Source organism: Phodopus roborovskii, unplaced genomic scaffold (assembly GCF_943737965.1).
Source record: "Phodopus roborovskii unplaced genomic scaffold, PHOROB, whole genome shotgun sequence".
Lineage (NCBI taxonomy): Eukaryota > Metazoa > Chordata > Mammalia > Rodentia > Cricetidae > Phodopus > Phodopus roborovskii.
This window is the reverse complement of record NW_026126622.1, coordinates 2,007,643-2,517,964: the sequence shown is the minus strand read 5'-3', so window position 1 is coordinate 2,517,964 and position 510,322 is coordinate 2,007,643. Positions and strand designations below refer to the sequence as shown.

Here is a 510,322-nt window from a genome sequence, read left to right as displayed (position 1 = left end):
CGTCAGGGTGTACTGAGACCTGCAATTAGCAGAAGATAGGAGAGCCTTTGCTAAGAAGTACCCTCTGCCCTGATGCACAGAGAATTACAGACATGGGTGCAGACATTACAGTTGCTGTGTTTTAGGCTAGGCTTAGTTGTCAGATTGGCAGTTGGTAGAAGTTGCAAGAAGCTAAGGGCCTAATTCCCAGTATCACATAAACCTGGGTGTGGTCTTCCATACTTGTAATCCCAGCACTCAGGAAGTAGAGGCAAGAGGATCCAAAGTTCAAGGTTAATCTTTGCTACCTTGTGAGTTTCAAGCCAGCCTAGAATACTTGAAGATTAAAAAACAAGGATAGGTATAACTCTTTACTGCTTAAAAACAGAAAGAAAAATGTCTTGTGACCAATACACTTACAAGTACTCCATGGTTGGGAGCCTTGTAGTCATTTGTCAGATAGAATGTGACAGAGCCCAGTTTGAATGGAACCCTGGTGTTGGGTGTAATAGTTACTTTTCCTTTGCCATGCTAATACACCACAACAAGCAGTTTAAGGGAGGGAGGATGTGTTGAGTGAATAGTTTGCAGGTACAATCCTTTGTGTCAGGGGAGTCATGGGGACTGGAACTTGAGGCAACTGTTCACATTTATAGGAAGCCAAGGGAGATGAATGCTGCTACTCTTCATTTTCATTCTATTTGTCCTGGATTGCTGCTGCCCATATTCAAGAGTGGGTCTTCCCACTTCAGTTAACATCATCCTTCATAGATATGCCTAGAGGTGATCAAGACAGCCCCAAAGGTATGCCTGGAGACTTGTCTCCTAGGCCACTCTGGGTCTTGTCAAGTTGCCAGTGAAATACTAACCAGCAAATTGGGGCTCCCATGGGCAAGTTTTAAGATCATGAGGTTTCCCCAGAACATCTCTTAAGAATTGAGTGTCCAGGGAAGGATAACTAATAATACTAAGAGTATTTGTAAGAGACTTAGAAATCTGTTTTCTAAGCTTCATATAAAAGAGTTGGAGTTACTTGTCTTACTTATTTTTCTGTTGCTGTGATGATATGATACCATGACCAAGGAAACTTCTAGAAGCAAGGGTTTATTGGGGCATACATTTTCATGGCAGCAAGCAGGTACACATAGTGCTGGAGCAGTAGCTGAGAGGTCACATCTTGAGACACAGCAAGGCAAGAGAATGACAAAGACTGGCTGGCTCAGAATGGAATGACACGAGTCTTTTGAAGCCTCGAAGTCCACCCCCAGTGACACAACTCTCACAATAAAGTCACACCTCCTAATTTTTAAACTCAAGACCAAACATTCCAATATATGAGCCTATGGCAGCCATTCCCATTCAAACCAGCATATTGTGCTATACAGGAATTAATGGTCTTTCCAGAAGCCTTGGTTTTCCAATAAAAAGCATAGTGCTAGGTGTGGTATACCTCTCCCCTGTTGTTGATCAAGGGAAAATAATTCCAGACTATTGCCGTTGCTCTTACCTGCTAGAATTTGATGGTAAGACCCCATTACTGAAGATACCATACTTGGATCATGGGATGTAGTAAAATTAAGTAGGTACCTGCCAGAAAGCTTCCTCCCTCATGGCTAGTTTTCATGGTATTAGACAGTTGTCATGTAGGCTGCTGGGGTTGGAGGTTCATCAACAATGTAACAGCTGTGAATCCTGTGAGCTATAACAACAACCAGAGTGGCAAGATATGCCCATCAGTGCAATGGCAACCAGATACAAGGGGCTGACCAAATGTTTTCTGTTTTGATTTAAGGCCCACTCCACAGGAGGAATCATACCTAGTACTGTAAATTTGATTAAGGGAGCTCTGGGGATCTCAAAGGCTGCAGGGGTGAACCTACTACGAAGAAGGTTAAGTAGCTAAGTGATTAATAGAAACATCTGGATAACTTTAGAAGAGTAAGTGCCTGCAGAATGCTCAGATACAACTGGAACATCTCTTAAACTCCCACCATCCAAGCTCGGAGACCATTGAAGAAGAAGTGGTGGAAGAGAGCCAGCAGTCGTGGAGGAATGAAACATGACACTGTCTTCTGGATATGATAGGATCTCTGCAGTCATGAATTCCAACAGCTGCCATGGTTTACACAGTAATTGTGGAAGAGCAGGAGTTACAAGACACACACACATACTCTCTCTCTATTGACCCTTGATGGCTTCTGAGGGAGGGAATGTCAGCTTTTTAAGCATGTGGCCACTGGAATACCCACACCCCCAGTGGATGGCCCCACATTGAAGAGTATATGGGCAATACAAGTTAGACTCAATGGTTTGTTTAGAAAATGAAAAGGTTGGGGGAGGGCAGAGGGCAGGGAGGTGGGAGTGCATCCTGGAGTAGTTAGGGGAGGCTGGGGGTATAGTATGATCAAAGCACATTGAATGCATATATGAAGTTTAAAAAAATTAATGAAAATAATATGTAATAGCTATTCCTGGTTGTCAATTTGACTATCTGGAATGAACTGTAATTCAGAAATGGGGGGCACACTTGTGATCCAGCTGAGACACTGCCTCGTGGGATTGAACAATTACTAGCTTCTTGGACTTTCCATTCATAACTAGCCATTGTTGGACGGCAGCCTGTAAGTCATTCCAATAAATGTATACATACATACACAAATATGTACATGAAAGAGAGATTCATTCTGTTAAGTTCTGTCACTCTAGAGAACCCTAACTAATACAGCACTTGGTACCAGAGTGGTTTTAGAGCCACAGAAGTATGAATTTTTAAGTATCTAGAATAGGCTTCTTAATGGTGTAAACTATATTTTAGACTTAAACAGTCTAAAGGCTTCAGTGTGCCCTGGAAGGAAATCTCTCCAGTAGCCACAAATGGAGAGTTTCAGAAAATCAAACTACCGCCCTCATTTCATTATAAGGTTGCCTGAGTTGAAGCAACAATTCTAGCCTCAGCCTCTGAGACCTACAGGCAGACTCAAGACTAAGCAGGCTTCTAGAGGGAGAGACCGAAAGTGTAGTCCATGAGGTGTTACATTACTAAAGAGCTTAATGAGTTTGCTAATTCATTCAAGCAGAAGTCTGGGGAATATGTGTGGAGTGGAATTTAAGAATGTGGGATAATAGTGGAAGGAACATAAAACTGGATCGAGATGAGTTTATTAATATGGACCCCCTGAGTGGAGATTATAGGTTTAATATGGAAGCTCACACAGTTTAAGAATAAAAAGGTGTGAAAAGCTTGTTTGACTGGTTGGCTGAAGTTTTTATCAAAAGATGGCCTGCTGAAAAGGAGTTGGAGGTGCCCAATATCCCTTGGCTTGGTGTTGATTTTAAGACTCAGGGAAATTGCATTGCAAGAGTAGATATACTGTGTACAAACTAATCCTCCATAATGGCAATGTGTGGTGATATTTTGTTTATGATCCAGCAAATAAAGCTTGCCTGAAGATCAGAGTGCAAAGCTAGCCACATTAGTTAGCCATAGAGGGCAGGCAGTGGTAATACACACCTTTAATCCCAGCACTCAGGAGACAGGCAGATGGATCTCTTGAGTTCAAGGCCACTCTGCGCTATACCAGATTGAATCTGTCTAAAAGAGAAACAGTGTTCACACAAAGGTGATCCCAGCACTTGGAATCACATGCCTTTAATCCCAGTACTAGGGAGATAGAGACAGGGTAATATGGCTGGGCACAGAGAGAAATATAAGGTGGGAGGTGAAGGGGTTCATAGCAGTCGGAGGCAGCAGTCTTTGGTGTGAGTATTGGTAAAGGTAAGAACTCTTCTAGTGGCTGGCTGCTCTGCTCTGATCCTTCAGCTTTCATCCCCTAATATCTGTCTGTGGGTTTTTATCATTAAGACCAATTAGAATTTGCTACAGGAATGCCCAGAAGACATGCCCTTCACAAATCCTATAAGATGCAAAATGGTGAGGGGGTACCATACATTTGAAAAATTTTGCTGCTACCCTTTTCTTTGTAACAGACCTTAGGGTTGGAGACGCTGCTGCTCAATTGGATGAATTAAATACAGTGGGTTTAATTGGATCCTAAGGTACCAGGAGCCAGGTGCATCATTGAATCACCAGAAGCAAGGTGATCATAGTTATAACAGGCAATGTAGACAAAAGAATGTCCATAATGGCCTAACCTGTAATGGCCAGCACAGGCTAGGTGAATTTTATAGTGGCATGACTCGTGTGGTACTGGCTGATCAATCTTGGTGTTTTCAGGCACAAAATAGATAAGAAGCCTACTGTATTTCTTTTTGATCTGCATAAGCAGAACAATCCTCAAACAAATGAAAAAAAGGGCTGCATTGGATCATAGCAAAGGGCAGTCTTGGCCAGTGAATCAGTTTCCAGACTTGAGCTAGTTTTCTGACTAGCTCAAGTGAAGGAGTGGCTAGGTTGGGGAGGGTTGACGATTATTCTAGAAGACCCCAAGAACCATGCCCCTCCAGTTAAATTAGAGGCTTATGGAGGCCAGGTGATTAGGGAGTTGTGACTCCCTAATAAGTGGGTCCCTGAACTTATTCTGTGGTTATTTCCCCACTCCCAGAATGTATAATTGGGGTAGATAACACTTAAAAGTTGGCAGAATTCTCACCTATAGAGTGAGGGCTATTGGAAACCTTTAGAGTTGCCTCTGCCAAAGAAAATAGTGAATCAAAAACAGTATTGCATCCCTGGAGGAATTGCAGAAATTAGTGGCATCATCAAGGACTTGAAAGGTGCAGGGGTGGTGGTTTCCACATCTCCCTTTAACTCTCCTATCTGGCCAGTGCAGAAGATGGAAGGATTATGGAGAATGACAGTTGACTCAAAAACTCAATCAAGTAGTGACTCCAATAGCAGCTGCTGTACCAGATGTGGTGTCCTTACATGAGTACATTAACAGATCTCCTGGTACATGGTATGCAGCTATTGATCTAGCAAATGTATTTTTCTCAGTATTTGTCCATAAGGATAACAAGAAGCAATTTGCTTTCAGTTAGCAAGGCCAGCAGTTTTACCTCAATGATCTATTAACCCTGTGAGCCCTGTGTCATAACTTAGTTAGAAGGAATCTTGATCGTCTGTCTCTTCCACAAAATATTACACTGATACACTACATTGATGATACTGTGTTGATTGGACCAAGTGAGCAGGAGGACTCATTGGTAACACACATGCATGTCAGAGGATGGGAAATAAATCCAACCAAAATTCAAGGACTTCCTACCTCAGTGAAATTCTTAGGAGTCCAGTGATGTGGGGCACGCAGAGATATTCCTTCTAAGCTAAAGGATAAGTTATTTCACCTATCCCCACCCTGCCCACCACATTGCAATGGTTCTGGGACAACCCTGAAAGACAACTATAAGGGAAATATTCACAATGGGCTGAACTTCAGGCAGTGCACATGCTATTACAGTTTGTTTGGAAGGAGACCAGATGTATGATTGTTCACTGATCTGTAGGCTGTAGCCAGTAATTGGCAAATTGGTGAGAAAGACATCTTGGGAAGACAGAAGTATATAGATAGAGCTCTCCAAATGGGTAAAGGATGTGAAGGCCATTGTGTCCTGTGCAAATGCTCATCAAAAGGTGACTTCAGCTGAAGAGTTCAGTAATCAGGTAAATAGAATGACTTGTTCTGTGAAATCAGCCTCTTTCCCCAGCCATCCCCAATATTACCCAATGGGCACATGAACAGTGTGGCCATGGTGGCCAAAATGGGGCTTATGCATGGGCTCAACAACATGGACTTCCACTCACCAAGGCTGACCTTGCTACAGCTGCTGCTGAGTGTCAGAGCTGCCAACAGCAGAAACCAACACTGGACTCCAGATATGGCACCATTCCCCAGGGTGACCAGCCAGCAACCTGGTGGTAGGTTGACTACATTGGATGACGTCCTCCATGAAAAGGACAAAGCTTTGCCTTACTGTAGTAGATACATGTTCTGGCTATAAATTTGCCTTTCCTGCACATTATGCTTCTGCCAAAACTACCATCTGTGGACTTACAGAATGCTTAGTCCACCAGCATGATAATTCACAGTATTGCTTCTGACCAGGGACTTCATTTCACAGCCAGAGAAGTATGACAGTGAGCCTATAATCATGAAATTCACTGCTCTTACCATGTTCCCCACCATCCTGAAGCAGCTGGCCTCATAGAAAGATGGAATGGCCTTTTGAAGACACAGTTACTGCTCCAATTAGGTGGCAACAGCCTGGAGTCAAGAGGTGTAAAGGGAAATAGTTCCACTTGCCATCACCCTAGTAACCCACTAGGAAAGCTTTTGCTTCCTATTCCTGCAACAGAAAGTTCTGCTGACCTAGAAGTTTTTGTTTCAGAGTGGGGAGTGGTCCTGCCAGGTTCCACAATAAACTGGAAGCTCAGATATCCTCCTGGTGGTTTTGGACTCTAATGCCCTTAAATCAACAGGCTGAGAAAGGAATAACAGTGTTAGGAAAGGTGATAGATCCAGATTACTATGGAGGTAAGAATTATTATGTCTGGAGTGCAGGAGAACCTTTAGGGTGTCTCTTGTTACTACTGTGCCCTGTGATTAAAGTCAGTGGGAAGCTACAACAGCCCAATCCAGGCAGGATGACAAAGAGTACAGAACCTTCAGGAATGAAGGTATGGGTCACTCCTCCAGGGAAAGAGCCAAGGCCTGCCAAAGTGCTTGTGGAGGGAGGAGGAAATACAGAATGGATAGTAGAGGAAGGTAGTCATAAATACCATCTTAAGGCCATGTGACCAGTTGTAGAAACAAGGATTATAACTGACACGAGTGCTTCTGTTGTATTTGTTAATGTTATTTGTCCAGATACTTGTGTTTTCTATTTCCTTATCATAGGTTGTAACATCAATTAAGAGAATGTCAATGGTTACCATACATAAATTTGAAAGACTAGAAGAATGTTTCCCAAGAATACTGCAACTATTCTAAATTTATAATGCATTTGCAATTATATATGGGATAGTTATATTTAGGCATTATTATGACCTGGTATTGTTTTTCATTTGGAAATTAATCATGACATAATATGATTGTGTGTCAAGTTAAGAAGGGGTGGATTGTGATGGCTGTTCCTGATTGTCAGCTTGACTATATCTGGAATGAACTATAGTCCAGAAATGGGGGGCACACTTGTGATCCGGATCTTGAGGGAGGAAGACAACATGACTTTGATCCAGATCTTGAGACTAGATAACACATACCTTTAACCTGGGCCACACCTTCTGTTGGAAGCCTATGTGTCCTCACATAGGAATAAGGAAGGGTGTTCTTCGCCTGCTTGTCCTCATCTCTGTCAGCCCATCCCTTCCTTCGAGACCCCAGCAGACCAGCTGAGACACTCTGCCTCGTGGGACTGAACAGCTACTAGATTCTTGGACTTTCCATTCATAATTTGCCATTGTTGGACGGCAGCATGTAAGTCATTCCAATAAATTAATACACATATACACAAATACAAACATGAGAGAGAGATTCATTCTAGAGAACTGTGACTAATACAATATATTAACAAATGACTGAAGACAATTTAAGGATGAGTGTCAGAAAGCAAAGCTTGAGGCTTGTGGAGGCCTGGGCTGGTGCCCACAAGAATGGAACAACTCTGAATGAAAAACAGCAAAGGACTAAGAATGTGTTTGAAGCTGAGAAAATTTAAAGCAGAATTGAATTTCTTTGCAGTTACTTTTAAAAGCAGGTATATGTAACAGCACCATGAAGGTTCATTGGTTTTGATAAGTCCAGGGAAGAGGGTGGAATAGAGTCCAGGGCTCCTGCTGTCCCTGGGTGGTGGGGGGACAGCCTTTATTTGATTGTTTTAGAACACTTGAGTAAACATAATTGAGTGTTTTTACTAAGGCTTCATCATATGCCTCCCAATTCCCACAATTACAACAGCATACAGTACATAAACTACAGATTTCCACAGATGGGTGCCCTGGACATACCTTTTTGTACTCCCAGAGCATGGAGCATGCCACAGGAGAGTAGAGGGAAGGTCTGTGTCCACTGGCTTGGCTTTCTAGGGATGTGGGGAGGAGCCATGACAGAGTCGTGCCATGGGGCTGTCACTAGCTCAGGAGACACAAGCCTACATGCCTTTGTGTGCACTATCTGATCAGGGTGATGGTAAGATACCTGTGTTGTGTAGCATTTCTAAATGTGTTGTGAGAGCAGCACAGAGCATTTTGTGAGAGTAGATGATTCCCTCATCTCTTTGCTCAGACTTCCCAAGTGTTACACTTTTCCTGTATATGTGTGCACTCTAGGGAGGTTTATGGACTGAAAGTACCCCATAGCATCTCACATAGTGGGTGACTTCAACAGCAAGCCATTCTGACAGTTTGAGAAGCTTGCAGTCAACTGGTGTGGCCCAGGTCTGCAGTCCTAGCACCCAGGCTGGAACAGGATGGAGTCTGAAGTCAGGCTGAGCTTTTATAATTAATGTGGCTCTGTGTCAGTTTTGTAAGATGGCAGCCTAAAGGAAAATCCATCTACAACTACCTTCATGTGTCCTTAAGTGATCTTTCCTTGGTATATGCAAATAGAGCAAGCAAGGTCACTCACACCGATCAATCATGACCTCAGGTTTATGACTTCATTTAACCTTACTTAGAAGCCCAATATATAAATACAGTTGTATTAGTTACTTTCTCCTTGGCTGTGGCCAAATGTGGGCAACAAGAAAGGAGGGCTTAATATGGCTTACAGTTTCAGGGAATACAGTCCATTGTGGAGGGGATGTCATGGTGGCAGAGCCATGCACCTGGTCATATGTTTTGCAGCCAGGAGGCAGAGAAGGATGAATACTGTTCCCTTATATTTGTTTCTGTTGTTGTGATAGTAACTATAGACTATAGTTAATATTCTGTTATTGCTGTACAGACATCAATACCAAGGCAAACTACAAAAGGAAGCATGTAATTGGAGGCTTGCTTACAGTCTCAGGGTGAGTCCATTCATCATGGCGGGAAGTGTGACAGCAGGCACAGGCCAGGCATTGGAGACTTAGTAGCTAAGAGTTTACATCTGATTCAAAAGTTGGAAGCAGACAGAGCTCCAATTACAATGGTTGGGCTTCTGAAACCTCAATTCCCACCACAGTGACACACTTCATCCAACAAGGTTGCACCTCCTGAACCTCTCAAACAGTGCCTCTGTCCGGTCAAGCATACAGATTTACAAACCAGTGGGCGTCATTCTCAATCAAACCACAACATCATTCCCTTGACAGTCACATCACAACAGCCACAATGGTTAGGGCTTCAACACGATTCCTGAGGGACTGACATTCAGTTATAATGCAATTTCTTTTTCTGAAGCATTTGAATATAAGCAGCAGATAACCACAGGGTTTTCTAATAACACAGTGATCTTTAACAATAGTACACCTAGGCTCAGAAATCCTAAAGAAAATTGACTTTATTTTCTTTATTTTATTTGGCCTTTTATTTTGATTCCATTCTGGTCTTTATTAGTTTCCTTTGTTTACACTGGGCTCAGCTTGCTCGTTTTTATGTTTTTGGAAGTAGACCATTCCATTGACCCTACATCTTCTACTCTTGAATAGACATTTGAAAACTGTAATATCTTTCAAAAGAACGCTTTGGCTTCAGTTGTTCATAGGTTGTTATTTGTTTTTCCTTCAAAATGTATTTTCCAGTTTTTCTTGTGATTTAAGCCGGGACTGATGTACCAAATATTTTGGGGCTTCCCAAAATCTCTTCCTGTTGATTTTAGTTCCTTTATGACAAGAAAACATACTTCTTTGTGTTATTTAGATTCTCTTAATTTTTTTTTCATTCATTCATTCTTTTTTTTTTCCCCCCTTGTAATAAGGTTTCACTTTGTAGCCCAAGTTGACTCCAGAATCACTGTGTAGCCTATGCTGATTTCAAACTCTTGGTCCTACTGCCTCAGATAGAGTTACAGTTTTTATACCACCACACCGTACTTCTATTATCCTAATGGTTTTTGTTTTTATGAGATCGTCTCAAATTTCCTATGTAGCTGAGGGTGGCCTTGAACTTCTGATTTTCCTACTTCCACATTCCAAGTGCTGGGATTACAGTTGTGTAGCACCACTCCCAGTATTTATGCTCTACTCACTAAAGACTTTCACAGGTTCTAACACTGGGACTAGCTGGAAGAAGGGGCTGGGTGGGGTGGGGTGGAGTTTGGTGGGGTGGGGTGGAGGAATCTGTGTGGGGCAAGGTGCATGGATGTGGAAGTCAGGTTGTGCTCTTTTTTATGTTTGTCTAGTGTTTCTCAGCAGGAAGCAGAACACTACAGATTCCAACCATGGATGTCCTCATGCCTGCTTTGCCTCCCTTGGTCAGTATTTGCCTTATATATTTGTGGCTCTATTGTTGAAAATGCATATACTGCTGCATTTCCCCTATAGCCATTGTGAATTTAATATGTTCTCTTCACAGAGTTTTCTGTTTGTTTGTTTTTGTTTTAGTCTGTTTTCACTATGCCTAGTCTAGCTCTTCCATCTTTGCTAAGATCACTGTTTATGTAGTACATCTTTTCCTGATGCGTTGCCTTCAATCTGCCTTTGACTTTAAACTGTGTCTGTCTACAAAGTACATAGTTTACTCTTATTTTATGAGGTAGTCTATTTGAGTGGAATTATTGTAGCTATTCTAGCTTTCTTGTGGCTCTTGTTTGCTCTGTGGACCCTTTACATTCTTGGTTGTCAGTGTGTTTGAATCTAAAGTGCATCAAGTCCCATAGAAAGCATTTAGCTTGATCTTTTATGACTTAGTCTGTGTGACAGTCAATCTCTGTCACACGATAAAATTCAGAATGACTGTGGGAGCACATTGGACATGCCGTGAAGAATTTTGTGGATAAGGTTAATGGAGATGGAAACACTACTGTGAGTGTGGGTGGCACATTGCATGGGCTGGGAGCCTGGAGTGAGTAGGCAGAGAAGGAGAGAAGGAAGGGACTGCACAGGTCTGCTGTCTGACAGAGACTTAATCCAGTCTAGCCAGTGATAAGGATTGATTTCTGACAGCTATTTCTTTATGATATTTCAGGCTTTTTGTTAATGTTTCTTGTCATTTCTCCTCTCATGTAAAATAACCCTAGTATAAGTATTTTAATTCCATCATTGTGCCAGGCATAATAGTTTATGGATGTAATCCCAGCATTCAGGAGGCTGAGGCAAGCGTTTGTCAGGGCCGAAGAGTAAAACCCTACCACATATATGCAAGTACATTCATTTGCTTTTCATACTGTTTCACTTTTTATGTATTGTATATATTGCAATATAAATTTTCACTTATTCCAGTCTACTGTGAATTTTTACTAATCTGTGAACTATGGATCATACTCCAAGGCTGTCCCAGTGCTGTTGCTGTAACATCACATCACGTTTATTGTTTCAAGCCAAGCGAGCTTTACCAGCACTGTAGACAGCTGCCTTTTAAGTCCATTAAAGAAAAAGACAGCCATGCAGTGTTTACTTGCGTGAGTATGGTTCAGATACTTTTCACTGGATTCTGTGTGTGTGTGTGTGTGTGTGTGTGTGCACATGCACACACGTGTGTACCTATGTGTAGTGTTCCTGTGTGTGAGTTCAGGTGCCACAGAGCATTCGAAGAGGTCAGAGGTCAGCTGTCTGGTCTCAGTCCTCAGAGCCTAGCTGGCCTTTGAGTTTCTGGAGATTTTCTTGTCTCTGCCTTCCATTGCCCATTGGCTTGCTGGGTTTACAAACACTGCCACACTGTCCAGTTGTTCTCAGGATTCAAACTCTAGCTGTCCCAGTGTGCCAACAAGAATTTGGCCCATGGAGCTGCCTCCGGACCCCTTCATGTGGATTTCAGTTACCTGTTGGTGTCATTAGTTTTCCACCAAAGGACTCCTTTTAGGGTAGTTTGGGAGGATTTGCTTGAGGTGAACCTTCTCAAACTTTGCTTCCGCTGGAAGGCTAGGTTTGCTAGGTGTGGTTGTTTGTTTGTTTGTGTTTTTTTTTTTTTTTTCACTTAGTGCCTCTCCTTTTCACCTCACTGATCCTCCTCCAATGCTGCCTCTGCAAACTCAGCAGTGACTGCTCTTTCCCTCTGCATTCTGTGCATTGTTGCAGTGCTGAGAGTTCTTCTTTGTCTTGCAAATGTTTGACTTGGTGCCTCTAGCTGTGCATCTCGTGTATCGTATGGAGGGTGTGTTGTACTTGGTTGATGGATATATTAGTACCTTTCCTCAAACTGAGAGATTTCCTTTTTCTTGCTTCTATTTTTACTCAGTTACCTTTCCTCCCTCTCCTCTTCTTTCACCCGAATCTCTCATAATGCAATCTTCCTTCCTTTCCTTTTCTTTTTTTAGACAGACATCCTACTGTGTGGACTAGGCTAGAGTTAAACCATGATCCTCCTGCCTTAACTTCCTGAGTGCTGGGAGTGCACATGGCCCCCGGGCGGATGGCTTTTATTCATCTATTTCCAATTTTTTATGCCAAGGCAGATGTGCTGCTGAGCCCTTCTAGTACAGTCTTCCTTTCGGTTAGATATATATATAAACACACCGTTTCCATCTGGGTTTTGTGCCATTGTTGTCGTAACTTCTTTAATTTCTTAGTCATGATTTCCCTTAGGTCTTTGAACATATTTACAAAGGCTATTTTGAAGTCTTTGTCTAACACCAACCTCAGACCTCAGAACCCACATCTCTCTGTGTCTGCTGGCTGCTTCCCCAGCCCACAAAGAGGGGGCTCACATTTTACTTGTAGATATCTAATTTTTTTGAAAACTGAACACTTTAGATATAATATTGTAGCAACTCTAAATTGTTTCTGTGTCTGCCAGTCTGTCTGCCCCCCCCACACACACACAGAGAAAGAGAGAGAGAGAGAGAGAGAGAGAGAGAGAGAGAGAGAGATTGTTGCTATATTCACTGAGCCCACTAAATAAATCCTACCATCTCAGAGCCTCAGTGCCATCGCTGGGGTCTGGCCTGCTCTGTTTTGTCTATTATTCTTGGTTTGGTTTCTGTGTCCACCTGCCTCAGTGGTTGCCTCGGGACCAGCTTCTCCACTTGGCCAGCAATGGAACCAGTACACTAAAAACACCTCAAAGCCGGTCAGACTCCCACTCTTGGGGTGGACTTGCCTAAAGGCGTGTGGCCTAAAGGATGCAGTCCCATTCAGGCAGTGGAGGGCACTCAGCTCCTCTCTCCTCCTGTGTCTTGCCAGGGCAGGCAGGGACCCTCACAGTGAACCAGAGACACTGCTGCCTCACTCTTACTGCCCTCCTGAGTCTGTGCTTCCAGACATGGGGGGGCAGAGAGGAATGCATCAAGGCCCAGGGCTCCCATCTCCATTCTCCTGGTTAGGTTTCTGCATTGTCTGTAGCTCTGACATTTGCACAGCTAAAAATCATAATGTTGGCCTTGTTATGGCATTACTCTAAATGTGTGCCCTTAGCTTGTTTATGGCATTCTGTCCATTACTCAGCAGCCCATGGTATATTGCAGAGTATGCCTCTCTGACAGGACCCAGGCCAGCACCTGACCCTTCCCCTCCCTGTCCCTTGGCTTTATAGTTCTTAGTTGGATTGGGTGACCCCCACTGACTCTGTCACAGTTCCAGAAAGGCCTCTCACCAGTCCCTGTAACTCCCTCCCTCCCAGGCACCACCCAACCCCATCTGGGAGCAAGATGGGAATAAGCAAGAAGCACATTAGTCTTAATCCATACAAACCACCAAGTCATCCTATCCAAGAGCAACTAGGACAGAGATTTCCAGAAGATGCAGTCACCTGTGAGAAAAATCCCCTCCCAGCAAACACCGTTGTGCTGCTCAGCAACAACCCAGAGCCCTGGCATTCAAGGACAGGCTGAAGGGGCCAACTCACCATTGGCCAAATGAAATCTCCCCTGAGGAAACTGGCAAGGATGTGCCAACGGTTCGGCCTACTGTGAGCCACACCTATCAGCCTGCTTGGACAGATCGCCAGCTAGTATAGGATGGTTTCCATCCTACAGCTGCCACTCCACAAGGAAGCTTGAAGCCCTGAATTTCCGGTGCCAAAGAGCTTGAGTGGCCAAGAGTGCAATCAGTGAATTATGTTGCAAGTTTGTCACAGTCACCACGAAGGGGACTAACAACCCCAGGGGAAGTCAGTTTCTGTGTCCATGGGCACAGAGGTTCCAAGACACCATCATATAAACACATGACACCCTAATTTACTACACTTGAGTGTAGCCCCCACATAGGCATTCCACTGTTCTCCAGCCTCTTAATGAAAGCATTTGGTATCTGTTTTAGGTTTTGTGTGCAAAGGATGGCATACAGGTTCTTAAAGCCGAAACTATGAATTTAGGGCCATTGTCCCATGGTCACTGGGGGGAGTGGTATTTCTTGTTAGCCTTTGTTCGATAAGCTGCAGGGTTCGTTTCCTCCAGGCACCGGGACATTCCTCACTATGAACCTGAGATGAAATGCCAGGCTTCAGGCCCAGATGGACCACTTTTGGAATGACCCAGGGTATGTTTAGCAGCTCTTTTAAGACAAGCTGTTTTGAGGCGGTATGAGGAGTGTCCCCTCCCTGCACAGTCAGCTGGACCGTCAAGGTGAGAATTCTGTCTGCTTGGCTTACTCTCCAAGCATGACTTACTTACAAGGAGAGTCTTTGTTCATATCCCTGCACTCTTAGTCTTATTTTTATGAGGCAGCCCCTAAGCTGGCCACCCCAGTCACAGTCACATGTTCAGAGAGGGAACCCTGCCACTGTAAAACTGCAGCAGCACCTCACGGGGCCAGGCTGCAGCAACGCGCCATCCCATCAGCCTCCTAGATGAGCCTCTCAAAGACATCGCAATTCTTGTCATCTTCCTGCAGTTTGAGTCACTCCATCCTACGCTAAAGTCTTCCATCTTCCCCATGCTGGCAGGATGATGGATTCTGTGTGTGCAGGCGGCAGCTGCACTCCATCTGTAAGCGGCCACTAGCAGGGAGAGGAGGAAAAAAAAAAGTCAAACCCTGTTTCTTGCTCAACAGTTCTGGGACTTTCCAGAAGCCTAATACTTTTGGGGCTCAGAAAATGATGCTCCGGAATGAAGGGTTCTAAGGCAAGGCTTACTTCCTGCCTCTCACCTGGCTTTGTCTCTTGAGCAAGCTAGACACAAGAATGTCTCTTTCCTGAGGCAGGTCCTAGATACAGCCCTTTTCCACAGAGCCAACCATAAAGCCTGAATGTAGGTCCCTGGGTTGGGAGGCTTGCCAAAGCCTTCGCCAAGCACACACCAGTCCCTGGGTTCAATCCCCACCTGCGTTCCCACACCTTTCTGTGTGGGAATTGTCATAAAGCAATTCCCCTGGCCTATGCTGTTGGATTGTTGGCCAGAAGACCACCATTCCAGGGGGACCCTGCTGACTCCTAGGAGGGAGGAAGGCTGCACAGAGAGGCCACAGTTGCAGTCTGTGTGAAACGAGCCCCCGCTGGCAGCTCGATTTTAAGAGGGACTGGGAACTTTAGGGATTTGAGGTAGTTGGTTACTGGGTCGCCCTGCCTGTCCCGTCCCCTCTGTGCCTTTGCTTCCCATGAGGTGAAAGGTCTTCCTCACATATTCCTGCTACCATGATGCTCTGCCCAGGCATATGGGGTTCAGTAGCCATGGGCTGAACTCTCTTAACACGGGACAGAATGTATCACTTCTCCTTCAAGTTGTTTCTGTCAAGTAACATGGTCACAGTGACTTTTAAACATGTAACAAGGAAGTATCTGGACAGAAGGCTATGGTGGTTTGGATGATGTCTCCTATAGTCTTGGGCTTTTGAACAGTTGCTTTCCAGGTTTAGGAGGCACTGTCTTGCTGGAGGAAGCATGCCACTGGGGCCAGCTTTGAGAGCTTAAGGCCTCTCCCTGTTTCCAGTTTGCTCTCCCCATGCTGTGCTTTTGGTTTAAGATGTGAGCCTCAGCTCCTGTTCCGGCCACTGTCTGCTGCTGTGCCTCCCAGCCATGAAGGTGATAGACTCTTAGTTCTCTGGAACCATAAGCCTGAATAAACTGTTTCCTCTGAACTGCCTTGACCATGGTATTTTATCACAGCAGCAGTAAAGTAACTGTCACAGATGTCTTTCTGGGTCCCCTCTGTCTATTCTATCACATCAAAACTTGCATGTGGTCTGTGTCTAACCTTGTGTCTCCATGGCCCTCCATGCTGCATCTCACTTTGCCTAACAGTGAGTAGTTCATCCTCACTTTTAACTCTGACCACGTTAACTGTTTTCCTTTGGGCCTGTTGTTTATGAAGGACATCTCTTTCCTCACTCCTACTAAATGTACCATGAAGGCTGTCACCCAGTTTTTCGGGGCAGAGGACCATGGTGCTGTGGGGGCAGAGGCACCCTGACCCTGCCAGGGTCTCAGTGTCAGGGGTGGTCCCCGGTCATCCTCCTGCTCTGTTCCATGGCAGCTGCCTCCTCCTTGCTCTTCCTCCTCCTTCCATCTTCTCCTTGCCTCCTGTTTTGCCTCCTGTGACTCCAAATTGGACTTCCTGAGGAGAGAAGCGAGTGCCTGTGGGGACTCAGGCAAATGAACTACCTTCAGCCATCACTGTTACCTGTATTTGGAGGCCTTTGCTGGCCTGACTGGAAGGCCAAGGCATGTGAGTAACAGTGCCTGGCTTTGCAGAGCTGGGTGGGCCCACATACAGCTGTAGCCTGCCCAGGCCCTTCTGCCACACAAGTGAATCTAATATACAAAGGCCACAGGGACTGTGGGGTCAACTCTGCTCCTCCCCCTTGGGAAGGCCCTGACTGGAGACATTCACACTTAAGGCTGGATTGTTTGTCTGCAAACTTTTGTTTATTCTGCTCCCTGGGCATTCTCTATCCAGGGGGCCACTGGCTTGCTCCAAACCACAATGGAACCTCAACTTTAATCTTGGAGTGTATCTCTAACCACCACCGCCAACTACCACCTCCCCCACCACACACACACACATGCTGGCTTGGGAGGGTGTCACAGCCCTACTCAGGCCTTGTCATCTGTCACAGTCGTTGGTGCCCAGTGGACCCTCACTCACTATGGTCTTCCTCCCACAGTGGTTTCCATCACCGGGCCTTGGCGGCTTCAGGCACAGGCAGCTCATCTGTGGATACCTTCTGTCCCCACTGCTGTGCTAAGACTCTCACTAGTGACAGGGCTACCACCACAGTGCGGTGCTTACCAGCAGGCTCCTGTGCGTGGGAGAATGCTGCCCATCCCTCCAATCCCTCTTTTCCTCCCAGCCACGCCCATCCCAACAGTCTCTGCCAGACCATGCCTCTTTTGCCCAGAAGCAGGCTCCTCTCCTGGGTACCCTTCTTCTCCAGCTGGGGACCAATTTCAGGACTCAAGCCTCACTTCCTCCAGGAAGCCTTCCCTGACTGCTGTCTACAGCTGCTCTGTGATGATGGCCCTAGCCTTCCTTGTGACTGTGTCCACTATGTGTTCCAGCTATCTGCACTCCCCACCCACCCTCCACACAGAGGCTGTGCAACAATGATCAAGAGGGCCGCTCATTCCTCTGCCTTCAAAGACTGAAACCACAGCCAAGGGCAGTTGCATTGCATTTTAGAAACAAATATCCTGAGTTGTCACCTTAATTGGGGGTGGGAGTTGGGAGAGAGACAAGTAACCCAAATATTAAAGATCCAAGGGGATGGGGCTCAGTGGTTCAGTACTTGCCTAGTGTGCAGAAGAAACCTGGGCTGCACCCTGGGCACCACAGAAGATCCAGACAAGTTGTCATTAGCTAGAAGCAAAGACGTCCTGGCCACCTGCAGTATTTAAAGATGTGCCTCAAACCGAGCAGTGGTGACACACGCATTCGGGAAGCAGAGGAAGACGGATCTCTGTGAGTTTAAGGCCAGCCTGGTCTACAAAGCAACACAGGGAAACCCTGTCTCAAAAAACTAAAAGAAAAAAAAGTGTCTCTGTAATGACTTAGTAGCCTGCCCCCTCAGGGTCACAGTGCCACGCTAGCTGCCCCCCCTCAGGGTCATTTTGCGTGTAGTCTTTCTTCTGTCCCTGAGCTGAGAGCTGAAGTGGCTTTGATGGCTTCACAACAGGCATTCAGGGAAATTTTGGGGTGCTCTCCTGATATCCTGTGGGGGGGACTGCAATGAGATGAAGCTTCCAGGTATGCCCTTAAGTCTCTGAGCATTTTGTTTGATGACCCTTAGTCTCCTGTTTGTCCTGAGCAAACAACAGCTGGGACACATGCTGCTGATTAGGGGGACACTAGAGTCCTGGCCCAAGCCCTAAAATGCCCTGGATCCTAGTGAGAGGCTGGAAGTAATTGCCAGGTATTGATATCAAGGTTGCCCCTCCGCTGCCTCTACAGCGGTAGTCATCACACTCATGTTCCAGCAACCAAAGCTGCTTGGATGCCAGAGGTACACCCCTGCCACTGACCCCGTGCCACTGTTCCTCACCCTCTGTACCACTGTCCTTGAGTCCCTCTACCTGTGTCACTATACTTGAGTCGATATGCCTGTATCATTGTGACTACCTGCGGCCCTGGAAGGGACTGATGGAAACAACCTTCTTATCAATGGTGAACAGACATTGGCATTTATGGGTAGTTACGGGGGCAGGGGGCTTCTGAGTGAGGCCGCTGCGTGGACTGTGAAATCTGGCTACATTTGCAGGAGCATGGTCTATAGTGGCAGAAGCCATTACAGTGGTGAGAAAGGATTACACCATCATCTTTCTGGCTGCTGCGGCTGAACCCAGGGCTGGGATCATGTTGGACACTGAAAGGATGGAAAAATACAGCCTAACTCTCCAATGACCACAGGAAGCTAGAAGTTTAGAAAAGCCTTAAATACCTTAAATTCCAGACCCTGCCCTCTGCCAGTAAATTGGCAAAAGGTCACACTCCTTGCTTTATGACAAGACCTTGAGTATGTGATCCTGGCCTCATAAGATAACAGGAAATGAGCTTTGTCACCCCACCTAGGAGCCCGCGCAAATGCAGACCTCCGGGGCTATAGCAAACTGATTGATCTATAAAGTGTGAGCTTGGATAACTTAAAATGATAGGTCTAAAAACTATAAAATGGTTTAAAATGATTGGCCTGCACCGCGTGGGCTCTGGATGCTATGAGATGATTGGTTTATGATGCGCGGGCTTTGTTGTAACCCTATAAAAGCTGTCTGGATTCTGCACTCGGGGTCCTCAGTCCTCTACCCCTACGTGGCATATGACTGTGGACCCCAGTGCACTTGGAATAAACAAGTCCTCTTGCATTTTGCATCAAGACCGCTTCTCATGAGTGATTTGGGGTGTTGCCTTTCCTAAGTTGGAGCGTGAAGATCCACCCTCTTCGGGTCTTTCAACACCTTCTGAGATGAGGGCTCAACTCTCATCAAGACCTTCAAACACAGGTGACTCTGACCCTTTGCAGCTGCCTTAGGCATCCCCGACAAAAAGCCCATTAGTTACTCAAACAACTAGCCCTGAAGGACCTCCTTCCCCTGCAGACAGCTAGAGCTGTGTTGAAAGTCTGAAGTTAGTCAGTGGACACTGGGTGTACGTACGCAGGAGCCCACTGCTGCTGGAAGTAGCCCCACTCTACCACATTGGGTCAACTGGTGCCCTCTCTCATACTCTCATTTTGCTTGTTTCGCACAGCTTTTATTTTTGCCCACATGAGGATTGCTCACCCTTGAGCCAATGCTGAACATTGTCCTTGGAACCACCCAGCACTGGCAGGCCACACATTTTGAGAAGGGAACATGGAAAAGTCATCTGGGGCAGACAAAAAAGAGGACAGCAGAGGGTAGGGGAGGGCCCACCTTTGGGAGAACTGGGTCCCAGGTGAGTGGAGGCAGCACTCCAGGCTAGACCCCTCCTCACCATGAAGAGCAGAAGTGGGGGGGGCATGGGAGTGATGGGCAGTGTGTTCAAAACAGGAAAGAAGCCACTGGGCAGGGTTACTAAGAGACCCAGGGCCTCAAGAAACCCACACTTGAATCCTCTGAGGACATTGGGGTGATTGGGGGGAGAAAGAGCAAGCTAGTGTGCAGGTGCTGTGGTGGGCACAGTGCGGGGGGGGGGGGAGGGGGATGGGCACAGAACTACAGGGTAAGCTAAGCAGAGAGCAGTGTCCTGGTAGGGGCCAGGAAGGCCAGGACTGGAGAGGGGATGTGGACATGGTCCCTGGCCAGCCGGTACTGGGGATGCTGGTCTGCAAAGGCAGGGGGTGACAGGAACAGAGGGGCCAGGAAGGAAGGAAAGAGGGCCTTTGGAGAGAAGTAGGGGGTGGGAGGAGTAGCTGGTGACGATCTGGGCCACAGATGTGGGGGAGGAGAGACAGGCGTGGGGGAGGGGTGGGAAACCGGGAAGCAGGAAGGGAGGGGCTTCCTCCATCTGGGCTCCACTCCTCCCCTTACACTCAGTGCCTCTGCTTCCCTCTTCTGTTTTGTTTAAAAGGCGACATGTAGTCACAAGCTGGGAGGCAGGACCTTTAGTCTCCCTGTCATGCCTAGAAAATTTTAAGCCCACAAGGCATTTGGGCTCACAGGGATTTAAAAGAAAGAAAACTCCAACCCCCTCCACCAGGCCCCACCCCCACCCCGCCCCTTGCCGGGCCTGGCAGGGCTGCCTAGCTCCTTGGAACATACCTGGCCCCTGGCACAGGTCTCAGGGCTGACTTCTTCTGCCCCTAGCTTCTCCAGAGTTGATGTTCAGTTTCCAGGAAGCCCTGAGATATGTTCTCTATGGGATGGGGAGGGGTGAGTCCCCAATGCCATTTCCTACCTGTCAAATCCAGCAGAGATATGACATGTGGCAGGGACAGCTGCTCTCTGACTTCTAGCTGCTGCATAGTGGCGGGACACTCCAACCCAAATTGTCAAAGAAAGGCTGTGATCAGGTGTGTCTAACAAGCCCAGTGTCAGCGCCAGTGTGGCACCGTCGTGTTCAAGCAGTCAGAAAACTGGACCCCCCCCCCCCAATTTGACTCCATGGGTAAAAACAGGGCACAGTAGTCTTATATTTTTTGGTTTTTGCTTCAAAGACTTTTAACCCTTGGGGTGAATGAGCGCCTTCTGAAAAATAAGAACAAAACCAACCAACCAAACAAACAAACCAAAAAAGCGGTAACCAGTTTACTTGATAAAGCTAAACCTTAACTAATAAACCAACGAAAACTGTTGGGACCAGAGAGTTGGCTCGGCAGTTAAGAGTATGCACCGTTCTTCCAGAGGATGTGAGGTTGAATCTCAGCATCCAAGTTGGGTGGCTCAATGATCCGTACCTTCAGCTCCAGGGGACCTAATGCCTCTAGCCTCTGTGGGCATCCATACTCATGCAGGGTCACAATTAAAAATAAATCTTAAAAAAGGAATTGTGTATGCAGGTTCAGACCCATAGGCCCTCAGAGGAGAAGTCAGCTGTGCCTGTATCTGAGGGTAGGACCTGAGGAAATCAAGGGAGTCATTAGGGAACTACAGCATATGGTCCCAACCTCACAGTCCCTCAAGTGGGTAGCCTGACTAGGCTCCAGTCCAAACAGGGTCCACACCAGAGAGCAACCCAGTCAGATCAGCATCCAGGAAGCACACTAGAGCCCAGAGGGAATGCTGGAACAGCAAAGAAAATGAAAGGCTCTGCTGGCCAAGGAAAAGTGGTCAGGGCCTGCTTGGGGACAGTTATTCTCCCTGATTGACATCTGCAACGCAGTTCCACAGCTGGACTGAGTTCTGGTGCTTTATGGCCCAGCAGGATGAATATGGAAAGTGCATTGTCTGTCTGCCTCAAGCAGTGGGGGGGGGGGGGGAGGGAGGGAGGGAAAAGAGAGAGAGAGAGAGGAGAGAGGGAGAGAGTCCATGTAGATGCAGGAGGACCTGTGTGCACATGTGTAGAGGTCAGAGGCTGACATCCGGGTACCCTTTTTAATCACTGTCCACCTCATATTTTGAGACCTGAAGCCCACATTTTGGCTAGACTGGCTGGCCACCCAAGCCCTGCTATAATCTATCTAGTCTTCTGTAACCTCACTGGGGTCACAGAGGTGTGTCAAGACCCTTGGCTTTCATGTGGGTAGGGGGTATCTCATCTCAAATTCTCACACATGTGAAGCTAGCCCTTCACTCACTGAGCCATTCTCTCTAGAGGGAAGATTTTGAATGTTCACCATTAAGAGGTGACAGAGGGGAGTTGCTCCTGGAGAACTTTATACCACAGTGTGTTCCTTCTTCCTCCTCCCACCATTGGTTCTTTATCACAAGCAAGGTGATTTAGGATTAGGCCAATCCAGGCTGGTCCAGAGACTGGTCCCTCAGGGCGTCCCCACTTCAGATGCAACCACAAGTCACAGGTCTTCAGGGTGCCCACACTCCTGCCTGATTTGGCCACAGACTAAAAGAGATGGGAACACTGCTGCCAGCTTCTTACAGAGGACACAGACAGACAGACAGATGAAGAGGCACACACACTGACGTCTGGGGCTGGACCCCTGTCCTGGAGCGGCTGTGGAGTGAGCCCTGTCCTTGCTTAGGGATGTTTATGGGGGCTTCACTGTATAGGGATGGTTCATGAAATCATCTGTTGCTGCAATAAAATCCCCGGACAAACTGACTTTTGGAAGAATATTTCTTTTAACTCACAGTCCAAGGTCTAGTCCATCATGCCACAGATGTCAACGGTAGCTTGGGGAGTCACCTTGACAGTCAGGGAAAGAGCACGATGAACGCATGTGCTGTAGCACTCAGCTCTTTCCATTTTACACAGTTCACAGTCCCCACCCAGGGGACGGTCCCCTCCCTCAAAATGGGTGGGTCCACAAATCTTAATAAGCACAATCGAAATCACCCCCCACATATGTCGAGCCGGTCATCTTCCCAGTGATTCTATGATTCTGGAGTTTGTCAAACTGAAAGCTAACATTGGCCAATCTCTGGCCCTTGCCTCTTCCTCAGTTTAGGGGTAGGGCTGAAAACCATTGTCTTTCAGCCCATTGTCTGTGGGATTGATCCCAGCTGCTATCAGGAAGACACATTCCAGATGTCTCTCTGCCAAGCATCTCATTGGTGCATGGAAGATGCCTTTAGGACCACAAAATCCTGTGCTGCTCCAGCTGACATGAAACTAAATTTACAAACTGGGCACTGACCATGACTAATAGCAAAACAGTCATTAGCAGCCTGACACAGCAGCTCCCACAAGTGCCACCTCCATCTACAGAATACCCTGTTGTCTATGTCCCCTTCCTATCCAAGCATGGCTGGGGGTGGGGGTTCACGGATGAACGAGAACCACTATAGGTCAGGTTTCACATCTCAATTTTCCTGAGCATGCGATCCCATGTGGGGATATGTGACCTTCATCCCGTGGTACCTCAGGAGGGACACTCAGAATAATATCCTACAGCTCTCTTTCTTCAGGAGAGCTCCCTCTGTTGCATAAACTTCAGTCTCCTCGAGTGAGCTCCAGGGTTAAACCCTACAGCTGGGCTTTTCTCATTACAGAAACCCAACAGAGCCTTCAAAGAAGAAATCCCAGGCCAGGAACATCGCACCTGATGCCATGGCCTGTTAGCAAGAGCACACTCAATTTCCAAGGCTGTCCTCTGTGTAATTGTACTGAGTTCCGTGAAGATCTCAGGGAGGCTACAGCTTTTCTCCACACACCTGTCCCTGGGAATCAAAGCCTTCCTGAGCTTGCCAAGGCTAGACCCTCCATGTGCTACTCAGCTTCTTAGCTCTGGAGACTTAGGCATTTTTCTCTGTCATTTTTGTTCTCTCTCTATTGCCTGCTGTTGGAGCTACCTTCCTTTCCCATTCCTGCTGTGGCTCTCGCCTGGAAGGAGTAGGAATTTGACAGGCTACATTTAACCTAGATTAAAATTGCTTCAAAATAAGACATTTGAAATTTGCATGCCAATCGAGTTGATCACCAATCTGAGGTGCAATCAGCAGCTTTGTGTTGACAGCAGTGCTGATAAGCTGATGGCTGTGAGCTTGGTTGGTATCTTAGAGCTCTGACTCAATGTGCTGAAGGCTTGTGGTGATCACAGTACAGGCTTGGAGGGTCGTCTGTGAGTGCAGACATGATTCCTGGCTGCGGACAGAGCACTCCCAGCAGCCCCTTCCAGGTTTAGCCTCCCCTCACCCCTGCCCACATCTCCTGTGGATCCCACAGACCTAACTCCCTCCTAACCCTCCCACTACTTGTTGCTTTGTCTTAAACCCCACCTCCACCAAGCACCCCTTGCTAACCCAAGGGCAGCTCCTCCCAGGGCAACAAGTAGGCTGAAGGCAGATTCACACCTTTCCTATTGCTCCTAAGATTCACCCCCCACTCCCCAGTCTCATCCCCAGCTCTGTAGCTGAAAACCTGCTATGGTCCCCCTTTTCTCTCTGAGCTCATCTCCAATGGGTCACAAAGACCTTTTCCTCCAACCTTCCTCCTTCCAACTCGTCCCAGTATCCCAGCCTCCAACAGAAGCAGGCATCCCTGTGAACACACCAGCTGAACTGAACAGGAAACACTGGCAACACACAGCTGTCACAGCCTCAGAAAGTCCAGAGAGGAAACAGAAACCAAGGAACAAAACATCCAATCAAACAAAGAAACTCAGAAATAGGCCTAAGAACACAACAGCCAGAGCAATATGTCTCCACCATAGTCCAACCATCCTACTACAGAAAGCCCTGAATATACCAACATAGCTGAAGCACAAGAAAAAGACCTTAAAACCAACTACATGAAGATGATAGAGGTCCTTAAAGAGGAAATGAATAAATCCCTTAAAGAAATTCAAGAAGCCAGGCAGCAGAGGTGTACACTTTTAATGCCAGCACTTGGGAGGCAGAAATGGGTGAATCGTTGAGTTCAAGGCCAGCCAGATTTACAAATCCAGTTCCAGGACAGCCAAGGCTGTTACACAGAGAAACCCTGTCTTGAAATCCTCTCCCCCACCGCCAAAAAAAAAAAAAAAATTAAAAAAAAATGAGTAAATCCCTCAAAGAAAGCCAAGAAAGAAAACACAGTTGAAGGAAACAAATAACATAACACTGACCCGAAGATGAAAATAGAAGCAATAAAGAAAACACAGATCGAGGGAATTCTGGAAATTGAGAGATGGAATGATGGGATCTGAGGAGTTAAAGATATGATAGAAGAAATGGATACATTGGTCAAAGAAAATGTTAATTCTAAAAAAACTCCTGAAACAAAACTTCCAGGAAATCTGGGACACTAAGAAAAGACCAAACTTAAGAATAATAGGTATAGAGGAATGAGAAAAAAACCCAGTTCAGAGGCCCAGAAAATGTTTTCTGCAAAATCATAGAAGAAAATTCTTCTAACATAAAGAAGGACATGCCTATAAAGATACAAGAAGCAAACAGAACACCAAGTAGACCAGAAAAGAAAGTCCCTTTGCCGCATAATAATCAAAACACTAGACATACAGAACAAAGAAAGAATATTAAAAGCTGCAAGGTAAAAGTACCACATAACTTTTAAAGGCAGACCTATTATAGAATCACACCCTAAAATCTAGAAGGGCCTGGACAGATGTCTTGCAGACTTTAAATGACCACAGATGCCTGCCCAGACTACTACATCCAGCAAAACTTTCAATAACTGTATATGGAGAAGATAAGACATTCCATGTTAAAGTAAAATTTAAACATCTGTCTATAAATCCAGCCCTACAGAAGGTGCTAGAAGAAAAACCTCTAATCTAAGGAGATGAACTACAAACAAGAAAACACAGGAGATAAATAATCCCACACCAGCAAAATCAAAAGAAGGGAAGCACAAGTGCACACACACACACACACACACACACACACACACACACACACACACCATCACCACCACCACCAGCAGCAACAACAGCAAAATAACAGGAATCAACAACCATTGTTCATAGTAGTGGGATATTCACTTTGTCTCCTTCTGTGGCACTGACCACACCCATTGTGGGGTGGAGTCAGGGGTGGAAATGATCTGGGGAACTAAGTCGGAGAATGCTCTCTTGCAAGACAGGAAGACTTCCGGAGGAATTCTTGGAATCAGGAACCTGTTGGTGTCCACCTGTCTGTGTTGTGAGTTATTTCTCTCTGAATAAACATCTGTTCGGCATAATTGTTTATCCTGACCCTTATTAAACCACGATAGTTCATTGATATCTCTCAATACCAATGGCCTCAATTCTCTAATAAGAACACAGGTTAACAGAATGAATGTGAAAGCAGGAATCATCCTTCTGCTGCATGCATGAAACACATCTCAACACCAAGAGAAGACATTATCTCTGGGTAAAGGTTGGAAAAAGATATTCCAAGCAAATGGACATAAGGAAGCTGGTATAGTCATTTTAATACCTAACAAAACAGACTTTGAACCAAAACTGATCAAGGGCACTACGTAGGAATTAATGGAAAAATCCACCAAGATGACATTTTAATTTTTAACATCTATTCCCCAAGCACAAGGATACACAAGTTTGTAAAGGAGACACTACTGAAGCTTAAATCACATATTGACCCTCACATGCTCACAGTGGGAGACTTCAATACAGCACTCTCACCAATGGACAGGTCGTCCAGACAAAACTAAACAGAGAAATACTGGAACCAACAGACAATATAAACTATATTGCCTTAACAGATGTTTACAGAACCTTTCACCCAAACACAAAAGACTATACCTTCTACTCTGAACTTCATGGAACTTTCTCCAAAATTGACCACATACTCAGACACAAAACAAGTCTCAACAAATGCAAGAAAATTGAAATAACTCTGTGCATCCTATCAGACCACCACAGAATAAAGCTGGATGTCAACAGCAACAGAAAGCTTATGAACTCATGGAAACTGAACAACCCCCTTCTGAATGAATTAATGGGTCAAGACGGAAATAAAGAAAGAAATTAAAGGCTTTCTAGAATCCAATGAAAATTAATGGACTGTATACCCAAACTTATGGGACACAATGGAAGTGGTGCTAAGAGCAAAGTTAGCACTAAGTGCCTACATTAAAAAAATTTGTTTGCAGAGATCTCATACTAGCAACTTAATAGCGCTAGAACAAAAAGAAGTAAGCTTACCCAAAAGGAATAGATGACAAGAAATAATCAAACTGAGGACTGAAATAAATAAGATAAAAACAAATAGAACAATACAAATAACTAACGAAACAGTTGGTTCTTGAGGAAATCAACAAAATAGACAAACCCTTATCAAAATTAACAAAATCAGATGCAAAAGGGGGACATAACAATAGACACTAAGAAAATCCAGAGAATCATAATATACTTCAAACATACTTCAAAAACCTATATTCCAACAAATTGGAAAATCTAAAATAAATGGATAGTTTTCTCAATAAGTGTCACTTAGCAAAGTTAAATCAAAATCAGATAAATAACTTAAACAGACCTATAATCCACAGTGAAATAGAAGCAGTCATTAAAAGTCTCCCATCTAGGAAAAACAAAGAAGGAAAGTCCAGGGCCAGGTGGTTTTAGTGCAGAATTCTACCAGTTAATATCAATACTCCTCAAATTATTTTACAAAATAGAAACAGAAGGAACATTGTCAAACTCATTTTATGAGGCCACAATCGCCCTGATACACAAACCACACAAAGATTCAACAAAGAGAATTACAGATCAGTTTCACTTACGAACATAGAAGAAAAAATACACAATAAAATGATTGCAAACAGAATCAAGAACACATCAAAAAGATCACCCACCATGATCAAGTAGACTTTATCCCAGAGATGCAGGGATGGTTCAATATATGAAAATCAGTAAATATAACCCACCATATAAACAAACTGAAAAAAAAATAAAAACCCCACATGATCATCATATCAGATGTTGAAAAGACTTTTGACAAAAATCCAACACCACTTTATGTGAAAGTCCTGGAGAAAGGATATAGCTCAGTATAATAAAGGTAATTTACTACATGGGGGAGCACCTAGACCCTGCCCCAAATGATGTGACAGACCTTGATGACCACCCCATAGGATGCCTCACCCTCCCTGGGGAGGGGCTGGGGGTGGGGTATGAGGTTAGTAGGAGGGCATGGGAGGACTAGGGAGAGGGAACTGGGATTAGTGTGCAAAACAAGATTGTTTTGAATTTAAATTAAAAGAGAGAGAGAGAAGACAATCAATTTACAGCACTCACTACTAAAATCAGGAACAAGATAAGGCTGTCCACTCTCTCCATATCAATTCAATACAGTACTTGAAGTTTTAACTACAGCAATAAGACAACTAAAGAAGATCGAGGGGATACAAATTGGAAAGGAGGAAGTCAATATCATTATTTGCAGATCAAATGATAATATATGTAGGCAACCCTAAAAAATTCTATTAGGAAGCTCTCACAGTTGATAAACACTTTCAGTGAAGTGGCTGGATACCAGATTAACTTTAAAAAATCAGTAGCCCTCATGGGGTGAGAAAGAAACAGGGAAACAATACCCTTCACAAAAGCCTCAAATAATAAAAAAGTATCATGGGGGTAACTCTAACCAAGCAAGTGAGAGACTTGTATGAAAAAATCTTCTGTAACTGAAGAAAATATCAGAAAATGGAAAGATCTCCCATGTTCATGGATTGGTAGAATTAACATAGCAAAGAATGGTAATCTTAACAAAAGCAATCAACAGATTCAGTGAAATCCCATCAAAATTCCAGCACAATTCTTCACGGACCTTAAAAGGACAATTCTCAATTTCATATGGAAAAACAAAAAACCCAAGATAGCCAAAACAACCCTGTACAATAAAGGAACCTCTGGAGGCATCACCATCCCTGATTTTAAGCTCTATTACAGAGCTATAGTAACAAAAACTTTACGGTATTGGCATAAAAATAGACACACTGGTCAAAAGAATTGAATTGAAAACCCAGACATATAAATACATACACTTATAGGCACCTGAGTTTTGACAAAGAAGCCAGAAATACACACTGGGGGAAAAATACAGCATCTTCAACAAAGGTGGCTGGTCTGCATCTAGAAGAATGCAAATCAATCTACATTTATCATCCTACACAAAACTCAAGCCCAAGTGGATCAAAGACCTAATCATAAAACCAGATACAATGAAACTGATACAAGATAAAGTGGGAAATATCCTTGAACTCATTGGTATAGAAGACTTCCCAAACAGAATACCAACCAGGCAGGCTCTAAGACCAACAATTAATACACAGGAGCTCATGATACTGAAAAGCTTCTGTAAGGCAAAGGACACCATCAATCAGACAGGCAGCCTAAAGAATAAGAAAAGATTTTTACCAACTCCACATCCCATAGAGAACTCCAAAAATACATAAAGAACTCAAGAAACTAAATGTTATCAAACCAGATAATCCAATCTAAACAGCGAATTCTCAATAAAGGAATCTCAAATGGCTGAGAAATACTTAAGAAATATTTAACATCCTTAGCCATCAGGGAAATGCAAATCAAAACTACTTTGAGAATCCATCTTACACCTGTCAGAATGTGTAAGAAAACTAACAATAGTGACAGCTCATGCTGGAGAGAATGTGGAGCAAATGGAACATTTCTCCATTGCTGGTGGGAGTGCAAACTCATACAACCACTATGGAAATCAATATGGCAGTTCCTCAGAAAGATGGGAATCAGTCTACCCTAAGACCCAGCTATGCCATTTTGGGCATATACCCAAAGGATGCTCAATCATACCATAAGGATGCTTGCTCAGCTATGTTCATAGCAGCTTTATTTGTAATACCCAGAACCTGGAAATAACCTAGATGTCCCTCAACACCAGAGTGGATAAAGAAAATGTGGTGCACATGGAATATCACTCAGCTGTTAAGAAAATGACATTATGAAATTTGCAGGTAAATGGATGGAACTAGAGAGAGAGAGAGAGAGAGAGAGAGAGAGAATCATCCAGAGTGAAGTAACGCAGAAAGTTTATTAAGTATTCATTTATAAGGGGATATTAGCCATTATCCACAGTACAATCCATCAACTCAAAGAGGTTAGGTAAAGAAAGGGGATCTGGGGAGTGGGAGTGCAGGGATCTCCCTGGGAAGGATAAATAGAATAAATTTTATGGACTGACTGCGAGTGTGTGAGGACAGGAGTGGGGAATGGGATCAGGTATTCAGGGAGATGGGATGGAGGGAGAGAATGTAGGGAAAGATGGCTAGAATTCTGGGGCATTTGGATCGTGGGTGTGGAAAACTAGTGCAGTGGAAACTTCCTGCAGTTTATGAAGGTGAGTCTAATGAGGACTGCTAATAATAGGGGATTTGGAGTCTCCGCTGTATCTCTTGTAGCCAGTCAAGACTTCCATTGTTGGGACTAGTGTTCATTCAGTTGAGTTGTTGGCCAAGGTGTGTGTCCTACATATCTTCAGACAACTCAGTCTGCTGCTCAAACAAAAGGTTGCTGTCTGCAAACTAACAGTAGGGCCCTGTTGCTGAGGACAACACCCACACAACTCATTGAGAATAGGGAAGTCAAGCTGATGCCTACATGGAGCCCACGTCCCTACATTCTAGTACATGAATGTACTCTGTAGGCTACTGAAAAATAATGTGGATACAAAGCCAGACACAAAACTGTGATTCACAATCTGACCTTCTTGCAAAATATGCTAGGGGAATGGTGACACAGAATGTGTGGGAGGAGCCAGCCAATGTCTGATTTGATCAAAGGTCCCCTCCACAGGAAGGAGCCCACATCTGACCTTGCTTGGATAACCAAGAACCAGAGACCAGATAGCTCAGAGATCTAGTGTAAAACCAAACATCCCTGGTATAAAAAAAGAAAAACTCAATAAAATGATTTCTAATGATAATCTGCTATACTCATAGATCAGTGCCTTATCCAGTCATCATCAGAGCAGCTTCCTCCAGCAGCAGATGGGAACACAGGCCGAGACCCACAGCTAGACATGCAGAGAGAGAGTCTACAATGGAGATCTCTATCAAGTCTCTTCCTTTGAAGCTCAAGGAATCCCGAGAAAGAGGTGTTGTAAAGAATGTAAGAGCCAAAGGGGATGGAGGGCGCCAGAAGAACAAGGCCCTCTGAATCAACCAAGACACATATGAGCTCACAGAAGCTGAAACAGAAAACATGGGGTCGACACGGGTCCACACCGGGTCTTCTGCATGTCTATTATAGGCTTTAGCTCAGTATTTGTATTATGAGAGTCCTGACTCTGAGAAGAACTGTGTCTCTGACTCTGGTGCTTGCTCTTGGGACTCTTTTCCTCCTATTGGGTTGCCATCCACAACTTTAATATTACAGTTTTTGCTTCATCTTGTATTTTATTTAGTCACGTTTAGTTATTATCTCTCAGAAGCTTGTTCTTTACCAGTGAGTGTGGATCTGGAGGGGAGGTGGAGAAAAACAGATGAGTAGGGGGAGGGGAAACCATAATCAGGATATACGTATGGGAAGAGACTCCGTTTTTGGTAAAAGAAAAAAAGAAAAAAGAAAACCCAGCACAAACAAGGAACATTATTATGCACAATTCCATTTCTCGCCCGAGGTAACAGTTAGTATTTTAGAATTCTCTCTTAGAGTCTTTTTGTGGCATGGGACATGTTGACATTGTTGCACACTTGGTGTCCCTGCCACCTCCTTAACTCCACTTCCACACCAGCACTCCACGTGGATTCCAGGCAGACCCTGATTCATCTAACATCAGGCATCGAGCAGTTGCACGTGCTACATGTATATACATGTGTGCTTGTGGGGAGCCCAAGGGTCAATGTGTTTAGCTTAATTGTACTCCACTTGACTTTTTTTTTTTTTGTTTTTTTTTTTCTGAGACAGGGTTTCTCTATGGAACAGCCCTGACTGTCCTGGATCTCACTCTGCAGACCACAATGGCCTTGAATTCACAAAGATTCTCCGGTCTCTGCCTCCCAAGTGCAGGCATTAAAGGGGTGTGCTACCACTGCCTGGCCTCCATTAGATTTTTTTAAAAACATTTACGATTTATTTTTCTGTGCATGTGAGTGCGGCTGTGTGAACATGTGTGCCTCACATACATGCAGGGTCCATGGTGCAGAAGAGGGCATCAGATCCCCTAGAACTAGAGTTATAGACTGTTGCGAGATGCCCTGTGGGGGCTGGGAACTGAACCTGGGTACCCTGGACAGCAGGGTCCCCTTGAACTATCGCTCCAGCCCTGACTCTTGAGTTTTGAGACAGGGTTTCTGACCAATGTGGCTGGTCTGTCAGGCCAGCCAGCCCCAGGGATGTCCTGCCTCTGCCTCAAAATGCTAAAAACAGACTCAACTATTCCAGTCCTGGGCATGCACTCAAAGGACTCCATACCCCACTATGGAGATACTTGTACATCCATTTTTATCGCTGCTCTGTTCGCAATAGCGAAGAAATGGACCCAGCCTCGACATCTGTCAACAGACAGGTAATGAAAATGAGGTGCACAATGCACAATGGAATTTTATACATCCATAAATCAAAATAAGTTATAGAATGTCAGGAAAATGGACGGAACTAGACTAGCAAATTAACTGACATAACCCAGGCTCAGGAAGACAAATGCTGCATGTTTTCTCTCATATCTAGGTTCTAGCATCTCTATTTTTTACACTTGTGTTTAGGTCAGAGAGAGCATATAGAAACTAGGAAACTGGAATGGAGCCTTTGAGAGGAGAAAAAAAGGCTTTTGAGGACAGGAGTGTGGAGGGATCACGTGAAAATAGAAGGAGGCAGTGGGGATGGAAAAGGCTAAGTGGCGACAGGAACAGGACGGTGCGGGAAGGAGGGGCTGGGAGGGATGTGTCAACCAGAAACAGGCATGTATAGAAATGCTAGAAGGAGCTGGGAGGTGGTGGTGTACACCATTATCCCAGCACTCGAGAGGCAGAGGCAGGAGGATCTCTGTGAGTTCGAGGCCAGCCTGGTCTACAGAGTAAGGTCCAGGACAGTCAGGGCTACACAGAGAAACCCTGTCTCAAAGGCCAAAACCAATAAACAAACAAAACAAGAAGAAAATAAATACCAGAAGGAAACCTTCTTTAGCTGAGACCTTCTGTAGGCCACTGCTGCAGCACTTAGCCCAAGGCTGAGAGGAGAACATCAAGGAGCGTGCAAGTGTGGTTTTAAAGGCCACAGCCCTGTGCCTCCTCTAGCTGCCAGAGCTGCTGGGGGATGCTATGTAGCAGGGTATGGGGAGAAAGGATGGAGCCAGGGTTAATCAGCAGCACTCTCTGACCCAAGGAAACAAGAGGTGTGCCAGGGAGACGAGAGACTCCTCTTAAGAAGAACTAGGGTTAGAAAAAGAATTTGTTCTGACTACTGAGAGCTTGAAAACTAATCTTGAGCTTTTTTGCCAGATCCACCGGGAGACCACATCTGTGTTGGTGCAGTTGAAAGAGACTGAGAAGCTTTGGCAGATGAAAAAAGTAAATTCCTGGGACCACAGCTCTTGGAAGCTGGCCATTGCCCTTTCCACATCTAAGACCTGGAACAGGCAAGTGGGCACCGGTGCGGCTGTGCATACCGATGGCCACGTTCGGAAAGCAAGAGCACACAATTGTGAGAAAGTGCAGCAATTACTTTTTACAATACGGGGGAAATAATATTTAAGAATTCTTCAGCTTTTAATATAACTTAACTGTTAAGAGGAATTTGTTGGCAAAATGAGCCTACCTTTTTCTGATACTCTTACTAAGAGTGACTGAGAAATCAGCCTTTCTTTTTTTATCTTGATGGGGGTTAAACCCAGGGCCATGTGTATGCCAGGCAAGTGCTCTATCACTGGGTCACACCTCCAGCCATACATGTGTTTCTCTCTTAGGACTCTCCCTGGTCCTGTGAGGGTCCCTGGCATGAGGCCTGAGCAGTCACTACACAGATCAAGTACCCAGTTAGGGTGAGAGTGTCTGCTGGGCTGGACACTAGGGGAGGAATTACTAGTGAAGAGTCAGAAATATGTCCTAGGCATAGGATGGAATGGGTGAGGGCAAGCAGGGAGTAGCCAGGTGAGGGGCACTCTCACACACCCTCACATCAGAGAGGCAGCCACCTCTTCCAGGACTAGGAGGAACCAGTCGTTAAAACAACAGAGTTGTGAAGGAGACCACACAAACAAGTAGATAGTTAGGGCATTTTGTGAACATCCCCATGTGGGGGCATATATTGGTTATAAAAATTATTCCCATGGTGGAAAAATCCTCACAAGCATGATTTTTGACAAATAAGTGCAAAGAGATGGCACCAAAACCCAGACTGTATCACTTGCTTTTTGGGCTGCTCTACTCCCCCATGAGATGCTCCTCTTGCCCAAAACAGCCTCAACAGAGCAGCTTTTCCCCAGCAGAGTACCTCTGCAAGCACTCCATCGAATCACTGCATATTAAGGGAAGAGTGCTCTTAGGCACATGTGGATATGGAAACGTGGATATGGAAAGCAACAGTATCTCAAGGGTTAATATTTGTACACCAATGGATGAGAGCTTATTCCACTGTTGGGATGATTAATATTGATTACAGGCTCTGGAATCCCTGGAGAGAAAGTGTCCAGGGTTGTCTGTGAGGAAGTGTTTAAACGAGGTTCACTGAGCTGGGTGGACCCACCCTGAGTGTGGGCAGAACCACTCCACCTGCTATGGTCCTGGATAAACAGGAAAAGCTGGTCATCATGATACCTTATCTTTAGTCCTAGTTTTGGGAGACTGCAGGTGGATCAATGTGAGTTCAAGGCCAGCGTGTTCTACATAAAAAGTTCCAGGACCACCTGCCCAGGGGTGGCATTGCCCACAAAGGGCTGGGCCCTCTCAAGTCTGGGTTTGTGTCAAGTTGACAAAATCCAAGCAGGACAGCAAGCCTCTGCAACCTTCCAAGGCATCGTGGGTTCCCTTCCACCACAGAAACACCACATAAACACTTCTTGACAGATCAGCAAAAATGCTGTAAGTGGAACCACCCTCTTAATCTATGTAAATATCAATGCTTTAGGATAATTATAGTTATTCAATTCTAATTGGAAAAGATGAAAATAAAATGCTCCATAAAGACTATTTTACACATGAGGGCATTTTGCTATCATTTGTCAACAAGAACACCAAGCTTGCTGAGTTTTCCTAGTACTTACAACTTTTAGTTTAATTGGTTTCAAAGAAGGAATGTGTTGGTATGGGTCAAACCTGAGAGATACATATCTGAAAGGCATATGATGGGATGTTATATATGGCTTTCTTTGTAATAAATAGCTCAAAACAGAAGCTCTCCAAATTGCTGTGGTAACAGGTGGATGAATGGCGTGGAATAGTCATGCTGTTGAATATCATAAAACATTAAAAACTGAACAGTGCCATGAGGAGTCTAGAGGTTGATGCTAGGTGTCCTCCTCAATGACTCTCCACCTGCCTTTAGAGACAGGGTCTCTCACTGAACTTGGCTGTCCTGGCTGTCATCTGAGCTCACCTGTCTCTGCAACCCTTGTTCCAGGGTTGCATATGTGTGCCCCTCAGCCTGGCTTTTCATGTGGGCATCAGGGGCATAACTCAGACCCTCACACTGTGTGGCAGGTTCTGTAGTGATTAAGCTATCTCTCCAGTCCCCATGCCAGTGATTTTGAGGCATAAAGTTAGACTATGTGATTAGGTTTTTAATAAAGGTCTAAATAAGAAAAGGAGTTAGATGTCTAGCTGGTTTCCTTTTCAGAGGGACAGAAATTCGTTTTGGAAGGGTACTGCAAGATGAGGATCCTTAGCCAGCAACATGGACACTGCATTTACTTGTTTCAGAGTGAGTTGCAGAAGGACAACTGAGATTTAAAGAGCCCTAGGAAGGAAAGGGCCTTTGTCATTTTGTCTGTTGAGAATTGCACCTTGTCCCTGGGCAGGGCAGGATGGTCAGTGTACGTGGATCTGTGCCATGAGTCTCCTATTGCAGTTGGGAAAGAATTTTCCTGAGGCCTTCGATGACCTGGCAAGCTGGTGCTGCATAAACTCCTGGTTGCCCATCAATCATCTTTGCTCTCATTGTTCAAAGTTACTTTTACTTATCAGTTTTGGCTGCTTAGATCAGTGTTCAGGTTTGATAGGCACAGCCAGGTATCAGTGTAATTAATTTTACAGACCTTCCTCACAGTCCTAACTTATCTAAGACATAAGGTGACCTGAGAGGCCACCATGGATTGGTGTTGGGTGCTGCAGCAAGGGGTCTTCTTAGTTTAGTTGATTTTCTTTCAATTTGACAGGGTATGGTCACGTTACAATTCCCCCACATAATATTTTTATTAATTATTTGGGAGTTTCATACAGTGTACCCATATCACACTCATTTCCCATTCTACCTAGGTCCATCCTCCCACTCTTGTACCCTCCCCCACAAAAGAAAAAAATGTACAGATGGACTTTGGGAGCCCATTCCACACAGAGGGATGCTCCCTCAGCCTAGACACATGGGGAGGGCCTGGGCCCTGCTCCAAATGATGTGACAGACTTTGAAGATTCCCATGGAAGGCCTCACCCTCCCTGGGGAGCAGGAAGGGGATGAGATAGGGGGTGAGTAGGGGGCAGGGGAGGAGGGGAGGGAGAGGGAACTGGGATTGACATGAAAAACAAGGCTGTTTGTAATATAAATTTTTAAAAAATGTAAAGAAAAAAAAGAAAACCTAAAACCCCAAAATAAAAAGAAAGAAAGAAGGGAAGGAAGGGAGGGAGGGAGGGAGGGAGGGAGGAAGGAAAGAAGGAAGGAAGGAAGGAAGGAAGGAAGGAAGGAAGGAAGGAAGGAAGACACCAATTCCAATGTGTGCTGCCCATACACTCATTGGAGCATGATCAAATTCCCAGTGGCCAGCCCCTTAGAGAATTCTGAATCCTTGTTCCCCCACCCCTCTCCCATCAACTGAGAAGACTTAACTTAAGCATCTTTATCATGACTTTTTTTGTTTGTTTGGTTAGTTGGTTTTGGTTTGGTTTTTTGGTATTTTGAGACAATATTTCTCTGTGTACCTCTGGCTGCCCTGCAACTCACTCTGTAGACCAGGCTGGCCTCAAACTCACAGAGATCCGCCTGCCTCTGCCTCCCAAGTGCTGGGATTAGAGGTGTGCACCTTCATTGCCGGCTTTATCACAGTTTTTTGAGGACTTTTTTCTATAGCTCCCTTTGGACTGCTTCGCGTGCGTGCGTGTGTGTGTTGGCGGCTTATCACAGAAGCCTTCAATGTCTCTCATTCTCAGATATGAGTCTGCCGTAATCTATGCCACTGCCCATAACAGCTGTTGGCATCATGGGCCATAAACCTTCACAAGGCCTCCAGCAGAGCACAGAACACAGACCTCAGTTAACATGGTCCGGCACCACGGACCTCACTGTGGCTTCCTTCCAGATGCAGCTCAGATCATGGACACCAACATGGCCTTTGGCTACCGCACAGACCAAGGTTACCAGCATGGCTTCTGGCAGCAGCATGAATCATGGAGGTCTTTCAAGGAGGCTTAATCCAGAGAATGAACCGCTCTTCATCTTGGATGTCCTGTTGCTGAGAGCCACGATGATTGCTCAGCTGGGCAATGTGTTCCAGGACAGAGCCTGCGCATGCTCCAGGCTGATGCACACCATGCTGCAAGCCCTGCTCGGCAACGACATGCTCTTTTGTTCAGCGTGGATCTCTAACGCTGCCTCTCTGCCTAGCACACTGCTCCGATCTGCAGTCCTTCCCATCTCTCTATCGCACATTCATTAATTAAAATCACACTACAAACTGTAATGTGTCCCAACACACACACACACACACACACACACACACACACACACACACACACGCTCCCAAAGCTTTACACGCAATTTTGAGGCACCATGAATACTATGGACTGTCACCGAGTCTCACCTCCAGTGTCCTGTTGTTGTCCAGAGTTGGGGTGGTCTTACAGCTGAGCAGTGCGTCTGGGGCATGATCTGTGGGAGCTCCAGGCTGCTGCACCCTTCCCCGCCCTCGCTCTGTCCTCGCAGCCTGCTAACCCGGCACAGCCTTGGCAACAGCAGCTTCTGTGTGTTCTTTGGTGCCACCGACCCAATTGGTGGTTATGAGGCAAGGAGGGCCTGGAGGTGGCCTGAGCCCCCCTGGCAGGTCCAGGACCAGCCCTGCTCGGCAATGGCACCGACATGCGCCTTTGTCCAGGCCTGTATTCCCATACCTCTTTACTATGTCGTCTTTCCTTCCAGTTTTGTGAGTAAGCTTCTAAAAATATCTTCCCACAGCACCGGCCTCTTTTCAACTGTTCTAGAGTGCTCAGCAGCCTCATTCTCTGCCACCGTGTCTTCCTTTGAAGCCTCCGTGGGTCCAAGCAAGCCTCTGTGGGGCTCTCAGGCTCCTTGGAGCAGTTCTGTCCACCCAAGGGTGCCAGTGGCCACTATCATCTTGTCTTTCTCTCACTAATATACACATTACAACTTTGTTTCTAGTTTTTGTTTAATTTTTTTTTTTTTTTTTTTTTTTGAGGCTAGTTTTGGACTCCTTACCTAGCTGAGGCCGACCCTAAACTCCTGATCCTTAAGGCATAAGGAGTCCTGGGATTACAGGCATGCATCATGATGGAAGAAGAAAGAAGTTTCTACCAACTGAGCTACATCCCAGCCTCACAAAGTAATTTCTGTATGAGTGTAAACTTCCATGAGATTTGAGCATTGTATCCAATTGTATGAACTCTCCTATCGCCACTGGTGCTTACACATCACAACACACAGTTGTCCCTCATGCTTCTTCTTAGACCACAGCACCTCTGATTCAGATCATCTATTCCAGTATGCCAAATGCCTTTGAAGTCCTGGATCAGTTACACACACCATCTCATTGCTGAGCGGCACTCCAACACGGTGCAAAAGCACCACAGTTTAGCTATTAAATCACCAGCTAGGGACGTTTGGACTATTTTCAGGATTGGGTGATCATGAATACCTACATACAGATTTGTGCGTGTTCTTGTGTGTACATGTGTGTACATGCAAACGTATGTATATATGCATATAGAAGCCTGAACTCAAGCTCGGGGTCTTCCTCGATTGTTCCCCATCCTGGTTTTTGAGACAGGGTCCATCACCAAACCTCCCAGAGCTCATTGATAAGGCAAGAGCAGCTGGCCAGCAAGTCATAGGATTCTACTGATTCTACTTCCTCAGCACTGGAATTACAGGTGCATGCCCCCATGCCTGGCTTTTCAATGTAGGTGCTGAGGGTCTAGAATCAACTAAAGCCCAAGTTGTTGGGCATGGCTGTGAGGGATGATTCAGGTGACCTATAGATATAAAAATGTTACTGTATTTACATACAATAGAACAAGCTATTTTCTTTTTTTAACTGTTATTTATGTCCTTCCTTCCCTCCCTTCCTCTCCTCCTCTCTTCCTCTTTCCCTCCCTCTCTCTCTGTGTTTTGCCTGCCTGCATGCCTGTGTACCTCTTGTGCCAGGGATCCACAGAGGCCTGAAGAGGGCTTCAGATCCCCTGAAAGTGGAGTTACAGACAACCATGAGCCACAAGTGGGTGCTTGGAAACTAAACTCAAGTCCTTTGGGAGAGCAGCTAGTTCACTTAACCACTGGGCTATCTCTTTAGCCCTAACGAATTATTCTCTAAGGTTTCTATATACATTCATTTTATCACTAGCAAGATATCTTTTAAGGCTTAGTTTTTAAAGTGCTCAGTGGTTTGGACCCCTGGTCATCTCTTGGTAGCAAATCCATGTTTTTTTTTTGTTTGTTTGTTTGTTTTTTGTTTGTTTGTTCGTTTGTTTATCTTTTTTGCACAGGAGATCCACAGATCCAAACATCCACTCCCAGTGGCTTTGCAATGTTATCATTTGTTAACTCTCTCTGAAAAACACACCTCCAGCATGCCTCAAGAGAATGTTTCCAATTGGTGTCTTTTCCAGGTTTGAAGAGGTTCCAAAGGTCACGTTTTTTACAACCAAGTCTCTCCCTTGGAAGATAAGTATGATGTGCTCAATCCTTCTTGATATGATAGTATTGAGTTTGGTCTGCCCAAATAAGGGCAGCAAGTAGCAGGCCTGTCTTACTTTTGTGGGTTTTCTAGTTACTAATTCATGAGGTTAGAGTCTATGAATTCTAGAATAGGCTACCCAAATGGCTCCGGGGTTCAGACTCTCAGCCAGGGCCATCCAAGGGTCCCAGAGAATGTACCCAATTTGAGTTTTACAGTTACATCTACTTTTCTTGGAAGTTTTGATTAAATGATATCACTGTGCCAAGTTTCTGTATAATTTGCAAGTAAATGTGCACCTTCCACACAGGGACCACTGACTGTTTGCCCTAGTGGAAGAAGCATTGTCCAAGTTTTTGTTTTTTTTAAACCTGGCTATTGCAGTGGCTTTTCTGCCTAAGATGGCTTCGCCATTCTGAAAATTTACAAGCAATCCCTAGCATTTGTTTGTAGCCTTGTAACTTGGCTAAGTGGATAAACCCCATGTTTAAGTGTTAAGAGTCTTAGGGGATATGTCTTGCCTTCACAGTTTTACTGTCTGGGTCATGACATAAGAGATGAAATATAAACCTTCCCCATCTCCAGATTCCAGGAAGACATTTCCACACAAGCTTATTCATTATGGAAGCAGCACTGTACATTCCAGTCAGCGTTTGTACCCATTTGAGATGCGACAGTAGCAGTCTCAGCTGCATTAAGGAGCATGGTGGTAACTGTTCTTCAGAGGAGAAAAGTCTGAGTTTAGCTACTGCTGCTATTTTCTGCACTGTGACTAAACGCTCAGAAACAGATTGCGTGGGAAAGCCATTTCACTTTTTCTCATTTCTCCCATCATGAGTAACAGAATAAGTCAACTGCTGCTTCTGTTTAATGATCTGTCAATACCTTCTGCATCATTGCCCCTACTCTGCTTAACATTTAATGCAGACGCATCTTCTGAAAGCATAGACTCCTCTTCTCCACTTTTAAAATTTTAGGGTAACTTTTGGTAATAATTAGGAATCTAATTATTACTCTGCAACACAGTAAACATCAACAAGAGCGCTGTGTCAGGCCCTCATCTTCTACTCTCTCGTTGTCTTTCCCAGGCTGACACTGACACCCTTGGCTAATGTGATCCTCCTGCCTCAGCCTCCCAAGGATAGGAGATTATAGTCATGTCTGCTTCACCCAGCTCCACTAGATCAGCAGATGCCCTTGAACAGAGTGGTCATTCCTTAAGCAATGCACTACCATCTTCATTAAATGGTGATTTCCCTCTGAGACTTTTTTTTTCATATTCTGTCATTTGCACTTTAAGAACAGGCTGGGTCTTCTCAAGGGTTTAGCCAGGGGAAGTGACCTCAGGGGTTAGAGCTTTATATTGAATAGCATTATATCTTCTTGGGAACATGATCTTTGTTTGGTTGTTTATAATAAGTCATCTTTATTTGGTCTGAATCAAAATTACTCAACCAACCTCAATATTGAGATGATTACAAACAGTCATTAACCAATGGAAACTTCTGCAGAGTTTGGAAGTTTAGCCATGTGGTTAAATATATTAGGCACATGTGGCTGCAGAAATCTTTCCATCTTCTTAAACATTGCAAAGTGTTTCAGTAATTGTGCTTAATTATGAGGTGTGTGGGAGCTCCATGCAACTATACAGCATATCCTGAGCAAGCCAGGGTGCATGGCTGCCTCTGAGAGAAATCTAGTTGTTTCAAACAAAGGGAAACAATGAACAATCTATTTGAGGAGATGTAGCATGGGCCAAGATGGTCCAGCTGTTTACTGCAAAGTAGAATTGGAGATTGAGTGTTATTAGAAAGGGTTGCTGCTGGAAACCTAGGAAACTGCTTTATGAATGGTTATTAAGTCTTACCCATGCCAATATTTTCTGTATATGTGATATAATAGGGAATTCATTAGGGGAGTTGGCTCATGCAGTTACAGAGGCTTAGAATCCATGACAGGCCCATGAGTAGGAGATGCTATAATATGTCATTGGCTTAATCCATATTTGAAAGTCCAAGGACCTGGCCTGATCAGTGGTGTGAGTCCTGGAGGTCAATGGCCAGTGAGTGACTCTGGGTTTGGATAAGTGTCTTTTACACAGCTGGAGCTGGTTCAAAATAGAACATTGATGTTAGATGCCAAATAGATTTACATTACGGAAGCATTTTCCTTCCAGAAGACTAGTTACCTGGCCCAAAGGACACAGAATGAACACCAGGAACTGATGCTTTAAGTCAACCTTCCTGCTCCAGGAGATGCAGTGTCCTCCTGATTTCACAGGGAAAGAGTACATCTGTGGGGCTGGAGAGATGGCTCAGAGGTTAAGAGCACTAGCTGCTTTTCCGGAGGATCTGGGTTCAATTCCTAGCAACCATATTGTGACTCACAACCATCTATAGTGGAATTGATGCTCTCTTCTGACATAAAGGTGTACATGCAGATATAACACTCATGTAAACAAACAAATAATTCTAAAAAAAAAAAAAAGGCGAATCTGTACTCAAGGCCCACAGCTGCACTGGTGAGGCAGGTGCTCCTTTTCTCTTAAATAGTATTTATTTGTTTGTTTATTTGCATATCTTAGGGCTTGTGTGTGTTAGTGTGAGAGTACCTACACAAGTACTTGCACAGTGTGTGCCAACGTGCATGTGTGGAGAACAGAGGAAAACTTTTGGGAGTCAGCTCTCTCTTTCTACCACGTGGGTCCCAGGAATACAACTCAAGTTGTCAGGCTTGTTGGCAGCCATTTTGCTGGCCTAAGCTCTTCTTGACTGATTCCTTCCTATGTTGTGGGCTCACCCTCTCAAAAGGAGCTGGTCATTGTCAAAGGATCAGGGAGATTCCAAAGGGGGCTGTGCTATGTGTGGGAAGCCTGCCTCCCCCTCCCCCCGCGCTTTCCATGTGGTGTGCTTGACTTCATAGCCTCTTCCTCGTTGTTGCTTGGCTTGAAAATGGGTAAATATGGCAGAGCCCTGCAGCACTTTGGTCCCATGCAGGGGACACATACCCTCCTCTATGGCACAAAACTCCTGGGCATGCTGTAAACGAGGTAGTGCCTAGGCTCACAGACCCTGTGTTAGTCAGTTCTCTGACACTGTGGCAGACTCTCTGAGGTAGACAACTTATGAGGAGGAGAGGTCTCCTTGGCTCACAGCTGTGGTGGCTCCAGTCGGTGGGCAGTTGAACTGAACTCATGCTAAGGGGTGTGTCATGGCAGGATGCAAGCCAATAGGGAGACAGAAAGGGGTCTTGGTGTTTTGTTTAAGTGCACACCCCCAGTAGCCTAATGTCTTTCCATTGGGACTCACCTATCAGGAGTTCTATCATGTCCTAGTAGTGTCATGGGCCCACAACTGAGCATTTCACACATAGGCTTTCTTGAGCAACATTCAAGATTCAAAGTGTATAAGAACTGTAGGTGGCCTAAATAGGGAAGAAGTCAGCTACAAATTCCAGGTGGCACCTGCAGTTCTGAGAGAGCCCCGTCTGGGGAGGGTCCTTGTGTGAGAGAAAGGAGAGAGCAGAGGTCTGCCCTACTAGTAGGTCTAAAGCCTACACAAGATCTGGACAGCTGGTTCTTTGTAACACGCTGGGCAAGGATGGAATGGCACCTTGCCTTGTAAACCCACCGATCTTCTGTGATGACCCTCAGGGCTTCCCTCTTTCACTTGAACATTTTGCACTTGGTGCATTTGAAGGGCCATCTAAAGACCTCATCCTCCGGGCCTCCTCACCCTCAGCACCCTCAGAAAAAAGTCAGGAGTGGGAAGTACCAACCCTGCAACTAGCAGAGCCCAGTAGGATGAGGCACTGAGCCCATCATAAAACGTTCACCCATTTGCCAACACTTCCATGCATATGGATATTTAAATTGTTACTTTCTGCAATGCCTGATTGCAAAACCATGCACAAACTTACTGAGGCTAAGCTTTTCCCTCCCTACTCGTCTATTTTTGTTCTTTGCTAACCTGCTTTGATTGTTTTATAAAACGACACTTAATCCCATCCCAATTTTATAATAAATATATTTAAGTGTCCCCATTTTTTTTTTTTTAAATTACTACATACAAGTTGGCTTGCTGATTTGGCATAAAAATATATCTTCTGAAGGCAGAGTATATAACTCAATGGTGAAGCATGGGCTTCACCAAAAAATATTTTCAAATCTTATGGATTCCTAATGAGACACAACTGATGATAGCTCAAGCATCTAGGCCATTAGAAAACTGGGATACATATATGTCCTTTTGCCCCAGAGAGAGTTGATAGTTGGGGGTTCCTCACCTCTTCACAGAGTCCTGGGGGTCCCAGCAGGTAGTCTCCTAGTGAACTTACTTTAGGGGGCTTTGGAGCTGAAATATCTAACAAAAAGTTCAGCAACCAGATTTCATTCCAGCATCAGGCAGGACTAATGACAATGTCTGCGCCATTCCCAGCATTTACAAACCCAGCCATACGTAGGCAGTCTCATGCTCTTGCAGCTTGCCTCAGGATGGCCAGGTGGTTGGATGAAGAATGGCTAGTTCATGTCACCATTCCCGTCACTGGTGCCTCTTCAAGACTAGACTTCTAGACAGACAGCAAAGAAGAAACCTGAAGTAGGAGCAGCAGGTGGAGGAGGCCCAGGAAGGATCCAGGCCAAGTGGCAAGAATTGCCAATGGCCTTCTCAGCCCGTTGTTGGAGTCTGTCACCAAGGCCGTTTCTACAGGAAGCTGAAGACAGAGACTGACGTACAATGTGTCAGGCCTGTGCTATCTCTGTTTCTCTGCCACTGAATGGGCAGGGCCAGAGAGCTCCAAGCCCTCTAAAGACAAGGGCAGGCACAGCACAGCTGTGGTAGCATTAACCTACACACAGGGTGACCAAAAAAGCAGTAAGTTAAACTCTAAGCATAGCTATTGACGACTGGGAAACACCCGATATAATATTTAGGGGATTCTGGGAAAGGTGCATGGATTTAAAGGAAGCACTGCTTGGCTCGTCTGTGCTTCCTTCCCACCCCTCTCTCTCTCTCTCTGTGGGAAGACTTGACTCTTGGGTCTGTTCCTCTGTGAAGGTGGGGCTTTGAGAGGCGGATTTGTGACAGGATGTCTGGCTAACAGCAAGCACTCAAGGGTTTAGGTGTTAATGCCATTTGTCATACTTAAGTGTGGGTGAAGCTGACTTCCATTTGAGGTGATGGTGCCTGCAGAGGGGCTTGTGTCAGGGACAACCCACACTGTTCATTTCGATATCAGAGCAGTTAGGAACAAAGCAGCCTTCCAAAGGTTGTGATAGATGCACAGGCTTTCTTCTGCTGCAAGGTGCAATACGCTTTCAGCTAAGGTAAAAATAAATAAATAAATAATTTAAGCTGGATTCTTCACCACATCTTACTATGAAACATTTACATTTGGGAAAATTAAACAAAAAGCTGAGGAATTTTCTAGTCCCAAAGCAACAGTAGATGAACATCTATCCAGCTTGAAAAAGCAACCAGGCTCAGTCCAAACAAGCATGTCTAAACACATGCCTCCTAGCTCCACTTTGCTTCTACAACTAAAATCCATAGAAAGAATTCAGTAGGTGTGTAAATGGGAACTCAACATCGGGGTTGGGGGGGGGGGTAAAGAGGAAGTCTGGCTGGAGAGCTCAGGGTGGCGGCTGATGTTGGAGTTCCTTGAGGGTGTTCTAGCTTCCATGATTTCTTGTCTGCAATCCAGACACAAGCATCACAAGTAAGGTTGGGACCTGAAGGACTCTGCTGGAGAGGCCTCCAGAAGCCCAGAAACTCAGTTCCTTTATAATATCTGCTGCTGGAATGGGAAAGGGTATTTTCTCATCTCAGCAGGAGGTCTCTGTAGGGGGCAGTCTCAGGAAGCAGTTATCCTGGCCAAGAGAGCTGTGGCTGATACTGTCTGTACACACTGTCAACGTCTTTGTTCTGGCTAAGGGAAGGCTTTGCCACTCTCATGGGCCTAAAGCAGTGGTCCTCAGCCTTCCTAATGCTGCAACCCTTTAGTACAATTCTTCATGTTGTGGTGACCCCAACCATAACATTATTTTCATTGCTACTTTATAACTGTAATTTTGCTACTGTCATGAATCATAATATAAAGATCAATCTGATATGCAACCCCGTGAAAGGGTCTGTCAACCTCCAAAGGGTCTGGAGCTGCAGGTTGAGAACTTCTGCTCTAAGGTGTTGGTGTCTGGGACAAGACTAAGATACACACTCAGTTAGGACTCATCCACTCTCCACACATGCCTACCCGAAGGCTCAGCTAAACAGGGCTGTAAGAAAGCTTCCATCTTCTAACAGGACAGTAAAATGGGCAGCTCACAGGACAGAATGCTTTTTACTCAGACCTCCTTAACTCCCAGCTGAAGGCACTAAACTATCCAGTCACCACAGCTTCAGGGAAACCTGTATAGAAAGTCTTAACTCCCTGCCCTGCCCAGCAGGAGTCAGCAGCCCAGAGGTACATTTTTCCTTTTGTTAGAGGACTAAGTGAAGGCCAGGAAGGCAGTGTACTCCAACTGTTAGCACTTTGTGACCGATGGCTGTACTCATTTTGTCCTCTGGTAGAGGATGGCTAGGGTGTGGGGCATCTCCCCAATTCTCAGTCATGAAGCAGGAAGAGGATCTTAAAAAGGTAGGACTTGGAGGAAGTCAGCCTTCAGACCTAGACAGAGAGTGGGGAGCAGACAACTAGCTAGACTCAAAAAAGCCAGAAGGCTTTGAAGGGCTCTAACAGGCCCAAACATGGCACTGTCAGGCACCCTTCTGCTCTTCTTTCTTGTGCTAAGCCCCCAAGCTCCTTATTTGGCCACTTCCTCATGCCCGACTCATTCCTGGGGCTAACTACCAAGGTCCAGCTATCAAAATTCATTGTTTGGCTACACTAACTAACATGTCCAATTAGGACTTACCAATTCATCCTAGCATGGACTTCCCGGCTTTTTCCTTAAAAAGCACTCCCGCTTTATCCCTCCTGGGAAATAAAATCTCCTTTGTCTTTGTGCTGAGAATTCAGGGTCTGGGTGTTTGTTTTCTGTGCCGACTTCGAGGACCCTTCATGTTTTAATTAAAGCGCTGCAAGGTATTCACGCGCGCGCGCGCGCGCACACACACACACACACACACACTCCACCGTCAGAGTTAGAGGAGCCTGTGGGGACCACACACACAAGCCAGATCCTAGCATCACTTCCAGAGATCTGAACAAAAGTGTGCCTATACCTGCCTCCTCACCAAACAAGGAGCCAGGGCCCCAAGGTCACCATACCCAGAGATAGATGCAAGACACCGACAAAGGCCACTCATGTAGTCTTCCAGTGTTTTCAAATCTCCGGTATGTTGTTCTTCAATAGTCAGGGCCAATAAGCCAGTGTTACCAGGCATTTTCAGAGTTTTCAAAATGACGATGTTTAACACGAACTTCTAGCAATCTTCACTCTGTAACTTTCATAGTTAAATTATTTTTAAAGAATAAAAGACATTGTGCTTAGCAGTACTCACAAAGAGCAACATCCTGCAGGAATAATAATGAAAATATGGTGTAAAACCCAGGTTTTTCAGTCAGGTCACAAACTCTTGGACTCACTTGTGGGCTCTGTCCCTTTAAGGACTCATTTGCATATGTAAACTTGTTTGTTGTCCCCAAAAAGCAAGTAGCAAGGGTTCCGCTGGGCATGCTCAGAAAGCTGTCTTGAGGTAAGCCTGTTAGGGTCCCTTTAGCTTTCCATTGCCTTGACAAACTAGTGAAGGCTAAGAATTTACAAGGCCAAATGATTCCTCTTCGTTCACAATTCTGGAAATTTCTGTCCTTCTTGGTTGTTTGGCCTCATCACTTTGGGTTGTGGCAAAGCAGAAGATGACAGGGAGCTGCACACCACACAGTGACCAAAAAGTAGAGAGAAACAGGAAGGGTCAGTTCCAACATCCTCTTCAGTGGTATGTTCCCATTGACTTAATTAGATCACATCTCCTAAGGTCCCTACCACCTACCAGTAGCCCTGTCAGCCGGGAACCAGGTCTTCCACACAGGTGTGTGTGTCTGTGTGTGTGTGTGTGTGTGTGTGTGTGTGTGTGTGTGTGGTGGGCATTTAAGATGCAAACCATAAACTGGGCAGAACTCCATGAGTTCGAGTTAAAAAAAAAAAAAAAAAAAAAAAAAAAAAAAAAAGCAAACCATAGAAGCTATAACCTTGGTCCACCTTGGTCCATCTTAATTTGAGTTTTCATGAAGAGCTAATGGAAATGTAAAAACGATACACTCACTATGGAAATTGGTTTGACAGCTGTTTTTAAAAACTAAGCATCCTCTAAGCATACAACCCAATATATAGAACCTTGTATATGCAGTCTCATAGCAGTTTTTTATTTGTCATACTCAAAAAGTACAATCAACCTAAATGTTCTTCAAAGAGCAAGAGGTTGAATAAACTCTGGAATATTCACAAAGGAAATTTCACTGAACAATAATGAAAGGAATGCAACAGCTGGAATCGATCTCAGGGACACTGGGCTTGAGGAGAACAGCCTGTGTGAGTTCACAGGGTCCAGGAGATGGAGAACAGGCTAGGCACTCCAGAGGCCAGGACAGGGTAGGGGTGCAGGGACAGGTGAGAATGCAGGGTGAGGCGACCAAGTTCTTCAGGGATGATGGAAGGTGGTAGTCAGCATCCTGTCACACGCCCAAGAAATCTGCTTAGAAAGAAGTTTGTGTTAGGTCACAGCTTTGAGTGTTCCAGCTCACAAGTGAGCCACTTGTTTGGGGACCTGTCATCAAGGAGGGGGCATGCAATGAAGCAAAGGTGTTCCCTCATGGCTGGGAAGCATGAGGGCGAATGTCACTGGGACACATCCAAGCCTTGACCACACCGGCCTTGGGAGGACACTTTTCCACCCTCCGAATTCAGCAGTATTTTGACTTTAACTTACTAGAGTTTAAAAATATGCTCAGGCTCCCCACCCCCTTCATATTTCCAGTCCTATGGTGGCTGGTGATGGATTAGTAGGCTGCTATATCTTGGATAGTATGATGTCATTCTGCCACAGTGGGTTGTTTGATCCTTGCTGAGTGGTACTAGGGACTGTGCCTCCAAGGCTAAGCTTCTCAATAGGAAGATCCTTGCCCAAGAGATGTCCTGACAGATACAACCCAGAAAGGCAAGGAACATGGAAAAACAGGGCCACATGACTCCAGAAGACCACTATGGCTTCTCAACAACTGAACTCAAAGACACTGAAATGAGCAATATGACTGATGAAGACTTTGAAGTTTTGTGGCAAAAATGATGGATGACCTAAAAGAAGTTACAAATAAACATATCGATTTAATTCAGGCCCTAGAGACAAAGGTCAGCAACACAGAGGGAGAAGTCAGCAGGGTGAATAAGTAAACCGGTGATAATATGGACAAAATTGTGAACAATGTGGAAAAAAACATTGGCTAGGAAATTCAGAGTTGAAAAAGAGACAGGAATGTTGGAAATGACAAACTCACTGAATCACAGAAAAACATGGACTTGACAAAGATTCATGAAGATGGAGAAGGCTGAAGGGATGCTGTGTCCAGACTTCAATAAGGAGAAAAGGGGAACTGAGCATGACCATGGCATCTATGAACCCCTGGACATGGTCAAGAGACCCCAAAAGAGAAGGGACTGAGACAGACAGTAAAGACACAGAGAATACTCATCGCAGAAACATCCTCAAATTGAGAGAAATAGGCGTTTAGACACTAAGAGGCATCTGGTGCCTCAAGTAGATGTGACCAGGGGAGAATACCCCATGATATACTATAATGAAGATGCCGAAAATGCAAAGCAAAAAAACAACATCAAAAGCTGCAAGAATGTCAGCTCAACTACAAAGGCATAAATATCAGCATAGCACCAGCACCCTTAAGATCAGGAAACCATGGAAACTAGAGGAACACTATCCATCCCTCCCTTTTCAATCAGGCTTTCTTGTTGGCCTAGAGATCACCATATATGCTAGGCTGGCTGGTCAGAGGTCCAGGGATCTGCCTGACTCTGTCTCCCCAGCACTGGGACTGTAAGTGTGCACCACCACGCCCAACATTTTTATGTGGGCCCTGCAGATAGAGCTCAGATCCTTCTGCTGGCAAGGCAAACACTTTACTGACTGAGGCCCCTCTCCCCACCAGCCTGGAAAGGAAGAGGTCTTAAGGGAGGTGGGAATAGGAAGGTTGCTTGTAATAGGAAAGCAGAGAGGAGACTAACAGGGAGGGATCCAGCTGTGGGGAGGAGGCACAGCAGAGGATTGGGGGAGGGAGAAAATGAGAACAAAGCATAGTAACACATACATATTAAGAGGATGAAACTTTGTGTGTGAAAACATAAAAGAGATTTAGAAAACAAAGAAAAAAATATCCGTGGATATTTTCAGGTACCTTCCAGGAGCTGGCATTTCCATGAGTTCTGTATTTGTAGTTAACAGTGTTCTCAGCCAGGGGAACCTTGTTGCCTTAGTGGTTGGGTCTTTAGCTTGTATGGCTAGACAAGCTGCATCCTGTCTTTTCTCCTTTATTCAGTACCTATGGAATTTTTACAAAACCTCCCTTTTGTATCGCTCAGCCTCAACTCTCCATCTGGAGCCCAGAGGGAATCACAGTCTAACCTCCCTAACTTTGTCAGTGCTAATTTCAGCTGCCTAGAGCATAGGCCCCAACACCTTGGAATCTCACACGGGAATCCATACTCAAAACCCCTCAGGACATGGCTGCCAGGACATCCTTGCTGAGTCGTTAGGTGTACAGACTTCTCAGGGGAGACACCACTGTGCTTCTCATGAATGTTGATTTGTTTACAATGCTTCAGAAATGGATCCTTGTCCAACTCACTTAGAAGCAAAGTGAAAACCAGCAACAACGATAAAATTCAGAGCCTGGCTGTGGTGGCTCATGCCTTTAATCCCGGCAATTGGGAGACAGAGGCAGGTGGATCTCTGCGAGTACGAGGCCAGCCTGATCTACAAAGCTACATGGAGAAACTCTGTCTTGACAAACGATAAAAAAATTAAAAAGAAATAAAATCCAGCAGTCAGGTGTGGTGGCACAATCCTAGCAATTTTGGAGACAGAGACTGGTGGATCTCTGTGAGTTTGAGGCCAGTCTGGTCTGTAAGGAGAATTCCAGGACAGCCAGGGCAGTTACACAGAGAAACTCTGTCTTGGGAGAAAACAAAATAAAATTCAGTTGTTTCAAGAGAATCTCCAAGATTGTCAAGAAGCCATGGAAGACAGTGTTTAGGATGGGAAGGCTCACAGGCTGCCACCCAGCTGTTCAATGGAAGCTCCTAGATTCCAGTTCAGTGACGTTTCCTCTAGAATGTGATAAGTCCCAGCCTCACACTTTTTCCCCTGTTGGGAAGGACAAGCTCATCTCCATGGACCCTCATCAGCCTCTGGTGATCACTTGGCAGAGCAAACTTGGTCAGGGAATATATTTGTCCGTCTGTCTGTCTGTCTGTCTGTCTGTCTATCTCTGTCTCTCTCTGTCTCTCTGTCTCTCTCTGTCTCTCTCTGTCTCTCTCTCTCTCACACACACACAATAAGCCACTAGGTTAATATTTTGCAAAGCAAATAAAACAGCTTTTGTAAAGCCTTTCAAAGAAACATTGCGTGAACATGTGTGTCTCTTAGAGTAGGGGTACTGAGAGAAGAATGTGGAAGCCAGGTATAGAGATGGGTCTCCCAACACCCACCAGTTCCGTTAGGTTCATCATGGCCTTTTATATGGTATTAAAAGCCTCGTCTTTACACACTACAAGCTGCTTTCTGCTACATCTTAGCATCAGGGTTAGGTGCTGCTAGTCTGTCAAAGGCATGCCATAGTAAAGAGCTTTTGTGATGGACAAGGGGCTGCTAGGTTTGAAAGGCTTTGTTCCAGAATGAGGGTTATACATCAAAAGTGACTTGTCTGTTCTGAATGTGCAAGGCTGCTGGGCATTTCTATTGTTGGAGGTACTTTGTCCAGCACCGGTGCTCATGTAATCCTGCTGCAGAGGGACCTCTGGGGTCCCGGTCACCCCCCACTGATATGGGAACCATAGTGAGAGTCAACTCTCAGAGCACCCATTTTTCAAGTATCTAGGCCATCAGCAATTGTGCTATTGAGCAGGGTTTGTACCTCTTAGAAAAAATAGTTTCACACTCAACTCTGAGGCAAGAAAACATGAGCTCAGAACCAGACATGCATTCTTCTTCTGAGTCCCATACTCCAGTATGAGACATCCTCCTGTCAATCATCTTTAAAGAGACGACTGCATGGGATTCCAGAACAGTTGGAAAACCTACAACACATTCTTGCATCGGAGTTTCACAAATGTAATTAAACATGAGAAGATTTTTACTTTGTGACCATTAAGTACTTGCAGAATAAATAGCACAAATATTGGAAGTCAAAGGTACTTTCAAAAAACAAAGGGGAAGCCATGGCACCCATCTCTCAAGGAGAAGTGATGGGAGATGTCATTTTGTATATGTTTCTCATACTGGGTAAAAATAAAGCACTGTTGGCCAATAGGAAAGGAAGATAGGAGGGACTAGGAGACAAGGAGGAAATAGGAAGGATTTGCTACGCCGGTAGGATTTGCTAAAGGAGACAGAGGCAAATGTCCCAAAGCTGTGGTGAGTCCACCTGGTTAAACCCTGCCCGTTGGGGAAGGTGGGGGAGAGGGGGCGGCTTCTGCTGCCTGGGTGAAACCCGGGAAAATCCCAGATATCGTGGTAAATAAGGATCAGGATAAACAAATAGGCCAAATAGATGTTTATTCAGGGAGAAATAACTTACAACCTAGACAGATGAACACCAGGAACTTCAACCCGATCCTCTCCTGTCCGAGTCACGCCAGAAAGAGCGCCTTTCCTGGCCCCCTCAGACCTCCTTCCACAGGTTACTCCGCCCATGGCTCCACCCCCCAATGGGCGTGGTCAGTGCCACAGAACTATCTCACTACAGAGAAGGAAGACCATGGATATGCAGAAGATCCAGCACCTGATCAAGAATTGCACAGCTTAGCAAAATAGGGGCAGACCATTTTATACATATATTAGAAATTTTCCTAGATAAAATCAGAGAATGAAAGGATAGGGGGATAGGTGTAGCCATGGGGGATAAGCCAGTTGGCTTAAAGGAAAAGGATAAGCCCTCCTTTTCCTTTCTAACCTCATCAGTGGAGTCTCCAATCATGGGTTCATAGCTTTTAGGAGGTGGACGTAACTTTACCAGAGGAGACTTAGTAGAAAGGCTAGGTCACTGGAGGATAAGCTTGAAGGAGCTATTTTGCTCCATCTGACACTGTCATGCCCCCATTTCTGTTCCATAGTCACCAGGAGATGAGTAATTGTGCTCCAAGCTAGCTCCTGCTATGGTGCCATGCCTCTCCATAGACTCCAAGACCATAGTGACAAGAGACCTTGGACTGGAACCATAAAACAAACAAACCATCGTTCTTTCTTTTCAGTCGATTTCTCTCAAGTATTTTATCACAATGACACAAAACTGACTGACACACCATGTTATGAACATGAGAAAATAACCAGGATGTGGAGAGAGACTCAAATACCTAGCATACTGGGATGCTGGCAGTGTATTCAGAAACCGCAGAGCCTGGAAAGGCAGAGGGTTAAGAATGGGTATGGTGGTTTAAGTGAGAAATGATACCCATAGACTCAGGCATTTGAATGCTTAGTTCCAGGTTGGTGGTACTGGTTGGGAGGTGCAGCTTTTCTGGGGGTGGGCTTTGAGGATATATAGCCTTACCCTACTTTAATTTCCCTTTCTTTGCTTCATGCTTGTGGTGATCCATCAGTTTCCTACTCCTGTTGACGTGCCTCCCTACCATGACAGCCCCTTACCCCACTGAAATCATAAACCAAAGCAAACCCTCTCTTTTTTAAGTTCATGGGCCACAATATTTTACCACAGCAATGGAAAAGTAATGAACACAGAAGAGAGAACCTTTGCTGTGAAGCACCCAATTACATTGTTTTTTTGGGGGACTATATGGAAAACTTTAGAATGTTAGGACAGAAAAGTAGTTATACGCTGTAAGCAGAGCTTAGTGGACCATTCTAGAAGAAGCCTGGAAGATAGTAATGTTGAGAGCAACAAGGACCGTGGAAGCCCAGCTCAAGAGATTTTAGACAATATTAACAACTAGGCTATACAGGCTATTTGGATAATTTTGGCAAAGAACCAGCTACTTTCTGTCTATGTCCTGAGAATTTGTCTAAGACTAAATTTGAAAGCAATGGGCTCATTTGTTTGATGAAGGAAATTTCAAGACTGCATGATGTGTGTCTGTGACATGGTACTTATTAATAAATAACATTTATGCAGATCTACAATGAAGAAGAACAAGTGGGAAGAAAGGAATAAGAGAGTTTGTAGAGAAAAAAGCTACAAGATGCTTAATATTATAGGCAAACCACGTGCTGATAGAGAGGCTGCAATTTTTAATGAGATTAGCACGATTAAGGAGGGGCATGCTCAACACTGGACAAAGGGAAGGGCCCCCTCAGGGCAAGACCTGACCCAGCTAAGCTTCCAGTCTGTGAAAGAGACAACTAAAGTGCTCTCTGCTCCCAGAGAGTAATTGAACAAAAGTGTTTCAATTCATGCAATTCAAGGGGTTTCATCCTAAGCTGGCATTCGATCTTGGCAGTGCCGTGTGTGTGGTGTGAGCTTCCGAGGCATGGAGCATGAAGGAGGGCAGAGGTCATGAATGATTCTTCTGTGGTTTCAGAGAGCCACTGAGTCCAGGCAGCGAGGGGCAGAGGAGTTCCTGTGTGCAGGCCAGAGAGCTAGAGGCTATGAGAGGCCATTACATGAAGTGGAAAGCGAAGCATATATTGCAGTGGAGTCCCCAAGATGTTGGAGATGCTTGAGATGTTGGGTATCTGCCAAGGAGAGTTGCACGTGGAGAATGAAATGAACCCAAGAGAGAGATGGCTACAGTGGGCAGCAAAGCTAGAAGGGTAAAGTCGTGCCAATCCTTTAGCACTGGGTATGAAGCTGTAGGATTTGGGGTTTGCTCGGCTGCACTCTTTTTGTCGTTTCTGCTGTGTTTGTTTTGTTTTTTTGTTTGTTTTTGAGTGAAGATTTCTCTCTAGCCCTGACTGCCCTGGAACTCATGCTGTAGACTAGGCTGGGCTTGAACTGCCTGCTTCTGCCTTCTGAGTACACGGATTATGAGTATTTTCTCATTATGCTCCCCTTCCTCAATTTGGGAATGGTGATATATACTCTGAGCCATTGTGTGTTGGAAGTATATAATTTATTCCTGATTTCACAGGGAGTGACAAGTAGAGATTGCCTTGCATCTCTGGAGAGACTTCAAGCTTTGAACTTTTAAACAGTATTGAGAGCAGGAAAGACTATAGGTGTAAGACCCTCAGAATGAGGAGTCTTCCAGGTTCGGTCGATACCCCAAGAACTCAATGTCCAGTCCAGTTGCTGCAAAACGCAAGAGGCTTTAATGAACAGGAAACGTTTGTGCACACGGGCTCCTCCAGCACACAGGCTAGGGAGAAGCCCCCTCCCCCAGGCACAGGTGTTTGTAAAGGCAAACCCACAAGCTTAGGGAGGGGGTGGGACCCTCTGTCCGTCCATTGAGTACATGACCCTTGGAGGTCAGATGGTCTGCTATTAGGATCAGCAGACCTTAGAGCCTCAGGGTGTGCTAATTAATTTTGTCTGGGCAAACCAGAGTTGCAGCTATCTCTTTGTTTCCTAAGGACCCTATTTACCACCTGTTGACTCACAGGAAAGGAGGGGCAGAAAGGAGGGACAGTGTGAATTCTTGTCATCTCAGGGCCTAGTGAGAGGAAGCTAGCAAATTCCAAGGAACAGATATTGGTTAGCTTTCCAGGTCAGACCGTCCTTCATTTAACTTCACTTTTTGGCCTTTCATAGGGACTTTTGAAGCTAGACTAAACGGATTTTGTATTATGACATGGATGTGAGCCGATGGTGGCCAGGGAGTGAAGTGTGGTAGTTTGGGTGAGAAATGTCCCTCATAGGCTCAGGCATTTGAAAGTTTCATCTCTAGTTAGTGCTATTTGGGTCTGTTTAGGAAGTGTAGCCTTGAGGAGGAAGTATGTCCCTGGGGGAGGGCTTTAAGAGTATTTAGTCTTGCCTAATTTACAGTTCTCTCTTTGGTTTGTGCTATGGTTGACATATATGCTATCAGCTTCCTGTTTCTGTTCCCATACCTGCTGCTTGTTGTGATGTCTTCCCTTCAGGATAGATGCTTGCTTATGCCAGGTATCTATAAGCCAGAAGAAACTCTTCCTTAAATTGCCTTTGGTCATTGTGTTTACCACAGCTTATGACACAGTTTACACAGAATGGTAAGTAGTACTCTAGGAGGGAGAAGAGAAGATTAAGGGTTAGGGCACAGTTGGTGGAGAGTCTTGACTTCTACCACAGGAGTAAAAACTAGACAGTAGGGGATTATGCATAGGGGCATCTATATCAAGGGAAAGAGAATTTATATGGCAGGATTATCTTAATTGAAAACACAGTGAGTGCTGTGACTTTATGACTTGGAAGCAGGTTTTTTTTTTTTTTTGTTTTGTTTTGTGTGTGTGTGTGTGTGTTCTCCAAGGATTCACACATTGAAGGCTCCATCCTCAATGATGGAATGTGGTAAATCCTTTAAAATAAGGAGTCTACTAGAAGGCAATTCGGTCATTGGGATTATGCTCTTAGAAGAAGGCTGGTCTTCCTATAGCTTTAAAATGATCAAGAGTGGTCTCACCCCATCCCCGGGCTCTGTGTCACCCTGTTTGCTCTTTCTGCCTCTCCTACTATGACACCATGTGACATGGGATTTTTTTTTCAATTATTTGTCCGTTATTTATTGTTATTATGTTTATTTCCTGGCCTTAAAAGTATTTTTAATTTTTTGAGATTATCATATAGTAACATCATTTCCCCTCCTACTTGTTCCTTCCTTCAAATATACTGCTACTTGCTCTTTTCCTAACTGGACTCTTTTTTTCCCTAAAAGGGGGAAGACTACTTCTCCTTCTCTTAGCATCCTTCAGTTGCTTGTAGTTTTTGTGTGGGGATGAAGCCTCGGGGTCTTTTCCCATCCACTTTAGCTTGTCTTCTCGTTGTCCTTGTTCGATTCATGTTTAGGCAGTCATATCAGCGAGACTTTATGGATATAGCTTCCGACATTCCTAGGAGACACAATCTCACAGCAAACTTCCTGTTCCTCTGGCTGTTAGACGTTTTCTGTCCTCCCTTCCTCGATGGTCTCTGAGTTGCATTGTATGTGACTGTATACATCCATTGGAACTGAACTCTGCATTTTGATTGGCAATGGTCTCCATCTGTTGCAAAGAGAAGTTTCCTTGATGTGGAATGAGGACTACATTTACCTGTGGCTATAAGGACAAGCGTTTAGAGTGTAGTTAGTGAAGTAGTGGTTGTAGGTTCTCCTCTGATATGCATGACTTCACTTGCTAAGGGCATTTGGCTAGGTTTACAGTACCAGACATGATTCCCACCCCCCTTTTTTTGAGCAGATCTTAAGCCAATTAGGAAGGTATTGGTTACTGCCAAGGTATGCATAGCACTACTGCATCCTTAGATTATTGTGGAATATCAGACATTGTTATGATTCATAGGCATCATAGCTGGGAAGAACTGTTGGTTGCCTCCCTCCCTTGGATACTTGCACGGTGCCTTCTGCTTCCATAAAAGCTAGTCCTCAGGGAAGAGGCTTTCAAATAAGTTCCAACTTGGTAGTCTCTGGGCCCTGTGCCTGACATGCACGGTGTCTTCAGCAATTGGGACTTGTGGGATCAAGCAAGTGCAATGACAATAGCAATAGCCTGTAATATTTTAGGAGTCTCTTGAAGAACCCTGATGAATAACTCAAAAGAGGACTTCTTATGCTTGTGCCCCGACCAGCGGGGCCTAGTTATTCGTGGGTCGAGGTGGGCTAGAACCTGAAAATAATGGGAGAGAAAGAAGGAACGAGACCAAGCAATCTTTGTCAAGGTCTAACTTTATTAGGCACAAAGAGGGGTTTTTAAAGCAAAGCAGGGAGGAAATGGGGAGGGGTAGCTGTGCTGACTCTGGGGCTCTGGTATTTTCCCAGGCCAAAAATATCAGACCTTAGATGTCTGCCTATCTCAGTTCCTGGCATCTTAGTTCATCTCAGTTCCTGGGTTAAATGGAACATAAATATCAGACCATAAGTGTCTGTTTATCTCAGTTCCTGGGTTGAATGGAACAGACTGCTTTTTCAGCAGTTTTCTGCTTTACCAAGATAAGGCTCAATTAGAGTTTTAAGGTATATGTTATTTTGCTAGAGGATGTGACTCAAGGCTGGTTGAGTCTGGCTCCCAACATGCTTGGCCTTAGGGTTTTTGTAAGGTGGTCTTTAGCTTTTAGAGGGACCATTGTCATTGCAGATGATAAAATTTCATTTAAACTATATATGTATGCTTATACACAATCTTACATGCATTGTAGGTATTTTAGATAGTTAACATTACGATCCCTTGTGATATTAAAACATCTTTACTGTTAATTTACCCTCCTTCTTTTGTATTTATCTTCCCAATTTGAGCCACCTCCTGTTTTTCCCACTGCAGATCACTTGTACTCTGCTACTTACTTCTCTAGTGCTCCCTAACCCCAGAAATGATGTTTTTCACTTTCATTTTCTTCAGTTATTCTAGGATATATACTACATCTGAAGATGTGAAGCTAGGAGCCTGAGATGAGAGAGAACATGCAATATTTTTATGGGTCTGGGTTATCCCAGGCAATATGATCTTTTCTAGTTAAACCCATTTACCTGCAAACTTCATGACTTCATTTTTCTTTACATAGTGTTTATATGCTACATTTTCATTGTACACTCATCAATTGTAGGACATTTGGTTGTTTCCATTTCCTAGCTGTTGTAAAAGAGCAGCAATGAACATGGCTGAGCAAGTGTCTGTGGAGAAGGACACTGAGTCCTTTGGAACATATGCCAAGAACGAATAGAGCTGAATCATATTGTAGATTTACTTTTAGCTTTTTGAAAATTCTCCAGATTGATTTCCAGAGTGGTTGCACATGTTTGCAATACCACCAAAATGAATGAGTTAGAGTTAGGGTTACAGTTAGGAGTAGACTATGTTTTTTGAGTTCCTCGTATATTGTTGATCTCAATCATCTCTCAGATGTACAATATGTATATATACATACATATCTGTGGACTTTCTATTCACACAGTTGATTATTTCTTTAGCTGTGCAGAATCTTTTGGTTTTATGACATTCCATTTGTTACTTGCTGGTTCCCTAAATTCTCTCTAGTGTTTGGTGTCAGTTCCTTTGTTGACCTTAGCTATTCTAACTGGAGTAAGATGAAATCTCAAAGTTGTTTTGATTTGCTTTTCCCTAATTGCTGGGGAGAATGGATATTTTTGGAGATATTTCTTATCCAATTTTTTCTGTTTTTGAGAATTCTCTGTTCAGCTCCAAGGCCATTTTTTTGAATGGGACATTTGCTTTTTTGTTGTTGTTTTGTTTTTGACTCTCTGTTTTGTTTTTTGAGTTCCTAATATATTCTGGATATTAATCCTCTGTCAGATATATACTTGGGACACACACACACACTCACACAACAAGGATTCTTTCCTTGTTGATTGTTACTTTAGCTGTGCAGAGTCTTTTAATTTTATGAAGTATACTTGTTGCTCATTGGCCTTAATTCTTGGACAAATGATGTCCTATTCAAGAAGTCCTTCCATATACTTATGTTATATAGGGTAGCACCTATCTTGTCTTCTAGTAGTTTCAGGTCTTTGAACTATTTGGAACTAGTTTTTGTGCAAGGTAATAGATATGGATCTCCACAGATGCATGTGGGAGGCCTGGTTTCCCAGCACCGTTTGTTTTTAAGATGCTTCTTTTTCTCCAGTGTATATTGTTTTGCCATTTTTGTTGAGTATTAAATGTCTGCAATCACATGTACTCAATTTTGTTTCTTTGATTTTGTTCCATTGGTCTTCATGTCTGTTTTGTGTTCTTATTAGTATGATTCTATAATAAATCTTAAGATCTGGAATTGTATTTCCTCCAGAGTTGTTCAGGATTGTTTTATCTATCAGGGAACTTTAGTGGTTTCATATGAATTTTAGGAGTTTTTATCTTTTTACTTTTTAATGTTTTGTTTCTATGAAGAATAAGATGAGGATTTTGATTGGTATTACATTGGGTCTGTATGCAACTTTTGGTAAAATGGTCATTTTAACTATTAATTCTACCAACTCATGAGCATGGGATTTCTTTCCATTTTCTAGGATCTTTCATTATCTTTTACCCAGAGGTTCAAAGTTTTCATTGCAGTGGCCCTTCACTTCCTTGGTTATGTTTATTACCAGATATTTTCTTTTCTTTGAGTCTGTTGTGAATGGGAGTGTGCCTGTGATCTCCTTGTATGTTTGCTGTTGGTAAACAGAAAAGCTATTGATTTGTGTAGATTGATTCTATATCTTACCACACTGCTGAGATTCTCCCACCCCATCATTTCTACACATTTTCAGGTAGATTTTTTGGGACCTTTAATATATAATATTATGTCATTGGCAAACAGGGCTATTTTGATTTTCTTTTCTTATTTGGATCCCTTTAATTTCCTCCTCTTATTGTATGTTCCAGCCAGTGTTTTGAACACAACGTTGAAAAAGAGTGGGGATAATGAATGCCATATAGCATTCCTGATTTCAGTGGGATTGTTTTGAATTTTCCCCATTTTGGATGATGCTGGCTGCTTTTCTTGTATATAGGTTGTTATATATTTAGGTGTGTTCCATCTAGTCTTAAACTCTCTAAGACTTTTTATAATGAGAACACATTGGATTTTGTCAAAGGCTTTTTCTGCACTTGTTGAGATGAATATGTGATTTTTATCTTTGATTCCATTTTTGGGGTTCATTATATTTATTGACTTTATAAGTTGAATTATCCCCAAAGTTCAAGGACAAGTCCAGCATGGCCACAGCAGATTTTCTTTTTGATATCTGTATTCTGTTTTCAAGTATTTTATTGTGCATCTTTGAGTCTATGTTTATCGGGGATATTGGCCTGCAGATTTCTTCTTTTGTTGTTTCTTCACCTGGTTTTATCATTATTAGAGTGATACTGACTTCCTATTATGTTTTGTCTGTATTCTTTTTCTTAATACCTTGTTGAATGTGTTTTGAATCCATGTCGTGTATTTGCCTGGTTTTGATAGTAGAGTATGCATTAACTACTTTTCTACTGCTGTGAAGAGACACTATCCAAGGCAACTTGTGAAGAAGGCATTTAATTGGAAGCTTGCCTCCAGTTTCAGATGGTGAGGCCATGGCCATCATGGTGGGGAGAAAGGCAGCAAACAGACTGGCATAGCACTCGGGCACTAGCTGAGAACTTACATCTGATTCACAAACACATGGCAGTCAGATAGAATGGGCTGCCTGGCAAGGGCTTCTGAAGCTTCAGAGCTTACTACTCAGTAACACACCTTCTCCAATGAGGTCACACATCCTAAACCTTCCCCAAACAGTTTACCAACTGAGGATTGAGCATTCACATATATGAACCTGTGGGGGGGGGTAGCTTAAAGCTACCACAGAGTGATATTGGCCTTATAGAAGGAGTTTGGGAATATTCCTGTTTTGTTCTTTTGAATAGTTTAGGAAGAATTGGTTGTAGACTTCTTTGAATGTCTGTTAGAACTACGCTTTGGATTCATCTGGCCCTGTACTTTTTTTTTAAGTGGGAGGATTTTTATTACTATTTTAATCTCATTCATTATGGGTCTGTTTAGGTTGTTGATTTCTTTGTTTAATTTTGGTGATTTGTCTAAATCTAGAAATCCATTAATTTCTTTTAGGTTTCCAAACTTAATGAGTTACAAGTTTTTAAAGTATTTCTACATAATATTCTGGATTTCTTTGGTGTCTGTTGTAATGTTTCCCTTTTCATTTCTGATTCACTAATTTAGGTTGTACTTTCCTTTCTTTTGGTTTATTGAGCCAAGGGTGTCTCTATCCAAGGGGTTCTCTCAAAGAACCAACATTTAGATTCATTGATTCTTTGCATTATTTTTGTTTCTGTTTCATTAATTTCTGCTCTGAGTTTTTTTGTTTCTTGTTCTCGAGTGGATTTGGATTTGGTTTCTTCTTTGCCACAAAGTTTTGAGTTGCATCTTTGATCTGTTTACTTGTAGTCTTTCTGAATTTTTAATGTAGGCAATTAGAGCTTCAGCTTTCTCCTATAGCACTGTTTTCAAAGTGTTCCAGAGGTTGTGCTGTGTTATGTTTTCATTTTCATTTAGTTCAAGGAAATTTTAATTATTTTATTTCTTCTTTGACTCATTTAGTAATGAGTTGTTTAATAGTTTGTGTATTTACTAAAGAATTGTTTGCCGTCAATTTGTTTTATTGTGCTGTGATCAGATAGGATAAATCAACTTTCTTCAATTTTTTTGAATTTGTAAAGCTTTACTTAATGTTGCAGAAGTAGTCTATTTTTAGGAAAACATCCACCTGCTGCTGAGTAGAATGTATATTCACTATTGTTTGGGTAGAATAGTCTATAGAAATCTGTTAAGTTCATTTGATGTATGATGTTCATTCATTTAGTTTTTCTCCAAGTGATCTGTTTATTGAAGAAAGGTGTTGAAATCACCTGTTAATGGCTTGATATTAATCCATGTCTATTTCACACCTTCTCTTCTATCAGGTTCAGTGTAACTGGATTTATGTTGCAGTCTTTTATCCACTTGGACTTGAGTTTTGTGCAGGATGATAGGTATGGATCTATTTGCATTCCTCTATATGCCAAAATCCAGTTATGCCAGCACTATTTGTTGAAGATATTTTCTTTATTACATACTATAATTTTGGCTTTTTTTTTGGTAAAAAAATAAGATGTCTACAGGTATGTGGATTTAAGTCTGGGTCTTTGATTCAATTCCAGTAATCAATATATCTGTTTTTATGCCAATACTATGAGATTTTTATTACTATACCTCTGTAGCAAAGTTTGAAATTAGAGTTGTACCATCTTTTATTGTATAGGATTGTTTTAACTGTCCTGGGTTTTTTGTTTTCCCATATGAAGTTGAGAATTGTACTTTCAAGATCTGTAAAAAATTGTGTTGGAATTTTAATGAGGATTGCATTAAATCTGTAGATTGATTTTGGTAAGATGGCCATTTTTACTATGTTAATCCTACTGATCCAATAGCACAGGAAATCTTTCTGTCTTCTGATATATTCTTCAATTTTGTTCTTCAAAGGTTTAAAGTTCTTGTCATACAGATCTTTCACTTGCTTGGTTAGAATAACTACAAGATATTTTATATTATTTGTGACTGTTGTGAAGGGTGTTTCCCCGATTTCTTTCTCAGCCCATTTATCATTTGTATATAGGAGGGCAACTGATTTATCATGATTTAATCTTGTATTCAGCTACTTCACTAAAGGTGTTTACCAGCTGTAGGAGTTATTTAGTAGAATTTTGGGGGTCACTTATGTATACTATCATATCATCTGCAAATAGAGACAGTTTGACTTCTTTCCTTCCAATTTGTATCCCCTTGATCTCCTTCATTGTCTTATTGGTCTAGCTAGAACTTCAAGTACTATATTGGATAGATATGGAGAGAGTGTTCAGCCTTGTCTTGTTCCTGATTTTAACGGAATTGCTTTGAGTTTCTCTCCATTTAATTTGATGTTGGTTATAGGCTTGCTGTAAATAGCTTTTTATTATGTTGAGGTAGGTTCTTTGCATCCCTAATTTCTTCAGGACTTTTTTTTTTTTTTAATCATAAAGTAGTGTTGAATTTTGTCAAAAGCCTTTTTTTTTTTTTTTTTTTTTTTTTTGCATCTAATGAGATGGTCATGTGTTTTTATTCTTCTTCTTCAATTTGTTTATGTGGTGGATTTTCATATGTTGAACAATCCCTGAATCTCTGGGATGAAGCTTACCTGGTCATGATGGATGGTGCGTGCGTGCGTGCGTGCGTGCGTGCGTGCGTGCGTGTGTGTGTGTGTGTGTGTATGTTCTTGAATATATCTTTCAAGTGTTTTATTGAGTATTTTTGCATCAATATTCATGAAGGAAATTGGTCTATAATTTTCTGTCTCTGTTTCTGTTGAGTGTGTGATTTGGGTATCAGAGTAACTGTGGCCTCATAAAATGAATTTGGCAATGTTCTTTACATTTCTATTTTATAGAACAATTTGAGAAGTATTGGTTTTAGCCTTTCTTTGAAAGTTTGATAGAATTCTGTGCCATGGCATTTGGCCCTGGCATTTTTGGTTGGGAGACTATTAATGACTTATTTTTTTTTCCTTAGGGATTATAGGTCTATTTATGTTTATCTGATCTTGATTTAATTTTGGCATGTGGTATTTATCGAGAAATCTTCCCTTTTCTTTTAGATTTTCAAATTGTGTGGAGTACAGTTTCAACGACCTGATAATTCTCTGGATTTCCTCAATGTCTGTTGTTATGTCCCCCTTTTGGTGTATTATTTTGTTAATTTGGTTGTTACCTCTCTGCCCTTTAGTTAGTTTGTCTATCTTGTTAATTTTCTCAAAGAACCAACTCTTTGTTCTATTGATTCTTTGTATTGTTCTCTTTGTTTTTATTTTCTTTCAGCCCTGAGTTTGATATTTCCTACTGTCTGCTTCTTTTGGGTGTCTTTGCTTCTTTTTGTTCTAGATTTTATGTGTGCTATTAAGTTTCTAGTGTGAGATTTCTTTTACTTCTTTATGTAGGTACTTAGAGCTATAAGCTTTCCTCTTAGCACTGCTTTCATTGTGTCCCATAGGTTTGGATATGTTGTGCATTCATTTTCATTGAATTCTAGGACTTATTTAATTTCTTTCTTTATTTCTTCTTTGACCCCATTACTTATTCAGTTGATAGTTGCTCAGTTTCCATGAGTTTATAGGCTTTCTGTAGTTTCTGATGTTGTTGAACTCCAGCTTTATACCATGGTAGTCTGATAAGATACAGGGGTTTATTTAAACTTTTTTGTATCTGTTGAGACTTGCTTTGTGATGTAGTATGTGATCAGTTTTGAAGAAGATTCCATGAGGTGCTGAGAAAAAGGTCTGTCCTTTTGTGTTTGTGCGAAATGATTGTGGATATCTGTTAGGTCCATTTGAGTCACAACATCTGTTTGTTATGTTATTTCTCTGTTTAGTTTCTGTCTGGATGACCTGTCCATTGGTTAAGAGTTCATTGAAGTCTTCCACTGTTAATGTGTGGGATTTGTTGTGAGTTAAGCTTTAATAATGTTTCTTTTACAAATGTGGGTACCCTTTTACTTAGGCATAAATGTTCAGAATTGAGACATCATTTTGGTGGATTTTTTTTCCTTTGATGAGTAGAAAATATCCTTTTCCATCTTTCTAGATTAATTTTGGTTTGAAGTCTATTTTGTTAGATTTTAGGAAGGCTATACAAGCTTGCTTCTTAGGTCCCTTTGATTGGAAAGTATTTTTCAATCCTTTCTTAAGAGGTAATGTCTATCTTTGATATTGAGGCGTGTTTCTTATAAACAGCAGAATCCTGTTTTTTGGTTTGTTTGTTTGTTTGTTTGTTTTGTTTAACCCATTATTGTAGCCTCTGTCTTTTTATTGTCAAACTAAGTCCATTGTTATTGAGAAATATTAATGATCAGTGTTTAATTCCTGTTATTTTGTTGTTGGTGATGGTGGTGTGCGTGTGTGTGTGCATGTGTGTGTGTGTGTGTGTGTGTTTTGGGTTTTGCTAGTGTGACATTATTGCCTGTGTTTTTGTGGATGTAGTTAATTTCCTTGGATTGGAGTTTTCTTTCTAGTACCTTCTATAGGGCTGGATTTGTGGTTAGATATTGTTTAAATTTGGCTTTTTCAGGAAATATCTTTTTCCCTCCATGGTGATTGAAAATTTTGCAGGGTATAATAGTCTAGGTTGGCATCTGTGGTCCCTTAGAGTCCACAAGACATCTGTCCAAGCCCTTCTGGAGTTAGAGTCTCCATTAATAAGTCAGGTGTAATTCTGATACATCTGCCTTTATATGCTACTTAGCCTTTTTCCCTTTCAGCTTTTAGTATTCTTTTTTTGTGTTCTGTATGTCTAGTGTTTTGATTATTATGTTGTGAAGGGACTTTTCTTCTGGTCCTGTCTATTTTGTGTTCTGTCAGCTTCTTGTACCATTATAGACATGTCCTTCTTTAGGTTGAGAAAATTTTCTTCTATGATTTTTTAAAAATATATTTCCTGGGCTTTTGATCTGGGATTTTTCTTCTGTTCCTATTATTCTTAGGTTTGGTCTTTTCATGGTGTCACAGATTTCCTGGATGTTTTGTGTGTTAGGAATTTTTTTAAATTTAACATTTTCTTTGACAGGTTTATCTATTTCTTCTACCCAGTCTTCAATGCCTGACATTCTCTTTCCATTTCTTATGTTCTGTTGGTGATGCTTGCATCTGTAGTTCCTGTTTCTTACCCAGATTTTTCATTTCCAGAATTCTCTCAGAGTATTTTTTTTTTTTTTTTTTGGCTTCTATGACCATTTTTAGATCTTGAGCCATTTCCTTCACCCATTTTTTTTCTTGGCTTTCTTTGTATTTTTAAAGGATTTCTTTTAATTTTTTTGTTTGTTTGTCTTTTCCTCTATTTCTTTAAGGGATTTTCTCCCCATATTTTCTCCTTAAGGACCTCCATCATCTTCATAAAGTCATTTTAAGATCATTTTCTTGTGCTTCAGCTGTGTTGGAATGTCCAGGTCTTTCTGCCATATGATCACTGGGCTCTGGTGGTGACACATTGTCCTTTCTGTTATTGATGTGTCCTTACATTGGCATTTAGGCATCTGGATTTGGCCTAGCTATTGATTCTTGCATTTTCTGTGTTGGATGAGTGTTGTGTTCTTTGGTTTTCATTTTCATTCTGGTCTTCTGGCCTAAGTGGCCCAGGATTCTGGTGACTGGTGAGTCTTCAGCTCCAGTGAATGTCTCCACTGAGGTATTTGGGGGGCCTTGGGTTCTTAGATCTTGCCTGGCTTCCAATAAAGCCAAGACTTCATCCAAAGCTTTAGGCTAGAATATGAAGCCTCGGTGGTGAAGGTAGTATGCATTCTAGGGTTGTTGGGTGGGCTTTAAGGAGAGTTAGCAGAGAGTGTCCCTAGGTTCAGCCTGGCCTCTGATAAAGCTGCAAGGTGTTGGGGGCTAGGGTATGGAGCCCAGGAGAAAGGTGCCATCTGGGGTTGTTGGGTGGTCTTTAAGGAAGTAGGTGGTGTTTTACCTGGTGTCCCTAGGTTCAGCCTGGCCTCTGGTAAAGCTGCAGGCTGGGGTTGGATATACATTTTAAGAATCTGTTTATATCATGGAAACTTTTTCTGTCTTTTCCAACTATAGTAAATAGTTTTGCTGGGTATGTTAGTCTGGGTTGGCCTTCATAGTCTTCTACGACTTGGAGTGTATTGCTGAGAGAAAAGAGGGAGGAAAGAGAGTATATGTGCATGTGCACATGTATGTGTGTATATATGTGTATGTGCATGGGAGTGTTTGTACATATGTGTATGTGCAGCTCTGTATATGTATGTGCTTGTGCATGCCTGTGTGTGTGGGCACATGTGTGAGAGGCATATATGTGTATATGTGTGTGCTTGTGTGTGTGTGTGTGTGTGTGTGTGTGTGTGTGTGTATGTGTGTATGTGGTCAGTTCTCTCTCCAGGACACATGGATGTTGGGAAAGAAGGACAAGAGGCAAAAAGCCAACTACTTTCACTATGTACCTCTTGAACTTTCACTGCCCCTGGTTATTCCTCCAAAAATTAATTAATTTATTGTTTTCTTTCTTTTTTAAAAAAGAATAATATTCTCAAAGAGCCTGAGCCTCTCTTTCCTCTAATTTTCTGGCCATGGCCACAGGGGCTGGCAGGTGGGTGCAGGCCAAGCCACACAGGGACTGGGAGATGGATGATGGGCTAGGGCCAAACAGGGACTGGCAAGTGAGTGCTAGGCCAAGGCCACAGCCACACAGGGTCTTGCAGATGGGCAGCGGGCCAAGGCCACACAGGGGCTGGCAGGCGAGGGCCGCTGCTGCTTCAATGTTTTTTGAGGGTACACACACTGTAAGGATTTTTCTCATTTCAGCATCATCTGTCCACCTTGGCTGGGTATGGTTGAAGTTGGCCTGCATTTGGATGTCCCCATGAACACCACTGTATGTATATGTTTGTTAGCTTTCTTCCTTGGGGGCAGATTCCTGAGATAATCCACATTGAAAGGACTGTTTTGCTTAGTTTTCAAGATCTCAGTCCCATGATCAGTGAGCCATAGTTTAGAGCAAGTAACTGAACAGTGAACGGAATTCCTTACTTCGTGACTAGTAAAGGAGAAGCAGAGAAAGGGAGTGGGCTCCACTATCCCAGCCAAGGACATGCTTGAAAAAATCCAAAGATTGCTCACTGGGCCCCACTCCTTAAAGGCCCCCCCAACCTGCTAAAGGCACCATGCTGAGAACCAAAAGGCTTCAACACTGGACCTTTGGGGATAGTGGTGGTAACCATAGCAATGTGTCCTAGACACTGTGGCATGAATAATAAAAACTCAGAGACAGATATTGGGGTTGAAGCTGGAGATTAGAGAAGCAAAGCTGCCAGCCACTAAAGAGTTCTTACCTCTACCAATGCTCAGAGGGGCGATCCATCGAACCTCAGACTGCTCCCAACTTCACTGCTCTTCAGACTGCACTGAGCTCCTGTCTCATCCCCCTTAGATTCCTCTCTTTGCCCAGCAACATCACTCCTGTCTCCACCTCCCCAGTGCTGGGATTAAAGGTGTGAGCTGTTTCTCTTTTAGACTGATTCATCTTAAGGCTGGCCTTGAACTCACAGAGATCCATCTGCCTCTGTCTCCTGAGTGCTGGAATTAAAGGTGTGTGCCACCACTGCCTGGCCTTTGTGGCTGTGGCTAGCTTTACACTCTGATCTTCAGGCAAGCTTTATTTGTTATATCACTGAGGGGCGACTGAGGCACTGGTTTTCCCATAGGCCCTTCTTTCTGTGGCTGGTAAAGGCTGCTCTATTGAATGCTAAGCCAGGCATGCTCTTTTCTCTACCCACCTGCTTTAGAATGTGTGTGATTTAACACAGACTAAACCCCACCCTCCTTTCTCCCTAGAAAAAAGCTTGACACTGAGGTACTTAGGTTGAATTTCACATAGAACTTCAATATTCAAAACTGCTTTGGTAGATTGCTTCCTTAATATGCTCTATTATTCCCCAACATTATAAGTCCTTGGGTGACATGCATAATGACTTCAGAGGTTTATAATATTTGAAAAGAAGAGAAAATTGAGAATTACTTGGTACAGTATGTTCTGAATAAGATGGGGTCTACAGAGAAGTTAAAATGTCTTCAAGTTTATTTTGCTGTTTTCAAAAATTATTGTGGCCTATGTTTCATAGAAATTCTTTTCTTCCCCGGGCCACATAAATGAACATCTCCTCTCTCTCTCTGTCTCTCTCCCAGGTTGGCCTCAAACTTTCAGTCCCATTCCCATCCTACAGATGCTGAAATTACGGGCTGCATGCCACCACTCCAAGTCTGGCCTCTTTTAAAGACATAATACATTGTATCTAATGTTTTATTATTATGTACATGTATGTATGTATATGGCAGTTCATATGGTTGTGGGCAGGTGAGTGTAAGAGGTCAGAGGACAACTTTCCAGAGTTGGTTCTCTGTCCACCATGGGATGTGAGACTGAACTCGGATGCTCAGGCTGCACTGAATTTCTCCCTTCTGACCATGTCACTGGCCCATGTTTCACCGTTTTTACACTGTAAGCAACACAGCCAGGGCTGCAGAAGGAGCTCAGTACTATAGCCATTCCCTTAGAATTTGTCAGACTTTCGATTTGATTCTCAGCACCACACAGTCAACAAATAAAAGACAGCCAACTGCTATTATCAAAGATTGTACCAATGTGTAATCTCAACCACAGCACAAAACATGAGCCTTGTGCCACTCTCTGAGACTGTTCCTCACTATCGTGCACAGTGCTGCAGGTTCTCGTGGAGTGTTGACTTAAATTCCTTCCCCTATCAAGGGTTGGGATAGCTGGTCATTGGTAAGTTGATGGTTAGTTTTTGAAGAAGCTCCATATGGATTTTTATTGTGTCTGTAAGAGCTTACATTCTCATCAGCAGTGTATGAGGGTTCCTTGTTAACAGTAGGTTTTTTCCCCCTGCCTGGACCTACAGCTGCACCAGCCCCAAATAACACACAGAGACACTGTATTAGATATAGAGCTGTTGGCCAGTTACTATCTTATCAGCTAGCTCTGTCTTAAATATTAACTCATTTCTTTTTTTTAAATAATTCCAAATCATGACTTTTAATTGTGGCATCTCAGGGCACTGGTACATAGTCTAGAATTATATAAACCAATTTTTAACATCATGGTAGCAATGTGAATGCACTACCCTATTTTTAGAATATATAAAATGGTAGAAGTACACTTGAATTCACTGCAGTACTATATAAAGTATTAATTACAAATGTAAAAACTACAAGTTGTGAATTTTCAGTATAATTCTTTTAGTGTAATATTTTATAAATTTAAACCTGTGCTTAAAATGCTCCATTGTTTAGGATTAATGGCAATGAGATGGAAAAGTATTTGAACAGATCTAAATTTCCTAGCCCACCCAATAAATAAGTGGTCAGTAACCTTACAGGTACTTAAAACTATACTGGTGGCTTTTCCATTGCTTCATACACTTCCTAGTTCACAGACATCTATTTGTATGCTTGCTACTCAGTCACATCAATACATAAGTCCTTAGGCCCCAAACTAAAGACTAACTGTAAAACTGAGCAGTTTTTACTTTTCTTTTTCTTTACAATTTAATAATCCTTGATGATTGCATATGGGAAAGGCAGTTTGGTAGTATTCAGAAAGATCACAGTGATGATGTTTTCCGAAGGATGTGTGTAGTCTTCAGTGGAAGTCACTATCAAACCAGCAAGACAGCATTTATGCACCCATCATTTTCAGGATTGTTAGTAACGTGGGCATACTTTCCCTAGATAACCTTGCCTCCTTGTGTCACCAGGCCCAATTCACTCACATTCCCTTCAATAACTGTGCCTTTGGTGATTACACCCAGAGTTGTATGTAATGGGGATGATGGGTTCTTTTTCACACCAAGTATTGGCAGGCAAAAAGTAGCTTTCAGCTCAGGATGTGTGACATGGGCTTTTTTGAAGCGCAGGCCCATTGGCCTAATGAACCTTTCATATTTAGGTGGTTTTCTTGTAAAGCCATCACCAACAAAGCAGACTTTAGTAACCATCCTCTTCCATGCCTTCTTTTTTTCTTTTTCCCATTCGAATAACTTTCAATACTTCTGTTTCTCCTTGGGCACGGACTTTGGGTAGAGGGACTTCCCATTTTCCGCCTTCTCTTTTTGTTTCTGCTTAATCATGTTGGAAAGTCCTTTTGCTCTAGACTGTCCCTCTGTCCAGCAGATAGGTGGGTACTGCTCCTTGTGGGGTCTTCTCATCATCCTTTTGTTTGGTGTTTCTCTTTTCATGCATCTTAATAGTCTTTTTCATTTGTATTTTCTCAGCATGGCGCTGTTTATGGTAGAGCTTAGTCTTCAGGCCAATCGTTTTTTTTTTTTTTGGCCTTCTTTGAACGTTCATGGGCCTCCCAACTTTCTTTCTTTCTCTTTTTCTCATGGTAATCCAAACGATACCCATAGCTTTTACAGTGTAATTCAATATATTCATTTTGTGGCATGATGACAGCCGCGGAACAGTGGTCCACGACCTCCAGGGTACGAAAAGCCTCTTCTGGGTCTCCATATTAACTCATTTCTATTAATCTAAGTATTTCCATGCGGTCTCATTTTACCGGAGAGAGGACCCAGACCTCTTTTTTCTCGACTCTACATGCTGACTCCTCCTTACTCCTTCTGGAATCATCCTTGTTTCCTAGTCGTATATTCTGGTTTTCTATTGGCCAACAGTGCTTTATTCGTTAACCAATAAGAGAAACATATTTACAGAATGACATCTCCCATCATCTCCTCTTTTTCCACATCCCTGCCAGCATTTCTAGTCATTTGTTTCCTTGATGATGGCTACTTTGATGGGGTGGGATGGTATATTAATGTGATTCAATTTGCATTTCCCTCATGTCTCAGGATATCGAACATCTTTCAAATGTTTATTGGCCATTTGTATTTCTCCTTTTGAGAATGTCCCGTTCATTTGTCCATTTATTGATTGGATGATTTGTTTGGTAATTTTTGTGATGATGGTGCTTAATTCTAAGGGTTCGTCATAGATTCTAGGTGTCAGTCCCTCTGGTGTTTAGCTACAGATCTCCCATTTTATAGGCTCCTGCTTCACCTGGCAACTTTTTTTTAATTTAAATATATTTTAATATTCTTACATATCGATTCCTGTCCCCTCTCCCTCACTCCCATTCCATCCCCCCCCACTCTACAGGGAGGATGATGCCTTCCAGGAAGGATCATCAAAATCTGTCAAGTCATTTGGAGTGGGGTCTAGGCCCTCCCTCCTGCCTCTAGGTTAGGGGAGTGTCCCTCCATGGGGAATGTGCTCCCAAAGTCCTTTTCTGCAACAGGGATACATCCTGGTTCCACTGTTCAAGGTCCCTTAGACTGCCCAGGCCTTCTAACTAAGACCCACATTCAGGGGTTCTGAGTCAGTCCAATGCTGGATTCCCAGCTATCAGTCTGGGAGTCCATGAGCTCCTCCTTGTTCAGGTCAGCTATCTCTGTGGGTTTCTATAGCCTGCTCTTGACCCCTTTGCTCATCATTCCTCCCTCTCTGCAACTGGATTCCAGTTTGGCTCTGTGTTTAGCTGTGGGTATCTGCTTCTGTTTCCATCAGCTATTACATGAAGGTTCTAGGATGGCATATAAGTTAGTTATCAATCTCATTATCAGGGCATTTAAGGTAGCCTTTTCACTGTTGCTTAGATTGTTAGTTGGGGTCATCCTTGTAGGTCTCTGGACATTTCTCGAGTCAGTTTTCTGTTCAAACCTATAATGACTCTCTCTATTATGGTATCTCTCTCTCTTTTTCTCTCTCTCCTCTATTTATCCCTTGACTCAATCTTCCTCTTCTCCCTTTCTCTTTCTCCTAACTCCCTCTTCACTCATGCCCCCCCCCCCACCTGCACCCAATATGCTCAGGCGATCTTGTTCCTTTCCCCTTCTGTGAGGGACCTTGTATACATATCTTAGGTTCCTCCTTGTATTCAAGTTTCTCCAGTGGTGTGAATTATAGGCTGATGATCCTTTGCTCTATGTCTAAAATCCATATATAAGCGAGTACATACCATGTTCCTCTTTTTGTGACTGGGTTACCTCACTCAGAATGGTTTCTTCAAGTTCCATCCATTTGCCTGCGAATTTCAAGATTTCATTTTTTTCCCTGCTGAGTAGTATTCCATTGTGTAGATGTGCTACATCTTCTTTGTCCATTCTTTAGTTGAGGGACATCTAGGTTGTTTCCAGGTTCTTGCTATTACAAATAATGCTGCTATGAACATAGTTGAACAGATGTCTTTGTTGCGTGGATGTGGATCATTTGGGCATATACCTAAGAGTGGAATTCCTGGGTCTTGTGGTAGACGGATTCCACCTTGGAAACTCTTGGCCCTGCAGTGCAGAAGCTTTTAAATTTCACACAGTCTCATTTGTCAGTTGTTTCTGAGCTTCTCTTCAGAAACTCCTTGACTATCCCAAGTCGAACCTCAAGTTACCTCTGGCTGCTTCCGAGTTTCGGGTCATCCCTGAAGGTCTTTATATGTGTACAGGTGAAGATGCAGGGGTCTAGTTCTACATGTGGACATCTAGGATGAATGAAAGAGGAGGTAGGGCTTGTGGAGAGAGAGAGTGTGTGAGAGAGACAGAGAGACAGAGACAGAGCCGTAGACAGAGACAGAGAAACATGAATCTGATTGGTTAACAAAATTACATAAACGTAAGATGACAAAATAAAAACACAGAAGCTTTCCCCCATTTCTGAAAGAGTCAAAGTACTTGTAAAAGTGTAGTGATAAGAAAAGAGGGGAAACAAGAGGCAAAGAAATATGTGTTTTGGAGCCGTTTGTTTCTGGGTCTTCTAAAATTGACGTCCTCCAGGTTGATGGACAAAGTTGGGGTCAATCCACTTGCAGACCTATCTTTCTGATAGGGTTTCTGAACTTGTACTGGACATATCCACCAGCAGCACTGTCTTCACTTTGGGAGATTCCCTTTTTTTTGCACGCCAGAGGCCTCTGCTGGCCACACTTGGCTTTTCAGTCTGTTGTTAGCCCCTGGACTGGACTGGCTAGCATTCTAGCACTTTGGGAGGGTGGAGGAAAAGACAGTCCTTGGTAGGCATACTTCTAAACCCATGAAGCATGCAAACAGCCTGCTGGAGAGATGGATGGTGACTCTTATGTCACCAGACAGCGCCTGAGTTCTCAGAGTCCATTTAGGAAATTATGGCTGCAGGCGTTGATCCATCCACTGATCTCAAGTTCAGAGCTTTCTGAAGAGATGAGGCCAGCTATTAGGGCTGAGCTTGACTTGTTAGCATCTGGCCCATGCCATTCAAGTGAGTGCTTGAGATGGCCATGTCTCACCCCGGGGCTGTCGAAGGTTAGATTGCAGACCATTTTAAGATCTTTAAGATGGGTCACTTAGTCACAGGCTGTGCCCCCACTGCAGTCCTTTCCATGTGACAGAGCATATAGGAAAAATCAGTCCAGCCACTCCCAAGTGTGACTGCAAGGAAGGTTTAAAGTCCTACCTAGTGACTGCCTCTCCCCCTTGACTTGTAGGCTAGGCCAAGCTAAGTGACATGGTATGGAATGCCCTGCGACCCCTCTGCAAATCTGTGTAGAAAACCTCCCTGTTTATGGGATTTGAAGGCCCTTACCCTCTAGCTCCCTGACATGTTATAGATGGTAGCTGTTTTGTAAATCTTCTGGGCTTTGAGGAGAAGGCCGTCTCCTTTGAAGGAACCATCACTCCGTATGTGGTATGATGCACTCCTTCTAGCTCTCTCCTCAAGTCTCAAGCTCTTCCTGTCCCTATTTCCAAGATCCCTCTCCCAATAAAGCTTAATCTGAAAGGTAATCCAGGGCCAGTTCCTTTCCTAAACCTTATAATGGATTTCTCCTTTTTCCTAGGCCTTTCCCACCCACACCTCTTCCTAGGTAGCTCAGTTTTAAACAGTATTATGTACCCAGATAATTCCTAGCCCTCTGAGGTATGGAGGGTGGCAAACTCCTGCTGGTCTGTCCCACTGAAGGAGTCTGTCTCAGTGAGCTCTCCACCTGGATTTGAGGCTCCTGGGATCTGTGGGCTCCCTTTCTGGTCTCTCTTCTCTGCTGTCACCTGCTCTAGAGCATCTCATGTTTTTTATACTGAGAACAGAATTCATGTTTGTGAAGGTGCCAGTTGAGTGCTCTAGCACAGATCTATAAGCCCAGTCCTGGTGCATGTCCCTTTGAGCATGTGTCAGAATGCCCCAGAGAGCTGTGAAAACCCAAGCCTATGAGTCAGCAGATCTGTGTGGATCACAGACTGATTCTTACAAGTTCCCCACTGACAATGGCACCACTGTTCAGAGGCCACACTTGGAGAACTACTTCTCAGAATGTGGGTTTGTCATTTGAAGTTCCTGGAATCTATTTATTTGTCCTTGTCCTTGACATTTCATCTAGGAGCAACTTCTATTACCTCCTGTCTAGGTACCTTCTCTCACCTTTTTGCCAAGACAACAAAACTGGATTTCTCTCTCTTGTGGCCTTGTGACCATTTTGTGCATTGTTGAGCATCTCATGATTTTCTGTACATTGTTCAGGGGCCATCATCTTGGGATGTTCTACACACTGTTCAGCACGCATAATCTGTCTTTGATCACTAGGAAATGCCAAATCTTCTCTTACCTCTGGTATTTTGCATATGCTGTTTGCTACCTTGAGTTCTCTGCTCCTGATGGTGATATTTGGTCAGTTTGATGAGCTGTGAAGTTGGATATCATTTACTAGGAGGTTTGCATATGAATAAGATAACTTGGCTCTGACTAAATCTACCAGTTGCTGGCACTACACAACCAAGCAGCTTTATATTTGGGATTCATCAAATAGCCCCCAGGTACACTGTAAGAAGCAGCACATACTTTCCTTTGAGAAAAAATGGTCTTAGGAGACCCACAAGACTGACTCCAACTAACAATTTGAGCAACAGTGGAAAGGCTACCTTAAATGCCCTTCCCTGATAATGAGATTGATGACTAATTTATCCACCATCATAGAGCCCTCATCTAGTAGCTGATGGAAACAGAAACAGACACCCACAGCTAAACACTGAGCTGAACTGGAATCCAGATGCAGAGAGGGAGGACAAGACCAGGCTACAAAACCCCACAGAGACAGCGGACCTGAACAAGGAGGATCTAATTGGCTCCCAGACGGATAGCTGGGAATCCAGCATTGGACTGACTCAGACCCCTGAACATGGGTCTCAGTTAGAAGGCCTGGGCAGTCTAAGGGACCTCTGACAGTGGAATCAGGATGTATCCCTGGTGTACAAAAGGACTTTGGGAGCACATTCCCCATGGAGGGATACTCCTTTAACCTAGAGGCAGGAGGGAGGGCCTAGTCCCTACTCCAAATGACTTGACAGATTTTGTTGATCCTACCTGGAAGGCACCACCCTCCCTGTGGAGTGGGGGTGGGTGGGATGGGACAGTGGGGGGAATAGGAGGAAGGGAGGGAGAGGAAACTGGGAGCAATATGTAAAATAAGAAAAATGAATAAATAAATAAATAAAGGCCTTTTTTGGATATTGACATTGAAAATGAAGAAAACTAAGTGTCTAACTTAGTTTTTAAAAATATATTATTCGAGGATTCCATACTTTTTTATCATGAAATATGATCATGTCTATTCCTTTCCTCACTCCAGCTCTCCTCATGTCCATCCTAACTGCCCCTTCCAACTTCATATGTGTTTGATAACCCACTAAATCCAGTTAGTGCTGGATGAGGGGTTGTCCTTTGGAGCATGGGGAACCTACAAGTAACTATACTCTCAAAAAGACTCCCCCTTTCTCCAGCAACTATTAACTACCAGCAACTCCGGAATATGCCCGTAGCCTAGGATTTTAGCTGGCTGACGTTGGTCAGGCCTTGAGCAGGAACCAGTGCTATAGAGTTCATGAGTGCAGTGTCTGTGGGATGTACAGGTTAGCATTCCTTAGCACTCCTTCCCTTCCTCTAGCTTTTAGATTCGTTCTACCACTTTTTTTGAGATGTCCCCCAAGCCATGATTGTGGAAACATTAATATAGATGACCAGTTTAAAGACAGGCACATGGCATCTTATTCTTAACACTTTCACTTATTATGGATCCCTTCAATGACTGATGCTCACTACAAAATGAAGACTTTCTGAGCAAGGACAAGGGCTGCCTAGGGTTATGGGTACAGAACTCTTGATTCTTTTCCTTTAGCCTCATGAATTCTGGGATTATAAATCTGTGGCACCTCAAATGAATATTTTTTTTCAGGACAGGGTTTCTCTGTGTAGCTTTGTAGACCAGGCTGGCCTTGAACTCACAGAGATCCACCTGCCTCTGCCTCCTGAGTGCTGGGATTAAAGGTATGCACCACCACAGCCTGGCGTCAAATGACATTTTAAAAATCATTCGTTTTATTTATTGAGATTATGATATTAAAAATGATATTAGCTCATTGAATGTTTCCTACAATGTGTTTTGATCATATTCCCTCCCAGCTCTTCTCAGATCCACCCATGTTTATCCACCCAACTTTGCATTCTTTTATTTAAACTCTTCAAGATAAATTTGTTGATTCCCTGAATATACTTGGATGTGTGGCCTGAAATATTTTTAGCATTTCTTATATTTTAAATAATCATATTATTATTATTTCACTTCCTTCTTCCCTCCAAGCCCTCCCTTAAGCCTCTCCTTTCTTCTTTTATCATTTTATATATATATATACACACACACATATATATACACATATATATGTATATGTATGTAGTATATATATTTGTGTAGACACATACATATATACTTACAGACATGAATACAATCTGCTCAGTCTGTATCATGTTACTTGTATGTAAATGTTTTCAGGGCTGACCATTTGGTATTGGATAGCTAATGGTGTGCTCTTTGCTGAGGAAGATTTTTCTTCCCTTCTCAGTATTCCTTCCGTGAATTTAGTCTTTGTGTAAAGTTGAAGACTCATGATCTTTCCACTCCTCATGTCAGCATGTCTGTTGGTGTCATAGTCATGTTAGGCAGTCATGTTGGTGAAATTTTGCAGGCATACTTTCTGACATTTTTAAACAAAAAAAATTACCTTAAAACAGAAATTATTAAATTAATACGTTAAATGGAAAATCTGTATCAGTAGCCATATGTAGAAATTAAATAGGTAAAGAAGATGAAATAAAGTAATATGAACTTCTCCACTCTGTTTACTTATGTCAAAGATCACTCCTACTGCCATTTTGTGATGGATCTCAGAATATGACGAGTGATTTTATTGGTCCAATTTCTGCATTATAACCTAAGTGGTTTTGTTTAAGTTTCCCAATACCCTGATCTTCTAAAGCTTAATTTGCTGCACCTGATGTCTTGGCTTTTCTCCTTCAGTAAGAAGACAGCATAGATTACATATGACATTAGAGAGATCTTGGAGAGTAAGTCTAGTACACCTCCTCCAAATTGCAGCAAGCTAATGAACTGTTTCCCAAAATCTTGTAAAAGAACCAGCTTCTGAGTCTAATGTATGGAATAAGAACAATATATTTCTATTTTTTCAATGAATGTTCATTGTTTTAATGATTAATGTTTTGGACAAGTATAGATTACTACAAATAAGGCAGATTAAGTTTTAACTAATTAATGGAGCTGCATATCAATCATAGGTGTATTAAGGCTATTATATGAAAAGCAACAGAGTGGTCATCTCTTTCAAAGAAGATCTCTTTTTAAAGTATACTGACATTTTCTTTTCTTTCTCTTCTGTTCAAGCTTTTCTTTTTTTATTGAAGATAGATTCTTCTCTCATACAATGTATTCTGAGTATAATTTCCTCTCTCTAGTCATCCCAGTTTCTCCCCGTTTCTTCTCCCCTCCAGATCCATTCCCTTTCTGTCTCTTATTAGAAACGAACAGGCTTCTAAGAGATAACAACCATACATGAAAAATAAAATATAATAAGATGGATGAAAACAATCATATCTTAGTTGGGCATGACAACCCAACAGGGGGAAAAGAGACCCAAGAGGAGGCACAAGAGTCAGAGACCCACTCATTCTCATGGTCAGGACTCCCATAAAAACACAAGCTACCAGATGCAATATATACACAGAGGACCTGGTATAGACCACGTAGGACCTGTGTTTGCTGCTTCAGTCTCTGTGAACCCATATGCACCTTGCTTAGTTGCTTCAGAAGGTCTTATTCTTCTGGTATCTTCTACCTCCTCTGGCTCTTACAATCTTTCCACCTTCTCTTCTTCAGGGTTCCATGAATTCAAAGGTTAGGAACCCAGTGGAGACCTCCAGTTTAGACTCTCCACATAATGTCTGGCTGTGGGTCTCTGTATCTGTTCCTGTCTGCTTCTGGAAGAAATTTCTGTGATTACGACTGGATAAGGCACAGATCATATAATATCTTTCTGGGTCTGAGTTCCTTCATTCAGGATGATTTTTTTCTAGTTCTATCCATCTGGCTGCAAATGTAATGATGTCATTAAAAAACACCTAAGTAATACTACTACATTGTATCAATGTACTCCATTTTTTTAAAATCCATTCTTCTGTTGAGGGACATTTAGGTTGTTTGCAGTTTCTGGCTATAATGAAATAAAGCTGAAATGAACATGGTAGGATGGAGTGTCCTTTGGGTATATGCCTAGCAGTGCTATATCTGGGTCTTGAGGTAGACAGATTCCCAACTTTCTGAGGAACCACCATATTGATTTCCATAGTTTGCACTCCCACCAGCAATGGAGGAGTGCTCCCCTTGTTCTACATCCTTGTCAGCATGAGCTGTCACTTGCATCTAACTTAGTTCTTACACCGCTTAGCCTTTCATCGAATGACTAAACCTACCACATCCACATGCTTTGTGTGGAAACGAGAAAGCAGCATCATTTCAATAGCTTCATTTTGGCAGTTGGAAGAATTCATAATTAATATCACTCAGGGGTGGTGCAGTTGGGCTTTAATTAGCTTCATAAATCATAAAATACTTTATTCCAACATTTATGGACTAGTTTCAGATCTAAAAGTCATCAGAAAGTTCTCAGTGTCATTTTAGCCTTTGGGGAAATGTAAGTGGTTCAGTGCCATTCGGGGGCACTGCTTCCGAGGTCTGCACTATCTCCAGCTCTGGGCTTCACAAATGTCAAGACTCTAAACTGTATTGTGCAGATCTCTTTTCTTTCTGTATGGGGGTGGGGAGTGTGATTTACTGTGGGCATTAAGTACAGGAGACTTATGCAAGTGGACCAGCCTCTGTGGAGACTGGAAAGCAGTCAGATGGTGTCTGTTTTTGTAGTGCAGGTTTACTGAGTGTATGCAGCAGGGTTCTACTGAGCAGGCAGGGATAACCTGGGCTGCATTGCTTACACTGCTAATGGGAGAAGAAGCTAGGAGGTGGGGCTTTACTTCTCCACATTGAAGTGACTAAGACATTTTAATTGCTAGGGTTCTTACATATTCATAGGCAATATGGGAAGAATTAGGTGCATAGTCCATTATTTTTAAGATGGGGAACATTAAAATGACACACAATCCATATCAGATCTTGTCCAAGAACTGAGGTCTCCTGGCTTCTAATACTATGTTACATCTGCATAGATCGTTCTCCAAGGAAGGAAGTAGGGAGTGTTTTTCTTAGATATAAAGTACTTAGTAGGTGTTTGGAGGGCAGGGTGGGAGGTGTGTGCAGTTTACATCTCAGGTCAAGGGTCTGGCTAACCTTAGGCTCATTCTGGATCTGTGAAGGCAAAATACAAACACTAGCAGTCTTCACTTTTCATAGTTCTAATAGGCATGAGATTCTGTTATTACGGTTTAGCTAAGTAACTCCAGTTTCTTCAAAAACTTGGCTCAGGTTTCAGTTGCCATGGCATATTAGCTGAGAATACAAACCGCAGAGAACAAACCCTGGGAGTGCTGGGTCCACGAATCTACATGTAAATAACCAACTGAGCCCACGGGCAGTGGCCAACCAGGCATGTCTTTCACTGGCTGCACAGTGGTCTCCACGCACCAGAGCTCCGCTCATTCTCTGCTGGCAGTCATCAGTTCTGCTACCTTGTCATTCTCAGGGATGAGTCCGGGTGACATTTTAGAAGAATGGGTAACTGAAAGGAAGAGTTACCCAATAAGAATCAAAGTGTATATGTTAAAAAGTGAAGAAGACACAGGTGAAATTTGAATTGCATGTAAATGGAGTCACAGACGAAATAGTTGATGAGCACTGAGTTAGGCATGTAGGTATCTGTTTTCAGAGCATGCCAGTAGATAATGCCACCAAACACACAGTAGTTGTACTCAGTCACACAAATCAGGCACAGAGGCCATTTCCTCAAAAATGTTTTGGTTCATTGAGAAGAAATTCAGCTGGCTTCTCTGGTGTCTTTGGTTACTGTGTTAGTTGCTTTTCAGTTGTGACAAAACATCATGGGCAAAGGCAATTTAAGGAAGAGAGAGTTTATTTTGGTCTTGGTTCTGGAGGATTTTATCCATCACAGTGGGGGAGACATGGCAGCGAGGGGCAAACATGGTGGCAGGAGCAGGAAGCAGAAAGATCATGCCTTCACCTACAGCCTTCATGAAGTGGAGCAAGCAAACTTGAAGTAGGGCAAGGCTCTATGTTCTCAAAGCCTACCCCGGGGACATGCTTCCTTCACCAAGGTCACACCTCTTAAGCAGCTCTGCCAACTGGGAACCAAATGTTCACATACCCAAGCCAGTTGAGGAGCATTTCTCATCCAAACCCCCTCAGCCACCCAGGGCAGGGAGACTCCAGGACCCTTGGGGAGACAGATCCAGGTCAGGCCACAGGGAGGGTTTTTCATGTGTCCATTGGTTTTAGGAACAGGCCTCTTACATTGGGTGCTGGGAGATTTGAACTGTATAATGAGGGTGGGCTGAACACCTGAAGTCATCGCCTGGGAGGCTACTTCTTACCTGTGCTGACCTTCAGCATTTTTACTGTCCCATGGAACCCATGCTCGGCAGGTGACAAGTCTGCTGTAAAAGGTCAATGCAGCAGAAAGGAGAAGCTTACGAGAAGTAGCCGTTTGTCCTGGGATTCCTCTGTCACTTCAATAACCCTGTCACCTCTGGAGAGCCCTAGACATGAGTACAGAAGGGGCTTTCTGACACCCAGCTGACAGACATAAAAGCAAAGGGAGGATGTGACAAGTGTAGCGCTGTCCCAGGGAGAGTAATGTCAGCAAAATGCAAACCCCCCAAAAAAGATGCTTCACGAGAAAGGAGCCCTCAGGTACAAGTCATGACACTCAAAGCCAGAAGGAAGCAGGAAGCAGAAGGGACCCTAACTTAAGTGAGTGTGAAGACTCACTGAGGCCCTGAGACATAGCGAGGTCACTTGCCTTGTGTTGTCGCCTCTACCAATGAGTAGGCAGGCTGTGTCTTCCAGTCTTTCTTGTCAAGTTTCTCACAAAGAAATGAACAACTTCAGTTCTATTGCTTAAACTTATAATGTGTGAAACAAATATCATATTCTAGTTGTTCATTTTTGAGGTGCTGGGATCCAACCCAGAGCCTCAGGAACACTTGACAAACACTCTGCCATTGGGCCACACGCCTAACCCAATTTCTGGAAAGACGATCTTTAAAGGTCTGACAAGCATTTTTTGGTGTCACTGAAAAATCTTGCTTTTCCTATTGGTTATTAATATTTCTTTGTGTGCTTTCAGATTTCATGGCCATTATTATAGTTCTATGCTACCATTATAACCTATAACTTTTCATCTACATGTGCACTGTTTCTTAACTTCTCCTTCTAGCTGAATCAGGGCTTGCCTATATTTGAAGAGTTAAACTATAGACTATACAATAAGACATTATACAGTAGGCATTGAAGAAACATGGGATCAATGGATAATTAATTAATTAGATTTTCAAAATGGAGCCTTGCAACGGGGCCCAGGTTTGCCTTGAATTCTTGCCTCAGCCTCCCAAGTATTGTCATTGTGGGCTTGTGCCATTGTTCCTGACACAAAATCATTGCTATAAATACTAATTTTCTTGTGAGATCACAGGAGCGAAAGACCAGAAAGCTAGATGGAAAGATGAAGATGGCGATGGTGGTGATGATGACCAAGATTCAGGATTCCCAATTTGAACAGAACAGTGAGGAGAGCAGGAAAGTGTGACCAATTCACAGTAGTTGATGTGACACTTGCCATGCTCTGTGTCAGAAGAGAGACTCTTTGGCATTCTTCACCTTTAAGAAACTTTCTAGAGAAATTATTTGATGTCAGGGTGCAGGTCTAAAAAGCAGTTTCCTACCTGAGCATGTTTGAATCACAAAGACCATGGAACAACCTAGGACAAATCGGGTGCTTGGCCAACAGCTGTGCAATTCTCTCACACTGGAGCAGTGATTGTCAACCTTCCCAGTGCTGCAGCCTGTTAACACAGTCCCTCATGTCACAGTGATCACCAAACAGAATTATTTGCTTTGCTACTTCACAGCTGTAATTTTGCTCCTGTTATGAATCGTAATGTAAATATCTGATATGCAAGATATCTGATATGGACCACTCATTCCACAGCCCTCAATAGCAAATTGTTGATACATATAGTTTAATAGTTATGACTACAGTATAAAGCAGAGACAACTGGGAAGGTTCAGGTTCATGAGCTGGACTACTACTCCTTGGCTCTTAGACATGTAGACCCAGGAGTAAAAGAGTCAACAACTCTTTCATTTTTAAAGCTAGAAGCCTAGGTTTTACATGCAATTTCCTAACTAGAAACGCTTGACTGAAACATTTTTTAAAAATGTATCACTCAAACATGGAAAATTGCAGTCCTATGCCGGTTCAGGCTGCCTGTGGTGACTGCTCTGCCGGATGGTGGCGCTATTTTATACACAGTATCTATCTAGTTTTGATTAGGTAGGGATTGCAACAGGTATGAAGAAAGAGCAAGCTGACAGCTTAATCAAGGACTGAGGTTAGGATCCAGTCATCTAATGCCTCACATGATGCTTTGTTCTCTCTTCCATGAGATCGGTTGGCTCATCAACTGCAAGAACAAAACAACCCCCCAGCTATTGCCCTGCAAAGGAAGTAGACCAGTGTGGGAACCAAGAGGCCTGTCTTAGGGAAAAATTGAGTGAGATCTCTCCCGTACCCCCACCATATTTAGACAGGGATAAGGAACTAACAATTACTCCACAACATAATATTGTCCCACAAAATCGCAATGTCACACCTGCTGGGGGAATTCAGTTTTGCCCTGTGGTGGCTCCTGTGTTTGAGATCCCTGACCCCAATAACCCGGGACAGGTAATTCGACGGCATGGTCCCTGAACTCTAAAGATATTAAACAATTGAAGAAAGATGCTATGAATTATGGGACTCGGGCCCCTTTTACCTCCCTTGTTGAGCCCTTTACGGCTTTGAATCTTATACCTAGTGATTGGCAGCAGCTCTGCCGAGCTACCCTGTCTGGGGGAGTTTACTTGCTCTAAAGGGGAAAATTTCAGGAGAGATGTTCACAAACGGCCCAAATGAACGCTCAGGCCGGGCAGCCTCTGAGAAATCTTGACATGTTAATCGGAACAGGGCAACATGCTACCCTCCAACAGCAAATGCAATATGGCATTGCCATTTATGCTCAAATAGCAAGGCGGGAGGGGACCGATTGTCTGAGATCCTTCAAGGACCTTCTGAACCCTTCCATGAGCTAGCCGAACAGCTATTTGGAGGAATGGGACAAGCAATGCCTATAGTTAAGCAGATGACCTTCAAGAATGTGAATAAGCACTGCAAGGAGAATCTTTGATCCCACAGAAATAAAAGTCTCAATGATTACATTAGGATCTGCAGGGATATAGATGGTAATTTCATATAGGGACAGTACTTGCTGCCGCCATTAAACCGCCCGGGCCCTTCAAGGGACTCAACCTAAACAGGGAGAATAGACATTGTTTTGGATGTGGAAAGATGGGTCACTTCCACAAGGAATGTCCAATGAATAGTCAGGGTGCCACTAGGAGACCAGGCTTATGCCCTCGCTGTCACTGCAGGCATCATTGGGCAAATGATTGCAGATCTAAGACTGATGTTGAGGGCAAACCCCTCCCTCCCAATTCTAATTTGGGAAACTGGACTGGGCCCCGCCCCAGGACCCCAGAACCAATGTGTATGGGGCAATGACTCCCTCCGAGGGCAGCAGACAAATTAGCTTTCTCCCTCAAAGCAACCCCTTTGCCTCACCGACTTCTTCAGAGGCACCCCAGGGAGCAGAGGACTGGACCTCAGTCCCACCACCAGGGCAATTTTAACACCTGAAATGGGTATTCAGGTACTTCCTTCTGGATTACATGGACCCCTGCCCTCTGATTCCATAGGGCTAATCTTAGGACACTGTAATACACTCCTGCAAGGAATATAAATTCACCCAGGGATTGTTGACCAGGATAGTGAGGAAGAGATTAAAATTATGGCCTCTGTGATGCACGGAGTGGTTGCCATCCCCGAGGGGGAATGTATTGCACAACTGGTTTTGGTTCCTGAGTTCCCACTGACTTGTAGATCTCTCCAGGGCAAATGTAGGGACCAAGACTTTGGTTCTTCGGGACCTGCTGCCTTCTGGGTAGCCGCTATGACAGACTGTCCCCAGTACCCAGTCCCCAACTCACCCTACACATAGAGGGAAGGCCCTTCAGAGGAATATTGGATACTGGAGTTGATGTTTCAGTTCTGTCTGATGCTTCATGGCCTGTTACCTGGCATACATAGGGCAGGCCATACCACAAAAGAGACTTAGGATTCTCAAATGGCAGGATGAGGAAGGGCATTCCGGCTACTTTCAACCATATGTGCTAAAAGGCTTACCAACAAATTCATGGGGACGTGATTTATTACTAGAGATAGGAGTGATCCTCACAACTCAGCCTACCGCCAAACCTAGTAAGGTACTTGCCATGATGCATAAGATGGGGTGGCGGCAAGGCCTAGGACTAGGTAAGTAGGCACACGGAGAGACTCGGCTAGTCGCTGCCCTTCCACAAGATACCAGATCCCCTGGGGATAGAAAAGGGCTGGGACATTTTTGATGAGGGTCACTGTTAGGCCGCCTGAACCCATACCTATAACTTGGCTCTCTGATGAAATTATAGGCAGCTCACAGACTTGTTCAGGAACAGCTAACAGTAGGGCGTATTGTGCCCTTGACACTGCCTTGGAATACTCCCATATTTGTAATTAAAAAGAAATCTGGAAAATGGAGACTTCTACAAATGTAAGGATTTACAGGTGGCAAATGCCACTATGCAACCCATGGGTGCCCTGCAACCAGGACTACCGTCTCCAGTGGCCATACCAAAACATTGGCATCTTATTGTTATTGGTCTTAAAGATTGTTTCTTTATTATTCCCTTGCATCAGAAGGATTGCCAAAGATTTGCATTTACTGTGTCATCTATTCATTTTTGGGAGCCTGCACTTTGCTCCCGCAGGGTATGGCCAACAATCCCACCATTTACCAGGCCTGTGTTGCTGCTGTCCTAGATCCCATTAAACGGAGGTTTCCCACACTCTACATTATCCATTACATGGATGATATCCTGCTGGCTGCCCCCACAAAGGAGGTTTGCCTTGAAGCCTTTGTTGAATTACAGCTGCAATTAGAATCATATGGGTTGGTTATTGCCCCTAAAAAGGTACAAAAACAGCATCCTTACACTTATTTGGGGCATACAATACAGCAAGCTAGCTTAAGGACCCAAGAGTTACAAATTGATTGTTCTTACCTTCTTACATTACATGATTGGCAAAGATTCTTGGGGGGATGTACAATGGATTTGGCCATCTCTCTCCATTAAAACTGGTAATCTACAACCATTATATGATCTTCTCCCTGGGGACTCAGATCCTGATTCTTCTAGGAAGCTTACGGAGTCAGCCAAGGTGGCCCTACTCCTACAGAGTATTGATGAAGCTCATCTTCAACGATAGATTATGGTCAGCCTCTGCTATTGAATGTGTTTTCCTCCCATTTTGCACCCACAGCAGTGTTTTGTCAGCCTCTCCTAAAAGGGTGGTTTCCCCTTACTATGAGCTTGTATTATAGTTATTATGGAAGGTTCATAAACTAAGTCTTCAAATATTTGGCAAATCACCTGATAAAAATCATTGTGCCTTATGATAAAGAAGAGTCATCACAATTACAGACTAGCTATGACAGCTGGACATTATTTATGTCCTCTGTAAATGCTTCCTTTGATTGTCATTATCCTCTTAGCCCTTTGCTCACCTTTTTTAAGAGACATCCAGTGATATTCCCAAAATAGTAAAAGAAATGTCGCTGTCTGGGACATGAATAGTGTTTGCTGATGGGTCGTCCAAAGGCTATGCTGTGGTGATCTCCAATGGAGAATGAAGATGAAGATCTACTGGCAAGGTGTCTGCACAGGCAGCTGGGCTTTTAGCCTGCTTGATGGCATTTCAGCTATACCCCCAAAAAATCCTTTAATTTGTACACTGACAACATTTATGTGGTTAACATCATTAAACCTTTGGAGATAGCCCCATACATAGCACCCACCTCCCAGGTTCAACATTTGCTAACAAAATTGCAAAATTTACTCTGGAGATGTAAATGCCCAATTTTTGTTGGGTATATCTGTGCTCATACCAGCCCACTGGCAAAAGGCAACCAAGTTGCTGATTCAATGACTAGGGACTTTATTGGCTCCGTGGAGGAAATGGCTTCTAAACTTCATACTAAATATCATCTAAATGCACATTCTTTAAAATTCCACACAGGCTGCTCCAGAGATGTTTCCACCCGTATTGTAGCCCAAAGCCCTGCTTGCGCGCCATTCCACACTGTTCACAATGATGGGGTAAATCCTCGAGGACTAAAAGCTAATGACATTTGGCAGATGGATGTCACCCATTTGGGGTGTGGATACCTATTGTAAAGTAATCTTTGCCTCCCTTCATTCTGGAAAAGGAACCAAGGATGTTACTTCACATTGCTTGCAAGCCTTTGCTTACATGGGCATTCCCAATATTCTAAAAACTGATAATGGGCCTGCCTATACAAGTTATAGATTTGCTGCCTTTTGCAAAGGTTATGATATTCAACATTGTTTTGGTATTCCCCACAACTCCACAGGCCAAGCCATTGTGGAACACTCACATGCAACATTGAAACAATATTTTGAAAAAATAAAAAGGGGGAGGAATAGATCTCCTCCCCCAACACTCAGCTTTCTACAATTCTTTTTATTTTAATTTTTTTTTTTGACTGTTAATAATGAGAACCGTTCTGCCATGGAAAGACATTGGAACAAACCCTCCCAGTCTTTAGGCTGGGTCAGATGGAAAGAAGGTCAATGGCATGGACCAACCCCCTTGCCATGTTCGCCCTGTGGACCCTGCTCTTGGGAGTGACCATGATAAGCCAGATACAATCAGGTCACACCAACAGGGAAGTATGGGCTCTTGTACGCAATCCCCCGATACTGATGTCTGTCAATCAGGATAGTTCCTTGTTTCCTGCCTTTCATACCACCAATTACACATTGGGAATGGCAGCGGCCAATACTAAGTTGGAAAGCTCCCCACTTCAAAATCTTACCTTTTCTTTGAAGAAAGCTCTCTGTTTTATTAAAGTAATGAATATAAACCAGTTAACAAATACATCCCTTTTGGGCTCCTGCCTTATATTGAGTAATGCCTCTATTGCAGATTTTTCGAGTTACTCATCTAACAGCCAGGTTCTTGGTTTGAAGAATATTTGGTACCCTGTTAACCAAAAGAGAGGAAATGGTACCAGGGTGCCCCCTCGACCAGTGCCGTCCTGCTGGCCAAATGATAAAAGATATTCATTACCTTCCAATTTTATTTTGGGGAGATTGTGTTACTCAAGACCCTTGGCTCCTCAAAGGAACTTATTCGTTGTGGTGGTATGGGCACCGTCCACCTTTTAAGAATGCTACAGATCTGGGGAAGAATATCACTTTAGGAACCCTAACCAGGCCGGAGTCATTCCTATATTTTCCAGTATTTTTTTTTTTTTCTGCGGGCCTGGTCTTTCTCTTCCTAGACTAAGTAAACTGGATGTTCTCTCCAATAGGAATGCCTCCTCTTTTGTGTGGACCACTTAGACAGAGCATTAAGGATCACAGTTCACTAGGATGCCACTCAGTTGCATGCATTAAATGATTCCACTGCCTTGAAGCACTAATTTACCCAGAGTAGACTACTCTCACTAAATTACAATGCTAATTTACACCATTTTACTGAGGAAGCCATTTTTCTAAATGGCACCCTAGTGGCCTGAACCAGCTATTACAGCTTCCAGTCCTACTTAACTTGGAAGACATAGCCTATTTAAAAATAAAACAAAGCAGAAGAGATGGTTTCATCTCAAACTCACCAGTCTGTGTTCTACTCCCAGGAGGTTGAATTGGGAACTCTCTGAGAAGGGTCAGAAGCAAGAAGCAGAACGTTAGCACTCTGTTGGTCATGCTAGTGACCATGGCTAGCCAGGCTGTAGCTAATCAGCAGAGACTTCTTGTGCCAATTATAAAACACAAGGGACCAGCCCTAGGCAGGGTGCTTGGCTTGGAGAGTGAAGGCAAGTTAAATCTTACTTCATTCATTGCTTCTCTGACTTAGAGACTTTTTTATGTGGCTTCCCATTCCTGTTGCCTAGTGACTGATTCCAGGTCTAGTCATAAGGTAGAGACAAAGCCTTGAGGCACCATGGACAGGGAGTTGGTGGAGAAAATACTGGCATGGAAATACATTCTGGCTGCAAGCCTAAATGGCACTAATGGATTCATTGTTTCTTTTCTGACTCTGTGCTAGGTATAAAACAGGAACTAGAACACCTCTTTTGCTGTTGTTTGCCCCTTCAATCTAGAAAATGGACTCAGAGGTTTGTCATGCATGCAGTGCATATAGGCAGTTCCATCACAGGGAGGCCAAGGCAGGTGGAATGTGAGCTTGCAGCCAGCCTGCAAAACAAACAAAAACCCCAAACCACAACAGCACTCCCCCCAGACCACATAAAGAAACCAATTAAACGGCACATTGCTTGTCTAGGATACTGTCTGTCTTTCTTCCTTGATTCCCTCAGTGGTCCCTGGTGTTGGCCATAAAATGCCAGGTCCTTCAGAAAGGACATGATGTGACACCCAGGAACCAGAATGGTTCTGAGATATTCCAAAGAAGATTCCTATCCTCAGCTTCCAAATGTGACACATCCATGGGACACTAAGCTATTTAATTTATTTTGTGTGGTGTCTGGTGGGGAGGTGTTAAAATACACACGGCTGTAGGAAACAACACCAAGAGAGAAATTCATGGAGAGCCAGGGCTTCACAAATTCTGCTTGCTGTCACAGCATAGTGGCAGCATGTGTCAAGTCTCTTTACTGTCTGTCCTTTCCTTTAAGCCTCTCAGCAATCATAGGCATCACCACCACATTCACACAAGGAAAGGGATACAAGAATATGCAGTAGTTTGCCCCCGGTTCCACAGCTGGAAGGAGTTGCCAGTGCATCCAGGTGTCTTGATTCTGAGCTGACTATTTCTGCCTGGTCTATATGGCTGTGGCTGGGTTGATCAATCTGTAGATTAAAGCTGGGAGAACTAGAGAGGTGGCATTAAAATGGCTATAAATCAGCAGTGGGAAGGCAGTGTGTTAGCATCTCAAAGGCGGCAGAGGAGAGTGGAATGAGGTGTGCACAGCCCCTGGTTTCCTCTCATTACATAAAGGGTTCACTTGTCAAGCACCATCTGCAGGATGATTTGCAGCTGCCTTTTCATGAAGAATGAAGACACACCAAGGCAGATTCCAGGAGAGCAGCACATAGATCTTTGTTCAGTAATGTCAGACACAAAATTGAGTTGTTTAAAAACATGTTTTCAAACACCAGCACAAAAGTCACACTATAGGAAGGTCGTGTTAAACAAGCCAAGAATATAAATGCTAAGCAAATATGTTTGAAGAGGAGATTGAACAAACCTTTAATCATATGATTCCTGTCCTTAAGTTTACTTATGTGTGTTATATGTTGAAATCAACTTTGAAGTCTTCAAATAAAATCAAGGTGGCTATGGAGTATAATCTTTGTGCCCTCGTGAATTCAAGTTGTAAATATTGTATTGAGAATTTCTGTGCCTATGCTTATCAGGGGAACTGGTCTATTTTTTGTTTTGATTGTATTGTTATCTGGTCTTAGTTCTAGGGTAATACTGGGTTTGTAGAATTAATCTGGTAGTGTTTTTTTTTTTTTTTTCTTACCCTTTTGTTCAAGGAGTACTGATATGCATTCTCCTTTAAATGTGGGAGAGATAAATATGTCTGCTTCTGGATTTCCATTTCTATATTTATTTATTTTTATTGGGATGTGGTTTATTTGCCTGTGGAGGCCAAAGATGAGTGTCAAGTACCTTTCCTCAGTCACTCACTCTCCACCTTATTTATCTGTTTACTTGTTGTTTATTTTGGAGACAATAGCCTCACTCCTACCCCATACCCTAAACTGGAATTAAAGAGGCACAAAACTATGCTTGACTTTTTATGTGGGTGTCGGGGATCTGAAGTCTTTCTAGCACTTTACCAACTGATCCATCTCCCCAGTGGGCTGTCTTAGTGTGAAGACTTTACTGTTGCCTCAACCACATTGCTTCTGTGGCTCTGTTTAAAAGTTTTCCTTTTCTTTTCTTCCTTCCTTCCTTCTTTTCTTCCTTTTCTTTTCTTTTCTTTTTTGCTTTCTTAACAGGGTTTCTCTGTATAGCTTGGGAGCCTATCCTGGAACTCACTCTGTAGATCAGGCTGGCCTCAAACTCACAGAGATCTGTCTCTGCCTCCAGAGTGCTGGAATTAAAGGTGTGGGCCACCAATGCCCAGCCTTTTCTATTTCTTGATAAGACTTCAGATTTGTATAGGAATTTATCAATTACTTCTACATTTTCCAGACTTAAAACATATAAGCTTTGAAAGTATTTGCTAATTGACTTTTGGTTTTCACCGGGGTCTGTTATGACAGACTTATTTATTTCTGACCGTATTAATTTGGGTCTTTGTTTTGAATAGTATGGCTAAGTGTTTGTCAATCTTGTTTATTTTTTCAAAGAACCACCTTGCCATTTGATTGATTCTATATGTCATTGTTTTGGTTTCCATTTTATTAATATCTGCCATAATTATTGTTTCTTTCTAATTAGAAATGTTCTTATTTTTCCAAGACTTTAGAGTGCATCATCAGATTTTGTAAGATGCCTCTGCCCTTTAATGCAAGCACTCACAACTGTCAACTTTCTTCTCAGAACTTTCTTAGCTAGATCTGACAGGTTGTGCTCTCGTTTACATTTAATCCAATGAATTTTTAAATTTCTTCCCCATTGTCTTAACTAACTTACTGGTCATTCAAGTATGTATTGCTCAGACTCCAATATTTGTTTCTCTGGTTGCTGTTAATTTCTAGTCTTATTCCACTGTAATGCTATCAGGTAAAAAAGTTATTTTGACTCTTTTACAGTTGTTTAGACTTTCTTAGTAGCCTAGAACAATGATTCTCAACCTCCCTAAAGCTGACAACTTTTAATGCAGTTCCTTATGCTGTGGTGATCCCCAACCATAAAATTAATTTTTGTTGCTACTTCATAACTGTAATTTTGCTACTGTTATGAATGACAATGTAAATATCTGATATATTGCAGGATATATGATATGCAACCCCCATGAAAATGTCGTTTGACCCCCATGTGGGTTGTGACCCACTGGTTGAGAATACTGGCCTGGAATGTGGTCAGTTTTAGAGAAGGCGCCATGGCTGCAAAGAAGAAAATGTATTTTGTTTCAGTTGGGTAGAATAGTCAATGCACATCTCTTGAATCCATTTGACTTATGGTATAGTTTAACTGAGGTTTCTTTGTTGATTTTTAGTTTAGATAACCATCTAGAGGTGAGAGTTAGGCACTGAAATAACCCATCTGATGGGAGATGTCATTCTGTAAATGTTTCTCATGCTGGTTAATGAATAAAGCACTGTTGGCCAATAGGAAAGGAAGATACGGAGGGGCTAGGAGATAAGGAGGAAATAGGAAGTAGGAAGGAGGGGTCAGCATGGAGAGACCAGACGCCTGCCCCACTCCCCGGTAGGTGAAACCACGTGGAAATACATAGAAATGGGTTAATACTTAAGACAGAGCTAGCCGATAAGAAAGTAGTAACTGGCCAACAGTATAATATCAAATACTGAGTCTCGGTGTGCGTTATTTGGGGCTGGTGCGGCGGCGGGACCAGACCAGCGGCAGAGAAAACCCGTACTCCTTACACCCATCCTTACTGTATCAGGATCTATCTGACCTTTTATGTTCACTAGCCTTGCTTTATAAATTGGAAGCCCCAATGCCCTAGTCACAATTGTGTGACTTTTTAAAAAAATTATATACTACACACACACACACACACACACACACACACACACACTCACAATAAACCACAGTATGCTGTACTATGTTCTACAGGAGCTACCAGGCATTTTTCCTGTTTCTACCTCCCATCATGTTGCAGAACATCTGTAATCCCAGCATTCTTATGGTGAGATAGGAGGAGGGGGGTCATGGTAATTGAAGTTCATAGACCTTAAAGGTAGAAGGAAAGAAATGACTCCTAAAAGTCATCCTCTGATTCCACACTCATGACATACCCCCATCTGCACACACACCATGGGAATGCTGGGATTACAGATGTTCACCATTGATTCCAGCTTTATGTGGATTCTGAGATTGGACTCAGGTCATTTGGGTGAATAGAAAACACCTTTATCTGGTGAGCCATCTCCCTGGCCCTTTTATGTCGTGCACACGTGTACATGTGCCTTTGTGCACATGCATGTGCATGTATACGCAGGTGCAGTTGCATGAAGCTGTGATAGCCTAGGTCAGAAATTGATGTGTCCTCTATTCTTCAACCCCTCTGTGCTTTGATTTTTGAGTCAGGGTCTTTCATTGAATCTGTAGCACATCGATTTGGCTAGGCTGGCTGGACAGTGAGTTGCAGGGATCTGTCGTCTTGTCCTTCCCCACTTCCCTGTGCTTGGGTTACAGGTATGCATGGCTGTGCCCAGCTTTTCCTATGAGTCCTAGGGTTCTGATTTCAGGGCATCATGCATGGCAGCCACTTCTCTTCCCTAACACTTTTTATATCTTTCTCACCCTCTATCCCATCCAACTTTATGTTCTTTCTCTATTTCTAAGAAACAAAACAAAACAACCCCCCAAAAAAACAACAACAAAAAGAAAACCTAGAAATACACCAAAATAAACAAATTAAAAACCAGGAAAAGTAGCACCCCTCCCCCAAACCCAAATCAAAACAAAATAAAAAAGAAAAGGTAACCAATAAGAAAACAATACTACAACAAAACAAAAACAAACAAAAACCACAGAATCCTGTTTGTGTTGACTAACTACTCCCAGATGCAGAGCCTTTTCTAAGGTGTGGTTGATATACCCAGTGACACTCCATTAGAGAAAACTGATTTTCCCTTCCCAGCAGATATCAGTTGCAGATAGTTTCTTGGTTTGGGATGGGACTGTGTCTGCTTCCCCTTCTTGTTGCTAGAAATTTTTGTGGTTTGAACCTGTGCAGGTTGTGTATGTGCTGACACAATCTCTGTGAGTTCACACATTTATCCGTTTTGTGATGTCTGGAAGACATAGTTTCCTTGAAGTCATCCACAACTGCTGGATCTTACAATCTCTTTCCTCCCTCTTCCACAGAGGTCTCAGAACCTCGAGAAAAGGGGCTTGACAAAAGCAACCCAATTAGGGCTGGGTGCTTCAAAGTCCCTGCCCATCATCTAGTTGTCAATCTCCGAAGTGAGCTGAGCAAGGCTCTGATCTATGGGTGTAGGAAAATGTCACTGAGGTCATTTTGCTGCTTTGCTCCTTTAGCAGAATAATAGTACTAAGTTTTCTCCTGGACACATGGCTTATCTCATCTCTGGTTCTTGGCCACTTTAGCAGTGTCAAGTATGGGTTCAACCTCATTGAGTAAGCCTGAAATCCAACCGAAAAGTGGTCATTTATTCCCATTTGTGCTGTATTGCACCAGTATATCTTGCAGGCAGGTCGCTGTAGGTTACAGGGTTTGTAACCAGGTATTATTGATGGTCATTATTCTCCTCTGGTGGTGTGTAGAGTAACTTTCAGAACCATGATTCCTAGTCAGTAGGAGTAAAGCTCCCCGCTGGGCACCAGCTTGACTTCTTTGTGTTTCATAACATAAGTAAATGGTGCCTTAAGCAATAGGGCATTACCATCAGGTTATGGAGAGCAACCAATAAATAGGCTTGGTAATAAATAGCCTGTGATGTTTGGGGTGGGCTCTATGAGATCCCTTTGGCCAACCACTTAGCAAGAAATGATCCATTCCTGTTATCGGAGGTTTTACTTAGTGACATAAGTAGGGCATTATGTCATTCATTATATGACAACTCCATTTCAATTCCTTTCATATATGTACATGTTTTTAGGAAATTTCTACAAATAGCTTTTCAAAAATGCCTTTAGTATTAGTCGTCCCTCATATTCCCTCCTTCACTCTGCCCTCCCGTCTTCCTGCCATTTAACCATCCTATTCTAGTTTCCCATTTATCTCTTTATAATTCTATATTACCCCTTTCTTGAGAATCCCTCCCCCTTATTATCTACCTAATCTATATGATTATTTGGATTGAAACACACACATTTAAATCTTAGAAGCTAACATTCACACATAAGAGAAAACACATAATATTGGTTTTGTTTAATCTGCATTACCTCAATCAGGATGACATTTTCTGGCTCTATCCATTTACCTGTGAATTTCATTTTTCTTAATGGATGAGGCAATCAAGAAGGAAAAGGGACATACGTTTAACAATTGGGTTATTTGTTTTCAGGTTTAGGTTTCTATTTAAAATTAATTAAGTGGGGCTTTTTGTTATTTATTTATTTATTTATTTATTTATTTATTTATTTATTTATTTATTTATTTTCTCTGTATAGCAGCCCTGGCTGTCCTGGAACTCACTCTGTAGACCAGGCTGGTCTTGAACTCACAGAGATCCTCTGCCTCCCAAGTGCTGCTTCTAAAGGTGTGACACCATTTCCCAGCCCAATTTCTTTCTACAGTGTCTTAGAAGATTTTGTTATACAAGTCTTCACTTGTATGATTAGAGAGTTTTTGTTCGTTTGTTTGTTTTAGGCTATTGTGAAAGGTATTGTTTTCCTGATTCCCCTCCCCCCCCAGTCCTTTTGTCTTGCGTATATAGGAGGGCTACTGATTAGTGAGTTCATTTTGTATGATGTTACTTTGTTGATGGTGTTTATCAGCTATAGTAGTTTCCTGGTGGAGTTTTTAGGGTCTTTTTTTTGTATACATATCATCTACAATTAAGGATACATTGGCTCCTTCCTTCTCTATTTGTATCCCCATGATCTCCTTCAGCTATCTTATTGCTCTAAGATTTCAATTACTGTATTGAATAGATATGAAGATTTCTGTCTAGGATGTTGTTAGGTGTGGGCTTACTGTAAACCGCCTTTATCATGTTGAGATGTGCCTCTGCATGCCCAGTCTCTCCAGAAACTTTGTCATGGATGGATGTTGGAGTTTTGTTCAATGCCTTTTCTGCATCTAGTGAGATAATCATGTGATTTTTGTCTTCCATTCTGTTTAATATGGTAGATTACATTTATCAGTTTATGTATGTTGAATCATTCCTATATCTCTGGTATGAAGTCAACTTGTTCATGATGGTCAGTTTTTTTTTTTTTTTTTTTTTTAATGTTCTTAAATTTGGTTGGCAAGTATTTTAATGAGAATTAAAAAAAAATCTGTGTTCATAAGGGATATTATATTAGTCTGTAATTTTCTTTTATTGTTTACTCATTTTGTTGATTTGGTATTGGGGTAATAGTGGCTTTGTAAAATGAAGTAGAAAATGTTCTTTTAGTTTCTATTTTGCCGAGTAATTTGAGGAGTAAGTATTGGCACTAGCTCTTCTTTGAAGAATTGGTATAATTTCTGATCTGAATCCATTTGGCCCTGAGCTTTTATTGATTGGGATATTTTTAATTACTATTCTATTCCACTGGGGCTTGTGGGCCTGTTTAAATGTGCATTTCATCTTGATTTAACTCTGGTGGGTTGTATATATCAAGACTTTTTTTTTTTTTTTTAGGCTTTCCATTTTGGGGATACAGATTTTTAAAGTCCCCGTATCCATTGTGATTTCCTCCTTTCCATCCTTAGTTTTACTAATTTGGATTCTCTCTTTCTCTGTCTTTTGCCTAAATTGACTAAAGGTTCTCAATTTTGTTGATTTTTCTCAAAGAAACAACTTTTCATTTTATTGATTCTTTATGTTGTTTGTTTGTTTGCATTTCATTGATTTCAGCCCTGAGTTGATTATTTTTTTCTCCTCTACTCTTTTGGGATATTATTTCTTATTGACTTATTGATTTTTCACAGCTTTCAATTGTGTCACTAAGTTATTAGTGTGAGATTTCTCCAGGTTTTATCTTTTTTTTCCAGTTTGCCAAGCTGTGACTGATTATTAACTGACCAGATTACAAAAATACCACAGGCAGCACCTTAGTTCATCCGTCTAATAAGCCTGTTTATCTGGTCTTCACTGTTGCCAGCATCGCCACCTTCCACAAAGTGAGTTGTCTTTTTCTTTATCCCTCCCCATGGAGAAGACAGTTTGAAAGGCCACAGGAAGTTGTTGGCTTCCTTGAAGAGTTTTCCCACTATGTAGATCTCATGGATCAAATCCTCCATGCAGATAATGCCATATTTACCAAGAGATCGCGCAATCAAGGAATTGTCCGTCAAGCAATTCTCTTCTTATTGATTTTGCCATAGCCACGCTTGTGGATGAGCTCATTTACAGACATCAGGTTGGGGTACCCCCATGCTATGTATGGTTCCACGGTCCTCAGCATGTTAATCAAAGCCTTGTTGAGCCTAACAAAGGTGACATTGAAGATCTCTCGAAGACGGAGAAGCTGCAACACCTTGCGGACCTTTGGGCTCACACCACTGAAACCTCAGATTCAGATGATGAATGCCAGCTTGGGTTCTGCAGGCACATAGAAGTTTCCGGCTTTCCTTGCCATCCTAGCCATGTGAATCTCCATCCAGTACATCTGCCTGTATTCCTTGTGATAATGCTTTGCCTTTTCATAGATGAGCTTCCTCTGTGCCTTCCGGAGTGTCTCCAGTGCAAACTTTTTCCGAAAGCGCTTCACCTTCAGCTCTGTGAAATTCATTCTCTTTTTCTTAAGGGTTTGTGGCACAGCAGTAACCTTCTTTTTCTTCCAGTCTGGGGTGGGGAGAGAGAGGGAGGGAGGGAGAGAGAGAGAGAGAGAGGGGGGGGGGCAGAGAGAGAGACTTTCCTCTTGGGGCTGACTTCATTGTGTTCCAAAGGTTTGTGCTATGCTTGCTATGCTGTATTTTTTTTTTTTTTCATTCATTCTAAAAAGCTTTTAATTTACTTCTTGATTTCTGTCTTAACCCAATTTCCATTGAGCTTCCATGGGTTTGTGGGTTTTCTGCAATTTCTGTTTTTAATATCTAGCTTTAATTTATGGTGGTCAGATAGGCTTCCGGACTTTGCTTTAACTTTCAGAAATATTTGCCGACTCTTGCTTTGTGTACTAATATAGTCAGTTTTGGAGAAACTTCCATGGGCTGCTGAGATAAAAGTATATTCTTTAGAGTTTGGGTAGAATGTTCTGTAGGTGTCTATTAGGTCCATTTTATTTATGATCTTTAACTCCAGAATTTCTCTGTTTTGATTTTTCTGGATGTCTTAGTCATTGTTCTATTGCTATGGAGAGACACCATGACCAAGGCAACTATTACAAGAAAAAGCATTCCATTGAGGACTTGCTATGGTTTGGGACATTTAGTGCATTGTCAACATGGTGGGGAGCATGGCAGTACACAGGCAGGCTGATAGCCACATCCTCCATGGGTTTTTGAAACATCAAAACCCACCCAAAGTGATCCACTTCCTCCAGCAAAGCCATGTCTCTGTATCCTCCCATTCCTTTCAAATAGTCCAACTCCCTGGTAACTAGATTTCAAATATTTGAGCCTAAAGGGGGGGCTATTATTAAATCAACACACTAGATAACCTTTCTTTTGGTGAAGAGTGGGGTATTGAAGACACTGTCACTGTGAGGGATAATATGTGATTTTAACTGTAGTGTTTCTTTTATGAATGTGGGTGCTCTTGTGATTGGTGAATAAATGTCTAGAATTGAACTATCCTCTTGAAGTTTTCCTTTAGTAAGTATGTAGTGCCGTTTCCTATCTCTTCTGATTAATTTGGTTTTAAATCCTTTGCATATATGAAGATAGCTACGTGTGCTTGCTTCTTGGATCGATTTGCCTGGATTATCTTTTTCAGTCTTTCTGTTATAAGATACAGCAGAAAAATGGGTCATGTTTTCTAATATAATCTGTGATCTATGTATTTTTACTAGGGAATTGAGAATATTGAGAGTTGTTAATGATCAATGTTCATTAATTCCTATTATTTTGTTGTTGTGATTTGCCCCTTCCCCCTTTTTGACTTAAGTGTTCTGAGATTATTTACTATTTTTGTCATCTTTGGTGCAATAAAATTTCTTTTCAAACTGAAGTTTTCCTTCTAGTGCCTTCTGTAGAGCTGGGTTGATGGACATAAATTGCTTACACTTATTTTTACCCTGAATTTCTTTCTTTTTCCGTTGATTGTGATTGATAGCTTTGCTGGGTGTAGTAGTCTGGGCTGGCACCTCTTGTCTCTCAGAGGTTGAGGTACAAATGTGCAGGCCCTTGTGGCTTTCAGAGTCTCCACTAAAACCCCATGTTTATTAGACTTACATGTGTATTATAACAACATGTGACTTGGTTCTTTGCTCTTGCTGCTTTGTTTGCTTGTTCAAGATAGGGTTTCTCTGTATAGTACTGTTTATCGGCCCTAGCTTCCCTGGAAGTTCCTTTGAAGAGTAGGTTGGCCTTGAACTCATAGAGATCAGCGTGCCTCTATTGTAGGGAGTTTTCTTTCTGGTCCTGTCATGTCTTGAATGCCTCCTGTGCCTTGATAAGCACCTTTTACTTTAGATTGAGCACATTTGCTTCTATGATTTTGTTAAAGAATACTTTCTATGCCTTTGGCCTGTGTTTCTCTTCCCCCTTCTCTATCCTTGTTATTCACAGGTTGGTCTTTTCATGTTGTCCCTCATATCCTGGGTGTTTTGTGCCTGGAATTTTTTTAGATTTAACATTTTCTTTGACTGAATTATCTGTTTATTCTAATTTGTCTTCAGTACCTGAACTTCTCTCTTTCATGTCTTTTTAATCTATTAATGCGGCTTACTTCTGAGGTTTTAGTTTAATATCCTGGGGGTTGTTTTTTTTTTTTTTTTTTTTTTTTTTTCTAGTTTTATTTCAGTTTGGGTTTTCTTTAGTGATTCTGTTTCTTTGTTAAATTATCTTTTCATGTCTTGAATTGTTTTCATTGTTTCACTCAACTTTTTTGTGTTCTCATTAAAGCATTTATTCACATCTCTTTAAATATTTGAACATATTTAAAATTGCTATTTTCAAGTCATTGTCTTATACTTTATTCTCTGTGCCTAATATAGTGCTCTGCTTCTGCTTTGGTTGTTCACTTTTGTGTTTTTTGTCCTGGGATCCAAGCACCCAGAGTGATGATGTTGAGTTGTTTCTTCATGTAGCTGTCTGGTTGTATCTTTGTTGTGTGAGATGCCCCCCCCCCCCATTTTGGTTTCTAGTGATCAATTTGAAAACTAGCTGTGGCATTTCCAAGTCCCAGCCAAGTGTGGTGGCTGTAGAGTCATAGGTAGAGAGCGTTCTGAGGGTAGGCAGAGAGAAAAATGGAAAGGAGATGGGGAAGAAGGAAAGGAAAGTGGGCAAGAACTAGAACGACCATGTGTTTGCACAAAGGCAGAGTCCTAAGGTGATGGAGATGGGCTGGTATGAGGGGTCCAATCATGCATGACCAGGGTAAATCTGGAGAACTGGTTGGTGGAATTATTGCTTGTTTTTATCTTTCTTCCCCCCTTTAATATCAGGGTTTTGCTAGTTTTCTGTGTTGTGCATGATAGATTCCTTCTCATTTGTTCTGTGTTCAGCTATTCTTTTCATGAGTTTTATACTTCCCTAGTCTCTCTTGATTGTCTTTCATATCTGTGTATAACATTCTATCTTAGTTTGTGCTTGTCTTGAAAAAAGTACTTTTTTTTTTTAAACATTAATTTAAAAAGATAGTCTTTCTGGGCTTTTCTGGATATAAAAATCTTTGTTAGCAGTTTTTCACTTTTAGGGCTTGAAAATCTATCATTCTGTCCCTCCTGGATTTGGGGTTCTCTGGTGATATTCGGATGTGTTTGTGGGTGAGTTGGCCTCTTCACCTTATACATGTTAATACTTTTTAACCTGCATTTTTGATATGCAACTATGACATGCCATCTGGAGAGTCACCTGGTGTTAAGCCGCTTTGCAATTCTACATGCCTTACATTAAAAACAAAACAAAACATTTCCTTTATATTTATTTTATGTTTGGCATAAAAATCCAGCAACATTTTGAACACGTTAAAAAAAGTTAAATGTTAAACAGTACTGAGGATACTGTTTTTAAACAATAGAAATAGTGTGTGACCAGTTACGATCCTATAGCAGAATGAGAGTGCTTGGCTTCCAAGCATGCATCATAAACATAGAACACACGTTATAAAACAACAACACAATTCGTCATTACAAAAGTCACAGCCAGGCAATAGAAAAGCACATTAACGATGAAGGCTCCAACACATGTGTTCACTACGAGTGTCATACACATGGAAATGCCATAATCACAGAGCCAAGCAGAAGAAACTGAGACTTACTGCTGAGGTTAACAATTGTTTGGGAATAATAATACCTAATTAAAACTTTCTATATAGCCATTCCAAGATCACAATAATGTGTTAATTCTACCGTATGTCTGGGAAACCGAGGCTGATTGTTGGCAGTATAAAGTTTCTGACTCCTATCAAGATTTTGGTGAAACACTAACTGAAAGCACTTTTCAGTGTAGGCAGATGGTACAGGGATCTATGGATGCTGAAGGAAAGCTCAGATTTCACAGTAAGTTTCTGCTGAGCTCTGTGAAACTAAACAGCTCAAGTATAAGGCAAGGTAAAATAGCCCTACAGCAGAAGTGGGTCCTACCGGGTGAAGGTGGGAATGTCATCTTGGGAAGACACCCTACATGGAAAGAACTGGGACAGCTAGCATTGAGAGGGTCACACGGGAAACAACCAACATCCTGACACCATTGTTCAGAAGCCCGGCTGTTGCCATATCTTATTAACGTTTTGGAATACGCACCCGTTCACTAAAACTCAAATTGTAATATTTATTCTTTATTGCAATGTATCCTTTTGTGTTATGTGAATGTAACTATACTTGGGTTAACAAAAGCTGATTTGTTCAATTTACTGGGTGTTTTTATGCCTGTGAGGTAGCAGCTAAATTCCTTTTTACGAGTGCTTCTGCTTTGGGGTACTTTGAAGATAAGATCAATTCACAGGATCACATCTTGCTAAAGCATTTCTTAGCATCAATTCAAATTTGAATTACCTTTTTGCACATGTTGAACTGCATGATGGCACAGCTGATGAGGGCTTCTTACAGGTCCAGGCTCTTTCATTCCTTGAAGCATTTGGTATCAGCCCATACATTTCCCCCAGATTTTTAGACTTCAGTTGCTGTTCCCTTTCAATTCTCTGTTATCCTAGCACCTTTATTCTGGCCTCTCTCTGCTATGGAGTTTCTCAATCAAAGAACTTGGTTGTCACTCCCTCTCCCTTCAATGACAATGTTCTCACAGCCCCAGGGCCAGCTCCTCACACGACTGGGAGGAGCCAAGTCTTGAGCAGTGGCTCCCAGTTATATACGCATAAACTCACGCTTCCTGCAGCCACAGTACTTCTGAAAAAAAATATTACTCCTTCAGTGAATCTGCATAGTGTTCTTCATTTTCCAAAATATCATCAGTAGAAGATGCATACACTGTCCATGTGATGCCCAGCACTCTGTAGTCAGTCCATCACCCAGTTCTTTTCTTATGGCATTCCATTCACTAAAAACTCATCCATCATTCCCATGTGTTTTATACTCTCTGAAGGGAGTTGTGTATAGTGGGGTTCCCCCTCTGGAACCCAGATTAGGCAAGACCACACCCAACACCGCTTTCCAAACACAAAAAGATTTTTTATTGAACAAGGCAAAGAGACAAGGTGGCTGAATCTGGATGGGGCAGAAACTGCAGCAAATAGCTTTGCAAGTGTTAACTTTTTTTTTTTTTTTTAAAGTTTATATATACTATTTTTTGTTTGATTCTTTTTTATTTCATTTTATTTTGTTTCTCAAGACAGGGTTTCTCTGTATTGCTTTGGAACCTGTCCTGGAACTAGCTCTGTAGACCAGGCTGGCCTCGAACTCACAGAGATCCGCCTGCCTCCTGAGTGCTGGGGCTAAAGAAAGGCGTGTGCCTGCATTAGAATGAGCTAGAATGGGTTGGTAAATTATGATTGGGCATTGTAATTAGGGAACCCAAATGAGGATTTTTTGATTGACATTTTGATAGCTGAACCTTGTTGATTAGCCTCAGGAATGAATTAGGCGTAAAAAACTGACCAAACAAGGGACTAGACCTTGGTAGCCAGCCCTGTAATGTAATCTAACAATTTAGCAAGGGATACGGAAGGGTAAGACCTGCTGGTGCTATGTTTGCCACACTTGGGCCTCTTCACACAGCACAGAGTGGGGCTGCTACTCTCCCTCTTACTCACAGAACGTCGGAGATGAAGACTCAATTTAGTATTGCAGTGCTCCTTTCAGCTCAGTGAATCTGCCTAGGTTTTTCACTCTGAATGTTGCACGAAGCACCTCTAACCTGGCGTCGCCCTTCAGCTGAAATCCAGTCTCATTCAGTCTTCCTCCAGTTACCTTCCTGCATCAAAAACAATTAGAAGATTTTGTCTCTACAAAAGACACGATGTGAAGTGACCCTCAAGACAAAGCTTCCTAGGCCTTTCCGATGTCTATGGTCTGGATCCATGTTGTCAGTGCAGACTTTATGCCACACAAACTCTGCCTGCTTTTCTGGAAGAGGCGGCATAACAGTGTGTGTGGGTGCTACACCAAAAAGTAGTTTCTCAGCAGCTGGGACGCACTGTACCACCGCCACAGTGACTGTGAGAGAACCCACTGACTATGGGCATGCTCAACTGACCATGACTGGAGGTAAGCACTGTGCCTTACTTCCGCGTTCACTGCGTTTCTTCCAGGTCCCTTTTCTGCGTCTGCAACAGTGACTAATGTTTTCTGCAGCTAAAAATTATTCCCCATCATCCTTTCTATTGCCAAGCCATCTTCCTGGTTTTCCGGGTCTCCTCATCCACCATGGCTTCTCCCAGGATGCCCAGTCGCTCCAGGGGTGTAGCTGTAGATTAGTGCTGCCCTACAAAGCCTCTTGTTCTTAAATGTTTATTTCTTTTCTTAGATCTGGTGAATTTCCCTCTACAGTTTCATTGACGACACAGTATATATCTTTACATTTTATTTCAGCTTTGGATTCTTCTACTTGGTCTCTTGCTATTCCAGAGTTCTTGGACATCGTGGTCATACTTGCCTTACTTTTTTTCTCTGTTGACGTTTAAAATGTAAATTTTCCCGGATCTTATGTTGCACCCCTGACAGTTTTTCCTTCGCTTGTTTAAGTCTATTGTTATTTTTAAGTGTTTTTTTTTAAATGATTCATTGAGTTTTCCCTTCCCCACATTTCCATTGTTTTCAAAGTATCAATTTCTTTCCTGAATTTTCTCCATATTTTATTTCATTCATGCTGTTGATTTTTTCCTCTATGTTGCTTTGTTCTTCATTCTCTGCATTTAATTGGTAAGTTTTTATTCTCTTTGTGGTCAACCAATACTTTTTAGTGTTAACTTTTGAAATCATCATGTGACATTTTGCATACTTCAGTATTGTTGAGTTCAGTAGTTGAGGAGATCTAAGGCTTTTGAGAAATCATGTGTTGCTTTTTCTTGTTTATTGTGTTTCAATTTGTGCATTGTTGGTTTGGATATCTCTTCTCATTTTATACTTCTGAGTGGGCAGCTTTTTTTTTTAAACAGATTTTCTTTTTCATACAATATATTCTGATTATGGTTGCCCTCTCCCTACACCTCTCAGTTCCTCTCTACTCCCCTCCAACCCAGACCCATACACTTTCTATCTCTCTTTAGAGAACAAACAGGCAGACAAAGAATAGTAATAAAATAAGATAAATCAAAACAAATTATAATATGACAAAACAACCAAACAAGAAAAAGGGCCAAGGAAAATGTACCAACCCCCACCCCACCCCTACCTTTGCAAACTCAGGAATCCCATAAAAACACAAAACCAGAAGCATATATATATATATATATATATATATATATATATATATACACATATATACATACATACATACATGTATGGTAGAAAACTAACAAACACCTTGACTTAACATTATGAGACAAAAAACTTCCAAAATGCCTTTGAGTTCATTTAATGTTGGCCATCTATTGTCATTACAGTGGTTTGTTTCCCCAGTGGGACTCACTAGGAGAAAATTAATCTTTTCATTTGCAAGTAGCTATCAATTGGAGACAGCTTCCAGGTTAGGGTTAGGGGCATGTATTCACTTTTTCCTTCAGCTCTACGACCATATCTGGTGTAGACCTGTGTAGACCCTGTGCATGCTGCCACAGTCTCTGCAAGTTTATATGTGCCCCAACTCCATAGTATCTAGATGGCCTTGCTTTCTGGTGTCCTCCATTCCCTCTGGCTCTCAGACTCATTATGTGTTTGGGTAAAGTGTTCCATGAGTATCTATTAGCTCCACTTGGCTTATGACATCAGTCAGCTCCTACATTCCTCTGTTTAGCTCTTGTTAGGATGACCTTTTCCTTGGTGAGAGTGGGTTATTGAGAGCCCCCACTATCAGTGTGTCAGAGTATATGTGATTTAAGCTTTAGCAGTCTTTTCTTTTTGCTTCTTCTTGTTGCAGACTCAAGGTTACTTTTTGATCTCTTCCAACTGAACTCTTTCTAGGCTAAAAGCTGGAGCTCAGAGATGTAAGTTTAGGGATGAATACTAATAGAAAGATGATTGGCACTTGGAGTGTGCCATAGGCAAGGTGTTGCAAGGATTCTCCATTGTCACATCATTTAATTCCCACAGGGACTCAAGAGGTGGGTACTATCAGTGTTTACAGCAGGATGGGGAACCATGTCAAAACCATGAAGCATGGTGGCCCCACCTGCTGCCTGGCTCTTTTTTTTCATCCTATCTTTCACATACAGGAAAAGCCTCAAAGCTTGGATGAAGGTTGAAGAAAGTCATTCCTAGCAAGAATGACCCACTGGTACCTGGAAGCAGAAACAAACAAAGGTCAGGATGTTTTGGAGCAGAGTCGTGGGGAAACCTCTTGGAGAATGGGGAGAGGAGTTGCTGGTGGCCCATGGTGTCATTAAACCCAGAGGTTATGGGCATCAGATTCTGACATGTAGGTCTTGGTGCTTTGCTGTTGTCTCACCATTGCTATGGGGAACATAAAGGATAGGAGAGAAGAGTGAATCCTGACACCTTCCATTTACCCATGAGCAAAGTGTTTTCTTTTGGTTTCTCATTGTAAAAATTGTTAGTGAAAAGGTTCTGGTTGAAGGTGACTCTCATGCTTCAAATCCAAATGATAAATTTCACTTCATCATTTTCTGTTAGGTTGATGGATGAAAATTACAGCGTCTCATGTGGCTTGGTTCATAATTTTGATAGTTTTCCTAAAGGCAAAACATTTCCTTCGTGTATAATTTTGTCAGAGTCAGTGTGTATGAATATGAATAGCTTCTTATTCTAATGAAATCATTAGAATACATAGATTTCTAATAACTTGATTTAATAATGTGAGTTGAATTAACTTAACTGGAACTTCCTTCTTAGCCTCATTACCCTCTCTGGATAATCCAGCATCAGTTATTTCTCAGGGGATTTTCAGAAAATTCTAGTCAATAGCAGCTCAGAAGTGATAAGAATTTTCCATTTTAACACAGAGCTTAGGATACAGGATTAATTTAATAAATAGAGCTGACTATCACTATCTGTGAAGGACTGGGCCAGGTACATTAGGATGACATGCATGACTGGACTGAGCTCAACATTAGTGGGATATTGCCACTCAGCAGTCAGCTCCCAGTGTTTGCAAAATCCTTCCTACTCATGGTGTAGTAAAATCTTAGCAGTCTACAGAGTACCCTAAAATGTAGAGGGGTGTTGGCTCTATGTAGACACCAGCTCAACTTTTCCATGTTCACCGAGTTGTATAGGTGCTATCTTCTGCAAAGAGCTTTGCCATCAGTGTGTGAAGAACAACCTATGGTCTTGTATACAAAATCAGATGGTTGGGGACTCCTATGGGGCCCTTTGGACAAAAACTCATAGATATAATCCAATCATGGTATTCAAAGCTTTATTTAGTGACAAGAGATGGCTCTGCCCCAATATTTGTTGGTTTTATTTAGATTGTCTTTATATATTTGTATATTTTAGGAAGCTTCTACTGTATTGGGTTCCAATACTACCATTCGCATGGCTTTACTTTTAGTTGTTTCTCCCTACCTATATTCCCTTTGTCATCCTCCTTTTTCTTCCTCCCAACTTGGTCCTCTTGCTCCAGTCCCCTTATCCAATCATAATTATCTATTCTATTTCCTTTTCTGAAAGATATTTATCCCTCTGCACCTCTCTCCATTACTCTATACCTAACCTCTGAGGTTCTACATATTATAGCTTGGTTATCACTGACTTAGTTGTTTTTCAGTTATTATGGTGGCAAAAGGAAAGATATTTTTAAAGGCAAGAACATAAACAAGCCACTTTCATACAGACACTCTTCTGCATCAGTGTCCTGGGACTTTCACATTTCTAACTCTCCCACAGTGGTTGTCTGAGATAACACACTCCAGAGTTGGTGATGGCAAGCAGAGGATGCCAGTTGTTCAGTTCAGTTCCTGTAGGCAAATACTTAGGAGGGGCGAGCTATCATCCTGTTATCTAGTTGAACTATTCAAAGTCCCTAAAGCAAGGAGTTTCCAGTTTTCTACATCCTACCCAACATTACTTTCTGGTTTATTTTCCTCTAAATTATAGCCATTCTAGTGCACATGAAATGGTATTTCAGTGTGCCCATTTCTTACTGTGGTAAAATAAATTTACCACAAAGCTTACCATTTTAATCACTTGTAAGTAAGCAATCCTATGGCATAGAGTATACTTCACTATTGTATGATCATCATATATATTGTAAGTTTTTAATTTTCTCCAGCAACATCCCTGTGTCTGTTCAACACCAGTTTCCATCGTCTCCTCCTCCAGTGAGCAGCAACAGCCATTCTACTTTCCTTCTCCATGAATCTGAGGACTCCAGGCTCTTCTTATAAACATAATTGTTGTGTGTCCTTTTACATCTGGCTTCCTTCATTTAGCATAATGTGCTGAAGGCTTTCCCATGATGCAATGTGCATCAGAATTTCCTACCTTTTGATGCTGAATGCTGTCCTTCTGTTTGTATAAGTCACATTTGATTCTCTCCTTGTGTGTGTGTGTGTGTGTGTGTGCGTGCGTGCGTGCGTGCGTGCGTGTGTGTGTGTGTGTGTGTGTGTGTGTGTGCCTATGCATATGTGTGCAAGGTATTCGTGTGAAGATCAGAGGGTAACTTTGGGTTCTCCGTTCTCACCTTCAGCCTTGTTTGGGATGGGGTCTCTTGATAGTCACTGCTGTTGTTCATACACCAGCCTAGTTTTTTCCACTAGTTCTCCCATCCCATAACTGTGTGCTGAACTTGCAGACACCTGTATACTCTTCTGGCTTTTACATGGGTTTGAGGATCCAGACTCCAGTCATCAAGCTTGCATAGCAAGTGTTTCTCCCACTGGTCCACCCCTAGACTTCCACTAATTTGTTACAGAATAGTTGTCTCTTGTGAGCAACACTGCTATGAACCTGAATGTACAAATATCACTTTGAGTCTGTGCTTCCAGATTCTTTTGGCTATGTACCCAGAGGTGTTTCTAAATCATAGGATTCTTATTTTAAACTTTGTCAGGGAATTATTATAGCCATTTTCTACAAAGTCTCCATTACACTGTACAATGTACAACTGGCCTAATTTCTCCATATTCTTGCCAGTACAAACTATTTTCTGAGCTTAATTTTCTTAATAATGTTCTTTGAGTTATAAAAAAGTTTTAGTTCCTTGAGTATGATTTTCCTAATTTTTTTCTTCATTGCTCATGTTTTTGTTGTAATAATTTACTAGTCAACGGTTACTATAATGAAATACCTGATATAATTAGTTTACAAAGAAAAATGGATTTACCTTGGTCTACTGTTTTGGTGATGCCAGCACAAAATAGAGTGGATTCATTACTTGGAGTGGCTCAGATGGCAACCAGATGACAATGGCAGGGATTACGTGGTGAACTAAACCTCATTTCTAGAAAATAAAAGAGAAGAGTGGAGGTGCCAGGCTCCACAAACTCCTTTGAGGGCTCTCTTGATTTCTTTTTCTGTTGCTATAACAAAATGCCCCAAAGTGTAAGCAAGGAAAGGTTATTTGAACTCCATTTTTGTTTGTGGTCAATCATGGGGAAGTCACAGAAGCAGGAGCTTAAGGCATCTGGTCAGGTCACAGCCACACTCAGGAAAGAGGAAACAACAGATGCTTGTGCTGAGACCACTCTCTCCTTTTTATACAGTCTAGGATCCTAGCCCAGAGAATGGTGTTACCCACAGTGGGTCTTCCTGTCTCAGTTAACCTAATTAAGGCAATCCCCCACAGTTATGCCCAGAGGCTGGTCTCCCAGATGAGTCTAGAGTTCATCAAGTTTATATTGACTTGTCACAACTCCATTCCCTGCTAATTTGACATTCAAAGACATCATTTAAAAACTAGCCTTTCACCCCTTGCCCCCAGAATCCCATGCTTATCATATAATGCAAATAACAGTCCAACTTTAAAAGTGCTCAGAGTCTTTAACAAATCCAACAGTTTGACAGTCCAAAGTCTACATTTTTTTCTGAGACTTAAGGTGAACTTCTATAAATAAATAACTTCTGCAAAAATAAATAATGGAGATCTTTTTTAAAATAAAAAAATAAAAAGTCATAGAGTTAAAAACAACATAGAGAAAACTAGTTTTCCTCAGGGAATGTTCATTGATCCTGGCTTCTGCAATATCCTGGGGTCCCAATTACAACTTTGAATTAACCTCCATAGCTTCACACAGTAGTTTCTCAGGATTTTCCTGCAAGAACTCCATCCCTGACACTCATTGTCTGCCCCCAGCTGACCTCCAAAGCAGTGGAACAGGACTGCATGATCCCCCAATCTTGCATCTTTCACACCTGCCGGGAAGTTCCACATGAATGAGATTACCAAGTTCTGATGCCAGCTTGAGACACAACTGGTACTCTTAGACCACAGCTTCACTGGACCACAACTAAACCATGCAAAACATCCTCAGACAGTCGTCTTCGAGGAACAGGGAACCCCTTTAGCCCAGGCTTTCCAATGAATTTGGACCTTCACATGGTAGAGCCTCAGCTGGGTAGGGTTTTATCTTGAGGACACCTCTCCTAGTATCCCTGTGCCATGTGGGAGGAATCTCTTCAGTGGCACTAGTCTCTTTAACTATTGCAGCTGCTTTCTTACCCCTGGTCTGAATGCTTTACTGTCTTGAACTTTTCTCTGTCCAACAACCTAGTCCATTAATTTTCAGTTCAACGTCATTCAAGTTCTAAAGACATGGCAGATTGCAGTCAGTTTTTTTGACAACATATGTCATGAAGCTCAGGCCCTATTAGAGTCCTTGTACATACACGCACACATTTATAGTATACATATGAAGATCAGTAGACAACTTTGTGGAGTCAGTTCTCTCCTTCCACCTTTACATGTGCTCTGGTAGTTGGACTCAGGCCATGAGGCTTGCATTATCAGATAGATTTACCCACTGAACCATCTCACAAAGTCCTTCATTAGCATTCTTGTCTTCCAACCTCCCACCAGAAAAATGGCTCATGAAATGCTGCTTCAAGCACGATAGGTTTTTCTAGTTCCAAGTACCAAACTCTTCCACAATCTAGCCACAAGGTAGTTCCAAGAGCCTAAGAAACACATGGTTAAGTTAAACACAGTAATAACCCCACTTCTGATACTGCTTTCTGAACTGTTTTCCCCCCTGCTGTTGTGATAAAATATCTATACAAAAGCAATTTAAGAAAGAAAGGTTTATTTTGGTTCATAATTCTAGGTTAATATCTATCATGGCCAGGAAGTCAGAGCACCAGGAGCTTAAAGCAGCTGGGTATATTGCATCCACAGGCAAGAGAAAGCAAGGAATGCTGTGCTCTGATTACTATCTCCTTGGTATATATACACCTAGAGTCTCAGCCAGGGAATGGTGCCACCCAAAGTGGACAGATTGTTCTGTCACAATTATCAGGATAATCCCCCACATGCATGCTCAAATGCTGGTCTCCCAGGTATGCTAGAGCTCATTAAGTTGACAGTTGAGATTAACTATTACAACTAATACTCTTGATGACCTGATGAGCTAATGACTTTTCCAAGGATCTATATTTAAAAGTTGTACCACCTCTCAACATCACCACTCTGGGGATTAAACCTTTGAGGAATGCTCAACATCCAAGCTACATCATATGTAAGAATCAAGGTCATGAAGTTTTATACCAATTGTCTTCCTTTGATTTTATAGTTTTTGTTCATATATTTAGAGCTCTGATCCACTTTGACTTAATTTCTATACAGGATGTAAAATTGAAGTCCTACTTTTTATTTTGCATATGCAAACACAGTTGTTCCGGAAATAGTTGAAATTTATTTTTCTCTGTTGAATGGAGTTAGTTGACTGACGCCTGTAAGGAGTATGGTTTTTCTGTCCGCTGCCTGGTCTTGTTTGGCCGCCGCGCCAGCCCCAATTAATGTACTGAGACTATGTATTAGATATAATTCTGTTGGCCAGTTACTTGTTTCTTATAGGCTAGCTCTGTCTTAAATATTAACCCATTTTTATGTATTTCCACGTGATCTTACCAGCGAGAGGTGGCTGGCGGTTCTATTCTCTCCAGACTCTCCATCTTGACTCCTCCTTCCTACTTCCTATTTCCTCCTTATCTCCTAGCCCCTCCTATCTTCCTTTCCTATTGACCAACAGTGCTTTATTCATTAACCAGCATGAGAAACATTTACAGAATGACATCTCCCATCAGATGTCCTTATCAAAGATAAGGTTTGTATATGTGGATTTATTTCTGGATTCTGAATTCTATTCCCATGTTGTATTTCTTTATCCCCTGATAGTACCATATTGTTTTGATTACTGAAGCTTTGTAGTAAGCTGGAAGAGTGGGTTTTCCTTTTTATTTATTTATTTATTTATTTGTTTTTAGGTCTTTTTGGTATTTGTGGTCACTGTAATTTTATGTAAATCTGAAGGGCTTGTTTTTCTATTTCTGCCAGAGATGCTGATGTCTCAATGATGTGTGGTTCTGTAGAATTACTTGAGTATACACATAATTTTTTTTTTTTTTCCCTGTGAGACAGGATTTCTTTCTATAGCCCTGGCTGTCCTAGAACTTGCTTTGTAGACCAGGCTGGCCTCAAACCATAGGGATCTGCCTGCCTCTGCCTCCTAAATGCTGGGATTAAAGGCATGCACCCCCACAGTCCTACATGTATATATACATCTTAATATTGCATTTTTATCCATGAACATAGTATGTCTTTTTATTTATTTAGTGATTGAATTTCTTTCAGGAATGCTTTGTGATTTAGGTAGTACAAGACTTTTACCCTTTTGGATATAGTCATAGAATCTTAGATCTTACTAAGAGATCTGATTCATTAATTTCCCTTTCAGATTGTTCATGGTTGTGGTATAGAAACACAACCAATTTTTGCGTATGAATCTCCCACCTTATAATTTGTTTGAATTTATTAGCTCTAAATAGCTTTCCTGTGTATTTTGTTGGATTTTCTATATGTATATAGGATCATGCCTCCTGAAAATTGACATCATTTTATGCCTTTTTTAATCGTGGCACTTTTATTTCCTTTTCATGTCTACTTGCTCTTGTTAGTGGAATGTTGACTTGCAGTGCTGAATGCGGCTTTCCTTGTTGCAGCCCTGATCTTGGGAAAAACCTTCTAGCCTTTCAACATTGAGACTGATATTAGCTGTAGCTTTTTCATTAAATGCCCCCATCCAATGCTGAAGGCATTAAGGGAAGGAGTTTGCAAGTATGCTTGTAGAAGTAACTCCATGCCTACGAAGATTTTGCTGTCTGTCTGAGGAGAGGCCTTTGTAAGGCTTTTGTCAGCTCTTAGAAGGTTTATACAAGACTGTCTTTGCTGCAGGCTGTGTTTGAGGTTTCTGGGTACCTTTACTTCCATTTGGTGTTCCACAGCAAAAAAAAAAAAAAAAAAAAAAAAAAGGAACTGGATTAGGAACTGGATTTCCAAATCCTCAGCTCTAGAAACCTTTGAATTCAAATGCATCTTTCTAATCCCATTGTTCACCCACCTCAATGGTTTCTTCCCCTCTTGGATCTCGACATGATGGTCCTTCGTTTTCTCCATAATTTTTTCATACATTTAATATTCCAAACATTTTATGTAGTTCTCAGTCACCTTGAACTGATGTTGCTAGTTTTGCATTTCCAAAAGAGATTGTCCCTTGAATCATTGCTTGCTGATGATAGAGGCTCTGAGTACAAGTTTCTTCTTGCTTAGAGAGGACACAGGGGGACACCTTTATTTCCCATGCTGACAGGGGCAAGAATGGAATTAATTGCATGCAGATCGAGGCATTTGGTCAACATTACTCAATTTGTCATGGCAAGAGAGGTAAGTAGCTTGTCTTTCATCAAGTTTAGCTATCTGTTTTATTGTGTTTTTTTTTTTTTTTTAAAAAAAAAAAACAATGGTTTTAGTCACTTAGTCTCAGCTGACCAAGGAGAAAAAGGAGTTGGTCCTGGAGGCCACCCAGACTCTGCTGTCTTAGTATGGTGTGTTTTATAGGAGACACATCCTGAGGCTCAAGCCAGTCAGAGCAGAGCAAGGTTCAGATCAGGATCAGAACAAGAGGGTAGGTTCATAGTAGTGGCATCTTCTTCCTCCTCTTCCCCCTCCCCCTTCCTTCTTTCCTCATGGCTTCAAGCCCCTGAAATCAACTCAGTTTAATTATAACTTCAAATTCCAAGATAATCACAGCCATTATTGTCAACAGCACAGAACTTTAAAATTCAGTGAAACAACGTCCAAGGAAATTATAGACTGGGCTCACATGAGATGTTAGAACTGACCAAACCAGACCGGCATCACAGAAATGCCAGACTGAAGCCAAATTGTTCATCTGACTTCCTGAGAAATGTCCAATACTTCAGTTCTAGTGGCCTGCTTTAGTCTTCATCAGGAAAGGTCTTTGGAAACCACCAGCCTTTTGGTTGTGGGGGCTGTGGAGAGTTCTGACTGTGAGAGCTACACGACTCACAAACTTCTCTTTACTCATTTGTTGTTGAATTATTTTGTCCTAAGCTCATTAAAACAAAACAAAACAAACAGAAAACAATGGGACTAATTTTTAGGACAGCAAAGTAAGCTCAATTTCAGGATCAATCTCTTGGCTCTCTCCATGTTAAAGTTCCCAGTGGAGGTAGATATTTGTAATTCACCTCACTCAAGCCTCCTGCTTCTTAGAACTGTCAGCATGCCACTCATAAATGGGAAACCTCTACATTTACTTTGGAAGTGATTTAATTAATAAATGAGTTTCCTAGAGACAGAATCCTAGCACTTCCTTGTGTTCAAACCATCACCCACAGTTCCTAAGCATCTCTGTCTGCAAGTCTTCACTTTAATCTACTCTGCACCCTTGCCCCCACCCCCTGATCTGTGACCACTGCATTCCCCTTACAACACACACACACACACACACACACACACACACACACACACACACACCTGATAGCAATAGCCTCTGAACTACACACTGTGACCTGAGGGCATCTTCCAGTCCAGGGGCAGGCGGGGAGGGAGACAGGTGCAGCAGCATTTTCTGTCCCACTGAACCCAGATACAACTGACTTTGGAGCTATTATCCCTGTGCTGACAAAGTCTGCAGGCAATCAAAAGTCCCCTGGGTGGGGGTTGTCTGCTTTTGCTTGTCTCAAATCTTTCTGGCAAACAGTAGGGGTCTAACATAAGTTTGACTAGTATACAAGTGGATAAGCTAAATAATGTGTTCATTTGTTATGCTGATTATTTCTCTTGTTTTGTTCACTGAGGTATTACTTTCCTTAAATGGATGTCTTCTGCTTAGACCCCTAGTCTGAGCTGGTTTTCAGAAGAATGCAGGAATGGATGAGGGAGGTAAGGGCAGTCTGGCATCACACTTTGATATTGTTTCAAGCACTGTCAAAAACACTGCCTTGAGAAAACACCTCCAGGAAATTGGAATTTGCACTAGGGCTCTCTAAACACCTGGCTAGAGGCTTATTCTTTTTACAAAGAACTGGGAGAGATGGCAGCAGTTGGTCACAGGCCAATATTTTGAGGTCAGCCACTTTATCCTGGGATTCCCATCCTCTCTCTTCATCCCTCGGCCATCCAGTTAAATTGGAAAATAAATCCCATCCCTGGTAAGGTGTTGGCTGATAAAGGCTTGAGCTATTGCCCCTTCAAGGGGAATTTGCATTTTAATAGAGACTCGTCAAGCCCCAAAGGAATCAATATCTCTAACGCTGAAATTTCAAGCACCAGCAATTGAGATATTTTCAGGACACTGTTCAGTGTTTCCAGTCCAACGTCGGGCATGCGGTGGGGTAGGGATGGGGGTTGGCTCCGTAAGTCCTGCCAAGAGGCCATGAAAGAATTGCCTTTGCCTTATATCCTTTTCAACTTTGCCTTTCATTTTTTCGGTCAAGCCTTCATACTTCCAACACTTTAGGCCCCTTTCAACATTAATAGGTTTAAAGTTGTCCCATCAACAGGGCCACAAAGCCATTACGACGTCCAAATTTCCAGGTTTCCTTGACATTCCAAGGAAGCCAGTCGTTGTTAAAATTGTTGGCAAGAGGGAGTATAGGGGATTTAATAGTTTGTTACTATGTCCATTTACATTCGCTTTGCATATTGTTTGAAAGCTCAAACTTGGGACTTGTTTTATAAAAAGCCTCACCAAGGACAGGTAGATGGATAGAAGGCACCCGCAGCATGCCCCCTAAATGTCCTAGGTGGCAGCTAGGGAGATTCTGGAACTGCAGGAAAGCATCTAAAAGCTTATCTTGGTCTCTGCCCTGCAGAGGGGCTGGGGGGCCATCACCCCTAGGGCTCAGAGCTGGAAACATATCCCAGGGCCCCAGGTCCTCAGTGCCATAGGTCCCACAACCTGGCCCCCAAGCCTCAGCCAAAGACTCCCCATGGAGCCCGCTCTCTCCCCTAGCCCTTGCCGAGACTCCATCCTCTCTCTACTAGGAATCCTCCACCGACCGGGAGGAGGCGCCAGCGCGGACACACCTGCGACTTCTCCTGCTCCCGGCTCCCCGCCGGGTCCCGGCTCCCTCCCGGGCCCAGCGCGTAGCGGCTAGGCTCGCTCCCGAAGCCCGCGGCAGCTCGCGCCGGGCACGGAGGCTCGCGCCCGCGCTCGGCCGGGGGAGCGCGCGGACGAGCGAAGGAGCGAGCGAACGGGAGAGAGAGCGAGCGGGCGGGCGAGCCGGCGGGAGAGGGCGCAGCGCGGCCGGCGGGCCCTGCGCAGTGGCGGTGGTATGGGCGCGGGCACCCGGGCTGGCTGCGGGAGCCCGGCTTTCCGCCCGGCCCGACCCGCTCGAGGTGGCCGCGCGTCGCAGCCTCTGCTGTCCGCGGGGAGGCGGTCCCCGCAGCCTGCGCAACTTGCCTCGGCGCCTCTCTAAGGAGCGCAGCGCGGAGAGAGCTTGCGGGGCGCGATGCCTCCGGCCGGCGGCCCCCGCACACCGCGCCCGCACGCGCTGCCCCGCAGCCTGTCCCGTTTGCGCGAGTGCCCGGGCCGTTCCCGCATCGTGCTGGCTCTCGGGGCCACGCAGATGGCGCTTGGATGCCTCATCGTGGCCGTGAGCTTCGCGGCGCTGGCGCTCACCACGTCGGCCCGCGTGCGCCACTCCTGCCCTTTCTGGGCCGGCTTCTCGGTGAGTGTCTGCGGCGATGGCGCGGGCTGGGACCCGGAGCTGCAGTGACGGGGACGCGGCCCGCGCCGAGTGGGGGCGCGGACGCTCGGGTCTGGCAGCTGCGGCTCGGGTGCAGTTTCCAAGTCCCGGGCAGGGGAACTCCGGGGACAGTCTCGAGTCGCGCTGCAGCTCCAACGCGCTGCACCCGGAGTTACTTTTCTGGGGGGAAAGGAGCCAGGCAGCCTCCCCTCGCCACCTGGTGGGTAGTGATCGGCGGCGTATCCCCGCCTGGGGCAGCTGTCTGATTCTCCGCTCGTCAGTGACCGACCCGGGCAGCGGGCGACCGCGACCGAGGTGGCGCGGTGCACAGCCCGCTGCGAACGGCTGCCTTCGCTGCGGTAATCATTGGGGGCGCGCGGTGCTTCCCGTTCGGTTGCGGTTCAGTCCGGGGGAGACCCGCTGGTCCCGCTCTGGCTACTCACCTCCTGGACGCGGGGACGTCTTGTTTCTCTCGTAAGCCCGGAATAGTCCTGCTGGACGGGTTGGCGACTGGGAGCCAGGAGTGTGCTTTTTGAACTCCAGACTGATTTTCAGGTTCTTGATCCTCAAATCTTCCCCTAGGAAACATTCATTAAAGAAGCCGTCGGACTGAGATTATTTATTTATTTATTTAGGTATTTTGTAGCGTTTTGATGAAAGTTGCTTATTTTCTATTTTAATAAAGAACGGCCATAATGAGAATTAGGAGATAGATGCAGCATGGGTATATATAAAGACAGGCACTTGTTTCTAGAACTCTTGACATCTGTAACTACATTTGGTTGATGGTGCACCAATACATTACAGTCTTCCAGTGAATACCCTGCGTTTAAATTCCGCTTACACAGACCCAGACCAAGCCTTTGAAATTAATGATCGTCGTTTGTTCTGAACTTTTATAATGAAAAACAAAATCGGTCTTGCTTTTATTCATTTATTTAGTTTGTAATGGCCTTTGTTCTTGCAAGTTCCTTGTCTGGTTTAAAATGAGATCCCAGCAAAACTATCCTTGAAACAAGAATCGATACAGGTGTGGCTGTTCATCCTAATGGGGGTATTAATTTTCAAAGCTTATTTCAGAAGGGGCGTGGGGGGCTCATTTGGAGAGCTGAATAGGATGACAGAACCTGTGGTCAGATCTCCCAGTGTTCAGATCGATGAACGGAGGTGGGCGGCAGCCTCTAGGGAGTCGTGGTCCAAACCCGCCCCTATATATAGTCTCCACACATCTGTTGCTCGGTTTTTAGCATTACTTAATATGCATTGTTTTCATGTCTGTCTAGTGGGTACTGAGTTTCAGCCTGCTGGAACCAGCCTACAGGTGGCAGACTGCTGAATTAGGCTTCCTGGCTCTTTCCTGAGCCTCCCCCAACCTCCTCTCAGCCTTAGCTCTATTTCCCCCGGGGTTTGCAAAGAGAACTGCCTTTTTATAATAAGCCTTAGGAAGAAAACATTAATTGGAGACAGCAGAAAAGCATTTATGTTAAAACACATTCACTACGTTTTGTTTCGGGAGTTAAGTTAAACGTGTAAAATAGCAATGCCACTTGGGTTTCAAGGGCTGTTATCTTCAGCAGCTGTGAGTGGTTGGTTCTGGTTTCCCCCAGTTCTGAGTTACGTTCTAGTGTTAGGCTAAGTGCTTGCATTTCTGGAGCTCCAGCATTGAAGCCATCATAAAGTGCTTACACGTTTTACCTCCTACTCTCTGTCCTTCCACCCCACAGGTTTCTGTTTAATCTTCACACTTAATCAGCTACAAGTGTTTCTAAAATTCTTCCCCCCCCCCCAGGGGATGAAACCTCCCCATACATACCAGGTAAGTACTCTGCTACTGAGCTCCAACTCCAGCTTTTAAATTCTTTCATCAAAGTGCATAGTGATTTTCACATGTTACCTCTGCCCTGCAAAAAGAATGGTTGGTTTCAGTTGGAGTGGGCTTGTGTGTGATGTGGTTGTGAGTAGGTAACACAGGTTCTTTGCCTCCCTCATACACTCTGCCCTCAGCATCAACAGCTTCTGTAGCAATGGATTCAATTAACCATAGAAAGAAAATATTAAGAAAATCCCTGTATCTGTACCGAAAAATACAGATTTTTTTTTCTGGTCATTATTACCCAAACAATACAACATAGCAATGTTTGCATTGCATTTTTTTATTGCATTAGTTATTATAGGCAGCCTGAAGATGATTTAAAAGTATACAGGAAGATATATGTGGGTTACATGCATATTGTATGGCATATAAGGGATTTGAATTTCTAACCATGGGGGCTGGAGGTTCCTGAGATCAGGAACCTATCCTCTATGGATAATGAATATGTTTGCTCTAACTCCCTTGAAAGGTCGTCCTTATAGACAGGTGACCAGGATGGCAGGCTTCTATGGAAACCCACACTGTGCTTCTTGCTGGACTCTGATCTTTGAACCTTCTGAAAGGAGTGCTTTGTTGATACCTCAAACTTTTTGATTATCTGTAGTTGGACCCGATGAAGAATCATTGTATCAATGGTTCTTCTATTTAGGAAAGATAGTACTAAGAAAAGCAGTTCTTACTCTGTACTTACTGTGTGTGTACCAGACCTGACCTTCCCTTTTACATGGGTTCTAGGCCATTTCACTGGTAGCCTAGTGTTGTGTGTCTCCCAGTGCTCAGGGCCTTAGGCAGGGGATCTTAGGCAGGGGAATGCCACACAGTCAAGCCAGCCTCTCCTTCAGGGCTTGCTCCTCATGTAGTCGGGCTACTTGAGGTTAGTGATCTGAAACTGACAAAGAAGACATAAATAATTGCCCAAGAAGGGGCTTTGAACTTAGTCACTCACTTTAGAAACACCAAGTTGAGCAAGTTCCAGGATAGCCAAGGATACATGAAGAGACCCTGTCTGGAAAAAACCAAAACAACAACAACAGAAACCACCAAGTGCCTAACTGAAGACCACACTTCTGTCCATGTTGCAGAGAGTAGAGGAGTCCACCTTAGAAGGCAGTCACACCTTCTGTTTCTTAGGAAAAATCCTAACCGTGCCTGAAAGGTGAAGGTTCAACAGAGATTTTAAGACACATTACACTGGGGACATTGAGAAAATGTAAAAGCTCCATGTGTATGTAATATGTGTGTGTGTGTGTGTATGTGTGTGTGTGTGTATGTATGTATGTATGTGTGTGTCTGTCACTATATGTATAGGTGTGTATATATTTATGTATGTGTCTGTGTGTATATATGTATATGTAAGTGTGTGAAAATATGTGTATGTGTGTGTATATGTATGTGTATATGTGTCTGTGTGTACATGTATCTGACTATTTGTGTATGTGTGAATGTGTGTGTATATATGTGTGTATATATATATATATATATATATGTGTGTATATATATATATATATATATATATATATATATATATGTATCTGAGTATTTATGTGTACACAGGGCCACCATGGGGAGGTTTTAGTCCCTGACCACTTGGCCCATTGCTTTTAGCACATTGTGGCAAGCCAGCACATTGTGATAGGATTGCATGTCCTGCTTTCTTTGAACCAGAAAGCCAAGAGAGGAAAAAGAGGAAGGGGCTGGGACCCACTGTCTCCTCCTAGGTCACATCTAGGCTCCGCCTCCTTCCTGTAGTGCCATGCAGAACCAAGTCCTTCCTACATGGGCCTTTAGTGGATATTCTAGAGCTAAACTATAGCAGGGGAACTTGGCAAAGCTGGAGGCAGATGGGGTGGGACAGCTGTGGCCTGAAGTATGAATGAACAAGCCACATGCTACTTTCCTTCTGAGGACCACCCTGGTGTGGTTCCCTGTCAACAAGTTAGGAGATGGGTCACTCCCTCATCTGTGAACCTTTGGCACAGTTGAGTGGTGATTGGCAGTGTATAGGAGCCCAGAGCTGGGTGGGGTCTTGACCAGTTCCCTTTAGTGGAGCAGCTTCATTATTTTCTAATTTTGCCAATGCCTGGGATACCGAATAAGTGCATTTGAAATCACCTGCACAGCAGCTGCTGGCGAAGAAGCGAAGTCTTTGTATTCCCTTTAAGAGCATTGCTGCTAGACTTCTAAAAATATTCCCAAAGCAGTATGCAATTGTTGCCACAACTGAAGCCCAGGAAATGCACACACGTGCACTCTTCTTCCCCATCAGGGCCCTGACGGTAGGTAACTGACTTTACCAGTGGTGTCTGATGTCCCTCCACAGACTTCACAGTCACAAGTATATCAGAATTCTTACATGTGCAATGCTTCCTTTTCTTTTAAAGAGTATAAAAATGTGATTCTACCACCCACACTTTACTCTGTGGCGAATAGTCCCTTGTCATAATTGGTGATGATTTCGAATCCATTCTTTCAGCAACTGTGTAATAGTCCACACTGCGGGCTTGCACACTTTATTCAGTTTCTGTGCTGCTGGTAACTTCATGGTGACACAGATTCTATGTGCCTGATGCTGCTTATTTTAGATGTCAGTTCCTGCTTCTGAGAGTGATCTCCTAGGGAAGAATTGCTGCTAGTCAGAGGGTGTTCAACTTGGAATTTTGTTAGTTCTTACTAGATTAGTTGAGGGAAAAGGTTATAAGCATCCTCACCCCCAAGTCTTGCATAGGGATTTGATTTTCCCCACCCTTGAGACCTGGGGTATTAGCAGCCTTGAGTGCTTTTATTAATCTGACAGAAGACTGGTGTCTGTTTTCATTTGATATGACTTTTCATGTCCACTTTATTTTGTCTTGCCAATATCTTATCACTGGGCTCAGTTCTTGCTGTCTTTTGCAATATTTAAAACTTTTGTGGTCATATGTCCATTTCCACTTTCATAGTTTCTGCATATTTCACTCTTAGTTATCCTTACAAAGGATAAAGATTACACACACACACACACACACACACACACACACACAAGCCAGAGGAAACCTTGACTGTCATTTCTTCTTTTTTTTTTTTTTTTTTTTCTTCTTCTTTTTTTTTTTTTTTTAGGCAGAGTCTGTCACCAGGACCTGAAGCTCTGTGATTAGTCTAGACTGATCCACACAGACCTCTCTGTCTCTGCCTCCTCAATGTTAGGATTAAGTGTTTACACTGTCATACTTGACTTTTTACATGGGTGCTGGGAATGAACTCAGGTCCTCAAGCCTGCCCGGTAAGTACTTTACAACTGGGTTATGCCCACAGCCACATAATTAATTTTTTTATAGCCCTGTCTTTACTCACCTGGCATTTTTTTGCACATATAATATTAAGAAAGGGCCCAACTTTGTTGGCCTTCAAATTTCCTATGTAAGCAAGTCTATTTTGAATTCTATTCAGTTTTTCTTCCTTAATTGTCTATTTTATGGTCAATACCTTTCCCCTGGTCCACTTTTTCTCTTCCTCTCTTCCTGCCCTTCCTCCTTTGGGTATTGGGGATTGGATCTCTCCAGCCTTGTACATACCAGGCAGGCAGTGTACCACCAGGCCACACCCCCAGCCCAGTGGGTCATTTTGATCCTGCAAACTTCATAGTGAGTTTTGCTAGCTGGTAAGGCAAGTCTGTCCAGACCTTTTCTCTGTTTCAGAGGTAACATGGATGTTCTGCCTGTTCCTAAGACTGACTTAAGGTTGAAATCATATCATTTGTGTGGGTTTTGAACACACAGGGTTTTATTCTTCCAGGTAAGGAGCATGCCGTGTTTCTTCATCAATCTGTCCATTGAAAACATTTTAGAAAAGATTCCACGGGGATATGTTCTGTGTGGCAGAGTAGTTCTTCACTCCATCCACTGAGAAGCCAGAGGGGAGATGGCAGCGGGATGCCATCTCAGCAGAGGGGACACATGTTCCTGGTGGTCTCTGGACTGGGTGAATGGGGCACAGACTAGCGGCAGCAGGACCGTAAGGTACTGCCTCCTAAAAGTAGAATGACAGCCAGGATAGGCACTTGCTAGATCAAATGGCAAAACTGAAAAGATCCACCAAGGTTTTTTACATGCTGAGAACAGCAGACCAGGGATGTGGGAGAGTCTGTATCTCATCTTGGAAAACCTTAGAAACAACAAGAAGTCCAGAAAGCCTCTTTTGAACACAAATAATTAGAAATGTTCAGGAACTTAAATAGCACAGGAATATAGAGGGCAGGGACAGTAGGCTCAGATGAAGGACTCTCAGAAACGCTTGTGTCACATTTTGGTTACTGTAACAGAACACCTGAGGTAATCAACTTACAAAGAGGAAAGGTTGGGGCTGGAAGATGACTAGGTTGATAAAGTTCTTGCCATGTAATATGAGGGCATGGGTTCAGATCCGCAGCACCAACATAGAACAACCTGGGTGTGGTGGTGTGTAATTATAACCCAGAATGGGTGGGTTGGAGAAATGTGGATCTCAGGAGTTTGTTGGCTAGATCCCTCACGGATCCTGTTTAAAAAACACAGTAGTGACTGAGGAAGATGCTTGATGTCAACCTGTGATCTCCAAATGGATGCTCACCCACACAATTGTGTACTCACGCTACACATGTGCCAGAAGATTAAAAGGTGATGCCTCAGTATATATTAGCAGCTTTGTAGGAGAAACACCAGTCATATCAAGAGGGTCCCAAGAATATACATAGACAAGAGAAATGAGAAAGAATCCAGAAGAAAATGTAGAAATGACTGAACTATGAAGGGAACGGGAGCAAATGGGTTCCCCTGAGACACAGAAATGAAAAGAGAGGATGAAGAGGAGAAAAATGAAGTGAAAATAAGATGGCATTTGTTAAAAACCACAGAAGATGGGCGAATGGAGCCAACACATGGAGATCAGTGTGTGCAAGGAAAGGAAACTAAGCGATGAGTAAAAGAAATCCTTAGGACTATCATGCAAGCATTTTCCTGAAATAGAAGATCTTTGAAAGATGCCCTGTGTGGATAGGAGAATCAACAGGAGGCAGAAGGAATCCAGACTTGGCCTAAGACAGTGAACTTCCAAGACTCATTTGCACGTCAAAGTGAACATCCTGGGCACTAGTAGACATCTTGGAGTGTCATAGCCCATTTCATGCTGGCAGCGAAGGGAATCTGCTCATTAAAACAAGATTGCTTTGGAAAGCTTTGAAATGAATGCCAACTCAGACAAGCTGCAGAGCAGAAGTGAGGACCTGTGGCCCAGCTGCAATCCCCAATGCACTGGCCTTGTGCTCGAGAATGCATTTTCTATGAAAAACAAATGCAGCATTGTTTTTCTTGTCTTTTTTTTTCTGAATGGTTTGGGGGCCAGGCTGCCGGGTTGATGTGACATCACTCCTGCATGGTTCAGTATGCTTTCCTCATTGAAGGATGCTATCTAGCCAGTAAAAAATCTCTGGATTAAGACACCAACACTGGAACAGCCTTCCTGCCCCAGCTGCAGACTCTTTTCCAGTTTCATCAGAGGTCCACATGTTCCTACTCTCTTTGTGGTCACCTGCCATCCTCAAGCCTGCAGCCCCTATGGGGAGGAGACTGCTGCTGGCTCATCCTGGGAAAGCAGACCTGGTCAGCATCCTGTCTGTATGATTTGATTCTGTAAGGACACTTCCTTCTGTACTTCAGGTTTTTATTGGGGGGACTTGATTGGGAGTCTTGAAGAGATCAACAGCACTGTGCCTTAGGGCTTCTTATGATTGTTTTGCACTCTTGCTGGTGAGTTCAGACCCTATGGGAGGTATTTTACTACTACAGAGTGTCTTTGCTGTGACAGTCCTAGAAAGAAAGATGTTGGCACAGCTTCCTCTCAGTGGTTCTCAGCCTGTGGGCCCTGACCCACAGGGTCACCTATCAGATATCCTGCATATCAGATATTTACACTACAATTCAAAATTACAGTTATGAACTAGTGATGAAACAACTTTATGTTTGGGGGTCACCACAACATGAGGAACTGTATTAAAGTGTTGCAGCATTAGGAAGGTTGAGAACCACTGATCTAGAACCTCACCCTTCTTAGTACCCCTTGGGCTGCCACCATAGAGGCTAACATCTGGGTGAATGGAACACACCCTCAGGTTCTTTTAATGATTCATTTACCTTTAAAAATGGGGACAAGGTAGCTCACTGGATAAAGGCACTTGCTGACACGCCTGAAGACTTGCTTCAGATCCCTGAGACCCACATTGTAGAAGAGAATCAACTCCTGAAGGTTGTCCTCTGACCTCCACATGTGTACTGTGTCATACATGCTCCCACATAAATAAATAAGTAAACAAACAAATAAAGCCCCAAGTACCTTGAGATAATCATATACAGTGAAAAGGAGTATTTTGTCTCCATGTATGGAGGATTTGGCCCATGGTTGGTGGGCTCTGCTGATCACAGGCCTGCATACATTATGGGGGAAATACATTATGGGGGACATGTAGTAAGGTAAACTGCTCACCCAGTGTGTGTAAGCATGTGGGGGAGGGGCTGGAATCTTGTTCTTTTTAAGAGCATGACTTTGCAGTGATCTAGAGATCTCCTATTGGGCCAAAGGTTCTATCCCCTCCCTGCTGTGCTACATTGGGAATAAGAATGCTACACATGGGTCTTTGAGAGAGTCACTAAGATCCAAACTATAGTATCTGGTGGCTGTAATGGGTCCTCTTTGCTCTCCTGGAGACTCTGGCTATGTGCCCTCCCATGCGCTGACCAGGTACAGCCTGGACCTTCCAGTGCAGAGACTTGGCAAGTTGAGAATGGGATTTGTAGGCTTTTCCTCTCAGCATGCCAGACTTACCTGGATTCTATTCCTGCATTTAGGTATTTTAGCTGATCTTTTACTCTCCGATTTATTGAGCTACGGTCAATAAGTAAAAAATTAGATGCATTTAAGATGGCAGTATAAGGCCATAATCTCATGTGACAATTGTTCCACAACAAAACTAATTAACAAGTCTATGAGCTGACAGTTGCCTGTTGGTGTTTTGTGGTGAGCCTATCAGACAGCTCCCATAGTCAACTCTTGGCATGTAGCACATTATTGATTGTCATTGTCCTGGCCTGCACTAGGTACCAGCACATGTACCTGGAGGTTTGTTACATTATTAGCTGTCATTTTCCTGGCATACACTACCTACTAGAATGCGTACCTGAGGGTTTGTTTGTGCATATGACCCACATCTTATTTTTGAGTCAGGTTTGAAATGGTGGCTTCGTGTAGTGATGAACTATCTTCTCTTTCTCACCTATAGCCGAGAGATGTCGTATATCACCTCTGCGACACAGTACCGTGTGGTAGACAGTGATTTATGACATGAGCCTGGAGGAGCCAGGAGTGTTAAAATACTGGCATTTTTAGGGGTTTGTGTGAGATACTGGGGCACAGTAAATGCAAATAAAATACTTCTTTGTATCAGTGGCTGCAAGCCTAGTAAAGTCTCAGAGTCTCTCATCCCACATCCTCTGAAACAGGTCTCCTATAGCACAGGCTAGCTTTGAACTTGATACATAGCCAGCTGTGGTTGGCCTTGCACTCCTGGCCATCCTGCTTCTACCTCTCTGAGTATTTGGTTTCCTAATGCACCTGAATTATCTTAAAGTTTCAGACTTTAAAATACCTGAATCTGCTGTAACAAACCTAAACTTAAAAAAATTATTTTTATTTTTGTGCATGTAAATGACTGCCTACATGTTATGAATGAGAAATGTTCACGCTTGGTGGCCATGGGTTGTGAACTGTCATGTGGGTGCTTGGAATTGCACCTGGATCCTCTGGAAGAGCAACAAGTGCTCTTAACTTCTGAGCTATCTCTCCAACCTAAATAGAACATTTCAGAGGGACATGAAAGTTAATTGTTCTGAAATGAACACTTAAAACTTAAGCTGCCTCTCTTGTATTGAAAATTTGAAACATGATGAGATAGTAAACTTTTATTTGAAAAATAAACCTTGCCATCCTCATTAGTTCAGGCTTGTCACCTGTAATGAGATCAGTCAAAGTGAATGTTTGTGTGGTTGGGGTCTGCATCTGTGCTTCTAACTGCAGATCAAAAATACTCAGAAAGCACAGCATCTGTGCTGGACTTGTGCAGAGTTTATAGTCATTCCTCCAGCATGCAGGAAGCACATGCTTGTGTGGTGCTTTGTTATGTAGGCATTGCATGTTATCCAGGGAAGCTTTAAAGCAAATGAGAGGATGTGGGTAGATTCTATGCCAAGACCCCCATCCCCCACACTGTGTGTGCATGCATACATACTTGAGAGGGCAGACTAAAATATCAAGTGTCCTGCTCCATCACTTTCTGCTCTACACCTTTGAGACTAGGTCTCTTTCTGAACTTGGAATGTGGCTGGCAACCAGCAGGAATCCTCCCGTCTTCATACCCCCATCGTATCGGGGTTGGCAAAGTATTCATGGCCATATCCAGCTTTTTATGTGGGTGCTGGGGACCCAAACTCAGGTCACTAGTCTTGTGTAGTTAGTGTTCCTACCAACTGAACCATCTCCCTAAATGTATGGATTTTAGTGCCTGTGGGGGAATAGAGTCCTGAAAACAGCCCCTGCAGACACTGAAGGACAGCCACAGACACAAATGGACAGCCACAGACTCTAAGGGATGATTACAGACACTGAGGGACAGCCACAGACACTGAGGGATGACCACAGACACTGAGGGACAACACAGACACTGAGGGACGACCACAGACACTGAGGGATGATCACAGACACTGAGGGATGAGCACAGACACTGAGGGATGAGCACAGACACTGAGGGATGAGCACAGACACTGAGGGATGACCACAGACACTGAGGGATGAGCACAGACACTGAGGGACAGCTACAGACACTGAGGGATGACACAGACACTGAGGGACAGCCACAGACACTGAGGGATGACCACAGACACTGAGGACAGCCACAGACACTGAGGACAGCCACAGACACTGAGGGATGACACAGACACTGAGGGATGACACAGACACTGAGGGACAGCCACAGACACTGAGGGACAGCCACAGACACTGAGGGACAGCTGTGGGTAGCTCTCACTGAATACATACGGTGGTGTGAGACACAGTTTCAGCCTCAATAGCATTGGAAGGACTCCAGTGACTGTACCTTTTGAACATGTTGGTAAGCAGCTTAGCCTCATTGAACATAAACTTACCAAATCTGATATAACAAACCATTATTTTCTAGTTATACCTAAGAATTCTTTTCAAGCACTCACAGAGATAGTATCTTTATAGAAACTGATTTTGGCCCTGTGTCAGCAAAAGAGAAAAACAGAGCATCTATTTTGTACCTGCCACATCCCCAAATGCAGACTTCATGTCACCAGGTCCCCTTTGCTGGCTTGCCAGCACCCTTGAGTGCCATTAGAGAGTGTGGGACACAGTAGTATTGGTTCTTCAAACAGGATGGAAGGACATTTAAGAAAAGCCATAGATTACAGAGCTACCAGTCTGTCATGACACATAATTACAGCTGCTTCCCAAGGTTATCATGTTCTTTTTGATGTAGACACATACACACAAGCATACACATTGATACATACCAGCACGCACATACAGATACATGCTTAATATACATCTACATGCATGCATACATGCACATATATGCAACTACATAATACATGCATACACACATATAAATATGTACATAATACAATAATATACATACACTTGTAAGAGAAATTTCAAGCCAGCCTACCCAAACTGTAAGTGCCTAGGCCAGCTTGCATGAGCATTCAGGGCAGGCACTTCCTCCCTGAGCCAAGCCTGCCTCTATGCCCAGAGACTGCTGACAAAGAGACACCTGACCCAGAGACACCAATGAGGGAAGGACATGCAGCAGAGTCAGCCGCCTGAGCCAATGGGACCTTGGCAGTGGATATAAAGACAGGTCTAACTGCCTTAATAAAGAATCTACAGCATACTCTGCTACTCATTGACTCCCAGTGCCTGAGTAGTTGGTGCTGCATCTTCTCACCCCTCCCCCAAGGGGTGTCCGATCCAATCTTCTGGCGCCTAATGTAGGGCTAGTGGATCCCGTGCTGGCATGGGCCTCCACCCTGCTTGAGTCAGGGTATATATATTTTTTTCCCATCGCTGCTGCTGTTTTGGGGCCCTGGTCTTTGCCTTTTGTTGCTGGCGGTGCATCTGTGGATGGATCATATGTTTGTGCACTTTCGCTTTCTCTATCAGCACCCTTTCAGACTCCTCTTGATGCTTGCAGTGTGTTTCGGTGCCCCTCTTGAGTGACTTGTTCGGTGAGTTGGCCCCTGCCTGTTTCATGTCCTTGGTCCTTGAGAAGGTGAGCATGGGTACCCTCCTTCTTTTCTGTCTTTTCCGTTGTGTCGGTCTGGTACCCCTGGTGCATTAGGTAGGAACATCTACTAAACGTAGGTCCGGCACATGTGCTGCTTTAGTTGGAGTCTGTCTTTGTTTTAGACTTTGTTGTTGTCTACTGCTATTAAGATAATGGGGAACTTACCTTCCCTGTGTAAGGAACCTCGGGTGAGGGCATTAAAAATCAATATTGGCTACCAGGTGCTTTAAGGTTAAGACTGTCAATCTGGAAGAAATTTGGGATGAGGCCGAGGCACTGGCCCTCTGGATTTCTCCAGAAACTGTGTGGGAGCCTGATATCTGGATACATGTGCTCTTTCTTGCCCAAAAACGTGAGGTAGGCTTAGGAGTGGTCCTCTTTTTCTTATGCTTTGATTGGGGTATTGTCTTATTACTAATAATTCTCTTTAAGTGTTTGCTACAGTGTATTTCCACACTCCAGGTTCTCATAGCACTTTAAAACCCAGAATGTGGCCCCCCCTTGGGAGGTCTTTTGGGCTTGGCTCACAGAAATTCCCGAGGTATCAGTTTAACAGGTGTTCCTCTCATCAGGGCATGCTTCCCAAAGATGTCATCCTTCCAGGGCCAGTAGTTAATGATGGGTAAGGACCTGAGAGGCAGGCCAACCTAAGACAGGCAGAGTCCATCATGCTGGATGCTCTCTGAGGCTAAGTTGCATTCCAAAACACACACACACACACACACACACACACACACTTACTCTATTATTCTTTGTGTGTGTGTGTTTCTATCATTGATAACCAAATATCACCTAACTAGCCAACCACAACCATAGAGAAATCCCAGAACATTCTTAGTGCCCATGATTCTTCCCAGCATTTCCAGATGATGCGTGGCTTTCAATGACAAGGATGGAATCTGAGCTCAAGGAATGAGGGAACCAAGTGGTGCTCCACTGTGGAGAAAGAACCTGGCAACCATGAGCTCTCTGGCACTGGAAGTGGTATAGCCAGCCCTGCCTTATCCATGGGGGATACCACCCAAGGCTCCCAGGCCATGCCTGAAAGTTTGGCTAGTGTCCAGCCTTCTGCAGACTGCATGTTTCCTTATACTAACTTTGCACTATAGCATAACTTTTGCAGTTTGAAGTTTAACATCAAACTAGCATAAAATATTTCCTTTTCAATTTCGTGAATAGGAGATCTGTTCTTACTGTATATTGTAGCAGCCTTAGCACATATATTTTCCTTACTAAATGGAGAGTTTTCCATTGTTTACACAGGGAAGCACTTCCCACCCCCTTTCCGCATCTGAGTTGCCTGCATGACTACTCTTGTGTGTTGGGGCTGTTATTAAGTAAAATAATGGTTATGTCATTGCAAATGCTTGATAGCACAGATGGCTCGGTAACTAGATGACCCAGCCCAGGAGTCATGCACACATACAATTGGATACGTTGTTGGATGTAAGGTCAATTCCTATCTGTGGCATGACAGGGCAGGATGATATGAGCATCCAACACACTGCTTAGAACAGCATGCAGTTTAAAATTCACCAGTTATTTCTGGATTTTTCCACTTAGTATTTTAGGCCATGATTGACTGTGAGAAGCCCACAGAAAACAAACCAGGATATAAGTGGAGGCTACTGGATATACTTAAGGATGTGATGTGATCACAATTCTGATTTTAAAGTAATATACGATCATAGCAATTAAACTTCATAGAGTATAGAAGGCACAAACAGAAATGCAAAACCCATTTCTGGGTTCCTGCTTGCCCTCTATTGTTCAGAGGTCAGTTTTCTTTTCTTTTTCAAACTTTATTCTTCCTCATTAGTCACACAGCATCCTTGTTTGCATACCTAACGCCACTGACCTATGGTTGGTTGGTAAGCCAATCTGTTTTTCCAGTCTGGGGTCCTTTCTGTTCTAGGTGCTCAGACATTGTCTCCACATTTGCATGGAGGCCACAGCCTCTCAAATGTTCCTCCTTTGGTGCTGAGCACTTTGTAACTTGGTTATTTTCTAACCTGTGCAGTCTCAGTTCTTTTGAACAGAACTGCTGAATATCAGACCTCCCGTGTTCATTTTGCAGGTCTCTTCATTTCTCTCCACAGTTTTCATTTGTTTGCCTTTTGCTTCTTCAATCTGGGGTATTTGTTCAAATCCGTCTTCTGGACCATCTAATGCAATCTTTAATGCAATCTCCAATGATAACTGCAGCAGGGTGAAAGAGATGAACAACAGAAAGGACACCAGAGTGTTGTGCCGACATTCCTCCACATTGAAACACTTCCTCTTAGATGGAGAGGTCTTCTAGGGCTGAGGCAGCTGGTGGAGCTGTGTGCTCCGAAAGCTCATTCCAGGGCCACTCTGTGGGCATCTATCTGTAAGCATCAAGCAGTTGCTGGAGAAGAGGAGACTTCCTGGGGCTTGTCGGCCAGCCCTGCAGGCATCTCTGGAGATGGTGCTCTGTCACCCATATTGGAGTGTGTTTTGGTGGCAGAGTTCCTTAGAGTCACCCATGCTTCTGTAAGTAACCTTCAACCCATGCTTCTGACATGACCCCAGTGACCATAAGTTCCCCGGAATACTTGGGTGGGACCATTTCTTTGGTGCCCTGAGTCTCGTGTCTCCCTCAGAAAACACAGAGACTGTTCAGTATATAATTGTGCAAAACTTTATTGAAGGGGCATGCTGGGGGGGGGCAGTGGGAGAGTAGCACAGGAGGTCTCAGGGGTCCAGGTCACCCATGTGCAGCTCTCTGGGTTCTTTCTCTGTCACACAAGATGTGCTTGGGAGCAACAGCCTCATCAGAGAAGGAAATATTTTTCGCTTTCTGGTCATGTATTGAAATTCAGACTTCTTGATCAATTCAGGCAAAAACTAAGAGGAAACAGATGTAAACTACTGTGGAAACATTTCTGTAAACTTCTCACACCTTCTGGCTTAGCCGATGGTGACCACTGTGGTACCAGTTCATGTGAGGCTCCTACGGGTTGGTGGGTGGGGGCAGCAGACCAGGTGAGAGTCATTTGCTCTCAGTAATTTTTCCGTCCAATGGTTACCACTTTGACACAAACTAGGGTCATCTGGGAAGAGACAGCCTCAGCTGAGGAATGCCTCCATCTGCTTGGCTTGTGGGCAAGCCTGGGGGACATTTTCTTGATTAATGATTGATGTAGGCTGGTGGTCCTGGGTTGTATGAGAAGGTCAGCCGAGCAAGCCACGAGGAGCAAGCCAGTCAGCAGTGCTCTTCCATGGCCTCTGCCCCAGTTCCTGCCTCAGATTCCATGATGGTGGACTGTAAACTAAGCTGAAATAAACCCGTGATTTTGGTCCATGCTTTATCATAGCAACAGGAAGCAAACTACAACAATAAGTTACTTTTTTCTTCTTTCACATTTTATGCTAATTTCCTTAGTGTTTGTGTAATTTCTAGTTGTATTATTTGTTCATTCTGCTTGATAGTCTTAATTGGAAATGAGTAAAATAAATATGGTGTTTGCACCAGGGACATTTTTTCATGTTAATTTTTTGGAGCATTTGTGACTTCCTTTTTCTTTAATGGTTTGGTGGTTCTGGATTCATCTACAGTGTTGGTGAGAAGAGAGGCTGAGCATGTGTTCTTTACATGCTTGCTCTCTCCATTGAATGAGGGCCTGGCTGAACGTGCTCAGAGGTCATTGGCTGGCAGGCTTCACCCATGGGTGCTCAGACTGGGCACAGTGAGCTCCTCTTTTGAAACTGTGTAATAATCTGAAAAACCTGCCTTGGGTGTGACCACTAACATGGGTGGCAGAAGGTTCATTTCCTTGTCAAAGATAGTATTTGGCTTCTGGAGCACACACTAGTGTTGTTAGTGCCAGAGGTATGAGAGTCTGAGGTACATATATCCTTTAGTACCTGTGGACCACACAGATTTATGGGTACAGGCATGGTACCCCTCTAAGGTCCCTCTCACAGTGTGAGCTGAGGCTCCCCCTTCTACTTCGTCTACCCATAACTGGTCCTCACTTCAGCTCACATGTTCACTTGTCCTACTTTCCTCCAGTTCTGTGAAATGAACCACATCAGCAGGGTCCCAGGGGAGTGGCTACAGTCCAGGCCTGGTTAGCAGAGCCTGGCTCCAGTGGCTGTCCCTTGAGTATGGCCCCAGTGTTACACATTATATTCCATATTCACTTCCTACTGCTTGGTGGGAACTTTTTAGCTCTTATTCTAGTTATTGAAGAAATGATAGTTATGAAAATTTGAATTGACCCATTTTCTTTTTCTTCCTGGGATGCTTGTCACTGTGTGCTGTGCCAGCTAAATCAAGGGCAGCTGTTGCTTTGGGAGAGAGAAGCATGAGCTCATTACTCCGTCTTGAGTCCCAAAGGTGACTTTCTTGAGTCTCTAGAGATGCTACAGCCATGAGAAACAGGATTTATTGCAAGAGGAAAAAATGAATATTGTTACAGAAACTTCCCTTCCTATACTGAAAGCAAAGCTAGGAGGCTTGAAAATGGTTTTATTCTTAAGTTCCATGTTAATAGGAAGGAGGACGTGATAGAAGGGAAGTACCCATCCAACAGGAAGTAGGAAGGAAGGGAAAGAGCCTCTCTGGGACTGGGGACAGTGGGAGAGAGAAAGTTTGGAAGTGTAGATGGGACACAACGATCTACTGTATCCACATGGTAGACACCAGATGGGTACACAGAGCCATCGGTGGTGGTTCCCTTCCCCTCTGGAGATATCTCAGCCTTCTTATGCATGGAATAGTAAATATTCTGGGCTTTGTGGGCTGTGGGGGATTCTGTGGCAACTACTAAGTCTGCTGTTGGAATGAGAAAGCAGCCATAGACCACGCATAAGTAAATGATTAGCTAGTGCTCAGTAATGTCATGTATAAATGCAGCAGGTCATTGCAGGCAAGTGTCAGAATTTGCTGGCCTCTGCTCAGCATCTCTAGCTCGAAATTTCCTATGAACTTCATGTAGAATAAAAGTATTTGGAGTTTCCATGTTGGTGGGATATATTAAAGGTAGCTTAAATATCCTTCTCCAGATTCTAGCCTGGTGAGTCCACCTGACCTTCCCCCTTAGCTCACCCTCCTCAAGACACAAGATCCAGCTAGCCTGGGTCCCACATCCAGTGTCTCTGCTTAGTCTATTCACCCCTGTCTGCACCACAGCCAACCTCTAGGCCTCTAAGACTCACCCTAACTGCCCCTGACCTACAGGCCACTCCTAGGCCATACCTAGCCAGATCTACCACCACATTGCAGGCTTGCACAGGACACACATCCACACACCAGCCAGCCTCCTCTATCCACCTAACTTCATACCACCTAAACCATTTACAGCCTCAAGATCCAATCTGTCCTCACATCCTCCCTTATGCCTCAACATGTTCTCTCTATATCAGGCATAGAACTAACAAAAGTCGATGTGCTCAGATCTCATCTCAAAAATACAGTGTGAAGGACCAAGCCTTGTCTCCTCTCCAAAGCCTACTAGTCCTGTAGAATGTTTTGCCAATGAGAGTTACCTAGATGAACCCAAGGACACAGAATTTCAAAACAATTATAAATTTCAGCAAAGAATTCAAGGAGTTTAAAGAAGACACAATGGAACAGTTCAATGAAATTAAGTGAAAGAACTTAAGGAAAATAGATGTCTGAGTAATGTTCAAGGAAACACAGACATATGGCTGATGGTCATGACATAGATAATCCAGGACCTGAAAATGGATTTCAATAGAGATAGAAACATTGAAGAGGCCTCAAGCTGAAATAAAAATGGAATTGAAAAGTTCCAGTAACTCAACTAGAAAATTCAAAAGGAAAGTCTTACAAGTAGAATGAATTAAGCAAAAGAGAGAATATCAGGACTCAAAAAGACGGAGGATCTATACCAAGTAAGCAAGGGATACATAAAAGTTAAATCAACCACAGAAAAGAGGAAGTGTAGGACGCCATGAAAAGATAAGACCTTCAAAATACAGGCAGAGATGAGGGAGAAGGTCACAAGTCAATGGCAAAGACCAGATCTTTAATAAAATCATAGGTGGAAACTTTCCCAAGCTAAGGAAAGACCTATCAGAATAACAGCTGATGTCTCAGTGGAAACTTAAAAAGCCGGAAGGGCCTGGAGCAATGCATTCGGAGTTTTAAACAATCACAATGGCCAGTCTAGACTACTATATCCAGCAAAATCATCTCAAGAGTTGAAGGAAAAAGAAAAGCTTTCCACAATATAAATGGCCTAAAAGATGATATCCAACAAACCAAATCTGGAGAAAATAGAAAGCAATATTTTGGGCTGAAGAGAAAAAAGAACATAGCAGAAACATTGAAAAGAAATTTGAAGCCATAATTACTGAAACAAAAAGTACCAGTAAAAACACTAACAGCATCAAAAAACAATGTCATAATGACCACAGTTAACAGAAACATTTCAGTAACAACTTTAATGGCCTCAGTTATACAGTCAAAAGACAAACTGACTGAATGGGTCAAGAATCACAAGTTCACATCCATTTCCTACAGGAAATCTCTTTTAGCTATGAAGCTGGGCCACCTTGCCTGGTGTGGTAGGGCACGCCTTTAATCCCAGCACTTGAGAAGCAGAGGCAGGTGGATCTCTCTGTGAGTTCAAGGCTAGCTGGTCTATGAAGTGAGTTCCAGAACAATGAAGGCTGTTACTCTGAGAAACCCTGTTTCAAAATACAAAAACAAAAAGACAAAAAACAAAGCAAGCAAGCTAGGTCATCTTAGATAATAAGATGCATACAAGTACTTCAATCAATGGTTCTGGGAAGTAGGCGGGTGTCACTGTCCTAATATCTGACAAGTATATTTCAAAGCTATTCAAAACTATAAAGAGGGACTCTTCATTCTAATCAAGGGAACAGTGAACCAAGAAGACGTTACTGTCCTTAACATGCATCAAACTGTGATGTACTCAATTACATAAGAAAGTACTAATGGATTTAAAGAAACAAATTAGCATCAATCCATTCATTAATGGTAGGTGATTTCAATACTCCACTTTCTTCAATAGATAAGTCACCTAGGAAAATCATAATGCAAACATCAAAGAATATACCTTCTATTCAGCAGCACATGGAAGTTTCTCTAAAATAGGCCATATCCTGGGACATAAGACAATGTATATATAAACCTGTTTTTTTATTATTTTATTTTACATATCGATCCTAGTTTCTTCTCCCTCCCTTCCTCCCTCCCTCTTTCCCTTTCTCCAACCCTCCCAAGGCTCCCAACCTCCCTCCTCTTTCACCCCCCCCCACTCCACATGTAGGGTGATGACTTCAAGGAGGGGTCATCTAAATCTGCACAAGACAGTTCTTTACAAATTCAAAATGATGGAGGTAACTCAGCATGTCTTATCTGAGTCCAGTGCAATAAAACTCAATTGACAACAAACAAATCTGTAGTAAATATACAAACTCATGAAGATTAAACAACTCATTGTAATGATGAATAGTTTAAAGAAGAAATCGAGAAAGAAATAAAAATTTTCCTGAACTAAATGAAAATGAAAACACAGCACAAGGAAAGCTCTATGACATACTGAAATCTGTTCCATAAGGGAAATTTATAGCCCTGTGTGCTTACATTGAAAAGTCAGAAGACCATGAATAAATGACTTAATGATGAAACTCAAAACTTTGGAAAAACAAGAACAAACTCAAATCCACTGGAGAACAGTAAATAATAAAAACCAGAACAGAAACTAATGGTACAGGAATAGAAAAACAATACAAAGAATCAATGAGTCTATGAACTGGCTTTTTGTTTTGTTTTTGTTTTTGTTTTGGCCCAGAACCAAAAGAAGGGAAGAGAGGACTCAAATGAACAGAACCAGAAGTAAACAGGGAAACATTATGACAGGTATCAAACAAATTCAGAATATTATGAGGAAACACTTAGAATCTGTACTCCATTAAATTGGAAAACCCAAAAGAAATGACTGAACTTCTAGATTCAGCCAAACCATCAAAATTAAACAAGAAACCAACAGTTTAAACAGACCTGTAACAAATGAGATTAAAATAATAATAAAAAGCCTTTCATCTTAAAAAAAAAAAAGTTCAAGGCCAGATCCAGATAAAATCCTTGTTATTTTACCCACCTCTCTTCTACTGTATCTATTGCACTCCCTTACTAGAGCAATCCCCATCTTTCCCATTTTACCCATCAGATCTCTTGTACTCTGCTGCTCCATTCTCCTTTGCTCTCCCCCATGCAGGTCCACTTTTACTTTGCTGTTTTTCTCAGTTACTCCAAGCAATGAACTCACATCTAAAGATTTGGAGGTAGGAGAAAGAACATGCTGTGTATGTTTTTCTGGGTCTTTTCTGTTCCATCCATTCATCTGCAAAGTTCATGATTTCATTTTTCTTTATAACTAAATGGTTTTCCATGGTGTATATATATCACATTTTCATTACCCATTTGGGCGAAGAGCAGTTTGATTGTTTCTATTTCCCAGCTATTGTGATTATGGCAACAATGAACATGGCTGCGTGAATATATGTGCGGTGGTATGTTGAGTCCTTTGGACATACATCAAGGAGTGACACACTGAGCCTTATGGTAGATTTACTTTTAGCTTCTCGGGGATTTGCCATACTGATTTCCATAGTGGCTGCACCAGTTTGTAATCCCATCAAAAGTGAACAAGGATCCCCCTCCCCACCCTGTCCTGCACGTGTATTGGTTGTTTGGTTACTTTTGCCATTCTGACTGTACTTAAATGAAATCTCAGATTGTTTTGATTAGCATCCTCTCTAATTGCTAGGGAGGATGAACATTTTTTTTTTTTTTTTTGAGGTATTTCTAAGCCATTTTTTTTTCCTTTTAAGAACTGACTGTTCATGTCCCAAGCCAATTTTCTAATGGTTCATTTGTTTATTTATTTTGAGTTGTTTATATATTCTGGATATTAATCTTTGTCCAGATGCATGGCTGGTGGAGAGCCTCTCCCGTTCTGTGGGCTTCTTCACCCAGTTGACTGTTTCTTTAGCTATGCCCAAACTTTTCAGTTTTGTGAAGTTCCACTTGTCGGTTGTTGGCCTTAATTCTTGAGTAAGTGGAGTTCTGTTCAAGAAGTCCTTCCCTACACCTGTATCGTGTAGGGTACCGCCTGTCTCATCTTGTTTGTGTCAGTGTTGAATGTCTCACATTTAGGTCTTTGACCCACTTACAGTTAGATTTTGTGAAAGGTAATAGATGTGGATCTTATTTATTCTGCAGGTGGACATCCTGTTTCCCCAGACCATTTGTTGAAGATGTTTTCTTTTCTCTAGTGTCTACTTCAGCATCTTTATCAAATATTGAGTGGCTGAAATTATATATACTCATGTTTGGGCCTTCAGTTTCATTCCTTTGGTCTACATGGCTCTTTCTGTGTCATATCATATTATGTTTATTAGTGTGGCTCTGTAATATATCCTAAGATCTGGAATGCTAATTCCTCCATCATTGTCCTTTTTTTTTTTTTCCATCATTGTTCTTGTTCAGGATTGTTTTTAGCTATTGTTGATCTTTTCTGGTTCCATATGAATTTTAGGGTAGTTTTTTTTTTTTCTGTCTCTGCAAAGAATGAGAGTAGTATGGATTCTATAGATTGAATGTGACTGGATGTGTCAAGGTGATAGGGATGTGTCCTATGTGGCAAAGGTGTGTTGGATATGTGTGTTGAAATGGCCAGATCATACTGGGTTATCCAGTGATCCTAGTGTCAGCACAAGAGAAGTTCCATATCAATAAATGTGATGACAATCAAGAGATTAGGATGATGTAGATAGAAAGAAGTCATGTGCCAAAGTCTGCAGGCAGCTGGGAAAGACAAGGAAACAGTTCTTGGTTCAAGATGGAGAAGTAGATTCTCTGTTTATGCCTCAACAAGGAGTGAGGCCTCTACACCTTCAATGTAGCTCAGTGAGACCTATTTTTAGACTTCTGATTCCCCAAACTGTGGTTTAAAACAGCTGTGTGGCTTTGAAGCCATTAGGATTGTAATTTATTTGAATAGCAGTAGGAAAGGAATATGGTTGAGAAATTCAGGGGCATACTGGGGGAAACAGAACAGGGTAGTTTTTTTTTTTTTTTTTTTTTTTTTTTTCTGGTGGTCCAAGCATGAAATATGAACAACCCAGCTGTGCTTCAGCCTGGCAGAGCCCAGGCCTTCTAGAATCAGAATGGAGCAGGAGCTGTTACCACATTCTTACTTCTGGCTCAGCTGACAGCTATGTCTGGGTGGTCATGGTGTAAGACACAAGACCTGATATTATTGTGATTACTGTGTGGGACATCACTCAGAGAGGCTCACACACTACCTCATTTAAGCCTTCTGTACCCCTCTGAGGACTGACTGAGTTGATTTTGTAGGTTAGAGATTGTCAGGCTCATCCCCTCTGAGGAGATCTGTTTGGGGAGAAGGTTATGGAGTTATTTGTGCAGAAAATGGAAATAGGAGATTGGTAGAGTTGACCTTGGATGGTAATGCAGAGAGCCAGTGTATGGAGCCTAGGTCCCGGGCACCCTTCTTGGGCTAGGGACATGTACACAATTGGTATGTGTGTTTAGAAATCCATGAGGCTTCACCTGTCCTACCTGGTGGTCCTAGATACACTAGTAGAGGAGGGTTGCAGCAAAATGAGTCTTCCTCTGTTGAGTAGTGAGAGCAGGGAGCCCAGGGTTGGCAGCCTGTGTCCCCATCTATTGCCCCTCTTGCTTCCAAGCCGTGGGTGGGCAACTTACAAAGGGTCAAAGTAGATGAGTCACAGGGTCTCCCAACTGAGAATTTGAAGGCCAGGTGTGGGATTAGAGAATTGTTACCAAAAGCTGGAGCTAGAGTGCAGAGGAAGAAAGAGCCTTGGGTGGGGGAAGAACCTGTGGTGGAGATGATTCTAGAAGAGTGGTTCTCAACCTTCCTAATGCTGTGACCCTTTAATAAGTTCCTCATAGTGTGGTGACTCCCAACCCTAGAATTATTTTCATTGCTACATCATAACTGTAATTTTTTACTGTTGTGCATGCCTGTGCACAATGTTGTGCTTGGTACCCATGGAGGCCAGAAAAGGTGGTGGATTTCCTTGAACTAAGGTTACAGGTGGTTGTGAGCTGCTGTGTGGGTGCTGGGAATTGAACCTGGATCCTCTGGAAGAACAGCCAGTGCTGTTTAGCTACTGAGCATTATCTTCAGCTCCATAGATTACTAAATTTATTTGCCACCATTTCTTAGATCCTCCTGGTATTTTAATTGGTTTGCAGTAGATTTATGAGTCAATCTAGGGAGATTAATAACTTTACAGTTCTGAACCATTCTATATGAGAATGTTATTATTTTCCATTTGATTTCTTGTTTATTTGTCTCTTTTCCATTCTGTTACAAAATATATGATGTTGGACAATCCATAAGAAAAAGGGGCTTACTTATCTCTCACAAATTTGGAGGTGGAAGGACCAGCTGTCATGTTGTTCATTATGCTGAGGGCTCTCCTGTCTGCACCAAATCACTGTGGATGGAGCTGTGGTGGACAGGAAGCCAGAGAGGGAATAAACTGGCCCTTTTGTAATAACTCTCTCATGAGAGCTAACTGGGAATCCATGAGAACATCTAAAGGCAGCACTTCCAATGGCTTGAGGACCGCTTGAGGCTCTGCCTGCTGAAGATCCCATTGCCTCTTACCATGGCCACTCTGGGAGCCAGCTGTGTTAGTTACTTTTCTCAGAGCTGTAACAAAATGCTTGGCAAAAGGACCTGAAGGGAGGAGCATTTATTTTGGCTCATAGCTTTAGAAGCTCATCATGACAGGGAAGGCACAGCAGGGGTGTGAGGCAGACTGGTCACTGTGAGTATGGAGTCAGGAAGTAGGCAGCAGGCAGGAAGTGGGACCAGGCTGTGAAAACTCACCCCCCCCCCCACTCTCTCCAGCCAGGCTCTGCCTTCTAAAGGTCCTACAGCTGTCCAAATACAACACTGGGACCAAGTGTCCAAATGGTGAACCTGTGGGGCAGTCACCTTCAAACCACAGCACCGAACTTCTGAAATAGGACCCTTAGAGGATATACCAAACCACACTACTGGCCAGTGGAGAATTTTCTGTTTTGATCCTTTCCCAGTGGGTCTTCTAAATGGCTTCATCCATTTTCTAACTGGTTTTCATTGTTTATAGGAAAAAGATAACTTTCAAATTTTATAGTCAACTTAATACTCTTAATTATTCTACTGTTTTTTTTTTTTTCTCTTCTGTGATTTTTAGGTCTTTTGTCATTATCAGGGATGGTAACAATAATGATGGCGATACTTTATCTCCACTTATTGTTATCTAGGTATTTGGGTATGTTCTATCTCTTCACAAAACCCTTCAACTGTATCTTTCTTTTTTATTTCCTTATACCTCCCTTGAGTACATGTCCCTTGAGTATATGTCCTCTGCTGCTTTGAAGGACTAGGTTCTGCCTGTCATCTTTACTCTGTGCATGTGAGAAAGAGAAGATGAGGGTGTATGTAGGTACATATATGAAGGTCAAAGAAAGACTCAGAAGTTGGTTTTTGCAGGTGATTCCTAGGAATAAGCATAGGTTGTCAGAATTTTGTGGTAAGCTGTTACAGGCTAAGCCATCAGGCTGACACTATATATTTTCTTCAAATTAAATGTGTTTATATTCTGGTGGTCTTAAAGTGTCCATTTTTTTTACATTTTTGCTTTAAAAAATGGCAAAACAAAGAGGTAACAGTTATCAAGGAGGGTTTAATCTCAATGAATCATATTTGTGGCATTAACATGAGACAGTCATTTACTCTGGTAGCTGTCTGACTTCTGGATTAACGTTATAAGATAACAAACCTTCCCCTAAGCTCTTGGGAGAGCTTCCCAAGTGACTTCAGTCATTTGTAGGTTTACCTAGCTGTGAGTGGAGTAAAGGAGGCATCTGCTGAGGAGGTTCACACACCTGACTCTTTAGCTTGTGCCTTAAGTCATTCTGTTGGGCTCAGTGTTGTGACAGTTATCCCCTCTCTGGACAACCTTGTGTTTAGGATGGAAGTCACTATGAATGTCCTTCCTCTAATTCCATTTCCCCCTCTTCATTCTTAGAGTTAATTCTACCCCTATTCCACGTGGGGCTCCAAAATCAGTTGCTATACCCCACTCAATGAGTGAGCTCACCACTCAGGTTCAGTGTATTTCAAGACACAAAGAAAGTTTCTAGCCCTTGTTTCTTGTAGTATGAGAATTTAGGCTGGTATTTAGTCTCAATTAGAAGAGAGCCACAGGTGATTGTGTGATTCCAGACTATAGGCAGAGAAGAAGGTATAGAAAAATCACCACTCTCGTGACATTGAGCTCCTGGTCCAATGTTGCCCTGATATCAGCTCATGCCAGAGCTTGCCAATCTTAGGGAGCCAAGAGGTTCTCTTTATTGTACATGTTCAGTGAGATCAGAGATAAAGACAATGACACCAAATCACGGACTTCCTATAATGAAAGCTACAACTCATTTTTATCTGCTTCAAAATGTCATTGTTTTCCTCCCAACAAACCAAAGGACAACAGATAGGATGAGTCCCTTCTTATGCCATGTAGCTTCATTATCATCTCTTTAATAGCTTTGTTAGGTTGGCATAGCTGTTCTGGAATTTATTGGTTTCAAGTGTGTGATGTATTCTTTCAATATGCAGTTTAATTTAAATTAACATAGTTTTCAAAAGTTGTACCAAAACACATATCATAAAGTTCTTTGTCAACCACAGAAAAAATGTGTTCAATAATATTCAGAATATCTCTGTCGACCATAGGAAGGTTCAACAGTGTCCAGAATGTCTGTCAGCCACAGGAAAAATGCATTCAACACTGTTCAAAGTGTTTACATGTCGCCATTTTTCAGAGCCTTGCATCTGTGGAATTGTGACTCTGCTCCCATCAGATTCCCCATTGCCCTCTCCTTTCAGGCTCTCACAGCCACTGTTGGGTTTCCTGTGTCTATGAACTTGAATTTGTAGGTAGCCTGCATGAAGCCTTGCAGTTTTATGCTGTGGTGACTGGCTTACTCATTTAGCACAGTATACTCAGGTCTTCTTGGAGTTGCCGAAGGTGTCAGAGTTCTTTTTCCTCTTGAGGCTCAGTGACATTGCAGTACCCATGTCACCTAGGCCATGCCCATTCAGAGCTTGTTATGAGTGCTGTTGCTGTGCACATGGGTGTACAGATGTGTCTATGAGATGCTGATTTCATATAATAAAAAGGGACTTTCTGGATCTTCTGCTAATTCTATTTATTATCATCTGTCTATCATCATCATCTATCAATCTATCTATTGCCTTTCCATCCATCCATCCATCCATCCATCCATCCATCCATCCATCCATCCATATATCTTTCAGTCTGGTTCATACCCAGGGCCTCTACCAATTGAGTTGCATCCCCAGGCTGCTATTGTGGTTTGCCTTCATTAGTGATGCTGGATCTCCTTTCTTATACCTAGTGGAGATTAGTCTATCTCCTTTCAAGAATGCCTGCACAAGTCATTTACCCATTAAAAAAATGGATCAACAAGTAGTTGAAAAGTACCTCTGGAAGCAGTGTCACACATTACCATTTTGAATGACTGCTTTGTTTCTTATCAGAACTCCCATTGTACCTATGTTGGTCCCTCTTTATATATCTTTACTATTTTCTCATAACTGTTCTCTGTCTTGTTCAGCATTGTATTGGTGTGTGTGTATGTGCGTGCACGTGTGAGTGCACACATGCTCACAGGCACTTGTGAGTGGGTGTGCTTGCCTGTAGGTCAACTTCAGGTATCTTCCTCCAACATAGTCTCTTTTGAAGCAATCTCTCACTGAGCTTGGATCTTTCCATTTTGGCAAAGCTGGCTGTCCACAGGAGCCACATGTTTCTACCAGCCCATCCCTGTGGTAGGCTTCACAGCCATATCTGGCTCTGTGTGGGTGCTGGGGACCCAAACTCAGACCCTCATGCTTGCATAGCAAATGCTTTCCCCACTGAGCATCTCCCCAACCCCCCTGTTGTTAATTGTAAAAGTGCCATCTGTTCTGTGTCCTAACTTACTTTGTAGGTAGAATATATTTCCAATTCCATTCATTCTCCAGTGCTCATTTTTTGTTGTCTGAACACTTTACATGTGTGCATCCATGCCTCATTCGCCTGTTAGTTTCATAAGGTGGTGTGATTACTTTGCTCATGGACATTTTGAGATCTGTCTTCTTTTCAACCCTTCTCCAGCTTCCTCTTTATTTTCCTCTATTATATCTGTCATTCCCAATTGTGCTTCCATTTGTAGTCATGTGTTTTATGAAATCCTGTTGATATTTAACATCTGCTACTTTGTATTGCTCTCCTGCCATTGCCTTCCAACTTGTGTCACTTTGACCTTAGAGAAGTCACACCCCCTTTACTTTTACTTTTTTTATTTTTTAAATGCCATGGAGTAGGGAGAATTACAGAAATAAACAATTTGTTAGTTCTAAGTTGTCTGCCATTCTGACTAGTGTCATCTCGTGCTGTCTGCCCAGGATGTGAGTGATTCCTTTGTACAGCTTATCCACATAGTATATACCATCCACCATTTAGTCACCTGATAGCTGCCATTGTTATCTCATCAACTATCCTGGTACTGCAGTGACTGTGTTCCGGCACCTTCTATAATGTAACCTAGCACCATGTCATCATTCATTTCCTCCTATCACATATGCGTCGTGTCTTCTAACATCATCACAAGAAGGGTGTCATGCAAGGAAAGAACAGAAGGAGAGACCATATACATACAATTTCATTATAGGATGTTGGAATTGTTCCATTTTATTCTTATTTTTTTGTCATTAATTAGAAATGTGTTTATGGGAAGCAGTATGGGTAGGTAGGTGGGTAGGGAGTTTGGTATGGAGGGTGCTTAGAAGTGTCCACTCAGGATCAGGAAATGTGTTCTTTGAGGAAGAGCAAGGACTCCTGCACTGGGACATCAGCAACTGTGTTGTGCAAAAGTCTCCTGGCTCTTGGCTGCAGTGCAATACTGTGATTCACCCCCATGTGAAGGCCATTCTTCTAGAAAGTATTTCAGAAAAGGAAATACCAAGATTATTGTTGTTTTCATGAAAAAAATCCAGCCAGTAGAAGTGGCATTCATCCCCACATTTTATTTAATCCCCACTCTTTTATTTAATGTCACACTGTTTTTGAAATAAAAATTAAAACAAAACTTTTAAAGGAAGGGTCTCACTGTGCAGTATCATTAGCCTGGAATTCATTCTGTAGACCATGCTGGCCTCCAACTCACAGAGATCTGCCTGCCTCTGCCTCTAAAATGCTGGGATTAAAGGTGTGGCTACCACACCAAGCAAATGTCACGATGCTTGAGCATTAAGTTTTCTTTTCATTCATAAAATTCCTCCAGGGTCTTGTTAGCTCTCTCAGCTGCTTAGACACTGTTCATGCTCTGTGGTCATGGTCTTGACCTTTCCTGCCCTTTAGTAATGACAACATAATTTCAAAGCATATTGAAAATCACTGGATGCCCTGCCTTTCCTCTTTGGTTAATCTCAGCTTTTCACCTTATCCGTAATTGAATTCTATATTTGTGGAAATGAAACAGCTGTTCTGGAAAGCCAGCTGGAGCTTAGGGTTGGAAAATGTTTGGCGATGGTCCTTACTATGGACTAGTTGGTCACATTAACCATCCTGCCTTTCATATATTATGATCATCCCCAAAGACATAGCAGCTGATGCTTATTCAACTTCAGAACATAGTCTCATGTAAGGCAGTCCTCTGCCCACGCAGTAATGCCTAATTTTAGTGCATATCATGGTGTAGCTTATGGAAAATGTCTGGTGGATAGTCAGATGTTTGAATTGAAGTTCGGATTCCACTGCATACATTGCTAGTGCAGATAGCTATATTTTATCAGAACCCTCATACCCAGAACCAGCATGCCTCATGCTAAGTGGATGTATGCACAGCTCTTCCTTAGTTTGGCAGCTAGCAGATTTCTTTTGACATTGCTTGCACAAAGCACCTCAATATCAGAGTGTTAACATGTGAAGAGTAGCAGGGGAATGCAGAATGGGTCCCAGTGTTGCCATATTGCTTGGTGGAAGGTTTTTGTCATTGATCTTCTGAAGGCAAAGCCAAAGCCTGCCTTCTCCTTCCCCCCAGCACCCGGAGCAGTCTACTCCCACTGCCCAGTGACTGTTTTGACTTGCATTGGTTGTTGAAGTAACCCATGAGGTTTTTATCTGAAAGAAATTAATTGCAATTCAGTGTGCATATAAATTTTACCTCATTATTTTAAGAGTGCACTTCAGTAGTATTTCTACATCACAACTAACTACTCTTAGGGTTTCTTTCTCATCTTGCAAAACTGAAACTCTATCCTCCCATCCCCCCTTCTCCAAACAGCTCCTGGTGACTACCATGCTATGCCCTGTCTCTGCAGTTTGATTACTAACTGAATTATTTTGTGTCAAGTGCTGATGAACCCAGAATGTGGACATGTCCTGTTCTATTATCTAGCTATCCAGTTAAGTATTTAAGCTTGTGATTTCTTCCCTTCTCAGTGTTACTTTGTTTTGTAAAATCATTGCATTTAAAGGTCTTATTTGGAAGTTTTTTTATGTATAGAATAAAATTATTTACAATGATTTCTTTTCATCTCAGGGGGTTGAACCCAGGGCCTTACACCTATGACTAGACTATCCCAGTCACAAAGTAAAATACTGTTTTTGTGTGTGTATGAGTATCTGTGTATCTGTGCCTGTGTTTGAGACAAATTCTCACTATAGTAAACTAGGTCCCAAGTGATTGGTCCTCTTGTCTCCGTTTCCCCACAGGCTGGCATAGAGGTTTGAGCCACCAAGCCTAGCCTCAAAGCATTTTGAATAAAACATTTTGTCAATATAAATTTATATAAAATAAATAAAAAACAAAAATAAATATTTTATATGCAGTTATATTTAATAGAATATGCTTTGTAAATAGCTCTAATTAAGCTCAGCCTCGTTGATAGAAAATCTGAAAAGTGCTAAAACATAGAGAATGAGCTGAGGAGATGGCTGGGCAAGTCAGAAGGCTTCCAGTGTAAGGACTGAGTGGCTTCCCAGTTGACACATAAAAACCAGGTGGCTGTGGCAGCCCACCTGTATCCCTGCCTGTAAGAAACGGTGACCAGGAAGCCTGTCTAGTCAGACTAACCCAAAATAGAAGCTTCAAATTTTGAGAGAGACCTGCCCCAGTGTATATGGTGGAAAGCAATGGAGGGAGGCCCTTGACATCAACCTCAGGTCTCTACACACGTGTGTACCCATGCACTTATACACATGTAAACACATGTAGTTATTTATCAGTATACTATAACATACATGCATGAAAACAAGGAGCTAGTACAGAAAATTTGAGAGTGTTTTAGTGACAGAAGCAAAGTCTTCTGGGTTGGTCACCTTCCCTGTGATTTAAAGAGAGTCAAGTTTGCAAAAGATATGGGGACAATTCTTGCTATTTATTGTCTTTTCTTAGCCTGAGATGTGAAAGTGATTTCTGAAGCCACATTTTGCATTTTTCCAAAAAGAGTTAAACAGAGGATTCTTTCCCCACTAGGTAATTTTAGGGGAAAATGGAAAGTCTGTCCTCATCAGCTTCCTGAAGCTAAATGGTGTGTGTGAGCATGGAGGTAATGGTTTGAGTCTGTGTGTGCTGTGTCCCTGGGAGCAGGGGTCTGCTTCTCTGTCCACAGGGACAGTAGGAGGCCTGTGGCACCCACGAGTGTTAATGGACACAGCTACAACTCACTAGCCAGCTCTGTACCACTCTGAGCCATGAATAGCTGGTGAGTCGAGGCTGCAACCAACAGCAAGAAAGGAACTCAGATATTTGTATGCTCATGTTCATAGCAGTATTGTTGAAATTAGATAAAAATATGGAAGCAAGCTATGCCCCAACAATAAATAATTGGGGCATATAAACAAACAAGCAAATAAATACATTGGGATACATATGCACTCAGTAGACTATCACCCAGACTGGAGAGGGAGAGACAGTCTTTGAAGTAGAGGAACCCTGAGGACATTATGTTAAATGAAATAAGCTAAGGCCCAAAGGATCAAGCTTGCCTTATTACACTTAAGGTGGCTCCTAGAAACAAGGTAGATGGTGGTTGCTGGGGACCAAGGTTGTGTCAAGAACATGTTTCTCTTTCACAGGGACAGCATTCAATCAGGGACAATACAGAGTGCTGGGGTGGATAGTGGTGGCTGCACCGTGGATGTATTAGTGACTCTGAATTCTTCACTTAAAAGTGTACCTCACCCCCACCCCAACAAGAAGGAAATCATGTCTTGTGCTGGAAGCCTAGCCAACTCCCCAGGGCTAGTGAAGTCAGGGATCTTGGAGGAGAGCCACAACCACCACTTCACTAGACCAGCACCATCCCCAACTACATCCTAAATATTCATCCTTATACCCATAGTTAAGTGTAGTCTTTGCCCCTTATCAAGGAAACTCCTCTTTGCAACAGATGGAGACCATTACAGAAAACCACAACCAATCAAAATGTAGAGATATGGGGCCCAATCCCAATGGATACATCTACTGTGCAACTCCTGCACCTCAGGCTCAGGGAACACTCCAGAAGAGAGGGCTGAAAGATTGTAAGATGCTGAGGAACAAGGAGTTTGCTGTGAGACCTTGTTTCCTAGAAATTTCAGAAAAGCTACACTCATGAAGTCTCACCAACACAGCTGCTAGACATGACTGGCACAGGAATAATACCAACATGTTAAGTACGTGAAGGGGGAAAGCTCACAGGGCCTCAGTCCTCGACAAAGCAGGCAAGGAAAGCTGGGAGTAGAAGAAACAGTCTTCCCTAGGAAAGACACATTGATCAGCCCTGAAAACACATACTTAGAAGTAATATTATATGAAGTGAGCAGGTTGCATTTACATATGTTTGCATTTATATAATCCATGCACATTTATGTCAACAATTACAGAAAAGGAGGCCATGAGTTTTTTGGGAAGGTTTGGAGGGAGGAAAAGGAAGGAGGGGAAATGATGCAATTATATCTTAATTTCAAAAATAAATTATTTAAAAAAAATGTGTCCTTGGTAGTTAGATGATTCTGCGACTAAAAACATGTGCTACTCTTGCAGAGGACCTGAGTTCAGATCCTAGCACCCACATCAGGTACCTCACAACTGCCCGTAAGACCAGCTCTGGGTGGATCCCGTGCCTCTGGTGGATGACCTCTGTGGGCACCTGCACCTATGTATACAAACATATATTTAAAAATCTCTAAGAAGTATGCCCTAAGCAAATGTTTGTTTCCTGTGTTTTACTACAGTTTTTAAGATTGCAAACATAAAAAATTCACTATCAAAAGATTTTTTTTTTAAAAGCAAGAAGATTGGAACCGTATTTGGATGGAATGAAAAAATGGCAAATAAACTCATTCCAATGAAGCCATGGGGGCCAGCTCATCCAGAGAGGGAGAAAAGACAGAGCTAGTATGGCTGAAATGCCACAAAGGACAATTACACATGTAACATGTACATTTTTACCCATTATATTTGTTCTTATGGTGTCATGGGCTGAATCCAGGGCTTTTTGGGTACAAGGCAGACATTCTGCCACTGAGCTACACCCCAGATTGCTATGTACATTTTGATGTTTTGACATGTTAGTTTAAAAATGGATATGTTTGTTCTCTTTTTGTGAAGAAAGACCTGTCCTACTTTCAGTCAGTGTTGTCATTTGGTTATGTCACCCCAGCATCTTGAACCCTGTCTGCTTCCTGCTGTTCCTGGATCAAGGTTCCACCCACTGTGGCTGGTCCTCAGCTCTTTCTTTACGTTGAACTCCAGGTCCTTATAGCCTCCTCCCCCCCCCCCCCGTGTGTATGTGGTTTATGATACAGGTTCTCATGTAGCTCAGATTGGCTTCCACTGTGTAGCCAAGTATGACCTTAACTCCTAATCCTCCCATGTCTCGGCTGTGCAGGTTTTGAGATTATGGGTGTGCCCTGTCACACCTGGCAGGCTGTAACTTCTTGGTTCTGACCATGGTTCACTTTCCGGGGAAGCTTTCCTGCTCTTAAGGGAAGACCCTGTCTCACCCTCACTCCAACCTTTCTGCTCTTGCCTCCCCTTGGGTTGTCTTCTGCTCAGCACTTGTTACTATGTGAAAGCACATTTCTCTTGGTATCCATCTTTCTCTGGGGACACAGGCTTCTTAGGCAGGGGCTGGCTGGGTGGGGGGAATGTGTCCCCTTATCACCAGGCTCACACTTGGCTCATAGCAGATGCCAAGTCAGTGATCAGATGACCTGAGTCTAAATGCCTGCTACAGTGCTCTGGCTGGTTTTTGGGTCTCTGAGGGTCTCTGTCAGCCCGACACTCTTCTTGTTAAACATTACCATTTCATCCAGGGGTAGGAAGGATGCAGACTCTGTGAGTACCTGGTGGTTTGTGATCATTAAACCCAGAACAGTGCTGGTGACAAAGGACAGCACCAGCTCTGTTATCTTGGAGATGCCAACTGAGTTTTTAAAATGGGCTTTGATATTTAAAAAGATAGTTTCCTCATATCAGTGGACAGATTCCATTGTTCCAGACCTGCAGTCTCCAGAATGTTGCTTAGGATAACTATTTCAAGCCACAGGACTAACTTGTCTGCTTTCCAATTATTTGCAAGGTAGCTTTTTCAATGTCTCATCTTTAGAGAGAGCTTTTAGCAGTCCTGGTGTTGCGACTGTGTGGCCCTCAGATCACCCTGTGAGGAGAGGCCCCTGCAGGGTGCAGTGGCTGCTTCATTTATAAATGGCTTCCTAGAAGCACGTGACCAGGATGATTGGAGACCTAGTAGGACCTGCCATCATGTGATTGGAGACCTAGTAGGACCTGCCATCATGCCGTGTCATACTGGAAGGCCATCAAAGTGCTAGGCCTTTGCACCTTCATGTGAAAATGGCCAGACACCAAGTAGGACACATAGAACTGCCTGTCTCTGGTTTTCCCCAGGGATGTACTCCTATCTTGTTTCTTTATGGTGTTAGGAGTGATATCACTGAGCCATGGGACACTTGCTTGGATGCCCCCCATTGACCTCTTCCTTGAAGTCTGTGTTCTTTAATTTAAACACAAAACACAATGGGGGAAGGTTCCAGAAAGAAGGTGGATAACAGGAGGGTGCAGTGCAGGGAGCTAACCTGACTCAGTCCCATGTACAGCTCAGACTTTGGAGCTCCTGAGCAGGTCAGGTGTGGTGGAGCAACTGGCCTGTATGAGCCCTGTTGTCTAGACTTGTTCTGGGTAGCTAGTCATTCAAGAAAAAGAACAACAGGTTTGGAGCAAGGTGACTTCCAGGTAGACATGCATGATGTGAGGGAGCCCGGGTCTAGTACTGGAGTGTGGTGTGTGAGCTAGCATCATGAGGATGTCCTGCCAGCTGTGGGCAGGACAGAGGCTGCTGTCTCTGGCCGTGCCTATGGGACATTATGCTTTCCTGTCTCACCCCCCACCCCCAGGGCTTCTGAAAGCCATCCACATTTTTTAGAAAGATTGTGTCCCACTTTACTCAGCTAACACAGTATCTGATGCTTGCAAGTAAAACTGGAGAATCAGACAGGATCCCGCTGAGGAGTGGAGGCCAGTGAGAGACCCACCAGGAAATGCAAGCCACTGCACTCTCCACATTAGGGCAAATGGGGGTGATGGTCAGTCGTAGTGAGGTAGCTGGGCCCTAGAATTTAGCACCACAGAGGTAGACTCAAGGCTGTTTCCACAACTCCTCACCTAGGGTTCACTACATTTTTCTGTTTCAAGACAGAGCCTTGATATAAGAGCTGAGACTGGCCAAATTCATGATTCCCCTGCCTCAGCTTTGTGTCTCAGCTCCCCCCAAATGTTGGCCGACAGGTATGAACCAATACAACCAGCTCCACATGCTGATTTTGAGAGAGAGAGCTCCAGAGGGTGGTAGGTGCCAGGGATTTAACACTCTTGCTCATACCCTCAAAATAATTTTGGAATTTACTTTGTGTCTTTGCACTTCCTTTATGGGAGTCTCTTAGAAATCTTACAAATCTGAATTCCCATCCTGGGCCATTTACAGACATTGAAGAAATATGTTTTGCATTAGTTACTCATGTCTCCTTGCTAACGCTTTACTTACATTTTATTTACCTTTTATTCATAATGACAAAACCTCTTGATTTTTTTCTGAACCAGGAAGGGTATAAATAAAATATTTAAGGACAAAATAGTCACACTGTATAAGAAGTTAGGTGATCGCAGTTGGGTCATTTGGTATTTACACAGCACATTTCTGAAATCTGTGCCTAGTATCTCCAAGAATCTTTTGTTTATTGTCATTTTCTCAAACACTGTGATGAAGATGCATGCTCACTGGTTAGTCTTAAAGAGAGAATCACTGGCAGGGTTCAATTCTCTTTAATCCCATGGAGCCCTTATGGAGAAGGAGAATAAGATACATACACCATCTCCCCTTTAGCTAAGGAGAATATGCACACACAGCCCACTAGTGTGTCATTTGGGTTAACACACGATGTTGCTATTTTTGTAGGCCACATATGGGCTAGTGTGGGTATCAGGATACGTGTCAGCCTAATGTGCCTCCCATGGTTCCTGAGTTGTGAGGAATCCTGGGCCCTGAGTGTACCATGGTCAAAGGGAGAAGCCAGCCCAGCGCTGTCCCACTCTTCATTGAGAGATTTATGTATGTATACTACATGCTTTGATAAAGTCCAGCCCCCATCCCCTCCTCTCCACCCCCTCCTTACAACCCCACACTGTCCCTCCCGATTCTACTTAGGACTGCTAGTATGTACAGGGTATAGGGCCATCTCCTGCATGAGTAGCCCAAAGTAGGACCAGTCTACAAAACTCAACTCCTGCCCAGATTGCCCCTCATATCTAGTCCTCATATCTAGAAGGTTCTACAGTGTTCCAGTGTGCTGCCAGCTGGGAATTTTAAAAAGGTGACCATGTTGGTTACATTTTGCATTTAACTGAAAGAATTTTGATCCTCCTCATCATAAAGAAGCATGACTGCTTCATTTAGGAGAAAATACAGAACTGTTTCTTGTCCCATTACCTTCCCTAGTTACTCCATCATTTCCTTATGGTTCAAAGTACACCTGCATTGCAGAAGGCCTCTTCTGATCATGCCTCCCCCCAAAAAAAATACCCACATCATTCTACAGAGCCAGTGGCCAAGCATTGGAGAACTAATGCTATGCGTGGCACGGCCGTGAGAGCGGATGGGCAGGAGAGTGCCTCCTGGTTGGGCAGCAGGGTGAGACTCAGAGACTTGCATTCTGAATCTAGAGAGCAGTGATCAAAAGCCTGGCCCAAGGGGACATCAGGATCAGGGAGAGGGGAGTGAGATGTCCCACATAGACCTGGCACAGAGCACACACAGTGTGTGTCGCTCTTCTGTCCCTTCTGTAAAGGGTCTGCTGCCTGTGTGTCGTAAATATTTACCAGTTTCATTTGGGAGGTTGAGAATCTTGTCTAGAAGGGTTATCTTGCCACTTACTGCCTTTTGCTTAATTTCTGTGAAACATGTATACTTTCCAAGTCTTTCAGACTGAGGATTGCTTTTTATTCTTGGGGGTATCTCAGATTTATAGGTGTTTAAATCTGATAGGGATTAAAGCAAGCTGAATCCACATTTTTGTGGCAGAACATATGCAGGGTGGCCGAAAAATGTGTCTGAGACCTGAATACTGGCTTAGCTGATGTCACTTGGCCAGCCCATTTGTCCAAGCAAGATTTAATTTTTCAGTTAGAACTTGATGCTGTTTGGCATATGACTGACCAGCATTCAGCTTACACTTGCATCTTCTCTCCATAGTTGCCCGAACAGCCGGTGTTGAAATCACTAAAACAAGTGTGTGGGAGGCAACACTGTGTGTGAGCCAGTAGGAAGGTGTGGCAATGTTTCCTGCCCATGAAAGTCACCCAGAAGAGTGTTGTTTTGTAGCATGCCTCAGCCATGACTGCTCTAAATGAGAAAGCTTAGCCTTCCTCCTTTGTATCATTACGTTTTTTTTTTTTTTTTTTTAAATCTTTGCAGGATGTATTTAGAATACGTTGGAATGTTTTAATACGCTGGTGACTATTGTAGCTTTTTGTTTGCAGCTGCTGTTTCCCTTCAGGTTGCAGGTAAGTGAATGAAATCAGGATGTTCTCTGTAATGTAGGTAGAAGGCTAAAAGTGGGAGGGTGCAAACTTCAGCTGAGGAGGAGTAGGCTCAGGCAGTCACTTGTGCAGGATGGCAGGCACAGTGCAGTGTGTTCTGCAGACTTGCTGTACATTTGAAGTGTTGTCACCATGGACAAGTAAGTCTGGAAGGCAATGGATCTGTTAATTAGCTCAATTTGCCCTTTCCTTTAGTGTGTACATATTTCAAGCCAGGCCATGTTGTATAGGATAGCTATATACAATTAAAATGTTTTTTTTCCTTTCTTTCTTTCTTTCTTTCTTTCTTTCTTTCTTTCTTTCTTTCTTTCTTCCTTCCTTCCTTCCTTCCTTCCTTTCTTTAACTAATTCTTGGAGGGTTTCATACAATGTATTTTGGTCACATTCACTACCACTCCTCCCCCTAACTCCTGAGTCACCCCCACATTTCCACCCTCCCCCAGCTTCCTGTGGTCATTAAAAACAGAATCCATCAGGTCCTGTGTGCTGCCCATACCCTCCCAGATGTGGGGCCAGCCACTGGAGTGTGGTTGACCAACCAGCGCCCTCATCATGAAACAAATTGTCTATCTCTCTGCCAGAAGCCATTGACTGTTCACAGCTGCTCTGAGGGTGAGCTTCATGAGCCCTTTTCACTTTATACTTAATCCTGTGCAGACACCACAGCTGCCATGAGTTCCTGAGTTCAGTGATCCTGCCACATCCTTGAGACCCTGTTGCCATCCAGTCATCCCTGACCTCAGGCTCTTTCTATCTTCTCTTCTGCAGTGGTCCCTGAGCGTTGGTGTGGGGTGTGACAGAGATGTCCCATTTGTGGATGGACACTCCACTGACAGATTGCCTACATTTTGACCATCCACCACACAAAGAAACTTTTCTGATAAAGTCTGAGAGTTAAACTAATCTTTAAGTATAGAATATAAATTTAGAGGGTTGTTTGACACTATGCTCACTTAACAAAATGTTAGTAGGTTCACCCCTAGGGTCTGTGAAGTCCCCCACTATAGTTTGTAGCCAGAACTCTTATGGAGTGGGCCTTAAACCCAAGCTATAAGCAGTTGGCAACCCTCATAATGTTTGTGCCATGGGCATCTCTTACCAGGCTGGTCATTCTTTTGTTCACAGCATTCACATCTAGCTAAGACTGTTGATGGCCTTTCCCTTCCAGCAATCTGCATAGCTCTTGCTGAGACGATGAATGGAGGCCAGCAGGGAGGACACTTTCTAGTCAGTGCCAGCTTGATTTCTTCAGGTCCTTTGACCAAAGAGTGTGGTGTCTTTGGCATTCAGCCATAGGGTCTCATCATCAAATTCTGGCAGGCAATCAAGAGCCATGGCAATAGTCATTGTTTTGGGGAGGGGTCTCTGAGACATGTCTTACCAACAAATATAAATATATATATATATATATATATATATATATATATTATTTCCAAGTAAAACTAAAACAGGAAAAAAAATAAAAAGAGAGTGTCCTGGGACTAGAGAGATGGCTCAGTGGTTAAGAGCATTGACTGCTCTTCTAGAACACCCGTGCAGCAACTCACAACTGTCTGTAATTCCAGTTTGAGGAGACCTGACACCCATGGCAAAATACCAATGCACATAAGATAAAAATGAGTAATTTTTCAAAAAAGAAAGGAAGGAAAAAGTGTCTCAGGGAGCTTTTTGTCACACACCCCAGCCTCATGTTTGGTTCTCCCCATTTGTTTGCCTTTCAAATTCCAAGCCTCAGATAAAGGCTGCTTGTTCTGATGATACTGAACTAAGGGGAATAAACTGGCATGTAGAATGTGGATGGCAGTATGGGCCGTGAGATGGATACTGTTGCTGTCAAATGAGAAAATAGGCTTTATTAATTTGCTGGAGTGTTCTGAGATCTGCAATTTCCTACTAGACACGAGGATGACATTTCTAACTGAGTTCTTTATGATTGATGGGGATTTTCTCATGTGAGATATAGAATCCTTAGTCATCCTGTCACTGGAGACATCACAGGGTGTCCCCTAGCACCAGACAGTAGAAGGGGTAAGAAAAAGGTGGGTATGTCCCATACATTGTTGACAAAGAAGGATTTTGGTTTAATGGGTAGTAGATTATGAATTAAGGTTTGAGAATCTGTCCATTTGTGGTCCCCATGAAAGACCATTTCCTGTTTTATTATCATGTTCTGTTCAAGAAGGTGGAAGACAGGCATCATGCCACACCAGCAAACTTCCCCATCACCGGAAGCCTTTAACTTAGATCTGGTTGGAGAATTTGGGATGACTGTGCAGAGTCTTTGAGAACAGATGGGAGGCATTCAAAGTATCTTTATTAATTCAATCATTTGTGGATAAAATTGCAGGTTTTCCTTCCTACGTCCATAAGGAAAAACCTTGTCATAGAAAGATTTTTAAAGAAAGGAGGGAGAAAGGGCAATGGGACATGAGAAGAAAACTATCAGAACTGGCCTGTTCTAGGTAGAGAGTATGCAGGACTATCCATCTCTCTGCATATGGCATGAGATACTGAGAGGACCTGTGATTTCCAAATGTGCTCAGAACACATGGCCCTTTGTTACAGAGCTATAGCGTTATCACTCGTCAGGTGACAGATGGGTCTTTGTAGGTTCTCTCAAAGAATTGGGCCTCATTGGGTCAGAGATGGTGGCTAAGCCATGGGAGATGAGGTTACTCTACAGTGATTGTATGAAGCAGAACCTTGGAGAGCAATGCTATTTCTAGAACTGGGGCAGAGAATTAGAAGAGGTAGAAGAATGGTCCAAGAAGTGGGAAGAGAAAAAGAAAAGAGAAATGGTGCAAAAGAAAGATGGTCATGTGACCATTGATGCCTATACTGTAGAACATCAGTCTACAGGTCTGAAGTGTAGTCATTGGGTTTTCTGATTGTTTGTGGGTTCTGTTAGTTTCTATGGCATCACTGTGACCAAAATTTTCGATAAAAAACACCTTAAGGAAGGTTGTGTTTGACTTTTGGCCTCACAGTTCTTGGTCATCTGTCTCATGTGTTGAGCAGAACATCATGGCTATGGGAATGTGTGACGATGACAGCTGTTCACATCATAGGCAACAGGAAGCAGAGAGTGATGGGAAGGGGCCAAGGATAATATACCTCAAGGGTTACTCCCATTGACACATCTTTTCCAGCCATGACCTACCTTCCAAAAGTATCTAGAAATTTCCCACATAGTTCCATTAACTGGGAATCAAGCCTTCCAAAGAAGAATCTGGTGAGGTAGATAGTAGCAAGGATAAGATTGCTATAGTATAGATTTTATGAGGGGGGTGTTGGGTGGGGAGGAGTGTGGAGATGGGAGATAGGTGGATGGGATGGAGCAGAGATCAAGGTTTGTGGTGGTGGTGGTGATGATGGTGGTGGTGATATTTGTGTGGTTAGCAAAGAGAATACCACACAAGAACACAAATGGAGAACTAGGATCCAGAATGCACAGGGAGAGCCTTTGGAAGGAGCCCTTCCCCACTTCCCTCTTCCTTCTTGACTTTTAACTGGGCATGCCATACTTGAAGGCAGGTTGATTGTGGTGACCCCCGCTCCCCCGAGGGAAAACAGATTGAAGATAAGTCTTTTAAGGGACATCCTACTTCTTGTAGCCTCTCATTATAGAAGGAGCCTCATCAGTGATTGCTTTGAGAAATAGATGGGTTAATATTCTTGGAGAACATCAAGCCTGACACAGAGGAAGGGAAAGGACTCAGCAGAAACATAGTTTCCAAAATAAGCAATGGTTCAAATAAGTGTCTGTGACCTCTGCCTGAATTCTAACCCTTCTTGTTTATAATGTTTTAAATAATATGATTTGCTTTTTAAATATGTTTCCAATTTCAGTAACTGATTCTGAAGAAGAGTAACCTGGGTTGTTAGCCATGGCAGATTATGGAACCTTCCCTTAAACTGGAAACATTAAAAAAAAGACAAATGTAAGGAGTAAAGTTTTTCCTCCTGTTGCTGGTCTTGTTCCGCCGCCGCACCAGCCCCAATTAACACAGAGACTCTGTATTTGATATAATGCTGTTGGCCAGGTATTAGTTTCTTATCTGCTAGCTCTGTCTTAATTATTAACCCATTTCTGTTAATCTAATATTTCCACGTGGTCTCCTCTTACTGGAGAGCTGGCTGCCGTACTGCTTTCTCCAGACTCTCCATCTTGACTCCTCCTTACTATTTCCTCTCTCCTCCTTGTCTCCTAGTCCCACCTATCTTGCTTTCCTATTGGCCAACAGTGCTTTATTCATTAACCAGTATGAGAAACATATTTATAGAATGACATCTCCCATCAGACAAATATCAGCAATAACCTTGTTTTCATTTGAATATGCCATGGAGGATACTCTTGCTCTCTGCCTCTCACCCCTGTGGACCTGAGGCTCCTGTGCCTTAATGAGACAGCTGTCTGTGTACACAAGTACACAGCTGTGTACACCCTCTCAGTCCAGTGTGTGAATGCCTTAGTAAGACAGCCATGTGTGCACTCAAGTGTACACTTGTGCTACACCTTCTCAGTTGAGCGTGTATGTGGTTTAGTGAGACAGCCATGTATGGACACAAATGCACATCCATGCATGCCTTCTCAGTCCAGTGTATGTGTGGACATCTGTCCCTGCAGCTCAGGTGGGCAAGTAGACTGCGTGTAAAAGAGGCTTTCACTTTCCAAGTCCAGAGAATTAACAGGTTACCCTGTTTTGTGTTACATAGTCTCATTCCTGGGTGAGTCACAGTGGCTAGGGGGTAAAGAATAGGAGTAGAAATTATAAGTAGACTCACATAAAATGGGAGAGAAATGATAAGAATGGAGTTTTAGGCTGCTGAAATGACATGTAACTTGATTCATGAGTTAGTATCCAGTTTGTTTTTAATAGCTGCATATTATTCTGTTTTATGAACAATCTCTGTATAGTTGTACTCCTGTCTAAGGAATTTAGCTAGTTTCTGTTTTTGGATTTGGGGATACAAAAGTGGTTTTCCAGTGCAGAGATCTGTAATTCACTGAATTACAAAAGGGCTTTAGCATATAGGACAACACAGTACAGCACATCCCTTTTGCAGTCCTTCACCGTGAGACCTTGGTTCTCCATTGTGAGGATTTGCTGAGGAAGTATCATTCGGCTCACTTGATGAGTTCTGATTTGGCATCTTTATTTTTGGGTTCCTTTCCCATTTGAAACTGGCTCGTTATCTCTCATGTGGGCATGAGGCCATTGTACCAGATGGTCTCGACTGCAGGCATGCCAAGTGACTCTCACTCTGGGTGTCAGAGGCTGGCTTTCTACTGGGAGTTGTCGGCCAGGAGGGTGAGCATCACCTCATTATTTCATAAGGACACGTGACCGCTCCTTCAAACTCATCCTTTTTATTTCATTTACTTTTGGATGTGCCCTTAACATGGAGACTGTTGCTGATTATTAGGAAGGCGTTAGAGATCTTAGCACCCTCTCTGGAGGTTTTTGGAGCCAGATGCTGTACATTGTCACAGTAGTAAGGGAAACATCTGTCTTAATGCCCTGACTTCTGCTACTCATCTTAGCACACGGCCTTTCACTGAGAGCTCTTGTCTCTGAGGCTGGGATCATGGAATCTGTGGTCTTTACTAGAACACCACATGATATGGAGAACTCTCCAGGTGTCTGCCGAATGAATGGCACAGAAGCCTAGTCTTGGCAGGACTATGTGTACCAAGCCTATGGTCGTGATGGGCACTGGCTCACTGTTGGAATGAACTGTTTTACCAACAGGTCCAGTTGGTCAGAATCTTACCAGCAGACCTGGGAAGCCTGAAAGAATAGAGGCCTGTTTGAGTGAAAGGGATCTTAGGAGAGGCCACTGGGCAGGGTGCCCATCGTGGGTCCCTGAAGTCTGGACAAGCATCCTGGGGAAGGTTGTTGCAAGTAGGCACAGAGTCTTGTGTGTTGGATGTAAGGTTTTATTTATTTATTTATTTTCCCGAGAGGGGAGCCAGGCTGGAGCTTGTTTTAAAGCTGGAGTTTGTGGGGACTCGGGGTAGGAAGGGAATAGTTTGAAGAGATGGTTGTGCAAGAAGGGAACCATCTTGCAGCTGGGGAGGGCTTGGTCTTAAGTAAGGAACACTTTCCCTGCAATACACTCTCATTTTCTTTTACCAGGCAACTTTGTCACAGTTGCCTTTCAGCTGCCTCTACAGGAATGCTTTCCCCCACCAAGTATGGTATTAGATCACGCACATGGAATTTTAATTTTCCCTTTTGCATCCGAGCTTAAACAATTAATTCTTGTGCTTTGGTATAGAGAATGCACCTTCCCCTTGCCACAGCGTATTAAATCTACCCATTGGAAACATTTGGACTTAGTGAATACAGAATTGATTAGCTCATTCTTGAAGTAAATCAGTTAAACTTGTTCATTCTGGAGGTGCAGAAGTTTCTTTTATAATTATTGAGGAATGTACATGTTGGGAAAGGGAGGCCTGATGCCTTTGTTGGCTTTCTGGGGCTAGGGTACTAGTTTTTCTAGTGCATAATTTTGTGAATTCCCACATAGAAAGGTTCATGAAAACACCACCAGAGTCTGGATGGAGACCATTAACTCTAAAGCTGTCTGCCGTAGTGTCACCTCTCTCTAAGCCCTCTCATTGCATCGCTCTCTATACTTTAGTTCTGTTTTGGAAACTTTCATGCCACTTCATGAAGTAACTTTTTATGGCCAGCTTCTTACACTTAGCAAAATCATTTGTCAAGGTAACTCAAGCTGAAGCATTCAACACAGTTTTCTTTCACACAGTGACTAGAGAGTGAGTAGAGAGTTCATCATGATAACACTGTTTGCCTCTTCCTGGGGGGATAAACATTTGGTTTTGCCTCTCTGGCTGTTGTGACTAATGCCAAGGCTAACATTCTATATGAGCCTCTGAGGTTGAACATGTTCTTAGGTCTTAGGTGTGTAGCTGGAAGTTGAATTGTTGGGTCACCTGTAACTTGATATCGAATGTTCCAGGTCTTTCAAATCATTTTCCAAAGTGGCTGCATCATCTCACATCCCACTAGCCACATAGGAAGCTTCTAATTTTGCCACACTTATACCAACACACATTTTTCAGTTTTCTCTCTTTTTCGTGATAATGGGTATGGAGTTCAGGATCCCATAAATGGTAGGCAGGTACTCTACCATTCAGCTGCATGCCAGCTTGCTCTCTTTCTCTCTCTTTCTTCTGACCATGTCTAACTGAGTTGCATAGGCTGACCTTTAAGGCACTAGATAGATAGGCAGGCCTTGAACTTTCGATCCTCTTACCTCAGTTTCACTAGTAGCTGGGATTACAGGTCTGGGATTACCACTCTCTGCTATTGATTTGCTTTTCCCTTATCAATAAAGATGCCTAGCTCATTGTCCTTTGGACATCATGTTTGGAGAAATGTTTATTCAAATCCTTTCCTAGAGTTTTTAGTTGGGTTGTTTCAATCATAACTGGGTTGTAAAATGTCTTCATATATTTTGGGTGCTAGATCCATATCAGATATATTTTTAAACATTTTTTTTCCTGGCCTGTGAATTGTCTTTTCATTTTCTCAGTAGTGTCCATCAAAGGGACAGCTTCTAATTTTCATAAATCCAACTTCCCTATGTTTCTCTTGTTCCATTGTTGTTTGTGTGACATAGCTGGGAAACCATTAATACCTCATCCAGGAACAAGGAGACTTAGTTCATTTGCCCCCACCCCAAAGGGTCTCACAGTCTTAAAATCATTGTTACTTGAATTTTATGATGGATGATAGGGGTTCAGTTTTATTCTTTTTTATTTAGCTTTCCAGTTGTCCTGTATGACATGTTGAACAGTCCAGTCCTTCTGTAGTGTATTGTCTTAATGTCCCTTGGAAACCAGTTGAATGAATGTGAGCTCCTTCCTGTATTTCTGGGGTAACTTTTGTAACCAGAAAGCCTGAGTCTTCCAGCTCTGATCTACTTTCTTCATGTTGTCTTAGCTTCTCTGGAGTTGGCATCACCATATGAGCTGCAGGATAGTCTCAACTATTTTCATGCAAATCTGGCTGGATTTCCATAGGAATTCCATTTGATTTGTAGATCACTTTGGAGATGTTGGCATCTAAACAATGTTAAGTCTTCTGGCCAAGAAATGTGCTATCTTTTCATTCATCTAGATTACCAGCGATGTGTTTTCCTTTTCAGTATACAAGATTGTTACTTTGGCTTTTTTTTTTTTTTTTTTGAGTATTTTTTATGATGTTATCCATGGAATTATTAGTCTTATTTTAGATTGCTCCTTGCATGTGTACAGAAAGACAACTGGTTTTGTGTATTTATTTTGCTGGACACATGCATGGCCTCTGCCAGTACTTTTGTGGGTTACTTAGGATTTTCTATGGAGGCAATCAAATCATCTACAGATTTAATTTTACTACTCAGCCAGGCAGTCAAAACTCTGCCACAGCCTTTGCTTACTGTTTGCGCAGAGCCTTCATATCAGTCAGAAGAGTCAGTCCAAGCCTTCTCAGGCCTTTCCTGGGCTTGAGGCACACTCATTGTCAAGGACACACCCTTTGTATGTGGCCTTTAAATACTCAGGACTATATTGAGCTTTTCTAAGGACATCTCCTGCCCTGTAAGGTTTTTTGGTTTCTTCCTTCTTTCCTTCTTTCCTTCTTTCCTTCTTTCCTTCCTTCCTTCCTTCCTTCCTTCCTTCCTTCCTTCCTTTCTTCCTTCCTTTTATCTCTGTAGCTTTGGTGGCCAGCAGATACCTTCCATTGTTTTGGAGACAACAATCCCCCCCTCACCTCTCCCCCATGCTCCAGGAAGACCATTGTCACACTGAGTGTACTCTGCTTTCCTACAAGAGGAGCAGTGGATGGGTCGAGTCAGGACAGTTCTCTGCACTGTGCACTGGTTTTCAGGGTGATGCAGAGATCATGAGGCGGGATAGAAACAGGTCTTAGCTCATGCTCTGTGGGCCTCAGCGCTCCTGTTGAGGTTCTTCTACTCAAGGAGCCATACACAGATTGCTGCGTATTACTTTAAAATATCTTGAATTCCAAAAAAATTGATTTGACAACTTGCTTCTATGGAACAGAGAAGTTTATTCCCCCCCCCCAACATTGTTCTCTTTATTTATTTGAGAGTTTCTTTATATGCTTTGGCTACAAATTGTGTATTAGTTTAGTACTTTACAAGTATTTTCTTCTGGGAAGTGGTTTGTCTTTTCATTCTAATACCAGTGTGTTTTGAAGACAAGACATTTTATGTTTTGCTATATTGAAAATTTTGCTTAATCTAGAGTTACAAAGATTTGTTCCTTCTACAATTTTATGTTATTGTGTTCGTGGGTGTATATGAGCAGCTGTGTGGTCAGTATGCATGTAGAAGTCAGAGGGCAACTTGCGGAGGTATATTGTTTTTCAGTATGGGTCCTGGGGATCCAACTTAGGCTGTCATGCTTGGCAGCAGACCCCTCTACCCACTGAGCCATATCACTGATTCAGGTTACTGGGCTTAGCAGCAGGCCCCATCATTCACTGAGCCATCTCACTGGCCCTCTCCTATAAGCTCTGTAGTTTAAATTTTACATTTTGTGTCATTGGAGATTAACTCTTTAAAAAATATTTTACTTTTAATTATGTGTATGAGTATGTGTCTGTGTGTAGGTATGAGCATGTGAGTATAGTGTCCTGAGTGGGGGGTGCAGAAACATCAGACCCTCTGGAGCTGAAGTTGCAGGCAGTTGTGAGCCACCCAGATGGGTGCTGGGAGCCCAATTTGAGTCTCAGGCAGACTGTATGTGCTCTTAACTGTTGAGCCATGTCTCCAGCAGGAAGTTAACTCTTATGTATGAATATGAAACTTACTTTATTTTAGAAATCTCATTTTTTTCTAGCACCCTTTGTTGAAGTATTTATTTTTTTTCTCCAAAGAGTTGATGTTGCATCTTCATCAAAGTGTTTGTTCAGGTATGCTTATTTCTGTAACAGATTGTGATCTGTTGGTCTATTTGTCTTATCTTGAGGCTAACACTATACTCTCTTATATAAGATAATTAACTCCCCCCCCCCCGTGTGTGTGTGTGTGTGTGTGTGTGTGTGCATGTGTTCACACTCGCATGTGTGCACTCATGTGATTAGAAAGAAAACATAGTATGCTATTATATGTCTGGATCAGAAGACAACCATCTTGTTACTACCATTTTTTGGGCAGGGGGTGGGGGTGGCAATTCTGTCTGTTGTTTCCCTGTGTGCTTGCGTTTGGTACCATTGAGAGGAAGAGTGAAGAGGGGATTGGAGGCCAAGTGCATAAGCTTTTTTCTCATTATGACAAAGGCAAATTAAGGAGGAAGAGTTAGTTAATTCTGGCTCCCAGGTCCAGGGTACAGTCCATTGAGGGAGAAGGCATGGGCTTGGCAATAGGAGTCGTAAGCAGGTAGCCTCGCTGTGCCTGCCATCAGGGAGTAGAAGCAGAGAACCCCAATGTGGAGTTTCTCTCTTCTATATTTAGTACAGGATAGTCAGCCCATGGGATGTGCTTCCCATCATTTCTTCCCTCCTTAACTAATCTAATTAAGATACTCTCTCCCAGGCACACCCAGAAGCTAACTTCATTTAGATAATCCTTTATAGGCACACCAAGAGGCTTGACTCCTAGATCATTCTAGATCCTGTCAAGGTGTTAATGTTAGCATCTCATGAAAGGCATTGTTGGGTGGGGAGAGAAGAGGATGCAAGAGTGAGACACATCTCTCTAGAGAGAAGAGGAATGCCCAGTTTCATTACAAGGAAAGGCAGCCAATGGTTTTAGGAGAACCGTGTCTGACCTTCACCTTGTGAAGGCACTATTTTATCTTTCATGGTGTTCAGATTTCTCTTCAGACATGGTTTCCAGTGATGTTTCCTTAGCCAGCAGAATGCACAGCAGTCATGGAGAATGGTTCCTGACTTGTGCATCAAGCCTTGAGTACCCTGAACAGCCCTTGAAAGGCTGAGCTAGCATTCCAATGTGGTTTTTCACAGTCATTTTGATTTTCTATGTCCTCTGATCATGCATGTGAATTCTAGAATTAGTTGGCTATGTTTTCAATGGAATTTGCTAGGATTCGATTGGAGCTGCATTGGCTCTATAGATCAGGATGTTTCCACAGGGCTCTGGGGATGTGTGGGCTGGGCTGTCTCAGCCTGGATCCACAAATTGAAGTAATGCCCTGCTCCCAGATGTTTCCAGACATTACCTATATTGTCTGGTGTAAGGTGTACGGTTTTTCCTCCTGCCACCGCTGGTCTTGTCCCGCCGCCGCACCAGCCCCAATTAATACACTGAGACTCTGTATTAGATATAATTCTGTTGGCCCGGTTACTTGTTTCTTATCGGCTAGCTCTATCTTAATTATTAACCCATTTCTGCTGATCTATGTATTTCTCTTACCGGGGAGCCGGCCGGCATACTGATTTCTCCTGACTCTCCATCTTGGCTCCTCCTTACTACTTCCTCTTTCCTCCTTGTCTCCTAGTCCCTCCTATCTTCCTTTCCTATTGGCCAACAGTGCTTTATTATTAACCAGTATGAGAAACATATATACATAATGGCATCTCCCATCAGTCTGGGGGTGGAGACAATTACCCGTGGTTGAAAGTCATTTCTGTTGATCAATTTGGGGAGAATTGATGACATAAAAATCCCATGTCTTCTACTCTGAAGACATTATATGTCCTTTATTCCAGCCTTTAGCTTTGCTCAACCATATTTAGGAGATTTGGCTGAATCCCATTGGATGTTATTGCATAGGGTTTAGAAATGGCGTTGACTTTCTCATATTGACCTTGTATTTGCAACATGATAAAACCTAGCTGTTATTGTAAAATTTCACAAGAGGCAGCCTTAGTATTTCTTTTATATCTCCAGTTTTGTTTTAGGTTTAAATTGCTTATGGATTACTCTCCCATTTTTCTAATCTTTTGAATAAACATTGTGGGAAGTGTTCTGTAGAACTGATGAGTGTAGTTTTTTTGTTTTTTTTTTGTATGTGTATTTGTGTGTGTGTGTGCTTGTGAGTGTGCATATGTGTGTACATGCTTGTGGAGGCTAGAGGGCAATCCTCCCTGTCCTTTAGCTGTCATTCACTTTGAGCTCACCAAGTAGATTAAGTTGATTTGTCAGTGAGCTCCAGGGACCTGACCATCTCTGCTTCCCAGTTATAAGTGTGAACCCCCACACCTGGCTTTTTTATGTGGGTTCTGGAGTTTGAATTCAGGTCCTCATGTGTCTTAGTTTCCATTTTTTGTTGCTATGATAGAATACACCAATAAGTAACTTTAAGGGAAGTTATTATTTTGGAATTCGGGGTTACACTCTGTCATTGCAGGCATGTTAAGGCCAGAACGTCAACGCTCTAGTCACATCCAGAGTCAAGAACAGAGAGAGAATAAATGCTTGTGAACACTTCCTCCACTGCTTTCTCTATTCTGCACAGCCCAGAACCTGAACCAGTGAATGGTGTTGCCCACTCTCAGGCTGTGTTGTCCCACATCAATTAAAGCAGTCATGACCACCCTCTACAGACATTCGCAGGCCAATGCGATCTGGACAGTTTGTCACTGAGAATCTGCCAGGTCATTCTAGGCTGTGCTTAGTTGAGAAACTAACCATCAAACCATCAAACATGTTTGGGAGGCAAGCACTTTATAGACAAGTTATCTTCCTCCTGGCCCTGATGAATAAGTTTAATACAGGGCCAGCCTGCCAGACTTGGCGTGCCCTTGGTTTTGATGACAATTATTCATCTTGGATAATATAAATAATTCTGGAGGGATCCAGGTGGATGGTTGATTCATAGCTCATGCATCACAGGCTCAATGGATCTTTGATGGCTAATTTGCTGTGTAATTAGCCCAGCAAATGTCAGCTGAGATTTCTTAAAGTCTCCCTATTTCTGCTGTTTTTTGTGTATGTTGGGTGAGAGCAACTGTTATTCTTAATGTCCCAGATAAAGCCAGAACTGTCATTCATGTGTAAGTTGTCAACTTAGACATTTTAAAAGCTCCTCATTTAAGGTTGAGCTTGTACTCCTTGACTGGGCTCAAAGGGGAGGGCAGTGTCCTGGTTACTGCCAGCAAGTGTGGAGGGCTTGAGAGTGATTGGGGGTGGTGTACATTGTTTGAGAATAACAGGAAATTGGTGCTGCCTATGAATATGTGGGCTTGACCCTGACTCATTGAGGTGACTTGGTCCCTGCAGCATAGAGCATATTTGGCTCTTCCATGGAACAGGGACTACTCCAGTCCTGCAGCAGCCTGCACATGGTTTTGGAAAGCCCAAGAAGCTTAACTCACAGTCCCTGTTAGCCCAGCCTTGTCTTTGGCTTCCCCTTTGTCTGATCTTCTTTCTTGTCTCTGCATGAGATTCTCTTCTTTCTTGTTCCTATATGAGATTCTCTTAGGTGCTTTCTCTTTTCATCAAGCCATTCTGTGAGGATTCCAGAAGCTTTCGCCCCTGTCACGAGTTTGCACTTCCTTCTGTGTGGATTTTTCTTCTGCGATGGTATTTTTAGCCTCATGCCTTCTTATCTCGTCTAGCTCTGTGCACGTGGCCCTCATTCTGAGCACAAGCTTCCATGTGTTTAGGCCCTTGATTTAGGACGTCTGTGCCACCTACAGTCCACCAGGGAGGCAGTTTAGGAAGATTTTCAGATTAATTTAGGAGGTATTTTCTCCTTAGTGTCCACATGGCTTCCCTTCCCTTCCATGTCTGTAGGTGTCATACTGATTGGTACAGTGCCCCCTACCTCATCCCAGGTTACAACCCTACCCCACCCTGCCCTAGAATTCTTTCCATGCAGTTATTTCTAAGAGCTCAACCATGCTCTAAGTTGGGACATTCCAGAAATAACCAATTCATTAGCTAAAACTCCCTTTAAGGGATACATTGTTAGAACTGTTAGTTTTATCATCACTGCTGTTACTGTCTTTTGTATCTAGTTTATCAGTTAAACCCATACTAAGTATAGAAAAGGCATCATCTGTATGAGTTGAAACCATCTGTGGTTTCAGGTATTCACAGACATTCCTGGAGCTCAACCCTGCTGCTGATTTCCATTCTATCTCATCACGGGCTTCAGCTTAGAATAACCATTGTGAAGAGTGATCAGTTCCCATCCTGAAACATTTGAGGAATTCAGAAAGGGGCAAAGAACACAGGCAAATACCAGGTGCGGCTATGCAGGAGTATTTTGTGATATGGTTGCAAATATGTGCCCAAGAGGTAGGTAGGGGTGTGTGTGTGTGTGTGTGTGTGTGTGTGTGTGGGTGTGTGGGTGTGTGGGTGTGTGTGTATGTGTGTGTGTGTGTGTGTGGGTGGGTGTGTGTGTGTGTGTGTGTGTGGGTGGGTGGGTGTGGGTGTGTGTATGTGTGTGGGGGGGTGGGTGGGTGTGGGTGTGTGGGTATGTGTATGTGTGTGTGTGTGGGGGGGGTGGGTGTGTGTTGCTTTAAGGATAGTTAATTAGAAATTTATTTTAAGAAAAAAAGGGATGTATGCATATTTAATACTCCACTAGGAAAGGTTGTACATTTTTTGACTTTTTAAAATCCATTATTCCCTGAAGCTCTCTGATCTTTCTTTGTAGAGGCTATTTCTTCCAGTGATTTGGGTCTTTCCTCACAAGTGGCTTTTTGGTGAGGTCTGCCTTGATGGCTCCATTTACTCCTGATCCTGCATCCAGGTTTATTGGTCTTATAGTGTGTTCTGTGATACTGAAAAATCTGCTTGTTTGTTGTGGGTATTGTTCTTGTCCACTCTCTCCTGCACCTCACTGTATAAAGGTAGGGTTTTCTATCCCTTTTGCTCTGTGTTCTTCCCTGAACCTAGAACAGTGTCTGACACACAACACAGCACGTGCTTAGTAAATGGATGCTGAAGATGATGGCATCCTAAACAAAGTCTAAAAACACATAAAGTCTAAAATTCTACATATCTAATGAAGAACATACCCATATTATAATATATGTTGGTAGGTTAGAAGTGAACATATTACCTTAGTCAGTCTTGTCATGAAATGGAACTGATAGTTTATCATTGTCATTTTCTCTCTCTCCACAGAGTGTTACAAATAGCTTGGATGTCAGAAACACTGAAGTAGAGGGTATTGATGATTTAGTAGCATGATACCCTGGGCTTCTGATCAAGGCTACCTCTTCTCAGTGATGGGTTCTACTTGGGTCATGGTGCTACCTCTCCACATCAGGGCAGAAAAATAGTGGGGAGGAGGAGGAAGGGGTTTAGGCTATCTCTTGAATGACCTCCACCTTAAGCATGCTGCTCCAGGATGAACTTTGTATTAGAGTCTCCAGTCATCCTTTGAAATTCAAGTTTCTAGGCAAGAGGTCTTCTAGCAGGTAACATTCTTGGCAAGCAGATCCACTTCATGGTTGGTCAGTCACATACAATCCCCTGCATAGACCAGAGAGCTACTTCCTTCTGAGTGCAGGTTCCTACTTATTCTCTCAGGAATGAAACGAGGGCCCATCAGAGATGCCAACGAAGTCTCCAGAGCCAAATGGGAGCATTGGTGTAACTGATAACATCCAGTGGTTTATTTGCCTCCAGAGAAGTGTGTGCTTTCTTCTTTGATCCCCTATCTTCCCTGCTATGATTAATTTTATCCTCTGTGTGTGTTGACAAAGACAGGATGAGTTTGCTCTAGTTGGATTGACAGGCCATGTGGTCTTACTGCCTCTCCCAGAGCCCTGATGCCTGGGCATGCGTACATACTAGTGTTTCAGACCCAATCCTCCGTGAACTTAGCTATCCTTTCTCCAAGCTGCTGCTCCAAGACTGTCTCCACACACATCCCATTCCATTGCCCTTGTACAGCAACTCAGGTTCTTAGCTGCCTCCCACGACTCCAGTGGACTCTGTTGTACAATGTGGTCTTTGAAATTGGTCATCACAGTGATGTGGTTCTTTCCTTTTGAACTTAAACCGTAGATGGTGAGGATTCAGGGGGAAGGGGGATCCTTATTCACTGTTGATGGAAATGGCAACTAGTGCATCACCATGGAAATTGGTGTGGAGGGTCCTCAAAAGCTAAAAATAAATCTACCATCTGGACTTATTGGTTCTTTTGTCAACTTGACACAAACCTGTACATATCCGAGAAGAGAGAATTTTTCTAAATTAAATTATTTTAAGCAATCTATTTTTGATGTTTTTCCCTTCTTCCAACTCTTCCAGAGCCTCCCTACTTTCCTACCCATCCAACTTTATGTTTTCATTTTTCTGTCTTGTCAAAACAAAAAACAAGAAGCAAAAACCATGAAACACACACACACACACACACACACACACACACACACACACGAAACTCAAAATAAAAAATGAAAATTATCAAAAGACCAGTAAGACTGAGAAAACAAAACAAAACAGTCCATACAAAAAAAAAAAAAAAAAAAAAAAAAAAAAAAGTACCATGGAGTTTGTTTTGTATTGTCTATCTATCCTAGGCATGGAGCCTATACCAGGTTAATGTATCTAGTAATAATACATTAGAAAAATTGATTCTTTTCCTTTGCCAGCTGGCATTAACTGTAGCCACTAGCTTCTTGGTTGGGGGTCGTATATCTGCTCCCCCTTCTTGGTGCTGGGACCCCATCTGATTTGAACCTGTGCAGGTTCTGTGCATGCTGCCACAGTCTCTGTGTATCAGTCCCACTTTTTCTGGAAGACTGTGTTTCCTGGAGTCATCTGTCACCTGGTTCCTTTTCCATATAGATCCCCATGTCTTGAGGGGAGGGGTTTGATGAAGACAACCCATTTAGGCCTGAGTGCTCCAGAATGGAAGACAGTAATTGGCCGACAGACAAGTCTGTGGAGGTATTGCCTTAATGATTGATGTGGAAGGGCCAAGTGCACTATGGATGGTGCCATCCCTGGGCAGGCGTTTCTGGGTGTATAATAAAGAGAACCGAGCAAGCCATGGAGAACATGTCAGTAAGCAGTGTTTCTCAATGGCTTCCGCTTCAGTTCCTGCCCTGAGTTTCCTTAGTGATGGAGTGGGATTTGAGAGTTTTAAGATGAAATAAATCCTTTACCACCACCCCCCAAGTCCATGGTGTTTTATCCCAGTAGAAAGCTCAGTTAAGATACCGTATGATCCAGCTATACTACTATATATCTAAAGGACTGAAATCTTAATTCTTGTTCATGTATTCTGCTCTATCTGCAATAGGTAGAAAATGGAAATAACCTATAGGTCCATCAACTAATAATTGAGTAATGAAAATGGAGCATATACATATGCAATTTTATTCAGTTATAAAGAGAAATGAATGCCAGGCATTGGTGGTGCATGCCTCTAATCCCAGCACTTAGGAGGCAGAGGCAGGCAGATCTCTGTGAGTTCTAGGCTAATGTGGTCTACAGAGCAAGTTATAGGACAGGCTCTAAAGCAATACAGAAAAATCCTATCTCGAAAAACTGGAAAAAAATGATATTTTTGGGAAAATAGATGGAACTGGGAAAAAAAAATGATACTGGGCAAAGTAACCCAGAGAAACAGGTGCCATACATTCTCTTTCATATGTGAATCCTAACTTCAAATTTTTAAATTTGTGCTTAAATCTAATCTGGAATATCCATGGAAGCCAAGAAACTAGAAAGGGACCTTTGGGGAATGGGTGAAAAGGTATTAAGGGAGGGTCCATAGAATTTAATGCCATTATTGCTGAAAATACCACATACTTGCACCACAGAATATTGAGAAACCAAGATGGTACTGAACGGGAAATTCCTCCCTACTAACCAACTTCCATAATGTTGGAAGATACTGCATAGGCTGCTGGAAGAGAGACATCAGCAATTGTCTAACCAGCTATGAGTGCTAGGAGTTACTATAACTACCAGCAGGGCAAGACTGCAATAATGGCATGGATTTTACAGGGGTAACCAACTCTGTCAATGGGATTGATAATGGATTAAAAGCCTGATCCAGGGAACAGAACTCATAGGCCATAGGGGAGAACCTACTACAGTGTTTTCACTAAGTGAGCATAGCATTACTATGTTCTCTAAACCTTAGCTTTATACTCATAGATTGGTGCATCTCTTCCCCCTCATCAGAGAAGTTTCTGAAGTTTATTTATGCAGTCAATGGTGGTTAATTCAGAGACTCACAGCTGGTCAGGTGCAGAAAGCAGGTGACTGTGGGATACTTACCCCTAAATGGCACATCTGTATGTCTCTCTTCCCCCAAGGTTCAGAGAACACTGTGGAAGAGCAGGTGGAGAGATTGTAGGAGCCACAAGCTCATCAGAGTTGTTTCGGAACAGCACCAATTAAATGTAACAAAGCTGGGCTCTCGTGCTTGCAAACTCAGCATTTGTAGTTGCCTGCAGAAGACCTGCACAAGATTAAGCCAGTCAAAATTCCACATGGATAGGGGAGGGAGTCACCGAGTCCCAGCCCTAGCTGAGGCGCTGTTGGCCATTGGTGACTGGTGGGAGAAGAAAGTTATTTTTCTTCAGGAATGTGACCCCTGGTAGGTTGCCCATGATCCTCTCATACACAGGCAGCACTAATTAGACTCACATAGTTAAAAGATATGAATTTGGGAGGGGCATGTGTTCGGGGCTCTGGAAGAAGTTGGAGGGGTGAGTAGAAGACAGATGTGATCTAAATACATTGTATGCTGGCATAAAATTCTCAGAGAACAAATAGATTTAAAAATCAGCTGTGTTTTATACATGTATTGTTAAATTCCTTGGAAATGGATCTACTTCCCAGGAAGTCTTATCATTAGCATTGCAGTCTCTCTCTTCTGCTGGAGATTCATGCTCTTGATTCAGGATGCCTGTCTGACCTTTCTTGGCTCCTTGCATTGTTTGGCTTGAGGTTCTGTCCCTCACTTAGGGTTGTTAATGAGTAGGTGGTGATATGATTAAGTCTTTTGGAAAGTTCTTTCTTAATTGTGAGTTTTAAAACTTCCTGACACAGGTGTTAGATGGTCATCCAAAATCCTTAAATGTAAGCTGCATATTGGTTCTGAGATTCTTTCAAGGGACTCTTTCCTGGGAAATAGGCCAGTGGAGCTCTTGCTCCTGGGTTATGTGGTCTGGCCCATTCATCTGGTTGCAAGTCAAAATGAAGGGCCATAGTTTGGTGGAAATACTGGGAATTTTGAGCTACACGCTCCTGTCAATTCACATTTCATTCTCCAACCCTTTCTCATCCCGTGCACTTTGGACTGACCAGCACCAGTCATTAGAGAAACCCATATTTAACAAATAGGTGATTTTGAGCTTTTTTCAGTCTGTGGTAGTATCTATGAGAGTCTAGATGTTGCATTCCTGGTGACAAAGTATAAGGAAGATTAAAACTGGGGATGCTTCAAAGGGGGTCTAGGACTGTAGAGGACCTGCAGAAGGGATAGAGAAGCCTGTGGAAGGTAATGGAAGAGCCTGGAAGATAGGTGGGAAGGAAGGAGACCCAAAGGATGGACCCTGGTGTCATCTGATGTGGCATGTCTAGAACAGCCAGCTTTGATGCTATCCCAACACTGCAGCACCCTGCAATGGGGCTGGTGGAAGGCCAAAGATGCCTGCCTTTTCCTATCACTGTCTTTGGTGAAGGTGATGCAGTCTTACGGGTCTCCTGTTCCATGTGGGTCTGTGGCTTCAGGGTTCCTACCTATGTGTCACATGATCTATTTCATTCTGATCAGTCCCTGCTTCTCTCCCTCCCTCCTCCCCCACTTCCCTTCCCTCTTCTATTCCTCTCCACCTGTCTCTTACCTCAGCATGTTGTGCTGGTCTTCCATACATCAGTTCAGAGCCTTCCCAAGCTTCTGCTTGCTCCTTTTAACTCTAGATATTGTCTCATGGCTTGCTGGTGTCATCATCATGTCCTTCCTTAGATGTCAGTTTCTCACTGAAAACCAACTTGATCACTTTCTTTAAAGTCATTCTCTGCTTTAGAGAAAATTTTTGAGCAGTGCTTCTAATAGCTTGTGGGTGGAAGCAACCCGAGTATCCATAGAAAGCTGACCAATCCACATTAAAAGGAAGGAGATGCTGACCCAGGTTACAGCGTGATGAACCTGGAGGGCATTTTGCAGAATTCAGTTAGTCAGTCACAGATGGGCACATCATGAATGATTCCACTTACATGAGGCACCAGGAGTAGTCAGACTCACTGACACAGAGGGGGAATGGTGTGGGTAGGGCTCTGGAGAAGGAGCGAAAGGGGTGTTATTTAGTGACTATAGAGATGAGAAAGTTTGGGAGATCTGTTGTATAACAAACTGCATGTACTTAACATTTCATCTCTGCACTGCTTAAAAATAGACTGGGAATTTTTATGCTGTGCATTTTTACTATTTAAAAACTAACCAAGACCAAACAAAAAGCGCTGCCTTTACCCATCATTCCATGTGCCTCTGTTGGAGCTGTTCACTCCTTGGAACACATGTCTGTTTCTTGTGCCTGCACTTCTTGCCTTGGCAGAGTGTGGCCCCAAGGCTGAGATTCCTCGTTTGTTCCCTGGAGGTCTAGAAAAGTGCTTCTCAGCAGGGAGGGCTCATAAATGCCTGACTTAGATATGGTCACAGCCAGCCTGGCCCAAGCTCAGACAAGGTGCAAGGAACCTCCATAGTGTATCCACTAAACTGAGGCTTTGAGTTGATGTGTCAGTGCTGTGTGTGACAGGGGACAGACAGGCAGAGAGTGGGCAGCACTGCAGTTTGTCTCTGACCCGGAGCAGTGTTTATTCTGGAGCTGTTTCTTCACCATTGACTGAATGAAGATGGAATAGCCTTCCTGAAATGAGAATTGCTGTCTATCTGTGTGTCCCCCAGGCTCCCCTGTGGCACGGCAGATATGTATAACACCTATGACCCACTCTCCCTTCTCTGAGCCTCTTGCTAATATAGACAAGCAGTTTTCAAACCTGTTTCGGGGAACCCTGGTGTTTTTAGAGCCTTTTCAGACGATGGAGCTTGAGCTCTTAGCAACATTACATTGTGATGCTCAGTCTTAATGACTCATTTGGCAAAGGTGCTTAGAGCCAAGTGTTTAGCCAGGCTTGTTAGTTGGCCCCTTTGTTTCAGGGTCATGCAAAGCTGGAGACCCTCACTGTTGTTGCTGAGGTTCCTTATTTGCCATCTTAAAGGGCAGAGAGAACTAAACAAGGCAGCCAGTGAGCTGCTTTTCCTTAAGGTTCAGTGTGTATGGCTGAGGTCTCACAGGAAGGGGAGTGTTCAGAGAGGGCATTCAGAAGAAAGTATCACTGCAGGTGAGAACAAGTAGACTTGTGAAGAGCCTGATAGATTCCAGAGAACAAAGGGTCCTTGCATGAATGGTCCCTGTAGCATTTACAAAGCATTGACCATTTGTGTCTAAAACCACAGCAGTCCAAAGCTTGGCAGTGGTTTGAAGAACGGAGGGTACACAGGGGTTGTGTGGCCTGCTGCAGCCATTACCGACAAAGGGCAGGTATATTAGTCACTCTGGGCTGGCATGTAACAATACCATAGACCAGGCAACTTAAACAGCACATGCACAATCCCCCTGTTCTGGAGGCTGCAAAGTCCCCAGTGAATTTTGTTCCTGATAAGGGCTTGCTTCCTGTTCCCATGTGTAGGCTTTGGTATTGCATCATCTTCCTAGGGTGCTTATACCAACATGGGTCTCTACACTCCCTCATCCCCTAACTCTATCCCATTGGGAAGCAGAGCTTCAGTTATAACTTTGGGGGGGACAGTTTAGTCTATGGAAAAAGAGAACAATGATTTTATTGATCAGGTATGGTTCTCCAGGCTTATACTAGCCCTTAACAAGGTCAGTCCATTTCTACTTCTACCCTTATAGGATTTGTATTATGCACTTGGTTTTTGGTTTTGTTTGTTTGTTTGTTTTTCCAGGATACATCATAGTTGTATGGGCTCTGAAGTAATGCCCTCTGGGAACCTTTTGGTAACAAGTAATAAAAAATGTAAATATACACAAGACAAAGACAACAGTTGTCTGTGAATGGAGGCTGGGCCTGTGGGAGTCTCCAAAGCTTCATTAGTTGCTTGCAAATTATTGGCTTATTCCCTCTCCTGTTTTACTTTCAAAGTAGTATTTATTTACCATTTTCTCTAAGTTTAGCAATAATTTAGTTCACCATAGGAAATTTAGAAGCTACAGGTGAAAGAAAGAAAGAAAGAAAGAAAGAAAGAAAGAAAGGAAGGAAGAAAGAAACTACAGGTGAGCCAAAACATCTGGCTTAATTTCATAACTGTGTGATGAAACTTGATGGGAATGAACGTTGATTATGTGTAGGTATCTTTACTGTAAGACGGGATTGTTGCATATGGCTGCATCTTTATAATACAGGGAGTGCCACTGTGTCAGCAGCATGTCTTCCCATGTGGCCTGCCTTTCAGTTGCTGTCCTAGATAGGTTAAGTTAGCTAAACTACAAACATCTCTTAAGGCTGGAGATGATGGAAGAAGACCAGATATCCCTGATTCCCAGGTGTCTGAGCAGCACTGTCCCCTCCCTGGTGTCTGTCATGTGCCTCTGGATGGATGGATGACTGCTGCCACTTTCCTGTCATGCTGTTGTGAAGATTAGTGCATTTCCTTATGGAAGTGTTAGGTCACTGGGTGAAATGAGTTTCATTTGCCAGGCATTATAAAAGTGTGGTCAGGAGGCTGTGTTTAGCAATTTCCTCAGAGATCAAACATTTCAACTGGGAGGGTAGCTCTCTAAGAGACTCAGTGTATTTATTCTAAAGGAAGGTTCTTTAAAACTCAGGAAATAAACAACTCAGAAGCTTCAGGAAGTCCCTGAAACTGACCAGATGCACTGGAGTCCTTCTTCCACAAGCTTATATAAACTGTAAGACTGTTGAGAGCACTCGCAGACAAGCAAGCTACCTGGAAGAGGCACTCCAACTTGTTGATTTACCAGCAGGTTTTACCATGAGCCCCAGTTTTCCAGCTGCAATGAGTCATCACCCATGTTGATGTGGACTTTTGGTAATGTAGTTGTCCTTGAGTAATTTAGGCTCCTTGATTCAACAAGTTGGACTTGGTGTTTGGTTTGTTGCTGCTTCTCTCTGGAATTCAGTATCCTCAAAGAATAGTGTCACACATGAGATGGTTCGATAGGACTTGAGTTCAGATCCCTAGCATCTGCCTGAATACACTCTGTCTCTCTGCCTTTCTCTCTCACTCTGTCTCTGTCTCTCTGTATCTCTCTGTGTGTGAGAGAGACAGACAGACAGGCAGAGAGAGAGAGAGAGAGAGAGAGAGAGAGAGAGAGAGAGAGAGAGAGAGAGAGAGAGAGAGAGGGTCTGTCTGTGCAAATGCTCTGTTTCTTCCATCAAGCCAGTTTTTATCACTCAGAAGTTGCCTGTCAGGCCAGGGCAGAGGCTAGAATATATAGGTGCATTTTGAGTGTTTTCTAAGTACATCCCTGTCTAGTATCCCCTAATTTCCTAGAGACTGATTCCAGGACCTTGTGGCATGGCATTTGTGTAGAACCTTTGCAAATGTCTGTTTCCTATCAAATCTTCTCTTGATTACTTATAATACCCAATATGCAGTAAATGCTGTGTAAACTACTATTCTATGTTATTCAGGGAATTATGACTTAAGAAAAAAGCCTTTTCAGGATAGATTGATTTAAAAATATTTAATTTACATTTTGTTGAATTAAGGATATGCATAAATATGTTCATTTACATATGTGTGCATGTGTGTTGTTACTGAGATGGTGCCTTTCACTGAACCCAGCACTCACTGACTTGGCCAGACTGGTGGCTAGCAAACCCTAGGGATTCTCCTGTGTCCCCCTCCTCTCCACTGGATTACCTAGCTAGGTGTTTGCCTAGCTTTGTACTGGTGTACTGGAGCTCTGAACTTGGGTCCTCAACTAACTGAGCCATCTTCTCAGCTCTATGTGTCACAATATTGTCTTCATGTAGTCAGACCTTATTGAATCTCAGTTGAGTAGAGTATTTTTTTTTTTTTTTTTTTTTTTTTTTTTTTTACTTTTTAATTTACTAGACACTTGGTTGCTTGGTGGTTTGTCTGTGATGTTGAGCTACACAAAGGATTGTGACTTCAGGAGTGACTTCTCAGGACCCACCACCAGGTCTGTTTCTGCCAAGAGTTGTCTGTGTTTCCCAGGACTTTAAAGGCTAGGTGACAGAGCTGCCACCTACCTCCATGTCCTCACCAGCCTCAGGTGCCACCTCATGTGCTGGGCATGGGAAGGGACACCAGCATTCCTGTTTTGACTGATGAGAAATGCTAGCAGTGAGTTGTGGTCTTGCTTAGCATTTCATGAGTTTCTCTTGACTATTTTTTCCTCCTCTTTGTTGGCATTTGCTCTTTAAAATTCAAATATTTCTTCACTCAGGTAAAATGTTCTTAATCTAGCTTCAAGCAGAAAAGGTCAGACATAGAGAGAGGGAGGCTAAAACTCCTAAGAAGCACACATACATAATTTGGAATTAATGACTGCCTATGCTTAGAAATACCTGCCTCAGCTTCTTTCTTTCTTTAAAGTTTTTTTTTTTTTTGTTGTTGTTGAAAGAACGAAAACATTAAAGATCCAACAAAGCCTTTTGTGCCCTCTTCTACCATAAACAAGGGGGTTATTTCTTATGCTTCATTTCTCTGTCTTGTAATCAATGTGTAGTGTTTAAAAAAAAATCACACAAGCAGTATTAGCTCTCTGTGCCAATCTGAAACTTGCACATAGCAACTTGATTTTGTTTAGTGAGTCCAACCATGTTGATCTGCATAAATCCTGTTTGAAATTCCCTCTGAAAATACATGTGGCCTACTAGCTGGGATTCTACAACTGCCAATTCAAACAAATAGGTTGAAAATATTTGGAGGAAAAAAATGACATCTCTACTGAACATGTACATATATATATATATCCCTGTCAGTATTTGCTAAACAATTTGGTCTATCAACTATTTATGATGTTTACCTTACATTAGGTATCAAGTCAACCAGCTCTGACTTGTGAGTTTATTGGAGGGTGTCTGCAGGTGCTGTGCAAGCATCAGGCCATTTTATATAAGCACCAGATTATGTTTTAGCTTTTGCTGTATTTCTTAAATTTGTTTTCACTGTTCACTGTTGGTAGACCGATAATATAATTAATTTTTGTGTATTTAACTTGTATTCTTGTACCTTTATAACTTGGGTTGTATGCTTCAATTATATATGTGTTTTTTATAGATTTTTTTTGTTGTTTTACAAAATTAGGTCATTTGCAGGAAGAAATTAGTTAACTTCTTTCTATCTGTGGTGCATTTTATATTACTTTCTTGCCCATAACTTCTAAAAGAGTTGGCATCCTCACCTTTTTTGTTTTGTTTTGTTTTGTTTTTTGAGACAGGGTTTCTCTGTGTGGCCCTGGTTGTCCTAGTACTTGCTCTGTAGACCAGGCTGGCTTAGAACTCATACAGAGCTATCTGCCTCTGCCTCCTGAGTGTTGGTACCATGCCCTGCTTCTTCTTCAGATCTTAGGTGGGGAATCTTTCCCTTCAGCATCACTGTCAGTTTCTCATAACGTCCTTTGGCAATTCCAGGACTTTCCTTCCGTTCTCTTTTGAGTATATCTCACTATGAAAAGATGTTGGAATTGGTCAAAAACCTTTCCCCTGTCATTTAAGATCATCACGAGGGTTTGTACTTTACTTTGTTAAGAAGCTCTGTTATGTTGATTCACTATGTTGGATAGACTTCATATTTTGGGAATGAAACCCTTTTTGGTCATGGTGAATATCTGTCCATATATTGTATTGGTTGCTTTTCTAGCACCATGGTAAAAAAACATGACCAAGGGTGTATTGGGGGCTTATAGTTCCAGAGGGATCAGTCAGTTCATCATTATCACCATCGCAGTGGGGAAGCACGGTAGCTGTCAGCCAAGGTGGCAGGAGTAGCTGAAAGCTCATATCACCAGCTGCAAACAGGAAACTGAGAGAGCTAGATCAGGATGGCAGGAGACTTTTGAAACTTCAAAGCCCTCTTCCTCCAGTGACTTATTTCCTCTAGCAAGGCTGGACTTCCTAAGCCCCCATAGTGTCACCAACTGTGAACCAAGTATTCTTTGCTAAAGTTTTGCAACTGTGACTTTACTGTCAATTTCTTCCTTGTGATGTCCTTGGGTTAGCTATTACAGTTGTTCTTATAATGAATAAAGAAGTGCCCCCTTTTCTGTTAATGGAAATGGTCATGTCTCCATAGACAGAAATAAATTTTTTTCCATAGAGATATTTTTAGGCACTAGCAGTGAAATCAGCTGGCCACAGTCTTGTTAAAGGTTTTATTTATTTACTTAATTTTCTTGAAATAGAATGTCATTGTATAGCTTAGGCTATAAAGTTGTGATCTTCTTTCTTTTGCCTAGCAAGTGCCAAGCTTACAGGCGTGTATAACTCATTTGATTCTTGATGGAATCCTTTTTAAAAGTTAAAGCTTCACCCAATAGTGGGTTTCATATTGCCACATATATCATTATGCCAGGCATATATTCACACCTCATTGCTCTTTCTTGTCTACCTTTCCCTCACACTGCTGTTCCTCTCTCCACCAAAATAGTCCCTCCTCTGTTTCATGTCATATATATTAGTCATGGAAGAGAACATATAATACTTGTGTTCCCATTACCTTCCCTTTTTTCCCTGACTGCTAGTCCCATCTCTACTCCCATGAAGTCTCCTCTACTTTCATGAAATACATATGTCTGCATCTCTGCCTTGTTGCTCCGCTTCCCCATCATCTCCACATCTCATTGCTCTGTACCCCATCATCTCTGTCTCATTGCTCTGCTTCTCTATCATCTCTACATCTCATTGCTCTGTACCCCATCATCTCTGCATCTCTGTCTCATTGCTGTGCTTCCCCATCATCTCCGCATCTCATTGCTCTGTACCCCATCATCTCTGTCTCATTGCTCTGCTTCTCTATCATCTCTACATCTCATTGCTCTGTACCCCATCATCTCTGCATCTCTGTCTCATTGCTGTGCTTCCCCATCATCTCCACATCTCATTGCTCTGTACCCCATCATCTCTGCATCTCTGTCTCATTGCTCTGCTTCCCCATCATCTCCACATCTCATTGCCCTGTACCCCATCATCTCTGCATCTCTGTCTCATTGCTGTGCTTCCCCATCATCTCCGCATCTCATTGCTCTGTACCCCATCATCTCTGCATCTCTGTCTCATTGCTCTGCTTCCCCATCATCTCCACATCTCATTGCTCTGTACCCCATCATCTCTGCATCTCTGTTTCATTGCTCTGCTTCCCCATCATCTCCGCATCTCATTGCTCTGTACCCCATCATCTCTGCATCTCTGTCTCATTGCTCTCCTTCCCCATCATCTCTGCATCTCTCTGTCTCATCACTCTGTACTTTATCATCTCTGCATCTCTGTCTCATTGCTCTATCTATCCCCATCATCTCTGTACCTCTATCTCCATTTTCCATCTCCATCATAACCTACATCTTCTGTCTTACCTATGAATGTTTTAATGTTTGTGTCAAATTATGTTATAATGTCCTCTAAAATTTGATTGAATTTTCATTGTGTGTGTGTGCACACATACTCACACCAGACTGGCCTATGGGCAAGACTGGTTCAAATTTCTTGCATGATTGATATGAATAGACACATCCCAGATTTCTATAAAGATTCTAAGACACAGGGTCATAAGTATGGAAAGTGAGTAGAACTATGTCTCATAAACAGTTTTTAAAGGTATGAGTGGGCTTGTGGCTTGGCAATAGAAGATTCTCCAGGCATGCGTGAGGCTCTAGTTTTAATCCCTAGAAAAAGTGAGAAAGAAATAATGGGTGAAAATCCTTCAAATTCATGGAGAGGTATAGATACTCATGGAACTGGAAGCTCTGAGGTCTACAGTTGGGATCAAGTCAAAGAAGACATTGCCAGGACATATCACAATCAAACTGTCAAAAATCAAGGCAGGCAGGTAGCTTGATAGATTCTTCTTGAGATGAGCACTTGAGCCTACAAATTCAAGGTGCAGCCAGCAAAACTGTCACAAAATACAAACATTTCATACAGATAAAACTAAACAAGTAAACATAAAATCAAACTGTAACTTCACAGTAGCAAAAACATAGGGGCCTGCCATGCACATGGAGTGTAGGACCATCAATGCCTTTCTCAGAAAGCCTCCAGGCTGAGAGAATGGAATGATGAAGGATAATATTAAAGGTTAACCAAATCCAACTCAACCTAAAGCTCACAGCTAAGGATACTCCACCCAGTGAAGCTGTTCTTCAGAGATAGAGATGAAACGCTTTTCCAGATATATGAACTGCCCACATGAGATGCCAAAAGGAGTTATTCCAGCAGAAACAAAGATTACTATTTGGTAACAGGAAAACACATAATAGCATAAAACTCTCTAGAATAAGTAAACAGAGTCCCATTCAAATACTCCAGTTACGGTGGTGTATGAATTAATCATTAACTATGATTAATCATAGTTATAGGTACCATAAGCTAGTGGATATGCAATATTACATTTGTGAATTGTGAAATCAGCAACCAACAAATGGGAACAAACCAACAGTGGCTTTATGTATACCAGACAAAATATATTTGGGAGAGTTTAACAACTGTAAATACATGTGTACTGAGCTTGAAAGTAGTCAAGTTTATAAAGCAGATATTGATGGATTTATGTAGGGAAAAATGGGGAGGGGTGACTCATGGGAAAAGTGCCTGTTGCACAAACCTGGAGACCTGATTTCAGATTGTAGCACCCATGTGGTAGCTCCAGACCTGGTGGTGTATGTCTGCAGCCAGCAATGGGAACAGAGACTGGCTGGATCCCAGGGCCTAACTATCAGCTAGCCTAGTGAAAACAGTGCACTCCAGGTTCAGTGAGAGTCTTTGTCTCAAAATACAATAGCAATAGAGGAAGACATCTAGTAAGGACCTCTGATTTTCACACATGCATGCATGAGTGAGGGCAAGGTGTACACACATATTTGTACACTGCAGAACATGTACACAAGCACACACACAACGTTCACAGTGAAAAACAAACTGTTTTTAAAGACAGTGGTCACACTAGAAAGTCTCAGCATCTCACTCTTAACAATTTACTAACACAAAACATCACGAAGGAAACAAGACTTCAGAAGCACTGGAGAGTTCATGTACTCCACAGACAAATGGAACACAGCAGAATATACATTCTTACCACATGGAAGAGAAACCATAGAACAAAACTAGTTTTTTTGTTCATTTGTTTGGTTGTCTGTTTTTCAAGACAGGGTTTCTCTGTATTGTTTTGGAGCCTGTCCTGAAACTAGCTCCGTAGACCAGGCTGGCCTCAAACTCACAGAGATCCGCCTGCCTCTGCCTTCTGAGTGCTGGGATTAAACACCTGGCTTCAAAACTAGTTCTTAAAAGATAAAATTGATATATTTTCTCTTTCAACAGCTTGTATAGATAAGTGCAGCTCTCATACCCCCTGACAGAGCTTTTTCCTGTGCCAATATCTTATGCCCAATGCCTTGTACCTAGATAAAGAGCTTCAGGGGTGAGAGCCCAGGTTAGGTGGTTAACCCTAAACACATGCAAATAAGCTCAAAATTAGTTTGACTTGGATTGTGTGTGTGTGTGTGTGTGTGTGTGTGTGTGTGTGTGTGTGTGTGTGTGTGGCTCATAATACAGAGGGGTTCGTGAATTCAAGAGGAGTTTAGAGGTATGAGGAGGAGGAGAGGAAGGATGGGAATGATACAAATACAGTGTATTTGTTAATTTATAAAATCCTCAAAAAAGAAAGTTAAAATTAATACACAGTTAATTAGACTAAGAGAAAGAGAAGACTCATTAAAATCAGACAGCTGATACCACACACACACACACACACACACACACACACACACACACACACACACACACACACACACATCCACAAGTCCCAGCTAGCGTTGACTCATAGGTGAGGGACAGAAAGTGTTCTGCAAAGATGAGGAACAAGACCCAAGTCACACTCACGGCTTTCATTCAGTGTGGGAATGACTGCCAAGGAAGAAATGGAATTGTGTGCTTTAGATGACATTATCTTACACATAGAAAATTAAAGACATGAAAAATGGTTAGAGTTCCTAAACAGATCCAGTAATGCTACACGATAGGAAGCCACCATGGAAAAAAATCAGTTGTTTCTATACAGTAATAGTGACTTATCTGAAAAAGAATTGAGAAAGAACCCCATTTATATCAGCATATGTAGAACAAGGAGCTTATGGGCAAGTTTAGCCAGGCAGGGAGAACAAGAAGCAAACACTGAGAAGTGTAAAATGTTACTGAAAGATATCAAGGACACACTAGAAGACACCCGTGTTTAAGAATAGAAGATGCAGTATTGTCAGATATCCATATAGTGCTGCAATGTACAGACTCAATGGATCTTTACCAATTTTTTTTGTGAATTTTTTTTTTGTCTTGCTGGCCTTTTGCTTGTATATTATGGTTTCTGATTTTGTATTTTTATGGATTTTGATTTTTGTGTCTGTGTGCTTTTCTTTTTAAATTATAGTTTGTTTACCTGTTTTCTAAAGAGAGAGAGGGTAAGAAATGGCATGGAGTTGGGCGGGTGGGGAGGCAAGGAGGATCTGGAGGAGTTGGGGGAGGGAAAACTGCTCAAAGTTTTTTAGTAAAAAAAGGTCAAGAAAAGAAATGGAAAAGATACTAAATTCATACGGAACGTCAAAGTCTTCAAAGCATTTTCTAGTCAACAGGAAAAAGATGGAGTTATTCTATTTATGGATTTCAAGTACATTATGAAGATATGCTAATCTGTAGAGCCTGGAATGAGCATAGGAAGCACACACAGGTCAATGGAACAGAGTGGAAAAACAGTAACAACCTAGAGATGACCAGAGAAGTCCACAACAGCGAAGGATGATGCCTTTAGTAAACCCAGTTGGGAAAGCTAGACATCTAATGCAAAAATGGAATTACCCATATCTGAGGTTGGACACAAAAGTCAACAGATAATCATTTGGACATAATCCCTGAAACTACAAAAATCTGGGTTTATAGTGTATGTTTAGGTGACACCTGGATGCTGGGAACACAACTTGGGTCCTCTGAAGAACCCCAAGCCATCTCTCAAGAACTATGTTTCCTTGTTTCTTATCATGCTTCACAAAAATGGACTTTTAGCTGGGCATTGGTGGCTTACGCCTTTAATCCTAGCACTTGGGAGGCAGAGGCAGATGGATCTCTGTGAGTTGGAGGCCAGCCTGGTCTATAGAGCGAATTCCAGGACAGCTACAGCTACACAGAGAAAGAAACCCTATATGAAATCCCCATACCCCCTCCCCCACACACACTGAAAAAAGAGAAAACTGGACTTTCTTGATTAGAGGGAAAGCTTTGGAGAGTAACTTACTTTCCTAACTTGGAACTTTTTGTTGTTTACCACAGACCAAGGCTTCTTGTTGCTTATTCCATGGTTGCTTCTTATATTTTTGGTTGTGAGCCTAGCCTTTAATGTCTGAGCCATTTTTCCCAGCCTGTCCATGGCTTCTTCTTGCCTATTTTTAAACTTTTTCCTCTTGTGACTCCTGTTTGCCCAAGACATTGTCATGTTATTCTGGATATATACGTGCATGGAACAGGTAAACAAATAAAACATCTACTGATAATAGATCATAAATTTATTTTAAAATGTTCTTTGGTATTCATATAATTTTACCACTTGTGGAAGGTAAAAACAAACTTACATACTAGTAAGGTGGATGTGTCTACCTAGTGTTTGCATAAAGAATTTTTTGCAAAGAGAATTGGCTGTGTATTTGATGCTGCAGGACACAGAACATCTTTAATGCTTTTCGGAGTTGATCAATATTTTGATTTTATGGTGGTTATTCCTGAGAATGCTGCTTTCATAAATATATAATACCAAATAGCAGGCATGTGTTTAGGGCCATTGTAGAAATTGTTGGAAATTCTAACCCAATCCTGAGCCAAAATTCATTTAACAATTTTTCTTTATGAAACTCAGAAACTCGCACAACAGTTCCTAAAACTGAACATTCTAGCACAGCCCCATCCAGAGAGAGACAACTGGAGTCTTGCATGCTGAGGAGAGACAGTAGGAAAGTCATAACCACCCCCACTCCCCCCCCCCTGCTGCTGCAATCCATGGTTCTACGACAGCACAAAGTCTGTACGGTGCAGTAACTGTGGTCTCTGTTGACAGCAGTTTATGCTAAGATGCTTCAGGCAGCTCTTATGCCCTGAGTGGATCGAGCTGTGTGCAGTACAAAGTGTGTACACTATGTGTTCGCACTCAGGCTGCAGTGAAGTCACGTGACCCTGGCATGGACGTGCACCCCAGAAATCTGATTTCTAATATAGTTCTGCTCGTTGTACTTTAAGCATTTTGTTGTTGCCATTGTTTCTTGGGACTCATTCCCTGAATCCAGTTATGTGACCCTGTATAATATTGTGACATTTAAAAATCTGGGCTATAGACTATGTGTTTGTTCTTTGGGCTTGTGTGTGTGTGTGTGTGTGTGTGTGTGTGTGTGTTTGTTTTCAAGGTCTGTGTTCATTGTAATTTGTGGTCCCTGAAGTCTCTGTTTTGTCTTGTGTTCACCTAGTATCTTCAGAGAGCAGGGGGGGGAGGTGGGCTGAAGAGGGGGAACTGGGGTCAGGGGGCTTGGGAGAGGGACAGAGGGCAAGAGAGGAGAGGGAAGTGGAGGCGGGCTGTTCCTGCTGACATCTCTGTGCCATCAGCTTGCCAGGACACTTGTGGCTCTGGCTCTGCCTTAGCCATCACTTGCTGTTGATGCCAAGCTTGCCAACTACACTGGTGTGGGCTTGTTTCGGTGCCTTCTTGGGTCTCCTCAGTATGGATCCCGCCTTGGGCACACATGTGCCTTTCTGAATTCTCCCCTCTCCCTCTCATGGCCTCAGCGTCCTCTGCCATGCCTTGGTGATAATCTTCTGTCCCAGGTGGCTGCAGGCTGTTTTTCTGGAACACCTGCTACTCTCCCACCCTCAGTGGATTTTGTGTTGTCAAACTGTGAGGCCCCTGTCCTGGGTCAGTCCTTCATCAGTCTCCCACAGTCTCCACAGAAGCACAGCTCCATGTGACCCAGGTCTTCTGTGTGCCCTTTAGAACCAGGGACCAGGGTCTGTACTGGAAATTCAGATGCTGTCTTCAAGACAGGCCTCTGCCCCCCTTTGAGGCCCTGCATTGCAACAAACAAACAAACAAACAAACAAAGCAAGCAAATATTTAGCAACAACCCACAGACGTTTGCTTCTGTTTTAACAGCTTTTTCTCAATTCAGCATTTGTGTGGTGACTATGAACTTTCTTATGTTTTCTTGGCTTCTGACAGAGTTGGCAGTTTCTATTTGAGTTGTTGATGTTTCTGTGGAGGGGTAGCCCTCAGAGAAGCCTGCTCTGCCATTTTGCTGATGTTTGTAGGCAGAAGCCAGGAATATTTAAATGTTGTCAACAAAATATGGTTTTGGCTTGTGGGGTGAGGCCTAGGGTTAAAGCTCTTAGGTTTTAGACAGAGCAAGTATTCATTGTAAACCAATAACCAATAGAACAATAAAAGCACTAACTTATAGCTTGTACATATATATGTCCTTTCCTGCTAGAGCCTTTCTATTTTGTATTTTTAGGCATGGGAATAAGGTCTTTTAGACAGCTCTTTGCTCCACGTTGTTGGCAATAGACTTTTCATTACTTTAGTTCACATTTCATTTTAAAGAATTTATTCCACAAGTGAACTCTATGAGATGATGAGCATGGTGTGCCCTGGGAGGCAAGGTGTAAATTAATAGAACAGGATGCAACAATTTAAAAAAATGTTTTCTGTTCATGATAAGCTGTGTCAAAGTAAAATACAAGCAAATAAAAGTGTGTGTGTGTGTATATGTGTGTGTGTGTGTGTGTGTGTGTGTGTGTGTGTGAACATCCAGGTGTATGTCTTTGGAGTTCAAATGATTACATATGGCTCTATGGTGTGACCTGGTGATGACCAGCTTTATAATGGTTCAGAAATGATATACATTCAATAGAGATTTGAACTCTGACCCTAGTGATCTGTGATGGCCTGCTCTGCTGCCTGGTGACAGTGTGCTGTAGCTCTTGGGCATGCATGGGTTCCCAAGGGAGACAGCTGTCATTAGGCTGTGCTGTGTTTAGTGGGTTTTGGCTTATGGTGGGTATGTTAGAGCAAACCCTAAAGGAAGTCAACATTCCTGTGATAGTTCCTGTGCTTGTTATAGTTTATGTTCACACTGTGAACTCTTTTGGACCTGATGCTCAATAAAGCATCAAAGTTAAAGTTAACCCTTCCTGCGTCCCTGATCCTAGGCTCTCTGAACCAGTGGGTGAGGCAGTGATAGGACCAGGATAATTGACATGTAGCAAAGTAGAATATTCCAGCTGCCCAAGTGATGACCTTGGCAGGGCCTCCAGTCCACTTGAAGTCCACATGGAGGTGTGCTGACAGGTGTTGTGCATGAGGAAGGCATGCGGGAGCTTCCTGTTCAACTGAATTCTTTTGATGAAGTGTAAGGCTTAAATGTTCTAGCTCTTGAAGTGACATGTTTGTTTTAACTTGAATTATAACAAGTTAAAATGTGTTTGTGTGTTTTCTTTTTTAAAGATCATTAAACATGTTTATTATTAAACATGCTCCTGAACTTTGAAATCTAGAGGAAGCTTTGCCCATGCCCCTGCACATATTACCTGTGCAAGTCATGAACATCCTACGGGAACCCCAGTACCATAGAAGAGTTAACAGCGGCACAGTAAGCAAAGCAGGAGGATTTTTATATGGGATTAAGATATTTAATGGTGTATATTGTATGTAGATTTTACCAGAGCAGGTATTTTAGATGTACAATTTTATACTAATATTAGATATATCACTTTTGTATTAATATTAAGTATCAGATACATAATTCCCATATGTCAATATGATTTCCCATAGATTAATAAATCACTTATTTTATGGCTATTTAAAACTACAACTACTACAAGTTTGAGAAGGTTTCCTTGTCAGTAAATGGTTTCTCAGGTTTGTGGTAACCTGAGGGCCCAGAATACCTGATACAGTAATAAAAGAGGCCAATCGAGCTAGAAATGCAGCACTGCCGACTTGGAGGTGCCTGTGAAGGTAATCATGACATTGTGTTGATGGTAAAAGAACAGATTGATCAGTGGGACAGAACAGAGTCCAAGAATAGACCCACTCGATTAAGCTAACTCATCCCTGACAACTGAACAAAAGCAATTGAGTGGGAAAAAAAGACAGCGTGCTCAACAAATTGTGCTGGACATCTACACTCACACTTTGCAGCAAAATGAACTATGGATCCAAAAGCCATGTGCAAATCCTGACTGTGTAGCATCCTAGTAGGCAACAGGAGAAATCCAGATGGCTTCAGCAGTGACTCTCTAGATCAAAAGAATGATACATGGAAGAAGAAGTGATATGTTAAACTTCATTAGAAGCCACTGTCAAGCCACAGACTAGAAGATGCTTGCCTGAGTCATATCTGATAGAAGACTGTCAGCAGCACAAGACTCTTAACTACAGTAATACAAAGCCAGACAACCCCGAAAGCTTTGGACAGAGATGGAAACAGACACCTCACAGAGATGCACAGCCTGCAGACAGGCTGACACATCCACACAAGATGGCCTTAGGGAATTTTACATTACAGTGACACAGTTCTCTGTATGCTTGAGGACACACAGTCTGGATCCTGCAGCAGGCCTGAGCATTGAGCGTCCATACTCACCGATGGAGGAATGCAGGAGAGTACATTTTGGAGGATGGTTTGCAGTTTCTTACAAATTATTCTTTTTTCATTATGACCTCAGAGTCTCCTTATGTTGCCCAAGCTAGCGTCAAATCTGTGGCCCTCCTATCTCAGCCACCGAAGTGCACCATGCCTGTCAAAAGGAAATATACTCTTGCATGTAATAATTAGACTTTGGTTGTGCTTAAATAACTGAGGCAAACAACTTAAAAGGATGGGAACTTTCTTTTGACTCATGGTTCTAGAGGTTTCAGTTGGGAGTGTTTTGGTTTGTCATTTTGAACCTGTGTCAAGGCAGAGCATTAAGGGGGGCAGTTTGAGTTGGGGAACAGTGGCTAGGCAGCAAAAAGAACAAAGGGCTCATTATCCCTCAAAGGCACCCTCTAATGACCTAACTTCGTCCCACTAGGTCTGACCTCCAGAAGGTTCCATTGCTTCCAGTAAGCCACAGGCTGGCAACCAAGACTTTATGCGGTCTTGTTTCCAAAGAGAATTTCAGATCCAAACATCATCACCATCTGATCATGTGATCACAATTCTTAATATGTACCCAAGTGAAGTGGAAATCACATACACATAAAAGTGTGTGTGTGTGTGTGTGTGTGGTATGAGTACATATTCAAAAGTGTGTATGTGTGGTATATGTGTGAATATGTGTTCACATGTGTAAATAATATATGTGTGAGTACATGTTCACATAGGTGTGCATGTGTATATGTATGTGTGAGTACGTTTACACATACATGCAGATGTATATATCTATGCATTTAAAGACCAGAATTAGATTTTGCTAAGTTGCTTTCCACTTTAGTAAAGTTCTTTCACTGAACCCACAGCTCACATATTCAGCTAAACTTGCTAGATTTCAGTGTCCTGAGAGCCTCCTGTCATTGTCTCTCTAGTGCTGGGTTTACAGGCATATGACACTTTGTTCTGCCTTTTATATGCGGACCCAAACTCAGGTCCTCGAGCTTACGAGGTCAGCACTCTACTGACTGAGCCGTGTCCCTAGCCCTGCCTATGTATTTGTTTTATAGCATCTTTATTCATAATGGAGAAAAGTAGAAGCAGTGAGATGTCCTTCACAGGTGAGTGGATGAATAAATACACCACAGCACATTCAGAATGGAGACTGATTCACTCTGAAGAGAAATGAGCTAGTGAGGCAGAGAAATGCCTGTGAATGCCTTTGACTTGGTGAAAGGAGCCAGCTGGTAAGGGCCACAAAATAAACAGAACTATTCAGATGGTGAAAGCATCACTGGTCCTCATGAGTTAAGGCAAAGGGTTAGGTGAAAAGGCAGTTCTTGGAGTTTGAAGCCGGTGAACTCTTCTGATTGATTCTGTGAGGGTGAAACATCTCTGTAGCCATTAATCCAGGCCCATAGAATGGACTGCAGTGAGGCAAACATCTGTGTGAAGTGTGGACTCAGATAGTAATGATCATTGGGCCCCTGCAGGCTCATCAGGTGTGTGTGTGTGTTTGTGTTTGTGTGTGCATGTGTGTGGTGTGTGCATATATACATGCAGATACAGGTGCACATATGGAGGGCAGGGGTCAACACTGGGTATCTTTTTTCCTTTCTCTTCATCTTACTTTTTGATGTAGAACTTCTCACTGAACCTGGAACTTACTAATGCTCATGATTTTGACTAGACCATATGTCCAGTGTGCTCTTTTTGTTTTTTAGAGTTTATTTTTATTATTTTAAATTCTCTGTGTGTGGGAGGAGGGGTACGTAAACATGAATGTAGGTGCCTGGGAGGCAGGAAGAGGTTATTAGATGCCATGAAGGTGGGTGGAGTTATAGGCAGTTGTGAGCACCAATGTGGGTGCTGGGAACCAACTTGTGTCCTCTACAAGAGTAACATGTGCTCTCAGTTGCTGAGCCAGATCTCTAGCCCTTAGGGATTCTGTTTCAACCCTTTTTAGAGCCAATGTTACAGATGCACACTGCCATGCCCAGATCCTTTGTGTGTGTGTGTGTGTGTGTGTGTGTGTGTGTGTGTGTGTGTGTGTGTGTGTGTGTGTGTATGTATGTATGTTCTGGGGACATGACCTCAGGACCTATTTTTCTATAGCAAGCAAGCACTTTACAAACTGAGCCACGAATGTTCCTCTCTGGTGCGGGTACACTGAGGAGGGAAGGCTGTGTGTGTGTGTGTGTGTGTGTGTGTGTGTGTGCGTGCAGGAACTTTGGACATTTTGTTTCATTAATTAAATGCATTAAAAATATAGTGTTCAGCATTGTGCATGGCAGAAGGCAGGATCTGCTTACGCATCAAGTCTGAGAGTGCTCCTAACAGGAAAGGTGTTGTCTAGGGCTATGTTCCATGATTTATAAATGGAGGTGAAGGGACCGCTGTCTTATTTATGGCCTATCCTTCTTCAACCCCCAGAGTGTACTTAACCAGGCTGTGTGAAGCATATAATTTAATATTTTCCATCTTTATGCCTTATAAATGTTTCCTCCAGAATTTTCATTAGATTACATAAGTAGGTATTACGGAGTTCCTGAGTTTATTCACACTGAGCACAGATGTGGAGGGAACATTCTGCTTCTTTAGTTTTTTCATTTTTATATTACTAATCTCTTTGAGGGCGAGATGCGAGGGAGGATGTTTTAATTCTGTTAATTCAAGCAAGTTTCTTGGGCGATGTGTGGCCCATATAGTGGGGTGTTTTGCATCTCTCAAGGGAGAGGGGGGTGTCTGTTACAAGTTCAAGATTTCAGGTCCCATCCAGAATATCATACTTGGGTTTGAAAAATTCCCTTTAGTGCCTGTGAAGCCTCTTGGCTTGCTTGGGCCCCCCTCCATGCCCTGCAGGCCCCTCTCCAGAGTGGCTCCAGGTGGTGGGACACTGTGGCTCTCTGACCTGGCCAGAGCCAAGGAATGGGAATTTGGAAACCTCCTTTGTCTGCATCTGAAGCAGTGTACTCTTTAGTGTTTATGCTTGGTTGTGGCTAAGGTCCTCCCTCCCTCATCAATCCTTGGCTTGTCCAGGGTCCTCCAGGCCAGGACCTCAGGAGGTCACTGTCACTGCTCACTGTCAGGGTTCTTTGTCTCTTGGGTTTCTCAGCCCACCTTCCCAATGTGGCTATGGCCTCTCTGGGCTCCACCCACTCCATGGGAAGTGAGAGAAATTTGGTATTCCATACATGATGTTCTTTGCTCCTGATGACAGGCCCATGCAGGTGGGTGAGGCTCTGCTTCCTGAACATGCCCCTCCCCTTTGCTGGTAGATGAGCAGACAAGCTTCATTCTAGTTCCACACCTCCATGAGCTCTGAGCTAACAGCTTCCAAGGAAAGAAGGCTTGCTCTGGCTCACAGTTTGGGAGGAGGTTCCAGCTCCTTGCTGATAGATCCTATTATTTTGGGTATATAGTGACTCATGATGCAGGGAGTGTCCAGCAAAGCTATTTGTTCACCTCATGCCCAGGAAGACAAGAAAGAGTGATAGGAGGCCATGATCACCTTCAAAGTTCTGTCTCCTAAAGGTGCTGTAGCATCCCTTAAGCTCACAGCCAGGGACTCATCCTTTAACAGTTGAGGACATTATGACCCAAACTATAGAAACTTCTGAGGACTGGACACCCAAGTGTGTCTTTGTGTCCGTGTCCGTGTGTCCGTGTGTGTGTCCGTGTGTGTGTGTGTGTGTGTGTGTGTGTGTGTGTGTCCGTGTGTGTGTGTAGACATATGTCTGTGCATGTTGTGCATGTGGAGTACTCAGTACCCCATGGTACTGAGTATCTACCTCTGTTGCTCTCCATGTTATATTTTGAGGCAGGGTCTCCTGCTAGTCTAGCTAGCCAACTTGTTCTGGTGAGTCCGTATTTTTACCACCCAAACACTAGGATGACAGGCAGGTGCTGGGGACCTGAACTCTAACCTCCATATCTGTGTAGCAAATGCTTTAATATCTGAGCTATCCTCCAGCCTCCTAGTTATTCCCTGCTGCAGGTTTGTGTTTTCTGTTTATATTGTAATGGACACTTCCTGTACATTTTGGGATACTTATCTTTTTATTTTCTTTGGCTAAACCCCTAAGGGTGAAATTATGGCTTTAGAAGAGACACGGTATTTTTATTCTTATATATCTTCAGACATGTCATCAAAATTATACTAGGAACTAGAACCAATATGAATAATGCAACCATAATATGAGACTTAAAATCCCAGAAAGAAAACAGAGACAATCTGAATCACAAGGTTTGCAGTTTAGTTCTATTTTAATCCAAGGCCACACCAGTGTAATCCAGATCTGTTTAATGAAAAAGTGAAAGTCTAAACATAGGGTCACTTTGTCTTGATGTGGAGGGGCCTGCAGCATCCACAGAACCCAGTTTCTCCACCACCTTCAGGCCCCGTCTTCGTCTGGAGACCAGTTCTGCCCGCACAGCTGCAGCCCTCTGAGGCTCCACACCTCTGTCACTCCAGCTCAGTAGGAAGAGTGGCAACATTTCTACCATGTGTTCACTGCCTCATATTGACTAGACCCCTGCATCAAGGACAGTAGACCTCCTAGTTCTCAACAGGGGTGCAACTTAAGAGAAACTTAAGCTACAGTGGGGTATGGAGATGGGGGAGACGCTGCAGCCTTAGCTTGTTGGGTCTTCATATGTGGGTGGAGTAGGATGGGCCATGCCTTTCAAACATCTAGCAGGTTTCGAAGACTGGGTATGCTAAAGATATGATAATGTGTAATGATTTTTGATACTGTTTACAACACTGCTGAAATCATGATTTCTATGTTGGATTGGAGGGAAAATTAAAATTAATATTTAACATCAATCTTTTTTGTGACTTAGGAAATTAGAACAGCAGTCAATGGTGCAGCCTGCAAGGAAGTGAGCTTGGTTTTCAAAAGCCAAACAGTTGTCTGTGTGGTTCTTATCCATTGCCTCCATGCCTGTATGGTGAGGAAAGCTCAGGCATCCTTCAGGTGTACCTGCCTCCTCCACCAGGGGGCGCTGCAATCAATTTATACAGTTGGGCCCCTAGGCAGAGTTGGTGTGGAGATTGCTTCTTAGCTCTGGTTGTGTCTTCTACTTGCAGGAGGGCCCTTCTGGAATGGTAGTAGCTCTTAGCACATGCAGTGGGCTCAGGGCCCATGGATTGGTGGGTGTAGGGTGATAGGAATTTATAAGCTAGCTAGGCTTGGTAGGAAAATTCCCTGAAAAATTTCCACAGAGCTTGCAGTCTTCATTCTTCAACTCCAAGGGCTAACAACAAAAGCTCAAATCTTGGGTTCTTTGTCTCCTAGCAACACATTCTCTCCCTAGCCCTCAGTTTTTTTTTTTATTATTTTTTTAAACTTTGTGTTGAAATCTAACAGATATGTAGAGAACTGAACAAATATTTGAGAGCACAGCTTAATATGTTTTTACAAAGTGAACCTCCATGCAGCCAGCCCCCACAGATCAGAAAGCTGGATGTTACCTGTTTCCCAAGAGCCTCTTCATGAGTCCCCAGTCACTGCCTCCCCCTGCCAAACCCCAAATCTTGATTTCAGTAGCATGTATTAATTGTGATTAGTTTTGAACTTATCATTAGGGAATCATACACACTGTATTCCTTAGTGCCTGCCTTCTTATCATTGATGGTGTCTTCAGAAAGGCTAACGCTACTGTGTTGTATCGTTGTGACTCACTTGTGTTCATTGCTGTAGAATGCTGTGCTGGGTGGATGAGCCAGGTTCATTCATGAGGTCGGACAGTTGGACAGGATGCAGTATAGGCTCTCTGTCACAATTGGATGCTTTCTTGTTCATAGCCTTTGATGAGTGTATGCATCTGTGTGTGGGTGTACTACAACTTACCTGCCATGCACAGAAACTTTGCAGTTTCACCCAAAGGAAGACTGGTGGACAGATAGCTGTCTATCCACTGCAAAGGAATTTAAACAGCCTACAGTTAAGGGAAATGGAAGGTGTTGTGGTTAGAACTAGGGGTCTTGATGAGATACTACGGGATGGGTACAACAGACCTTGTAGAGCTTGTAGATAATTCTGTTCCGTCCTGTAACTGCTAGTGTTGTTCCTTGGTTCTAACTTAGGGTCTTGTAGCCTCATTCTCCTTCCTTGGCTGTCACTCCATGGAGGATTTTAGTTCTCTCTCTTCCTGTCCATTCTTATAGCCTCTGCTGTAGGCATGGGAGTAGAACTCCAGTGAGTCTCATTGGTGAAGCATGGCCTAAGGGACAGCTCAGGGAGCTGCAGGAGTGTGCATCAAACATACTGGCACACAAGGAAAGCAGGAAGGTGCAGCTGATGTCCCTGCCTTCCACAGTATCAGTTCCTCTGCTGCATTAGGTTAGCGCAAATAAAATTTATCCCTGACCTTTAAAAAAGCAACATGGGTAAAACAAAGGGACCAAGAAAGGTTAAAAATAATGAGCAAAGATACATAAGGACAAATGAGCCAGCTTGAAATCAAAGCAGGAGGCACCAAAACGAACACGTTAGGCTATTTTGTGCTAACAAAGGTATATTCTGCAATGAGGAAAAAAATGGATTCACTACAAAATACAGAAAATAAACACTCCTAAAAATAACAGCAAGAAACCAACAAGACCATAGCTGTCTGAAAGTTGCTCCTTTTTAGAAAACTCAAAAGAAAATGAATAAATGCACGACTTGTATGGAATGGTATAAAGAACAAAAGGATAATTTAGTAGTTTACATACTAATAGTCCAATCATCAAGAACTAACCATGTGATTCAAATTTCGACGAATCTTAAAATCTGACAGAACCTCAGACTCAAGAAAAACATCAAGTTTTTAAAAAATGTTTAAATTGTATATCCATGATCACCATTTCATAAAGCTACAGTTAATAGGGGGTGAGCTTGACCATTAGTTGTTTGGTTAATTAGCCAAACAAATGAAGCAGACACTTGGTCAAAATAACTCTTAACCCATAGAAAAAAAATACATGTTTAAATGTTAGGCTCTTCAAGAAATAACATTACCATCCCATGGCAATCATACATTCATACATGCACACACACACACACACACACACACACACAAACACTTACATATGACTATCCACAGAGGAAAACTTCTAATTTTCGTCCTTTTTTGTTATTCAAGAAAAAACAACTTTTAGGGCTGGTAAAGTGGCCCAATCAGGCTGTGCAAGCTTGCTGACCTGAGTTCAATCCCTAGGTCTCTTTGTGGAAGGAGAAAATCAGAAGTTGTCCTCTAACCTTCACACATGAGTCATGGCATGTACATGCCTGTACTCACATACACACACCACACATACACACAGACACACACACAAATAATAAATGAAACTATTTTTTTTTAAAGTAAGCTGAACACCTATCACTGTAAACTAGAAGGAGCAGCCGTCTAATCCAAGAGCTATATGAGGGAGGAGTTAAGAGACCACTGGAGAGGAGGCACGCAGGGAACAGAACGTAGGAGTTCATGTATGACCCCAAGACCTTGCTTTCGGAAGACTAATGTGATAGTGATCATGTCTTAATAATCTTCCTCCCTGCAAATCACACACACACACACACACACACACACACACACACACACACACACACACACACACACACACACGGAGCATCTAGCTGCTCCAGTGTTTTAAAAAATTATATTGAAATAGTGTTTTTCACCAAAAAGATGCCCTCATATCTTCTTAGGAAGCAACAGACACTAAAATGGATGACTACCGCAGGAGAAATTGGAAAAGGAGCTATCAAGGAGATATTTATAATGTAAAAGGGAGCTGGTTCCAGCAAGCTATTAAAGCATATTGAGGTATTTATTTCACTAAAATTAAGTGCCAGTAGGATGCTCTGAGGAGAGCTTACTCGAGATAGGAAACATATTCAAGTCTTAACAAAATGTTGAACACATCAGTAACAAAAAAAAAAAAAAAAAAAGATAATTAAGAAGAAAATCAGTAAAACAAAACAAAACAAAAAACCAAGCAGTTTTCAAAAGGAGAAACAGAAGTGGATAGTAAAGTTAAATGGGATTTGAATCTCAGTAAAACCTAGCTGGCATTTTAAGCTGAGAGTTGTATAAAGATGGCTGTTTTCCCACACCTTCTGGACTTTGGAATTAGACGGATGCAGGCTCATGTTGTATCCTCAGCCAGCTTCTGCTTGTGGTTTGGCTAGGTTCCCTTCATTTCCCAAACCTCAGTTTTCTAATATGTAAGGTAGGTGTGCACACTCCTGACTGAACTCTTCCAAGAACTAATGTGTACAAAACTCTTACTCTATGGAGGGCTTCAGTGGGTACTACACAGACGCTAGCCACTGTTGTTATTGTTATCAGAGGATTTGAAGTTTGGTAAAACCCACTGTTGCAGAAGAAGAAATGGGAACTCCTGCACATGCCCCTTTGTTTGAATGTTTTCTGAGGACAGTGGCAGCGGTTTCTCTCTGTGTGTGCCACCTGGAATGTCACAGATACTGTTTATTCTGAACACCAGGGGATGTTGGCAAGCCTTTGGGGATAATTAGAATGTTGATCCCGGAACTTTAATTTTTAACACAGGTGTTATGGGTGTTGGACCTAGTTCTACTTCTCAATTTATCTTGAGCAGACAGCCCACTACAAATGTGGGAATGTACATGGTTCAAACCATACTGTGAACATTGCCACTTGGCAGAATTCCTTAGGCCACTCTTCTGCTGAGAAATGCCATTCCAGTTTCTCAGGCTGCTCTATACCCCCACAAGCCAGGCATCATAGGCACTCCCTCCCAAGGGCCCAGCCACTAGCCTGAGGTCTTGGCAATAACCATATCGTACTAGGAAGGAACAGGTAAAAGCTGTTGCTGTAGTTTGGGTTTGTAATGTCCTCAGAAGGGCCCTGTGTTAAAGGCTCTGACCCCAGCCTGTAGAGGTGGGAGAGTGCAGAGGAGATGGCTCAGTGGGTGAGAAGTTTTCTGTGCAAACATGAAGACCTAAGTTGAGTTCACAGGCCATATCTGTAATCCAGGGCTTCTATGAGACACTGGGAAAATCCCAGGATGCTCATGGGCCAAGTAGCCAGACATAGGTAGTGGCAAACATCCAAGAGACCCCCCCCACACACACACATTAAATAAGGTGCAAGGCAAGGACTGACACTTAAGTTTGTCCTCTGACCTATACATGTATGTCATGGCATGTGCCTGTATTCACACATATGACTGTGCTCACACATCTCACACACACACACACACACACACACACACACACACACACACACACACGGTAGAAGAAGCTTGGCGAATTGGGGCATGTCTTTGAAAGAGATATTGTTCTCTAGGGTCTCCTCCCCCCAATCTCCTTCTCCCTCCCCTGTTGCCACTTCCTCTCCCCCCTTCTCCATTTCTGTCTTTACTCCTTTCTCTCCTGACCTATCTATATAGAGTGAGTTCTCTCCCTCATGGTCCTGCTGTGACCCTCTGCACCCCCACCATCTCAAAGCTTCTAAACCATGAACTGAAGCAAACCTTTCTGCCAGGTATTTTGTCACAGTAACAGAACACCAATGAACACAACAAAGGACAGCCCTGCTTTTGGTTGTGAAGGTTGGAAGGAGGCAGAGGACCAGAGGCTGGTCAAGTGTATTTTGGAGCCTAGGTGGCTTCCAGGTATCTTCCCAGAGCAGAGCAGCCTGTTGACATGGTGGAAACTCCCTGCCTCCCTCCCCTTCCTTGTTGCTTGCTTTTCAGGGAGGATAGTGCCCATTCGGGGTCTCAGGAGCCATGGTATAGTAGATGTATCTGCTCTGTGGGTTTTGTTAAAAATAGCCAAGGTCCAGAGACTTGGACCTGGAGAGGAAGGAGTGTTGCAAGGTTGGAGATGGAGCAGTATGGACAAATGTCAAAGGCTGGTCCCACCTTGGTGGCTGGATCTTGAGAAGGGCATACTCTTCTTCTCAGATGCTCTACACAGATCCTCTTGCCTCAAATGGTAGGACATTGGAAGATGTTTGATGGGTGAACATTCTTGTGTCATTTCTACTGGTGTGTTAGCTTAGATGCCTTTTGATGAAAAGGAGACTCCAAAGGGTGCTAATAAATATGAACCCAGACTTTTTTCCTTTTGCGGTAGTTATTGTGGTTTAAAGAACGAGGTGCTTGAGAGAAAGACACCATGTGACAGAGCTTGGGTAGAGGGATTTTTTATTGGGACAGAATGGGAAAAGGGAGGGAAAAAGGGAGACCAGTCTCTGGGGACAAGAGCAACAGAAGAGGAGAGGCAAAGAGAGAGGAGAGGGGAGAAGGAGAGACAGAGAGACAAGGAGAGAGAGAGAGAGACAGGCAGAGAGAGGGGGAGGGAGGGAGAAGATGGGAGGTGGGCAGGACCATTTTAGAAGAGAATGGTGGTGAATGTGCACAGGAGGTACTTACTCTTGGTGGCTGCAGCTGAGGGAATATCCTCTCAGGACCCTAAGAGCAGGCCAGTACAGATGCCCAGTAGTTGTTATGGGGTAAGTTGGTGGTGGCAATCAGTTTTATAGTGGTTCCCAACCTTGTAATCAATGTAATAAAAAACACAAAAGACTTCTTCAAACTAACCCTACTATATATAAAAAGATTTTTGTGTGAAAACAAACACTGTTTTTTAGGATAAGAGGAACTTCAGATTTTTCATTACAGGCATGATAGAGATAAGGTCTCACCTTGAGCATCCTCCTTGCTGACTGAATTTTCACATGCTTGTCACCTCTCTGCCTTTCAGGCTCTTGGACACATGCTTGTATTTTATGGACGTTGCCATTTGTTTCTGTTTGAAGATCTCACCTGTGTGTATTTCTTAATACTGTTCTGTCATGGGTGAATGTTAACATGAACAGAATTCAGATGCCACCCCTAGGTCAGGGGCGTCTCTGAGATGGAAACTAGTGGAACTGTGACCCTGGTACTCCTTCTGTAGGGTGATGAGTGTATAGATTCCAGAAGACATGTCTACAGAGGCACAGAACTGCAGGCCAGGGTCAGCAGCAACCTGCTTTGTCCTCCAAGACACAAACTAGTGTTGCTGGACTTAGTTCTTTGTCTCCTGTACTTTCTGGGGACTCAAAGAATGTCTCTTGGCCTTTGTTTATTTTTTCTTTTTTTGCATATGTCAGGGGTTGTGTGTGTCCTTGGCTCTTCCTCTTCCTCTTCTTCCTCAGCCCTCTTACCCACATTTTTATCTATCAGCCTTACTGTGATCAGAAGACAGGAGAGTCACATTTAGGTAGGACTTCCTTTCCAGCCAGCAGTAATAGCAACCATGTCAAGAGTCTACATAGATAAATGCTCTAGCTCTGCTGGGAATCCCTGAGGCTGGTGGGAGCCTCTGTTGTTATCAGATGAGAATTGGGTATAAAAGGCTACACCCTCAGGCTATACTGTCCATCCCCACTCACTCCATCTTTCTGGAAGAACTCCATGCTTGCTTCTCTGTATGTTCAAGAACATGTGGAAGGTCAGGGTCTATTCTGCATTATTAAATTTAGTATATGCAGGTTTTATAGGGAAGTCATGTTCCTATGTCCACGGAGGGCCTGATACTGTTATAAAAAGTCAGTGTATAAGGCTTTCTGGCAATCATTGTTTCTTTGTTTTTAAATTTGTCTCTTTATTATGAGTAAAGTTGTTATTTTTAGGGGGTGGGGCTGCTATTTGAGACAGGATCTCTATGTAGTACTGGTTCTCCTGGAACTCACTGTGTAGATCAGGCTGGCCTCAAACTCACAGAGATCTGCCTGTGTCTGCCCCAAGTGTTGGGATCAAAGGTATAAGTTTTATTTAGCTGCCCCAATATTTTAAAAAAGTGTTTTTTTTTTTTTTTTTTTTTTTTTTTTTTGTCAGGCTTATAATCTCAGCATTCTAGAGGTTGGGTCAAGAGGAATCTTAGTTCAAGGCTACCCTAGACTACATAGTAAGGCCTTCTCTTAAGAAACGAATAAAAGCCAGGCGTTGGTGGCATATGCCTTTAATCCCAACACTTGGGAGGTAGAGGCAGTTGGATATCTGTGAGTTCAAGGCCATCCTAGTTTACAGAGCTAGTTCCAGGACAGGTTACATGTTCCAAAACAATACAAGAAGCCCTGTCTTGAAAAACCAAAAAAAAAAAAAAAAAAAAAAGAAGAAGAAATAAAACAAAAAAGACTTATATCCTAATTCTTCACACTTGAGAGACTCCACAGTAAAACACACTGTAAATAAATCCCCTAGGCAAGAAAAGGGAAATCTGGACCACACTGGTCTGAAGTCTATGGGGCAGCTGGGCAGGGCACACTTATGTGGGGAGCTTTGCAGGTGATGAAGTAGCCTCCTCCCAGCAGGGCCTTTGTCTCTCTGGGAAGAGTTATAGAACATTCTTTCCTGATAATCCTTAATGGATCCACTGTCACAGGTGTGAGGTATGTGCTGAGATGTCTGACATAACATTGGGTGTCACCTAACATGATGCCTCCCTGCTTGATTCATTTGATTTCTTGTTTGGTTGGAAGAATTATGGTTTTCCATGAAAATGAACACCTACCTTCAGCCCTAGGAGAGGGCACATCACAACTCTGCAGGGACAAATTACCTTGACCCAGGCAGAGAGGCATCTAGAGATGACAAGGGAGGGCCTGAGGGGTGTGACCTTGTAGAGATCAGTGTTGACACAGTGTGTGTGTGTGTGTGTGTGTGTGTGTGTGTGGTAGGGTGGGGGGGTGCTGCTACTCCTCCTTGCCTGGGTATGTGTGGGGTAGGAAATAGAGAGCAGGACAGAAACCCAGTGAATGCAGAGAGATATTTCCTTCCAGTCCATTCTGTCTCCTTCATCACTTGCCTCTCAGGAACCCCTGGGAAGTCTTGTGAGCAGCCAGCTGCTGCCTTCAGCTTCAGGAGCTAAATTGCATTTTCATTCTTCTTCTGGCAATCAAATGTAAGATGTGTGAGCATCAACCCTGAAATGTTCAAAGAAAAATAGAGAAAGAGGGTTCATATATGCTCTTCTCTCTTAATTTAACATAGCTGTAACTGTTATCATTATTACATGAATTATATTATCAATATAGCTCCTGAAACCTAGATGCCTTGTCTAAACATCTCATCATTTAGTGTCATTTTGGGAGGTAGCTTAATATGTTCAAAACCTGTCTTTCCAAAGCTATGTTCTGTTTCCTTCCCCTCACCCTGAATTGTTCCTGCTGACAACGGTTGAATTAGATTAGGGACCTGGTACCAGCAGTTGATCTATCCCCGGGGATGGAGAAGGTGAGGCAGTCGGTAATGTCAGAAGATGATTTGTTCTGTCAAATGAACATATTGAGGTCACTGGCCATGGTCCCTGCTTGCAAGTCTAGAGAAAGATCCAGAAGACCACACTATGTAATGCAGCCTGCCCTGCAACACTCATGTGCACTGCTTCTCTGTCTTGACCTAGGCCTTCGAGGAGCCCACCTTGTGCCACCCTCTGGGCTGTCCCTGTCCCTTCTGCCTTTGGACTCTTTGCCTCTTGTCTGATGGCCATCAGTCTTGCTCCTGGAACAGGGTGCCCCATACACCTGCACCTCCCTGTATATATTCAGCTGCACACTCTTGCTTGTACTGGTTCTGGTAGTCCTACTGTAGCTGTGTACACCAATCTCTGTACATGGAAGGGAAGGTACATGTAGCCACATCCATCGTGTTTTCCAGAAGGCTCCGAGGAGAAAAAGAATGAAGGAACTGTCTTGCAGACTCATGCCATGTTTTCAGAGAGTGCCCGGGTCCTCTGTGCTGGATACACACTTGCACAATGCCAATCCTCAGCCTAGTTTGTCTGATCTTGCAGTGGCCCTGATGCTCCCGTCCCTGTCCTGCCATGGACATAGGGGCACTCCTGGGGCTGTGGTCGGAGCCCTTGACTCCCTGTGTGCCAGTCCACTTTCCCACCTGTCATATGGCTTCTTCTCACTGCATTGCTCTGCTCCCTGCTTTACCTCCCACTTTCTCCCATGCTTATGCTCCCAACCTCCTCTCCACTCTCCTCCCTGTGCTCCCGCATCCTTGTGGTCCCCTCTTCTCCTTTTCTTTTCCCCCTCTCTTTTCATGGTGATGAGATTATTTCCTTTGTCCTTTTGTGAAAGGCTGGCATCTCAGCAGGGGATCATCACAACTGTATTTCCAGGTCCCTGGCTTCCAGGTTCAGCATAAACCTTCCGGTCCCTCCTGCCAAGCCAGGCCCAGCTCAGGCTTTAAGATATGAGTATTACACCCTGAGACCCTCTCTGTTTTGAGCCACCTCTGCAGCCCCAGAAAAATGCTCCTTGGGGCTTCCCCATCCATGTACACAGTGTTAACAGCTGGAGATTGTTTTGTTTGTTTGTTTTTCTATAGACAATGGAGCCTTTCCTGTCTCCTAGAAGATCTTACCAGATATCTTGTTATGTGAAAATGGAGTTGTGTGTAGGGCACAGACCATGCAACCCCTGTCACTGTGGGGCCATAAAATTCTCCCATAAATCCTGTGGGGTTCTGTAGGACCCCACTGATAGCCGCTACATCAGGCCAAATTCCACCAGATGAATTCAGGAGCAAGCAAGAGAATCTCAGTGCCACACATTTGATTACTTTCAGCAAGGGTTGTCACTGGGAGCCAAAAAACAAAACAAAACCAAAACAACAACAACAACAACAAAAAAAAAAACCCTGTACATCCCAGTTAGAAGGCTTTGGATGTAAGATGGGAGTAAAACAGTATATCCACTTGGTAGGAGCCAGACCTGAGGCCCCGAATTTTGGTCTGTTCTTGGGGAGGTGGTACACGTACAATGCTATCCCCTACCAAGCAGCTCCTGGTCAGCCATGCCATTGTGAGAGCCGACAGTCAGTGTTGTCGCTGATTACACATGGTATTTTGGAGACTGTGGACCTGAAGTGCAATTTTGATTTACTAATATTTTCCATGTACAATGGGTGTTAACGGGGTCTGACTTGACTGTGAGTGGAGGAACATCTGTTGAAAAGGTGTGAGATTATGTGTAATGGTGAATCTGCTCATGTAAAACAAGACTGATGTTTGTCAGACAACTGGGAACCTAGAGCACTTTTAATTGTGACTTGCCGGCATTCATTGGTAATACATTCATCTAGGAAGGAAGTCAAAGGAGGGATTGCTTACTGTCAGGGTTATTTGTGTGTGTGTGTGTGTGTATAGTACTGAGGGTTGTAACTCAGGGCCAAGACCATTCTAGGCAGACACTATAACACTGAATTACTCTCCAGCCCCTCATCTCAGACACCATGAAGGCAAAGTACCCTCTTCTGTCACACTGATAGAGCTAGTGGCTGGAAAGTCACTGTCCAGGATAGTCATGGGTGTCACCTGACCTGTGGATGCTCATTACTTGATCTCAAGTCTAGAAGTTTCTGAAAGATTGAAAAGTATTTCCAGGTGTATGTGGGCTCCTGAAAAGGTGACATGGTTGTCTAGCAGTATTGGCTATGATGGAGGTGGTGGCTGGAGGTGAACAGAACTTGGTACCCAGAGGGAGGGTGGGGAGATGAACTGACAGTTGAGATGAAGTTTGCCCAGGAACTAGAAGCAAGGCCCTAGGAACTAACTGGTGGCTTCTGACCTTTTGACAAGTGTCCTGTGTCCCTTGGGATTGGGCACAGCTGCCCCAGGATCTCTGGATTCACTGACCAGACTCTCCATGTCCTGCACCTAAATACACACACACACACACACACACACACACACACACACACACACACACACACACAGAGTAATGGCAATGTACTAGGGTACACTGGGATGCATCTCCACCCTTCAGAGGCTTCTGCCTTGTTCTTCCGGTGGAGATGTGTGTGCTGTGCTTTTCTCTGAGCAATTTAAACAGGCAATAAGCATAGTGGGGGTCTTTCACTCTGATGTGGTATGAAGCTTTTCTTTAATCCCAAATCAACCCATTGATCTTGTCATGGCCTTTAAAAGGTGATTTCACAGAAATTCAGTCTTCAGTTTTCATAGCCTTCTTGAATATAACGGAGTATCAAACTTGCATTGCTGAACAATCAGTGGGTAAGCTCTTCTGGCTTCTTGCAGACCCTGACTCTCAGAAAGGAGCAAGTGACTTCACAGTGGTAAAGAAATTTAGCTGTGAAGAAATATGGAGGTGGTGATTTTTCGATGTAATTTCAAGACCTCAGCCAGTGTCTCTGGAAGGGGCTTGTGGGACTCCTTCTGAGGATGTGTTGAAGGAAGTCTTTTGAGCTAGAAGAAAAACTTGTTTTTAAGACAAATTGTAACTCCTTTAAAGTGTTTTCCACTTTGTGGTGCTCCATATGAAATAAACAAAACAAGGGCCTCGTGTTTGCACATCTTTACCCACTGGCCCTCTTTACTAGCTCTCAAAACCCTGAGTAGCAGGAAATAGTTGTCCGTGTTTATGGGCGTGGTAAGTGTGAGATTCTGTCAGTCTGTGCAGATAGTCAGGGGACTTGTGACTGGAACTTTGTTGTCTTTCTCTTCCATCAGTAGGTCACCAGCCATGCTATAGAGCAGTAAGACCTATTACTTGTGTTTTTAAAGCTGTGATGGTGGTGAAATGTGCACATATGTCTACCACATAACCATTGTGAGGTACACGATGCATTCCCACTGCAATTGAGTCACCTTCTCCTGAGCCTTCTCATCGTCCCTAGTGGAGATGGGTTGTAACCATTAGACTGTACAACCTTCTCCTAGCCCCTAGTGCCCCAATCTAACATGACTGTGGGAGTGTACTTCAGAGTTTAAGACATTTCCTGTCCTGGATAGTTTGATGTCAACTTGTCACAGGCTAGAGTCATTCAGAAGGAGGGGACCTCAACTGGGACAATGCCTCCATAAGATCAGGTTGTAGGCAAGTCTGTAGAGCATTTTCTTAATCAGTGATCAGTGGGGAGGGTCCAGCCCATTGTGGGTGGGGCCGTCCCTGGGCTGGTGGTCCTGGGTTCTATAAGAAAGCAGGCTGAGCAAGTCAGGGGAAACAGTCAGTAAGCAGCTCCCCTCCGTGGCCTCTGCATCAGCTTCTGCTTCCAGGATCCTGCCATGTTTGAGTTCCTGTCCTTCTTTCAGTGATGATCTGTGCTTTTGGAAATGTAAGCTGAATAAACTGTTTCTTCCCCACATTTCTTTGGTCATGGTGTTTCATCTGCAAGCCCACACATGATGATTGTACTTATAGAAGCTAGTGCTCTCTGTAGCACACATAGTCTGTGCTCAAGGCTAGGGGCAGTCAGTAGTCCATGCTGTTTCTGGATATCCAGGCAAGGTTTCCATGTCTGGAGGCAGTCATGGGGCAATTAGAATGGGCTTTGAGGAGGAAAGCCAGAGCCAGGAGTGATGGGTGGGGGGAGTTAGCCAGCCAGCAGCAAAAAAAGGGAATGGGGAGGGTGGTTCTTCCAAGTTAGGGTGGGGCGATAGAAAGAGAACACATCTGAGAGTAGTCCAAGCCCAGAGGAATGAGGCTGGCCAGTGTGCGTCCCCGAGGTGCCATGAAAAGTTTCAGTTGGTCTTTTATGTCCTGTGTCCCTCCTGTGAGGACTGACATAGTGGAAGTGGAGGATGTCATCCTTTTTTCCTGCAGTTTTATGCATCGGATGCCTCTGCCAGTCTTGGAGGGCTCTCTAACTAGGACAGACCAACTACAAAGCCCTGCAGACATCAAATGCATTGTTGTTCCTCTTCATCTCACACTGTCTGCAAAGAACATCCTGTGTGCATGTGTGAGTATGCGTGTGTGCGCGCATGCACGCGCGTGTGTGCGCATGTGCGTGCTTGTAGCTCTTTAGCATTGTAACTGAGCTGCCATCCAAGAAGCAGGATCATACTTTATTCTGGGCATTTTCTCTCCATGGGTGACAGGGATGTTCTGCTATTACCCACCGGTGTTTGGCATAGAAGAATAGACTGCAAGTATGCCTCATTCACAAAAGCTGGGGTTGGAACAGGGGACCTTATGCTGCCTGGGTGCCCCTGGGGAAAGAGAAGAAAAGCTGCTCTGCTTGCCTGCTGTTCTTGCCCAAACTCCCCCAGCTTCTACTTTTGTGTTGCCTGACTGTCTGCTCTGCCTGTATGTGTGGACACACCCAAGGCTGCTCCCATCTCTCCATCCTTAGCTCTGCACCTTTTGTTCAAGCTCCTGGGTCTCCCTTGGGCGCTGTAGCATCCTTACTCAGTGTCACGTGAGTTTTTCTGGGTAGAGGCTCAGAAATGTCTATTGTCTCAGTAACCAAAGAAACCATTTGCTCCAAACTCAGCTTGGTGAACTAATGAATCTGCAGAAGCATGGATGACACCAGCATGTCACAGCAGCCTCCCCTGCATTGGGTAGGCCACCCTGGGCAGCTGCATCACAGACAATAGTCCTCCCCAACTTGGGTGATGGCTCACAAAAGCTGCATACTAGGGCTGTAACTGCTGCCAATTTCCCACCCCATATATACTCCAGCACCTCCTAGCAACAAACTGTTCATAAATTCAGGCCTTAGAAAAGAAAACAACCAGTTAGCCAGGAAAGTCACTCTCTGTCCATGAGAGAGTGTTAACAGGCTCAGTCTTGTGAAGGACCTGTGGGCAATGATCATGATCATGGATGCTCTAGATCATGTGACATCTAGAATAAATAGCAACACTGCACTTGGGCTCTCAGCTGAGGTTGTAGTAATTGTCTTTGAGGCCCTCATCTGGGTGTCTATCACAGCATCCTCTCTCAGTTCTCTCACTTGAGGACCACACATCTTCATTTGTACTCTTACCTTGATATCACAGCATCTTCCCTAGGATCTCACTTGGATATCAGAGCATCCTCTTTTGGACTGTCATCTGGGCATCACAGCATCATCCCACAGGCTCTCATGTGCATGCCACAGTAGCCTCCTTTGGATCCTTGCCTGTGTGACATAGCATGCTCCCTTGGGGTCTCCCCTGGGGCTTTTGTATCCTCACTGATTTGTCCATTTGCAGTCTTCTCTGCCCATCTACAGCCCATCTTCCTTTGAAGTTCTGAATAATCTCTGTGAAAACCCAGGTCACATTCCCACTCCCTACTTTCACTGCCTCCTCTACCCTCACTTTCGTGGGTGATTTCATCCTCCTGCTAGGCTGTGGTGGAGAGATACCCACACTCGCTCTTTCCCAGTTTACTCTTGCTTTGCTCCATCATGTTGTTAGGTTAATTTTCCTGACCCCTAAGCCTGATTTTTCTTGCCTAAGGGGGTTCCACTCCCTGATCACACATACAGCAGTGCCTGCACAAACTGATAGCCAGTAAATATTTTGTTGCACAAATATCCAGCAGAATCAGGCCTGGCCCAAGCTATCAGCTATCCCAGATCCTATGTAGCAAACTGGAGGGACATTCTACGTAAGTAAAACCTTACTGAGTCTGAAACGGAGTCACAGCACTTTAGAGACCCGCCAGATATCCCCACTAATTAGATGTTAGTGACGGGCACTTAGTTTTCATTTGTCTGATTTTGGTCTTTTTATTCTTGACATATAATAATTGTGCATATTCATGGGATACAATGATATTTTGATTCATGCATGCATTTTATAATTATAAAATCAGAGCAATTAGCATATCCATCGCCTTCAACTTTTATCATTTCTTGAGAGTGAGAGCATTTGAAGTCATGCCTTTCAGCTGTTCTGTGATACATTACACATTCTTGCTAGCTTCATTACTCTAGTGTGCTATTGCCATAAGAATGCCAGGACTCATTCCTCCCATGAGGCTGTAGCATTGCACCCCTTGAAGGCAGTTACTTTTTTACTGTACATTGATAAATTTTAGTTTGAATGTAAAGAATCTTAAAGTTTCAAAGTCCAACCGCTGTTGCAGAAGTAGTCATGATCCATATGAAAGAACTTTGTGAGTTCTCTCTTTGACCCTTGGCCCTGCTGCTGCTGGACCAATAAAATCAAATCACTACAAACATCTGCAGTACACCTGGACTGGTCCAACTGAGGTAACAGACGACACAGTTCAGGTCAGATGGAGTGTTCACCTCGCATGCTCCAGGCCTGGGTTCTAGACCCAGCATTTAAAAACCACAACTTAACAAATATAAGCTGTTATTCTCATGACTGCTGTTAGTATTCAGTTGTAGGTATTAGAATGCATTTGCCCATTGTTTAAGCAGAACAGCCATTGGTGGTTTTCAGACTCTGCTTTTGGTGGGTTACACAATTGTCAGGCAGTTGTAACTTGAGCCAAACTAGTTGCCCTAGTCCATTCTAAAGAGCTGGCAGATTTCTTCACATTCCTTTCAGCATCAAAGTTCTCTGAGCTGGGGGGACACTTCATCACTTACTCACCACATAGCTCTTTTATCTACTTGTGCATGACAAGGCTCATCACCCAGCTCTTCCCGGATGGCTTCTGGGCTTCTTGACCCTTTGAAGGTGGTACCCGCACTGAGGGGGGGCAGAGGACAGTATTGTTGGACATCTCTATGGAAAGGACAGTTGCCGCCTATACAGCTTACCATCCCAGGGGGAGCTGCCTTCTCCCTTTCCACTACAGGCCCCATGGCTGCCTTCTCCCTTTCCACTACAGGCTGCTGTGGTATTTAAAAAATTGGGTACCAAAATGCAGAACATTTGTATCATGGGTAAATTCAGCTGTTCATTTTGAAAGTCAGCATTCCAGCCTGTTGAGGTGCTCTCGTTGCAATTTGGTGTCTTACTCTGATGGCATAATCCTCCCCCTCCACACCCTGTCACTTGGCTGGGCCTGAACTCTGTGTCCTGGTAGACCACACCTGCTGACTCCCAGGTGGTGCTGGCTACCAACCCCTCCCCATTGCCGCCATCTTCCCAGGGCACATGAAAGACAGTGTTAAGATCAGATTGAAATAAAGGCCCTCATCTGCTTAGCAATCCTCTACTATGCCAATCTTGTAACCTTATTAAAGAGAAAATGAGATGAATTTGGCCTGGCACTGGCTTCCTGAAGTACTCAGAACCTTCTGTCCTGATAATCCCGCTCAGATCTGGCCTGTGATTGACAAGTGGTTTATTGGTGTGCAGCTTTTATGCCTTTCTCTTCTCATCTCTACTGTTCTCTATTATGTCTTAAAATTCATACCTAAAAATCCACTGTGTACACAACACAGTCCAAATCGGATGGCGATGAGAGGCTGGCGTTGAAGGCCTACACCAGCTCACTCCTGGGGACACTGGGGTTCCCACTTAGACATTCCTGAGAGTTCTGTTTTCTTGTGTCCTTTTGTAAACAGACTTCTTTTTAAAAAGCATTCCTAATTAATTTTATGTCATGGTAAAATATTCAAAACTGTCTCTATAGCCACTTCTGAAGATATATTTAACAACATTTCCACCAACCCTCTCCAGAGCACAGAAACCCTTTAACATCAAACGCTGTCTCCCTTATCTCTCACTCCTCACCACCGCCATACCCCTCCCTGTCTGTAGGAGGTTGGCGGCTTGAGGCAACTCTAGTAGTTTGACCATATACTATTTGTCCCTTTATGACTGGCTTATTTCACTTAACATTCATTGGCCTTGGAAATGTCCCCCGGCAGTCATGTGATATATTGCACATCTCCTGTGCAATACTATTGGCAGGTGGAGTCAATCTCCCTAGGAGCAGATGGGCTACTGGTGTTATCGCAGGAGCGGATTGATTACCACCAGAGTGGGTTTGTCACAAAAGTGATTTTGGCCTCCCCCTGCTTGTACTGTCTATTGCCCTCTTGCCCTTCCACATTTGTCAATGGGATAACATAGCCAGCGTCCTTAATCACAGGCCAATGCAGTGCTCTTGGCCTTCCCACCAAACTATAGGGGTTAAACCTCCATTCTTTGTAAATTACCTAGTCTCAGGGTTTTTGTTATGGCAACAGAAACTGGACAAAGTTAGTCCTCAAGGTTCGTGTATGTGTAACATGTCAGATTTTCTTTCTTGTTTAAGGCCTCATTATACTCTTTGTATTTGTTTACCAGTTTACTTATGCACTCGACCACTGATGGATGCTTTTGGGTTTGTTTCTACCTCTCAGCTATTGTGAATAGTGCTTTAGGGAATATAAGGGTACGGGCAATTGAGCCCATGTTTTCAGTTATTCTAATCATGTGCCTAAGTGTAAATGCTGCATCAGGTAGTAACCATTCATTTTAAAACTTAAAACTGGTCATATCTTGGTCTTGACTTACATTTAACTAGGTGTAGTGCCTAAACCTTACTAGTTGTTTTTAGTTATGTCATTTCTTTGTCTGTATCTTGATGTGTTATAATGTGTAAATCTTACTATCACCCAATTACAAATGTACAGCTTGAAGGTTTTAGTGAATTATATGGTTTTGTGGTCACTTATATAGTTTAATCCCTTAAGTGGATCCTGGATCCTTGAGGAAAAGTCCTTATGCCTAGCCCTAGTCTCAGCCCTGGACCTCACACTTCCCTGGTTGCCTCTTAAAAAGCTGAGCTTTGGTATTTGTTAAAACAGGATATGTCATGTGCAGTCACAGGCTGGGTAGGGGACCTCAGCCAGTGGGCATCTCTGCAGCCTCATTCCAGATACCCCGTGGCTCTAACACATAACCTCCTGCTTTCCAGGGGAGTTGAATTGAGCCTCTGAAATGCCTCTTCCATGTGCACTCCCCTCCCAAATATTGTACCCATGCATAGTCATCCATAATGGAGCTGGACTCTCTGTCCATGATTGCTTTATTTCTTTGGCCTTTCAATCTATTACCCCTGTGCTTTCAGAAGGGAGAAGGGATATTATCAGAATTTCCTACTCCTTATTATACTGGAAACCACTTCAATAGGACCAGAAGGTACGTGCTTTAGAGCCATGAGTCTGTTATAATGTGAAGGATTCTTAAGGTTGGAATGTTTCTCTATGTAAGTTGCAGCAACTTGTCTGCCTAGCTCACATATACTTGGGGCATGCCCAAGGGGCCGCTTTGTCACCAAGATGTCATAATTCCGGGTGGCTCCAAGTATATTAATTACTCAGCCATCACATTTCCTCTTGAAGCATCCAATCATATCCTTAAGCCATCAGATAAAGAAGAGGTTGGTGGCTCTCATGAGGATCTGACAATAACGGCTCGCTTTGCCAGTCTGCCCTCTCAGGAAAGAGTTGGAGCAAGGGACTGGAGATGCGTGCTCACCCCTCTTCCCAGCAGTATTACCTTCAGCAGCCTGAAGTGCTTATGGGCGCAAACTGTGCTATCTTAGTGCAATAGAGTATTACTCAGCCATAAAGAGAAAGGGCTTTTAACATGGGATGACATGGGTGAGTCTGGAGGACATTGGACTGAGTGAAAAAAGCTGATCACAAAGGACGGTTGTTGTGTGATGCTACTTCTGTGAGGTGTTGAGAGCACTCAGAGCCTCTCCCATGCTAAGGATAGAGACAGAAAGAAGAGTCCAAGCTGAGGAGAGGGTAAATGGGGATTTCCAGGCTCTGATGGGTAGTTTCAAACCTGTGTTCACGTAAAAGATCCATATTCCAAAAAGCCTGGAATGTAGAAATGGGGGTGGTGGCTGGCTGGAGAAGTAGGAGTGAGGAGATAAGAGAAGGTGAGGGTAGAGTGTAGTCAGACAGCACTATGTACATGCATGAAATTGCCAAAGAAAAATTTCATAAATGAAAATGTTTACTTTTGAACTGGCTCATATTTCCTTACTTACAGCAGTGATACAGACATTTTTTTTTTCAGAACATATTCTAAGCAGTTACATCTGGCTAGAAAAGTTTCATGACAGAAGATTTAAATGAGCTTGGCCTTTAGGAAATGAAGGGAGGTAAAGGATAGTCAGAAAAATTCTTTATGACAACATGCTGATCAAAGTGACACACAGCAAGGGGACACAGTTATAGAGCATTGAGACAGGCTTGTCCAACACCTGGGGAAATGGGTAAAATAGATTTTTTTTTTGCTGTCATTCTATTGTTGATGTCACAGTTACTGTCTTGAGATTAACCCATCTGCAGGAAATAAATGCTTCATAGCAAGGCACGCCAGAGAGTTGAAACTTGACAAGTTGCCCATTAAATGAATGCCAGCAGGAGATACAAAACAGGTATGAAGCTGGGTAGCAGACTTTCTTGTCAGTTTACAGTTTGTAGAAGATCGGCCTGCAGGAGACCTTCACCAACAGCACTAACTGTTGGGAAAGTAGTAAGAGTGACCAGAATGTCATTTTCCTTTGTAGTGGTGAGCTAGAGTCGATGGTTTCTCAGTTGGAAGTGGGATCTGTACTGGTATAGAGGTGTTCCCATCTCTTTGTAACTGCTAAATTTCTGAAATGTTCCAGTGGGCTGACCCTGGCCAAATAATTGCTTAGGAATGATACCTGACGTGTATTGTTTCATATTTTAAAACTGAAATGTTGAGTCTGAAATGATTGTCCTCAGACATTTCAGATATTTATATATTGGCATAGAAGATAAAAATAGATCCCTTCTTCTCTCTGATTTTTTGTTTGTTTGTTTGTCTGTTTTTCAAGACAGGGTTTCTCTGTGTATTTCTGGATATTCTGGAACTCTGAAGACCAGACTGGCCTCAAATTCACAGAGTTCCACCTGCGTCTCTGCCTTCCGAGTCCTGGGATTGAAGGCGTGCACCACCATGCCCAATTCCCTTCTTATCTTTTAAGGAGGTATGACAATATCAACATAGCTTGCAGGGAGAGGTTTTTGTAACAAAAAGAACTGACCTACCAAGTAAAGTCATGACTGAATTGTGAATTGTGTTCACAGAAGAGTCCTGTGCACAAGTTCCTTCTGCAGTGCATGAGTGGTGACCTGGGGCTACAGGCCAAGGCCCTGTGCCAGCTCTGGCTTTACTCCCTCCTGGCTTTAGGTAAAAGACATTTAGCTTTACAGAATGCTTGTGTGGTTGGGGCAGTTTAGAGGTCAAAGATCTTCAGCTGTTGAAATAATTCATGCACAGTCAGCTGTCAAGCTTCTAATATGATTCAAAGATAGCATGTGCTCATGGTGATGCCGGAAAGGATTTCATAAGCTGGCGGGACTAGGCCAGTTCACTTCAGCTCCTAGGAGACCATGTAACACTTCAAACTACCACAGCCTGTGTTCACATTCCTATCCTCTCCTATGCTATCTCGCTCTCTTATGAGACTTAGGAAAAGACTGGGTTCACCAGAGGGACTGGGTCTGGAAGACTTAGAAAAGTGCTTTGGCAGGCAATGGTGGCACTTAGAGTTCCTTGGTGGATCTATTGAATATATTGGAACAGAATCAGCACATATCCCTTGCAGCTGTCTAGGGGAAAGGCACCAGTTGTCACCTAACTCTGCACATGAGACAGCGCGAGAATAGAAGAAGGAAGGAATCAACACTTTTCAGCTCTAAACAAGCTGTTTCTAGCTATGTCTCCTTCCCCTGGGGAAGAGTAACCTGAGAGAAATATCATGGAACCTAAGAAAAGAAAAAAACAAGCCAAAAAAAAAAAAAAAAAAAAAAAAGAAAAGAAAAGAAAGAAAGAAAAAAAAAAAAGGACGTTTTCTTGAAGAGTCAATGATGTTCTCCTCTGAACAAAAGCATGATGCAGGAAAAGATTGCATTAAACGGTATGCCACCCTCCATGGAGAAGTTTGTTTTGCTTTGTTTGTATTAAAGTGTGTTTATAACTATGGTTGTTTGACATGGTGCTGGGAGAAGCTGGACAGGGAAGGAGTCATAGGAGCAGGAGTATCACTTCTGGATGGGATCAGAAGCTTCAAAGTGGGTAGAAGAGTTTTAGGGATTGGATTGGGGCTTGGGTATGCTTAGAATGGCTCCTTTTCTGTGGGATCTAAGGTTCTGCCATGGCTAATGTAGGTGTTGACTTGCTAAGAGACGCCCTGATGACTGGTAAGACTATGTGTGGAAGTATCTGTGATGGTGTTTCCTGGGAGAGTGAGCATCTGAATTGGTAGACTGAGTAAAGACCTACCCCAATCAATATGACAACATCACCCAGGTATGCTTAGGGCTTGGGAAAAAAGGGCGAGTTCCTTTCTCTGTAAAGAGAAAGCTTCTATCCAAAGAAAACTGATTACCCCACAGGACTTGCTCCTGCTTCCTGCTTCCTGCTCCTGAACCAACTGCTCTTTACTGAACCTAGTTCTTTTGAATCTGGACATGTCTCCTCATGGGATTGTCCGTGATTGGCCTGCAGTGTTTTTAACTTCTGCCGTGTTGTCTGTCGTTTGGTGTCTTAGTCATTTGGCTCACGTTGAGCTGCCCCAAGTTCTTTTAAGGTTTTTTGCCTATGGTGCTCTTTCCCACAAAGGCTGTGGAGAGTGGTACCACATTTTCACATGTGCTCTCCATCCCTTTACATCACCTAGGGCTGCACTCTGAATGACCTTGGGGGAATTTAGCTGCCAACTGACCTGGAAACTTCGTACAGGTTTGGTTTTGATTAGAGGCAAACAATGGTCATGGAGTCTTCCCTCCATGCAGCCATTACTATTGCTAGCATCCTTCTTCTTTGAAGCCCTTTATTGGCCATTGCTCCCACATGTAGGTAATTGTGAAACTCTCTCCAAGTACCCTAGTGGGAGATCAGGTAACATTATTCTGGACAAAATTAAAACAATTATCATGGTGTTGGGCCAAGATTTGCTTTTGTCTTGCTAGAAGTGATCGGTGAAAGCGACATCCTCAAACCAAGGCTCAGGGTTTATGGAGAGAGAAAGAATGAAACACTGGGTAGAAAAGGGTTACATGCTTTTTTTTTTCATGGTCAGAATGACAAGCCATTGACCTATTGCTTTTGGGGGGGTTGTTTGTTTTTTTATCATGGCCATTGTTATATGCATTCATGTGTAGCTGTCCCCCAACTTACAATGTCTCACCTATTATCATTTACTGAAATGACTTTCCCAGTGGGTGAATCAGCAAGAGGAACCTAGAGCATACTAGTAAGAAAGTCTTGACCACTGAAATGTTCCCAAGTCCATAATAGGAACAGACACAGTGGTAGCTATACCAGTTTTTAAATTCTGTGGAACACATCAGGGTAGAGCTTGGTGGCCTTGCCTAGCACATACTTATGGGGACACTGAGCATGGAAAATTAGTGTGGGTGTTTCTTGTGTCTAGGCCCTTCATAAGCTGCTAGGCATACAACCAAGGGCCTTCTCAGATGACTGATAGGTGATCAGCTGGAAGTTGGGGTGCAACGGGTGTTGTTGGTAATGTAGTCTTATACTGCAGGCTTAATTCTGATTCCTTTCCATGCTAGAGATACAGTTTTATGCTGGTGAGTTCATGTGTGCGGGTTTTACATCATCTTTGATACTGTTCTTGGCCAAAGCAAGTCCTACAGTCAAGCTCTGTTTCAGAGGTAGAAAAAGTTTATTTTTTTTTTTTTTTGTTTTTTTTTTTTTTCAGGGACAGAATGGCAAGCCATTGACCTAATTTTTTATTTGTTTGTTTTTTTTATAATCTGCCATAGCCATTGTTATATGCATTTATGTATGGATGTTCTCTGGCTTATAATGAAGTTATGTCCACAAACCCTCAGAAGTCAAAAAGGCATTTAATGTTCCAGTGACCTCAATGAGAAATTATAAGATCAGCCATCATCAAGTTGAACCATTAAGCAGGCACCTCTGTATAATGTTTTAGCTATCTCCTGCTGTATAACATGCAGCCCTTAAACTTAGCTACCTAAAACAAATGCTTGCTTTTTTACAGCTTCTGTGGGTCAGGGAAGACAAAATACAGAATGATGGGCTTAATCATGACAGTTTCATGCATCTACATCTTTGCAATTTGCTCATACTTATCCTCTCCACAGGTCAGGGATCTTGGCCCAGCTTCCCCGAGTGTTTCTGTATCATTTTTTAGCTGTCACTGGGGAATATATGCCTGTAAGCTAACTCCATGATAATTCTGGTACTCCCTGGCTATAACTGGGTGACTTGTAACTATCAGAAGCCATTGGAAGTATCGCAGAGACTGCCTGCCACATCCCACCTCTCTGTATTAAATGCACTCTCATTATCCTCCATATTCAATCTAGGAAATTGAGATACTGACAGCAAGTGTTGGAACCGGGCGTGATCCCATGCTGAAGGACAGTGACACCACACTGGCAATGGAAGGCATCATATGGGAAAGATTGATACAATTGACCACACATCCATTAGTGTGCTGTATGTGTCAAACACCATCAACAGAATTGGCAAATCAGGACACATGCTATCTACCTGCCAATCCATCCTTATTATACTAAAAGCAGTCATAAATCAATAAGGAAACATTAACATCAAATGGAAAGGGTCCAGATAGTCTCCAGTCAGCAAGCTGCTGAAGAAATGGGAAAGGCAAGCAAATGGAAGCACCGATGATCACAAGTGATCATAGTAAGGCATATTAAAATGGTCTTTAGCAGGGCAGGGCTTTGAAGGCTCCACAAGCTGGTAAGGAAACTGAAATATCCACTCTAGTTCTTGCTGAGGAACAAATGCATTTCCAGACAACTGGGGGGAAATGTTGGTGAGTGTAACCTTCTGAGGAGTAAATATTTGTGCCCTTTGCTCCCATCACCTGCTAAGGATTTACATGAAATCAGAGACCACAAGATATCCATCCACTTTATTTTTTTATATATTTTTTAATTTTTTTTATAACCAAAATTCATTTAAATGAAAACAAACATTTATAGACAATATTTGGGAATTTGGGCGTTGTTCTTTCCAAACTACTTCCTGCTGGTAAGGGGCGCTGTCATGGGGGATTCTAAGGAGATGCAGAATTCCTGGCTGTAGTCTGTAAGGCTGCTTTGTCCAGCTGTTTTGAATGTAGGATCACCTGGTACTATGTTTCAGGCGGTCTGGCTTGATCGAACCACATTAGTCTGGAATGAATCCACAGCTTTTCATTTTCTGTGAAAACAAAAATAGAAATCCTTTTCCCCAGTAACTTGTCCTTGAACTTAAATTTTGGAGTCAAAGCATTTTTTTTAAATTTATTATTTTACATGTCGATCCCAGTTCCCTCTCCCTCCCTCCCTCCCCCCAGCCCTCCCTCCCTCCTTCCCTCCCTTTTACCCTCTCTGCCCTCTCACATGCACTCTAACCACCGTCCCCTCCCATCCCCCCATCCCAATTCCATATGTAGGGGAATGCCATCCAGTTGGGGTCATGTAGATCTGACAGGTCATGTGAAGTAGGGGCTAGGGCTTCTCTCCTGTCTCTAGATTAAGGCAGTTATCCCTCCATGGGGGATGTGTTCGAAAGTCCTTTTGTGCACCAGGAATACATCCTGGCTCCACTGTCTGAGGTTTCTTAGACTGCTCAGTCCTTCTAGCTGAGACCCATATTCAGGGGGGCCTGAGTCGCAAAGGATCACCAGCCTATAATTCACACCACCAGAGGAACTAGGATACAAGGTGTATTCTAAGAGATTCATATAAAGTCCCTCACAGAGCTGGGAAGGGACAAGTCCCCCAGAGCACAGGGGAAGAGGGGGGGGCAGCGAATGGAGAGAGAAGTAGGAGAAAACGAGGGGGAGGAAAGGAAAACATGTGTGACTAGGAAGATTGAGCCTGGTTAGGAATAGAAGACAGGAGAGAGAGAGAGAGAGAGAGAGAGAGAGAGAGAGAGAGAGAGAGAGAGAGAGAGAGAGAGAGCATAAAAGAGGGAGCCAATATTGGTTTGAAGATAAAATTGAACACAAAGAAAGGTCTAGAGAACTACAAGACTGCTGCCAACTAACAATTTGAGCATCCGTGGAAAGGCTACCATAAATGCCCTTCTGGATATTGAGATCAATAACTAAATTATCCATGGAGCCCTCATCTAATACCTGTTGGAAACAGGAGCAAACACCCATGCATAAACACTGAGTCAAACTAGAACCCAGAAGCAGATGGAGAGGACAAGACCAGGTGGCAGAAACACATAGAGACAGCTTACCTGAACAAGGAGGAGCTAACTGGCCCCCAGACTGATAGCTGGGAAGCCAGCATGGGACTGACTCAGGCCCCCATCCACTTTATTTATCTTAGTTGAAAATTGCACACAACTTGAAATACCACAGTAGCAGGGTAATTATAAGATGCTATTCCAATATGTTACAGCCACAAAAACTGTGTTTTTAAAGAATATTCGGTTGGCTGGGCAAATCATCACATTATTTTAGATGCACATATCATAATTCCTCCTAATTGTGATCAATGTAGAGATATGTGAAAGATGGATTAGAAGGGCTCTGGAGATAGCTCAGTAGAAACAATGCTCGTGGAATAACTGTTAGAGTCAGAGTTCAAAGCCCCAGAACCCCGTAAAAGCCAGTACATGTTGCAGCCACCTGTAACTTGAAAGATGGACATAGGGGATCCCCCAGGATGAGCCAGCTAGTTAGACTAGTCAGAGAAGGCAAGCTCTGGGTATAGCAGTAGACTTTGCTTCCCTAAAGTGAAAAGTAATTGAAGATAACAAACATCAACTGCCCCACATCCCATGTTCCATCATACACATACCTGTGCTCACATAGGAGAGCAGACATATATACATGTGTGTTCACCATATACAAACACGTGCCAGAAAAAGCTTGAATCGGAACATGGCAAAGTGCTGCTTATTGCTGGATAAAGGTGTATTTTATTCAGTGTATTCTTCCTTTGGTTGTTTTCTCTATTTCCTTCCTTGAGTATTTATTACCAATATAATGTAAAGATGTGGGAAACACCCAGCTACACACAGCCTAGTGGGCATGGCTCTGCTGTGCGTTGATGCTCGCCATGGGACAAAGCCGGCTGGTTCTTCCAGGGCCCGTGGGATCTGTTGGGTTTGTTGACCCTGGAGAAGAGTCAGCTCTGCAGTCAGGATTTATTGCACTTCTCTACCGAGCCCAGATGACTGTGCCTTGCATTTCAGTTAAAGAAATGGATGTTTTTAATCTCTCAAAAGAGAAGGGAGGTTCACAGTGACCGTGGACCCCAGCCCTTCTGCCGCCTTTAGGAAGTGGTTGTGGAGTTGTTCCACCCAGGCTGAAAGCCCAGCACCATGCTGTCCACTGCAGCAGTGTGCTGGGGAGTGCTGGACATGGTGGTAGTGGACATAGACAAGGTGCTTCTGGTGCTCCCTTTGGTCAGTTATCTCCGGATGAGTTTGGAAGGGCAGGGAGCCAGGAGACACACTTTCACAATGGCAGATTCTATAGCTCTGCTCCTTTTAGCCTCACTGCTTTCTTCCTCTCAGTGTCCCTGACCCCTCACCCCACATGCCACAAGCTGCCTAACTCCTCCTTCCTGGTACCTCTCTGCATGCAGCTCATTTCCCTTTGACCACTTCTGCTCTGGGGTTTTGCTTTGAGTGTCATGTAGAGACATCAGCTATAGACCTTCAGATGTGAGGAATGCAATCTGTGTTTTAAAGATGGAATTGCTCCCAGTAGTGACAGAAGTCATATAAAACAAATGCAAATACTAACAAAAGGAGACTTTGACATATGGGCAGATCTACACTCTGGAAAGTAGCCTCCCTCCCTCCCTCTCTCCTCCCCTGGCCCCCCCCCATGCTGTTTGTATATCCTAGGGCATAAAGTGTGCAGGGCATCAGTGGGGTACAGTGTCATTTCTTTACTGATTAGCAGAGTCAAGCACATGGGACCTGCAGGTGACCCATGTCCCACCACCATCTTCTCCTTACTAGGCACATGCAAGTATGTAAGCCCGTTCCTTTCAAGGTAGTAGGTGTGCCCTTCAAACTCCGAGGCATGGGTTCAGTACATGGGCATAGCTACCCCTCTCTTAAAAACACAGCTGCCTTGAGATTCCCAGTGTCTACTCTCCCACTGCCTGCTCCAGTGAGAGACAGGAGGGTCCAGGACTGAAGAACAGGTAGCTATGAGCTGGTCATTTGTACCTCTTTCTGTGGGTTGTTTCTCTGGTTCTGACTTGGAATAAGTAATAACTAAGTGATTAATTAATTTAGGGTTGCTTTGAAAAGCAAATCAGTTAGACAAGTGAGGAAACATCACAGGCACAGAAAAGTCAGCATTTTATATTTCAGAACTTGTTTTTCTAGAAGAGAAGTTGTAAGTCCATTCTGTGCAGAATGATATTTGTAATTGCTTTTAAAGCACCTCCCCAAGCCAGCCTCGTAGGACTGGGTGAGGGTGGTGGACCCTTGAGGGAACCCTTAGGATGCAGGTAGGTGGGGACTGTGCACTGTACATGGGATGGTGTCGTCAATGGGAGATGGCCTGATGCCTAGCTGTCCTTAAATCTCTGTCACACAGGAGCATCCTCAATTGCCAGTCATGCATGGTGTCTGCCTCCTTCCCTGTCCCATTCACCATTCACTTCCACAGAGTCAGTGTCTGTGGTAGGGTTGTTCGTGACCTAGCTCTCTCTCTCTCTCTCTCTCTCTCTCTCTCTCTCTCTCTCTCTCTCTCTCTCTCTGTGTGTGTGTGTGTGTGTGTGTGTGTGTGTGCATGTGCAGCAGCACAGCTCAGGCAACTCCCTCTTGGCTAGCCCTGCAGACTCTTGGGAGACAGAGGAAGTGACCCCCTAAGGACAGAGTGTAAAACTTGGTGATGGAGCTTTTGGGGGAGCAGATGCACCCACAGCATCTGCCCTGGACCAGAGACAGCTCAATTCTCTAGCTGGGGTCTGGGAGGTACTCCCCCGCCCCCAGCCAGGGTTCAGTGGGAGCCTTGGGGTACATTTGGTGTGATGCTTTCAGTTTATCTTACTTGGAGAAAATAGCATTCCTTAATGCGAATGAGTGCACAGTTACCACCATTAGGTAAAGGAATACAGATTACCCAGCCTCACTGTTACTGGATGTCATAACTGACCTTATGAAAGGGTGGAGGCAATACATATTCAGTAGAATTATACCCTCAAGTTTGAGCTCTTCATGTCTAGAGACATGTGTCTTTTGTGATGGGAACTTGAGACTGTGAATGCAGCTCAAAGTGAGCCGTGTGAACACGAGAGAGTTCATTGGGCATGGTGTTGTGTGTCTGAGCTAGAATGTGTAGTGAGAGGTATCCGTGCAGTATGCCCCCATACTATTATGGCCTTTATATGCTAGGCAACTGCTCTATTACTGTGTGTGTGCACAATAGAACATACACATACATATTGCATATACACATGCATACATAAATTCCATTTAGAATATTTTCAATTTGTGGTGGGGTTATTGGGACAGAGTGCTATTGTGTCCCTGTGCCATTCATAATCTTTTTTCAAAATGTTTGCCTAATTAAAACCACACAGTGCTATGGGATGCCTGCTGAGGATGGTAAAAATAATCAGTGAAGTCCTAGGTCGCCATGTTGGCCTGGTGATGAGGTTGGATGTAACTCCTGCCACAGCACTGGGTGTTACCCACCTTTACTTGGTGTTGTTCTTCTAGACTGCATAGCATTGGGGTATGCTGTTGCTTTAGTAATTAATCTTGCTGAGATTGTGTCCCGCCAAAGGAATAAAGGGTAACTGTTCACACTGGTCTCTCTGATGGTTTGTGTCTGTGGTCACCTGTCAGGCCCCTTCTTCTTGTCCCTTATCCAGATGGTGACAAGGTCTCCATCATTTTGAGGGATGCCCAGCTTTCCTGGGCTCCTCTGAGCTGCACTCCCAGAGCACTGTGGACCGCATGCTGGTTAAATGTATCTCTTCATTTGGTTAAATGTGTCTCTTCATTTGTCCTGTTTTGAGCTGGCTTTGGGTACTTCCTTCTCTCCTCTACTCTGCTTTCTCTTATCTCCTCACTGTGACCCTCTTAAAATAGAACACTGTCTTACTTATTCCTCTTTGATCTATCTGTTCTTATTAGGCAGGTCTCTTAAATATAGCTTATAATGAAATGCTTGAGATAATTAACATATAAAGAGAAAAGACTTGTCTGGGCTCAGTGTTTGCAGCTCATGCTTCTTTGGGCACATTGTATGGGCCTCTGGCTGGGTAGCACCTCCTAACTGGTGTACATCATGGAGCGAGCCACTATTTCATCAGTCAGAAGTCTCTCCTTCCCCTTGAGAGCATGTCTGCAGTGACCCCAGGACCTCCCAGAAGGTCTCACTTCATTAAGGCTCTACTAACTCCAAAACGAACCACCCTGGGGGCCTGCCTTTGACACATGAACCTTTGGGGACATTGTACATTCAAACCAAAGATAAGCCTGCTGATTATGTCTGCCTTACTGGGCTTGCTCTGCAGTGACTGTAACACTTTCTCTTCTTCCTTTTGGGTGATTCCATGCATCAGAAGTGTTACTTTGAAGAAGTATCTCCACCCCAGGCTGGGGACCTCTGGGGTCTTCAGAACATCACAGAGCACTATGCTCAGAGCTCAGTGTTCCTAGACTTCCTGCAAGATCCAGGTTTTACTTCTGTCTTTCATACTTTCAAAGTTGTCTACAGATTAATTTTTCTCAAAGCAATTTCAAAGAAGTTAAGACACCACGAAAACAGGATGGGAAAGAGCTTGATTAAATTGCTTCACCTGGTTGAGCAGTCTAATCTGAATCTCTGCTGATGTAATGGGATGTTTATCATTTGGAGGAGGGCTCAAAAGCTTGCGTATGAGCTATTTTATTATTCATTTGGAAAAATGAGCCTCTGCATTATTCATTCATCTGATTCTTTCTTGGAACAAAGCCTATGGTCCATGGCTGGTTTCTCTGAGTAACAGGAAGCACCACACTTAACATTTCATAGGTCAGTGTCAGCATCCCATGCCAGGACCCCACAGGGAACAGTCTGTGTGCATTTAGCATTTGGTACAGAGTGATCCCGACCTGGGGCTCATTCCACACAGCAGAGCCCAGAGCTGCCTGACCTGTCTAGCATGCTCTCCCTGGATTCCACATGGTGAAGATGTGGAGACCAGAACTGAGGGAACCCAGGGCTCTGTAGGTACTGCCAAGATCCTGGATATCTTTGCTTTAAGTTCACAAAGCCCCACTGTTCATGAGGGATTGGAGCCTTAAGGACTCTCCTTCCCTTTTGTGTTTATACAAAGGGCCTGTGTCTCCAGAGGGCTGTTTAAGAAGCACAGCTGGTACCTTTAATTAGCAAGGTGAACCATCTTATTAGAGTTACTAAATAAAACTTTGCAGTTGCTCTTCTGTAGTTGGCAGGTGTTGGGACCAGGACCTCTTGAGGATACCCAAATATGTAGCTGCTCAAGTTCCTTTCTCTGGGAAGTATTCATCTATCTCATACTATGTCCTTCACTTCATCTCTAGTTACCTGCAGTACCTGTTACAATGAACATGCTTTATAAATCGTTGTCATGCTGTGTAACAAATGATACCACAAAAAGTCTTTACATGTTTAGCATGGATGGTATTTTTCTTCATCTTTTTATTCTACAGTGACCTGAATGCTCAGATGCAGAACTCCTGGGTATAGAGGGCCAGCTCCAGTGGAAAGTCACAAAAACTGCATTTTTTAAAAATTAACATATTCAAGGTCATATATAACTTTATTTTATTTTTGAGGGGAGGGTACGGGGATGAGTTTGAGACAGGGTCTCAAAATGTAGTGTGGTACTCGCTATGTAGCTCAGACTGGCCTTCAGCTCAACTGCAGTCATCTTGCCTCAGCCTCTTGAGTGCTATGGCTGCAGGTATGAACCACCATACCCTACTTGACCCTGGGTATTTTGGAAGAGGATGCTAAGGTACCTCAGCCTGGCTAAGCTGGGAATGGGGGTTGTGTAGGACCTATCTGCTTCCTTTAAGTGAGAGCTCACAGCATGCTCTCCAATAGGTACACTTGGTCCAATCTCATCTAATATCAGAATGATATTTATCTCTTTCATGAAAATCTCAAGATAGCTGTCTTAGTGACTGTTTTGTTTCTCTGAAGAGACACCACAGCCAAGGCAGATTATAAAAGGAAGCATTTGACTGGGGCTTGCTTACAGTTCCAGAGGGTTAGTCCATGGCCATCATGGTGGGGCAGGCAGGCAGGCAGGCAGGCAGGCAGGCAGGCAGGCAGGCAGGAAGGCAGGGTGCTGGAGCAGGAGGCAAGAGCTTGCATCTTGATCCGCACAGGCAGGAGGCAGAGAGAGTGAGACAGGGCTTGGTGTGGGCTTTTGAAACCTAAGCCCATGCTCAGTGACACACCTCATCCAACAGGGCCAAACCTCCTAATCCTTCCTAAACAGTCCACCAACTGGAGACCAAACATTCAAATATATGAGCCTATGGGGCCATTCTCATTCAAACTAGCATAATAGTCCTACTGATTAACTGCTTAAGATTTTTTAAAAAAATAATTTTATTATAATTTTATTTATAATTAAAATTTTAATTATAGTTATGTGAATTCTGTCTCAAATCATAAATGCAGTTTGCTATAGATAGAGTTTCTGTTCAGCCTAGTCCTACCACCCTTCGGTCCCAAATAAACACACTGAGGCTTATATTAACTATAAACTGTTTGGCTGATGGCTCAAACTTCTTATTGGTTAGCTCTCTCTTAATTGTTAACCCATTTCTATTAATATAAGTATCTCCACATAATCTTGGCTTACTGAAGAATGCTATATGGCATTTCACTGGCAGCTCCTCTCTCCTTCCTGTTGCCGGAATCCTCCTAGTCTGGTAGCCCCACCTAAACTTCCTGCCTGGCTACTGGTCAATCAGCATTTATTCATCAACCGATAAGAAAAATATATTCACATGTACAGGGTATCCCCCATCTGTTTTCTTATTGTGTACATTTATGATTAGCAGAATAGTGATCTCTTCAATATATTTGTGTTTTAGTATTTGGAGGACACTGTGTTATATGGAAAAGAGGAATTAAGTTTGTAGATGGATCAGGTGGTGTACCTGTCCGTCTTGAGGAGGGACATGCAGTGCTATCTAGGTGAGTGGAAGAGGGAGACGGGGAGCAGGAGAGAGGGTGTGTGTGTAGAAGACTCTCCAGAGACACGTGACACTGGTGGTTTGGAGCAGAGGACCATGGGTTTGAGTGGAATGTGCACACCACCAAAAAACTGGGAAAGGATGCACATGGCTTCATTTTCTTCAAGGCTCCGTGGTGAGACTCACATTAGACACCATAAACTTTGTATTGCCTTAAGCTGCTTAGATATGTGGCCTATTGTAATGATAGCTTTGGAAATCTAACACCCAACTGAAATAGTATAAACTTCTATAAGAAAAATGCCAACCCAGCCCAGCCCCTCTCCAGATGTACCTTGGCTCCTTCTTTCTCCTTCCTGCCTTTAACATACTGGCTTTGCCTCATGGTTGTTGCCTACAGGGCCACTATCTCTCTAAGAAGCATATCTGTCTTCTCAGCAGAAGGTAATTGAAGTAGAAACAACTATCAGCCTTCATAGACACCCCCTCCCTGCCAGCAGGCTTGCACCTACCCTTTTGTCAGAATCAGTTCACTGGCAGCAAGGTAGCACAGGTAGTCTGAAATGGGGAGGGTTAGTGAGTGTCTTAGTCTGTTTGGGATACTGTTAACAAAATGAGCTAGGCTAGGCAGTTTAGACAGAAAATTATTTCTCATAGATTTGCATGTGGGGAAGTTCAAGATCAAGGTCTTGCAGAACCAGAGTCTGATGAAGACCTCCTTCTTCACGGGCAGTGCCTTCTTGATGTGGTGGAAGAGGCAAGCTAGCTCTTAGCTCTGCTTTTAAGGAAACAGCTCAAAGTGATTTTGTCCTTACTTTCCATATTGAATGCTCCACCTGTGATCATCGAGACATGTTTGGGATGATTGCCCACGTATACACTTCTGCAGGCACTGTCAGGATGCCATACAATGCAGCCTGGCTCACCCTGCTGCCTGAAGACATCACCAAATCCCACAGCTTGAAGGCATGGCCCAGTTGCAGTTCTCACATGAAACCTGTGTTTCTGACCTGCCAGCTATAAATTAGGGTCAGCACCTTTCACTATCAAATTTTATTGATTTGTCAGCATAGCTTCAGACCTCAGGGAAACACTCTGCTACTTTTAACTGTTTACTATGAAGTACATGTAAATGTACATACCAATCAGAGGTATAGAAGGGGCAAGAACTTCTCTCAGGACAGGGCTTGGTGCTGCCATGCCCTTTGAGGGTGTGCTGTCCTGCAGGAACCTCTGTTTTTTTTTTTTTTTCAAACTAAATCTCACCCATTTTGGAATTACTAGTTAAAAGATAGGCTATTGGTCAACTCAACATCAAACTTCTCTTGAAGTCAGGAGTTGATGGGAGATGTTATTCTATAAATATGTTTCTCTGATTGGTTAATTAATAAAGCGCTGCTGGCCAATAGGAAAGCAAGATAGGCAGGATGAGGAGACAAGGAGAATTCAGGGAGAGGTAAGAGGAGATTCAACATGGAGGATGGAGAGAGTGGAACTCCGGGCTCTCTCTCCAGTAAGATAAGACCACGTGGAAATTCTTAGATTAATAGAAATGGGTTAAAATTTAAGACAGAGCTAGCCAATAAGAAATGCTAGTAACGGCTAACAGCTTTATAGCTAATACAACGTCTCTGAGTGTTATTTGGGGCTGGTGCAGCTGGGACCAGGCCGACAGGAAAACCTACTCCTAATAAGGAGTGGGTTGGTCCTAAAGCTCCATCCCTTTAATGACAAGGTGTTTGGCTCTCTGATGAACTTTCCCCATGTGAGGACACACCCAGAAGGCCTGACTACATCCACTCACTAGCCTACTGAGACCTCCATACTCTGCATTAATCCTGTGTAGGACAGCTCTGGTATTAGGGGGTGGAGCCTCTAATCACCTCCTAGAGACTCTATCTTCTAATATTTAAACTCATGAACATGAAAAGTGGGTAGGTATACAAACAGCCTTTGGACATCTTGGGACTCTTCCAAATATGTTTTCTGAAGTGGATGTCAGCTTTGATCTCAGTCCAATGAATTCATATTTTAACCTCATTGTTTTCTACAGCTTCTTCCTCCTCTGAAGTCCTGCTGTCTGCTTCAGAAGTCAGTGGTTGATTTTTCAACGCCTCCCTTATCTCTCAGCCATCCTCACTTGTTGGTTTTCTTGGTAGAACACACACTGATCATCTAGTTATCCAGCCCCAACTTTGCCCGAGACACTGGCTACAGTTGTGGCGTGTAAGGAATAAGGTTTTTCTGCCACAGGTCTGGTCCCGCCGCCGTGCCAGTCTCAAATAACACACAGAGACCCTGTATTAGGTATAATGCTGTGGGCCAGTTACTTGTTTCTTATTGGCTAGCTCTGTCTTAATTATTAACCCATTTTTATTAATCTAAGTATTTCCACATGGTCTCATCTTACTGGAGAGTCTGCTCTTCCCCGTCTCTCCATCTTGACTCCTCCTTACTCCTTCCTCGAATCCTCCTTGTCTCCTAGTCCCGCCTATCTTGCTTTCCTATTGGCCAACAGTGCTTTATTCATTAACCAGTATGAAAAACATATTTACAGAGTGACATCTTCCATCAGTGGTGCCCTGCTGTGTCTGGGCTGGGTCTCTGCTGATGGGCCAGCCTGTAGTTGGTTTATCCTTTTTCTTGATTATTCCACAGCTTAATAATACTCAAGCAGGGTCATTGTCCATAGACATCTGATGTTTGAGAGTGCCCAAGGTGTTTTTGAAGGTAGTACAGGAAGTCTTGGGTCTTGAAGGAGCTGGTCAGACCACATATTTCCTCAATTTCCTGATGCATGCAGGATCCTTCAATAGCCATTAGTTGTTGCTAGTAGATTTTTCCCTGCCAGTCTGGCCCCACAGGCACGACAGCCCCAAATAACACACAGAGACTCTGTATTTGATATAATGCTGTTGGCCAGTTACTAGTTTCTTATTGGCTAGCTCTGTCTAATTATTAACCCATTTCTATTAATTTAAGTACTTCCACGTGGTCTTATCTTACCAGAGAGAGGGGCTGGCGTTCTGTTCTTTCAGTCCACCATGATGAATCTCCTCCCTACTACTTCCGGAATCCTCCTTGTCTCCTAGTCCTGCCTATCTTCCTTTCCTATTGGACAACAGTGCTTTATTCATTAACCAATACGAGAAACATATTTACAGAATGCCATCTCCCATCAATTAGTTGTGAATTTAAAGTGTGGGGGTGGGAGACTGGAATATAGCTATAACTGTAGGATGACCACATAAGTGGTGACAAATAGGAAGGCCAAAGTTTAGAGCCCTCTGCTCCACTGCAAATACCTTTTGATCAGACTCACCTGCAACCTGAGACACTGGTAGGGCAGGGTGACAGATCACTGTCTGGTCCTTAGCTTCTAGGACCAGAAGGCTTATATGTCTCTTGGAGACCCTGTCTTCATGTATGAGGGCTGACATATGAAGGGTTTGCTCTCAGGCCCTGGTTTTGCCCATCGAAGAAGAAGGCTGCTGCCCTGATGGTGCTGTGCTGGGACCAGCTGCCTCCGGAGGGCCATCCTAGGGGACACTTTGCCCCATGTGTTTGTCTTTAAAGAGTGTTCTGTTACGCCAGCCAATACGAGCATGGTTTTTCTGTCTTGTCTGCTTTCTCATCCATCCTTTGGTTGTGGAGGCCACAAGAGTTGTGACTCTGGAAGCTGGCATTCTGAGTTTGGGGTACTGTTACTCTTCAGCTTGGTGGGACTTGGGATGAAGAAGTAGGGGTGACATTCAGAAATTTGGTTGCACAATCCCCTGAAGAAGGAGTCAGCAGTGGTTGAATTTTGGGGTCCAGTTAATCAGAGACTTGGGAGAGAACAAAGGCTCCATTGTTGCTGGGAAGGGGCCTGTTGGAAAAGAATGATTTCTGTAACTTTTATAAGTGCAATGTTAACCCAAGGTTATTGCAGAGGATTTTATGATTAATACACACCATTCTATTATATGCAGAATAAAAATTGTTTTTGCCACACACCGGGGTTATGTGGAATGACATGCCTGTTCTCTGGGACCATTCAATCAAATGAGAAAAGTAAACTAGGTCACTACTGTAGCAATCATTTATTTCAGCAGTGAGGAGGAAGCCAGGACAGTGGTTCAAAATCACTGACAAAGAACTGGAGTTTGTAGGGTTCCTTTTATAGGAAGTTTGAAAACAAGCAAAGCTAATTTTCAGGGATAGAGATTAAAACAGTGGTTGCCATGGGGTTGATTGAAAGGTCATCTTGAGGCACTGGCTTTGATGGTAAATTTTTACCACAGTAGCCATTTGTAACATGGGAGAAAGCAGAAATATGGAATTATGCTGTCTTTTCAGGGTCTGGACAGACATGGGAGTAAATGATGTTTTAGGGAGGTTAGAGCCCCAGAAACCAAGCTGTTGCTGTCTGCAGAGTGAAGATTCTTTTGAGATTTACCAACTTTAGGCATGGTAATGACACAAAGTAAGTAAAAAAATAAGTTCCTGAGGTGGGGTTGGATAGAGGTAGAGGGTCTCTCTCCCTCCCTCCTTCTCTGTCTGTCTCTCTCTCTTTTGTGTGTGTGTGTGTGTGTGTGTGTGTGTGTGTGTGTGTGTGTGTGTGCGCCTGCTTGGGTCACCCAGGTAACAATTACGGTATCAGGATCAAGTACAAGTAACCAGTGAATGATCCTCGCATGGCTCACTTGGTTGGCCCCGCTGCTGGCCTGTGCAGAGCCAGCGTTTGAGGGTGGGAGTGAATGGTGGAGAAAACTGCTTGTCCCATGTTGTCCACAAAGTAAAGAGAGGAAGAGGAGGATCAAGGTTCCAGTAGCCATTTTCAAAGGCATACACACAGTCTACTACCCCCAATGGTGACATGGTTTGGTGGCAATCAAGCCTTTGGGACTATTTCATGACATTGCTTGTGCCATTATGCCATTATTTCATGATGTTAAAAGCACATTGCATAGTATTTATGGTTCAAGGAACTGAAATGTGTCCTTGGCTCACATTTGTGGCTATATTTTGATACTGGATCTTTAGGAAGTTAAGTAAAAATTTGATGATATGCCCTTATAAGTAGACAAGATTATGATACAGGCCAGAAGAAAGAGAGAATGAGAGAGAGAGAGAGAGAGAGAGAGAGAGAGAGAGAGAGAGAGAGAGAGAGAGAGAATGAGACTATAATAATCATGGAGGTGACACCCATGTACAAGCCTAAGAAAGGACCAGGAGAAGCCAATTCTTCTCAGATCTGCATCCAGGACTTCTACACTTGGAACTGTGTGAAAATAAATATCTGTTGCATAGTTCTCCAAGCCTGTGGTACTTTTTACAGCATCCTTTGCAGATATATACTTAAATTCTGTTGACTTGCATTCATTGGAGCTCTGAGCCACACAGTTTAGGAGAAACTGAGCTCATAAATGAAGAAACACATCTCAGTGCTCCATGGCAGAAGATGTCATGGCTAACATTTCCTATACTTTACTTTCCTATGGAGTTTCTTTTGGGGAAGTGTGAACATCTTCCTCAGTCAGGACATCTTTCTCCTAGCCTGAAATTTGAAAGGACATAGTTACTGGGGCTCTTGTGGCTCATGATTAGAAGTGTGAAATCAACATTCATGTACGTTTCTGTTCTCATATCTTCTATTGGTCTTTGTACTTTTTCTTGATTAAATTATTCTTTGACAGTTCTATACATGTGTGTTTTGTTTCCTCCCACTTCCATCCTCTCTTATCTCCTTCCTACCCCTTGCCATCCCTCCCTCCTTCCCACATCAATGCCTTTTTCTTTTCCTTTATGACCCACTGACTTTTAACTAAGACCATCTGTGTGGTTACATGTTTGCAACTATCCACTGGAGCTTAGTGGGTACACCAGTACCTATACAAGTGAAGGAAATGAATGTTTATCCCTCAGACTCCATCAATTGCCAATAATTCAGCATGGGAGATGTAGGGACCGTGAGCCTTTCCCTGACCTATGATTAGCTATCGACATGCCCAGTCTTATGCAGGTCAAGTGCAGACAAGTACAGCTCCAGTGAGATCATGTTTATAATGGCTATGCCATACCCTGAATGGCATTTCACAACCTTCTACCTGTCTTCTGGCTCTTACATTCTTGTCTTGATATCTTGATTAGGGCTGAACTCTCAATTATCATTTATTTTAAGTATCTCAAGGGCCATAACTGTCTGTATTCATTGTTGTTTGCTGCAAAGAGAAGCTTCTCTGATTAAGGATGAGAGTAGTGTTTGTCTCTGGGTTTAATCATAAATATTTAGAACGCAATTTGGTACTATGTCAAAATAGCTACAAAAGAGTAGTGAGTTCACCCATGCGACCTCCTGAGCCATAGTATTTTGACAGGACTCATAGTACCAGGTATGTATTCTCTCCTGTAAAGCAGGCCTCACGGCAAGTTGGAGTGATTGGTTGTCCCCATAACACATATGCTACAATATGCCTGGCATATTGATATTGTAGTTTGTAGAATTTACCACTGATGACTTTTCTATTCCAGCAACCTAGCTAGAGACTAGCTTCTGGAATGGTGAAAGCCAGCTAACAGGGAGGATGATTCTAGCTCAGTTCCAGCTTGCTTTCTATGTAGCTTGTAACCAACTTGCATGGTGTGTCCAGCAGTAGAGTCATATCATCTAGTTATGGCAAGCTTCAAAAGGAAGAGCGAGAGTCTGTATTGTTTGGGAACCAAACAGTTCTTTCAGAGATACTATAAACCTAGGTCTAAAGAATGACTTGTAGGAGCAGTTCTCTGTTCTTAACTCTTATGGACAGTTAGCCTTACGTTTGTGAGCTATGGATGTGGTATTCTGCACAGTAAATATAGGGTAAAGCCTAGAAATACTGTACTGTCCTGGCACTGTGTCAGGGTGGTGGCCATGGGCAGAATTCCCACGCACACACTACAGAGTTCCCATCTCAGTGTTAATGAGATCTAAAAGCTCTCTGTGTATAGTGAGATATCCACCCTGCCAGCACCTCTTGAACTGACCACGCCCAAACAGCAGTTTGGAAGTGATGACAGAAGGCTATTTGGGTGTGGTCAGTTAACAGGTCTGGGCAGGGTGAATATCTCACTACATCTGTGGTCTCATAGCTACCAAAGAACAGAAAATGAAAAATCAAAGTTCTAGGTATATTATTTTCTGGATTTTAGGGCTCTTTTCCAGATATTTTACTTCCTTATCTAATTTTAAGGCTATTCTTTTCCTGTTCTTTTAAATAAATTGGACTTTCAGTGTACAAAATGAGTTCAGTCCTAGTATTTTTATGCAAACACACTCTCTGACCATGCATATGTCTCATGAAGTTAGTTGTTACTTTATCTGTGAGTGTTTTGTGTGTGTACATTGTACATGAGAGTAAAGGTGTGTACGTGCCATACTTAGAGGACAACCTTGGGGATCGTTTCTCACCTTCTCACTTGTTTGAAACAAGGTCTGCTGCTTGTTGTTGCTGATCCAGGCAGGCTGGTCTGAGAGCTTCTGAGAGTTCTCCTGACTTTGCCTGTTTCACCTAGGAGTGCTGGCATGATTGACACAAGTTCCCTACCATGCTCAGCCTTATGTGGAATCTGTGGATACAAACATGATTTATCCTCTCAGCCATCTCCCTAGCCCCTAATTATCCTCTTAAAAAACTTAAGGCAGTCTTTTAAAACCTACCCCTACAACTAATGAAGGGTCCTTATTATATCCCATATTTGACCACCTGGTTTCCCTCATCTCATTTCCATACTCCCATACTTAGCCAATATTATTTTTCTTCAGTGTAGTTTGGTTATATCTCTATATCCTTAAAAGTATTATTTTGGTTATTTTTAGGTATATATTAAAAAAACTCTGCAAACCCAAAATCCCAGCACTCTAAAAGCAGAAGCTACAGACCAAGACTCTGTGTTAAAAACAAGCTTTGAGACTTTCCCAGACTAGAGTTCCTTGCTGTTTTGCGAATTACTGTCCATCATTCTTTTGACTATGCTGTGAATATATTTAGTATTTTTTTTTTTTTTTGTCTTTTGTTCTCTGTTTTCAAGACAGGGTTTCTCTATGTATCTCTGGTTGTCCCAGAACTTGCTCTGTGGACTAGACTAGCCTTAAACTCAGAGATCCACCTGCCTCTGCCTCTCAAATACTAGGATTAAAGGTGTGTGCTACTACTCCCTAGCTATATTTCAGTTTTTGATCTGACATCTCTTGCCTGGACATCTAGGTCATTTTCTACATTGTTGCATTTGTGAACAGGGAGTTAAGAACATTCTCTCACTAGTCTCTAGTTATAGGTGTCCAATGCTTTTTCTGTTACATGCCCAGGAGTCAAGTTCTGGGATGGGACTGTGAATGTATAATACCAGGAGATGATGTTCCAGTTGGAGAGCATTCCCTTCAATTCTTCCATTCTTGTCTCTGTCCATCATTCTCTCATGGATTCATAGTCTCTAGGCCCAGGTACCATCAGACTTCTAATGTTTTCCCTGGTGAGATGGATGTAAAAGGATTTGGGGTTTATATTCTCTGATCATGAATGATGGTCAGCATCTGTTCATATGTCTGTTGGCCACAGGAAATGGTGGACATGGAAGAGTCTCAATTAGTCTTTCTATGTCCTTGGCACCATATCACTTTACAACTGTATTAGAGCCTTTTCATGATGCACACTTCACTGACAGGATCTCTTGGGCACTCTATGTCATGTGAGGGAAGTAGATGACCATTTTGATGACTTCTGTCCTTCGTCTTCCTATTGCCACCACTTGTGTGGCTTTAATGGTAGTCTAGAACCTCATGTTTATTTATGTGTGGATTCAGGAATTTTATAATCAACCAACTCCATTTTTGGAAGACTGATGGTAGAATTTTCATTCACTGTAGAACCAGCCAATGTATTAAACTCAGAAGTGGAATGTCCTTTAAGTGCTCTGAGATTTGTGTGGGTGCACCCTCCATCTGTCTCCTGCATGGGTTAGCATCTCACATAACCATGGCACATCTGTCAAAACTACAACAGACAAACAACCCAGACTAGGCTTCAGTTGGATTTTGCTAATGACTTTTAGTATACCGTTTCCTTTGATCACCAATTTTTTGACAGTTCCTTAGTTTCCACTTGATTATCATAATCTTGGCACTTTAAGGAATACTGCTTCTACATTTTGTAGAATGCCCCCTTTAGGTTATCTAATGTTTCCTCATGATTGGACTATGGTTGTTGACTTCAGAGAATAGTATCACAGAGGTAAGACAATCTTCTCTCTCTCATATGGACATCACTGATGATGCTGTCCTTCTCATCTGGGCAAGGTGGTGCCCACCCATCCTGTCTTTGCATCCTTATCCTTCCTGTGCTCATTACAAGTGCTATTTGTTAATACTCTATGGGAAGAGGAGTAAGTGCTGCTTCCTAGAGGATGGGACATCACACGGTTAAGGAACTCAAGTTAGCACCTAGTGAATCATACCTACTGTAGTAAGGTAGTTGGTGAAATGCAAATGCTTTTCCTGGCAATTCAAGCATTAATTTTAGCACCATTGATTGTAGACCTTGGCTCAGCAGTTATCACATGGTGGTTGTTCTGACAGTATTATTGTGCCTCCCTCCCTGCCTGCCTGCCTATCTGCCTGCCTCTTCCTCCTCCCTCTCTATCTCTTTTCTTCTTTTTTCATTCTTCTATTTTGCGTGTGTGAGGCATTCCCTTGCTATGTAGTCCAGGCTGATTTTGAGGTCATGGTCTTCCTCCTTCTCTTGGGTGCTGGGAATCTAGGTGTGTACCCCCCAGATCTGGCCTCTCTTCCTTCTTTATACATTTATTATTTTGAAATCTTCCTAAAGGATGATTTGCTCCACCTCCCCTGTTCATTTGTTTGTAATTTGTAATTTGCATATCACATGGCCTCACAAATGTTAATTTTATTTTCTAGGTTATAATTAAATGCTAAGGTTTTTTTTTTTTTTTTTTTTTTTTTTTTTGTTCATATTGCTTGACCTCTGACCACTTGGTTCTTGATTGAACATATGCTTTCTTTTATTGTTTATACATCTATTTTTTCTTAACAGTTCCTCATTTTTTCTGCCATTGTAGGAGTTTTCAGCCTCATCTTAATGTTTCTATGTCCCAGCCTTATCATCAGCCACTTTCCATTTCTTCTTTTATCAGAAAATCTTTTTGGAAACTACTGGAATATAATTGCTTCTAGGCTCTCTTAGGGGACCAAATGAGGAAATAAAATGTAATTGGGTCTAATTATTTGAAGCTATTATGTTCTGTAAAATATCAAAGATTCTGAACTAGTGAGTCTTGCATTGTTCCTGGGGGAAATTCAGAGCCAGATGCCCTTCTCTGGCCATATTTCTGTCAATTGATCAATATTAAGCCTTGTTTTATTTTATGTGTGCTTCTATTTACATGTGTGTGTGTGTGTGTGTGTGTGTGTGTGTGTGAGAAAGAGAGAGAGAGAGAGAGAGAGAGAGAGAGATTCATTAACATTGGTGTTGTAGCCAATAGCACTAACATTTCTGCCTGAACTTATTTACATAATATTTTTTCTGCTCCTAGGAACACCATACAACCCACCAGCACTCTGCTCTGTGGCTTCTTATGCATCAGACTCACCAACCATAAAACTCAACATTACAAATAATGTGGCATTAAATAGGCTGTGAAATAGACATGCATGCATAGTATAAAACATGCCTGGGGAAGGCAAGTGCCACTTCCTCTTAGCTCATCTGGAAACATATGAGTTGGTGACTCAGATTATTTGCTGTCACATAAGTGTATCTGCAGATCTGCAAATGGCCTTACCTATTGAATTTTGGGCTACTAATAAAGTTTAGCAAATAGGTAGCTCAACAAGTGTATAACTGGTAAATAATGAGGCTCTGTTTTATATATACCAGCCTGAAGATACACACAGGCCTATATGTCTGCTTCTGGATGTCTCTGCCTCAAGCTAAACACATACTGACATTAGCCACTTTAATCCAACACTATGGGACTCAATTTACCATCTTGCTTATTTATATGAACAGACATTCCAAGAAACAAACCTACATCTACTCCCGTGATTGTGGAGAGTGGATATTACAGGTCTGGAGCCAAATAGCTTGAACCACATGTAGCCACTTCAAGAGCCATTCATGTCCTACCTCTGTGTGTGGCTTAACATACATCCTGTGACTATTAGATAATTCTTTTGGAAACATGCTACCACCAGAAGCCTAATTTCCATTAGTCCAAAGGTTGAGTATGTTGTCATATAGCATCCCTAGCCTATACCTTAGGCTACTATGATATAGTAATACTGTACTTCACCATAGCATAGCAATGTGTCCCCACAGGAGCATCTTTAAAATATCTTGTTCTGCTACTATCTAAAGTTCACAAATCTGTTACCACATTGGAATGTAGCATCTGGGGTAACCTGGATCTCTGTTTCCTGGCCATGGTCACACTCACATTTGCTTAAGAATATGCTATTTCTTATTCCTTTGGAGGTGAGAATTGTGCTTTTGCCTTGATGTTTGTTTTCTAAATTTTTAAATTTATTTATTTACTGATTGTTGATTTGTGTGTTTATGTGCTTGATTGTGTGTGTGTGTGTGTGTGTGTGCACGCACACGTGCATGCATGTGCACACACAAAATATGTGCCATGGTATGCATGTATATGTCAGAGAACACCCTCGATTGTCAGTCTTCATCCATCTGGCTTTTTCCAGACAGGGTGTTGCCAGTAGATTAGTTAGTCTCATTGGCCCACAGGCCATCTGGGGATTCCTCTATCTCTGCCCTTATGAGCACTTCAAATACTTTCATGTGGATTCTATAGACTTTTAACTCATTACCTCACACTTCAGTGGCCCCCACTTTACCCACTGAGCCATCTCTCCATCTCCTTGCTCACATGTTTAATTCTAGTGATGGCAGTTCATTGAGGAGATTGAAGGGGTGCAGCAAGTTGTCCCATGGGAGGTCTCACACTCTGGGTGGGGTCTAATCAGCTCCTCCTGCTGCTGTTTGACCTGTCCTTCTGTCTCATGATGAGCTCTTCAATCTCCTTCCACTTTTCACTTTCTGGTTACATGGAATCTGTGATTTCTATTAGAGAGAGCAGCCATTTATTCCTGGAGGCCTGTGTTATGTGGAGGTTGTGTGGTCTCCCCCCTCAGTTAGTGATGTGCAGATCCAGGGCCAGAGCCCAGCATTTCTAACCAGTTCTGTCTTGTTGAGGGATTGAGGGCCCACTGAACCTACCTCTAGGGTGGTACCTGACAGCTGTAACTTTTTTTTTTTCTTGTAACTTCCTGACAGGGTGACTTTGGCTGTCCAAATTTGAGTTGAATTCCTTTGACTTGCAGGGTGTATTTGTATTTAAGTGACAAACATACCAGTATGTGAGCCAAGGTCAAGTCTGAGATGAAGCCTGACTGTTGTGGTCACTGAAGGGCTTTAGAATTGATGCTTGAGACTGGACAGGAGGGCAAGTTCCCTTCATTCTCAAGGACACCACTTGAGAGCCAAGGTCTTGATTGCAACTGTCTTGGGTGAAACATTCTGGGAATACATGTCCTTGCTGTACTTCCAGTGAGATTTGTACTTACTTTGGAAATTCATGCACATTTTATCCAACCCACAGGCACTAATGAAGAGCTAATGAACCATGGAGCTGGTTCAAATAAATGATTACAATTGACAAGAGAAGTGCAAACATGGCCCTGATGGAGGATAATCAAGAGTGAGTGGAAAGGGAAGATTTTATTAATTATCCAACTCAAAGCCTAGTTTCAGAATTGTGACAAGTTATAGAAGTTTGAGTGGGAACATTACAGTGCACGCTTACTAGGCCACATGATGTAGAAATAATGTTTCAAAGGTGATCATTTGACATTTATGTATTCATTTTTGTTCTTAGAACTGGTTATTAATTTCTTCTTTGAATCTAGATAAATGAGCTGATTTTATAATTGACATGTTTACCAATTTAATGTTTATATTTTTTAGTCAGTTGGAAACTGTTGCAATTACTGTTATTTACATCCTGGCCTTTGACTGATGCACTGCATAGAGGACACCCCACAGTACACTGAAAACTTCAGAAGTCATTATTTTGTGGCAGGAACCAAAGATCACCAAACTGAGCAGATTCCATACCAGCCTCTGTCATGGCTGGCATATACTGGCAAGCCACAGAACAGGTCAGAAACATCCTCTCTGCTGGATGGCTACTGAAGGAGAATGGAAAGTCTAAAAGACAGTAAACAGTTCTTGACTAGTTATATAATACATATTTTAAATAGGTACATTGCCACTCCTCTGTATTACCCAGCCCCCATATTTAAAATCTGAATTTATAAAATCGACCTCTGCTAACAAAATGGCCACTTTTGTCTGCTTTATGTATTTGAGCACATGGGGATGTTTTAGGGAATGAAAATTCTCACACACTTTGAAAATTATTGAGCTAGAGACTGAAAAGGCAGTGTTTTATTGTTGTTTGCTTGTTTTTTTTAAAAAAGAATGGTCCTATCATCTGAGGTAGATCTATTACAGTGTCCAGTGAGAGTGGGTGTTCATGTGGGAGGGGGGAGAGGGGGTATCACTTGCTGGATTTTAAGGTTCTTGGTACCCTAGATGAGAATTGCATCAGGGATGCATGATAAGGTAATAGAAATTGAGATCATTTGTTGAGAATGAGAAAAATACTGGTGGCAGGTGACCCAGGAAAATTCATAGGCCCAAAAGCACTGTGCCACTGGTGTCGTGACCTTTTATAGGTCATTTATATAGCAGCCACTTTTTTCTAGGTTTGTATACCATGGGCTCTATACCACACACGCTTTGTTTGTTGCATGTACCCAGATGCAGAAGGGTTTCCAGCCTATGGCTTCTTTTATATGTTAATCCTAATGTCTTTCTCTCTACATCCCTGCCCTCCTATCACAGAACCTTTGATCATAGCCAAGACTGCATCCATGGGATATTACTGGCATGGGAAAGGAAATTTTAAAATGTTATAAACGAATCAGGCAGCTACACTTCTCTAATTGAATGCCAGGCGTTTTACAATATGACACCTGACACTGTACAGAAAATGACAAACAGTGACATCTGAACTCTTGCTAAGAATTTTACTTGTTCCCATCCTGTGAGTGAAATAGCCAGCAAGGGTGATTCTGCTGACATCGGTCTTCTCAGCTTGGATCCAAGTTGTCTGCTTCCCTGCCACACTGGTTGCCTCAGCAGCAGCAAAGGATTTACTCTTCTGGCTGATAGGCATGTCCTGCTGTCATGTTTAAGTAAATCAGGAAGGGCAGCCAGGCCTGAGGGCTTCATGGGATGAGGGACTCCAGCAGCCAAATGCACAGGGCCATGCCGGCCAGGATGAGCAGCTCTCCCAGGAGTGACTGTCTCAGCCACAGTGAAGGTGCACCCTCCAGGTCCTGTTAACACTTGACACACATGTATTCCTTGGCAGGATTATCTCAAAAGAAGCTGAGGGTGCCTGCCCTTCCTGTTCTTCTATCATAGTGATGGTTCAGAACGCAAGGAGAATTTCTAAACTTACATTATCAAGAGGCTTTGAAAGCACGGGCAATTGTTAGCCAAAAAAAAAAAAAAAAAAAAAAAAAAATGTTAGGGAACACAGATGTTGTTATGGAACTTGCCTTCTCAGCGTGGCATGACCTTTGCTATCTTGAAATCTGTGCGGTTATTAACTATATGATATCCTTACAAGATCCAGCCCATTCATGTTCCATTCACAAGTGGCACATGACTTCCCTCCTTTTAATAATTGCTGGAGAGGGGACTCTTTAGGGTATAGCTGTCCAGGAGTCAACCCCTCACCTATGCCCCTGTAAGTAACCTCAGTTAAACATATACGCTTACCCAGCAAGGCTCAAACAATAATCTCTGATTTGTTTTTGGTATACTGTCTGAGGTTAATAGAGAGTTGTCCACGTCTACCTGGGGAAAGTAACACAAGGCTTGGCACCCAGACAAAACCAAAGATGGTACTGGGAGGGGTGCCTGCATCTTCCTGCTCTTACGACAAGACATGTTACTGAAGCTAGGCTGTGTTAGGGTGGAGCACTCATAAGCACAGTCCTTGTCCCAGGCTCTGCCACCTGAGTGCTGGAATAAAGTGCCTGTTTTTACTGTAGTAACTGTGTCATTGTCTTTGACACGGGTACTAAGACTTATGGCTGAGGCTGCTGCGTCTGAAGCTGGGGCGCCCATCGAGGGAAATCTCAGGTTGACTTCCTGTGTGGTATGGAGTAGCATACCTCCTTAGTATTGGGTCCAGATGTATTAGTATAGGATACCCGTCCCTCCCAAATGACCTATAGAATAGAGAAAATATTGCAGTCCCTAGAAGTAGCATTATGGGATAGAAGTATAAGCAGGTTGTGGGCAATAAGATGTGTTACTGATGTTCAGCTGTCTGCCCAGAAAGAACCTGGCCACATAAGGGAGCAATTACATGAAAAACTATGTGGACAACACCCTTTACATTAGTTTCTGAACTGGGAGAAAAGGTGGATAAGAAGGATGGGATGAGAAGGATCGGCTGGCTTCCCATTCCCTACTGTTGTGAGTGGAGAAGTATAAGGGAAGGAGTATGAATTAGATTTGTGATACATATCCCTTCCAAGGGTTCTTAGGAAGACTGCACAGTAGAGGAAGAGAGTGAGGTTACATTACAGAGGCCTCTTCTTAGGCCTCACTTTTAATATTGTGCAGTATAGGAATCTGATTACCAGGGGATGATACTCCTCCTCCCAGCTGCTTGAGTTTGGAAATACTTCTTAACCAAGAACTGAAAGAGGGACATGGGTGTCATTTATGGTGAGTTGGAAGCAGAGAAACTGAGTAATATCGTTACTCATCATTACAACAACTCCATAATCCAAAGCAATATGAGAAGGATCAGTCCCTGATGGCCTGACTCAGCTGAGCCATCGGGTGAGCTTGGTCATCACCGATGTACCAAGGAGTGTCAGCGACTGGAAGGTGACAGTTATTACTGAGGGCTGTGGGCATGTGAGAAATGGTGTTTAATGCTGAATTACTGGGCTGGCTATGACTGTGTTTTGCAGGAGAGTTAAGAAAGAGTTAATTTAGCAAGGACCCCAAGACCATGGTGAGGACTTAGTGGCTCTGCTGAGCCCAATTGGTGGATAATGATCCTTATGAAGTAGGAGAGACTATGGCAGCCTACTGTTATTTACATAAGTGTGTAATTCAAGGTGAGATGACACTCAGGAGGGGTGAGAAGGGGAAAGCAGATGATGGAGCCTGCAGAATTCTGGATCACTCAAAAACAAATGTGGTAACATTTCTGACAAGTTGGTATTCCTAGTGAAAAAAAAAATGACAGCCAAATCCTGTGCTTATGAATCAGAGGCCTTAAAGAAACAAGTCAGTGTGGATGTAAATGATAAAGCAGTACTGATGAGAAAGATTAAGCCCATTCCAGGAACAGTTACCCCACACCCCTGTGCATACTATGCACATTTCACCAAGTCTGAGCCCCTTTCAGCAGGCACTGTGGTCAATGGAGAGGCAGTGGCCAGTGCCACCCCCAACCTGTCAGACCTTGGCAGCTGCCAGCATGACATCCAGCTGTTCCTTCTTGGGTTCTAGTGAGGCTGGCCAGTATGGTCTGGCCTCCGTGCCACTCTACCCCAGTGTTACTCTTTTGAAGAAGTAATTAGTATGAGAGATAGAATCTTTTCCTGCTGCCTTTGGACCTTGCTAAATATTTCAGTATCCCTTATCCTGAGATCAATTGGCCTTTGCTTGGAATGGATGATGTGTGGATTTGGAAACCTTTCCCCATTTTGTAAACAGGTTCCAATGCATGATGCTAACCTATACATGTTCTATAGATCTGGGAAAGCATCTGAAATATGTGCAAGACTTCAACAGAACAAGAACTGGGAAGCAGTCACCATGGGCGTGGGGCAGCCCCAGCTGTGAATTCTTGGAGGTTTTATGACTGAGTAAGGTGCAGTTCATGCTCTCAGAAGGTGACTGAGAAAATCCTCCAACAGTCTGTGACTGTAAACATTAAAACACCAGTTCAGGAGTTTAAATACAGGAGATGCCCTGCACCGGTGGGAAAACATAATTACTCATTGAAATTCCATTACTAGGGCTTGCCTCCCTCCAAGCTGCTGGCTAGGGAGGTCCCTGAATGTCCCCTGAACAATACAGTAATTGACACTGCTGTTGATTGAATGCCAGAAGTTGATGGAAAAACCTGTTGCAAAAAACACCCCGCACTTTGGTAGCAAGATAGGAGGTCACACTGGCATTGAACTGTGGCTAACTTTCAGAGTTCCTGGAGGCACTGCATAGGTTCCTGGGAGAGGATTGTCACCAAGCCCTACCCAGTTAAAGACCTGGTAGGCTTCATTACATTCCTGGCAAGGTGCACCTGTGTTTGTAATGTTGACACTACTATTGTAAGTGCAACCAGGTGCTTTCTAATTGGATTTAAGGCTTGTTCTATAAAAGGAACCCACATTTAGTATTGTAAGCCAAGGCAAGCCTGTGGCTGGGATAGACCACAGGTCAAGTAGAGAAGCTCCTGTTGCTCTTTCATTAAATGGATGTGATGGATCTACCAAGTTGTCTTCTAAAGATTTATATTTAAATTTTGATGCTGGTAAGGGAAATTTCTTTCTGAAGAGGGCAGTGGTTACTGGGGAGACTTAGAACCAGTCAGTGTGACTGTTGCTGTGGCTTGGTGGCTCTGTGCTCCGCCCTAAATGTGAGAAATCAAGCATACACCTGTACCATCCCTTCTGAGTGCCCAGGGTTATCACAGAAGAGGGAAGAAGATGGAGGAGGAGAATGTAAGCTGCAAGAAGGATAGAATATTCTGGAACTCTGTCCTTGAGGCATGCCATGATCATTGCTGCCTAAAAGCAGAGCATCTCACAAGGTCCTCACAGGATTGGGCTCATGAACACTACTTCAGAGAAGGATGGGAGGGCTCATGAGACATTGTATAAGACAGTGTGTGAAATCTCTCCCTTCCAGAATAGATGTAAGTGGTTAAGGGCTTCTGTGGTGAGGGCAGGAACCTTTTCAGTGGTGTACCTGTCAGAATCTACTATGGCTCCTGTAGGCAACCCTATTTGAAATCATGAGTTCTTCAGGCTTGATGTGGGTGGAATCATTTCTTTGGTCAGGTGTTAGTGCCCTAACTTGGATGAATGGATGCTTGTTTCCCTCAGGGGAACCCAGTGTGACCACTGATCCCTATTCTCATTTAATGACATGAAAACAAAAAATCCAGATGAAAACAGATATCCTCCCAAAAAAGACCATAGGGAGGAATTTGGCCAACAGAGAAAATGCCTCTTTGTCAAGTCAAACTGGATAGAAAGGAAATGCCTTGGGGTGTGGCGGGGGAAGTGGGAGGCATGGCAAGGGACATAAAGCAGGCTTCTGGGCAGCCTTGGGGTAAACAATGGCTTTGGAGGGAAGCTTAAGTGCTGATTTGGGGTCTTGCTCAGATGGGGCTGTCAGTGAGATTCCCAGTAACCATGAACTCTGATAACAGTTGCACTGTGTCTGTCTTGTTTCCTTGTGGATTCTTTTACCAAAATACTACCCTGAACTGTTCATTTGAACACAAAATGCTTTTTCTAGGTCTAAATCAGCAGATCTCAAATGTGAAACATGGCTGTACCAATGGCTGCCTCCTTGCCCTGCCCCATGAACTTAGCCAAAAAGCACTAGATAATCTCCAGGTAGAACTAATTCGGGCAGAAGTCATTTGCTCTCATTTGCCTTGGGTTGATTCCACCAGGATGGTATTCTTTTCCCAGTGGCTTATTTGGCAGGATATGGCGGTCTTGTGCACAGCTGAATGCTCACTAATGCTTATTAGGCAGTCATCTCAGGGATCTGGAATCTTAGGTATGATGCATTGTGTGATTGTAGATTGGTGTGGGACCCTGAACAGGTGAAGGGATGCCGATGAGAGGCAAGAATGCAGCTTTAATTATCCAACTCTCCTGAATCATAAACTGTCAGATATGAGGTGTGTTTGCAGAGGCCAAAGGCAATTTACAGGGCAGACCTGTGCACCTGAGGAACATCTTTTTCAAAGACTGAGTGAACACCAGGTCTGGGGCAGAGCAGAAATAATGAATGAAATGTGTTGGTATTTGCTTAGACTACTGAATTCTGCAATCAGGGAGGCCTGTAGGATGGCTTTGGAAGATTTCAGGGAATTATTGAATTCCTCAAGATCAGGACACACTCAAGCAGCAAGTCATTGAGTAATAAATACAAGCGTTCCTTCAGTAGGGTTTTTGGTCATCTATTTCATATAACATATAAAGGAAGATGTGGGCCACCTTGCCAGATAGATGACTCCTTTAACATGGGGTCACTATCATGTCTTGAGGACTGAGGGTGTTGTGGGCTTCTCCTGTGGAATTTCATCCAAATGCAGATGGGCTCTGTGGCAGGTTTGGAACATCTATCTGATAACTTTCTTCTATAATTGGTAAAGCGAAATTTAAGTAAAAAAGACTTTCTAGAAATGACTTTCTGTCAACCACAAAAGAATAATTTTCAACCAGCTCTATTATGTGATGCAGAATAAGGTGTCATTAAATGGTTTGGGCTTTCTCTTGTGGATGTATGAACTAACAGAAACATTCTTAGGATAAAAACATACAGAAATTGCCAGTTTGCAATTGCAAAGGGCAGAGGGAATTTTGGCTATTCCTTTACTTAAGCATTGCTCTCATTGTTGGGTTTTGTTTTTGTTTGTGCTGGAGCCCTAACTGTGCTCACCAGTCACTTTATCACTAAGACACATGCCCATGTCATCTACTCTTAGTTTAGAATGGAAAAAAGCAAAGGAAGAGAAAGGATTCTTCCTAGGCAGATGCAGTCTTTATCACATAACACTTGGGATGAGATCACATCCCCACAAATCCATCCCAATATGAAAATGTCACTAGTTGAAAATGGGCTTACTGTCCCTGACCTCTAGAGCAGTATAGGTTTCAGTAGCCCTGGAGAGCATTGGAGTTGTCTCCCCTGGTGAGAAGATAACTCACCGGAGCTATGGTCCACCACTCCTGCCCATATCCTAAGAGAACATTATATTACCTAGCTTTGGTCCAAGAAAAGTTCAAAATCCATAAGCCAAAATATGGTTCCACATTATCATAAAGATGAAAAGCAAGTCCAACCATTTTGAGTCAGGGTGAGCTGGACTAGATTCTGGCTACTCACTACAAAGAAAGGAAAACAGTCTAAAGGTTCAGTTAACTGGCCTTGGTTGTGTGCTATTCATTAGGCTCAATCCACCCCTCCTATCCATGATGTTGGGGACAACATACAGTCTCAACCCCAAGCTCTGACTCTGTGTCCAGTGTATTGGTTCAGGTGGGCAGCTTGGGTTCTGGCAAGGGAAAGGGACATGATTGAAACATTGTGATGAGAAAATAGAGGACCGGTGTCTAAACTTAGATTCTCCCTAGAGACAGATGACCAGGAGGAAGTCAGAAGTCAAGAATGGCCCACAGTTAAGCTGGTCAGCTCTAGGCTTTCATGATTTGCCGAAGGTCCCTTGTAACAGTCAGGGAAAGCCCCAGCTGACATCAGGAAATGAGTATGTAAACGGAGGCTGGTTCTAAGACAGACACCCCCCCACCCCCTCACCCCCCCGCTTCTGTAGATATGCTTTGTAGTGGTGTGTACAGCCCACCATGGATTCTATCTGAACACCAACTCTCACAGTCCTCTATCAGCAATGGTGTTTGCTAGAGCCAGTGTTCTGACATGGGTTGAAATGGCATGTGAGGGAGGTCAGATTGGAAACACCTCATATACCCTAAGATTTAACATGGTACAGATTCAAAAAGGAGGGCATCAGGGCATCTCTCTAGGCAAACTACTCAGAGATAGTGAATAGGAAGAGATTGAGAGAGTTAAAAGGCATTGATGGGTGTTGCAGGTGACCCTTCTCAGACACCCTTTGGGGGAGGGGTGAGAAGATGCAGCACCAAGGACTCAGGCACTGGGAGTCAGTGAGAAGCAGAGCATGCTGCAGACTCTTTATTAAGGCAGTTAGACTTGCCTTTATACTCAGGCGGCTGACTCTGCTGCATGTCCTTCCTTCATTGGTGTCTCTGGTCAGGTGTCTCTTTGTCAGCAGTCTCTGGGTACAGAGGCAGGCTTCGCTCAGGGAGGAAGTGCCTGCCGTGCATGCTCATGCAGGCTGGCCTGGGCATGTGGGCAGGGCGACTGCGGCTTGGGTAGGCTGGCCTGGTGAATAAGGGACTGAAATGTAAGAGAAAAACAAATGCAATGGTTCAGACCTGACATGTGCTTGAGGCAGAGAGGGCCTAGGATGCTAAAGGAGGCCTAGGACCAGACATAGCACTTATTTTAGTTCCAGGAGAATTGAAGTTATATATAGGCATATACAGGCATTGTTTGGAGTGAGCAGGAGTCTTTTAAGTTACAATTAGAGCTGCTGCAGAGAGGGTACATGTCACTAATTTCATTTTTTAACGGCTTTGCTCTGCCCGTCCATTTGAAGGTAAGTGTGTTTTACAGCGATACGGCATACTGCAGGCAGAGAGCCATTTTACAGCAACAAAGGACAGAATCTCAGGCAATTTGTCATGGTTTTTCTGACTATCAAAATAGCCTGTTCACACTGAAAGAAAATGCAAATGCATTCCAGGCTGCTATTATTACAGACTTTCTGATCAGAGTGGTTTTGTGTTCATTTCATTAATTTGAAGAATTGAAAAGGAGGGCTCATACTCCTTGAAGGAGGGGCAATTGGATTGATTTCCTTATTTCTACCTCCCACTCCTTGACTTTAAAAACTTACCTCATTTTTTGTATGTGCGGAAATAGGTTTACAAGATTTATTTTATTTTTCAATTTATTTATCACTCTTCCACAAATGATCTATATATCTCGTGCCTGTATAAAAACCAAGGAGTATAAGATTCTAATCAAAGCAAGTTTACTACTACTTAGGTCTAAAAATTATTTGCACAAAAAAAAGTTTCTATATGTTATATCTATTTGAGTGTAGAAGGTCTCGCAAAATGAGTTTTATTATTTGAGTTGTGGTTTTGTCCTTAGAGCAAGCTGTAAAATTTTACTGTGAGGGCAGTGACTCCCAGCACGGAGTGATACAGGTGGGCCCACTGTAAGTAGGTTCACAAACAACCTGTACTATGTTTAATTCTTTATGTATCACAATAGAGCTGTACTATTGGGGGCTCAGCATGGAGGACTTTCCAGTAGTTAAGACAGCTGACACTAGAGCCAGAAAGCCAGGGTCCAAACCCCAGCTCCTGTGGTTTTTATGAAGGGTCCCTGACATGTGCCTGGAGACACTACATTATAATGGTTTGTCCCCTGTCAGATCCTTGTGAGAAATAAAGCACAATTTGGCCCACAATAAGCAACAACAATCCATACATACAGTTTAGACTTTTGGAACGGTTGTGAACAGAAGCCAATTTCGGTAGACTTCTACAAAAAGGAGTGTTGCTGGCAAACACAGGGAGAGTGGAGCTCATAGAAATGGGAAGGGCAGCCCTGGGACCCTGTGCATTCCCATCCGGTACTTTGTTGTCTTTCCTTCTCTTCTTTTGCCATATCCAAGATCCAGCATGTTCACTGGTATTTTGTGGGGAGGGGAGGATCTCCAGGAAAGTTAAAGAGATGAGGCTTAGTGGTACAGGGATGGCTGATCCCACTCCCCTCTTCAGCCTCTTTGTGCTCTCTCATTCTTTCTATCTCTACTTTCTGTTATCTATCCATCTGTCTGTCCGTCTACCTACCCAGCCACACATCCATCTGTACTCATCATAAGGCTGCTGTGTTCTAGGTTTTAATAGCATCTGGAGACAGAGACCTAGGCAATATACCCCAGGCTTCTTCCTAGTGAGTATTCATTCAGGATTATGAACGACACATAACAAATAAGTGAACCATTAATATCAAGACAAGTACTGGAAAGTAAATAAACTACAGTACCATAGGAGGCATTAGGCTTGGCATTGGACTGAGGTTCAGTGAAAGCCTCTTGATGTAGATGACATTCAGACTGACATTGAAGGTGTGAGCAGGTCCAGGCATGGGAGAAGCTTCCTGTCCATAGTGAAAGCAATCAAGTCTCTAGCTTGTGCTCACTCTGAAAGGAACACTTTGAGCTTTATCCTGTGTTCTGTGTTGTTGAGGTCACTGCTTTCTTTTTTAGTATTATTATTTGAGAATTTTATAAAATGTATTCTGGTCATATTTACCCACACATCCCAGATCTACCTCTTCTTTACCCACTCAACTTTGTGTCTTCCCCAACCCTACACATGTCAAGTCCAACCTGTGCTACCTCTGTGTTCTTGGATGTAGAGCCTTCCACTGGAGCATGGTCAACTTACCAGAGACCACACTCTTAAAGAAAACTGACTTGCCTTCTCCCAGAAGCCATCAATTGCCAGTAGCTCCCCAGCTAGGGGTGGGACTTCATGCCCAAACCCCCACTCCATGTTGTGATTTGGCCTGGCTTGAGCTTGTATGGAACATGTATATGCTGTCACAATTACTATGAGTTCATCTGTTCAGCTGCCGTGCTACGTCCTTAGGACACTGTTTCCTCGTCTATCAGTTCATTGCTTCTGGCTTGTACACTCTTTCCAGTTCCTCTTCCAAAATGATTCCTGAGCCTTGGGAGGAGAGGATGTGAGATAGATGTCCCATTTAGGGCTGAGCATCTTACAGTCTCTTATCTCTACATCTTAGTGACAATTTTGTTTTCTTGGTTTTGACCACCTCATTATTCAGCTTGTGCAACATCAAGAAAAACTATCTTGGCCTTGGATGCCACACTCACCTGGGTCTCTTTATTAACTCCTGTGCAGAAGCTGTCCCTGGGTAGAGTAGCCAGCTCAAGTTCTTGTTCCTTCTTCCACTTTGGGCATTTCTGTAGATTTTGCCTTAGAATTAAACTCTTCTTAGATAAGGATGCATGGTGGTTGGGGCAGTAACATAGGCTTATGGGTGTTGGGGGGAAGAAAGTCTGGCCATCTGTGTTTTATGGGTGGGATTAAGGTGGCCTATAGTAGGCCTAAGCTTGGAGCTATACTCACATGGCTGTGGGCAGTATGGATGGGATATCACTTCATCTTGCTGGTGTTTCATGACTAATGACTCACTTACTTCTCTAACAACTTAACAACTTTGTGACAGGCAGCTTCAAACCATCACTACAGGTTTTAACCACAAAGTGATTTGTTCTTTCTTACCTGACTCTGCCGGAATTAGGCTAGAAGGTTGGAAGGAATTCAACACCACATAATACCAACTGAGAGTATGCATGTCTGTATACCCAGTATGTAAGAGGCTGAGTCAGGAGGATCGCTACATGTTCCAGATCAGTCTAGGCTACTGTTTAAGATCCTGACCACCCCCTCCCAGTCCCAACTCCAATATAGAATATTCAGATTCAAAATCTACCTATGGGTATTCCTCCTTGGCTGCAGAAGGCTGGTAATGCTCTGACTGTGTGCAAAGAGGGCTGGATGTGCCAGCTGAGGCAACTTCAGTGCGAACACATGTGACCAGCTGCCCAGCAGACCTCAGGCACAGCTCCTCCTGGAGCATTGCCTGTGTAGTGAATGTTGCAGCTTGGGTGTCTGATGACCGGTGACTGGATTTTACATATTGTATTTGGCAAGCATTAAGGATGACTGATAGCTACATTTTTTAAAAATTTCATGCTTCCTAAATTTTCATTATCCCCAGTTTTCTATCTGCCCACGGATGACAGCAGGGAAGCCCCAAATCATGAAGCCTGTCAATTCTGGGAACATTTCAATAGAAATAGTGACACATTTGGAATGTGGACATGTACTGCAAAGATGTTTTTCCTTTCCCCTAAAAATGTATGTAAGCAATTCAGAAATCTCACTTTTTTACATAAAATAGTTTTAAGAGGGAATAAAAAAGTAAATCTTAAAAGAGAAATATATTTTGGCTGTACAGAAGTCTAGTTATCCAAAAAGATTACTGCAAGAACTAGGCAGGGATTTGTCAGGCTAACCAAGGGCTCCTTCTGTTTAATTGAAGAAAGTAGACCTCTCTTGAGTCTAGGGTTACAACAGCCCAGGTTTTTCTTTTACTCGTATTTTGTTCTACTGCTTCATAAACATGCCTGTCTTCTTTTTTTTAATTTGATTTTTCATTTGCAATTCATTTCTTGTAACAGGTGAGCCTATGCACATACATTTCTTTTTAATTTTGTGTGTACACTCTGTTTATGTTGTGATCAAATAGCTTTATGGTTGTTTGTTTTTTACTTTTAAGGTGAAGGCCAGTGGTGATGTCAAGTTCAGTTTTTCCTGCTTTGTAATCCATTTGGCCTTATTAACAGTACAGGTTTGGGGGGCTGGAGATGAAGCACCTGAGATGAGAGTGTTTGTAGCACTCACTAGCCCCTTGTTTCCATCCTAGCACAGGTGGAAAGGGAAGGGAAAGAGAGGGAAGGAAGGAGGGAATGTACGTAGATGTGTGTGTGGGCAGAAGTCTGTGCTTTCACCCAGGGACCCCATGAATGCTGCCTTCCATCACAAAGAGACAGTGGAAGGGTGGATAGGTAAGGTCCCCTTGGTGGAACTAATGCCTGGATTATTAAGATGGCCCGGTGTAGTCACCAGGGTCCAAAGAGCAGGAAGAAGGAGACAGAGTCAGAGTCAGAGGAAGGTGAGTGGCACCCTGGGGCTGGAAAAGACAGGGAAACACATTCTCCCAGGAGCCTTCAGAAGGGGCACTGCCCCACGAGCCCATGTGGGACTCCTGATCCCTAGAAGGGGCACAGCCCCACCAGGCCATGTGGACTCTTGCCCTCCAGAAGGTATGCAGCCCTACCAGCCCCACTGTGTTTCTTATGAACAGTGGAGCAGGGGAAATAATGTGCTCTGATGTAGCTGCATGATAATAGTTAAGTCTGGAAATCTCTGAGAGTGGGAAAATTAAGGATACATAAATTGATAATACATACTCAATGTTTATAAAATATATAGTCTGTATAATTATATAGCAGAGATTTATAATTTAAACATAAATAAATGATATATGCTCAAGAAACAAAAGGAAATTAGTCAAACAACAATATAGTCCACAGTCTCATTACTAGAAACCCAGTATCTACAGCCCCCTTTGGTCTTCTGTTCAGTAGACATTAGGCAAAGTCCTCATGTTTAATCTTGATTGAACAGTTGTTTTCTCCTTGTGCATGTGGAGTACTGCCTGTGGTTTTCAGCATCTCAGTGATGAGTTGATAGTCAGTGTTGGTAGCACTTGTCAGTTTTTAGCACTTGTCTTTGCCCAAGTCTGCTTCTGTTGTAACAATAGCTAAAACCATATACAGAAAAGAGGGTGATTTGGGGTGAAAGCTCTGGAGCCTGGGATGTGCATCGGAGGTTGTGTGAGATAAGAGCCTTGTGTGCTTCACTTCATGGTAGGTGGGGAAGAAGAAAGAAACCATGGAGGGATGGCCCAGCCTTTTAATAGTCTGTTCTTGAGGGGAGGAATCTAGCCCTGTGTGAGAGAGAACTCAACGCTTTCAAGGAAGGTCTTCATCTGTGAGTGCCCATCCCTAACTCTCACCATGTCCCCATAGGCTCCACCTCCATACATAGCACAATGGCAATCAGATTTCAACATAGAAGCAGATGTGGTGCAGGCCTGTAGTCCTTACACTTGTGAGATGAGAGAGGTGGGTTGTAAGATCCAGTCCGTAGTTAGACGATGTCTCAGAAAACAGAGCTTTCATCATGAGTTTTCAGGTGGACAAACCATGACCAGCCATAGCAGTTGGGAGCTGGAGAGCTGGTTTAGTGGGTGAAGTGCTTGCCTTGGAAGCATAGGGCTAGAGTTCTGATTCCTCAGAACTCATGTAAAAACTTGCATGTGTACCTGTAATCCTACCACTTGGGATAAAGACATGTGGATCCCTAAGGCTAACTGGCCAGCCAGTCTAGTCAAAATGACAAGTTCTAGGTTCAGCAAGAATATGTCTTAAAAACTATGGTGAAAAAGTAATTACAGAATACATTCTGACATCAACCTCTGGCCTCCACATGAGTCTGCATGGATGAACACATCTACGTGTACCCACACACATGTGAACACATCTACACATACCCACACACATGTGAAGACCCCCTCCTGCCAGCAATTACATTCTATCTTCCAAGAGCCATTGGAGTGAATGTTGCATGGGTAAAGAGAGAAACAGAACAAGGCTTGAAAAGACTGTGGTTCATGAGTTCAGTGTGGTTTGAGAGGAAGCCACACATCAAAAGAGAAAAATCAGTGAAGCATGATAGAGGCAGGAATATGTTACTGTGAGAAGAGAAACCAAAATACCCAAACTGGATGAGCGTGTGAGACCAGTGGGAGTCACGCTTCCCACTGAGAGGAAAAGAAGCAGGGGCCCATAAAGGCATGGCTAGGTGCTTCTGCTTTGGTTTTGGTATTCCAGAAAAGTCTCCAGGTTTTAGTAGATAAAAAGAACCCAAGATGAACATCAAGAGAAAAGGAAGGCTGCATGTAAAGCAAAGCAGATCAGGTTGATACAAGACTTTTAAAAATTGTTTTTTCTATTTGTTTATTATTTATTTATGAATGTATTTATTTATTGTGTGTGCTTGCTGCAGTGCAGCTGAGACTTGTCAGGGTCATGTTTTTCCTTCCACCGTGTGGGTCCTTAGGTTGGGGGTAAGCAACTTTAGCTGCTGAGTCAGTCACCTTGCCAGCTGGCCCTGATCCAGATTTGCAAGACCAAGAGCTAGAAGAAAAGTTCCTAGCATCTCCGTGTTTTAGAGGCACTCAGTTGTTAAACAAGGTTTCTGCAGGCCTCTAAGGTCCTTCGTGTCAGTGTGCAAATGAAAGTCAACCTCAGCAAGACAATGAGTTCAGCCTCTTCGTAACACTTCAGAAAAAAGAAATTACTTGAAGTACATACACCAAATAGAAAAATTGGTCAATAAAGATAAATCAGGAAGCGGGAGGCGTTGGTATAGATAATGCAGAAGTCAGTGGCACAAGTGATAGAATGTAAAGTGAAATTTGAGTTCTGGATGTGACTTCCTTGATGAAACCCAGGAGACAGAGCACAGAGTCCTAGTCTGAGGTGAGCCATAGTGTGTGCCATTGATGCATGTGTAACGGATACCTAGTTTAAAAGCAGATGTTCAAAGCCTTAGTCACTAGAGAATGAAAGCAACAACAACAAAAAATTTGACAGAAATAGCAAAAGTCAGGAAAAATTGGAGAAACAAAGGCAGGCAATAAAATACAAAAATCAAAAGAATAATATGGCAGGGAAAAAATCAGCTGTGTCAAGTCATCACCATGAAAACACGTTACTTAATGTCCTCTGTAAAGGACAGTGTTCCTGGATTCATAAAAAAATGTAAACAATTGTTTATCTTTACAATAACTGGCCAAAGCAGTGACTCAGGTCAAAGAAAGGGAACCACGGCTATCAATATGAGATCAATTAACATGTGTTACAAAGGTAGTCTAAATAGAGTGTATTAATCATGGATCCCCAGAGGATAGTGATGGATAGCATGACTACATAACAAAAGGGAATTTATTATAGTGGCTTACCCAAAGAGTCTGGGTAGGCCAGCAATGGTTGTCTGTCCACCGGAGAGGCCGAGAACCCATAGTTTGGTGTCCTAGCAGTCATGCTATAGCACTGAAGACAGGCAGTCTGACTCCTAGAGAGCCACTGGTCTGTAGTCCACACTGGAAGACCCGAGAAGCTGGGTTCTGATGTTAGCACAGGAGGCAGATGTGAAGGTACGCCAGCAGAAACAACAGCCCTTCCCTCGGGCCTCCTTAGGGCTGCCCCCTCCAACCACACTCAGGGTAGGTACTTGCACTTCAGTTAGTGTAATCAGGAAAATCCCTCACAGGCCTGTCCAGAGGTTAAGCTAGTCTAGATAATTCCTCACAGGTGTGCCCAGAATCACAAATGAGTCTAGATCCTGCCAAACTGATAATGTTAACCACCACACAAAACAAAGAGGATTTGGATCTAGAAGAAACATGTCAGTCATTAGAGATGCTTACAGAGAGGGATTTTAATAGTGGGAATTGAATGTGTTGAGTCAGGAGAATTAGAAAAATGTGGTTTGTTTGGTGAGGACCAGATTCTTAGAGGCAGGTTTGACAAACAGCCATTCCCATGTCTACCAATGACAGAAGAAAGGGGGGAATTGGGTGTAACTTTGTGCATAGGACACCTTGAATAAAATTTCGAGAGGAAATGTGTCTAGGCTGTGGGCTTGGTACATTGTGGACACTGCCTGCTGTTTTCTCTCTGTCTCATGGGTAAGATGAAAACAAACACAGAATCCACCCCCAAAGATCCAACCTGCTGCTGAAAGTATTCAACAGCCATATGCAAACATTTCATCTTATTACCTGAATAAAGCAGTTAACTCTCTCTCCCCCACCCCACCTCTCTCTCTCTCTCTCTCTCTCTCTCTCTCTCTCTCTCTCTCTCTCTCTCTGTGTGTGTGTGTGTGTGTGTGTGTAGCATTTCCTTAGTATTGGTCATTGTCTGTCATGTAGAGATGATGTAAGGTCTGCTGGAGTCTGTGTGTGGGATGGGTTCTTCCTCAACTGTTCCATTTTATATAAGGGGCTTGAACATCTGGAGATTTGGGTTTGGGCCAGAAGTTCTATAACCAAAGCCCTGAGGAGACTGAGTGTCCTGTTAACATTAACTGTCAGTTTGACAAAGCCTAGAATCACCTGGAAAAAGAGGTCCTCCATTGGCTCAGTGTGTGTAGGTGATTAATTGATGCCGGAGGGCACAGTCCACAGTGCGTGGCACCAACCCTGGACAGGTGATCTTGGGCTGTAAAAGCCAAGGAGTAAGCCAGCAAGCAGCCTTCTTCCATAGTCCTGCCCTGTTCTCTTCAGTGGTGGATATGGCATACATGGAAACATAAGCCAAATAAGTCCTTTGATTGGCATAGCTATCCCAGCAGCAAAAAGGAGACACTACAGGATACACCAAGAGTTAGCAGTGGGCTTCCTCTGCCCTTTCCTTTGTTGGTGTTTTCTCATCGGGTGGGTAGTGATGGTGGCACCCTTAACCCTGTTTTGTTCATCCCACACTGAGTGGTTGAAATGTAGCTACAAAGGGTAAAAAGATGTCTACAGCCATGGCAGCTACATCTCTTTCCATGGGAAAGAAAATCTTGAGTTGACAGCAGTGACATACATTTATGACTCTAGCTACTCATGATGTTGAGGAAGGCGAATTGCATGCTCAGGACTTATCTGTGCTACAAAGAGAGTTCAAGCCTAGCCTGGGAAACTTAGACATAGAGAAAGTCTGTGAATATAATCTAGTGGCAGTGCACTTGACCAGCATATGCAAAGCCCTGGGTCTAATTCCAAGTACCCCATGCTCCATAAGGGAAAAATCTCCAGACAGACTATAACATATTTTTAAATGGAGAACTGGCAGCCTTATATTTATAAAAAATAAAATCAAATGAACTCTCTGTATAGAGTAAATTCTGGCTACAAATACACTTAAATATTCGCATTGATTTTTCTGCACCAGCCTTATGAGTGAGTTTTATTTTCTTCTCTGTAATTTTTCATATTATCTAATTTTAGCAACACAAGTATGCATTACTTATATAGTCAGTAAAGGGTGTTTTCATTTTGAAGGTAAAATGAGCAGCTCTCTCTCCCTGAGTTTCCACTATAATTTTCCTCCCTAGTATTTTCTGAAGTGTGTGCTGAAGTGCCTGCTTAGGAGAGATGTTAAGTATGCATTTTGAATTAAAAAAAAAAGAGTTTGGGAGTTTGGGCCCCCCTGGGGAGTAGAGAAGGCCTGTGTTCTCCAGGCTGAGCCATTCCATTCCTTTCCTGGCAAGTGTATTAGGACTTGTTAGTTGCTCCAACACTGATTTTTCCTAGTGGAGTTGTACAGCATCATATTTTCAAGTTTCATTGGCTATGGGACATTTGGTATATATGTTTCCAGAGAAGCACATACTATGTACAGAACATTTTCAGACACATCAGCTTAGAATCAAGTGGTTCTCAACCTTCCTAATGCTGCTACCCTTTGATATAGTTCCTCATGCAGTGGTGACCCCCCCAACCATGCTATATTCATTGTTATATTTTGCTACTACTATGCTTCATCCTGCAGATATCTGACACATGGCCTCCAAAGATTCTTCTCTGGATTCAGTCCCATCCTGCCCCACTTAGTCCTAGAAGACCTATATGATCAAATGCACATACCTGGTTCCCTTGGCTATCAAGTCACTTTCTGTCTTGGTCTACACATATGACAATATCTTTCTCCAGGAGCAACAACAATGCACAAAAACTAGTTATTGGGGAGGTGACTTATCAGGTAAAGTGCCTATGATACAAACATGAGGACCTGGGCTCAGATACCTAACACCCTCCCAAAAGCTGGATATGCTTCTGCATGCTGTAATCCTATTGTAGAGGGGGCAGGAATAGGCATACCCTGGCCCTGCAGTCTAGACAAGTGGTGAGGTTCTGGGCCAGTAAAGAAAACCCTCTCTCAAAAGATAAGGTAAAGACAAATTGAGGAATATTGGTTTATGACTGCTACATGCATCATATATATGTGTACAGGTATTTGCATGCACACATACATACATGTCACACACATATACTCCCCACATACACATCACATACATGTGCACAGTTACCTGCATACACACATGCATACATACCACCTACATATACCCATACACACAATTTGTTATGGAACTTGGAGGACACAGCCTGTGTCCCAAGTCAGATCTGGCCATCCATCTTTAACAAACCAATTAAAATAGCCAAACTAAAGGTAGAAAGCCAACGTGGCCACACGGGGAAGTGGGACAAAGAGAGTTGATGAATTGCCCACATCTGTGTTCCAGGTCCTGAAATGAGATTGACATGTAAACAGAGGGCTGAGGATGTGTGCATCTAAGCAGGTCCAGTCAAACGTGGTTCCAGCCAGCACTGACCCATTGCTGTCTGGGCTTCAGTCTTATTTTCTATGGTGTTTGACAAGTTGTTAGAACTATGTGAAGTCTATTTGCAGTAGACAAGTTCCCATCCAGCTGGTGCCTTCTCCCAGCATGTGATTCCTGGGAGAAATTGAGAGGCATAGGTGTCTCTTTAGAATATCTAAATTTATGTCAGGTAATCCATATAATTACCAACACACACACACACACCCCACACCACACACTATTTTGTAGGGGAAGATGGTAAGAGGCATAGGGTTTACTTTGTACAGCCAAGAGCCAGTGACTTCCACCCTTAGAGGGTTTTCTTTTGCCTGACACCTTCCTGGCATCTTTCACAGTTCTCTGACTTAACACGTTTCATTTCCATCACTGTGGTAAATACATTGACACAACACAACATAGGCGAGGAAAGGATTTGTTTGGCTTACAATTCTAAAATATAGTTCATCATTGTGGGGAAGTCAAGGCAAGAACTCAAGCATCTAGTAACATTGCATGCACAGTCAAGGACAAGGAGACATTAATACCCCCGAGATTGTTTGCTGTAAGCTACCTTTCTCCTCTCAGGCTATTCAGGACTCCCGGCCTAAGGAGTGCTGATACCCACACTGGGCTGGGCCTTCCAGCTTCAGTTATCAAGTCAATCCTCACAGGCCTGTCTGCAGGCCAACCCGATCTAGATAATTCCCCAATAAGACTCTTTCTCCCCATGAGTCTAGCTTGTGTCAAGTTGACAGTTGACCAACCAGAACAACAAACAAGCTTGCTGATGCTTGGTGTTCCTCCCTGACATCTCCAGAGCGAGTTGCCCTGGTGTCTCTGTTCTTCTCAGTTCTCTACTAAGATGTAAAGACTGTTAGTTCAGTCTCAGAAGCCCCTCTCGGACTCCGGTGGAGTCATTTAAGTCTCCGGAGCAACAGTTAATAGGTGTGCTGTGTGTCTTCTCAGGTGAGAGGCAACTTGCTCAGCCATCCAGCTGCAGTGTCCTCACTTTGGGGGATTTTCCAGGATTCTGCCTGTGCTGTGTTCAGCAGCCAGCTGGATGCTGGCTTCCCTCCAACTCTGAGAGTACTTTAGTCATGAAATGATAATTGGAGAAGCCAGCTGATCTTAATCCTTTTGGTGTCTGGGGGTGTAGAAACATCAGCTTCCTGTTTCCCCATGGTGTCATGAAAAATAGAAATTTATGGATTCTGGCATAATTGAAGAGAATACATTTTCTTTGTATTAATATATATATATATATATATATATATATATATATATATATATGGGGCCAACTTTTTTCCCACAGCTGTTATAGATGCCAGTGTTACTTAATGTGGTTTGGGCATTTTAAGTTTTATGCTACTAGAAAGGAAAACACATTCATGTCTAATTCTTTTTAAATTAATGTTTTGTCATCTAACAAAATAACATAATTTTAAAAGTCAGATCCCATACAGGACACCATGGCAGCTCTCTATCCTAATTTGCCCAAAATTAACTACTTTTGACTCTCATGGGCACCGTGATATCACATTCCTGTGTAGGATGAAGATTTCTTGACGTTTGATTAATCAGTTTTGAGCACCATCTTGGACACCCTCTTCTCCTTTCAGTAGGGTTTTGTTGTGCTGCCCAGACCAGATTCCACCTTATTATCTTTCTCCAGCCTCCAAGTAGCTGGACTTACAGGCATTTACCTCCTCCATACATACATGGCTTATTTGGGGCCTGTTATTAGGGAAATGAACTTTCTACCCCACTGTCCCTTGGACTTCTTCCTCACCTGCAGGAGTGGGAGTGTAGTTAGTGAAACCAGTGTTTGAGTTTACATTACCATGTCTATGTACACATTATTCATATAGAGCTTTGTGTGTTGGCTTGGTTGCATGATTGCTGCTTAACTTTTTGTTTTCTTGAAGTTGGCAGTTGCCTTCATTTTTCATTAATTTAATCAAGACCTCCTTTTACAGTGGTCTCTTACTAAAAGTGTGTGCCAGGTCAGCCTTAGCAGGTTATCTTTCTATTCCTGTTTATTCTCTTGGGTTTGTGGCTCTCCAGGCCTGCCACACAGCTTTCCTCTTAGAATCTTCCTTGACAGCATTGCTTATATTCTGTTGACTCATTCTTTTTGGGGGGACTCAGTTGTTGCTAATTCTGGATTTGCTCCCTTGTTTTGGGGAGCATTCCAAATCAATTTAATCTAAAAAGAAGATGGGTCATGATAGTTCCAGTGTTGGGGAGGTGGGAAGGGGGATTCTTGGCCTTCAGTGGCCAGCCACTGAACTTGATGGTTTTTATGCAAGAAATACAACTTTTCAAAAAAAAAAAAAAAAAGGTGGGTGGCATCTGAGGGTGACCTCTGTCCTCCATATGCACACGTGTACATATGCATCTGCACAAATGTGTGAACATGTATATACAAAGGTGTGGCAGTGGTGGAAGGTATGATGGGTCTGTCACTGTACATTTTTACACATGTCGTTACAGTACTGATTGTGTGCCAATTGGTCCCCACATCACAGACCTTGTATTTTGAAATTTTGGGGAAATAACCATGTAGAACTCTTAGGGTGAAGAAAGGGGGACTATTACCTTTTCCCTTCATTTTTCTGATTGTAGTCTCCACTCCCTGATCGAAAGTGGACCAAAGGTGGTTTCTTAGCAGGTTCTCATTGTTATAATAAAGTACTTGAGACTGGGTGCTTTTGAAGACAAGAGGTCTATTCAGCTCATGGTTGTTGAGACTGAAAACAAAAACATCACAGTGAATGCTCTAGCTGGGGCCTGTTGGCTGCAGCATGGTGGTTAGCAATCAAGGCCTGAGCTATCAAAAGGAAAGCTCATCTTTCAAGAGTGGAGTCACATAGGTCCCTTCTGTGATCAGAACCCAGCTGACCTAAAGACTTTTCACAAGGTCCCAGCCCTCAGCATCATTGTGCTGAAGACAAGACTCCACACAAGAGCCTATGGGTATTCACTCAAGTCATAGCCAAGTCTTTCCAGATGACTTCTGAATTCAAGGTCCTGGTTAATAGTCTCCCTCAGAGCAACCTGGGATCTGTTGGCTTGAAAGCCTATTTCAAAACTTCATAATGTAATTTTTTCAAAATATAAACTAAGTAGATGTTAATGACTGAAATCCTTCTTGTTTGCATTTCCCCATGCAACACCTCCACCACCATCCCCAGCATCTATAGACTACTGAATATAGTGTCCGTGGCTGTAAGACTGGACATCAATGCTGCTCTGCATAGCTCACACCCAGGGATGACTGTAGTGTCGGTGAGTGACCACAGGATATGGAAGTCCCATCTGTAACTCCTCCTCACCTTGTGCTTGCCTCCTCCCTTTCTGGGTGGTGGACCCTTGACCTTTAGATTCTGTACATCTCCTGCTGTGAAAGGCTTTCCATCCCAATCAACCTGCCCGAGCAGTACTCAAGAAAGTTCAGGCATTGCTGATTGTTTTGTGGATCTCTGTCTTCAATCAGCTGACAAATTACTCTATATACTAGTTAGCCTGAATTCCTGAGGAGCCTGTTAGACCTGCATCTAGTCCTGTCTGCTTCCGGGGTGTACCCAGGCAGATGTAGACCTGAGTCCTGTGTGCTTGGGGGTGTACTCAGGCTGATGTAGACCTGAGTCCTGTGTGCTTGGGGGTGCTGTTTTGTTTGCCACTTTTGCTCTCTTAGAATGGGTCTGTCTCATGGCTTCTGGAATTTTAACACAGTGTTCATTCACTCCTCCCATCCATCTTTATTCCTTCCTGTTTATCTCTGGGTCATTCTACTTTGCTTTAGTGCAGGGTTTCTGATGATAAATTCTGTTTTTTATTGCCTAAAATGGTCTTTATTTTGTTTTTTATTTTTTTATGCATATAGAGTATTTTTTATTTAATTTTATATAACAAAGTCCAATTAAATGAAAACAAACATTTATACACAATATTTGGGAATTTGGGCGTCGTTCTTTCCAAACTACTTCCTGCTGGTAAGGGGCGCTGTCTTGGGGGATTCGAAGAAGATTCAGATATCCTAGCTGTAGTCTGTAGGGCTGTTTTGTCCAGCTGTTTGGAATGTAGGATCAGCTTGTACTCTGTTTCAGGCGGTCTGGTGTGATCAAACCACATTAGTCTGGAAGGAATCCACATCTTTTCATTTTCTGTGGAAACAAAAATAGAAATACTTTTCCCCAGTAACTGTTTTTTATTTTTTTTACCAAAACATTTTCTTCGGTGTAAAATTTTAGGCTGGAGATTTTCTTTCAAGACTTAATTTTTTTCCCTATCATTTCTGTCAGACATTGTCTGACTTTGTTACTTCTTTGAAGGTATGCAAACACACACACATGCAGGTGTGTGTATGTGTGTGTGTGAAAGTGTATGTGTAACATATGTGTCCAGGTAAGTGTGTGTGCACGCATGGAGGTGTGTTTGTGTGTATGCAAGTGTCCATGTAGTTGTATGTGTGAAGATATGAGTATGTGTGCAGGTATGTGTGTGCTTTTGTGTGTGTGTGTGTGGGGGTATGTGTGTGTATTCCTTTGCCCTTTTTAAGATGTTTCTCATTCTCCATTGTTTTCTCTTTTATGTGGTTGCTATTTTTTTTTTTTTTTTTTTTTTTTTTTTTAGAAATCACCAGACATCCTTTCATATCCTTTGTTTCTCTGGTTTGGATGTGGTTTGAGAGTATCCCTCAAGGCTTGGAGTGTTGAATGTTGACTTCCTGTGAGACTCTCTCTGAGAGTGGAAATTTAGTTTGATTATGGCATGTATGGTGTGTAGAGGCTTTTCAAAGATCATTATGTTAGCTGATGTCTCTAAGATGGTAAGATAGTAGTATCTTTATAACTAGAGCAACACACATGAGTTACTTGCCTCTTGTCATGTAATATGATCTACTATGCCCTGCCATCAGCAGGATATTATCACCAGATCCTTGAGCTTGTTGCTCTACAACTGTAAGCAAAGTAACCTTCTTTTCCCCCTAAAGCCACTCTGCTTCAAATGTTTTGTTATAGTAACTGCTGTTGAGGTATTAAATGCCCCCGGGCATCCATATGTTAGTGCTTGGTTTACTGGGGCATTCTGGGAAGTGACAGAAACTTTAGGATTTGGCACCATGTGGTACTAACTCAGAGAGTCTTCTGAGGCCACACCCTTCTCCTTTTTTTCTTTGCTTTTGTCTGATGAGGTGAATTGTAAAGAGTATGGCCATACTCCTTACAGTGAATGGTTTATTTCTTGAATATTCCTGCCGCAGTGTGGTGTCTTAGCAGAAACCAAAGAAATGAGGCCACATGGTCATGGAGCAGACCCCTCAGAACTGTGAGCTAAATAAACCCGTTCTCTGTAGAAGTGATGTGAAGTGTTGCCATGGTGACGTGATGCTGCCACAGTAATAAAAGCTGTTCTTTTCCTCTGTATGTGGACTCCCCTCTCAGCCCGCAAACAGGCTTTTCACTGGGCCTTTATCTTTGCAGTGCTTTGCCTGGAACTCTGTGCCCTGAGCATGTGGGGCCCTGAGGCAGAACTATACCCCTAAACTTCCTCTCTGTGTGGTTTCATGTCTCAAGTTCCCCATCTTCTAGCTTATAAGCTAGAAGAGCTTATAAGCTCTGTTGTGTCTAATTTTTGTTAAACTCACATGTTGCATTATTCATCTAGGGAATTGAAGTTTTTAGTTTCACTTCTCTCTATTTTTTCTAAGATTATAGTTTTATGGTGAAATTCTTATTTTCATTATTTTGTTTATCCTCTCAGTTTTGTAGGACATGATAGTAAAAAAAAACCTGTCTTTAAGTTGGTCACCTGACTTCATTTTCTGGACTCTGGTGGCTGTCACCTCCTACCAGGCAGGTGTTGTTGTCTCAGAGATGGCTGGAGACTTGGTAAGGGGCAAGATGGCTCTGTGTTACTGGTCTTTGGGGATCATCTCTGCCATGTCACAGTTCACTGTCTTGTGTGCCCCAATTACAACCATTTTCTTCATGTTGCTTTTCAGTGGGATTTTGCTAAGATTGCAGAACTGAATCTTTAAGTTTGAAAACTGTCCCAGTGGGAAAACGAATGTACTTGAATCCCATGTCCCACCCTGTGGCCCTGCTGTGGTCTCCCCTACACTGTATTTCTGTGTTGCAGAACCCTAGATTGCAGGCTCTTGCTGGTGTCCAATAGGAGTGGAAGCCTCTGGGACTTGGTTTCTGTGTTTCCTCAGCTTTTCCTCCCCTTCTTCCGGGGGACACGGGCATGCTGTGAACTTCTCGGTGCTCCCTGGACAGGGAGGGCCTATAAAACCACAAAATGTCTTTCAGAAGCAAGTATCAAATGCAGCTCCATCTCTCAAATGCTGTAGTGGCTTATGTATGGTCAGCAGGTAGGTGAACTATGGTGTACCAATAAAACTAAATCACATTCCAGTGTCACAGCCAGGCTCCCAAGGTGGTATCTATCTGCTTTTATCTTGAAGCTGTGGGTGATACATGAGGCTGGCCTCTGGGTCACTGGAAAGGCTGGCCACTTGTTTGCCATTTCCCAAAAAATTCTTCTTCATGACTTTTAGATATTTGGGGAAGAGTATTTCTATTAAATGTATTCTTATGTGGAGAGAGCTATTGCTGGGAGCATGCTGTATAAAAATGGGGGTTTTCATCATGTGATTATTTACGTCATCACTGTACATCCTTGTGTGCAGATACAACAGCCACGTATTTAGAGCATGTTTGCCATGATTACTGAATAAATTATCCCAGTTATTATTCTAAAGTGTTCTGAATTTGCTTCTATTCTTACAGCTGATAGTATGCCATATATTATTCCATTCTGGTTTTTTTTTTTTTTTTTTTTTTTTCTGAGCAAAGCATAATTGCTTTTGTGGAATATAGCCCCATTGATGGTGTAATCAAATATTAAAAATAGAATTACAGAGTTTTGCAGAAATGCAATTAAAGAGGCATGAGTGCCTGTGTCTTTGCCCCTATTCATGATGTTCATTTCAGTTCGGGTTATTAGAGAAAATTTGAAAAAATTTATATGGGAAGTACTTGTGGGTTATATTTTCAAGGTAATGCAGACCTACTTATCTATCATGACCATACAAAAGCTACATTTTAAAAACTCAGATGACTTTACATACACCTGAAGATCTAATGTAGTCTCACTCCCATTGGGAACTATGTGATGTAGCTATGCAGTACCAGAGTTGACTCTCCATGGGATTTGTGGAGCATCTCCATGTTGACTTCATGGCTGATGAGATCTGTGTCCCTCTCACCCTGGAGACTCAGTGTCTCTGTAAAGTTGAGGTCTGATACATAAGCACCATGAGGACTGTGGCTGAGTTGTCCCATGGGTTCTACTCAGGCCAAACATGTGCTCTCTATTCTAATCCACACTTCTGGTCAGTCATCATCATATTTGGAAGATGAGGCAAAGAGTCAGAGTTGATGGAAGAGCAGGGCTGGATAACCCTGGGGAAGGGTATTGTGGGTAGGGTTAACTGGTAAACTTAAGTCACATGGGTCTTGGATACTGCAAGCAGTTGGGGTACTGGTTTGGATTACAAACTCAGAGAAACAAGCAGTGATGTAAGAGGGGTAGTCATTTGAAATACAGTTTCCTATACCAGATAAATTCCTTGGAAGAACTGAACTGAATTGAGAGCTATGGGCATAGACAAGGAAACAAAATTGCCAAACATACCAACAAAGAGCAGGCTGAGCGTGTGGGCTGACACCAAGAGATTCACAGTGTCACCTGTGGACATGAGTCAGCATGGGAAAGGCGACCTGGGTAGAAAACTTAAATAAAGGAGCTGGGTACCTGAAAAAAAAAAATATTTAGGAGACTGGAATTCTCAGTGGCGTAGAGAAAATAATTTCTGGTGACTGGGGAAGGAGTTTGGTTTGCTGTTTCATTTGACAACAACAACAAAACCAAAAACATAAATAACAAAAAAGAAAGGAAGAAATCTGAATATATCAGTAACTTCACTAAATGAACATGGAGCAGACATAGCTATTTAGACTTGCCAGATGAAACTAAAAACAGAAAACAAAGAAACAAACCCATGGTCTTGCTATCCCACAAGCACCCATTCACTCTACACTGGATAGCCTGGAAGGAAATGAAAGCATAGAAAGTCTAGATGCATCTCCAGCAGAATGTCAGCAGTTGCCTTACAATCAGAAGAAATGCTTGCCTAGGAAAATTTCACTGCATATATCATGCAGATATAATTTTATACTTTATATGCATCTAATAACAAATAGTTGCAAAATAGCTAAAGAAGTTTGATTCTATTGGGGATGATCAATCTCTGTCAAAGGGAGAAATTATTCTGAAAAAATTTTCTTCATACAATATATTATGATCTCTGTTTCCTCTCTTCCAACTTCTCCCAGGTCCTCCTGACCTCCCCATCTACCCTGCTGTACTTTCTTTCTTTCTCTTTATCTCTAGAAAACAAACAGGAAAACAAACAAACAGAATTAAAAGAAAAAAGAAAAAAAACATAAACAGGTAGACAAAAAAAAAAAATCCCATAAAATATAAAACTGGAAACCATAGTATATGAGCAAAAGACCTATAAGGTAAAAACATGCTCAGACAAAGCAATAGGAGACGAAAAGTCTATGAAAACACTATTTTGTTTTGTGTTGGCCATCTATTGCTGGGCGTGGGGCCTGCCCTAACATGTGCTTTATATACTCAAAAGGAGGAATTTTCATGTGTATCATTGATGGGGGTTTATCATTCTGTATATATGTTTCTCTTATTAGCCAATAAGGCAGGAAAATAGGTGGGACTAGGAGAAGAGGAGAATTCTGGGAAATGTAGGCAGAGATCAGTTGCCATGTAGCCCACCAAAAGAATAGCAGGTTCGGACCCTTCTCTGGTAAACCAAGAGGAAATACATAGATTAATAGAAATGAGTTAATAATTAGGACAGAGCTACTCAATAAGAAGCGCAAGCCATGGTAACAGTTTTATAATTAATATGTCGTTATATGTTTATTTGGGGCCAAATATGTGCAGGAAAATCATGCTACATATCATATTATTAATAAATCATTGAGACAGAAATTTAAACTGATAGGACCATGTGATGAGCACAGTTATCAAAGTTGATATAATTGGCATATGCAGAATTATGCAAAGTAGAGGTATTCTCAATTAAAGATATATTTAAAAATATTGATTTATAGAATCTGTAAAGTGAGTGTCAAAAATTTTTATAAACTGAAATATAAAGATATCACATTCCTTTAATTAACTTCCCTAGGGAGGAGCACACCAGTTGTTTATTCAATGTCAAACTGTCAGTCCTGAAAACACACATATAAGTGACATTATATAGACTAATCAGGTTGTATTGATGTATTTAGTGATATATACATACATGTATGTAACAACAATTAATGTAAAACAGGCCATGAATTTGAAAAAGATCAAGGAGAGGTACATGGGAAGATAATGGAGAGAGAAAGGGAAGGAGGAAAGGATGTAATTATATTATCATCTGAAAAAATAAATATTAAAAAAAAGAGTCAATGACTAAAGGATGAATGATCCTACCATCTTTGGAAAGTTAAAAACAAAAACAAAAACATGTGAATGACTCATTAGTCAAATGAGAAGTCCGGATGGAAACTAATAGCCTTAAGTGCTTAAGAAGAAAGATTAAAATTGATTGGGGTAAACACTAGTGTCAACTTTGGAAGGAAAGCAGGTAAACCTAAAGATGACAAAGATACAACGGTAAATTAATGAAGTGGAAAACAGAGGTACAGTCAAGAGGTTAACAATGTCAAAGTATAAGGTAAAAGTAGCTGTTTGAAAAATCTAAGAAAATAGGGAAGCATGTTCGGAATGAGTGAGAATAAAGAGAGTAGTATAAACAGCCATACAGATGATTGAAAGTCAGCAGTGGCATTTGATAGTTCAATATAATGGACAGATTTTTAGGAAAACATAATAAAACTCATTATAGAAAAATATTAGCTTAATAAAACTGTTTCATTCTCTATAGAGAAACATGAAGTGTTGCCTTTAAAATCAGCAACAGGGGGTTGGAGAGAGGGCTCTGTGGAATAAGTACTTGCTATGCAAGCATGAGGGCCTGACTTCCATCCATGACAGGTGCATAACAATCCAGGTGAGGTGGGACATGCCTGTCATGGCAGCACGGAGAGGCAGATAGGAGCATCCCTGGGCTGGCCAGCCAGTCTAGGCAAATCAGTGGGCTTCTGGCTCAGTAAGAGACCGTTCCTAAAACCAAAACCAAACCCAAACATAATGGAGAGTGATTTAGGAAGATATCAGCGTTGACTTTTGGCCCTCACATGCATATCTACCTTTACACACATACATAGAGAAAAAAATCAGGAATAAGACATGCTGAAATATTTGAAGTTTCTGTTAGGAGTTTATCAGCAGATAAGCTGGAAGACCAAGTTATCAAAACCTAGTCATGTATAATTTTATGTTAGAAATGAACCAAAAAATGTAAAATTAGTCATTTACAATGGCGCAAAAATAAGATATCTATGCATAAATCTAATTAAAATGCTGGGGGGGTGGCAAGATGGCTCAGTGGATGAAAGAGATTGCTGCCAAGCCTGACACCTGAGTTTGATCCCTGGAATCCACATGGTAGAAAGTGAACTGAAATCTATAAGTTCTCACCTGACCTCCAGGAATGAATTCTGGTATGCATGTGTGCACACATACACATACAGGCAAAACTAAATGAAATACTTAAAATATTTAGAAAGCTGTGTATGCAGAGAAATTTAAAGTTCTATTGAAAGACATTAAATAAACTTCAGTAATCAATGAGCTAGTTAATTGAGCTGAGCAAAGTCCATACTATGAGGATGGCCATTTCTTTTTCTAAACTGATTTGATCCACCACATTAAAAACACTAATAGGAGGGTTGGAGAGAGAGCTCCATGGCTAAGAGCACTGATTTTTCTTGTAGAGGACTCGATTCTGTTTCCAACATCTACATGGTGGTCACAACCATCCTTAACTCCAAGTGCAGGGGATCTGACACCCTCTTCTGACTCCTACCGGCACTGCACATACATGGTGTAGATACAAACATGCAGACAAAAGAGTCACACACATAAAATAAATCAATGCATCGGCAAAAATTTCAAAAAGATTAACAACACCTCTGGGGGAGGCAGAAGGATTTAATGAAAGAACTGTTGGTCCAAACTCAAGAGACTGCTTAAGATGTTGGGAGACTGTGCTTCTGGGCACCTAGACTCTCTTGAAGCTCTAGAGGTGAAGCATGGACACGTCTCCTAGGAAATATGACCCACAGTCCCAAAGCACAGCTGAGCTTGCTGAGTGCTGGGGTGAGGCTTGAATGCCACTGGAACTACCGGCTGTCCACAGATGGGGGCACGGGGGTGGTTCACTCTCTTTAATGTGACATACCCATGTGCTGATACATATCTGTAATTCCAATGCTCCAGGAGTCAAAGTTAGGTAGTCATCTGAACCCATGAAGCCATGACTAAGACTACATCTAAAACAAAACAACAGAACACACACACACAAAAAAAAAAGCCAGTGAGGGATGGCTCACTTGCTCAGCAGGTCACATTTGATGCACAAGCCTGACAGCCTGTGTTCCACCCAGAGCCCATTTTAGAAGGAGAATCAGCTCCTAGACATTGTTCTCTGACACACCCACACATGTACACGCATGCACGCGCACGCGCGTGCACACACACACATTTACATATGCAGAAACACTCACAGACATTCACACAATATACACATTCACACTTGCACACACACAGATATTTGCACAATACATAGCCACATTCACACATGTAGACATTTAGACACACACAGTCACCTACCATGGCACACACAAGCCCTGCTCTCACATATACACAGCTTACAAACACACACAGGTCAAGTGCCCATACTGCACTTAGTGGATTAAAACCCAAACCGTCCTACGATTGTGGAGTTAAGAACATTCCAGTCAGAAACCAGATTTCCTGTCTTTGTCTGTCCTTCTTGAGATGCAGGACCTCAAAATTTAACTTCCCATGAATCCTTTCTCTGAAATGGTTTCGGAGGGAGATCTTGAGTTCCAGGCCAGCCTGGACTACACAGTGAGAGCCTGTCTAAAAACAAATGTAGTAAAAAAAAAAAAAAAAAAAAAATCAATGATTTTTTAAAAATCGCTTTAATCCAGGAGACAAGGTAAGGGAATTCAAGGAAAGGGGAGCCTGGGAACTGTACTGTTGCAGGCCAGAGAACAGCCAGATGAGGAGCCAGATGAGACTCTGTAAGGACACACCCAAGCAGGACAGTTGTCTGCTCCAACATGGTGTGTGTGGGTGGGAGAAATCACCGTGAGTATGGGCAGATGAAAAAGAGCAAAGCAGTTAGCTGCAGTTAAGTACAGTAGTGTGATTTTTAAAGGGCATTTTCAACGCTTTTAATTATCATACTCTCAGGGCTTAGTTATGAACAGTATTTTCATCATCATATCATCAGAGCTGAGCTGAATGATGAAAGAAAAACAGCTCAGCTGCCCGCCTGAGTGGAGGAGGGGAGGCATTGGGAAAGGGAGGCCCTCAGCTTTCATGAAGTGTCAAGTTCAGAAAATTGTAAACAGTAGCAGGAACAGCCACAGTTGTAAGTGGCAGTCTTCCTGGAGGGCAGCCTGATTCTCAAACTGTGATGGAAGTGACTCAGATCTGAACGGTTAAATCAAACTCTCAGTCCTGTGTTTTTCTGTGGGCACTTTACGCACGTGGTTCTACTTATGTTTATTTGCCATCCTTTATGTCATAGACTAACTGTAGGTGACTCTGGGAGTAAATCATATTTCCACTGGACAATGAAAGTGGTGTGAACTTATGGGGTGTGGGGTCCTGCTCACGGAGTAGTGAGAAAGGGGTCCTTCTTGTGTTAGTTTTGTTTCTGCTAGTGTAACAAATCACCCAAGCCTGAGTACCTAGCTCTCAGTGCTAGAGGATGGAGGAAAAGGTCATGGAAAAGGAGGAATGAGTGGTTAGATTTGCATTTTAGTGTAACTATTGTTTAGCACAGAAAATAAGTTCAAAGATAGCAGGATAACCTCTGTAGGCTTGGGATAGTATAGTCCAATGGGAGGTGACAGCCGGGTATGAAAGACATGTGGGCTACAAAGTCTGCTGTGATGTAGTTAGTAAGGTACATCTGGCAGGAATGGGTTTTGAGGTTTGTGTGGCAAGGATGGGGTACTGGGGTGATGCTGGGTTTCTGGTAGGAACACCTGGGTGATGGAGGTAAGGATGCTGAGGGAACAGTTGATCATTGGGGTGGGGGTGGGTAATGATACAGTTGGCCTACTGGACAAGCATCCAACAGATCCTCCTGGGCCAGCTTATGTAGAGACTGAAGGGTGGAGTCCAGCATTAGGGGTGTGAACTCTCCCAGAACATCTCTGTGTGGAGGGAGACAGAGGCCTGGAAGAGACACACTGGAGGGCGGGCACCAGCTGAGGAGAGGCTGCGGAGGTGAGGGTGTAGGGGAAGCTAGATCAGCAGTTTGTACAAGAGACCAGGGCTGATGAGGACTGAAGGAGGTTATCTGACTCAGCCACCCAAGGTTACTGCTGAGGTAGCAGACATGGCAGGAGATGGACCAATGCCTATTGCTTGGAACAGGTTTGGAGAGGGAAGGTAACCATTACAGGCTGCTGAATACCTGGATTATAAGGGAAGACATCCTTTATGTCACTAGCCTGCCATAAATTATTCAGTCCTCCCTACCCCATGTTGGGTCTAGAAGTGTATAGCTTCCAGGTAGACATAGGCAGTGAGTGACATTTGGGGACCAAATAGAGTCCTCTGTGTCCCAGTGAGGCAGGAGGTTGTGGAAGAGTTGGCACTGAAGGTCGTTCATCTTTCACAAAGGCTACGAAGCCAGCACAGAAGGAGGACCAGCTTGCGGAAAAGAGGCTGACATCAGCCAATCAAAGCCAATGAAGGCTGGATAGCGCCCCCTGTGCATGGCAAAGGTCACCTAGAGTGTCTGAAGGTGACTTGTGGCTCATTGTAATAAGAAAATCTCCACACCCTGGGGGGTAATGAGACACAGGGTACAGGAAGTTGTATGCAGAACTATATGTAGATAGACGGTGTGCACAAAACCCATACATTGTAAATTATTCCGAAGCCATTGAAAGCCATTGAAGTCCCCATCTTTTGTACAGTTGGGTTCCACTCATTCTTTCTTATCCGGTTTTCTCATCTGATTCCTAGATCAGGGACCAGGAACCCTTCCAAAGGCATCCGCTGAACCCCAGTATCCCAAGCATTACCAGTGTGTATCATTTCAATTACGTAGGTCGTGATTGGTGGGAGTGATTGATGGGATCAAGAATCACCCTCCATGCCTTCTTGTTGTAAACAAGCCCCTCCCTGCCCCTCACTGCCCTCAGCTTCCCTGTGCCTTCTCTCAGACTCCTCTCAGAGCCTCCCTAGGGAAGAGGAGAGCAGATGTGAGGATATACTCTGCCCTGAGTGTCAGATGTACAGGACAGTGGGGAGGGGACAGGCTACCCTGGGTGGCATAGTTAGAGTCTCAAGTTTCTGGGGCCACTATGAGACCTGGTGAATCCAGTCCCTAGACACATCACCCCCAGGGAATAATCCCCAGAAGGACACATGCTTGGTACCTGGACACCTCAGTGTCCACCTGTGTTAAACCCCAGGCAAAGGTGGCCTCAGGGAGCCGACCTGCCTTTGGAGTTGGCACACATAGTACAAAGCTCCTAACCAGCACTGTGTATCTTCCTTCAGTCATTTGGAAACGAAGCAGCATATCCCCCCTTGAGACAGCTTCAGTTCCTGCTGTAATTCCAGTGGATTTAAAGGTGGATGTGGGTCTGCGAGTCTGCTCTTGTAATTATAGTCTGGTTGCTTTTCATTATATGTAATGTGATTTTAATGGAATTAATGCTCTGTATCAACAAATACATTGTTTTTATTGTTGTGCAAAGAAAGAGGCTTCTAAAATGAGAGAATTTAAGTGTTCTGCAGTTTATGTAATATCCTTTCCTGAGCAGGGTGATGGGCCCACTTTGTGCTTCCCAACTGGCTCCTCTCCAGGCCACTAAGGTCTTCCCATCCTACCACAGACCTCTTTGGTCAGCCTGTCACCCCAGTGTCACCACATACTGGTAATCTAGTTCCCTGCCCCTTTATGTAGACCAGTGACTACTATGACCTGGAACTCAGCCCTGTGTGAGTAGCAGTTAAAGGCCTTTGCTGCTGGGCTCTGACTGCCCACCTTGGAAGATAAAACCAGCTGCCATGGGCTTGGACTTTAATAATGTTTTTTTTTTAAATTTGATATAAACCAGAAATATAAAAGAAAAAAGAGGAAGCCAAAAGCACTGTCCAGAAGTGTCAAGGACCAGTTTGAGATAGCTCTGGCTTCTCCACCTGCATATGTGTTGGTGCCCATAAGGACATACTCATTTAGCAGGAGAGTGAGCACTTTCCCAAAGTCTCGTAGCTGCCTTTTGCTTCCCTTTATCTTTCACCAAGTGTGAGCATGTCTTGGGGGCATTCATTATATTTCAAAAACATGATTTCCTAGTAGCAGTGCAGAAGGATTCAGCAAATAGCAGCATTCCCCTCTTGGTAATCACCTAAGTTATTTCTAGTTCTCAAATTTAATCCCTTGGCTAATGCTAGCAGTTATTGTAGGTATGTGTGGGGTGAATGTGTGTAAGCGTTTGTGTGTGGTGTGTGAGTGCTGGGATCTGAACTCAGGCCATGGTCCCTGTGTGGCAAACATTTTACCAACTAAGCCATTGCCCCAGCCTTAGGACCAGCAACTTTTAGCATTATGGTTTTATTGAAATGGTATGTATAAATTACAGTATGCATTACATCATGAACGTTCAAATGATCATTTTGTGATATTAAAGTTAATATTATGGAAAGGTGCACGTTTAAAGGCACATGTTCCTTCCCCTCAGCTCTGATCCTGCCTCTCAGCGATGAATTTCTTGTGTACCCTTCCAGAGAGAACTTGGTATCATAGCATCCCCCATGGTTTTTCTTGTTTACCCCAGTGGGAGGGTGGCCTCCCTCCTTCACTCACGAGGCCTCACCTTGTTCTCAGGTCAGTTACCTTTGACATCCATGCACATTTTTGCCTCAACAGATTTGCTTCCAGTCAGACTGCATGCCTTCATGTAGGATGTAAATAGCATTCACTTCAGTACTTCTCTGTGACTACATTCAGGGACAGGTTTTTTTCTGTAAAAATCCTGTGTAAATAGCAGGGTACACTTCCAGCACAGGCTAAGTGCCTGGTGATGGAGCCACTGAGTGTGAGTAACATCATTGAGAGATGTTATTGATCTATGCCCCAAGCCAAGGACACTTACATCAGACTGTGCCAATATGAGTGGAATTTCAGAGTATTATTCCATTAATATTCCATGCTTAGTTTCTAAGTTTTTCTTTTATTGAAAATAGATTTTTTCCATGCAATATATTCTTGTTACAATTTCCATTCCCCTGTCCTCCCTGTCCTCCTCACCTTCCCTCCCATCCAGATCCACATCCTTCCTGTCTCTCACTAGAAAACAGGCATCTAAAGAATAATAATAAAGTAAAATAAATAAAAAAACAAATCAGAATATGAAAAGGCAACCAAGAAAGAAAAAGATCCTCAGAAAGGCCCAAGAAATACTTATAGACTCTGAGACACGTTTGCCCACTTAGGAATCTCATCAAAACTAAAAACTGGAACCCATAAATATGTATGTATGGTAAAATAAACAAACAAACAAAAAAGCAAGCAAGCAAGCAACCAACCAACCAAAAAACCCTGATTCAGCATTTTGAGACAAAGATCTTCAAAGATGCAGTGGATTTCATTTAGTGTTAGCCATCTACTGATCTTTTTAAATTTTTTGTTGTTGTTGTTTATTTTACATTCTAATATCAGGTCTCCTTCCTTCCTGTCCCTCTGTTCCCTTCCCACACCTCCTGCCCCCATATACTCCTCCTCTAGCTCAGTTCACAAATGGACAGGTCTCCCAACACAAAGCATGGCACATCAAGTTGAGGCAGGGCCAAGCTCCTCCTCCTCCATTAAGGCTGGGCCAGGCACCCTAGCATGGGGAACAGGTTCCCCAAAACCAGCTCAAGTGCCAGGGACAGGTCCTGATCTCACTGCCTTGAGCCCCACAATGAGACCAGCTCCACAACTGTCATTCACATGCAGAGGGCCTAGGACAGGTCTCATACAGGCTCTCTAGCTCTCTGTCCAGAGTCTGTGAGCTCCCATGATCTCAAGTTAGCTGTCTCTGTGGGTTCCCCCATCATGGCTTTGACACCCCCAATCCCTGCTCATACAATCCATCCCCACTCTCTTCAACAGGACTCCCAGAGTTTGGCCCAGTGCTTGGCTGTGGACCTCTGCATCTGTTTCCATCTGGATGAAGGCTCTCTGATGACAATTAGGATAGTCACCAATCTCATTACAGGAGATGGCCAGTCCAGGCACCCTCTCCACTATTGCTAGGAATCTTTGCTGGTGGGGTCACCCTTGTAGAGCCCTTGAGAGTTTCCCTATCACCAGGTTTCTCCTAAATCCCAAAACACAACCCCCCCACCACACACACATCAAGACATCTTTCTTTACTCTACATGTGGCTGACACTTAAGAGTGGTTTGTTTCCTCAGTGAGACTTCCTTGTAGAAAACTGATTCTTCATTTGTAAGTAGTTATCAGCTGGAGATAGCGTAGGATTAGGAATGGTGATGTGTGTGTCCACTTCTGGCTATAGGACCATATCTGATGCAGACCCATGCAGGTTCTGTACGTGCTGCCACAGTCTTTGTGAATTCGTATGTGTGTCGGCCTTGTTGTTTCTAGAAGGCCTCGATTCCTTCGTGTACTCCATCCTTTCTTACTTTCTTCCCACTTCCTCTTCTACAGAGTTCCCTGAACCCTGAGGGAAAGGACTGAATGTCCCCAGGTCTCTTGCTCTCTGCATATTGTTTGATTGTGGGTCTCTGTATTTGTTCCCATGTACTGCAGGACAAACCTTCTCTGATGATGGCTGAGCGAGGCATGGATCTGAGTGTTGCAGAGTATCATTAGGAGTCATTTTATTGCTTTGTTCCTTTAGCAGAACAGTCATATTTTGATATCCCCTAGGTCCCTAGCCTATCTAGTCTCAGGTTCTTGTCCATCCAAGCTCAGTGGATATGGGTTCCATCTCATGGCGTGGGTCTTAACTGAAATCGATATTGGTTGGTTACGCTCACAAGCTTTATGCCACTATTGTACCAGCCTATCTTGCAGACAGGTCACTCTTGTGATTTGAAGGGTTTACCTTTCTGCTATGGCAGTGTGCAGAGCACCTTTCAGTTCCATGAACACTAGCCTGTAGGCCTGAAGCCTCTGGGTAGACACCAGCTCTACCTCTCCATGTTCAATAAGTTGTGTAGGTCCACACTTCTGCCTTTTGTCAAAGCTTCACCAAAATATTGATAGCTGGTGGGTACAAATATTTATATTATTGTTCTAACATTTTAAACTTTGAGTCATTTGAAGCAGGGTGCCTGTTAGAGGCTCATTTTCTGCTCAAATTGAACAGCCTCTTTTCAGAGTTCGGCAATTTTACCTATTGAATCATACACAAACACACACACACACACACACACACACCTCTTATAAATTAAGGAAAATCAATCTTTTTACTATATCCATTATTAATTTGTTTCTCCAATTAAAGCTATTTTGGGATTTATATTCTTTTAAAATTACAAATGTGCTGTTTGCTTCTTAAGTAATACCACATTTAAGTATCATCTCTAACACTCAGCGTTTTGTTCTCCTCTGGGTCTGTAGATCAGTGTGGACAGCTCCACTTTGCACTCTGCTTCTGCTTGGTCTGTGCCATATGCTGTTCTAGGATGTAGGCTTGCAGGGACGGCAGGCACAGGTATGAGGCTGGGGCCGGAGTGTGTGGACGATGGCTTTACAGGCCTTGGGGGTGACAGTGTGGTCCTGCTCCCACCCAGCATCACCTGGCAAGCATTGGCTAAGCCTGCTTCTGAGATGGGGTGGGTACTCCACTCCCTCGCACATTGGCGCACAGACTTGCTCTTTCAATAGAGGCAGGTGGCAACATTTAGTCTCCCACACTAGTGTTTTAAACCACAAACTTGAGAGGTTTTAGCACACCCGTCTGCTCTGTGTTACCTGTTATGACCCCTGGTGTTGTCTATGTTTAAGGCTGATTTCAAGATGGTTTTTAATTTTTCTCCCATTCTCATCTAGAGCATTTAGGTTTTCGTCTTTGGTTCCTCTGGAACCTGTTCTCATTTACAGATTAGAATAGAGATTAAGTTTTGTTGATTCCAAGAGACTTAGCTGGATCATTTTATCTCTTTTAAATATTTTAATTAGAATCGCAAAGAACATGCACATTACTGAATCCCCTCTATCTTAAAAAGGAATGTGTTGCAAACTTCTTTTGTCCTTCAGTTTAAGGCAGTGGTTCTCAACCTTCCTAATGCTATAAATATGGTTCCTCATGTTGTGGTAACCCCCAACCAAAAAAATTATTTTCATTGTTACTTCATAGCTGTAATTTTGCTACTATTGTGAATTGTAATGTAAATATCTGTTTTCCAATGATTAGGTGACTCCTGTGAAGGGGTCATTCAACCTCTCCCCACCAAAGGGACCACGACCCACAGGCTGAGAACCACTGATCCAAGGCTCACTCGACAGTGTTCTTGCTCCTCTCCTAGGCCATCCTGCCTCTTTGCTTCAAATTTTATTCTTACCTTTACTTACACACATACAGGAAAGCTGTATTGTCTGGGATTTAAGCATTTTTTGTCCTCATACATCTTTCTTCAGTAAACAGGGACAGTGAGTCAATGACTAGGCTGGCGTGTTTCCTTCTGTGGGTGGACACAGCAAGCACACACACCTATGAGGATGATCATGAAAGAGTTAAAATGTAAACACCTGATATAATATTGCAATATACTCATTTTTGCAGCAGGTAGTATATTGAATCAATCCTTTCTGCCTCCCTCCTACTACTCCATCTTTCCCAGTTCTCATAGATTTTTCAGTAATCATGTTTTACCTTTCCCAGTTCTCACAGGTTTCTGTTTCACATTCAGTTTATCAGCTCTCTGCTTCATATTTCTGTCGCTGTGTGTCTGAATTCCACAAGCCTAGTGGCTCAGAACACCACAAAGTTAGTATTTCTGAGTTTCCATGAGTCAATAGTATGGGATCTTTGTGTCACGTCTTCTGCATGGGTCTGAATGCTCTCCAAATTCTTGCAAAGGTCATTCTGACAAGTTCAAACATAAACTAGCACAAGAATAGGATTCAATTTTAGATAGAAGAATGTCATGTTTTGGTAAAAGTGTTGGAAATTTTAATTCAGTAGAACTTTTAGAAGAAGAGAGTATGAGGGCAGGGTTCATATCCAGAGTGAAAAGATGTTTCAAGAAGGAGGAAGTACATGAATTAATCATTAATGTTTATTCAGGAGATGACAAAAGACAGTTGATAAAAACTTAATGATAAAGAGGTATACATCTTACTCTTAAAATTCTTCTGAACATACTGGTGTAGCTTGCAGAACTGGAACACCCTACCCTACCACGGGTGCACGTTTTTTATTTAGCCTTCCTCCCTGCATGTGGGCAGGACTGTGGTTGAGATGAACCCTTAAGTGAGTTATACTCTTGACAAATGGGAAGAATTCCATCACCTACAGTCACAAGCTTCTTGTCTATGGGGATACACTGTGAGAAGTGTGTTGACAGTCCCACTGTTGAGGGAACATCGTGGAGTGTGCTTGCATAAACCCAGGTGGAGCATCATAGGCTGTACTTACACAGACTTTCCTGGGGCATCATGGAGTGTGCTCACACAAACTTGCATGGAGCAGGCCAGCCACTCCGTGTGACTTCATTTTGTTTCTTTGATTATCCTTTAAGTGTGTGTGTGAGGGGGGGGGGCGGGAGGGAGGGAGAAAGGGAGAGGGGGAGAGAGAGAGAGAGAGAGAGAGAGAGAGAGAGAGAGAGAGAGAGAGAGAGAGAGAGAGAGAGAGACTGAGTATGTGTCCTGGACAGGTTTCCAATTCTCAGTCTTTCTGCTTCAGCTTTCCCAGTGCTGAGATTACAGGCATGTGCTCACATGACTTCTTATGTGCCTATGTGACCTCTTGATCTAGACAAGCCTGATGAACAAAGTTGCTGCTGCCATCTCTGTGACAAAATATACAGCTTGGTACTGTTTTAATTAATGGAGGTGCATTCTAAAATCATGGTTTAAAAGTACAGAACATTACACTGCAGCCAGCAACACTCTAGATTCTGGGGTACCCACTATCATATATATGTGATCTCCCATTGGCAGAAATGTATTTTATGTCCTGGATCAATTTAATAAGGGAAGGGGGCATGGTTTCCCTGAGTGGGCCTCGCCTGTTGAGTACCTTAGACCATATCTCATGTCAGAGCTGAGAGGCATGAAAAGAATTCTCTGGGTTTAACTGCTGACCACAAGGAAACATGCAGCCAGGCTGGGATGTGTGTAAGAGCTGAGAGTAGACAAGAAAATGAGGACCATGTCATGTTACCCCAAAATAACCAACCTTGGGAAGTGGCTCTCTGCCTCTGAAGGGCAATACTCTGGCTTCCCCTGGGGTTTTGCTACATTAACACTTGATTTAATTAACACTTTTGTTAGTGCATGTCTTCCTTCTGGATGATCTTTTTATTCCTTATACGACCCTGATAGTCTCAAATGACAGTGTTGTTTGCTGTATAGAAGATTTCTGGTTTCATGAGATCTTGTGACTGTATATATTTATAGCTGTTGCTCTTAGTGCCTGCTCTTGAGTCTTGTTCAGAAAGTCCTTCCCTGTGCCGACACATTCAAGCTAATCCCCACCCCCTTTTCTTCTGTCAGGTTCAGAGTACCAGGTCTCATGTTAGTGTTGAATTTTGTGCAAAGCCATAGATATGGGTCTATTTTCATTCTTCAACAGGCAGCCATCCAGTTTAACAACTATGATTTGCTGAAGATGGTGTCTTTTTGCTTCTTTGTCAAAAAACGGTTGTCCATAGGTGTATGGACTTATGTCTGTTTTTTAAATCAATCACATTGATCAACATGTCTGTTTTTATGCCAATACCATGCTGCTTTCATTACTAGATCTCTGAAGAATAACTTGAAAGTCAGTAATGGTGATGCCTCCAACAGGTCTTTTATTATTCAGATTTCTTGTTTTTTTTTTTTCTTTTCCTTCTCTTTCTTTTCTTTCTTTTTCTTTTTCTTTCTTTCTTTTGTGTGTGTGTGTGTGTGTGTGTGTGTGTGTGTGTGTGTCTATATGAAGTTGAAGGGTTTTTTTCTTTTAGTAAAGAATTGTGTTGGGTTTTGGTAGAAATTGCATTGAATTTGCAGATTGCTTTGTAGAATGACTTTGTTTGTTGTATTAATTCTACTAACCTATGAGCACGGGAGGCCTTTCCATCTTCTGGTGTCTTCTTCCATTTCTCCTATGTTTTAAAGTTTTTATTGTACACACCTTTCACTTCTTGAATTACAATTACCCCAAGATTTTTTTTTTGAGACCATTGTGAATGGAATTGTTTCCATGATTTCTTTCTCAGTGTGCTTGTTGTAAATGCTGATATTTATGTATCAGCTTCATGGCCTTTTACTTTGCTGGATGTATTTTCTAACTGCATAAGTTTCCTGTTGGATGTTTAGGGTCTTCTGTGAATAAATCCCCTTGATTTCCTTTAGTTGTCTTGTGGCTCTTGCTAAGACTAAAGCGTTATATTGAATGGGAATGAAGAGAGTTTTTTTTGAGTTGTTGGCCAAGGGGGTACCATATACCCTTCAAAATATTACAAGCTATTGCTGGTGCTATTGGTTACCTTATAGAACTCGATGGTAAGACCCTATTGCTGGAGACAACATGGAGAAATCTGGCTGGTTCTCTACTAGATGCTTTAACCGCATTAGCTAGCTATCATGGTGATTGAAGGTGCTGTGTATGCTACTGGAGGAGAAGAGTCATTATCAATCTCATCCAGGTTTCTTGCCCCAAGAGCTACAATAACAGCCAAGTCAGTAAGATATGCCAACAGATGCATTAGTGGTGCAAATGTTATGGAAATAAACAACTACTTTTTAACTGTATTTAAGGTCTACTCCATGATATGGAACCCATACCTGACACCCTCAATGAGGCTATGAACTTGTGGCTAGACAGGTCATGGCCTTAGGGAAAAACCTATTACTGTTATTCTGACAAGTGAGCATAGCAATAAAATGACTTGCAGTGACATATTGCTATAGTTATAGATCAGTCTATTGCTCAGTCCTCACCTGAAGAAGTGCCTTCTTTCAGTAGATGGTATTGAATGTGGAAGCCCACAATGTAAAGAGAATAAGAAATATTAGCATGCTCAGTCCTGAATATGATGTCTGTTACTTCTCTCTCCTCAAGGCTTAGGGATCTATGCCAAAGATGGGGAAGAGAGATTGTGAGAGCCAGAGGTGATGGATGACTTCAAGGAATTAGTGTTTTCCAGACACAGCAGGGCAGATGAACATATCAGCTCACAGAGACTGTGACAACATGCACAGTGTGACAGCAAGCTCAAGCTAGACAAAATGGAATTCTACCCTTAACTGAGGAGTCATTGGCATTTGATAGTTGCTAGACGAGAAAATGTCAGTTCAAATAATCAAAAAAACACATTTTTTTAAACTTAAAATGGAGCTTAAAGTAAGAGTAATAGAGAAACATAGATAGCTGTTGTGGTCAGGTTGATGAGGGATGGGAGGCAGAGGAGAAGGAGTCTGTAGAGAAATTCCCCAAACGAAGGAAAATATCCTTTATATCCTTTTAAGGAATGACAGGAAGTTCTATGCCGTGTAACGTAAGTCTGGGTTAGCCTACAAGACATTGAGCTTGGGGGACTGGGTTCAGGGTAGGACCATCAATTAGAGGATATAAAACCATAGCACAGATAGCATTTGAACTCAATTTTAAAGAGCTTGGGAAGGAAACAGGACCTAACTTCTGTTTCTGTGAGATCTGGTCCCTTAGAGTGACAGGACCCATGAGAACACATTGGGGGCTTTCTTTGGAACATTGTAAGCTTGCTATACTGGTGTAGTTCATCCTCCACCATGGAGGAAATGGTGTGGAGAAGGCTGAAGCCACACACTGGAAGTAGCTAATAGTGAGAGGGGATGGTGAGGAGTGAGTTCAAGGAAGATACATTCATTGGCAGGCATAATGGGGTCATGACATGATGGGGAGTTTGTTTCCTTGTGGTAGAGAAGAATGAAGGACAAGGCTGAACAAGCCTTGCCATGTGGCTGAAAGCCAAAGAGAGGCACACAAAGTAACATGAACTGGGAGGCAGGAAAAGAAGGGTCCATCCCTCTGTGTGAAGCTGACCAGGAATGGCTGAGACAAAGCTGCAGTCTGAAGTGCTGTGGCTGTTAACAGTATCCCAGGCAGATCACTTACTCCATTTTTGCAACAGCTTCCTTCCCCAGGCATGGAGCAAACACAGCTTCTTGGCGGTAAGCTGACTTTGCAGTAGCTGTTGAGCACACCTGCCATGTGTTTGGGGGAAGTAATTGAATTGGCTCTCATCTTCCTTCTAGAAGGACGAGCTCCACTGCTTAAAATGTTGGTCTCATCATTTGCCTTTGAATCGGATCTGATGATCTGAACAAATTCTTGATTGTAGGCATCAAAGGAGCATTCTAGCATTAGGAAGACAAGATCTACGGAGCTCGTGTATTCCAGGCCTCTCTGGCCAGCAGTGGTACCATCAATGGAAAACACTCTTGGCACTAATAGGGCTATTACTACCTGACAGACAGTCTATTACCCTCTTCATCACTGTCTGCAGCAGGAACTTCTGTCTCAATTCTAATTTTATCTCTGCCTCTCCTAGGTCGGGTAGGGATACAGGAAGAACACGTAGGTATCCTTGTAACTTGATGAGCTCTGAGTAGCTGCAGCGCTCCACCTCTCCCATTTTTGCCTTTTCTTTCCATAGCTATTTAATTATATGTTACTCCTCTCTGACCTTCTACAGTTTTTTTTCCATATTCTTGGCAAATTGTGGACTTGGAATGACAAAACCTGTCAATTAAATGGGTCAGCAGTTTCATGGTTTGGCCATTTCACAGCTAGCTTGATTCACAACCCTTTTCCTTATAGGCATGGCATAAAATAAACCTACAGAACTACTGAGCCCCTGAACATGACACAGCTCCTCACAGGACGCTGGAGTTGGGCAAAACTAGCTCAAACTAAGACCAATAGTCAAGGGACAGAGGCTCTGACATTATTTTCTATTGTGCTCCCTTCCCTGAGCCACAAATGGGCCTGGTCAGATGTCCCTACAGAGGAAGCATTCCTCATTTGAGCTTGAATATCCTTCTCTGAATGTTCTGGCATGGCCCTTGTGTATCAGGGGCCCCTGTGTATCAACGCCGGGAGGCAGGAAGCCTTCTGTGTCTATAGAAGCATGGAGAGACAGTGTTAGATTTTATAGAATCCACCACCCCACTCCAGGTAGGGTAGCATATGCAGTAATTTGGATCTTAAATGTCTCCAATGCATTGAAATCTCAGTCTCTTGGCTGGTGCTACTGGGAGTGGTCGCTGTGAGAGGTCATGTGGGAGGCCCATAGGTGGTTGGACAAAGCTCTTGAAGGGTTTGGTGGAACCTTCTTCCCTTCCCTCCTTTGCTTTCTGGCCCTGAGGCCATTCTTCTTTCCACACCTTAACTATGCTTTGCTGTCCTTACCACAGGTCTGGGCAGTAGGGCTAGCTAGTCATACACCAAGACCTCCAGCACTGTAAGCTGAAGGTGTGTGTGTGTGTGTGTGTGTGTGTGTGTGTGTTTAGTATTTGCATGAGTATGTGTTCATGTTTATGCACACACACACACACACACACCTTCAGCTTACAGTGCTGGAGGTCTCAGGTATTTTGTAATCTGATATGTATAGTAGACTACATACTAATCAACTATTACTACTACTGCAGCAGAACCCCATGGCTTAGATAATGTAAATGTTTTCTCAGTTCTAGAGGTTACAAAGGCCAAGGCCGAGGTGCCATCATGGTTTGTGTCTCATGGTTTGTGGACATTCACCTGTTGATGACCCACAAGAGGGTGGAGAGGCGTGAGAGGAGGGAGAGGGATAGCCTCCTCCTAAGGGCAGTTATCATATAGGTAGGGGCAAGTGAATAAGCCTAATGTCTGGGCATAGAGGAAAGCAGGGACATTCTAATGGCTCACCAAACAGATGATTCAGCCCAGCTTTGCCTCTTACTGACCCTTGAACTATATAATGAGCTCAGAAAATGATGGCAACCTTGGTGGGAATTTCAAATCAACCCAAAGAGGGGAATTTGGAGGTGGAGGAATGGAGTTGGAGTTTGACGTGTCAAGCAGGAGATGGTGTTAGGATTTGTAACAAGATGTCTGCTATAGAAGTGGCCCTGTGATCATGTGTCTTTCTGACAGTGATGGATCTGGCCTCACAGAGGCTGTTGGGGGATGTTTGGGTCTTAGATCTAGAAATCAAGTGCATGGTTCTGGGAACCTTTGGGAGACTTCGACTCAGATGCCCAAATGCCAGGGAGACTGAAACCAAAGGCCTCACCAGCATCAGAGAGAGAATATCAGAAAGGGGATGCTGGACAGCACAGGGAGGCGGTAAAGGTTGTAGTTAACTGTCAGTGCTGACTGGAGGATTCATGTGCATTGACTAAAGACTATGTGGGGCAAGATGTAGTTCTGCTGGCTTCAGGCTGTGCCCGTGGTGGTTTGAATGAGAATAACCTCCAAAGGCCCATAGGTTTGAATGCTTAATTATCACTTGGTAGACCATTTGGGAAGGAGTAGGAGGTGTGGCTTTGTTGGAGGAGATGTGTCACTGGGGGTGGGCTCTCATGATTTAAAAGCTCATACCAGGCACTGTCTGTCTGTCTCTCTATGTGTGTTTCTCTCCCTCGCTCCCTCCCTGTGTCTGTATCTCTATCTGCTCTTTCTCTGTCTCTCTTTCCCTCTCCTTCCCTTCCCTCCCCCACCCTCTGTCTGTCTTTCTCTCCTTCTTTCCCTCTCTCCCTCTCTCTGCCTGCTGCCTGTGCAGGCTAAATTGCTCCAGCACCATGCCTGCCTGCTTCCCACCATGATGATCATGGACTAACCCTCTAAATCTGTAAGGAAGCCCCCAATTAAATGCTTTCTTTGTAAGAGTTACTTTGATCTTGTCTATTCACAGCAACACAACAGTAACTAAGATAGCAGACTTTGTAGCTCTATCATTAGCTTGGTCCTCAAAGTCTGCCTGGCCCTTGTGGAGTCCCAGGGGAAATGTATCCAAGGCTTCCAGTTTGGTGTTTGGCTGCCTGCCCCAATCTCTCAGTGGCAGGTTTGTGTGGTCCATCTTTCTAGGATCTTATGTCCAAATAGTTTATTTATGCTAAAGCCTCCTGAATAATTGTCTTGAATAGCAAGCCAGAGCCTCCTGTCCTAGATCTGTTTAAATACAGGGGTAGACTTGTGAGAGGATGAGATTCAGTCATGAGTGGCCAGGAAGGAGTAGCATTGTTTTAGAAACTTAAGATTATAAGAGGAACACCAAGTGATGGAAGTGATGGCCTCAGAATGTATTGAGTGGGAGAGCAATTGGTACCAGGAACAGAAGCCACAGACAGTGAGATGCCTAGCAGACAGGACAGAGCTCTGGGCTGTGAAGGGTTCTTGGGACTGCAATGTGAATGAGAAGAGGAGACAAAAGTCTTGGGAACCTGGGATCATGGATTAGGACTCTAAAAGGATGCTGAAGAGAACAGTTTGGGAAATGGGAAGAGCGTGAGAGCGTGAAGTGATGGAGAATTGCAGAGCCTGGGGGGGGGGGAATCTCTTCGGTGGATAGTCTTTTGATGGATGATGTGGAACAGCCCCTTGCAGCATTTGGTGACCTTTATGCAACCTTGAGAAGCAGATTTTCTGTTAAGTTGTAGAAGCTGAATACAGATGTTGGACAGGAAGTAGCTTTGTCTCCATAGTCGTTGGTTATTCCTGGAACCAAAGAGACTAAGAATATGGGAACAGAGCCAGGGTCTTCCCTGATAAGTGTAGGCTTTAGGAAAAGATGGACCTGAGCTAGATAAACACCACACATTTGAACAACGGTTTTCTAAGGTACACACACAGTGTGTCTGTCAGCGTGATAAAGGTGACATGGGAGAAGAGAAACAGGGATGACAGCAGGATGGAGGACAAGGATAAGAGGGCTGCTGGGAGCTGGTGTCTAGAAAGTTCTAGAGCAGTTTAAGGAGCTACTGCTTATCATCAAGGTGGGAATCTTTGCTGAGAACACAGGAGCTGGAGGGGATACTGTGTGGTAGGCAGACACATCACTCCCCAGAGTGACCAGTGAGTAAGGAGTAGCCTTACCTTTGCTCTGGGGGGTGTCTCCCAGCCTTTCTGTGATTTTATAGAACTCAACCAAAGAAGTTAGAGGACCAGGGAGCACTAAGCAGCTTCACAGAGCATCTGGAAACCTATCACTCACATGCCGTGCAATGCAGTAGCTTGAGCAGCCACAGGGGCCATGGAGGCTGTGATCATCTGGAATGGAGATCCAGCTCATGGAAACACTGCTCTTGTATTGTATGGATTTCACATGCCCTTTCGTGGATGGAACAGGTTGAAGTTGGTCTGAAAGATTGCCAATGTCTCACCTCCCTCTGCTCTCCTCTCTCCCAGGTGCTGTTGTCTGGACTCATTGGTGTTGTCTCCTGGAAGAGGCCTCTCTCACTTGTGGTAAGTGGCATCTGGAGCTCCAGGTGGCCTTGGACAGTGCTTTGCCTACAAAGGAGTAAGCGTGGCAGAGGCAGTGGCAGCCAGCGTTCAGCTATTGGCAGGAGGTGGTGCATAGTGCCTGCTACATGCTGGTAGCAGACTTTTGTACATAGTGTCTGCTTGCACGATGAGGAGCTCTCAAGAACTGCTGTGCATTGGCATGCTTTACTTCCCTGCATGCCCCTTGAGTGATTCCTGAGACTGTCCTACCACACCCCTTATCTGTTGGTTTTGATGACATCCCTTGAAGACATACCGAGAACAAAGACATTTTGAAAGTCTGGATGCTGATTCTTTTTCCAGCCACTAAGATCTCTTTGTGCATGTGCAAATACTTACACAGGAGTATAGGAACAGCAGAGTTCAAGACATGTTAGTTTTGGGGACCTTTAGAAATTGCATGGATAAAATGTTCTTTCTTGAGTGGAATCATTACTGGGCAGGGCAAGGAGGCATGGGCCACACTAGGGGTGGGGAAGGATGATGGGTTTTCCCTCTGAGAAGTATCCCAAGCATCTCTGGGTGTATTGATCTGTAGCCTGGTCTTCTCAATGTATGCATTAATATATTGATGTGTCTGTGTCAGGACTAGAAGAAGAGCTTTGATGGGCACTGAACAACACAGTGTGGTTATGTTTGACTTTTGTATTAATCAATTATTTAAAATATTTTTTAAGTGATAAGGTTGGGAGATAATGATGCATACTAAATATTAATGGAAATAAGGGGAGAGACAAAATGTGTATGTGGCAGATACTTCCTTCATGCATGTGACTGTGATATCCTGAAAAGGTGTCAGGGCAGAGAGTGGCTTGAATTTGGTTGTGTTTCCTCTTGTGTAGTCTGGTTCACAGAAGAGATTTCCTTAATTTTTTTAATATAGAAAATTTCAAATGTGCAGAAAAATGGAGAGAGAGGTTGGCATAGTGAATCCTGGTACACCCTCCATCCAGCTTCAAGAACAACAAAACATACCTGGTTTTTCTTTGTTCTTCTGTATGCTCTACATGCCTGCTCCAAGCCCTTCCCTCTCTTGGATGGATGACCTTATGGCAACTCAAGCATGGGGATCAAGAAGCTGGCTTTGTGTAAGATGGGTTGGCAGTGCACATACTGGCTAGAGACCAGCTGTAACTTCTGAGCTGTCCTTAGCAACACAGGGACAGTCTGTTCCATTTCTCCACATACCCCCACAGGACAGACAGATTCAGACCTTGGATGCCAGCCACCTAGCAAAAGAAAACTATGTTCCTTAAGATGGATGTAAAAACATAGAGCTTTAGTCATCCAGCCACACCTACTTCCTCCACTTCCTGTCCTAGCCCCAGGATGGAGATCCTCACAAGGTGGCTAGGATTCAGGTGCATTAGAAGTACCTTATGGATGTGGCTCAGATGCACCCTGGGAAATCTGGAGAGGTTTTGGAGCCTGGTGCAGGGAGGAGGGGGGATGGCAGCAGCTGAGCCTGTAGAGGCAGTGTTCCAAGTGCTGGTTCCAGAGTCTTGCTGGGTGATTGGTGTAGGAGCAGCTGCTCTCTGGAAGGTGTTCACATTCACCTTGCCTTGATTGATCTCCTAGGGCCCAGCTGGAGGATGGAGGGCTTCACTAGGGAAATGCTAGCCACTGTGCCAAATCCCAGATTTTTAGTGGCTCTAAGCAGTGCAGATTTACTCCCATTGGCTCTCCAAGGCAGATGCTGCCCTTGGCAGATACTTTCTGAGGTTCCAGAGAGTGAGTCTTGACATTTGGGGTCCCCCTTCTCCCCATGCCTGTGGAGTCTCTGGAATTCAGTGCGGACACATGGGAGGTGGATTTGGGTCTACTTGGCCTAATACTTGGGCAAATCATATACATCATGCATATATCCCATGGTAAGAACTTGTCATTGTGCCATTTCTTGCTGCATAGAAGGCTTGCAGATCCTGCCTGTCTGAACAGACACTTCTCAGAGGCAGCTATACACTGTGGAGGGAGGGAAGTTGTGATGGGTAGCTATTTGTCTCTCCCGTAAGAATGCTCTTTTGTCTGTGCAGAATCCATGGATACAGAGACCAACTCTACATAGCTATGTGTCAGTCAGGGGTCCCCAGAAAATACAACATCTAGCTAATCTCTGCCTGCTCATCTATTAAGGCATTTACTTTAAAGAATCTCATGAGATTGTTAACAAGGCCAAAATCTGCAGCCTGGGCCTGTAGGCTAGTACCTCAGGGGAGACTGAGTGTCACTTGAGTCTGAAATCCAGTCCCTTCTCTTTGGGGGAAGGCATTCTTTTTTCTCATAGGGCTTTCAACTGATTGAATGAAGCCCCACATTAGGCAGGGCGTTCTGCTTTGTTCAAAGATTATTGGCTTAAAGGTTCATTTCATCTTAAATACATCATAGCAATATCAAAACTAGTCTAGCTAGGAACTATGTGCTTGCCACGTTGACATGTAAAAGTAGCTGACACTCAGGATTCTTCGGTGAATGAGGCCAAACACTCCATTTGCAGTAACATCAGTGAAATACTGTGGGTAATGATGGTGGCCATTGGTGAGTGTGATATGTGTGCTTCTCCTCCCAATAGTACAGACAAGAGTAGGTTTTGTGTTTTAGAAGAGAAGGGCCAATCTCCAAGCCTGAACACGAATAACTCATACTTGAACCCAAGTCTTTGACATCAAAATCCTCCTTTTTGCCACCCAACTTACCGTGGGCCTCATAGGCATCCCTTCTGCCTTCTGGCTTTCATCTAGCTACACACCCCTTGACTTACACATTACTTCTTGCCCTGCCACACCCCAGCCTGGATGCTGAAGAGTCGCATCCCCCCCCCCAACACCTTTGTCTTTCCATACTCATCCACAGGGTCTCACTTTCAATATAATATTTGTTCACTTGGCCCTCTCTTCTCTCTACTTTCAGCAGACCCCAGGCTGTTCTCCTGGGACCCTAAATGATCCTATTTACAGATCTTTGTGCCTGTTTGTTTTTCCCAAAGTTTCTTGGCATGTATGCTTGCACGCACACATGTGCACAGGCACACACACACACACACACACACACACACACACCAGTTAGTATATGCCCAGAACAGTACACCTAAGTCTGCATACTTTCTTTTGTTTGTCTGTGTAGCCCTGGCTGTCCTGGAACTCATTCTGTAGACCAGGCTGGCCTCAAACTCACAGAGATCCTCCTGTCTCTGCCTCCCTGAGTGCTTGGTTTAAACCAATAAACCAGTACCCAGGGGCTGCATGTTTTTAATAAAGAAAAACAGCCATATTTAGTTTATAATTTGGAGACAAAGTACAAAATATGGAGGTCTCACTGGTTCAGCCTCTGATGGGCTTCATGACACGTGGTATCGTGGTGGGAGTATGTGCAGGAGAGAGAACACGATGGACCAGGAAGTCAGACACTAGGGAGCAGCCAGCCTTCCCTTTCACAACAAGGCATTCTTGCTGCAAGACACATCAGGAGAATCATTAATTCCTTCTGAGGACTTAACCTCAGGGGCCTGATCTTCTCCACTAGGCTTCACCATCATCAAGCTGAGGACAAGCTGTAAGCCATGCACCTTGTTTACACACTCAAGCACAGCCACTCCATGGCACCCTGTAAAGCATCAGCTGTGTTGTGTTCATCGCTCCTTCTGTAAGACCCTCTGAATTTCTCCAAACCTAGACAAAAGAATTAAGTTTTGTATGTGATGGGTGAGTTTTGAGGTGAGGAGGAAGGTGAGGGGAGTCTTGTCTGGAGTCCTGTAGCTAGAATGCCTTGAAGTCGTTTTTAGTTATAAGCTTTCTGCTCCTCCCTTCCCCCTCCAACTCCTCCATCTCTCCCCTATTCCATCTCAAGTTAATGACCATTTTTTCAATTATTATTTTTACACACACACACACACACACACACACACACACACACACCCCTTGCTGAGCCCCTTTAGTGTTGCTCCTATATACATGTGTTTAGGGCTGACTACATGGGTTTAGATAACCTACCAGGGGTTCATCCCTAAAGAAAACTAATTCTCACTCTCTAGCAACTATTAATTGCCTGGAGTTCTTTACCTAGGGGTGGGGTCTTATGAGATTTTCCCCATTGTGTTGGCTGGCATGTCCATTGATGTTGTCATTGTAATATTTTGTTTGGGTGAGCATGTTAAGATGTAGTTGATGCAGTTTCGATCACATATAGCAAACACCATTTCACAGCAGAAAGTAGGGTTCTTTGGCTCTTACAATCTTCTGCCTCCTCTTCTGAGCCTTAGGCATAAGGGGTTGCATTATAGATGAATGAATCAGAGTTGAAACCGGTATAATTTCTAACTGTATTCTAAATACTTGTATTCTTATATCCACAGATCAGTGTAGCTCTCTCCTCTCTTCAAAGATTCTTCTTTTTGCTACCAATGGAGATGGTTTCAAAAGTCTAAACTGCCCAAAACATAGAGAACAACAATTCTTCAAGTCTTGATTTCCTTTCCCCAAGCCCCTGTGTTTACACTCTCCCTAATGATGACCCATCTTTCTGGAGGTGCAAACTGACAAGGTCACCGTGAGCTTTCTATGTCCATCACTGGCTTTTCTTCTCTGTGGTGACAGCCACACTGAGTTGACTTCTGTGAAAGGGGAGTAGTATCCATAGTGCTGGTTAGAAAGAAGTGGATAGATGCCTGCTGGAGACTCTGGGTGATTTCAGGGATGTGTGACCTTTCTGGAGGCAGGGATGGGTGCCTCCAGAGCCCTGTTGACAGCAGCATCCCCTTGGAGACTCTCCCTGAGCCGGTTATTAGCTGTGCTGTCTCTTTCATTGCATGGGTCTGAGCCTGTACACCAGCTGTGGGTTGAAGGACAGTGTCAAGACTTCTAGCAGAAAGCTGGTGACACACTGGAGGAAGGGTCTGTTATGTAGGAGGGGAAAGGACAGCAGCCACCTGATCAGCACTTGGGGAAGAAGGCCTTACAAGCATAGTACAAGAGGGATAAGAAGAAGGGAAATCGTGCGTGTGTGTGTGTGTGTGTGTGTGTGTGTGTGTGTGTGTGTGTGTATGTGTATACACACTCCTTCTATAGTATTCTCTGAGAGCCTTCCCAGACACTGAAAGCCAGTGACAACAAAGATTGTTTTTTTTTTCCAACCTGGTGTCATTTGTTATTTGAAATGTGTCCTATGATTGAGGGACATGTCCTCTTTGCAGTAAAGGAGTCCCAAGTTAGTACCCAGACCACACAGCTCTAATTAGATGATTTCTCAAAAGACTCAAGAGAACGAACTGTGACATTTGATCCTAATGGTGACACTCCTGTGTGATTACAGGTAGCAGAATTTTAAAAGGCTTATGCAAACTAGCAATGAGTTAGACCCTGCCTCCCTACCTTACTTGTAATAATTAACACTATTAAGAGACTATTATATGAAAAAATTAAATACAATTTTAAAATAAAGTAAACCCTTTGTCCTCCTTCCCAAAAGAAGCTACCCACGAGGTTGAAATATTTTTATACATAACAAATTATAGATTATCTTGTATATCACAAGGCATTATGAATCTATTTTATAGAACCCTTGTCTGTAATGCTATAGGTACCAGAGAGATTTAGGGATGTACTTGCCTTTTACAACAGGAATCTGGCCTTTTGGTTAGCTTCATTGTGAATTTGCTGTTTCTTATCCTCATACAACTGCTTCATTGTATGTTTCTTAATACATGGATTCTTTTCTGTTTTAATCAAATAGTATTTTGTAATGCAGTTGTCTTAATTTTCAGTGATACATCTTTTTTGCTTCATTCATTATTTGCACGTATGTGTGTGTGCGTGTGCACGCGCGTGCACATGTGTGTGTGAATGTGCATGTGCATGTCACCAGTGAGGAGGTCAGAGGACACCTGCAGGAGTCACGTGGGTCCTGGAGATCAAACTCAGATCTTCAGGCTTAGCAGCATATGCCTTCACTTGCTGAACCATCTCTCCTGCCCTGTTTTTTTGTTTGTTTGTTTGTTTTGTTGTTTTTTAATTGTTATTATTTTTAAGCTTATAAAATTGGTCTAGCTTTTTTCCATTTATGTGGCAAAGTTTTATATACCTGAGGCTATATGCACCGCATCATGCAGCCAAGGGTGAGTGGCCACTGTCTCAGTAGCAGTTTTGGATGTTAGCATTTCTCCTCAGGTGTGAAGTGTTTCCCCTCCCATTGCTGGATGTGTGCCTGTTATTGAGATTTTTTTTTTGCAGTGGAACTGACCTGTTGATCTCTCCTGAAGCCAGAACCATCTGCTTAAATTAACCAACCTTTCTAACAAGTCAAGCTTTTGTTTTGTGAGTAATTTTCCTGACTACTTCTGTACATTTTTCTCTTTAATAAATCTTGGGATAAATGGCTAAAGTGATGGGAGATGTCATCCTGTAAATATGTTTCTCTTATTGGTTAATGAATAAAGCCCTGTTGGCCAATAGGAAAGGAAGATGAGAGGCACTAGGAGAAAGGAGGAGAGAGAAAGTAGTAAAGAGTCAACATGGATAGATTGGAGAGAGCAGAACCACCGCCCCCTCTCTCTGGTAAGATAAGACCATGTGGAAGTACTTAGATTAATAGAAATAGGTTAATCATTAAGACAGAGCTAGCCAATAAGGAACATTAGAAACAGGCCAACAGAATTATATCAAACACAGAGTCTCCGTGTATTATTTGGGGCTGGCGCCACAATGGGTCCAGGCCGGCAGGAAAAACCTACTTCTAACACTGAAGTTTCCTAATGATTGTGGATTTTTTTTCCATCATGAATGAATTTATTTAATAGGTAAATTTCTGAACAAATGACACCTATAATATTGAGAGACATTTTCTGTTATAATTTCTGAAATGCTATTAATATATTGACCTCAGATCTGGTTAGCAAACAATGCAGACAATACCCATTCTGATTATTTGTTTATCAGATACTTCAAGAAAATTTTGCTGCAATTTAAAAACAAGTTATCTCTTCTTTGTCTTTTTTGATTTGTCTTTCTTAAATTCCAGGCAGACATTACACCTGCTAAACTGACCTACATTCTTTAACATTTTCTATCAGTTTCTTGTCTTTTTCTTTCTGGATATGTTTCCTCTCTTTTATTTTCCAGATAGCTTCTTTGGGCTTCAACTATATCCATTCTACTGGCAGCCTAGTGTTGAGTTTTTCGTTTTGACAGACAGCTGCACAACTTGCTGAGAACTTCCTGTTGGTCTCGGATGGCTTCCCCCACCCCATAGCATCATTTGTGTTTTATGAAACACACACCCCACAACCCGTAGGTCAGTTTGTGTCCTTTCTGTCCCAGGCACTCTTTTTTGGTATATATCGGCCTAATACCAGCAATCCCTGCTTGCCCCTTGTCTACTCCTTGAAGAATTGCTAACTCTGTGAATATAAAGTGAGTTACTTATGGACATCATGTAGTTGGGTTGTGTTTTAAATTTATATGTTGCTGATGTCTACCCCACAAATGAAGGTATTTTCCACTTAACCTAAGTTCTAATAAGGATGGATCATGACTCAAACTCTCTTGCCTTCTAAGTGTCTTCTATGTTGAAGTGTTTGTCTGTTCCTCTGTTATGGCCCTCTTTTGTTTTCCTAGCATACTACTTTATAGTTTTGGTTGTGAGCCTAGCCTTTAATGGCTGAGCCATCTCTCCAGCCCTAGCATACTACTTTAGTTCTTTTATTTTAAGAATGTGTTTTTGCATTATTATCTTAATTCTTGTCCTTGATAGCAAGATGAACATCATAATACCTAGTAATCTGTTTGAGATGAGTGCTACCTTCTGTAACTCTGTTATTCCTTTTTTTTATACTGTTTTAATACAACTTAAGCCTTGATGTGTTCTGTGCCCCTCACTCCAACCTTGCAATTATTGTTTTATTTGGTCATCTTTTAAATCAGATAGAAATTTCTGTGTTCATTTCCTGTAGGATGTTTCTCATAACAAATTCTTTTAGTTTTTATTTTGGAGTAGCTCATTTTAAATGGATGGTTTTGCTATATATAGAATTCTTGATTTATAGGTTTATTCTTTTTATTCTATCATATGGCATAAAATATGTTCTGTGCTGCCCTTTATTATATATGATTTATGAGAAACTAGCTATTGATCTTTTGGAGAATCCTTTCTGAGTGACAGTCACTTGTTCTTGCTTCTGTGATCTCTCTTTGACTTTGTCATTAAAACTTGACCTAAGGCATGTCCAGGTGTCCATCCTTTTAAGTTTGACCTACTTGAAATTCCCTAGCCTTAGAAGTTTGGCTTCATGTCTTTTGTTAGATTTGAGAAATTAGGGGCCAAAACTTCTTTAAACATTATTCTTTCTAACCTTTGTTTCTCCTTCTCCCCTTCCCTCTCTATGCTCTCTGCTTGTGTGTTTTAGCATCTTAGGTGTGTTCTATGCATTGCTTAAGGCAGTGGTTCTCAACCTTCCGAATGTTGTGATCCTTTAATACAGTAGTTCCTCATGTTGTAGTGATCCCCCCAATAAATTATTTTTGATATTACTTCATGACTGTAATACTGCTATGACTCATAATGTGAATGTCTGTGCTTTCCTGTCGTCTTAGGTGACTACTCTAAAAGGATTATTTGACCCCCACAAGGGTTGCAACCAACAGGTTGAGAACCACTGTCTCAAAATCTGTTGTGTTTCTTGGTTGTTTGTTCCCCTTAAGTCCAGACTGGATAATGTCAATTAGCAGGTCTCTTCAGGTCCCTGCTAATTCTTTCTGCCTACACAGTCCTGCTGTTTTACTTCTCTGAAGAAATTTTCATTTGAATTTCTGTTCTCTTCAGCTCCGTATGGTATGGTTGATAGTTGTTTACAACCGCTGCCTGTTTTTTGGTATTTTCTACTTGGTGAGACATTATCATTGTCCTGTGGGGTTTTTTCCCTTTTGTTGTTTGTTGTTGTTTTCTTTAGATTTTTAGTCCCCCCCCCCCCCTTAAACAAGATTGTCTTTAGGTCTTTTCAGTGTATTTAAAAGAGCTAAGCTGAAGTCTTTAAGCCTCCCATCTGGCCTTTCTTGGGGACTGTTTACATTGATTGTTTTTTCTTTAACATATACCTTGCTTGCTGTATCTTTACATGTCATAATTTCCTGTTGCAAATCAGACATTTTCAAGAATATATCATGTCACCTATGGCAAATGGATCATGGTTAAACAAAGATTCCTTAAACACCTGTAGCCAATGCCTAGTCTTTGCTAAGGGGCTGTGTGTGTGTGTGTGTGTGTGTGTGTGTGTGTGTGTGTGTGTCTGTGTCTGTGTCTGTGTGTGTGTCTGTGTGTGCTGGCACACACCTTGAACATACTGCCAGGCATTTGACAAGTTGCTTTAGCATTCATTTCCTGCTTACATTGAATCCTAGACTTACAGGCTACAATTCAGAGATGTCTCAAGTTCATCCTGGGCATAAACACAACTCTGCATATCCAGGTAGTATGCTGTTTTCCCAGAAGTATGCTGGGGCTTTTCAAAAGCTATGGTCATTTTACTCCCTAGCTTTTACTAAAAGACTTTTCAGAAGTCTCTTCTAATCTTCCCTAGATATTATCTACTGCTTGAGCAACTACAGCATGGAAACACTTACCTATAACTGTATATGACAATTCTCTCACAGGGTGGTTCCAAGTAAGGTAAAGTATAGATTATCATTGAGAATGGCCTCCAACTAATTGCTAGAATGGCCGTGTGACAGTTATTTCGGAGTGACTGAAAGCAGCCTGATTTTGTCATCATCATCATCATCTTCTTCTTCTGCTTCTGCTGCTTCTTCTTCTTTTTTTTTTTCTTCTTCCTCTTCCTCCTCCTCTTCCTCCTCCTCCTTCTCCTCCTCTTCTTCTTTTTACTTCTAGACTTGTCCTGAGAATGTGAACTAATGGTTTTCTAGACTAAGTAGAATTGGGGTATGGAGTAAGGCAAGCCAAAAGAACCATAAATTATAATTTTCCAACCCAAGATTTAGCTTTTTGCCTTGAAAAAAAGAACCCCAAGGTTACTTGGAAGATTCTATATTACTTCCAGAGTTCCCTGCAAATTGATCCTAGCAACATCTCTGGAATTTACTTCTTTTTATGCAACACTGAATTTTCAGGTCTGTACTTTGCCATTTCTCCTGATGTCACCCTGGAGAATCCCTTTAGGAGTTGTCAGCTGGCAAGCTGAGAAGTGAGGTCTGTCATGTCCACCAACTGATGGCACACCTGGAAAGATCATTTTTCTGACTTCATAGAGCGCTGGTCTCTTGGCATCTCCTAGTAAGACCCACTTGTTGGCCAAAGGTGTCATTGGGAAGATGTGGAACACAGATCTTTATCCTCTCTGAGTGTTTTAGTGTAGTGCTTTTTGTTACATTGTTTTTCATGTTTTAAAAATAGGTCTTTGAGACTGTCCTACAGTGTGTTTTTATCATATTCATCTTCCCTGCCCCAAATCTTTCCAGACTCACCTTCCATCCCTTCCCACACAAGCTCGTGTCTAGCATCTCCCCTCCCACATCAAAGCCTGTTTGTATTGCTCAGATATTTTTGAACATGGCTTTGGAGTGTGGTTAGTTAACTGTCTCACTCCCAGCAGCCAAGAAATGCCAATGGCTTCTTGGCTAACTTCATGCTCAATTCCCTCTTCATGCTGAGATTTGTCTGGCTTGAGCCTTATATAGGTCTTGCACATGCTGTCACATCTGTTGTGAGCAACTGCCCTGCTGTGTCTGGAAGACACCATTTCCTTGTAGTCATCCACCACTTCTTGCTCTCACACTCTTTGTGCCTTTGGAGGGGAGGAGGGAGTGAGGTAAATACATTCCATTTAGGGCTCGATATTCTGCAGTTTCCTACTCTCTGTGCCTCAGCCAGTTGTGGGTCTCTGTGTTGACCATCATCTATTGCAAATGGGTTAGAAATGCCTTAATCTGTGAACATAATCTAGGACAGTAGAAATTGTTTTAATACTGTGTCAACTTAGAAGAACAATAGTAGTAGGTTCTCTCTCAGGACCTGTGACCTGTCCAGCCATAGGTTCTTAGCCTAGAAATGAATGGTAACAGGTATGAGTCTCATCTTGTGAAGGAGGTCTTAAATCCAATCAAAAAATTCTTGCTTATTTCCATGGTATCCCAGCCTCTATTGTACCTGTTGGCACATCTTTCTAGGTCCGTTGTTATTTTAATACATATGGGGTTCACACCCAAGTAAGATTGATGATTACTTTTTTCCTCTGGTAGCATGCATAGCACCTTTAGAACTAGGAAGACTAGCCAGTATGGACGAAGCTCCCAGGTCAGTACCAGCTTGGTTTCTAATAGAGCACTTCTGGGCTATAGCAGTCCTGGTACTGACTGATAATGCAATATAGATGAATCTCAAAACAAATAGGTTAAAGAAGCCCAAGCTGTTGTAACATCACATGATTACAATCCTAGATCTTGGGAGATTGCAATGTCAAGGTCAACCTGGGTTATATACTAGGTCCCTTTCAAAGAAAGACAGAAAGGAGAAAAGAGAAGGGGAAGAGAGACCAAGCATGGAAAGCCATGTGGTCAAGATTCTTGGGATGCTGGTGATGGAGAGTAGATTGCTACTCAGATAGGGCTTGAGTGGTGAGAGGAGTCTTGCAGCACATGGACACTTGGGAACTCTGGGTTCTATGGAACACTATATGCTTTCATTCTGGCGGTGTTTACACGGCTATCTGTGTTTGTTAAGATTCATTGACCTGCTCAATTAAAATGATCAAATGTTCTTTTCTGCAAATTAAAACCTTAATAAGTACAATAAGAACACTCCAGTTTAAATAACACATTCTGCTTAATTGCATTTGTCATCGTTATCCAAACAAGCCCAGGAGGTACAGAAGTCATCAAAGAACTCCTTAATGGCTCTTAATTTGCCACGTGCCCAAGAAGCACCAATGACATTCATTCAGAATTTCGGAATGAATGCTGGACTTCACTGGAAACTTTCTGGCTCAGGGGCTGCAGGCAGATGCTGGGATCCTGGCTCCTGGGCTTCAAGTAGATAGTTAACAAAGGCGACAATAGTCAGGAAGATGTGGAAGATCATAGCGTTGAGTGTTTATATTGTGAGCATGTTTGAAGCATCACCTAGAGACTTATTTTTTTTCTATGGTCTTTGTAGGAGAAAGACACATAGTAGCTTTCAGAAATACTACAAGTTACCAGGTGTTTGAAAATCACAGCCTCAGGTGGTAAGTTAAAGATCCAGTCTCTTCCTTCAGTAGAGCAGATAAATTGGCAAGTGCATCCAGTTTGGGGGGGGGGGGGGCATTCAGTGCAAAGAAGAGATGACCTTTCAAGCAAGGAGGAGTCAAGGAAGAAATTTAAACACTTATCTCCAAGTGAAATCAGTCATCCAGGAAAGGCTTCGCTGATAAAACTCAGTCCTTGGAGAAGGTCAAAAGATCACAGGTTCTTACGGTTGTTGGTGTTGGCGCACACCTTTGATCCCAGCACTCAGGAGGCAGAGGTGGTAGGTCTCTGTGAGTTCGAGGCCAGCCTGGTTTACAGAGTGAGTTCCAGGACAGCCAGGGCTATTTACACAGAGAAACCTTGTCTCAAAAAACCAACCAACCTAACAAACAAAAAAGAGAGTGGAGAAGGTCAAACCATCAGGAGTTGTAGGGAAGGATGACTAGATAAAGCGGTCTTTTTAGGGAAGTGAAATGTTTTTTTGTTGATACTGTAAAGATGAATACACACCAATATGCATCTGTCTGAATCGTGGAATGTTTAATAGCAAGAGTGAACCCCATCATAAGCCCTAGACTTGTGGTGTTAATGATGGACTCATTAATGGTGTACCTCCCTGGTGGTCAGGATGTTGGTAGCAACAGAGGCTGTGCATATGCAGAGAGAGGGAATATATGGAAAATTCTAGGTCTCCCTAATCAATTTTGCCATGGACCTTAATAAACTAAGATCTGCTAGAATTCTTTAGATTATAAATATTGCAAAGATATAACCCTCAAATTAGGATGCACCCAGTTTAATATAAGTGACTAATATAAGGAAAATGCAGTCTGTAACCCCTACACTGGCTGTTCCTACTTTCCAGCTGGGCTATAAAAGCTTCTAAAGTGTAAATAAAGCAAGATAGTTGAAGGGGCAGAAACCACATCCTTTAGTGTGGCTTCTGTGACAAATGTGGGTATGATGCAGGATGTGGGCTGAGACCTGCCTATAGACTACCTCCACTTAGATCTCATGGTACACAGTGAGGCACCTCTACTGTCCCAGCTAAGGAGAAACTGAGGTACAGTGATGGGAGATGCCATTATGTATATATGTTTCTCATACTGGTTAATGAATAAAGCACTGTTGGCCAATAGGAAAGGGAAATAGGAGGGACTAGGAGACAAGGAGGAAGAGGAAGTAGTATGTAAGGAGTCAAGATGGAGAGTCTGGAGGAGGCAGAATCGCCAGCTGCCTCTCTGATAAGACCACGTGGAAATACATAGCAATGGTTTAATAATTAAGACAGAGCTAGCCAATAAGAAACTAGTACCGGGCCAACAGAATTATATCTAATACAAAGTCTCTGTGCATTATTTGGGGCTGGCGTGGCGGCGGGACAAGACAAGCGGCAGGCGGAAAAAACCTTACTTCTTACAAATGGTGCCCACGTGGCTAATGAGACCTTCCACTTAAAATTTAACAAAAGCTTAAAAAAGGGTTTTAGTAACAAAAGAACAGAGATAAGCAAGGTTTCTTGGTAGCAGCATTTTTCTCGGTTGAACTCTGCTTTTTGAGAGACAACCAGATATTCGTGTGGCTCCTTTAAGGGAAGATCCCTGACTCAGCACAGCTTTTAGTGCTGGCGGTAAAAGTACCTGCAGCCTTCTTGGATAGACCACGGCTAACACAGCTATGATTTTCATTTTAGCAATGTTGTTGTTTAACAGATAAAGACTTGTGGCCAGACAAAGATTTACAGTAAAAACAGATTCATATTAAGAAAAACCTCTAAAGGTTTACAGTGCGTTTTAAAATATACGTAGACATGGAAAAAAAAAATAAAATGGTTTTAAAAAGACAGGAACTGGGTGTGGTGGTACACGTCTTTAATCCCAGCACTGGGGATACAGAGGCAAGCAGATCTCTGTGATTCCAAGTAAACCTGGTATGCAGAGTAAATTCCAGGACAGATAAGAGTTACACAGAGAAACCCTGTCTCAAGAAATAAAAAACTAAAAAGTAAAAGAAACAGAGTAATAATAAAGCCACACAAAGATGAAAAGCTGAGAGAGAATCTGGTTACTGTAAGGTGTTATATTGTCTTTGTATCTTTTGACTGCTGAGGAAATAACAACTGTTAAAACAAATGCTGCTGGATTAATTCAATTTATATATTTTAAAAATGCTTTGACTTCAAAATTTAAGTCTAAGGACAAGTTACTGGGGAAAAGGATTTCTATTTTTGTTTCCACAGAAAATAAAAAGCTGTGGATTCCTTCCAGACTAATGTGATTTGTGCAAGTCAGACCCCCTGAAACAGTGTTCCTGGTGATCCAACATTCAAAACAGCTTGAACAAGGCAGCTTTGCAGACTGCAGCCAGGATTTTTTCATCTTCTTAGGATCCCCCATGACAGCGCCCCCTATCAGCAGGAAGTAGTTTGGAAAGAACGATGCCCAAATACCCAAATATTGTTTATAAGTGCTTGTTTTCATTTAAATGGACTTGGTTATAAATGGTTAATGATCACAGCCAATTCTTTTTAAAGGTAAAAAGGGGATTATGGCATAGATATGATTACTTTGTTTTGGAATGGATTTTCATTTATTGCTACAATTTAAGTTCAATTTTGTGATATGTATATTTCTCCTCTTATTTAAGTATTGTTTAGAAATATAATGTATAATTCAATACAGATTATAGATAGTACCTATGATAGTCAGATCTTATAGTTAAGTTAGTTAAGATTTCTAGATATACAGACATGTATTTGAGATAAATAGGCATTCTTCAAACCTTTCAAAGATCTACATAATATGGCATTTAAAATGGTTTAGTGTTTTTCTTGACAGTGAGACATAAATGCTCCTGGCAACACCACCTGCATCAGAAAGGAAGATGGACATTAAAGAAACATGTTATGGAGTTTGCCTCCAATATAGCAAGACTAGCCATTTGGACAAGATACTGCTCTTGTCTGGACTGTTTGACTTTGTGCTATATAAACTGGACATGCAGGACCCACAGAAAAGTGATTGTTGATTCAAGATGGACATTGCTACAGAGTTCCTGCTTCATGGAAGAGTCTGCCAGACAGTCTGCAGGACGCAGAGGAAAGTGACTGACAAACTGCCAATACAAGAAGACAGTTTAAAGTTTCCTGCTTTGCTGAAGAGACTGCCAGACACACTATGGCCTATGGGCTGAAGATGGAAGATTACAGAAGAACTTCAGGTGACTGAAAAGGCAAGATGTCTTTGTCATTTCTAGATTTTATATATTATCCTTCTGTGGTCTTTGATGGAGTTGAAGACAGATAGTTATGGTTATAGTTTTCCTTGTTAAGCTTAAAGATAAGTTACATATAGGACTTTAACTCAGAAAGATAAAATAGATGATGAAATATTTTCTTAAATCTTACTAAATGTTAATGGACTAAATATTGTTAACTATGATTCTTATTGGATAACTGTTGTGTTATATATTTTGCTATGATAAAGTTAAAACCCTTCTTTTTATTTAGACAGAAAAGAGGAGATGATGGGAGATGCCAATATATATATATATATATATATGTATGTATGTATGTGTATATATATATGTATGTATGTATGTATGTGTATATATATATACATATATATATATATATATATTTCTCATACTGGTTAATGAATAAAGCACTGTTGGCCAATAGGAAAGGGAGATAGGAGGGACTAGGAGACAAGGAGAAGATAGGAAGTAGTATGTAAGGAGTCAAGATGGAGAATCTGGAGGAGGCAGAATCGTCAGCTGCCTCTCTCTGATAAGCCACATGGAAATACATAGAAATGGTTTAATAATTAAGACAGAGCTAGCCAATAAGAAACTAGTACCAGGCCAACAGAATTATATCTAATACAGAGTCTCTGTGCGTTATTTGGGGCTGGCGTGGCGGCGGGATAAGACAAGTGGCAGGCAGAAAAAACCATACTCCTTACAGTACAGGGTGTTGTTCTTTTGTTACAACTAATGCCTATAAAACACAAACATGAGACTCAGCGCCCACGTGGAGTTTACTGAGGGAAGGGAGAGAAAGGGGAGTAGCTGGTAGCCAACCAAAAGCAGGGGTGAGAGAGAGAGAAGAAAGAGAAAGAAAGAGCAGAGAGAGAGAGAGGGCAAGAGAGAGGGGGCCAGAGAGAGAGGCCCGCTTGGCGGGCTTGCTTTAAAAGGGAAATTGCACATGCAATTGAGTCCTCTGGCAGCCAGGTAAAGCCTGCTGTAGGAATGACATGGCCATGAGTGTCCAGCCCATCGTCGGGGGGCGGGGTCAGCGGACTGCTGGTTCCCAACAGAGGGTAGGTGTGCAACAGGTAGACATGTGTGTTTCTCCAGCCAGGGCAGACAGGTCTATAACCAGAGTTCCCTGTGTAGCTAAAAATCCTCTTTCATTAGCTCACTAGGGCGTGGCTCACACTTGTAGCTTATACTGAGAACATTGCACATCAGACTTGAAAAATTCTTGTAGGGCCAATGATTCTTTCATAGTTTTTGTTTTGATTAGGAGCTATCACTTAGAGGGAAGGTTTCGATTTTTCTTGTGTACATTTTGTTTGTTTGTTTTTTTTTTAATGCTTTTTAATTGAAATAGCTTTCTCCACTTTTCTTCCCTCCAATCCCTCCCAACTTTTTTCCCTCAAACACCTCCCATCTCTCCCACTCCAGCAGATAGACTCCTTTTTCTTTTCTTTGATTATTATTGTTACATATATGTGTACATATTTAAGTGTATGTATGAATCCCTCTATTTAAATGCAGCTTGCTGAGTCTGTTTCTGTTGTTGACATCTATATGGTTTCAAAGCTGACTACTTTGCATTAGACAACCACAAAGGCGGCTCACCCTTGGGAAAAGCTAGTTCTCGTTCATTAATTGCCTGTCTAGGGGTCAAATTCCAAGAAATGTTTCCCCTTCCACAGTAGCATGGCTGTTGATATTGCCATTGTTCTGGTCTTGTTTATGCAGCAAAGAAACTATTTCATAACAGGCTTTAAATTCTGGCTCTTACAACCTTTCTGCCCTCTCTTCAGTGATGTTCCCAGAGCCATAGATGCTGGAGCTGTGATGTAGATGACTTCTCATGATTTGGTAATCCCTTGCATTGCATCCAGTTGTGTTTTTTCTGGTCTCCATGTTCTGTAAAGATGAGCTTCTTTGATGAAAGGTAGCAGCTATACTTACCTGTGGGCAATTTAGGGTGTAGTAAGTAATATTCCAGTCAAACAAAGTGGCAAAAATAAATTCTAAGGTCCATGAACTCACTAGCTGTCTAGGTTTCCAGTACTAGGTATCCACGATTTCTTTCCTGTTGAGTGGGACTTAAGTGACATCAGGCAGCTATTGGTCATCACTAATATAATTTGCAGTTTTACATCAGATCCAAAAGGTGTTGAGCTGGTTCTTAGGGTCAAGGTTACAATTCTGCCCCTGATAAACCTACCTCTGTGGCACAAAGCAACATAACCTATGTCCAAGTACTGTTCTGGACAGTGAACAGATTAGTTGACATCACTAGAGCTTAGAGCTTGCTGGAGTCATTCTGGAATGGAAGCAATAGGTCACAGGATTGGGGAATACAAAAACAGCCTTGCCTATTTGTAAATAATCACAATTTCTAGTTCTTGTCATGGTGTTGAGTTTATTAGAAACTCATGGATGAAGAGAAATGCTTTTTCTTGACCTTCCCTTCAGCTAGATTCTGTTGCTTTTATTTTCCACAACTGCAGTATTTAACATAACATGCAAATGCCAAGGAATGGGAAGGGTGTGATGGATGGACTTCATCCAAAATTAGTGTGTTTTATATTTCTCTCTCTTCATTGCTATGCTGATCATTTTTCAATGTAAGAAATCTTAAAACCCTGAGCTGCATACATTATCTTCTATCCAAAAGTATCTTTGAATTTTTGTACCCACAGAAATGATTCCTGCTGTGCCCATCAGAAATTCAGCCCTAGTCATACTGCAAAGTCATATGTCTGACCAGATTCTGTGTGGAAAAATTATGAATCACTTTAACCTTTAATATGAATTCTAGAAAGCCTGTGGGGCTTTCTTCCTAAGCCATGAATTGATCTCAAATATAACTTTAATATGCTATTAAAATATAGGTGAGTTAAAGGTTAATATATTTAATGTAAATCTGTTTGAAGCCATTATTCAGGAAATTCATTATGAATCCACTTTGGGAGTTTCTTACAGTCAGGAAAGAGCAGGACCTCTTTTTAAGAGAATATATTTTGCTTGGTCACATTAAAGATGAATCTTATGGGTTAATTGTGGAAGGGAAGGAAATAAGCCATACACATACTTCCTTGTACAGGTCTTTGAAGCAATGAGAATTTTACTTTTCAAGCAAAGCTGTTTAAGTACCTAAATCTTTTTGTCTCCAGTCTTCACAGTGCTGGAGCTACAAGGCTATGCAGACTTGCAGACTTGCCAAGGATGTTTATGTAGGTGCTGGGGTTTGAACTTAAGTCCCCATGCTTGTACACCAAGTGTTTTTGCCCATTGTGTCATTACTTCAGTCCCCATTCCCTTTAAGTTGCTGGCAGTATTACATGTCAACAAGGAAAGAGTGTCTCACTAGGAACCAGATTTAAGCAGACCATTGGAGACCTTGCTGATGATTGACAGCTTTACAGAAGTTAGTCTCCCAAGAGATGGGCCTCTAGGTCTTTGTGGGGTTATCTTGACTGTGTTAATTTAGGGGTGAAGAACCAGCCATTGTGGGTAGCACCATTTCTTAGGCACCAGTCCTGAACTGTGTAGAAGGGGAGAAACCAAGCTGAGCGCTGCTATGCTTACATTCATTACATTCCTCTACTGGTTGGAGATCTGATCTGACCAGTCACTTCCAAGCTCCCGAAGCCTGTATTTCCCTGCCAGGATGCACTGTATCTTGGAATCATCAAGTTAAATAAACCTTTTCTCCCTTAACATTCTTTGGCCAGGATATATCATCACAACAATGATAGGGGAAAAAAAATAAAACTAAGAACACCATGTGAAATTGAAAATTGCCGTGGGGGGGGACTCCTTCTTCCTAAAGCCAGCAGTCATCTAGATTTCCTTAAATGACTTGAGTGAGGAATGTAAGCTGCTTTATTTTGATCCATCAGGCATGTTTTTAGTTATAAATGTACTAATACTTTGCTTTTTGGCAAGAGAGAATGAACAGATTACATACAAGGTTGACAAAGATTCTTGATAAGGTAATTATGCATTCAACATCACAATGAATTGAATGCATCATCTTAAAATTCACCTGGAAACAGTTGTAGCAGGCTTTTCTTGACAGTTGCTTCTAGCTGCTCTTGGGAAAGTTCTCAGAAGGAATTAATTATCCCCATGTGCCAGTGGAGGATGGTACATCCTTCCTATCAAAACATAGGTGGCAGCCTCTATAGAGACAGTGCTGAAGAAAGAGATGGGCCCTCTGGCAGTTCAGGAGGCCTGGAATGGGCTCTCACACTCTCAGTATTCATGTTTATTCATGCTTTTCTGTAATTTGTGTTGTGTACTGTGATTTATGTATGTGGACCCCAAGACCTTGATACAATGTCTCCTTATTTATGACTATTTAGGACCCTATGCTGGGCATCCACTAAGTTTAGACAAGTTTTCAAAAGAAGAGAGTTTTCCAGCTGCTGCAATGTAGGCTGAATGCATCTTGGTGTGCTTTGACCATGACCGTGGAGAGGGTGATCTTGGGTGATCTCATGCTGTCAGTACAGTGAAGGGCAGTCATCCCACAGTCATTCTCAGAAATGCCAGGTAGTGTGGCTCAGAGTCTCCTGCACCACAGCAGCTCACAGATGATGGGACACTTTGTGCAAAGCGCTGAGCAGTCTAATGAATTGGAAATAAGCATGAGAGGTGGTTGTTGCCTTCAGGACATTTGAGTTCTAGGTGAGGAAATGATATAACCCAGGAAAATAAAAGTTGCCATGTATTAGCAAGCCTTCTGTCATGGTAATAAAATACCTTAGGTATTTTTTAAGGAGGAAATGTGTATTTTGGCCCACAATTTCAGAAGGTTCCATCTGTGATGGTTTCAGCCCTGTTGCCTTTGGGCCCATGGCAGGCAGAACAACCCTAATAGACCATGTGGCAGAGCAAGCTGCAGAACTTATGTTGTTGAGAAGAAGTGAGAGAGAGAGAGAGAGATAGAGACAGAGAGGGAGAGAGGGAGAGGGAGAGAGAGAGAGGCAGAGAGAGAGAGAGAGAGAGATTTCCTTTGGCTTCTCCATCCTCAAAGGAAGCATCACAGGGTAGGGACCAAGCTTTCAAGGCCTGGCCCTTTCAGGGCACTTATCCAACCCACAACCAGCTATAAAATATTAAAACCATATTACGACCATCCCTCATATCAGTGGAAGATTGATTCCAGGACTCCCTGTAGATTTCAAAATAAGTGGATGCTTACGTTCCTTATATTAAAGTGGAATAATATTTACGTGCAAATTATTCTCTGATAAATTGTAAATCATTTCTAGATAATTTGTAATACCAAACACAATGTAAATGGGATGGAAATAGTTATGCTGTATTGCTCAGGGAATAACAACAAGGATAAAAGCTTGTATTTGTATAAATGCAATTATCCCACCCAAATATTTTCAACCCGTAGTTTGCCGAGTCTGCCAATGCAGAACCCACAGCTGTGAAGCGCTGTTTGTGGAAGTATAGTGAGAAGAAATCGTAGTGAAGTTAGAACTAAGTTAGTCAATATAATACATACAAGGTAAAAAGGGGTGAAGACCTGTTGCTATTGTACAGAGCTTACAACATCATTTCAAGACCAGGATCTCCTACTGGGGTGAAGGAGATGGCCTTTTCAAACACATGATTGGTTACAGTCTTAGGGCAGTATCTACTACAGCAAGGGCAGTTGGTCTTGTTTGCTTTCTAAGGGTGTGGTTCATCATGTTCTGCTGCTCCCTCTGGGGCTGACGTAGAGATGGCTGTACCCTGAACTTTGTGGTAACAATGGGCTTGAGGATGGGCACTGGATAAGTAGCACTTGGGCAGGCAGGTCAGGGAAGACTCTGCAGGTCCACAGAGCAGAATAAACAAAATCCAGGAAGCATGCAAAGCATAGGATGAAGGGACTGGGGGTAAAGCCTGAGAAAGAAGATAGCAGCAAAAGAGCCTCTGGTTGGTTCCTGGGGGTGTTTCTGCAGCCTTGCAGTAGCCCTCAGCCTGGGCCTGGGCACCTCTGATATCACTCCCCCCCCCACACACACACAGTAGTTTCTCAGTAAGCGTGGAGGTTTTTGTCCCCACACCAAATAAACACTTGATGTTCATGGTCAGTAAAGGAAAGAGCCAGCTGCCAGGGCAAATGGATCCTTCTTTGTCCAAATGGTTTAACTTATTGACAAGCCAGCTGAGGGGAAAGTGAAGTAGGGTAACCCCTCAGCTCAGAATATGAAATTCAGTGACCAGTGATATATTGCTGTGTGACTTGCTATATAAGCAATCTTTTCCCCAATTTATATGTATACATATCACATGTCTACACATATATATACATATACATATACACACATCTCACACACATATGTATACAAATATACATGTAAACATATATACATATATGGGTTTTTGCTTGTGTGTATGTCTGTGTACCATATGCATACCTAGTACCCAAGGAAACCAGAAGAGGGTCTTATATGACTCTAGTGAGCCAACCCCCATGTAAGTGCTGGGAGTAAAATCCAGGTGCTCCGGAAGAGCAGTCCGTTCTCTTAACCACCATGCCATCTCTCCAGCCTGTGTTGGCAGTTTAATTTGCTACATTAATGGTGAGCTTTAGAGCCTTTTGTTTTGAAGTGTATGTCAAAATTGACAGGAAGTAGTGTATCTTCTGTTTGGTGTGTTCTTGGCAAGAGTAGTCTTGTGGACACCTTAGAAATCCCAACTCTGCTAAAATGCTTCCCCTTCCTAATGCACTTCCTTTGCCCCGGGGCCTTTGTGGTCTCCTAATAGAAAAAAGTCGTTAAGGAAAAAAAAAAAATGTAATACGCTGAGGTAGCTCTAATATAGGAAAAGTAATAGATGAAGTGTCATGAGACTCAAAAAGCGTATTCTTTCAGAAGGAAGGTAATTACTGTTGTAAAGATATAGCATTAGGAGAATTATTACAGCTGGGAAGTATGTGATCTGTCTGTCCATGGCACAGTTAATTTTAAAAGTATCACCAAGCATACAAATCATAAGAATAAAATGCTGAACCATACTAATTGAAAGTGAATTTAATATGTGGTTCTGAGGAGCCATCTTTACTCGGGCAGTTTTGAACAATGCGGACCGCATAAGCTATTAGTTGTCAAATTTTCTTTCAAATGCCTAGCTCCTTTTAATGAAGACTATCACTCATGTGTCTTGTCTCTGATCCCTGAATAATCTCATGCTATCCAGTAAGTTAAAGTGATAGTCAAATATCTCATATTCTGGTTTTTGTGTGTACCAACCAAATTGCTTTAGGCTTAAGTGTTTTAACAAAACAAAAATCTTGATTAGGGATGAGCATAAGGCCCAACTTTGTTTTGGGGTTTAGTTTGTGTATTAATAGTTGAAAACTGACTGAGATTGAAAAGGGTCTTCTATACACAGTATTATCTAACAGTGGAAGCAGTTAGGCACAGAGGGACTGTGGGAGCTGAGTCTTTCCAGTTTGTTTTTCTTCACCAAACACATGACTTTATAATGTTTTCCTCCAGGAGTCTCTTGACAGTCCTGGCCCTTTGTACTTCACAGAGGTTTTAGGAGCGACTTGCCAGATCCTAAGACTAATCCTTTCTTGAATTTTATTGGCTCTGTGTTATGTCTATCACTGGGGAAGTGTGGTTGTCTGCCTCCTTTCACTATAACAAAACACCTGGGATAATCGACCTCTAGAAAGAACAGGGTCAGTGGTGTAGTGGTCAGTGGTCTGGAGCTTTCAATCCCTGGCTAGTTGGCTCTGTCACTTTGGGTGACCCAGTGTGTCATGGTGAGAGGATTTCATAAATAATCGGGTCATGTCAAGGGTGTACAAAGAAGGAAAGAGGAAAGGCTGCAGTCCTACTCTGAGGGGCGATTCCTAATGACCTACATTGTCCCAGGCTTCACCTCTTAAAAGTTCTACCACTTCCCAGACCCAGGGTAAGAGAGGGCTATGCTGTCCTTTTAACACATGGGCCCGTGACAGACACATATCCACACCACAGCAGGGGGAGTTCATGTCTTTGTAACACTGAGTGGTACTTCCCATAGAATACTATAGTTTCCCACTTATTTAGGCTTCTTACAAAGCAGTGGTTTCTCTGAGGTGGACTTGCCTGTCTTTTGATGTAACTTATCTTATTAACTGCTTTATCAATGACATCTTTTCTGGTCTATCTTCTGATTTTAGAAAATATTTCCAGTCTTCCACTTAGGAAATTGCCCTAACCAAAGATAAACTCTCACCCTCACATAGAATAAGATGTAATTGTTTAAAATATGGAATCTAGGGATTTTTTTTTCCCAGCCAAAGTTAACACTTGAGTGATCCTCCCCCATTGTTACTGAACTAGAAGGCATTGAATGATAGGTGAAGTCTACCAAGAAGGACACCAATTTAAAGCTATCCACATGAAAAGTGAGCAAAGTGACATTTTTTTATTCTGTCCCTGTAAATACCTTCAATTTTATGTAAAGTCTCTGGTTATAGGGACTTATCTTAGTTTCTTTTGCTGTCACGCTGATAAAACTAACCCAATCCAAGCAATTTAAGGGAGCAGGGGGCTTATTTTTAACTCACAGTCCAAGGATGCAGTCTATCATGGTGAGCGGAGTCACATCATGCTGTCACATCATGTTCAAGGTGGAGAAGCAGAGGGTGATGCAACCTAGTGCTCAGCTGGCTTTCTCTGTTTTGTACTGTCCAGAATCCTCACTCAGGTAATGGTTCTGCCAACAGTTGACCTGTGTCTTCCCAGCTCAATTTACCTCCTCAAGATAAACCCTCACAACCTTCCCCAGAGGCTAACCTTACCCTAGATAATCCCTCAAAGCCTTCTTGGGAGGCTAACAATCTAGATAATCCTTTACAGATTTTCACAGAGCATTATCTCCAGTGTGATTCTAGATCCTGTCAAATTGATAGCAGGGACCTTCACATATCTCTGTAGGACTCTGTGGGAGTCCTTGCTGAGCCTCAGGTTCTCAGGTTTCAACCTCCACCAGTTGCTCCACTCATCTCTTGGATATATGCTATGTATGAAAAAGCAGCCACGTGTCACTTTAACATAAGAACAGTAGTTTCAGAAGTCTTCAGCAATCAGGTTTTTTGCATTAGCAATTTGAGAAAATTCTGAAGTCAAGGCCAGTTTCTCTTTGTAATGAGAGTTCTCCTTGGGAACCATGTATGATTGGTTGTTCAAGTCTGTACTTCTCACCCTCCATGTGACATTTCTCTCTCTTTACATATACTTCTCTGTCTTCTTAGTATTTTTCAGGAATGCTTGCATTCATTATCATCATTGGCTTCTAAACTATTATTTACAGCCGTGGAACTCTTACAAAACTGAAATTATGACCCAGAACCACAGTTTATAAAAGACCTTAAAGGCACAGTGGCTCTGCCCTGGTGGAGGCCCAGGGCTGAACATACTGTTTCCTTAAATGTTCAATGCTCAAAGGCGCTGATGATGTATTCACACCGGAACCCCTAGGAGACAGGGAATCCCAGTCCACTGAGACCAGTCTCCACATAGCTGAAAGGGGTGGGTGGCAGATCTGGAGAGAAAATAAAACTAGCAAAACTGGGGGAATTTCACATTCTACTCTGCAGAAAGCACTTTAAACAGCTTGATTTTTATTGTTGGAAGTGTCTGGCCTGCCTTTCCCTAGTTGCAGACCGTCTCTCTGCTTGTGTGAAGTCTTTTGCTGTCTTGGTGCTTTTCCTTCTAGATACCAGCTATTCTCATTTCCTCTTCCGTCTTTGAGATTCACTCTAGTTTTATGGAGGAAATGTCCTTTTATCTTCAAGTGGCTTGTCAGAATTATCCAAGGATTTCTTCTGCTATCATGTAAATACCTACTTTAGAGTCAACTAGTTGTGGCCCTTAGTGTTTTGGAACATGTCTCCATTATGTTACAGAAAGGTTTTGTTTAGGTGGTGGAAGCTGGCTACTTGGTTTGTATGTGTGTATCTTTATTTACATTTTGAAAGGAATACAGGTTAGGGTTCTTTAAAGAAATGTAACCAATGGGGTATCTATCTGATATATCAGTAGAGGGACTGTTACAGCGCACAAGATCATGGAAACTGAATTCTGTGTATATCTGTAGGGAGAACCTGAAGATCTAGTGGTATAATCTGGTCAATATTTGAAGACCCAAGAACCTAAGGAAGGATATAAATCCTGAAATCTGAAGGCCAGATAACCAGGACAGGAAAAAAAAATGGATGTTCCAACTCAAGGAGACCTCTTCTCTCCTCCACCTTTTTATTCTATGCTGGACCCAAATGGATAGATCCTGCCTTTCCTCCTCTTAAAAGAGGGTGGATCTCCTTTACTCAGTCTACTGATTTAAATGCTAACCTCTCCCCCAAGATAGCTCAACCACATCCAGAAATAGTGTTCCACCAACTATCGGGAGGTTTCTCATCTCTGTCCAAATGACTGCTAAAGTTAGTCCCTGTCACACAGGCTTTTGAGTATAGGGGCCTGTGAGTACAGTAAGTAAGTACTGACCTTCAGCTTAAGTGCATGAGTGCTTTATGTGTATGAAAGCTCAGCAAGGATACACATGTACATGTGTATTTGCCTGCACATACACACACACACATGCATGCACATAGATTCATATACACAATGAAAAATTACCCTCCTCCCTATCTAGATAGGCCCTATTAATCCCGTGCTGAAATACAAACTTCATATGATCTCTGCTGTGTAGTGAAGTTACAGCATTTCCTTGAAGTACATCACTTCAAATGAACCCAGCCATATGAGATCAGAGAGTCTTTTCCCATCATCTAAAAAAAAAAAAAAAAAAGCCTTGTTGCTATTTTGACAATAACAGATCACACACACACACACACACACACACACACACACACACAATTTTTAGAAAATATAGTTTCATGATTAAAAAAATTGTTTCTCTTCTAAGTTTACATCCTATGAAAGGAAGTATCATCTTTACATGAATTCTAAGTCTTTTTGTTACAAAAATCCATATGACTTATTCCACAGAAATAAGAGCTGGGATTGTACCGTTTATGTCTCTTGACTAATGGAATTTGAAAGGCTGTTAAAATAAGAAAGGAATAATATCCTGTGATAATAACCAAGTGATTGGTCCAGGGGGAAAGGGAGAAAAAGAACCTAAGAAAGATTGAAAGAGAACTTAATAAGCATAAAGGAAGGAAATCACTTGAAAATTGAGATGATAGCAGACACCCCCAAGGAGAGCTAGTTTGGCTGCAGTAGCCATCAGGTATCAGCATGTTGAAGTGAGTGGCAGCTCCAGGATAGAGGACTGAGGAGGAACACACTCACAAATGGCAACATGATAAGTGAGTTAGGACGCCTGTCGGATGGTGAATGAGCTGGTGACACACACCTGACAAAGGACAGGAAAAGATCCCCAGAAAAGAAGCAGACAGCAATGCAAGGTAAAGCCCACACTCCTGGACCAACTCTGAGATGCACTGTCAGGAGCAGGAAGAATCTTGCCCAGTCTGCTTTGGGAAATAAACTGTGGGAAATAAAAGAAAACTCCTGCTCATGGGAACACGGAGACTCCAGTGTGGGCCTGGCTGCTTGTGATGTGTCTTGTTTACCTGAACTAGCACCTGTCCTGGTTCCTCAGGATTGCCATCTATAAAGTGGCAATGATAATAGAACCATCCATCCTTCCCTGTGAGGTCACTTGAAAATTGCAAAATGCTGAAAATATTACCAGCACACAGGGAACTAGGAAGACTACTCTTGATTGTTGCTGCTGCTGTTAACCTATCATCCTTACACTTTTAACTTAAAGATTTGTATTTCTGTACGTGTGTGTGTGCACGCGCACACACACACACACACACACACACACACACTGATGCCCATGTTGTCCAGAACAGGGTGTCAGATCCTCTGGAGGCAGAGTTTTAGACAGTTGTGAACTGCCTGACATGGATGTTGAGCCACCCCTCCAGCCCCTAGTTCTAACTCTTCATTTGTTTCCTCCTTAGAGTGCAAACTTAATCTTACACATTCTTAGTTCCTAATTAAGCAAATGCCTCCCCATCAAGAGTCATGTCTGTTGGGCAAATGAAATGCTAATAAATTCCTTGTCTCATTCGTAAGAGTAGGAAGTAGTACAGACTTTGAGCAAAGTCCATAGGATTTTATTTGTTTTCAGTTTCCAAGGTGAAACACCAGAGATGAATTTAAATTTCTGTTTATAATGTTTAACAGAAGTAAACACATAAATCCACAAAAAGAGTGATTGAAGTGAGGACAAAAGAATAGTAATGAAAAATCCAAGAATAATGGAAGCAATCAAAGAGACTCAACATTCTTTGAACATACTCAGCACTGTGGTATCTATTATTAGATAAAATAGGAAAAAGAATTAACAGGAAAACAATATAGAGATTTTAGATGTGATAATCAGAAATCTTGTGCTAATATAATTGAAATTTTAGATGAAATGCCTGGTTTCCATGAACAATTTAAAGAACCAAAATATCCTATGAAATAGTCCCAAATAGAGCAATGCCCATTAAATGCTTGAGTTAGGCTGAGTTAGGCTTGAGGTCCTTGCTAGACAGCAGAGCTTGGTAAATCCAGGTGAATTCTACCTTAAGAAACCATTGTGAGCTTTGTAGTGTGGTTGGCAGTGTTTACACTTCACAGTATGAGGCGCCCTTAAGCTGATATATTTTAGGGATAAATGTTTCCAGTATCTGTAAACATGAAACATTAAGGGGCCAGTGTGCCATTTCTGTTCCATGAATCCTAACTCCCGAGGAATAATCCTTTGCCTTGTTGCTGATTTGTTTTGTTTTGTTTTGTTTTTGGAAGCCAAAACACCTCCTTCTTCCTCTTTCTGGCAGCTTAGAGATGTTTCCAATTCATGGTATCACTTATATTGTTAGTTTACAGTCTGGCTTGCCAGTATGCCATGTATAGAAGTCCCCAAGCCAAAATTTATGTATCCACAATTGATGCCAATTTATATGCAATGGAGCTTATATATGTTCCTGAATAGACTGTTTCTTTTAGTAGATGGGAACAATCTGGAGTCTACATTCTGACTTTGTTTTGTCTTTGCGATTGTTTAAACATAAAGCTGTCTTCTGAGTTCCTTCACCCAATATGGGGGTGGGTGTTATCACTCTGCTTTTTGTGAACTTAGGTGCGGGCGTGGTACAAGCTTTTCTTGGTGAGAGCAGATTTTTCAGGGTAGAGTCAGTGTTGTTCATAAATGAAGGTCTGAAGACCTTTCTGGAAGGTGTGGGGAAGCAGATTGTGAAGTAAGGATAGCCCCCCCCCCCAGCCAGCATCAGCTGTGCATGTGAGATCAAGCGACCCCAGCATCACATCCTGGCAGCCCTTCTCCTCCAACCTGTCATTTACAACCACACTTGATGAGTTAATTTGAGTTGAAACCCTCCAATTAAGTAGAGGACACCCTGACTGACCTTGTTGACCCAGGTCGATTAAATTATTAGATTATAATTCAGGTCAAAGTTGACACTTATATGAAAATGTTTGAGAAGATGACCACTGAGTTTTTACTCAGGCCACTGAAGTTAGGAGGCCTTGGTGTGGATTAGGTTCTTGCACAATGCTGAATTTGAACTACAGCATTTACTTTCATGATATCACATGGCCGGGATCACTCTCTCTGAATTCTTATATGAATTCTTTTCTGTGGCCTCTGACAGTTTCCTGTTGGGTTGGATTTTTACCAAGGTGTGGGCAGTGTGGACCACATTACAGAAGCCATACCACGTTGTTTTGCTCTTACTTTTGTGAAGAACAAAGATCCTTTCCCAAGTCATTCTAAACTTGCCATTTTGGTGTTGGAATCTTTCCAAAGACCCAGATCCCCACAGGCTGACAGCCAGACCACTCAATGTGTCCCCATCTCTCTGCCTGCCAGGCTTCACCTCATCCTCCCTTATCATCAAGCTCCAGCCACACTCCCCTCCCAGTTCCCAGAGTCTAGAACCTTTTCTCCCCAGATAGTTACAGTGTCCTGCATCTTCAGGTTTTGTTAAACATCAGCATCCCAGGGAGGCCAGCCCCGCTGAGAATCACCATCCTCCTCCTGGATCCATCTTCATGTTTTTGTTTTCTCTCCTTACCGCCTGTATTAGTTTTGTGTCAATACAGTGCAATAGCCAACATGTGCTACATATGTGGGCAAGAGAGATACGTTTGGCTTCATGGTTCCGGAGGCTTAGGTGCTTTGGACCTCTGGTGAGGGAGGTATGTCAGGGTAGGAATATGTCATGTACTTCAGCCAGGATGCAGTGAGAGAAGAGACAGACAGGTCCCACAGCCCCTTTTGAGGGCATGTGCTAGAAAGACCTAGAGCTCTCCCACTAGGTTCTGCCTTTTGAAGATCCTAGTGATAGCACTTAGCACTTAGGGACAAAATCTATCTGTCTAGCTTCTTGCCTTCCTGCCTTCCTCCCTCCCTCTCTCCCTCCCTCCCTCTCTCCCTCCCTCCCTCCCTTTCTTTCTAAGATTTATTTATCTATTTTAAGAATGCAAGTGTTCTGTCTGCAAGTATAACTTTAAGCCAGAAGAGGGAATCAGATCCCACTAGAGATGGTTGCTGGGAATTGAACTCAGGACCTCTGGAAGAGCAGCCAGTGCTCTTCACCTCTGAGTCAGTCATCTCTCCAGTTTATTTGTTTGTTTGTTTTGTTTTGGACAGGGTTTCTCTGTGTAGCTCTGGCCATCCTGGAATGTGCTCTGTAGACCAGGCTTGCCTCAAACTCACAAAGATCTGTCTGCCTCTGCTTCTGCCTCTGCCTCTTCAGTGCTAGGATTAAAGGTATGCGCCACCACCACCTGGTAGGGACCAAGTCTTTAACACCTTTGAGTGACACTCAAGGAAGTCACAGCACCGTGTTAACTACCCTGATTTGTTCATCCTCTCAGTCTTTGGGGTTCACTCACCAGTGACAGTCCTGCCGCACCCCCAAACTGAGACCAGTTCCTGATACCCGGAAGGTATGCTCACATATTTATTTTGGGACTAAATAGATGAATTCAGAATTCATAAACTACAGATGCAAAATGGGATATTTGACTCCTGGCAGTTCCTCCTTAAAAGCCCACTGACCTTTTAGACCCTGGAACCTTGGCATAGCCTCCATTCATCCCATCCTGTGCCTCCTGTAAACAGCGAACACATACTTTGTGTTTCCCCAGACACATGACAGTAAGCTGGAAGTTTAGTCCCCTGACAGCATTCTTCCATCCGTGCTTTGTGCTGTGAGAAAGAAACCAAAAGTCGGGCTAATTTGCCACCAGGTACATGGAGTGTATACCACCGCAGAAAAGCAGCACGCCATGCAACTATTGCTGCTGTCTGTGAGCCACTATTAATTGTTGTTTGTTAATTGTTCTGTTTGAATCCTTGGTTCTAGTTGCTAGTGTGTGTGTGCATGTGCATGTGTCTGTGAAGTCATAATAATGTGTTCTTCTAGTGCCTTCTTTTCTCTGTTTCTAAGCACCTAGTATGGAACCCAGTGCCTTGTGAATGTCAGGGAAGCTCTCAACCACTGATAACCCATATTCTACTCCTTGTTTTGTGTTTTGTTTGAGACAAGGGTAGCCTAGGTTACCCTTGATTTTTTTTTTTTTTTTAATGTAGTCCAGGCTATTATTGAACAACCGGTTGTCTGGCTTGCTGAGATCATACACCCAAATCCTTTATGATTAAAAAAAAAAAAAATCATGCCTGACACTGGAAACCTATCCAACTACTCAGGGCTGTTGCAGTCATGGATCTTGGAGGAGAACCTGCAATGCCACTTCACTAAACTGGCGTTATATCCCTAACTACATTCTAAATATCTGCTCTCATACCCACAGACTATATAGTCCTCACCTCTCTCTTCAAGGAAACTTCTCTTTGCAACAGACAGAGACTATTGTAGAAAACCACACTCAATCAAGATGCAAAGTTGTGGAGCCTTGTCCTAAATAGCATATCTACAACCCAGCTCCTACTCCTATGGCTCAGGGATCTAGAGGAAGGGGTTGAACAGAAAGATTGTAAAAGCCAGAGGGGCAGGGAGTTTGCTGTGAGATTGTCTCCTGGAAATGTCAGAAATTACACTCATGAAGTCTCATCATCATAGCTGCCCAAACATGACCTGAACAAGGACACACAAATGGACATGTTGATGTGGATGGGAGAAAATCCACAAGGCCTGAAGCCTACACAAAGAACTCCAGGCAATTGAGGAATGGCAGCTATCCAATATCATATAGTCAGTCCAGATAACATATACATAGGAGTAACATTATGCAGATTGAGTAGGGTGTACTTGTGTATGTAAGAACACACATGCACACACACACACACACACACACACACACACACACACACACCTGTTATTAAAGAAAAGGAACCATGAGTTTAAAAGAAAATGTGGAGGTACAGAGAAGATTTGGAGGTGAAAAAGGAGAAATGCAAATTGGCATGAGTAATCAGTGGAGAAGTGTAATTCAAAACCAAGAGGTACCATCTTCCATCTGTTGGAAATGTCATTATAAAATAAACAAACAAAAACATTATTATGTCTTAGGTCCATTTGTAACATGTGTTTCCTTGTGTTTATATATGTTTGCATGTAAAATATAGTAATGATCCTGTGTGAGACAGAAAAGCAATGAAAACTTAAAAATTAAGAAATCAGGCACAGAGGTCCTTACTAACAAGGTTTTATTTAGTGACTTTTCCACTTTCTTGTGATGTGAAGGGGTTAGACATTTAGAAGAAGCTGGCATTAGTTCCTAAGTTACCATGGAAGGTCCAGGCTTTTCTCAGTATGATGAGTAGTGGCAGGAAGCTGCTTTCCCAGGCACCCATCACCTGGGAAACTACTACCCTGTGGGGTGGTATGAAGCTGGTCTGTTGGTTACAATACTCAGTAGTTTAGCTACATTTGGTGCATTTGTAGCCTATAGTATTTTCATCTTGTTACAGGTTTATCTATACATGGCCTCATCACAAATGCACAAACGTGTTTTGGTATAAGGCAAGAGTTGTTCTTTTTTATAGAAATCTGAGATGAGAAGCCTGAGCTTCAGGTTGTATTTAAACCAGGGCTTCTCAAGGACATTTTCAGTGACTGGTTATCTCAGGCCATCCTCACTTGGCTCCAAACTTTTCTATGAGCTGTAAATAGCTTGTTATTCACCCAACTGGAAACAAGTCAGTACTCTTGACTTGTAGCTTAGAATTCTTACATTTGCCCGGATAGACTGGAAAAGACTAGATAAGATCAGATTTCATTCCAGGTCATCTGCCCTCCTTTATTGCCAAGAATCCACAAAATAAGAACATTTTCTGAAGGTCACATGACCTCATTAAAAAAAAGAGAAAGAGAAATCTCTGAAGAATGCCACCATAAATCTTTGCTTACTCAAGAGACTGGAAGCTACGGCAGGAGATGATAGGGCAGTGAATTTGGAAGTCTGCAAAGAGGTTCTGCATGGAGCTAAAAGAAGATGCCCTTATATGGTGTTGGTCCATAAAATAGCAAAGAATTTAGTTAATGCAAGCATTTTATTTAATGAACTTAATTTATGGAGACAAATGGATACTAGCAAGCCTACTGCCCTAGCAAAGTGAATTCCACATGCACTAGTTGCTCTCTGCTGCCATCTTGGGGCGGGGCGTGTGCAGAAAGAAGGACCATGAAGAGAGCTTTCGGCTTGAAGCAGAATCCCAGCACCTTCAGAATGAAGGTGTTTCTTATACCCACTCTCTCAGAGAATTTCCTCAGGAATTAGCAACTTTCTCTATTTCCCACTGGTTTCTTCTCTGAGCTTAGATCACAGACATCTGCCTATCTCTCCCTTCCCCCCTTAATCTTCCTCTTTGCCTGGCTGTTCACATCTTTGATTTCGGTTTACCTTGACCCCAAAACTCCCATCATGCCTTTCATTGACTGGTGCAGCTTCTGCTCTTGAGGCACCTGTCTGGAAATGGACCCTAATTCTGTTGCTTAGCAGCTGGGCAAAGCTCCAGAAGTTACTCACTTTCTGTGTCTCCTTTTCCCATTTGAAAAGTGGTGATCGCCATGGTGATTCATCCGGTTGTCATGAGAATTTAAATAGTTTATAATAAAGCACTCACTCCAGCAGCTACTGAGGAATGTATGTCAGCTGTCATCATGATCCTGCCTCACTGGGATGCGTTGAAGGACAATGGCATGCACTCCCAGAGAGGCAGGCGAGATGACAGCAGAGCTGGGATCTTGAGTCCCTGGTACCATTGTGGGTTGCAGGGAACATTCCACACTCAAGTTGTCTTTATATTACTCCCTAACCAGAGCTTGAGACAAGGAAGCAAGGGTTTGGGGGTGGGGCAGGATGCTGGAAGATTCTCTGAGGGGCATCAATGAGGATGCTAATCTGGGTTGGAACTTCAGTGATCGGGTGGTCTGGACTTGAACAGGAGGCCCACACCTGCTCCTGGGGTCAACCAGCAGCAGAAGGTCCTCAGACAGGGAGTCTATCAGAGAGGACCCTGGACACCCAGAGAGCACATGGCACCTGGACAGGAAGCAGGTTCCAACCACCACACAATGTCCACTGAGGTGACTGGATCCAGAAGCTGACAGAAACAGCACAGGCATGTGTGCTATAAGGATAAATCCCTTACTAAAGGCACACTGGAAATGTGTGTTTGTGTGTGTGAGAGAGATGTGATGTGTATGTGTGGATGAATGTATGTGTGTCATGTGTATATGTATGGATGAGTGTATGTATGGATGTGTGTGTGTGTGTGTGTATAATGTACATTCAGGTATGACAGTGTCACTGTATGTGTACTGTGTGCCAAACTGCCTGTATAATGTTGATGAAAACAACTCTTGCTTTAAAGATAGTTCATCCTGAAGCCATATTTGAGTGGTCAGAGCCCAGGAACACGAATTCATGTTTCCCCAAATACTACTTTCCAACATGATAAGAATTTGGTTCTTAAGCATTTATGGCAATGGAACAGAAAGTCGTAAATGAAGACACTCTTCAAATACATTGGTGGGAACATCAGGTAGGTGGGTTATAGCAGAGCAGTCTGTGTCATGGCTTCAGATGTTCTCTGATGGCATTTTAGCTTTCAGGTTGCTGGAAGCTGTGGGTGTGTTAGTGCATTCCAAAACAAATTGCATCTGATAGTTACAAAAATGCTAGGTCACACAAAAAGGTGGGCAGTGGATGCTTCCAAGGGGGCTAAATGCGCTAGGATAATTTTTCTCCTCATCTGCCACATCTGCAGCTCTCACAATCATGGAAGTTCTCACCAGCCAATCTGCTTTGTGGGCTCTTTAACACAGGTGAGCCATGGCTTGTCCCCAGGAATCTCAGCCCACAGTATGATTGTGTGCACTTAGCTGTCCTAGGGGGTATGTCTCACTCTGTGCATCAGCAAGAGCTTAACACACTGGTTCTCCTTCTCCCTCCTTCAGTATAGAGATGTTGGACTGGAGAGATGGCTCAGCCAGTAAAGGCTAGGCTCACAACCTAAAATATGAGAATGTAGAGGGGCTTGGTGTTGGTGGCAGAGAGGAGAGGTGTGGACCTGAGGTCAGGGGCTCTCCCTGTCTGTACCAACCAGGCTTTTAGCTTTCCAGCTCCAGCATCCCCGACCCAGCTCCTACCCCCCCCAACCACACACACACTGCTGAGCAAGCTCCTCAGGGGTGGATTCTTTATTCCTACAGAGGGTGGGGAATGCCATTCAAGGGATCCAGTGACAAAACACTGCATAAGTCCCTGGTGACAGCTTTCACATACTAAGGAAACACATGTCTCCTGTGACAACCAAGGTTGTGGAAAGGAACCATAATTTGTTCATGGCTTTGAAACCTTGGCAGTCTCCAATGTGCTGGGATTTGGTCACAGTTCATCTAGAATAAGTATGTGCCATATGTTTATATTTGTGTGTTTATACCTGTGTGTTGTGTTTCAATGTATGTGTACAATGAGTTTATGTGGGTGTGCTGTGTATATGTTTGTGCCGTGTGTGTTTTTCTATGCCTGTGTTATGCATATGTGCCTACATATATGTACATATGCATGCATGTTTGGTATATATATTATTATATGAGTATCTGTCACTGTATGATATAGTGTGTTTGTGAGTGTGTGTCTGTGAAGTGTGTGTGTTTGAGCATGTATCTGTGGCATCTGTGTATATGTAGGGTGTGTTGGTTGATTTTTATCAGCTTGACACAAACTTGAACATATTTTGTATGAGAGTGTCTACTGAGAAATCACCTCCATCAGAATGTTCTATGGGCAAGTCTGTGGGGGAATTTTTCATTTTCTTAATTAATTATTGATGTGGCAAGCTCACTTTGGGCAGTGCCACCCCTGGACAGGTGGCACTGAGTTATATAAGAAAGCAGGCAGATTAAGGTAGTAAGTAGCATTCCTCTATGGTTCCTGCTTCTGTCCCTCCTCTGCCTTCTCTCTGTGATGGGCTGTGACTTTGAAGTTGTAAGCTAAAGTAAACCCTTTCCTCTCCAAGCTGTGCTTAGCTCTGAAGTTTATAACAGCAATAGAGAGCAAACCAAGACATAGGATGCTTGTATGTTTAATTAACCACACTCCTCTCTGTGTGACCTCCCTGGCTCTCAGAGGCCACTAATGTAGTTTTCTTCCCAGTTTTTAGGAGATGGATGGCCCTTTTAGCACATATTGTTGTGCATACTCCATTATCCACAAGCACCAGGCTGCTCTGTGGACACTGTGTGTAGCTGCTTTGGAACAGGCTGTCGGTATGGGCTCAGAACTCTCAGCTCAAGAGAATAACCTCTGCTTGCCACCCCTTAGTGAACTAGCTGTGTTGACTGAGGCAGCAGCTTGTGGAACTGCCTTCCTTGGGGACTTGTGCGGCTCCACAGTCATCTGTGCAGCCCTGAGAACCAGGTGTCATACGTAACAGCTAGTGTCACAGTAGGGCAGTGCTCCTAAGAAGCCTGTCCATCAAAGAGTCTCGGCTGAAAGAAGGAGGACTATGAACTGATTTGGACACTCTTTCTAGAAGGTTGGGATGCCACTTCCAACAGATGGGGTTATGTAGATTAGCAGGATGCAGACTTCTGGAAAATGGTTTGTAGCACCAGGGTGAAGGTTTCCTTATGCTTTGCTCTTGGTTTTTATTAGTCACTTAAGGTTGGCTTTGAAAATGGCAGTTTATGGATGTGGTGATATTGAACTCACAGAGTTTAATGCCAGCCTGGTCTACATAGCAATCACAGGTCAGGTGGAGCTACATAGTGACACCTTGTCTCAAAAAATCTTGAACATCACTGCATCTTTGCATATGAGTACATATGACTTCAGTTCCTGAGAAAATGACCCTTGATTTCTGGTCTCTGAGGCTAGCGGTAGCCCTGTGAGAAATCCACATATATAGGGTATGTTTGCTTGGCTTGGGGCCAGGAGTAAGAACAATGCTTATGTCTTTAGGAGAAACCAGGATTCTTGAATATCCTACATATTTTAAATATGGTGCGGATATGGTATAGAACTGCATGTTTATTCTACGGGCTGGGGTGCATGTTGGGGTGGAGTACTTGCTCAGCATGTATGAGGGACTGTTTGCTCCCATCTGTCAATAAGCAACAAACAAACACAGTGTTTCCCCCCCCAAAGGAATTCATCTGAATAAACTTGAATCACTTATTATAGAAAATATATAAGTTTTTACTATTCCTTTCCATAGAATTTATTTTATACCTAAAAGCTATTTTTGCCCCAATATTTTTTCCATCTTGAGTAGGTGGTTACATGATTTAACATTTCTAAGTGTGAAGCTGAAGGTTTGGCTCAGTGATAGAGTGTGTGCTTAGATTGCCTGAGGCCCTGGGTTTGATTCCTGGAACCAGAAAGAGAGGAAAAAGTCTAAATATAGCAACGCTTAAACAGAGAATTCCCACCTCTGCCCCAGCCCTATCCCTCTCACACCTAATTACTTTATTCATGTCTTTAAGGGGAAATAGGATTCGTGTGCTATACATGGTTCCCTGTAACACAGGGAGGGACAGGCTTAGAGAAAAAGGCAGACAGGAAGCTGAAGGGAAAATTGAGAAATGTGTGATTCAAGTGGGCAGGCAGCTCAAATAGGAGCTCTAGTCTGAATCCCACAGGGCAGTAGGCTGGAGCTGGGACGGGGTTTCTTTCCATGCCGTGGTCTGGTAAGGGGTTGTTTCTCCTTTGGGGAACCAATCTTTGTTCTTCCAATCTCCACCTTACTGGGTGAGGCCCACATCTGCTCTGGAGTAGAGAGCTGCTTTACATAATCTTACTGTAGATATTAATGAATTCTAAAGAATACCATAACACCTACATTTAGACCACTTGGTAATCCAGTAGTTGTGTGCCCCGGCCTGCCCAAGTTGACATAAAAAATTGTCCATAGCTGTTCCTTTCTGAAGACCCATAAAGGAAGAGCAAATATCCCATCATTCCCTCAGTTTATCTAAGACTTAACAGCACTTTGCCTTCTCCTGCTGGTAGTTCATTTGGAGATCTTTCTACACTGGACCCAAGAGCTTCCCAATATCTTCTGACTTGTTCATGTAGCATTCTTTGCAGTTATAAAATTTGAATAAATGTGATTACATCAAAGTGAAAAAAAAGATTTTTGCATGGCTAAACAAATAAATAAAATATTTTTTTTTCAAAAGCAAACAAACCCCAAAGCATAATAAGCTGGGGAAAATATTTCCAAGTCAGATCATAAACAGTTCATACATCCTAGAAATATATCAGAAAAAACCCCACAAACATCCGAATCAAAATTGAACATAGACACAGAGCTCACAGGATAGGAGACGTAAGAAACCTTAACCATGTGAGCACTGCCGACTTCCTAATTCACACAGCAGCTTCTGGGGTCTGGACAACTTCTGCTCTGTGCAAGGCATGTCAGAGGGCTGGAATCTGCTGCATTATACAGAGGATGGACTGGCCTTTACTTGTAGCAAACCCCTTCATAGGAGCAAGAGCCTAAGTGAGCATCATTGAAGATACAAATAAGAACCCATCAGCTTATTGCCTTCTCTCATGTAGGAAGAAAGTGAAAGTGTTACCTTTGGCTTGCAGATCTCACCCAAGCTGTTTGCTTTTCTGATGTTGTCCTGCATTCTACGTGTGGCGCGCGCGCGCACACACACACACACACTGCTTCCAGTGTGCTTCCTTACCCTTCCTCCTATCACAGGAGCTCCAGGTTCCAAGTTGTGCCACCTCCTTCACCGATGGTCCTTACCCACCCTGCCCACACAACCTCTTTGCTCCCTCTGCAGTACTCAACTGCTTATGAATATGGGAGTATGTATGGTGTATTGTGGATGTGATTTAATTTGCAGATCCAGGAGACTCTTCCATACCTGCTGTGCTCAGTTTGCTACAGACCAGTTCTGGTTCAGGATGCCTGTGGCATCTGCGTCCTGACCCGTGTGATGCTCATCAACCTTCTAAGACCTGTGTCTTCATTCCCTGCTCTGTATGTAGCTACAGATGAGTAACTGACTTCACAGTGAAAGAATGAACAGAAATACAATGGAATGTGTGAACAAAGAAATAAGCCCCCAGATGAATGCAGCTGAGTGAGTGTGGTAGAAATTAGGAGTTTAGATTTTTAGCTGCACCTTGGTGGAAAGTTTGGGGAAGAGTCAGGACCTGACAGGAGTACCTTGACTTGTTGAATTCTCCCTCAGAGCCTTCAGAGTTCTCACCCAGGCCGCTATGGATGGAGTGTAAGCCCTGAGCCCTGGAAGCTGGCTCTGGCTGGATCCCAACATGCCACTGCTCCCTCTTTCCAAGCTGTCTGGCCTCCATGAACTGTAAATACGTGAAGCATTAAGTCCACAAGGAAAGAAAAGTGGAAAGCAAAGCAGGGACAGGTAATAAAGCATGTACTTTGCTTTTTCTGTGAGCAGTTCCCAGCTCTGGAGGCTTTTAAAGCCTTTTTCATTCTTATGTATTTTATGTGTCAGGTTGATGGGAGATGTCACTCTGTAAATATGTTTCTCATACTGATTAATGAATAAAGCACTGTTGGCCAATAGGAAAGCAAGATAGGCGGGACTAGGAGACAAGGAGGGTTTGAGGAAGTGGTAAGGAGGAGTCAAGATGGAGAGACTGGGGAGAACAGATGCTGGCCCCATTCCCTGGTTAGAAGACCACGTGGACATACTTAAATTAATAGAAATGGGTTAATACTTAAGACAGAGCTAGCCGATAAGAAACAAGTAATGGGCCAACAGCATTATATCAAATACAGAGTCCCGGTGTGTTATTTGGGGCTGGCGCGGTGGTGGGACAAGACCACGGCGGGAGGAAAAACCATACTCCTTACAGCAGGTCACGACACAACTTGCAGAACTGGTCTCTTTCCACCTTGTTGTAGCAGAGTCCTTTCTGCTGCTGAGTTGCATGGTTCAGCTAGCTGACCCAACAGCTTCTGGTTGATGTTTTTCTACTACATCTGGACATGGATTTCAATGTGGATTCTGAGGATCAAATTCAGGTCATTAGGCTTACACGACAGGCACTGTCCACCTGAGCTGTCTATCCAACCAGTCTGTCTTATTTTGGGTCCTGGAAATGAAACCCAAAACATTTCTCATATATGCCATTCCTCAGCTGTATTGCCAGATTTTCAGTGTTGTCTTGTTGTTATTATTTTTTTCATTAATGCATTAGCAACATTTCCATTCACAAATATGATTGGGTGTGGTAGTTTGAATGTAATTGGCTCCTGGAAGTCACAGGGCACTATTGGGAGGTGTGGCCTTGTTGAAGTTGGTGTGGTCTTGTTGAAGGAAGTGTGTCACTGTGGGGGTGGGCTTTCAGGTCTCTTTTGTTTAAGCTTCTCTCAGTGTCATGGTCCACTTCCTGTTGCCTTCTGATCAAGATGCACCCAGTACCAAGTCTGCCTGCATGCCACCTTGCTGCCCACCATAATGATAATGGACTGAACCTCTGAAACTGTAAACCGCCACCTCAGTTAAATGTTTTTGTTTAAAAGAGTTGCCGTGGTCCAATTCCACTCTTAGGCATATACCCAAATGATCCACACCCATGCATCAACTATTTTCATAGCAGCATTATTTGTAATAGCAAGAACCTGGAAGCAACCTAGATGCCCCTCAACTGAAGAATGGATAAAGAAGATGTGGCACATTTACACAATGGAATACTACTCTGTTGGGGGAAAAAAAAAAACACAATGGAATCTTGAAATTCCCAGGCAAATGGATGGAACTTGAAGAAACCATACTGGATGAGGTAACCTAGTCACAAAAAGAGGACCATGGTATGTACTCACTCATGTATGGATTTTAGACATAGAGCAAAGGATCATCAGCCTATAATTCACACCACCAGAGGAACTAGGATGCAAGGAGAATTCTAAGAGATTCATACAAGGTTCCTCACAGAAGGGGACAGGAACAAGATCTCCTGAGCATATTGGGAGGGGGGGAGTAGTGAGTAGAGAGGGAGCTAGGAGGAAGAGAAGGGGAGGAGAGGAAGGCACATGGGACTAGGAAGATTGAGTCAGGGGAGGAATAGATGAGAAAAAAAGAGAGAGAGAGATACCATAAAAGAAGGAGCCATTATAGGTTTCAAGAGAAAACAGACTCTAGAGAAATGTCGAGACTTACAAGGATGACCCCAACTAACAATCTGAGCAACAGTGGAAAGGCAAACTTAAATGCCCTTCCCTGATAATGAGATTGATAATGAACTTATATGCCATCATAGAGCCCTCGTTTAGTAGCTGATGGAAACAGAAGCAGACACCCACAACTAAACACTGAGCCAAACTCCTGCAGAGAGGGGGGAGTGATAAGACAAGGGGTCAAGACCAGTCTACAGAAACCCACAGAGACAGCTAACCTGAACATGGAGGAGCTAATAGACCCCCAGACTGATAGCTGGGAAACCAGCATTGGACTGATTCAGACCCCCTGAACATGGGTCTCAGTTAAAAGGCCTGGGCAGTCTAAGGGATCTCTGACAGTAGAACTAGGATGTATCCCTGGTGCACAAAAGGACTTTGGGAGCACATTACCCATGGAGGGATACTGCCTTAACCTAGAGGGAGGAGGGAAGGCCTAATCCCTACTCCAAATGACTTGACAGATTTTGATGATCCCTCCTGGAAGGTAACACCCTCCCTGTGGAGTGGGGGTGGGTGGTTGGGATGGGATTGGGGCCATGGGAGGGAGGGAGGGTGAGGGAACTGGTGTCGATATGTAAAATGTATCACTCCACAGCAATAGAAATCATAAATAAGACATTGGAGGATGTTTGAAGGGTCCTGGTGGTTTCCCAGAATAATAAACGCTTTTATAAAAGTCCTAGTATTAGAATCACCGAAACCTGAAAACCTCTACATGCTGAAGGTCATCGTCATTCTTCACAATCTCTCCTGCCTAACTTTCTTAATTCTCATTCCATTAGTGATTCAATTCCAGTTAGTTAGCTGCTAACTCACAGAATCAGAAAACGCTGCACCATTCTTTAGAAGTTCCCCCAATTACTGCTCTGCTCACCTCCATCCCTCCACAACCCTTGTCTTAGCACAGCCTCTTAGGTATCTTTGCCCCCCTTTTCCTCTCTGTCTGTCAGCTGGCACCTGACCAGTCTGCAACACCCCCGAGTGGTGCCCATGCTGACCTGCTCTTGGAGTCAGTCCATTTGTCAAATTCCTGTTCATCGCCCAGGACTCGGTGAGATGACATTCCTAATCCTGCAATACACCACAGAGTGAGGTATGCTTGTTGGTTTGGATTCTGGTTCATTTTGCTAATGGACGAAGGTTTCTCTTCCATCCTTGTCTTCTTGAAAGAAAGAATTTAGCTGAGAAACAGAGACAGTGACAGTTCAAACAGAAGGTGATCTAGTACATCAAAGCAAAGTGTATACTACTAGGGAGACTGCAGTGGGTGGGTGGTCCAGGAGGCAGATGATTAACAGCCCATTGGGTGCTATGTTGTGGTTTTTGGAGAAGTTTCTTTGAATATTCATGAGGTAGGTAGTATAGTCCTTATATCCTCACCTCTAATCAGTGTGGACTAGCTTTCCATTAGGTTATTTCTTCCCATGATCCTCTTGAAAGGGCTAACAAAGAGGGTTAAAATCGCACTGTAAATGGTATGCTATGATGAACCCAGGGTGTCTTTAGGTCATGAACTATGGACTTGTGCTAGTGCACACACACCACAACTGGGGAGGTGCCCTGGTGCCACTTCCTCCCTCCCTCCCTCCCTTCCTCCCTTTCTCCCTCCCTTCCTTCCTTCTTTCCTTCTTTTATTCCTTCCTCTCTCCCTCCTTCCTCCCTCCCTCCCTTCCTCCTTTCTTTCTTTCCTTCTTTTATTCCTTCCTCCCTTCTTTCCTTCTTTTCTTCCTTCCTTCCTCCCTCCCTCCCTTTCTTCCTTCTTTCCTTCCTTCTTCCCTTCCTTCTTTCTTTCCTTCCTTCCTTCTTTCTTTCCTTCCTCCCTTCTTTCCTTCTTTCCTTCCTTCCTTATTTCCTTCCTTCCTCCCTCCCTCCTCCCTCCCTTCCTCTCTCCTCCCTTCCTTCCTTCTTTTCTTCCTTCCTCCCTCCCTTCTTTACTTCTTTCCTTCCTTCCTCCCTCCCTTTCTTCCTTCTTTCCTTCCTTCCTCCCTTCCTTCCTTCTTTCTTTCTTTCCTTCTTTTATTCCTTCCTCTTTCCCTCCCTCCCTTCCTTCCTCCCTTCTTTCCTTCTTTCCTTTCTTCCTTCCTTCCTCCCTCCCTTCCTTCCTTCCTTATTTCCTTCCTTCCTCCCTCCCTCCTCCCTCCCTTCCTCCTCCCTTCCTTCCTTCTTTTCTTTCTTCCTTCCTCCCTTCTTTACTTCTTTCCTTCCTTCCTTCCTCCCTCCCTCCCTTTCTTCCTTCTTTCCTTCCTTCCTCCCTCCCTTCCTTATTTCCTTCCTTCCTCCCTCCCTCCCTCCTCCCTTCCTTCCTTCCTTCTTTTCTTCCTTTCTTCCTTCTTTTCTTTCTTCCTTCTTTCCTTCCTCCCTCCTTCCCTCCCTTCCTTCCTTCCTCCCTTCCTTCTTTCCTTCCTCCTTTCTTTCCTTCTTTTCTTCCTTCCTCCCTCTTTCCATCTTTCTCTCCCTCCTTCCTTTCCTTTTTCCCTTCCTTCCTTTTCCTTTTTTGGTTTTTTGAGGCAGGGTTTCTATGTATTGCTTTAGAGCCTGCCCTGGAACTCACTCTGTAGACCAGGCTGGCCTTGAATTCACCTGCCTCTGTCTCCAGAGTGCTGGGATTAAAGGTGTGTGCCATCAACACCCAGTTTTGTGTGTGTGTGTGTGTGTGTGTGTGTGTGTGTGTGTGTGTGTGTGAGAGAGAGAGAGAGAGAGAGAGAGAGAGAGAGAGAGAGATTTGTCTGCTTCTATGTTTACACACCAGAAGAGTGCATTGGATCCCATGGTACTACTGTTATAGACAATTGTGAGTTGCCATGTGGGTGCTCTTAACCTCTAAGCCATCTCTCCAGCCCCCAGGTGCCATTTTCTGATATAGGAGGAAGACCATGAGTGCAGCTTCAAGGATGCTTCACTGCATTGGGACATTTTGACTATAAGGAGATAGTGTCCTCGGGTCCTTCACATGTAACTTCCCGTCCAACCAGGAGACATCTAACAAGAGCCAACTGCCACTTTTCCTTGGGTTTCTGATATCTGCCCCCATCTCAGTTTTGCCCTGATTTTGTGCAAAGTTGCAGAATTCCAACTATTTACTCTCTTACTCTCTTACACCTGATGGCCAGGTTTCTTCAGTGTGGTTTTATCTTGCAGCAACTTTGACACAACCCTCAAGGAAGCTTTGTTATATACCAGTGCTTTTTTAAAGGTCCTAAATATCTTGCCCTCATACAAACCCTAATCTGGAGCTAGCTAGAAAACCAGGATTTGATCGAATACAATGTCCTGTGGCAGAAGCATTCAGTTTGTGACTCCACCTGGAGATGATGGCAAGTCTGTAGACCTTGCACCAGGTCCCTCTGCAGTGCCTTGCTGTCATATTCCGTTTTCAGATGCGACTGGGATCATGCTTCATGTAGCAGTTTATTAAACAGTAGCGTTTAATACATTAATGAATGACTTTGCAGCAACAAGATTGCATGTCTTACAATGATGATTCTTTATATTTGAAAACCTCCCTAATTAGACATCTTTTTCTGCAAGTCAAAAAGATATAATTTATCTTGCAGTTATGCATAAATTGGAGCACTGCTGGGTGCCACCGCCATTGTCATTAAAACATTATTTGGTAAATTAGATCTGTATTTAGTTCACATCTAATGATTGAAATATTATTGTGACAGATAGCAGAGGAAGGCTGAGTGCTCCCCTGTGTGGATTCTCTTGCTGTCATATATCATAGTTCTCTCTGCATCTCAACTCTGCAAATCCTGGGTCCTCCTTTGGGCTCTCACAGCTCACCTGCCTGCCCCCAGGAAAGCTGTGTGTATATTCCATCTTTGTGTCCCCATCCTTTCAAACCTGTCTAATTCTTCCTTCTTTCTTCATGAAAAAGCCCTCTCAGAAGGCATAGTCCCCAGACTTCCACCCTCATTGGCCCTTTCCAGTTGACATTGAGCTATGTGGGTACCATTGAGCCTATTGGGTACCAATCAACTCAGACCCCTTCTACAGCTGGGCAACTGAACATCGTTGGGCTGAATCAGAAATGCAGCTCCAGATTTAAGTCTCTTCAGGGAATGGACTCTCTGTAACTGACCAATTAAGAGCAGGTGTGATCCTACTTCTGAGGGCAGCAAAACCCCTAGGGCAATGCAAACACACAGGAAGATTGACTGATTCCAAAGTGTTTGTCAGCCCAAAATATAGAGGACCGAATCAGGTAGGCTCCAAGGCCCAGATGTATCAGTTGAAAATTGAAGCAGAATTCAATGTACTATTTCCTGGGAATCAACCATTTATATTAGGACTTAATTTTAGACCCATTTGTTTTTTGTACCTCCTCCCGTTGTCTTATTCAGAAAATGGTATCTTAAAATAGCTTACTTTATCATTAAAGAGAATGTAACTTTTTTTTTTTTTTTAAAGTAAAAGAGATCCAGTTGACAGTTGACTTCTGTTCTTCTGAGTGTTAAATTGATAGTGACAGGTCATTAGCTAAGATATTGAGGAAAGAGGCCATAGGTATATATGCTAAGCCCAATTTTGAGTTAATATCTATCCTGGCTGGTCTTATGCCAGCTTGACATAAGCTAGAATCATTTGAAAGGAGAAACCTCAATCAAGAAAATGCCTCCATAAGATTGGCTGTAGGCAAGCCTGTAGGGCATTTTCTTAATTAATGATTTCCAGGGAGGGCTCAGCCCACTGTGGGTGGTGCTGTCCCTGGTGGTCCTGCGTTCTATAAGAAAGCAAGTTGAACAAGCCTTGGGGAGCAGGCCAGTAAGCTGCACCCCTCCATGGCCTCTGCATCAGCTCCTGCCTCCAGGTTCCTCCCTGCTTGAGTTACTGGCCTGACTTCCTCAGTGATGGACTATTTTCTGGAAGTGTAAGTGAAATGGATCAATTCTTCCCAAGTTGCTTTTGGTCACTCTTTTGTCACAGCAGCAGAGAAATAACTAAGAGTGTATCAATGGAAGTCACAGATGGTCAAGTAAATGGAGAGGCTTGGTGCCCATGAAGCAAAGTAAAAAAAAAAAAAATATCTGTGGTGTCTCCTCAGTCCTGGGGTAGCTTCCTGTGCTGTCCTTCAAGAGAAAAGTCCTGTTCCATGTGGTCAGTCCACACCTCTCTGCTGTCTTGACCTTGTATCCAAGTCCTATCTCATGCAATGACCACCCTCCCGTTTACTCCATAGGTCCAACAAAACAGAGGTGCTTACTCTTTTCTCTCTGTTGATGGTTTTGATGCCAATGTGGCTATAGCCATCAATGATATGCCCTTACTATGGTTTTGTGGTGGTACTTAATCCTGCAGTACTTCCTCCATGTAGAAACGCTGTGTGTGTGTATGTGTGTGTGTGTGTGTGTGTATGTGTGTGTATGTGCTGAATGAATATATATAATATACCCACATTATATACCAAGCCATAATATGTATATTATGTGCTCACATAATCCACATATGTGATTTGTAGCATATACATGATGGATTACATAGTAACATATACAGGAAACTCCACCCATCTGTACCTTCTCCCTTCTGTAGACAAAATGATAGAACTTTTATATAGCATCTACATTAAATGGTACAGAATATATAGAAAGATGCAGATAAGTTCTATGCAATTAGTACATCATTCCATGTAAGGGGCTTGAGCATTTCTGGGCTTTGGTGCCTTTGGCAGGAGGGATATCCTGGAACCAGTCTTCTATGGATACTGGTGAAAAATTCTACACATATGCAGGCACACTCATACAAACACACCCCTCCCCAAGGAATTCTTGCAAAAAGAATGGTATGATGATCTACAATGGGCCTCTCATGGGGATTGTATTTTATGTTGTTGTTATTGTTTTATATCAACACAGCTATGAAATGTCACAGTGTACTATTTGACAGCACAGACTCTTGGGTGATTGGGTTGAGATCCCAGCTCTATGCCTTGATCACTTTGGGATCAAAAGTCAGCTACTATCTCTCTGTTCTTTAGTTTCTCATTGGTAACATGAGATAGAACATCAAAGGCAATTTTAAAAGCTGATTGGCTTGCCAAGCATTGGGGATACATGCCTTTAGTCCCAGCACTTGGGAGGCAGACGCAGGTGGATCTCTGTGAGTTCGAGGCCAGCCTAGTCTACAGAGCTAGTTCCAGGACAGGCTCCAAAGCAATACAGAGAAACCCTGTCTTGAAAAACAAACAAGAAATAAAAGCTGATTGGCTTAGCAGGAAGCTCAGGGAGACATGTTATGTGGGTAAATCTTCAATGATGTTGACTATTATTAATCTCTAGGATTAAGCTCAGCAGTGAGCATCTAGTCACAGGTCATGTGAACACTTTCCCTCTGACCTCATGCTCCAACAATTATTGCTAGTTTGTGCTTCTATCTGTATTCGATGCTTCCTTGTCACTAGGACAAATACCTGGAAGAAACAACTTGACAGAGGAAAGGTGTACTTTGCTTGGCTTGTGGTTTCAGAGGGTTGTGTCCATGGTCACTTAGGCAGAGCCTCATGGTGACAGAGTACAGGGTAGAGAGGAGCTATTCACTTCATGGGAGACCAGGAAGCAGAGTGTGAGATTAGAAGGTGCCAAGAATAATAGACCCCCCAAGAACCCATCACCAGTAATGTGTTTCCTCCAGCCAAGCCCTACCTCCCAAAGTCTCCAGAACCTCCAAAATTAGCACCACCAGTTAGGGACCAAGCTCTCAGACTATGTGCTTGTCAGGGACATTTCAGGTTCATACCATAACAGCGAAAGTCTGTGGAACTTAACAGAGTCTCCTTTCCCTACAACCAGCCCTTCAGCAGTGCTGGTGTATGGGAGAAGTAGGATCTTAGCTCAAGTTAGTCCCCCCCATTCCAGACACAGCCATGCAGGTCGCTGTGCTCCCACACACATCCACAGAGAATCCTTTCAGTGTTCTGACTTTATTTTAAATGGAAATGGATTGACACTCCCCAAGCTTCATACTTTCAATTAGTATTTGCATAATTGTCCAAGTCTGTCAATGGAGAGCTGTGATTTGGTCTTAACAACTGTGTAATGCTTTTTCTTTGAAGTCTGCAAGAAATCTATAGTCTCAAATTAATTTTCCTTGCTATACTTAATTTTTTTCCTTAACAACAAGATAACTGAAATAAAACTTCATTTGTAATAAACAATCGAGCAAGCAACCTCAGACCTGGCAGTTCTGAGCATTCTGCAAGACATTTTGGGGGAAGGGATGGATTTTAGTCCTGCTGGAGGCAAAGGGAGTGTGAGCAAAATGGAGACACGTGTCCAGCATAGATGGAATGGCCTTGGCATGTCTTGGTAAGGGGTGGTGGTGTGCAGGTTGATTTCACCCATTCCCCTGTTTTCACACATGCTGACATCTGGTCAAACTGGTTTGGACTCACATTCCAGGAGCCAGCTGTGAGACCAAGGAGAGCTTCCTCCTGTCTGGTTGAAGTGAGAATGATCTAGGTTTGAAAGGAGACTTCAAGGGCACAGAGTCCTGTATACAGGACAATGACGAGCATGGAGTACAGTTGGATACAGGTTAGGTCTTTACTTACTTGTGCATTTCAGTGTGTATTAAACCAGCAGAGAAACGATAGAAGCAGATCTCAGGTCGTGTGGAGGATGTTTTGTCTTAGCTGACACAAGGCAGATACACCCTGGCAGGAACGTTTGAGCTGCAAGGCTCTGACTGCCACAGATAACTCCTGTCCCCACTGAATCAGAGACCATGTTTCGCAGCATCTTTAATACCTCCTTGGAATCACAGCCATGAGCCCCATCCACACCCCTAGAAGTTCATTTCTGTTATCTGTGGGACTCCCAATTTGGAGTGGAGTCCTGCTTGGTCTTTGAGTTGCAGGAGTGTGCTGTGGTTCTCAGTTCTTGCAACTTCTTTGGGCAGTTGTTATAGGCGAGTGAACGGGGGATGCTTTTCTGCTGGGTAGCAGCATTGTGTGAGATGTGGTTTGGCAAAGATCCTGCAGTCCTTTGTAGCGAGAAGCTATATTAATCCCACTTGATTGTTAAAAAGCATCCCTAATGGAATTTCAATTGCACTGCAGACCCTGAATAAACCTGTCTAACTCTGTTAAAAAGTCTAAGATGAAAACATATTTCACTGACAGAGAGCTGAGCTTTACTTTTCTGTTGTGGATATAAACTACCCTGAAATGTAGTAACATTGAACAGCTACATTTTTATTGTGTTCATGATTTTGTGATGGAGAAATTTAGGAAGGGCACAGTGGAAACATTTTACTTGTGGCTGCAATTCCCACAGATGACTGGGATGTTTGGACTGGGACCCTAAATTTGGGTCATGGTTCTGGCTATTGGTCAACTTTCTTGGTTCTCTGTGGCATGTCTCCTGAGGCTGTATATTTGAGAAGATTCTTGTTATGGATTGGGTCTTAAATGTCCCTCAAAACCACATGTGTCGAAGGCTTGGCTCCCAGTGCAGCAGGCTTCAAAGGGGGAGCTTTGGAATGAGACTGGATTTTGAAGCATCTGACCTCTCTTGATGGATTTGATGATAGGAGGCGATAGAGACTAAGGTAGTAGAGTCTACTTGGAGAAGGGATGTCCCTGGAATGTGTCCTTGAAGGGCATGTCTGGTCCTGTAGTCTCTCTCCTTCCTGACTTCAGTGAACAGCTCTTCTCTACCCAATACTCGCTACCACAAGCTCAGGAAAAATGGAGCCAAGTGACCTTGGATGGAAACTGTACACTAGTTTAATGAAAGTACACAGTAGTGAACTTGGGCAGTTGTCCCTCTCACATACTGTAGCAACACAGAGCACATAAAGGTAGAAGCAGCTGCCCTTCCAGCTTTCTATCTCTGTGTGGCCTTTCCATGGGACTGTTTGAGCTGTTTGTAGTGTGCCCCTTTCATGATGTCATGCTTGTTACATGGTATCTAGCTTTTCCTGGGTGTGAGTTTGGCCCGAAGCTGCATGGGTTTTTATGACTCATCTTTCTGTTTGAGTGTCACCCTAGCATATTCTCTTGTTCAAGCAAGCTACCAAGGCTGGTCCATATGTGTGGGGTAGGAATTAGACCTTCCTGCTCAATAGGAAGAAAAGCCACCTCTAAAGTCGAAATTTAAAAGGAGCTTTTTGTAGTACATTAAAGTATTTTAATGCCCTCAGATGAGATTTAACATAATGTCCTACCTTAATATTTAATATTTTGTTCAAATGTTTCACATAATAGCAGATACCATTTCATCCTAGCCCTTAAGATCTTCAAACTGTAGAGACATGCCCCTCAGAACTGATGTGCATGAGAAGAGAAACTGCTATGAATCAATGGCTGTCTTGGAGAATGGTGCTGAACATTTTGGTAAAACATTCTGTCCTGCTAGTGGCAGTCAGCTAGTTTCTAGAAACCCTGGGTCTTCTGTGGTTCTTTTCTGGGTAACTGTTCTGAGAAAGTGGTTGCAATGTAGATTGTGCAGGGTAAGCAACAGAAACCTCCTTGTGTCTCAGTGCTCTGGAGGCTGAAACCTGATGAGGTTGGTCTTTTACTCTTTGAGGGGCCTGCCACCCAGCTGCCACGTAAATCACACAGTCTTATTCTTTCTTATGAATGCCCAGCCTTAGCTTGGCTTGTTTCTTGTCAGTTTTTCTGAAATTACCCTATCTTTTGACTCTGGGCCTTTAATCTTCTATGTACTTTTCTCTGCTTCCATGGCTTGCAGTGTAGCTGTGTGGCTGATCTCTAGAGTCCACTTCTCCTCCTTTCACTCCTAGATTCCTCTTCCCAGATTTCTCCTATTTATTCTCTCTGTTTGTCAGCCCCATCTGTTTCTCTCTCTTGCTTAGCTATTGACCATTCAGCTCTTTATTAGACCAATCAGGTATTTTAGACAGGCAAAGTAGCACAGCTTTGCAGAGTTAGACAAATGCAGCATAAAAGAATGCAACACATCTTTGCACCATTAAAACAAATGTTCCACCGCATAAACAAATGTAATAAATCTTCCACCAATATTCCAAGCTGCCTGAGATGATGGTGCTAGCAGGGTTGCTCCCTTCCAGCAGTCCCTGGGAGGAGCCCTACTTGCTACAGGCCTTGGTGTCTTGATGGCACACTACACTTCTCTTCTTTGGTTTGCTGGTGTGTCACTCTGTTCTCTGCCCTTCTGGTGGCATGGCACCCTCCCCATGTGTATGTGTAAGCTCTCTCCTCTGCATAAGGACACTGTTGGATTGGGTCGGGACCCTTCTATTCTAGTACAGCCTCATATTAACGGGCAATGGCTGCAGTGGTCTTGTCTTTAAATAAGGCCACAGTTGAGTCCTTGGGGGTTTGGATGCCAATATACGAATTTCAAGGGAGGCAGAATTCAACTTACAGCATAGGATTGCCTTTGAAAATTAATAATTTTAATGTTTTCTTGGGAAACATGAGAAAGCAGATAAAGCCACAAGAATAATTTAACACTAAAAGTAAATATAAATCAGGATAGAGGGGTATTATATTGAAGAGAGTGAGGTCATTGAAATGCATTTTAATGCATGCAGGTGTTCACTTGCCCCTCAAGACCAGGTGCCCCTGATGGAAGTGCATATATGTTTCACCCGTGGTGGTGGTGGGGGGGTGACCTAGGAGGAGTGGTTCTCTGTGCTATACCTCCAGATAGCTGTCCAGGCTGTCCCCAGCATGGGGCTCAGCTGGCAGTTACCCTTTCCTTCTTCTCTAATGATTCTCCTTAAGACTCCTCACTGGTCTTCATGGAGCCATCTTTTCTGGGGTGGCATACACTTGTATAGAGGCTTAAAAGAATCTGGGTGGTAATGGTTATTTTTTTCGATTTATGAGTCATTCTCTTAATTATTTACACAGTAACTTATTCAATCCTCTAAAATTTTACCATAATTTGTTTAACTAATAAAAACATTGTAATTGTACATATGTGTAGGGCGTAATATTATTATGATAATGTGTGCCGTGTATATTGTCATCTAGGTTACCTGGAATATATATTACTTTAAGCGTTCATGTCTTTGTGTTGGGAACATTCAATATCCTTTCTGTGAGCTATTTTAAGTACATGGCTGTTGTCACTGAGGTCTTCCTACTGTGCTAGAGAATGGGAGTCCCTCATCCTGTTCCGGGTGCTTCTGCGCCATTGTCCATCCTCTCTGTAGCCCCTCACCGCAGTCTCCAGCCCCAGCAATCGCAGTTCTACTCTCTGCTTCAATGAGACCAGCTTTTATTACAGCTTTTGCTGTTGCTCTCAGTTCTTCTGAAGGCAGATGTGCCACTCCCCTGCCCCTTCCCGGTTTCCCAAGATGGCAGGAACAACCATTTACTGATGTCACTCCTCGTGTCCCAGCAGGTGTTGTCAGGACCTCACTGCTTCATCAGCAGCAGATGTCTGAAAGGGACATTGTTGGCCAGCCCTCCCTCCCTCATCTCCTCTCTTCTCTCCCTCCTCCCTCCTGCCTCACCTCTCCCTCCCTTACTCCCCCCCCCCACACACACACACACTCACTCTCCAGGGTCTCCCACTGTAGTCCAGGCTGGCATGGCTCCTCCTGCCTCAACCTCTCAGAGCTGGGATTACAGGTGTAAGCCACCACACCAGGCTTGGGATTTCCTGTTTCCTTTCATTGATTTTTCTCAGGGCCAGAAGAGGAGTCCAGTAGCTCTTTTTGACCTCCATGTGAGCCTCACATTGCTGTACATTTTACTAAGGAGCATTTTATTTTGGTTGTAAGTAGTGTTATCCTAGTAAGCAGTAGATTATCACATTGAGTATGGAAGATATTGGCATATGCTACTTGTGTGTTAGTGGCCCCGAGGCTTTTTATCTTCGCCCAATCCTTCCAGAGCTGACAGCTGACAGTATCAGATGAGCTTAGTGAAAATGCAGCTGTATATTGGGGCAATGTCAGGTTCCTCTGCTTAGACACCTGCCCTCTACCTCTACTGCTCAGGTGGATTAATGCTGTGGGTGTGATAAGAGGGAAAATTGGAATTTTGGTCTACCAGGCAACAGCCCCCATCCCCAAGATCTCTGAACTTCCAGGAGCTTAAAGCATGAATGCTTTATTTATGGCCTCTAGTAGTTCTGCCACCGTGAGAGGATAGCACTTGCAAAGGCGAATAGCTTGTCTTAGCCCAGCTGCTCAGCTTGTCTTCTTGGTATGTTAGCAACACACTGTCCCTGATAGGTGTGGGCATGTCAGGGTTCATGCTGTACACTCATGCTCAGATGCCACCTGGGAACCCCTGGTTATGTGGATTGTTCTTAAGATGACGAGATGTCCAACCTGCAAGGCTGGGCCTTTCCTGCATGCCAGAAGACAGATGCCAGCTAGTGATGAGCATGCCCCTGCTGCAGACTGAGAAGCAACCCCCTTTGGTGTTGCTGAAAACCATGCTCTTACATTGTTCTTCCTATACCAAGCAGGCACACATTACATGAAATCCACTCATTCTGACTGAAACTCACCTCCTGTATAAATTAATTTGATTCGGGGATAGAATCTGGGCAGTGACAGCTCACTGGCATGCTGTGGGTGTTGTGAAGGCACAGTACTTGTGCCCAGCCCTGGGGATCTGAGCATCCAGTATCCACTTATTTATAAAAGCAGCTTAAAGTGAGGTGGTAAGCAACTGTGGAAATTCTTATGCTTTATGATTGCTGTTTGGACTTCTAAAATAAACTTCATTTTGTAGAACAGTTTCATCGCTTATGGAAAACTGGGCAGTACATTTATGAAAATTAATGAGCCATTGCTGATGCAGTATTACTAATTCAAACCCATCATCTATTCACATTTCCTTAGCGTATAGCCAAATCTCATCCAGGATGCCACATGTTAGGGGTTGAATCTGATATGACCCCATGGACTCATGTATTGAAGACTTGGTCCCTAGCTGTGACACTATGAATGTTATGGAATCTGGGAATTGGAAAGGAAGGGCAGGCTTTTGAAGGTTATACTCATTTCTGGCTCAGGCCTGCTTTCTGGTCTTTCCAGTGAGAGGTCTTCACAATGTATTCACACCCTTCTCCTCCCCCTCCTCCTCCAAGACCTGAGCTGTTCCTACCAGGATAGACTAAATCCCCCCTGAAACTTTCAGCCCAAACAAATCTTCCTCTTGGGTTGTTTCTGCCAGGCATCTTGTCAATGACATGGCATGTAGATAGTACTTTCATTATGCCCCTTCATTGTGTCTCCATGTACTCCTTGTATTCTCTTGGCTGTGACCTTGGTGGTTTTGAAGAGTACTGGTGAGAGCTTCTGTAGGATGCCCCCCCCATCTCTTTTTATAATCTGTTTGATGTCTGTCTACTGTATTTGATGGATCATGGAGGCAGAAGACCACAGGGCAGAAGGACATTCTCATCCGATCATTTCAAGGGTTCATAGTGTCATAGTGTGGTATTGTGCTTGAGGTTGACCTTTGTCACATGACCATGGGAGTGCTACTCACATTTCTCTAGGAAAAGCTAACCTTCCTTCTCAACTTGCTGTTTTTGGAGGAAGTCCCTGTGTGCTGCCCTTACGTGAGGCATGAGGAAGCTGCCTTCCTCCTACCTGAGGGTGAAGGATCTGCATAAATTATTGCAGATCTTCTACATGCAAGATTTCTTTGTTCATTATTTATTTCCATATTTACTAATATAAATACAGATTTATGACTCTTTGCTTAATATATGTTCAGTATTACTTTGTTATGTTGCTGAAATTGTTTCCTTTTATCTTTTGTATCACTTTAACCTGTATCACTTTAACTTTGACTTTTGACTTTTGTTATCATCTTTTTTTTTTAATGGTGTTGGGAAATGAACCTAGGACCTCACCTGTGCTAGGTAAATGCTTTCCCACTGAGCTGTATTCCCAATTCATCATTCTTTGTTTCTCACCTAGTTCCTGAGCAAATCAGCCAGTTCTCCAAGGAGTCTGGATTCTGGATTTTTTTTGTTGGAGAACAGTATTGGGAAATGTGGGTGCTGGGCTATTAGTACTTTTTTAATTGTTTGCATCTAAGTCTCCTTCAGACAAATCATGAAAATATATATGTGCTTATTATGGTGTATACACATGTATTTTGCAGATGTTTCTGTCAGTAGCTGGCCTATATCTATACGAACCTAAACATGAGTTCAGAGTGATGTCTTCTGTGACAGTCCATGTCACATAATCATCCTAGCCTCATTGCCATGGTCTCACTTCAGTAGTGACATCTGCTATTCATTTGCTTCCTTGTTTAATGCCATCATGTGTGTGGGATGATGCTGGGTGGTAGCTTTAGCAAGGGGAGTGGGTTGCTGGCACACAGCTTCATCTACCTTCAGGTATATAGGCTATGCTTGCCTTTAAGACTTGCCAAGGTTGGCATAACCCCTACTTTAGTTGGATCATTTTTTACATATTTCTAATATAGTTCTCTTGGTCTGTCATAACCATCACGCCATTCTAGGATCCTCTGTCAGCTTAAATGATTAAATTTTTTGGTAACATTTGAGTTTGTTCTTAGTGATATATGGACTATCAGCTCAAACATATGCCTGCTGTCATGTGTTCATTGTTGTAGCATTGTAAAAGTAGCTCCCTGTGTTCCTCCTGCATGTTAGCTATCCAACCCTCCCTGCTGCTGTAAAGTCCTGGAAACCACTGGTTTTTTTCACTATGCCTGTAGTTTTTGTCTTTCTAGACTGTGAGCCATATCACTGGACTCGATAGTGAGAGCTGGGATAAACAGGTGTGAGGTGAGATAAAGGATGTGGGCCAGGTATGTATGGGCTGTGTTTACTAGGCTTTAACTGTGGGTGCCAGGGTTTTGTCCCCTCCTGTCTTTGGACTTCTCCAAGAAGTCCTTGTCTCATTGTTCTTTCATCTGTCACTCAAATGATTGTCCTGGAACACTGCTGGTATGGGAAGCCATGGGGGTGAGGTGATTTACTGTGTTCATTAAGTCTTTAGTGGGTCATGTGCCTGCCTGTGCTGTGGTCACCACAAATGCTTCTTAGGCTTTTCTTCTTCCTTGGGTAAGACAGAAATGGGAGAAGACCCTTTTCCTAGCTGGGAGAATGTGCTGATAAAGTCTATTCTGCAAAGTAGGCTGCCATGCAAGGACTCCTGCCCACACTTCCCCCAGAACAGGCTTCCACATGTGCACAGCCCACAGGTGATCTTATGGTCTCTTAGCCATGAGAACAAGAGTGTATTCTTAGAGATTAAATGCCCTCAAGTGTGGGCATTCCTAAGGACTGGCCTCCTGTCTTCCCTGTTCCCCCATCAACATCTCCCAAGCAAATTGGGAGTGTGAGGGGAGGGGAAAGGGATTTATGGGGGGAGAGGAGGAGAAAGGTGGGCAAAACCTATCTCCTAAGGACTCTCCTTAGTCTATGGCTCCAGGATCATTTCCACATAAGCAGATGCTAGACCCTGGCTTCACAGGCTTCAATTTTCAGAGAAGTTTTATTGTATATAGTCATTATACTTACTGTATATAGTTTTTCTTATATTAGCTATAATCTTTTTTAATTTCAGACAAAAAAAGGGGGGGTATATGTGGTGATACCTTGCTTGTACAAGTAAAACCTGTCTGAAGGTCAGAGAATGGGGCTTGCCACTAGCTAACCATAGAAGTCTGGAGGGCTGTACAGACAGACAGGAAGTGAGATAGCTGGACGGAAACAGGATATAAGCAGGAAGAAACAGGAACTCGCTCTCTTGTCTGCTGAGATGCTAAGGAGGTAAGGTGTGGTGGTGGCTTGCTCCTCCTTCTCTCTGATCTCTCAGCATTTCCCTCTATATCTGACTCTGGGTTTTTATTATTAGACCAATTAAGACTCCATTTACCAAATTTGTCCTGGATTCTACATCTCTAAGGAACGTGAGCAAAGCCACACATCTTCATTGTGTCCTTTTGTGTTGCACCTAAAGGAGCAGAAACTGGAGGTTGCCATTGGTCTTTTTATGTAAGAAGTGTTAGTCCAGATGGATCTCTTGCCAGCGGCTTGTGTCCAGAATCTGGGCGTCTTCACTCTAGTCATAAGGGTGTGGGTGCACTCTGCTATGCTGTTCAGCCAACGGCATATTCATCTCTAGTCTTGTGGGCATGGATGCATCTGGGTATCTTTATTCTAGTCTTGGGGATGTGGGTGTGTCTGGGCATCTTCACTCTAGTCTTGGGGTGTGGGTGTGTCTGGGCATCTTCACTCTAATCTTGGGGTATGGGTGTGTCTGGGCATCTTCACTCTAGTCTTGGGGTGTGGGTGTGTCTGGGCATCTTCACTCTAATCTTGGGGTGTGGGTGTGTCTGGGCATCTTCACTCTAGTCTTGGGGATGTGGGTGTGTCTGGACATCTTCACTCTAGTCTTAGGGTGTGGGTGTGTCTGGGCATCTTCACTCTAGTCTTGAGGTGTGGGTGTGTCTGGGCATCTTCACTCTAGTCTTGGGGGTGTGGGTGTGTCTGGGCATCTTCACTCTAGTCTTAGGGTGTGGGTGTGTCTGGGCATCTTCACTCTAGTCTTGGGGGTATAGGTGTTCTGTGCTAGCTGTGCTGTTCAGCTGATGACGGCACTTAGGAAATGAGGCTTCCATAAGCTTCTTGCACAGAAAGACTGGGGTTAATAGCTGGGCATATTGGAACATGGTTGAGGCAGAAGAATTGTGAATTGGAGAACAGCCTAGGCTAGACAAAAAGATCCTTTCTCAAAACAACAACAAAATAAACCCCTACCAGTTCCCTACCCTACTCCAGAACTGGCCATGATTGACTATTGTATCTGGCTCCCATGTTTTTCCTCTCTCCACTGTGTCTAAGTTGAAAACACAAGAGTGTCTGGAGCTCATAGGACTGTATTTCCATTCATCTGAAATTAAATGACAACCTGATGTAAACTGTCTTCTGATGCCTGTAGCAAGCCCCTGGCAGCAATGAGGCACTCTGAAATCTTCCTTGGGGGCTCTAGTTCAGTTTGAATGAGCAGCACAGATGCCAAAATAAGATGGCCTTGCTTTTTATACCTCTGTTTTGAATAGAATTGTTATTTTAAGCGACATACAGTTAAAATGTAGGTTTTTATATGGGCCTTTAAGTAAATTTGGCTTCTCCTTGCTCACATGTTTGCAAAGGAAAGGACTGTAGCTACCTGAGTGGAAGAGGACATCTGGTTGCAGAAGCTGGTTACTACCTAATCATTGCCAGTTTGCTTCTGTCTGATGCACTAACCCTGCAGACAGGCTGGCACAACTGTCCCTCATTTGTTCTGCTGAGAATTTGGAGAGAGAGAGAGAGAGAGAGAGAGAGAGAGAGAGAGAGAGAGAGAGAGAGAGAGAGAGAGAGAACAATTCTGTTGAAACTATTGAAAAGCTAGCCCCTCAAATCAGGGCACTTCTGCAGAACCTGTCTGTTGGTTCACTGTGGGAACCAGGTTCTGGTAGACATTCAGGTATGTAGGACCGAAGAATCAAAAAAAATGGTCACTAACCTGTTGGTGACACCACAGAGCTTCTAAATTAGCTGCAAGTGTACTGTCCCAGTGCAGAAGCCACACTTGTGATACCTTGTGAGGAGACCATATATGATGAGTTCATTTGATTGGCTTTCACCGCATGCCTTTCTGCAGGCCAGAGCTAGGATTCTTTTTAGACCTCTGAGCTGAAGCAGTGAGGTGCTCCATGAGTTGGTCACTTGGCTATTGTACTAATTCCTGGGTTAATATGTTAATATTACTGGGATGAACACAATTGGGGTTTTCTATGCTACATCTAATGCACTTGAGCATTTTAACAAGCCCGTGCTTATGGTAATTTTAATGGGAGATTCCTGTTCTACTTTGCATTCGTGAGTTTAAATTTGATTGAGTCTTTGAATGCAAATCCTCAGAGAATAAAGATGGAATTCTTTAATGCTTTGTGGCCTGTCTCTGAGTATTTTGATTCAAATATTTTATTTTTACATTATTGCATTTACCAGAGCATTTGAGAAGGAGCATGGTTTTGCTGTTGGCTTTGTAATTACCATAATCTGATTACTATGCTTTTTTAATGGACCAATAGGCAGAATACACTTAACAATCTTGAGGTGTAAGCAAAGTGGGCATTTGTGCTCCTATGCTTTTGATGGTATTGATGGTAGTAACTATATAGGGCTATGGATACTATTTGGGGGTATGTTATGAGCACTTTATCGTCTGCCTGGTCCCACAGCCACATCATCCCCAAATAACACATAGGGACTTGTTTAAGTATGAAACTGTTGGCCAGTTAGTATCATTTATTTGGCTAGCTCTGTCTTAATTATAAGCACATTTTCTATTAATCTAAATATTCCCGAGTGGTTTTCTCTTACTGGAGAAAAGGTCTGGGGACCTGTTACTCCTCTGGTGTCCTACATGGTGACTGACTTAGTGTGTCACAAAGAGAAGAGTATGGCTTCCTGTTTGTCCCTTCTTATATTCTGATTCTGCCCAGCTACATCACTTCCTGCCTGCCTGTACAGACCTCCAGAGCTCTATAGTTAGCTAGTGGCAGTTTCTGCCCAGCTAAGTCACTTTCTGGGATCACAGGGTGATTCCTCTCTGCCTACACTTCCCAGAATCCTCCTTGTCTCCTACTCCTACCTATTATCCTGCCTGGCCAATCAGTGTTTTATTCATCAACCAATAAGATAAACATACACACAGAAGAACATTCCCCATCAGGGGTAACTCCATTTGACCTAGTATTTGAAAGTGGCAATAACTGAAGGATACTTGGGGCCATATACTGAGTTCTGTTCTACCATTGCAGGTCTGTGTAATTATCAAACTCTGAGTTCCTTAATTCCTCTTTAAAATCTCCTTTAGATCGTTATTTTCATTTTTGTTTGATACAGTGCTTCTAGAAACTTGACAAAATTGTATTTGTACCAGAAATTTGTCCACATTACAATTGTACTATGTATGGCTTTTGTAATGTCATTAATTTGCCTTACAACTTGAGGAGACTTGAGATTGTGAGGATGTAAGAGGTTCAGGCAGATGGGCTGTGTCACCAAGCAGAATGGTGATGGGGAAATGTGTATATATATATGTATGTATATGTGTGTGTGTGTGTATATATATATATATATATATATATATATATATATATATATATATAATTGGTTGATGTATAAAACACAGATTGCCCAGTAGCCAGGCAGGAAGTATAGGCAGGGCTACCAGATGAGGACAATTCTGGGGACAGGAGGCAGAGAGAGGCTGCCATGTAGTGACAAGAAGTAATATGCTGGGACATTACTAGATAAGCCAAGAGCACATGGAAAAACTTACATTAATAGAAATGGGTTAACGGTTAAGAGAGAACGAGTCAATAAGAATCCTGAGCCATCAGTCAAATAGTTTACAATTAATATAAGTGTCTGTGTGTTTATTTGGGGCTGAAGGGTGATGGGACCAGGGAGAACAGAGACTCCGTCTGTAGAATGGGGATCTAGACTGCCCTCATATTTTAAAAGATGCTAACTTAGGTCTATGCAGAACTGAAGAGCATGCTTCATTGAGCTGGCCTCCTGCTGTCTGCCATAACTGTCACTCACTGCTGGCCTTTCTTGTCACTGAAAGACCCGCAGAGCGTAGAACTTCAAGCTCCCACTCAGGAAAGGCAGCCACACCCCAAATCACTCACAAGAAGCTCTCTTGATGTAAAAGCATGAGGTCTTTTATATTCCAAGTGCACTGGGGTCCACAGTCAAACGCCACGAGGGGTAGAGGACTAAAGACCCTGAGTACAGAATTGAGACAGCTTTTATAGGGTTACAACAATGCCCGCGCATCATAAACCACATCTCATAGCATCCAGAGCCCACATGGTGCGGACCAATCAATTTAAACCATCCAAGCCTGCACTTTATAGACCAATCAGTTTTCTATAGCCCTAGAGGTCTGCATTTGTGCAGGCTCCTAGGTGGGGTAACAAATGGCAGTTAAGTTAGGTCACTGGGGCGGGGGTTTCACAAGCAGTTTACAAAGTCAGGTAAGGGGCAAGGAGTGTGACCTTTCACCTATTTATTGGCTGAGGGCAGGGTCTGGAATTTAATGTATTTAGTATTTTAAACGTCTAGCTTCCTGGGGTCATTGGGAAGTTAGGCTGTATTTCTCCACCCTTACATCATCAGTACCCTTTACTGCCCTTTCTCCCTGAGTGAAGCCAGTCTGAGACATCACACTATTTCATTTCTAGATACCAAAGAAAGTGACCCCTTTTCAAAATGGTCTTGCCACCATGCCATGATTGTTTCTGTAATTATAGCCACTTTTATTGTGCCTTGTGTTCAGGTTTCTCGTTTTATCTCTCTCTTCTTTTTGTTCTTGCCTTTCTTTCTTTTTCTTTCTTTTTAAGTCTCTCCTTTCTATTTTTCCCTGCCAATGGAGCCCACATTGCCTGTCTATGATACTTAGATCCACATGCTAGAAAAATGTATAGTCACATCCTTAAGAATAGAAGCCCATTCAGAAAACATGATGTCAGTTAATTTCATCACTGACAAGATACTATGAAGACAATTAAATAAAACAGGATGCTATAGGTCAGGAGCCTCTTGGTGTAGTCAGGAATCAGAGTGGACTTGAGATGTGGAAGGCCAGTATTGGCAATAGTCAGCTGTTTTTATTAATAGGTGTATACCTATTAATGATTTAAAACTCAGGAGTATAGGGCAGTGGTCTAGCTCAGTTGATGGTATGCTGACCTGGGCTGCAGTGCCCTGGGTGTGATCTTCACGTCTACCCAAGTGGGGAATGTTGGTGATTCTCTGTAATTGAGCACTCTGAAATCAGGGGCAGGAAGATCAGAAGGTCAAGGCCAGTCATGGCTATATCATTGACCAAAACATCTTCATGTGGTTCACAACCACTGCCGCCAAGTGGTTAGTTTTAAAGTCGCTTTAAAACCACTCCCCAGTTAAGTCACTAGCCCAGTAGGCTGGTTTACTTGCTTCCTTTTTGCTTTTGCTTGTATGGATTTACATTTTGCTTTTTCAGTTAGTTTGCTCTCATAGTTATAGAAAACATTTACTATTACAAAGTTAAACATGTTGTCTTAGGTTTTCTATTGCTGTGAAGAAACACCATGACCACAGCAACTCTTAGAAGGAAAAAAATTAAATGGAATGACTTGCTTACAGTTTCAGAGATCAGTCCATTATCATCATGGTGGGGAGCATGGCGGCATGGTGCTGGAGAAGTAGCTGTGAGTCCTACATCTTGCAAGCAACAGGACACGAAGTGAGTGTTTTACTTTTCGAAGCTTGAACAAAAGAAGCCTCAAAGTCCATCCCCATAGTGACGCACTTTCTTCAACAAGGCCACACCTATTTCAACAATCTAATAGTGCCACTCCCTTTGGGGGCCATTTTCTTTCAAACCACCACACAAGCATAATTCAGTATTTCGTGAGAATTCTAATTGTGATCCCTGTTCACTCTAACCTGTTTCCTTACCTCCCCTTAACATCCTCACCCCCCACAATTCTTTCTCTTTTATGCATTTTCTTTAATTTTGTTGAGTGCAGGGAGTTGGACCTCACCTGTGTTCTGCTTCTATTTAGAACTCACAAGCAAATAGTACATTGTCCATATAGGGCATGTATGAATGTGCTCTCCACATGGAGTTGTGGCCCTTGGTTATACAATGATATACCCTGGGCATCAGAGGTGTGCAGAAATGTTTATTCCCTCCACAGTTGCATAGGACGCATCAGTATGATGGATGTGAAGTCTTTCTCCGTAACTCTCTTCCTGGACTTTTGTTTACCATTTGCAGTTTTGATTTATCTCTAGTGGCTTTTGTATAGTGTATAAAAGATTTTTATTTTATAAGGCAAAATTTATCAGGAGTTTTTTGTTGTAGAAACCCAGTTGTATGGTCTGTTTGTCAACTTCAAAGCTATAGAGGGATTTCAATTTTCTTCCAGTACTTAAAGGGATGCTCTCTGTCTTTCTCTGTCTCTCTTTTTCTCCCTCCCTCTCTTGTCCTTTACTTACCCTCTCATTTGCATTTCTGTTCAATTTGGAAATAATTTTGATCTAATTTGCAGGAAGTAGGTGCATAGTTTTCTTTGCCCTTATACCACATAGTTACACTATGGCAGTTATTAGCAGTGTGCATTTTCTCAGTGATGTTAACTGACCTCCTTATCATAAACCAAATTGCTATAGACAAATGTGTCTGATTCTGGTTATTTTAGTTCTGTTCTATTTGTCTGTCAGTTCATAGATCAGTATTGTCCTGTTTCACCCCAGCAGACACTTTATGGGATGCTGTTATATCTCCAGGGCTAGCCTTCCTTGCTATTCTATATTGATTTTGCTTATTTGTTCTTCCAGATGAGGCATATAATCAATTTGCCTGCCCTCTAGGAAACAATGATGGTAATTTTGCTTTATCATAATGCCATTAAATTTATGGATTACCTTTGGGAAAACTGGCTTATTTATTTATTTATTTATTTATTTATTTATTTATTTATTTTGACAGGGTCTCATGTATACCAGGCTGGCCTAGAACTTGCTATGCTTAATTGCTATGTATTCATTACTTTTTCATTGCTGAGACAAGATGCCTACAACAGCAAATTAAGGAAGGGGGAGCTTACTCTGCTCATTGTTTGTGGGTGCAGTGCATGATGGGAGAGAAGTGTGAGTGAGTAGCTGGAGCTTGCAGCTGCTGATTGTATTGTATCCACCATCAGGAAGCAGATAGAGATGAATGTGGTCTTTTGGTTGCCTTTCCCTATTTCCATTTTATTCAGTCAGTGACCCAAGCACAAAGAATGTGACCTCCTACAGTTGGAGTGGCTCTTCCCACCTTTATTAACCTAACCTCTCACAGACATGGTCTGAGGTATGTCTTCTGAGTGATCAGTGATAAGCATCACAGTGACCTATGATGACTATACTGCTGCTCATCGCCATGCCCAAGCTGAGACTGCAGGCTTCATACTCCAGGCTTCATGATACCAAGCAAGGACTACTGAGCAGCGAACAGACCTCTCTCTCTAGTGTTGTCTAAGCTTATTCATGCACATGATGTATCTTTCTGTCTATTTGAAATCTTTGCTTTTGTGAGCCCAGTACCATTTCATCGCGTGGCCTTTAGGCAGTCCCCATCATGTTCACAATCTGTAATGTGTGTAGTTTACTACCGTAGATGTTCTTTTCCCCTCTATTGTAGTTTGTAACTGGGTGTCTGTGGCTTGAATGTACATTACTAATTTTGTAGATTTACTTTACAACCTTTTGAAAGTTTTCTTGTACTTTTTATTATTTTATATATATTTTTTCTACAAATATAGCCACATGCTCTACAAATCAAAAGAATTTACCTTAATTCCCATGTTTTATCCCTCTTGTAGTCTTCTCTTACCCAGCTGTGTGGGACTAACATCACAGACTCTTAAGTTGAAGCTCACTAGACATAGGCTACACACCTTTATTCCATATTTGGACATGAGAAGTCTAATTGATTCTGTTAATTAAAATGTTGACTTTTAAGGTACGTATGTTACAAGTGAATACATTTTCTGTCGTGTTAGAATATGATGGTAATGTCCTCCAGTTCTGGATTACTGCTTTGAAATGAAGGAATGCCAAGAATTTTCCTCCTCCTTTAGCTTCTCTCCCCTGGCTCTATCAATAGAATGCTAGTGTGCTTCCTCATGGCGAATTGTGCTTGTGTTTCTGTAGTGAAATCATTTGGACTGATTCTTGCCTCCCTGAATTGGCCACCTGCTGTAGATTGATTCACAGCAGGGCCTGGTCTTTGATTTCTATTTCCTATGCCTGCATAGTTTCTAATATTCATTTATTACAGGAACACTGAGGATAAACATTATCCTGAGGATAAACATTATCCTTAAGAAATGAAAGAGTAGTGCATGCTTTCCATAAACTAAGCAATACAGAAAAGTAACAAAACAACAATTCTCAGAGTGGGACTGCCCAGAAATGATCAGTCTAATATTATATGCCCATAAATTCACAAGTACTTAATCATATGCTGATGACAAACACGATCTGTGGAGGAATAATACTGGGAGCTTAGATATTTGTCTCTTTTAAAAGATAGGGTCTCATCTAGCCCAGGCTGATCTTGATTTCCCTATCTTACTTTTTTGTGGGAAGCTGTGTTTGTGGGGTTAAAGTAGGAGCCAGTCAACTTCCCGATTCATACCTGAAAGGGGGAGTGTGGATTGAGAAAGGGTAGGTAAAGATGTTAAGAGATAGAGACACAGGATAGAGTCAGGAGGGCAAATCCATTGAATACGGAATGCCCTTAGTTTATCCTTCAACATTCTTAAGTTCCCCAACTAAAAGTGGGGACACTGGCAGAAGACTTCTATTATCATGTATAAAAACAGACTTACTTCCCTTAATCCTCCAGGTATTGGGTAGCCACACCTGTTATCAGGCTTTCAGGGTCAAGAGTAAATAAATACACTTGAGCCGAAGTCTGTTGTTATTTAGATATGATATCCCATACCAAGGCAAGATGAAGCAGACCCATCTTTATGGGTCCCAACACTTTTTCTGTTACTGTGATAAAACACCCTAACAAAAGCCATTGAAAGGAGAAAGAATTTATTTTGTCTCCCAGTCAGGGTTATAGTCCATCATGACAGGGAAGTCACAGCAGCAGATCACATGACATCCACAGTCAAGATGTGAGAAGGGATGAATGCTTATACACTCAACTTGGTTTCTCCTTTTTATTCAATCTGGGACCTCAGCCCAAGGAATAATTCCACTCACAGTGGGTGAGTCCTCCTGCCTCAATGAACCTAATCAAGATAATTTCCTGCAGGCTGCCATATGACACTATTCCTGAGGAGACATGAACAAATATTAATTCACTCTAGATTGGGCATAGACATCAAGCCAAATTGACCATTACCAAAATCCAATTGATTGAACCACTGATTTTACTGGGGTTACTTAGAGAAGCAGGTACAACACAGTTAGCAGCATCAACCAAAAGCTACTCTAGCTTGGGCTCATGAAAGCCAATGCTTTCTGCACATCATCCAAGTATCTTGACATATCAGAGAGTTCCCTCTCTGCAACAGTCTTTACTAGTTACATAACCTTGGGAAAGGAAGAGCCTTGTAAATCTGATAAATTCCAGGGATTTCCTGAGACTTGTGAGCCATTTATTTCTTAAGTCTCAATGAGCCTCCTTCCAAGATGGAAGCTTCAAGCCATAATTTCAGAGTCTTAATGACCTTCCCTTTAAAAGTTAGTGAGTATTAAGGAGCCTACACCTAGGGTGGAATGATTCATTTTTGAGGAAGTTGTTAAACATCACGGGTATGCCCAAATGCCCATCTCCTGCCTACTCTAGAGCCCATCAAGTGACAAATTGGGAATAGTCATCATACTTCCTATGAAGCTGAGGCTGACCTTGAACTACTTAATCCTGCTGCCTCCATATCTTACATGCTGTTATTGTGAGCATACTACATCATACCTGTCTAAGGTGCATGTTTTAAGAAATATTCTTTTTATTGTCTTCTTCCTTTTTATTTCTTGCAGTGATGAGGGTTAATGCAGGTCCTCCCATGGCTAAACATATACTCTACCACACCACAAAGCCCCTGTTTATAGTTTGAACATTTGTCTTTGAAATTAATAGAAGTGAAATTGGAGTTCATAGTGAGCTTTAGATTATAAATCCTCCATTGTAAACCATTTCATTTTTAGAGTTCAGGAAAAGTTTCCTGGGTCTATACAATGCCTGCTCATTGTAATTTTACATAGGCAGCCCCTTCCTACCTCAGAGTAACTGTGGAAGTGTCACACTTCCTCCCATGCCATTGCTTTGATTTTCACTCATGTCTTCTCTGTTCCCGGCTGTTTCTAAATTATTTATGAGATTTGCAATGGTGGGATTTTAATTCTCACTTTGTAATTGGTTTCCTTAGTTCAGTCTCTAGTCTCCTTTTCATCCCAGTCTCATCTTTCATCACTCCCGATCTTTCTTTTGCTGGATTCATATTCTCATTAGCTTCCGAGGCTCCCGGCAGTTGCTGTAGGGAGATTGTCTCTTGGTGTCTTCTTCCCTGTGTGTGAGCTCTGTTTTCACACATCTGGTCCCATTTGCTTCCTTGCCTGATAGATCTGTTGTTTGTTTGCACACGTGCTCTGCCAACACTTTGTCCTGCTGAGGCAGGATACATTTCTTCCCTCCCTACACCCCTGAACATGGCTGTGATGTATGCAGATGCCTCCAGATAGGCTCTGTGTCCCAGGGGACCTGTCTTTTCCTGCGAGAAGCTCACTTTCAATCTTTCATACATGTTGTCATCATCAGTTGTGCACCCAGGAGAGGATATTAGAATGCATGGCTGCTCCACACTTCCTTGCTACATCCCTGGACTCCTGTGTCCTTTCTGAAGGCCTGTGAAGTAACCTCTTAGGTAAGACAGGGGTGGTGGTACCATAGCTCTGAATGTCACTCACTTCAGTCTGAACCCTGTCTTCTTTGGTTGATCTCCTGCAGGTAATACATGAGCTTTTACAGCAAAGAAAAAATCCCTGGTGCTGCCTATGTCCACCTTAGTTCCTACCACCTGGGGTTTGAAAATGGTGATGAAAATCCCCTAATTCTGTCTGCTCCCCTGTGATCTTGGACATGAGGCTGAGGAAGACTCTGGTGCTTTCAGAGTTTCCCTTTCTCTGTTGATTTCTGTCCCTGGGGTCCTTCCTGGTTCATATGTAGGATGCCATTCCCTTCTGCTCTCTAATTGCTGCCTTATCCATGTGAAGAGTCTGGTAAATGATGCTGCAGACTGTGGTACAGTTCAGATAATTACCCTTCGAAGCCTTCAGGGGTATGCTAGTGAAGGACAGGTTTGAACATGGTTCCTGTTTGAGTTATTTGTTTGTTTGTGTTAGAGTCGTATGCAGCATGGGTTGGCACCAAATTTACAATCCTTACATCTCAACTAGTGAGAAGCACAGCTATACATCATCATACTGAGCGTACACCTGCCCCCTTCCTCTTCCTCTCCTCCACACCTCACTTCCTGGCCACAAGCTGGAATGATTCCTCCACCTTGTATTCCCACCATGATGTGCCAGCATGGACAGTGACTGAGGGCTCTTGGGTACCAGGTATTCTGTGATTAGTGCAACATTTTACTTTGAGCAATGTTACAATCACCCTTTAGGATAGACATTGCTATCTAACACCTTACACAGATAAGGACACTGAGACACAGGGTCTAACCATCATTCACTTTATTGAAACTAGAGAAACATTGTCTAAATCCACTTCACATGTAGCTGCCTCTGAGAAGGGCATGGGGTTCCACCAAACCCTTTAGCAGTAATGATGACCTAGTGACAGGTGCCTGGGCCTTGGAGTTACAGAGAATGACACTGTTCTAAGGGATTTGGCTTCATAGCTGTCGCTCTTACTATACTCCTCTTAATGACTTCTGAGTGTATTTTCTTGCATTATAAATATACACCGACTTGTAGGGCAGCCAATTTCCCTCTATTCTCTCAGGGTTTTCAGCTGGCTCTGATAATTAAATTGACATAGGACAGATTAACAGGAAGGAGAAAAGCACACAGACTTACCCAGCTTTATGCACACAAGAGCCCTCATAGAAAATTACCACTAACAGAAGCAGCTAACCCCACATGCTTTTATCCAGGATGAACAGGGGAGGCAGTTGCTGGAAAACTGTGGGAAGGTACAGGAAGATAATTATTTTAACAAGGCTGTTTGTTCCAAATTCTCTTGGCTGTGGCTCCTTGTAGAATAATGTCTCTTTACCCCTGGGGGAGGAAGGGAGGGTATCTTTCATATGAGGTTTTTTTTTTTTTGGTTTTTTTGTCTTGTTGAAAACAAAAGGAAATTAGGAAGTTTTGTTTAGGCTGGGCATCCCAGCCTGTAATCCCAGGACATGTAGGGGGCTCTGATAGGAGGTTTTCTGTGAGTTCAAGGTCAGTCTGGGATACAGATAGAGCTGATCAGAGCTAGACCCTGTCTCAAAAATACATACATACATCATATACCATAATACATCATACACCATATGTACATATATCACGCATACATACATACATACATACATACATACATAAATCATACATACATGTGCATGCACATACAGACAGCTCAGTGGTAAGGTACCTGCCCTGAAAGCACAAAGCCCTGGAGTTAATCCCCAGTACTATAAAGAGTAATAAAGCCTTCTTCATGGAAGTGCAAGAGACTTTAACTTAGACTAGGCAGCACACCAAAGCCCTCCATGTTCAGTGCTCTGAGCTTTTTACATTGGTCTGGAAATACTTCCCGTGCTGTTCCAGATACTGCCCTGAGCACTTTACCCTGCGTGGCTCCTTCGCTGTCTCAGGTGACCTACAAGGGAACAGGGATGACTGTATGGCTGAGGAACCACCAGGGAATCAGAGGGAGTGAGGTGTGGCCCCAGCATCTGAAAGCTACTGCAAGTCTTCAGTTCCCAAGGCCAGGCTTGCCTGAGGCAGTCCTCAGTTTTTCCTGTTCCTGGAACCAGGCATGAGCAGGTATGAGTGTAATGGCAGTGTAAAACTGAGCGTCAAGAGAGCCACCCACATCCTGTCAGGAGTGACAGATGGGGTTGGAGTGAATAGATGAAATCATCTGTAGACAAGCACTTTAGGGGGAAGAAATTTCTTGACTTTTCAGTTGTTCATCTCCCCCCAAATGTTATATGTGTGTGCTGAGTATTTTTACTGCTGGGAGTTTTGATTCACACCTATAGTTCCAGCACTTAAGAGGCTGAAACAGGAAGATTGCAAGTCTGAGGCCAGGTTGGATTGGAGAGTGAGTTTGTTTCAATAAACAAAAACAGTAACAGCACAACACAATGGACATTGTAACCAATATATCCGTTCTCTATTAAAACACACACACACACACACACACACACACACACACAAATAAAAGCCTCTTTAATTGGCTGTCTTAGCTCAGACTTACATCAAAATACCACCAACTGGATTCCTAAAGAAAAAAGACATTTATTCTTTAAAGTTCCAGAGACTGGAATTCTCAAGTCAGCCTGGATTTCCTCTATTGAGCAGGCTTTAAATCCAATCAGACAGCTGTGGTTACCCCCAAGACATACGTTGCACCATAATGCATATCTCATCAGGCAGGTCCTTATTGAAGCTCATGGAGTTCACATCTGCATAAGATGACCGATAACTTTTATCCCCTTCTTAGTACCCCTCTACACTGTGAAAGCTAGCTAGCAAGGAGGAGGCTTCCAGGACAGTAGTATTCTGATTTCTCCAAGTCCAGTGATAAAAGTGAATGGTGTCTTTAGCAACAGGGTTTTACCTTTACCATCAAGTTCTTGTGGGCAACCAATAGCAGTTCAACAGGTATGTGTGCACATATATGTGTATGTTTGAATAAATATGAGAATAGGTTGAGAATAGGATATGGGAGAGGGGCCAGGGAAGGATCGGAGTGGGAATTGAAGGGTGCATGTGATCAGATTCTTTGGGGCTGGAAAGATGGTTCAGGAGTTAAAGGTGCTTGCTGCTGGAGCAGAGGAGCGGAGTTCAGTTCCCATACCCATATCCAGCAGTTCACAACCCACCTGTAAGTTTAGCTCTAGGGAACCAGACAACCTTCTACCAGCCTCTGTGGGCACCTATAATCATATGCTTAAATTCATTCACAATCACACAGACATACACATAATTAATAATAAAATAAAGCAGTTAAAAACACAAACAAAACCAGAAATGCATTGTATTCATGTATGATATTCTCAAAGTATGTTTTAAAGGGTGTCATGTGACCAGGTTCTGGTGAGGGCTATGTGTGCTCATAGAGCCTTTCTTAAGTTTGTGTGTGTATGTGTGTGTGTGTGTGTGTCTATGTGTGGTGAGGGGGTCACAGAGAGGAGCTAAGGCAGAGAGAAACAGAGAACAGGCAGATACCTTTTCTTTGAGCACAGTATCTCTGTCAGATGGGATGCGCCCTTATAAACTCATGTGATTTTAATTATCTCCTAAAACTACAAATCTCATCACATTAGGGGTTGGGCTGCAGCATATGGACTGGGGGGGGGTCTTCATAATCAGTCAATAGAAATGGAGAAATTATTTTTTTCACTTAATCTAATTTCTTCCATTTTTATTTTTGGGTATGTTTATGTAACAAACACTTAATATCAGTTAGATTGTAAATCCAGGGGTGAATGTCTCTTTCAAAGTGTCTGATCTAGTGCCATCCAGAATTTTCTACTTAGTTTTTCAGTGTCAAGTGGGAATAGTGATAGAAAGTAATGAAAATGAGCTGGGGCTTCCATCTCATACACGTGTAATCCCAGAACTCAGGAGGCTGAGGCAAAACAGCCTACACCACAAAGCAAGCTACAGGCTAGCCTGGGCTTTGTAGCAACACTGTCTTATACCACTCCCCGAAATAAAAGAAAAGCATGGAGTTATCAGTATGTTTAGATTACTTAACCACTCAAATTGACTTTGGGCATTTTTCAAATTAACTTAAAAATAACATGTGAAGAATTGTGCTGGTATTTTGATGGGGATTGCATTGAATCTGTAGATTGCTTTTGGTAGGATTGGTAGGATTGCCATTTTTACTATGTTGACCCTACTTATCCAAGAGCGTAGGAGATCTTTCCAATTTCTGGTATCTTATCTTCTTCAGTTTCTTTCTTCAAAGACTTACAGTTCTTGTCATACAGGTCTTTCACTTGCTTGGTTAGAGTTACCCCAGGATATCATATGTTATTTGTGGCTATTGTGAAGGGTGATATTTCTCTGATTTCTTTCTCAGCCTAGTTATCAATTGTATATAGTAGGGCTACTGGTTTTTTGTTTGTTTGTTTGTTTGTCTGTTTTGTTTTGTTTAGTTAATCTTGTAAACACCTTTGCTGAAGGTGTGTATTAGCTGTAGGGGAAAACCACAGAAACAACTGACCCAAGCTAAAGGGAGCTCACAGACTATGGCCTGACAGCTAGGGAACCTGCATGGGACTGAAGCAGACCCTCTTTATGTGGTGACAGTTATGTGACTTGATTTGTTGGGGCCGGGGCTGGCAGTGGCACCAGAACCTATCTCATGGGATACCTTGCTCATCCTTGATGGGGGTGGGGGTGGGGACTTGGTACTGCCTCAACTTGGTATGCCAAACTTTGTTGACTTCCCAAGGAAGGCCTTACACATCTGAGGAGTGGAATGGGGGGTGGGAGGAGGCAGGGGGCGAGTAAAGAGGAGGGAGGAGGAACTGGGTTGGTATATAAAATGAAAAATAAACATGTGACCAACTCTTAAACTTGGCTTTTCGTATTTTGAGTCTGATTAAGTAATTTTTGTGTGTATAAAAAGGAGAGGGTGCCCTATATGATATCAGTAGAGATATATATTTGAATGTAATGTTCTAATTCAGTTACAGGGAAAAAAAGCAGGGAAAAACACTGCTTTGAACAGTTGGATTCTTGGCAACGGAGCTTAAAATAGAATATTGCTGAATTTTTCTGTAGGTCATAGGAACCTGGCTATAACTTGCTCTTAGGGGAAAAATGTAAGGAAAGTATAAAACCTGGTGTGGTATGAGATAGAAAGAGAGGCTCATCCTTTTAGAAGTGAATTTCCATGTTCCTTAAAAGAAATTAATTGCCACAGAACATTCCAGACTTGTTCTAAATGGCTTCCCCACCAGTAAACATTCCTTCCCTTCAGACTGTAACTTCTTGACATCCAGCAGCCTGCTGACCATGAAGGATGACCACATCCCTCTTACATTCATCTGCACTGCCTTGTACCCCATGCATATTAAGCAATCTGGATCTTTCTCCCTCCTCCCTAAGGATCCTATCCTGGTGCTAGAGACCTTCCCCAGGACTTTGATTCTGGCCTCACCAACCCTTGCTCTGCATTTCATCCTCAAGCAACACTACCAGCAACCCAAAGGACATCATGACACTGGTGTCTTGGGGCACTTCCATCATATTCCAAACTTGTCCCTTGTTGTTTAACCCCATGACATCATTTAAAACACCCTCTCTTTGTGGTTTTCGGGTTAGCAGAACCTTACTGTCCTCCATCCCTTGCTGGCTGCCTCCTCTCAGCCTGTCCTTCAGGCCAAGTCCTGAGTCTCTCTGCCGGCTTTGTCTTTCTAATGTGATTTCAGCCACACTCAAAGGTTTAATGATGTTTCTCATTTTCTTTGTGGGCTCTTGAAACATGTGTTTGACAGCCTCAGCAATGTGTGTATGTGGATGCCTGGTAGATAGAGCTAAAGTTAAACACAGTCACAACAGAAGGATAATTCAAAACCTTAAAAATTAAGTTGGCTTATAATAATCATAATTACTTGTGGCATGTTATTTGATACAACCCTGGAGGGTATAATAATCAAATCAGAGTATCACCATTTTTATTTCCACAGACAGTATTACCTCTAACTGTTAGGAATCCTTATGATCTGCTCCTGTATATAACATTACAGTTGCCCTACCATACTCTGAAACAGTAGCATAAAATCCCCTTAAGTAAATAAATTTTGGTCCCCATTACCCAACCTCTGCTTCCCTTCTCCATACCTTTCCTATTGTAATCACCATTCATCTCTATTTCAACATGGCCACCTCCTTGAGCTTCTATAGTTGTCAAATGAACATGTTGTGTCTGACTCTTTTTCACTTAACAATGTCCTTAATGTCATCCATGTTGTTACAAAGGATAGGACTTTGTCCTTTGGGGGGATGAGTATATCTAGCTATGTTAATATACTATGCTTTGTGAATTCATGGGTCAATAAACATCTTGGTTAAAGTCTGTATCTTGTCTATTATGAACAGTGATGCTTGAAGAACAGGCATGTAGGAACATGGCAGGAGAGTCTTGATACCATGCCTCCCCTACTCCCATCCCGAAAGTCTGTTTTTCTTCACAGTTGTGGTAGTTTGAATGTAATTGGCTCCCATAAGCTCATAAGGGAGTGGCACTATTAGGAAGTATGGCTTTGTTGGAGTAAGGTATGGTCTTATTAGAGGAAATGTATCACTTTAGAGGTGGACTTTGAGGTCTCATATATGCTCAAGCCATGCCCACTGTCTCAGACTATTTCCTGTTGCCTGTGGGTCAAGCTGTAAGAACCATGAGCTCCTTCTCCCTTGCCAAGTCTGCGTGCATGCTGCCGTGTCCTACCATGATGACAATGGACTGAACTTCTGAACTGAAAGACACCTAATTAAATGTTTCCCATTGTAAAAGTTGCTGTGCTCATGAAGTCTCTTCACAGCAATAGAAATCCTACAACAACAATGTTTCATCTTAGTAGGCACAGAGTCATTTTCTCAGTTGCTCAAACCACTCAGGTAACCTTTATCTTCCATTCTCCTCCTTTCCCTTTTCTCAGCAGGTTCTACTGGCAAGGCTTGCTAGCTGGTCTTTCCAGCCCATTGACTTAATATTTTAAGGGGATACTCTGGCTACAGGGCAGCTATGGATAGTAGGTAAAGTATGGAAGGGCCTGGCTAGGAGATAATAACTGTGACAACTGGTGTTCTGTATCCAAATGGTGGCCTTTGGGATATCTGTCCAGAATCACAGTTGTTCTTACTGGCTGTTGTATTGATCCATTTTCCATTGCTATAATGAAATGTGTTTAGCTAACTTTTGTGGGGTCTGGAGTTTCAAGATAGGGCATCCCCATTTAGTGTCCAGCGAGGCTTCATGGCAGGTGATATCCCAATGACAGGAGCAATTTTGGAACAGACCATATGGTAAAACAGGAACAGAAGAGCAAGGAGTGAACTTCTCAAGAAACATCCTTCAAAGACCTATCTATCTCTAGTGACCCAGTTCTCCTGGAGGGTTTCACTCCATACAGGTTCCACAGAGTTCCAGTGTAAGAGCCCTGGGGGAACTTACACCATGTCCAACCACAGCAATTAGAGAACCCCAGAAAAGTATTAGACATTTCTGTGGAGTTGATTGTATTAGAAAAACAAATGATCACTAGTTCAGGACATATGATGCAATAAAATGTAAAGAAGTAAAAAGAACTACACATCAGGACAGCCATGACATTGGCAATGTCCCTTTGTGTCTGTCTTCTTGCAGTTGATCACCAGGAAACGGCAGATGCCAAGACCTCTGTGCCCTAGGTGGCAGGATAGAAAAGCCAGGTCTAAGAAGGAGGAAAGAGAACTAGGTGGCTTTTAGAGGGTCTCAGAGGTCAGAGTGGGCTGGATGCAAGATGAGTCCAAAAAGAATAAGCCCTCCCAAGCCTGATTTGACAAATGATCCTTTCTGTTAAATAGCTTTCTGTTACTGTGACAAAATAACAGAATTAGAAGGAAAGTTTTTATTTGCTCACTGTTCAGAGGTTTCTGTTTGTGGTTCCACAGCTGCCCTGTTGCTTTGGGCCTGTGTTGAGGAAGCACATATGATAAGAACATAAAGCCAAGAAGATGCTCACCTTGTGTCGGCAGTAAGAAGAGAGATGAGAAATGCACGTGTGTCCGTATCATTTTGGAAGGCAAACCCCAAATGTAACCTTTCACTGGGACCTACCTCTTGAATGTTCCATCCTGCCCCAGTAGTGCCATAGGCTGGGGACCAAGCCATTAGTACATCAGTGTTTTCCCCAGGTGACAGTTGTAGTTAGCTTTAGTTGCCAACTTGACACACCTGGGAAGAGGGAACCCCAATTAAGGAATTGCCCCCATCAGATTGTCTGTGTCCATGTCTGTAAGACATTTTATTAATTGCTAATCGATGTAGGAGGATCCAACCCATGGTGGGCAGTGCCATCCCCTTACAGGTGGACCAGGGCTGTGTAAGAAAAGTAGTTAAGCAAGCCTGTAAACAGCATTCTTTCCTGGTCTCTACATCAGTTCCTGCCTTGAGTTCCTGCCTTGGCTTCTCTTGATGAGGAACTGTAACCTGTAAATTGAAATAAACCCTTTCTTCCCCAGGTTACTTTTGGTTGTAGTGTTTATCACAGCAACAGAAAGCAGAAAGCAAAGTAGGACAGTATCAAGAGTTTAGTCAAGTTTGTGGTTGGTGTGATCAGCAGGGGCTGAAGTTCCCATATCAGGTGCTCAGCCCAATAGAAACTGCCCCTAGCATGAGGCATTCTACTGTGGGGGTATTGAAAACATGTGGTGTTAATTTGGGCAACAAATGATATCTAAACAAATAAACAAAAACATGGAACATTCCAAGATAGAACCTTCCAAGTTGATGAGCTTTCAAATTGCTCAAGCATCCCCAAAGCAGTTCTTTCTTCTTGTGGGGAGTGCCCTGTTTATAACAGCTCTGTCTCTCTCTCCACTTGCTGTGAAATGAGTTGAGATGGTTGGCAGTAAAAAAGGATGTAATTATATTTGGCAGGCAGGGCAGGGTTATAAATATGCCCATTTTGGAGCCATTGTGAATGCTCTTGTCTCATTCATTTGAAAATCTAATCTAAAGTAGTCTAGCTTTTAATGGACTTCGCTTTATCAACTTGCAGTGGAATTAATTTTCATTTGCCATCAGCCTGCTGGAGGTATTGCTGCATTAGAATAGAGGAGCTAAGTGTCTTTAGACAATGGAGCCTGAGCTCCCTGTCCCAACAGTACTGTTAGTTACTAAAATACAATAACTGGAAACTTCATAGCTCAAATTTGAAGGGAGAAGATGGTCAGGTGGGTAGCTTCAACTACTTATAGACAGAGTAATGTTTTAGTCTAAACCTTAGGAATAAAATAGTTTTCTGTTTTGAAAACTTAATCTTTATTAATCTCTGTGTGTGTTCTTGTGACATGCAGATTTCATGTGTGTGTGTAGATTTCATCTGTGGAGGTCAGATGACAACTTGAAGGAGTTAGCTCCAGGGATGGGACTCAGGTCTGCAGGCTTGAGTGGCAAGTGTTTTTACCTACTGAGTTATCTCATCCAAATGAGGGGGGGGTTATTTGTTTGTTTGTTTGTTTGTTTTTTCAGATGGCTTTTTATCAAAGCTGTTTTCCCATTTTTTTTCTTGTGTGATTGGAAAACAACCTTTCACCAAACTCTCATCTCAGACATTTGCAATGTAGGGATGGAGTGAAAACTGTGCCATAAGATGAGAAAATACAAAGAAATACAAATTCACAAATAATAATAATAATAATAATGCCAAGCTAGAGCTTAAATATCCACAGTTAAACAAGATATAGGATGTCTGAGCTTATTCCAGCTATAAGAGCAAAATACCCAGGGCTGGGTAATTTATAAGTCATTTAAACTAACTACTTTCTTTTATAGAGGCTAGGAAGCCCAAGGGTCAAACTCCAGCAGGTTTGGTGTCTGGGGAAGCTCTTTGCTTCATGGGTTGTTTTCTATCTCTAATTATATTTATTTGGTGTGTATGCATGTGTGAGTGCATGACTGGTCATAGCACAAATAGTAGAAATCCAGAGACAGATATTGGGGTTCAAGCTGAACATCAGAAAAGCAAAGCAGCCAGCCAGTAGCTCATATCTCTACCAAGGCTGAAAATTGAGAGCCTGTCTTGCCTGTGACTGGAAACTGAATCTCCCATGAGACCCATTGCTCCTGTCTTATATACATCTCTAGTACTGGGATTAAAGGAGTGAGCTCTGTTACTTCTTTTAGACTGATTCACTCTCATGTAGCCCAGGGTGGCCTTGAGCTCAGAGATCCATCTGCCTCTGTCTCCTGAGTCCTGGGATTAAAGGTGTGTGCCACCACTGCCTGTCATCTATGGCTAAGCAGTGTGGCTAGCTTTGCATTCTGATCCCCAGGCAAGCTTTAATTAAATAATAAACAATAGATTACCACAGTTAGTTCTTACCCTCCACCATGTAGGCTCCACAGATTGAAAACAGGGCTTCAAACCTTTACCTCCAGAGCCACCTCGCTGGCCCAGGATGGTTTTTTACTGTTCTGTTTTCACAAGGTCAGGGGAGGTACCTCAAGCCTCTGTTTTAGAGGCACGGATTGCTGGTTGGTGACAGAGGCCTCATGACCATCATATTCTGTGTTAGGGTCCAACAAGCGAGCTGGGTGGGGAGAGGGCATTTGGACGATCTAGGCAGTGTTTCCAGAACGCTACTCTATTGAGTCACTCATTGAGCTGACACCAATGCCACTACCCAGACAAAGGAAATGTCTGCAGACATACAGACTCACTTTAAGAAAACTTTAAACCACATCCATTTGCTAAACATTTTTTTCTGCCAATGCTGTACCATTGTAAATTGTAGTAGAATTACAGAAGAGCAGACGGTGCTCAGAACAAAGTGTTCTGAATATCTGAAATGTCTGTGGCTGAAAATCTTAAGAACACAGAAAATGTATTTTTGCCTTCTCAGATAGAAGCTTTATTTGATGAATGAAACTCTCTTGGGACTCCAAGGAAGTTTCTAGAACTAACAATGCTTTTCTTGAATTCAGTTAAATCAGATTCCCTTTATTTTCTATTTTTCCAACAATGAGTAGCAAAAACTGTAAAGAAAAAAATCATTTTAAATAGCCTGTAATCTTAGCAGGAAAAGTCTCTATTGATAGTTTAATACAAAATATAAGTGACATAGTTAGCAAATTTAAACTGCAGAAAAATGCCAAATAAACATAGAAGGCCTTTTTGATACTTGTGTCCCAATCCTCCCCAACATTTCCATTGTGAGAAGTGGCTTTGTGTTCTTCCAAAATCAATAGTGATTGCGTATCTACACATTTATTCATTATCAAATTATTTCCTAATGGAAACAAAAGTGGCTTGGCAGCATCTGCTGTGCACCTTGCTTGTTATAATAAATTATGGTGACTGCACATAGTTTCACTTATTCTTCATAATGGCAGCATATGCACACATCTCTCGATATCCAGAGGGGATGGCAGGCTCAGATGCTCCTATCCCTTGCGAAAGATGGGATAGTACTCAAGTTGACCCCAACACCTCCTATACACTACAAAACATCTCCAGATCACTTGTAACACCCAATACCGTGTAAATTCCACATGAATAGTTGCTGTACTGTGTTACTTGGGAATGGCAACATAAGAAGTCTGCATGGTCATTACAGATGTACCCATGGAGGTCAATTACACTCCCCAGTAACACAAAAGGGACTGTGCTCATCCAGCCAGTGCTGGTGACGACAGGGGGTTCGTGACATGGCTGTGGCCTGAGCATGGCCTACTTACACATCTCTGCAGTCTCGGAGACTTGGTGGTCTGCATGCAACAAATTCAAGTTTTGCTTTTTGGAACATTCTGGATTGTTTCTCCCCTGTGTGGTTGGATAAATGAATGGATGCAGCAGAACTTATAGAAACAGGGGGTAGACTCTGCTCTGTCTAAGGCCCTGAAGCCAGGGATCTCCTTCTGCATAAGATCATGCCTCACATCTGTACCCATTCAGCTGTTCTTCTATCCACTGTGTAGACAAAAATAGGTTTTTGTTTTTGTGCAGACAGAGTTCTGCTGAGTAGCCCAGGCTAGTCTTGAACTCATATCCCTTAGAGTACTGGAGTCAGAAGCATGCAACATGATACCCACAAAGACAGGCTGGCTCTAGGAATGTAACAATGACCATATCAGGGGAAATATAACTGTCTTAGGAAAAAATAGGCCTTGGGTAACTTTTCCTGGGGAGAGGTTGACAAATGTCCCCAGATAGGGCACTGATGACAGATTAAAGAACAGCTCCACCCAAGTAGAATTTAGTGGACCAGTGATTCTATTGGGTTTACTTATAAGTGGATGAGAAGGGGTTAATTATGGGAACATGGTGGTCTGTCAGTAGACTTATCTCCAAAACTCCCACCCTATCATGGATAACAACTCTCTTCTCATCCACCATTATCTCTATTTTTATAGCCTTGGGGGATTCATGAGTCCTGTAGATTTCAGGATCTTCCTAAGACTTGGGAGTTTTAGTTATTTCCTGCATCAGGAAGACTGTTTCAGTTTGGAAGGAATAGGTATAAAACCAGGGAACCAAAGCAGTTTAGACAATTGGACTGTGTGAATAAAAACTACAGAGCACACCAAGGGTGCAGGGAAGATTTGGCATCTCACTGGCTGGCCACACAAGGTTTCCTGAAAGGCCACTTGAGAAGGATGATTGTTCTGGTTAAGAGGGCTGCAGATGAAAAAAGAGACCATATCTGAAGGCTGTGAGGCAGGATCCTACCTGAAGAATCGAAGGGAAAAAGCTAGTGTAACTACAACCCAGAGACTTAGTTAGTGGAAGCAGCAGCCACATTGGCCACTGAGAAGAAGCCTCAGATGTGACAGGTGGACAACTTACCCTGAGAATCTCTGACCAGCAGAACTCATAAGCATGGAAAACGCTGGTGGAGTTCAAGGGAGTACAGGTTGAGTCATTCAAAATGCATGGCATGAGAAATATTTCAGATTTAAAATTTTGGAATACTTTAAAGCAGATAATGAGATATCTTGGGGATAAGATTCCAATGTAAACACAAACATCATTTATATTTCACGTGCATCACATCCGCAGAGCATGAACGTCAATTTATTATAGCATTCTTGCTGCCCACGAATTTTGATTGAGCTCTGTCACATGAGGACAGGTCAGGAATTTTCCATTGGTGATGTCATGGCAGTGCTCAGAAAGTTTCCAATTTGAAACATTAGCATTTTAGATTTCAAACATGCAAATTAGGAGTGTACAGCCTCCAGCAGCCATAAAACCTGTGCTGAGAGTTCATTTGGATACTGGATAAAGCATCATTATACTCTCATCTTCAGTTGGGGATAGAGTTCTCCTTAAGCCTGCCTCGGGCAAACAGAGCTCACTGTCTCCAGTCTTATGTGGTCATGATATTTTGTACAGATCTCCAATTCACTCATATGAATGTTACTTTTCTTTTTCCTCTTCCCTCTTGATCTTCATTTTCCATTTTAAGTCATACTTCTTAAGGTTTCTTAAGGATTTTTGGATCTGTGTTCACAAGAGAGGAAAACGTTATGTAATTTTCCTTTAACATGATACTCTTGCCAGAGCTTAGGTTGACTTTATGAAACCCACAGGAGATTGGTTCTTTTTATGTCCTCTGGAAGAGGTCATGTCCTGCTTCTGCCTTTTTGTCTACCAGCACCCAGCCTTTAGCTCTAGGCAGTTTAATTTTCACATTTCATCTCATGGATGTATCTACAACTAGCTGAAGCTTCAGTTCAAGGGGAAGTGGTACCCTTGTGTTACTTCCATGGGAACCAAATACATGTGCATATACATACATGAACAAAACATGCATACATACAGCATTTCAGAAAGTTAAATGAAGAAGTCCATTCCGTTTCCTGTTGCCTTTTCCTAAATTTTTGTTTTAGTGTCTGGCTTTGTAGAACAATTAATTCTAATATTCAGGCAAGAGATGCTAAGGACAGTGTTTTTCAAAAAGGTTTAAACCCATGTTGAAAATATAGAAAATGCTAAATATTGACTTGACAAAATGTTTATTTCTTGTTTTATCCTGTGCAAAAAGCTCCATTTTCATTCTTTCTCAACCACCTTTTAAAAACTGAAGTCATAGCTCAAAACGCTGGACCATGCTTTTAACCCTGATGCTAACCATTTATGTTAGGGTATATGCATTTAGTTTTTATAAACATGTCATTTTGTATTTACTTATTATGCACTTACCTTCAGAACTAGGAGCTAATCCCAGAGCCTTACTTGTGTTAGGCAAGAGCCCTATTCCCGAGTTAAGTCCCTGGTTCGTTGTTTCTAGTTTTGTTTTGTTTTTTTTTTTTAATTATTATTTTACATGTATCTACAATGTATCTCATATACTGGAATCCCTTTTCCCACTTCCTCTGGACCCTTCCACCTAAAACTTTACTCTTCTGCCTTCATCTCCTCTTCTAAAACAACAAGCAATTGATTGAATTGTAATAACAAACAACTGAATCCAAGTAGTGTTCCCTGATTTATAGGAGTGTGGGACCAATGCCTGAGCAACTGATCAGAGGCCACACCATGGAAACAAAGTTAGTCCCTCTTTCCCAGTGCTCATCAGTTGTCAGCAGCTCCTCAGCTAGGGATAGGAGCTCATGCATCTCTTCCTTGACCAAGCCAGAGTGTTCACTGGCATGATACTCATGAGTGCAGTGGCCATGCTGTATCTTGGAAGACAGCATTTCTCAGCACTCCTCCACATTCTCCAGCATCCTGTCCCACCATGCTCCCACAGCCTTAGCTAGAGGGAGTGGGGTTGATGTAAATGGCCCATTTAGGGTAGAGCATCTGGTCACTTATCCTAAGCATTTTGACCACTTAGGGCTCCCAGTATTGACTGATGTCTGCTACAGAAAAAAGGTTCTCCGAACAAGATGGGAATTAGCACTGGATATAAGTACAGATATGTAGAAGGCAGCTTGACATGTCCATTTAGCAAAACAACAGTAGTGGGGGGGGGCAGTAGGGCCTATGACCCTCCAAGCCATGACTTCTGGCTACGTTTACAATTACTAGGTATGAATTCCCTCCCTTGGAAGTATTGGTTACCCCTATAACAGTTATACCACTATTGTAACAGTAGATGCATCTTGCTTAGCAGATCAATATTGAAGCATGTACATGTCTGGGTACGTATATTGATTTTTCTTCATCACCAGGCTCCATCGTACCCTTTAGTACCCTGTGAGAGCTAGATAGCAGAAAGAGAGTTCCCAGGTTAGTTCTAGCTTGGTTTATTTATGTCATATAAAGCATATCATGTCTTCAGCAGCTGTGGTAGGCAGCCTAGTAGCTCTTATATTAGTTTTGATCAATAGGTAATAATTATATTTGTTTATGGAGTATAGTATGATATTATAATACTTGTATACAATTTATAATTCTTAGAACAGATAATTGGCCAGTCTGTCAACTTGAATACTTGTCATTTGGGGGATGAAACTATGCAAAATTCTAACTAAATATACAATTAATTATTGTAACAGTTACTGAAATGTGTGATAATTAAAACTTGTCTCTAATCCAGCTGGACCCCTGTATTCACTATCCACTCTGTTTCTCCTCCTTCTCCCATCTATTTCCAAACTCTCATCACAACTATTCTATGTTCTGCTTCAATCAGATTAGCTGTTTAAACTTTCATATATGAATGAGAATATGAGACATTCTCTTCCTATGTCTACTTACTTTATTAAACATAAATTGTTCTGGTCCCATCCATGTTCCTGGACATGTAAGGGTTTTGTTTTTGATGGCTGACTAATGTTCCATTGTATATACATATGTATGTATGTATGTATGTATGTATGTAGTGTCATATTGACTTTATCACTCATCTGTTGATGGAATCTCAGGTTGATCCTGTAACTTTGCTCTTATGAATCATGCTGCCATAAATGAGGCTGCCATAATGTGGAGGCCTGTTTGACATATGATATCCCTTGCCAGGGTGCTAGGTCATATAGTAATTCTGTTTCTCATTTGTGAGGCACATTCATCCTATTTTCTAAACTGTACTAATTTATATCTCCTCTCGTGGCATGCAGGAGCACTGCTCTCTCTATACCCTCAACCATGGTTATTATAAATGTCCATTAAGTGTTTCAGTGATGGTTGGTTAGTTGTATACACTTTGTGGGAAGTTCCTATTTAGGTCATTTGCCTATTTTAATCATACGATTGTGGTTACTGTAATTATGTTGTTGTTAGCATACTCTGGGTATTCTGGGTATGTTGTTAGTGTACTCTGTGTATTAATTCTCTTTCTGATCTTCAAGAAGTATCTTATCTTCTTCACAATATAAAATTTTTTGGTTTGATCTAATTACATCTGTCAGTTTTTGTTTCTCTGGCCTCTTTTTTTTTTTTTTTTGTCTCCTCCTGTAAGGGGCAGGAGAATCTGTTTTTGTTATGATTTGGTTTCTAAGAGTTTGTTTCAAAACCTCTTTGCTAGCTATCTAGCTGAAACATCTGTCATGCCAATGATTGCCAGGGTTGAATTTCTATTTAAGATTTGTTATGGTGGTCTAAGGCACAGGTTGGAGAACTTACTGTAAACGGCCAGGAATTGGAACCACTAGCTGTATATATTTCTTCTATGATATTTAAAGCTATTCTTAGCTACAGGCTATACAATAGATGCTCAGAGGTTGTATTTGACACATCTGCAGAGGTTTGCTAGTCATGGTCTACAATAACCCTTTCTCCAGGGATCAGGTGACCACCTACTTTAAGTCATGGGCAGTTGGCTGAGTGTGCAGGGTGCATTATGCTATTTCCTTGTGGTTGGAACTTCCTGTTTCATTGCACAGCTCTGGAATGTGGTGTGTGTTCAGCCCACAACTGTCTCTAGTTGTTTTTTGAAAGGCCTTGAGGCTTTCTGCACACATGCATCTTTGGGTCTGGAAAATAATTAGGGCCTCTCAGGATTCCTAGAGCTTGCACACAGTTTTCTTCATTCTATATGCCTCTTTGCAAAGTCCTTCTCTATGAACAGCTACACTTTGTGATCTTCCTTACCTGGCTCAGAGAGATGTGTGGACCCTGAGCTCTGACTCCTTCTTCTATAGCCTGTAATGTATGCACAACATGTCACAGAAAACTAAGATGCCTTAGAATGCAAGCTTTTCACTTCTCAAGGAATGGGCTTTTGTATTACCTTTCTGATGTCCAAGAAGAGCTGCTTCCCTTATTCTGCCAAGCGTTTACAGAGGGAGATCAATTCACTCCATCACAACAGGAAGCAGACCTCAACATGACTTTTAAAGTAGTGGTCTCTTTACATTCACTAGTCATTATTGCTGAGAAATGTACAATTAGCTGCTAAAAAGTGATAAAAAAAATATTATGTTCTCATGCCACCCCATCTCTCTGTCTCTTCCTTTTTATCTCCTATTTTTGAGACAGCATCTCATGTAGCTCAACTGTCTAAGAATTCATTACCTCACTATGTAGTCAAGGTTGAACTTGAACTCCTGATCCTGTCCACTCCCAACTGTTAGGAATATGTATGTGTACAATCATGCCTGTGTAAACAAACTATTCTCTCTCTCTCTTTTTCTCTCTCTCTCCTCTCTCCTTCCCCCTTCCCCCTCTCGTGTGTGTGTGTGTGTGTGTGTGTGTGTGTATTTCTGAAGATTGATCCTAGGGTGGCATAGATACTAGGCAACCACTCTATTACTGAGTTATACTGCAGCAAAACCTGGGTTGTGTTTTCTTTCTTCCCTTTTCCTTAACCCTTTACCCTCTTACTTCCCCTTCTCCTCCTCCTCTTTCTTCTTCTATTCCTTTCTTCTTTCTCTTCTTCCTCTTAATCTTTCTCCCCTTCCTCTTCCTCATCCTTCTTCAAGATCATCCTAAGTAGTTCCTGGCTGGCCTAGAAATTTCTATGTAATGTAGAACAAGCTACCCCTTAACTCAGAGAGTTCCTCCTGTCTCCACCTCATAAGTTCTGGGAGTAAAGGTGTATGCATCACATCCATCTCAGAGCTCATTTTTTAAACCACATACCCTTATATTTATATGCAATTACATTTTTAAACGTGAGCATGGGGAGAGATAACTAACACTAATGACCTTTTGAAATAGCAATATAGGATCTCACTACTGTAGAAACTTACTGAACTGTCTATATACACAATATAAAATCAGTTTAAGTGGAAATATCCTATAATGTGGACAACAATACCCAAGCTCGAAACTACCAGTTCTAGGCCCAGTTCCAGGAATGAATTATTGCTTTTGCAGTAGGGCCCCATAGATCTCCACACATTACAGGCTGTTGCCATTGTTCTAGTTTCCCTCCTGAATTTGACGGTAAGATCCTCTTGCTGAGTACAGCACATGCTTTAGCCACAGAATGTGAAATCAAGCTTGTACTTAAATGGAAGCTTCATCTATACTGGCTGGTCTTCATAATACTGTAAAGTGCAATGCAGGCCACAGGAGTAGAAAAGTAATTATCTGTTTTACCCAGCTGTGAATCCTACAAGCTACAATAATGACCTGCCTGGCAGGATATAGCCAGTAGTACCATAGTGGCATAACTACTATGGGAGTGACCAACCATTTTTCAAAAATTGGATTTAACACCCACTTCACAACATGGTACCATTCCTGGCACTGTCAACAAAAGCCTGTGGCTACATAGGCTCTAAGAGAGAACCTAGTACTATAATTCCACTAAATGGACTAGTATTAAAACACTTCCCAATGACTTATTGCTACAGCCTTAGATCAGTGCACACGCCTACCTTCTTACCCTCCCAATTTTGTCCTCCTCCCTCTCTCTCCCTCCTTCCCCTCCTCCCACCCTGTCCTCTCCCTTCCTGTCTCCCCTCACTCCCGTCTCGTTTCTTTTCTCCTTTCACATCCAGTCTGTGCTAGACAACTACACTTCAGTGTGGTGCCTGCCCTGGAGTATGGTTGACTACCAGGGCTCATACTATTAAATAAAACCAACTCTCCATTTTTCCAGCAGCTATGCATTTCCTTGGAAGTTGTTTATGCTGTGGGCATCCTTGGTGCTCAGTAGCAGCACTAATACAGAACATCAAAGTAGACAGACAATAGCTACATATTCTTGTGTCTGCTGTGTGTGACTCCAGAGTGTACCCCATTAAAACCTGATTTGTGGAGCCTTCCACAGCCTTGGCTATAGTCTACCCAGTGTGGCTGAAGACAGCTCTAACCCATGTGTTGATAGCTGTGTTCTGCAGCATAGTAACTGGAAAGCTTTGGGTTTTCTCTATTTCTGTACTAATGGATGCTTTATGGTCTCTTAAGCCAAACAGTTTGCAATATTCCTTTACATGGCATTAGGAAATTTGCAGTATGTCTTTACTGATGGACATATACCCTAGCCCAATTGCTACTTGAATTTGTATTACTGATCATATGTATAGGTCTTTCAAGGTCTTGCTAGGTAGCCCAGAGTGGGCCTGAATTTGCTATGTAGATCAGGCTGGCCTTGAACTCATATGATCATCCTTTAACTAAACCCAGGATATAAACCTTTTAAATATTATTCATATCTGCATTTCTAAGAATTTATGGTTTTACAGTTTGGAAATTTTTTTTCTTATCGGCTCATAATACCTTGTGTTCATTTTATAAGTCTTTCTTTTTCAGTGTAGTTGTCATTTGGAGAAATTTTGAGGGAATTAGTTCCAAGATGCCCTATGGATATCAAAACCCTTTAGTGCCTGAGTCCCTTACATGAGATGGGTGGTGCACCTTGCATCCACTTCTGGATGAGAGTGCTGTGTGTTGGCTGTTCTGTGATATTATCGACAGCGTGATGATAGAGATGATGTCTGTATCCATTCTTTCCCAGTATTTCAACCCAATTTTGACTGAGTCTATGACTGCATCACTTTCTAATAGGGATAGCTATATTCCTTATTAAAGTTTTTGTTTTGTTTTGTTTTTGGTTAGAAATTGTTACCTTTTGAGTCATTTTCAACCTTTCTGTTTCTCTTGACCTCTTATCTAGGCTTTTGAGAAATCCTGGACCTCACTTATCATCCCACATCTTCTTATTTCCTCCTCTGCCATTCCCCAGTCCTAACCATCATCATCTCTTATCTGGAGCAGTTTATATTGATCTGGAGTCTCCATATAAAGAGAATCAATACAGAAGGGGGGTGGGGAGATCATCTGAAGGGATTAGCTCATGAGGTTGTGGAGGCTGGTGAATGCAGACATTCAGACTCTTTAGGACTGACAAGCAGACCTGAGACCCAAAATTCACCAATTCAAGTACAAAAGCAGTCAGATCTGCCAGCTGGATGAAGTCCACCCGTAAGTGGATAATGTTTAAAATTTTGTGGTAAATGTTACATCTCTGGACACTTTGACTTAGTGGAGGCACAACTGCCAATTTTTCAGTGGCTGGCAGTGGCTGGATGCAGGATACTGGCTTCAGCGAGCCTCCTCTATTGGAAGATACATTGTTTATGATTTAATAAACCTGAAGAACAGAGTGCAAAACCAACCACACTAGTTAACCATAGAGGCAGGGCAGGGGTGGCACATACCTTTAATCCCAGGACTCAGGAGGCAGAGGCAGATGGGTCTCTGTGAGTTCAAGGTCACCCAGGGCTACATGAGAATAAATCCATCTAAAAGAGAAACAGAACTCAACGCCTTTAATCCCAGCACTAGAGAGGTATATGAGACAGGAGCAGGGTCTCAGAGCTGGGTCTCCAGCCATGTTGAAGATAGGAAAGAATTCAGGCTCCAGCCACACTGAGGATTTAGGATCACCCTTTCAGTCTGAGGTAGAGATAAGAGCTAGTGACTGGCTGCTTTGCTTTTCTGATCTTCACCTTGAACCCCAATATTTGTTTTTGGGTTTCTATTATTCATGCTACATCCCCCCTGGCTCCCTCTTCCCAGCCTTGGGTACCTAGTTGTCTATGCACTACAAACTCATCCTGTCACAGCCACTCTCTGGTCCCTATTGCCCTTGATCCCAACACTAGCCTACTACTCGAGGCTACACAGCAGCAAGGCAGAGACAGGCTCCTCAGCAAATGTTTCACTCAGGACTTAAGGTAGAAGTGAGCAGCGTGTTTGAGGGGTCCTGTCATGAGAGGCATAGTCTTTTCAGTGTTCTTGGAATGAAATAAAATCCAAGGGTCTTCACAAATCTCCTACCACTCCTCGTTTCTTTCCCCCCTCCAGATAGTCTGGTTCCAGTGACTCTCACTTCCTTGGGTGGGATCCATGAACAACCTCCCCCAAAAGCCTGGCTAAATCCCTGTAGCCTTGCACCTCCCACGGGAGACTGGTGGGCCATGAACCAGGAAGGGGCCTCCTGCTTCACAGACCAGAGACTTCTCTCCCCAGGGTGAGCTGTCTTTCCTTAGACACAGCTCAGACTTGCTCCTGGGGTGGGAGTACCCTGCCATGATCATTTTTATTTTCTAGATAGCTGTACACAAGACATAGTCAGTCTCCTTGTGGGGAAGGAGATCACACTTCCTCAAGCTCCTGGTACTCTCCTCAGGAAGTTGTAGTAGTCTACATACTTTGGTTTCTAAGATTGGACCATTATTGTTTCTATGAAGATTTTTGTTTCCCGGGTAGCAAACAAAAAGGAAGGAGTTTCCATGGGCAAAGTATAATTATTTGTCCACCAATCCACCAAGCCACTCAGGACAGTAGGCTTGAATCTGACAGCAAAGAGGGCAAATATCTGTGCATTTCCTCTCTAGACCCTCGACCTGGGTTTCTTCCCCATGGAAGCTCACTGTAATGACCCCATAGTTGGGAGTGGATCATAGCATAGCACACATTACATTATGCTGAGGACTCAATGAGGTCTGTGGACCATAGGTGTGAAAGTTTCTCTAAAAGTTATATGTATGTATGTATGTATGTATGTATGTATGTATGTATGTATGTGTATATACACATACATACATAAAATCTTGAATATGAGGGTTGGCAATAATGCTTAGTGGGTAAGATATTTGCTGCCAAGCCTTTGTTTATCCCTGGGACCCAATGGAAGAAGAAACAAACCTGGTTATCTTCGGCTTCCACATGTAAGCTGTGGCACATGCAACCCTCCCCACTTGATAATACATAAATAAATGCAATTTAAAATAGTTTCTAAAGGAATATGAATGGCACAATCACAGTGGGACCTTAGTGGGAAACTGGGAGACCCTGACCTGAGAATAATAGGTTGCACCACAGCCATGACAGCAGAAGTGGCAGCAGCCTCTTGTGTCTCACAAGGCTTCACTTTATCTAACTTTAAAATGGTAATAATGACATTTTCCTTTTGTTCTTCAACCTGACATTTAAAATGTACTTTGAACTTCTCAGAAGAAAGGTGACCCCGTGTAAGCCTTAAAGATGTGCTGTTGTTAGCAACAGTTCCCATGCATTTTCAGAGTAAATACATACTCAACAAGTATTTCTTTTTATAGCCATTCTTCCCGAAACACAATTAAAATTAGATGGTGTGAGTTAACAGTAGAGGAACAAAGGACATTAAAATGACATTAAAAGGACAAAAGAAGAAAGATTGAACCTCTCAAAGGAAATGGACAGATGGGACCTGTCAGCAGCATTTTGGAAGAATGAAAAACGAGCCATTGTATGGTGGCTGGGTGGGCTGCTTTCTGCTTTCTCCCCTGCTGAGGGCCAAGAGTGAAGCTTGGTGCCAGGAGGAAACTGATGGGAGCCTCAGTCCTTCAAAGGTTCTGGAATTAGTCAGCAGATGCCTGAAGGGAGGGGCAGGAGCCCTAAAGGATTGGGTAAACAAACAGTCTGGGGCAAACAGAACAACTGCCCAGAGTCCTACAGCCATGAACCTGTCCCCTGGGAGCCCAATAGGCAACCAGATTGACACATCAGAGCCGAGGGATGCTAAGTACAATTGAGGCAGCAATGAGATGCCTGGTGGCACAGGAGCCTGTGCTTTGGTAACATTCATCAGAAACCACTTGGAAGTTCAGTGGCTCAGCGATACAAAAGTTTATTCCTTGGTTGAAACAAACACTTCCCATGGGTACAGGACCCACAGCTTTTCCCTGCATGGCCCAGGAGAAAGTTTCTGCTTCAAAGCTCTGCCTCTTGCCTTTGGTGAGTGCCCCAGAGCAGAGGTAACAATTGCCTCTCACACATGTCCAGTTGTCTACTGAAAAGAAATCTGGAAGTATGGCAGCGTTTGTGGATATTAGGTGCACATGAGCCTCCCCTGTTTCTTGAGATGAAGTAAGAGTCTATGGAGAGAAGAGTTAGATTGCTGTCCATGCCCACAACTACCTGTGACTCCCATGAAGGTGGCTAGTTACCACAGTGGCAAGGGGCTGATGGAGGCTCTGGTGTACAAATTCAAAGCTCAAAAGAAAGAAGAATAGCCCCAGGGTTTGGATAGGGTTTTGTATGTAGCCACTCTAATAGTCTTTTATTGAGCACTGTCTAAGTTAGGGTTTCTATTGCTGAGAAGAGACACCATGACCATGGCAACTCTAATAAAGGAAAACATTTCATTGTGGTGGCTCACTTACAGTTCGAATGTTTAGTCCCATAATCATCATAGGGGGAAGCAAGGCAGCATGCAGGCAGTCATGGTGCTAGAGAAAGAGCTGAGAGTTCTTACATCTTGGCTCACAGGCAACAGGACGTGGTCTGAGACAACCAGACATGGCTTGAACATATGACACCTCAAAACACACCTTTGCAGTGACACATTTCCTCCAACAAGACCACACCTACTTCAACAAAGTTACACCTTATAGTGCCACTCCCTTCAGTGGCCATGTCTTCTCAGACCAGCACAAGCTTCTATATGCTAGGAAATACTCTAGATGTTGTACAAAATAACAAGGAATAAAACAGACAAGATTCACATTCTCTTGGAGCTTTACTCAAATGTTGGATAGTGAATGATACAAAAAGGTAAATCATGTACTTGACTATTAATGAAGCCAAATGTCTCTTCATATTAGTTAAAGATTTAGGTACTTTGTCAGATGAAGACCTTGCCCACCTCCCATTGCATTGTTTATATATTTTTTTAATTATTGCGGGGTTTTTTTAAATGAGCCTTTGTCAGTTTATGTGGTTCACTGGATATACATGTACATACATGCACATCACACAAGTAGAGAAATACATGCATGTACTGCTTGTATTTCAGGGCTTGTGTTTTCACCTCAGTGTCATCTTCTTGATATCACAATTAAAAAGGAGTTTTTCTTATCTCGAGGTGACAAGAATTTGTTTGCTGTTAGCATCATTAACTTCCTTTTCAAATGTAGAACCAATACTTAATTCTCATAGTTGCGTCTTTCCCAGGCTATTTACTGAAGAGAAAGTCCTTTCCCCACAACTGCGCAATGCTGTTTTGTGGCAAATGGTGCACTCTTGTGTCTATAGGTCACTGTCTAGGTTCACTGTTCTAATTTATTGGTCGTTTTGTGTATTCTTGCATAAACCCTGGTTGTTTTGGTAGCTGTAGAAGTCTCTGTCTAGCCCTGCAAGCACTGTGCTCATCATCAGCTATGTCTGCCCTTTACCTTGTCATACCAATTCATAGTCATCTTGTGAAATTTCATAAAGAAACCCTGCTGGGAACGATGATGGGATTATGCTGGATCCATAGACTTTGAGAACAGCTGACTTCATGAGCAGAGCAAGCCTTTTAGTCAGGTCTTCTTAATTTCACTAATGGTCTATAGTGCTTTCAATAGAGGCCTTGCATTTTTTCATTATTATAAATCTAATTAAAATAAGTATGTGTGGTACATGGTGTGTATGTGTATATATGTATGGTGTGTGTAATATATGGTATGTGCAGTGTGGTATGTGTAGTGCATGGTGTATGTATATATACATATATGATATATTCATATGTATGGTGTGTGAAGTGTGTATGATATATGGTTATGTGTGTATGTAGTATATATAGTATGTGGTGTGTGTGGTGTATGTGTATGTTGTGTATATGGTATGTGGTGTATGTGTGTGTAGTATATATGCTATGTGGGGTGTGTGTGCGTGTGTGTGTGTGTGTGTGTGTGTGTGTGTGTGTGTGTTTGTGTGGTGTGCTGGTGTTGTTATCTACTGCAGTGCCTCAAACCACTGCAAGAGTCACTGGCTTCAAACAAGCTCAGCCTAACATTCTGTTTTGATTGTGCTGGTCCCCTCTCATTGGTGGGGGCTGGGAAAGCTTAATGGTCTGAGTGGCCCTGGGAAAGGGTGGAACCTGTTATCATCCAGTCATGGTCTAGACTGGGCTTCTTGTATGATACAGGATCTGCTCAAGGCAGACAGTGCCAGCCTCTGGAAGCCTGGGCCCAGACACACACACAGACAGAGCCTCTGCCATGCTGTTACTCACAGCATGTCACAACATCAGCTTACATTTGAGAATGGAGAAATAGTTCTTGCTTCTTTAGTGGGAAAGCAGATGGCCACACTAATCTATGTGCGGTGAGAAATAATATTATATTCATTTTGAGAGCGTGTGCCATGTATATTTTAATTTTTTGTTTCCTGTTTATTATTGGAAAATAGATATAAAACTGGTTTATGCCTATTACCTTTATATCCAAGTATATCCAAGTACTTTAATACACTCAGTTATTAGCTGTATTGCTTCTGAATTCTCTGCCTATACTGTGTTGTTTGAAAAACAAAGTAATTTTCTTTCCTTCTAAATACATCTGGCTTTTCTTTCCCTTTTCTGATTTCACTGTCTGGTCTTCCAGTGAAGTGTGGGCATAGGGGTCTTTGTCTCGTTTCTCATCATAGAGGGGCATTCCCAGCATATCCTAGTGTTGTGTGGGCTCTGTGCAGTTGTTTGGGTGAGTTTTCTTTTGTCTCAAGCTTGCTGAGTTTTTGTTGGGCTATGACTGTATGATCTGCCTTTCTTTTGAGAAGACCATATAAAGTGAATCCTTTATTCTGGTAATACGATAATCTACCGTGCTCGATTTTTGTATGTTAAATGAAAGTGATTTTCTTATTTGAACTCAGCCTGCACCTGCTGACTCACTTGATTTTTATTGTTAGTGTTTATTCAAAATTTTGATTATACATTCACAAGGGAAGGCAGCCTTTGGTCTTCAGCTTTTAAAATGTCTTTGCCATATTTTTATATTTAACACTGTCTTCATAAGAGACATAGAGGGAATAGTCCTTTTTCTTCTTGGAAACGTTCATTTGGGGTTGAGGTTATTTCTTCTATAAATGGTCAGTAGAATTTACTAATGCAGCAATCTGGGTCTGGAATTGTTTTTAAAGTCTGTTTTGAAATTCTGCATTCATAAGCTCCAGGAACTATTCAAATTTCAGGCTTTTTATTATTTTTGTTTGGTTGTGTCCTAGGATTTCCCAGTTTCATCTTTGCCTCTCATGTTTATTGGCAAATGTTATACTCACTGTTCTGTTGTTGCTGTTGACCATTACTTTGAGCAAGCACAGAGATGGTTCTGTGCCTAAAGAAGCTGGAAACTGGAGTGGGGACACTGTTGACCATGTGACAAGAGTAAAGGATTTGGCAAGACCCTCTCTCTGCCTCATATCTCAAGTTACTGCCATTGCCTCCTATGGAAGGATTCAGCAGAATACCATCTATATTGGTCTAGTTTCTGTTACTGTAATGCTCAGCTATGGATAGTTTATATTAAAAAAAAAAGAGGTTTATTTAGCTCATGGTTTGTGGTGCCAGCATTACCTTCTTTCAGCCAAGAACTTCATAGTAGATAGTGTCATAATGCTTACAGAGTGTGTAAAATGAGGACACGTGGTCCTGGAATCCTGAGTGCAGAAACTGTAGTCTAAAGGTCTGAGGAATGAAGATTTGAAAGCAAGGCCATGGCTAAACATCTGAAGTTCATTGTGGACTGTGATGGTTCAGGAGGGGAACGTGGAAGGTGTGTATAGGACCCTGACCAGAATCCTCACTACTGATGGGCTTACTGAAGTCATAAAGCGAAGGAACTACTATGAGAAGCCCCAACTGCCACCGTCGCCACCAGTGGGAGAGCTACGGAACATGTCGGAGGATCTACAATACGGAAATGGCTTGAAAGATTAACTTCTTGATTCGAAAGAACCAGGCAGGGCTGCCTGAATAGAAGGCCCACATTAATTCTACGTCTAATTCTTTTCTTTATCCAACCCCATTTTCTGTTACCTTTCTCTTCAGTAAACTCAATCACACATAAACAAGAAGGCTTGAACTTAAAGCTATCTCATTAGTTCTCAATGAACCCTTTTATTAAAAAAATTAATCAAAACAATGGAATAGGAGCAGTAATATTAGTTGCCAATCTAGAAGAGGGGCCAATCAGGAGTTTTATGTAATGTGTACAGTTTCTGTTTATAACGATTTGTAAAAGTTCTAGAAACCATGGTGACAAAAAAAATGTATATATTAGGGTTGGGGAGATGACTCAGCAGTTAAGAGAGCTTGCTCCTTTATAGAGGACCTTGGTTTGGTTCCAACACCTACCTGCTGTCTCACAAGGTCTTTAACTCCGATTCCAGGGGACCTCTTGCCACCTCTGGATGTATGTAGAATGCATATTTGCTAACTTTTTTTTTTTCCTGTCTTTGGAAACAGGGTTTCTCTGTGTGCAAAACACTTTATATAGAAAATATAAATAAAATTTTAGTGAATATGGAAAAAAAAGGACACTTGCTCCTACTGTGTGTCTCCCAGTAGGTCTTTCATTTGAAAGGTTCTAAGACTCACATCTACCACACTTAGCACAAAGACTCTGACCCACAAGCTGGCAGGGACAGGGAAAATCTAGTTCCTCACAGTGAGGGGGCTTTCTAGCTGAGAGAGCCAGCCAGCAGGAGTTCACCACTGCTCAAAGCTGCCACTCAGCACTTCCAGGTTCTGGTCTTTCAAACCAAAGGATGAAGCTCACAATAAGGCAGGTGCTTAGAAAAGAGTTTACTGTGGGTTCATAGGCGGGAGCTTAACACTTAGAGCTCCAGTACTGCAGAGGTCCCAAAGATGGGCCATCACATTCCTGAGTTAGGCATCTTTTAATAGGACTTATGACAGAAGCTGAGGAGGCATGGCAGGTGAGCTGGATAGTCCAGATGGTGCACCTGTGAGGTGTGTCCTCCCATCAGAGGGGCTGAACTGGAGTTCCGGTCACACCCTCACCTACAGCTGCTAGGCTGCTTTCTAACAGAAGAGAGACAACAAGGAGCAGAACCCCAACCATTCCCTGCATCTCTGGCCTCTAACTAGGACAGAGCCAGTGGTATTTCTGGCTTCTGAACAAGGGCGAGAATTGAGGTCCCTGTCCCTAAACTACCAGATTCTATCTCTTGTTCTTATCACTATATAAAGTTGATTCAAACCCTACCCATGGCAGTGTCTAACAAAAAGAAAGGCTTGATGGGAGATTCAGTCCTGGCAGCAGAGATCAGTGGGTGGCTCCACCCGACTCAGTGTTGCCCATCTGAGGCTGCTAGAATACTTCTCTGCTCTTCATGTTGATTGGTATTTTTGGATTCCCACCAGTGGGTTTCTCTGCCTACTCAATAAGCCAGATCAAAGATGAATTTAAAGTCCAGACTTAATGAACCCTCTTCGGGTGACTCCCAAGCCCTCAGAAATGAAGTGGTGGGAGGGGAGGGAAAAAATCATACTGTGGGTCTAGGGACCTGAGCTTAAATACCCTGTAGATGAAGTCTTGAACATTGGGGAGGAGTCTGGACTTTTGGTGGTCTTTCTGAAGGGGCGGGGTTGGGAGAGGGAGGAGTAGGGCTGAGGCTGTTTCAAGGCAGAGTTTCCATCTAAACACATGTGTCTTCCTGCTCTTATCCGTGAGGTATATCAGGATCATCTGGTTCATAATTTAATAATATTTTCCTCTCATTTCAAGGATCCTTATGACCAATACCAAGATCTTTATACCCACCTTGCCTTTTGATCAGTGTCTGGATCCCATATATGATGGTCAGGATCTGTGGTGGTTCCATGGGAGTAATGGAGTTGCTTCTCCTATGAAATGATATTGTTAAACCTTGTACCACTGCACTGTCATCAATGACAATATTTAGAAGGTGTCCACTAATCTATTCTTCTGTACTGGCATAATGATAGCATGGGGTGAGGGGTGGGAATTCTTGACCCAATGTTCTTGGTCTGTATTTCTTGGTCTGTGTTGCTCTGTGATCACAGGTGAGGACTATGCTGTAAAATTGTTCCCAGAGACTCATCGTTCTTTCTGTCAGGAAGCTTCTATGATTTCTTGCTGAAATTTGGAGATTTTTCGCCAGGGTATATTTAAGTTCAGACTTTTCATGACACTTTTGACATGAGCTCCCAGTTTGTTTATTCCTTCTGCTTACTCCCTGGCATGGCTTTGTGTCCTCCCCAGATCCTATTATTCATCCAGAGTGCCGCCTCCTTCTTTTTTCCTCTGTGTCCCCATTTTTTTCATTTGTGATTTTTAGTTCATTTAAGTCTTTGTCTTGTATTATGTGACACATCTTTTGTTTGGTCTCCTAAAACAGTAATGTATGTGTGTTTTTCCCCAGTGGGCACCATTCCTTTGTTTTTACAGTTCTTCTCCTAAAATTTTAAATTAAAACACCAAGCACTGTTCTGGCCTGGTAGCATTTTATCATACTCTAATAATAACTCCTTATGTGTTCTCATAATGTCTTTATATTATAAAGTCTATTTCTGTTTCTCCCATTAGTTCCGCTCCACCGTAGCCATCTGTTCTAGAACTTGACTACCTCGTTCCTCCAAACCGCTGTATTTCTGAGGTTGCAGTAGTTTGCTCTCTCTGATCCCCAGTCTGGTTTGGGCTTAGCTCAGGCTCTGATGGTTATAATTCACTTAAGGCCACATCCATTACAGGGAAGGGTTGGAGGCATGCAGGGATAGTTTTCCTCTCCGTGGTTTCATAGCAAATAAGCTGGCAAACCTCTCTCTCTTCTTCCCTTTCTCCCTTTCCCTTTATTCCTCTGCCCTCATCCTCTGACGGTGTATATGTCCACACACACCCACACTAGGATTTAAACTGAACAGCCACAGACATGCTGGGAAATCACTCTACCAAACTGTCTCTTTGGATATAGCTGGGGTGGGAAGGGGTAAGATAGTTTCTCTTGTGAATCATCCTCAGACCTCACTTACAATTTTCCTTTCAACGAGGACAGCTCGGCCTCTCCAGAATTGATACCTTTGTTTTCTTGCCCTTCCTTGCAAAGGCACTTGTCCCTGTCTGCTGCTTAGGAAACCCTTATGAAAGTGGAGATTTCTCGTCCTGCCTACCAGTTAATTAAATTGCTTGGCCAATGGCCAATTAATGACTAGCTCTCACAACTAAATTAACCCATTTTTACTAATATATGTATCATCACATGGCCATGGCTTACTGGTAATGTTTGGACATTTTACCCATTTGGTGGCTACATGATATCTCCCAGACTCTGTCTCTCAGTATCTGTGTTTGGATTTCTTGCCTAGCTATATTCTGCCCTGCCATAGGCCAAAACAGCCTATACAGAATGACATCCCACATCACCCTTGGATTGGCTGATTAGCTACACTCTGTCCTGGTATGGCTGCTGTCCATCCTGGGCTCTAGCACACACATGGTATCTCTCCAGGTCATGCAAACTACGACCTGCATTTGTCCCTGAATTTGGATCCCTGGGTTTAACTGTCAATGCTGAATATGTGCTTCTACCATAGACTATGAGGACAAATAGATGGCTACCCTCTGGACAAAGATGTACCTCTGGCACCATTAGTGACCTCTGGAGACTAGAGAATGTATCCTTGGCTGGCCAGAAACTTTGTATGTTTTCCTGTGGCCTTCACATTACAAATCAGGGGTCAGAAAACAAGGCCAAACTTGGAGTTTCTGATTGAGTCCAGGCATCAAAGACATTCAGACTCCTAAAAACTTTGAAACACTTGGGTTGCAACTTCCTGTCCTCTCCTAAGCAAGCCAAGACTAAGGTGTGTTATGAGTAGATTCTCAGAAGGCCAGGCTCTGCTGAGGTCACAGTAATGTCTATATGTCAGCCCACTAAGTGGGCACAGAACTGGTGACTCCAGATAAGGAGGACCTGGGTCTGAGGATAACCCCGAAGCTCCAGTGCATCATGGGGACTTTCCTTGGTGGCTGCTCTCAAGGGACCACTCCTGGGCCCTAGGCATCACTCACACTAAGATATGTCCACAAAACATGAAAATATGGAGTGATTTTGAAACAAAGTCTGCTTTCTAACCTACAGACATTGGCTACCTGGTAAAGCTGCAGAACTCTCCCCTTTGCCCAAGATCCTTGCAACAGTCAGATGTCCTTTTGCTATAGAGTGGAGGGCCGACTATCTTTGCTTGTGCACCAAGATTTCAACTTCAGCAACATTTCCTTCAACTGTGCACAGAGCTGAGACAGGTAGAACAGCTGGCACATGGGCATCGGCTGGGCCCCAGTGCCACTAGGTAGAGTGGTACATAGCCAGGTGCCCAGTCCTCCTGCTAATCTACCTAGTGTATTAATGCTGGTTAGAAAGCTTTAAGGCTGCTCTTGGAAGCAAGTGGAATGCAACATAACTCACAAAACTTCAACAAAGGAAGCTATGGCAGAACAAGTGCATAGAAAGAGAGGATGTTAGGGATGTAACTTCAGCCTCCCTAAGTCAAGGACTTGCATCCTTCCAGTCCTCTACTCTGCCACTTTTAATGTGTTTTTGATGTGTTGGCTTAGCTCTCCTTAGCCATAAGGTAATTGCTACTACTTAGGGAAATACATATAGATGAAAAATGGCCAGTATAAAAGGGCAGTTTTCTTTCTTCTTTGTCTATAAGCCTCCTTTTAAGAGCAAAGAAATACCTCTGAAATGCTACCCAAAATATCCCCCACAACCCATTGGCTTGAATAGAGTCACATGTCCATTCCTCAAATACTCATTTGGTATTTAACATCCATATAATGTGCTGCATAATTTGTTTATAAATTTAGAAATATCATCCTTGAGTAAGGCTCATCAAGTAAGAATGTGGATGACTGTTAATATTAAGTGGCTGGGGGTTGTGCTGAATTCTCTAAGTTGCATCTAATAATCACACTTAGACACGAAGGATTAGCATAACAGATGTATCCACATTAATTAATTACTATGTGAAATTTCCCAGTACACAGCTCTTAAATGTCCAGAATAATAACCACATTGAATTAGGTAATTTGCTTAGAGGAAAGATGAGTGAAAAGTGTAGACCACTTAGATAATTATAAATAATCTAGCCATTCGAGAAATTTCACCAGCATTCAGTTAGTGATTGGTTAGATCCAAGGAAACAGATAATTAGTTGATATTTGCTTATCTCCTACCACCTTATTCAAGCTTGTGGGATTAATAAGATCTTTTTTAAAAGGAAAGAAAATAAAAGAAATAAAAGTATCCATCCAAATTAGGGGATGGTGTTGCCAGCTCCAGGGGGCAGGAAAGCCCCAGGAAGTCTAGATGTGGATCTCTTTGTGCATTTAGGGTCATCCTTCCCAGGACAGTTCCCTGACTCATGAGAAAGGCTGCAGCCAGGCCAGCTGAGTCAGAGCCAAGAGGCAGGCTCCCTCTGCTTGCTTGCTTGCTTCCTTCCTAGAAGAAGGTGAGTCTCGCCTACAGAGCTCTCCACTCATATCCTAAGCAGAACTGCTCATATGTGTTTGTAGTTTTCCAGGTATTACAGGATCCCTCTTGTCTTTTCCATTTTCTGCCTCTTTCTTACCTAAACTTTCAACTTTCTTTGTACCTTATTTTGTCTTACTGAGATTAATTTTCTTTATTCCCAGGAATGTCTGACTTTCTCTTCTTTCCTCCCTCGCTCCCTCCTTTCCTTCCTCTCTTCCTTCCTTCCCTTTCTTTCTTCCTTCCTTTCCTCTCTCCCTTCCTTTCTTTCTCCCTCCCTCCCTCCCTCCCATTCTTCTCAAGGCTTTTGAGGGCTCCATATAGCAATCAAAACATCTGCAGGAATAGGGCCATCAGGGAAGGGAAAAATTCTTAAGAGGAGGTTGAAGGAGCAAACACAATCAAAGAACAATTTATGGGTGTAGGAAATGCTAAAAACAAAACATATTGTCTTTCATAGTTAATATACACAAATTAAAAGTAGAAACCATGCCATGCAAGCAGAGTAGCAACTGGGGAGAATTTAAAGTTTCATTTAACGGTGGATTTTCTAGCAGTTGCCCACTTGAAGTTTATAACTGATGAGTTGGCCGGCTTTGCTGATTTCTCAGTAAGGTTGCTAGCAGGCACATGATTTACACATTTGCAGGGAGTGGGCCTTTTAATTCTGTGGTATAAGTAACCCCATCCCCCAGGTCCCAGGATTTGCACTGTGAACTATTGAAAGACCCGCAGAGCGCGGACCTTCACGCTCCCACTCAGGAAAGGCCACCACCCCAAATCACTCATGAGAAGCAGTCTTGATGTAAAAGCATGAGGTCTTTTATATTCCAAGTGCACTGGGGTCCACAGCCATGTGCCATGCAGGGGCAGAGGACTAAGGACCATGAGGGCAGAAGTAAGATAGCTTTTATAGGATTACAACAAAGCCCACACATCTTAAACCAATCATCTCATAGCATCCAGAGCCTATGCGGTGCAGACCAATCAATTTAAACCATCCAAGCCCGTGCTTTATAGACCAATCAGTTTTCTATAGCCCTGGAAGTTTGCATTCGCGTGGGTTTCTAGGTGGGGCGACAAAGCTCATATACTCACAGGTTCTGTGAGTACAGGAAAGAATGTGGCCTTTCGCTTATTTACTGGCTGAGGGCAGGGTCTGGAATTTATGGTTTAAACTTCTAGCTTCATTGGAGAGTTAGGCTGTATTTTTTCATTCTTACACTATAAGTGCATCAAAATGAAAAAAAGTGAGTTTGGGCACCATTTTTCTGGTCTGAATTGTTTTCATACCAAGAAAAGCAGGCATTGAATTTCCCTAAGAACTTTACATTTTGTCCCTCTGAACATGAGACATAACAGAGGAGTCTGGGTTGCTCAAGTTCAAGGTTCAAGGCAAAGTGCTCCTGAAGTTTGTCCCCTCTGGCTTGCAGATAGTTTTGGGGAGACATTGTTATATTTATTTGTGTACACTAAGCAAAAGAGTAATCATAGTTGTCCAGTTATTACTTTGTAGGTAGTACATGTGAGCCTCCAATGCACAGCTAAATGGACAGCCTTTCTCATTTGAGGACTGCTGTGTTTTCCTTGCATTCAGAGCTTTATTGTTCCAAGAAGGCATGCTTAGCTAAGGATTGGCACTGAGATCCATTAGAGGAATGAAATTTAGTGAAAAGACCCTAACCCTAACCTTCAGTCCAAGGTTGCTTGGCTCTGTTGTCTTTGGGCCTGCAGAGAGACAGTAAATTTAGGGGGAGTCCACTGCAGATGAAACTGCTTTTCTCATGGTAATCAGGAAGCAGAAAAATGGAGTGGGGGATGGGGGTGGCCAAATTCCTAAAATTCCTTTCAAGAGCAGAACCCCCACCCTACCCTACCCCTGCAAGTCTAACTTCTTTCAACTATGCCCCCTTCATAAAGGCTCTACCACCTTTCACCAGACAACGATCTGGAAAACAAGTCTTTAGCACACAGACCTTTGGGGGACATTCAAGAGTGAACCAATCATAGATGGCATAAGGGTACATGAGACACATGAAGCTTTGGGCCAGATGAGAGCAGATGTGTATATAATTCTGCATGTGACTTGCTTAATCCACTCTACTTAAATAGATGTTTTGTTTTGCTTTGCTTTTTATTTTGACTAGAGGTTTCTTCGATGCAGTGTGTGGAATTCAAAAATGTACCTATGGAACAGGAGGAAAGAATTTAGTTTTAAATCATGAGTCATGAACATATCTTCCACAAGTGTTCACAGGCGTTAATTCACTTTAAAATTTTTAGATAATTCTTGATTGGGTTGTATTTACTGGGCTATTGAGGCAGGGGCTTGCTCACTGTGGATAGTCGGGGAAATTGTCTCCTAGTGAAGGCTACTCACATAAATTGCAGTGAGAACAGAGGCTGGAATTAAGAGGGAGGTGAAGGGTTAAAGGGGCAGAGACTGAAAGGCAGAGGCAGATGAATAAGAAGGTCCTTGGCTGGGTTAGAGGAAGCCCAGGGTCCAGTAATGGCAGGCTCTCACTAGCATCCCCTCTTTGGAGGAACCCATGCACAAGATTCTTCCTTTTAATGCAGCTAATTGTAACAGCTGCCTACACCTATGTCAGGGAAGAGGCTCCAGAGGGTCCTACAGATGATGAGTTAAATACAAGGAGATGGGAGCAGGGTGGAAGGGTGGGGGGAGAGGGAAAGGGAAAGAATGTGAATAAGAGAAAAGCACCTGAGACACCTGCTGGAAGGTCAGAGGTACCATCTTAGGTTCCTGAGCCAGGCACAAAGTGCCTCAGAATCCCCAAATCACTTATAAGCACATTTCCCAATGTAGGCTGATTTCTTTTTAATTCTGTTTATGCTTTTTTTTAAGGTATGAGTGCTCTGTCTTCCAGAATAGGGCATCAGATCCCATTATAGATGGTTGTGAGCCACCACATGGGTGCTGGGAATTAGACTAAGGTCCTTTGGAAGAGCAGCCCATGCTCCCATTTGCTGACCCTTCTCTTCAGCCTAATAGGCTGATTCTAATAGGGTGGGATTTTCCCCCCCAGGTAACAAGTGGTTTCTTAGTAGTGGGTAAACAATAGCTGGGAAGCACCAGCCCACATTGTGTCCATAACTGACTCTGTGATCTACCCTTGATTTTGTCCCTTTCTCAAGGACATACACTAAGCTGGGGCCCCTAAAGCCTGCTGGTGCACATGGCTTTTCTTCCAGAAGAAAGGTGGCAGCCAGAGCTCCCATTTCCATTTCCTCAAGGAATATCATCATCTTTACTGAAGTCTGATTCCTGAGTAGTTCTAAGAGCAAGCATCTCTCTGTTGTGGAAATCATCGTGTTATCACTTAAATAAAGATAGAGCCAAGATAGAAAACTCATTGTGTCTCAGAAGACACTTCCTGTAACTCACCCAAGAAACAAGGAATTAGGTGTTCATTTAAAAGCTGTTAACTGCTGGCCCTGGAGAGGAGCCTCCAGGGTTAAGAGCACTGGCTGTCTTGCCCAGGATTCAGGTTATGTTTCTAAAACCAACTTACAATTGCCTGTAACTCCAATTCCAGTGGACCCAATCCTCCACAGCGCGCGCGCGCGCGCGCACACACACACACACACACACACACACACACACACACACACACACGAGAGAGAGAGAGAGCTAATAGTTAAGTGTTAACTATTAGAATGACTTTTAATTTTTTTCCCAACACATGTGTATGATTTTTCATTTAGAATTCTCTCATAGCATAGGATACTTTAAAGTGGGACCATATCACCTGCCCAATCCCTCCTTTCTGCAGTTTGAGACTTTCTTCCTGGACCCATAGGAAGCTGGTGGCAAGAACTCTTGACAAAAATCACTTTCCTCTTTAAACCTATAATGGCTCCCTCTATTATGGTGGCTCTTTTCTTGTTCTCCTTCTCTACTCTTCCCCTGACTCAATCGTCCTGCTTTGTCATGCCCACCTCTCCCTTCCTCTTTTCTCTAACTCTATTTCTCCTCCCCCATGCTCCCTATTTGCTCAGGAGATCTTGCCCTTCCCCCTTCTCCAGGGGACCATTATGTCTCTCTTAGGGTCCTCCTTGTTTCCAAGCTTTTCTGGCAGTGTGGATTGTAGACTGGTGATCTTTTGTTCTATGTCTAATATCCATATATGAGTGAGTACATACCATGTTGGTCTTTTTGTGACTGAGTTATCTCACTCAGGATGGTTTCTTCTAGTTCCATCCATTTGCCTGCAAATTTCAAGATTCCATTGTGATTTTTGCTCTTTAATACTCCATTGTGTAAACGTACCACATTTTCTCCTTCCATTCTTCAGTTGAGGTGCATTTAGGTTGCTTCCAGGTTCTGGCTAGTACAAATAATGCTTCTATGAACATAGATGAGCCTTCATCTAATAGCTAATGGAAGCAGAAGCTAAACACTGAGCTCAACTCCTGGAATCCAGTTGCAGACAGGGAGGAGTGATGAGCAAAGGGGTCAAGACCAGGCTAGAGAAACCCACAGAATCAGCTGACTTGAACAAGGGGGAGCTCATGGACCCCAGACTGATAGCTGGGAAACCAGCATAAGACCGACCCAGATTCCCTGAATGTGGTGTTAGTTAGGAGGCCTGGGCAGTCTATGGGGCCTCTGGTAGTGGCTCAGTATTTATCCCTAGTATACAAATGGACTTTGGGAGCCCATTCAACATAGAGGGATACTCTCTCAGCCTAGACACATGGGGAGGGCCTGGACCCTGCTCCAAATGATATGTCAGACTTTGAAGACTCCCCATGGAAGGCCTCACCCTCCCTGAGGAGCAGAAAGGGGATGGGATGGGGGTAGGTGGGGGGGAACAGGGGAGGATGGGAGGGTTTGAGAACTGGGATTGATATCTAAAACAAGCTTGTTTCAAATTTAAATAAAAATTATATAAAAAATCACTTTTCAATGTGCCTATTTTAGATTTAATCTAAAATGTAAATAAGTATGCTCCCTGATTGTGACTGAAATCATTATTTCCACAGGAGACTCTCCTTTGTTGGATTTTGGTTGATTTTATAATTTAAATCTTTTTATTGCTGCTAGTGCAGAAAGTCTGGGCATGGGACTTGATCCACTTGATGGTTCCAGTTTATTATCCTATTTCATTTCACTAGACATTAGAGACTTTTGGTTTAGCTTTCAACTTATTTTTAATAGGGTTTATTGAGTTACCATTAATACACCATAAAATATAACCGCTGAAAGTACTATTTGGGTCCTTTAGCATATTTACAGTCATTGAACCATCTTCTAAATTTCTGATATTTCCATCACTCTGCATCTCATACCCAGGTAGCTGGGGTTGCAACCTGAACGAGGGCCAGCCTTTTCAGCCTTATCGTTTAGCAGATATGCTTTTGCTCTTGCATCTGAAAGGTCACTGCTCATGTTAAGGTCACATGGATTTGCTTCTGTGTTTCAGTCTGTAGTTCTGTAGTGCCAGCTGTCATTGACATGTGACCAACCTGTTTTGTGCATGATGTGAGTTCAAGGTAAAAATTCATTCTCTGCTATGTGCTGTCCAGTATGGCTAGTATCATTTGTTGTTAATCAATTGGATTCTTGTATTCTCTTCTGAAAATTGATCCTAGAGGTATGACTTTATTCCTGGACTCTTGATTCTGTTCTCTTGCTCTATCTGTGTATCGGTTGGCTATAGCTACTGAAACACCACACTGCAGACTGGTGGTTTACACCAGAAATCTTTCTCACAGATCCCGAGGCCACACATCCAAGGTGAAGGTTTGATCTCTCCTGGTCTTTTCACTTCTTAGCATGTGGAACGGCCTCTCTTCTCTATGACATTGTATGGTGTTTTCTTCTGTGCATGCACATCGCTGATCTCACTCCTTTAAAAAGGGCACCTCATCCTAAATGCCCCATTTTAGCTTAGTATATGTAAGTTAAATACAGTTATAGTCTAGTGTAGGATAGATGACAGAGTATTTTCTTTAAATTTAGCTAAATGTTAATGAACTAAATATTGTTAACTATAGTTCTTGCTTGATGCCTGTTTTGTCATATATAATTTTACTATGTTAAATTTAAAACCTTTCTTTTTATTTAGACAGAAAAGAGGAGATGATGAGGGATGTCCTTCTGTATGCTGTGAATATATGTTTCTTTTATTGGTTGATGAATAAAGCTGTTTCAGCCAATGGACAGGCAGGAAGTACTGGTGGGGCTACCAGACTAGGAGAAGGTGGGGAAACGGAACACAGAGAGGGGTCTCAAGAGAGACTCCATGTAGCTGCCAATGAAGAAAGAGGACCAGGCATCAACTGTAAGCCCTATAACATACCCAATACTCCTGGTCTCCCCTGACCTGGGAAAGTGGCTAGCCAGTTTCACAACCAGCACCCAAGCTCTTAGGAGGGAAGAGGTCTTTGTTTATCCCTGTCTCTGCAGGGATGGAGAGACACATGGCTTGGAGAACCCATGGCCCCTGATTATCTCATTCTAGTCCTTAAAGCCTGCCATTCAGCTTGGTGTTCAAAGGGAGGGAGCCAGAAGGTCTGCAGGACCAAAGACATGGGCTGTGTAAATTTACCATGTTCCAGGATCCTGGTTCCATCTGCCTCTGTGACTGTCTCCCTCAGGACCAGCAGTCATGCATACACAGCACCCTCCTGCATCCTTAAATATTGTTTATTATTTTTCATTGATGTCTGTTCCTGTTTGTGAGGAACAATACCTATGGAGTCTTTAATTTTTCTAACATTTTCTCCATTTCTTTCTGCTGACTTTTATTTTCTATCCTAAAGTGTATGGTATTTGTAAAAAGAATCTGCAATATTAGCCCTGTCTGTTGTCTTTGGTGCCCCACCCTTGTGAGTACAGTTCTCCTGCAGGCCAAAGTGTAGTTTAAAGAACAAGGCCCTGGTTCTCACATGCCAGGGCCAATGGAGAAATCCTTTGGGTTAAAACATGAATAATCTGGAGTAGCAGGTGAGTTAAAGCAGAGCCATGTGTCACAAAATATAACATTTCAGTCATCTGTGAACCTCAGATGCTATGGTGATCCTGTAAGATTACATTGCCTATGTTTACCTAATGACAAAAATCACCTAATGATATTCTGCCATTCCTGACATATGACAATATATCCTCCAAACTGAAACTCCAGGGATAAGTGGACAGAAAGCACATACATGTATTTGCATGCAACAGTGTGGCCCTTCATTGCTTGCCTCTCCCATCTGTATTTCTAACAGGTAAAATAATAAGCAAATTCCCCAGCCACATAGTGTTGCATCAGATTGTATTTAGTTATCTTTGACAGTATTAAAAGGACTTCAGGAGAGATGTCCACCATCTCCACCCTCCTTGCTCCTATGTACCAGGGTCTCTTCCCCCTGCAGTCTCTTTTCCCTGGATATTTGGTTGATCTGCAGACTTAACTAAAACTCATTCAGTTTCAGGTGCTGGAAAACAGCCCATAGCAGAGTAGGTAAAAGATACCCCAGTGTCCAGTTATCTGCAGGAGTCCAACCTTAGACCTAGGACATGGAGATTCAGAAGGCAGGATTTGAACTGTTTCCTCCATCTCTTCAGTTGAGTTTGCATTACTATGAGGGAGGCTTTTTGACAAACCACAGCTATAACTACTAAGTGTATGTTACCCTTCCACTTGTTAGTGCAGGAAAGTGGACCCGTGTGTAAGAGCCCCTTGAAAGTTGCTGGTTGGATGCCATAATCACATGGGCCAACAATGGAAGAAGTAGTAGTATCAAGGTCTCCTAGAGGTGGAAGAGGCAATTTCTAAAGGGAAAATAATTACAGTGGGAGGAAGAGGCCAAGCAAACAAATCAAGTCTTATTCCTATTTGAGACCTTGTATGATCATAACCCAATACCTTTAATGCTTTTCACCAAGGCCTTTGGTAAGTATTTCTTGAAAAGAGAGTTCAATCGGAGTCTCTGTGCCAAGTGGCTACAGTACTAGGAAGGCACTGTCTCGTCAGCCCACACCTTTCCCCAGCCAGTTCTGCTAGGCTTGATCAACTTTTACTAGAAACACAATGTTCTATGAGGTTCGTCATGTAGTCTGATCTGGAGGACCTTTGTTAGGGATGGGTAAACACAGGTTTAAGAGTAAACAGTGAGTAGACATGAAGAACATTACTGAATCCTTTAAATTGTTTCAGTTGCCATTGTTGTTACCTAGCACCAAAAGCAGTATTTGTGCCTCAACTCCTTCACACGCCTGCTGCACACTGTCCCATTTTCCTCCCTCAGAAAAAAGCAGGGGAGCTGCTCATGTGTGCTAGCTGCATGCTTTGATCATTCTCTTTCTTCCCCAAAGGTCCTCACCTGCTTTTAGCACCATGTTGCTCTCAGAGGTTTTAAAATCTTTTTCTGGTTGTGTGAGAAATAACAGTGAATGGAGAGGAGCCTCCAGTAGATAATAAAGATGATTAGAGCCTGTTGGCAGGCATTCACTGCCAAGGAGATGGAAGAAAGCATTTAATTACTTAGAGATGGTTAAAGTGCTCTGTGTTGCCTTGCTCGGTGCCTTTGAAATCTTAGCTAGTGTGGGGTTTGTCTCAAAGAGTTTTTATTTTTCCCCCTTTTGTTTGGGATCTGATGGTAAATGCAAAAGGCCATTACATTAACACAGGCATTTGAAAATTTCTTTTCTGTTTTAATCACTTATCTCTGTGACTTCATAGCTTCCACAGAAAGTTGCACTTGCCACATGTTAATCACATTGAATTTACTAAAAATTTGAACCACAAAATGGGCAGAGCATTGTGTCACTGCAGAGGCTTTGCTGAGGATATAATTTGTATTTATCTTCTAAACAAACAAACAAACAAAAATCAACCTTTTAATTTCTCAGAGTGTGCTGCCTTAATGGCACAGTGATGTCTATATATTTCTTTCTGACCTTTTCCTGATTTTTATATGTGTGCACGTTTATATAATGAGATGAACATCTTTCTAGTGTAGGTTAGCAAAATATGACACCCGGAATATGCCATTTTGGCATGAGGGTTACTTTGCGCTAAGACACTTGAAAAACAGCAGATGAAAGAAGAGCAGCCTCAGCTCCTCTCCTCCTGAAAACAGGAGATAAAAACTTCCAAGCTCAAAGTGCCTGTCCATGGAGAAAAGAAACATTACTGGGTCATGACCAAGAGGTCTCTGGGAAACCTTTAGCCTTCCTACAAAATTTAGTTACATTTCCACAATTCAAATACAGATCTCACTACTTCTTTGAAACATTGTTTCATTATATAAGGGCCAGTGTCCTGTAACACTTGGACTAAAGGTATATACTTTTGTCTAATTAATTGGTCTCATGGTGTGTGGGTATAGCTCACCAGTAGGAAATTTGCCTAATGTATGTGAAGCTCCAGATTTGACCCCTATTATTACAAAAATCAAATTAGATTAAAAATTTGTCTCATGAATTTAATTCCTAGGCCTGGCCAGGACCCCAAGAGAGTAAGTCTATAACTCTTTTACACAGGCACAACTTTGTATCATCCTCAAAATTCTCATTGGCATAACCCCTCTGAAAAGAAACAAATGGCAATCCAATACCCCCTGCCAGACCCTGTGCTAAGCACCTAGCAGACAAGTTTCAGTTAATTCCTTGAATCCAGGATTAATGGTATCACGTTATTGGTCTGGAAGCTGAAATTTGGAGTGTCAGTAGGTAGCCTTTTCAGATTTATGGTCTAGATTCCCCGATGCCAAAGCTTTACTTCTTCAGGGTCCCATGTCTGTGCTTCTCTGTGAATGACAGCAATTAACAGGCCTCACAGGCTAAGGAATCAGTATTTACCTTTGTAAAGGCATTAGCTGCTGTCATTTGCCATTATCAATATTGTTACTGTCATAGTTTCTTCTACCCAAGCCTCCACTGCCTACGATGTCTATATCAAGTGGAATGTGGGGTTTGGTTGACTTCTTCATTGTAAATTCTGGACTACATTTTAGTAGCATTGTTTTATGCCTGTATTTTCTCATTCCCGTTCTGGGAAAAGGTGTTTTAAGACTTAAAATTGGTATCTTTCTTCATGTGTTTTGAGTCATGATCACCTGTTGTCTGTGTGGGGGTTCTGCTGGAGCTCCTGGGTGCTTTGTGGAGAAATTAGCTCAGAAAATACTGAAAACCAGCCTGATTGCTGACAACAGTTCTCAGCTTATTTCCCATTTCTCTCTTATTTCCTGGCTGCTGAGATTGTTTGTCTCTAGGCACACTGATCCTTCCGGAAGGACCTTTTGCAGAATTTTACATTGCAGGAGGCTTCTATGAACTTAAATACAGACTTCAGTTTGCGGGAGAACTGAAGCTCACTGTAAGCAAAAGAGAATGCCGTGGTGCTATGCTTTATTTAGTTGGTCGTAATCTGTTTGTGTAGCTGTAAAATAATACTATAAGTGAATAATTTGGAAATTGTATTTCACTCATGGCTCTGGAGGTTGGGAGGTCTAAGCGCAGGTGCAACATCCGTTGAGAGTCACTATATCATGAGATGGTGAGAGAGACTACAATGGCAAAATAGACTCACTCTTAACCCATTACTGAGAATATAGTGTTTATTCACTCATGAAGTAACAGTGCTGCTTGCTGCATTGAACATTGCGTTTCCAACATGTGAGCTTTGAAGGACACATTCAAACTGTAGCAGCCTTTGTAATTTACACCAATACTTGAGGATGTCTTGTGCACCCTGTGTGGAACAGAGTCACTGCTCATAACTCACAAGGTTTCAGGATACTTGAATCACAACAGGGAGTGGGATTTTATATTTGCATTGCAGGTCCCATTACCAGACTGAATTTTCATATTGAATTATAAACAAAAATTTTATGCTGCTTACATTTAATGAAATTTTAATAAGGCCATGTTTTGATGTTATTATTCAAATAATGTGATCTGAATTGCTTTCCTCTGAATATATTTGCATTAAAGAGGAAATCAATTTGAGTTCATTCCTTGGACTGTTTACCTATTTTCTTTGTAGCTTTAAAAAGACAGAGGAAAACTCAGTTTCTTTGTCAGTAAATGGAGAAGAAACACATTTACTTAGATCTGTAGCATCAATGGCAACAGACTGCTGATGGTTTGAGTTAATGGAATGGCTCATTTTGTCTATTAGAGTTGCACAATTTAAACCATCTACAAACTGCACACATCGCAAATTGTAAAGGATGCTAGCTCTGCTCTTACTGAGATTTTTAAGCTTATATATTAAGGAAGAAAATTAAGAGATCCACATTATTGCTACTCCCAATTATTGGCAACCTAAATTAAATGGTATTCTCTGGAGAAAGCAAGTGTCTCCGGGGGTAGCATTCCTCTAACACCCCATTTCTGTTAACAATTGTGGGTGTGAGTTCAAGGCAGTTTTCTCAAACCCGTCTCCCAAAAGGTCAGCTCACATTACCAAGCTAAAACACGTTATTGGCGATGCTTATGTGGTTTCTCATACTCATCTATCTGAAGCTTAATGAAAAGAATTGAGTCTGGAAATAGTGGGAGAAATCTTGCTTTGGAGAATAATTACACACACACACACACACACACACACACACACACACACACACACACACAATTAACTGACTAGGAGGATATGACTGCCCAGAAAGGTACCTTTGGGTCTTTCATGCCCTCATTTGGTAACCAAATAAACGCTTTTACTTTACTTCCCAGGTCTTCACCACACCACACACACATTTATCCTTTATGTTCCACATACACATTTTCTAATTGAAAAACTCAGCATAAACCTGTGTGCCCTAGAATTCAGCCGTGCACTTGCCGAGGAGTTTGGTTCTTGTTTTCTATTTATATGATTCCATAAACACCATTCGGTACTCATTAAAACCTGGGCGGGAGCCCAGAAGAGGCAGCTACGGCCAAGGCCCTCCGCATGCGCAGTAGCCGTGCGGATGCCCCGCCCCCTTAGGCTGACTCCCAATTGTACCGCTCCGCCTCCGGACGCGGCGCGCAGGCGATATGACGTCACCCGAGCGCCGCTCTTCCTCCCGGAGTCTCGCGGGCGCGCTGGCTTCTGGCGGTTACTGCGAGGTGGACGCAGCCAGCTCTCCGCGGCCGGGTGACATGCTGCAGAAGCCGAGGGGCCGCGGCCGGCCCAGCACGCAGGCCGATAAGGAGCGGGAGTGGGGAGGCGCAGGCGAGGAGGCGCCCAGCACGTCCCGCGGCACGGGCGGCACGTCCCAGGGCTCCCGCGCCTCCCTGTCGGCCCCCGCCGTGGGGCCGCGCACCCAGAAGCAACTGGAACTGAAGGTGGCCGAGCTAGTGCAGTTCCTGCTGATCAAGGACCAGAAGAAGATCCCCATCAAGCGCACCGACATTCTGAAGCACGTGGTGGGTGACTACCGGGACGTGTACCCCAACCTGATGCGCCTGGCCGCCGAGCGTCTACAGTACGTGTTCGGGTACAAGCTAGTGGAGCTGGAGCCCAAGAGCCACACCTACATCCTTATCAACATGCTAGAGCCTGTGGAGGAGGACGCGGAAGTGAGGGGCGACCAAGGTACACCTACCACGGGCCTGCTCATGATAGTCCTGGGGCTCATCTTCATGAAAGGCAACACCATTACTGAGACCGAGGTCTGGGACTTCCTGCGGCGGCTTGGGGTATACCCCACCAAGAAGCATTTAATTTTTGGTGACCCAAAGAAACTCATTACTGAAGACTTTGTGCGGCAGCGCTACCTGGAGTACCGGAGGATACCCCACACCGATCCCGTGGACTATGAGTTACAGTGGGGCCCGCGAACCAACCTGGAAACCAGCAAGATGAAAGTTCTCAAGTTTGTGGCCAAAGTTCATAATCAGGACCCCAAAGACTGGCCCACACAATACTGCGAGGCCTTGGCGGATGAGGAGAGTAGGGCCAGACCTGCGGCTAGTGCTCCACCCACATCCTCTTGAACTCTTGAGGTGCAGTCAGAGGAACTCCCGAAATCCAGGATAAAAGGACAGGGAAAGGGGTTGGAGGAAGCTTGATACTGCTAGGTATCTTGTAGCATCAGGATGTTGTGCAGGGTTTTGATATTTTGTTATGGCTTGGGGCTTTAAGTTTTACATTGCTAAAGAGATGGAAGGGGGAAAAAACATTTTATTCAAAGAGTTTTCCATCTTTCTAAACATAACTGGAAAACCATAGTATGATGTTAAACATTTAGGAAAGAATATTTAGGTAAGTTGCTTTGCTCTCCTAGAAGATAATGAAGCAAGATAATTCATGGGGGAAAGAAAAGTCTATTTGAAAATACAAATACAGTTGTTTTAGCCTCATGTCAACACAACTTTAAAAATGCATAATCTGTATAGATATGAGCACTGTTTGGCTCCAAACAATATGATGTGTTTTTTTAACATTTTAATATTACTCTGTTACCCTATGAATGCCATTTAAGGTGGGTTTTTTTTTTCTATTTATAATAAATACTGTGCTTTTGAGTAAGTTCATTAGTTTTGTTGTTTTTCTGTTAGAAATTGTGGCTCTTAGGAAACACCTTATTCCAGACGTTTTTTACCATGATACTAAGGTCAATGGTTGCAGAAGTTCATGATTGTATATTGTGGCAAGTTGTAAAATCATTCATTGTAAGTCTCAGGTTTATAAAAACATTGTTATAGTGATTAACCAGGCCTGTTTAGGAATCATACTGCCAAAGTGCAGATCTTAGCTTGTGTACCTATGGAATGGACCAAATTCTGTATCAAGTGTGCCATTTTGAATAGGTATAATGGAACTTAATGTGAAATTGAGCAAAAGAGCTAGTGTGAATTTAGTCACACCTTATTTTTACTCTTGATTTTGAGCTACTTTTAGTTATGTCATGCTGGGTCTCTTCTAGAAGAGTGGCCATAAGTTCTGGGGCTCAGTTCTCCCTGTCTTCTTTAGCATATTTGAATAGTTTTTTGAAGAACTTGGTGTACATCTGGTGAGAGTAGTCCAATGTGAACAGGACAACCACAAGATCCCCAGGGCTTTGGGAAGTGTGGCACAGTACAGTGACATGATGGGTTTTGAGGTCCTTGGACTACTCAGTTTGAATTAAAGGTCAGTCTGGTTCTCTGGGGTTAAGTTTGGGGCTCTCAGTTTCACCTGGAGAAATCAACTTTATGTCGCTGTAGATGAGCCAGAAGAGATGAGTCTTCTTGGAGTCCTTAATAGTATCCAGCCAAATACTGGACACACAACTGTTCTGAGGAGAGCTACTCTAAGTTCTTCATCAGAAAGGGCACAGGGGAGGGCAGGTGACTTTCATCAGCCTTGAACTGGAGGTCAATTTGTGGTAGTTAGGGGTGTGGAGGAGTGAGAGAGCCTACTGACAATTGATTTGTGTTAATAGTGTCCTAGTTTTTTTTAACTAGAAGTCAATTTGTGGTAGTTAGGGTTGTGGGGGGAGTGTTAGGGCCTACTGATAGTTGATTTTGTGTTAATAATAGTGTCCTAGTTTGCTTTCTACTGCTGTGATGAATACCCTGACCTGCAAACAGCTTGGGGAGCTAAGTTAATTCATAGTTATATTTCATCACTGAGGGAGTCTGGGCATGGACCTGGAGGCTGGGAACAAAGCATAGGCCATGGAAGAATGGCTTGCTCAGCCTGCTTATACAGCTCTGAACCACCTGCCTGTAGATAGCATTGCCCACAGTGAGCAGGGCCCACCCACATCAATTAGCAATCACAGAAATGCCCCACAGGCCAGTCTGATAGCAGTGTTTTCCTAATTGAGGGTCTCTGTTCCCAGATGACCCTGGCTTATAGCAAAATGACAAAAACAGCTGGAGTAGATTTAGAGATTGTTAAACAAGGATTGGCTTACCCTTAAGGCCCTCTTTTCTTGGTATGCATTTTATGTCAGCATATGAATTACCTCTGCCCACTGGCTCCTGACCCAGTCAGCTTTCAGTTGTGCTGTGGTGCTTATGCTGTCATCTGTATCCATGTCTCAGATACAAATGCCATATGATAATGGTGTCCCAAGTTTCTGAGATCAGGCTCTCACATCATTTCTTTCTCACAGATTCCAGGGCTGCATATCATGCCCTTCAATGTTTCCTTATAACTTTACTTGTATGTGCATATGCAGGAATATGTGGTTTTTCCTTTTGTGGGCTTTCACAGTTTATCTAAGTGTCCTTTTATCACAGCTGTTTTCAACCAACTGTTTTTAGAGTTTGTCAGTGTAGATGCATAAACTGATTCATTCTTTTTGATTTACTTTCATGGAGGGAGAGTAATGCCCCCTAATGGCCAGACAGGCCCCTCCCAGCACTCTCCTTGGGCGGGCATGTGTGCCCTACCTCAGGAGTACAAGCCAGGAGCTGACAGTAATCAGTGATATTTGCCAAATGGCTCTTGAGCTCACATCAAGTTACACTTTCACAAGCATCTAGACAGTTTTTGTTTTGTTTTTGCCAGTCATCCCACATTCTGAAACCCTTCATAGCCCTGTAGTGGGCATGTCATTAATATTTAACTGTGTCATTCACTTACATGTTGCTTATAAGTGACATTAAGTACCTGCCCATCTTTTACTCTTCATTCTGAGCATCAGATTTTAAACATCAAACATTTTTACTGTTTATTGATTTGCAGGAACTTTTTATTTTGTTTGTTTTTCGAGACAGGGTTTCTCTGTGGCTTTGGAACCTGTCCTGGAACTCGCTCTTATAGAGCGGACTGGCCTCGAACTCACAGAGATCCGCCTGCCTCTGCCTCCCGAGTGCTGGGATTAAAGGAGTGTGCCATTACCACCCAGATGCAGGAACTCTTTATCTTCTGCACATCAGTTCACTGCTGAATCCAGTTGCAAACACCATCTGTGTTTTTGTCATACATGGCTTTAATGTGTCTCGATTGTTAGCATTGTAATCCCTGTATTTTGTACTACGCTTTGAAAAGTTTCCCTGATCTTAATTATTGAGAATTTCATACATGAGTAATATATTGACATCATTTCTACCCACTCCAATTCCTCCCACTTGCCATATAAAAGCAGCCAGTTGAGAACATTGGGCTGACTAATCGGATTAATCAATTAGGGGATTCATCCCAAAGAAAACTAATTCTCCCTCTCAGCCATCATTTAATATCCTTCAGTTCTCCATCTAGGAGTGAGGCCTTGTGAGACTTCCTCCATCTGCACTGCTGTGTGAACTGGCATTGTCATTTTGGGGGTCTTGTTTAGACAGTCTTATTGTTAAGATTTCATGGGTGTAGCCTCCCTGTCATACATAGAGGACACCATCACCCAGCAGGCATCCTGCTCCTCTGATTCTCACAATCTCTCTGCCCCCTTTTCCATGCTGTTCCCTGAGCCTTAGGTGTAGTGTTATGTTGCAGATGTGTCAGCAGGGGCTGAGACCCAAAGTTCAGCTGTTCTCTGCATCCTGACCAGCCATAGATTTCTGTAGTCTCCATTTGGTGCAGCAAGAAGTAGACTTGGATGAGGGGTGAGGGCTGTGCTTACCTGTGAGTTTAAGGGTAAGTGTTTAAAATGTAGTTAGGATTTGTAGTGATTTAAGAAAGTGGCAGGAGGAAGCCCTTGTCTAGGGTTCATGACCTCACCAGCCAGAGGTTGGTTGGCTTTACAACACCAAACATGAATTCCCTCTTATCTTATTGGGCCTTATGTTCAATTAGTCAAGTGTTAGTTATCCCCAAGATAGTAACTGCCACTATTGCGCCTTTGTGGATGTCTTGCTATGCTGGGCATGCATTAATATGGTTCATAAGCTTTACAGTTGAATAGGCTATTTATTGCTTTTCTCCCTTGGCAGTTTTCATAGTTTCTTTGGGTACTATGAAAGCTAGTCCCCAGGGAGAAGGCTTCTAGGTCAAATCTAGTTCAACCAAAGGCAATGACGATAGCATATTATTTGGGGAGTCTCTTTGACTCCCTTGACCAACAAACAATTCAAGGGGAGGTCTGACACTGAGAGTTTTGTTGTCCTTTGATCCTTAGTGGAATCTTTATCACTCCATGAGGCATAACTTTATTCAACACACATGCACATGGGTGTACACAGCCCCTCCCCCACGCATACATACAATGGCAAAAGCCTGTTCAGGCTGGTCTTTAAGCTCATAGTGCCTATGAAAAACAAAATCCAAGTATGTCTTTAAAACTTTTATTTGGGAAATTCCATACATAAAAAATTAGAAAAGCAATGTAATCATTTGGCTGCCTATGTAATTTTGTTTCTCGTCTCCATATAGCTTCTGTATATAGTTTAGATGCGTCTCTGAAGATAAGAATTCTCACAGTAGGACAAATGATCCTTGTGTTTCCTGAATGCCGGGATGCCTTTCCAGCATATTTATATTGCTTATCTGGACTTTGATACAATTCTGAAGCAGATGCCCCTTGGCCATGGTAGAGACCCACTGCCATTTGTCTTCTGTTGATTTCTAGCTTTGCTTCCCATTGACCAGAGTATGTATTTCATATAATTGCAGTCTTTCCATACTTGCTGAGGATTTTCAGTGTGTCTCCTCAGTACTTTTGTGTCTACAGTTTTCTTTGCTTGCCTTTGGTTTCATGATGACAACCTTGTGACAAGCAAGAAGTGCTCCCTCTCCTCCAAGTTTGGAGAATTCACTGGGAACCTAGGATTTTTTTTTCCCTTGGCTAGGATTTTGATTTCTGATTAATCTCCTGTGAATGTATCAGCAATTTATACATTTCCTTCCCATTCAAAGGTTTTCTTTTATGTAGTGTATTATGGGGGAGGGCACGTATGGGTAAAGGTTCACATGTGTATGTGTGGTGTATATGTGTGTATGTGGTGTGTGTGGTGTATGTATGAGTAAACGTTCACATGTGTATGTGTGGTATAGATGTGTGTATGTGTGGTGTGTGAAGCATATGTTTGTAGCTGCCTATTTTGGGTACATTATGCACTTTATATAGTCCTTGTAACAATTTTTGACGTGGTATCCATTTTGAAGATATTAGTGTAGCCTCACAACTTTTCCTCTAGTCACCTGGTGTGTTTTCTTGTGCTGTCCTTTTAAACGTTTTCTTGTCTTTTTATATAAAGCTATTCTTTGTAACCCATAGTTTAGACCTCTTTTTAAAAAGACACATGCTATACCATCTCTGATGGCAAATCAGGTATTTGAACTATCATGTTTAATTGGTCCTTTCTCCTCTCCTTCCTCTCCCCCTCCCTCCCCTCTTCCTAGTCCATGCATATCAAGTTGCAGTAGGACAAAGCACCTCCCCTTGTATTAGGGCTGTACAGGGCAACCCAGTATGAGGAGTAGGGTCCCAAAAGCTGGCAAAAGAGTCAGAGACAGCCCCTGCTCCCTCTGTTAGGAGTCCCACAAGAAGATCAAGATACACAACTGTGACATACATGGAGAGAGCCTAGGTCAGTCCTAGCAGGCTCCCTGGTTGTCTGTTCAGTCTCTGTGAGCCCCTGTGGCTTTGGTCAGTTGACCCTGTGGGTCTTCTTGTGGTGTCTTTGGCCCCTCTGGCTCCTAAAAACCTCCCTTCCCCTCTTCTGAAGGATTCCTTGAGTTCAGCCTAATATTGGCTGTGGGTCTGCATCTATTTTTATCAGTTGCTGGATAAAGCCTCTCTGATGATGATTGTGCTAGTCACCAATCTGTGAGTATAGCAGAATGTCAGTAGGCATCATTACATTGACATTTTATTGATTTTGCCAGTTGTATTTGGTTCTATCCTAGGTCTCTGAACCATCAAGTCTCTGGGTCCTGGCACTCCAGGTAGTGTCATTGATGCCCTCTCTCTCATGGCATGGGTCTGAGGGTGGACCAGTCATTGGTTGGACACTCCCACAATCTCTGTGCTACCCAAAGGCATATCCCAAAGGCAGAGCAGACTGTAGGTTAAAGGTTATGTGGCTGGTTTGGTGTTCTAACCCCTTACTGGAAGTCTTGCCTGGTCACAGGAGATGACCAGTTCAGACTATGTGTCTGCTATTGCTAGGAGTCTTAGCTGGGGTCATTATTGTAGATTCCTGGGAGTTTCCCTTGTACAAGTTTCTACGTCATTCTGAAATGCCCCCCCTCCTTCTGTTGTCTTAGGACTGTCCTCTTCCACCACCCCCCCACACACACCTGATCCCTCAGTTCTTTCAATAATTACTTTGTTTTGGTTGGATAGACTCTCCTAGTGTGTTATTTTATATGTATAAATTATTTCACTGTTTATTTTAAGCACCCTGTCTTCTTATTTATGTTTATTTGTGTGTGCCTATGGGTGATTTGACTGTTGCATGTCTGCACAGTGCCATGTGTGCATTGCCCACAGAGACCAGAAGAAGGTGCTGCTAGATTCCTTGAAATTGGAGTTAGAGATGGATATGAGACACCGTTGGTGCTGGGGATCAAACCCAGGTCCTCTGGAAGAGCAGCCAGTGCTCTTAACCTTTGAGCCATCACCAGACCCTGCCACATATTTTTAAATGATTTTTAGTGCTGACCATGAAAATTATAGTTGACACTTGTGTTGGTCATTTTTTAATTGCTATAAAAAGAAAAGTATCTGACACAGGACACTTCATTTGGTTTGTAATTTTGAAGGCATAAAAATCCAAGATTTTTATGGGTTCAGCCTCTGCTAAAAGCCTCATGATGAACAGAACATCCTAGGGGCACAAGCAAAAAGTATGATAATACACATTGGGGACCTTGGTGGATTCTATGGCAGGTGAGGTTGACCAAGATGGGGGACAAACATGCCAGGCAGATGGAGCTTAAGTGAGAAATTGTATTAGAAAGGGAGGGAGGAGGGAAGAGAAAAGAGGTAAAGATACACACACACACACACACACACACACACACAGAGAGAGAGAGAGAGAGAGAGAGAGAGAGAGAGAGAACAAATGAGAAAGGGAAAGAGCATAAGTGGGCGGAGGTCTTTGCTTTAAAGGGGTCCTTTGTACCTGCATGCTGACCAGGGTACTGCCTGAGTGCATTCTGCCAGGTGACAGGAGCAGGCCAGCATAAATGCCTGAATCCTTACAAAAAGGAAGCCTCACCTAGAGAGGCAGGGAGCAGAGGGAAGAGCGGGACCATTTCTCTCTTCTAGCACTTTCCAGGACTGACTCTGAGAATCAAGCTTGTACTCTCCAACCTTTGGGGCACAGCTCACATCCAAACCTCAGCCACATCTTAAGTTTGGGATCATTGGTTGGGATTGGTTCCAGGTTGGTATCAGCAGCAACTTTATTCTTCTTGATTCCACCCCCTTGTTATTATTACATCTTTTAATGTTGTGTAACTATTGGCTTGATTAATACATCTACCTTTTATACCATCCAAGAAACCAAAAAATAATAGACTAAAGCCATAATTCTCTTTTTAAAGTAATGTTTAATTATTTTTTTTAAGCAGGGATCTTTATATCTTTATGTGTCTTTGGTTAGTCTGTAGTGTGTTATCATTTCAGTGTAAAAGGTCCCTATGAGATTTTCTTTTTTTGTCACCCACCATGCCTTCCTACTTTGGAAGTGTCTTACCTTTGCCTTCAATTTTAAAGAATGGTTTTGCAGGATATAATCTGGGTTTTTCTCCATTTAGAACTTTAAATGTATTGTCCCGCTCCCTGTAACCCACATGGTGTCTAAAGAACAGTCTTTTGTTAATCTTATTTATTGAATAAAAAAATTGCATCTTGCTATTTGTAAGCTTTTCTTCACATGTTTGGCCTTTGGTAGCTTGGTTATAGTATGTTCAGTTGTGGGTCTCTGGGTCTTTCCTGCCTGGAGCCCTTGAGGCATCTACAACATGTTTTCAAGTGTCTTCATCAAATACCAGATGTTAGCCATGACCTTCAGGTTTGTTTTAGCCTTCTCTGCTTCCCCTAGAACTGCCATCAGTCATGTGCACCCAGAGTCAGTAGTTTCTGGTTTCTTGGCTTCTCTTCTCTCTTTTCCCTAACTGTTGCCCAGGCTAGCCTCTGCTAATCTGTATTGCCCTCCCTACTTCTTACAACAGCTTAAGTTTGCAGCTAGACTCCTTGTTTCTCTATCCAACGTGGTCCTTCTGTCCTCCTTATCTATCATTTTTCTGATTTCCTTTAGTTTTGCGCCCAGGGTTTCCTGCAACACTTTCAAAATAGTGAAGATTGTTCATTAAGAGGTTTTCAACTACATCACCCTGTCTGAGCTATCTCAATGTTTCCTGTGGCGACTTTTCCTGTGACTATCCATACTTTGCTGGTTCTTCCTGTGCTTTGTAAATTTTTTATTAAAAGTTGGGACCCTTGAATCAGTATCCAGTACCAGGTCACTAGCTAGCTCTACAGTTTGGGGCAGGGGTGGTGGGTGAGGAGTCCTGCAAGTGCTGGGCTTTGGTGGTGTTTGAATCCTTAGGTTTTGGAGGACAGCCACTGTAGCAACAGCAACAGAAGGTGGCGCCCTCTTCTGTTAGCATCTTGTATAGATCTGAGATAATGGAGCACTCTTGGGTAGGTGGGATTTCTCTGCCCTTGCTAGCAACCATTGGTGCAGCTTCTGGGCAGGCCATAGGTAGAGACCTTGGTAGCCCTTGATAGAGAACAGTGTTACAGCTCCTGAACCTGGGGGTGGGGGTCTGACATTCTTGCAGGAAGTCTTTACAGATCTCTGGGACTCTTCTGATGCTAGGGTCTGCATCTTATCTTCTCTCTTTCCAGCTTCCTGTCCTTCAGCTTCCTGAAACCCTCTTTTCATTCTGTCAGCCATCTTGTCTCTGTGATGGCTGCTCTCTGGGGACTGTTCACTGCCTCTTGTTGCTGTGGCTGCTCTTAGCTGCTGCCAACAGTCTAGTAGCTCTGCATCTTCTGCAGCTGCCAATGCATCCCGGTACACCGGTGCATCTTTAGTGTGGCCTGCTAATGGCTCCTCTTCTTCATCTATGAAGTAGGTAGCTACCCCACCGCAGCTTCTGCAGTGTGATGTGCAACCTTGCTGGCCACTTGCTAACCCTGCCATTGCTGTCCCATTGCCTCCTCCCTCGCCTGCAGGCCACTCTTTCTGATGCCTCTCCACTCTTTCTGTTGCTTCTTCCTCTCTGTTACTCACACAGCAAGAGGAGCCTTTACTGATGTTGCAACAGCAGGGGAGGCAGCAGGAAAGATGTCTCCAGCTACTCACCAATCAGCTGAATAGCCCGACAGGACAGTCAGAGGAAAGATTTGTTCATCATTCACAGCAAACTTCTCATCGGAATAAAGATTGGTGTTTGCACCAATCACAACATTGTCTTATTTGTACTACTCACAATAATCCTATTAGGCCACCAGCAAAAGTGTTTCTCGTCTGGCCTGGGGGTTGGAGCAGGGAAGGCTATTTAGAGTTCACCAAGGCTTATGATAGCAAAAAGCTGGGTGTCAATTGTTTGAAACAGTCCTGTGTGTGACTGCATCTTCAGGAGACAGAGCAAGCAGCTGTGATCTCCATGTAGTTTCTTCAAAGTGTCCCTGGAGTGTTCACAACGGCCAGTGTGAGCATAAGAGTGGAATGGCTGTTGTTTGATTGACAGCTCTTTTGCTTGGGAAAGCCAGAGAAGCAAGGCAGAGTCCAGCAGTTGCTAAGTAGTGTCAAATTGACTGGACTACAGTTCTTTTCTCATTTTTGGTAATGAACACCAGAATGAGCACTTACAATATACACCTAACTTATGATTGACACTGAAAGTTATCGTAACAGTGTTTATCACCTGCCCAGTGTCCCAGGGAAGGGTCTGTCCCCTCATCTGTGTCAGTCATTATGGAAATCAGAAATACATCCTTAGAAAGGATCCAAACTACACACACAAGAGAACATACAGGTTTGCAAAGCCATGCTTTTGATTGTTCCTGGTAGGATGCATTCTAAAACTACAAAGAGATCTCCATCTTAAATTGTCTCCATGGTGTGTTTTGTGGTTGGAAGACATTGCTATTTTGAGGCCATCTGTGTTGCTATGAAGTTAATCAAAATTGTGTTGAAGACAAAGGATTCTGACATGGTTGGAAGAAGATGCAGACCTGGAATTGATGGGTTAGGTTAAAACTACATAGCTTCCAATTTGATTTAGAAGTGCCAATATAAACTCATGGCATGTCTGGCAACTGGAAAGTTGAAAATAATGACCACTTAAAGAGTGAAGAGCAACTTGAGCACAAAAATTGTGTCATCTAAATCTTGTTTTTATTGAAAGGTACACATACTGTCCCAGATCTGAGGCAGGAAGTGTGTAAGGTGGTTCCAGAGTCACCAAAGAACCAGGAAGCAAGTGACAAGTTGAAGTTCATAGGTCCCAAGCAGACCCTAAGGACCCAGGGCTCAACTTGAGTGTGCAGTTATGAAGGTGATTGAACTTAGATCCATGTTTCCTAATGATACACTACACTATCCTACACACACACACACACACACACACAGCTTAGATCCACAGTACCTAATGATATACTACACTGTACACATACACACACATCAAACTACACTGAAACACTCGTTAGTTATCCCTGCAAGAGGCTCAGAAACCAGCTTTAAACGTCATAATAAACATAGGTTAAAGATGATGCAACTCATCATTTCAAGAGGGAATTAGGACATTTTCCAGGCACTTTTTGTAGAAATTAAAAACACTGCTGACAGTAACTATGAAATTCCCTTAGAAGTAGATGTGGAAGTTGCTGGTAGCTGTGGGTGACAATTAGTTCCATTCCCCCAGAGAAAATTTCTTTACATTTATATTGCCAAGAGTCATTTATACTAGGAATGGTTTAAAATGGCATAGTGACGAAGGGCAAAGTAGCCCAGAAGGGTACACTAGTAGGACCCTTTGGCAATTAGTGGTTTCCCTTGTTTCAAAATTTTCCTGACTCTCTCCCTGCTTTTTATCATTTAGCTTAGATTATTCCTGACCATAAAGAGGTGTTTCAGAAGATTCAGCCTGGTTGTCCACTCTATGGGGCTGACGAGGAAAACCCATGAAGGTGGAAGCCCATAGATTTAGGATTTGCCCAGCATTTGGGAGGCAGGAGGAGGGTTGAGGAGTTTGGGGGTGGAACGGGGTGTATAATGAGACCCTATCTGGAGGGGAGAAGAGAAGAGAGGAGGGGAGAGCAGGGAAGGAAAGGGGGGGAGAGCGTTCATAACTGTTACACCACATGGATCTCCACTATGTCCTGTGTGACCAACTTAAAAGTGAGGCAAGATGAGAATTCTTGAACTTGATACTAATGAGTGTTTAATTTTAACATGCATGACAACAGTACTTTAGCAATATTTACAAAAATGGCTCATAACTCTTTAGAAATGCACACTGAAACATCTAAGAACAGAGTTATTTGAATTCCATTTACGGCAGAATATTCCCCATGGGAGGGGCAGCAAGGAACAGCTGGCCCTGAGTTGGTTGGTTTTAGAGGATGGGTGATGAGTACCCAGGGCCTCTTTATACTTTTCTCTTTTGCACATGCACAAAATTTTCTACACTAAAAACTAAACAAAATCAATTTAACAACCTTCTAATCAATACACTCCTTTCCTTGATTTTGTTTAATAAGTTCTGGCATGTTCCTATTGAGCGTCTGGAATGCATAGTATTTTCAGGTTTTAGCTTCTAAAATTTAAATCATAAGTTCCAAAGAAATTCATGGTAACTTGCCACAGCAATTTAGGGTAATTTGAAGCACCATCTTGAGAAACAATCACATTTTCCTTTAAAACGTATAAATATTGTTTGTGTAATTACTTCATCAAGCCAAAGTGTTTGTACAGCCAAGCCATTTTCCCTCCAAGCTTTGCCAAGTGGGTAATCAGTTTTTGTGTTTGGTTTACTTCCAGATCACCTTCTTCATGCTGCTCTCTGCAGTGTGTGTGATGCTCAACCTAGCCGGCTCCATCCTCTCCTGCCAAAACGCCCAGCTCGTCAGCTCCCTCGAAGGCTGCCAGTTGGTGAGTAGTGCAAGGCAAACTCTCTGTGAAGGTCAGAGGATGTGATGTTGCAGGAAAACGTTTAAAGGATAATTTTACTGTGTTCTTTGGGTCTCCAAGAAAGATGTATTAATTCATTAGCTTTTTAGTTATGTAAGGGATTTCAGTCACATTGGTTCATTTCTATGAATTTTCCTGTAAATTATTCCCCCTCGCCCTTTTTTGATGCAGGATTCCCACCTATGTAGCTATGGCTGGAAGTCATTATGTAGACCAGGATAGCTTCAAACTTTTAAAAATGTTCCCACATCTGCCTCCCAAGTGGTGGAATTACAGACATACTCTCTCTTTCTCTCTCTCTCTCTCTCTCTCTCTCTCTCTCTCTCTCTCTCTCTCTCTCTCTCTCATGTGCCTGTGCATAAGTATATATTATGTGCCTCTTTGTGTGTGTGACTATGTGTGTGACTGTGCCTGTGAATGGGTGTGCGTGCCTGTGTGTGTGTGTGTGTGTGTGTGTATGTATGAATATGCAATACAACTTAATTAGAATTACTGTTGCTGTGATGAAACACCATGACTAAAAGAAACTTAAGGAGCAAAGAGTCTATTTGGTTTATATATCCTGAATCTCAGTCCATTTAGGGAAGCCAAAGCAGGAACTCAAAACCAGTCAGGAACCTGGAAACAGGAGCTGATACAGAGGTCATGGAGGCTTGCTGGCTTGTTTAGCCTGCCTTTGTATAGACTCAGGACCACCTGCCCAGGACTGACACCACCCACAATGGACTGGTTCCTCCCACATCAATCAATAATTAAGAAAATGCCTTACAGGCTTGCCCACAGCCCATTCTTATGGAGGCAATTTCTTTATTGAGGTTTCCTTCTCTCAGCTGTGTCAAACTGGCATAAAAAATAGCCAGCAGTGTGTGTGTGTGTGTGTGTGTGTGTGTGTGTGTTTGTGTCTGTGTCTGTACATCTGTGTGTGCCAGTATGTGTTTGTATGGGTATGTGTATGCCTCTCTGTATGCATATACTTGCTGGTTCAAAAGAGCTATGTACCTAAGAAAATTTCAGGCTCTCTTAGTTGGGATTTCTGTTGCTGTGAAGAGATACCGTGACCACAGTAACTTTTATAAAGGAAAACCTTTATCTGGGCCTGGCTTACAGTTTCAGTGGTTTAATCCATGATCATCATGGTGAACATGGCAGTTCGCAGGCTGAGAGCTCTACATCCTGATCCCCAGGCAGTAGAAGCAACTGTGTATCACACAAGGTGTGGCTTGAGCATAGGAGAACTTAAAGCTTGCCACCACAATGATGCACTTCCTCCAACAAGGCCACACCCACTTCAACAAAGCCACACCTCCTAATAGTGCCACTCCTTACTTCAAACCACCACACAGGCGTGTGCTGTACCGTACAGAGCATCCGTAAGTGATTCGCTGGATAGAATTCTCATCTCCAGGTAACTCAGCTTGTCACCCTACCATATCCTCAGCTCTTTAGAACAGGAATTAAAGTGCATCTGAGAACATGGTTAGACTCCTGGCGGGGACCGCGGCCTCCAGGGGCAGGGGCGTCTCATTGCTTCTTTATCTTCATGACAGCACTGGGCTCCCCCTTTTGAGCCATGAGGCTGCCCAGCTGCCTGTCCACGTGGACTGTCAGTGATCATTCTGAGAAGTCAGGAGGGAGGTACCCTGACAATTTCTACGATAGGGCTATGCTGCCCTTTCTTGGAGCTGTGTTACTTAGGATCAAGGAGGAAAACTGACAGTTTCCATGCTGAATCACTTACTGAGTTGCAGAAACTAACTGTTGGAGAGTAGTCTGGATTGTGTTCTAGAGGTCAAGGACTAGCGTTCCTCTGCTGTGACATTGACAGCACCAGCACCATCCTCTGCAGGTGCCTTGTCCCCATGGTTACTAAGAATCCACAGAGCCTGGACTCCACCTTTATCAACAATGGGGCCTTGCCATCTTGTCTCCATAGCTTAGCACCCTCTTTGTTCCTAAGTGCTATAGTATAAACTAGCCATTTACAGGGGCTCAGGGCATTTTATCTGACATTCTTATTTCCCTAGGCAAAGCACGGTAGGAGATAAAGTGTCTGGGGTAAAGTGGCAGTGCCTGGCAGCCCAGATAAAAGTGAAAACTCACACACAGTCTTTGGGCTTAAAGTGCTGTCCCTCACAAGCCTGACCATGTTTTGGAACATCAGGCACTAGAAGGAACAGGAAAGTTAGATCCAGTTCCCTCATGCTTTCTGATGAATGAGAAGAGCATTATGCACACAGAGGGCCACATCGATGCCACTCTCTGACAGGCATCTTTGACTAGATGTTACAATGGAAGCATCCCCATCTGTCTCACTTAGAGGGAATCGCAAGCGTCCCTCTGCCCAGGCACACAAAGGCCAGTCCTCTGAGGCTTGGGGGCCATGTATGGAATAGTGATCTGCTCATATGATCTGACTTTATACTGTGCCCTTCTCTCCCTCACTTTACTTCCCTTTCCTGTTATATGTGGTGATTCTTTGCCTCCTGTTCTTCATAGGCTATTAAATGACATAGACATCTGTTGAACAGTAGATATGACATAGTCTACTGTTGAAGTAGAAAACAAAGTTCATTTTCAATTTTATCAATTACTTGTCAGTATCTCCCCAGGCTTTCCTATGTATACCACATATGTACAGCCACACCTCTATGCAGTATAATTATATGTGCTCTAATACCCATGCTGCTTTGTCACTTGCTTGCAATTGGTCATGAGCAATATTCCATGTTTTAGAATACCTTTCTATAGCTAATTGAATTCAATGAGATTCAAGAGGAAATTCACCAGCACAAAGTCAGGAGCTGTGAAGATCAATTTGTCAACATCAAAAGGATTAGAATCTCCTTTGAGACAAATTCAGGATTTATCCATGAGGGGGTCTCTAGGTTGGATTCCTTGAGAAGGGAGGTCCAATCCTAAGTATGAGTGAACCATTCCATGGGCTGGGGTCACAGATTGCATTAAAAAGAGGAAGTGAGCTGAGTGTCAGAATTTTCCTCTCTCTGCTTTCTGGTTGCTAAGTAACGAGCACTCTTGGCTTCTGCTGCCATGCTTTTCCCACCATAATGGGTTGCAGCCTCAAATCATGAGCCAAAATAAGTTCCTCCCTCCTTGACTTTGGTGGAACAATGAGGAAATGTGATGGAGGCAAGAAATGTATATGGATAGTCAACATGCAACCAGTGCATATATTCTACCCTCCCAGAACACTTGCATGTATGAACACATGCACATGTGAACAGTTAGACACATTTATCTAATTTGGGGTTTTTATTCTGTCCCAACTTTGTGTCTGGCCATTCATTACTTTCTCTTTCATTTTCTTGTTTTGTTTTTTGTTTGTTTGTTTGTTTGTTTGTTTGAGACAGGATCTCATTTTGTAGCCCCGGCTGGACTGGCACTCACTGTGTACACCAGGCTGACCTCAAACCCACAAACCTGCCTCCACTTTCAGAGTACTGAAATTTAAGGTATATATCATATGCCCAGAAAATTATCTACTTGATTTTTATTGCTAGTTAGAAATCCCTATTCCCATACATCTAGCCTACTTCTTGAAAACATTCTTGCCTGTTCTTAAATGTTTAGTCTCCAAAACTAAATTTGAACTTTGAAATTGGGGTGGGGGTGTCTAGAATTAAAAGCAAGGACTTGAGATTTTAATTAGAATAGATAACATTGATACATAGCCTTGAGAACTGATGTTACATACTTCCTTATCTTCCTACTCAAGGACACAGGGTATGTTTTGTTTTCTCTAAATTTTCTCAACTAATTGATTGTGGATTTTAGTTCTCTTTAAAACAGGTGGTACATAATTATATGGACATAAAATATTTGTGTCTCTTCTATGCACATTTTGAAATCATATTGTTTTATCTGCATAGAAAAGGCCTGTAAGTGAAAGTAAGTTTCTCATTCTACATATCTGGGACACACTCTTATCTTCCAGAAGTAGCATCTAATAGTTTCTTTTTACCTTTCTAGCCATTGTTCCATGCATGCTTTTTTTTTTGTGTGTATCATTATTACATGTGTGGCAGTTTACACACAGGCACATTGCTTTTGTCAGACAACCATGTAAACCATGTACTTGCTGACATTTCCCAATGAATTCTTAGAAAGGTTTGTTTGTTTGGTTTTGAGTTTTTGTTTTGTTTTTTGTTTGTTTTTGTTTTTGTTTTGTTTTGTTTTTGTTAATCAGAGACCAGTGTAGAAGTTCGCTTGGTAGATATGTGGTGCTCTAGTAGCTGTCACTTCATGAAGGAGTCTAGTCTTTTGACCAAATGAAGTTAATACAGAATACAACTGTCTACTCAAGGAATGCAAAGTGCCTGATGCAAGGGAGCTGGCCTAGGTGCTGAAGGCATGGTTGTGCATAAGACAGGAACCTGCAGACAGGCAGACTACTCAGAGTAGTCTCCGTTAATGCATGTACATGTGCACTTCAGTGAGTTAGCTTTGGGAGACACCCATCACTTTGAGGCTTAGACGGAAGAATCACACATTATCTTTGGCTGCCTACTTATATTTCATTTCAGAAAACTAAGAGTAGTGCTCTTGCTAATAAGCTCAAAGCCTTGGGCTGAATCTCATAACAGACAGAGAGACAAGACAGACAGACAGACAAACAGACAGACAGAAATAGTAAAATGCATGAACTTATTTCTAGCTGGTCTTCAAAAACAAGGCAACATATAACACTTCTGTCAACAGTGTGACTGTGCCTGGTTGCCCAGCCCTATGCAAATACTCATGTGTATTATCAGAAGTGCCCTTTGTCATCTGGCAAGAAAAGTGATATCTCATTACATTATTTAATTTCCTTAATGAAAAGTAAAGTAAGATTTTTGACAGTGTATATATGTTACCTATTTTCTGTTATGTTATCATTTTTATGATTAAAGGCCTACCCATTATTATATGTATTGTAATTGTTCCTTTTCCCCCTGATGTTTGTTATTTACACATTGACATTTGCCATGGTGTTGTTTCTGGAGGGAGATTTTATGTTGTATCTGATTCTTGTACATCTGCATCCCCTGCTGATTTCCAGATCACATGGCATGCTGAGAAAAACGTTCCAACCTTAAATTTATGAACAATTGTCTCACCCCTCTAAATTTTAGAGATTGTTCTTAAATACTGGTAAATTTCATGAGTCTTGGATTTATTCTTTAAATATTTATAAAATGTATGTGTGTGTATGTGCCTAAGAGTGTATCTGTGAACCATGTAGATACAGAAGATCTCAGCGTTTAGAAGAGGGCACCAGCTCCCCTAGAGCTGGAGCTGGAGTTATAGACAATTGTGAGTTGCTGTGTGGGTGCTTTGAACTGATCCTGGACCCTCTGCAAGAGCAACAAGTGCTCTTAACTACAGGGGTTTACTTTTATGAATATTATTACACCTTTAGTAGTGACCTTAAGGAACACACAGGTGGGCAGCACCTGGAGAAGTCATGGTGAGTGGTGCTCTGTGGAGAGATAGGGTACAGTTACCACAGAGAATCCATGAATGCTTTCCCCAAAAGTTTCTTCCTAGGAGCCCTATTGAAAATCATTTAGGACTTAAAGCAAACGTGCTGTTTCAATTAAATTCATGGTAAGGAAAAAAAATGGTATTAACGTATTGATTGTCAGTTGTCTCCAAATGCCTCCCCATGTTGCTCAGCTCCAGCCTTCATGCACATCAAACTGTGATGGCAGGAGCTTTGTTTAGATGAAGCCTTATTTATAATGGCCAAATCCTTCTAGTCTGTTTGGGGTTTCTGTTACACTTTTTCTGTGTTTTTAAATGAGAAGTCTAACTGACAATGCTTTTTAAATGAAATTTGATACATAGGATGATGGTTACTTTGTCTTAAATGGAAAGATACCAGTTTCACATTTTTCTACTTTTAAAATGTGAAATGAAATACAAATCAAGTCTCATATAAAAGATGCAAGCAGCACATAAATTGGAAGAAAACCTCAAGTCCTTCTGTCTTTCTGCCTCCCACTCCAACCACCCAGACACTTGCTTAATGATATAGCCACATCTTTCATATGTGTGCACATATATCTCTATACATATGTACCCTGATATAATACTTTATGTTCAAATAAGGAAGCCTGTGGTGTGGATATTAGGAGGGATGCTTTTCCTACTCAGGGCTGTGTTTCAGCCTTACCATGTGTCTCTTGGGGACACGGGGTACTGTCCTGCTCTTCACCTCTGTTATGAACAAGCATTCTTATCTGTGTGTCGAGAAATTAGGATGCAATCAGATAATAATTGTTTTAATAAAGAAAAATGAATGGAGTGAATGAATCCATTTGTCCTTGGCACTGTCACAGAAACTAGAAATACAGGTGGAGGGTGAGACAGGTTTTACTCATTTCACCCAGTTCCGGTCTTGAAGTATGCTGCTTAATGTTTTTATGCAACTTAGCACTGTTTGACACATGGTGGCAGCGATGAATGAATGTCGTGGTTGGTGTCTGTATTCAATCCTTGCTTTGTGCAAGGCACAGCTCTCAACCCAGTAGCTCTCAACCTTAATGCTGTGACCTTTTAATACAATTCCTCATGTGGCTGTGACCCTCAGCCATAGTTTTATTGCTACTTCATAACTGTAATTGTGCTACTGTTATGAATTGTAATGTAACTATCTGATATGCAGGATGTCAGATATGCAGCCCCTGTGAAAGGGTCATTTGACCCTGAAACCCACAGGTTGAGGACCACTGCCTTGGTTTCTTGCATGCACTCGCTTATTTACTTCAGCCATTCCAAACACAAGACAGTTACTGCTGTTCCCCATATTATAGGCCAGAAAACAGAGTCCTTGAGAGTTAAGTGTGTTGTTCCAAAATCATGCAGCTGTATGTATAGGTCTCAGATTCTGGGTTCTTAACCATTAACAATTAGTTATATTTGACCATTAGAATTATGCTGGCAATTAAAAGATAAGGAAAGGATGTGAAGTGCTGGACAGTTGAAGTCAAAGAAATATATCTTGTTTATATTTTGGCAGAGTAGATTTTAAAGTTAATTAACTAATTCATTTGTTTACCTTTGTAATGGTGGGAGATAGAACCCAGGGCATCACAAATGTTATACAATAAGGTAAATCTCCAAGTGCATAGACACCATCTCCATATAGAGCAGAGTTTCCAGGAGATTAAGCTAAAACGGGTGTCACAACAAAGAGGTGTGGAGCCAACCATGTGCAGCTTTGTAAGAAGCCTGGGCACTTCCTTTGTAGTCACATCAAGACTCTAAGAGGAGAAAGGACACCCACACGCATACACATACACAGTAAATAATAGGATCACATCAAGCCTATAAGAAGGGAAAGGACCCCCTCCCAACGCATACACACAGTAAATAAGCCAGACTTCCATTGTTTCCCCACAGCTATACTGGTGATTTTTGACTCATTTAAATTAGACTGATCACTCTGCAGGGACAGTGTGATCTGTCCTTGTTAGCTGTGAAGCCAGAGTGTCCCTATCTTTCCTGTGACTATGACATGCACACTAATTGGATGCCTCTCCAGTCACTATCCAGACTTTCTGGTATGCACCTGTGTCCCCTAGAACAAAAGAGGTGGCCCAGGAGACCTGACATGTGTGTAGCCATTTGGATTCAGAAACAGCAGCTGCCTCCTTCCTTCTGCCTGATGAGCTTAACCTCGGACTCCGTGTCTGTCCCTCCCACGGATGGTGCCTGATTTCTCAGTTCGAAATGCAGCCCATTTCCTAGGAGTAATTGGTAAAGGACTCTTTTTACAACCCAGGGGAGCTGATGGCAAAAGAAAATCAAGCATTGTGTGGCATCATGAGAAGCCTTGGTGTGCATGGTTGTTGTAATTTCTATGCCCCCCCTTTTTTTTTTGAGACAGGATCTCATTATAGCCTAGCATAATTTTGAATTCACATTGTAGCCAAAGATTACCATGAACATCTGCTTCCAGCTCCTTTCATGTTGGGATTGCAGGCGCATGCCATCATGCTCCATTTCTCTGATGCTGGGGATTGAACCCATCACTTCATACATGCTGACAAAGTGGTCTATCACCAGAGAATGCCCTGGTTTGGTTTCCACTTTTTTTTTATTGGTTTTAAATCTTGATGAATTTCCAATTTAAAATGCTTAACAAGCTAATTTCTAAGTTATCTTTTCTGTCCCATTGGCCTGTGGTGTCTTTCTTTCCAACACATCACGCCAGCTTGGATATTGCTATATGCTAAAATGCAATCCCGGATACAGTAATTCCTCTCTGTAGTCTGTGTCTTCAGGATTTCTTAGTTGCTTTTCACAATAAATTGTGGAATATGATGTTGCTATGCCAACTTCTTGCGGACAGCTTTCTGTGGATGATGTTAAAGTTTGGGACAGACTGACATCCGTCTTTATCGGTGGTTCTCAACTTTCCTGATATTGAGACCTCTGGGCAGTTCCTCACATTGTGGTGACCCCCAACCATGAAATTATTTTTGCTGCTACTTCATAACTGTAATTTTGCTACTTTTATGATGTAAATGTCTGATATGCAGGGTATTGAATATATAGTCACTGCGAAAGAGCCATTTGACTTTCAAAAGGGTTGTGACCCACAGGTAGAGAACTGTGAGTCTATAGGGAGGCTTCACAACAGTGAATACAGTATGTCTGGCCATTTGTCTATTTTGTTGTGCATTTATTTGTTAGATGTTTACTTAAGGATCTCATCCTCTTTGGAATGCTTTCAAATGGCACTTTCTATCTTAATTTATAAATATCTATACTTACTGTGTGGAAATATTACTTTTATTGGTTGTTTTGTATTTTATGACCTAGCTGAACTCAGATGTTAATTCTCTGAGGTTTTGATAGGTTCTTGGGATTTTGTTTGTATTAAATCACCTTCAGAATCAAGAGATGGTTTTATTTAACTCTTAACTTGTTTGCTTTTTATTTCTTTTTCCTGCCTCTGGCACTGACTAGCACTTCTAGTATGTTGCTTGAATGAAGAGAGTGAGATGGTTTGCTTGGTTAATTGTGTGTGTGTGTGTGTGTGTGTGTGTGTGTGTGTGTGTGTGTGTGTGTGATTAATTTGATCTATGGCCTCACATATGCTAGGCAAACACTGTACCCCTGAGCTAAAACCCTAGTCCCTTACTCCATTAAGTATTTTCATTTTATTTTATTTTTTGTAACCTACTGAGCATTTATCACTGATTTATTGGACCAAAGGCAACTCGTCAGTGGCTTCACCTCTGTAGAAAATGAGACTACAAGCAACAATAACTATTAATTGCCCTGTAGCTCCTCAGAAAGGGTGAGGCCTCATAAGTTCCTCCCCCATCCATGGGTCAATGTTAACAGATTCTGTCTTGTGAAAGTAACTGCACCACTTTTGAGTTTGTGAGTGGATTAGCTATGTAATGTCCAAAAGACATCATTTCCCAATACTCCACATCTTCCAGGTCTTATATCCTTCCCACAGTTTCTCCCACAGTATTCCTTGTGCCTTGGAGGGGGTGGTATAGATGATCTGTTGACCAGTTATGAAACCCTGCATTTTGAATTGCCCACTGTAAAAAAAAAAAAAGAAAGAAAGAAACTTCTTTGACTGTTAGTCTGCAAACAACACATTAAAAGCAGGTTAAAAACATGCCAATTTAGCAAACAATACTGATAGGGTCTATCATGTCTTCAACCATGGTATATTGGCCAGGTTTACAATATTAGGCATGGATTCCCTTCTGTGGAGCTGGCCCCACATCCAGGCAGAGAATTGGTTGCCCCCATAACAGCCATGCCATTGTACTCTACACTATTTTGTTTCATTTTGTTTTGTTTTTCAAGACAGGGTTTCTTGGTGTAACAGCCCTGGCTGTCCTGGAACTCACTTTGTAGACCAGACTAGTCTTGAACTCATGGAGATCTGCCTGCCTGTGACTCCCAAGTGCTGGGATTAAAGGCAAGTGCCTCCATCACCTGGCTACTGCACTATTATACCAGTGGACATATCTTGCCTGGCTGGTCAGTATTATAGTCCACAGGGGTCACAGCTGGGTAAAACTTCTGATACTTTTCTCCCCGCAAGCAGCCTGCATAGCACCTCTAGCCTGAGGGGAGTTAGCCAGTTGGAAGAAAGCTTCCAATTAAGTTCCAACTAATTTCTCTATGTCCTGCAATCCTGTAACCAAAAATATTTAGTGTTTTCAACAATAGGGTCTTAATGACTAGTTCTATTATGCAACCAAGAACAATGTTTTGGAGGTCACCAAGGCCTCCATGACAAACAACATATAAGAAGGTATTCCCTACCTGACACTGGAGTTTTTATTTAATAAGTATGGACTCTAAAAGGAGCATTATTCATCCATGCAAGTTACCTCTGTTCAAATGATTTTTTAAAATATTGTACTTTAAAATATGCTTTCAATGTTTACATATGTCTTTTTCATAGATCCTTACTGTTAGTTGAATTTTTCCCTAATGGGTGTCTTCTCTATCCCTTCACTCCATCTCCATTTAAGCCTCCCCACCCCTGGTAACCCAATTTTTATATCACATGTGTTCTACCATGCCCCTTTCCACAAAGCCCCACTCCACCCTCCTATAAGAGCTTCTTGTCTTCTACATATATTCCAAGTTAAACACACTAGTCTAAGGACTTGAAGCTAAGTTTGCATTTGAGAAAGAGGGTGTGGCATCTGTCTTCTGGGCCTGGGTTACTTCATTCAGAATATCTTCTGATTCAAGTGAATTTCACTTTATGTGCAGCTGAATACGATTTTGTTGCATATATCCCAATTTCAGGATCCATTCATAAGCTGATGGGCATCTAGTTTGCTTATACTTCCTGCTTACTATGAATAGAGCAGTAATGAACTCAGTTGAGCGAGCATCTCTGTTATAGGCCATGGAGACTTTTGGCCATATGCTCAGGAGCACTATAACTGGGTTATATTACAGTTCTATTTTTAGCTTTTTGAGAAACCTCCACACTGATTTTTCGTAATGACTGCACCAGGTTATACTCGTACCAACCTTGACAAGCTTTTGTTGTCATTTGTTTTCTAGGCCATTCTGACTGGGTGGAAGGTTGTATAGATATCTATTAGGTTCATCTTACCTATGATGTCATTTAATTCCAATGTTTTTTTTCAGATTGTTCCACTGTCTAATGGTGAGTGTAGAGTATTGAAGCCATTATTTTGTGTTGGGATTATCTTGTATATGCAATGCTATTAGCTTTTTTTTTTTTTTTTAAATTGAGTGCACCTGTGTTTGTTGAGTATATATTTAGAACCGTAATTTTTTCTTAATGGATTGTTTCCTTGGTCAGTTTGACATGGCCTTCTTTTTCTCTTCTGACTTGATTTAGTTTGAAGACTTCCTGGTCACATTAGAATAGCCACACCAGCTTGTTACCTGGTGCCTTTGCTTAGAACACCTTGTGCCATTCTTTCACCCTAAAACAATGTTTATCTTTGATGGCAAGGTTTTTTTTTTTTTTTTTTTTTTTTTTTTGGAGGAAGCAAAAAGAAAAATTCTGTTTTCTGTAAGGAGTTAAGGTTTTGCTGCCCACCGCCTGGTCTCTTCCTGCTGCCACGCCAGCCCCAATTAACACACCGAGACTCTGTATTTGATATAATGCTGTTGGCCAGGTACTTGTTTCTTATCGGCTAGCTCTGTCTTAATTATTAACCATTTCTGCTAATCTATGTATTTCCACGTGGTCTCGGAGAGCTGTCTGGCGTCCAGCTCTCTCCAGATTCCTCCCTCCTCCTATCTCTTTCCTCCTTGTCTCCTAGTCCCTCCTATCATCTTTTCCTATTGGCCAACAGTGCTTTATTCATTAACCAGTATGAGAAACATATATGCATAATGGCATCTCCCATCAGTTTTCTATTCTAGTCTTCTAGTCTGTGTCTTCACTTTTTAATGTAACATTTTTAATAATTGATAAGTATGTACATGCATATTTAGGAATGTAAGGATAGCTAACAGGGGACGTGAACCCACATTTGCAGCCATGCTGACTTTTATAACTACCACCCCCACACCATTAACCATACTTCATTGTCTGATAACTTTGTGGATGGAAGTGGTGAAGCAAAAGAAAGTTTGGCATGAGAGCAGCTAGTCTGTGTCTTCTTGTAGGAAAATTTAGATCATTTATATTCAGAGTAAGCACTGGGAGATATTGCTTGGTGTCTGTCATTCTGTTGAATTTATAATGTTTTTGTTTTCTTAATCCTCGTTTGCTTAATGATGACCTTAGCATTGGTTAGTTTTTCCTTGTAGTGTCTTCTGTGTATATTTTTCTATTGACCCAAAAGTATTTCTTCCAGTATTCTCTGTGGGGCTGGCTTGGTGGTCATAAATTCCTTCAGCCAGTGTTTATTATAAGAATATTTTATGTTGTGATATAGTTTTGCCAGGTTTATTAGGCTGGTCCTTTATAATATAAAATGCATGTCTAAGCTCTTCTGGATTTTCAGCTTTCCATTGAAGATTCAGCTGCTCTTCTGGTGCACTGCCTATATGTATGGCTTGTCCCTACCTCTTATAGCATTAAATATGCCTTTTTGCTTTCATATATTCAGTGTTTTAACTACAGCATGATGTGGAGAGTTTTTTTTTTTTTTTTTTTTCTGTTCCTGTGTATTTGCTACTCTGTGTGCCTTTTGTAGTACCTGGATTAGCATCTCTTTCCATACATCTTGAACAATTTCATCTGGAATTTCTAAGCCTTTGGAATGAAAATCTCCTTTTATGCTCATAATGGTAGAGTTTGCTTTTTTGTGGCATCTCAAGATCTTGCATGTTCTGCTTATACTTTTTAAGAGGTTATCATTTACCTTGACTCAATGGTCACACTCCTCTACCTTGTCTTCAAGTTGTCATTCTCTCCTCCACACTAGCCATTCTGCTCACAGGCTTTTCCTCTGAACTTCTTACCTTTTGTGTTTTCCCTACTGATTATTTCAGTTTCATCTTCCTCTTTATCTACTGTGATTTCCCTGCCTGTTATTTCAGTTTCATCTTCCTTCAGAGTTTGTCTTTATTGAATTCTATTTTGATATCCCGAATTGACTTCCTTATTCTTACTGAGCTGTTTGTGTTCTCTTGGAATTCAGGAGGTTATTTGCATTTTCTTTGAATTCGCAGAGTGTAACTATGAACATCCTGATTTCTTTGTTCAGAGTTTAATCTAAATCACTCTTGTTGTGAGTTACAATGGACTGGTAATTTTTGGAGGAGGCTTGTTGTCATGTTTTTTTCATGTTGCTTATGTTTTTGTGTTGGGACTTTACCATCTATGGTTAGATTGTTGATTTGGCTTTTGTTGTTTTAATTCAGGTCACCTGTTTTCTTCCACTGTAGGTAGGAGTCTGTAGCATTCAAGAGAGACTAGATGCACTATAGTTGGGGAAATAGTTTTTCCCTCAAGCCTTGCTCTGAACTACACTCTATGTTGATTTTCACTTTTCAAGTTCCCTTGGAGATCCCCTGTGTGAATGTCCCTCACAAAAGTAATTAGCCCTACTCTAGGAGTTAGGGATGTTCAAAAGAATCTCCACCTAGCTAAGGCAGGTGCAGTTGGGTGGGGCTGGCTGACAGCTGGAAGTGGGGGCGGGGATGCAGCACCATGTACTTGGATTTGGACACCCTTCCCACTGCTCTGTGGTACTGCACTGGGACACTGAAAACTGAAGATGCATCTGTAGGTTGTGGGGAGAGGGGAGAAGTCCCTAAGGCTCATGTGCCAGCAGACATCCACGTGTGCTAGGGCTACATCAGCTGTAATGGCAGCAGTGAGTCTGATAGTCAGGGATTCCCTTGGGGCAATAAACTTGTGGTTGTGGGGACAGAAGAATGTAGTGATAAAATAGTTCCCCGCCTTTGTTTCCCTCACATTGATCAGCCATTCCTTGCATCATGACTTCTAATCCACCATTTTATCTGGAAAATTCCCTTTGACTTTTTTTTATTTTAAAATAAGGTCTCACTAAACTGCCTTCATTTTGTAATCCTCTTGTCTCAGCCTTTCAAGTAACTGGTATTACAGACCTATACAGACCTATAGTTTCCAAGAATTGAAGATGGTCAGTTTTCGGGCATCCGCAAAGGCATCATATTAGCTACATTGGGCTGTATTTGTCATACAAACAAATACATATGCATGAATGTAACCTTACACATATGTGGCTGCATTTTATCTAAATAAATATTTCAAAATGTGGTCAGTCCTCTCCATTACCAGCTTGCTAAGGAGTGTGTTTATAGTTTTATAACTTCATTTTTAAAATTTAAATTTAATAACTTTTGAAGAATACATGTTGGGATTTTCAAAAAGTCCTTTCCTTATTCTTGTCTATCTTGCTGGTGGTGATGTATTACATTGACTCATTGGCAGAGGATAACAGTGGTCACAGTTTAGGTAAACTATTTCTAGGGCTTGTTCTCTATCCAAAACTTGAAAATAAGGCTCACACAGATTCACGGAAACAGAGGGAAAACTTTATTTAGAGGGTATAGAGAAGACTACTGTCAATATTGACAGAGAGCTATAGGAGTAAGAGTACTCAGGAGCCCACATAGAGAGTAAGAGGAACATGAGCTGATTAAGGGGTATGGTTTGGGCGTTTCTCAATTTTGATTGATAGATTGGGTCACTTGTTCTTTTTTCCTACCGGGCATGTCCCTTCCTATAATGCTTCTGATTTTAATCATGTTCACACATATGCATAGTCATAAGATAGTAAATAGAGGATTCTCTTTAAAAAGAACTAGAGGACACAGTTTTACCTGCCTGCACTTATACCCCAACAAATTCAGACCAGACTGGTCCTTAATTCTTCACACCCAGTTATATCAGGAATATCCTTGAGTAGAAACTGCTTAAATCTGATTGTTACCAGAGTGGGGAAACTTATAACATTGTTTGCAAATGGGAGTACAGGTGTGTGGGCATAGAACATGTGGATGAAGAAAGCAAGTAGCCAAATGCATTAAAATAAATATCATATGTGCATAACCCCAAACAAAATGGGGTTCCATGTTACTGACCTATCTTTCTTGCCTCACTTTAACATACTGGTCAAATGAGTGTTGCTTGATTATGGTCTATGAATATTTTTATGTATTGCTGGATTTTTTTTAATGCTTTGTGGTAGAATTTTCTCCCCTGTGGCTCATCCCCACCCTTCTCTCCTTTCCCCTTTCCTACTATGACTGTATGGTTTTGGTATTAGACTAATGGTTGTTCTACTAAATGTACTGCAACATATTCTCTCTTCTTTTCTAGAAAAGCTAGCATAGTTTGTTATTTTTCACCTTGCTCTGATAAAGTATCTGATAAGACAAATAAGGAAGGAGGTGTTTATCTGAGCTCTCAATGTTGGGGTGCAGTCTATCACAGGGGTTCATCACTGCAGCCAAGTGTGACATCATTGCATCCATAGTCAGGAAGCAGAAAGGTGAACTCTGGAGTGGTCGATCAAGAAGATTGCTCTTATTTATCTAGCTTCTCAAGTGAGGAATCAGGGTGCTCCTGTGAGACCCTTCCTCATTTCTTAGCAAAGTGGCTCTGAACTTGTGGGTCACCTTGGGGGTTGAAGGGCCCTTTCACAGAGCTCACCTAAGACCATTGGAAAACACAGATACTTACACAGTATCAAAATTAGAGTTGTGAGGTAGCGGTGAAAATAACTTTATGGTTGGTGGTCACCACAACCTGAGGAACTGTATTTAAAGGGTCACAGCATTAGGAAGGTTGAGAGCCACTGATTTAGTGAGATAGACAGCCCTCTTGGTATTGACCAAGCTGACCTCCAATGCCTGGTTCAGACAATCCTTTTGTCTCAGCTTCCCAAGAAGCATGGACTACAGTGTGTGCCACTGTACCCAGATCATGGTGTCCTTTAATAAACATGTTACAGTATTTTATACATGTAAAGTATTTTGTTCTCCTTTACGTGCTTATCTACTATCCCATTGATAACCTGTATATTTTGTTTCTATTTTTTTGTTGGCTTCACTTGTAAACAGACAATTAAGTGGTCTGCCATTCTGTTATGAAGATGAGAGAGGGTTTGTTATGGTAAACAAGACATGATATAAAAGTTCCATTTTAACAATTTTACTTGTAAAAAGTAGTACCATTGCAAATATTCATGCCATGTGCAGCAATAACATCTCCCCATTTCCATAACATTTTCATCATTCCAAAGAGAAGCTGAATGGTTATATAATAGTATGTCCTTATGATCCCCTCCTTCAAGCCCCTGGCAGCCAGCATTCTCTTTCTGTCTTGTGAGTGCCACACCAGGTAACTCATCTAAGTAGAATTACATAGTTCAAATCCTTTTGAAGCTGACTTCTCTTTTTGGTATGTTTTACGGTCTCATTTTTCTTTTTTAATTGGTAAAGTTATTTATGGGAGGTATTTGGATGTGATCCTATTGACATCTCTTATATAAGAATAACTAAAATTTGCAATATGACTTAGACAGACAGAATCATGTACTTTTGATATCTGTGACTCACCTCCAAGAAAAAATAACTGTGATTCTTACCACTGCCCAGTGGTTCAGTTTGTCAGTCTGAGACAGTGTCTGCAATGTGGACTCTCTCCAGGAGGCCTCACCCTCTTTCCTTCAGCTCCCTCTCCTCTCTGGTGCTTCCTGGGTGTGGGGAGGAGACTGGGCATTGTGGAAGTGTGTGTGCCACCCACACTGCCTTGTGGGCAGTAGATTTGGTGTGAGTTTAGCATCTCAGGCAGATGATCAGGCTCCTGCCATGGACATGGCTCCCCAGGTGCTCACAAACAGACCTCAGACTCTCTAAAGCCATTAAGCCTCTGCCTTGTCCTCAGCCTGGCAGAGACACAGGTTCCCATCTTTCTATTTCTAAGACATCAGCTCTGGGGTCACATCCTTACCACTTGCCTGTTCCCCAAGCTGTCCCCAAGTCTCCTCATGTCTGTGTCCCACACTGGGCTATGACAGGAGCTCAGGAAACATTTGTTGAGCGGTTGATCTGCACAGAATACTCACAGTAAACTCTGTAACAGTCCAGCAGGTAGCTGAAGTGACCTAATTAGAATTTCATGAATTTCATGTGGTTTTTTTCAGCACATACTCTTTTCATGATCCATTCACTCTGGGGCTGCTGCTGGGGCTGTCAGTGTCAGGAGCGTAGCTGAGGACACTGGTGGCACATCTTGAGGAAGACTGTTTCTTCCTGAGGCTCGTGGCTGCACTTACTATCAGGGCTCTCATCACAGCCCTGAAAGCTTCCAGTAACCAAGCCAACATCAATTACATAGCCGCATCTCTCAGAAGGGCCCCTCAGTAACCAGGGAAACCCTGATTTAGCTTCATGACCATGAATAGTAAATTAGAAAAGGACACAGCCTCAGGCCGGGGTAGTGAGACATGTCTGGCTCTGAGGGTAAAGGAAAACTTGATTGACAGTATACAGTTCTCCGAAGGTCTTACTAGCCATTGCTTTCATCATGCGTTTTGGAAATAAGGTTGTTTGTTTGTTTACTTTTTAATGTTTTAATATACTAAGCACAAGTCAGGAATGGTCTTGGCTTCTCTTGTCCTCATGAGAAATTTAACATTTCACTTCAGCTGGTGCTTTGTTACAATGACACATAATTTCTTTTTTTCCTTCTGGGAATATCATTCTGTTATACTCCTTATCATGGAGTGAATTTGCCTTCCTGTGAACAAATAGATTTCATGGGGAAAACGATGATTTGACAGTTGATTCCAAACTCAAAAGTTTCCTTGCAGAGAAAATACTCAACAAAATAAAAGTCAATAAAGCAACCTAGAACAATTCCAGGTAAATGCTTCTCGGTGTGCTGTCTCTGTGGATATACTATTCTCTTGCTCATTGGATGGCACATTCTGACCCAGGGAAGACCCCATATCTGGCATGTCCCTGGCCCTGGGTAACGTTATGATACACCTTCCTCAGAAAAAGCCCACGTTCCAATTGGGCAGTGAGGTGGACTGTTACCAGGAGAGAAGTCAGGAAATACGTGCAGGCAAGGCATTCTGAGCAGGTGGAATGTGATTGGGACTTCACGGAGGCCCGGGAAAGATGTGACTGGAGCCTGGGAAAGGCCCAGGGCTAACTCATGTGATCTGGGAAGGTCTTGGGGCCACAGGTAGGAAGAAGCACAGCAAGGTGCTGTGGGATGCAGCAGTGGCCTCTCTTAGTCTGGGCTAGGTCCCCTTGTTCTTTGCTGCACTTACCTGGCAATATGCTTAGTGTGCTGCCCTCTGGTGGCCTTTCTTCCCTGTGGTCCCAGCTCTGCGGCACTTAGATCTTTTTAATGTCTCACCAGCCACTAGTATAGAGAACCAGAGGCACCCTTAGGAGTAAACAGCTGCCAGCCTCCCTCTCGTAACTGCTTAGTGAGGCATGGAAGGAACCTGAAGGGTGACTACCATCTACCACAACAACAGAAACTGGGAAAATCCTTAACATTCCAGGGAACCCCCACATCACTCTGTGTGGTCCAGCTCACACCTGTTGGCCTGGATCGTTTGTTCAGGTTTTCTACCTTTATTGCTGACACCTGTGTGGGCAAGCCTTGGGTCTTCACCCGCATCAGTCAGCTGAGAACTCTCCAGAGGGCACCTGCCTTTCTTTTGTCATAGTCTGTAGAATGTAACGGGAAGTCCCCCAAAGCAGACACTGCTGTAGCCAGGACTCCTGGGTGGGTATTGTGTTTAGCAGGACCTTTTCAATTGTACTATTTTATTTTATTTATTTTATGTGTGGGTGTTTTGCCTGTGTGCATGTATACACACGACATACCTGCCTAGTACCAGAGGACTGAAGAGAGTTCAGATCACCCTGAATATGAAGTTACAGGTGGTAGTCGTTCACTAAGTGGGTGCTGGGAATCGAACCAGGGCCTTCTGGAAGAGTGTCAAGTGCTTTTAACCACTGAGCCATCTCTCTGTCCCCTTCAACATGAATTTAATGTTTGCTGGAGTGTGTGTGTGTGTGTGTGTGTGTGTGTGTGTAAGTGAGGAGGGAGAGGGAGGGAGAGAAAGATCACTATTTGTATAGATTAGTGGCTCACTTTTAGATGTAATGAAGCTGATACTCAGGCTCTGTAACCAATACAACCCCCATATTGTGTCTGTCTCCCTGATCCCTCAATGTGTCCTAAAAGGAGAGGAGTCTACTGTGGGGACCAGTGCAGAGATGGGAGAGGGCCCCTCACCTCTTGGAGTAGAGACAATCAAAACTCAGTCTGTGAGGGTCAGGCCAGACACAGACTCAGAGTGGCTTGAGCTAAGAGATGCCTACAAGGCCCAGAACTCTCTCTGCATCTCTCAAAAGAAGCTAGAAATAGAAAATTGTGTGACATTCCCAAATTTCACCCTCAAGCACAGTGTGGGCCTCCCAGCACTGAAGAGTAAAATAAACCATAAGTTTAAATAACTGTGCCCTTGGCCCAAGGGCAACCAGTTGGCCACTCTGCCCAACCTCTTTGTTTAACATGTTTGCATCATTTAACACAATCAGTGACCCAGAACCCAATGACCACTGGTTCTGCATTTCCATGTCCAAGCACCCCAAGTTCATGAATGCTCCAACAATACCCAGGCTGAGACAGGAGAATTTCAAGTCAAAGCCAGCATGAGCTACATGAAATCTTGGCTCCAAAAGCAAACACAAGTTCCAGAAAATTCTAGAAAATTAAACTTGATAATCTGCTCCAGACCAAGTACTTTGCAGAGTCCATGTAACTGAAATATGTAGGCATTGTGTTTATTCTGTATCATAAGTTACCTGGAGATTATTTAAAATAGACAGGTATAGTTCATATGCAAATACACTGCCACTTTTGGGGAAGGACTTGAGCATTCTGTGATTGGGGCATGTCCTGGAGTCCCAGAATTCCATGGGTATGGGGGAGCAACTATAACTGTAAGAGTGTTTCCAGTTTTCCCAGAAATACATTCACTTCTATGACCCTTGCTTTCCCATGGAGAACTCTGAAAGTTATGAAACTGAATTACATGATTAAGTTCAAGACTAGAAAAAATTAAATGCATAAAAATGTGCTTTGTTGTGCTACATTTACAGTCTAGGAAGAAAGGGATGCTACTCAGCAGGCATTTGTATCTGTGAATAGAGGACCAAGAGGGGCTGAGCATAAGGGAACCTGTGTCTTGCATATGCCCCTTGCAAAGCAAGTGCTGCACTAGGAAGGAAGTACCTGACCCAGTTTCCCCTGGCCTCCCAAACCAAAGCTCCTGGCTTTGGTGGCAGTGGGTGTGTGCCAGTGCTGTTTTACAATGAAGCTATGGAGAAGAAGATGAGAAACACCGCATATCCTAGTTAATTTGACCATGAACCTGCCTCTCGAGCATCTCCCCATTTTCCTTTTGTTCTTGTTTTTGCTTGAGTTTCCATCAAGAAAAGATACCTGGTGAATCTTATTTTCCCATTCACTAACATAATTCTCTTCAGACCTTTCTCTATTCTAGTAGGTGCAGCCATTCTCTGGTGACAGTGCTAATTGATAAGATTTCGGCTGAACGTGCAGCTAAGTCCACATAATTAACAAAAGAGTCCCAGGAGAAGGTGGAGGTTGCAGCCTTCACCATAGCTCAACAGACAGAGCCTCCATGTGAAGCCCCTCAGGTCCTCTCCAGCAGCCTGGCTTCTCTGCTTAGCTCAGGAGTATGTGAGCATGCCTGACTTAGTGATGGTAGTTCCACCACACACAGAGGTCCATGGGGATGGTCAGGACGATGCCACATCCTTTGATGATAAGCTTGGATTCCTGGAGAGCTGGTGAGGCTGGCTGGGTATCCCACTTGACAGAGGCACTGCTGTTAGGCGTTCTGGCTGGCATCTCCCAGGCTCACATCTGGATTCTTCCTTTCTCTCTCCATCCTTATCAGGATGACACATATGTGCTGAAATACTAACATCTCCAACCTGAAATAGACTGGTTGTTTCACAGATAGCATGAGGGCTTAGCAAAGACCCAAAAGAAGGGAAAAAAAAAACAAAAACAAAAACAGTAGGTAAATCCCCATCCCCTACAACGTTTAAGAAAACTTTGGGCTTAATTAACTGACTTAAAAAAAAACAAAAGCCCTGTCTTTTAAAATATGTCCTTAAATATTTTATGCACATGCAAATAATTATGACCCCATAATGCTGAAGTTTGGATTGTGAATGTCTCTTAAAGGCCTCATGTGTGAAAGTGTCCAGCCTGTGGTACTAGGGGAAGTGGTTAGGCCCAGAGGGAGAGAGTCAAGTCATTGGGGGTGTTTCCTAGGAAAGGGATATTGGAACCCTGACCATATCCCCTTCCTCCTTCCCGTTTGCTTCCTGGCTGTGATGCATACAGCCCCCTTTGCTACATCTCTTCATGAAATACTGTTTTATCACAATTCAGAACGACTTGGCCAATCAACCAGGAGTCAGAAAGCATCTATTCCCCCTTCTGAGTTCATGATCTATGGCACTCTATCCCAGCAACAGAAAACTAACAAACCTAGATTCTCTCAGATTGTCCATTTTGAAGGAATGGATTTTTTTCTTTAATGTCTATCCTTACTTGTGTATGCTTCAACATGCTAATAAGAAAACAAAGAATGCAGCAGCTTCCGGCCTTTGACAACAAATGAGTACTTCTAGACTGTTTTCCTGTGTTCTGGGGTGTGAACATCAGAAATAGATAATAGTAGTTGGTTCTTATTAGCAGGCTTCCTTGATGGCTTCATATGCTGTAGTCAAAGTAACATACTGATAAACACCCACTCAATTTTAAAGGGGTAAGTTTGCACTTGTGATATTAGGAGGAGCCAGGCTGAGGCTAGTGGTGCCCTTTATTATTATTCTGGATCCTCTGAGTTCACATGAGCTGGATGAGAATACTCTAACTCCAATGCTGAGGTAATCCTGCCCCCAGAGCTAAGTGGAGAGAGATGCTGAGTCAAGCACACACTGACCCTGGGCTGGGCTGGTAGAGTGGCCCTGCCCAAGGTACTGAGAGAGGTCAGTGTGTTGTTAACATGGTCATTTTACTGTGTAGCAGAGCCTGAGTTGTTTCCCTCCTGTCTGGCTGGAGTGACTGAGCCTTTGGCCAGCAACTCCCCAGGCCCCACTCAACCACTACCTCTGGTGATCCTCAGTCTACCCCCAGTGTCAATGAGATCAATGCTTTTAGATTCTACACATGGGTGAGATCATGCAGTAGGATAAAATGTGTGTTCTCAACAAAGTAGAAAGAATGAATATATTACAGGCTCCACAAATACTTTGTATGAGGTCATGTGTTATTAACAAGCTTCAGTTAAGCTTTCTACTGTGTGTGTATGTGTGTTTCTCAAAACATTATGTTGTATAGGATAAAGACATGTAGTGTTATTTGCTAATTTAAAATACATAAGCATTGGTCATAATGGCACATGCCTTTAATCTCAGCACTCAGGAGGCAGAGGCCAGCTTAGTCTAAATAGTATGTTCACGACTAGCCAGGGCTAAGTAGTGAGACCCTGTCTCATCAAATAACCAGTGTGTGTGTGTGTGTGTGTGTGTGTGTGTGTGTGTGTGTGTGACTGGCATGCCACTGGTATCAGATATAAAAGCCCTGGTTTACTGTTTCTCTGCTGTCTTTTTTCTACTGCTTAACTAATGCTTTATTTTCTCATCCTCTCTCTCTCTCTCTCTCTCTCTCTCTCTATATATATATATATATATATATATATATATATATATGTGTGTGTGTGTGTGTGTGTATATGTATGTACATGTATATATGTGTGTGTATGTATGTATGTACATGTATATATGGGTACAAAGTGTGTACATGTGGAGGCCAGTGACTGACATTGGACTGTCACCCTCTATTGCTCATCAACTTATTTTTGTTTAGATGGTGTCACTCATAGATCCCTACTGTCACCAATTGGCTAGACTAACTAGCTAACAGGATCTAGGGATCTGCCTGTCTGTCTCCCAGCTCTGGGTTACAAGTGCTGCTATGCCTGCCTTTTTACACAAGCACTGTAAGTGCAAACTCAGGTCCTCTTGCTCTATAGCCTGAGTAGCTGCAGGTTTTAAAAGAAGTTCCTCCTCACTTATCTCTTCTGACTTGAGTTTAGAGAACTCTGTGATGTCCCCATGCCATATGTGACCCCTAGGATGGAACTGACACACTCAAGCACAAGTGTGTCAGCCAGCTCTCTATTGTTGAACAAATGCTTGTGAAGATCAACTTATCAAAAGAGAAGGCTTATTTGGGCTCACAGTTTTAGAGATGCCCAAACATGATTGCTTGTCCTTTTGGGACCATAATGAGGCAGTGATATTAAAAAAACTAAGATCCAGAATTCGTTCAACCAACATGGTGGGAAGGCATCATGTAGAAAAAGACAATAGTTTTCAGGGTTTTTATACAGAGAACCATAGAATCTAAAAATAAAGATACTTTGGCTTATTCCTTCCTCTTTGTATTCCTTATTTCCTTCTTTTGTCTTACTGACCTGGGTAACATTTGAAGTACTATATTGAATAAGTGTGGAAACAGTAGAGCCCATGTCTCAATCCTAATTTTATTGGGAATGCCTCACGTTTCCCCCACATGGTGCATTTTGTCTGTGTGTCATACATAGCCCTTATAGTATTGAGATGTGTCCCATCTATTTTTAGTCACTTCAGAGGTCTCATCATGAACCTATGCTGGGTTTCGTCAGGAGACTTATATGTCTATTGAAATTCTAATGTGATTTCTATGCTTGAGTCCATTTGTGTGATCTAGTGCATGTGCTGATTTGCGCATATCCCTGAACCTCTGGGATAAGGCCACTCTGATCATGATAAGTGACCTTTTTTGCTGTGCTCTTGAATTTTGTTTACAAGCATTTTATTGAGGATTTTTGTATCTTTGTTGAGCGCTGAGAATGACCTGTATTTTCTTCTTGTTCCTTTTTTTTTTTAATTTTTATCTTATTATCTGGCTAATTCTATGATTATCTGACTAATTTTAGCTTTGTAAAGAGGTGGATAGTATTCTTTCCTTCTCTATTTTGTTGACTAGTTTGAGAATTATTGATATTGGTTTTGCTTCAAAGGCCTGATAGAATTCAGCAGTGAATCTGTTTGGGCCTAGATTTTGTTTTCAGTTGGGAGATTGTTTTAATTGCTACTTCAGTGTGATTATTTGTTGTAAGTCTTGGTTTAATTTTGGTAGGTTATATGCATCCAGACATTCATTCACTCCTTTTAGATTATCCAAGATAGTGAAATATGAGTTAATCAGTCTAGTAGAGTAGGTAAGCAGATGAGGAAGAGGAAAATACTGAAGACTACAAAATCAACAAAATAACTGAAATGAATACATATCTCCCAGTATTAACTCTGATTATTAATGGTTACAGATTCCCACTCAAAGACAAGGCTATCAGATTTATTGTTGCATATAAGAGATACCTCAACATCAAAGACAGATGTAATCTCAGGTTGAAAGGGTGGGAAAAGGTATTCTAAACAAATAATTTTAGGAAACGACAAGTGTGACTCTGTTGCCACATCTGACAAAAGGGACTTTAAACCAAAACTAGTCAGAAGAGAGGAAAGTCATCTCACACTGAGTGGAAGAACAGTCCATCAAGAAGACATTATAGCTTTAAACACCTGTGCAACAGACAAGAACACGCCCAGTTTCACAGGGGAAATTCTACTAGTGGTGAAGACACATTAACCACACCACAGCAGCAGTGGGTTTTGGAAGACTAGCTGAGGATATGTGGGTGCCTGACAAACTTGTTTTCTCCTTTCAATGCATAGCTGGAATCCCTGTGATGCACCGCCTAACCCATGAAACCCCTCTAATCTAGTAACCCGCCTAACCCTGAAACCCCTCTAATCTAGTAAAGCTCCCAAGTCCTGAAAAAGTCTAGATGGCACAGAGTAGTGGCTCATAGGATTCCTGTTGACTGAGGAAGCACTGTGTGCCCAGCATGGCTGCCATGGGTGGTCACATGACCCTAAAAAGGCCCCTCTGGGTTGCCACTACACAACCCACAGTAAGAAACTACAAGAAATATACCAGTCAAGTCCAACTGTTAAATTTGCATTACACCATAAACTTGGGCAAGGAGGTGGGTGTGGTTGGGTCAGAACCACACTAGCAGGACTTGTGAGCCTAGCTGTAATTGGCTTCTTTACAGTTTGTTTTATTTAGTTTGTAAAACGAGTTCTACTATGTAAGTCAGGCTCTCTTTGAACTCATCACCCTTCTAGCTCTGTCTGCCCAGTTCAGGGATTGCAAGTGCACACCACCACACCTAGAAAGTTCACCTTATAATTTTTTTTTAATATTATTTTATGTGTATGGGTGTTTTGCCAGCATGTGTACCACATGTGTGCCTGGTACCCACAGAGGCCAGAAGAGGATGCCAGATCCCGTGGAACTTAAGTTACAGGCTGCTGTTAGCTATAGTATGGGTGTTGGAAATCAAATCCCCAGTAAAATAGAAGAATCTCTCCAGCTCCCAAAGTCCATCTTTTTCAAAACAGTTCCTCTTATCTGTGGCCACAACCATGCTGACTCAATCAACTCTTCATTTACATTGCAGTGGGCATTATAAGTCACCTAGAGATGACCTACAGTACACAGGAGGTCCACAGTTGTGTACAGATAACAATAGCTTAGCGGGCGCTCAAAGGGTGGGGTGGGGGTGTTCAATGCCCAGTGGATAGTAAGAGATGACTGCAGTTTATTCTCAACCATCTCATGTATGTGGAAGAAATTATTACATAATCTCAGCTTCATCTCTATGGCCCTCAAAGGGTGGGGTGGGTGTGTTCAATGCCCAGTGGATAGTAAGAGATGACTGTAGTTTATTCTCAACCATCTCTTTTATGTGGAAGAAATTATTACATAATCTCAGCTTCATCTCTATGCTTGTCGTTGACACCAACACAGCTCATGCAAATGACAAAACTGTTTCTGTGGTGCAGGATATTCCCAGGGCAAGGAAGGCAGGTTGGTTTAGCGAATAACTTTTTTTTTTTTTTTTTTTTTTTTTTTTTCACTCCAAAGAATCTTCTAGTGGCCCCAGGGAAGAGACATCCTAATAACTCTTTTCCATCAGTTATTTCACTGAGTTTGTGATTAATTCTAAGAAGAATTCTGGAAACCTCATGATTATTTTCTTGACCCTGACATCTGGGTGGGCAAGCAGCTGACAGATTTATTTCAAGAGTGCCCCTTGGCGTTGGGGTCACTCTAAAATATACAGCAGAGCTTTGCAAATGAAACCACAGTAATTCTTTGTGAATCTCTTTGGAGCATTTAAAAGCTAACCTGCCCCCTTATTTATGGTCCATCAGCCTGTCTGGGGGTAGAAAGGGCTTACACAACAAAAAGAGAGATGTTGCACTCCTGCCATTCTCTGATGGAAGCAAAAATGAGCTAGATATGTGACCTCCAGATGCTGCCAAAAGAACAGTGTTTCAGGAAGGCTGAACCTAGGAGCCAAGTTATTAGCCCAGCACAGGCAAGACAAGAGAAGGGAGACAGAGGCCATTGAGAGTGAACTGTTGATTCACAGAGGGCATGCCAAAGTCACAACTTGAAAGATTTTAACTTTAGTCGGTTGAAAGCATATCCACCCTGTGTTTTCCATTCAGTATTCAATAGATTGTATAAGGCAGCCAAGTGGTGACTTGCTGTTCAGTTCTGCCCAATTGTAGCTAATGTGAGCATTCTGGGCATGCTTGAGGTAGGTGAGGCTGAGCTGTGCTAGCCAGTAGGTTCAGTGCAGAAATCCATTTGTGGCTTTACTGTGTTTTTAACTATGATAGTTTGTTGGTATATAACTGTTACCTGTTGAGGACCACACAGTGCTCAGAGCATTATTTGCCACTTAACTTCTGAGTCCCAGATTTCTGGGACCCTGATAAAGGTCAGAAAGAGCCAGTATCATTTGTTAGTGCTGTTGTCTTTGTTGTTTTAGTTATAGAATAGGTCCATGAAAACCAGATGTTAGTTTTCAATTGTGGCAGAAAACGTACAACATAAAACTTCCTACCTTAACCACGTGTACAATATCGTGAAGCCCATTTTCTGGCACACCACCATCACCACTACCTGTCTACAAATTTCCCATCTTGGAAGACTGCTCCCTCCTCTTTCCTTGTCCCATGGATGTGGCTGCTCCAGATGCTCCACCTGTGCAGGATCCCACAGTGGTCACCCTTCTGCAACCGTGGCTCCTTTCATCCAGCGTATACACCAAGCGGACTTGCTGGGTACATGGTAATTCAAATGTAATAAGAAATGCTGCACTGATTGCCATAGAGGCCACACCATTTTGCCTTCTTGCCAGCAATATACAAGGGAATATATAAGTGAATACTAATTTGTATACATTCTTGCATACTATTTAAGGAACACTTCTTTATTGATTTAATAAAACTAGTATCATTCTACCAAAAGCAGACACAGACAATGTAGAAAAGGAGACCTGGAGATCACTTAGTAATATATGTACAAAAGTCCTTGAAAATAGCAAAAGGAAATACATATTCATGTTTGTAAATCATGCACATCATTACAAAGCCAATTAATTCCATTCAAGGACCAAGAAGGAAAATGACATGGTTATATCAGTTGAAGCATGAAGAACAGTTGGCAAAATTGAACATCCTCTTGCGATTTGAAAAGTAACTTATCAAATTTAAAAAAATATTGTATGAAAAAAAATCTATTTTCCATCAAAAAGGGAGTCAGAACTCCCTGATCTAATCTTTAGAATCGAAAAACAGTCATGACTATTTTCAATAATTTCATTTTGCGAAGTGACAACTGTACCTAATCTGACTGTGTTTTAGGGTACTATGTTCTTAGCATTTTCCTCATCAAATAATGTCGAAAGTAATTAGAGAAATTGAGGTCATATTTTTAAGAAAAATATAACAACAAAAAATGACTTAGAAAAATAGGCAAAGGTAATGACCTCAAGCTAGAAAAGTGACAAATGTAACACAATTGATGGTGAGAGATTGGATACTTTTCTTCTAAAATCAAGAACAATGCAAGCATGCTTATTCTCACAGGTCTTATTCAACATGGACACAGTGATGGAAGTCCAAGTCTATGTAGTCAGACTAGAAAATAAAATAAAAGGCATACTGACTGCAAAGGAAAACAAAATCAACTAGGTTTACATGGCATTGTTGTCTACATATAAAATCATAATGGAAAATTTTAAAGGACAGCAAACAATACAAACAGATAACACCAACAAAGAACTAATAGATGGGTTTGGAAAGGTTACAGGACATTGAAATACACAATTTGATGTATTTCTCTGCCTTAGAAATGAGAAAGAAGGCACTGAAATGTAAAATGAAGTATCATTAGTCATTCAAAATACGTATAAATCTAACAAAGCATATATCAGACTCATTCGCTGAAAAGTCTGTAACAGTAGTGAAATAAATCAAAGAAAATGGTGAAATGTGCTCTATTCTTGAACTTAAACATAACATAAAAATCAGTGTCCATTCTTCTGAAATTGATGTGTAGGTTCATTTTACTCTTATCAAAATCCTAGCAAGAATTTTTATAGACACTGACAATCATATTCTAAAGCATATATGGGAAGAAGAAAAAAGGAATGAGGAGGAGGGGGAAGAGGAAAGAAATTTTGAAAAGAAAAAATGGGAAGAATCCTCCTCCTGTTCATTTTCTGGATTATTGCTGCAGTAATCAAGACAGACAGACAGACAGACCAGTGAAGCCAGAAACAGATTCACATGGACATAAAGCGATGCAGAGGAGAAGGCAAGCCACAGATATCAGATCAGGTAGACATCTCTAGGCAAAAATAATCAGCCTCAACCAAAGTCTTGTATCTTACACAAAAATTAGCTAAACTCATTGAATCAAAAAGCAATGATAAAAAACTAAGGCCATTAGAGAAAATCAGTAGAGCACATCATTAGGACCTAGGGCTTAAAAAAAAAAATCATCAAAACTTGCCCTACAAGTAATTGTCCTAAGATGATGAAAAGGAAAATTTAACAGAACCATGCACTGTGTCTACTGGCTCTTGGATTCTGAAGTTATGATGGTTTTGTTATGTTGCATTTAGTGTCCTGTTTCTAATTCCCTTCAGTCTGTTCCAAAGGACTGAAGATCTGTCAGTGTGAGCCTGCCCTGGTAGCTTTGGCGAGCTTCAGTGTGGCTTGCTTGGTCACAGACATGGTCTGTTTTTTCCTTTCTCATTGCCTTAGAAGTTCCTTTATCTCTTGTCTACCTGCATTATTATTATTATTATTTATATTATTCCTCTTCTTTTTCTTGGGTTAGTCTCTCATTTCGGTGAACTCTCCCTTCATTACTTTTCTTACCAAAATTATAAAGCTAGGATATAATAGTTAAGGATACTGGCACTGTTCTGGTGGCATATAAATTGGTAAGAAAACAAAACAAAACAAACAAAAACAGTGGAAATTTCCCTGCATCATCTACTACAAAGGTCCCTAGAGCCCAGTAGCTCTACTCGGCAAGTATATTATACTCAGATGAAATGCTGCATGTGTATCCTGTGAAACAAATGCAGAATGGCCTAGCAGCTTTACACTTAACTACTGTCTTAGTTAAGTTTCTGTTGCTGTGAAGAAACACTGTGACCACAGCAACTTTTATAAAGAAAACATTTAATTGAGGGAGCTCAGTTACAGTTTCAGAGGTTCTGTTAATTATCATGGTAAGGAAGGAGCATGGCAGCATGCAGGCAGATGTGATGCTGGAGTCTGAGAGTTCTACATCTTGCAGGCAACAGGAAGATGAGTGACAGTTGCACCTAGGGAAGTTTGAGCAAAGGAGGCATCAAAACCCATCCCCACATTGACACACTTCTTCCAGCAAGGCCACACCTCCTAAGAGTGCCACTCCCTTTGGGAGCCGTTTCTTTGAAACCACCACAACTACCAAGCACTGCCAACAACTGTAATGTCCATCAGTAGATTAGGCATAAAAATAGAGTGTATTCATGCTATATAATATGCCAATAAGCATCATCCACCTGCGTTTAAATATAGTAACACTCTAGGAGTGCGTAAAGTTAGCGAACATGTCAAATGAACCAAAGTGCCAATGGTAAAACTAAAAATATACAGATGGAAGCATGTGAGTGGTCACCAAAATAGTGAGGGAGGTGGCGAGCTTGCTGGGCAGTGGAGAGGAGTCCTGTGTGTGTTGGTCTTGAACACTGGTGTGTGTGTGTGTGTGTGTGTGTGAGTACTCTTTCACAACATGAATGGCGAAGTAAATGTGCAAGGTCGAAGACAGTTACATCTCCTAAGATGTGATGCTGTTATGACAGACAGTAGTGTGTGCCTCCAGCATCACCTAGGGAGAATTGTTGAAGAAATAAACGAGCTTGGATGCTTGTGCCTTTATTGGTAGAGATTTCACTTGGGTAATTCCAAAACTATTAGGCTTTTCATAATAATGTCATGTATGCACATACCAACAGGCAGGTCAGTTATATTTAGCTATACTCCATGAATTTCCTGCTGAGGCCTGGGCTGGAACCCTTCAGTTCCCCAGAACTTAGTCTTGTATCTTTCTGACGGTCATTAGTTCTGGAAGGACAGTGCAGAATCACAAAGCCTAGGGAGGTTGAGTCTCAGATCTCCCATGCTAAACCTTCTGCCCACATTGGCTTGGGAGAGCCAGCCACAAAGCCCCCCCAATTCTCTATCCTGAGGGTGCACTGGGATGCATCTGAAGCTGTTTCCTGTGGATTGATGTGGAGACACAGGGGACATGAGCTCTCACTGGGAAAGCAAAAGCTAAAAGGAAGGAGCACTTTGAATAAACACTTAGAAGCCTAGGAAAGTGATGAAAGGCTCATAGGAACTCAGAGAAAGAGCTTTGGTGTGGACACAGCTCAAGGGTGCAGTTTAACATATGGGGACCTGAGCGCTATACCTGCAGGGTACATGCCTTGTAGGAAGAGCCAGCCTCTGATGAATCCCTGCACACTCCTTAGCTCTGTGGAAGTGGTGAATGTGTCCCCACTCCTACACCCAGCAATTAGGAATGACAAGCATGATACATGGAGTCTGTGGCACCACCCTTTGCAGCACACCATGCAATGAAAAAGTCATTTGTTACATTTACAATGGGCCAGTATTTGTTGAAAATAACACGGGCACTTTGAGTCACCTGGTGTGAAACATTTGTGGGGATTTATTAGAAGTGAGCACCTGCTAGTCTAAGGAAAAGAGTTGGTTTCATGTTACATGTTACATCAGCTTTGAATAGAATCCCACAGATTTAAGTGAATGTTTTCTGTTTAGGCATCTTCTATACAGGTTTTCTTTTCTTCTTCTTTTTTTTTTTTAAATCCCATTTCTGATCAGGCACTGGTAAGTCTGTTCTTTTTCCCATGGCTGAGAACATCATACGTTTTTTTCTGCTTTGCCACTGTTCTTCAAAGTTCTGAGAGTGCATTTGTTTCCTTCCTTGGCCCTTAATTTTCTGAGCTGTTTTAACTTATTGAGAATCACCTGACAGTGACTGTGCATCTGAACCACACACAGTATGACAACAAGCTGTAACTTCAGTGAAACAAAACGAGAGTTGGGTAGAGGTGGAGATGGAAAACTCAACGAAGCCTTGAAGATTAAGATGGGCTGCATATTAATGGATGGAAATGAGTTTCAGGGGTCTCAGAGTGATGGAGTATGACAGGAAACTTCTGACTATGAGAGAATGGGGCAAAGCACATCTCCACGGACCAATAAGTGGATGAGTGATTTTCAGAGTACATTTATTTCTGTGATTCACCTGCTGTTTCATGGTACTTAAAAGATTCTTTCCAAAAACTTCTGAGTGTTTGTGTGTGTGTGTGTGTGTGTGTGTGTGTGTGTGTGTGTGTGTGTGTGTGTAATACACACGTGTGCCATCAGAGGACAGGCTTGGGTACTGGTCCTCACTTTCCACTTTGCTTAAGAGGGTGTTTCTAGTGGAGGAGGAGCTGTGGTTGGAATGAATTGCATGAGAGAAGAATCTGCTGACTTCAAGAATCTATTTTCTTTGTCGCTGTGTACACCAAACTGGCTTTTGTGTGAGCTTCAGAGACTCTCCTGCCTCTGCCTCCCATTTTGCTTTAGAAGCACTAAGCTACCTTGCCTAGCTTCCCATAGGCTCTGGGGATTAAGCTCAGACGCTGGTGTGCATTGTGGCAACCCCTTTACTTTCTAAGCCAGCTCTCCAACTCCACTTTCTTTTTCTAATCGTTGCTTTTAAAAAGGGATGTTGAAATAACCCATGGTGGCATTCGTGGTGGCATTCACGGCCTTGCAATGGAAATTGTTTTAGCTGTGATGGTATGTTTCCAGCAGAGCCGTTTCACGTGTCCTTGCTATGTCTTACCTCAGAGGCCAAACGCCATGCTAATGTGAGGCTTGTATGTGTTCCCGTTTAGATCAAGTTCGACAGCGTGGAGGTGTGCGTCTGCTGTGAGCTGCAGCACCACTCATCCGGATGCAGCAACCTGGGGGAGACACTGAAGCTGAACCCACTGCAGGAAAACTGCAACGCTGTGAGGCTGACCTTGAAGGTGAGGCCGGGCACTGCCTGTGAGTGCATCTCTTCCCTCTCCTGGAGACATTAAGGAAGATTTATTAGTATATAGATTCCTTTCAGCTCATGATTCATCCAGGTGGTTGGATGCGGAGGGACCATCCTTCCGGAAAGAGAACTTTAAAGGGTTGTAGATTGTCCTTTGGAGGCTCTGACTTTTCAGTCCTCGTTTCCATCTTCACTGTGTCGTTTTCCTACCTCTGATAGATGCAAAGCAGGATAAGAATGGCTGAAAGAGTTCTTCACAGAGGAGGTCACCATGATTTCTCCTGTTGTCCTCACAGTCTCTGCTTTACTCCATCAAGGGGCACCATGGTTATTCATTTTACTTTTAAAAAGGTATTTAGGGCAGGTAAGATGGCTCAGTGGGTAAAGACCCTTGCCACCAAGCTAATGACCCGAGTTAGACCCCAGGGCCCACATGGAGAAAGCAGAGAAAATTGTTTTCACTCCTCGGTAGCATGCTTGTGCACACCCACGTGCACAAAATAAAGCAAACAGATACATGTAATTAAAAGGCATTTGAAGAAAGAAATCTTAGTCTCCCATGATAATCTGTTCTCATATTAAGATTTGATCTTTTATAAAGACGGCATAGGATCCAGGCATAGTGAAGCTCTTTTAATCCCATCACTCGGGAGGCAGAAGCAGGTGGATCTCTGCAAGTTCAAGGCCAGCCTTGTCTACACAGAGAGTTCCAGTCCAGCCAGGTCCACACAGTGAGACTGTCTCAAAGAAAAGGTGGGGAGGGTGCATGGAAATGCTATCTATGTTATATTTCCCCTTCTTACAAGTGTTGCTTTTACTGAAAACCCAAACTGGCTCCTTAGAAATGCACATGGACAGTCAACCCAGTTCTTTTCTTGTCCCCAGACAAAAGTACCTGAAATCTTTTGAAAGCTGTACTGCCATCAGAGGGCCTCTTGGTTGGTGGTGACACTATTTACCATGGAGAGCTCTGGCCTGTGGCAGGAAACAGGGTTTATAAGGACCTCAGGCTCCAAAGACAGCTGTTTCCGACCTGAGGAAAGGAAGGAAGGTGGCCACCTGGGGTAGTTTCCCCCATACCTGCTTTATCCACATGGAGACGTGGGCCAAGTTCAGGGTCCTGCTTCCCACCAAAGTGACAGCCACAGTGAGAATGGAGGAAGCCAGAACTGCAGGCCCACAGGGATGCTTTTCTGGTGCCAACCATCCCTTGTGATTATATACCTTCATGGTCATACCATCTCACAGGCTGAGGTCTGCCCAGGAGCAGTGCCCAATGCCTGTATGGCTGTTTATAGCCCACTGCAACGGAGTGTGTGTGTGTGTGTGTGTGTGTGTGTGTGTGAAGGGGGACCTCTGCTTACTCTAAGATCTCGTGCTGATATCATCTAGGTTACCCCTGAGCCCTGGCGTGCTTTCTTTCCACAATTAAAGAACATAATCAGACCACAGGTAATCACAGAGACAGTATGGTCACCACCTCCTGGAAAAGCCAGCAAGTCCCCAGGGAATCTCAGGCTCTGAGGACCACTTGTGTGTGTCAGTGAACTTTATGACACCATTTAAAAAAAAAAAAAAAAAAAAAAACAAGTAATCTACTTGGAAGAGAAAACGTTTAGTTTGTTGTTTAGTTTTAGAGTTTTGAGTGTGTGACCAAATAATGCCATTTTCTCTGGGCCATGGTGAGCCCACACATCATGGCAGGAGCCTGTGGTGGGACAGAACCACTTAGCTCACCACAGGCAAGGGGGTGGAAGCAAAAGAGGAAAAGTCTGGGCTCCCCCAGACCCCTAGGAGGATATCCACCAATGACCTGAGGACTCCTAAAGTCTTGTCTCTTAAACCCCCAACAAGTGCTCTTAATTGCTAAGCTGTCTCTCTAGCCCGAAGGACCCAGTTTTAAGAGTGGACTTTTGGCAAAACGTTTAGCCAAACCATCCTGCTGTTTCTTTAAGTTGATGGATTGGTTATATAGAGTATTTGGCCTGTTTCCCCAAAGCCCTGGAATTCTCTTTGGAATCTTTATTCAGTGGGATTCAGGGCCATCTTACTTGAGCCCTCCAAGGATATGCAAATTGAAGTTTGGGACAGATGCTTTCCTGAAGGTGCAGGCTCATGCCTAGGGTGGCCTGGACTGTGCAATCTCATCCCTGTGCACTGTCCTGGTACCTGCATGAGAAAAGCAGTGGGGAATTGGTTTACGGATTAGCCAAATGGAATGAAGTTGAGGAATTCAAGCCAGAGCTGGCTAGTCTCGCTGACTGTTTGAACCTTGTCAATGGCTCTTCCCCATGTCGATGTGGATACCCTGGACACTGGCAAGAGGTGAAGGCAAAAGAAAGGATCCCCCAAGCTTCTTATTGATCCTTTCTGCAGAGTGCTCTCAAGGCAGGAGCTACTGGAGCTGATGGGAGGAGGCTCAAAGGAGACAGAGTCGATGGCCAAGGTAGAAAGGGGCTGATCTAGCTGTAGCAGTGCCTGGAATTAGGAGAAGGGGAACTTTGACTCTGTCCCCATATGGAGGTCTCTATAGGCAGTAGTGGTGCTGGCATTGATAACTCACTTTTGACTGAGAACAGCAAGGTGGAGACTATTAGATGTGAGTGTCTGTCTGTGGTATTGCTGTCTTCCAGTTTTGTTATTTTCCCTAACTTGCTTCCATTATCCTAGATCCTTAGCATTTCTATATACATTTGAGAATAAGCTTGTCAATTTCTATGGCAGTCCTGCTGGGATTTTGATTAAGATCATGTGGAAACCACATATTGCTTTGAACATGTCTATTTAGTTCTTTTATTTCAACAGAGTTTATTATCTTCATCAGCATGTAATTTTCAGTTTATAGATCTTCACATATTTTGAGTTATTTGTTACTTTTCCCAATTTATTGGTGCTATTTTCTTAATACTTTAGAATCATCTCATATTGTTATATCTGAATTTAATGCTTGTTACTAATCGTGTGTGCTGTGATCTTGCTAAAGTCAGTTGCTAGTAGTAGGAACTCTTTGGTAGCTGATGCTATGGCAATGCAGAGGCCGTTTTATATCTCCTATTCTGTTTTAGCCAGGGTTCTCTAGAGAACAGACTTAGCAGGGCAATTAGAGATATAAAATACAGTCAGGCGATTTGACTAGGGGTGCTGAGAATCTCACAATTGGCTGTCCACAAGTCAGAGACCCTAGGATTCTGGCAATGGTGCTCAGTCCAATGCTAAAAGCTTCTGAATCAAGGAAATAGATGATGACCCTCAGCCTAAGGCCTCTGATGCCCCAGGCAGGAGAGGACTGTGAAAGGGGGACCTTACCTTCATGTTTTGTTGTGTCTGAGACTGTGGCCCATTGAAGGTGCCTAACCACGCTGAGAATAGACCTTCCCGCTTACTCCACTGACTTGTATGCAACTCCCCTTCACAGATGCGCCTGGAAACAGTGCTTTGCTGGTTCTCTAGGCATCCTTCATCCAGTCCATCAACATCTGAAATGTCCTCGTCACGCTCCAATCTGGATGGCTCATCCCAGTTCCTTGGGTTTTTTGTTTGTTTGTTTGTTTGCTTGCTTGCTTGTTTTGGGGTTTTTGTTTGTTTGTTTGAATACCACCAAATAGAGGTATGAAAGGTACACATGCTTACCCTGTCCTTGACTTTAAAGCTTGGGAATACTGTTTGCTCCAAATTGCATGGTGGTTCCCGTCGCAAAATAGTAAAATCCACTCCCATACACAAGAGGGTATTGTATTTTGTGCATCTCTTATGACATCTGTGTAGGTTATCTACATATGGAAATCAGGCTCTCAAAAAAATATCAAATACTGATGTAGTCCAGCAGGCAGTAGACAGAGCTAAAGCCCTGGAATCCAACTCCATCCTACAGTTTGTTTGTTTGTTTGTTTTTCAGTTTCTAAAGTGTGAGCAATGGTGTTAGATTCTGTCTATGTGAGCATCCTTGGGTGGTCTCTAGGTCCTTGACTACTGAAGGGAAGCTTCAATTGCAGTTTAAGCACACTCAGAGACACAGCTATTGCAGACAGCCCTTAGATCATTCTTTAGTGAATGGGCTCTTGCAGTTTAACAGGACAGCTGTGTCAGTCACGTCTTAGGACATCTTTGCAAACATGCTTTATAAACCTTTGCTTTCTTGAGATAAGAGGAAAGGGATTCAACCAAAACAGGCAAGAGGACAAGCAGAGCTCAGGAAAATTTTAGCACATCTTAATCCTCCAGCTCCACTTAATCCTGTGGCTCTCAGGCAGAAAGGAGAAAGCCTTCCTGGTGCAGGGCAGCAGCAGAACAGATTGCCAAATGTTTAGTATATGTTCTTCTTTTCCTCTGTCATCTTATACTTTCACTGTCTGCAGTCTGATAGTGTGGTGATGGAAATCGATGTCTCGGTGGTAAGCCAACTTGACACCCCCAAACTCTCCTCAGTCACGTCCCCTTGGGGATATTTGATGGTCCTAGGTATTAAAGCATTTTTCATTTCTGTGACTTCTTTTTTCTGTTTTCAAGACACAGTCTCATGTAGCCTAGGCTGGCCTTTAGCTCAGTGATCCTCCTGTCTCAGCCTTTGGACTGCTAGAAATTACATGTATGAGCCACTACTCCTGGCAGGTAACTGTTCCCTATTCCTAGTATTTGCACTAGACTGGTCCTTCTTGCTTCCATCTGCCTGGTGGCTTATTTATGTGGTTTTACTTATTGTCCATCTTTTCCACTAGAGCTGGTGTTTAGCTGCATTTGTGTCAGGCAGGTCCTTGTATTTCTTCTTGGAGGTTCCGTCTTTCTCTTAGAATTTGGTTGGTTGCCCTGTGACCTGAAATGTGAATGGGATTAACTTCAGTTAGGATTTTGAAGTACCCAGTGTAAAAGAGGTGCTTTTGCCAGTTTTGCCTAGACTATGAAACATATGGAATCTGGTTCCAGAAGGCTCTCTCTCCCTCTGCCAATTTAAAATCCTCCAGAACTGCTCCTCCAGCCAGTCCATCTTAGGACATGCCATTCTCTTTTGTCATTGAATATTTACATAGGAAAATTCTAAAGTCCTCCTAAAACTTTTTCAGCCTTTTTGGTGTTTTATAAATGGTACTTAAAACTCTTTAAGCTGGGGCTGGAGAGATGGCTTAGTGGTTAAAAGTATTTGCTGCTCTCACAGAGGACCTGGATTCAGTTCCCAGCATTAACATGGTGGCTCACAACCTGCTGTAACTCCACTTCCTGGGGACCCCTGCCTCGTCCGACCTCTGCTGGCTCCTGAAGGCACATGGTACATCACATATTGTCAGGTGCATGCACATGCACATAAATTAGAATTAATTTTAAAAAATAAATTGTAATTAATTTATTAAACATTCCTAGCTTTTCCCACACTTTGCAAGGCTATATTTCTCAGCTCTTCATGGTTGCTAAGGGCATGTGAGCAAATTTGTATGTATCATTTCTAAAACTTGGACTGTGGTCTGTCTTCAGAGCTCCTTCCCTGTGCCATGGAGAGTGAAATTTTTCAATGCCTTGCCCCATCAGTGGATCACTGCAGGAAACAGTCTCCTGCAACTTACTCAGACTGGATATATGATATGAATGGAGTAAGGTTTGGTTGGAGCCATTTGTTACTGCAGCGTGACCAAGCCCACCTTGCTTCCATCTGTCTTGTCAATTACCTGTATGCTCCTACTCATTGCCCATCTGTTCCCCTAGAGCTGGTAAGACAGTTTTTGGTTTTAACTTCAATAGCATTTTCCAATTTTTCAATAGCAATTATTAGGTCTATTAGTTTCACTGAGGTATGGCCATTAGGTGTTTGTATTTGCATTTTGCTCTGTTTCAGACAAGTTTTCTATTTTGAGGGTTTATTTTTATTATTACTTTAAAATACGTTTCAGTGTGTGGATATGTGCATATAAGTCCAGGTGCCCATGGAATCCAAAAAGAAGGCATCAGATCAGATCCTCTGCAGCTAGAGTTGCAGGCAGGTGGCAGCCACCAGAAGTGGGTGTTGGGAACCTGACCTGAGTCCTCTGCAAGAGTAGGCACTGAACCATCTCTCCCACCCCACACACATTTCCTTGAAGTTATGTATTTAATTACCTGCTCCACCCTAGAGCACATTTTGTGGACCGTTTTTATCTCTATTTCATAACTGCCATTTTCCTCTCATTTTAAAACTGCGTTTTCCACCCCAGTTTACTCTGTCTTTCTGAAGTCTCTCCCTGCTGTCCCTGCAGCACTGCCTTCCTTCTGTTCTCAGTGTGATGCTGAGCTCTGGCAGCCCCCTGGTTATTCTCCATCATTTAGTCCTGGAGCCTGGGACCTGGGCTTTAACACTTGGACTACAGCTGCCTCCTTCTCCCTTCATCTGGCTCTGCACAGGTCTTTATCAGATCTTTATTCTGAGCAACATGAACACATCAAAGCACTAAAGCAGATTCCGGACCCCTCGACGCTAACAGAAGCTTGTGCTCTTCAAATAGGCTTTACTTAAGGTATTTTACATTCTTTTCACAGTTACAGATACTTCTTCCTCCGAGAGACACATAAATCTAATCATGTTGTTGAGTTTTCTCATAATTACTGGCACAGTCATTTTTAACATAATGATGCTGTTAAAAACTTAATACATGCTGTGATGGATGGCTTCCTCTTAGGAAGGGAGGACTCCTCAGGGGCCCTGTGTTGCTAGTATTAAAGCTCATGGGTCCAGGACAAATCTGGGTTGTGGGGAATGGGGTTACCCTGGGCATATCTGTGATATGCACAGATAGTTAGGTGAGACCTGCTTAACCTTTGAAGAATGTTCCTGATACCTAGTGAAGTAGGAGGCTGGAGAAATGCTTCCTTGGTTGATTTCCTCCATTTCTCTGTTTAGGTAGGCAATGACAGTAAGTTCTTTGATCTTTTGTATAGTCCCATTTGAGGTCTTACTTATCTGATTATTAACACTTCATGTCTAAGTATCCATATCCATTTAAACAGTGTAGAGTCAGTGCAACTGAAAAATCAAGTCTGTGCATCCCTCTGTTGAGGGTGGGGAAAAATAAACCTGTGTTCCTTGCTGCCACACATCCCTCAACACGTGACTTCTGGCACAAAGTCTATGACAAATGTTTCCCCATACACCACATATACAGTTCTGACCCTGTCTACCTGGGCTCTGCCTCCAAGACTGCCTGCAGAAGATGCTAGTCACTTGCTGAGTTACCACCCTGCCCATCATTTGTGTGGCCTTCAGCTCAGTGACAACAGAAGGACCTCTTAGGCTGAAAGCTGTGGCTTGGTGTGGAAAGTACTAGGACTGTTTCTGAAGTTAGTAAAAATACATTTCAGTAAGAAGTACTAAGTTCTTTATTCAGGAAAATTTTTGGAGCACCTCTCTGTGCCCGAATCAGGCACTGGATATCCAGCCACTGAGATATAGACAGTGGCCTCTGGATGTTGTGGGGAAGATGAGTTCAATGGAGCCTTGCTGTGTGGTGTACATTTACTGTAACAAAGTAAAAGTGTTGGATTGTGATTTTCAGTCTCTCCCTCTGTTTCAAGAGGAATAGCCATTATTTTCCTAGGAGGGAAAAAAATGTAGGTGTGGGGGTGCGGAGATGGCTCAACAGGTAAAGAAAAACACTTGCAACCAAGCCTGATGACCTGTGTTCAATCCCAGGGCTCCACAAGGCAGAAGAAGAGAAGGAACTCCTACATGGTGTCTCCTGACCTCCAATGCATGTGCACCTTCTCCACTAGATGAGTCATAAATGGGTGATGGAAGGGGTAGCTCTAAGAATTGGCAACAGCTGAGAAAGTGGGAAGATCTGAGGTACATGCGAAGTTCTGTTGCCAAATAATATCCAACCAGAACAGCTGCATGTGTGGTGTCTATGTAGGCACAGTTGTTTACCACACACACCGCCCCACCTCTTATCATACCTGGAATACAAAAGTCCTATGAAACCAGGATCCTGCATCACCATGAACATTCAGAAAGGCAAAGGGACTGGCCCATTCTGGAGTGTTCTAGGAATTTCTGCAATACAAACAGTGAAGTCTCGGTGAACTGTGTATGCATGCTCATTTTGGAGAGCAAGGACTGCTAGGTGTCTGATAGGCTAGATAAGAAATCAGTGATGATGGGGTCATTTTTGGAAAGGTTAATGCTAACGACATTCCTCATCTCATGAGCTGTGATCTCATTATTTAAAATGACCAAGATATTTTAAGATCTAATTAATGCGTCTTATAAATGTACCTTCAAGATGAGACAGCCCTGTCAGCCTCCTGCCCACACACCATCCACCCAGTTTGTTGACCTTGGTCCTCGCATAACAAGAATCTTGTAGCCACCCCTAACACAGGTGCTGTGAAGGGAAGAATCCAAGCCAGTCTAGGGAGGGCTTGGGTGCATTGTGGGATAAACAGGTGTGATCCATCTCCTGTCACAGGAGCCCACACCTTCTTCCTTCATGCTACAGGTTGTCTGCAGCATGCTTTCCATTCCAAAGTCTGGTGATGGGGGATTGTCAGGGCTTAGCATGGTCTGGTAGGTCTCCCCGACCTCTTGTGTACATTCAAAAGTATCCCAGTCACTCAAGTGTCCAAATGAGGGACTTTAAGGTAGGTTCTATTGCCTCGTGCAGGAGAACGAGTCTGCCATTGAGCAAGCTGCCTGGGGAAGGAACACTGAGCCCACATCTGGAAATGAGGTGGTTTTGAAGGCATTTGAAGGCATTTCATTGTTTTCAGAGCTAGGAGTTAGGGTGGGAATGTGCCATGGAGAGAAAATGTACAAGAAGGAGGTAAGGATGAGACCATCAGAAAGGCAGAAGAGCAAACTATGTGAGTAAACTATCTATAGTTCCTGTGTATGGGTGATTCCAAAAGAGAGCTCTCAAAGCCTAGGTGACAGGTGAGTGAGTAAAGGGGGAAGGGGGGGAGAGAGAGAGAGGGATGGTTAGAGAGAGGGGGGGATGGTTACAGAGGGAGAGAGAGAAAGCTGAGTTCATAGTTTTCTTTGGGGCATTGATGTGATTTAGCAATCAATAGGCACCCGGTTACAGGAACTTCTGAGAAATAATGTAATCACGGTAGAGCTGAATAAAATTATTGTGTGTGGCTCATTATATCAAGGCCACAGGGGAGGAAGTCAGATTGAGAGGGACCTCAGGAGAGAGCCTGTGGCATGACACATAATATACCATGCCCAAAGCAACTTAGGGGCAGGATAAGACCTGATAGTGTGATTTCTTTTTTGTTTTGTATTTTGTTTTGTCAGTTTTGCACCGGAACCTGGTGGGCTTCTGTGACACCCTTTGTGAGCCTGTACGCATAGCTCTTTTAATACATTGTATTGTTTTCTAGCCTCTGTGGAGTTAGTAGGGTGGACTTCTTTATCTTCATTCTAGAGGGAAGGGCAGGAGACCCCATAATGTGTAAGGACTGAGATTCAGTCTCACAACTAGATTCCTGTTTTCCATACCTGATTTGGTCCATCCTCTGCTCCCAGTGTAATCCACTTGCTAGAGGACAGAGGCATGTGCTTGGTACCTGAAGCACTGTGGCTGACCCATGGATAGTCAAGGGATCCTTGCTGCCCAGATGACTAGGATGCTTTCAGCATCCCCTTGCCCTGTGTACCTGCTGGCACATCTTACAATTGATCAACATATACCCTGCCCCTGAGCATTGATTAACAAGTTCAGCAAACACACATAAAGAGATGAGAATGGTGTAGTAAGTAACCCCAAGCTTGTGCTAGTGTGCTTCCTGTTGCTATAACAAAATCTTGAGACCCAGTAATTTATGAAGTATAGTAGAAGTTTATTTAGCCCATGGTCCTAAACACTTAGATGCCCAGAAATGTGGCATTTGGTCTTGGTAAGTCAAAGGGTGTCACATGATGATAGAGAGAGCAGCGTCTCTCTATGTCTCCTTTTTTCATAAAAAGCCACTAATACTGTCATGGGGGAGGATGTCCCACCCACTTGGCTTCATCTAGTCCTTATCACCCCCCCCAAGGAACCCACCTCCAATGCATTCAACATATATATTTAAGGTTAAGTTTAATTTTATTAATTTATTTTAATCTGTATGTCTGTGAACTTGCATGAGTTTAGGGGCACCATGTGTATGCAGGAGGTCACAGAGGTCAAAGGTGTAAGGTCTCATGGAACTGAACTTACAGATGGGAAGCACCAGATGCCCTGGGACTGGACTTACAGATAGATAACTGTGAGCTGTCATGTGGGAACTTGGATGGAACCCAGGTCTTCTGCAAGAGCTGCCAGCAATATGCCCCCTCTCCAGCCCCATCAAGGTTAAGTTTTAATTTGTGGGGGGTAAAGCATTCAGACCATGTTTATTATAATGTCCTATGACATAACCAGATGAAACAACCTCGGGTGCTCCCTCCTCCCCTCCACAAGTTTGAGGATTGCCTAGAGGCAACCTTTGTCATGGGATGACTTTTTTTCTTTGCCATTCCTCTACACAACTGCAACTTCACCCAACATTCACGTAACCGTTCAGTTCGACCATTAGTTGTGCAATGAGGATCTGTGCCTTTCCATCCATCCATCTCGTGTCTGTAGATATGGACTGCTACAATTCTTGTCAGTCTCCTGTGAGTGGATCGGGCTTGTTTGCAGTTTCTCCAGTGTCCCAACCCACAGGGCAGTCAATGACAAACTGGGGGACACCTAGAAGAAAACGGGGGCAAGGGACCCGAAGAATGGACAGCAAGACATATTCTAATCAAGCCGACAAATTTTATTTTCTCAGGGGAGGCTTAGGATGTGAGCAGGGTTTGCACGTAGCCAAGGTATGGGCACTGGCACGTAGGTAGAGTGAGAAGGTCAGTAGAAGAAATGCCCTAAGTTGTTTAGCTAACCTATAATTGACTGTAAGTTGTGGCGGGAGAGATAGCCCTGAGCTATTCTTTATCTGGCTGTGAAACTTCAAGTCTGTACCTTGGAATGTTCTGCCCAACATTCTGTTTATTTCTTTAAGAGGCAGTAATTTTCTATCTCAGAGACCTGAGGTTGTGAGGATGGTGATGGTCCCCAACACTCCGGTATAGCAGTGGACACTCAATAGCCATGTACACTTCACAGGGGAAGAGTGTACCTGCCAGACTTTTCTCTTGCTCTCCATGGCAACTGCACTGACTTGAATACTCATGGACCTTGGAAGAGGTGCCCTGGCTTCTGGATGCCATCACTTTACATATGACTTGTTGCTATTTGTACCTCTAGTGTGAGGGTGGCCAGTCTTGTCATTTTCCCTGGTAGGCTATTTGTTCTTTATTCTAAACTATCACCCTCTACCATTCTAGCATCCCTCTGTCTGTGCCCTGTCCTTCCACATTGTCTGGGTGCTGTTTGTCATAGAGAAGCTATTAGTTATAAAGTAGGAAAATTCAATTCCTTTGTGATTGTCATTTTTGTGTTATGTTTTAAGGAATATTTTCCTGTCCCTAACTCACAAACATATATGTATTGCTACACATGTTTAGATTTTATGTTTCAAAACTTGGCCTTTCACATCTGGATTTGTATATGTTACAAGTACAAATCTCAGCCAGAGACAGCGCTCAGGAGTCTGAGGCAGGAGGATTGTGATTTCAAAGCTTGGCTGAGCTACATAATGAAACCCTATCTCAAATAGATAGACAGATATAGATCTATATAGATAGATAGATTTCAAATCATATATGTAATTTAGTTTTCTGCCTGTAGATAACCATTAGCTGTTACAGAAATAGTCTTAGTCTCCTTGTTTAAGATATCAAGTTTTCATTTGTTCATTGGTTGCAAGCTCTTTTCTGAGCACACCCCACCTTGGCAAGTTCACCCACTTCCACAGTCCCATGAGTCCTTATCTCTGTGTTAGGTTCCTTCCAAGTTTAAGCTGACACTAACCCAAATGCACCCACTCAGGAACTAGATGTCTGTCACCTGCAAGAGCTTAGCATCTACCATTCTGATGATTCAGCTCTAGCTCTCCTTCACGGCCTGCTGTGGCTCCAAGTTATTATAGTTCTGCCAGTCATTCCACACTCAGGGATGACCTAGACACTTCTCACAAATGAAGATCCTCAGACAGGTGAGCTTTTACACACTTCCATTTGTGTGGAGTCACAGAGGCTCAGCAGACAAACAGGACTCCCTATGATTGGTACCCACTCTCTTCCCTAAACAGCTCCCTAATGGGACCTACCAGGTCATCACTCCTGGTTACTCAGGGTGGAGAGGTGGGAGTTGTTACCTTCTCCTCCCCCTTTTCTTTATCTTCCTCCCTCCCCTCTCCTTTTTTCTGTGCATCTTGTCCTCAGGTCCACTCTCTACTACTTCCCTCGTGCTAGTCCACTCCTTTCGTTTTAGCTACTTGGGAGACTGAGGCAGGAGATTCACTTGAACCCAGGAGTTCAAGGCCAGCGTAGAGGACAGGAAGTGGTGTCAGAAGGAAGAAGGGTGGCTAGAATCATTGTGGAAACAGATCTCCCTATAGGGCTAAGAGGCCCCTGTTCAAGGCCAAGAGCTGATAAGGGCTGGACCTTCAGAGGCCACAGCGGAGGAAGAGAAATGTGGGGGTTGATTTAATCAATGTTGTTCAGCCATCCTTCTTTTGTTTTCTGAGATTTTTAGTGACCCACAGTCAACCTTGATCCAAAAAATATTAAATAGGAAATCCCAGAAGTAAACAACTGGAAAGTTTTGAATAGTATGCCATTATGCATAGCATGATGAAATTTCATGCCACCCCACTCTGTTCCACTGGGAATGTGAGCCATGCTCTCGTGCAGTGTATCCATGCTGTATGCACTGCCTGCCCATCAGTCATTTATACCATCTGGGTTACAGGAGCACAGTTCAGACAACCATCATTTTTCTCAACAGCAGCCCCAAGAGAATTGAGAAACAAAGGACTCATTATACATATGGACTTCAGACACCCACTGTGGGGATTAGAAAACATCCTCTACAGATATGGTTTCAGGGGTGTAACTGTCAAAACTGGAGACAAGGAAGAGAAACATTCTGGAGTCTCCTGGCCTGGCCCCAGCGATGAAGCGTCAGGGTTATCTATTGAGCATTGCCTTGACCAAGGGAATTTTTGAAGACTGTGATAAAATGTGGGGACTCTCAGTTCCTGTCTAATGTATGTCACCTTATCTCACAGAGCTCCAGTGCCAGCCCCTTGTGGGACCTTAGTGGGTTTTGTTGTCTGTTGTGTGCTGTGGTGAGATGTAGCCATCAGGTGCTCTGCCCTCTGTGGCCCTCCTCAGCCTTTCCCACTCTTGACCACTGGCCACCTGCCATGAAATTTACCTCCATGTTTGGGCTTGAGATATGACTTATTGGTAAGGTGTTTGCCATTCATCAAGACTTGAGTTCAGTCCCCTAAAACATATATGTTGGCTGGATATGACAGCACATGCCTGTAATCCCAGCTCTGGGAAAATCAGACAGGAGGATGACACTGGACAGCCAGTTTATCTGAATTAACAAGCTCCAGGTTCAGTCAGAGACCCTGTCTGAAAAAATAAGGTGGAGGGATGGAGAAAGACACCAAACATTAACCTCTCTCTCTCTCTCTCTCTCTCTCTCTCTATATATATATATATATATATATATATATATATATATATATGTGTGTGTGCACACACCACCACCACCATTACCACCACCATGAGCCTTAATAACTTTCTCCCTGTATCTCTCAAATAAACTGCTATCAGCTTTGGCCCTGGAGGGCATTCAAGGCAACTATCCAGTCGGGCAGAGTGAGGAATGAGGCATCATGATAGCTTTAAGGGAGCATGAGGCTGCTAGTTAAATAGACTGGGAATGTTAGTTCTGGTGATAGACATTTCCCAAGCACTCAGGAGGCAAAAGCTAATAAGATCACTTAAATGACTTTTTGTGCTATCGCTATTTCCCACAAGTGCCTCTTCATTCTTTTAAACTTCATTCTTAATCTTCCTAGACTTTAATCAAACTGCTTTTGCTTGTACTTAACCTTATTGGAGTAAAACAAGTCACCAAGAGACAGAGAATTCAAGAGCCAGTAAAATAAGATAATGAAAGGTGGGAAGACAATCTGAATTTTATTTGATCATTTGATCAAAAGGAAAAAAGAAAATGGTACAACATTCAGGCCACACAAGAGCATTCTTTGGATAAATGTGGCTTTAGTCTATTTTCTATTGCTATAATAAAATACCCAAGACTGGATAATTGATAAAGACTAAGAGTTAATTGTCTCACAATTCTGGAGTCTGGGAAGTCCAAGAGCATGGTGCTGGCATCTCCCTCACTGGGGAGGACCTGGTACTTCATCTTGACAAGATAGATAGTACCACTGAGGAAAGACCAGCTTGGCTTCTCTGACAACCTGCTCTGGAGACAGTCCATTAGCCCATTAATCTACATGATTAACCTATTCATGACCAGTAATTGCCTCTTAAAGGTGCCACATCTGAATACCTCTCGAGAGGGATCACATTTCAGCACGTTTTGGTAGGGATGCTTAAGCCATTCAGCTGTCTCATAATCAATAGTACCGATTGACTTGAGCATCAGCAATAAGAACTAAAGAACTCTGTCGAGTTCATCCTCATGGGCCTCTGTTTTTAGACTAAGGCATTCAGGTGATTAACAGGTTACTGTAATTATAGGTAATGTTTATTGAACCTTGCTGTGTGCCAGGTATTGCTAGAAGCACACTTATGAACTAATATTGCCCTTGAAACTATCCTATAAGAAAGAGCATTATTGTTCTCATTTAGCAGACAAGACCCTGAGGCATGTGGCACTAAATCCCAGAATCATCTAGCCTTCAAAGGTGGAGCAGGGCTTCCCAGCCAGGCAAGAGATAATTGCACAGCTACTGCAAGCTGCATGTAGTGATTGGAACAAGTCAAAGCTCAGCAAGGAACAGATTCCTTTCTGAACTTGTAAAATAAACTTGCTCACTCTCATGGGTATTCAGTGTCTTTAAGAAAACTACTTGAGGGGCTGGAGAGATGGCTCAATGGTTAAGAGCACTGATTGCTCTTCCAGAGGACCTGGGTTCAATTCCAGCAACTGCAAGGCAGCTCACAACTGTCTGTAATTTCAGTTCCAGGGGACCTGACACCCATGGCAAAACACTAATGCACATAAAATAAACTACTTGAAAACTAACAAGCCATGTTTTCATGTGTCCCATATTGAGCTTGCTCTCTTCCTAACAGAATGCTGTCTGATGGATGTGGTCCCCATGCCCAGCTGCTGGTGTGGTGTGCTATGGATTCTGCCTATGAAGTAAATAGCCCCTGAGTGAAGTTCATACTTGACAACGTAATGGCACAGCATTATAGTTTCCCAGAATAAGGTGTTTTGAGTTTTGATAGACTCCTGGGAAAAGGCAATGTGTCCCTTTACCCTACGTGCCATTCCGTTGTCACATGAAGGATAAGTTGTCATTTTGACATGGTGGAAAATGGCACTGCCTCCTTCATGAAATAGACATTACCATTCTTGAGGACTGGAGAACTCCTGGGTTCTGTCCCCAAGGGAAAGGTCATTTCCTAAACTGCAGCAGGCTAGATCTGCAGGCATTTACTAGGGTAACAAGTCCTTCACTTGCAAATTTCTCTTCAAGGGTTGCGTTTTCCTCCCAAAATAACGTTTGAAATAAGCCCAGTTATTTTACTGGATCTTGAATATTCCTCAATCATCTAAATAAAAGGAGTGGGGTTTTCTTTCTATTTTTGGCTATCAAGAGATTAATTTGAACTATAAAGTTTCTCTCTTATGAATAGTTATCAGTCGCTGCTGTAATTGCTAATGAGAGACTCCAAGGCATACTTTAAAGCAATTAAAACTTTGTTCCCACTCAACAGGAACTTAAATACAGGAATAATCATCTCCACTATAACTTCCTTGAAGCACTGCATAACTTCTACATCTGAATAACTGAGCTACTGTCTGTCTGCTTTCTGGGTTCATAGATGAATTTCTGAGTTGACCAAAATCGGCTATGACAATCAATCACAGGAAAAAGAATGATCCCATCATCCCCTGGTGGCCTTGACTCCCTATAATCCAGACCCCTCCCCCCCCAGTAATGAGCATCTTGACACCACAGGCAGATGGCTGCACACATATGACACACGCATGACGGAGGTCCCATACTTGTAAATGAGGAACTCAAGCCCAGAGCAGAGGAGAAGCACACAGAGTTACACACCCTGGAGTAAGAGAGTCAAATGAGGGAGACTTCCTGTCCAGTGTGACCAAGGAATGAGTTCTTGGGAGAGGCAGCTGCCACAGTGCTGTCTTCTGTCCCAATTACATAGAAATGTGGCTAGAGAGTACTGTCGCCCAGTACTGAGCTCTACAGTTACCCAGGCTTGGTGAGCACCCATCAGGTTGCTTGGCCACAGCTGACTGGCTCAGGAGTAGATACCTAACCAAATGAGATCAGTAAGTAGATACCCTCCCTAAACTAGGGACCAGATACCAGAAAACTAAGCCAGTGTCCAGTCCTGACAAAGCAGGAGGTCTCCCAAGGAGCTGTTCTACAGAGACACGGGAGGGAGGCAGAGGGGCTTCCTCAGAGAGCACAGAGGGGACCCACAGTAACTTGTCACCCTCCATAGGCTACAACCTGTGAGAGACCCAAGCTAGCTTTTGCTGGAGCAGGTCATCGATGCTCAGAGAGTCTGTACCACAATAGGCAGGACTAGACCTGGGTGTCAAGCTCTGCTTAGAGTATGGAGGTTGGGCTGATGGGCGTGAATGAGAGCCCTGGACATACTGACTGTGAGCTTGGAACCCTGGGTGAAAACAAAGTGACATGATGAAGACCAGTGCCTCCTAAAGTGGAGTCGGGATGTTGCGAGACACTTCTATACTCATACTTGCTAAGGGTTAAACCACAGAAGGTTCCAGGAGACTTAGATAAAAATTGAAGTCTGTATCTACATTCTCTTCAGCTGGGAATAGTAATTGACTAACCAGCAGGAATGGGGTGAGTTTAGGATTTCTCTCCAGTAAACTGTCTCTGAGTATAACTAATGTGCAAACCCCCTGTAAGAAATTTCTCTAGTGTTTGCTTCATGGGACACTACTTGGGTGTCCTCTGTCTCAGTTTACCCAAATTACAATCTGTTCCCCAAATAAATGCTTCTTTCTTGAGTCCATTGATACTGAGTGTACACTCACTGGATATGTGTGCCATGAGTGCAGGGGAGAGGGATGATTCAAAGATTCTGGATCTACCAACCGCATCGAGAACACAGCCTGGCAATGGGACTTATTTTCTCTGTGTTCATTTCTGTTGACCTTCTCTCCAGGTGAGTCGTCATTGTCCCCCACCCACAGGTGTGCACCTGTAGTGTCATTGGCCAATAGCATTGCCGCAATCTGAGTCCTCCCTTTCCCATAGTTTCTCTGACTGCCTGACCTCTTTCCATTCAAATGGCATCGACTAGGTGACTGTATAGCCATTCTCTAGGGCCATCCCTCCTGGCTCCCTGTTCTCTCCACAGCTCTTCTGAAGCCTTGGTCCCCTGTTCCACTAGAGGATAATGGGGCATCTCCAGTGGCTGCAAAGCCATCTCTTGCAGGAGTGCGTCAGACATTGGAGGACCCTGTGCATTAGCCTGGCTGACCCTGGAATGAAAGGAGGCAGGGCACACAAGCATTGAACTGATAAGAGCATTGCCCCATTAAACAATGAAAATGAAACCAATAACTAATAAAGGGACAGTAACTGACTGCTTTGCCTGATTCTGAAATCTAGAGAGATCCCTGCCTGAAGGTCATAGGCTTAGAGGGCTAACTAACTGAGTTCTTTAATATCGATGTTTCCTTTCAGTCATGCACAAACCTAATTGGCCTTCAATTCCTAAGCAAAACAGATGTACTCAGGATTGTGTTGAGCGCAAACATGCTGCATAATGTGTGTCTCTGGGGAATCATTTGACGGTGGGAGATGGTCGCACACAGTAATGGAAGACAGTGCAAGTTAAAACCAATGTCCCTGTAGTGCTACTGAGTGGGCCTGAGTGCACAGCTGCTCAGCACTGGTTCCCAGGCTCATATGCTCGCAGTTGCAGTATACATAAGTGTGCCTTAACACACAGGCAAGAGCCTGACTGGCCTTATTGCACCTGCCCTGCGGAGTTCTCAGCTACAAAGCCTTTGTTTTCTTTAAAATTCTCCTCCCAAATCATTCCACATGAAAACTGAGAAAACACCTTGTGGAATGTTGTTATTTTAGCCAATAACTTATTAGCTTGGGACAGCTGAGCCATTTCATGGGCACCTTTGCCTTTCCTTTGTGGGAAAGGGAATTGTTATGAAAATAAAAAGATTTCCTTATGTCAAAATGAAAACAGCTTCTAAAACAATCCTCTGTTTCCAACACCTTCCTGGCTTTTCTAGCAGCAGGAGGAGACAGAGAGGCACCTGCAGGGTGGATTGTTTGTATGTCTCCATGCTGCATTCAGGGATACCAGGTGTGAGCCTTTACTATACTGCACAGGGTATACAGGTGGCTGTGTCTTGTTATTTGTGGGAGCACATGTACCCCTAAGAAATTCAGAATTTTACAGTGCAGGCCCTGCAGTCAGAAGACAGTGGCCTTAGGGATGACCTTAATGATAGGAACTACACACACACCCTTGTCTTGTTCAGGAGAATGCTTATACTGGGTGGCTTAAACAACAGAGATCTCTCTCTGTCTCTCTCTGTCTCTCTGTCTCTGAGTCTCTCTCTCTCTCTTCTCTCTCTCTCTGTGTGTGTGTGTGTGTGTGTGTGTGTGTGTGTGTGTGCACACGCGTGCGCATTCGCGAGTACAGATGCCTTTCCCCATGCATGCATGTGTTTGTGCTTGTTGAGGCCAGAAGTTAGCATCAGGTATTTTCCTTTGTGGCTATCCACTGTATGTTTTGAGACAGGGTCTTCCACTGAACCTGAAACTCACTGACTCAGTTAGACTTGTTGTCCAGTCACCTCTGGGGATTCACTCATCCCTGTGTCCCTCTAGGGCTGGGGTTACTGACACCCACTGCTGTGCCTTTATGTGGGGATCCGAACACAGAGCACTTGTAGCTTACATGCTAGGGTTCTATCTGAATACAGGGACCATGGAGCCATCCTGAGCCCCAATGGACCCTTCTGTCCTCATTGTCATCATCATGACAGCTCCAAGCCCCAGGTGTGAGGGCCAGCATTGCTAGGCTCTGGCACTGGCTCTTTTCCATAGGACTCAGGAGTGACTGGCTTCTCATTTTTGCCATCACACATTAGGGAAAGAGAAGAAGAGTGGTCCTCTTCCTGAATCTTGCCATGAGGGCACTAATTCCACAGGAGCTGTTGTCTCAAAGAGCCCATCTCCTTGCTCTTTACCTTGTCATTACCTTGCTGAGCAGTCTCAAAATAGGGACCTCTGTGGGTAGAAATATCCAGGCCACAATGCTCACTAACACTACCCTGCATTTAAATGAGCTCTTTCATTTGTATTCTTTTCTTAAACATCTATATTATTGACAAGAAAGTCATAATTCATTAATGATATTTTAAATGTACTGTTTTGCTTTGAGCTAAATATTTTCAAATGTAAGTACAGCAAATTGTATTTTTTGTATTGTTTTTGCTGACATGCTTTCTTCCTGAAACTGAATAAATACATTTTCTGTGAATTAATAGTTCAGAAATTAATGGCACAGGCAATTTTTCTGCAGATGTTGTCACAGCAGACTCCTATCCTCACGCTTTTGTGACCTACTACCCCTTGCCCTTCCGCCTCAGGTTTTTTTCACATAGCTCTGTCCACAGGTCACAGGCCATGGTCACAGTTTACTTACTTCTCAGTCATCACTACCAGTCACTGTTCTCAGGCCATAATCATCACTCAAGTTTCAGGTCACTGACTACAGTTCACAAATCACCCATGAATGCCTCTTGTTATGGAGACACAGGACTTGATCCTTCGGATTTCCCTGCCCCTGTGGCAGGCTCTACATGGATAGCATGCTTCTTCATGTATCAATTTTGCCAGGTGCCTGGCCTTATTCCAAGGCCATGAAGGCTGCCTCTCACCCTAACAGTGTTCACATCCCTAACCCTTACCTGGGCTCTGTGGTGAGGGCTGAGGTCCCTTCCCTCTGAGACATGGACAACAAACCTCTCACTTTCCAGGACCCACTCAGGTGCCTTTATACATGGATATCATGAGTGCCTCACTTCCAACTTCTACAATCTCTGTAGAGCCAGACACCTACCTCATGTCACAACATGTTAAACAACATACATGTAGACACATTTGAGCACCACAAGCACCCGTGCGTGCACGCACACACACACTCATGCATGCACACATGTGCACAAACAATGCACTTACATGCACGTTTACTCACACACATACATATTCACACATGCACACACTCATAAATAAGGGAAACACAGGATCAACATGATCGCATTCCAACAGTCTGGCCGGGTCCCTCTGGCCTGAAACCTGGAAAGCCTCCCACTGACACCCACAGGAGCCATGTAACTCTCAGCCTCACTCCTCATTTCTGAACACAAATCTTGCCATCCTCAACCTGTCAACACTTCCTGCAAGGCTGCTCAGGATGACACCACCATGAATAGCAAATACCACACCAATGGCATCCCCTGGAGATGAGGTCAGGAATGGACCTAATTTTTCCCAGATGGCTCGGTGTGAAGCCCTCTGTGGAAAGTGGCTCTTCACTTGGCAGGCTCCCTCTCAGCCATAGTACCAGCTTAAGTCTCCAGTGCCCAAGCGGCCACCTCCAGACTTTGCATCTTTATTTAATATTGTGTTGGTGAAGAAGGAACCTAAAGCTAGCCATCACCATAAAGTCCCAGGGCAGACTGGCTCTAAACATTGGTCATCTGGAGTCTAATCAATATTTTCTTTCATCTTTTTTATGCTACCTTGGCATTTATTCAAGAAAACCTGTAATTTTAAGATGGAGTCAGTATAGATCTAGAGAGTTATAACAGAGTCCCACAATTGTTCTGAGAAAAAGTTTGCACAGTGAAAGGTGTTTCCCCAACACTCGATGATTGCAGCATGAGCCCTGAGCATGGTGTAGCTCAGTGTAGATTGCATTTGTTGTTTTCTCTTTCTGTAACAAAGAACCGTGACCCAGCTGCTTTAGAAGAAAGGATTTATTTGGCCATATGGTTCTAGAGGGATAGGAGTCTATCACTAGCAGATATGGGGCTGCAGCCACAAGCTGAGAACATATATTTTGAACTGAAAACACAAAGCAGGGAGAATAAATTGGAAGCTGGGCAAGGCCTGAAGCTCTTAAAGCCTGGCACACCTCCTCCAGCAAGGCCACACCTCCTAAAGCATTCCCAAACAGTACCACCAACTAAGGACCAAGTGTTCAAATGTGTGTGCTTATGGTGAACATGTCCTCCAAATCACTACAAGGATGAACTTTTATTGTCAAAACCATATCTGACCACTGTAAAACACTAAAAACTATTTAGACATTGGTAGATGCATACATATAGATTAGATTAGGTAGGTAAGAAATCCTATAATATATTAATTCTTTTTGGGGTGTTTTTCTACACAACATCCATTTATATGTGTAAAATGTTTAACCAAAGCCAGAGTCATTGTAATACCACACATCAGTGCCCTTCATATGTTAGAGATACACTAAGACTTCCAGGAGATACCTGAAATCACAAATGGTTCCATGGTACACATGCCCGTGCTATGCTTTTCCCTATACATATTTGTTTACATCATAATTTGATTTATAAAGTAAGCACGATGAGAGATTGACAGGAACTAAAGGCAAAATAAAGGCATCCATATAAATATGGTATAACATTATTTTAAATGTGTGGTAGTTTGTTTTTTCTGGAATTTTCTATTTAATGCTTTTGGACCATACGTAATTGAAATCAGGGGAAACAAAAGTATATATAAAGGAACAAACTGCATTAACTGTGTTAGCAGTGTTGTTGTTTTAATTAATATATGGTGGATAGAGTCAGACACAGATAGATGACTAGTTATTCGTTGCCTCCCAATCCCAGTGCCTATGCTGTGTGTGCTGTCTCTTTGTGAGCCCCAGGGCTGGCCCTGCATATGGCATGCCCTGGGCTCTCTTTCCTCTGCCATCTGGTTGGGTTTCCACATGTGACACACTAGTAGGAGAAAGGGTAAAAGTGTGGGCCACATGTTTTTCTCCAGCTGCCCATTTTCCCAGGCAGTTTTTGGCAATAGACCCTGCTCTGTAGAGGGTTACCACTCGTTGGCTTTACTTTGGCTAGACTTTGATAATTTGGCTCCCTCTATCTTTTTTGTTTTGTTTTGTTTTGTTTTTGTGTTCCCTACTCTGGCTAATGCTGGGATTTTCTAGGCTTTGCTGATTTCTTTGACCTGCTTACTGTCCTCTAGTCAACATTTGAGCCTGTGTTTTAGTGAACTTCCCCATCACTGTGACAAAGCTCCTGTCAGAAACAAGTGTGACAGGAAGCTTTTACTTGGGCCTGTGGTTTAGAAGGTTCTGCCCATGGTTACTTGATTCTGTGAGTCTGGATCTGCAGTGAGGCAGATCATCATAGGGTGGGGGCTTCCTCTCTGTGGCAGACAAGAAACGGTGACAGTGGCAATACAGGAAGGCAAAGGCTCCAGGAACACAACCCACTGACCTACTTTCTCTATCAAGTCCAAGTTTCCAAGTCCCTGAACTTGTAGGGGTTTCCAGATGACTCAAATCCAGAGAAGACATGGCCCTTTGCAGCCCTTCCCATACTCCCTGCTAAGATCTCATATGTAGCCTTTCTCATACACTCAGTAACCACATGCTATGCATAGGTGTTTCCCTGAGGTTCTGAGTTCCTCTAGCAGATTACACCCAGCATATGGATTGTTGGAAGCTTGTAGCCAACAGGTCGACAACCTGGAACTAGAGATTGACATCTGAGGTTGTGGGAGAAGATAGTCATGAGGACTGTTTAGCCTGCAAGATCTAAGCTATCTCTGGATAGTCTGGAACTGTACTGGATCAGACAAGCCCTTGCTGGTGTCTGATGCTGACAACTGCCTGATTGTTGGTGAGGATGAACGTCCAATTTGGGGTTCCAGAAGCCTGAGTTGTTTTTTTCCTTGTGCTGCTTCTAAAGATATGTGCATTTTGCCATATTCTCAGACTGCACATAAATAGCACCTATGATCTTTGTATTCCTCCTACGTCTGTCCTTGTTTGTGAGTCATCCATGTTGGTGGGAAGGAATCTAGCCCATTTTCATTTCTGTACTTAGTTTTACACTGTGTGGACTTAGAAGCATTTCTCTGCAAATGTGGACTCTCAATGTGTTCTTATTACAAACAGCAGTACACCAAGCATCACATTCGTATCTCCTGGGCACCTAGGAAATCACTGTGTACTGCAATTTGTACGTCTTCCACTTCACTGAACACTGCTAAGTTGTTCTCTAAAGAGCCTGGATGCATTACTCGCACCACCACTGTGTCCCGGTTCCCATGCCTCTCTCTGTTTCCATGCCTTCTGCTGTGGCCACCTGAGAGGAGAGCATAACATCATACCAAGGCTGGTCTGTGCATGCCGCTGACCACAGGGGATGCCAGAGCCTTCCTCTGCTAAGACCATTGAGCAGCTTTGTTCAGCTCTTTCACTCTTTTGCAATAATTGTCACTTTGCTTTTAATTTGTTAATGTTCCTTTTGCCTGCATAATAATTATTTCTTTTTGTGTACTGCGGACAGAGCCTCCATCTGCACCCTAATTTTCTTTCTTTTTTTGGTTTTAATGCCTTTTTCTCACTAAATGTCTTAACATTTTAATACAAATGTTCATCATTTTTTTCTTACAATTTATGCCTTTTTCTTTGTTTAAGAAATGCATTAATTCTCTTTGTCCACTGCAATTGTATTTTCTAAATTGCCATAGACACCAAATCCCACAGGAAACAAATACTCCTGGCAGGGGGTGGGGGTGGGGTTGAGGGGACAGTGCTGGGCTCCTTCCTTCAAGCCCTTGGTCACAACCTTCTGCCAGCTGACCTGTATAGAACTGTGTTTCACATGTGTTTCTTTGAGAGCTGAGTGCAGTGGGGGCTGAGGACTGAGGACACGGTTCAGTGGGTTGGGACAGGTGCTCTGCAAGTGTAAGTCCCCAATTCCCATTGATGTGCCAACACTCAGGTGACAACCAAGCATGACTATGCATGACCATAGCCTCAGCATGGGGAGAAGGTAGATAAACGATCCTAAGTACTCACTGACCTGCCACTCAGCCAGAGGACAAGCTTCTGGTTAGAGGGGGACCCTGTCTCAAGTCATCGAGGGGTAGAGGAAGGCACTCAATATCCTTCTATAGCCTCCATATGTGTGCACATACTCATGGGTACATGCACCCCACACACACACACACACACACACACACACACACACACACTATACTGCACACATGCATCCTGAGAGAGAGACACACACACAGAGATGGAGACAGAGACAGAAAGAGAGAGAGAGATTTGGTGTTAAAAATAAATCTCAATAAGTAGCCAAATTTGCATATGCAACACTCATAAACAATAGAGAGCACCGGTCCCTCCTCTTCCTTGGAGCTAAGGTTGGTTTTATATTTTTATCCAAAAGCTGCAGTTGGGTATCACAGATTTATGGCTTTTAATTTCTCCCTTGTGAATGGTGTGACGTTGCTGATGGCTCTCCATACATAAATGACAGGACCTGGTGTCATTTACTGCGACCCCGTCCTTTCCTATTGGTTTGTCATATACTGTGTCTCCCTGCTCCTTTTGTGAATTCCTCTGCTCTTTGTCCCTTTTCCGACTTTTTATCAATTCTGTTCCACCTTATTCACTCTGTTGTTTTTATGACGTTTCCACAAATTCCTCGGTTGTGCTCGGTGTGTTGCTAGCTTGTTTTCTCTGCTTTGGAATTTTCCATCCATATATAAAGCACAGCATGGTCAACAACCTGCCCCATGGACGGAGACTTGCTTTTGGCAGCAGAGCTGGTCAGGGCAAACACCTGTGTGTCCATCTTACAGCCCATAAGTTGAGCGCACCCCAAGAAGACTGTTGGAAATATTCAATTTTAAAAGATGACACCACGTTATTTTCCATAATGGATATACTGTTTTCTCTTCCACCTGAAATGTCCTAGCATCCTTGTTGGCTCACCTCCAGTACTGGCATGCTTATTTGTAAAATTTATCCAGTGGTCATCTTATAGTTTTGATGTACATTTCTCAGCTATTACTGAAATCTATTTTCCATTGTTTTTAATTTTCTTTGTGTGTGTGTGTGTGTGTGTGTGTGTGTGTGTGTGTGTGTGTGTGTGTGTAATCACACTCATATGTAAATCATGGCTAGGGCATACAAGGAGGTCAAAGGACAACTTGCAGGAATCAATTCTCTCCCACCACATAGGCCTGAGGGAATCAAACTCAGGCCGCAGGCACATTTGCCCACTGAGCCATCTTGCCACCCCTGATGAGCCTTACAGATATTTGTCCACTATTCCATTTCTTCTCCCAAGAATGGCTGTTCATGTCTGCTCCTGTCCTTTTGTGTGAGGCTTGTTTTTGTTTTCTAAGCATAATGATAAGCTTATGCATTTACTTCCTTTTCACATTCACCTTCTTAATCTATTTGGTGTTACTTTTCATGTGTTGCATAAACAGCTTTTTATTTGGGTATAATTGACTAATTCATTCTTTCCATAAAAATCTATTTTTTGCCTTGTTAATCACACATCAGGTTCTAATATTTCTTTGCATTCTTTTCTCCCTCTCTGCCACACCTGTATCCCTTGGTATCTGCAGGATGTATCTGAAGATGCCCAAGTACCTTATAGAAAATGAACAATGTCAGAATGTATCCTGTACTGTTATCATGTAGACTTAACACGATACCTAGCAATGGCAATACTATGCAAATGATCATTCTTCTGTATTGTTTAAATATTAATGGCAAGAAGAAAAGTCCTGCATGGGGTAGGTGAGATACCTCAGTGGGTGAAAATGCTTGCCATGCGTGTCTGACAGCCTGAGTTCACGCCTGGAGTTCACAGTGAAAGGAGAGAATAGACTGTCCAACGTTGCTTGCTCACCTCTACACATGCATCATGGCATGGGTTTGTTTACCTGCACACTCCCACATCCCCACAATCATTAGAAATAAACAAATGCTTTAAGTCTGTAAGTGTTCACCATAGATCATTTCTCTCTGAGTTTTTTCTATCCTGTTTCCTGAATCTATGGATAGGAACTTCACAGACCATGGGATTGTGCCACACTGTCACAATTGTCATTACTACAGCCTCTTTATTTTTATGTACCTGTACATCTTCCCATCGTTTTCTGTCTTTACTAGTTCATTCCTGCTTTGGTTGCTAATGTGAATGTCATCTTTTGGACAGTATTTCCTGGTTATTGGCGGCAGAGAGAATGCAGTTCTGCTATTTGCCTTTTCTAAAACAACCCTGCTTGAGCATCCTACTTAATTTAGCTACTAGAATACATCACTGGACTTCTGTACAAATAATTACATTCTAATTTGAATATTTCTTTTTCTTATTATCGTATCAGTAGCCTCCTGCCCAGTGTTGAACAGTAAGTAATAAAGATATTGCCCCATGTCCTTCTGCATATTTGCTGCAGAGTTTCTTGACTTATAGAAATCCCTATTAATTTTCAGTGTGTTATAAAAAATTTATAATACTAGTGTTAAAAAATCAACTCCTGTACTATATATATTGAGATGCTTATATAGTTGTTCATCTAATACAGTGAGTATCATTAGCAAAGTAACAATTAGCTAAACTTGGTGACAATGTGGAGTTTTAATATGTAGTAAATTTTAACTTGTCAACATCTTAGGATATTTGCATCTCAGTTCATACAGAAGAATTTTTCTGTTTTTCTTTTCTAATCTAGATCTTTTTTGTTTACACTTTTAAAACAATTCAGTTGTCCTAATGCAGACTACACAATGTGCCATTTTCCCTCTTGCTTTTAAACGAGTTCTTTGAGAATTTCATGCAGTGTGCTTTGATCACATTCACACCATCCCTTCACTCCTCCAAGATCCACCTTCTGCACTAGCTGGTTTTGTGTGCCAACTTGACACAAGCTAGAGCCATCAGAGGAAGGAGTCTCAGCTGAGGAAATGCCTCAATGAGATGCAGCTGTAGGACATTTTCTCATTTCGTGATCTATGGGGGAGGGCCCAGCCCATGGTAGGTGGTGTCATTCCTGGACTGTTGGCCTGGGCTCTTTAAGAAGGTGGGCTGAGCAAGTAGCATCCCTCCTTGGCCTCTGCATCAGCTCCTGCCTCCAGGAGCCTGCCCTGTTTGAGTTCCTATACTGACTTCCTTCAGTGATGCTGAAGTGTAAGCCAAATAAACCCTTTCCTCCCCAACTTGCTTTTGGTTATAGTGTTTTGTCTCAGTGATAGAAACCCTAAGACACCTATCAACCCAGTATTGTGTCCTTTTAAAATTTAAAACTTGTCAAGTACAATTGGTGTTACTCGCATACTTTTTGGATGTGTAATGGCCACACATTAAAGAAAATTGACTCTCCCTCTCCTAGAAGCTATCAGTTGCCAATAGGTCTTATCCATGGTAGGATTTTGTTCGGCTTGAGCTTGCAAGGTCTCATGCATTCTGTTACAATCACCTGGAGTTTATATGTGCCACTTTCCTGCTGTGTTCAGAAAATGGTTTCCTTACCGAATTTCTGTCCCCTTTTTCCCAATGATCCCTGAGCCGTGGGAGGAGGGGGTGTGATATCATTGTCCCATTTAAAGCTGAGCATCCTGAAGTCTCTGATTCTCTGCACCTGTGACCAGTTGTGGGTCTGAGTGACAACTGCTACCTGCTGCAGAGAAAAGCTTCTCCAATGCAGGTTGGAAGGTGCACTAATATATGAGGTATGCAAGTATAATAAGTCATTAGAAGCCAGTTTAATGCTATATCCCTTTACCAGAGTGATAGTAAGAAACCCTGTAACATGTACTCCCTCAGGGCTTATGACCTGTCCATTCACAGGTCTTGGTTCCAACCTGTGAACGGACAAGTCATAAGTTGTGGGTTTCAGTTGGTAGAGTGGGTCTTAAATCCAAAATCAGAAAGTGGTTGATTACTATCCAGAGATTCATGTCACTATTGTACCAGACAGCATGTCTTTCCAGGTTCCTTATTCTTGTAGCTAGAAGGGCTCACAGCTGGGTACAAGAGATGATTGTTTTCTACTGTGGTAGTGGGAAGAGCACCTTCCAACACTATGAAAGCTAGCCAGTGGGCACTCCACTCTAGTAGAGTACCAGTTTTATCTCTTCATATCCTAGGGAGGGTCAAATGAGGAGGGGAATAGAAGGCTAAGTTAGATGAGGAAATATGGAGAGGGATAACTATCAATAAAGACTATGAAAAAGCCATATGGGAACCCACTACTGTAGAACTTTCCATACACACACACACACACACACACACACACACACACACACACACACACGGAAGCTAAATATATATATAAATTTAGTTTATGTATGTATGTATGTATGAAATATTTCAAGTAGAGTTATCTCATAATAAGGCAACAAGGCCTCTACTGGGCACCACAAGCTAACAAATACAAGTCCCAGTTCAGGAATTGGTTACCTCTGTTGGAGTTGTTGGTCAGTGAGGGCCCATAGATTCATAAACATTAGAGGTGATGGTCAGTTTGGTTAACCTGCTGAATGTGACTGACAGTAAAGAGTGTTGAAGATATAGACTTTCTTGTCATGAATGGTAAGGACATTCCTTTATCAATGCATCTTACTCTTCCACTATATATTTGTGGTCCATTTTTATATACTGAAGGCCTTTCTTTTCTAAACATTTTTAAACAATTTCTATTTAATTTTTCATGATTTTACAAGTTTAGGTAGTCTAGTTTTTAAAATAGTGACTTACAGGCTAATTATAATCACAATTATTTAGCTATTCAAAATTTATTTTAAAACAATTATATTTATGCAGACATGCATGCTATGTTTGCATACATGATATGCATACAGATCCATAGACAGACGTGTTTGACTGCTTATCTGTCCTTGAATAGCAGAGAAACATTAAGGAGTTTTCTCCCTGCTAAAACTTTACAGAACTATAAGAAAATAGCCTATGAAGAACATATTTACTTACAAGTGTAACTTAAGAATTTGTAGACACTTTATGAAAGTTCAAAGGTGTCCTTCAGAGGATCAAGCAGAGTTTTTGGTTCCAAGATAAGGTATATGTCTGTGTGATACAGAGGTGTGTGTTTCCTGAGTGGCTGAAGTGCCATTGTATGTACAGCATCCCTGGGAGGAGCCATTCCCATGTTCTTGATACTCATAGGGAGGCTAGTTCACTTACATTCAGCAGCCCTGAATAAGATGCTTGCATCTTGAAAGTACAGCTTACCTGGATCCTCCCCAGCCTACATCACTCACCTTCTTTATAGGGTGGTCTAGTTTTAGCTCCTTTCCTAGGATATGAACTCTGGTTATCCAGGTCTTCGGTATCCAACCATGCCTTCTAAAGGAGCAAATTAAGTGTCTCAGAATCTGCTCTGTGACTGTCAAAATGTTTGAAAACCTGTGGAAAATAGCAGTCACAGTATACATATGTGCACACACATTGGTTACATTACCAAAAATGAGAGGGTTGTTTTGTGTGTCTTGTTTTACTGAGTCATTTTCTGCATTACTTTATATAAAGGTTAAATTTTTTTTTCTTCTACGTGTGGTTGGAAATATGAGAATTAAATGCAGTTTCCTTCTAGCCTGAATTTAAAATTCAAAGGAGCACAATGAGATAGTTTATAAAATTTCAAATGAGTGTTTATGAACAAGCCATTCTACCATCTACAGTGGTGGAAGATACGTGGTTTCTGGTCTTGCTATTCTTGCAGATGGAATTTGGAATGTTTTGTATTTCTCCCATAGGGCCTGAGACTTTACCTCCTTTCAAATTAACAAACCAGCCTGTTCTTGGTTGCTGTTACTTCTCTGACAGAAGGCAGGAGACTCTTGGCTCAGAGAGAGGGAGACTAAATGCACAACAGAAGCTCTGTGCAGAGTGGCTGATCTGTGTCTGCTCTCAGTCAAAGCTCCCATCCTAGAGGCCTGCACACACAGCAAGCGAAGTGATGGACAAGGAATGTGGAACTTGGGGAATCTGTGCCTACATAGTAAATCTACACTTTTGGGCACATGTTACCTCTTTCTTCAGAATTGCTTATTGCAAATTCAGCACAGGGGAAAGAGCTGTGAAAACCAGTCAAGATCTAAGTCAGCAGGAACTTGGAGGTGTGCCCACACCTGAGGCAGCCTGCCTGCCCCCACACACCACTAAATGTCAGATAGGAGTACACAGTCAGTAAACAAACAATGCAGGGAATGGGTATCTAAAATGCAATCCAGGCAAAGCCCAACCCCACCCCACATCCAATTACATCAGGTATTTATTGTCTCTGCCTCTTTTTCTTTCTTTTTTTTCTTTTCTTTTTTTTTTTTTTTTTTTTTTTTTTTTTTTTCATCTTGTGTTAGGCAGAACAGCAGGACACCTAGGCTGATAATGGCTTCTTTCATTAGTCAAAGAAAGAAAATGCATCAGAGAGAAAAGCCTAGTGAATGAACTCATAGGAAGAATTATGGGAGCTTGTAATCTGCACAAGGACATTTCCAGGAGGCAAAGAAATCACAGCCCTGAACTTTTGAGTGTCCTAATGTGCAGGCACCTGTGTGTTCTCCTTGCTGACACCTGGCTCTGGTAATTATGCCAGGAGGATCCAGGTTTACTGGGAGTGGGGAGAATATTCTGAGAATTCACCATGTGTAGGTTTGCCTAAGTATCTAAAGCTCTTTTCCTCTTTTGTTTTTGTTCCATGTGTGATGTGTTCCGTGAGAGTTTCTTAAGTGTTAGCATTAATAACTTGGGAGCTGAGTGTGACAAATGTCCAGAGGCCAGACTCAGTGTCAGCAACCACAGCCGTGCTGTTTCCATACTTGCCATCTCTACTGACCGTGTAAAAGGGATTTTTACAGACCATGAATTTTCACATTCGTGGACATGCCCTGAGAAAGCTGTCAAGGCAGTAAAGGCGTTATTTAAACCAGAAAGGAATTGTAAAGAAACAATTGAACCTAATTCCAGTGGTTTGCTGTTAGAAAAAGCCAAACATGGAAATACTTGGTGGGGTGGGGGCACAGTGGGAGAGAAGTTATTTTTTGGAGTCTGTTTCAGATAAACTCACTTCACAAGACATAAATCAGTGTTTGCCTCAGGGGTGCATATTCATTAAGGCTGGTGGAAGTATATGCAGGATTGGTGTTATTTTCAGGGTGTTTGTCTCAGTGACAATAGAACAAATGGTCATTAAAGTTGAAATTCCCAAAGTTTTGTATCTATTTCTAGCTATGCTCTATGGGTAGGAATCACTGTTTTAGTTATAACTTGGAATTACCCTCAGAGACATGTCAAGTATATAATGTATAATCTTCCAGAGTATCCTCCCGTGTGCCCATAAGGTAAAGACAGTGATGTCATTGCAGAGATGTGTCTTCCTCGGGGCATCGGCTGGGGAACTCTGACCCCTGAAATGTGATGAACCTAGAAGTGGGAGTAAATATGGGTTACTGAGCACAAGAGGCGCATTCTCAAGGTCAAGGTCATGGGACAGTTGCTACTCTGCTCCTCCAGCTCTGGCCATGCATCATGAGCTGCAGATCTACTTTGCCAAGCATTCTCTAGCTTGTTTGTGCGATTAAGCCTGGCAATTAAACCTCTCCATGACCCAGACTATACTTGTTTGAAATGGTCATCTCCCATCATCCCCTGATCCTGGGGCTGGTGTCTCATGTTACACTCACTAGGACCACTTCCTGACATGTCTTCATCCTCTCTTCACTATCCCCCTACTCATCAACAATACATGGATGCATTGCTTTGCCTTGGTCTCTGAAGTCTGGCTCAGACACCATCTCCATACTTCTGTGGGCCCTGGCTCACAATAGTATATCACCAATCACTTCAATGTTTCCAAACTTTGGACCAACAGATATTTGCTGACTGTTGAAGCTCAAGTTCTATGCTATGTCCTTCAAATTATGTCTTTCTCAGTCATTTGTAAGTGAAGATCTCATTCCCACTTTTCCAACACATTTTCATTACTCATAAAACACAGTCTGAGCTCCTTATCCTCTCTCTAGAACTGTGTATGTGTTCTGTTCCATGACCAAGCTCCCATCCTATTCTTTCTTTAGTGACTGCATGAGTAGGGTGGGGGCATTTGGAGTGACCATTGCACAGCTTGTTCTGCTCTGTCATCAGAAACAAACAAATGCCACCCAGAGCATCTTCCCAAGATGGTGTAGCCAGGGAATAAAGAACTGTGGTTCCTGGGAGAAGGGCAGAAAATAAAGGGAGTCCCACAGTCCCCTCTCTTGCTGACTTCCTGAAGACACTCCCTCCCTACCCCCACCCCGTGCTGAGGAAAGAATTTAGAGGTCCCCTGAGACTTCCTGAGTTTGGGGACACAACCAAAAGTGTAAGATGGCCAAGTCATGGAGTAGTGCTCTCAGGATAGAGTGAGGGGGAGGGAAGACCTGCACACAGACACAACTGTGGGGTCTGTGGAGGGTATCCCTTGGGTATTCTGGGAAGAAACTACTAGAGACCAGAGACAGAGCCATCTGAAAGGATGGGACACAGATCCTGGGCTCACAGGACTGGCCAGAGTCAGTTGCCCAATTGTTGAAAGGTGCTGAGGTGGCCAGAATGACTGTGGGAATGATGAGCCCCAGACTGAGCACTGCTTTAGCTTTTAAAAGCCAGACTTCTTTCTCTGATTCCACATTTACATGGGGGCTGTACAGCCTTGTGAAACATGAAATACCATGAGCTAAATTTACCTTCCACAATATTGTCATAAGCACACCTATTTTCTGTGTCACAAGTTGGCCTGGAGATTCCAAGGAAAGGGAGTAGACAGTGATTTCTATAGTGATGGACAGCTACAAGAGAGTGGAAAACTTCCTAGAGGGAGTTATAGAATTGAAGACACTGACTCATGACGACAGGAACCAAGCCCTGGAAATGCTGTTGGATCAGACAGTCGGATGGACACAGAGACCCCCATGCATGTACAATGTCAGTCACTGAGGCAATCATCCTTTATTTCCTATCAGGGATACTCACCCTTTGATATATTACTGTTTCTAATCTCAATACCATTGCTGTCCTCCAATGAAAAGAGGGACTTTATGGTAGCTTTTAGGATGTGTATAATGACCTTGCCTACTCAGAAAAGCTAGAGTTGAGTGATGTATCATTGGCCAATTTTGTGAATCTTAGGGGGTCACTTTTGTGAATTCTATTTATGGCATTTGAGAATGAATTTCCTAAAGAATTATCTTTGGAGAGTTAAATGCCATGAAGTAGACCCCTAAGATGGAGAACAAGGTGACAGTGTCTGCTTTTGTCACCTCATTTGTCTTGTTACTCCCATTGGTCACAGCTAGTGCTATAAGGCAAGAAAAATAAGCAGCTGCATATAAATCACAGAGAAACAATATCTGCAGCTGACTGAATTCTCTGCATAGAAAATGCCAAAGCACCTTTGAAAAATGGCTAGAATTAATGAATTCAAGATCACAAGATACCACATAAACACACACACAAAAATCACAGTTCTACATACTCTCAATGAGCATGTGGAAATTAAAATTAAAGAACAAAAATGAACTGCAACTTAAACCTTATCCAACAATTTCCTCAAAAAGAGTCATGGACATGAACATAAACAAAATTCTAAAAATGTTTAGGAAAAAAATACATGGGAAAATGTTTAAGTATTTAGGACTAACAAGACTTGGCACCCAAAGCATGGGGGGGGGGCGGGATTTTGTGCTCTGTGAAAAGTTCATATGCAATGGTCTGAGTATTTTCCTCCCCCAAATTCATATGCTACAATATGATTAGAGCATCAGGACTCCACACATAATGAGGTCACGAAGGTGGAGTTCTCCAGGGGTTCAAGTCCTTCTTAGCAAACACAGAGATCTAGATGCCATGTTCCCATGAGGTAAGGCAACAGCAAGAAGACCCCAGTGACTTGTTCTATATCCTCAGCCTCCAAAAGTAGGAAACACATGTCTTGTTGCCGTAATCACACATCTGGTGGCATTTTTGTTAATACACCCCAAACTCAGGCACCATGGGACATTCTTAGAAAGATATGCTGCAGTTTGAGAAAATAATTTGCAAGTCTTATGCCTGTGAAAGAACTGGTACAAAGAACTTTTAAAAGCCAGGAGTGAAAGGGCAAACAAGCCAATGGGAAAAATGAGAAAAAACTGAAAGACATTTTACTGAAGAGGAACCAGATGGCTAATAGCTAGCAAAAAGAAATCATTCAACATCTTTACACATTGGGGAAATTCAAAATAGAGCTGGAAATGTAAATCCATGCATAACTATCAGAACAACTAAACTAGAAGACACACACCATGTTTGCTATGATGCAGGGAACCTGGATCACTCTTGCATCATGGGTGTGTGATCAGCCATCATAGAAAGCAGTTTCAGTGTTCGCAAAACTAACTGCAATAACTATACCTAGCAATTGTTGCCTTGGACAATTACTACAGAGAAATAAAAAACATATATTCACATAAACACCTGCACAAGAATTGCATATTTTATTTTTATTAGCCCCAAATTTTAAGTTACCCAGGTTAAACCAATTGTGGTACATCTATGTAGTGGAATACTATCCACCAATAAAAAGGAATGAACTGTTAATGCATACAATAGCTTTGTGGGTCATAAGACAATTGTGATGAATGAAGAAGAAAGAAAATAAACAATTGCAAATGGTCACATGTTTTGTGATTCTTTTTATCTAACATTCTTGAAACAGGTATCGAAGAGCAAGCTAATGTTGACAGAAGGTATTTGAAGTGGGAAACAGGGGGAGGGAGAAATGTTTGCTTATAAGAGGCGCAGAGGAGGCCCACAGTGGTGGGGTATTCTATATCTTGACTGTACTGTCACTATCCTGGCTGAGATAGTGAGCTAAGCTGTGGTTTTGCAAGATGCCACCAGTGGGTACACATGATAACTCAGCATTATTTCTAACAATTGCACGTGAATCCACAATTCCCTAAATCTAAAAAAAAAAAAAAAAAAAAAAGTCATTTAAAAACTTGACGTTTTAATAAATACTCATCATTGTCAAACCACACTTTGTGACTGATAAAAATTACCCTCCTTCTTACATGAATATCCCAATATTTTCTCAGCTATCTTACTGACTACCCAACAATTACCAAAATTATGAAAGACATGTTTTCATATTAAGAACAGTTTGAGCAGCATAGGAAAAAAAATAAACAAACGTGTATCTTAAAGGCTAATTTTAAGTGTGAATAAAATGCAGCCACACACAAAACGAGCTTTCTGTGAAACAGGGCAGCTGCCTGTGTTGTGCTGTCCCCGGGCTCCTGTGTACCCTGGATTCTGCATCTGGGTGACCAGGAAGAACTGACCCTTTGCCTGCCTTTCTGCTTTCAGGATCTCCTCTTCAGCGTGTGTGCCCTCAACGTCCTCTCCACCATTGTGTGTGCATTGGCCACGGCCATGTGCTGCATGCAGATGGTCTCTGCTGATGTCCTGCAGATGGTGAGTGACCCCACTCCTGCCCAGCCCCCTTGCAACCAACCAGAGTCCGGGACCTTGGGTTCTGTCAATCCAATCTGCCGAGGGGTCCTTGGAGCCACCTTGTGTTGCATTCTGAAAAAGGGGGACTTGACTGTGGTTGCCCTATTTCAGACATTAGCTGAGTTCCATGATTATGCTAGAGTCATCCCCGCTCCCGGCCTCAGAGCACCTGGAATGTGTCCCAGAGTTAGAGCAAGACTTGTTCTTATTCTGAGAATTTTCTGCAATAAAAGTGTAGAGTTGATGATTTCTCAAACTGAAAAAGTGCTGTTCTTTGCTTTGGAAATTTGCTAATTAACTCTGAGGTCATGGTTCAGTGGCCCTCATTTGTTGTCATGGCCAGGGTCTTTAGGACAAAAAAGACCTTCTGCTCCCATAGGAGTGGTAAGGTCAGAGCAGGGGTCATTTCTTATTAATAAACATCTCTAAACACACACTTCATGAGTCATGGTTGCTCTTTGTTGTCTCAGCATGAATGGACCACAGGCTAGGGTTCAATATGTTATTGTGAAACTCATAATGAAAAGAAAATGGTATTGGTTTTTTACCCTAAGGATAGGAGCCACTCTTGTGCCCGTGCTCCCTCCTTCCCATTTGCTATCTCTCTGTCTGCTTTTGCTTTCTCTTACTGTAACAGAATAGCCAAGATGAAGTAACTTATAAAGAAAGCAAGTTTAGTTAGCATCCAGTTCTGGAGGGTGGGGAGCTCAAGACTGCACAACTGCATGATGTTGGCTTCTGGTGTAAACCTCATGGTAAATGGCAGAAGGGAATTGGACACACACGGGAGACAGAAGGCAAAGGCTAACCTCGTTTGCTTTTTAACAGCCCTGCCCCCCCCCAGTGGTAGCTAACCCTATTTATTACAGCGACTACTCACTCCCTCTAGATAGCATAAATCCATCAGAAGGGGTGCTCTTACAGGAGCACATCCCAACACCAGCATTTTGGGCTGGGATAAGTCACATTCAAGCTCTCCATGTCTTTCAGCCTAACCCACAAGGCCACTGTGCCCCCCACCCAATGATGTTTTATGCATTTCATGGATGAAAAGACAAGTTATTCCTACAGTGGGTTTTTCTTTTAAGTCTTCCTCCTCACCCACCCCTTAGCAGAGCATCTGTTCATCAAGATACAAGGCCAGAGAACATCATTACCAATATGTTAAAACTCGGTTGGTCCTAATTGTATGTGGCTTGCAGCCTGGTGCATTCTCACAGCATACATCCACACAGCTGTCATAGCGAGCTGACCTTTCTGAGAGGTCACTGTGTTCTGAAAGGTGTCTAATTAAGCAGTTATTCAGCAGGGTGAACTTTTGGCCTCATTCATCGAGGCCTTGTGTTGGCAATTTTCTCCAACATGCTGTATAAAGGAAAGCTTAAATATAAATACCAGAAGCTTCTACCCGTATCAGTGGATTTTGCCATTGATCTGTAAATATCACACCAATTCAACCAAACTAACAGAACTGAAGGCTGTAGATAATAGCAGTTTTTAATTCCCGCAATTTTAAACACTAAAATGAAAATTGACAACTAAGTAAGATTAAGGTATATTCTAGCTGTGTAAGCACTCAAAATTAAACCAAAGTAGGCATTGTCCTTATTGGTGGCCATGTTGAACAGAAGCAGGTGTGGGGTCATGCATCAAGCATGTCTGCATCTGAGCCCCACTTTTCTGTCTCTGTGGTACCTCTGAGCACGTCACTGAACCTCCTTGTCTAGAAGTTTCCTCACCTGTGAAAGGGGCCTCACAGGACCACCTGCCAATCATTGTTGACTTTTACTTGTTGGCAGCCCTGTGGATGGAGCTAGCCTTGTAGGAGCTAGGAAACAGTTCTACCACTTTGCTATGCCACCCCTCCCCCAGGTTTATTTTCAAAATGGTAGGAGTATCAGCCAATTCCTGGACATCACAGCAGTGATGTCACAACTGTGACATCACCATAATGACATCATGACGGCACCGACTGCAAATGCAGTATGGTTTTACTGTGATGTGCTGTGGGCAGGAGATTGTTACAGGAATTACAAAAGCCATGTCTTAGTTTCCTGTCATAATGAAATACCCTAGGGTAGACTCCTCTAAAGAGGTTATTTAGATGGCTCCTTAGAAGGCCAGAGGGGCAGAACAGCATGGTAGATGGCATCATAGTGAGCAAAGATGTGTGAAGAGATCGGGCTAACTCTTCATGACAAGCTCTCTGAACTGAAAGCATGGCCTTACTTTCCTCTGAAGGCCTTACCTCCAGTCACCTAACTCCACCCCCACCACCCTCACCCTTCCCAGGAGGCCTCTCCTCTGAAGCACCATGCTGAGGACAGTGGGGGATTAAAGACATCCAAGCCACAAGCTACCATCAGAAACCTCCTGGCTTGTAAGTAGGAACAATTGAGCTGACAGCCACACGCTGTGGCACAGGCAAGGTTCTGGTCTCCTGGTCAAGCTGAGCTGTGTATGTCCCAGCATCATGGAGAGGGAGCAGGAGGAAGAGCTGTGTGTGAGACCAGCCTCAGGAACCTGTGGGCACATCACCACCCACTGGTCTTGCTTCTTTTGCACTGAAGGCCATTATGTGTTTGAGCCTTTCCATCCTGCCGGAACTGCTGAGAGGATGGATCATATGCTGTGAAGAATTTTTTATTTAAATCAGGGTAGCCATGTGGAGTGTGGCTGACCCTGGCTGGCTATGGTAGCTGTACCCTGGAAGAAGTGGGCTAGCCCAGTGGGGTTGTGGACACACCCAGTCAGATGTAACCAGGATGTTTGGGAGGATGCCTTGAAATTTCTTTTCAGCCTTACTTCATTTCATTCAGTTATGTAATTTAAAGGAATAATATATGATCATTGGATGAAACAAAATTACATAGCAGTGCATAAAGAAAAGTTAATGACCTTCCTCACCTGCCCCTGGGGGAGACAAATGCTACCACTTGGCAGTGAGTCCTTCCATTCACCCATTATATCTAAGTGCATATGCAAATACATATAAATAATTGTCCTTCCTCGAATTCCACTTCCCCCAGCCTAGTGCTTGTGAGGTAGTTTAGATTTGCATTTTCTGGGTGATTAATGATGTTGGCTCTCTTTCTGTGTTTAATGGCTATGAATAGCTCTTCAGTGGAAAAGGGGGCTTTACTTTGCCCATTTTTTAAGATTGGAATTGTCTCTTACTGCTGAGTGATAGAGTTCTATGTGTACTCTGGATACAGGTCGCTCTTCAGAGGCACGGTGTGTAAATGTTTTCTCCCATTCTGTTGATTATCTTTACACATGGTGGTATCTCTCAAACCACAACACTTAAGTTTCAGTGAGGCCCAGTATATCTCTTTTTCTGATTCCTACTTTTGCTTTTTGGTATCCTGTCTCCCAAGGAAATGAAATCATTCCTTCCAGAGTTTTGCAGTCTTAGTTGATGCTGTCATGCACATTGTAAGGGTCCGGTTTTGTGTGATTCCTGACACGGTTCATGCCATGGATTTGGCTCAGTGTCACGGCTCAGTTGACCACAGATGTGTGGGTCTATTGAGGGCTCCCAGTTCTATTTCATCTGTCTATCTTTGTGGCAGTTCCACAGAGCCTTGGTCAGGGCAGGAACTCAGACAGGGCAGGAACCTGGAGGTGATGGCTGATGCAGAGGCCACAGAAGAGTGCTGCTTACTGGCTTCTGCTTGCTCAGCCTGGGTTCTTATAGAACCCAGAACCACCAGTCCAGGGATGGCACCACCCACCATGGGCTGGACCCTCTCCCATCATTCCCACTAATTAAGAAAATGCCCTACACGCTTGCCTGTAGCCGGATCTTCTGGTGTTATTTTCTCAATTGAGGCTCCCTCCTCTCATAGACGTTAGCTTGTGTCAAGGTGATGCAAAGTTATCCAGCACAACCCTGTCTTGCTCTCCTAGCTGACATCAAAGGAGAACATCCTCCTATACTGCCCCAGGGGCATGTCATGCCATGCAAAGAAGGCAGCCGTGAACCATTCATGGGCACTCATTCTGCCATACTGCTGTCCTCAATTGACTCTGGAGTGTTAGCAGACAGAACCCCAGCCATGATTCCTACTGAGGCTCATATGTAACTGTCACATTAACTTTTCAGAGGAATTCCAACTTGGTGTCATGGACTAACACAGCCAACCATTTGTTCTCTGGCCTCCTTGGTTGATTGTAGGAGCCACTAGGCAGCTCTGATGTTGGCTCGTGGATACAGGCAACTCAAGGTTATTACAGCACCCAAGGGCTGAGCAGCACTCTTAGGGTGTAGAATTCTAAGTATCCACATCTTCCTTATAATTTGAATGCATTTGGGGGATAATTAGCTGCAGCTGGAACTAACGTCATGAATGCACAAGATGGTGTTACTCCTATTATCAGATCTGCTAAAGCCCAGTGCTTCTAGCATGTGCAGAAATAGTAACTGTACGATGATACAATTCTGTTTATTGACACAGCACAGTGAAGAAGGTTCTTTACTTCCTAAGTGTCTCTAGTGTCGTCTCTCATTTTGTTTTTAAATGTAATCTCATTTTCCTACTTTCTGCTGCATCATTCTCCTTGGCATTTCCCTCGATGCCACCCTAGCCTCAGAAGCATCCTCAGCTTTTACTTGTCACAGTCATCTCACAGTGGTGCCTGATGATTTCACCTCTGCTCATGGGGACCTTGAAGTGGACCCACTTCAGACAGTGCAGATGGGTGTGCACTTTGCACAGGCCTGACAACTGTGAGAATACACTCAAGTCACCCAAAGAGCCAGAATGCCAAGGGAAAGCTGGGGATAGCCTTTGTTCCTGGGGGCAAAGAAGGCAGGGAGTCATGCATAGGGCAAATCCTACCCTCAGGTAGCCAGGCTTTTGCTGTCCAAGCCTGCCCTTCATCGTATTCCCTTGCAGAAGTTTGGACAGAGACAAGAGCGCTAGTGACTATGACAGACTTTCATTTGAGCCTTCTGACACTGCTGCATGGATCTGTGACACAAGGTGGCATTTCATATTACAATCCTGGTGACACCAGGGGAAAGGAACCTGAGACTAATAGGTCAATAAGGTGCAGTCACGTGGGCCTCAGTGGTCATTCAGTGTCTGGAGACCAGACTTCTGACTGGTAGTCTGAGGTCCATTAACCTCTTCATGGTCTCCTCCTGGCTGCAGAAGCTAGACTGTGTGAGCTGAGCCAAATTTTAGGGGGTCCATGTTGTAAGCCTTGGGTAGCTACCCTGGGCCAAGTAACTGCAGCTCCCAGTGCCCCTGGCTTTCAGGTGTTCCTGGAAGAAGCCCCCTCTTCCATAACAGATAGGACATAAGGTCTCAGGTGCACACTGCTATTGGATGAGTGATAACCCCTTGGGGGGATGTGTGAGCAGCTCAGCCAGTTTCCACACACAGGTGTGCTGGTGTCTTCATGTGGTTTGGACAGCCCAGGGAAACAGAACCACTCAGAGATGACTCAGAGCCCATTTTCTACCTTCTCTTGGAGATGTAGAATTATGCTTTATACCTGACCATGGAGGTGTCGACATGAGGTCTCAGAGTATGGGGCCTGAGTGGGGAGGATGTGGGCTGGCAGACAGACCTTCCAGTCATGGACATTCTTTCTGCCTAGTCCTGAAGGAAGTCTGGCAGGTTGCCTGGTAGAAAGAGGAAACAAAGCACGATGGTGTAGAGGGTGGCTGAGCAAATCTTGTTTGGAGCGGGGGAGGGGTTGGGGGGGCTGTTGTTGGCACTGGTTGGAAGGAAGCTGGAAACTGGATGGGATTCTGTGTACAGAGGTCTTGGTGGTAAAAGATTTTCCAACAGCATGAGCTCATCTAGGCTGGTTTAAAAATAGCTCCTGCACAAAATGGAGCAGAGGCCAGGTATCTTGCTCCTTCACATCTCTGTTGGCTGCTTCTACAGGAGCCAGAGAGAGAGGAAGGACACTGCAGCAGACAGGTAGCCATCCCTCCACTCGGCTGATGTTGGCTGAGCATGTGCCAGGCCCCATTTAGGAGAGGATGGAGGATAAAACACTGGCAGTCTGACCGTCCGTGTACTCGTTACTTTTCTATTGCTGGGATTAGAATACCATGGCCAAGGCCATTTACAAAAGAAAGCAACAGTCCCCAGGAAAGACAGTCATGCCCAGATGTTGGGTGCTTTAGCATTTCATGAGGTTTGCTTGAGTATACTGTTGATTCTTCTCATTCCAGAGAGACTAATTCCGAATAGTCCCAGGACTATCTGCCCTCCTGTTGACACTGAGCTGTCAGAGGCAGAGGGTGACAGCACACATCTAACCTACTCACAGCCATCAACTCCCCTCTAATTTCCCACAATGAAACAGCAGTGAGTCAGACTAGCTGGAAGGGATTGTGCCATGCACTGGGAAGGTTGGTGGCAGCCATTTTGAAACCCCTGTGTCCCTCATTCAGGCGTAGTCATCAGCCCAGGGCACACTGATTTCACTGCATTTGAGCATATTCTGAACCCTGCACTCTTCCCTGCCAGTGCAGAAATTCTCCCACTACCTGGCCCCCTGTCTGGACGAGCCCACCCTATTCCTACCTCTACTGGGTGCTCCCTGCCACCCAGCTCTAATGTCTTCACTGGCTCCCTGCACATTCCCAGAATTAAGGATTAACCAGATCCTTCTTGATTTCCTCTTCTGAAACACTCCATTCACTGGTCACCATTTCTTAGAGCCTGGAGGCGCCCCTGAAGGCCCAGCCTTTGCTGCCCCACCAGACTTTCAAGGCCCATTTAGGTCTCATCTGCTTCATGAATGCTTTGAAGATCCCATTCAAACACTGATTGGAGGACTGTATTTGCTAATGAAGCTGTTGTGCTTAACTGTGTCCATGTGACTCTTAGTGTTTGTCTCTTTTCTCTTTTCTCCTACTGACATGCTCTGGGAAAGCTTGGAGCCCATGCAGTGATTCATTTTACACCTAGAGATGAGGCAGTGTCTCAGGCATTTCCCCCAGAACAGGTGACCTCTGGCAGGAGGCCCCGAGGGTGGAAAGAAAAACAAGTATTTGTTAATACGTTAGAAACAGAAATCCAGGCAGAGAGCATTTGTTTTACTAAAATGTGTTCCCCCTGATATGATATTTTTAAGTGGCATCTGGTGTTCACAGTCACCTCCACAGAATATTCTGGAGCTTATGGTGGGCTTTCTTCACCTTCAGAACAATGTCCTATGAAGTGTGTGGATCTCTAGATACTAGTGTCCTAAGGGCCCATAGTGAACCACAAGGAAGTATGTGTGTGACATGCTAGGCTCACATTGCAGGACTTTGAGAAGGGACTTATGTATAGGGTATGTGTCAGGTGTATTTTGTGATAGGAACCTGCAGAGTGAGCATGCTGAAAGTCTAGCCTTTTCTCGCCATGTGCTGTTTGGAAGAAGGAATGGCAAGAGTCCTTATGACTGCAGGGTCTAGGCTTTAGAGTCACAGGAGTGAAGTTTCACAGGAAGAACTGTATTGCAGACTTCCAAGGCAACGGTTTCTTCACACACACACACACACACACACACACACACACACACACACACACACACAATCAAAGGCATCCTGCATAGTAGTAGAGGAAGCAGAGCAGAGAGAGGTCCTCTCAAAGCTATCCTTTATAAAGTGTATGTTCAGCAGTCACAGTTTGGTAGGTTAAACTTGGCATTTTACCATGATAAGTAATGTGTTTGCAATTAGCTCTGTTAGCCGCCAGCCGTACAAGATCTGGGCTAATGCTGATTCTCTGTGCTTTCCAGTTCTTCCCACAGAGGTCTCATTCTGCCGGTGCTGCCTGTGTGACCCCACATGGCACCATTCTCCACCAGACCCTGGACTTTGATGAGTTCATTGCCCCCCTCCCACCTCCACCCTACTACCCTCCAGAATATACCTGCACACCCACAGCGGAGGCGCACAGGTCAGTCTTCCTCTCGTCGTCGTCCTGTGTCCCCTGCTGCATGAGAAGCCACACACAGGAAGTATCTTTGGGAGGAAGAAGTGGTAATGGTGTGTGTGTGTGTGTGTGTGTGTGTGTGTGTGTGTGTGTGTGTGGAGTGGAGTGGAGTAAGGCTGGAACAGAGACATGTGCCTCTCATGGATAGGAAATGAGGGCTCTTATTCTTTTCTTACTTTTGTTCTTTGGAGTTTTGGAGGTAGTGACGAGTTCATCGTGTTCTATTTTTATTTTGTTGTTGACAGGGCCTCATTGTACAGCCCAGGGTGGCTTTGACTCTCTATATAGCCCCAAATGGCCTCATACTCATAATTTTTCCTGTCTCAGTGTCCCACATGCTAGAATTACAGTCAAGAACAAGGCATGTCTTGAATAGAAGATTTCTTTTAGTGTCTTAACAGTATCACCTAAAATGACACCACAGACCACTAACGAACTCTGCTGTATTCCAACATGTGTGAAGTTGAGTGACAGTCTTCATGGCACGTGGCACATTAATTTTAGATATTTCATCAGCTTTATCATTGTTTTAATTATGCTGGACAGAGCCTAAGTGTTTGATGAAATATGGGCACCTTTCAGAAGAAAGAACAAAGTTAAACCTGCCCAGTGACTCAGGCTTTAATTTTTCAACATGACAAGTGTTAGACACTTTTGGAGAAATGTCAGACACCAGGCTCTGTCCTCAGGGGATGACCCTGTGATGGTGTTCTGTTTTCCAGAGGCCTCCACCTAGACTTCACTCCTTCTCCGTTCAGCACTCTATATGATGTTGCCATCAACAGCCCTGGCATGCTGTACCCTGCTGAGCTGCCCCCACCATATGAGGCTGTAGTGGGTCACACTCCTGCCAGTCAGGTGAGTGAGGCTTGGGCCCTGATAAGACAAGACCAGCTCCCTATTGGTGCACACCCTACTTCCTGGCCCATCCTCAGAAGGCTCCCTGACAGTGTTGACTGTGTCACTGACACCAGTGACTACCTTGTGATGAAGCCTCTTCACGAACTGTAACAGTGTGGGAGCCTTGCATAAACTGCAGGATGCTGATTCCAGCCTGGGTACATCAATATGTGGATTTGCCTTTTGGTTACTCAACTTAATTCCTGTGTCTGTGTCCCATGCTCCCCGGGTGTCTGATGACAATGTAGAAGGAACTGGGATAACTTCTGACCCATGGCTAGAGAAGGGGGAGCTGGGTTTGTGGACTAAGGACTCCCAGGACCAAGGGATGTTTTAGCCATTGCTGCAGACATGATCTGATAGAGCTATAAGAGGCCAGGCAGCCCCAGGCCAGGGATGTGCCTCAACTGCCAGGTGGGACCTTCTCTGGGCTGGGTGTGCCAGGGAATGCTATTGTTATTGGTACTCACTTTGAGAATGGGAGTAGACTGATGTGGCAAGGTTTGTGGTGAAGATGATAACATACTGGATCCTGGAGACAAATGTGGTACCTGGCCTAAGCGGGAGGCATCAACAAAGCCACATGGCAGGACCCAGAGGAGAGCAAACAGCAAAGCCCTCCATGGATGGCAGACACCAGGAAGTCAAGATGCGAATGAGCAGCTTCATCCTGGGAAGCAGGGACCTAGAAGCCATGTCTGCAGTAGTATGTAACTTCATTGCTGCCTTGGGCAGGAGGTGCTGCCATTTCCTACTCCTCAGCAAGCCTGCTTACTGCATAATAGCAATAGACTTCGACTTTTCTGCTAGGGAGCCACTTCTTGGCTTCCCTTTGTGAGGTGCTACTCATATTTTCATAAGAGAGGGCTGGGTGAACGGATCCTGTCCCTGTGGACAGTGTCAAGGCTGGGGCACTGCCCTGTCAGAAGCTTTGCTTCCCAAGAAGACTCTTTTCAGGATCTCCATGCTGGCCTTGCAAGGCCCCTCAGTACAGGTGTGGGCAGTCACTGCAGGCTCTGAGTTTGATATTTAGTGCCCCTACCCCACAATGTATACCAGAAGGATATTGATTTATGTTTCATCACCAATTTTTTCTTTCCCTGAACTTAATATATTTCAGGCTAATATATGGCTCTGAGATCAATATGACACTGTTTTCCCAAGGCACTGGAAAAATTCTATCTTCCGTGATTTCTCTCAGAGAACTCGGGTAAAGAGGCCTGAAGGTCAAAGCTTGTCATGTTACTTTATGTTAGCTCAGAAACCTGCCACCTGCAGGTACTGGCACAAACTCAATCCTCTATCTGCTATGGAGCTGGCCAGGTACATGTACAACATGTCCTGTGGCCCCTCTCCAGGCCACTTGTGTAGACAGGGACACATCTGGTGATTAAGGACCTGCAGCTCCCAAGACAGTTTTCTCTGATACTCAGATGTCAGGGCACTTTTCAATTCCACAGACATCTCTGGGAGTCCAGAAGTGAGTGAAACCCATTACCATCCACAGAGGGAAGGCTGCACCAGCCACCTGCCCCCTCCTCCAGGGTGGTCCATCTCCCTGGACCAGACATCAAGGCTGCCTCCTTCCTAGTATGAGCATTTTCCCTGGGTGAGGGGAGCAGTTAATTACTTGCCCCTGCACAACAAAGGGTGTATAAATTGCCTATCAGCACTGGTTAGAGTAGCACAAACCAGACAGAAGGGACATGAGTGAAATGGCAACACGCAGGCAATAGGGGAGTAATGGCAGCCATTAGGAAGATTTTTTTTTTTTTTTTTTTTTTTTTGCCACAGGGTCAGTCTATGTTGTCCAGGGTGGCCCCAAACTCCAAGTCTCAACAGCTTTTCTCTCGAGCCTCTAGAATATCTGCAATGCCAGATGTGTACCTGAGAGGATGTTTTTAGTCCTTTAGTGGAGGATGCCCATCCAGACTTATCCCCTTCCTTGATCAGCACATACTCTCTTCTGGGTTAGGTATGGTTGACATTCTTTCCAACAGCTTTCCACTGCCTCATGGAGTTAACAATCCATGTGATGATAAGACAGGGACAGTTCACCTTCCCTGGAACTTTAGGGAGAGCATTGTACCTGGCCATCTGGGTAGTGTTATGGCATGTGGAAAACCAGGAAGGTGGCCCAGGTGGGGAGTGCAGCACGGGGGCCAGGGAGCTGCTGTAGTGCTCCAGGTCAGCTTTTCTGACCTTGCAGGTCCACCTGTGGAAGTGCCTTTGATAAATTCAATGTCTAGATTGACTCGGCCGGAAGTACTTGACTAGGTAGCAGTACAGCTAGGAAAGGAAGTCTAATATGATACTATAAGTTATGAGAAAGGAGATGGGCAGGCATGGTATCACCATCTGTGGGTCTAATAAATTATATGTTTAAAGGAAATGACCCCTACATTTAAAAACTGGTGAATGAAGTGTTTCAAAGAGGACCTTGAGTATCATTTTCCATGACAGCTGGTAATTGCCCCCAAACAGTGGCTCTTCATGCATTTGGTACTAGATGGGTGACCTCATCCGGGAGTGAGAAACACATCACAGAAATGGGGCAGAATTCCTGTGCAGGGTTTCCCACAGAGCCAGCCTGCCTAAATTCCAGTTGATCCATCAGTTTACAGGGACTGGTCCATATAGATCTCAGAACTAGCAAGTTCTGAGCAAGGGCCTGAAGGCCCTTCCCTAGTTTGTTTCTCCTTTGCTTTGATAAAACATCCTGATCAGGCCAGCTTTATTTGGCATACAGTTCCAGACAGTTAAGACTTCATCGTGATAGGGGAACGTCAGACATAGCAGCTGAAGTAGCATGCTGAGAGCTCACATTGAACTGCAAGCATAAATCAGAGACAAACAGTCGGCGATAGAAACAGAGAGACCAACAGAAAGAACTAGAAGTAGCATGATGTTTAGTTTCCAAATTCCACCCCCAGTGACATACTTCCTCCAGCAAAGTCACACCTCTTAAACTTCAAACAGTGCCACCAACTGGGACCAAGTGTTCATACATCCAAGACTAGGGCAGGCATTTCTCACTTAAAACCCCCACAGTCTCACATGACTTGGGGTGTCCTGGGGCAAGTGAGGCTTGTCTATCACAGACCTCACACTCTTCATCCTTCCAGGATCCCTGTTTATGAGTCTTCGTGGCTGAACTCCAATGTCAATTAAGAATCCATGCCACAGTTGCCCTTCCCTTTTTCTGTCTAGGTAGTGCTACTGAACCAAACGGCCATTTCCCCCACAGCTTTGTGCAGCAAGGTGGCCTCTGCCATCAGGTTCAAATTAAAGCCCTAACACTCTACTCAGAAGTGACATATGCACTCCTGGGAGCCATCTCTTTCCCAAGCCACATTTCCTGGTGCGTGAATACGGGAGCCAGAGGGAAGAGAGTGGTACCCTGCAGAATATGAAGCAAATCCAATTTCCTCTTGACCTTGTCCCTTTGTGGATTCTATTTCTCTTGCTTTATTTATATTTCTTTATTGCCAGCACTGTCTTTCTCAGGCAGCAGGTTTCTAAGTTTCCTCTCTGCCTCTCATATTCATACATGCATACATACATACATACATACATACATACATACATACATACATGGGGAGGGGTTAGATATTGGGGAGTTCTGGAACGAAACAGCCTTTTAGGCAGTTTCTTTTTGTTACTTAGTGGGGGATTCTTGGCAGACATGTTCAAATTAGTTATGGGCATGTAGTGAGTACAGTAAGGGAGAAAGGTGTGTGTAGATGCAATGGTGGCATGAATTCTCTCTCCCTCCATTCCCTCCCCAGAAGTCCTGGAGGGCTTGGGGAGGAAAATAGCATGTGCACCGTTGCTCCAAAGCCTATCAGTGGGTGAAAGGCAGCATGGAGGCTGCTCTCCCTGGCGTTAGATTGATTTCCAGTTCTCCTCAGGCACCCCACTTCCCCACCACCACAACAGGGAGCAGCTCACACCCTGTGTGTTGGTGCCACAGCTGAAGCCACCCTGCCCTAACTCCATCACAGTTTGCAGAGCCAAGATGAGGGATATCAGCTATCTGATTGAAGTGGCAGGCAGCACGGGAGGCAGGAATGCAATTACCTGAGCTGGAATTGGACCAAGCTGCAGGGGCTTGCCTCGCCTTCTCCTGTCTCCTCTTTAGCTCATTACTTGCCAGTATGTCCCCAAAGCAATTCTGAAATAACACAAGAAGTCAGATATTGTTTCCTGAGCTGGGGAAGGGGTGGGGCTTATGGACAGGGTGTGCCATGTCTCAAGCCCTGTGCTAGATGCCTAAAGCATTATGCCTGTTGGCGAAGAAACTGAAGCACACACAGCCCGAGAAGGGTAAGATGGGGCAGGAGGCCAGGGGGCTCAATCTTCTGTGTCCTGTTCCCTGAGGCATCTCTAGCCCAGAGTCACTTCATGTACTGGCCAGTTTTGTATGTTGACTTGACACAAGCTAGAGTCATCAGAGAGAAAGGAGCCTCAGTTGAGGAAATGCCTCCATGAGATCCAGTGGTAAGGCATTTTCTCAGTTAATGATCAATGGAGAAAGACCCAGCCCATTGTGAGCAGTGCCATCCCTGGGCTTGTGGTCCTGGGTTCTATAAGAAAAGCAGGCTGATCAAGCCAGAGAGAGCAAGCTCCCCTCCATGGTCTCTGCATCATCTCCTGCCTCCAGGTTCCTGTCCTGAGTTCCTGCCCTGATTTCCTTCAGTGATGAACAGTGATGTGGAAGTGTGAGCCAAATAAACCCTTTCTTCCCCAATTTGCTTTTTGGTTATGGTGTTTTGTCATAGCAACAGAAACCCTGACTAAGACAGTCCAAGAGGGGAATAGCAGAAACTGCCTGACCTGAACTGGGTGGCTCTTAATAGTATGTCATTGTGGTCACACTGTGGATTGGCACTCCACCCTTTATGCACCTGGACCTTGACCCAAAGCTCACATAAGAGAACAGCCTAGAGAGTTCCTCTTCATTCTTTCTGCAAGGGAAAAAAGGGAAGAAAAGGTGTAAGCAAGTCAAGGACAGGCTGTGAGTTCACTGGGGATGCACCCTTTCATCCAGTGCTCATTCCATGCCCTAGCCATGCCAGGGTGAAGCATGCCAGGTCTCAGGACCATTTGTCATATGGCTTATTCTTCCCGGAATAAGAAAAAAAGAGTCAGAGAAGGCAGTTGGGGGTGGGAACTGTCCTATGTCCCACTGTACATAGGGTAAGGGATCCTTTGTGACCTTTTGTCTTAGTAAGGTTTCTGTTGCTGTGCTAAAACACCATGACCAAAAGCAAGCTGGGGAAGAAAGGGTTTATTTGGCTTACACTTCAATATTGCTGTTCATCATTAAAGGAAGTCAGGGCAGAAACTGGAGGCAGGGCTGATGCAAAGGCCATGGAGGGGTGCTGCTTATTGCCTTACTCCTCCTGACTTGCTCAGCCTGCTTTCTTGAAGAACCCAGGACCACCAGCCCAGGGTTGGGACCTCCCCCATCAATCACTAATTAAGAAAGGACTCTACAGGCTTGCCTCCAATCTTACGGAGGTATTTTCTCAAAGTGCCCTTCTCTCAGATGACTCTAGGCTGTGTCAAGTTGACATTAATTATGCAGCACACTTGTCTCGGTTCCATACAGTGCCCTAATGGAAGGTGAGTAGACTCAGTGTATGCCACTTCCCTGGAAGATACTCTTGAGTGCAGAAAGCCAGAGAAATGGGCTTTGATCTTTCCAACACTGACTTGAACTCTCGATTCTCACACATATCCCACCTCATAAATTTAGGTGAGAAGAAAATAATGTATGTATATTCTCCCTAGGTGAGTCTTAAAGCCAACCTGCACAGTTATTCCTCAGGGTATTTGTTCCAGGATGCCCCCTATACCAAAACCCATACATGTCCAAGTCCCTTATGTAAAATAGTGTTGTTTGCACAGAACTTACACACATCCTCTCCCATACTTTAAGCCTAATAGGATGCATCCACATGAACTCAGCAGAGTCTATGGTATAGTCAAAAAATGACTGTCAGCAGTTTCCCATCCCAAGGATACTCCCAGATGCTGTCTCTGACCAGGAAGCAAGAGAGAGCTCTGGGGTCCCTGACCCCAGACCTAGTTCTCCCAGGTCATGTCCACACCTGTCCCCACACCAATGGGCATGGTCAGTGCAACAGATGCAGGCAATGTGAATATCTCACTACACTATGGTACATGGAGATTCTTGTTTCAACCTTTGGAATTTTCTGGGAAGTTTGGTCTGATTACTTGGAATCGGTGTTGATTGAAAGGGAAATCTGAGGGCTCAGGGCACTGGTGGTGTTACTGGAGGCTGCCTGGGTGGGTGTTGTCCTGAGCAAGGGTGATGCTGTGTGTTCTTTGTTACAGGTTCCAAGTGTTGATCACCAGGTGGCTGACTCCAGTTCTGAGGACCCAAACACTGCTGCTGGCTTCAGCACACCAGGTAATCAATCAGACCTCTCTCAGTTTGAAGCACTGCTTGTGTGTGTTCCAAGGATGTCTCTTTTCTCCTGTTTCCTTCTCTCCCCCTCTTCCTACTCCCTCTGTCTATAGCAGGTGCCTTAGCCACAGCCTTCCTCCCTAATCTGGATCCAATAAGTTGTGTCCCTGGGAGAGTTCACATTTCCTCTAGGATATTTTGTCGACTCTTTCTTTGGTGTTCTGACTCCTTCACTTGAGGACATGAATTTCAACTTGAGGCTCACTCTTTCAGGAACGAAGAAGAATATTTAGCCCATGCAGCTTTGTTGACTGCAACACAATTCTTCCTCTTGGGTTGGTTCTACGCCCTGTTAGTAGCTCTCCTAGGCAGGTATCAGTAATATGTTGGGTTCTCCAAGGCAATCCAGTATTCAACTTCAGAGCTTCATGCAGTGACCTCTCTAGGGCTCCATTCAGGGACACCCCCTGACACATGCCTGGCCACAGTGGCTTTCCTTAGGCACAGAAGCAAACTACTCCAGTTAACACAGACACAAAAGTTTTCAAATGCACACTTGTTTGAATGGATGGGTACAGAACTCATGCATACAGAGGGTAAACCGCGTGCCTTGGGATTTCATCCTCTTCACTCAGGAACAGTATTGCATTTGGGATTGCCAGGCCCCTGTGATCATTGTTATGAGTGTGATACAGATGTAGTTCACTCTCATGTTGATCTTTTCCCTTTTACCATTGCTGAACTTGCGTTTTAGTTTTACAATTCTTCATAGATTCTAGTTGGTTTTAAACTATTATGAATAATAATGTAGTGATGAGGTTTGAACATTGGCAAGACCACAGGGGAGCTACAACCCAGATTTTTTGGCTGGCATCTTATTAACCAGCCTGTCATTTTAGGGCTCTTTATCTAGAAGTCATGTTTATATTGTTTGTTGGCGTAATCTCCACTTCTGGGAGTGCCTTTGGATCTAACATAAGGAAAGTAACTCTAAAAGTGAAGGTGTTTACATTCTTCCTAATAGTGAAAACCTGGGAGAACATTGAAGTCCATTAATGAGAGTCATAAAAAAAATATGTGACACATGCTACATACATTAATTAAGAAAACTACGGGTGGGTTTTTTAGATGAAAAATTGGAAGTCCACTATGACTGCAACTGTCATAAAAACAGGCGCACAGCATTACACTGGTGACAGCAAGAAAAAACAGTCCCCAGTCTTGGGCTTGGAGCTCTTTCAGGCACCTACTGAATTTCTTGATTCTAGTAATTATATATTTTCAGAGTGAAGTCACACTTGCCTATCCATGACTTGATTGTGTTCGCACTGACAGTAAGAAAATTGGATCGGGAAGATTTAGGAGGCATGGATCAAAGCTAATTAAAATATGATTTTCGATGTTAGGCTAGAGAGATGGCTCAGCAGTTAAGGGCACATGCTGCTCCTGTAGATAATCCAGGTTCAGTTCCCAGTATCTACATTAGGCAGATCACAACTCCAGAGCCAGAGGGATCTGATGCCTCTGGTCTCTGCAGGTACCTGCACTCAAAGGCACAGCCCCCTTTACCCACCCTAGACTTAAATTGTTTCCAAAAAGGTGACATAAATATATACTTAAATATCCTCCAAAAGGTTAAACACACACACACACACACACACACACACACACACACACACACACAGGAGCAGTACTAGTACTTGATGCTAGTTTGTGTATGTGTGTATGTATATATATATATATATATATATATATATATATACATACATATATATATATATATGCATATGTGTATTTATTTGCATTTGATGCAGGGCCTTGCATATTCTAGGCAAGCATTCTACAATTACCTACATCCTCAGTGCTCGCTTTACTTCTTATTTCAAGACAGGTTTTCACTAAGTTGCCTAGGATGGGCTGGAAAAAATACTCTCTAAATAGTCCAGACAGGCCTTGAACATGGTCTTCCTGCCTCAAGCCTCTTGTGTAGCAAGGATGATAAGCCTACACCACACAGGTTAGCTTACCCAAGACAATCTTGGTATACCACTGTGTAGTTCCCTGGGGAATAACTAACAGAGGTTGTCTGGGTTTGCTAAATGCCATTTCTGTCTTTGAAGTTTTCTGATATGATCAAATACACACACACACACACACACACACACACACATCTCTGAGCAGTTGTCAAATTGTGTCCCATAATAAAACTCCTGGGAACAATTGCTGAGTCCAAGGGAGCATGTATTTTAAGTGTTAATAGAGCAGCCAAACTGCAGTATAGAAAAGTCACACCAGCAAGTGAGAAGCAGAGAGCCATCACCCCTGATGGCTTCTCCCATCCTCCAAGGGGATAACGTTTTCACAGGCTTTTCATGGGCTTGTTGTTTGTGTGTGTATTTGGATTTGATTCACTTCCTTTGTTTGAAGACTCTTCTTTTTTAGATGGTACTTTGGGAGTAGATTCATAAGAAAAAGTGCTTGTAAATCAAGTCACGAGGCCTCGCAAGACCTTCCTATTCATGGCGGGGACCTGTCTCTTCTCTGCTTCCCTTCTACTTTGGTGGTACCATGTGTGTTCATTATGCAAGGACAAATCTTAAAAAGAAAATGATTTATTCTTCTCTCATATAATACATCCCAATTGCAACTTCCCCTCCCTCTATCCTTCCCAGCCCCCCTCCCTTTCTTCTAGTTCTGCCTCCCCTCCCCTGTCTCCTTCTGGAAAAGAACAGACCTCCCAGGGACATCAACCTCAGAAGGCACAAAGGATACAATAAGACTAAGCACAGACTCTGGCATCAAGGCTGGGTAGGGCAATCCAATAGGAGGAAAAGGGTCCCAAGAGCAGACGAGAGTCAGAGACTGCCCTGCTCCCACTGTCAGGTGTCCCCTCAAAACACCAGACAACGAGCGTAACATGTAAGTAGAGGACCTAGTGCACACCCATTTGGGACCCACAATTTCCATCTCTGTGAGCCCCCATCAGCCCTGCTTAGTTGATTCTGCAGTCCAACGCACACAACTTTTTATTGTCAGTTTTCTTTCTACCCTTTACTATCCTACCCAGGAAGCTTCTGCTCCCAGCTGCAGGTCTACTGTTATGGATTTTTTCTTCTAATAATTTTATACCCTCAAAATAGAAGGGTTAATCTTCCTGAAGATTGGGGTGTTTGCTTGCATATTTATGTCTTCAAAATAGACCACTAATTGTCACCAACTGTTTGGGGGGGGTAGCAGTGGTTAGGCAAGAATGCTTTAGAATCTTCCATGGGCTGCTTCGGAAATAGGCAGTGAGTACCACGTGGCTCCAAAGCCCTGGCCTGGGGCAAGCTCAGGGATGCTGGGAAGCATGGGAAGAGAAGGAAGGAGCAAAGCTTCCCAGCACTGATGGAATTCTGCCTGCTGTGATGCAGCAAGTGTACCTCAGGCAGGCTATCACTTGCAGTGTCAGCCCCTGAGTGGAGCCAGTGGGCTGTTGGTAATTCCAGGAGAGTGAAGGATGCATCTACCCACTGGGGTTTAATGTTCACCGGTGGAATGGCCTCTGGTGCATATCATAGGCTTCTGGGCTTTGAGTGGGAAAGAAGCATAGACATGGCCTGCTTCGCTGGTCCATAGGTGTGGTGCTCACCAAAGTCCAGCAGAGTCCTGAGTGGCCAGGCTCCACCAGATCCTGCCCCCACTTCTCTGTGTGCCAAATCCATGCCCATCACTAAGCTATACTCATACCTCCAACTCTGGTTTATTTCTGCTTGTTCCCGGGTTAGGTTGATGCTGCTACCCAGGGCCTACTCTGGGAACTAAGGCAAGCATCACATGGGCTATGTTTGACCCACATATCTGACCTAGGGACTGCACGCCAGGTACTGGGTTGCACTTCCTGCCTGTCCTGGTGTCCTTCAGAGTCCATGTTCTTTCTTGTGCGAGTCCTGAGCAACAAGTGATAAAAGCAGTAGAGTGCTGACTTTGGTCTCTCTGGGAGGGGGCGGGGCCTGAGCTCCCCATCCTCTTCCTGGAGTAATTCCTGGGAGGTTGTCTACTTCCCCTGGGCTTTTTATCTGTGCAGCAGTACTTGGTGACCTGCCTCAGGCTTGGTCTGATTCTAACTGTGGAATTGAATAGGTTGGGTTTGAAGGGCAGGTGGCTGGTTGATTGTGCATCCTGATGCCTTTGTAGCCACTTACTGTAATATTGTGTCCATTTTCTTGTAGTGCCTGTCAGTAGCACAAGTCTCCCAACATCAGAGGGTGCTACCTCACTGGGTCCAAGCCACCCATCCCCTGATGGCACTTTAGACACCCCGACACCTCTCCTATCTACTCCAGTCCCTCACCACATGTCTCCAGAAGCAACAAGCTTGAGCACACAGGCGCAACCAAGCCTAGGGCGTGTGGCCCGTTCAGCCAGTGACCCCACCTCCTGCACATCCAGTGAAGCAGGTATGGCTCACTTATATTTTGGGGGTTATACCCAACTTGTAGGGCAAGTGACCTCTGACAGTTGAGGCCCAGCCTTGGATCCCTGCACATTTGAGGGCCCCAAGTTGGGGTGAAGGGGTGGGTAGCCTTAGGCCCCTGCTGTGTTCTCAGAGAGGCATCATTCGGGCAAGGAGGGAAGGATTCAAGAATTTAGGGTAATGAGATCCCTTTAGGTGGCCTGCAGCTCTGATATGAGCATGATCATTGAACTACATGCATGTTCTGAGGTCCAGGTCAGAGTAGGTGACCACAGGTAAAGACTGTGTAGGTGGTGTGTCCTCTGCCCTGAGTGTGTTCAGGGAGTGTTTTAGTTAGGGTATCTATTGCTGTGAAGAGACACCATGACCACAGCAACTCTTATAAAGGAAAAAGAATTCATTGGAGCTGGCTGACAGTTTCAGAGGTTTAGTCCATTATCATAATGGTGGAAAGTATGGCAGTGGGCAGGCAGACATGGTGCTGGAGAAGGAGCTGAGATTGCTACATCTTGATACACAGGCAGCAGAAGGAGACTGTGTACCATACTGAGCATAGCTTGAGCATATAAGACCTCAAAGCCTGGCCCCACACACACACAGTGACACACTTCCTTCAACAAGACCACACCTTTTAAAGTGCCACTCCCTATGGGGCAAGCATTCAAACACAGGAGTCTCTGGAGGTCATTCCTATCCAAACCACCGCAGGCAGCACTTAACTGTGTCCTAAGCCACCATTAGCTGTTTTTATTCCAAGTAGGAACTATGCAGTACAACAGGATCCTGTGGCCAGCTGCCCAGGATGCATATGCCATAACAGCTTCCTTGGGAGTCTTGCTTGTGTGCCTGAGGCTGGAGAACAGACACCTGAACCTTGATGTTAATAGAATAACTTCTGCCAGTCAAGGACTTGCTAGTAGCCTTTGACTCTGCATTACAGCTGGGACATTCTCTGATGTGGATTTGAAAGAACTCTACAGCATCCTCACTTCCTTGGCCTTGTGCAGCTGAACACCAAGCAGCCTAGGGTCTGGCCATGCCAAGGAAGATCAGCCTTTGGAAGGAACCAAAACGAGAGTGACGGAAGCCAAGCCAGATCTGGGAGCATCTTCCTGGTAGAAACATCAGCTTTTGCACCTGTAGATTTTGGGTGCTACACTCCCACTCCCCTTGCAACTCCATGGAGAAAGGTCAACCCAAACCTGGAATGCTCTCTTTGATTCTTTACTTGGAGCCACAGGACATCCCTTCCTTCCACCCCTGAGGGCAGCACATGGAATTCTGTGTCCACTCCTCCCTCACAGATTTTCAAGAGAGGCTCACAGATGGTTGGAGGGTATCAGGTCCCTTCTCTAGCCTTCTGCTAGCTTTCTTTGGCCTGTCCCTCTTGATGGAATCCATGGTCTGTGACAAACAGCTGCAAGGATAGGACAAGGGAGAGGTGACCACCTTCCCTCCCTGAGCTCCACATAGCCGCTTCAGCGTCCTCTTGGCCAGATGAGACTGCCATGTTCCACATGTTAGAAGCATGTGCCTTCTTCATACCTGGAGAGGCTCGGGATTGGAGGTTATTCCCAGGCACCTGCTGGGCTCCTGTGGGACCTAGGCCTGGAGAAGTGCAAGGTGACCTTCTTTTATCTGCAGTCTGTTTGTCTGCCATCTAACACTGCTCGGCTCTAGGCGGCTGGTGAATTTTACCAGCCCCTTCCAGTGGGGACTGAATGTTCTTCTGGTTGAGATGCAGCCTGAACCCTGAGCTGCTCTGTCCTGGGCTGCTCTGGAGAGAAGTGAGGCACTCCTTAAATATTTTGACATCCACTCACTGTAAAGTAGGGGTGTGGGGTCAGGACTAGTGGCCCTTTGCTGTCTCTGCATTCAGCTGCTCCAGCTGTTGCCCTAGAATGTGAGTTCCTGGCTCAAGGTAATCATATCAAAGCCAGTAACTAACAGCGTGCATATGCTTATTTATTTACATTTAGTTTTGTTTTGTTTTGAGACAGCATCTCATTAGATAGACCAGACTGACCTCAAGTTCCTGCCTCAGCCCCAGAGCGCCGAGACTGGGCCCACTGCCACCAGGCTTTGCCTTATTTTGCTTTGCTGTTTTCCAGGGGGTCATTGGCTACCTAAGAAGTTTACACATCATCCTATATTTCATTCTAAGCTTGTCTGCTACTACCCACTAGGACTCAGAACAGACTACCCAGAATATGTCTATTTTGGGTGATATGTTAGGCAAGCTTGTTTTCAATGTGGTCCTTGGTCAGTGGACCATATTCACTACCCAAAGGTACCTAGTTCTCGGAGGTGCTGCCTAAGCAGTGTTTGTCCTAATTTTGAGGCAGAATGCTGGTTTGACATCTGATGGGAGACAGTCTTTCCTCCAGGCCCAGCATAGAAGACACTGAGGGAAGACCCTAGATAGAGGCTGCTGTCTACATCTGATATAGGACAGGAATCTCCCTGCCTTCTGGCCACCTCAGCTCTCATCTTAGACTGTCTGGATGGCTCCCAAGCTGCTCCAACAAGCCACCAGACCACGAAGGACAGAGGTCATGGAGCTGCAGAAGTCTGAGGAGAGCTCAGGAAACCCTCACCAGCCCTTCTCTTGGGACCACTTCACTCCTCACCTCAATCCGTAGAGGTTAACACCAGCTTCACCCCAGGCTGACAGGAAGCTGGGTCACGGGTCACACTTTTTTTTTTTTTTTCTAGAACTTTGGTTTCATTGGGTTCACAATTGTTTTCAAATCCCCTCTTTCACTTTGATTTTTTTTAGTCTCCACATCACGCCCAGCCATGGCTACCTGTCAGCGCCAGCTCTCACCTGCTGGCAACCCAGATACCTGGAAAATGGACCAAGGGACCAAGCCAGAGACCTTACAGACCGTCTCCAAAGAGAGGCCACACTCCCTAGTGGAGAGTAAGGCCTACAGGGACACCACGGTTTTGGTGGCTAAGTTCTTGGAACACTCACACTGCACTCTCCCTTCAGAGGCGCGACATGTGGTGGGCACCATCCGCTCAACGGTCACTTCAGAGGAGCCCAGGGTGGAGGAGGCCACCTTTGGTGCTGGCGGCCTGGACCAGCTATGAAGCAGCTACAGACCTGGATGTGGACACTGATGGGCCCAGTATCTGCAAGGTCCAGTCCTGCATGACGCCACTATGCTTGACAGAGAGAGGCCTTTGGCTTGCTGGGCAGAGAACATCCAGAATACCCAGACAGAGCTCTCTGGTGGCCTGGGCAGGGAACTGTTATACCTCCCCCCATCAGTTGTCTTGCCAGGACTGTTTGACCCCTGTCCCACTAACTCAGACATGTTTTTCTCCTGCCCTTAGCAGGTTCTGGTTGCTTCATGGGTATAGCACCTTGAACTGAGAGAAACACCTATCCAGGGACGGTGACACTTGAGGAACATAAGGACACTGCATCTGTTCCAAGTCAAGGCCTTTAACGCAAGGTTCTCTTCTGGGCCCAGTTGAGTTCAATGTTAAGTGAGTAGTGGGTAGCAGCAACAATGGAGCCATTCCCCATGTGGCTGGTATCACTCTGCAATGAAGCCTTTATAAAATTCAGACCCCTTACTTCCTTTCAAAGGAAACGGGCAATGTCAGCACAGCCTGAGCCCACCTTTTTGCTCACTGAGTTATCATGAAAAAAAAAAAATCCACAATGAGTATTCTTCCTAGCTACTCTTGGAAAGCAAACAGGTGACACAAAGGGCTTGAAATATCTGCCTCCTCGTGTCCTGGGCTTCCCCACTATAACTCTGTCTGTGGGCTGTTACCCCCACGTCCTCTCCTGGGCCCCTCCCCCTTGGTCTCCCACCTTTTCACCACAGAAAATAATTGTCTCTTGTGTCTTAACAATATGCTGCTGTCCCATCCCTTTGAGGGCTTGGCCCCGGGTCTGACCTCACCCAACTGATCTGAGTAGGACACAGTCTGCGCTAAGAAGCATTTTTCTCTGCTGTGTGCGCACCTCTGGCTAAGGTAATGCCTTTCATGATCCAGACTTATCCCTGTTCAACTCAGGTGGCAATAGGCACACCTATGTTGAGGGATGCAAATATTCAGCACTTATTTCTGGGAGAATGCCAGGAGTAAATGTGTAGGAGCAAGGCAAAACTAACTTGGACACAACCAGGGTGGCTTTGAGCAAAATAAATGCCCCCCCCCTAGACCTTCTTAGCTGTTCAGACCTCATTTTCTCAAAAGGTCAACAGCAACCACTGTTCAGCAATGAACTGGGAGAAACACTGCCTGCAAAAACTTCTTGCAAAAATGGAAACACCCAATGCTGGTTCATCCAAACCAGCAGCTCTAAGCTCGTGAGCTCACTGCACCCCAACTGGTCTGTGGGAAGTGCCAGGGTGGACCAGAGCGTGACCACCATTGTTCAGTGTCCAGCTGGTAGGCTTAAACAACTCTTCTGTTTTACTCGTCCTTGCCTGCCCTCCAGCCTCTGTGCCCCTGTTCCAGCCCCCAAGTTCCCTGTAGCCAATATGCTGAGGACCTTCATATGTTTGGAGGCTGTGGGAAACATATGGCTTGGGAAACACCCAGTAGTGGTCAGTTCTTCATGGTCTGATGACTTTACTATTGCCATACATTGTTGCCTTCCTGAGGTTAGGGAGCCGGAAAGCATAAATCAGGCGTTTGATGGCAACCTTGCCTTTTCTGCAGGAGATGTGATAAGAGATGAGTCTTTGAGCACTTTATTCAGACTATAAAATCTGTAATTTTTCTCAAGTGGGGACTTTGTCAAATCCCTTACAGGTAGAATGGCCTCCCCTGAGCCTATCAGCCTGAAAAACTTTCATAGCCTGGGCCTGGGCACATGGCATTTTCGTCATCTCAGAGATGAAGAAGTGAAATGAGGCAGCCACAGGGTATCTCCTGATTGGAGGGTCCATGTAGTAGTGTGACTAAACATTTATGGATCTCAGAACCAGCTGAGATACAGGAGAAGCCAGGGCCCACCCCATCCCAACTGACCCAAGCTCTAGGGTATTTTCATAGTGTAGCCAGGGGGAACAGTTTTTGGACACAGCGCGGGACTCTTTGGTGTTCGTGCTGTCACTTTGCAGCAGGCCCTGCCTATCTGTCACATGGCACTCTTGCCTCAACCTGCATCTCCCCTCAGTTTCAGGCTACAACCACCACCTGGGAGCCCTGATTCCCCAGGCAATCTCAAGAAAGTGGTATGCACAAAGCATTCTGGCTAGGTTATGAGATGGCTCCCCTAACAGGTTTATCTCACAGATAAAGAAACCACAGGACTTCATGCTCCTGAGTGGGGGAGGACCCTTGGTTCCTGGGAAAAGGCTGTTAGAATGGAGACAGGTCAGTCTCCAACTTCACAGGGCCCCAGGTGGCCCACATGAGCACTAGGAAGGCGCAGGCTCCAGGCTTCCACAAGTCAGCGGTATTGGTTACAGCCGCTAGATGATGTTCTTGCAATCTGACTTGTCTCTTCTGGGCTCCTTGGCTCTGCCTCAGTGGTGACTTAGTACTAGGAACTCCAGGCGACATGTGGTTTCCCTGAAGCGAAAACTGCCATCCTCCACATTGCTTGTGCATCCTTCCATCTTGGAAACTTTTTCCCTGCTTTTATTTTTCCCCCCTGATATCTGAACTGGGCCCAACAGTGAAGTGATCATTTGGGAAGGGATGCTCTCACTCCAGGCTTGCTAGGTCCTGGGCCCTCAACCAAAAAATAAAAGGTCATCCCTTTTGGGACATCCTTCAAGTGTCTAAGTGTCTGCCTGGGGGCAGGAAGATGCTGATGTGAACACATGGTGGGCATCAACTCTACTTCAAGGAAGGCAGGGGCAGGAGGTTCCATTACAAGGACTAACGGTCTCCTTCTCAGGAGGCCATGATAAAATAAAATGCTTGCAACCAGCCCGGGAACAGAAAGCTCATATCGGATCTTCTCTTTTCCCCTCCCATTGTGCTACTGCAGCTTACAAATGCTGCTGAAGCAGAATTTATAGGGAATTGTTTTTAGGCCACCAGAGAGCTGTTTGTACAACTTGAAAGGTTGTATTTATTTAATGTACCTCAAGGTGTTTTAATAATGATCAGTGTTTTAATAAAAAGTATTTCTGGTCACTGACGTCCACCTGTGACTAAGTGGGTCCTGGAGGGACAGGATTTGGTGGAGGGAGAGGAGCAAGAAGCCATGACAGCTGCCTATCCAAAACTCAGTGCTGGTGCCTGAGGCGAGAACAGCCCCCTGTGCCTACAGATCTAAAGCATGGCTGCCCCTCTGTAGCCCTGACATTCAGGGGTACCTGGGAGTGAAGTCTTATGTTCCAAAGTCTTCCCTTTAAGGTCCTGAACTATGTGTACCATGGGCACATGGCAGATGGCTTGGTGGGTAAAGGGCTTGTGGGACTATCATGAGGACCTAAGAATGAAGGGAGGTGCTCACTGCTGGGGTGTGCAGTCAGGTAGATCCCAGGGGCTGGCCAGCTGGCCAGTCTAGCTGGAATAGCAAGCCCCAGGTTCTGTAAAAGACTGTCTCCAAAGATAAGATTAGGTGTGGCAGAGGAAGACTCCACATGTGCACAGAGGGTCACATGTGCCTGCACACAGGTGAAAACACAGGCACACACCAGACTCATACTGTACCAGGTGGTGACTATCATGCCTTCATATGTCTCAGACTGCATCTTCTCTCTTGAACTGGGTGCATGCTTGTCCAGGACACACAGGGGCATTCCACTGGGAGGGACGGCTGCATACACCAGCTCCTCTAGCTTTACCCCAGGGACTATTCTTTTCATTCTGCAAGAATTGGAGCCACCTACATAGCAGTTCTTGAATCTTGGCACGGGGAAGCATTTTCTTTGCTCTCAGTTCTTCTGTCTTTGGGGAGTGAGTAGACCTTTGTGTTGCATTTCTGATGATGTTTCTTCTTGGTGCACTGTTTGGAGCCAGAGTTCGCAGTGAAAGGCAGTTCCTCACCTGCCCCTGATGACCAGAAGTGACGGGAGCACATGGCTCAGGCCCCTCAGGGGCTTCCTGAAGAAATCATGAGCAATGAAAGCACTCACGACAGAGTGGCATGCTCTGCTGTGGAAGGTCAGAGAGGAGAATCCAGCTTGCCAGGCTCTCCCACTTCAACCTCCTGAGAAAAATCCCATGTTTGCCCCATTCCCTACTCCTGTCAGGCAACAGCCTTCCCTGTGGCCACTGAGCAAGGTGCCGAACAGCACAGATGTTAATATTCTACATGTATGGATCACAGGTGTAGAGAAATGCCAGGGGTGTCCTTTCACCTCTCTCTCTCTCTCTCTCTCTCTCTCTCTCTCTCACACTCACACACACACACACACACACACACTTCTGCTGAGGTTACAGATCTAGAGAACCCTATTTCCATTACTCTTTATTTAGTCATGTGCAGTCTACTACAGTCATATGTTGTCCATGCAGCAGATGAGCGGGACCCTGGAGCTGACCTGGTGACATGACACCATCAGTGACACCTGGTAAGTTTAGTACCTGCCCTCCAACCTCCTGTGTGAGAGCTAAGATTCCAGACCAGGGAGGAGTGACATGACCACAGGGCAGACTCACAGAGCCACCATCCCAACTCTGGAAAGGAGAGGCCAGCAGGGCCTGCTCAGCTGACAAATGAGGCACACAAAGTGCTTTTCTGTCATGACTTCAGGTTTATTAGCGATATGCAGGAAGTCTGCCTAGGGTCAGCTGCATGCAACACACAGGTTACTCCTCCAGTACAGTAATCCTAAAGCTTTAATTACTGTGTAATAAGGCTTCTTAAGTCACAGTGTATTCTTCAAGGCCTGAGCCAAAAAAAGAGACTGCCAGACAAAATGATGTCAGTTAACATCGGTCGCTAATGAGCGGAGCCAGCCACTGCTGCTCCTTGCTCCACACACTAACGCTGCTCTACACTTGATGGCCAAGCACCTCACTTGACAAGTCATTTGCACTCTCCCTTCTGGGAGGATAGAGATGGGGTTTTCT

General features: G+C 43.0%; 2 protein-coding genes and 3 pseudogenes across 2 annotated transcripts; 2 read left to right on the top strand and 3 right to left on the bottom strand.

Annotated features, from left to right (window-relative positions):
- Positions 1-70,970: 70,970 nt before the first annotated feature.
- On the bottom strand, positions 70,971-71,791 carry LOC127237999 (ribosome biogenesis protein NSA2 homolog; annotated as a pseudogene).
- A 26,080-nt stretch (positions 71,792-97,871) lies between these two features.
- On the bottom strand, positions 97,872-102,596 carry LOC127238023 (60S ribosomal protein L7-like; annotated as a pseudogene).
- Positions 102,597-102,937: 341 nt separating this feature from the next.
- LOC127238022 (sorting nexin-4-like) lies at positions 102,938-104,782 on the bottom strand (annotated as a pseudogene).
- A 12,554-nt stretch (positions 104,783-117,336) lies between these two features.
- Entrep2 (endosomal transmembrane epsin interactor 2) lies at positions 117,337-505,716 on the top strand. The gene is made up of 10 exons (XM_051206449.1): positions 117,337-117,694; positions 288,804-288,860; positions 414,010-414,120; positions 446,658-446,792; positions 482,428-482,535; positions 490,327-490,487; positions 491,246-491,381; positions 497,787-497,862; positions 502,071-502,298; positions 505,095-505,716. Exons 1-10 carry the CDS (start codon positions 117,476-117,478, stop codon positions 505,409-505,411), a joined length of 1,548 nt encoding a protein of 515 aa, XP_051062406.1. The 5' UTR covers positions 117,337-117,475; the 3' UTR covers positions 505,412-505,716.
- Nsmce3 (NSE3 homolog, SMC5-SMC6 complex component) lies at positions 401,180-402,665 on the top strand. Its single transcript, XM_051206448.1, has one exon. It carries the CDS (start codon positions 401,191-401,193, stop codon positions 402,130-402,132), a length of 942 nt encoding a protein of 313 aa, XP_051062405.1. The 5' UTR covers positions 401,180-401,190; the 3' UTR covers positions 402,133-402,665.
- Positions 505,717-510,322: the final 4,606 nt, after the last annotated feature.

Excerpts from the sequence above, each read along its gene's own strand:
- Nsmce3 (XM_051206448.1), top strand. The coding sequence starts at position 401,191 with ATGACGTCACCCGAGCGCCGCTCTTCCTCCCGGAGTCTCGCGGGCGCG.
- Entrep2 (XM_051206449.1), top strand. The coding sequence starts at position 117,476 with ATGCCTCCGGCCGGCGGCCCCCGCACACCGCGCCCGCACGCGCTGCCC. Across the intron at positions 117,695-288,803 it reads CTTTCTGGGCCGGCTTCTCG|GTGCTGTTGTCTGGACTCAT; the intron begins GTGAGTGTCTGC and ends CCTCTCTCCCAG. Across the intron at positions 446,793-482,427 it reads CTGTGAGGCTGACCTTGAAG|GATCTCCTCTTCAGCGTGTG; the intron begins GTGAGGCCGGGC and ends TTCTGCTTTCAG.